This window comes from Muscardinus avellanarius (genome assembly GCF_963383645.1).
Source record: "Muscardinus avellanarius genome assembly, chromosome: 7".
Taxonomy (NCBI): domain Eukaryota; kingdom Metazoa; phylum Chordata; class Mammalia; order Rodentia; family Gliridae; genus Muscardinus; species Muscardinus avellanarius.
Window position 1 is genome coordinate 22,004,326 of NC_137793.1, and position 576,716 is coordinate 22,581,041.

General features: G+C 44.5%; 5 protein-coding genes and 1 pseudogene across 11 annotated transcripts; 3 read left to right on the forward strand and 3 right to left on the reverse strand.

Annotated features, from left to right (window-relative positions):
- Positions 1 to 32,784: 32,784 nt before the first annotated feature.
- Positions 32,785 to 37,942, forward strand: LOC308265001 (uncharacterized protein C5orf58; the record flags this gene model as incomplete). The annotated part of the gene is made up of 2 exons (XM_080698632.1): positions 32,785 to 32,878; positions 37,791 to 37,942. The coding sequence occupies 2 exons, from the start codon at positions 32,785 to 32,787 to the stop codon at positions 37,940 to 37,942; spliced, it is 246 nt and encodes an 81-aa protein (XP_080554758.1).
- A 6,000-nt stretch (positions 37,943 to 43,942) lies between these two features.
- On the reverse strand, positions 43,943 to 85,327 carry LCP2 (lymphocyte cytosolic protein 2; the record flags this gene model as incomplete). The annotated part of the gene is made up of 21 exons (XM_080699403.1): positions 43,943 to 44,065; positions 46,324 to 46,479; positions 48,526 to 48,603; positions 49,494 to 49,588; positions 52,649 to 52,698; positions 54,592 to 54,721; positions 55,411 to 55,423; positions 57,693 to 57,723; positions 59,097 to 59,204; positions 59,301 to 59,320; positions 59,429 to 59,454; positions 61,828 to 61,911; positions 62,648 to 62,714; positions 64,500 to 64,597; positions 65,165 to 65,363; positions 68,198 to 68,235; positions 68,938 to 68,969; positions 69,641 to 69,706; positions 77,209 to 77,255; positions 81,524 to 81,586; positions 85,250 to 85,327. 21 exons carry the CDS (start codon positions 85,325 to 85,327, stop codon positions 43,943 to 43,945), a joined length of 1,602 nt encoding a protein of 533 aa, XP_080555529.1.
- A 43,069-nt stretch (positions 85,328 to 128,396) lies between these two features.
- On the forward strand, positions 128,397 to 481,435 carry KCNIP1 (potassium voltage-gated channel interacting protein 1; the record flags this gene model as incomplete). Of its 6 annotated transcripts, none has more annotated exons than XM_080699437.1 (9): positions 128,397 to 128,484; positions 458,260 to 458,292; positions 463,443 to 463,567; positions 464,641 to 464,710; positions 466,279 to 466,349; positions 467,120 to 467,227; positions 476,497 to 476,601; positions 477,839 to 477,901; positions 481,388 to 481,435. In XM_080699437.1, 9 exons carry the CDS (start codon positions 128,397 to 128,399, stop codon positions 481,433 to 481,435), a joined length of 711 nt encoding a protein of 236 aa, XP_080555563.1. The 6 variants fall into 6 exon arrangements, with proteins under 6 accessions (XP_080555563.1, XP_080555567.1, XP_080555566.1 ...); XM_080699440.1 differs by lacking the exon at positions 128,397 to 128,484 and adding an exon at positions 250,889 to 250,949; XM_080699441.1 differs by lacking the exon at positions 458,260 to 458,292.
- KCNMB1 (potassium calcium-activated channel subfamily M regulatory beta subunit 1) lies at positions 150,303 to 156,182 on the reverse strand (the record flags this gene model as incomplete). Its single annotated transcript, XM_080698489.1, has 3 exons — positions 150,303 to 150,572; positions 154,347 to 154,518; positions 156,049 to 156,182. 3 exons carry the CDS (start codon positions 156,180 to 156,182, stop codon positions 150,303 to 150,305), a joined length of 576 nt encoding a protein of 191 aa, XP_080554615.1.
- On the reverse strand, positions 167,984 to 168,654 carry LOC308264941 (charged multivesicular body protein 2a-like; annotated as a pseudogene). Its single transcript has one exon. The product of its transcript is annotated as a charged multivesicular body protein 2a-like (transcript).
- A 44,852-nt stretch (positions 481,436 to 526,287) lies between the features above and the next one.
- On the forward strand, positions 526,288 to 548,173 carry GABRP (gamma-aminobutyric acid type A receptor subunit pi; the record flags this gene model as incomplete). Its single annotated transcript, XM_080698275.1, has 9 exons — positions 526,288 to 526,340; positions 527,079 to 527,197; positions 531,840 to 531,907; positions 532,859 to 533,076; positions 535,167 to 535,249; positions 541,597 to 541,734; positions 544,469 to 544,621; positions 545,316 to 545,503; positions 547,871 to 548,173. 9 exons carry the CDS (start codon positions 526,288 to 526,290, stop codon positions 548,171 to 548,173), a joined length of 1,323 nt encoding a protein of 440 aa, XP_080554401.1.
- Between the last annotated feature and the right edge of the window lie 28,543 nt (positions 548,174 to 576,716).

Consider the following 576,716-nt stretch of genomic DNA (forward strand, 5'->3'; position numbering starts at 1 on the left):
TTTGCACCCCAGGCCAGCTTAGAGTAAAACCTCCATCTTCCTTGTTGAGCTGGAGAGAAGTGTCTTTTTGACCTTGAGAGATGACCCTAGGTAAGCCCCTTAGCATTTCTAAGCCTCAGTTTCCTCATTTGCAAAAGAATGGGGAGAGGGGACATTAGGCTTAATGAATTCTAGGTACCAGATAATGCTGTGTAGAGAAAGAAGCACAGCCTTAGGAGTCCAGCAGCTGTTAGTTCAAACCTTCGATATCACAGCTAGCTGGTTAACTTTGTGTGCACTCTGGGTCTTTGTTTCCCTCTCTGCCAATGGAGATGATAATATCTACCCAGCCTGATCACAGCATTTAAGCAATGTGTGTAAAAATCCTTAGCACTTTTTGTGCACAGAGTAGGCACTCCATACATATGTATTCCTTCAATACATGTATATAATACATGGGGCAAGACAGATAACAGGCTCTGAGGCTCACAGCATAGGTATGAAACTGATGAGGTAGAACAGAAGAAATAGAATTTTAGGCAGAAAGGAGATACATTGGAAAGGAAAGGAAAAATATTGTTTTAAAACCTGAAATCTTCAGTTTCTGGTTATTCTTTAAAAAGCCAGGCCTGTAGTTTTAAATCATAATGGGCTGGCTCAGGAAGTTCCTGAGGCAATTAGAGCTTTATCTCTTGTCTACCTCCAGGAAGATTACCAGAAAAAGTTACACATTTTGTTAAAAAGCCCCAATCCTTGACATCTCCAGCTTCCTGTCTCTCTTCCTAAGGAGTCCTGTCCCAAAAAGAATTCCCACCTTTTATTAACCAAAAAGCTTCAAAGAAGGAGCCTGCCATCCCATGTGACCTGGCCACCCCCTCTCTAGTAAGTCCTATAAGGAAGTATAGCTCTGGAGAGCTCTGAGCCAGTTGGGGCCATTCTGGGCCATTTTGAGCCATTTGGGGCCATTTTGGAGCAGCTCTTGGGCAGCTTTTGTAGCTCTTGGTCTCTCTCCCTGTATTTCTCTCATGCTTTCAAGATGGTCTTTGCTTTCCTTGAATTAAATCTCTGCCTTTGTCTCTGACTGGTGCATCTTGAAATTCTTTTCTCCACATTAGCCAAGAACCCACAGAAGTTATCGTGCTGACCCATGACAAAACCAAATGGCTCTACTCCTTTCTAGTCAGGGACCCTGGGCAAGTCACTCAATCTCTCCAAGCCTCTACTTCCTCTTCTGTAAAATGAGGTGAACAATGCTGTCTTCTCCCATAAGTGGTTTTCCCAGAATCAAACTAAATAACACATGTAATAGTATTGGGAAATGGCTTCAAAATGTATTTGAAAATAGCTTTGGTATTAATGTGCTGGTATTGGAAAATGACTTTGGTATTAATTGTACCAGTATTGGGAATGGCCTAGGAAGACTGGAAAAAGCTCTGATTATTAATATATTTCACAAATTGGAGGAGGGGCAGATCTGTGAAAGGACTTGGTCTCTGCCTAGAAGCAGGCAACTATTCCAATGTAAATTGACCTAGCTAAAGGTAATTAGCAAGACTATAGGAGAGGGGAACTAGGACTTCCTCATCCTCCTACTAAAGACAGGTTTATATAATAATTGGATAATCTAGCTAGGATGGAAGGAGGTGAAAGGAGACACTTTGGCAAGTAAGGGGAGGAGCTTTACAGGGAGCTTTTACTACCTCAGAATTACTTGAACAAGATGGAGGTCATGTGTTTAAAAAGTCTGTTCCATGATTTGTACTTTGGTGATTTCATTTGAAGTACACCCTCATGTTTCCCTTGGGTGATATGAGGCTGTGTAGGGGTGCTAGAAAGCAGGCTGGAAGAAGCGTTTCCCCACACCCAGCATGAGAAGTTAACTAGAGAAGTCTTCTCCCATATTAGGATTAGAAATAAGATATTAGAATATAGAGTTAAGATATAGAAGCAAGGTAGGATTGGAAACAGAATGAAGATCCGTAAGCCCAGCTGCCCAGGTTGCAGGATTCAAGGACCAGGGTAGGGGACCCACCAGGTCAAAGCCTCTAATCTCCAGCTTGCCGGCCAAGGTCTCTGTCCTCCCTGCGCTGCCCCCCACAGCTGCAAGCAACATGGGCCCTGTCCCCATATCTCTGAGCCAGGTCAGCCCTCCCCCTCCGGCCTGGGGAACAAGGCCATGCTAATCTGCTCTCCAGGCAGATTCCTCAGCACAGAGATAAGCCTGGCCCAGCCAAGGTGGGTGGGAAAGGCAGCCCTAGGGAATGAGCACATACCATAAGGGAGATAAGCAGTCTTTAGCAGGCTCTGACTTGTGTGGATGCATGTTTTAAAATTATTGGTTGTACTTGTTTGTCCTTGTATCTGATTGGTTGTATTCTAAGGTTGGTGTGCTCGGACTTTTGGCAGGCTCTGCCATGTGTAACCACTCCCTCCTGGGGCTATAAATTCAGACCTTGGAGTGAGCTCTGGGTCGAGACCTCGACCATTTAGTGTCTTGGTCTCGACCCCTGGCTTGCCGGGACAGAGCTGCAGCACAATAAACCTCGCTTGCATTTTACATCTCTTGTGAGTCCTTCGTTATTTGGGTTGGTGGGCAATTCTCGGACCCTTCAGCTGTAACTGTCTTCTGTATTTCTGTCTCTTTCTTTAATAAACTTCTTTAAATCTTCAGCAAGAGTCCAGGCTATTGCATATCTATCCTTAGCTCAGGACAAGAACCCGCACTTTTTATTTTGTGTGTGTATGGTTTTTTTTTTTTTTTTTTTTTTTTGGAGGAATTATTCCCAGGGACTTAAAAAAGGTCCCTGGGGACAATTTCCCCCAAACCATAGCATCTTCTCAAAACTGTAACATTAATGTATTGGGAAATGAATTTGGTAGCAATGTATTGAAAATTGGTTTCAAAATGTAAAAAAGCAGTCAGGGCCTGGTTACTGCCAGGCACTCAGACAGCTGTTAAAATACAGAGTCCCCTCACTAAAAGTAATTAGCAAGTAGATAGAAGAGTTGGGATCCAGGGCCTTCATATTCTAAAAGCAGGTTTACATCATAAATGACATCTAGCAAAAAAGCTAGGAATTTCCCAAGAGTGTGGGAGGAGGGGACAGACCTCTGTGAAAGGGGAGCAGATACCACGTGACCTGGACTTTGTTAATCATTCTGGTCCTAACAAAGAAACCTAGGCTTATACCTGCAGTAAGGCAGGAAGAGGGTTTTTTGGCCTAGCAAGAAATACCCATAATCAGAATCCCCATAACATAAAAAAGGGCCTGCATGGAGTTAATGGGCAGACTTACACGTAGGTCAGATGATCATTGGTATAAAAACTGTTCTGTATCCAAAAACTTCAGTGACTTGTTTTCAAGTCACCTACAATGTCACTCTCTCTTTATGATGTAGTGCTTTAATCTAAGTTCTGTCCTATTTTTTTTCACCTTTGTAATAATAAAATTGCTTAAGCTTGCAGCAAAAAGGAGTTCTTGCTATTGTTTTCTACAAATAGCTAAGAACAAGAACCCATGGTTACATCTCACTGTTACAGTTTCGGAGCTCAACAGGGGCACTGGAACAGTTTCACCACAACAACATATATTAAATAAGCACTTAGAGGATCTTCCTTTAACTATAACATTCTGTAGCTGTATATAACATTACAAAGAGCTTTCCAGAATGTCCTGCAAGATTTTTCTCAGGACTTTAAGTTCAACAAAGTCTTCCGAGATTTGGTTAACTATGCCAGAATGTCCACTGTCATGTGATTGTGGCCATGTCCCAGTCCTTGCCTTGCCTTGGACGACAAGCATTCAAAATGGCATGCTGTGTGCACAACAGAGAGAAACACCAGAAGAAAACAACAGGAGTTTACCTCAGATCCCAGAAAGACCAAAGCAGCACTGACCCCAACCCTCAGCATCTTCAGCATCTTGATTTATCACCCTGCTCTTTTAGTCCCCTGGCCTGACTTAGTGTGAAGCACAGAAATTCAGGCGACTAAGATGAGAGCTGCTAATTTAAATGTATAGTGCTGGCAAAACCATCCCCCCTGAAGAGCTGGGAGAGATAATGGTGGCTTGTGTTTGGAGGCTGCAGTGGGGATGATGGTTTATTGCCTCTGGGGCCAAGCATTGCTATAGCAACAAATGACTTAGCAACAGTTTTGAACAGATTGCTTCTTTGAAAGAGTTTACATAATAGGGGTTACTTGGGTTCTTTCTGAAAGGGATAACATAAAGACTTTTTCTCCCTTTTTCTTAAACATAAGGACATTTTAAGGAATAATCCCTTTTCAAAAGATGTACAATACAGGGTGGAAGAATACAAAGCCTTGCACTAAAATGTCAGCAGTTATATTTCCTAAGTAGAGAGATGATAGGTGATTTTTGTTGTTGTTCTTTTGGGGCACAATTTTGAGTTTTTCATAATGTTTGTCTTTTTTCCCCTTTTATTTTAAGCTAGTATTTTCATTTCACTTCTAAATAACATCGCTGTATTTGTGAACTGTAATTAAATATTTAGATTTCTTTATTAAATTTATTTTAACTAATATATAAAAATTATATATGTTAGTGAGGTGCCATATCATGTGTTGATCCCAATATACATGATCTAATATTTAAATCAGGTTAAATTCTTCTATCTCCCCTCCTATTTTCTCAAACATTTACCCTTTCTTTCTTTCTTTCTTTCTTTCTTTCTTTCTTTCTTTCTTTCTTTCTTTCTTTCTTTCTCTTTTAATTGGTGCACTGTATTCATACATCATAATGGTATAAAGAAAATACTTTTGTAGACTTACATGCACACATCGCCCAGTTACCCCTACCTGATCCCCACCCCGTTCCCTCCCCATCCCTCCTTCCCATGCTTGGCTTAGTGGTTGACTAGTTTTATAGCAATTTATCCAATATTAACGATGATAATCTCACATAACATTTTCATTTGTCTGATAGCAAGCTTTTGATGACTTAAAGATAACATTTCAATATTTCTTTTTGCTTTCTTTCTTACCAGAGAATATTTTTTTCTTTTTTTTTTAGGTGAAACTATCATACATTTATTTATTTATTTTTCAGAAAAAATCTATCCTGATATGGAATATGGACTCTAGATACCCAAAACAATCTTGAAGGAGAACAAAACTAGAAGATTATATTTTCTGATTTCAAACCATATAAAGCTACAATAATTGAAACAGTGTAGTACTGTTCTAAAATGCAGATATATAAACCATTGGAGTTAAATAAAAGCCTAGAGATAAATTCTTCCATATATTGTCAAGTTATTTTTGACAAGGATTCCACGAACATTTGGTGGAGGAAATACAAATCTTTTAACTAAATATTGTTGAAAAATAATAATTACATGAAAAAGAATAAAATTGGACCCTTACCTAACACCATATACAAATATTAACTCAAAATAGGTAAAAGACCTAAATATAAATCTTAAGACTATAAACTTTTAGAAGAAAATCTGGGTCATAAAACCTCACATCATTGAAATTGGCAGTGATTTCTTGGATATGATTTCAATGGCACAGGCAACAGAAAGGTAAACAAACTCCCTAAAAAATAAAAAAAAATATTGTATATCGAAAGACAATATAAACAGCTAAAAGTTACTGACAGAATGGGATAAAATATTTCCAAATGCTATATCTGAAGGTATATTAGTATTCCAACTAGAAATCCTAAAAATTAGCAACAATAAAAGCAAACAATACAATTTAGAGATAGGTAAAAGACTAACATAATGAATCTCCACAGATAACCAATCTTAGTTGTCTGTTGGATGGAAAATCTTGTTTCTCTGGTTCTGGTGTGTATTACCTATTTCTTCTTTGTAGTTAATCTCTTTGAGTATTTTCTCTAGCGCTGGTTTTGAAGACATAAATTCCTTCAATTTCTGTTTGTCGTGGAAGCTTCTTATTTCCCCATCTAATTTGATATAAAGTTTTGCTGGGTAGGAAAGTTTTGGCTGGAAGTTGTTTTCTTTCAGAGTTTGGAATATGTTACTCCAAGCCCTTCTGGCTCTCATAACTTGGTTTGGGAAGTCTGGAGTGATTCTGATTGATTTGCCTCTGAATGTCACTTGGCCCTTTGTTTTTGTTGCCTTTAAGATTCTCTGCTTGGCTTCCACATTGGTCATTTTGACAATTATGTGGTGTGGGGATCCTCTTCTCCGATCCTGTCTAAAGGGAGTTCTATAAGTTTCCTGGACCTGTGTATTGACCTCCTGCTCTATGTTTGGAAAATTTTCTGCTATTACTTCCTTGAAGAGATTGTTGATCCTTTTGGTTTCACCTTCTTTTCCCTCCTCTATTCCAATTATTCTTAGGTTAGCTCTCTTAAAATGGGCCCATATTTCTTCAATGTCAGATTCCTGCTGTCGGATTTTTTTTCTAAATTAGAAACTATGCGTTCATTTTTTGAATGATCATCTTCTAAGAGCGAGATTCTATTCTCCATGTGGTCTAATCGGTTGTTTGTACTTTGAATTGAGGCCTTTACCTCATTATTGCATCCTTTATCTCTCTTTGGTTCTCTCTGAATTCTTTTCGAAACACCTCTATTATTTCTACAGTTATTTTCCTGATTTGATCTTCTAGAAATATCTGAATTTCTCTTTTATCAGGTTCTGATGTTGTGGGGTTGTGAGCATTCATTGCTCCAGTGTTATTCCTCTTTCCCATGATTTCAGGAGTTTGTGCCTTCTCTGGGTTCTTCCCTTGGGTCACTGCAACTTCACTTAAGGTGCTCTGGATCTTGAGTCTGTGGTATCTACTACTCCTTTACTGGGTTATATCGCAGAGTCTCAGATCCTGGGAGTCAATCGAGGCTGCTTTAGACCATGGGGGGTGCCAGGTTGGGCATTCTCCTATGGTGTGATATCTCTGACACCGCCACTCCCCCACTGGGTCAAGTCCCTGGGAGTACAGTACTGGGATTTCTCCTCTAGGGGCCACAATTTGACTAACTGTTGTTGAGTGCGCATATGGAGCTGTAGTGGACTCCGTGAATTCACTGCTGCTGCTGCCGGTGGCAATATGGTGCTACTGCCATGCCCTCGGCCATGAGGCTGACGTATTTCTTTTCTGTTTTTGAGCTCCGCTCTAAGTCCCTGCAGGGTGTGCTGAGCCCAGCCTCTGGGAGCTTTAGCTGCTCCCTGCGCTGAGAAATCTGCCGAATTCCTCCCGGCTGATCTGCAGCGGCTCACCTCAGCTCGCTGTCCGCCACTCCTCTCTGGAGCCTGGTGGGCTGCTGAGTACATTGGTCTGGTGCCGTCTGGCAAACTTGCTGCTGCCGCCGACAGTAAGGCACTGCTGCTGCGTCCTTGGCCATGAGGCCAGCGTATCTCCTCTGTGGCTCTGAGCTCCGTTCTGAGTTCCCCTCCTCTCTGGAGCCTAGTGCTGCAAGGGAAAATGGCACCTGCCACTTCGAGCCACGGCTCCGGCTGCAGCACTGCGGTCTGGTTTCTTTCTGGTGTCTCATTTTTCCAGCCCTCTTTTTCTCTGTCCCTTGTAATTACATTTTTTGTTTCTCTGCTGATGGTGTTTTCTGGCTATGAAAGGCGCTGATTTTGTGGTAATAGAGATTGGTTGTTAGTGGGGTTCGTAAGCCCTGCTTTTCTCCGTCGCCATCTTCCCGGAAGTTTCTTTCTTTCTTTCTTTCTTTCTTTCTTTCTTTCTTTCTTTCTTTCTTTTTTGCGGCACTGGGGATGAAACCCAAGGGTATTCTACCTCCAAGCTACACCCCCAGCCTTCATTTTTATTTTTGAAGCAGGTTCTCAGTTGCAAAGGACCCCATTGAGTGATAGCTGAGACGCTCTGTGAACTGTGATCCTCCTGTCTCAGCCTCCTGAGTGCTGGGAATACAAGTGTGCAGCACCACGCCCGACTTTATCATTTCTTTATTATGAAAGATTTCAGTTTTGTAACTAGGAATATTTATGTTATGGTGGGAGACTGTTACGGGGGCCCTGTTGTGCTCCTGAACTGTTACAATGCGATGTAGCTATGGGTAATTGTTCTGAAATTGTATCTGGAAAGATAGAACATAGCTTAGGGTAAAGTGCTACGTCATAAAGGGTGACATGGTGGAGTGACTTGTAAAGAAGTCACCAAGTCTTTTGGATATAGAGTAGTTTTATACCAAACCAATAGTACCCGACTAGATCGGCCCCTTCTCTGGGGCAGGTCTTTGATGTGTGGATTCTGTACCAGTATTGGGAATGGCCTAGGAAGATTTGGAAAAGCTCTGATTATTAATATATTAATATTTTATATTAATATATTATATAATATATTTATATTATTAAATATATATTTATATTTATATAATAATATATATTATTATAATATATTAAATATATTATGTAATATATTTATATTAATATATTAATACATTAATATTTCAAAAGAAAATAATTGATATATTTCAAAATAGTTGTGTCAAAATGGTGGCAGAAATGGGTAAAGAAAGGACTTGATTTCTGCCTAAAACAGGCAGCTATTCCAATGTAAATTAACTTAGCTCAAGGTAATTAACAATTCAATAGGAGAGGAGAACTAGGCCTGTATCTATCTAAAGACAGGTCTTAAGAGAGGAGAACTAGGCCTTTATCTAAAGACAGATCTACATGATGATCTAGGGAGGATGGAGCAGGGTTTAACCTGGCCCTTCATGAAAGGAGACACCTTGCCACACCTTGCTGGGGGAGGTACCTTACAGGGTTAAGGGGAGGTACCTTACAGGGACGTTCACTATGTCAGAATTACGTAAACAAGATGGAGGTCATGGGTATAAAAAGTCCGGTCCATGTGCCAGTCCTTTGGTGTATTCATTTCGAGTCACCCCCTCATGTCATTTTGGCATGGGGCTGTATTTCTATTTTCTATATTTCTATCTTTCTAATAAACTTCTTTAAATCTTCAGCAACTGTCCAAGCTATGCATATTTATTCTTAGCTTAGGACAAGAACACGCAGTACTTTTCTGTTTCTGGTCATTTTTGGTTTTTGTTAGGGGTTGGGGGAAAGTGTGTCTGGGACCCTCGCAGGGGTTCCCGGGGAAGAGTTTCCTCAAACCATACTTTCCCCAAATCCGTAACAGATTCATTCCTGTAGGCCTGCCCCGTCTCTGGTACAGACCCCAAGCCTTTTGTTCCACCCCAAAATGTGTTAATTGCCTGTTACAGTTTGGGATGACTGTTACCATTTAGGGGAACTGTTCCTGGGGACCCCTGTTAGGCTCCCGGACACAATTCCCCTCAAACTGTGGGTTCTTGTCCTGAGCTAAGGATAAATATACAATAGCCTGGACTCTGGCTGAAGATTTAAAGAAGTTTATTAAAAAGATAGAAAGCCGGACGTGGTGGAGCATGCTTGTAATCCCAGCATTTGGGAGGCTGAAACCAGAGGATAGCAGTTTGAGGACAGCCTCAGCTACTTAGTGAGGCCCTCTGCAACTTAGTGAGACCCTGTTTCAAAATAAAGAATAAAAATAGGGCAGGGGGTATGGCTTGAAGGTCAAATGAACCTGGGTTTCATCCCCAGACACACACTCTCTCTCTCTCTCTCTCTCTCTCTCTCTCTCTCTCTCTCTCTCACACACACACACACACACACACACACACACACACACACACTAGAAAGCAGTTATAGCCTCATGTTACCCAGGGATAGCTTGAGGGGGTGCTTTGAACCCTTTGTAGACACAACATCCTCCATCTTGTTCTACATAAGTCTGACATAGGTAAAGTCCTTTCCCTTAATTTTTCCTGTTTAACTTTGGTCTACGCTCAGGTTTCTCCTTTCAGGAAGGTGATCCCCTCCTCCCATCCTATTCTCTTAAGTAGATATCAATTAGTATGTAAACCTGTCTTTAGAATGAGGAAATCCTAGTTCCCCTTCTCTTTCCACTTGCTAATTACTGTTAGGGAGGCTGCTTTACATTATAATAGCCGCCTGATTCCTGGCAGTACCCACGTCCTGACTTGCCCTTCCACAGGTCTGCCCTTCATTTTCTACAAAATGATTTTTTAAATATATTTATTAATAATCAGAGCTTTCCCAAATCTTCCTAGGCCATTCCCAATACTAGTACACTGATTATCTGGGATCTGGGATTATCTGAGAATATGGGATCTCTTGAAGGCTTATGGCATCCTCCCACATCCTTGGGAAATCTTAGTTTATCTTAGAAATGTAAAAGACCCTTGGCTTCCTCTATTTTCTTGGTAATCACCCTTGGTATCTGGAACTCTGCAGGGTCCTTTACATTTTGAAGCTCTTTCCCAATACCGGCACATTCCCCCCTCTTTCTATTAACTTCCTAACACCTGTCAGGCCAAAGGTAAACATAGGTGTTTTCTTTTTACTTTTACAGCTCTTATTAACAATCAATGCAATCTCAATCCCCATCAATCCCCCCTATTTTTATTACTTGCATACACCCATAGCAAAGGAATAAAGACATCGTAATTGGTCATTAACTTCTTTAATGCTGAGAAGAGACAAAGTGGGGCCCCAGCTTTAGAGTGCATGCAAGCAGTTTGGCCTTGAGGGAGTCAGATGGGTAAGTGTCTTGAGTCTCTATGGCCGTCCAAGGGTTTTCGATAAATGTCCATCTTAGGTTCCATCTGGAGTATCATCTAGAACTCAATGGCTTTAACGCTGTTGAAGACAAGCTTAACCACATACTTTAGAAACCAATGGCCAAATATGAATAGAATGGCCTTCAGAGGTCTTAAAAGAGGTAGCCTTAATAAAAATTTACTGTTTTTTAACTAATAAGACCATCTTCATCACATATGCAAACAAACATCCCACAAATGCTTTCCTATATATATATGAGCTAACCCCAAAACAGTACCATTTTACAATGTTCTTATACCAAAAATTTAGAAACCCATTTAAAAGACTTAAGTGTTACTTTAAACCTTATGAAGTTAAGAGCATTTTAAAGCATTACATTTTACATTTCCTCAACTTAATAATCGAATTACAGATGACCATGGAAAGTTAAGACATTAAGTAAACATCACTAGCACGTTAAAACATTAATCCTGCCAGAAATAAAAACAACTTTAAAGGCAATGCATATAGTATTCAATCACACCTCACAGAGGTCCAAGTTTTACATTTTAGAAGTTTATATTTTAGCTAGTATTGGTTGAGATAAAAATCTTGAACAGCACCTTGTCTTAGTGCAGCCAGCAAGAAGAGAAAGAACAGTTTATGTGGTTTTGTTGGGGGGGGCTTTTCTGGAAGGATGAGACGATGGTATAAATAAGACCAAGGGAGAGGATTGTATGCCAGTTAGTTGGTTTCCTGACATTATATATCCTTTTAATAGAGGAGCTGGAATCTCTAGTGTTATGGTTTGAGAATATGTTTTGGTTTTGGGGGAACTGTCCCCAGGGACCTCTGTTAGGGTCCCGGACACAATTTCCCTCAAACCACAACAAAACACAAAAACAGAAGAACAGAAAAAGCATGGGTTCTTGTCCTGAGCTAAGGGTAAATACACATTAGCCCAGACTCTTGCTGAAGATTTAAAGCAGTTTATTAAAAGAAAGAAATACAGAAGACAGTTAAAGTCTCATGACATTCAGAAATGGCACGGGGGGGGGGGATTCGAACGAATTCACCAAAGATACAACATGTGGACCCGGCTTTTTTATACACATGACCTCCATCTTGTTCACGTAATCCTGACGTAGTAAAAACCCTGTAAGGTTCCTGCCCTTATTTCCCTGCCAAGGTGGAGCCCAGGTGTCCTTTCCACCTAGGTCTCTTTTCACAAAGGTCATGAGCAAAGGTCAGGCCGACCTCCTTCTCCCATCCTAGCTAGATTATCTGATTACTATGTAGATTTTTCTTTAGACAGAGAAAGTCCTAGTTCCCCTCTCCTATTGACTTGCTAATTACTTTTAGCTAAGTCAATCTAAGTTTCAATAGCTGTTTGCTTCCTGACCAAAACCAGACCAAGTCTTCCTTTCCCCACGTCTGCCATTTTGACACAATTATTTTTTAAATATATCTATTAATAATCAGAGCTTTCTCAAATTTTCCTAAGCCATTCCCAATACTGGTACATTCCATTTTGAAATATATCTAGTAATAATCAGAGCTTTCTCAAATTTTCCTAAGCCATTCCCAATACTGGTACATTCCATTTTGGAATATATCTATTAATAATCAGAGCTTTCTCAAATTTTCCTAAGCCATTCCCAATACTGGTACATTCCATTTTGGAATATATCTATTAATAATCAGAGCTTTCTCAAATTTTCTTAAGCCATTCCCAATACTGGTACATCTAGTATAACTAAGAACGGGAGAATTGGAGGTCACCCCAGGAGCAAGCTAAATATTGAGTCAAGAAACGCTTTAGGGGCTGGCCTGATATACCCCAGACTCTAGCTATACTATATGTTTGGACCTTGGGCCAGGAGAGAAGGGTAACACCATAAATCTGGCCCCAGTGTCTACAAGGAACTGGACAGTCTGAGATCCCATCGTGATCGCCTAAAGCTCTTTAGTCTTCACTCAGGTGATGGGGTCCTGGAGAAATGGCCCTGGAACTCATCACTGGGAACCTAGATCTGGGGACCCAGACCCTGTCTCTGTTTATAATCCCACCCTCCTCTCTCTCCCTCTAGATGAGGTAAAGCTCAGAAATCCTTAGTGTTATCAGCTAATACTATGTATTTTTCATAATATTTTTATCAGTGACCCAGACTGTGGCTAGCAGAGTTAGAATAGGTGGTCCCTGTTTTCAATATTCTGCTTCAGACAGCTGTATTAGCTAGGTGGTGATAGAAACCTAAAACTGCCAACAAATCAGATGGCCACAAATAGATTTTCTTTTGTATGTCCAAAGATATTTATGATCGCAATATTTATGAAAAACATCTAAAATTTCAATAATAGAGATAGGTTTAAGTAAAGTGTGAAACAATAACATGTAATATTTTACAGCTGCCCAAAATCATATTTGTGTAGAAAATTCAACAATTTGAAAAATGTTTAGATTATAAAGTTTATGGTATAAAAGAAAAGCATCAGGATATAAACTGTACATAGACCAGGATCCCCAAATTTCAAATGCAAATACATATAGATACATATTTACACATACCACAAGTAGAAAAATGATAGAAAGAAAAAATATGTTAAAATGTTAAGCCTAGTTATCCTATGTAGTGAAATTATGAGACTTCATTTTCTCATTTGAAATTTTCTGTAGTTTTCAATTACCCCTCAAGTTAGATATTGCTTTCAAATTTAAAAAAAGAATAGATTTTTTTTTTCTGGGGGCCAGTAATAGCATATGTATATGAGCAGAGCCAATTGGAGGCTAATCTGGAGTCAATAGGACCCTGAAAATCCTAAGCCGCGGGAGCTGTGCCTGGGACCTTCTAGCTTTTTTAGCCACCTAGAGGTCTCAGAAGCAGAGTTTAGACTCTTAGTCACTCAGGCTTTTAAACACAAAATTTAGACTCTAGCGTTCAGCCACTGGGAGTCCGGAACTGCCAGAGCTCGCAGGCCAACAGGGTGCACACGGGCTGCCCTGTGAGTGGTTGGGAGCTGGGTCTGTCTAGCAGGAGTGCCTGGCTTATTGCTCTGTCCTGCGACTGCTTTTTAGCAAGGGATGATGGCTGATGTCTCCTCTGTTTGGGGGGTTTCTAGAGGTGGGCTATGGGTATTTTCAGATTTAACTTTTTACAGGGCTTTTAAAAGAGTGTCCTGTCTTTGATGGGGTCAGACTGGATGGGCACTCATTTGGACCTTACAAGATAATAGTGGGTTTCCACATGTCCCCAATACAGACCTTTGACACAGGTTTAGCCTCATTTATGAGAACATAGGCAATATGAGTCGTTACCTCGAAAGGCATGAGGCTCCCAGGTCGCTGATTGGTTGCCTATGAGTTTATATAGTAAGCTTGAGAAGGGCCTGGAGTCCCTTCTTGTCTGCCCTACACTATTTAAAGGGGTTACTTCCTGGAGGGAATTCGGCTGTGGGCTAGTTCCTTGGCCAGGGGGTCCTCATGAACCAGAATTGCCTCCCAGATGCCAGATGATCACGGTCATTCTGGGGGAACTCCTTATCACTCCAGGAAGGTACATACCTTTTGGGGTACAGTGGTATTAGAACCAACATTGGCTAAAACCGCCTTTGGCTGCAAAGATGGAGTGCCCTGCGTGGTGCCAAACTGTTAAAGCACCAACATTACAAAGGCAGAAAGAAGTGACAGAGTTAATGAAGCCCTATACCAGAGATAGTATGGGGGGTGACTTGAAAAGAAGTCACCAAAGTCTTTTGGATACAGAATAGTTTTATACCAAACCAATAGTACCCGACTAGATCCGCCCCTTCTCCAGGGCAGGTCTTTTGATGTGAGGATTTCTTCCTGTAGGCCTGCCCTGTCTTTGGTACAGACCCCAAGCCTTTTGTTCCACCCCAAAATGTGTTAATTGATTATCTGAGTCTGGGATCTCTTCAAGGCTTATGGCATCACCCCACAACCTTGGGAAATCTTAGCTTATCTTAGAAATGTAAAGGAGCCTGGGCTTTCTCTATTTTCTTGCTAATCACCCTTAGTCCTGGAACTCTGCAAGGTCCTTTACATTTTGAAGCCATTTCCCAATACTGGCATATTAATACATTTTGAAGCCCTTTCCCAATACCAGCACAATTTACAATAGTGAATCAACTATGATAAGGCATAACCCTGGGAAAGTAGAAAAGCTATTGTGGTTCAAATGAGGATTGGGCCTGACCTTGGTGGAAGAAGGGCCCATGGAGGTTCTATAGCACTCTCGTCCCTGGCTTTTGCTGGCTTTGACCTAGAGAAAGCACCCTAGAAGCTGATGAGTGGCACATGGCCAGTTGCAGTCTTGCTGAAAGGACAAATTGGATTGTGCTCTCCTTTTATACAAAAAAGGAGCCCTGCCAATGTCCACTCCCCATTTCATCATCTCTTGGCTCAGCAGCACATGGAACAATTCTCCTACAGGAGAGTAAAACCAGCTTCCACTGAGAAAAGTGGATATTGATTACTGGGGGAAAATGTCAGTTGTTTAAGTATAGGATTTACCCAGAGATCTCATGGCTGTGAGAGGAAAATGGTACTTGAGAGGCAGCCAGCATGCTGTGTTCATATTGGGTTGTAGACTGTGAGTGTGATAGCCGGCTTTCCATCTCTGTGATGAAATGCTTGAGATAAACAATTTAGAAGGAGAAAAGGCTGATTTTGATTCACTGTCAGAGGTTTCATCCCATGATCACTTGGCCACACTGCTCTTCACCTGGGTCAGCACCGTATACTTCTCATGGCAAAGGCAGTGAAGAAAATACCAGAAAAAGGTGGAGTCCCAGTCTCTCCTTCAAGGGCATGTCCTCTGAAGCCTGCCTTCCTACCACTAGGACCAACCTAATGGTTCCACCAATATATTATATTGTACCCATGTTGGCAACCAAGCCTTTAATACAAGGATTTTTGGAGAACATTTAATATCCAAACTATTGTGAATTTGGTGATTCATGAAGATCTTAAGATGCTTTTCTCGAAAATGCTTTTTCCAATGGTTAATGCAATTATTTTGTGGGTTTTTTAAAATTAATTAATTAATTAATTAATTTTCGGTGGTACTGGGGTTCCTGGAAACCCTTCTACCTCTGGGATACATCCCCAGACCTATTTTATATGTTTATTTGGAAACAGGATCTCTTAAGCCAGCAAGGCTGGCTCTGAACCAGCACGATCCTCCTGTCTCTACCTCCCAAGCGCGAGGATTACAAGCGTGCGGCACCACGCCCGGCTACATTGTGGGTTTAAATTGAAGGAGTAGGGGAAGTTCAGGGGAAAAATAATCTAAAACACTGGAACTTTTATGTGCATTCATTAAGCTCATTCTGTATATAAGACATTCATTTGAAGGATTCATAGTTACACAAAAAAATTTAAGAAACTGTAATATACATTCATGAACAATATAATATAGTGGTTAGAAATCATAAACCTGGAATCAGACATATTTGAATTGAGTTCTGCAAATAACCAGTTATGTGAACTTGAGCTACTCATTGAAGCTTACAAAACTTGGCAGTCAGCTGGGATTGAACCATGGCGTGTCTGATCCCAGAGGCCTGAGATCCTTAAGTCAAATAGGTTTGGACCAGAAGGATTTGTGGCTTTGTGGGGCATCCTCAGGCTCCTCTGGTCCATTCAGACAATCTATCTTGCTCTGGCTGCAGTTCTGGCTGGGAGTACTCTGCCCACAGGCCCCTGTGCCCAAGAATCCAGGCTTCAGGATACTTTGTTTGCCCGCCCTTTCCTACCTGTCTCCATTTTTAATTTTGTCAGAGCCATGAATTAAGCAGGAAACAGATCTGATTTATTAATTCCATTCCTGCTCCATGATTGTGCCCAGAGGCTTGTAGATGCTTGCTGTAAATCACAAAGAATAATAATAATAATAAAAAAAGACCTCTCTGTTGAAGGCTGCCTTCAGGGACATCTGTCAGCTTGTCAGGGACCCTCAGAGAGCCAACTTCCTCTTTCCTCATTACAGAATAAACCACAAGGAGAGGACAGAACTTTTTCTGTAAGGGACAGAACTTTAAGGCCAAGTGGAGAGAAATTCCCAGCCCCATCCACTTTCTGGACTCACCATGCCACATCTTATTCTTCTTTCTACAAAAACAGAAAAATCATATATTAATATGCTGATCCCTTTGCACAGATGATCTAAAGTAGTTCTTACAATAGCCCTGCTAGGCAAATATTCAAATTATCTTCCTTTTATACATGAGGACACTGAAGATTTAGTGAGAAAAATACCTCTAGATGTATAGCTTATACATCGTGGAGCTAGGATTTAAACACAGAACCTATTTTCTTTTAACTACATGAGGATTCTAGAAACTTCTAGTTTCCTCTTTAAAGTCCTTTTTGGGCATTATGGCTCAAGTTCCAGAACTATGGTCTTGGTGCAAGAGAGAATTAAGCCAGAGAGAATGTTGTTTTAAATACATTTTGCTCTTCAAACTGATCCCTTCTGTAGGAGACTAGAAAAAGCTTCTTGCTTACTCAGCAAATGCTCACAGGCTCACTCTGAGCTGGGCACTAAACTAAGTACAGTAGTCCCCTCTGATAGACAATTCCTTTTATGTGGCTGGAACAGTTTGAATCTGAAATGTCCCCCCTAAGCCCATGTGTGTGAGGGCTCTGATTTCATCAGTGGACCAACCCATTGATGCATTCATAATTTAAAAAGCTAGTGACAGTGGTGGAAACTTTGGGAGATGTGGCCCCTCTTGGGAAGAAGTAGGTCACTGGGGCTGTGCCCTTGAAAGGTATATCCTCTCTCCTGCCCCTTTCTCTTTCTATCTCTCCTTCCTTCCCTCCTTCTCTCATTCTTTGTGCTTCTTAGCTGTCATGAGGTGAGCTCTTTGCTTTACTACGTGCTTTCCACCATAGTTCAGAAATAATGTATCCAAGTGATCATGAACTTAAATCTCTGTAATCATGAGACAAAATAAATCTTTCCTTCTTTTATGTTGTTTATCTTAGGTATTTTGTCACAGCAACAGAAAGAAGATTAACACAGCAATTGACCTATGGTCAAACGTGATTAGACAATATTCAGTGAAAAATTTCAGAAGTAAACAATTCACAAGTTTTAAATTAACTTTTCTTACCATATATTGTTATAACTGTTCCATTTTATTATTGCTGCTATTAATTTCTTACTATGCTCAACTTTTAAACTTTATCATAGGTATGTATGTGCATAGAAAAATCATGACATATTTGAGGATTGATACTAGCTGAGGTTTCAGGCCTCTCCTGGAGATCTTCAAACATAACCCCTGAGAGTACAGAGGAATGATTGTCCTGACAGAAAAGGCAAATAAGACCCACTCTACACCTCAACAAGCTCAGTCTAGTGGTATGGACACAATGGAAATAAATGCAGCAAATAATTTGGGATGTAGAGAATGAAAGGGCCACATTGGAATGATGTAGGGGAGAAGAATTCCAAACTAAATGCCCTATGCAACCTTAGAAAAAATTTGGAGGAAAAGAACCCACACAGCCCAGACAGTGCACAGCTGCTTGGTCTTTAGTCCAACACTAAGCTTCTCTCATCCTCAGTTTCCTCAGGTGTCAAATGGTATGTTTTACAAGGCTCTAGTGATAAAATAATACATTTATTGCAGGCCATGCTTACCATGTGTCACCATCACCAAGTTCACACGGATTCTAGATCTTGAGTTCATTTCCTTCTACTCTGCCACCATTTAAACAAGGTACCATAATCTTTTGCATAGACTACTACAGCACATGTTATACTGGACTTATCTTTTTTATGCTTTATAAAAATGCTTTTATTGGTGCATTATAGTTTTATAGTCTCAGATCATAATCTAGTTCACAGTGATAATGGCATACATGCACACAGCACTTGTGAGCTTCCCCCTGGCTCAGTCCCCAATTTCTCCTTCCCCATACATAATATTGAGATTGCCATTGGTATCATCACATATGCACATAATGTCAGGGGAAGTGTTTCATTTGTTAATTTCCTTCCTAAGACCACCTCCTTGTTCTACTGGGCACTGGGATTTCTCCTCCGTTGTTTAAAGTCTCTCTTGTATCCTGATTGCTACCTACCTTCCATGTCTGAGAGAATATATAACTCTTTGCTTTCTGTGACTGGCTAATTTCATTTAACATAATGTTCTGCAGGTCCGTCCATTCTCCTGCAAATGAAATTCTTTCTCTTTATTGCTGAGTAGAATTCTATTGTGTGTATATCCCATAATTTTGTAATCCATTCATCTACTAATAGACCTACTTTGGTTCCAGAATTTGGCTATTGTGAATTGTACTGCTATAAACACAGATATGTATGTATTACTTAAATATTTTTATTTTATCTAATTTGGAAAGATACCCAGGAGTAGTATAGCTGGATAGTATGGTCGTTCCATTCCCAGTTTTCTGAGGAATCTCTACACTCATCTCCATAGTGGCTGCACTAATTTGCCATCTCACCAACTGTGTGGAAGAGTTCTTATTTCCCCACATCCTTGCCAGCATTTATTGTTTCTTGACTTCTTCATGACTGCCATTCTAAATGGGGTTTGATGGGATCTCAACATACTTTTGATTTGCATCTTTCTGATTGCCAATGATGTAGAATATTTCTCATATATTTACTGGCCATTTGTATTTCTTCTTTTCTGAAGTGTTTATTTAATTCAATTGCCTATTTCCTGTTTGGGTTATTTGTTTTTCTAGTGTTCTTAAAGTACTTAAGCTGGGCGTTGTGGCACACGCTTGTAATCCCCGTGCTTGGGAGGCAGAGACAGGAGGATCACGCAGTTTCGAAGCCAGCCGCGTGTGCTGGCTTAGGAGACCCTGTTTCCAAATAAAAATGTAAAAATTGGTCTGGGAGTGTAGCCCGGAGGTAGAAGGGCTTCTAGGAACCCCAGTACCACCATAAATAAATAAATAAATAAAAATAAAGTACTTAAAAATTTCTTTTATTGGTGCATACATCTTAGTAGAGTACAAGATGGTAGATGCACACATCGCTCATTTAGCCTTCCCCAATTAGAAGGACTCTTTAGACTCTCTCTCTCTCTCTCTCTCTCTCTCTCTCTCTCTCTCTCTCTCTCTCTCTCTCTTTTTTTTTTTGCAGTACTGGGGATGGAATGCAGGGGCGTTATACCTCCGAGCTACACTCCCGGTCCTATTTTTTTAGTCCTTTTTATTTTTTGAAACAGGGTCTGAGTTGTGAATGGCCTCACTAAGTAGCTGAGGCTGTCCATGAACCACCATCCTCCAGTCTCTGCTTCCCAAATGCTGGGATTACAAGCATGTACCACCATGCCCAGCCTCTTTAGACTCTTGATGGTTTCTTTAGATTAATATAAGATTTTAGTTTAATGTCATCTCGTTTACTAATTCTTGTTTTAATTTCCTAAGTTTTAGAGATCTTACTGAGGAAGCTTCTTCCTCTGCCCATATGTTGGAGTGTTGGACCTATGCCCTCTTGTAGGAATTTCAAAGTCTCTGGTCTAATTTCCAGGTCTCTGATCCATCTTGAGTTGATGCTTGTGCAAGGTGAAAGGTTGGAATTTAATTATATTTTTCTACAAATGAATAAACAGCTATACTGGATTTCTTATCACTATTCTTTTCCCTTTCAATATGTTCTCCATCATAAAGCCAAATTCATCTTCTCAAACAACAATAGGAGCACATCAACTACCACTATTCACATCCCCCATCTGTATAAGACCCTTTAGTGATTGTCAGCTGTCAGAAAAGAGACCATAACCCCTGACACAGCCTGCATAGGCCTGAGCCCACCCTGCTCCAGCATCATATTGCCCTGGGCTCTCTCTCAAATTTGCTGTTCCTTCTGCCTGAAATGCTGGACCCATTTATCACCTCAACCCATGTCTCTTCTTCAGAGAAGCCTTTCCTGAAAGCTATCCTAGCCATATCACATCCCACCATGACATACCTCCTTCCTTAGTAGTTTGTAATTAAATTGTCACTTAATATACACAATTATGTGCTTCATACAGATGGCTCAATGACAAACCATATATTATGACAGCAATAAGAATATATTATCTAGTGACATTGTAGCGATCTTAGTTTGTTTACACTCTGTGATGTTCAAACAGTGATGAATTGCTCAAGGACTCACATGGCTGTATTTGTATAATCTGTGAATTCCAGTTTGCCTTCTCCTTCAGACCATGACCTCTTTGATGATGAGAGACCCGTTTGTTTTGATTTACTGCCAAAACCCTAAAACTTAGTAGTGTCTAATAATAGAAGAGTTACTCAAGAAAGATCTGTTGCATGGATAAATCCATGGTACTCAGTAAGTTTGCAGAAACCAAAGTCCTTTTTTCCTTGCCAAGGGCTTTTACGGTTAAAGGATCGCAAATTTTGCTTTTGTTTGGTGTGACATGGGTCTAAAACATTGTACAAGGCACTAATAGCACAGATTATTTCCCTCTCTATGAGATGGTCAGCAGAGGGCCCCACAGGAGCAATTGTTGAAGTAGGGTCAGTGAAAGCAGCAGCTACTGGGAGATAGCAGATCCTTCCTCACATCTGTCAGCAGCTCAGAGAGAACACCATCACCAGGCTGCAAAATGCAGGGTCTGATCTGGCCTTAAAAGTAGGTGTTCTTAAGGCAGGGGAGCAGAGCCAGTGCAGATTAACTTAACACAAACCACTCCTTGCTCCCAGAGTTGTCAGTTTCACCCTAAGCAACTTGTAATCAAGAGCTCTAACTATTTGGTAGACTCATGCATGAGCGTTAGGGGACATTTGCTTTCTTTGGAGCCCACTTTTACTTGCTAGTCAGTAGTTTTATTTCCATTTTAATTTTCAGAGCATCTGCCCCCAAGTCACAGCCTGTGGTTTGGAATTCATGACTCTGCTGTGTGTTTATGCACTACGCTTGCTTGTAATTGACAAATTTAAATTCTGGTCATATTTCATTTATTACCCAGACCCAGGGAAAAATCCTAGGCTAAAACCTAATTATAGAAAAAGTGCCACAAGGTAATTGCTATGAAAGAACTCCTACAGTGGCAGGGCTAAATATTTCATCCACCCATAAAATGATTATGCTGACAAGATTCTGAAAAATAATAAAATCTGTTTAATAAAAAAGAAGCAAAATATCAGTGTTTTTACACACAAAATATTAAAACATCCTTCATTTTGGACAGATCCTAAGTCATTTGATTTTTATTCAAATGATCCACAGCCAAGATAGTTCTTTTATCAGAGGCCAGCATTCCCTAATTCTTCCACAGGAGGCTGTCTTGAAGCTTGCAGGCCTCATGTGGTTCTCTAGAACAGGGCTGAGCCTGCTTCTTGTTGTGCTTGTAGATCTTGGATCTGCTCCAGGATGAAAAAACAAATGGAATGAAGTTCAGATTGCTGGGTTTGGACTGTTACAAATCAAACACTTCCTCTCCAGCTGCTGTGAGTGTTGTCCCTCCCTTAAAGGGCTCAGAAGGCAAGAAAATGTGGCTGCCACTACTGAAGCTTCGCTGAGGGTCCTGCAGGTGCCAAGGGCAAAGCACACCCTGGTTTCTCTGACCACAGCAGTGGCCTGTTCAACTACTGAACAATGACACACTGAACACATACTATGTGCCAAGAATTGTGCTGCATAGACTAGATGATGATGATAAAAAGAACTAATTCACTCCTTAACAAAGGTATGTTGCCATAAAAGAGACAGGCCAAAACCAAACCAAAAACTAAATAAAAACATTGCAAATTATATCAAGTAGTGTATGGAAACAAGAGAGGTTGGGGTGGAGAATGGGGTGACCTTAGAGGATGACCTCCCTTGGTTGTTTCAGAAGGAAACAACTATAATTGCAAAAACAATTGTACACACACACACACACACACACACACACACACACACACACACAGTGGCATGTACTAGAGAAAGGAGAGGAAGACCATAGTTTTATTGACCAGGGTAAGGAGTGTAGTGAGTGTAGAGTGACTCATAGAAGGCAACAGTAGCTGTGAGCACCCCATAAGGATGCTCTTGTAAGCAGCTCAGGTGGTGGGGGTGGGGGAGTGGTGTCCTAGACATAGGGCATGGCAGCAGAGGTACAAATAGGAAAAGTTTTGAGTACAATAAGGTAGATGTAAAATATAAATATTTTTAGCTAGACATGGTAGCTTATGCCTGTAATCCCAGTACTTGGGAGGGTGAGACAAGAAGATCATAAATTCAAGGGCGGCCTCAGCAACTTAGTGAGACTCTGTTTCAAAATAAAATAAAAAATATCTGAGTATGTATCTCAGAGGTAGAATGCCCGTGGGTTCAATCCCCAGTACCACACATTATCTATCTACCTATCTTTCTATATATATACATATAGGTATAGATGTAGATAGATATCTGCATATATATAAATATATATATATTCATTTAACATCTCAAATCTTTGCTGTAGACTTTCTATTATGATGGTAAATAAAACTAGAGACCCCCTTCTTCCAGAAAAGGTCATGAAACAGAAAAAGTAAAACCTAAACTAGAACAAATTGAAGCTTGCATACCCATCTCCTTCCTCCCACTGAAGAGAACAAAGCAGACAGTGCAAGTCTGTTTCCTGCTGAGCCAGGGAAGGCCTTTCCCCTCAAACATTTTCCTTTCTAATTAAGTGGACCTTATTTAGGACTAAAATTATATAAGTATTTAAGGAAAAAAAAACTATTGAATTCAGGCATCAGAAGCTAAAATAAGTTTCAGCTGTGGCCATACATTTGAGACATTCAGAAATCACCCAGTGAGGTTAACACCAATATGACCACCAGTCAGCCACCTGGATTAAAATGGAATAGGAGTTAAAGATGCAGATTCGGGGTTTCCACCTTTGGTTTACTAAATGAGAGTTTTTTTACGTTGGCCCCGAATCTTCATTTTCACAAACTTCCTGATTAATTATTGTGCAGTACAAAATGTAAAAAGCTGGGCTTTAAAGCGTTTGATGTACTATGCTGAAAAATAACCTGGAGAATTTTAAATAGAGAGGAGGTGGAGGTGGGGCTAAAGTACAGTTAGGCTAAACAAATGGCACAAAGAAATAAAATCACCCTTAAATATTATAATCATAAATGTTAATAACCATTGCAAACTTTTTGGTGAATGTTCATCCAAACTTGCTTTTCTGTACATATGCTTTGCTTTTTTCCTAACAAAAGATAAGCACACACTTCTAGTGTGAGCTGACTAGTGTAAGTGACTTCACAAACATGTATTTTCACAAAGATGTTCCTTCTGCATTGCACGGCCAGCTGAGGAGGGTGTAGTGTGGGGGTGGAGAAATGCCCCTGGGGAGATGACATCTGATCAGGATCTATGCCTTTAATAAACAGAGGAAGTACTGTTGGTGGATAAATGGCTGACATAATAGAATTAGAAGCATATTTTATTTTAGGACAGAGACAGGTATTCTCCGATTGGTGGATCTCTGGAAATAACCACAACTTGTGACATGACTATGCCTTACTGGATGAAGGAGTCGTCTGAGAAGCTAAGCACAAGAGTTTTCAGACAAAAAGACATGGCTAGCATCTATCAAAAGACAGTGGCTCCCTGGATATTGTCAGCTTTTGTCCATCTGCCTTCTCGGTAACCTATCTTCTTGTTCACATCACAAGGACGCTGGAGGAAGAGGAGAGCCAAATGCTGATGCAGTAAGTATATCTAGGTTAATATTTTAACTACTGAAATGGAAAACCCCAGGATTCTCTTGGCTTCCATACCTACCAACTCTGCAGGACTTCACACCATTGCTTTGCTTTTTACATGGTTGAAGTGTTTTGGTTAGACTTGTCAGATTTAGCAAAGGAAAAGACAGTACTCCTAGTTAAATTTGAATCTCAGATAAACAACAAATACATTTTGAGGCTAAGTGTGCCATACAATTTCAGAACATACTTATACTAAAATACTGTTTGTTATTTCTCTAAATCTTGAATTCAACTGGGTGTTCTGTATTTTTATCCGGCAATCTTATTTGTATAGCTTACTATTTCAGGGGGAAATGCTGGTAGAGAATTTTAATTTCTTAATTAGAAGTAGATTTTCATTAATAATTAATTGGGGGGGGTTCAGATGTGTTTTTCCTTGAGAAAAAGAAAATAACTGTCTAATGTAACATCAGCTACTTGAAGACAGCATAGGGCAGCAAATCCAACCTTCATTTTACCTCTGCCAAGTGGTGTTTGTTTGTTTGTTTGTTTGTTTGTTTGTGTGGTACTGGGGTTCCTGGAAACCCTTCTACCTCCGGGCTACACTCCCAGACCTATTTTTATACTTTTTTTTTTTTTTAAACAGGGTCTCTTAAGCCAGCGGTGGCTGGCTTCGAACCTGCGCGATCCTCCTGTCTCTGCCTCCCAAGCACAGGGATTACAAGCGTGCACCACCATGCCCGGCATCCAACCTTCATTTTGGATCACAGTGACTGAAGTTTTCTGCTTGCCTCTTGCTTCCTTTATGTAACTAGTCACAGGAAAAACAATGGCTGTTTGGATCAAAGGCGTTTATTTGATCTTTCTGATGCTAGTCATGCTTCTCAGATAATGATCCAAGTATGTGCCCGGGTTGCTTCCTCCCAAATTTGTGTACACAGGGGTAGTTCAGAGGGAGATGATGCTCTGGGAGGTCCTTAGATACAGAGGCCAGCACTTTAATTAATGAGGAGGCCGAGCAGGAAAATGGGAACCCTGAGATCCAGTGGAAGAACTGGGATACTTCGCACGATTTGTTTTCCTGGAAACCAAGACTTTTTTGTCAAGATTTTGTAATAAAACTAACTGAGGCACTTGGCTCTATAAAATGCTTAATCACCTTGTTCTGCAACAGCTTTTCTCTTTATGGGGGAATTTACCAGCCTTTTAATCTCCCTTATTTGATTAACTTTAGAATCAACAACTGCAGCCTATGCTGGGTTCCAGTGAACTGCTATATCTGCAAACTGATTAAGGAAGACAGATTTGGGGGAGCCCAAACTATAACAGTTTCAAACCTTAGTAGTATATCACGCTTTAAAAAGTTTTATTTTTTCAGAGCCAAAACAAAAAGGTAGATGTACAGTTACTTAAGAAGGGAAAACACTACAGTAAGTAATTATCATTGCTCCAAGAAATTTTATGGTGGGAAATGCAATATTGTACTTTCTCTTTTCTTTTTGTTTTAGTCTTTTTATCTTATAATATTTAAAAGAAACACAAAATTGTTTCTTCTTTGTGAATAAACAGCCTAATGATATTGCGTTTCAAATATCAGTAGTTTGAATCAGTTTATAAGAAACAATCAGTGCTCTTGGATGGGTGGGAGGCCTTTCAATTCTACCAAAAGTTCTAAGTTTGGTAAGGAGGATTCTAATCACAGGCAGTTAGGCAGAAACAGTTCCTGAAAATATCTGTGAAGCCTGAAATTGGTTCAGTGTACCTGGGAGACCACATCCTAGCCAGCATTGACCCTCATTGTTACTTGATTTTCAGGATTTTTAATCTTAATGCTATCTCTACTCACCTACTTTTTTCAATTAATTTCTCCTAAATACCCATTTCCTTCTGTTGTTATCTACAGGGAGTTCCTAAACATACTTGTGGACAGATACAGGTTTGAGGTGAAATTTTCACCTAACCGTATCAAGATAAGGGAGCCAGGAAAGAAAGGATATATCTGGCAAGCCTTTCATTAAGCTAGTCTTATTCTAAAATTATATTCTTCTTTTTATTTTCTTCTTTTTGTTTTGATGTTAAATTACCCTTGCTTTTATAAAAAAAAAAAGTGATGCCAGTTCTTTTTGTTTTATTCTTATCATTAATGTCCTTAGTTCAGAAAATAAAAGTTGTCCACCCTATATTGGTCACCCTGCATTGGTATCCTTGTGTTATATATTATTATATGTATGTTTATGTTCACTGATCTATGAAACTCAAAAAATTTTCACCTCATTTACAAATTTAAGACACATTGTATTAGCCTGCTAGGTTATCATAACAAAACATCACAGTCTGAGTGGCTTAACCATAGACGCCATGGTTCTGGAGACTGTGGGTCTAAAGTCAAGGTGTCAGTGGGTCTGGTTTCTTCCCAGGTTCTTTTCTTGGCTTGCAGATGGCTACTTCCTTGATGTGCCTCCAAATGGTTTTTACTCGGTGTGCATACACTCCTGGTGTCTCTCTGCATGTCTGTGTTTCCTCTTCTTCTAGGGACACCAGTCAGACTGGATTAAGGCCATTTTAATATAATCACCTCTTTAAATGTCCTGTCTCCCAGTGTACTCATATTCAAAGGTACTGGGGGTTAGGAATGCAGCATATGAATTTGAGATGGCAGCTGATATTCTTGTCTAGGAGATATGAAGTTGCAGAGAAAATAATAGAAGGACCCAGAATCACACTGACAGAATACATAGCATTCTCTCATTTTCTCACCTTATCCCTCCGAGCAGGAAGTAAGCTTCCTGAGATTAAGATCCTTTTTCTGCTAAACTTGGATGACAGCTACTTCATAGTTATCAGAACATTAAAGCTTCTAACATTAAACGTGATGTGCAGTGAGTGCTCAAAGACCGTTCTGTTGCCATCTTCTTACCTGTACTTATCACTCAGAGAATTAGATGAAATATATTTAACATATACATATAAAAATAGATACTAGCAAGTGTTTAATGTGTGTGTGTGTGTGTGTGTGTGTGTGTGTGTGTGTGTGTGTTCATATACACAGACTGGTTTTGAAACTGCCAGATTGGGGAGGGTTAATTTAGGAAGGCTGCCTATAGATATTTTGGAAGGCACATACAGCACCTTGAGAATTAAGTAGTCTTAGCAGAGGAAGGATTGTTGGAGAGTACCTAGTCCTGGATTCTAAAAAGCAGGGGGGATGTCCTAACAATGTCAGTGATGTTTTTATGGGAGGTGGAGACAGGAGGGTTGCGCAGGTTAGAAGCCAGCCTCACTGGCTTAAGAGACCCTTTTTTCAAATAAAAATATAAAATAGGTCTGGGAGTATAGCCCAGAGGTAGAAGGGTTCCATCCCGAGTAACACCAAAAAAAAAAAAAAAAAAAGTATTCACACAGCGAGAGTTGTTTCTCTTCCATCTCTTTAAATTTTCTGATTATATCCGGAAGAAAGTTTCAGTTTGTGCTATAATGCCTTTAACATTTCTCTAACAATAAGAACCCATTTTTGACAAAGATCAGGCTGCAAAGTAATTGCATCAGGAGGCAAGCTCATCTAATGATTTAAAACATTGTCTTATATTCATTGTCTTTTTCTTAACTCCTTCTGTTTATGTTTTACTCTTTTTACACTGTATATATATATATATATATATATATATATAAATTTTTTTTGTGTGGTACTGGGGTTCCTGGAAGCCCTTCTACCTCCGGGCTACACTCCTAGACCTATTTCATACTTTTTTTTTTTTTAATATTTGGAAACAGGGTCTCTTAAGCCAGCACGGCTGGCTTCAAACCTGCGCGATCCTCCTGTCTCTGCCTCCCAAGCGCGGGGATTACAAGCATGAGCCACCATGCCCAGCTGTTTATATATTTTAAGTAAGTTTAATTTCTCAAAGGCAGTAAATTTAAAATATGAAGGTAATAGTAACAATGTAGGTAGTACAAGGCTATGGCAAGCAGGCATCACAGTGGCCCAGGCATAGTGAAATTTAGGGAATTCTGGTATATTCCATCCCTCTCATAACAGATGAGGAAACAGAGGCTCAGAAAAAAAGAAAGTACTCTTCCAAGATCACATGCTAGTCATTATTAGGACTGAAGCTCAATTCTCCTATCCCTCCCTATCTACCTCTGTGTCAGACCACAAAACCTACATTGTTAAAGGTGAATATAAAATAACCAATAGACTGTGCTGTGGCTTATCAGAAAGCTGTTGGTTCAAGCGGCTGGTATGTGTTAAAGGGGAGGCTTAGTGAAGGTAAAGGCTTTGACCACACCTGATGCTAGAGACCTAAACTCCTAAGTTCTCCTACTAAGTGTTATGGATTGAGAGAATATGGTTTGTGGAAACCGTTCCCTGGGGACCCCTACTAGGGTCCCAGACACACTTTCCCCCAACCCATAACAAAACCCAAAATGACCCCAAACAGAAGAAAAAACCGTGGATTCTTGTCCTAAGCTAAGAATAAATATGCATAGCTTGGACAGTTGCTGAAGATTTAAAGAAGTTTATTACAAAGATAGAAATACAGAGGATAGAAATATAGCTCCATACCAGATTGGCATGGAGGGGTGACTCGAAATGAATATACCAAAAGGCTTACACATGGACCGGACTTTTTATACCCATGACCTCCATCTTGTTTGTGTGACTCTGACGTAGTGAACTTCCCTGTAAGGTACCTCTCCCCTTACCCTGTAAGGTACCTCCCCTAGCAAGGTGTGGTGAGGTGTCTCCTTTCATGAAGGTTGACCCCTCCTACCATCTTAGCTAGCTTATCCAATCATGTAGATCTGTCTTTAGATAAAGGCCTAGTTCTCCTCAACTAAGATCTGTCTTTAGATAGAGACAGGCCTTGTTCTCCTTTCCTATTGTCTGGTTAATTACTTTGAGTTAGGTTAATTTACATTGGAATAGCTGCCTGTTTTAGGCAGAAATCAAGTCCTTTCTTTACCCATGTCTGCCGCCATTTTGACACAACTATTTTGAAATATATTAATAATCATAGCTTCCCCAAATCTTCCTAGGCCATTCCCAATACTGGTACACTAAGTTCAAAGGCTGAAGTGGCAGATGTACCAGTATTGGAATGGCCTAGGAAGATTTGGGAAAACTCTGATTATTAATATATTTCAAAAGAAAATAACTGATATATTTCAAAATAGTTGTGTCAAAATGGCAGCAGACATGAGTAAAGAAAGGACTTGATTTCTGCCTAAAGCAGGCAGCTATTCCAATGTAAATTAACCTAGCTCAAAGTAATTAACCAGTCAATAGGAAAGGAGAACAAGGCCTGTCTCTATCTAAAGACAGATCTTAGGAGAACTAGGCCTTTATCTAAAGACAGATCTACATGATGATCTAGGGAGGATGGAGCAGGGTTTGACCTTGCCCTTCATGAAAGACACCTCACCACACCTTATTGGGGGAGGTACCTTACAGGGACATTCACTAAGAATCACGTAAACAAGATGGAGGTCATGGATATAAAAGGCTGAGTCCACGTGTAATTCTTTTGGTGTATTCATTTCGAGTTACCCCCTCAAGCCATTTTGGCATGGGGCTGTATTTCTATTTTCTGTATTTTTTTCTTTCTAATAAACTTCTTTAAATCTTCAGCAACTGTCCAAGCTATGCATATTTATTTTTAGCTTAGGACAAGAACCCGTGGTAATTTTCTGGTTTTGGTCTTTTGGGGGTTTTTGTTATGGGTTGGGGGAAAGTGTGTCCGGGACCCTCGCAGGGGTTCCTGGGGAACAGTTTCCTCAAACCATATTCTCCCAATCCGTAACAGCAAAGATTCCTCTTAGAATCAAGAAAACATGGCATGAATCCCAGCTTCTCCACTTGGCAAGAAAGCACTGTCCCTCTCTCAGCTTCATCTGTAATCTATTCATCTGCCAAAATTTATAGGAAGGATAATAGCTAACATTTACGGGACATATATTTACTGCCAAGCAATTTCAATGAATTATTTCATCCCTCAGACTAACACTCAAAAGCAGTTATTCCATGTGATGGGTGAGGACATTTGGACTCAGGTTCCATTATTTACCTGCGTCTTTGCTGCTAAACAAGTGATGCAATAGAATTAGAAACCAAGCTGTATCCATCCAGAGAGTCTGTTCTTAGCCCAGGAGACGTCAGAATCTTCCACGCCCACTGGGCAGCGTGAGTGACAGGCAGCCTAGCATCCAGAACCTTCTTCACCGGCTCCTCAAGCTCCAATTCTCAGGATGCCACAGGCTTGGAAGCTAGCCAATCACAAAGCTCCAGGGAAAGGAGCTGGCCAATCAGGACGCCTGGCTTCACATTTCACCGCCTGCGCGCGCAGTCCAGAACCTTCTTCACCGGCTCTTCGAGCTCCAATTCCCAGGATGCCACAGGCTTGGAAGCTAGCCAATCACAAAGCTCCAGGGAAAGGAGCTGGCCAATCAGGACGCCTGGCTTCACATTTCACCGCCTGCGCGCGCAGCCAAGTAGTCAGACCGACAGAGACTGTTGCCCTGGTGCGTCCTGTCAGTTCGCGCCGTAGGCAGGCCCCGAGTACTCGGTTTTAAATTATACTGACGTGGGTTGGGAAGGTGACGACGACTACACTGTCTGGGTCGATAGCAGGTCCATCTTCAGCAGCCCGCAGGTGGCGGTGGACGGGCTGGCCCGGGTCTCCAACCTAGTGGCCTCAAGCCCGAATGCCTCTGAGGAGGCTGTCGGATGGGTCCAGAAGGGGTGGGCTGTTGGGTGGGCTGTGGGCTTGTCCACATTTTATGTCATCCTAATCCAGTTCGGGAGGGTGGAGACTGTGAAAACTCCCGAGCTCCCTTTTCATCCTTAGCCCTTGACCTGGGGTTGAGTAACCTGTGGGAATTTCCACAGCCCCCCAAATTAGGGGTTCCGTTGGGCTGAGAAGGAGGGTTTGGCCTTTGCAGTAGGAACTACAGTGGTAATTGTTGCTCCTCGAGTTCCCGCTGTGTATCCTCTGCCCAAAGGCTGGCGCTTTTTAGTGGCATCAATGCCTTCATTCTGTGGCATGTTGGCTGGAGTCCCCCGTCTGCCCCCAGGCTGTGTGGGCTCCACCTTTCACCTCCCAGTTAAATGCTGTTGGAGTGGCTTCACTTTTTTTTTTTTTTTTTTTTTTTTTTAGTACTGGGAATGGAATCCGGGAGCAGTCTATTTCCGAGCTATACCCCCAGCCCTATTTTTTATTCTTTATTTTTTGCGGTACTGGTGATTGAACCCAGGGGCATTCTACCTCCGAGCTACACCCCTGCTCATTTTTTAAATCTTTTTTATTTTTGAAAGAGGGTCTCACTGAGTTGCAAAGGGCCTCACTAAGCAGCCGAAGGTGTCCGCGAACCGCAGTCCTCCTGTTTCAGCCTCCCAAATGCTGGGATTACAGTTGTGCGCCACATCCGGCTTACTTTATAAAAGAATATTTAGCAGTTCTTTAATTCCACCAACTCCTTTGTTACTTTTTAAAAAATCATGTTTCCTGCCGGGTGTGGTAGCGCACGCTTGTAATACCAGCATTCGAGAGGCTGAGACAGGAGGATAACGGTTTGCAGACAGCCTCAGCGACTTAGTGAGGTCCTCTACAATTTAGTGAGACCCTGTTTCAAAATAAAGAATACAAAAATAGAGCTGGAGGTGTAGCTTGGAGGTCAAATGCTCCTAGGTTCCATCCCCAGACCCACAAAAAAAAAAAAAAAAAAAAAAAAAAAAGTTTCCTTTCCCCTCAAATCTGAATCTTTGGGTTTGGCATGCCTGAATGAGATTTTTTATATTCTCTTATTAGCATAGAGGGTCTTAAAGGAATGTAAAGTATATTTTGTTCAGTGGTGTCTGGAAAGCAAAATTATTTCTTTCACAGTGGATGTGAAGTGAGAGAAAAAATATAATTCGTTCCTTTGGTTCAGGAAAAGGCAGTGGAAAGAATTGACTTAAAGGTTAGTTTGTTTTCATTATTTTAGTTTATACATTTCAGTTACCCAAAATTAAAACAGGTGCTGCTCTAACACATAAAGTGGCCCCTTTGGCATCCCCTTATACAATGAATAATAACCCAATTCTGTTTTGAACTTTACTGTGTACTTTAAGAAATCATAAGTGGGTCATGTCTTTTAAAAAGAAATTAGAATGAATCACTGACTTACATAAAATTAAAGATGATTTTATACAGTTGCTAAATTGTCAGGTAGTTTTATGTGCTGAGACTTTCTGAAAAGGGGGCATCTTCATTTCCATTTTAAGAGCCCCATCTTGCAGATACGGTTTGATTGAAAAAGAAACCTCAACCTAAGAATCCCAGGTGGAGCGCTTTCAGTTGGAAAATGCTACAAAACAGATTGATGCCTTACATTAGAATTCTAACCACTTAAACTAATTACCTAAGACTAAAAGTACCATCAGTTCTGAAATAACAGGTTTTTAAAGAAATGCTGGAAGTTTAAATATGTTTAAAAAATACACATAAATATTGCTTATTTAAAAGTTGTTTTTGCTTCTGTTTTAAAATTAGATGTTTAAGAATAATGTTACTGATCATAAGCAAAAGGTGGAAACCATAATTAAAAACATAAACACAATTTCTTTGGAATTGAAGAAGATGCAAGGTAAGTATGGAATCACTAACTGTCTGTGTGTTATTGTTATAAAATAAATGGTAGAGCTCATTTGTGCTGCTGCTGGGGTATATTTTTTTCCCACTAATAAAAATTTCTCTATTAGAACATGTTTACAATGCAATTTGAACTAGATCTCTAAAGATGAATGAAATTTGCGCATTGACCTGGGAGTTAGGAGACTTGAACTCTTATCCCTGTCTCTAACCACATTGTTTACCATGTTTTCTAAGCTCTCTACATTTATTTATCTTCTTTCCTGTCAACACACTATTTCATGACTATGTCATAATCCAAAATTCCATGTCTTTATCCATGAATCCTTACTAAGCTCCTAAGGATCATTCCAAATTAAGAATTATAGAATTGATTCTGTTAAGAATTCAGTTGTGAACAGATTCATAGAATAATAGCAGACCTTATAACTTCTATTAGTTCAGTCATTTACCTCACAAACATTTTCTGCTATTTTATCTTAGGCATGTACAATTTTTGTGATTTTGTCTTTCTAGGGATAATCTGTCTCTTACCAGACATTATTCCCTGCTTTGAGAAACTCCCTATCTCACTCTCACCAGCCAACCCATTCCATTTTATATAATTCCTCCTTATGTACTAGCCGAAATCTGTTCTCCTAGTCCTTTCATTCATGGGTCCTATTTCTAACCATGAAAACTACAATGAATGTGGAGTTATTCTTCTTACAACCATTGCTGGATATTTGTAAATAGCCTTTATGTCAGTTATGAGACCTTTAGCTACAATAACAAAATACCAACTTAGCATGACTTATACATAAGGAATAAGATCTAAGGGAGGGCAGTCCTAAAGTCAGTTCAGAGGTTTAAAAACTTCATCAAAGTTTAGTTCTTTCCATCTTTCTTCACTGTCATGTGTGCTCATTTTATCATGTTCATTACCTTCAGAGGTGGCCATACTCAGACACCTTCTCTGCCTACCTCTCTTTATATAAGCCTTTCCTCAGATGCCTCCAGCACAATTTTCTTTCCTTTCATTGGCCAGATTTGCATCACATGTACAGTAGCCACAGTCAAGGAGAATGGGACTGCTGAGTTCAGTTTGGACCAGTCAGGACATACTTGGAGCTGAGGAGAGTAGCAGCTCAAATGGAATCAAGTTGTGCCACCAAGAAAAGGGGAGTGGCTGTTAGTTAGCTACCAAATAGTGAGTGCTGTTAGGTACCAAATAGTGCGTGCCTGTTCTGCTTTTTCCTCATGTTCTCCCCAGCATAGCATTTCTCAGACTTTGATCTGTGAACCCAAGAAATGTTAATAGATTATGTGAAATAAAACAGAGTCCATGTTCTGATGGCCAAATAAGTTTAGAAAGTGCTTTAAGCTATAAACTCACAGTGCATGTTAACTAAAGACTCTGAGGAATCTGACATAAAGATCTCATAACCTTTACTTAATTCACCCAAAACCAGTCTCAACACTACAGTGAAGACTTTCTTCCTAAAATGAAAATCTTTGGGGAAATTTTATTTGCTCATTATTATCCTCAAGATACGGCTCAAGAATTCTAGAATAGACCACATCACCTCTTGAGCTCAGGCCCCTGACTACCTCTCTAATTTCATCCTTTACTCCCTGCACATCCATGTTCCAGCCATAAGGAACTATTTGCCTATCTACTCATGTTTTCTTTTATGTCTGTGTTCCAAAATCTCATTTCTACATCCCACCTCCACCATACCAAGTTAACTGCAAATAACTAGTTGAGGTCACTTACATTAGAAATTTTTTTTTTTTTTTTGAGCGGGCAGATTTTTCTTTCTACCTTTCTGCATCACCTACAATGCTGTGCTGTAATTGCATGTTTACTTAGTTTTTCTATCTGCACTCAACTGTAAGCTCCTCCAGGGTACTCCCAGAACTTCATGAAATGCCTTGGAAAATGTTTATTGAATGAATAAATTGTTCTGGATGTTTGGAACTTATTTAAAACTATTAACAAGGCTGTATATTCCTCCTGGATTTTATTATTTAACTGTTTTAGTTGGGGAAGTATTTTTAATGGATAAAAATAGAAATAATAAATATGATAGAAATGTTTCTGAAAAGCTGTGTGTGTAGATCAGCCAGTTAAGATACAGAGCTAGACTAGGAGGATAAACTCTGGTAAATATAGAGGAGTAAATAGAAATCCCTTTTATCACCACTTCCTCCCAAAATAATAATGTCACTGGCTAACAGAATCTTTTATAATCCAGGCACTCTTCTAAAAGCTGTACATAAACTTATTCACTTAATAGACATAGCAACCCTATCAGGTTTGAACTACTATTATGGCATTTACAGATGTAAAAATAGACTTGGAGAGGTTACGTTTCTCAAGGTCTAGAAACCAGTAAGTGGTAGACATAATTTTTGGACTTAAGTAATTTTAAGCAGACAAAATCTACAAGGTTAAAGAGATAAATAACTACTATCAGAAAACAAATTTAAGCAAATTGACAAGGCTAAACTCTAAAGTCCAAAAAAATCCAAATCCTAAGAAGGCTGGTTACAGTAAAGAAATCCCCAATATGTTATGACAGAGTCCTTGGGAAATGGGAGAGCAATGGGGCTAACAACAGGAAGACTAGTTAAATGTTTTTACAAAATCATAGATCCCTAAGGTGTCTTTCTTCCTGAACAAGGGCATTTATTTTTCTTCTGTGACAGAAAACTGGTGGTCAAAACAAAGGGTCTTTGACATGGAGCCAGTAGCCATAGTTGAGGGAGAGTGTTGTACTAAAAACAAGGATGTTAAGACAAAGTTTACATGCTAGGTCGCCCCAGCTTTCTTTCCTCGATTAGCTACTAAACATTCACAATTCACAGTCAGATTTATGTCCTTCAAATAGATTTTCTTTCAGGATAGGACTCACCTAAGAAAAGACCTAAATAAATTAAAAGTAGAGATTCTTCCAAATAAACCAAAAGTAGAGATTCTTCCAACAAAATAACCCAGAAAGATCACCCTATGACATGAACTTATAGAACTTCTAATTAGCTTTCTAGTATCATGGTCTTAATATGAATAAGCAACTATGCACAACATATAATGGAGGAAGGCATCTAATATGAAACACAGACAAAACTTACAAATATTCAATCAAATGAAGGGAAACAAATTTTGAGTTAAGATAAAACTTCAGAAAACTACTACTAATATCCACATGGTAGTAATCAAAGATGCCCTATCCATGAAAAGAAAACAGAATATTATAAAAATATTTAGGAAACAAAAGGGAGCCTTTGGAATATAAAAACTATCCAATAGAGTGTTAGAACATTGTTAATGGGTCAGAAGGAATACATTGAAGAAATAATCTGAGAAAATTTCCCAGAGCTGAATAATGTGAATTTCATAATAAATGAGCCTAGCATAATGGATTAAAAAGAATGCATACCAGCTGGGCGTGGTGGTGCACCCTTGTAATTCTAGTGCTTGGGAGGCTGAGACAGGATGATCACATAGGTTTGAAGCCAGCCTCAGCTACTTAGTGAAGCTCTCAGCAACTTAGTGAGACCCTGTTTCCAAATAAAGTATAAAAATGGTCTGGGAGTATAGCTGGGAGGTAGAAAAGCCTCTGGGTTCCACCCCCAGTACCACAAAACAAAAAACAAAAACAAACAAAAAAAAATGAATGCATACCAAAGCACAATATTAGGCAATTTCAGAATACTGAAAAATAATACTGAACAAAATGGTCAGTCAAGCTTCTAAAGAAAAAATGGGGATTGAGAATATCATATGAAAATTCTCAGTGGCAGCACTGGAAGGTAGAAGATGATACATCAGTGCTTTTGGAAATCTGAAAAAAATATGATTTCCAACTTAAATTTCTGTAGCCTTATTAACCTACTAGTTGGACTTAGAAATTTTTAGATATATGATTTCCCCTAGAAAGTTTCTGAGGCTATATTCCACCAAGTAAAGAGAGCAGACCAGAAGATAACTACACAGGAATTCTGGAGAAAAAGAGTACTCTACAGAGAGGAAGGGTGGAAGGAAACCCTAGGATAATAGTGAAGGGAGTTTCAGGGACACAGACTGCATACCAGTGCTAGGGAGCCGTTAGTCCAGAGTAGAGAAAATAAGGCTACAGGAGAGCAGACTTGCAACACAGAATAGCTTAGGGGTTGAATATACAGATCTGTTCAACATGAGGGGGTGGTATCTTAGGTATGTTCTTGATTATCAATGAAAAATAAAACAATTACTTATTGTTTTTGGAGGTAGTTTGCAGGAAATAACATCCCATACAAGAGTCACCTGTGAAAAAATATAATTAAAATTTAAGGATTTTAAAATTTAAGTTTTTTCTAATTGTGTTGAGGGAGTCTTTAGTCAGAAACAGTAATTCTGAAAACTAAAAATATCTTGATGCTATTTAGCTATATGGGGATAAACAGTAACCCCACCCTCCTCTCCCTGACAAAAACAAAGCAGAACAAAACAAAACACAGATGAACATGAAACAACAAAAGCAGCAAAAACAAAATGAGACTTTTTTCTTTATAAAGTTGAAAACTGTTACCTCTGGAAGATAGGATCTATTTTTGTAATATCCGTTATAAACTTACCTGATTTATCATACTATGTGCATGTACAACTTATATAAAATGAGTTTAAAAATGTGTAAATCAAATTTGCATAAATCAAGTTGTACTGTAGGAAGATAGCTGACTAAATGGGCTATTTTCCAGTCAATTTCTACATCATTCTTATATTGCGGTACATAAAATGTAATTTAAATCAAAATGGGGCACACTTAAATTTGATCAATAATCATTTTTAGAAAACTACATTAAGAATTAGGGAGTAGTTACATAGGCAGCACTATTTATGACATATGTGGTATCATATATCTCCTGTTACTTGTTTTCCCCAGAGCTCTCCCAGTTACTGCTTTGTGACCTTATTCTACATTTTGATAATCCTGTGATGACAGATGACCTGAAGGAAACAGAAAAGAATAACCCCCTGTTTGAAGAATCTGAAATATCAGATGTATCCTTTACTTCTAACAGCTTTTCTGTCTGATTTTTTGTGCGTGCATTGTGATTTATTGAATTAAAAAATATCTGTGAGAATTAAGTTTATTATGTTAATATAATTAGAACAAAATAAAATAATAGCTGTAAACACTTCATGTTCTTCAAGACTCTTTTATTGTTTTAATGTCTCAGAGTGGCTGATTCATTTCACTGTTAGCAAGAGTTTGATATGGGAAATTAGCCATGGACACTTCTTACCCTTTACCTTATGCTTTAATTTGGCTTAGGTTAATAGAGTTGTTAAAATATTAATGGGGATCATATTAATTCATATTAATCGGAATTCTTGTGGTAACAAGTGCCAAATACCACCAGATTAAGCATTTACTGAGTCATATTACTCAGAAGTTCACAGGTGGAGTAGATTTCAGGGACTCCAGACATTCAACTGAGATCTCTGTTAGTTATACTTCTGTGTGTTGATCTTTTTCTCTCCATATGGTGGGTAAAAATATGTTAACAGATAATTTTAGTATAGCATTGCCTTTTGGAGATCCTCCCCAAAAGAGAGATCCTCCTTCTTAGTGTCCACCTTTAACATTTCATAAAGGGACTCTGACTGACCTAACTTTTAGTTTTTGTTATTGTTGTTGTTGTTGTTTGTTGTTTATTTATTATTATTATTATTATTATTATTATTATTATTATTATTAATTTATTTTGGTGGTACTGGGGTTCCTGGAAGCCCTTCTACCTCTGGGCTACACTCCCAGACCTATTTTTTTAATATTTGGAAACAGGGTCTCTTAAGCCAGTGCAGCTGACTTTGAACCTGCGCGATCCTCCTGTCTCTGCCTCCCAAGCGTGGGGATTACAAGCGTGTGCAACCATGCCCGGCCTGACCTAACTTTAGTAAGATGTTTATCACTAGCAGGGGCCTGAGCAGTGGTCATTGGTGTCACTGGGGTCACAAGGACTGAGGCAAAAGGAGAGGCTCAACCATAATGGAGTTACTAGTGCTTGAAAAGAGGTGGAAAGTGCTAGTTATAAAAACATCCGATTCTCACAATGATTTCCAGCATAGCTAGAGGAGAATACCTTTATTCTAAATGTTGATTTTTATCCCTTTTCATCAAGAGACTTAAATAAGCTGTGGTTTGTCTTTGTTTTTTTTTTTTTTTTTTTTTTTTTTTTTGGTGGTACTGGGGTTTCTGGAAACCCTTCTACCTCCAGGCTACTACACTCCAGACCTATTTTTATTTGGAAACAGGGTCTCTTAAGCCAGCAAGTCTGGCTTCGAACCTGCAGGATCCTCCTGTCTCCGCCTCCCAAGCGCGGGGATTACAGGCCTGGTGTGGTTTGTCTTATAAATGTGGTTAACTACCAAGAAGATTTCTTAATATCTATTAATCTCTTCATTTATATCTTTTTGAATATAAAGGATCGAATGCCAGGAAGGAAGACACAACCTGAGCTCACTACATTACAAAATGTGTAGTGTCTGCTATCCTGACTCCCCAGTACCTAGCTGAGCATTTAACACAGAACTGGTACTAAATCAATACTTGCTAAACATCCTGTCAAAGATGTAAATGAATACAGGTTTTTTAGCTTTATAATGTTGAAGCTCTGGACTCCAAACTGAGAACTCGTGGTTTATAAGAATGAAGTATTGTGAAACACCATTCTTAAAATTTTATTTTATTGGTGCACTATAGTCTCACATCATAATGTGGATCATGTTGACAGTGGCATATATTCACACAGTACTTGGTGCCTGTCCCCCCAACCCCCGCTTCCCCTTTTCCCGCTCTCCCAATACTGAGTATCCAGGTTAACAATGTTATATTCACATTTATACACATATTTGATGTAACTTTTTTATTGATTAACCTCAACCTTCTTCCTCCTCTACCCCTCCTTTCTGGCTTTGCTGAAGCTTCCCCTCCATTATATGGAGTCTCTCTGGTATCCCTAATACTCCCTAGTTTGAGCATATTAGATAAAACATATGTCCCTTCTCTTTCTGTGCTTGGCTAATCTCACTTAACATAATGTTCTCCGGGTCTTTCCATCTTCTTGCGAATGACATGATTTTGTTCTTTATTGCTGAGTAGAATTCCATTGTGTATTTTGCATAATTTTGCAATCCATTCACCTGTTGATGGAGACATAGGTTGGTTTCATATTTTGGCTATTGCAAATTGTGCTGCTATGAATATGGGCATGCATATATTACTGTAGTTCTCTGATTTCAACCCCTTTGGAAAGACCATTTTATCATTATTGATTGATGTCTCCATATTTTATATACCCTTATATATTTGTTTTAACCTGGTGACTTTTAAGGTCCCTTCTAATGTGTTTTTATTAGCTTATGAAAATGAATGTGTAAGATATTTCTTTCCACTCAGAAAACTCATTAAACAAAGAAACAAAAAAATTGTCGATAAAAGTTGAGTAGTAAAATTCCATTGTGTACATATCCAATAGTTTTGTAATCCATCTATTGATAGAGATCTTGGCTGATTCCATAGCTTGACAATTTTGAATTGTGTGGCTATAAACATAGATATGCATTCATTAGTTTGATAGTTTGGTTTCCATTCTTTTGAGTAGATACCCAGAAGTGGTATTGCTGAATCATATGGTAGGTTCATTCCCATTTATTTGAGGATCCTCCATACTGTTTTCCAAATTAGTTTCACCAATCTGCAATTCTACCAACAATGTATTAAGCTTCCCACTTCTCCACATCCTCGGCAGCATTTATTGTTGTTAGTGTTTTGAATGATTGCCATTCTAGTTGGAGTTAAGTGAGATCTCAGGGTAGTTTTTATTTATATCTCTGATTGCTAATGATGTTGAGCAATTTTTCATGCATTTATTGGCCATTTGAATTTCTTTTTTTTTTTTTTGGTGAAGTGTCTATTTAGTTCACTTGCTCTCTAAGAAGAATACAGGGAAATACAAAGAAGAATACAGGGAAATGGATGGAACTGGAGAACATTATGCTAAGTGAGTCACAAAAAATAAATCAGATGCTGTCCCTAATATGTGGAAGCTAGCGAAAAAAAATGAGTCATAGGAGGAACTCTAGACAAAGAAGGAGAAAATATAGATGAGCAATCAAGGCGCCCTAACTGAGGGGGTTGGGAGGGAGGAAGAGGGAAATTCCCTAATGGACATGATGTACACTCACAAACATATCAAAGTCAACCACAAAGGCAAACATGAGAGGGAGAGAGTGGGGAATTAGGTAAGGGCTGAGTGATGGGTACATGCATGCCTCTACCATCTTGTACTCCATTAAGATGTGTAACTACAATGCACCAATAAAAAAATTTTTTTAAAGTTGAGTAGTAAGTCCCCAAAGGAAGACTACAGACTGTTGCTCTTTTTCTGAATGCTGAGTCTTGCTTGCTAAATACATACCTCAGATGTTCTTGACTTATGATGAGGTGACATCTTGATAAAAACATTGTTAATTGAAAATACTGTAAATCAAAAATGTGAACCAGGTGTGGTGGTACATGCCTGTAATCCCAGTACTTAGGAAGGTGAAACGTGATCACAGGTTTGAGGTAAGTCTCAGCAACTTAGCAAGGCTCTCAGCAACTGAGTGAGACCCTGTTTCAAAATAAAAATAAGGCTGGCGGTATACCTTGGAGGTATGATACCACAGTGTTGAATTCCTAGTACCAAACTAAAGCACTTATTACACCCATGGAACATCATAGCTTAGCCCAATCTACCTTAATACGCTGAGAACACTTACTTTAGCCTAAAATTGGACAAATCATCTAACACAAACTCTATTATATAATGTTGCAAGGTGATCCACAGAGATACCAGACTCCAAAGTGCCAAAGAGGTCACTTATTACAAAATTAGTAGGAAATAGAAAGAGAAGAAAATGCAGCATGACTTGGGGCACACTGGAGAGCCTGAACATGAAACTCTAATCCTCTCTCCATCCCCAGCTTGTAAATCGATTTTGTACTGGTATGTCCTTATCAGCGCTACCAAGGCAATGGGCTAGTAACTTACTACTTAGCCAGGTGGTGCCTCTTTGCCTTCAGACAGTGCACTTACTAAGGAACAATCTACCTGTTTTTTTTCTCCACTGTATTAGGCAGTATTGGCTGCTCATCAACTATGGGTGCTTTGAAGCAGCACACAGTTTGCCATTTCTATACCCAAGCCAGGTCTCAAAGGAAAGGAGGTTAACAGAGGCACTGATTGCCTCTACTTATTTTTAGGCTCTGACTGCTTTTTACATTTTAGAAATTAATACCAGAGCAATTTTCCAATACCAGCACAATAAAGTGCTGAATATCTCGTGTAATTTAAGGAATGCTTACATCCAAAAACACTTGCAACACTGAGCACTGTGAAGTGTTGTTTCCCGTGTGGTCACAAGACTGATGGGGAGCTGCAGCTCACCTGCTGCCCAGCGTCATAAGAGTATCATATATTGATAACCTGGGAAAAAATCAAAATTAAATGTCTGAAGTATCATTTCTGCTTTATGCACATCAGTTTCCCAACTTCAAAAAGTTGAAAAAAATAAATTGAATAATCATAAGTCAGAGACCATCAGTACTTTTTGTTAGGTGAAATTTGTAAACTGAAGGAACAAGCTAAATTTCTTTGACATATTTAAAAAGCCAATTTGGGAAGGATGAGACGAGGTTTTATGACAGATTTGTCAGGGGAATAAGACGACACAAAAAAGTAGTGCTATGGAATAGAGGAGAGGTATCCCCAAAGGCTTGTTGAAGGCTTGGTCCCCAGCCAGTGGGGTTATCATGGGAGGTGGTGAAAAGTTTAGGAGAGGATCTAATGGCAGGAAAGTTAGAACACTGAGGGCATGCTCTTGAAGGGGAGACCAGGACCCCAGCCCCTTTCACACACTCTCTTTGCTTCCCGGCCACTGTGAGATGAACAGGCCTCCTCTGCTACATGCCCACCTTGATGTACTGTGCTACCACAGGCCCAAAGCAACAGGAAAGAGAAACTATGTACTGAGACCTCTGAAACCATGAGCCATGATAAACATTCTCTCCTTTTAAGTTTCTTATCTCAGACATTTTGTCATAGTACCAAAAAGCTAGCACAAGTAATATCTATTAAGAAAGTCTGGTCAAAGTATTTTGTATATAAGCATTGCTCCTTCATCTTCCCAGGATTCTTTCAATAAAAACTGCATCACTGGATAATGCTTCTGGAGTTGGGTGGGTGGAGGTCATGCGATGTGGGTGTTGGGTATGAGGATTCGATGAAATACCAACTTAAACCCATGTGTATTTGATACCAAAGCCTCATCTCAAAATTTTAAATGTTTCTTTTGGGTATGCATAGCTTAAATCTGCTTTAAGACTAAAATATAATGGTATGGACTATACCATAAAATCAATAAAGGTGTTTTAGGAATCCAAAAGTAAGGCAAAATATTATTTTAATGAGGAAGTTATCCCAACATGCATTTATCTTGTCATAAAAGTATGCATAAATTCCACTAGCAAAAAAAACAAATAAGAAAGAATGAAATTATATTTTTAAGCTCTGTAAATTATTACTGCTGAGAAAATGAATTTAGTAACTTTTAAGTTATATAAAAACTGAAGATTGCCTCTGCTTGACAATTTTTTGGCTACACAAAAATCAGTTTCATATGATATCAAAAACTATTACTGATTCAATGTCTTATATTTTGCCACCAGTAATTTCTATAACTGTGTACTGTGCTTTGAAATGGATATTCAAGAATATATATCTGTTTTGTAAAACAAAGTACTGCGTAATGAACTTCAGGTGTGAACATCATTAGTCTTGCACTTTACAAACATTAAAGAAGAATAAATAAATTATGGTATATTTGACAGTCTTCATTTCAAACACTTTTCAAAGAAAAAGACAAAACCCTTATGTTCATGGTAAGCAGTTCATTTCAGTCCTAAGCCTTTGTCCATTCACGTAGGTCGACTGATCTTTCTTATCAGCAAAAGAAGCAAGAGGAAGGTCTGTTTGCTTGGCTCCCTTTCTATGGATACCCTGCAGCATGTGTTAATGTGCACTGGTATCTGGAGCCTCTATTTTTCCCATCAATGAGCAGGAGTGGCATTTTCCTGAAGTAGTCGATGATATCTGACACAGACAAAAAGTCCTGGAAAAGTTAAAATAGGGGGAGAAGTCAAAGAATGGAATGTATAGCATGAACTTCACTCTCAGATTTTATATCCTATCATTTCAAGTTACTAGAATTGTGGGGGAAATCCTTTAGTGATTTCTGCTATCATGATTTGAAAAATTCATCATAAGCATCAAACAAATCATGTTAACTTCATATAGGAGATATTTTACTTTAATTATTCTAATTACTGTTCTCTAGGCTTGGGGCTACTCTCTTTGTTTCTGTTTCTGGTCTTGGTTTCTGCATTTTTACTTTGCCCCAATCATAAATAGTGTTAGGAGGTATAAGGAATCAGGAGGTCAGACATCATTCATGATGTCTGGAGATGACACCTCTAGTAAGGTCTAAGAGTTCCTTCATGATCTCAGTGGTGTGTGCATACCACCTTCATACTCACAAAATGAGCAGCCAACTCTTTGGATCTGAGGTCACCCTAGTTCTGATGGCCAGACTGGAAAAAGCCCCATTCATCCTTCTACAAAGGGGTCAGAACACAAACAGCAACAAATGCTGGCGAGGATGTGGAGCAGTGGGAACTCTAAAACATTGGTGGGATTGCAAATTAGTGCAACCACTTTGGAAAACAGTATGGAGAATCCTCAGAAGAATGGGAACAAATTTACCATTCGATCCAGCAATACCACTTCTGGGTATCTACCCAAAAGAAAAGAAACCAAACTACCAAACTAATGCATGTGTATCTATGTTCATAGCTGCACAATTCACCATAGCCAAACAATGGAACCAGCCAAGATGTCCATCAACAGATGAATGGATTACAAAACTGTGGGATATGTACACAATGGAATTTTACTCAGCATTTAAAAAAAAAACAAAATTATATCATTTACAGGGAAATAGATGGAACTGGAAGACATTATGCTAAGCAAGATAAGTCAATCACAAAAAATAAATCGGATATTTGCCCTAATATGTGAAAGCTAAGGAGAAATGGGTCATAGGAGGAACTCTAGATGAAAAAGGAAATCCTATAGAGGAGCAAATAAAACAACTTAACTGTGGGGATGGGAGGGAGGAAGAAGGAAACTCTCTAAAGCACACGATATAATTATTCATATCATCGTCAACCACTAAGCCAAGCATGGGAGGGGAGGGCTGGGGAGGGAGTGAGGTGGGGACTGGGTGAGGGCTGGCTGGGTGATGTGTGCATTTATGACTATGCAAGTTTTTTACCCCATTATGATGTATGAATACAATGCACCAATAAAAATATTTAAATAAAATAAAAAGGAGTCAGATGTCACATAGGTATCCAAGATGGGATTATACACTTCCTCCAAGGCACCTCCCTCCAGAGTTGCTGCAATTGTGAGTTTTACTTGTGTGTTTCCATATTAGACCAGGAGAAATCTTGGAGGGCAGACATCTCTATTGAGATAGTTCTTATGTCGCTCTATCCACAGCGAACAACTGGTTCAAACATTTTAACCAAAATAATGTTGTCGTTGTTGTTTTTATCTACTCATCAACATTTGTCATTACTATTTGAATTGAAGAATACATAATAGGTGAGTTGTTTCTTCTTCTGGAAATGTTTAATTTTGTGGGTCTTCCTCCTGGAACTTTGAACTTATAAATCATGCTTTGGGACTCTAAGTTTAGTTGTTAGTTCTCTTTGCAGAAGGTAGCCCTGAGGGTTTCTTTCAAATTAATTCTGATTACTACCTAAAAAGTATCTGGCATGAGAATCTAAGCCTTGGCCAAGCAGGGAAAATTTTCTTTGGAGTATGGCCATCTTCATAGAACCAGACCTCCATGTTTAGTAAGAAATGACCCACATATCAAAATAATCACCACAGCAAGTCTTCTAGCTTTCTTCCTTTCCCAGATGCTATTAATTTAAAATAAAGCCTTATAAATGCACTGCAATCTCACAATAAAAATTATGTTGCAGAGATTAGTAACAGAAGAAACTTCCCGTGGACACCATCTAACAGAATTGCTTTGAATTCGATGCATATTTTTAAAATTATACCTGTGATGTTGGATTACTTGGAATAAAATATGCAAGAAAGACTCCTGTAGCAGAATTAGTCACAGCTATATTTTGCTTTGTTCCAAACAAATGAAGGACTTCACTAATGTGATTTAACTCAGAAGTGGCTACACAGTACGAACTCCCAAAGAATGTTAAGTGAGGCTTCTGTGTAAGTATGCAGAAAGGCAGAAAAAGAAACACTAGGGGAAATTTCGAAACTTGAAGTCCTTACCTCTTTCCCTCGTAGTCCAGTTCCCAACAAGTAAACTTGACTTTCCTCCTGATAACGGATCTGGATGTTGTAAACTTTATCTTTGTACAACACCATGAGGACATATGGATTGGTTATTGTTTTTTTAGAGCTGTCTCTAACCAGAAAAGTTCCATCCTAAAAGGATAAATTGTGGTTATTATGGGAACAGTAAAAGTCAATACTTTTGTTGTCTCTAAGAGCAGCTGACACACACTAGGTCTGTGCAAAACCTGCCAGCTGAGTCAACTGACCTTTGAGTTCCTAAACAGCTACAGACCCCTATGTCTGTGCATTCTTGGTTAACAAGAAAGGCAGCAGAGCTGGGTGTAGTGGCACATTCCTGTAATCCTAGTGCTTGGGAAGGGCTAAGACTTGCAAGTTCAATTCCAGCCTCAGCAACTTAGTGAGATCTTGTTTCAAACAACACAGCTGGGGATCTAGGGCAGTGGTACAATCCCCAGTACAAAAACAAAAAACTAAGAATAAATTATATCAGAAAAATTTCCAAGTCAACCTCTTCAAAGTTTCTTGATTAAAAAATATATATTTTAAGTAATAAAACAAAGACTAGGTTGTGGTTTCGGTTTAGAATGTCACCCCCCCACCCCAAAGCTCATGTTTTGAAAGCATGTCCCATGCAGCAAGGTTCAAAGCTAGGTCATGGTGGGACACTGGAGGCATGGCCTTGAGGAATATTTCTGTCTCTGGACACTTCCTGTCTTTCTCTACTTCCAGTGCCATTGAGCTGAGGTGATTTTTCCTCCTCTGCCATGCCCTGGGGCCCTGCTACTGAGCTGTTTCTGCCTGGGAACCAGCAAATCATAAACTGATCTCTGAAACCACAAGCCTCCAAAAAAACCTTTCTCCCTCTAGGTGATAGTTTTTAAGGTATTTTTGTAAGAGCAACGAAAAAGCTGACTAAAACAGTGGTCAAGTGGAAAGGGTCAAGAGGAAAAAGGAATTAATTGGTTAACTCAAGGTATATCTTCCCACTCCTGTGAGCTAATTCCATAGACCTTCCTTTCCACATCCACAGTCAGAAGACACCTACATGTCTATCAGACCAACCCCTTATAAAATCTCATGATCTGTAGCTTTAGTATTTTATGCATAACACACCTGAACAAAATTGAATGTGGACCATCTATATTCTTGTCATGTTTGTTTCTGATGGTTACTAAACTAGTGTTGTGATTCATCCTGTATTTTAATTTTTCATTCAATAAGTTACTGCAGCATAATATAGTACTGCAAAGGTATCGTATTAATAGAGTTAATTAGTATGACTCATTTACACCATTCCTTCCTCAGTGTACTGAATCAGGAGAGCTTTTAAATAGTCATAAATCTGTGATGATAGTCATCCTCTGTTCTTTTTATCCCAAGTTAATTGAGCCAGTCAGAACATCTCTGTTAAATAAGCATACTTCTGGATCACTGACCCACAGCATTGGCTGGAATCAGAATTCTCCTGGGGAGTTTCGAAGTCTCCCTCAGCCCACATAACACCCCCACTAGTTAAATTAATTAAAACAAAATTTCTTCAGGTGAGACTCAGGAAGCAGGATTTTAAGAAAACTTCCCAGATTATTTAAATGCGGGGCCAAAGTTGAAAGCTGCTGTATACTTTAGGTGTGAAGAATGAAGGATCTTTGCTTTCCTATCTCTGAGATATAGATTTGGGGTTAGGAGTCAGCCTTAGGCCACAGGGAATCTATCTAAGACTTTATGATATTAAAGGACTAGCCAGAAATTTGTAGGAGATAAAGTTAAAAATAAAAGTCACATTTTCCTCTCTCAAGGTGGATTCTTTCACATTCATTTGGATAGTGATTATGTGTTAAGAGAAATTCAGTTGGTAAAATGTTAGAAATTTATAGGAAAGAGTTTCCTTTTGACACTTTTACATGACGAGACACACTCTTTCATTAATATAATCTTCTAAGATTCTGCCAACCAAATTATTGCCTTAATTTTGGTTTTTATTTCCACCAAATGATGCCCAGCCCCAGGAATCATTGCTACGTATGCTGGTTGGTGGGAAGCTGGTGCTCATGGGTCTCCTAGGAACACTGCCTAACAGATTTCCCAGCTCATAATTGGGACTCAGTAGAAGCCAATTCCCTTCATCTCCTTCCATTAATATTTACAACTATTTAAAAATAAACTAGAGCAGGATACCTGGTTTATCTTCCTAAGAGCAGATTCTGCCTCCAGTCGGGTAATATAAGAAACGTACCACTCTTCATCTAATGAGTTCTGCAAATGTAAAATTTTAAAACACTGAATAAATTCATCAATTACATAGGTAAGTGAAAAGAAAAGCCTCCAAGTAATAATTTCCATAAATCACCACCCCAATTCCACGATGCCTGAAACATTTGTTTTCTTAAATATGGAACCATCTAGGTAGGGCTAACTAGAAGGGATTTTACATGAACTGCTTTTTATCATGACCTTTGCTGGTTCAAAGGTGGCTGTGAATAAGCATTCCTTCTGTAATGGAACTTCTTGTCAGTCATGACCATTCCTTCAGTTTAGTATAGAGTAATAACATAATGAAAATCCTGTGTTGATGGAGCGATTAAGTGACTTTCTCAAGGTCATGAGCCAGAAAACATATAAACTAAGATCCTTTTTTCTTATTGTAGGACGCAAGACATACATTTGCTATTGGAAGAGTCCCAGAACACAAGGGGAAAAGAACAATTGTGTGTGTGTGTGTGTGTGTGTGTGTGTGTGTGTGTGTGTGGTACTGAGGTTCCTGGAAACCCTTCTACCTCTGGGCTACACTCCCAGACCTATTTTATATTTTTATTTCAAAACAGGGTCTCTTAAGCCAGTGAGGCTGGCTTTGAACCAGTGCGATCCTCCTGTCCCCACCTCCCAAACACAGAGCTTACAAGTGTGTGCCACCACGCCCGGTGAACAATTGTTTTTCATCTGGGTCTTCCCACTTATTTATTTTTTTTCTAGTGATGAGGGTGGAACCCAGAACTTTATGCACACTAGGCAGGCACTGAGCTACACCCCCAGCACTCTCCTCTTTAATTAAACAACTAATAGAATATGAAAGTATACAAGAGTAGTCCGTGGGAGTTTCTTATGATCCTTTTTCTAGAGAAATAGAAGAACATAGGCTTTATTACCTCTTCTTCCCCAGGGCAGCGTGTTTGAAGTTTGTTTGGAACCGGCGAGAGAAAGCTTCTGCCTTCTGTTCTGAGAGGTGGTCTGTTGCTAGGGCCTTTAAAAATACAGCATTTTGAAAATTAATGTATGGTAAGCTCTTGTTTACTTATCTAAAAATACATTTCCCTCAATGCACTTTTAATCATTTCAATAATAATGTTTAAAAAAAACCAGGGCTTTAAAAATAATTTTTACCTATTCAAAACCAAGAGAGCTATTCAGGTGTTATTCTGTAACCATGTAAGTGAAACTCTGAGAGCAGAACCTCAAATTTTAGAAATTAATTGTGCATGCTACAAGATGTAAAGTGACTGACTAGGTTCCATAAATGAAAAAAAAAACCCAAGATTTCTTTAATATGAACATCAATAGAAATATTCAAGAGACAGACCTTTCATGGATCCCTGTGACAGCAATACATTAAAATGGATTCTCCGCGCTGATGTGGTAGCAATGCAGTAAGAGTGAAGATTATGTTTCCATTGTTTTCATTAAAAATGTCATTTACCCAAGACAAGAAGAACACTGTTAACTTTTAAAACCAATATTTGCTACCTGCTGTGTTTGCTCAATTTTCTAACAGGTGGAATCAATCGTTCAACCTGTAGGAGCCACTGCAGCTCATCTGATGAGTCAGGAGATCCTCACTGCGAACCCAAACATTGCCTAGTGATTGGACCTTCATTTCTCCCAAACTCTTTACACTTCCACAAGTTTGTGAGAACTTGTTTTCTCCTCTCAGGAAAGATTATCGAGCACTACTCTGTCCAGTCTTGAATAAGCCATGCTACGTACGTTACGTGTGCAGCAACATTACAAGGTGGGTGTTATATCAATTTGCATATAAGGAAATGGGCTCAAAGAGTCTAAACAAATTATGTGTAATGGTGGGAGAATCAAGCCTTAAACCTGTGGTTCCCTGACATTACTGCGTATGAGTAGACCTTTTCCAGTCCCGTTTTTGCATTCCAACACTTTTTTTACTTTTGTAATGCTTGTGAATAAGTGAAACTTAACAACACAGGAGAATAGTACAGCCAAGGCCTATCCTGCATGACTGATCTAGTGTTGAGGAATTACTCTTTCTGCCTTGTACCCACAGGCCAGCCCTATAAGCCACAGTTCACAACACAGCACATAGATTTTTTCAGGTAGTCACCTACCACCCTTGATATCTGGGTCCTCATGGGAACTGCGTCTGATTTTTGGACAATGCATGACATAATCTTAACCTTCCTGAGGTCAAACACCCATTGCAAAGACTGAGGACAAGGAGTCCTGGTAGTCTTGGGAAAAAAGAGATAAATTTTGATTAAGGTAATATTTTTAAAAAATGTTTGGATTAATAATCCCCATCACCAACTCAAGAAACCAGGGATCTGTGGGACTTACTTTGGGAAGTATTGATAGAAATAAAGTATCTAGAAATCAGATGTTTATAGGAAACAAGTAGATGACACAAATGTGGTTTTGCAAAACAGTGAGTTTGAGGGACTGTGAAAAATTGAGATGGAAACTGGATACCACATGATGAATATAGACACTAATCTCAAATGCTTAGGAAGCATTAAAAACTTAGTGATGCTGCTGGTGTCAGCAGTGGGATCTCACACATGGATTGGTGCATCCAACTGGATACAAAAGATGTGCTCCTGAAAAAAAAATTTATTCTGGAGTTATAATTCAAACTTGTGATTTTTTTAAAATTTAAAACACACTGGTGTTTTGCACTTGGACCCTGAGTACAAAAAAAGAAAGCGTTTTTCACAGCATTAAAAAAATTTCAAGTTAGCATTTTAAAATTGGCAATTTTATATTAAATGCCATGTTTGTTATTTTTATGAAAAAAATAAAATTAGAAAACTCATAATACTAGGCCAGTTTTCTGGCTCAGTATATTCCATAAACTAGAGTTGGGAAAATTTTCAGTCATTTGAGATTCATTCATTCAACACACATTTTAGCTTTTTTTTTTTTTTTTTGGTGGTGGTACTCGGGTTCTTGGAAGCCCTTATACCTCTGGGCTACACTCCCAGACCTTTTTATTTTTTGGAAACAGGGTCTCTTAAGCCAGCACGACTGGCTTAGAACCTGTGCGATCCTCCTGTCTCCACCTACCAAGCATGGGGATTACAAGTGTGCGCCACCAAGCCCGACCTCAACCCACATTTCAATGTGCATCTGAGTGTGGTGGCACATGCTTGTAACCCAAAAGTTCAATGTGCAGCTGAGTGTGGTGGCACATGCTTGTAATCTCAGCATTGGGAGGCTGAGACCAGAGGATCCGGGTTTGAGGATAGCCTCAGCTACTTAGTGAGGCCCTTTGCAATTCAGTGAGACACTGTTTCAAAATAGGAATAAAAATAGGGCTGGGAGTGTAGCTTGGAGATAGAATACCCTGGGTTCCATCCCTAGTACCCCCACAAAAAGTTCAATGTGCTAGTCTTTTGCTTTAAGCATAAAAATAAACACAGTCTAGTTCAACCTTACAGGCTTTCAGGGCTATTCAGATTGGACCAGAAATATCAGTATCCAGGTGGGAACTTAAAAACTGTTTAGAAATACAGAATATCAGGTCTTACTCCAGACCTACTGGATTAGAACCTGCATTTTAATACAATCCCATGTGCTTTGTATGTGTGTTAAATTTTTAAATACGCTAACAAAAACACCCAGAGGTAATATAATTTAAAATACAGATTTCTGGAGCTCACCCTAGACCTGAATAAGAATCTTCTCTTATTCTATATTTTATAAATGTTCCTCAACTCAGAGCCCAAGGGCAGTGTCATCATGAAAACCTAAAACCACAGAGAAAGCCAAGAGCCATTCTGAGCTCTGTATGCAAAGAGACAAGGAAGAACAGCTCTGTGTGGGAAGATGAGGGATTAGGGCTAGCTTCCTGGCAAAGTGCATGAGTAGGACATATTTTATGTAGTATCTTCTCATTCCAACGGTGTTTGATGCACCCCAGACACTGAATTAAATGTTGAAGGAGGAAGTCAGATGCATTTAGGAAACAACAAAACTTTTGCCACAAAGCTTTGAAATGGTTGGAGATCAAATCAAACAGACATACTGGCTGGGATCCGTCACGAAAGCCCAGGGTACAAACCTTGAGATAAATATGGCGGCAGGGAGGCGCTCTGTGGAAAAGTGCTGTTACTGTAAAGACAGCAAAAAAAAAAAAAAAAAAGCATTTTAAGTTGGATTGGGGTGATGGGGCCAAACTGGGGAGTTAGGTTAAGGAAGTCAGGCTGTAGAGGCTTCTTGCCCTGTTATTTTCTACTTACCTTCTCTGAAGCCATGGGATCTGGGCAAAGGGAAAGAACTTATTTCTTTTAACTTAATTTTTAATACTTTTTTTGGTGCATTATGGTCTCACATTGTAACGTAATTCATAATAATAGTGATGATATGCGTGCACCAGCACTTGATGGGCTTTCCTCTGGGTCCCTCCCCACTCCTCCACCCCCTTCCCCATACAGAGTGTTGAGACTGACATTGCTATTCTCACATATGTTCATACTGTCCGTGGAAGCGATTCCTTCATTGATTCTAAACTTATTTAACATCTTTTACTAGTGTCCCAGGCTAGATTATGCCAGAGTCTGACAAACTAAACAAGCAAATAACAACAATGGTAAAACTATGTAAACATCATTTAAAAGTTACTCTAAAAAAGTTGGGTACAGTTTGAGTTCTTTGAGTTTGGAGAAGGATAAAAGTCCTCTGAAACTTGTAGGAAAATATATTAATTTTTGTGGGTAAACAGTGAGTCCCCAGGGCCTGGCAGTGTGCAAGGACATGGGAGGGTATGTCAGCAAGTGAGCGCTGAACAGCACTACAGCCCAGAGTGGCAGCAGTTTTTATTATCTTTTGTTTCTGATACTGGGGATTGGACCAAGGCAGAGGTGTTCTACCTCCAATCTACATCATAGCCCTATTTTCTTTTTTTTTTTTAATTTGGGGAGGGGACTGGGTATTGAACCCAGAGGCATTCTACCTCTGAGCTATACCCCTAGCCTGATTTTTCTTTTTATTTTGAAACAGGGTCTCACTAAGTTGCTGAAGCTGGTCTCAAACCTGCAATCCTCCTGTCTCAGCCTCCCAAGTACTGGGATTATAAACCTGAACCACCACGCCCGGTTTTTTTCAAATTTTGAAACAGTAAGTCTGCCCAGTGTAGCCTCTCCCACCCAGTGTAGCCTCTCCCATGGGTGGTATTTTTTTTTAAGAATGAAGAATGGGGTTGGGTCCCTGGCAGAAATAGCCAAAAGAGAAAAACAGCTGGAAGAATGAGAAGAAACAGCAAAATATGAGGTCAAGAGGTCCCCAGGTCCTAGTGAAAATTTTTGAGAATTACCGAGGTATTTGGTAGGTGTGATCATATCTTGCTGGTGGTTGAATTTTCTACAGTGTGTAGGATGAGGTCTTGTACTTCTTCTTTTGAGTATCAAAGAAGACCATGAGCCCCAAGGGTTGGAGGGCTTGGAGGACACCATGAGGCAGCCCATTGGCTTATTTGGTAGGAATGACCTGGGTCTTTCTTTTGTTCCAGCCTCTGCCTCTGGACAGCTTATCACAAGCCCTGAGATATGCTACTGTTATTAAGCAAACATACCTGCTAGGAACAGAGCCTGTGCAATGAATGCTTAGCATCTGCTAACACACAGCACATTTTCTCATTCTCCCCATCCAAGATGCAGGAGGAACTCCAAGTACTTAAATTAACTTGGTTTCCCAGTATTTGCTTATTTGTATGTTTATTTGAACTGGCAAAGTGAAAGCATTCCCCATTTTCTGCCAAGGGTTCACTCTGTCTGGGATGATCATAGAAGTCAATTATAGTTCTTCTACCCCAACAACCATACTCCTACTCAAGGGACAGCAGGGGATTAGCATCTCCTTAATGTTCACCTTGGTTTACTTTCTAAACTAATTATTTAGACACTATGACCTACTGGTTCATTTCTTTTTACTCAAGCCACCTGGCATCACTTCAGTGTCAGGTGGACCTAGACATTAAGTTCAAATTTAACAACCATAACCACACACCTTTCTGAGAATGCTCCAGACATGTGAGTTGAAGGGAGGGAGTGCTTGAGACCCGGCTTAGTAGATCTTGAAGGGAAAGTATTGGAGCTCATAGCAAGTAGTGCTGGCTGGGGCAAAGGCCGTTGATGTACTGTGGGAGGGAGGAAAAGAATTAAGGAGACTGTCACTAGGAACATGCTAGAGGTGTTCCTCAGTTAAAAAACAACTGATATAAAGAGAGATGCAAAACTCCTAAAAACCACACGTACCTAGAAAGTGGTAGGATGGAACCCCAGCCCCCGAGATTTTTCTAGATAATGTACCACCCTAGAATGCATTTTAAAATTGCTGCTGTTCTAGATCATTCTCTATAGTACAGTTATTTAATTTTTCATTTTTGAAGTGCTAACTTGGCAGGAAATTGTCAACTGGAAACTTTATATGAATTTCAGAAATGATTCACAGTTTCTGTTTTGCTAAAGCCAACATTTTATGCTATCTTATTTGCCTGCAGTTACTGATTCTCTACCCACGTGTGTTAGAGGGCATAAATATTAGAAATTTTCTTATAAAACTATATATGTAATTTTAATTTTACTGCACAATTAGGTTATATACATGATTGTGTGTGCATTTAACAGTTCTCTTTGGGAACCCAACCAAATAATTTTATTTTACTACATCTATGCAGTATACCAACTGACATATGTCTACTTGATATTAATACAACAGTTATAATTGGTTCTGTGATATCCCCAGAGTAAATGATTCCATATGAATGCCTGATCAGAAAAAGGAGAGAATAAGACATAAGTTGCAAGAAATCTTTTCTGAACATACCATCATCTTCATCCTGGTAAGAGAAAGAAAAAAGAATATATTAACCTATCATCAAAACACAATTCCTATAAGGATAACTGCATTTATAAATTACATACATGTATCTGATTCTTTAGCAGTTATAGCTCTCCATAATAAATTTAACGTGGAGAACAATAGAACTTGCTAAGTGGTTTATGATTTTCTAATAAAAACAATCACCTAAGGACACTCCAATCTTAATATACTTAGCTTGAAATAGGTTCCGAGGCTCAAAGACATAGTAATATTTATAATATCTACGATGTACCCAAAAGAAAGATTCATACACAATCTCTCATTCAATTCCCCTAGCAACCGATTAAGAATTTAACATCCTCATTTTACAAATGGAAACATGGTGCTCAGGAAGAATTCCTAACTTGCCAAGAATTAGTTGCAGAAATGGATTCAAGCCCACATCTATCTGATCCAAAGTGCAGACTTTCTTTTTATTTTTGGTAACACAAGGCTTTGTTATGTTGCCCAGACTGGTCTTAAATTCACCATACTCCTGCCTCAGCTTCCTCAATAGCTGGGGTTACAGGCATGCATCACCGGATCTGGCTCAGCCTTTTTTTTTTTGTCTCTTCTTTACAATGCCCACTCTTCTTAAAAGCATTCTGACCTTACTTATTTATAGTGTGGCCTACAAGATACGTCTGCAGCCCTCACCATTTTTATCTGCAGGGTCGCTTTGTGAACTAGACAAGGGAAGGGACATTTTCTCTTCTCCTCAAATAAGACATGAGGTTCAAAGAAACAAAGTGGCTTTGCTGTTGACTAGCAGACCAAAAGGGGCAACTTGACTTGGCTAGGCCAGACCACTGGTGGAGAAATAACACTTCCCTCAAAGTGCTCTGAGGATTTAATTAGTTACTACATGCCCTGGAAGGTGCCAAGTGCTTTTTTCATAAAAGCTTGAAATCATTGGTCCTACCATACACTGAGCAAGGTAAGAGGACCACAGTCAAAATCACCATCCCAAAGGACCAACCGGGAGTCCCAGGCAAAAGCTGCATAGGTGCATGTGGGCTTACAAATTCTCCACTGTTGCTCTGGCTCATGTGCCGGCGAATCTACAACACCTAGATTCTGCTAATAAAAAGTCAATCCTTTCAGAGCCTGGGAACCTCAGGAACCTGATGTTACCCTTGCCGTCCAACCTCCACTTTGTCCCTCGCTCTTTGCAGTCAGGCTACTGTCTTTGCTGCCCCTGCAGGCTTCCTGGGCTGTTTATCCTTCCTGGGCTTAGGATATCTGAGGCTGGAATGCACCCAGACTTTCTAGTAGAGTGCTCCTAGTCTGTGTTCTTCCATCATTAAATGTTTATCATAAATCTCACCTTCCTAGAAAAGTCACCATGGGCTTCTTGCCCAACACAAATCTCTTCCCTCAGCCTCAGTAGGTCATTTCACGGCTGTATGTTGTTTAGCCTGTGATATGGGCATGCCTGTTTCCATATTAGCACTTTATTTGGCCAAACAGAGCATGTAGCACAGAGCTATGGATAGGGTAGCAATTGTGGGGTAAGCATTTCATCATGAGCAGGCATCTAATGGTTTTTAGAGGACTTAGAGTATGGAGAAACTTAGGCAGACCTGATTCAGATGCTGGCTTTACTAACTGTACAACTTGCGACAAGTATCTTACCCTTTCTGAACCTCAATTTCTGCTCAGTGAAAGAGAAAGAATGAATCCTCCTAGTCTCATTAAATACAAAGAATGAAGAAAGCTGGATGTGTCCAACCACCCTCCTTTGCTTGAGACTATGGCAGTTTCTGGGATGTAAGACTTTCAGTGCTAATGTTTAGTAAGCCTAGTAAAGAGTTGATCACCCCAAAGTAGCATTCAATAATGCTCTTTTTCCTCTTTCTTTGGGCATGGATGTGCCCAAAGGGAAAACAGATGCATTAGAAACTTCTGTGTGAGGCCCAGGCTCCCAAGCATTCCTCAATTTATGATTTCCCCCACTTTCTACCCCTTCTCCTTGCCAGTCACTCCCTGGTGGTGAGGCTACAAGAAACCCTGTTACCCTAGGAGCTCTGGAGAGACCAAAGCTGAGCGACACAGCATGACAGGACTCCAGGGAAGACCAATACCCCAGTGATGGAGGCCCCAGTATTCAAGAACCTGCTATGTGCAGGTCTTGCTCTAGGTGCTGGACTTTGGTGATAGCTTCAGGAAATGTAATCCCAACCTCTATTAAGCCAGCACTGTTTGTCCCTGCACTAAGCACTTACAAATGGCATTTTTGTACTTACGTTCTCTCTTCTGTCTGATCCCAATCCATGCCTGAAATGAATGAGGGCAAAGAAAAGGAAGTGAGCATCAAGAGTTTCAAAGAGCCTGCCAGGGAATATAATTTCCTAAATCACATAATGAGAAATCAGGCCCACTGAGCCATGGTAAAATGAGAAGCTGCAAATCCCAGCAGAAAGGCCAGGGAGAGGGAGCAGAAGGGAGCTCTGGTTGCCCACGGGTTGTCATCATCACATGCTGAGCTAGGCAAACCTTTGTTCTGCGTAGCTTCTGCAGCAGAGCGTTATGTATACATAGATTCAAAGGTTTAGTCAGCAGTCTAACTCCTTAGTAGCTATTAAATTTCACGAAGTAGATGTTTCTCCAAGCAAATGAAAACATTTGAGGTTATAGTCTTCCTGGCTGATGTTTTAAACCCACCATCACACGGCCCACCCCTTGAGTGATGGGTAGACAGTTGGAAAATGCTGCTGCATTGGGGCTTTTCCAAATGGGGCTTGGTGCAGTTGGCTCAGATGCACGAGCCAGGCAAGCAGATGTGGTGACTTCTGTGTGAGCCCGGCAGCAGGCTGCATCGTGTTCTTAGGGAGGGAGGTGGAGGAGGGGAGCTGTTGAGTATCTCCTGGGCATCAGATACTTAACCTCTCATAAAGCCACCTGCATTTATTGAAAATTTTGATCTTCTGATCATCCTGATGTTTGTTTCACTCATTTTTATTTTTAGCAACAATGCTTTGAAACGTGAGTAAACTCAATTGCTGAGGGTTTTGTTTCTTGGCATACCCTCACCCAGGTCCTGATTTCGTTCTCACAACAGCCAAGCAAGGACAATTGTTGTGACTCCTGATTGCACAGATGAGATCAACAGAAGCCTTGGTTGTATTCTTCCTAAGTAGCAGGGTTTGCCAGGCCCTGGGTGCATATGTGCCATTTGGTAAATAGCCCATGAATGACTTTATAGCACAATTAGAAATACTAGAGCAAACAGTAGTATTTTGCAGTTATCAAAAGTGGTTGGGCAGTAAGAAGGATACTTATGTTGACCTAAAAACCTCCCCCAGTTATTTCCTCTCTGCTCCTTGCATTGAAATAGAGTTGACAGGATGACTCCTGTGCACTGCAGGGCCCTGCTCTCACCACAACCCCATAAACACCAGTCACACCATACTCCTGATAGAACAGCTCTCTAATTCCTTAGCTAGATTCTCACTTTCTTCAAAGGAATCCTGGTGTTTTCCTTTCAGTCTGTTAAGTCTGAATATTCTGTAAATCACAGCAAACAAAGGTGTCACTCCCACCCAGGAGCACCCAGGGTGCCCAGCTCCCTGGTGGCACTGCCACGAGGCAGGCTTCTGGCATCACCCCTTCCATTTGAAGGGCAAGCTCAGGCAACACAAGACAGTTACTTTGGCACACAGGGCTTCTTCCCTGGCAGTGGACCACTTCTTTCATGTCTTTCCGTGGATGGGGGTAAAGGAGGCTTCGGTATCTTGGGTAAATGCTCCCCAGGGATCCTAATAAATTCAGAGAAAGAACGTGTAAGAAGCAAACTAAATTCTCAACTGGCAGAGTTCACCAGCACCCCACCTCAGCGTGATACCACGTCTTACCTTCCTGCTGGCACTGAGGGCTGAAAGAAGATAGGCCATGTGTATGAGTGTCAAAGCACTTTTCAAAGAATAAGATATAAAAAACAAAACAAAACCCAAACCAAGAACAGACCAGAAAAACAGCTTACCTTGTCAGAAAACACTGGTTTCTTTCCTGTAAACAAAAGACAGCAGGCCTTAAGTTTAGGACATGATAAACATGAGGTTTAAAAGCATTGTTTGATGAAACCATGACTATGAGTCCATTCATGGGATTAAGCATCAAGAAATCATTAGCTGATTATCTGAGCATCTAATTTTATAGCCTCAAAAATATTAAGTGGCTCTGGGTGTGGTGGCACACATCTATAATCTCAGTACTTGGGAGGCTGAGACAGGAAGATTGAAGGTTTGAAACCAGCCTCAGCAACTTAGTGAGGCTGTCAGCAACCTAGCAAGAATGCCTCTGGGTTCAATCCCCAGTACCAAAAAAAAAAAAAAAAATTAAATTGCTCTCCCAAGGTTACATAGTTTTGTGTATATACAAACAGTACAATATTGTGTTTCCTTTCAACATTTTATTTACTATAACTTATTACTAAAAAATTAATGTTTTCTGGGGTTCTGTCTCTTATTGACCAGTGTTTATGGTATAGCCTACGATTCAGTACCCAAAGGTAAATGATGATACCATCTGCCTGAAGATGCATCTTTACAATATGATTTATCCCATGAGGACTGAGAATGTGCCAGGTCCATGACAAGTCCTAAGAATATTGCCCCATTATAAAAAGCTCACAGGGTAATGAAAGAGACTATTAATGGTATAAAAGTATTTATTGCTTATCAGACTTAGTTTGTGGCAGAACTACTACTTTAAAGGGATACCCAGATTTATATCCGTCAGCCTGAATATATTTTTCTTTTGTACTAAATTTCTATTTTACAAAAATCTTTGGGTTTATGCATATTCTCTGGATGTGTTAGAAGTTTCATGTCAAAAGCCTAAGTATCAAGTGATGTGTACAGATGTGCCTGTATCACTTTGAACTCACTATGATGCATAATTAAATTGCATCTATAATAGTATATAAAAAGTCCAAGCTTCATCCAAAGAGTTTGTTCTTCCAAAACATTATGAACAGGAGAATAATTTGAGGGTCAAACAGGTATTTTCAGGATAGAATATCATTTAAAAGGTTTTAAAAATTGAAAAAAATAAGTGTACAAGAGTCACATGTGTGTCAAGAGATGGTCAGGACAATTTGATATCAGTCTTTCTACATTTCTGTGGCCCAAGCTCAAGGAGTGAGCAGGGATGGAATCTAATGTCAAGTCTGTCTTTACTTTCATGTTTTGATGCATTTCTTTGCAGTGGACTATTCTAAGTCCAAATGGACAGGACAGTTTAGCATAACTCAGCAGAACTATGACACAATTCAAGGAAGCCAAAATTCCAAATCCAACGACTGTAGACCATTTTGATAATGAAGAAGGAGACTGAGGTCGCAAAAGGCCAAATGCCTTGTTCAGAGTATCACTAAAGAAAACTAGGAAGGAACTGGATTCCTTATCTTTTCGGTTCCAGAGCTCCTTTCCCAGACCCATGTAGTTTACAGCTAATTAAAACCCAAGACCTCAACTACTGTGTGATGTGGTATAAAAAAAAGAGTCACTTTGACATCCAGAAGACATGGGTTCAAAATTTGCACAGACTTATGCAAAGATTTCAACCACTCTGTCTCTAAGTTCCATCTCCTGAGAAGTGGGAATGATAAGACACCCTGCTTTGGGGGTTGGCATGAGGATTACAAACAATATAAGCAAATTATGTAGGGAAGATAAAGCATTTGTCTTATAGTAGATGTTCGATAAATGGTAGCTAAGTTTTAGAACTGAATTGCAAAGAGCTCCATGTGGGGGTGGCTGGAATCTTAGGATAGTCTGTGTAAATTCTTAGGGGAAAGACTGCAGCATGCCCCATGTTAGTCACCTGCATACATTCAACAAAAACAACCTTGACATTTGAAGAGCCCTTTACAATTTTATAAAGCATTTCCTCCTTACAGAACCCCTACCTTTCAAATAGGAGACTGTGCCCTGAAAAAGTAACACCCCTGTGGGTCCACAGGATTAAGAAGCAGCCAAGGAGGCAGACTGCTGCTTTCCCAGACCTCTTGTCTCCTAGTCAATTTCCTCCCTCTGCACCACGAAGCCTCCTGCTGGATCTTGGCTGGAGAACAGTGAGATACTGTACACAGACTGAACCCATGAAGAAGCAGGTGCAGCCCAAGGGATCAGAGCCGGAGCTCGACAATCAGGCTCATCTAGATTTGGGTTTCTACCCACATCACCTTGTAGTTGAGTACCTCCATTACTTCTTCGTACCTCCATTTCCTCCTGTGTAAAATGAGGATGACTCTCATAGCCTCCGCTTCACAGCATCGTTGCAATAGTTAAATGAGGGTGGTATATGGGGAAAGCACGCAGTAAACACTCCATAAATGTGGGCCATCCTTAATATGCACCAAATATGGATCATACCAACCTAGTGTGAATGGCTCTCTGTCATATGGAGCTAATGAGCGGTCCAGGGGAGGTTTTGTGCTTCTGTCTACGGAAGGAGCAGGCACTGAAAGGAAAAAGGCTGAGATTGATTCAAAGAAGAAAGCAGACCTGGGGATGTAGCTCAGTGGTAGAGTGACTGCCTAGCTGGGTTTGATCCCCACCATGGAGGAGGAGGAGGAGGAGGAGGAGGAGGAGGAGGAGGAGGAGGAGGAGGAGGAGGGAGAGGGAGAGGAGGAGGAGGAGGAAGGAGAGGAGGAGGAGGAGGAAGAGGAGGGAGAGGAGGAGGAGGAGGGAGAGGAGGAGGAGGGAGAGGAGGAGGAGGGAGAGGAGGAAGAGGAGGAGGAGGAGGAGGGAGAGGAAGAGGAGGAGGAGGGAGAGGAGGAAGAGGAGGAAGAGGAGGAGGGAGAGGAAAAGGAGGAGGAGGAGGGAGAGGAAGAGGAGGAGGAGGGAGAGGAGGAAGAGGAGGAGGAGGAAGAGGGAGAGGAGAAGGAGGAGGAGGAGGACAAGGACGAGGAGGAGGAGGAAGAGGAGGAAGAGGAGGAGGGAGAGGAAAAGGAGGAGGAGGAGGGAGAGGAAGAGGAGGAAGAGGGAGAGGAGGAAGAGGAGGAGGAGGAAGAGGAGGAGGAGGAGGGAGAGGAGAAGGAGGAGGAGGAGGACAAGGATGAGGAGGAGGAGGAGGAGGGGGGGGGGAGAGGAGGAGGAGAGAAGATGGGAAGTGGGGGAGGAGGAGGGCAAGAAGTTGTTGAAGTTGCCGGGGCGGTGTTGGGCTGCCTGGCAGCCCGGGCAGCTCTTGTTCTTACACTTTGCTGTCTTGTGGTTTCGACTTCGGCTAGGCTCTTCATGGCTGGGCTGGGGTGGGGGTAGGGGCTGCGTAAAGGAAGTTCCAAACGTTAGGAAGTATTTCCAAAGCATCAGGGAAACGTGGGGCTTTAGTTCTCCAAATACGTCGGGATCTGGCTGCTCCTTTCACCTGCATGTCCCACTCGTACACAGCCACTTTGGTAGCTCCCTATTTGAGCTTCCCGAGCCTCACTGCTTTATGCAAGGATTTTCTGCATGGCGGTGGAGTGAGCATGTCACTTCTTGCTAAGCCCTCCAGTAAATTCGGTCACATTTGGAGCCATATGTCGACATTTTTATGGTCCTCTCTCCAGTGTTCAATGGACATCTCTTTTTTTTTTTTTTTTCAGTACTGGGGATGGAACCCAGAGGCATTCTAACTCCAAGCTACACCCCCTGTCCTATTTTTTTATTCTTTATTTTGAAACCGGGTCTCACTGAGTTGCAAAGGGCCTCACTAAGTAGCTGAGGCTGTCCGTGAACCCCAATCCTCCTGTCTCAGCCTCCCAAATACTGGGATTACAAACGTGCACCACCATGCCTGGTTTGTGTTTCTTCTGCCTAGAATGATCTTCTCCCAAATTTTCTCACAACTGGCTCATTCTGTCCCAGCCCAATGTCACCTCTCTAGCCATCATATTTTCTGCTCTCCTTTCTTCCTAGTCACACAGAACTACTCTAATCCTTTCTACATGTGTTTTCTTGTTTCTTATCTTCTCTCCCTAGCCCAAATGAAAACTGCATGAAAGCAGATACTTTGCCTTGTTCACAGTCTATCCGGGGCACCTACAATCATGGTTTGCACACAGCAGCTGCCCGCTCGGCATCTGTTAATTGAATGGGTGAATTCTGCATCCCAGTATCAGAACTGAAGCCCTTCAGATTTCAAAGAAAAATGTATCACTCTGGGGCGATCTGGATCTAAGCTTTGGTATAAAATCCATTCTTTCTGTCCTTCTAGTCCTAACACTTTGCCATTTGCCACAGTTGTTAAAGTGCTCCCAGTACCTGGGAGATTGAGACAGGAGGACTGCAGGTTCAAGGACAGCCTCAGCAAGTAGTGAACTTCGCATCAACCTAGCGAGACCCTGTTTCCAACATAGGGCTAGAGGTGTAGCTCGGAGGTAGAATGTCCCTGGGTTCAATCCTCAGACACACACACACACACACACACACACACACACACACACAGTGCTCAGTCACCTTTTAAAAGAACACATTCCCAGCTACTGACTCCTTTAGCCTGAACTTCTCAGGATCAGTTTGGGAATTTATCAGATCCATGAAAGCCAGACTGACTGCTTGTGGGGAAGGGAAAGGGGTTTGTTCCCTCCACCCCGCCCCGTTGCTCCCTGGGTTCATTGTGTTGAGAAATTGTGTAGTGTGAAGACATTTGTGCCACGAATTTCAGGATTCGGCCAGCAGATGGCATAAGTCTTTCTACAATATAGGACAAGGTTTGCGACCCACACAACCAGGAAGTTCTTTAACTTTACAGTGTTTCCTCTTATTTCAAGTGAAATGATGGCACAATACCTATTGGGGACTTTTTATCATACATATAGTTTATGTTGTTCTAGTTACAAAGAGAATGTTAATAAGCCTTATGACATAAATAGAAACCACTAGTATTTCATCTCCCCCAAAGAAGTACAGAGAACTTGGGTATGCGCTATCACAGCCTGGACATAACCTTTTCTTACAAAATTAAAATTAAGTAAGGATATGTATAATGTCATTTTCTGTCTGGCAGAAGAAATAACTGGAGTGGACACAAAGTGTCTTGAAAGAAAGGGGGAGGGGGAGGCCTACCGAGTGATTCCGGCCACTCGGCAGGGGAGGAAGGGCCGGCATTGGTCTCTGGGGGGGCACAGGAGGCTGCGGAGGGACTTTCCCCGTCGGAGGTCGATCTGTGCAGAAGTGAGAACATTGAAATAAAAGGAGAAATGTGAAACCAAAGTGGGCACTGCCCAGGCTCAGGGGGCTCCAGGAACAGATGCTGGACCTGGCTTTGTGCTGCTTGGAGCACCAGGAACACCTGATCTCTCTGCCTCTGCAGGGTAGGCCCAGCCTTAACAAATGCAGCCTTCAAGACAGCAGGGGCGTGAGAGGGGTGTCCTCAGTCCCCTGCCTGCCCCGTCCTGTCCCAGTTTGTCTTCCTCTCTCTGCACACAGAAGCGACCCTCATCCCACTTCACAGGAACAGGTATTATCAGAGATGCTATCAATCAATGCTTTCAAATTAGCTCCAACAGGACCAGGAGGGAGTATTTTCAGACAGAATTGTAAAAAAGTAAACATACACGTGCTCCTGCATGCTTCCATGCACACACAAATGTACACATGTGCATTGGTGTAGGCACACAGAGACACATGCTCACATGTATGCACATATATGGGAACAGAGAGACCCGGGTGTTTGGGCTGAGGGCCCAGCCTGGGACTGCAGGGTCTGGGGCTCAGGAAGCAGGCCTTACCGATATACATGGAGTTGGTGTTGGGGAAAGGCTTGGCAGGCAGGATGGAGCTCTGCAGAGCCTCCTCATCATTGGAGGGTGGTGGCTCGTAATCCGCATCGTCTTCCAGGGGCGCCTCTTCCTCCTCATTTGGGGACTCGTAGTCACCGTCGTCTCCCCCATCCTGGTCATCGTTAGGGCTTTCGTAGTCATCTTCTTCCTGGTGACAGAAGGGCTCAGAGCAGCTCAGAGGAGCTGCGGCACTCCATATGCCTGTGTCTGCGCTCTCCTGCCTTGCCTTACGAGGCTCACCCAGAGGCAGGCAGCCAAGGGCGGGACATTGCCCTGAGGGGCAGACCAAGCTTTGGGAAGGCCATGACACCAAGCCAGCAAGTCATGGTCTTGGCGCCTGGGTCGAGGTCTTCAATTGTGTGAGTGTTTTTCCTTTACACTGTTTTGTACAATGGAAAAGGAGAAAGAATGAGGAGGCTGCTGGAGTGGCAGTGGGATACAGGCTGTCTTGAGAAATTTGCTCCAGGCATCATCAAGGGTAAAAAAATCAACACCTGGATCATTTGTGATGATGCAGAGTTAATTGCCACTTCTGTTCCTAGTGCGTCTGCCTTTTGAAAGATTACTCCTCATTATAACCTATGGCAGTGTTGAGGGGCAAGCTAATGGAGGGAAACAGACAAGCAAAGCCTGTTAATTGGAAGGCAGATGAAGCTGTGTCTGGGAAGGAATGGTCAGCTGGGGTGCTCTTTTTTCTGCGGAGAGGCGAGTGTATAGAGATGACAGTGATAGGATGTTATTTGTGACATCCGACATTGTGCTGGAAGCTGCTTTCTTGGGAAAGAATTTCCAAAGTTTAGATTTTATTTGTGTTTTAATTTTCCTCCTTTATGAGGCTTAGAGAAAGGAAACCTAAGGCGCTAGGTGATTGCTTTTGAAGTGGTCCCTAGAAGTCATCATAATGACTTCCCAGCAGAGGAGGCACAAATGGCGAGTGGCTAATCACTGTCACACCAGAGTCAAGTGGGTAGATAAGCACGCCTCAAAGCTCTGCAGTCAGGGGCAGCAAGAAAAAACCAGCAGGAAGTTGTAACTTTTCAAGGAAGGCAATATACGAATATCCTAAATATCCCGACAGCTTGGAAAGGTGGCTTAAGGAAGAGTGTCTTCCTTATTCAATAGAAGGTTTCCTGTGTGCCTTTTCAACTTGAGAAGCTCTCCCTAATATGCGGATGCTAGGGAGGAAAAGGGTCATAGGAGGAACTCTAGATGAAGAAGGAGATACTAGAGATGAGCAAAGGCGACCTAACTGAGGGGATGGGAGGGGGAAGAGGGAAATTCTCTGAAGCACATGATGTACTTTAACAGACATATCAATGTCAATCACTGAGACAAACATGAGGAGGGAGGGGGAGGGAATGGGGCGGGAATTGGGTAAGGGCTAATTGGGTGATGTGTGCATGTATGTCTCACCATCTTGTACCCCATTAAGATGTATGACTACAATGCACCAACAAAAAAAAAAACTTGAAAGGCAAAGTGAGGGGTGAATGCCTTCCTCTGAAAACGACTTTGCCCTGCTCCATCGATGTTTCTATAACTTGAGAGCAGGTAGACCACACCTCTGGAGAATAGGACTTCAGAGCAGTGGCCTAGGCTGCAGACAGATGGCCCATCTTCAGCCCCAGCTGCCCTCCTTACACCCGTTGTTCCTGACTTTCTACCATCTCTACAAGCCATTTCAAATGGCAAGTCTTTTCTCTCTGCTTCTAGAACAGTGGTTTTCTCCCAACTCTTTGGCTTTAGTGTATGAATGCAATGGGTTGAAAATCATATTATATTATCTGTGTCATACAGATGTAAAAATGCTCCCATGGTGGGGTCCTTCATCCCTGCCCATGTTCCTGCAAGTCCCCCTGCAGAGCTGGGTGCTTCATGGAACTACCAAGTTTTCTAGCCACCCACATTTGGAAAACTGATGTACAGAGAAGATTGAAGATTCGCCCCAGGCAGAGCACAGTTGGGCTCATGGTAAGCAGCAGCACTGACTCAGCTTCTGGGCAAAAACATAAACATATCTGGGGAAACTTTGGCATTCTTTTCCCTTTTGTACAAAATAAATCTGTTGTGTTTTTTGTTTTTCCATAGAAAGCACAAGTTTTGTTTTAAAAAATTTTGTTGTGTTTCTGATGAAATGTTTTCATTTACCACAATCCTGCTTTCTAAAGATACTAGAGACATCGTTTACCTGAAAGACCACTGGCCTGAGAGTCAGGCGGCCTGGGTCCCAGGTCTGCCTCTAACTAGCTGTAGGGCTTTATTTAGGTAAGGCACTCAAAGTGCCATGGCTTCATGTGAACAGATTGGGCTACAGTCCCTGGCAGAGCTCTTAGCCTCCTCTAGCTTCCTGGGGGGTGACCAGATGTAGTTTGAGGGAAGACAATGCACGCAGCCCATCAGGCTCTTAAAAGGGTCACTATATCCCCTCAGTTGTAGAAACCAGGTAGCTGTAGAAACCAACTGCCATGGAGCTCTTTTTAGGGCTAACAATCCATTGAGAAATCCTTTTCCCCTGCGCCACGATGGGAACACAAGTCCATGAGAAAAAAGAAAATTACTTATCCCATAGATTTCTAGGAAATAAATTTTAGAGTTGGGATGAAAATGGGAGAAGGACTTCTGTGGTATGGAAAATGATTCACAGTGGTGTAGTCGGCAAACTCTAGCCTAAGGACCAAGTCCAACCCACGCTATTATACGAGTGAAGCTTTGTTGGTACACAGTCAAGCCCTTCGGCACATTGTCCATGGCTGTTTTAATGCCTTAGTAGCAGTTGAGTAGTAAGCACAGAAACCTTATGGCTTACAAAGACATAAACATTTCCTGCCTGGACCTCTGTAGAAAATATTTTGTGAACCCTGGATGGGGCAAAGCAGCATCTTGTTTGATGCCCTGCTCCTTTTGAAAATATGCTTCATTCTTATTACAAAGGTGATCTGGATACTGCTGGAAAAATGGAAGAACAGTCTGTCCCATACTCACAAAAGATGACCAGCCCCCATTGTCCTCTTCGTGGCTCTCTGTGGGAGGAGACAACAACAACATCAGCACCCAAAGAAGCTGCCACATGAAGGAGAGACAGAGCATCCCCTCCCCTGGTGCCCCATTTCAGGCCTTACCCTGCCTTCTACACAATGGGGTTAACAACTGCTCTGGTTTGGATATAATTTGTCCCACCAGAACTCATATTGAGATTTGATCCCCAATGTAATGATGTTGGAGCCTTTAAGAGATAATTAGGTTGTGAACTCTCTCCCCTTATGAATGGATTAGTGTCTTTCTACAGAGATTGGGTTAGGCCTCTTGAGATAGGATCAAGTCTCACAGGAGGGATTTGGTCCTCAGGATACTGGATTACTTACTATGAGTTGTCATAAAACAAGGTAACTCCTGGTGTTTGGGTTATTTCTTCACAATCCCCTCCCACCATGTGCTATCATCTGCCATGAAGCCCTCAAAGCTAAGCAGATGCCAGCACTATGTTCAGAAATCTCTAGAACTGTGAGCTAAATAAACCTCTTTCCTTTGTAAAGTTCCCAGCCTTGGAAAACAGACTATCATAGCAACTTACGATCAGCCCTACAATTCCTACCTGAGGATTTCATTCTTATAAGAAGGCAACAGTGGTTCTCAGTCATGCGCATAAAATCACCTAGGAATATTCTAAACTATGCAGATACCTGGAGCCCTGACCCTAGGGCTTCTCAGCCCTATACCTTTACCTGTCTCTTCAGGAAACCGCTGGACCTGGGGTCTGCAAAGGCAAACAGCATTGCATTAACAGTCCAGTTAACTTAAGGAGCTCTCCCTCTCTGTTCAATCCAGCTCTACAAGAGGAGCCATATGGAGGACATATCTCACGGCCCAGGACTGTGTCCTCATTACTCAGTAACCAGGGCCAGGTTACTTCCCAGACTCTGAAAACGGCCAAAGCCACACTGGTGGCACATTGGGAGCTTGGGACAGCCTGATGTTCTAGGGGAAGTTCCCTTGATGTTCAGAACCTAAGGACAGGATGCAGGACAGGGAGACAGAACACTCTCCATCCTTGGGCACCATCTTCAAGATGTCTGAGACTGAGGGGACCCTTCAGGTTACACAGTGGGGCAAAAACCACTTCTGGGGCTTCCTTTTAATGTTCATCTGGGGTTTGAGCATTGTTGGGTTTCTTTTTTATTCCTTTTCACGGTACTGGGGATGGAACCCAGGAGCACTCTACCTTCGAGCTATATCTCCAGCCCTATTTTTTATTCTTTATTTTGAAACAGGGTCTCACTGAGTTGCAAAGGGTCTCACTAAGTAGCTGAGGCTGTCCTCAAACCAAGATCCTCCTGTCTCAGCCTCCCAAATGCTGGGATTACAAATATGTGCTACCACACCCAACACATCTTGGGTTTCTTTACAACAACCCCAAGCCCCACTTACTTGCGTGTGAAAATGCTTCTTCTCTCTTCATTCTTGTTGATATCTTGACTTAACTTACTGAGAATTCTATAAGAGGAAGTAATAGATGAAACAAGACCATCAGTCTCATCCTGGCCCCAACCTTCCACCAAGACCTGTAGTTCCATGGTCTGGATTATCTCAGAGCACCTGGGCCATCTTTGGCCCACCTTCTTTCAATGGCCCCCAAATTCCTTCAACTCCAAGGGGGTCTCCCAGCTTCCTCCCAGAACTCACCACCTCATTCTCTTTGCACATGCTGATTCTCCAGCACCTGCCCAGGGAGCCTTCTCTCCTCTTTGCTGCTTTGTGTCTGCCTTGATCTTCAAAGTCTAGCTCAGAGCCCATCCTCTAAGACTTGTCAGCTCACACCTGGCTTCCCCCCTCTGGAATTCTGCAGTCTTCAGATATGGATTCTGTAGTTGCATTGTTTATTGTGTTATCATTCCTGGGGCTGAGGTTCCCTGAATCTTGGTTGAACATCCATGTGCTGATGTCTTGCTCTAAGGAATCATCAAATCATCTCTTAGATCCAGAAGAACCACCTACTTGGTGCCTGTTTTCTATCACAACTCTCTAATGAGATGTTCTTTGTCCTGCTCTCTCCTTCCAGTTTCCTCTCCCTACCTCTATTTAGTGGCGTGGAGTCTTAGAGAAACTTAGGACCATATTCCCAATAAAGACATAGCCTGCAGAGTAAAAGACTTCCTGAATCGTTCATCTCCTGAAACCATCCTTGGCCAAGACATTTGAAAATACTCTATTCTCAAGTACTTCCATGTCTGAAATACCAAATCCCCAGACCGGGGGACAGGGAGGGCCTTTGCTATTGGAACCATATCTCAATCATACCCTGGCAAAAAACATCCACTTCAGTCTCTCAAAACTTTTCTTCCTAAAGATTTAGTACAACTGGAAGAAGTCTCAGAGATCATCAGGTCCAAATTTATTTTACAGAAGAGCACAAAGGCACAGATAAAATAAGGGACATAGTAGGTTAATGATGAGGACCATGAGGACCAACTGTCTTAGCATGGAGCAGCCCCATAAGCCAGCCTCTCCTGTTTCCAAGCCAGCATCCATTCTGTGCACCGTATCCTGACTTAATTCTCTTGGTGCTTCAGGTACCCTGGGAGTGGACACTGCTGAGCCTCAGCCATTTTGAGAGTGACCTGTGCTCTAACTTCTATCTGCCTAATGAGCACCTCGAGGTAGCAAGTTTGGACTAACACAAACTTGCTCAGTGAATAAAGAAGCCCTTAGTCCTCAGAAAGCATCACCCCAGGCCTCCAACGCCTCCCCCACTCTCCATGCTCCAGGATGCTCCTCCTACTTCATGAGGATGACAGAGCAAACCAGTCTGATGAACATGCCGGGGGTGGTGAGGGTAGAGGAGGAGAGAGGGCGATGTTTAAGCCTCCACAATAATCTCATTGTTGAATTTCAGACTTCAGTGACCACTCAGAGAGGGAGGTCCTTCAGAGAATACCTCCTAATCACCTCCTGACCACAATGTTTGTGCCATATTATTTAAGGCTCCTTTAAATGATTGTTTAGTGAAGACAATGGGAATGCTGAAGGTCTCTGACAGGGTGATCAAGGGAGCCCTGTTAGTGCCCTGCATCCTAGCCAGGCCAGGCGATGCTGCCTGTGGTAGCCACTTCCATTGTTTATTCAGCAATGTGCAATCAAGACTTCAGTGCCGGGAGCTCTGCTGGGTGCACAAAGAGCATCCATGAACAAAGCAAAGACCTCAGCCCTCAGGAGCTCATGGCTTGTAAAGAAAGGCAGACAATAAGCAATGAATATAAAAGGAAGTAAATTTTGAAGAAAATGCATACCATGTATATACATACACAGGCTGGGAAGGGGAGGGGAGGGGAGGGGGAGTGGAGGGGCTGGGTGGAGTTGAGATTTAAAACAATTCCCTTCAAGGAGAAGGCGACATTCCAGCAAGGCCTTGGGGAAGTGAGGTTGAGCCTCCTCTCAAGGACCCCATCCCACAGAGCCTCGCTGGTGCTGACCAGCTGCTGCTGCTGCTTTAGATCTTAAAATGCATCGTGCTTTCTGCGGCAGTTGTTTCTTACCAGTATCTCTAACAGCCAGGCTGCGGCTGCTGGGGCTCTAACTGGGTAAGGAAGGAAATGTCAAACCGCAGGCCCCACAGAGGAGCAGCCAATACTGAGAGGGAACAGGCGGGCGGGGCAGCCAGGTTTGCAGCAAAACTTGGGTTGCCAGGCCCCTCCTGCTGCAGTGGGCTTCAGAAGCGTCTTCTGAGGCAACAGGACCAGTACAGGGGGCCCATGGTTGAACAGTGGGGTAGATAGGTGGTTGCTGCCCCTGCTTGCAAACCTACAGAGCTGCACTCCGCCCCAGTGACCAAGTGACAGTGAGTGACCAGGGGTGACTCATTCTCCCTCCTCTCCACAAACCCCAGGCCTCACTCTGGACCAGGGGAAGAGGCAAAAAGGCAGAGAGCGAACAGCCCTAGGCAATAGTTCTCTCTGCCTCCCCTTTTTTGAGGGTGGTGCTGGTACTGAAAGGGAGCTTGAGCTCAGATAGAAAGTCAGGTCATTGCAGAGGGCGGCAGCTGTGATGACCTGGGCTCCAGCCCAAATGGATCTCTAACTTGCTACCCGATGGGCCAGTCTTCATCGGTACCTGAACCTGCAGGCCCAGGGGCTCTGACAATGATAAAATGTACTTCCCCCAAGGCCAGGACCCACAGGTGACTTCAAAAAGGTATTTTGCAGCTGGGCATGGTGGTGCACACCTCAGCTACTTAGTGAGGCCCTTTGCAACTTAGTGAGACCCTGTTTAAAAAAAAAAAAAAGGGCTGGGGGTGTAGCTCAGAGGTAGAATGCCCCTGGGTTCCATCCCCAGTACTGCAAAAAAAAAAAAAAAAAAAGTCTTTTGCCTTTCCTAAACTCCAAATTCCATATTGGCATAATAAGGGGTTGAAACTGATTAGGGAATCTCTGGTGGGCATCAGTATCAGGTGCCCGAGATAGCGCTGTAAAAACACAGATTATCAGGCCCACCCAAGTCTAACTGATCAGAATCCACAGGACAGGCCCACCCAAGTCTAACTGATCAGAATCCACAGGAAGAGGTTTAGGTCTCAAGTGGTTCTTACAATGAAGAAAGCTTGTGAAATAACTCCTCTTATTCTTGACACTAATAAAATTTAATTTAGTGTACAAAAAAGGAGGCATAGAAAGAGGAAGGGGAGAAAACGGAACAGAAAGTTTGTAATTAAGAGGGTGAAAAGGTAGGGAAGCAGGGAGAATGAGGGATCTCAGTTTATCTTCAGTACATCCTCCCAATTTTCCCTTTCAGTGGTCTTTTCTACTTTACTATGAGTGAAAGCCCAGTAGTGGGTCTTGAAATCAAATTTGCTGACCACACAAGAAATAAAGTATAAAATAAAAGCAGGCAGGAAGGAGGGAGAACAGAATAGAAAGTATCAAAGCATACCACACAGAGTAGGCACTGGCTGGTGAAAATCTTATTTCTGTTGGCTATACTGTCACACGGGTAGCTGCACACCAGCTTATGATGGAAAGTGTACTCTTTGCCATAGCTTGCAAAATAAGAGCTGTGGATCAGCTTTCCTCCTCCCCCTCCCATTGTGGATATGGAAGGCTCACTCCCTTGATTCCAATTTCACACTGTCTGCTGCCCTCCCTGGATGGCGGGTTCCCAGGCCCTGGGGCAGGGAAGGTGTCTGCATCTGCCACAGCACAGTCCTCTGGGCAGACACTTTCCAGTCCTTTGGCCTTTGTCCCTCCTTCCAGCACACACTAGCACTCAATCTTGCTCTCCTCTCCATTCCATCTTTCCTTAAAGGAGCAAGGTGTCCCACCCTAAAAGATCAATCTCCTTAAACCAAGATACACAGCTTCCAAATTCTTCATCAGTGAGAAGCCAGGGAGGAACCAAGACGTCTGTCAGGAGTGAGGAAGAGCTTCCCTCTGCCATCTTAGCCATGGCGGACTTCCACTGCAGGTGAGAAACCATCACCTAATGGTACAACACGGTCTTTCCAGTTCTCCCTGATGTCTTGCTTGCCTAAATTTTTATATGTAGTGCTTCCTGGTGTCTCACAACCCTTTGAATGGTAGACAAATACAAGTAGTCTTATTTTTACCAATAAAGGAGAGGCATAGAGAACGGTATTTTTCAAAGGCCATATATCAGTGTCAATGAGGAGCTGAGTAATGATGTCAAAAGCTCTGTAAACTTGCATTGGAGGAAAAGGACCAAGAGTTTAGAGAACACACCCTCCATGGAGGAGGCCTGTAAGAGTCCCATTGGGAAGATGGACACATAAACAGGTACTTCTGCTTTGCTTTTCTGACTGGATCTTAGCTTTCCCCGGCCTAACTCTGTCATTGGCGATGGATACAGTGAGAATAAATTTTTAAAAAATATTATCCAACACCAGTCTGCTACCTATACCACCCACCTCAAAGCGCCCCTCTTCTTATTTTTTTAAGACACACCGTAGGTGTAAATATAAATTCTTACATCTCCTTTAATAAGCTCCAAGTAAGCATCGGTAGATTTTAACGTGTACTCTACAGATCTCACCAGCCCACATACCGCTCAGGTACTCTGTGAGATTTAATCTAGGTCCTGTAAAGGAAGTGTTCCTTGTTTTCTTTAATAATCACCTGTTATTACAACATTGAGGATGTCAAGAACAACCTTGTCCTGAGAAAAGGACTATACTTCTAAGAGTGAGAGTCTTACTTCCAGAATTTGTTCTCCAGAAAATCTACTTAAAAATGATTTTTTAAATCATCAGGGAAGAAAATAGAGATATTCAGAGGAGTGTAATCCTATTTTGGTCTGCAGTACATGAACACAATTTCTTTTTCATAGCCCTTTTGGGTATCAATCAAGAGAAATCAACTCACATACAAAGGAACAAAATGAATAAGTATTGAATATATGTATATATTAAGGACAGTGATAGGCAACTTATACTTCTTTAATATTCCCCATTCCCTGAGAGTTTGTCTTTTTCCTTTCTATAGATGATAAAACTGAGTTTCAGGCTGTAGAAAACACTTCCCCAAGGTCCCACTGCTAAGAGGGGGCAATGTCAGCTTTAGAATCTGAATTTCTCTCACTCCAAAGCACCATGCCCTTTCTTTTCTTTAATTATACCCAGCTCCAAAGATAGAATAATTAGGATATATGTGAAATAGTGTTAGGTGGGCATGGTGGCACAAGCTTGTAATCCCAGTACTTGAGAGGCTGAGAAAGAAGGACCATAGGTTTAAAACCAGCCATGTGTGATGGCATAGGCCTGTAATCCCAGTACTTGGGAGTCTGAGACAGGAGGAACACAGGTTTGAGGTCAGTCTCAGCAACCTTGTGAGACCCTGTTTCAAAATAAAAAATAAAAAGGGCTGGAGGTGTAGCTAAGAGGCAGAATAATGGCCCTGAATTCAATCTCTAGTAACACACACACACACACACACACACACACACACACACACACACACACACAAGGTGTTAAGATTTCATATAAAGGATGAGTAGCTAACACTTATTCCATACATATTATTATTTCTTCCAACTTTCCCATTGATCTTTTGAGGTAGCTTTTATTATTATCCCCATCTCATAGTTGAGAATTCTGAGCCTCAGAGAACTTAGATAACTTGTCTACGTTCTAAAAAGAATTCAGTTTCAAGTCATCTGACCTCTAAGTCTGCACGTTTTCTCACGAAGCTCTCCTAGCTGCCTGTTCATATCAAAAACAGTATTTTAGAAACTAGTGAGGCTGTACAGGCCATGTAATTTATTCTTTTTTATTGTTTGGGAACCTGAAGACGGTCTAGGGCTGTGTCCTAGGTCATATAGCTCGTTAGAAGGAGACCTGTAACCAGTACTTGTTATACATTTCTCCTAAGAAAGATGGTAACTCTAAGAGTCAATCAGAACAACATGGATCCCCCTTTGCTATCCATCAGCCCTCATCATTTCTCATGTTTCATGGGAGTCCTCAGAGCTTATTTGGAGTATACATTAAATCACAGTGGAAGGTATTGTATCACAGGGTAAGTTTTTGACTCATTTCTGAATAACTAAGGAAATATCCCATTTCTACCTCTCTCTCTCTCGCTCTCTCTCTCTCGCTCTCTCGCTCTCTCTCACTCTCTCACTCTCTCACTCTATCTATCTCTCTCTCCTGAACTTAGCCTTAAGATAAAAAAAGGATCTCTTACCATCAGAAAGTGTCTTATGTACCTCTGTTTTTCTACTGCTCTGATCAAATCTCCTCTTCATCTTCATCTCCATCGCCATAGCCCTAAGGGAACTCCTATTTTGCTAGGAGGATCATGCCCATCATCTCCTAACTTGGCTCCATGCCCCTATCTGGGCTCTCCTCAAGTCATCTTTCTTTCATACTTCCTCAAACAGATCCTAGATACAAGTTATCTTATTGTTGTCCCTGGTGTATGCACTTCACTAACATTCTTAGACATTTTCAGTGGCTCACAGGACCTTTATAAATTGTCATCCACACATACTCACCCAACATATTTATTATTTAAGCTTATATATATGCATATAAGCATATATGTATGTATATATTTAAGCATATATAAAGCAAACATATTCATTATTCAACAAAATAAAATTCACTGTTAGGTTAGCATAACAAACATGCAAACATGCAAATATATGACCCATACTGAGGAGAAAAACCAACATATCAAAACTGAGCCATAACTAAAGAAGACATCGGCAGCATTAGCAGACAATGACAATACAACTGTATTTAATATGTTTAAAAGGTGAAATTAAAATGTAAGAAATATAAAAAGAACTAAACAGAATGTCTACAGATAAAAACTCTAATATTGACATGAGAAATAGTAGACTAGACATTGCAGAAACAAAGGCTGGTAAATGTGGAACGCACAGCAATAGAAACTAAAAATGAAACAAAAATTTTTAAAAGAATTCTAACAAAACAAACAAATCCAGAAACCGTGGAGCCACTTCAAATAGCCTAATGTATGAATAAAGGTTCCAAAAGACAGAGTAAAGAATTTGCATGTGGAGAGGGGAAGGAGAGATGGAAATAAAGTAATTGATGAGATGATGATGGAAATTTTTCCAAGTTGGATGAAAAGTGTAAACCCACAGATCCAAGAGGCGCAACAAATCCGAAGCCCAAGAATCAGAAAGATGACACTATCATAAAACCGCAGGCCTCTTGACACCAGTACTATCTTCACAGACCCATGCTACCTCATTGGGAAGACAGGCATTGAAAACATGGTGCAGAATTCAGCTTGGTTCTCCCAAGAGCATCCAACCCACCAATAGGGCTGTATCTATTACTTCCTTTTTCTAACTCATCATGTAGCTCCTCTTCCCACATAGTCTACCCTTGCCCTCACCCTTCCTACTTGCCTTCCTAATTCAAATGAACAGTAATATATCGCCAACTCAGTTTGCTCATGGAATACTCCCCACGTTAATCTGTTTTCCAAACCACCCAGAGAGTCGGTAGGAGTACTTACGGCACCCGGAGTTTAGGGAACTTCTGGATGTCATTTTCTGTCAGGTTCTGAAATAAAGACACACATGGTGGGCAGGTTACAACCCACAGGAGGGACTCCGAGTCAGTGACAAGAGTAATATGTGAAACAAGAGTAGTGGTAACCATGGCACACTGAGGCCTGGGAAGGCTCTGCCTTTTCAAAGAGAATCCTGAACTCTGGGTCTTATATAAGAATTTCTGAGTACTAAATGTTGACAAATAATTTTCACTCCAACAAGTAAATAGATGCAGTAAATAGAAGGATAAATCTGTGAAACTAAACAGAATTTGTTCTGTGAGCTGAATTTAGCTGCACTGTATACACTGAGTACACTGTATACTTCTACCCCTGGATTCAGAGCCCTCCTCAGTTTTCCTGCAAAAGAGAGCTGCTAGGGTCTAGCGTGTTCAGAGGGGTTCTTGGCAATCTGCTTGCTGGATTCATCTGATCCAGCTCTTTGGTGACGTTTCTGACTCAATTTCCTCATCAGACCACTTGAGGCAGGGCAGGTATGGTAAAGGGAGTCAGCCAAGAGTCTTGAGAGAGAATCAGGTTTTAGTCAAACTTTTAAAGTTTCCTCCTCTTCTTCTCTCCTCTTTCCTCCTTCTCCTCCTCCTCTTCCTCCTCCTCTTCCTCCTCCTTTCCTCCTCCTCCTCCTCCTCCTCCTCCTCCTCCTCCTCCTCCTCCTCCTCCTTCTTCTTCTTCTTCTTCTTCTTCTTCTTCTTCTTCTTCTTTTCTCTCTCTCTCTCTCTCTCTCTCTCTCTCTCTCTCTCTCTCTCTCTCTCCCTTTCTCTCTCCCTTTCTCTCTCTTTCTCTTTCCCTTATCAGTTAGCACCAGCATCTTCTTCCTTCAGAATGACCCTCTCCCAAGGAAGGTACTAAGAATATGTTCAGAGTATGGTATAATAAGTTGGAGGGTCCTGGCGCCTTCCAGAAGGATCGTAACTGGGCACTGGGTGGCTGGCCACCAGATTCTGTTCTACCAAGAGGAGGACCAAGTCAAGGGAAATTCAGGAAGAATGTAGAGAAAGTAGACATGAACATGGCTGGGGACAGAGGAGCAGGATATTAGGAAATAAGAAGGCATTTAGAACAGGAATACAATGACAGATATGGAAACATGAGCTTGAGAGAGTTTTGCTGTGTGATGTATCCTCCTCTTCCACCTTTTTTCAAAGAATTTTAGCAAACTCTGTTTTGCTTGTGTGATGATTCCGGAGCTCGATTTGTAGTTCTGTGGAAGGATGATTGTATGCCAAGGGAGTTTGGAAGAGATAAGGTACAACCCAGGCCCTGTTGTGCTGACAAGGTAAAGATGCTACTGCTGGCCTACCAAATCTCCACCTTCCTTCTGCCTTACCCTTAGGACTTGGATTTTGTTCAAGGAAGTAAATGTCCTTATTCAAAATATTTAACTTCCTAGATTCCTCTGCAGTTGGTAGAGTCACATGACTCACCTGTGGCCATGAGATATAACTTGCAATCTATTTGGAAGGAGCTTCCGGAAAAGTTGCCCAAAAAGGAGACACGTATCTTTTATCCACCATGTATCTTTTGCTCTTTGACCTTTCCCTCATCCTCCTACATACAATACAGATGAGATTGGCATGGTGGTGCACACTTGTAATCCCATTATTTGAGAGACTGAGACAAGGGGATCTTGGTTGGCGGACAGCCTCAGCTACTTAGTGAGGCCCTTTGCAACTCAGTGAGTCTCTGTTTCAAAATAAAGAATAAAAAATAGGGCTAGGGGTATATCTTGGAGGTAAAATGTCCCTGGGTTCCATCCCAAGTACCAAAAAACAAAACAAAAAGCAGAAACAAAAACCCATTAGGACAGAATCCACTTACTTAGTAAGATCCTGTTTCTTTTAAAATACAGAATAAAGTTAGGGCTGGGGATATAGCTCAGAAATAGAATAACCCTGGATTCAATCCCCAGAACCACTATAAATACATACATACATACATACATACATACATACATACATACATACATACCCCAGTTAGTGGGGCAGGGATGGATTCTGCAACCTGCTCCCCTGGCTCCTATTGCCTTTCTTTCCCCTTCTTCCTGCTCACATAATGGGTAGAATATGTTGCATTCCCTGAAGGGTTGATAGATCCAAGAGATTGGAAGAGGAAACAAAGCTGCTCAACTACTATTTCTCAACCAAAAAACAGCTTTTGTATTAGGGCTAATACTCACAAAGAGTGTTGAGGGAATCACAGAGCTAAGAGAAGACATCACCCACCATGATCCAGCACATTGGGATTAGTCTACAAATAGGGAGCAAAGGGAGGCTCAGAGAGGGCAAGTCTCACCCAAGGTGACCCAGGGCCACAGGGCAACCAGGCCTTCCTCAAAGGTGCCCTCCTTCCTTTCCACTCAACCATAGTATCTCTTTTCAGTGTAAAAGGTACAAGCATAGAATATTATGGTCTGTGTAGTAGTAATTGTGAGAATAGGAACAACAGAACTCCATGAATTCTATTGATTCAAAGCTTATTATGAGTAAGTAACATTGTTAAAACAACTCATAAAGTATTAGACTAAATTAAATGTATAATTTATTTTGATAATTAGGTCTGTGATTTAGGATAAATCTCACTACACCTCTGCACATATTTTTTTAACAGTAAATGAGATGGTTGGAAGCTTTCCAGATGATATCCTCTATAAAACAAGTTTCTGAGAGGCAAGACTCACATCCTAATCATTTTTCTATCCCCAGCATGCAGTATAGTCAGTATGGAAACAGCTCAGGAAAATGCTTGTCAAGTGAATGGATGGGTAAGTAAATGAGTGAATGAAGTAGAAAGGTGAATAAAGATGTCTTACACTTTACCTGTAGGCAAAGCCAGACTGATGGGGCCACAGGTTTACTCTTAGCATGAGACCTCATAGATATCTAGAAAGAGGCTGATGACCATGGATGACAGCAATTACTATAGAAATTCAGGAAGATGCTGGTGAAGCAGTATCAGATATGGATTGGTGTTCTGGGTAGCAAGCTAGGTCATATGAAATCTTGTTCCCTTTCAACTCTTCTGAGGTTTTATGATCAACTTACCTTACTGACTCTGACTTCCAGCTTAGGTTACCCTCCTCACTCTGAATCCAAATTGGGAACATCTACTCCCATGAGACTCTTGAAGTTTTGTTCCACATCTTTTTTAAGGAGTAAAGCATAGTGCCCAGAAAGGGCAGTAGGGATTCACACAGAGTCTCTCTCAATCACAAGCAAAGGTGTCATCTCCAGGCAAGGGTATCATCTCCAGGGAAATGTTCAATCCACCTTCCTGACCACAGTCAAGTGCCTGTGTCAGCTGTCAAAGTTGTAGCCCTTTCTCTTTAATGAATTCATCCTTAACATGCACTGGCACCTCCTTTATCCACTTAGGTATTACTTCATTCATTCATTCACTCATTTTTGTGGTGATGGTGATGAAACTCAGGTCCTCATGCATGGTAAGCAAGAATTCTATCACTGAGCTACATCCTCAGCCCTTCTCAAGGGTTTTAAATTTTAATACAGTAGAGAAAGCACTATCAAAGGTGTGTTTGACACAAAGCCAACTATACAAATTTGGTAGCGAGAAAGAGGGAAGTAACTGAGATAATGAAGGCGATTCAACTCTTTGTGTGTGTGTGTGAGGGTCTGGGGATAGAACCCAGGGGCATTTGACCTCTGAACTACACCCCCTGCCCTATTTTTTATTCTTTACTTTGAAACTGGGTCTCACTGAGCTGCAGAGGGCCTCACTAAGTAGCTGAGGCTGTCCGCAAACCACGATCCTCCAGGTCTCAGCCTCCCGAATGCTGGGATTACAAGCGTGAGCCACCACGCCCAGCTGCAATTCAACTCTTTATTACACTCATAAATACATATTTCAGAGTGAGAAATGGGAGGAGAAAATCTTCTTTTCTTACATGGTCATTTGTCAAAGTATGGGTGGCATTTGAATAGATTTTCCAGGTGTGTGTGTGTGTGTGTGTGTGTGTGTGTGTGTCTGCTTAGACTTACTTAAATTCCTACTTTTACTTTAGAGGGTATCTTGGTACTAGTGAAAGATCTATGAGGGCTCCTCAGTAGGAGGAGTCTGAGAGATGGTAAGAGAAAGAGCTCTACCAAACCTCTGATGAGAGCAAAGGATTACATGGGGATATTGATGACAGGCATTGATTGACCAGGGGCATCACCAGGGACTGGGTATACCAGTTGGCCCTACCACTATTGGAAAAAATGCAGAACATCCTTGGTTTTGATGTGTCAAACTGGCCACAACTTACCAAAAACCGAGCCCCGTCGATATGGTACTTTTTCACTGCCTTCTCACAGTCTTTGTAGTTCAGCTGCACAGAGAAAAGTAAGGTGTTATCAATGATGAACAGGCTTCTACCATTGGTTCTCCTCCCTTGCCTGCCCAAGAAGCTTAGCAATTTGTGGTATTTGTGGCTAGCCAGCCTCCCCCCTCCTTTCCTTCCCTACCTAACAGAGAAAACTTGCCCCCCCAGCCCTGCTTTCACTACCCCCTGGGACTGCACAGAATGGAGAAATTGCTCACTCTAAGGCTTTGGGGCCAAGCCTTCTAGAAAGATTGTCTTCAAGGTCCACAAAGGGCTGGCCATGTGCTCCCTTAGGAAATAGAGAGGTGCTGGTAGAAGAAAATAAATACTACCCATTGTCTCTCCCACCAAAGACAACACTGGGGGAATGGTGAAAGGTTTTCCTCAGTGATTTTTCCTACCATATTTCTAAACATAATGGAGGTTATAATTTATCTTCATTGTTGTTACTTTGATTTTTTTCTTAAGTTACTGAAAATGATAATTTAAGCATGGCCTTGTGTTATGACAAACTTATTTTGAACATTATTTTCATGGCCACATTATTTAATTGCTCCCTTATTGCTGAACATTTAAGTTGTTTACCAAACTGTTGTTCCACTAATGATAATAAAAACTGCTAATTAGTACTGAATGCTTTCTATACAGCGGGAACTGTTCCAAGGATTTAAACCAGTCTTAACTCATTGAAGCCTTCCACTTTGCAGAGAAGAAGTGAAAGGCACAAAGAGCTGAGTAACTTGCATGAGGTTCCTTGGGTTGCAGATGACAATTGTAATCTAAAACATAGCTTTAATGTCTCTATCAGGAATATTTATTTTTAATAACAGTTTTACTTACATATAGTAAGTAAAATGAACAAATAAAATTATAGCTTAATATACTACCATGGTCAAAATACAAAGCATCATGGATATTCTTGTGCATACTGTTTTTCCCCCTATTTAAAATATTTTCTGCCGGATTCTCAGAATGGAGTAACAGAATCAACAGGACTGAGCATTTCTAAAGTCTTGGTAATGTTCTAAATCAATCGACAATCCCATGAGGTGCCCATTTCACCTTGTCCTCAGTAGCTTGAATATTTTTAAGTTTGATATCTGGAGTATATAAGATTAAACATTTGTCTTTGAGGACTCTAGGTTCTTCCTCACAAGTGTGAGCTCCTAGTTTGTTATATTCCTCTTTGGGGGTTGGTTAAAATTAAGTTTTTATCTTATGGACAACAAATGTCAAAAGTACAATTGCTGTCACCTTTTGACTTGAAAGGAGGGGTGAATGCCATACTCCAAAAGCTGACTTAAAGGTCAATGCTGAAAGCAGGCAGTCTCTGTAGGTCTCAAAATAGCCAACTGTCTTTAATTAATCAGTATCATTGTCATCATTATCAGATAAATAGGTGGTTTTATAGAGCACTAGCTTCGACTCCAGATCAAGAGACATTCCTGCAGACTGGCCTCTAGATTTGATTCAGATCTTGTGATCTCTGGGCTTAGAGGCTTAGAATCTGTATTTTTAAGAAGCATCCTAGAGGATTCTTATGTCCAGATTTAATAGGCACTGCTCTAGAAAAGTTACCAGGCTTTCTTGATGGGATGACTCAGGTCCAGTGCAAAGAAGAGGCTGTTCTATGGTCACACAGTGAGTTGGGAACTCAGCTGGGATTAGAATGCATGATCATGAGCCAGGGACCCTCTATTGCCTGGCCTAGGGATGATGTCCTATCAGGTCCAAAGAAATTGGAGCAGTCAAAGACACATAGAATATGGCCTCAGTTCTTGAAGGTTTGCATGCCAGATAGAGAATAAGACGCACACATCTGAGGCAATAAGGCATAAATCCTGCCAGTCTGCCTGGGCATCCCCAGGTAGGGGCCAGTGAATAGACCGAGAAAGGGGAAATATGGAACCTTAACTAGGCCCTCTTCTGTGTACATTACTCTCTTTAATCCTCACAACCATCCAGTTTGGTTAGTTACTGTTAGTATCTCTATTTTACTGATGAGAAAGTTGAAGCACAAAGAGGTGAAATAATTAAAGGAAAGTCATCAAGGCAGCAAATTGCAAAGGCAGGATTCAAGCCCAGATGTGTCTGACTTCAGAGCTTGGTGAGAAGTGTCTCAGAGAATGACTGACCTATGGCTTCTGTAGACATTGCACCTGATGACTGATCTGCTAAAGGACTCATTGGATCACTAACACCTGTTCCCAGATGATGCTGTGGTCAGTTCATTTGGTGTCTTCTCTCTGAGGGCTGAGATGCTCAAGATATGAAGGGTCTCTCTCCAACTCTGTGTAGAACTGGGGCTTCCAGAATCACAGATTCACCTCACCCTTCTCCTTTTTGTGCTCAATACCTTTATGCTGGGAGGGAAAACCTGTCTCGGTGGTGTGGATTTGTATGGGAGACTGGGATCTCCAAGAAGAAAACTCTCCAATCCCCCAACTAAGGCAGAAAAATAGTCTTTGCACCTACAAGGCTGAAAGCTAAATTTATGAGGACCGTGGGGTGGGAGGAAACTAACAGAAGTGAGATGCATAAAAAGTGGCAAATAACAGGATCTGTGCATTGTGCCCCTAGCATACCACACCCAGTTCAACATGCTCCCATTTTATTGTCTTCTATAGATTGAGGAAGACCCATAGCAACTGTAAACATCTTGGCACTGTATTGATTGCAGGATTGACCATGTGTCTTGGGAAGTTTCTCTACCCTGTTGGGCTTCAATTTTCCCAGGAAAAGTAGGAAGTTGAATTAGACAACTTTGAAGTTCTTAGTTTTACAAACTCATCTTTATGACAGACTAGAATATCAACTGAATTTGATGCCTGCCTGCAGGGATGGGAGCAGGCGTTAGAAACTTGAATGTCTCTCATAAGATATCTTACTCATGCGTAGGTTAGAGGGTCTCTAATTGAGTAACATGGCTTGACATCTGCCCAAGAAGATATTTGGTCCCCATTAGCAGATGACAAAACAGAAGGATCCTTGAGTATCTCTCTTAAGCCTGGAAGGCAGGACAGCAACACACTGGTCTCTGCTCTGCCACAAGCTTGGCTTCTGACTCTCCCTGACTATCAAGACTCTCACAAAACCCTAATGAGAGTGTGACCATTGTTCATCATTGCCCCTGTCCGTCCCTCCTAATTTGTCTGCTCTTTATCCTACTGCAGGACTCTGTTTCTCCCCTTTCTAGTAAGAAACCTTGATCTCATTAGCGGTTATAGCACTTCTCTGCATCTCAGAGCATGAACCTTGAAATCAGACAGGCATGACGGGGGCCCTGCCTCTGTAGTCTCTGGGGCTTTGAGCCATTTAATATCCCCGAGCTAATTTTGCAGCAGACAATGGGACAATATGGGCCTCCAATGATGATGAGAAAAATTCAAGGGGAAAGTGCTCATAAAATATCCAAGTCAGACCCCAGCCCATAGTAAAGACATATTCATTTGAGGGCTCCCTCTCCAGATTACCCCTCTCTGCAGAACTCATTGCCAGGAAAACTTAGTGGTCTACATGGCACTCACTTAACCAGTAACATTGCCGCAAGATGGGTAGACCCATTGCTGTCTATTATACTGCCCATGTTCTGACCAAGATTCCATTTTCAAGTCTCTTCCCCCAGCCCAGAGCACTACTAGCCCCATCACTAATGAAAGCAAGGCTCACCTTCTTGAAAAATTCAGCAAGGTTGTCTGGGTTCCAGGCCAGGACCTCTGAGCGAAAGGGAACATTCCTCAGTGCCATGGTTTCGGTCCTAAGAGGAAGCTCACGAGCTGGGCATGGACACTGCACCCATGGACGGAGAAGAACTGTAAATCCAGAGCTTGGAGGTGTCCTTGGCTCTTCCAACCCCTGGCTAGTTTCGGGAATACCCTTGTTGGAGCAGACGTCTTTTTTGCTGCAGCCAGATCCCAGAAAGCAATGGCTTCCGCTACGAACAAATATGGTCTCTTCTCAGAAAACGACTCAGCTAGTTTCCTTTACCACTTCCTCTGCAAGTTCTAAATAAGTAAACAAGGAAGCCCAGCTCTGGGGCTTGAATGCTATGAGAGAGAGACGACGGGGATGGCAATTCCTCACTGGCCCCAGTCACCCCAGCATGGTGGGAGGGGCCTTGAAGGGGACTTAAGCTTCAATGTCAGTCCGAGCATTTTTCCCTTGAAGCTCCTGCACCCACAGCTCTCGGCCATATTCCTTTCTGGCCGGGGCTTTGCAGTGAAAATATATTTTGACATTTAGTCCAGGTTATAGACAATTTCCCACATTAATGAACTGTGGGGGGGGGGGATTAACATGACCTTTTAATGCTTCCCAATCTCCTTCCCTCTCCTCCATTTTTATCAAAAGCTGGGATGGTTTGGACGCCTCTCTACCATTATGGTGAGAAGGTCCCTGGAGAGTGAGTCAGGCCCTGGAATTGAACAAGGTGCCCCAGGGCATGGACCTGGGCTCAATTTCCAATCAGAATATTTCTGTGCTGAATAATCTTAGGTATAAGATTGCTGAAAATGTAAGTATCTCATTTGCCATATATGGAAAGCAGGAAAACAAAAGAATTATGCTTATAAAATTTAAATCATTTAACTACATAACTTCCAGGAAATTATTTTTAAATTTAAGCATTGTTATTGATGCTGCCATGTATTATATTCACTATGTTCTTACCTTATATTCTATTGTTTACTACTATTGATTCTACCAAATATATATTCTAGCCAAAGAGTATATTCCCTGGAGAGAGGAGGTGGAAATATGCTGTTTTCTTCATGGGTCTCAGACTCTGTGGGCTTCTCATAGACTGAGCAACTCACTGGCAATGGGTGAGTCTTGTGTCCAAAGAAATGCATTTGTGCAACAGGGAAGCCTCTAAACACAAGTTAGGTGTTTCATCGTACACACACACACACACACACACACACACACACACACACACACTCATCTCTTCTAATCTTTGAGGAAAAGACTGAGCCCTGTTGTCCTTACTAAATGATTCTTTGTTGGGACTCATGGTGGTGCCCTCTTGAAGCTTTTTCAAGGGTAACTTTGGGCTTGCATGGTTTTCATCTTGTTTAAAACTTCGGCCACCCCGTGATGGCCAGAGTATACCTATCTCACTCTCTGGTTGTGACCCTAAATAAGATATGAATGTAGTCCCAGGACCTGTACTTAGAAAGTAAGATGCTGTTAGTCTTGCTTCTGATGATGCTGGGGCATCAATCAAGTGCTTCTTTCAGGGTGCCATACCTCGGAGCTCTTGATACCGATCATGCTCCATTAAGCACAGTGCTGCTGTTCCAAAGTCCCCCCACTGGTAAGAGGCATCACTTCATCTTTCAAATCACCAGCATAGCAGCAGTTTGAAGACAGAGGGAAAAAGAGAAATCACTTTCAAATAGAGTAATGAAAGAAGACATCATTAAATTAACTGGGATTTAAGCAGGGCCTTGGAGGATACAGTACATGGGAGGGAATTCTGAACCTCCATCAATCATTCTCTCTCTCAAAACACATAGCACTCGTGGAAAGAAACATTCCAGATCATTTGTCAAAGTAGAAACAATAGTTTGGGGTTTGTTTTAATGACGGTCGTCCAAGCTCAGAAGAAAAACTACAGAAAAGCAGACGTTGGAACGAAGACATCATTAAACATTAGGTATCTCTGGAAGAATTGTCCAATAAATGTGGCCAAGAGAAGACTCCATGGAGCTCAGAGAGCCAGAGAAGCTTAGACCTGGACGATGAGGATGATGATAACATCCTGAGAGATGCAGTGCCCTGAGCCTGTCCTCTGCACCAAGGCAACAGATGCTAGAAAACCTGCACTGACCAGTTCATGACTGTTGACACTATTATTACTACTACTTTACCCAAGAAAATAACAGTCTCAGCAGGGAAGCTACATACCTACTTCCTCCTTTCCACCACGTAGGCCATGCAACCAGGTCTTGCCCAAAGCATGTCTGAGTCTGAAGGTCCTGTCCTTTGTCACATGCCCCCTCCTGCCCCTTCAAGAGTCTGAGATGTTGCAGACATTGCCTGTGGGGGAGTCAGAATCCAACCCACAGAGCCCGAGCAACTTCCTCTTTATTCATGGTGCAGTTTATGGCCTGTTTCCAGTGAAGAGCAAGTGAGGTTGTCAGTGTGAGCAAGCCTGGGAACGTCCAGTGCATTTGCAGAAGGCTGGCGCCTGGCGCCTCCTCCCCACTGGTCCACGGGCCCATTCCTCCACCAGGGCGCCCGCGGCTGGGCCAGGGCAGGTGACGCAAGGCAAAGCTGATTGCTTCAGGTCTGGAGCCTTTTCTCTTTCCTGGACCTGGGTAATTACCCAACGTTCAGAGTTTCACATCTCCTGGTGCTGGCTGGCTGAATTGTTCCAGAAGTTCAAAGGGAAGGGTCAGTCAGTCCCAAGAAAGGCTGGGGAAACCTGGAGCATCAGTGTGGCCTTGTGCTGGCCAGCTCATTTGACCCAGCCTTGGTTTCCTCATCTGCAAAATGGAGTCCTCATGATAACAACCTTTGGGAACAACCCACGACAGCAGGGATGCTGTGACTACATGAATTCAGTTTGGTGTAGAGTGTAGGTCTGTCACTTCAAACAGAGACACAGCAAAGGATGGGAATCAAGTATGACTCAGTGATTTCTAGCAGTGAGCATGTCCAGGTGGACACATACTCTCCCATCCCGTCTCTCTCGCAGCCAGCTGGAGAAACCCAGAACTTGTGGAGGAGAGAGTTAAAAAGTCAGTGAAGGCCTTGTCATGCTTTGAGACTTCTGGTTATCCCTCTGTATTCAGAACACAGGATGCAGAACCCTTCAGCATATATTAAAATCCATGGATGTTCAAGTCTTTTATATAAAATGGAACAGTATTTGAATGTAACCCTCATACGTTCACATGCATACTTTAAATCATCTCTAGATTACTTACAATACCTAATGCTATGTAAGTGGTTGTTATGCTGGATTTTTTTTTTTTTAGGGAATAGTGACAAAGGGGGAAAAGTCTATGTTCAGCACAGATACAAATTGCTTTGGGGTAGTTTTCATCTGTGCTTGGTTGAACATATGGACACAGAACCAACAGGTACAAAAAACCAACTGTATGTTTCCAGGTTAGGAAGGAGCAGCAGTCTCCGAGCATCATAAGAATAACACCAATTAGTATAGAGGGATAGGGTCTATTAGAATCGGAATCTCACGTGTGCATGCAGTAGGAACTGCAGACAAAAAAAGCAGAACTTGCAAAGCGGGATATGTCAGATTGTTAGAACCTAGGAACAGAAAGTGGATGCAGAGTCAGCAAACTGTAACCCAGAGTGGAAGATGACCCCAATCCTCCCTCCTATCCACCACGCAATGACTCACAGCCCCATCCCTTTCCCTCAAACCTACAGAAGATCAGATTGGAAGGTAACTGCTTTTCTTTCCAGCTAATTTTAGAAGTGAGAAAAATGGCAAATTCATTAAAAGAGACCTGGGACCTACAGCTCCTGTGCGTAAGGGTAGTGGGAGGGTCTGAAGAGGTGTTGTTTTGGGATCACTGGAAAATAAAAAATGGGGATCTCATAGATGAGAATTGTTGACCTTCTTAGGAGCAGAAAACTAAGCTGTTAGGAGGGAGAGGGAGGAAGTGCTTATTTGGCTTTGATTTGGACAGAAAACCCAAAAAGAGAGTAGAAGGTGACCCACAGAGGAGACTGACTCAGGGTAAAACAGGCTTCCAACCTGTGTCCCTCCCACCTTAGTTCCTTCAAAGTGTTCATGGCCCTGATTCATCTCTAGAATCTAAGGTTAGTACCTGATAGAACTTTCTGGAGAGTTTGCATGGGCTTGTCTGCTGGAGGACCAAGGGCTTCTGCTCTCACCCTCACAGGGAAAGAAATAGCCTCTCCCCTCCTCCTTTTAGTTCTTAGAGCCAGGCAGGGGACACAGTGTTGGTGCCTGGGATTATCTGGAGGGCAAAGGGTTCGGGCACACAGCAAAGTGGGTGGAGTGAAGAGCCAGGCACCTGTGGCCATACACTAAGAGCCCAGAAGCCAAGTGATTATGAGCGTGCTGGGCAGGGCCACTGGCCTCTCACAGACAGGCTCCCAGTGCTCCTTAGCACCCGCCTGGAGGCTGCAGGTTGGAGAGGGCCCAGCAGCCTGACTCAGCCCTCCTTCAGGCCACGTATTCTGTCTTCAGGGTTGCCCACAGCCTCCTCTGCCAGCCTGGGCTCCTCTCTCACCTCCCCTATAGTGGGACAGGGCAGGGGGAGGAGAAGGCATGAGCTAACCTTGCTGTGTCCGGCAGTGAGGAGCTATATTTTCCACTTCCTCATAGCTGTCAATTTTATTCTTTAGAAAATATTTTTTTCATCCCCTCTCTGTTTGTCTCATTGTGCTGCTTGAGTCAAAGTGCCCCAGAAGTGCTTATTTGGACTTCCTGTCAAACCACCCCTTCTTGTCTGTCCTCATTTTCTCTTTGACAGCCTGCATCAGGACAGGTCTGCTGTGAAGGGAAACTCCCCAGGTGCTCCTGAGGATGGGTGGTGTGGGCGGGGGCAACGGAGGGGAAGGCAGGCTTGTTGGCTCCATGCAAGGAAAGTCCTTGTCTTCCTCATCAGGCAAGCAAGAGCAGGACAGAGTGGAGGAGATACAGTGCAAGAAAAAAAAAAAAGCAATTAAACCCCCAGCCAGCAAAGGCAAATGTGACTTATTCCAGTTGCTTCTCTATAAGAAAAAATCGTGGTCTGAGGATACATACACATAGCCCTAGGGTGAAGGGAAGATTTGCAGTTTATAAGAACAGCAAAGGTTAGGGGGTTGTGAATAGGTTTGGTCAGAAGTGGACACACCCAGAAGGCATGTAATTTACCTATCAGCTCTTCCATAAGGACCCCAGGATTTGAGAAGAGGAAATGCTGAATCCTTACCTATATGGTGCCATGTAATTCTCATAACTGCTCTTTGTGAAAGGGCGATTGAGCCCTACATACCCATTTTACAGATTTTGAAAAGAAAGGCTCAGGGAGACCAAGTGCTTCTTCAAAGCCTCACAGATAATCAGATACAGAGTGTGGGATTTGTATCTAGATGTGCCTGATAATAAGACTCTCTCCATCGAAAGAAATAGTTTCTAAGGATAGAAATTTACTGGGGGAATATTCTTACTAGCAATATTCATTAGGCTCTGGGAGACAAGATATTTTCTTCAACCAAGAAGAAATAGGCTTGGCAAGTCTATGCCTGGGAGTGGTGTGGGCTCAGAGTTCTTCAACTTTACACTGTAAGTAGGGAGATGCCACGAGGACTAGGGGCTCCGCTGGTCAGGCTGAGTTGGAGATGGGAGGAAGGAAAAGGACCACAAGCCTTTGTCCATTCCCATCTAAAGCCCCGAGAGTCTGAGTCACTGATGCCCTGGGGACCTCCTGGCTGCCTATCTTCTTTATATTCTAAGTCTGTTTCTGAGAACTGCCCTGTGAATCTGTGGATGCTCCATATTGTTCCAGCAAGTTACTTGTGGATCAGGTTGGACAGAGTTAGGTTCTGAACTTGTCTTCAGAACCTCCTAACTCCCAGGATGTATAAACCACTGCTCTCCAGTGTCAAGGGGGATAAATGATGAATCTAGCTATGGAATGGAAGGTGGGGAGACCCCAGGCTTAGATTCTTTTCAAGCAGCACCAACATCAGCTGGGTGTAATAGCATATGCCTGTAATCCTAGTACTTGGAAGACTGAGACAGGAGGATCACAGGTTCAAGGCTAGCCTCAGCAACTTAGCAAGACTCTTTTCCAAAGTAAAAAATAAAAATGTCTGGGGTTGTAACTCAGAGATAGAATTTCCCTGGGTTTACTCCAAGACAGGAAAAAAAAAAAAGAAAGAAAAACTGGGAGGGAGGGAGGGAAGGAAAAGGGAAGAGAGGAAGGAAAAGAAAAGAGAGCCATCAATAGGGCATCTGACCGTGTGCTCCTTGTAAAGTTTTCATATTTAAAAGGGGACAATAATATCTAATTTCTCTTAGGATGCTTTTTTGATAAATGAAGTTGTTTGTGTTACATGTCTGAACTATATCTGATATATCATGAGATGTTTCAAATTCATTTCCTTTCTCCAGACAATTTCTAGAGCTTTCTTTCAGCACTAACATCCTATGATCCTGAATAATTTTCTGTCTGATTCTCTTCTGAAATGGAAACAAATAATCTGATAGCAAGGATTTATTCTGAAAAGCTTTCAGGGAGTATCATCAGAGGGTGATTGAACATGTCATCAGCCAAATTGAGATGGTTTTGAAAGTGGAAGGGGTCCTGTTTGTAATGTGCTGGGATGGCAGGGGCCAACCTTGGCAAATGCAGACATAAAGACAACCTCATCTTAAAGTTCTCACCTTGTTCTGTTGATGTTTTGTTTTTTATCTGTTTTCCCCTGCAGGGTCTCTTCTTGGATTAAGCAGACTTTCCTGTTCCTTACTTGTTCTAGCAAATGGTGATACCATTTGCATTTAGTGAGAAATCAAAATCCTATTTGCCACAGGCAGAAACTCCAGATGCAAATCAGGGGGAGCGAGGAACATGTTTCAACGTGTGACAGTCGCTCGTGGTCAGTGGTCGCCCAGGCCCTCAGAGCTCGCCTTAGTCTGTCCTCTCTGGAACTGAAGGGTCCTTTTCATCTTTCAACCAAGGGGCTGATACAGGTTTGCAGCTCTCAATATAACATATCACTAGCCAAGAGGAGAACTAGATTCCTCCCTCCCCTCGCCCCAGAAAGTAACCAGATTCTCACAAACCCACTTCCTTCTTCCCACCCTCCTCCCCACCTCTGTTTTGTGTTTTCTACTATAGAGTATGGGCCCTCTTGTATGTGTCTTCTGCTCCCTGGCTGCCAGACTTGTGATTTAGCAAGGTGCTTTCAAGATCAAAATCCCCCAAATGGCAGCACCCTCTCACCGAGGGCCCATGTTCCTGTTCTAGTGGCTTCCAGTGTGACCAGGGGTCTCAGAGGGACTCAAGTTCATTCTGAAGATTTGGTAGGATCTTTCTCCTGGGCCAGATTTTCTTCCTAAGTCCATTCCTTCAAAAAGTTTGGTTAGGAGTCAGAATAACACTTCTAAACCACAACTCTGTTACTCTCTAGCTGTGTGACCTCAGAAACTTACTTAACTTCTCTGTGCCCCAGCTTCCACTGGGGAATGGGGAAAACTGAATAATAGCATTGACCTTATTGAGTGGTTGTGCAGATCTATCTGGTGCAGTAAACCTGGAGGTGTGGATTTCGGCCTCTGGCACACTGTAGATGGCAGTCCTTGGTGATATCGTTCACAATGGCAACGCGTCTGACTTATTCATCCCTCCCCAGGGCCCATTCCAGAGCCACAGTGAGCTTCCATTGCTGTGCATTCCTGACTCCCATACAAAACTGAACTCCCTTTTCCCATATCACATGTGCGTGGGTATCAATTTCATATACTACTCTGTAATATTTCAGATGTGACAGGTAGCAAAAGTAGTAGAGGTAGGCTTTCCTGATAATTAAGAAGGCTCAAAAGGTTGTTAAGGCCAAGAGGAAATGCAAGTAGGGAGAAAGCCAACATGGGCAGTGACACTGATAACCTACTTGAGCATTGGTGTCAAGGAGACAATAAGGCAGGGTGAGGACTGGGGCAAGTAGAGAGCAGCTTAGTTCCAGCCCATTGTCACCATGTTGTGATAGAGTCCCACTCATTCAAGAATGTAAGCCCTCTGTTGCTGTACAGTTAAGAAAAGCTAGAAAGCTATATTTTATTTTAAAACAAAAGTAAAATGTAGCTAATTATGATAAGCAGAGTAATGAGCCCCAAAGATGTCCACCTCTGAATCCTGAAATCTGTGAATATTTCAGATTACACAGCAAAGAGGACTTGAACTTGCAGATAGAAGCAAGGTTGCTAATCAAGTGGCCTTAGGGAAATTATCTTGGGATATCTAGTGGTCCCAGTGTAATCACTAGGGGTCTTAAAAATGGAAGAGATGAGATGGGAGAAGAGAAACCCAAAAGAGGTATGGCTGCGGAAGAAAGGCACAGGGAAATGCAACATTGCTGGCTTTGAAAATGGAGGAAGAGAGCCACAAAGCCAAGTAATGTGAGCAGCCTCTAGAAACTGAGAAAGGCAGAGAAAGGGAGCCTCTCCCAGACCTCTCAGAAAGCAGCATAGCCTTTGATTTTTGTCCTCAGGACCTGTGTCAGATTTTCAACCTCCAGAACTGTACCAGAATACTGTTGTTTTAAGTCACAAAATTGTGGTAACTTGTTATAGCAGCAGCAGGAGACTAATACATCAACTCACTTTAAGTAAATAAAATTTAAACTATGCAAGCCAAATAAACCAGATTGCCTGGCAGCAGGAAGTGCAAGCTGTTCACCAAATGACATGGACCATTTTCCAAAGCTGGAAGAACTTGAAAATCACCAACCAGGATTCCATGACCTCATTGTCACAGTGAGAGGCCCTCTGTGACTCACACTAGTGATGATGACTCTTCGCTCAGGAGTCACCGTTTCAGAAAAGGCTCCCTGTTCCTCTTTGTAGCTTTATTTTCTCTCCTTATCCCAAATTAGTACACAATATATTTCCCTGGTTTTATTTGCTGTAAGCACAAGGGCTCATGTAACAGTGTGGTGTCTGTCGTGTTTGCTCATTGCTGAATCTTCAGCACCTACGGCAGCACCTAGCACACTGGGTGCTCAAGAAGTATTTTTGAATCAATGAATCAGTGAATGAATAGCATGCAGAAGGCAGGGGAACAGATGCTAACTGAGAAAACTGAGGCTCAGAGAGGGGAAGTCATCACACAGCAGTTACTAGCAGAACCCATACTGACACCTGAGCCTCCCACTCCTGACTCTGCATTGGGCCACACTCTGGCCACCTCGTGTAAGTTCCTTTTTAGGCTCAGAGCTCTCCGCGAGGATTTTTCTTCCTGTGTTCAGTTGTCATTTTTCTTTTGATCTCGCTGGTTCTCAACTCTTCCCCATTTTCTCCAGTAGGTGATTTTTCTGTTTGGCTGAATTTTCCCTTTTTCTGAAAGCTTGGCCTACAAGTGCAACTCTGGAAAGTTACCATATCACGTGGAAGAGCAGAAACAGGAAACCAAGATGGCCAGCCTGGTTTCTCTACCCAGGATGTTTGTGGAGTAAGAAGCAAAGACACTACCTCATGGCTGGAGAGCGGTGGAAAAGTGGGGCAGGGAGCTAAGCCAAGCTCAGCATCCTCCCCCTCAAACACAGATGCTACTGAGCACTGACGGTGGCCATGCAGCTTGCTCTGGTACCTGCCAGAGGACGACTTCCAGAAACCTCACCAAATTTGCTCTCGAGAGCAGAGAGACTCAGGGACACAGGTGTCTTAGTCTATTTCTTGTTGTAAAAGTATTCCTGTATTCCTGAAACAGAGTAATTTGTAAAGAACAGAGGGGTATTTATCTCACAGTTCTAGATGTTGGGAATCTAAGACTATGGTGCTGGCATCTGGTGGGGACTTCTTGCTGCATCTTAACATGGTGAAGACCATCACATGGTGAGACAGAGCATGTGTGCCAGAGAGCTGCTTGTATAGCCAAGACACTACTGCAGTAACTCATCAATCCACTGATTCATATAGATCACCCCATCCAAGAGGGCAGAGCTCATAGGACCCATTCATCTCCCTAAGGTGCCCCTTCCTAATACCATTAATGTCCACATTGGTTATTATGTTGCTAACACGTGAATTTGGGGGTCACCTTCAAGCCACAGCCTCAGGCTTTCCTGAGGTCATTCAATCCTCGGTGCCCCCTCCCCAGCTTCCTGACCAGTGAAGGGAATGTGTTGCTTTAGCTGGCCTGTTGGCTATTTAAAGCTCTCGCTCCATCCCACATCTGGCATAACATCAAAATTCTCTGCATTCTTTCTACTAGTAATGCAATAAATATCTACCTTTTAGAATACTTGCAAATCTGTAACCTGGCATTTTCTATTCTATAAATCAGAACATTCATAGGTTTACCCCATGAGTAAGGAGTGAAGTTGGGCTCAGACTTAGGGCCTGTGTCTAATTCCAGGTTTAGTTTCCTTTCTTCCAGGTGCAATAGTCATTTGTTTATTTTTTTAATTTATTGGGCAATTTTTTAAATTAAGCCATACAATGTAGCAGGCAGAGGAAGTCTTGCCTTCAAAGAACTAACACTTCATTTGACCAGTGGGAGAAAGTAAATAAATACAAGAAATAAAAGCACCCATCAAGCAGCACTAGAGAGGGAAGGCTGCTAGTGAGATGGAGTGAGCCCAGTGGTGGGGGCTTCTTGGATGGCTGGTTGAGGCAGGATGTTCATGCCAAAGAGTGCCAACAACTCCCCTGGGAGGCAGGAGTCCAGGTCAGGAAGGCAGTGTGGAATGGGGCCAGGTGTCAGGAGAATGGGAGGAGTCTCAGGAAGGTGGGAGGAGCCTGACTTACCTCAAGGAGAATCCTTGGTAGTGCTGATGTCTTGAACAAGGGTTTAGGAACATTTCCTCTCCTTCTCCAGCCCTCATTTATTATGTAGTATACAGCATCTCTCTGTTACCAAGCAAGTGTGATGTCCAGTGTAATGTCAAGCAAGTCTCCAATCCTTATTCCTTGCTCCTTTCTATGCCTGGTTGGCCCCTGACAAGTTTTTCTTCTGCTGACAAGCCCAGGAGAATTCAAGAACACTGAGCAAAGACAAGGCAGGCACAGCTGCAACTACCAGGGCTTCGCCCGGAGACTTCCAGGCTGCTCCTGTCTCCAGCGCTCTGCTTCTCCACTGTGCTGGGTGTCCTGTCTCTTCCTTCAGCCCACTCTTCCCACAGCTTCACCCCGGATTCTCTCTCCCTGCCCAGCCCTCCTCAGATAAGACACTGAATCAGAGCTGAGGCCTGTCCTGATACCTGACATCGTAGGTTCCTAAATCCCTCCCAGCTCTTCCCAGCTCCATTCTGGTCATGCAAACAGGGCTCTGAAGCTCCATACCCACTTTTCTGAAAAGTGACTGCAGCATCCCTCTGATTTATGGGCCATGGATGGCAAATTAAGAATAGGCATTTTCCAGGAGTATTCTGTCCCTTTCAGGAGAATGTGTAAAGGACCCTTCTCTGATTCTCTTTTGTATTAATGTTGAGCATCCCTGTCTTTCCTGGACCTCAGCATGTGGATGAGAGGTCCCTTCTAAGTGCTTCCACTTGTCCCTGATTTAGCATGAACTACCAGTGGCCACGCCCCACTGCTGTGGGAAGATGGTCTCCTTGAAGGCAGCTAAACAGTACCACTGTGACTAACAGGTTCTGGCCCTAGTGAACCTCATCACTGAGCCAACTGCGGCCCCGGTGAGCTCAACTGTGAGACTGCCCCAGCCCCGCTGCCAGGCACCCTGGGACAGCATAACGTGTACATTTCCCTTTCCACTGCCCAGGGTACAGGAAACCTTCCAGATGTGGCTCTTTGGCTTCTTATTGGTTTCTCTATAAAGCCTGGCTGGGAGATCTGTAGGCTCAGCAACAATTAGTGGATCAGAAATGTGTGTATTGCAAACATACTCTGATTGCTCAGCCGCAGCTGGGGAAAACAGACTTCCTGTGACATAACTGAGCAGAACTGAGCATGGCCTGAGGCCTTCTGCATTTCCAGAAAGACTCTGAAGTACCCCTGTGTAGGACGTAGGAGACCCCTGTCATTGTCCAGACCTCTGAACACAGTCAGAAGGCAGAAGTAAGGGAAATGGAGGGTGGAGGGCCTTCAGATGCACCACCCAATCCCTTCAATTTGCCTGTGATGCTTATTTTTCTTGTAAAAAGTTATGATTTATTTTTACCAAAAATTAAAACAAATCAATACAAAAACACAAGCAAATTACAAGTGAGAAAAAAAATAGCAATTAATACTCAAAATGTTGGCACTTCCTTTAAGAAAAAGCTTTCTCACTAACTGGGTGATGTGTGCATGTATGCCTCCACCATCTTGTACCCCATTAAGATGTATGATTACAACGTACCAATAAAAAATTTTAAAAAAGAATGAGAATACTCTTCATACAGTTCTTTATAGCCTCTATTAAAAGAAAAATTTTAGACAACTTAAGTAGTAGCATTCAGAACTCAGGCATTTATAAGCCAAATGTAGAAGTAAAGCAGAGAAATTGCCTGATTGGCTACAGTTAGGCATGGTGTGATGAGTTGGCTGTCTGTGATTGGTTGAAACTTGGATGCTTATGATTGGATGGAACTTAGCTATTTATTACAAATAGTATGTTCCTAAGTTAGATTTTAGTTTGAGTACATACTAAGCTAGAGTGTAGTTTGCTACATGCAAAGAGGCATCCTCGGGCTAATGCCCTCCTGCTTATTTAATTTAACACTCCTTTGGGGTATTTTCATTGTTGTTTTCACACATGCAGCATATTGTGAACAGCTTTCCTTGTGATTGAGTGGCATCCCAAAGCAGCTTTTAAAATGGCTGTTGAGCGTCTTGGGGTATGCAGGTACTAGAATGCGTTTCAATAATTCCCTGTGGTTGAATATTTAAGTTGGTTTCAAACTTCATTATTGTAACTCAGAAATGAGCATTCTTTTAGCTAAATCTCTGCACACAACCATGATTATTTCTGTTACATCACCAGATGTCGATTTGCTAGGTCAGGGATATGAACCTTTAGAATTCCGCTGCACGATGAAAGTTTACATTTGGCTCCTGCCCCTTGAGTGTGAGGGTGTGTGTTTGTCATTTCGTGACACTGCCTTCTCCCATGGCTGCCTTTGGTGTCAACCTGTTTTCAATGGGATGATGGATTGCAGGCAATGCAGTTGGCTCTAGTATACACCTAGGAAAAGCCCCAAAGAGACTTCAATCTGGCTTAAGCCAGAGATGGCCAGTGTAAATATCAGTAGTGCAAGACTGTAAATAATTAAAGGAATGCCATAAGGGTTTTGTTAAACACATGGAGGTTAATCAACTCTTGGACCACATGGATTCGGGTTTTATACTGAGCTTGACCTGAGCAAGATCTTTCTGAGCCTCCAATTTTTCAGTTATAAAATCAAATCTCACAACCCAGTGGGGTCTGTTGAAAGTTAAATGAAATTATGTAGAAAAAACCCATAGCCTAGCTACAGGTACTGCGTGGGCCCTCAGCACACAGTAACTAGAAATTTTATTAAAGAATCACAATAATTTGAGCTAATATAACACATTGAGCAGTTAAGAACCTTTTTCCAATTTTCTCTGGAAATTTTTTATCTTACATAGATGAATCTCTATATCCATTGGACAGAAACCCATTTCCTTTATCTCAGCCCCTGGGAACCACAACTCTGCTTTCTGTTCCTATGAGCTTGACTACTTCACATATAGGTGGAATCATGCAATATTTGCCCTCCTGTGACTCACTTCTTTCATAGAGCCTAATGTCTTCAAGGTTGTAGCATGTGATTGCAGTTTCTTTATTTTTTGACACTGAATAGCCTGTTCTCTCATGTTCATTGCAGCATCATTCTCAATATCCAAGAGTTCAAAACAACCTCCATGTCTACTGATGGATGAATGGATAAAGAAAAATGTGGTATATACATTCAATGGCATATCAGCCCTTGGGCTTTCAAGATATTATCTAATTTAATCTGCCAGATGTTGTTAATCCCATTTTACATACAAAAGAACAGAGACATAGTTTAAGTAATTTATCTGAAGGGCAACTGCCTGTTTGGCTTAAACAAGGCTTCCTAAAATCTCTGCCTTCACTTTCATCATTCCACTGCCCGCAAAATATACAGAAAGATCAGGATTCTGTCTTCTTCTGATTCTGGTCCATATGTGAATTAGTATCACTGCATCAGCTCCAGCGACCTGACTGGGACCTGTTACCTACCTGTCTTGTTCAGGAGGGTAGAGACCAAATACTCATGCAACCTGAAGTGTCAGCACTCAGCACAGCGCTGACAGTTGATTATTAAGAGACAAGAAGTTTTCAGTGAGAAAGATGTGCCTGTGTACACTTGAAATCTTAATACTTGGGAGACTGAGAAAGGAGAATCAAAGATTTGCAGTCAGCCTCAGGAACTTAGTGAGGCCTTCCATGACTTAGTGAGACCCTGTTTCAAAAAGAAAAAAGAAAATAGAGCTGGAGGTGTATCTCAGAGGTAGAATGCTCTTGAGTTCAGTCCCAGCACCAAAAAAGAAAGGAAGATAAAGAAAGGAAGGAAAGAAGAAAAAGACAGACAGAAAGAGAAAAAGAAAGCAAGAGAGCAAGGAGGAAGGAAGGAAGGAAGGAAGGAAGGAAGGAAGGAAAAATTGACTACTGGAAGGAGATAGTAGGTAAGCAATTTTGATATCAGTTTCTCCAATGCTGAGAGTAAATGCTGTACCTGAAAAACATATGTTTGCCTTTGCTGTTGGGTTAACACTGGCCAGAATCACTAACTTTCTCTTCCATGGACTTGCCAGGACTTCCTTTCCAATAATCAGAAAAACCTCCACTTGTTCATTAGACACTAGGCAGAGAAGATTATCTCTTTTGCCCAAGCTTGGTTTTGTGTATACTTATAGAGAGAGGGTGGCTGGCTGAAAGCAAATGGAAGTTTAAAGATCATTCATCACAACCAAAAGATGGTACCCAAAAGATTTGCCTATTGAGTTGACACTTCTGGGTACATCTGGGACATCTTTCTCCAGAGGTTCTTCCCACTCTGCTGGAAAATCTAATTTCAAACCTTAACATACCACCCTCATATTTTTTGTTTTCCTAAGATTAGCTGCAACTCGTTTTATTTGTATACTATAATATTTTAATTAAATTTATCTTTTAGCTTCAGTCATTTCTCTTTCTGATTACAGTATCGTATGTCACATGAAATCATAAATTAATAATCTTATTGTGTTTTTCTACCACACAGCAATGTATATGTGTGTGTCTTCACAAACTCAAATTTATAAAGCATGTGTGTGCACCTTTCCAAGTTGTCTTGAGCATTTGAAAGAATTGTACAGGTTAAGTATCTGCCATCCATGTCAGCTGCTTTGTGTACCACACCCAGTGGAGCTCCATTATACCACACTCAGTATAAGCTGTCATTCTCTCTTGAGCTGCATTTGGCCGCATTTAATGCACAGCTCAGGAAATAAACTGGTGTACAAGCCTCTGTGAGGAAACAAAACTGAAGAGGCATCATCTTCCTTGAACACTAAGGCTCTAAATCTAGCCCAGCCCAGCTTGGACCATGTATTCCTTCATACTTGAGTTCTCAAGGAGAGATTTTTGCTCAAAAGCTCAGAACCCATCTTCCTTATATGTGAAGCAGGGTCAGTAATCCCTAGAAATCAGAACAGGTGTTTGGTTATGACATCAGAAACAGGCTTTCTGCTGAACAATAAATGAAATGTGTTGAGCAGTGTTGGAGGATGAGGGCTCACACCATTAATAGGAATCTGAACTAGCTGGAATATGGAAAATGGGAGCAGGCAGGCATGAGGGATCAGGCTGCAGAAACCACAGAGTGGCTCCCCCTTCCTGGGAGCCAGGTGGTACATGGACAGGTGCTCAGCTATTCTAGCTGAGTCCCTGTCTTCCTTTGTATCACAACCTCAAGGCCCACCATACTGGGACATGTTGTCTAATGGGCCAGGTTTATAGAGGAGAGAAGGGGGAACCAGCCCATTTGAAGTCTATGATCAGTGCAAACTTGTCATTATAACCGCAGCCATGGCAGCATCCCCAGGGGAAACACAGAGGGCTGAGAGGAAAGGGGTGATGGTGGGTGGCTACTAGCACCTACGCTCACCTTTCCAAGTTGTCTTGAGAATTTGAAAGAATTTGTACAGGTTAAGTATCTGCCATCCATAATACTTGGGACCAGAAGTGTTTGGGATTTCTGATTTAAAGATAAAAAAATGTTGAAATATTTGCATATATATAATGAGATGCCTTGTGGAAGAGACTCAAGTCTGAGCACAGATTTATGTTTCCTATAGTATATATACATACAGCCCCAAGGCAATTTTATACAGTACTGAGAGTGCGTATGCATTTTGACTGTGACCTATCACATAAGGTCAGGTGTAGAATTTTCTATTGGTGGCATTATGTCAGTGCTTATAAAATAATGGCTTTTGCAGTCTTTTGGATTTGGGGTTTTCAGATTGGGCATGCTCAACCATACAATGTGCCTGATAGAGTAGCTGGTACCCAAATCAAATCATTAATTCCATGAATTAGAAAGACATATGGGATCCTTTAAGAAGAGGAAAAAATAGGAGCTCTTTATTTAAAATAACATAAAATGAAATAGCAGTTATCATCCTATGAGGACTTGAAAGAGCAAGCACAGAGCTGCACTTTAAAAGTCCCCTTTCTCCAGACCAAGCTGCCAGTTTTCAATATGTGGCTTCTGCAGACAAAGCCAGCCCAGGGCCTGATGTTGGAAGCAATGCTTTTATTGCTAAAGGGCATTTAAATGGCAAACGCATACCCACCAGAATCATTGTGTCCACAGAAGTGGAATTTTGGGCTATGCTGTTGCCCTAACTCCATGAACCAGAAACCAGACTTCATGGGCCTCCCGAGGGACTAGTCTGGGGTGGAAAGAAAAATACAAAGTCACAGCAGAAGGTTTAGAACCAAAGGCAAACACTATTAAAAGACCCAAGATCATGTTACCTTTTGGATCTCATAGAAAGGTTGCTTTGAATAGGTCTCCAAGAAGGTGGAACACAACTCCCCACTCTTTAGATGTGAGACACATGTAGTGACTTCCTTCCAAACAGTATATATGGAAAAGGAGGGATAAGAGTGGCTTTACCATGAAGAAATCTGACAAATGCTATCTCAGGTGATCGAGGTCAATATCAACAGGACTGAGGTTGAAAGTCCTTTATATTCCATGATGCCATGAAATATAAAGCGCACTTTATCACTGTGGTGTTTTTTCCAAAACCCACAACCCTGGCCTAATCATGAGAAAATCCCAAGTGGAGGACATCCTACAAAATACATTATTGGTCCTTCTCCAACTGCCAAGATCACCACAAACAAGGGATGTCTGAGAAACTGTCACAGTCAAAAGGATCCTCAAAAGACTGGGATCACCAAAGCTCAAGAAATTTGAGATCGCCAAAGTTCAAGAAATGTGAGTAAACTATGAGTTTTAGTTAATCATAATTCATTGATATCAGCTAATTAATGGTTACAAATGTATCATCCTAATATCAGATGCCAATAAAAAGGGGAACTGTCTGTGTAGTATATGGGAATGCTGTACACTTTGAAACTTTCCTGTAAGTCTAAAATTATTCTAGAATGAAAAGTTTATTTTAGTGAACAAGCTCAATAAAACGTTAATGGTAGACCAAGGCAGTGGGTATAGTGGTCTTCACTATAATAGTCTTTCCGTTTTGTTGTAAGTTTGAAATTACTCCTAATTTAAAAAATAAATAACTTTATAAAAATTTTGTTTAAACTTCAGGGTAGGAAAATCCTGAAATGCTTCAAGTAGCTTGCAAGCAAATAAAGGTCTAAATATTAAAATAGACTGTTTCATGCTAGGCATGGTGGCGCATGCCTGTAACCCCCACAGAATGATCACAGGTTTAAGACCAGCCTCAGCAACTTAGTGACCCTGTTTCAAACTAAAAAATAAAAATGACTTGGAGCTGTAGTTCAGATTAAAAAATAAATAAAAAATACTTGCCAGGCATGGTGGCACACACTTGTAATCCCAGCATCTGGGAGGCTAAGACAGGAGGATTGCTGTTCACAGACAACCTCAGCTACTTAGTAAGGCTCTTTGCAACTCAGTGAGACCCTGTTTCAAAATAAAGAATAAAAAATAGGGCTGGAGGTGTAACTGGGTTCCATACCCAGTACCGCAAAAAAAAAAAAAAAAAAACCACTATCGCAGTAGTAAAGATATGCAAATTGTCCTTCCCTGGTTGCTTTATATGAGTCTTTGTAAAAAATACTTTGTAAGGATATTAATAACTTTACCATCAAATTTTGTTCTTCCAAGACTGGTTTTCCCCTTGAGATTTTAAGTTTCTTAATCACAATTTCTCCTAAAAGCCCCACAGTTAGGAAGAGACTACATGTGTATTTCCTCAAATGGTCTATTATCCTGCTTCACAGAAAAGACTGAGGCTCTCAGATAAATCTCCCTCACTTCCGGTCCTCCCACTACAAACTTAATTTATAACCTTCTCACCCTTGCCCCATATCCCTAGACTAGAGATGGTTCAGGATAGCCCCCTAACCCTATTTCTTGATTCTCCTGTCCCTAATGCTCCCAAAACATGCATATTTTTCACCAATTATTTCAATTCATCCCCAAATCTTCCAGCCTCCTGTACCAACTCTTCCTTGCCACCCTCAAAACCTGCGAATCTCATATTGAACAATGAACCGTGCCCTCCAATGCCAAGCAAACCCACCACCCTGCCTCTGTTCTCCTTGAATCTTGCCTCCCCTCTCTGCCGCCAAGGCCAAGACGGTTCTGCAGAGGATGATACACACTTACTGCCTGTGGACCTAGTCCTTGGTACTCGACTCTCCACTCCAAGTTCCCTGACAAGGTCACCATGACTCCCCAAGGCCCACACCTGCAGCTTTTCATGGTCTACTTATTATCAGACTTTCAGCATCAGGAAACACTCTTGGCATTCTCTGCTCCTCCAGCTTCCAGAAAGCTCCTCTTCTCTCTTAAACCCTCTGGTTGATCCTTGTCAGCCTCTCTTGATGATATGTCTTCCTCTGCTGGCCTTCATAAATAGCAAATTTCTGTCCTCAGCCTTCCAAGCCCATACACACCCTGTCTGTACAAACCTACTCCTTCCACCCTATTCAGGTGACTCCCAGACCCATACCTCTCTCCTGAACACCAAGTGCTGACATGTAACATATTTGGGGGACCTACTGTGTGCTGGGCATCGTTCTAAGCACTTCATATACATTGTCTCACCTGATCTTTATGACATGCTGATGAGGGTAAAACTACTACTAACATTTTATTTTACTAAGTAAAGAGACCTTAAGAAGCTTGCCCAAGTTCAAGCCCAGCCCCCTGCTCTGGCTGCCACACTTGCAGAATATCTCCACACACAGGGTCTTCATTCACCTCTAACTCAGTGTTGCCCAAGTGGAGCTCACTCTTTCTTTCCCAGATTATTCCTCTTTTACTTTTAGGGGAGGGTCCAGGTTCTATGGGGCCTGAAGCTTCTATAATTAGTGAGTGAAGAGCTCTTTAAGAAAACAATAACAAATGCAAAATTAGACTCAGGACCTTGATGGTGGCCCATGAAAGGGAGGTCCCTAGCACATGACCTGCTCTGGCTTCATGGCCTCCCTCTATGCTGGCTACATTCAATTATGCACATCCAGTCACTCCAGCTAGAGGCCTGGAGCCTTCCTTTCTTTCTACTCCCTCCCCTCCCTCATCCATGCAGAATCAAGGATAGCATCCTATCAAATCTATCTTCTTTAGATCTCTGGCATCTCTCCCCCCCCTTCATAGCCCATCCCAGTATGGCTCAGTCTCTCTATCTCACTTGAACCATCGGTCACCATTGCCTGATCCCCATTCTGGCTTCAGCCTGGAATTTCCTCAATGCATTTCCTATGGAGAGCAAGGTGACTATCGGATATAGGCTCTTCATCTACCTTTCTGTGACTCCCCATTGTGCTCTGGCTGGTAGCTAAGCTCCCTAGACTAGCAAGCTCCCGCTCTGGCCAACCATGCCAGCCTCAGTTCTCTCCATGGTCTATCTCTTCTACCTTCACTGACAGCTACTGAGCACCTGTTCTCAAGTATTCTTGTCCAGTGTCAATAACGGGGTCACTGGGTGCTAGACACTGAAGATATAGCAGCAAATAAGACAAAAAATCTTTCAGGTCCCATGTCCATGTCCCGACACACCAAAAACAACTTGTAGCTCCCAGACAATAAAAGACTATTCATCCTCTTTGCCTTCTCCTGGGCTATCAGGAAAGCTTAATTTCATTGATGACTTGACTCATCACTCTTTGTTCTTCCTGGTTCAATGTATCACCTTTCTATAGAAAGTTTCCTGATCACCATCATCAGAAAAAAATAGATCTGTTCATCCTCTGTATCCCAGATCCAGCTTCTGAGCATCTACTATACCCAGATGCATCTACCTCACTGTGAGATGGTTTCCTGTACTTCACAGTGAACTCTTTGACCAGAGTCAACACTTTATTTACTTATCTCTACATCCCTACTAGGACCTGGTACACAGTAGACACTAACAATCCATCCATCTATTTATCTTTATAACTACAATCTGCCCACCCACCATCCATGCATTTATCCATCCATCCACCCACTACCTATGCATCCATCCATCCATCCATCCATCCATCCATCATCCAACAAACACCGGCCATTTCTGCAGGCTCTGCAGATACAGCATAGAACAAAAAAGATGGAGTCTCTGCTCTTCCTAATCCTACAGGCTATTGGAGGGCATGAGCAATCGATATAAGCAGGATAGTGAGAGAGAATTACTATAAAGTAAATTTAACACAATGATATCACAGAGGGCACTAATTTAAAAGGAATAACCAGGTCATCTTACAAGAAGGTAACAACTGTGATGAGATCTATTTTTTTTGGGGGGGGGCGGTACTGGGGATTGAGCCCAAGGACATTCTACCTCCGAGCTACAGCCCCAGCCCTATTTTATTGAAACAGGGTCTCACTAAGTTGCTAAGAGCCTCACTAAGTAGCTGAGAGTGCTTGCGAATCTGTGATCCTCCTGTCTCAGTCTCCCAAGTACTGGGATTATAAGCGTGCACCACTACACCTGGCTCCTGTGATGAGATCTAAACGGAATAAAAAGAACCAGCCAAACAAAAGGGGACAGAAAATTCTGATGTGGAGCTGAGCTTTGTGTGTTTGAGGAACAGAAAGAGCAGAGTGGGCAATACAGGAGATGGGACGAGGGTCAGGGAGCCATGGAGAGCGTGAGAACAAAGAGAAGAGAATTCAAGAAGCTTGGCAACAGACCAGATTTTCCATTGTGAAATGGGAACACAAGTGCCTATAGTTTGGAGGAACAAGATTAAACCAGGCAGGTCGGTAAAATGCCTGATAAAAAATTGGTTTCACCATTCTTTCCTTTTATTGTCTTCCATTAAATAAATGATCGTGCTGTTGCCTCAAAGCTTGGTCGTGCCCTTAGAAAGCACCTTTGTTCCACCATGTAAAGAAATGGCAGAAATCATGTGACGAGTCTCGGTTCCCCATTTTGTTTATATCCGAGTTGATATTTCTCTTTTGTGGTGATGACAATATGCAAAACAAAAACTGAAACTGTGGCTCCTCTTTTTCCCCTCCAGGATCCAACGCAGCAATCCCGACAACCTTAGGGCAAGAGCTGCATTTCTAAGCCAGTGCCAGAGAGGCTGCGGAAGGCAGCTCTGGCCCCTCTCCAAAGGCTTTAGAAACCCAGGCTGAGGAGGCGGCTGCAGAGAGAGGAGGACTGGAGGGGACGCTAAGCCTGAGAGGCCCCGTTCAACATGTCCCCTGCTCCAGACCCACCTGGGCAGCTCATTCATCAGCAGTGTGTGCTCACTTGTCCTTCCTTTTCAGAAAAAAATGCCCAAGTAGGTTTTGGGTCATACTGGAGAAATATCTAGTAAAGGTTTGGAGCTGGCTTTCGAAAAAGCCAGAAAGCCCTGGTTCCAGGAAAGCTGAGCCTTCATGAAGCTCAGCAGACCAGAAACCTGCTGTGTTTTACCAGGAGTCCACATAGGAATACACACACACACACACACACACACACCCTTCTTCCTTGGACCTGGTTCTAGTCCACCCCCCAGGAAGTAGATTTCTCAAAATGTAGGGCTGAGTATGAGTCACAGGCAATTCCGTTTAGTATGGGGGAAGGAGACCTCTCACTGTTGGGGCCAGAAGGAGTTACTGAGAAAATGTGCTCTTGACCTCAAGGGAAAGCCCCATATCCTCAGGACAGAGCACAATCTCTTTCCTCAACTTTCAGCAGGGCTGAAGTCCGTGGGGCTTGTTGCTTGTGGAGTGTGCATGGTTTGGGGAGAGATGGGAGAAGGAAGCTGATGTGAATTGTATGAGATCCTTCAGTGGAGTCCGAGGACACAGGGTGGGAGGGGAGTGTGTGTGTGTGTGTGTGTGTGTGTGTGTGTGCGCGCGCGCGCATGCGTGTGTGGGTGTGTATATAAATGGTGTATTCGTATTTAATGCAAAGGTAGGAAATGTGAAGAGAAACTGAGGTTATTAATATCTGCTATCATAGCTGCTCCTGGGGGTCCATAGCTTGGGGGAGAGAAGGTAGAGGAGCCCTGCAGCACACTCCAGCCCCCCATCCACTCTGCTCCCCAACCTTGGAACACAAGGGAAGGAGGCAGGACTGTTGCTCCCACAAGACTCACACTCTCTCTCTCTCTCTCTCTCTCTCTCTCTCTCTCTCTCTCTCTCTCTCTTCTCTTCTCTTCTCTTCTCTCTCTCTCTCCCCTTTGGCCTCAAATTAGCTCAGTCTAAGCAGAGAAGTGGCGGGGAGCCCCTCTCTTCACAGGGCATCTTCAGGGCCTCCTGGGGTATCCCTCCTGGATCCAGGGAGAGAGGCCCCATGGCTTTCTGAAGAAGGGGAGATGCATCCCCTTCTTTTGTTCTGGTTCCTCTCTCAGGTGGAAATAATGCTTCCCTGTCCCTGTGGTCCACCTGAAGCACCCCCCCCCCCAGCATCCTTGTTCTTCATTTTATGGAAGGAGATGGAGGGGAGGAAGCAAGAGAAATGAGGATGGTTGGAGAGTGGCCACAGGCACGATGGTGAGAACTGCCCCCTTGATGAGCAGTTAGCAGCCATTCTAGGCACTTCTGATGACCAGCGAGTCCTGTCCCACACCCTGGGGATCTCGGCAACTATCTCAGGGAGCAGAGCACTTCTGTCTGGCGCTAGGTCTCCGGGTAAGCACTGAGCATGCATCAATCCCAGGCAACGGGTGATGCAAAACAACAGTACTGCCCAGCAAAACCACAGCAAGAGGAGAAATGCAGAAAGTCATTCAATCAACCGAAGATGGTTTCCTGGACCCAGAGACGAGACAGACACCTACACCTGGCTTTCAGAGCAAAGGGAGTGTGACAAGCAGATATTCTTAGGGAGGGCTTATTAGAAAAGAAAATCGCCCAGCATGTGTCCTGAAGTAGATATGCACCCGGGGCCATCTGAGACCACAGTCCTGGTCACTGGCTTCTGCAAACCCTGCACTAAGAATCCGTGGCAGAGCTAGAGATTCTCCAAAGAATAATGATAAGGACTTGGGAAGAGACACAGAACCCTTCAGTGTGACTCCCTACGCCATTGCAAACTAAGGGCAATATCAAGGAGGTTTAAAAAAAGAGAGATGAGGAAGATTCCATAAAGTATTTTGAAATACTAATCCATGGCCTGGAGGATTAATAACCAGGACAGCGCCAGCTGTTGAAGAGACGGTTGCTGGGTCCCTGTCCCTGCAAAGGTATTGTTTTCTGTAGGATTGTGGTCACCCTGGTGCAAGGTTGTGGTTCTAGCAGTCTTTTGTGATTGTTACTGTTGCCAGGCAATTGTGCCTTGAGAATCTTCCCTTCAGATGGGATTTATTTATTTTTGTTAGGGTTGACACACAAGACTGACTCAGTTTGATTTTGACAACGTTGCCAGTAGAAAAGATCCCTCTGCTAGTTGATTAACAGAAACTTCACCAGGCATCTCTTGGCAGGGACAGACACATCTCTCTTCTCTTCACTTTCAGATCCATAACCGGAGAAAATGTTCTTTAGCAAAAATGTGGCTTTCCTTCAGGGATAGCAGAGTTGAAAGTCTTATTAGCCTACACGCCTTCAGCTGGTCTGGATGGTACCAAGACCCTGATGTTCCTTCTTCAGGCTTCAGCACCGCAGATTGTGGATGGGAAACCTCAGGAATGTGAACACGGGCTGATGCATCTTTCTCCCTGCTTCCTGTTGATCCTCCTTATAGTGAGGCAGGGAAGACAGCACAAAGCTTCTCCAGAACCCTGAATCTATACCCTCTTCCCCATTTAGATCCTATCTGGTCACTTCCTGCAATGAGTGCATCGCTGTATTATCTTTGATCTTTCTTCTTTTATCAGAGTGTGGTTGGGTTGTTATTCATGGTGGACTCCAAAACTAAAAACATTAAATTAAGCAATGGCATTGGCTTCTTAGAAAATGCATGAGCTGACACAGCTAAGTTGGCAGCTCGGCAGGTTGGGCCTTGGAGACCAGATGAGTTCTGCCAGGAGAAATGGTGGGTTCTCTGTTTTTTTTTTTTGTTTTGTTTTGTTTTGTTTGTTTGTTTTAGTCCTCCCAGGGCTTAGGGAGCTGCAAAGCTTCTAGTCTCCCTGCTTTTGCCGCATGCGCTCTTGTTAATGTTAGAGAAAACCCTGCCTTCTCCTAGTACTGCCCTCACATCTCTTGCAGCCTCAGTTTATCTGTCTCTGAAATGGATTACCGAGTGTTAAATTCCTCACCTGCAGTATAAAAGAGATGGTGGCTGGTTCTTGCGAGCTTTCCATAGGCTCTGCTCTCCCTCAATTGCCCTCTCTCTTTCTCTTCTGCCTTCTGCATTGTTCTTTCTGATTCTTTACTCTCCTGGCCAGTCCTCAGTACTCATTCCTCTCTCTATCTCCTGCAGGTGGGATTGGAGAGCTTTCTGACTGGGTTTTGTTCTGCAGAAATAGGCAATTTAAGATCCTGCTCTTTCCAGCTGGGGACAGTGTTTATTTACATTTAGGGACTTGAGAGCTCCTGCGGCCAGGAAAATTACAGCAATACATAATGGAGCTGCCCTCCAGGCACTGCCCATGCTGGGCAGCCCGCTGAGCTGGGTGGAGGAGTTGTGTGTGTGTGTTGGGGGCGGGGTGTTGGAAAGGAGAGGTCCTCCTGATTCCAGATGGACTTACTGGGACATTCAAAAGTCAAAAAACAGAGACAGAAGAAAAACAGAAGAACCGAAGCAGGCAGAGGCAAGACAGAGAAAGACAGAAAGGCAAACAGAGAAAAGAGAGGAGTGTGGACCAATATGGAACGGGAAAAGAGCAAGGAGCCTGAGAGTTCTTGTAAAGTTTTTGGAATTTTAAAAGCTTTTGAGTTTTAGATTTAAAAATTTTGAAGTTTAAAAAATTCACAATTAGATTCTAAGAGAAGGGCAAAGGTTGAAGCAAACACTTTGTTTTTGAGAAAATCTTCTTTGTTTGCCCCTAACTAAAACACCTCTGGCAACAGGTGACTGACTGGCAACCAGGAACGGTTCACTAAGAACCAGGCTCTGTTCACAAGGTTAGATGGATTCGGTTCTTACTTCAGAACCCCCTCGCCCCCCATAAGCTAAATTTCCTGAAAGGGCCTGGTCTGACCACTTAAGCTACCAACCCCCTCTGACCGCACCTGGTCACTTACCTGGGAGACCTGCCCCCTCCTGGTGCCCTTGGCCAATCAGTGAAAGGGACATTCCCCGCTGACCCCAAGCCAATTACCTGGCCACATGACCCCCTCCCATGGGACTCTAGCCATTTAGTTCAAAGGGCATTTCTTCTAGCCTATTAGCCCCCAATTCATAACCCCAAGCCCCTATATAACACTGACCCCAGCATGTACTTCCTCTCTTCCTGGATTATTCTCTCTCTCTCCCCCTCCATCTCTGTCTCTCTCTTTCTTTCTCTCTTTCTATGTTTCTTCCTTTCATACTGGCCCCTCCAATAAATCTCTTGGCTACAAGGTGGTCTCTGGTTTGGTCAAACTTTGTCCTTTCACACAGGGCCTTAGTTCACAATCTGCAGGATATTTTGAACCTTCTGAATTTTTCTGGGGTGCAGGATGGTTGGGAGAATCATTGGTCAAGACATTGAAGCTTGTCCTGGAGATCTAGGTCATGGTTGGTCTGTCTGGGGTGCATCATGTCCCTCTGACCCTCTTTCCTAGCACAGACATTGCCTGTATAACTGTGAGTTACCCACGCAGTTCAAGATGATGTGTTAGATGGAGAGCACAGGTTTGGGATCACTGACTGGACCCTGGCTCTGCTGTACCAGTATTGGGAAGAGGCTTCAAAATGTACTAATGTACCAGTATTGGGAAAGATCATTAATTTTCAAAATATATCTTTGGTAGTAAAAAAGCCAGGAGCTTCAAGGAAAGGGCTGCAGCTCTCCAGGCACCAAGGGTGATAAGCGAGAGAGTAGAAGCCTAGGGCCTTTTTACATTTCTGAGGAGATAGAAAGGAAATAGGCATATAGGGAAGAGGCCTCGGTAGAAGAAACCTAATTTCCTGAGGGGCGAAGGGCCAAGGTTCAGAGGTAAGAAGGACCAAAGCTGCACAAAACCATTTGGTTACTAATCAACAAACACAGGAGACATCACTGGAGCAAGTCTGACACTTCTGAAAGGAGACTCTTCAAAGGACTTGCAAAATACCCTATGCAAATTCTGAGAGCTGCTTCCCAGAATTCCCAAAATCCCAAACTTACCACAACCAAACAGAGGACACGCAGACATCTGGCAAAACCCCTAGCGCAGCCACCAAGTGGGTTTTTCCCTCTCAGGGACCCCCTCCCCTTTGGGGAGATTTTCTCTCGCAGGTCCTGTTAGCCTTGAGAGAAGGAGGAGTGCAATGAAGGCATTTGGCCTGGGCTGCTCTCGGGTAGTGAACTGAAGGCCTCTGCTGGACATCAAGGCTGACCAGGGCCCCTAGGGCTGACCTGCACCTCTTTTCTGGCAGATCGCGTGGACCCTGGGAGAAAGTAGTTTGTAATTGATGGCACTTGGCTCGGGCTACACTCAGGTAGTGACCTGAAGACAGCTACTGGACACCAGAGCCCCGACAGCCCCTTTGGGGTGTTTGGCCACTTTTCCCTATTCCTTTCTGGCAGATCGCATGGACTCTGGAAGAAAGCAGCTTGTAATTGAAGGCATTCGGCTTGGGCTACTCCCAAGTATTGTCCTGAAGATAGTTGCTGGACCCCAGAGTTCCGACAGCCCCTTTGGGGTGGTCAGCCATCTTTCCTTATTCCCTGCTGCTTCCAATAAACCATTTACTCCCCTTCCTGCGCTCTGCGGGTGTCATTCTTCGCTCACCATAGACAAGAACCTGGTAAGGAAACACCGAGTTTCTTCTCAAGAAACTCCATTTCATCTTTGATGAAACTCCAGGTTTCTTCTTAAGAACCCCCGTATCATCTTGGGGGCTCAGAAGAAACCCCCCGTTTCATTTCTAAACAGAGGCAAACTTCGTCAAGGATGTGGGGAAATCCTAGACTCCAGATAAGCAACTTAACACATTTTGGAGAGTAACAAAAGGCATGGGTGTCTGGGCTGAAGACAGATCAGGTCATCTACACATCAAAGGGCCTGCTGCAGAGATCTAGTATGGTCAGAAGACTGGTTATAAAGATACTCTGTGTCCAGGAATCTTCGGTGACTTCTTTCCAAGTCATCCCACTTTGTCACTTTGTGCTTTATTCTAAGCCCTACTTTTCCCTCTTTCTAATGGTGCCATAACAGTTACAACCTGCATTTTTTCCTTTATAATAATAAACTCATTTAAATCTTCAGGAAGAGTCCGGACTAGTGCATATCTATCCTTAGTCCAGGACAAGAACCCGCGGCTACAGGAATAATCTCCAGGAGCTTAACAGAGTTCCCCAGGGATAGTTCCCTCTAAATCATAACAGGTCAAACGGTAACATTTATCACTTGCAAGATGTGTGTCTGAACCAAACTTCTCTGAGTCTCAGCTTTCCCCATCCAAGAAATGGAGGTGCTACAATCTCACCCTGTTGTGATGCATATTGTTAATAACATTAGCATACATCAAATAACAGGACATGTGATGGCCACTGCTCATAAGTCCCATGTCCTCAGTGCTGCACTGGTCTGCTTTACAGTCACAATCGGGGCAGGTCCTCATATCAGCTCCCATAGGTGAGGCCCACAAATACCCCTCCTCTTCACACAATGCTTAACAAAGGTGACTGCTGTCTGGGCAGCCTCAACGCCCCTTCTCATCAGCAGCCTCAGGTGACCAAGGGACCTTGCCTTTCTTCTCTCGCAACCTCTGTTGATATTTTGGCTTTCTGCATTGACGGCTCATACCCGGAGGCAGAAGCCCAGCCCTGCATTGCTGCCAAGGCTTCTGTAAAATCAGCCTGGCCCTGATTTTACAGTGGGGGGCAGAGGCTGCTCATCATTGGCTCAAGGACCCTGGGCAAGATGAGTTTATCTCTGGTACCTCTGTTCCCTTGTCTCTAGCTAGAGAGGATGCTCTGGGCTCTCTACCACATAGGCTGTTGTGAAGACCCAGGTAGGGAGACAGTACTATCAGCCCAGAGAGAAACTACCACTGAAAGATGCAACAGGGTTCTCTTCCCCTCCTTCTGCCCTGCCAGGAACTTCACCTTGACCTGTGGTCCTGGGTCCCAGAGAAGAAGGCAAGTTGTTGAAGCCGGGTTGTGGCTCATAGAAAAAAAAGGACCTCGGTCCTGGAAACTTGACCCCTTACTTCAGTGAAATATTAGGGTAAAACACACAGGATCAGGCTCAGCTGTACGGGACTTCAAGCACCTGTCCTGTTACTCACCAGTTGTGGCAAGTCATTGTCTCTCTGGGTCTTGGTTTTCTCATCTTTGAAATGAGAATAAAACTAGTACCTTCCTTCAAGGGTAGGTGAGAGAAGACCTGGTTTAGAAAGTACCTGGCCTGGGCTGAGGCACTCAGTAAATGCTTATCCGTGCCACTGTCCCATGTCCCTCGCTCAGCCACCCCTGCCCATCCCTAAAAGAAATGTGACAGCCACTCACAAGGTACATGAAAAGCATTGAAAAATGAAGGCTTGGTGCTGCTCATGGATTTCCTATTTAAATGCACTGAACCCTAATTATAATCTCAGCAAGAAAGAGCCGCTGAGGACCAGCAGGGGTTTGTCAAGGAGCAATTACTTGGCAATTTTCTTTCCCTTTCTCTCTCTCTCTCTCTCTCTCTCTCTCTCTCTCTCTCTCTCTCTCTCTCTCTCTCTCTCTCTCTTTCCCAGTAGAAGTAAAGGGAGGTAGAGAAGCAGAAACGTTGGGAGGAGCTCAGATTCTCTATCTCTTTCCTTTTTTTATGTGCTAAATGTTCTCTGCAGGCTGGGTGGCCGTGGAACAGACTCAGCATTCTCTTTGGAAGCCAGGCCATAGGGATGGTCCCCGCACTGGGCATAGAGAACAAATAGGCAGGTGGCTCTGGGTAAGAGACTTACCCATGTTAAGGGCTCTTCTCTTTGATGTTTTCCTTCCTTCCTTCCTTCCTTCCTTCCTTCCTTCCTTCCTTTCTTCCTTCCTTTTTTGTGGGTCTGGGGATGGAGCCCAGGGCATTCAACCTCTGAGCTACACCCCCTGTCCTATTTTTTTATTTTTCATTTTGAAACAGGGTCTTACTAAATTGCGGAGGGCCTCACTAAGTAGCTGAGGCTGGCTGCAAACCGTGATCTTCCTGTCTCACCCTACCGAATGCCGGGATTACAAGCATGCGCCACCATGCCCGACTTTGTTTTCCTTTTTCTAAAATTTATTTTATTAGTGCATTGCAATGATACATTATAGTGAGGTCACATGTGATACAAACGTACTCACACACAGATCCCTGTATTTCCTTTCGCATCTTCCTCCTGCTGCTTCTCCCACCTCCCACCCCACAGGAGTTACTGAGATTGGTAGATTGCTCCTAAGGCCTTCACCTATTGCCACAGTATTATTTGAACTGTTTCCTTCTTTAGTCCTCGCTCCTCCCCTCCCTGACTCTCTCCTCTGACCCCCTTCTCTGCAGGTCTCTCTATGAATTATTTAAATATGAACATAGCCGGTTGTGGTGGCACACGCTTGTAATCCCCGTGCTTGGGAGGCGGAGACAGGAGGATCGCTCAGGTTCGAAACCAGCCGCGCTGGTTTAAGAGACCCTGTTTCCAAATTTAAAAAGTATAAAAATAGGCCTGGGAGTGTAGCCCGAAGGTAGAAGGGTTTCCAGGAATCCCAGTACCACAAAAAAAAATTAAACATAAACATATTATGTTTCGTATTATCTCTCTAACTTCCACATATGAGAGAAATCATACCAACTTTGACTTTCTGAGACTGACTAATCTCACTTAGTATGTATAATCTTCTCCAGCTCCACCCATTTCCCTGAAAATGTCATAATTTGTTCTTTGTGGCTGAGTGGAATTCCATTGTGTATATACAGTTTATGTATCCATCCATCTGTTGCCAGACACCTGGGTTGTTCCATAATTTGACCGCTGTGAATTGTGCTGCTGTGAACGTGGCTACACATGCATCTCTATAGTATTCTGACTTTGGTTCTCTAGGAAAGATACCGAGGCGTCGTATATCTGGGTCACATGGCGGTTCCATTCCTAGTTTTTTAGAAACTTACAAACTGGTCTCCATAATGGTTATACTACTTTGCAATCCCACCAACAGTGCATAAGAGCTCCTATATCCCCACATCCTTGCTAGCATTTGTTATTGCTTACATTCCTGATGATAGCCACTCTAACTGGAATTTCATTGTAGTTTTGATTTGCATTTCCCTGATCAATACTGATATTGAAGATTTTAGAACTGAATAGACACTTCTCAAAAGAAGAAATACAATTGGCCAATAAATACACAAAAAAGTGATTCCCCTCTTTCCTGAGGGCAAGCTCTTTCCTCCATTCCTAGAGGACAGATAACTCTAGGGTACTGCCTATTTGGAAGACCCATTTGTTGGCTTTTGTTTTTGAATTTTCAAAGGCAGGAGAGACACTTGCATCAGAATTACCCAGTGTGCTTGTTAAAGATGCAGGTCCAGATCATCCATCCACAAGAAGAATGAGATCTTGTCATCTGTGGCAGCATGGATGAGTCCAGGGGCATTATGTCAAGTGAAATAATACCTGCAGGATCTCACAGCAGGTTTGGAATCTTAAAAAGTTGATCTCAAGGATGTAGAGCCCAATGGTGGTTCCTTGAGGTTGGGGAAGGGAGGAGAAAGGGAAGGAGAGTGGTCAACAGGTATGAAGTGAGGAACAGTAAGTTATTTTGTACACTGGGTGACTAGAGTTCATGATAAACATGGTGTCTATTTCAAAATAGCTTTAAAATGGGTTTTACTTCTTTCTCTTTGCTTTCTTTTTTTATTTGTACTGGGGATTGAATTCGAGGGCATTCTGCCTCTGAGTTAGACCCTCAGCCCTATTTTGTTTTATAATTTTGAAACAGGATCTCTCTAAATACCTGAGGGCCTCGCTAGTTTGCTGAGGTTGGCCTCAACTATACCATTCTCCTGCCTCAGCCTCCCAAGTTCTGAGATTATAGGAGAGATGATTGAAGGTCTTTATCACAAGCAAATGATCACTACCTAACGTGATCTCTATAATGTCACATTGTACCCCAAAGATATGAACAGTATGTGTCAACCATAAAACAAATAAACAGATATAGCTCCCAAAGTCTCACCAGAGACTTTTAAGAATCAGTATCTGTCTCTGCTGGGGGATGGGGCAGGTGTGGGAATTGATGTCCAGTGGATGGATGCTGCTGGGGGGCTAGATGCTCTGAGGCTGAGAGCCCCCATTGTGGCTATAACCTCCTTGAGCCCAGCCTGTGTGCACACACACAACAGCATATCAAACACTCAGAGCTTGACCTTTGAGTCCTTGGGTAACTTGGCTCATCGCCTCTTGGGTGCCTCAGGTCTAAGGTGCTCAAAGTGAGTGTCAGGTGCAGAAAATGATGGCAGGAGATTTTCTTTGTCTTCCACACGAAGCAACCCCAGATCATGCATTGTCATTTGCAGAATATCAGATCCAGAAGGGCTGGAGCAGAAGCAGGCAATTTCTAAGCATAGGAGCAAAGCCATATAGTTCAACTGCCTGGGCTTACAGATCTGGTTCCATTTCCACTTACAGGCAAGACTAATTTGGATGCATCACTGCACCTCTCTGTGCCCCAATTTTCTCATCTGTAACAATAAGATGATAATAGAAATGGCCTCCTAGAAGGCTTACTTGAGATCACACACACACACACACACACACACCCCGGCACACATAAGCTGCTAATTCGATATTAGTTGTCACTATTGAAGTCTTATTCCACTAAATACAAAACTAGTCAGCTTGGCGGAATTTTTTCATTTACTCCCCAGCACTGTCCTATCTGGTTAGTATACACTTTTGTCCCATTTTGCAGAGAAGAGAACTAAGACTCAAAGAGGCAAAGTAATTGGTCCAAGGTGAAAGAAGCAGTAAAGGAGTTATTGGCTTTTTCATAAAATATTTACTAGCCGGGCGTGGTGGCACACACTTGTAATCCCAGCATTTGGAAGGCTTAGACAGGAGGATCACAGTTAGCGGACAGCCTCAGTTACTTAGTGAAGCCCTCTGCAACTTAGTGAGACCCTGTTTTAAAATAAAGAATAGAAAATAGGGCTGGGGTGTAGCTCAGAGATAGAGTGCCCCTGGGTTCCATCCCCAATACGGCAAAAAAAAAAAAATGTATATATATATATATATATATATATATATATATATATATATATATTTTTTTTTTTTTTTTTTTACTGTCCTTTGTGTACTGGGCTCCATTATAGGCATTGGGGGTTTGTAAGGTTTGGGAAGATCTGGAACAAAACTGCCTCCATCCAGAACTAGCCACCATACACAACACACACACACACACACACACACACACACACACACACACACACACCACTGCTGCCCTGATGGAGATGGGCCTATTGTCATTGCTGAACTCATAGCTGGGCAGAAGAAATCCATCAGAGGGTTGGATGGCTGAAATAATGAGGAGATAGAAAGGAAATAGGCAGATAGGGAAAAGGCCTTGGTAGAAAAAAGTTAATTTCCTGAGTTTCCTGAGGGGCAACAAATGCCTGAAATTCCAAAGGCTCAGGAGATAAGAAGGCCAGAGCTTCACAAAGCCATCCTGAGTTTCCTAATCAACAAACCCACCAAGCAAGTCTGGCATTCTTGAAAGGAGACCCTTCAAAGGACTTGCAAATACCCTATGCAAATTCTGCTTAAAATCCCAAAAGTCACCCTAACCAAAAACGGACTTGCAAGCGGTCAGGCATTGGCCAGTTGGATGGCAAAGGGGGACTTTCCCGCTCGGGACCCCCTCCCCTTTTGGGGAGCTGTTCTCTCTCTCTCGCAGGTCATGTTGGCCCTGAGAGAAAGCAGAGTGCATCTGAGGGCACGTGGCTCGGGCGACTCTCGAGTAGTGATCTGAAGGCCTCTGCTGGACACCATGGCTGACCAGGCCCCTAGGGGTGACCTGCACCTTTTTTCTGGCAGATCGCGTGGACTCTGGGAGAAAGTAGTTTGCCGCCCCTAAGGGGTGTTCGGCCACTTTTCTCTATTCCCTTCTGGCAGATCGCATGGACTCCAGAAGAAAGCAGCCTGCACCTGAAGGCAATTTGGCTTGGGCTACTCTCAAGTATTGTCCTGAAGGCAGCTGCTAGACCCAGAGTTCCAGCCCCTTTGGGGGTGTTCAGACACCCTTGCCCCATTCCCTGCTGCTTCCAATAAACCTTTTACTCCCCTTCCTGAGGTCTGCGGGTGTCATTCTTCGCTCACTGTAGACAAGAACTCGCCGGGTTTTCTCTCAAGAAACCCCCGTTTCAATAATATGAAAGGTCTGAAAATAAGTTCTTGTTCCCCAGAGGGTGCTATTTTATATGGTGCTCTTGGTCCAACTGAGTGGCCTCTGTCTCTCCCATCTCTTGTCCCTGGGTCTGGGTCCCTGGACTCTCTGCACTTAGTAGTAGTGAGATAAATTCTGAATCTCTGGATGGTGGAGCAGGCTGAGGGTAAGATACAGAATGCCAGGTTTGACTGAGTGTTGTAGTCTCATGAACTGAGTAGAAACCGCACCATTTTGCAGTAAAACCTAGCCTTTGCTTCCCATAATTCCTGAAAAATTTTCCAAAGTCTATTGAGACCTCCCCGTCAGTAAGAGGAAGGACTGCTTTTCCTAAGCCCTCTCAGGGGCCTCTTCTCTGAGGTAGAAGTGAGACCTGTTGGGCTCCCTCTAGTGTGGGAGTGGAGCATTGCAGAACCGCCTCTACCCTGAGCATGGGTCACCTCTAGAGGACTTCCTGTGATTCCTCAGGCAGCAGCAGCTCCTGGAAAGAGCTGTCGTGAAATGCTCACTCCTCTGAGGTGGCTCTGAACCTGAAATTCCTTCATCCGTGCAGCTGCAGATCCTTGGGTTCTGTCCCGATGTAGCGCCTCTCAGACCCCTCCACTGGACCTAGTCTCCTCTCTAGCCTTCCTTTGCCAGAGCAAGCACACGCTGCCCCAAGCGCTCAGCCTGCTGGCTTGGGCTGGCCCCTGCCCCTGCCTGCTCACCACCCACGCTGGCTGGGGTCATGACAGAGATGGGTCTTGAGCCCCATTTTGAGACTCAGCTCAGCCTCCTGGAAGCCACCCCATAGTATATTTGGAGTCACTTGGCATCCTAACGATTAGCAAACCCTTGCAACCAGATGCCTGGGCTCTGCTGAGCCAGCGAAGCTTCAACAACTGTGTGCACAGACCCTGGCAATTGTCACTTTGAGGGAATCTTGTGACCTCTCAGGGCTGCAATCTCTTTGTTTGAAAATTGAGACTAAAAATGCTGGGGTTAAAAAGGACAAAATATAGAAGAGTACTTTGGAAAGTACAGTGCACATGCTGACGTTAGTACTTTTTTTTTTTTGAAACCCAGAAGTCAGCTAAGATACTTTTTTCTTTAGAACTCAAATGGATTTTGCCAGAATATTCTTATACCAAGTAGTAGGGCCCTTCTTCTCCTAGTCTCTCTACTACTGTATGGTATAGGTGTGTGTGTGGTGTGTGTGTGTGTGTGTGTGTGTGTGTGTGTGTGTGTGTATGAGTTGGAGGAGGTGGTGGTGTGCGTAGGTAGGGAAGGATTTTTCATTGTCGAGATCTGAGCACCTGCTTCCACTGAATTAGGTCAGTAGTTTAGGAACCTAGTTAGCTTCCTATGCATACCAGTTTATTCTGCATCAATTCCCTATGAATTTGTGATTCAATTTCCTCCCTTGATTTTCACACACACACACATACACATACACCACAACACACAAACAGACAAAAACCCTGACAAGTCCCTTATGTAAAGCCAACTTCACAAGAGGTTTAAGGCAAAAGGGGAACTTATCCCATAAATAACACAGCTTAAAGATGATTATTAGACATGCATATTTCTTGAAGTCCTTTGGCTATTTCTAATAACTTGAGAGAGCCTTCCCCTCCTTTTTCTTGAGGTCTCCTCTACTTAAATTCCTGCTTGTTTCTAAAACAATTTTGGTATTCTTTTATGTGTCTTCTGTCTGTCAACAGTTGTTTAACAGGTATTAAGAACGCATGGCTCAACAAAGACTATCCCTTTCCCAAGAAAAGCTCAGATGCCAGCAAAAGGCAAATATATCCCCCACACAGACACATTTTTACCTATTTCTGGACCTTCCTGTTTATAAGGGCAAGAGTATCTCTTCTTGTTCTGCTCTGCTGTCATTTCAAGAAGGTCTTAGTCTCCCACCCCAAGTTAGGGGGCCTGGAGATAAACAGCAAATTCCCATCTTTCCTATAGGGCAGGGTCTTTAAAAGGTGTGTTCTGTGATATAGTCAAGTGATGCTTTGAGGGTACATGATCCATGCCTTTATCATCCCAAGCTAGAGCCACAGAAGCAAAAGGAGCCTGGGAAATCCTCCAGGTACAACTAGATCCAGTCCTCCATCCTCCTGCTCTGGAACCTTGGAGCCCAAGGACATCCACCTCTCAGGCTCTTGGCCAGGGATAGAGACAGGAGGATCTGTGAGTGCAGCTTGTGGTCAAGAAAATTGGACTCCCGGATATTCAAGACTCAAAATAATTCCAAGTGGGTTTAGAACGTCCTGGAGGGGCCACTTGTGGTCTTTGGGTTGTTCATCGGTCTAGCAGCCTCTAATGCTGATGTTATACAAACAACAGTAACAACGCCTACTGTTACTAGATCACTTCCTATGTGCTGGGTCCGTATACACATTAGTCAGTGACTATAATAACCATGTCACATAGATACATTATGACCCTGTTTTTGCAGATGGGGAAACTGAGGCTTACAAAGATGAGTTTACCTAATGTTACATAACTAGAAAGTGCAGAAACAGTGCATTTAATCATCAAAGACACCACCTCTTAATCAATAATTAAGCCTACAACTTAATCTTTGTGTAATTTATAATTTAGAAATAAAATGCTCATGTACTATTCCATTTATTCCTCACCTGCTTGTAGCTAGCCTGAAAGCTAATTTTTCCCCAACCATATTGTAGACAAAGAAACCAAAGCTTACCCAGAGAAGGCATCTGACTTTGTTTTGCACAAAGGAAGGTAATACAAAAGTGACCTCTTCAGGATCACATCATCCTCTCCTTCTCCGCCTTCCCTTTAGTCTCTCATAAGGACAGTTATCATTGGATTTGGGAACTACCTAGAGAATCTCAGAAGATCTCATCCCAAAATGCTTCCTTTAGGTACATCTGCAAAGATCCTCTTTCCAAATAAGTCTCCACTTTCACACATTCTCAGATGGAACACAATCTTCTTGGGGGTCACCATCTTCATGGACCATGGACCACACTTTGAGAATCCCTGTGGGTGTGCAGGGTCTAGTGAGAAATGGGCTGTCAGAGAGATTCTAAGGTCCAAGAAGAAACAGGAGTCAATGGTGGGCTGACTGATGAATGAAGAGTAGGGAAGAGTGTTTGTTCATCTTGGGTTCTTCTGGAAGATTGGTGGTACGCTTGATTGAGATAGAGAATATGGGAGAAGTCAGCTGGGCCATTTGGAAGAAGCAGAGCCCTGAGTGACTAGGACCCAGGACAAGTTTATTTGACAGGAAGATAAGAAAAAGTAGCATCCTGATCAATATGCACCCAGGAATTGCAAACCCAGCCCTAATCCTGCACTTTGTGGGTGGGACTACATTCTGCATCCAATAATTCCAGAAAGCAGAGGGGAAATAAATCTGTCTTGTAACAGGGCTCTCTGTGAGTCACAGGCAGGAAGAGCAGGCATCCACATTGGTGGCCTTTGGTATCCCCACTTAAACTAGTTCTTCTCCATCCATTTTATGTGATATAGGAGTTCCCAGAATGAGCTCAGGACTGAGTCAGTTCTTAGCAGGAGGTGCAAACAGGAGTAAGAGAAGATGGAATTGGGCAGGACATGCCAATGGTTAGCAATGGAATGGTACAAAGTCACTCTGGGCATTTGGGGGGAGCAGGAAGAGAAAGGCAGCCTTAGAGATTCCCTCTGCCCCTTCCCATCTCTGTACTGGCAGTCCCCGTAGCTGCCCTTGCCCTTCTGGCAAATTCTGGGGCAAAAAGTGGCTCTGCTACCCTGCCAAGTGGGGCTGAGCAGGCAGTGAGTGCAGAGTGCCTGGCGGTCCCAACACGAGGTTGCCTGCTCTCAGAGCCAGCAAATGAGTCTTAGAAACCCTGGCATACGGTGCTGATGAATTGCCCTCGGCTTCTTACGCATCATTTTCTCACAATTATAACAGGCCAAAGACAGGGACTCCCACTGAGAGAGCAGAGCCGGCGCACCCCCCAGAGCAAGGCGGAATTCCTCTCCGAGGCCCACGCTCATGCAGAACTGATTTTTCTGAGACTTAGAAAAATAAAATCTGATCTAATTCTTAGGAAATTGCTGTTTTTATCCACCTGCGTAAGCCTGCATTTAAATGCTAATATGCAGGGCCTGCTGGGATGCCTCATTCATTTTCTTCCTTAGCAGCAACAAGAATCATTTATTTATGAGAATTACAGCTCCTACCTGCTGGCCCAAGCTCCTCAGGTCCACTTCCATCTACTTTCTGCCCATTTCCTCAAGACATAGGAAACCCATAACCGTCTCCCTCCGCAGCCCTGATCCTTCCTACCTTTCCTATTTCCATTTTTAGAACTGGGGATGGCTTTCCCCCTCCCACAGATTCCACCTCCTCCTCGAGGTCAATCACTTAACCTCATCCATCCTCCACTTTCTCATCAATAAAATGGGCATAATAAGACCCTAATACTTCCTGAATTTGTTAGAAGACTGGGATAAAATCATCCAGATACAACCCCCAGAACAGCCTCTAGCCATGGAGTAACAAATCATGGTGATATTTTTATAATGATCATGACTCCCATGGAATCTGCCCTTTTCTTCTTGGTTGTTCTCTTAGCAGCTGGCCAGCAAGCTCTGGGAGGTCCCTGCCCTGCTGATTGGAAAGCACAGACTGGTCACTGTTTTTATTATGTGCATGAGAGTATTTTTGCTCTCTGAACTTCTTCATGTCATGAATTCCTTTTTTAAATATAGTTTGAGCACTCCCTCTCTCATTCAACCTCTAAAACACAATTTCCACTCAATGTTTTTTTTCTTATTCACCCGTATATCACTAACACCTGGCACATAGTAAGTGTTGAGTGGATATTTGTAGAATGAAAGGATGAACAGGAAAGTGTTCCAGAACTTCAGAAAAGAAGACATCTGGACTGCGCTCCTCATTCAGCCGTTGACCCCAGGCAAGGGCTGCTCTGTAATGCAGAGACTTGGACTGAAAACCACATGACCAGCATGACAAGCTCTGCCGAGAGGGGAAAAGAAGTGCCAGCAGGAGGAAGGGATGCATTCCTTCTGGTCTGCTCCTGCTCCTGCCTGAGGCCCCAGCACTGGTCCTTACCCCAGCCCAGCTGTAGTTCCAGCTGCAGTAACGGGTCCCAGTTCTAGCATCTTTCATTATTATCATTATTATCATCTTGAACACCCAGTTTCAACCTCATAAGCCTGCCCCCAGGACACAAGCAGCCGTCAGCAGGCATCCCTCCTCAGAAGTCTGGGTCTCTGCCTCACCAGGTCTGTCTGCCCAGGCTCCAGGTCCAGGGGATCCCAGCCTCTTTCCCTTGCTCCTATGCCCGGGGCCCCAGCTCTAGAAGTGATAGCTGCTTTTAGCAGTTGATCCGCTGTGATTCCACGATGTCCCTCCCAGTTGTCTAAGGGCTTCCAATGCCTATTTTAGTCTATATGAAATTCTCTCATTTGAAACAGATGATGTAATCTGTCTCCTGGCTGAACAGTGGCTGACCCCTTGTCTCACAAGCTGCAATAACAGGTTACTGCTACTGAACTTCTCTGCCTCCCCTCTCACCCCTAACAATAACTGTGGCCATGGGGGTGGGGGATTCTCCAAGGCAAATGTCCCCATTATCTCCCCACAGTGAGTTTACCATAATGGACAGCTATTTTTTTCTTCCAATATCAAGGCAAAATATGTCTCCCAAAGCTGCCAGTCACTTCCATTTTGAACACTAGTGTGATAGCAAGTAAATTTCTGTGAATCATAGACTCCAATGTTAAATGGTGCTGATTCCAATTTTGCTTAAGCTGTGTGGCCATCAAGAAGTTACTTTCCCTCTCCTGTCTCTGGGCCTCTGTTTCCTCATCTTCAGAATGGGTAATAAAAGGGCAGCCTCCTGGGGTTCTAATAAGTCTTTGACATATGGGAAGGAAACCCTCACTTACATGGTGAAGGAACTCGGTGAATGGTGGTAACGTTGTTATCCTTGTAGCAGACAGCCTTTCCGCATGGTGAAGGAGAGCATTCTTGTGTTGCACCCTTGCTCTCCAAGAAGTCAGAGTCCTATCCAGGCCCAGCAGCATCTGCAGCCCCATCTGTCTTTCCTACTTTCCCCTTGGAAACAGTGTGCGAAGATTCCCATAAATGGTTTCAGGTGGAGAGAGAGCTCCGGTTCCTGAGTTCCCTTGGATAATGCACATCTGGGACATGGATTCTGCCTCATTACAAGACTGCTGATGGTCTCATTTCTCTGGTGCTACTGAGCACTTCTCTCCTGCTCCTCATTTGCAGAAGAGCATGGTCCTTGGGCAGAGAGCCGTATTCTCCATAGGAATCCATTGCTGGCACAACTCTCTTTCTTTCTCTAGGAATTTTCTTGGCACAGTAAAGTCCTTGCCCACATTTGGGGGGATTTTTGCTCTGTGGAATATTGAAGGCAGCTGACCCTCGCTGGGCCTGGCTTATTTATCTAAGACGGAGAGTTCAAACACATGATGCCTTGTAGAAATCAGTGTAGAATCAAATATGCTTGGCGTCTGAGTTGCTGCTAGGGAAGGTGAGGGTTGGAGGTTGGCCCTGTGCCTTCCGATGAGCATGAAGTTTTGCTACATCCTCTGTTTTTTTTTCACTCCCTTTCCCTATACTAGTTTTGTTTTCACTGCTGTGAATTGTGCTCCACTCACTGAAACCTCAACAGCCTCCACACTCCTGGAGTGTTCTTGTCTTCACTTGACATGAACAGCAATTCCATAATGGGTTTGTGTGAGGACAAAAATCCCATGGTACTCTTCTTGGACCCCCCTCAGCAGCCTCACAGGACTGGCAAGCAGGAGGTGTTCCAGAATCCAGAGTGATGGGGGGATGTCTCCTGTCCAGTAGTGTGGATGCTGTGGAGCTGTTTGGGGGACAGGAGCAGGGGTGGCAGCAGCAGCAATAATCTTTGTCATCCACACAGTGACCTCTGTACTATGCCAAACATTTAAATAAGAATTAATTTCATTGAAATCTCCCCCAAGCTCAGAAGGTAAAGATTATTTGTGATGGTTAATAATGAATGTCAACTTGGCTGGATTGAGAGATGTTTAGAAAATTGGTGAGACAGAGGTCTGGGTGCATCTATCAGGGGTGGGTCCAGAGATGATTGGCATGTGGGTCCACCAATTGAGCATGGAAGCCCCACCCTGAATGTGGCTACATCATCCAATAGTCTGGGGAGCAGGATGGAACAAAAAGCAGAGAAGAGGAAGCTCACTCCAGTGCACAAGCTCAGTTCTTCATGGGTTCAATTCTTCTTGAGCAGATGTGATTTTTGGTAGCTTTCTTGACCCAAGGACAACATACCCCAGGTCTTTAAACATCAACTCACACCACTCTTTGCTACACACTGGGAGCTCAATAAATATTGTATAACTGTGTGAGTGACTAAAAGAGCAAGTGCCATGTGCATTCCCAGATACCGTGTGTGTTTAATAAGGGCCTTCCATGTCTTAAGATAAAGAGTGAATACTGTGGTTTCCAGCCCTAAGACCTCCAGCACAGTGGGATATTTTCTGCCAGAACCACCATTTATATGGGGATGCTACATCCCCATACGTTACACAGGCAAAGCTTGAGGGATGTGGGGATTGGAGAAAGGGTCTCCCAAGCCTTTTGGGGGGTTGAAATGTGCTGGTGACAACCCTGAGGACTTAGGTTTGACATTTCACCTCCGCACAAACTCTCGGAACAGAGAAGAAATATGGTGCATGAGCTCCGGTTTGTTTGACATTTTGTCAGCTCGTGGTCTCCACTGTGTAGCTCTTAAGCAGCTGATTCCTCTTGAACATTCCAGAGAAGCAGATCTCAGGCAGAGAAGCTGATGAAGAAGAGGAAGACTTTCCAGGGCATGACTCAGCCCAGATGAGGGTGGATTGGTAACTGCTGTTCACATGCAGCCGCATTAACAGATGGTGCCACATCCATGGCCCAAAGGGACCTTCTGAATCACCAAAGAAAGAAAGCGGCACTGGTGTGGGGGGACGAGAAGTCCCTCTGGTATACCCGCACAGTTTTGGTACTGAATAGCAGACAAGTTTTTTTTTTTTTTTTTTTTTTTTTTTAATCGAGCAATAGATGGACCTCACATTTTCACAATGCCTTACAGTTCCACTACGAAGAGTGTTGAGTTGTAGTCAACCCACTTGGATCTCTGTCATCCCTTTTTCTGAGCAATACTGTCTTAATAAAAAAAAAAGCCTAATTACATATGCCTCTCTCCTGATGAGACAGCATAGACTCAGGCCTGCTCTGCAGAGGTGGAGGCTGGGATTGAGCAGTTTAGCTTTGGGTCCAGGCACCTGCAGGGAGGAGGAGGGAGCCCGAGGTATGGGCCATTCCGACTCAGGGAGACAGACTGCACCTGCTGCTGGTACAGAGGCTGATGGGGGGCAATGTCTGCCTGTCCATCCCAGGCCAGCTCCCCAGGGGCTCAGCCCAGCTTCCCCAGGATGCAAACCAGGCCACTCCGAGGCTGCCTGTAAACTGTCCACTGAATGCAGAGCCAGCTGCAGCTTCTGCTCTGTGGGGAGTTCTCCCAGGTCCTGATCAAGGCTCAGAGAATTGATGTATTAGATTAACCAGGAAGGAAAGAGCGGGAGAGTGAGCGAGCAAGGGAGCGTGTGGGGCTGAGTGTTTTCTGTGTAGCAGTCCCCTCCCTTCCAACTGGAGTATTAATTGCTACATTACCGCTGCCATGTAGGAGAGACAGTCAGCACAGCCTGGGAGGGCTCCAGCTCCTCCCTCCCTGCTCTGCTCAATTTCACTCTCATCCTCGGTTTTCTCAGAGCGCCTGGTGCCCTCGCAGTGCCAGCCCGGCCCTGGCATCCCGAGGTCCTCCCGTGGTGAGGACTCGAGTAGACAGCAGGAGTGAGTGGAGAGAGGGAGGGGTTCACCCTGCAGGCTCTCTGGATGCAGAAGCTGGACTTGCTGCAGAGGCAGCTGTGCTGTTCCTGGAGCCTCGCTTCTGGAGTGTACCCATCTCTCAGGGTTCGCCTAAGCAGACTCCAAGCTCCAGGGGCACTTGAAGTGGGTGCTGTCACTTCTGGGTGCTGACAACAGAGTCTGCCTCCCCTCTGACATCATGAGCGGTTGCTCCAAAAGATGCAAGCTTGGATTCGTGAAATTTGCCCAGACCATCTTCAAGCTCATCACTGGGACCCTCAGCAAAGGTAGGGAGACTGGTTTCGACCCTTGTTCTGTCTTGATGTGGCCTGACAGGTCACATTGCTTCAGGATGGCCGATTTGGTATGTGTCTGAGTCTCAGAGGAGGCTGGGGGAAATTGGTGGCTGGGACCTGAGTTTGCTGACCACCTGGGTCCTGGCTCTGAGCAGGTGGACATCCCGCCAAAGAGCTCAGCCGGCTATAATCGCCTGGAACTTTGGAAATGGAGTTGGTGATGTGTGGCTGATTGGTTACAGGCAGGAGAGGAACAGAACCCTTCTCAGAGCACCAGAAGTGCCTTAGCGTCACTGGAGTTTCAAGAAGTTATCCACAGAGCTCTGTGTCTTGTTGATAAGAGAGAGATTTGATGCAGTAGGCTGAGAGTAATAGCGCAGAGCGGAGCTGCTTGAGGGGGTGCTGGAAGGGGCGAGGGGCAGGGATCCCTGTGCGCCGGTGAATCCTGAATCTAGGCGTGCTCCACAATCACGTACCAAGAGATTTCTCTCTCTTAAGGGATGCCAGGGTCCTGTGCTTCTGGAATTTAGTTCATCAGCCTGTTTTCTTGGCTCCGTGTCCCTTCACGTCTCATGCCTATGTCCATGTCTGACTTTTCTGCTTCTTCAAGAACTGGAGTGGCAGGTAGCTTGTAGGGTTAACTCTCTGGGCAGCCCAGTAAGGGTGGCCATGGACTAGAATGACGTGTGTATCATTAGCTCCATAAGGGGCCGACAGCCTTGGTCCCTCTTACAAAAAGGGGGCTGACTTCTCAAGGACCTCCCCCCCTTTACATTCTGTACCGGGGGAGGTGGGACACTCAGAGCGACTTGGGCAAACTTTCTGGAGAAAATTTAAAGGGAGAGCAGCAGTGTGATGTGGTTCCGCCAACTGACAAAATGTCTTTAAATATTCATGTTCTTTCTGGAAGAATGAGTCCTTTTAGGAGGAACAGCACTGGAAGCTGCAGCTGAATAATCAGGGAGGGAAGCCCACAGACCCTTGATTGGGGTTGTGAAAAAGAACAGTGAAAACTGATAAAAGCTGGGGGTGGCCAGATCTAACGACATGCCTCAGGCGCCCAGCGGCCCAGCAGGCACACCAGGGGTAAATCAGGCGGCAGGCACACATGGGGAATATTTCACTCATCTTCTTTCTCAGGACTTTAGAGTATGCCTGTTCTTTTCCTTCCACCTTTCTGACTCAGGACGCTGCCCCTGCAGGATACCCAGGAGGGCTGCACATCCAGTGTCCAATGTTGGGGCTCAGCTACATTGCTGGAGGCCTGAGTCAGGTGAACAGGAGGCCGGGACAGAGCGGCAGCAGCTGTCACTGGAGAGCAGGGGCTTCATTTTTTAAGGAGAAGGCAAGAGGGATGGGAAATTTCACATCCATCTTCAGAGACAAGTGGAGGCGTTTCTTCCTGCGTCACAGACCCCAAGGCCTCAGGGGGTGATGGGTGAGGGGCGGCAGCCTATTCCATTCCCCACATTCCAAAAGTCCATCAGAGAGAGCTTTGGCCTCGACAGAGGAAGCCTGATATCAACCCCAGCTTTGCTACTTGGATAAGCCGCAGCTTCTCTGAGCCTCAGTTTTCTCATCCATAAAATGAGTCTGTCATTTCCTACCCGTCTACCTCCGAGCACTGTTCCCAGAGTCCGCAGGAAGTCCTGTCATGGAAGCCCTTTGCAGAGCAAGTTGGAGACGTAAGGGGGAGGGGGCAGGAGCTGAAGTGGGCCTGGGTCAGCAGAGGCCCCGACTCATCCCCCTGCAGGGTGAGGGTCAAAAGCTCTTACTTTAGCCACTGAGGTTGGGTCTGCACATTCCAGGCAACATCAGAAGTGGCGTAAGATCACAGGAGGACGTTATGCAACAAGAGGATGAGTGTGTCAGAGTGAGTCCGCACAAAGAACTATGTGTGTGCATGTGTGTGCAAGAGAGACCAGTAGCTAGAGAGAGAATAGGGGTCTATTTGGACAAATGAGCACCACAGGTTTTTTCCGCATATTTGCCTATGTTTATTTGCTCAGCATTCATTTACCACACGCCTCTTGCCTGCCGTGGGCATCACTAGATGCTGGGCACAGGGGTGGATAAGACGCGGGCACTCCGTCAATAATCCAGCAGTCTGCTGGGGACACAGACCTAATGCACAGATACCACCTGGACCTCACGCTGAGATGCAGGGAAGCCTCGGGGCCAACAGGCACAGAGAAGACATTCCTGGGCAGACTGAGGACCTCCTGCAAAAAGTAGCCTCTGGGCTGAGACGGGAGCAGGGGCAGAGCTGGGCAGGGGGGTGGAGATTGATGCTAGGAGAGAGAGCAGCTTAGGAGTATCACCTCTGCAGAGAAACAACTGGGAGGCAGCAGGCCCCCTCCCTGCTCACAACCGCAGAAACTGAGATCCACATGACATAGAAGAGGCACCATGGGGACTGGCAGTAGGGACAAAGTCACTTGCCTGGCCTTTTGCTGACCCTCTTTAGGCTCAAGCTTTCTGCAGCCAGGGCTCGGGAAGGCAGCACACGGCAGGCACCGGGGAACGGTCCTGTCTGACTGTATCTGTGCCCTTGGCTTCAGCTTCGCGGAGAGGACCGAGTGTTTACTCAGTCCTGGCTCTGCGCCAGGCACGTGCAGGGTAACTGGTGTCCTGCCCAACCCAGGTGTTTGCTAAATATTTATTAAATAAATGATGACTGTAGGAACAGAGCCAGGTTCAGGGCAGGGTAGCTGAGAAAGATTATCATAGAGTCCAGAACAAAAAAAAAAAAAAAAGCTTTTAACCTGTAGGCCTCCCCAGGTGGGCTTAGACTTCATCCTGCGTGGACACATTATGATTGTGTGATGATTTCTGGCTTTGATTGTGATTTCACTTATCCACTATTCTTTGCACTGAGTTCTAGATTTGCAACAATCCAACTCTCTAGAGAAGCAGTTTTCTGGGTCCCTTTCAGGACTGAGAAATGCAGAGTCTAGTGTACTAGGTATCTCTTTCTGGTTCTAGGAGCAACTTCTGACTCCTTACCAGCCTTAGGAACACCTGGGGAGTGAGGAAGGTCCAAGAGGACCCCTTCCTGTCCTGCCTTTTCCTGATGCCAGCGATCCCCTTTGCCACTTATCTAGGGTGCCTGGTGGCCCAGATTCCTCATAGGTGTGCTGCTGCAGAGAGCAATTACTCAGCTCCTTTGCACGTGTCTGGCAGATCTGGAGCTTTTTCTTCCTAGCTCTGATCGAAATTGGTGGGCCAAATTTCTTTTAGGAGCATGAGTACGAAAGGTTGTGTTTCCCTCTGGTCCTGCGCTCTCTGAAGCTCTATTTTGTCTACGCTATAGACAAAGCTACTAATCTAGGATCCTGCTTGGAACAGGAGCTTCACCAGCAGTATGGAGTGAAGGAAATACAGGATCTGACAGACACCCGCCAGCAGCCTGAGATGACGCTTGACACAGGGTTTTCTGGGAAGCGCTGGGGTGCACCTGTTCCACACGTGTTCAGTCACCGCGCTTGAACTCTATTCAGCAATAGGAGCGGCGTCTGTGGCCAGAGGGTGAGCCTCCAGCCACACAAAGTGTTCAGAACTCTGCCTGAGCAGTCAAAACTGTCCCCACAAGGGGAGGCTGCAGGAAAAGGCCTCTGGCATTCCCTCGCCTACCCCATCATCTCTATTTTGATTTGTCTTAAATACTGAATTTCTCTTCAAAAGTTTGCAAGTCATGAATGCAATAGGAGTTACCATTGGTTGTCAGATGAAGAGATCCCCGGGCCCTCCAAAGACTGAGAGCCTTGGGCGTGGGTCTCTCCCCTCTCCGGCTTCCATTTCCTAATCAATAAAAAGTAACCATAGCACCCTCCCTAGGAGGGTTCCACAAAATTGTGTCTGAAACTCTAGGACCTTCGGCACTGTTCTCCAAGAGCGAGAACCTGTTTGAAGCAGGCTTCCAAATTAGTAGCTCTGGGTACAGTGTCGGCGAAATAAAGCTGCTGGATGTGACTGCCGTTCTCAGCCGGTGCATCGGGGGTGTGAACATTCAGGGCAGGGCCTTCCTTTCGCTCCTTGCTTCTTTTGCCTGCAGCCTACACAGACTCACCTCAGACTCCAAGAGCAGCCCCTCTGGAACATTCTCTGTAAGCATTCACCCTGTCACCCAGTTACTGGAAGACATTAGGCCATTGGCTTCCCTCTGCCCACCGTGCTTTCCCAAGGACCTGCCTGGAGCTGAGATGCAGCATTTGAATGGTCTCCCTCACCTGACTCCAGAGCCAGGCCCTCACCTGCTGTTTAACTCAGGAGAAGCCCAGCTCCTGGCTCAGATGTCTGTACAAACCAAGGGTCTAGGGAGCCCATATCACTCTTTCTGCACAGCCAGAAGTAGAGGCCAGAAGCTGTGCAAGCTCCACTCTTGCCAAGAAAGTCTTGAAACCATCTCCTCCTGCACCCTGAGAACAAATCTGGTACCCCAGGCACAGATGACAAAGCCAAAGAAAGCAGGTGGGAAGAATCGGATCCCAGAGAGCTTCTCCCATTGTCCAGGCCACCCGTGAGGCTACGGGCGGGAGGGGAATGTTGGGGCTGAGGTCTACCCAAGGACACAGCCCTGCGGCTTCGGCTTCCCTCCCACCCAGCCCAGTGTGCTCCTCTCCATGCACGGCAGGAACTTGCTGCAAACCCATTAGAGACACACTGTACCTCTTGTTTCCTCCTCACGCTCCTCAAGAGACTGACCATGGACCAGAGTGTGGGCTCTGCATTCAGCCTGCTTGGGTTTGAGTCCCAACTCTGCTGTCTACCTGCTGGGTGAGGTCTAGCGAGTCACACAAGCTCCCAAGTCAAGGACCCTCGTTTTTCCAGTGGAGATAATAATGATTGCACAGAGGTGAACTTTCACCTGACTGAGATCCTGCAAGTACAGCTGGCGGCTAGGCAGGCCAGTGCCCACCCTGTACTTGCAGGGGCGAGGACGGGAGCTCCTCCAGTGTCCTGCCCTAGCCACCTGCCTGGCGTCTTCCCAGTCCCAAGCCTGGAAACAGGGACTGCGACCACCATTTTAACAGGAAAGGAAACTGATATTTGGCTAAACCACGGAGTACAGCGAGAGTGGCAGAGCTGGGAGATTAGAACCCAGATCCTGTCAGGACCCATTTTTCTCTGCTCTCACAAGACTCGGGAGACGCCTCTGCTCACATTGCTCCCCACTTTACAGTGGAACCCCCCCAGCTTCCCACTCACTTTTTTTATGGGTCTGTCAAGAACTGTTGCACCGGCTGGGTCTCCTGTTACCAAAGGGGTTGTGATAAATCCAAAGAGGGGGTTAAAAAAATAACTTTGGAGGGAACATGCCGCAGTTTAAGGTCAGCAAGATGGTCACCCCTGTGTTTCCCCAGCGACCCTATCACCTCTCAGACAGGTATTTGGGGGCCAGGGCACCTGCCGGGCTCTGTGTCAATGAAGGGATCTCTCTCTAACTCTCCCTTCCTATAGAGCAGTTGTGAGAATTAGTCTTGTCCATGGAGAAATACACAAGGATTTTTAGGCACCAGGCTGTCTGGTGTTGAGGTACCAACTGGGAATTGCCTGAGAAAGCAACAACCTTCACAATGGGGACCGTGAGAACTGTGAGATGTTTTAATATTCTCTACCCAAAAGAAAATGTTAGCCGTCCTGTGGGAAGCTTATCTCGGACCTCCACCCCTTACTGTGGAAAACATGTGTTCTTACCACCCAAAGTCTCTGCTGGCTCACTGTCCCAGGTGTGAGCATCTTGCAACCTCAGAGCCAGGCCCTTGCCACAGGCAGCAAGCTCACCACCCACCGGGACTTCTGGATCCACATCTGCCTCTGTGGTCCCAGGTCAGAACCTGCCATGGTAAAAAAGATGCTCATCCTGGCTCACGCTGTGTGTCATCCTGGCCTCTGATCTCTCCATCCCTACTCCTCTATGACAGGGCTTCCCCTCCCTGGTCCATTTTGCAGGCTAGGTGCTCTCTGGGGTTTCCATAGTTGTAGGTGGGGGAGGAAGGGAAATGGGTCCTCTCACCATCTGCCCTCTCTAGGCCTCCCTGCCTGTCTCCCAGTAACCCCGATAGCAGGCAGGAATAATTTGTTCAGGGCTGCTTATCCCAGCACTGCCGCTCAGACATCCTATTAACTTCAGGACCACGGGGGAGCAGCTAGTTTGTTCCAAATTAAACGTAGCTGGAATTGGTCCCCTTCAGCAGGAAGGAGGTACCTTGAACTGTGATACCACAGCCCAGGGAAGAGTGGAGAGAGACGGGTTCTAATCAGTCTTCTGATGCCTGAGGTCCCCGGCTCTTCTGCCTCCATGACCTTCATTGACCCCACTCTTCTAGGGGCACAAAATCTTCCCCAGGATGCCTCTCTCACCAGACCACAGGTCATAAGTCCCTGAGAGCTCTTGATTTCCCAGAGCAGAGGTTGGTTATTGAAGTAGTCACAGGAGGAAATGAGGTCCGAGGCAAGAAAGCACAGGTTTGGAGCCAGACAGACCTGTGTTCTGTCTGCAGGTCTAGCAAGAGACCCAGGGCAAGCTGCAGCCTATTTTGAGTCTGTGTTTTCCCTTGTAAAATAGAGCTAATAATGCCCCCATCTCGGGGATACTGAGATGAGACGGTGCCTGAGGCACGCACGGGGCCTAACACATAGCAGCTGTCCAATAAAAGTCAAGCTGCCTGCTTTTCTCTTCTCACGCATTTCAACTTGGACTTCTAGCCAGAATAAAAGAGGCCGAGCTGAAAGAAGTCTGTGAGGGTCATACCTTCTTTCCAGATCCTCTCCAGGTCCGTTGCCATTCCAAAGTTGTCTCGGCTACCCCAGGCACTTCATTGACAGGTCCTGCAATTGAGAATGTGTCAACAGCAGAAATTGCCCTTTTTATCTAGTTACCTGTGTATTTATTGGCCATCTATTCCTGCAAGAAAGCAAGGCATTCCCTGTGTGGGACTGGCCTACGGTGCCTCAAGCACCTGTCCCCTAACTCACACACCACCATCCCTGTCCTCGGACCCATGAATATTGAACAAATGACAACTAGATGTTCTCCCTGCCAGGAACATCAGGCTGCAGTCTCTTCTCGAGGTCTGGTCTTGTCTGGCTCGTTATGAGGTCTCCCACTCCCTATCTCCCTGTGATGAATTTCTGTGCTGGAGTTTGACAGAAGTGACCAGCCAGAGTGACCTTTACAAGATGGAGGTGTCGGTGTAAGCAAGACCAAGAATTCTGTCTTGTTCTCAGAATAACTTTTCCACATTGCCCAGGCATTAGCCTCCTGGCAGCAGGCCTGCGATGCCCATCCATGAACCTGGCCACCCCGGTGCCCATACACATGCCCATGACAGCTCAGGTGAGGTCGGGGTTCCTCCCCAGAGCCCATCCATCCACACCCTAACCTGAAGGGCTGGACGAGGACCAGGCATCTAAGGGCCCATAGAAGGGCAAGGAGCTGCAGACAAGAGCTTTTTTGCGGGGAAGCACAGATGAGGAAATCACACAACCCCTTAAACCAGCTGGGGAAAGAAGGCAGGATGCAAAAGGAGCTCGCGGAAAGTCACTGAGGAGCACCAGAGACCACCCTCCCTGTACTCCTCACAGGTCTCCAGTCTGGGAGCACAGGAAAGCCTTCTTCCTCTGCTAGGATATGGCTGGGAGGCCACGAGCACAGAGCCAGTCCCGCTCCACTCTGGCTGAAGGTACCAAGATATCCTTCTCTGTCCTTAGAGGTACAAAGAGCAGCAGCTTTGGAGCCAGACCTGGCCTTGGATCCAAACCCTCTCGTTTGCTCCCGGCCTTGGTCTATTCAGGCCTCTGTAACTGAATACCATTGACTGGGCAGCTTATAAACAACAGAGACTTATGTCTTGGTGTCTGACAGTTCAAGATAAGGGTGCCAGCCTGGTCAGGTTCTATTGCGTGTCCTCCTCCTGGTCGACATATGGCCACCTTTCTGTTGAGTTCTCACATGGAGGAGGGGCAGCCAGCCTGCTATCTGACCTCTTTTTAAGGTGGTAACCCCATCCATGAGGATGCCCCTTCATGACTTAATCACCTCCCACAAGCCCCACCTCTGAATACCGGCACAGTGGAGGTCAAGGCTTCAACATATGAATTGGGGTGGGAGCACAAACATTTGGTCCATTGCACTAAGCAAGTAATTTTTCTACTCTGAGCCACTCTGCCTTTTTCTCTAAAATGAGGAATTGCCCATTTCAAAGTTTCCTTCCAGCTTTGGAATTTTAAGATTTAATAACCATAATGCCAGTGCTACTTGTGGTACCTGCCATGTGTCCTAAGAACCCTGCATCATCTTATTTAACACTCATAAGAACCTTAGAGGTAGAGAGCTACTTAACCCCATTTAGAGATACAAAGACCTGAACTTCCAAAAGAGGAAGGGTCTGGCTTGAAGGTGCTCACCAGCAAGGGACAAAGCCAGAACTGGTACCCAGGGCTATCCTTCTCCAAGTCTCAGTTGCCCCCCCTTACATACTCCCATCTGCGCCCCATTACCCTTCTTCCATGGCTAAAGTCAGGTATTAAATCAAAAGGCAGTGAAAACAAAACTGATCCATCCCGAATTGGGCCAAAAGGCAACATATACTCTTGCTTAAGAAATTAGACCGAGAAAAGCGGGGCTTAAGAGCCCCGCTAACAACAAATCTCCATTACCACAAAATCAGCACCTTTCATAGCCAGAAAACACCATCACCAGTGAAACAAAAAATCACCAGGCTCCAGAGAGAAAGCGGACTGAGAACAGAGCCACAGAGGAGATAACCGGCCTTGCGCCCGAGGACGCGGCAGACGCGGCAGCAGCGCCATACTGCCGGCGGCACCGGCGAATTCACCGGACGGCTACAGCAAGCCGAGGTGAGCCACTGCGAAACAGCTAGGCGGGATTTCTCCACTCAGAGAGCATCTAAAGCTCCCAGTGGCCGAGCTCAGCACACGCTGCAGGGATTCAGAGTAGAAATCAAAATCAAGAAGAAAAACGCCAGCCCCATAGCCGAGGGCATAGCAGCGGCGCCATATTGCCACCGGCGGCAGCAGCAGCGAATTCAGCGAGCCCAGTACAGCTACATCTGCGTACTCAAGAACAGTGAGTCAAATTGCGGGCCACAGAGGAGAAATCCCAGTACTGTACTCCCTGGGACTTGACCCAGTGGGGGAGGGGCAGTGGCAGAGATATCACACCATAGGAGAACGTGCAACCTGGCACCCCCCACAGTCTAAAGCAGCCTCTATCGACTCTCTGGGTCGGAGACTCTGTGATAAAACCCAGTAAAGGAGTAGTGGGGTCCGAGATACTACTGACTCGAGATCTAGAACACCTTAAGGGAAGTCATAGTGACCCAAGGGAAGAACCCAGAGAAGGCACAAACTTCCGAAATCATGGGAAAGAGGAATAATACTGGAGCAATGAATGCCCACAACCCCACAACATCAGAACCCGATAAAACTGAAAATCAGAGATTTCTAGAAGATCAAATCAGGAAAATAACTGTAGAAATAATAGAGGTGCTTCGAAAAGAACTCAGAGAGAGCCAAAAAGAGATAAAGGATGCAATTAATGAAGTAAAGGCCTCAATTCAAAGCACAAACAACCGATTAGAACACATGGAGAACAGAATCTCGCTCTTAGAAGATGAGCAATCCAAAAATGAACTCATAGTTTCTAATCTAGAAAAAAATATCCGACAACAGGAATCTGATATTGAAGAAATATGGGCCCATTTTAAGAGAGCTAACCTAAGAATAATTGGAATAGAGGAGGGAAAAGAAAGTAAAACCAAAGGGATCAACAATCTCTTCAAAGAAGTAATAGCAGAAAATTTTCCAAACATAGAGCAAGAGGTTGATACAAAGGTCCAGGAAACTTATAGAACTCCCTTTAGACAGGATCGGAGAAGAGGATCCCCACGCCACATAATTGTCAAAATGACCAATGTGGAAGCCAAGCAGAGAATCTTAAAGGCAACAAAAACAAAGGGCCAAGTGACATTCAGAGGCAAACCAATTAGAATCACTCCAGACTTCCCAAACCAAGTCATGAGAGCCAGAAGGGCTTGGAGTAACATATTCCAAACTCTGAAAGAAAACAACTTCCAGCCAAAAATTTCCTACCCAGCAAAACTTTCTATCAAATTAGATGGAAAAATAAGAAGCTTCCATGACAAACAGAAACTGAAGGAATTTATGTCTTCAAAACCAGCACTAGAGAAAATACTCAAAGAGATTAACTACAAAGAAGAAATAGGTAACACACACCAGAACCAGAGAAACAAGAGTTTCCATCCAACAGACAATTAAGATTGGTTATCTGTGGAAATTCATTATTTATGTTAGTCTTTTACCTATCTCTAAATGGTATTGTTTGCCTTTATTGTTGTTAATTTTTAGGATTTCTAGTTGGAATATTAATATACCTTCAGATATAGCAATTGGAAATATTTTATCCCATTCTATTAGTAACTGTTAACTCTGTTTACATTGTCTTTGGATATACAATATTTTATTTTCATTTTTTAGGGAGTCTGTATACTCCTCTGTTGCCTGTGCCATTGAAATCATATCCAAGAAATCACTGCCAATTTCAATGTTGTGAGGTTTTATGACCCAGATTTTCTCCTAAAAGTTTATAGTCTTAAGATTTATATTTAGGTCTATTATCTATTTTGAGTTAATATTTGTATATGGGATTAGGTAAGGGTCCAATTTTATTCTTTTCCATGTAATTATTATTTTTTAACAATATTTAGTTAAAAGATTATCATTTCCACCACCAAATGTTCATGGAAACTTTGTCAAAAATAACTTGACAATATAGGGAAGAATTTAGCTCTAGGCTTTTATTTAACTCCAATGGTTTATATATCTGCCTTTAGAATAGTACTACACTGTTTCAATTATTGTAGCTTTATATGGTTTGAAATCAGAAAAATATATATATCTTCTAGCTTTGTTCTTTTTCAAGATCGTTTTGGGTACCTAGAGTCCATATTCCATATTAGGATAGATTTTTTTTCTGAAAAATAAATATATAAATATATGATAGTTTTACCTAAAAAAATAGAAAAAAATATTCTCTGGTAAGAAAGAAAGCAAAAAGAAATATTGAAATGTTATCTTTAAGTCATCAAAAGCTTGGTATCAGACAAATGAAACTGTTATGTGAGATTATCATTTTTAATTTTAGATAAATTGCCATAATACTAGATGTCAACTACTAAGCCAAGCATGGGAGGGAGGGATAGGGAGAGAATGGGGTGGGGATTGGGTGGGGGCTGACTTGGAAAAGTGTGCATGTATGTCTACAAAAGTATGTATCCTACTATGATGTATGAATACAGTGCACCAATAAAAAAAAAAAGTTAAAAAAAAAAAAAAGAAATTAAGGCCTCTATTGGGATTGAGGAAACACAATGTCCCCTGAGACCTGAGATCCCCAATCTATACCCAACCATTGCCCACAAGCCACCTTTTGTATTCAAACAACAAAAATTCTAGAAGAACTAGCCAGGCATTCAAAATTGCAAGAAAGAAGGGGAAGGAAACACCACCCAGTAAGTATTAACAGTTGCAATTCCAGTCTGGCCAACTTCACTTCTTGCTAAGTTGAGGTTGCTTGGAGGCAGAAAATAGGGCAGGGTCAGGTAGAAAAACTTCACTCTGGGGCTTGGATCTAAGTTAGCCTACCTCAATTTTCTCTCTGTAATCTTTTGATTAACCTGGGCCAGTCTGAATGACATTTTTCAAACCATCTCTGCTTGGCAGGTCAAGCCAGGCCCAGCCTTGCAGCTCAGTATCTGCAAAAATCAGCTTGGAACCAACTGTCATTTGGAGTCAGGGACATTTCTAAGCCATGAGGCATATTGGATTGCAGAGCGGTTTCCCAACATTCTGGAGCCGATTAACTCTGCCCACTCCTCAGGAATCCAGAAACAATGGCCTGTCACTCCAAGAGCAACAGGAACCAAGAGGCGTGGGAATCACCGCCTCCATCGGGTGCTGCTCAATTGCTGGGGCCTCACAAGGATTCCCTCATTTAATTCAGCTCTGTCCTTTTGAGTTACCTACTTGGGGGGGACTGGGGACTGAATCCAGGGGTCCTTTACCTTCAAGGTATACCTCCAGCCCTTTTTACTTTTTATTTTGAAACAGAGTCTCATTGAGTTGCTAAGGCTGGCCTTGAACCTCAAACATTATATTATATATAGACAGATATATTATATATAGATGATAGATGATAGATAGATATAGAGATTAATTACTAGGGATCGAACCTAGGGCTATTCTACCTGTGAGCTATGTCCCCAGGCCTTTATTGTTATTTTTAATTTTAAAAACAAAGTCTTGCTAAATTGCTAAAGGAATTGCTATGTTACTGAGGCTGACCTTGAATCTATGACCCCCCTGTCTCAGCCTCCCAAGTACTGGGATTACAGGTAGATACCACCATGCCTGGCTCTTTTTCGTGTTTTTTTATTGTGATAAATACCTGTAACATTAAATTTAAATTTTTTAAATTTAATTTATGATTAAATTTTAATTAAATTTTTTAAATTAAATTTATGATTTTAAATGTATGGTTTGGCTGCATGAAATATAGCACTTAGCTGAGGACCTGGCACATAGTAGGTGCTCAGTGAGGACTGGGAGGTTGACCAGACCAGTAAGAAGCCAAAGACACTGGGGACAGCTGACCTTGACTCTGGGCCTCCCTTGTTTTGCCATTCCCTGCCAGACCTGCCCTGCCTGCCATCTAAAGGCCCCAGATCTCCCTCCAGCCTTCTCATGGGCATCGATCCACACTTATCTTTGACCAGGCGGCCACAGAATCCTCTATCCAGAGCTTGGGGGTTTAAGCCCATGTCTTGTTCCTTGGCTCATCATCCTAAGACACCCCACCCCTCCCAGTCACCGTGGCTGGGGGCTCTTTGGCAGTCTTAGATTTAACCTTCCAGTGGGAAGAGGGGAATTAACTCTGAGGCTGGAAAAGCATTGCCAATTATTTCTAGTCTGCTCCGGCTCCATTCAACCATGAGACTCCTGTGAGAGGATGTGGAATGACCACTCACCACAGCCCAACTTCTGGAAATCTTTTCTCAGCAAAACCATCAAGAGATATGCACACATACTTTATTCAGAAGTGTTTGTTGTGGTATCACTGAGATATTTATTATAGTGAAAAATTGGAGTTGATCTAAGCCTAAGTCACAATATAGTATTAAAAGTTGGCTCAACTAACTGATGTGATATCAAACCTTTGAAAAGTTACCTTAATAACAATAAATAAAAATTGCATAAGAATGAATAAAAAGTATCTTCATAACATGCAGAAGTGCTATAGATGCAATATCTAAAAAAAAGCTGAATATTAAACTGTACATACCATGTGGTTCTAATCTGTAAATAGATGTATATATGGAAAATAGGAAAGATAAAAACTGAAATTTAGCATAGCTTTTATTTGGAAGTAAGGGTTGTTTTTTCAAGTTCTTTATACTTCTCTATATTTCATCTTCAATGAGAATATATATTTAATCAGAAGCCTCAAAGATATCATTTGCTATATATACATATTTAGTTTTATAATTCTTAATACCACCAATAAAAGTCCTGCTTTCACTGCCAATACACCACTAGTGATCCGTGCCTTCTGAGAGTACAGGCTGGGCCTGGCCTCCCTAGCCAGACCCCATGAACCCAGCCACTTCCTGTTCCTGTACTTCTGTATGCACATCCCCCTGCAGCCAAAATGGTCCCCAGGCCCTGTGCTTTATGTTTCTGAATCTAACCTCAAAAGGTTCAGAAACATACATACTTGTATGCATAGAGAAAGAGACAGAGAAACAGGGAGTATAATTATAGCAAAATTAATAACAAGTCAAGGATGAAGGACAAGTATGCTCATAAGTTTGCAACTTTTCCACAGTTGGACATTTTCAAGAGGTAAAGTTAGTGGAAATAAGGGAGCCGTAGAGTACAAAGTTTTAGAGCAGCCCCTTTGTGTGAAATTGCCTAAGTTCAAATCTCAGATCCTTGCCTGTTAGTTGGACAGTGGTGACCTCGAGCCAGGGACTGACTCTATGTCTCAGATTCTTCATCTATAAAATGGGCACAATGAAATCCCTGGTATATTTCTTTCCTACATTGCCTAGGAGAGAATGAAGGTGTGCAAGGGGATGGCTCAGCCTCGACCACTGTGAATTGTTAGTCTTCAGCAGAGAACTCGAATCCTCATCATGAATCTATCCATCTTCTTCTCTTCCTCCCTAAGCTACTCAAATCCAGATAACTAAGTGACATGCAGTGTCTTTGGGGATTTTTTGCTTATAAGATTCTCTTTCAGCCACTGGCCCATGAGCATATGGAACACAGTCCCAGGTACACTGGTATCCATCCCTCTCGTCCTGCCACAGACAGGGGGTCCAGTAAATGCACAAACCCCAAACTGAGAAACTTGAAGGATTCAAGCCACACTGTGAAGAAAGTTATTTTTTTAAGCAAGTAAAAGCCTATAGTTTTTTTTATGTTTTTGTTTTTTTGCGGGTCTGGGGGGTGGAACCTAGGGACATTTGACCTCCTAGCTACACCCCCTGCCCTATCCTTTTTTTTAAAAAAAATTTATTAGAAAGATAGAAATACAGAAAATAGAAATACAGCTCCCTACCAGAGTGGCATGGAGGGGTGACTCGAATGAATACACCCCCATCTTTTCATTCTTTATTTTGAAACTGGGTCTCACTAAGTTTCACAGGGCCTCACTAAATAGCTGAGGCTATCTGCAAACCATGATCTTCCAATCTCAGCCTCCCAAATGCTGGAATTACAAGTGTGTGCCACAATGCCCGGCTAAATCTCAGAGTTTTGCTGAGGCAGCCATAGTATTCCCCCGGGATTCCTCCAGATAAGATCTCCCCTTGATAAATTAGCTGTGCATATAGGCATCCTGCGGGTGGCATGAAAATGTAATCTAATTTCCAATTAAGCCTGATTTCTGGGCCAAGAGATTTGCCTGTCTCACACTGGGAAGATTAATCCGACCAAACCTATTGTTATAGGTGACGATTCTCTCACAAGGTGGACTTTCAAGGAAACTGGTCCTTTGCCTCTTGGAACGGTTCAGTAAGGCAGGGATGTGGAACTGCTTTTCTTCAAGAATGACATCTGTACAAGTGGATTTAAGAAAGTTCAAAGCAAAGACAGGCAATCTGTGCATAGCAGGATTTGTACAGAAGGAGGAGAGGTAGAGATGGGTTGAGAGGAAGAGAGGAAGGCAGGGTAGTCCTCAAACATTCTCACAACAAAGGGGGTGGGAAATTGCTAGTGAAAGTGTGTCAAAAGGGAGTGCTCAGAGCTCTCTACAGAAAAGACTTCATGCTCCAAGACAGAACAAACATTTGTGAAGCATCTCTTATGCCCCGGGCACTGGCTGAGTACTTCACATTTGTTATACTGAATCATCACGAGCACCCTATAAAACAAATGATGTCACTCACTTTTTCCAATTGAGAAGCTGAGAGGTGGAGAGATTAAATCAACTATCCAAGGTCGTAGACAAGCCAGAGACAAATTCTTATGTTTCTCAGCTTTCTTCTTCGTTCCCTGTGGGCTCCCACTCCAAGGACGGACACATAAACATACTTGAGGATCATAAAAATAATGTCATAAAGAGCTGAAAACTTCATCTGGAATTTGTAAGAATGAGGAAAATATCTTTAGAAGATCTTGTAAGGGAGTGAAAATAAATGATGGTTGTGGCTGGCTGGGGCAAATGGCTGCCTTGCACAGGGTAAGATCTGGGGAGCAGGTCCAACAGTCCAGTGTGGCTAAAGGTCGCATGGCGTCGAAAGCTTCTCAGAGGCTCTGGCTGCTCTCAATCAAAGTGGTTCTGGCTTGTGGCTCAGTTTTGAGAGTTAGAAAGAGTTAACTGGAAGGAATTGTGGGACCGTGGTCAGCAGAGTTACAGAAAACTCAGTTATACACCAAGGAGATGTCACATGGCCTGATTTTGGTTAATGCTAGTGAAAGCCTCCAAGGCTGTCTGTAAATGAGCAGGCTGTCCACTCTGGACACGTTCAATGGTAGACTCTTAACCCCTGGCTTGGGACACATGGAAAAGAAAGCAGGGTCAATGGGAGAGGGGTTGGGTTGCTGAGAAAGAGGAATGTCAGTCTAGCCTCTCTTTAATTCCACTTTTTAATAGATTGGCCAGTGTGCAAGAAGGGCTGTGTCCAGAGGATGCCTCAGCTGCACTTAGGTATTCCGGGGGCTCTGGGCTGGAGAGGATGGACTCAGGAACATTGGAGCTGGCCCCTGTTAGTCCTGGCAGTGGCCATGTTTCAGATATTTATTCTTGGGTATCACTCTATATCTATGGACTCTTCAGCAGTTAGGCCTGGGTATTCATTTGGGAGACTGACTTCTGTGGGAAGGTCTATAGGGACATCTAACAGCTTGTCAGCATATGACCTTGACCACATTTCCACTTTGGATAAGGAGCAGAAATGAAGGACAAGGCTCAAAGTAGTTAGAGGGCCATACCAAAGTCTGAAGCCATACTGTATCAATTTAAATCTAGCTCTGCTGTTTACTAACTTCTGACCTGGGACAAGTTAAATCACTCCCCTGTGCCTCAGTTATCTCACCTATGAAATGGAGATTCTAATAATACCCTCAAAGGATGCTGTTGGTGTTAAATTAGCTGTACATGAAAAGTATTGGCCCAGATCCCAGAATATAGGTGCGTAACAAATGTTAGCTGTTATTACTATCAGAGATGATAGATTCTTGTAGGGGGAAAGATTAGCAAAATATATCCCAAAATGGAAGGACTACATCTTGGTACAGTGAGTAATTCTTCAAGAGAGGTGTTGATTTAGATTGCCACTAAAGAGAAAAATAGAAATGTGAGTGGGATCTTGCCTGGCTCCTCTTCTCCTTCTCCTTCTCCTTCTCCTTCTTCTTTTTCTTCGCAGTACCAGGAATTGAACCCAGGGGCCATTATACTTCTTAGCTACAACCCCAGCCCTATTTTTTTATTTTGAAACAAGGCCTCACTAAGTTGCGGAGGGCCTCAATAAGAAGCTGAGGCTGACTGCAAACCTGTGATCTTCCTGTCTCAGCCTCCCAAGTACTGGGATTACAAGCATGCACCACCACACCCGGCTCACCTGGCAATACTTCTGACATCAAATAAATGAGAGGATCTTCCTTCTCCTGATATCAAATCAATTTTGATGCCAATTAAGTGTTCTACAACTTAATTCAATATTAGTACTATGAATACACACCCATGGGTGAAAGGTGAAGTCTCACAAGATTTCCCCTCTTCAGATGCCACAGGGTTTCCAAGTGACCCATACTTCCTCCTTATGAACAGGGGGTTCCCATGACCTTCTTCCTCTTTCTGGTTTAATAATTCATTAGAAACAAAACTCAGGAAAAATCTTTGTTTATTATTATAATATTCATCCTTATTTGAGGGATTTTTATCCAAGACTCTCCCAGTATATGCCTATAATATGAGTAGTACCAAACCCTATATGTACTATGTTTTGTAAATACATACATCTATACACACATATTGTGTTAACTTTCTGTTTCTGGAAAAAATTCTTGAGATAAACAACTTAAAAGGAGGAAATGTCTATTTGGGTTCATGGTTCCCGAAGTTTAATTCAATGGTCATTTGGCTAAATGGTTTTGGGGCCTGCAGCAGCTCAGTATATTATAACAAAAACACATAGTTGAGTAAAGTTGCCCACTTTATGGTGGCCAGGAAGGAGGAAGAGAGAGAGAGAGGGAGAGGGAGAGAAAGAGAAAGAGAAAGGCTAGAGTCTCGGTATACCTTTCAAGACTATCACTTAAGAAATTAAAAAGTTTTAAGGAGTTCTGTTCCAAAGCACCTCAGACAAAGACCAAAACACCCTTCTATGATGCCATATAGATTTTAATTAAGCAATGGTAAAGAACTAGATGATCACTAAAGTCCTACTGACAGGTGGAGAACAGAAGTTTGTATTTGAATGTGAAATTTAAAGGAAAATCAAATAACAGGGATTCCAGAATTGACATGGGAGCATTCGGTGTAACAATTTCACAGGGCATGGGGGTGGAAGACATGTCTTGAAGTTGCATGTACTCAGAAAGCCTCTGCTTTCATTTGGTGTGTATGGGTGGAGGATTGGTGTGGGAAGGTGGGGACTATGGGATATCAAAGCCTCCCTGATAGGGAGAAGGAGCAAGCCTTTATGCACATACACATGATGCAATGTTGATTCTACACCTACACGCCTCCCTTCCTCACCTCCCAATTTTTTTTAGGAAGGCAGGTGAACTTGAACTTAAAGTGAGTGGGAGGGAGAGGTGGACAATCCAGGAAGAAGCTGAGCTCTGCATTTGTGTCGATAGGACAAAGATCCAGGAAAGCACATGTACACAGGAAGGTAATATACTCACTCACTCATCTAAAGAAGCAGGAACTGAGAGCCAGGGTGGATCTGGAGAGACTAAAGTCTTCCTCTTGGCCTTCAGAAGTGTTCTGTGGAGCCTGAGAAGGGCTCCAGAAAATCTCAACTAAAAGTCTGACTTCAAAGACTTACTTCGCACATGGTTTCCATGCACCTGTCTTTGGGACCAAAATATAAGGAAACTCAAGACTATCCAATAAGCCCCTGCTTTAGATTTCCATGGGGTTGGAGGAAAGGCCACGTCCTTCTAGGAAAATCAGTACATGGGATACCTAGCCTCCACTGCCCCATGCATTATTAATGACCTTCATTTACAAGGGAGAAACGCCCTTCTTCTGTCAACAGAAACTGGCCTACTTCCATCAAATGCCACACCTGACTGTGTTCACGGAAATTTATGCACAAGATGAGCATGATGAAGTTAGACACTGAGGGAAGATGTTTCCTGCCATAATGGCTTCCTGGAAGCAGAGAACCCTCATCGGGTTTTGTAGGTCGCCGCTAGTGAGCAGCTAGTGCTTTCACCGTTTGCACTCACCAGCCGATGACTCACACCTGAAGTGGTGTGCCTATGCCATGCCCCATGTGTCCACCCCGAAACTCAACCCACCACTGGAGCTCAGAGGCAAGGGAGGCCCTGAATTCCTGACTAGGGGTGGAAAGGACCCTTGTGGGACATAGTAATAGAGTCAGGCTTCAGGCAGACAGGGCTTCTGCTCACCAGCCCCAGCTGCACCTAAAGAAAGAGAGATGGGTCTCTTCTACTTTTGAAGATACCAGAGGGTAAAGATTCCACTTCCCTTTTATAGCACAACCATTCATTCCACATAAAGCTGAAAGGCTGGGGAGGGACAGAAAGATGAATCAGATCTAGTGCCTGTCTTCAAGGAGCTGCTTGTGCTCTTGCCTCCCCATTCTGGGCCCTCTTTCCAACCATTATTAAGGGTTTTCTCCTTTGCACCAAAGAACCCAATAAAACTGTGTAAATTTAAAATCATGTAATATAAAAATCTTAACTTTTGTGATATCAAAATGATGCCAGATCCCCCTCTAAGCTATCAACAACTCATCACAAATTTCTTGTGTCAAAACTCCTTGGTTCAGTGGATTGCAAACTGTATTTTATACTGTTATTGACTGACAGCGCAGGCTGGTTCATGAGAATAATTAGTTTTGGCAGAGGCGTATTCAAGCCCAAGGCTGCATCTTCAAGTCACAGCCCTGGGAGGAACTTTAGAGACACCAGCTTACCTACAAACACAGCTTAGGACCTGCCCTGGGAAATAGTCATTTACTCTGAAATATCTTGTGGTGGGTCCCTAATTCCCGGCACCAGTAGTTCCCTCTTGCTGTGTGCTGTCACTGATGAAGTCCAGGGCATTGTCTACTTCTACATGGGGCTTCTGGCTGGCTAGGCCTGGGAGAGGGACCAGAGCATGAACATTTCTTACGAGTCTCCATGAGATCCTGATGCTGCTGGACCAGGGGGTCACGTGGAGAACCACTGCTCTAGGCAAACTTATTAGAATGTGTCTTAGGCCGGGCGTGGTGGCGCACACTTGTAATCCCAGCATTCGGGAGGCTGAGACCTGGAGGATCGCAGTTCGCGGCCAGTCTCAGCTACTTAGTGAGGCCCTCTGCAACTCAGTGAGACCCAGTTTCAAAATAAAGAATAAAAAATAGGGCAGGGGGTATAGCTTGGAGGTCAAATGCCCCTGGGTTCCATCCACAGACCCGCAAAAAGAAAAAAAAAAGAATGTGTCTTAGTTTGTTTTCTGTTCCTATACCTAAAACTCTGAGTTTTGGTAATTGTTTGAACAAAATAAATATTTTTATTATAGTTCTAGAGTCTGAGAAATTCAAAGTATGGCACTGCATCTCCGTCTTGCTGCATCTGAGCATGATGGCGGGTATCACACGGTGAGATGGAACAGTGTATTGCTCTGGTCTTTCCTCTTCTAATGAAGCCACTGCTGCCATCATGGGGCCAAATCTCATGGCCTCACCTGACCTTAATCACCTCCGAAAAGCCCCAAATACTATCAACATATGAATTTGAGAGTTAAGTTTCCAACACATGTACTTTTGGGGAACACATGCAAACCGTAGCAGAATGACAGTGGCAGAGGTCATGCTTCCTCCAGTTTTTTCTTTTCAAATCTAAGACAGACTTCAGAGTATGTCCCTGCTATGTGAACCATCAATCGCCATCTGTGTGTACCTTTCCCCCATACAGGATTCTGTCCTCAAAAGCCTTTCTCTGACCAGAAAATATCCCTTCCCCAACCCATCTCTGCCTCCTTTTTGAGGGTGGCTCCCCTTTTAAATTTTCCATAATTGTATCTAGCATTGCTTTTCTGATTAAAAACAAACAAAACAATACAATAATCTTCCTACTGTTAAAAACTGAAAAAATTACCTAACACAAAAAGGGGGGATAAGGAATAAAATTAAAATTAATCATTGTTAATATTTTGATGTGTTTTGGTTTATTTCCTTACAGCCTTTTGTTATTTTGCATATACGGTCAGCCCTCCATATCAGTGAGTTCTACATCAGTGGATTCAATCAACTGCAGATTGAAAATATTTAAGGAAAAAATTGCTTCTCTACTCAACATGGACAGACATTTTTTTTGTCATTATCCCCTAGACAATAGAGTAAAACAACTATTTACATAGCATTTGTGTTGTATTAAGTATTATGATTTTAAAACATATGGGAAGACGTGCATAGGTTCTATACAAATACTACACTATTTTATAAATGATTATAAAATGACTTGAGCATGAACAGATTTCAGCATCTGATAGGGGTATTGGAACAGACCCCCTGTAGATACATAGCAACAGCAGTATTTTAAGTAATGGAATAAAAATGGCTGTAAAAATTAGTCTAAAAAAAAGCTATATACTGAATGTGCCCTATAAATAGGAGCAACTTCTGTTTTTATTATGGAATGCAAAGACGGAACTGAAGAATGCTGAGGACAGCTTGCTAGGTGGAATAGGCCAGCCTTTGGGTGAGCAGGGAGAGCATAGGCAGAGGTGAAAGTCCCTGCCATTTGTGGGGTAGAGCATGCCTCAGTAGGAAACAGGTATGAGCCAATTGAGTGAAGGCAGGTAATAGAGGGCTGGCTATCCCCCTACCCTTGCAGGCACTAGGGGGCCATGGGATATTCTTGATTAGGAAATGAAGTCCCAAAGGTTAACCACAAAAGGGAGACAGGATTGGAGGGGAAGAGTGGGAGGGCAGCAGAGGAGGGATGGCGCACACTGGCGCGCAGTCCCCGGAGCCCACCCGGTCCCCTATGGCCTGTGTGATGGTGTAGCGTGCCTCAGTCTATTTCTGGGCTGCCAGGATGGAGAGGGACCGGTTGAGCTTCACCATGGCGATGATGAGGACGCCGCCAGTCAGCAAGAAGGTGGGCCAGAAGAGAGATAAGAGGAGGGCCTGGGGCCCGTAGAGGCGCCGGAACAGAACGCTGGTCTCATTTTCCCGTGTCGTGGAGAAGCAGTAGAAAACCTGGTGTTTGTGGAAGTTGGCTCGGACCTTCTCCACATCCGCCCGGGCCATCTGGTAGTTGTCCAGGCTGCCTGGGATGTAGGAGCACTGTAGGAGAGAAGAGAGAGCATTCAGGGGGGGTGGAAATCTGTTTTTTGAGCCCAAGGCCTGGGATGGAATAAAGGCCTGGCTTCAGAGTCAGCCCTGAGATTGGAGTTGGGACTTCTGTCACTCTACTCCATGGTCCTTGGGGGTGTGTTCAGGGCCATGTGTGTGGGTGTCCCTGAAGCAGCTCAGTGTATTGGATGCAGGGCCCATCTGAAGCTCTGGCTCTGCTTCTACTGGCTGTAAAATTTTAGGCAAATTGCTCACTCTTTCTGAACCTTCATACCTTCAAATCTTAGATGGGTTGAAGGTAATAGTATTTTCAAACATTATTAAAGGCCTTGACACATAACTATCTAAAGAGGCCAACGAGGACGCAGGTCAAAAATCTAGTGGGCTGTGATTTGGATTCAGGGCAGAAGTCCCATGCTCAGTTACCTCCAGGGTCAGGCAGGTACTCTCAGCAAGTAAAGCACCCAAGGCAAATAAGATGACAGGTGCCACCTGGCACTTGCCTCGGTGCCAGGGACAATTTCCAGGGAGTGGCAGGGCCCGGCGAAAGGAAGAGAACCAGCTGCAGCTGCACTGGCAGCTGCCACTCCCTCCGGACAGAGGAGACAGTGCCATCCAGATATACAGCAGCCAGCCGGATTTTAATATGAACTGGATTTTAATATAAACTCACAATTTGAAACTACTGGCAAAAATTCAAATTGAAAACTCTTCTAAGTCTAACCCTGTGCGAGCCAAACAAAATATATTGGCATGCAGTATTTGACACTGGGGTCCAAAGAAAAGAGAGAATACATTGGAAAGAGCTTTGGGCAGGCAGAGCATGATACACATTTAATCATGACACTGATCATTGTTATTAGGATCCTTCTGGCCAGTTCAGATGAAGCCCAGCTGGGAAGTTCTGCAAAGAAAGCACAAAGAGAACACCCAGGTTTCATCTCCATTCTGGGCTGGGAGGCACAAGTGCTGACATCATGAGCCTTTGGGAGATAGTTTGCAAGTATAATCTTTTCACCTGAGCTACAGTACAGGTTTCTACTTAGCCAAATTGCTGAGGTGGGGCCCAGGAAAGGGTGCTTTGTTCAGGCACTGCACTTTGAGGACCACCGCTCTACTGAAATCTTGTCCAAGATCGAAATGTGTAAGCAGGAGACCCAAAAGGCAAGGACTGAGCCAGCTGCTGCCCAGGCCTCAGTTGCTCCCTGGCATTGAATGCAGGCCCTGTCCCCAAAGCTGCCTGTGCCGATGGTATTCCATCCAGCTGTACAGAGGATGCTGTGCCGTGGTAATAGGGAAGCTGTGTTACAGACACAGGTCCCCATCTAGCCAGGGAGCAGCTGAGGCCTGTGAGAACCTGGCTCCTGGAGAATCTGGCATTCAGAGCTGCTAGTACCGTGACCATGACCCTGAGTAGCCTTGCTCATTGAGCCTAGGACAATGGAGCCAGACAGGCCTGGTTTCAACCACCAGCTCCAAGTTGTGTGACCTTGGCAGCCACTATAACCTGTCTGAGCCGTATAAAGTGGGTCGTGAGGGCACCTGCCTGGAACTCCCTCAGGGATTAAACTAGAGGATTCATGTAAAGCCTTAGCACAGAGCCCGGCACATGGTACATACTCAAAAGGTAGATGAGACTTAGTTTTATTAATAAGAATAATGCCAACTTATCTATAAACTTGCAGCAGCTGCTTCTCCTTTTTAAAGAGGGGCCTGTGTGAGAAATAAAGTGCAAGCTTATGCCCGTCCAGGGACCTCATTGAATCTTTGCCTGCTTGGGTTCCTCTGGACTCTTCATGTCAGGTCTATGTGGCCAGACACTAGGCAGGAACTCACTCTTCAATGCCAGTGCTAGAGGCCTGAGGTGTCTTGTACCTTCTCTCTATTGCCCTGGGCCCAGCTAGCCCTGTGCCATCTGATGTCCTGAAATGACCCGGGCTCCCCCCAAATCCCCCAGGCTGAGGCTTGGGGGAAACACTGATAGCAGACCACAGCCCCCTTCACAGAGTGAGAGTGGGGTGGCCCCACCTGGCCTTTCTGCAGTTCTGTGTTACATGAAGGCAGAAGGAGCATCAGGCCACCCCCCAGATGCTTAGCCGGAACACAAAAGGCATTGCCTCCATCCACCATGGTATCCTGTGTCAGCGTTGCTCCTGGTAGCCCAGATGCTGTGGCTGAGAAGAAAGGGCCGCCGGTGGGCCAGTGCAGGGGGAGGCTGGCCCCACAGGCTGTTGAGCTCCTTTAGGGGACAGGGAGGATTCACCTCCAGTGACACCACTTGTCTTTGAAAATCTTTCTCACTGATGAGATAAATCAGGGACTGTTAAATGCCAAAGAGGAGACAGTGACCTGAGAAGGAGCTAATTCTGCTGGGCCTGAGGTCTTCGTGCCATCTGGTGGGGGCTGTGTCATGCTGGTGATGACAGAACAGAGTGCTGCCTGGCCCCACTTCTCCCTGGCCCCCCAGCACTGGAATATCCCAGAGTCTCCGCCCCTGCCCAAGGTACTTGCCCCCTCCCTCCCATCAACCCCCAAATCCCGGCCTTCAGAGCCCATCTCGCTGCAGGTCTGCATCTCTGGCATGGCTGTTTGCTATGGCCACAGCGTTTCAGTCCAGTACTGAACCTGCATGACACATCACTGCCAGTTCCATCTCCCTGGCACATCTGTGAATACACCCCAAAACTCCAGTGCCCACAGCATTCATTCCAACCTCAGAATCCCCTGGGAAGCTCCACAAACTAACTGCGCCCAGAGGCTCTGCTGCCCCGGGTCTGATGTGGGGCTCTGGTTTTGCTAAGCCCCCTACTTGGTGCTCGAGACTCCTGGCTTAAACACTCACTTTTAACTCCAGAGTTTGGCCGCAGTGGTCCTCTGGGGACAGATATTTTACCCCTGCAGCCTTTTCCAGATCCGCACACCCTGTCAAGTGTGAGCCTTCCAGCCCCTGCCTCTACTGGGCCCTTCATTCCCCAAGCCTTGTTCTGTGTCCCGAGGTGCCCACCTCCTACGGTACCTCTGCATACCCAGAGTCTGCCTGATTTTAAAAGCCTAATCAATGCCTTCCTGCTGGAAACATTGCCCCTCTCTAAACCCCCATAACTCTGTCTGTTCTTCTCTGAGCCCCCAGTCCCTCCCCTCTAGGTATTGTTCATGTATGAGCTCTTGTTGCGCAGTGCTATGGGGACCTGCTCAAATGCTAAGGAAGGAAGGGAGAAAGGAAAGGAGGGAGGGAGGGAGGGGAAGGGAAGTTGTCTTTCCTTTCGGACAGTCTCTGCGGGGGAAGCAATGGAGAAACCTCCTGACTGTCTGTCTGTCTGCAGAGGCTGCTGCAGACAGAGAAAGTCCCTGTTTCTTAGAGTCACAGCCGCTGTACTCTGGGGTGGCCTCTCTGACCCACTGGCACTGCCCGCCTCTCCCCGAGTGCCCTCTGTCCACCCAGCGCAAGCCGGGGACCTTGTGCAGAGCCCCTGGCTTTCCCATGGCACTCCAAGTGTGCCGTTTCTGCACACTTCACACAGGTGGAAACCGAGGCTTGGAGGGGCTAGAGACCCGCACCAGATGGCACAGGCAGTTAGTGGTGATTCAGACCCAGGCCTCTGACTTCAACACAGAAGAATCAGGGCTGGCTCCACCTCATACTAGCTGTCAGAGCCTGGTCAAGTGCACTGATCTCTTTCAGCCCTGGGGACATGGCCAATCAGGAATCAGGCTCACATACATGCCAGGGATACGGGAACATATACCCATTTCCCAGTCCATTACCTGCTGGTTCTGGTCCCGGGTGTCCTCCGTGTGGTACAGCACAGCCCACCTGCCCATGGCTGATACATTGACCCACAGGCATGGGAACTGGGGTACCTTCTTGCCTTCCAACTCCTCCTGGTTCTTGATGTTGGTCTCAATCAGGTGGCAGGTGGATTCCTGGGTCCATACACTGAGGAGACACACAGACCACCCAGTTTAAATCCCCAGGCCCCTAGAGAGACCCAGGGCTGGGACCCTCTTGCCAAAGCAACCAGTGCTAATGGCACATAATCTGAATCCTTGGGCATGGTGGGGCAGGGAAGCCATATGATCAGAATATCTGAGTGGAGCCGGGCGTGGTTGTTGGTTCACGCTTGTAATCCCCGCGCTTGGGAGGCAGAGACAGGAGGATCGCGCAGGTTAGAAGCCAGCTGCGTGCACTGGCTTAGGAGACCCTGTTTCCAAATAAAAATGTAAAAATAGGTCTGGGAGTGTAGCCCGGAGGTAGAAGGGCTTCCAGGAACCCCAGTACCACCAAAAAAAAAAAAAAAAAAAAAAAAAGAATATCTGAGTGGGGCAGGGTCTTGGACATCATCTACATAAATGGTTCTCCACCCTGGCTACCCTTCTTCCAAAAACCTGGGGGATTTTTCTTTCTTTTTAAGATTTCTATGTCTACACCATTCTCCAGAGCAATCAAATCAGAATTTCTCAAGTGATTGGGTCTAGGCCTTGATATATCTTTTTTAACTCCCCAAAGTGACTCCAATGAACAGCCAGGCCTGAGCCTCTTTTATAAATATCCACACCAGCCTTTTCTTACAGAGATGGATGAGAAGCTCAGATAGGTCAAGGGAGGCCCCGCAGGACCTGAGGCTAGGTCTGTGTCATTCCAGATCTGCCTTCTTTCTCCTAAAAAAAGCAGATGTGGGAGCGGCTTGATTTGCATCAGGGTGGGGATGGATGGTAGCTAGGGGACAATGTGTTGAGGGCATATGACCACTCCGAGCTGTCTTGCTGGGGTAAGGTCCAGCCTGGCATCCTTCCAGTATTGTCCAAAGTGAGTACAGCAGGGGCTGGGAGCAGCTGACAGGCTTATCAAGTGTGACTCATCCACAGGAGGAGCAGACCATTTCTAGATGGGAAGGGTCTGTCAGCAGCTGGAATGACCCAGAGGAAAGTTCTGAGACTTATCCAAAGGACAGGCTGCAGGTACCAAGTGTATTTATTCCAAAGAGGATACGAACCACCGGAAATTGTGCAGCTGATCTTTAATAGTTGGAGGGGCTAACATATCAGGGAACCTGTGAACATTCCTTCCTGTGAAGCAAATGTTGGCTCAGTGCAGACCCTTCCTCCTTATCAGAAAAACCCCAATGTGAAATGGTGTTCAGTAGGTGACGTTCACCAAGAGGATGGATGCCTGCCTCACCCAGACATTTCCAGGGAGAGGGAGCTATGCAAGTGAGCTACCAAAGCCTGTGATTCTGAGTCCTCTTGGGATCAGCAGGGTCTTCTGATGTACTTTGCTGATTCCCATATGAAGAGCATCCCAGACCGCCAGGGCTCAGGCCAACACGCCCTCCAGGCAGTTGAACCTTCAAACCCAAGAACGAGAATTGTCCATCCTGCCCCAAGTGAGCCTCTAGGTAGGGGTTTGGAGAAGGCTGGGGTCCCTCAAGGGCCCAACCCTTAGGGGAGTCCCAGGAGAGGCTAGTACCTTTTCTGGTAGAGGGGCAGCACAGTTGTGCCCAGGATGTAGTAGGTGATGACGGCGCACACCACCATCGTCACACCCAGGCAAAGGGCTCGAGTCTCTCCCCGCTTCTGGGCCATCACCAGCTTCTTTCCCATGTCCAGTGGGGGCAGCGGTCATTTCTAGGCCAAACAGAATCGAGAGCAGCCCAGGAAGCAAGTAATGCATAGAAGGGGCAGCAGGTGAAAGGGGCGTTACTCAAATATCAACGTCACTCCTATTAATGCAGAGTTTTGCAGCTTCCAGAGGGCTTCTGTGAAACCCACAGAAGCTCCCCACCTACTCTGAGGGGTGAGTATCATCATCTCCACTCTTCTGAAGAAGAACCTGTAACTCAGAGGTAAAGTGAATGGCCCAAGCTCATACAGCACGGGATAGGCTCAAAATGGCCGCCAAGATGTCTATGTTCTAATCCCTGGAGTCTCTGGATGCTGTTCTGTATGGCAATAAGTTTGCAGAAATTGTTTTTGAGGCTCTTGAAATGTGCATATTATCTTGGATTATGCATGTAGGCTCTACATGTGATCCCAAGAGTCCTTAAGAGAGGGAAATGGGCTGGGGGGGGGCAATTAGACACAGAGAAGAGGAGAAGGTGACATGACCAGGGAGACAGAGAGTAGACTGACTCGGCCACAAGCCAGAAAGTGCTGCAGCCAGTAGAAGGTTGAAGGGCAGAGGACTGGAGAGGTGTCCTCACCCCTGCCAAGGCCTTTTGAGGGAGTGTAGCTCCACAGACACCTTTGTGATTGTACTTCTGGCCTCCAGAGTGTGAGATGATGAATTTCTGCTGTCTCAGACCATCAAGTTCGTGGTCATTTGTTACAGCAGCTACAAGAAACTCATACATTGAGCACAATGGAGGTCAACCTCTTACATACTTTCTCCTGGAACTTGGAGCAATTTTGCAGAAACAAAGTCCTGAGTTTTGGGGTAGGAATGGCTGGGCTGGGACAGCATGCAGAGAGCAGGAGGCCCTGGGAGTTAGCAAAAGAGGCAGAGAGCTTCCCAAAGTCAGGATCTCTGGAAGGGCGACTGTGCCCTGGAGCAAAGGAAGAAGGCCTGGCAGCCTCAGAGATGGCTTTATTATTTATTATAGAGAGGAAGCTGCCCCGGGGCCAAAGCAGAACAGAGGAAAGTCACTTTCCCCCCCTGGCTACAGCCCTCATTTTCTGTTCTATAACTTTCTGTTCCTTGTAGGATGGGACAGCCACACCCATTTTTTTCCCCAGATACCAGTTTAACAGGCCCATCTAGATGTTCACAGGTGAGGCTATATGATCACTCGGAGGTGGCCAAAGCCCTGACATCTGGCTTCCCAGGAACATCCGAGAGTCCCTGGCACCTGGCCCCACCCCAGGGCTGTGGGGTACAAATCACTTGGGGCTGATGTCACAGCAGACCCTCCTGTCCCCACAGAGGAAGTTGGGGCACACTGCTGGGGGCTTGCTTGCTCTGAGGGCTCCTGCGTGCCATCAGCCCCCACTTCCTGGAGGCCCTGCCTTCTCCCTGCATAGCTTCTCCAGCCTCCCAGCCTCCACCTGAGGCTGCTGAAGGCAGGAGCCGTGGTGTTAGCTGTTCTGGGAGCTCAGGTGGCCAAGGAAAGAAGAGACCTCCCTGTGAGCAAAAGGCCTAGAATCCGCGACTTTTTCATATATTCTATTGGGATCCCTGTCTACACCTTAGTGACTCTGGATAAACCCTCCCAAGTCCATGCTGTGGGTTCTATTTAGATATACGAGAAGTTAGGATTCAACATTGCAGTGAGAAGCTTCAGGCAGGAGGACGTGTAGGGACCACTGATGTCCCCTATGGCCTGGTCAGGAAGAAGAAATGGGTTTCAACAATGAGAGGAGGGATTTCAGTTAGACTCCAAGAAGAATTTCGCAGGTTTGAGAATGGCTAAGTGGCTTTGCACATTTTAGACAGGCCTTACAACTTAGAAAGATTGTCCAGGGTCTGGGCTGGGTTTAGGAAAAATGAAGAAGGCAAAGGAAGACAGGATTTTGGAGAGTCCCGGGTGACCTGATAGCTGGGTTGGCATCTTCTTCCTTAGACGGACAATCCTTAAGGGTTTTGTGGAGTGCCAGGAAGGGAGGTTCTGAGGCCACGAGACATAGGGTCAAATCCTGGCTTGGCCACTGAGCAACTGCAGGACTGCAAAACAAGAATAATAGTACCTGCTTCCGAGAATTCTGATAAAGATCAAGTGATGTGTCAGTGGAATTTTACTCAGCCTTAAAGAAAAACACAAGTTAGCCCATTTGAAGGAAAACGGAGAGAACTAGAGAAATTCATGCTGTGTGAGATCAGCCCATCGTAGAAAGTCAAGCATCAAGTCGAATGCGTTCTCTCATATGTGGTAGCTACAGGAAAAAAAAAAAAAAAGGAAAGAAAAAGGACTTGAGTTAAATGAGGAGAGACCGATAGTATAATGAAAGGGGCCTGGCTGGGGGGAGAAAGGAGGAACACAGGCTGAAGAAGGGAACAACCAAATAAGGCTATGTCCATAAATGAAGGTATCACTACCAATCTCACTAGCAGGTCTAAGGAGGGAGGAAGGGGAGCAGGGCGGGGTGTCCGGGGACAAATACCAAGTGATGTGTGCGTCTAGTGTATATGCATCCGCTTGAATCACACAGAGATGCGTAATTACAATGCACCAATAAAAGTATAAAAAAGACCAAATGAAGTGCCAACTATCACATATTTATCATATCATAAGCCCCTGATGATTATTAGGAAATATTAACAAAGAAAACCTGAAACATGTGGAGAATTCTTGCCAACCCCATTTATTGTCCCATTCCTCCCCTGGTAACAAGTGGCAGGACCAGTCCTGATATCCAGATGGTTGCTTTCTGGCCACCCTGGAAGCTGGGACTGGGGGGGCCAGTACACTCAGCTCCCAGAGTGACCTGGCCACTGAGCCACCGCCACTGACCACCAGACCACGAGGCCAGGAGCCGGACCCTCCAACGCCCAGAATCCTGATGAGCAGCCCCCAGAGGGAGGGAGTCCCACTGTCTGCCCCTCCCTGCCCCATCTCCCTGCCGCCCCCACCCTTCCCCCTCCAGCCCCATCTCTGGAGAGGCCACTTCCCGAGCACTCGCAGACGCAGTACTCACAGTGTGCTCGGTGCCCCGTGGGTCTCCGGTGGCCAGATGGTTTCTTTCTGCCAGGCCCCCCACCCCACCCCCGCTCCCCTTGGAGCTCCCACAGGAAGTTTGGCCTCGCAGCCGTCTCCAGGGAAGCAGGCTTTGGTCCCATCTGGGTCGAGCCTCCATGCCCAAACATGGTCAAGTCTGAGCACACAGCCTCGGGACACAAGCCCAGGAGAGCAGGTACCCGGCCCTGCAGGCAGCAGCCGCTGCCCAGACCTGGCACCTGCACTTCCAGACGCTCCCGGGCAACAGATGTCACATGACAAATGGCCAAACCAAGACCTGGGAGAAGACCATCCTGGTACATTTGGAAACATTTCTTTCTCACTCCGTCTCTTGGGGCTGGAAGAGGAGCCAGGAATAGGAAATAATTTTCTTTCTGTGGTGCTGGGAAGGCGGGAGAGATGAAATGGGAGGGATTGGGCTTGTCATCAACCTCTGGTGCGTCCACACTGGAGCAACTAAACCCTCCTGCCTTTGGCATTTACATGCTGTGTGACCATGGGCAAACTGTGCCCTCTCTGGGCCTCTGTTTCCTTATCCAAGTTGTTGGGGTTTTAGGCGCTTATTTTTATCAGGATGGGGATGGTGAGGACTTAGGGCAAAAGAAGAGAACCCAGGTTTTAAGGCTCTGCTGAGCTGAATCTGAGAGTCCAGGGTCTAGCTCTACAATTGCTTCCAACCACCCAGATCTACAGACAGCTGGCTCAGCAGGGGGGAGGCTCCCACTCACTATCAAAGTATAGATTCAAGGCCAGAGACTTGGTCCTATCAGTAAGACAAATGAACAAGAACATCCGCGAGCAAAAACACACCACTCGCTCTCCCTCTTCCCGCATCTGTAAAGTGGATGTTGCAGGATTATAGATCATCAACAAAAACAAACCCATCTGTGGAGACCCGCCTAAGTATTAAGTGTAGTGCTGGAGTGAGATATCGCTTCTGTTCACTTTGCTCAAAGATCAGAAAAAGACGCTGAGACTGAGGTGGACATTGTGGTGCATACCTGTAATCCCAGTACTGGGAAGCTGACAGGAGAGTGTCACAGGTTCAAGGCCAGCCTCGGCATCTCAGCAAGGCCCTCAGCAACTTAGCAAAACTTTGTTTTAAAAATTAAAATATTTTAAAAAGGGGTTGGGGTACAACTTGGAGTTAGAGCACCCCTGGGTTCAATCCCCAATACCAAGGGGGAGGAAGAAGAAGAAAAGAGTTTGAAAAGGAGGAGGAGGAAGAGGAGAAAGAGGGGGGAGAAGAGGATTCCACAGGCTTCAGGCAACTAATCCAAAACCGGATACAAACCAGAGCCCGAGATCACAGAGCTCAGGCGATCTCTGCCACCCCATGGCTGTTCTGTGATGTTCAATCTCACCTCCGTAGCAGTCAGGCCACCTGGAGTCCTGGAGGTCACTCTGAGTGCCAAGTCATTACGCTGTAGGAGGCTGAGTCCACAGGTTCCCGCTGGTAGCCCAGCTCAGGTCACAGCTGACAGCTGGCCTCTGAAACACAGGAGTGACCTGCAGAGCCTCTGCCTTCCGGTCTCCCAGTGGAGGGCTCAGACATCTAGAGCAGAAAAAAATGGGTGTTTCGTGTGTCGGGTATGTTTGGGACAACTTGTTACACAGCCATCATGACTGAGACACATTGCAAGTAATTTAAAAGAGGAACTGGCACAGTTGCTGGTAGTAGTAGTGATATAGAACAAACAGCCTGATATTGTTTTATTATTAAGGGGGATTTTAGAAATGCTTGGTCTCCTCATGTTATCACACAAATAGAATGAAAGGGAAGGAACATGGGTGGTGTTTTTCTTTGTTGACCCTTTACAATGTGCCAGTGCGTGAATCATATACATATGTATATACATGTCTGTACGCACGAAATGCAGACACATAAGCAAACACAGATACATACATATAAACATAAACATACACACACATACACATACACATACACAGATACTGCCTTGTCTGAGGTTTCACTTTTTGTGGTTACAATTGCCCTGTTCAGCCGGGCATGGTGGCACACGCTTGTAATCCCCGCGCTTGGGAGGCAGAGACAGGAGGATCGCGCAGGTTCGAAGCCAGCCTTGCTGGTTTAAGAGACCCTGTTTGCACATAAAAAAGTATAAAATAGGTCTGGGAGTGTAGCCCATCGTAGTATAGCCCGGAGGTAGAAGGGCTTCCAGGAACCCCAGTTACACCAAAAAAATAAAAAATAAATAAAAACAATTGCTCTGTTCAACCACAATCCAAAATAATTAATAAACAACTCCCAAGTATTTTTGAAGAAAATGCTTATATTACAGTATATTGTTACAACTATCTGTTTTATTATGAAATTTTATTGTTTATCTCTTACTGTTTCTAACTTATATATTAAAGGTCATCATATGTATGACTTAGAGGGAAAAACATGGTCTGTGTGGGCTTTGGGCTTTGGGCTACCTACAGTTCCCGGCATCCATGGAAGGTTTTAGAAAGTGTGCCCTCAGAAGAGGAGGGACCGCTGTGCACACGTTTCTATACATACACATACACTCTCCTCAACAGTCCCCAGAAGACTTGCTCTTGTGAAAGCAGAAGGCAGGTGACTTGCCCGGGGGCTTGCCCTGGCATGTGACAAGGAAACTGAATTTTTTTGTTTTGTTTGTTTTGATTTTTTTTTTTTTTGCAGTATTAAGGATTGAACCTGGAGGCACTCTACCTCCAAGATACACCCTCAGCCCTATTTTTTTTATTCTTTATTTTCAAACAGGAACTCACTAAGTTGTAGAGGGCCTCACTAAGTAGCTGAGGCTGGCTGTGAACCTACGATCCAACTGTTTCAGCCTCCCAAGTACTGGGATTACAAACATGTTCCACCATACCTAGCCTTGGAGACTGGATTTGAACCGGTGCCCCCAACTCCAGGGCTCATCTCTGTCCCTTGATCACCCATGACTCCCTGGGAAGCAGGTTCAGGAGTCTAAAGATACTAAATGAATAAAATCCCAGAAAAAAATAATTTATAAGTTTCAAATAACTTTTAATGCAGTGTATTTTTGTCATTGTTCATTTATTATTCATTATTCATCTTTTCCTGTATCTAATTTATAAATTAAATTTTATCATAAATATGTATATATAGAAAAATACAGTATATGTTTATATGAGAAATAGCATTATATATGATGACCATATAATACATATATATGATTTGTTACAATCTACATTTATATCAAGTGGGGGTTTTAGAGCATATCCTTCACGAATAAGGGGGACAGCTGCTGTAATAATAGGCAGAGGAGCTAGGCACTGTCGCAAACACCTGAAATTCCAGAGGTTGAGATAGGAAGATGCCAAGTTTGAGGCCAGCCTCAACAATGTAGCAAGACTGTCCAGAACTGAGTGAGACCCCATTTCAAAATAAAAATAAAATGGGCTGAGGGTGTAGCTCAGTGGTAAAGCATCCCTGGGTTAAATCCCCAGTACAACAACAACAACAACAACAACAACAACAACAACAACAAGAGAACAAAAGAAAGAACAATGGACGATCTTTTTAGTAGCATTAAGAAAACAAAATATAGCAACAGCAAAATTAAATGTCAGTATTCGAATTAAAGGCAAGACAGGAAACAACCAAGAACACGGCAAGGTCATTCTGTGCTGCGTGCAGGGACACCTCCCTCATCCCTCTCCTTCTGCCTCTTCTCCCGTATTTCCCTTGGCCTCATTCTTCTTATTTAGTGACAGAGTGCTTGAGCCTGTGATATTGTTAACACAATTGTAAGCAGTGTGAACACCCTGTCTGAAACAAGGGAGAGCATAAATAAAGACTGTCTGTCTGTGCAGCAAAGTCAGGTGTTTTATGCCTGTTCCTTGTTGCAAATCACCCCTGTCTGTGGGAAGCTTGGACGCTAGAAAGGAGCAGGAAGGTGGGACTCGATGCTAGTCGCCACTTGGAGATCATTGCTGGTGAGAGCAGCGTGGCCCTCTCAGACTCTCTTAAAGGACGCATCACCCCTCCTTGCACAGTGCATGCTCCCCTCCCCTCCCTTCCTCTGGCCCCAGTCCTGGGAACCTCCCCCTCACCTCCTCTGCCAGCCCCTGTCCTTGCTCCTGGGCCAGGTCAGCACGGACTCGACATGCTCACATGGCACATATCTTCCTCAAAGCATGTTCTCTCTAAGTCATTTTACATTTGTTCTTGTGTACCCTCCATTGCCAGGTCTCCCCCTGAGTGTAAACCCTCTGTGATCAGAGACCCCCAACTATGCTTACTCTCTGTCACATCTTGAGCACCTAGAGGAACAAACTGAGATTCTTGGGGTTTGGTGGTGGTAGTCTGATTGGAAAAAAAAATTCTTTTTTCTTGCTTTACTGAGCACAATGGTACACACACCTATAATCCCAGTACTAGAGAGGCTGACACAGAAGGATCAAGGCCAGCCTCAGCAACTTAATGAGACTCTGTTTCAAAATTAAAAATAAAAAGGACTGGGAATATAACTCAGAGGTAGTATTCCACTGAGTTCAATCCTCAGACGCACACACACACACGCACAACACACACACACACACACACACACACACACACACACACAATGCCTTGCTTTTTCAAGTCACAGAATATTGTGGTTATTTCCCATGCCACATAACATTGTTTAAGTAGGCTGTACAGTTCCCGTGATATGGCTAACCCATAAAAAATTTCATCAAAGCTGTATTGTTGTATATTGAAGGATGGTGCTGGCTTGCTTATTTGTTTTGAGAGAAACTTGACAGACCTGTTTCATCCTCCACCCCCAAACTATATCATCATCATCTTGACATCATTTTTCATAAATTGACAAGTACAGGGGAGATGAGATCTGTAATGATAGAGTTTGAGGACCAGAGCTGAGAAAGCCAGGGAGATGGACAATGACAATAGGTCAGTGTCTTGGTCCACTTTATTGTTGTAACACAGTACTTGAGGCTTGGTACTTATAAAGAAAAGAGGTTTATTTAGCTCACAGTTTGGGAGGCTGACAATCCAAGATCAGGTGGCCAAAGAGATGGCTGTTTGGCCTTTGGCAAGGGCCCCTTATCTGTGTCACAACATGGAAGATGGCATCATTGTAGGAGCATATCTGAGAGAGAGTTTATATGGTAAGACAGGAGGCCAGAGAGAGATTCAAGGGCCAGGATCACCCTTTTAACAACAACTCCTTCCTGTGGGAATTGAGTGGAGTCCTGCAAGAACAACATTAATTTTTTACAATGATGGTTTCCCCAATGATCTAATTATCTTCCATTAATCCCTGCCTTATAAAAGTCCCACTGCCTCTCAACATCTCCACACTGAGGACTAAACTCCTAACACATGAGCTTTTGTGGGACACTCTAAAACCATATCCAAATCATAGCAGCTGACCACTTCCTTGCCCTGCCCCAGTCTGATTTGAACTTGGAGAGAGAAAAAGTGAAACAGAGACAGAGAAACTGCCATCTATTGTAGCTGGAAGCTGAGGACGTTTTACCAGGTGCTTTGTGGAACTTACTAAAAGTAGCGTCACTTTTTGACTCAGGTAACAAAATGGTCCCTCCATTTCTTCTTGGCTACGGCCTTGAACAGTGGCCACCACGGACAGGGAATCCTCATCATCAAATGAAGCAGCCTTGATACTCAGATCTGCTGCCAACCCTGGAGCTGTGAGAGCCCTTGCAAGCCAGTTGCTAGACCTTGGGGAGCTGGGACTCCACTGCAGCCTAAGAGCAGCTCCACCTTTACACCATGGGAACGTACAAACAACGCAAATCTCCTTGGAGAACTGGTTTACTGTCATATCACATTAGAGAACACCCTCAAATTTGGACACCTGAAGCCAAGCATGGTGGCACATGCTTGTAATCCCAGGACTTGAGAGGCTGAGACAGGAGAATCTGGGTTCACAGACAGCCTCGGCTGCTTAGTGAAGCCATCCACAATAGTGAGACCCTGTTTCAAAATAAAGAATAAAAAATCAGACTGGAGGTCTGGCTTGGAGTTAGAATGCCCCTGGGTTCAATCCCTAACACTACACACAAAAAATTGGATATCTGAGTTGATATTGGAAACCACTGACAAATCTGATGACAAGATGTTGGGAGCCACAGGGAATATTGTACCTAGCACACTAGGGACTAGCAATGCCAGGCAGTGGGGAAAGAGAAGGGGAACCATGTCCAGCAGATTCTCCTTGAAAGGAAACATCTCCAGCCTGAGGAACCTCAGGCAGGGAGGTGGGGAATGGATAACTGATCTCACACTGCTGGGACCCTTTTCCAATGGCCTGATCCTCATTGGATGAATCCAACTGGAAGACAGACAGGAGCTTGCCACTGTGGCCCCTGTGGTCAGCCTCCAGGACAGAGGGCACTGTCGAGTGGAGAGTGGAGAGTGGAGAGTGGGAGGGCATGCACACATCAATCCATCTTGCTGTGTTTGGGTTTCTGGAGCAGGGTAACCAATAAGCAGAGCAGAGCAAAGAAGGTTAGTGCCCATGGGTAGCTCCATGAGAACCCCCAGAGATATTTGTGAGGGGCTGAACACTCTGGGGCAGGGCAGGCTCTGAGCCAAAACATATATTTATCAACATTAATATGTTCATTTGTGGCCCCAGGCAGGTGAGAGCTGAGAAAAGTCAGGTTATATAACAGTGATTCATTGATATTTTCTGCAAAAAATGTTTGCATTTTTCTAATAGTTTCTCTACAATGAAGACCAGATCTCCAAGCCAAAATCCTAGGACAAAGGGTTTCTATTTTCTGAAGACAGTGATACGCACTTAACACTTTTCCCAGTATATTTATACCAATTTCTGTACTCAGAGCTAGGATATGAGAGGGGTTGGTTCTATGCATCTTCATAAATATAGATAGCCCCATGTATCTGCAATTTCCATAGCCAGAGATTCCACCAACTGCAGATCAAAAGCACTTGGAAAAAAATATGTCTGTACTCAGCATATACAGACATTTTTCTTGTCCTTATTCCCTAAACAATAAAGTATAACAACTACTTACACAGCATTCCCATTGTATTAGTTATTACATGTCATATAGAGATGATTTAAAGTACACAGAAGCTGGGGGCAGTGGTGTGCACTTGTAATCCAAGTACTTGGAAGGCTGAGAAAGGAAGATTGAAGGTTGAAGGCCAGCCTTGGTTAATTTAGGGAAACCCTCAGCAACTTAGTGAGACCCTGCTTCAAAATCAAATAAATAAAAAGGCTGGAGGTATAGATTTTAGATAGAATGCCTCTGGGTTTAATTTCAATAAATAAATAAATAACATGGAAAGATGAGAATAGGTTATATGCAAATACTATATCATTTTACAGTAAGAACTTGCCCATACATGGTTTAGGGGACCAGTCAGGGATAGAGGAACCAAGCCCGAGTGGACACATAGGGATGACCATATTCATAACTATTAAATTTATATACACATGCCTATTGGCTAGGTGAGCAATATTTCATTCCAGTTTTAATTTGCTCTTCTTAAATTACTAGCAGGATTGAACAGTCCTTCATATGCTTATTTGAAGTGAAGTATTTTATTAATCCCAATTTTTATTTCTTAAAAGATTCAAAGAAAGAAATCCCTTGAAAGCAATCCACATGGTGCCTGCCACAGAGCATGCTTGCTGGTGGGCCCATGGGCCTCCCGCCAAGTCACTCAGTGGGTCCTTGGCCACCTTCCTTGCAAGCCCAACACGTGCAATGGAGACTACACACGAAATCCTTGCCTGAGACTCCTGAGTCTCCTCCTTTGCTGGCAAGATTCAGAGCCTTGGTCATCAGCAACCACTGTAATAAGAACTTTCAAGGACAGGTTACAGAGGATAAATGATATTCTTCCCCATCCCCTCCCAGCCTCAGCAAGGCTACAGACAGGTTATTCTCAAAATATCTATTTTTGGGTCATAGACTATCCCTCAGAGAAACCATAAGGATCATATAGACTTGCAACAACTTTGTGTTTTTAACAATTTCTACTTACAAACTAATAGATTATATTGCTTGCCTAGCCAATAGACATATGTAATAAATTTAATAGAGATCATTACAGAAAAATTAAAAGAAAAATGTAAAAATCAATCAAGGTCCAACATCCCAAGAAAATAAATATCAAAACACTGGTGGGTTCTATTCTAAAGATTATATATATATATATATATATATATATATATATATATATATAAAGTAAAAATATACTATATCTTTTTGTAGTACTGGAGATGGAACCCAGGGGCTTTCTACCGCTGGTTTCTAACCGGTCCTATTTTATTTTTTATTTGGAAACATAATCTCACTAAGATGTTGAGGCTGGATTCGAACCTGCAATCCTCCTGTCTCAGCCTCCCAGGTACTGGGATTACAGGCATAAGCCACCACTACAGGCTCATGTTCTTGTTTTAAATAGAAATAGAAAACTTGTTTCCCATGTATTATGTATTATTATTTTACAAAATCATATCTCATGCTTCTGTAATAGTATAGTATTTACTATAGTAACATATTTTACTATTTTCCTATTATGAAGCGTTTTGGCTATCTTCAAGGTTTTGCTATTATAAATTATTCTCCAATTACAATCTCTGAATGCCCATCTTTGCTTACTTCTCTATTTCTTTGTGTGTGTGTGTTCAATCGGTTTTATTGTAGGGTGGGGTATGGTGAAGACCCTGGGATTCTATTCCCTCATGTCCCCATTGCTGGGAGGTGGGCTGATCAGTCTCTCCGCAGGTTCTTGAGCCGCTCTTGCAGGTCTGCATCAGCATCAGCCAGGGCTGTGACTGCGGCCTCTGCTTTCTTCCCACCAGCAGCCACACTAAGTGAGCCTCCAGTGGAGGGGAGGTTTGAAAGCTCATCTGTTAGGCTCAGCCCCAGCTCATCCAGTACCTGGGACATAACAGCATCACTCTCCTCTTCATCATCTTCATCACCCATGTCATTATCAATGGCATCATTCATCATCTCCTCCTTCATGTCCATGATCACTGCTTGCCACTCAAATTCCATCATGATCTTCTGGATCTGGGGCAATTTCAACTGTCTGTTCATGGTGCCCATAGCCTTGGTAACACCCTTCATGGCTTGTGCCATTGAGTTCTTGGACTTCAATGTCTGTATCTTGAGGGACACAGCCTGGATGTTGGCCTGCATCTCAGCACAAATTTGCGCACATAGCGTCGGGTTCGCACTAGGTCTTTTGCCATGATGCGCACTGCATCCATCTGGCCCTGCTTGGGTACCTTTTTGATGTCTGCAATGATTTTCTTCTCCTGGGTTTTCAATTTCTGCCGTACCCAGTCCAGCTCCCGCATGGTGCAGTTCAGGGCCCGCTGGTTCTGCCTCAGCAGCTCCTCTGGTGTCTTCTGGCGCCCAAACAACAGGTCCATTGTGGTAAGAGTCTTTTGGCAGGCCGGAGCTGGGTCGGGTACTTACTTCCTCTCTTTCTTGCTAATGGATTCCTGAACATGGGAGAAGTCAAAGACTACTAGCCTCTCATAGATTTCTGCCCTCTTTTCCCGGAAGCATAGGATCCAGTAACATTAGCTCTTCTGCTCTATTAGTGAGCTATCTGAGCTCAGAGAGGTGAGGAGATTTACCCAAAGCTGCAAAGCTTAGGAGCAGAGATGGAAACTCTAGACCGTCTCTACAGTCTCTTGTGAGTGTCAAAACTCAGCCTAGAGCCCATGCCTCCTGACCCCTCCTAGGCTGTATTCTTACTTTATACCTCTTCCTTAGATATTTCTCCACCAATGAGAGCTGTCAGTCACTGAGTACTAACATGTGCCAGGTACTATGATAAGTACTTGCACACCAGTATCTTGACCATCCTGACCCTAGAAAGTAAGTACTGTGATAGCCCTCATTTTATAAACGGGGACACTGAAACAGGGCCAAAGCTGTTGTAAAAGGTCACAATGCTGGTAACATCCTGGGCTGAAATTCCTATCCCTTCTTGCCTGGGCAGGCAGCGTGCTCTAGCACAACTTTCTGTGGCAGTGGGAATGTTCCATAAATCTGAGCTGTCCAATATAGCAGCCACTGGCCACGGATGGCTCTTGGACAGTGTGAATGGACAACTTACATTTTATTTTAATTATTTAAATAAAGTGTGCCTACTGACCTATTGGACAGACACCTCCAGGCCCTAAGCACCCTATTTGCTGTCACATAGCAAAAGGCCTGCACTCTTGCCTTCCTGTGGGCCTCTGCCTGGGTGAGGCTTAGACGGCTCCTCAGGCTCCTAGGCCACCTGAGATAGACTCCTCTGAGCCAGGCCTCTCTGCCTGAGCCTGGTGCCACCAGTACCTCCCTCAGGAATTAAAAAGGAGAAACTGCAGAGAGGCTCTTTAATCCCTTTCCTTACACATTAATGGAGATGTACGCCTATCATCCATAAATAATAAGACTGCTCCCTGCAAAGCTCAAGGCCTCCACTTACCCTCAGTACGATACTACTGGGAACTCCCTAGAATTTTCTCTGAGTGTTAATAAGGTGTGCTGTCTCTCCTGGAGCCTAGATCCTGAAAAACTCTGCCTCTAAGGAGGGAAGTAGTGAGGCATTCATGGGCTGTTTTGGCGTGGGGAGGGTTGTTTTGTTTTGTTTATACTGGGGATTGAACCCAAACAGGGTCTTGCTAAGTTGCTGAGGCTGGCCTTGAAACTTTGATCCTCTTGTCTCAGCCTCCTAGGTGCTGGGATTGCAGCTGCGCACCCTTGCCCAGCTTAATGGCTGGCTTTGGAAGTAAGCCTTTGCTGCCTGTCTTCATCTTCCTCATGCCAGACTCTCCTTACCGCGGCAGGGTCCTAGGGTTGGTCAAACAGATGGCCACAGATTAAGTGGCTAGAAACAACAGAAATATATTCTCTCATGGTTCCAGGGACCAGACATTTTCTCCCAGCAAGGGCGCTGGTGCTCCTTGGCTTGTGGCCCCGGTCTCCTCTCTTGCTGTCAGTACCTTTGATTCTTCTGTCTCTTATAAGCACATCTAATAGATCTAGGGCTCACCCAGGCAATCCAAAATGACATCATGATCTTTAACTGCATCCACAAAGATACTTTTTCTGCTATGCAGGTCCATTTTCAGGTTCCTGGGATTTGGGTGTGGACATATCTTTTAGCCGGCCATCATCCCAGCCGGTAGTCTCACCTTTTTAAATCTGCATCTTGAGTCAGCCAGGATGGATTAACTGCTGCCAGCCTCATGCGACTTTAGTGGCTTTGACCAATAACCATGCACTTCTCACCTATGGGAAGTCCAGTACCAGTATTTCTGCTTAATATATCTCTCCCCTCTAGGTGGCCGCTATGAGAACCAGACCCCTTCCAGCCATGCTCTGGCATCGTGTGGTCTTGAAGTCACCCTGGAGTTATTCAGCAGTAGACTGGGGGCAAGAGAGGCAAAGAGAATGTAGATGATTGATCTTGGATACACAAAGGCCTTAGCCTAGAAGTTGGCACCCATGATTTATCCTTATGCCCCATTGGCACAGACTGATCACATGATCCTTCCCAGCTACAGGGGGAACTGAAAAATGTAGTCCCTGGATTTGACAGGTGCTTCCTGAGGGCTGGAAAGGGACCATCAACTTTGGCTGGTCATTGGCCACAGCTGTCACAGTATGATTAATTCCTCATTCATATAATTCATTCTTTTATTCATTTATATTTCAGAAGATAAATTTAAGGCTCAGAAATGTGATTTGACTAAGGTCACAGAGCACATGTCATAATTTAATAAGTATTTATTAAGGGTGAGCTGGTTCAGGTTGTCTTCCTTTATGTAGATTTGTCTTATTGAATTTTCCACACTCGTGTGATCTATGTATGTGTGCCAGGAATGCTATTGGTAAGATGTATTTACGTGGACCTCCCTGCTTCTCCCCCACCATATGGTACTTTGTCTCTCACTGTCTGATTCTCCTCCTCACTCCCACCTGCCCCTCCAGAGGCCACGTGGGAAGCTAGATGGGAGAGGCAGGAGGTAAAGAGATAACTGGATCAACAAGCCAGGAAGGAGGAGCCACAAAAAGAGAAAGAAAACCCATGTGGCCTAGCTGTCCTAGAAAATTTTCTCCAGTTAGACATGTGAGAGGTTTTGAAGCAGTTTCAGTTTGAAAACAATTCAGGAGCAGAGGAAAAATATGAGATGCATAACTGTGAGTTATGGCTGTGATTCTCCTTTATGTGTTTATGGGAAAACAGGGGCTTTCTCATTGTTTAAATCCCTTTGGTTGGCTAGACTGTGCCTCCTGGCTGTGTCGCCATAGAGAGATCCTAGGCTATGGGTAGAGTGGCCACAGGTCCCCGGAGCCCTGTTTATTCGGCTCACTCCCTTTTACTCTCAAATGCATCCAGTTTATATCAAAATGCAGTTACATGCAAAGAATAAATTCTAGTGTTTTGTAGCATAATAGTCTAAATGATTTATTATGTATTGTGAAGAAAATAGGTTGAAGGCTCCCAAGACAAAGAAATGATAACTGTTTAAGTAGATGGAAGTGCTAATAACCCTAATTTAATGTTGCACGTTGTGGACATGAACTATCTCAGCATAGTTCATAATATGTATGATTATTGTGTCCATTAAAAATAACTTTTTTCTTTTAATTTTTTCTTGGTGCATTGTAGTCATACATCTTAATAGGGTACAAGATGGTGGAGGCCTACATACACATGTCACTCATTTAGCCCTTCCCCAAGTCCCACCCCACTCCTTCCCCCTCGCTCCTCCTCATGTTTGGCTTAGTGATTGACTTTGATATGTTTGTGAGTCTCCATCATGGACACTAGGGAATTTCCCTCTTCCTCCTCCCATCCCCTCAGTTAGGTCGCCTTATTTGCTCATCTATGGTTTCTCCTTCTCTGTCTATAGTTCCTCCTATGACCCTTTTTCTCCCTAGATCCTGCATATTAGGGAGTACAGCTGATTTTTTGCTTTTTGTTACTGATTTCACTTAGCATAATGTTCTCCAATTTCATCCACTTCCCTGTAAATGACATAATTTTTATTCTCTTTATGGCTGAGTAAAATTTATTGTGTACATATCCCATAGTTTTGTAATCCATTCATCTGTTGATGGACATCGTGGCTGGTTCCATAGTTTGACAGTTGTGAATTGTGCAGCTATGAACATAGATATGCTTGCATTAGTTTGGTGGTATTTATTTATTTATTTATTTATTTATTTATTTATTTATTTTTTGCTGTACTGGGGATGAAACCCAGGGACATTCATTTATTTATTTTTTGCTGTACTGGGGATGAAACCCAGGGGCATTCTACCTTCGAGCTACACCCCAGCCCAATTGTTTTATTCTTTATTTTTAAACAGAATCTCACTGAGTTGCAAAGGGCCTCACTAAGTAGCTGATGCTGTTCGTGAACCTGCAATACTCCTGTCTTAGCCTCCCAAATGCTGAGATTACAAGCGTGCGCCACTATGCCCAGCTCTGGTTTTTATTCTTACCTAGAATTGGTATTGCTGGATCATATGGTAGGTCCGTTCTCATTCTTCTGAGGATCCTCCATACTGTTTTCCCAAGTGGTTGCACTAATTTGCAATCCCACCAGCAATGTATTAGAGTTCCCACTTCTCCACCTCCTCATCAGCATTTGCTGTTGTTGTTTGTGTTTTTAACGGTTGCCATTCTAGTTGGAGTTACGTGAAATCTCAGGGTAGTTTTGATTTGCATCTCTCTGATTGCTAGTGATATTGAACTTTTTTTTCATACATTTATTGGCCATTTGAATTTCTTCTTTGGTGAAGTGTCTATTCACTTGTCCATTTTTTATTGGGTGATTTGTTTTCTTAGTGGTGAGTTTCCTGAGTTCTCTGTATATTCTAGATATTATCAGAATATACAGAGAACTCTATCAGAGAAATGGTTGGCAATAATTCTGTTGGTTCTCTGTCGAGGTTCTTAATAGTTTCCTTTGCTATACAGAAGGTCTTCGGTTTAATTTTAATTTCTTGTGCCTCTGGGATCTTGTTGAGAAAGTTTTACCTGTGCCTTTGTATTGAGGAATTGGACATATGCCCTCTCCAGGGAGCTGTACATCAGAAAAAAGGTAGCCTCTTCAACAAATGGTGTTGGCAAAACTGATTAACCATATGCAAAAGAATGAAAATAAACCTCACTTTCTCACTACACAAGAGTCAACTCAAGATGGATCAAAGTCTTGGAAAAGATAACTTTTATAATGTTCTGGTTTGGACAATAAATTAGATGGTCATCCTAATGTTGGGGGACAATGATTTTGGAGTGTGTAGGTCTCATGTTCTCAGGACCAAGTGCTCATGTGGGTTAGATGTGGTAGCTCATCTCTGGATGACTAGGTGCAACTCAGGCCCAATGCATAGTACATGCCCAAGAAACCCGTGCAGGAGCCAGAAAGGATGGAGCTATAGAGTGAGTTCTGACCTTTGTACTCTAAATGCAGAAACTATGCAGCTGTGCTGGCTGTGGTTCTAAAGCTCCCTGGACACAATGAAACAACTAAAAGGTGCCTGGTGGTGTGGGGCTACCTGTATCGCATGAACTGTGAACAAGAAGGGGTGCATGTCACTGCAGAAAGTGGTTGCCAAGCGTCCCACTTCGGAGCCTGCAAGGAAGAGGCTGAATATCTTGGGACCCCCACCCAAGCCATGGTTCTCCCCCTTTACCAGAGGATTCGGCTCAAGTTTCTTCCTGCATCTGTCAGGGAAGGAGGGATTATGATGAGGTCCTGACCGTGAATGCAAACATGCCACAGAGGTTTGAATTAGAACTCTCCAGAGAAGAAAACTGAGCTTTTATTTGCACTTTTTTAAAATTACATTTATTTTTCATTGTAAATAGCTTAAGCGTACTCTTTTTTAAATTTAATTCTTATTTTTTTATAAGTGGAACATATTGAGAGTGGTGTACATTTACATTGTGCTTCATGACCTTCCCCCTCCTTTTCCCTTCCCCCCAATAGAGAGTGTCCAGGTTAATCATGTTGTATTTATGCTATTACACATATTCGTATGTAGCTCCTCCATTTAACAACCTCGGCTTTCTTCCTCTCCTATCCTTCCGTTCAAGCTTTGCTGAGATTTCCCCTCCATCATCTGGAGTCCCTCTGGTATTACCACTACTCCCTAGCTTGGACATATTAGAAAAAACATATGTCCCTTCTCTTTCTGTGCTTGAGTAATCTCACTTTGGGAAAAAAAGTTAAAAATCATAGCCAAGGGGTGGGGGGCACCAAGGACTGTGTGCATGTATGTCACTGTCAACATAATATAGATTGATGTGCGACTATAATGCAACAATAAAATCATATAAAACAAAGATAATCTATATGATTTAATAATTCACCGTGGCCATTTAATAAATACCACCACTTAATAAATGTACTGTGTCCACTTTAGAATCTTTTCTCCCAGAATTTTTCTTCCCTCTGTAAATGGTTTTTCTCTACATCCCAGGCTGCTGTCTTAGTTATCTACAGCCATATGACAGACCACCCCAAAACACAGCAACAGTGGCTCAGGATTCTGTTGGGTGGTTCTCCTGGCCTGGGCTGGGCTCAGTCATGTACCTGCATTAATAGTGACCTCGGCTGGCCCCCTCGTGCCTGGTGGATGGCTGGCTCTCAGCTGGGGTGACAGGCAGGTAGCTGGGCCACGCACGCGCTTCTCAGCAGACTAGGTAAGCCTGCTCTCCTGGGTACAGGATCCAAGAGCAGTAGGAGAAATGAAAGCTGCAATTTCTTTCAAGACCCAGGCTTGAAACTTTCACAGGATCACCTACATCACAGTCTATTGGTCCAAGTAGATCAGAAGATTGGCCCAGATTCACTGGGCTAAAGAAGGATTACCTATGGATGGAGGACCCTCAAAACAATGTGCCCATTTTTGCAAAGCATCATGACTGCATAAAATTTTGTATTCTACGTTTTGATTTGCTATTATCATTTTCCCTAACACAAAGCGTTCATGACATTATTCTGTTTTCATAGTGATTGGGAGGTCAGTTGGCTATCACTTACTTAAGCATCTCCCAGTTGTTGAGCATAGAGATTATTTCCAGTTCTCCCAGTTATATATAGGGCTGAAAAGAATATCTTTATGTAGATAGTTATATCTGTGATTTTGATCATTTCCTTGGAGCCAATAAAGTACAAATGGCTTTCTTATTGTTTTTGTTTATTTAAATTAAATTTATTTTAACTTATACATGAAAAGTTACACATAGTAAACAGGTTAAATGGTTTTAGCACTCTTAGTACACACTGCCAAACTGCACTGGGAACCTGTGCCTCTTCACCTCCAGCCACACCAAGAAATTTTCCATAGCAGCCTGGATGCAAGTGTTCCTGTGGGGCCTCCTGGCTACTCTTGGCTCTTCCTGCTTTCCTGGTACCTCGGGCCAGGGACAGGACAAGCCCTTCCTTGAACAAGATACAGGTGTGTTCAGTGTTCTCTGAAGGTCAATCTCCTGGCATGTCCCAGTCGGATCAGGTGAGCCCCTTCCATTTCTTGCCTGTCTGTTGGAGGCTGGATAATGAGTCTCCTGGACCAGGGCAGGGCAACCCCTGAGCCTTGAGCTATGTATTTGGAGGCTGGGTCCCACCTGCTGGGCATTTTAGATTTGGGACTTAAATGCCACTTTTTCCTCATGTCCCCTGGGCTTAAGCAGACAGGGACTCTCAAAACTTATCTCTCAAAACTTATCTCTCAAAACTTATCTCTCACCAGGCATGGCACGCTTGTAATCCCCACATTTGGGAGGTGGAGACAGGAGGATCGCGCAGTTTCGAAGCCAACCTCGCTGGCTTAAGAGACCCTGTTTCCAAATAAAAATATAAAATAAGTCTGAAAGTGTAGCCCAGAGGTAGAAGGGTTTCCAGGAACCCCAGTACCACCAAAAAAAAAAAAACAAAAAACAAAAACAAAAACAAAACAAAACAAAAAAAACTTATCTCTCTCCTCTTCTACTTCCTCAGTTCTCTGTACTTTCAAAACACCAGCTATCTGACCAGACAGACAATTGTGTTCCTGATTACTATGCTTTCCTCCTGGATAACAAACTTAGAGCTTCAGTGAAAATATGTGTCTATAATATGGCAGTTTAGGGGCACCAGGAGCAGAAGAGAGGCTTAGTGTGTATTCATGGGAAATCACAGAGTGAGGGTCTAGAAGTTGAAAGGGCTCTTTTGAGCTCAGAAGGACTGGCCCTTTGACTGAATAAGGGAAAAATAAGTGGATTTGTGTGCATAAAATTTGAGGGTATAGGCTCTGGGATCCAACATAACCAGCCTTGTACATTATTGGTGCTAAATGTTACAAGTTCCTTGGCATGTCTGTGCCTTCTTTTTTCATCTCTAAAACACACATCATAATCCATACAGAATCTTGTGGGGATTGGGAAAATAAACAGCAGCTAGTAATAATTGCCAGGTTTGAAACACGACTTAGGCACAAGAAGTTAAGTAGCTTGTCCAAGGCAGAATGATCATGAAGGTGTTCAAGGGACACCAGACCCGGAAAGCCAGCTCCGAATCCAGAGAAGCTGCTTCAAGCCCCTCCCACATCAGTGTTCTCGCCTTCCTGTGCAGCCCTAGAGGGCTCCTTAAATCTCACTCTCAAGCTCCTTCCTCATTCCTAGGGCTGGGCCTCCCCAGGAGGATCCTGCCACAGGAGAACCATGCTCCTGACATGCACGCAGAGAACCCCAGGCCCTCCACACCTGTGAGGTCCAAGGCCAAAAGAAGGCAAAGCCATGTACCCAAGTCTGTGGCACATTCTCTGTAGGGACTAGCAGCAGAGTGTCCCAGGGCTGCAGGCCCCAGATACAAACTGCAGTGAACAGGGCCGTCAGCTTACTCCTGCACCCTCTTAAATCGTTTCCTGGCTATTCAGATCCAACAGCCTATATTGTTCTCTTGCTCATGGGATGTGCAGCCTTTGCAGTAATCCCTGGATGGAATCCTTAGAGCACTGCAGAGCAGAGAGGGGCTGGAGAGAGGAAGCAGCTTGGAGTCTAGGGGCGTGATGGGGACAGATTCCCAGCCTGCTGCACCAGAGCCAGCTAATAATGTCAGATTGTGGGGATGCTGTGGGGACGAAGCCACAGGAACTGAGGCCACACACCCCAGGGCTGGATATGTGCAACAGAAGGAGAGATTTGCATGCCCCTCCCACAGCAAAGAAGGATGCTGTTGGTATCAATAGGAGGAACACCGATAAACCTAAGGGTAGGAATTCATAAAGAATGCGGTCATATCCACTTTGGCTTATACTTTTATTTCTTTTCTATCAGTGAGTAAGACCAAAACATTATATTTTAAATATATATATATACTATAACCAGTCATCATGGGACACACCTGTAATCCCTGTAATTGGGAGGCTGACATAGGATGATCAAAGGTTCAAGCCTCAGCAACATAAGGAGACTCTCAGTAACCTATTTTAAAACAAAATATGAATAATTAAAAAGGGCTCAGGGTGTAAGTCTCAGAGGTAAACTGTAAAACGCTCCTGGGTTCAGGCTGTGCCCCTCATCTCTCACATTGGCAGATTCCACCCGCTCCGTACTGGCCGCTGTTCTCAGTGCTTTACAGAGTTGCCACCACTCATATAAACATTCTCTGAATTTAAATTTCACATTTGTAGCCGGGTGTGGTGGCGCACACTCGTAATCCCAGCATTCGAGAGGCTGAGACCGGAGGATCACAGTTCGCAGGCAGCCTCAGCTACTTAGTGAGGCCCTCTGCAACTCAGTGAGACCCGGATTCAAAATAAAGAATAAAAAATAGGGCAGGAGGTGTAGCTCAGAGGTCGAATGCCCCTGGGTTCCATCCCCAGACCCGCAAAAAAAATAATAATAAAAAATAAAAAATAAATGTCACATTTGTGTAATTCACTGTCAAGAAATTGTACCCTTTTAAGAAGTTGTCTTGCCAGACCTGGTGGCTCACGCTTGTAATAAAGAGTAAAAAGTAGAACTGGGGATGTCACTCGAAGGTAGAATGCCCTTGAGTACTGAAAAAAAAACAAACAAAAAAAACCCCTTGTCATCTTTTTTTGTTTTGTTTTTTGTTTTGGTGGTACTGGGGATGGAACCCAGGGGCCTTCTACCTCCAGGCTACACTCCCAGACCTATTTTATATTTTATTTGGAAACAGGGTCTCTTAAACCAGCTGAGGCTGGCTTCAAACCTGCACGATCCTCCTGTCTCAGACTCCCAAGTGCAAGGATTACAAGAGTGCACCACCACACCCAGCTCACCTTGCTGTCTTCTTTATGAACAGTTTCCCCCACAATCTGTGGGAAGTAAACCTTGTGCTGTGGTCCACCTAGCCCTTGACTCAACCTGACCCATGTGGAGGTGTGAGGATCAAACGCTGTGGTTGATCAAACATTCCCATCATGCTGGTGGAATACCTACCGCCTTTCTGTGGCTTTGTGACACCTGTAAATCAGAAAGTTAGACTTAGTGGTCTTTGATGCAAAAATATCATTCTAAATGAATCTTCCAGATACTTTCAGAATATTGTATATTAAATATGGTATTTATTTAAAGCTCTGTTGTAAATTAGTGTCTTGTGTTCCTACTACTATAGTAAAAATGTATGTATTTGCCTCAGTGCCTAGCATAGTGCCTTTTGCTTATTTGGAGTACACAATAAATGTTCACTGAACCATTTTTTCCTTTCTTTATGCCAATAAAATAATTCAACTTAAAAAATAATAAAATGTTCCTGGGTTCAATCCCCAATTCCATAAATACACACACACACACACACACACACACACACACACACACTATACTATAGCTGGGCATGATGGCACATGCCTGTAATTCCAGTACTTAGGAGGCTGAGACAGGAGAATCACAGGTTCAAGACCAGACTCAGCAATTTAGCGAGGCCTTCCACAACTTAGCAATACTTGCTTCTAAGTAAAAAGGGCTGGGGGTAGAGTTCAGAGGTAGAATATCCCTGGGTTCAGTCCCCAGTACTACAAAAGAATAAAATAAACAACAATAGACAATGAAGAGATAAGGAAATAAAATATTTTTTTTTATTTCCTGGAGTAGTTAGAAATAAATGGTGCATCTTACAGTTGATAGCATCTTGTAATTAAGGAAATAACAGGATGGAGATATTTGTTCAGATTAGGAGAGTAGAGGTCTCGAGGAGCCCCACAGCTTAAGGAAGATGATATAGCTCGACCACTTAGAGCGCTCGGTTGCAAGGACCTCAAACGCCAGCTCTTGTTGATGTCATCTGATTGTTATTGTCATCTTGAAACCCCCAGCCAGCAATAGCAGACAGGATCAATTGGAGGAGGAAATTGCTAGGTGAAAGATAGCCACCAGATGATGGAAGCTGATTAGAATTATCGGCTGCCAGAGAACCGCTTGTGGAAGAGTTATTAGCTTTGGGGGCCTCGGTAGATAGAGCAGGCCATTGGAGGGGAGCTGCTTGTGCAGGAGCTCATTGCTCCTCCGGGAACCTCCAGGGCTCAGTCAGACCCTGGCCGGTAACCTGCTCTCTGCTGGCTGAACTAATCAATAGGACCCGAGTGTCAGGGATTTCTGCAGGCGAGAGAGGATTGTTCTGCATCCCACGCTTGGGGGGTAGAAAACACTGTCAAAACCACATTGGTCCCTAGTCGCTGCCCCAGGCTCTGCAATGTGGCCAGAGAAGAGAAAGAGGTCAACTCCAAGTGTGCCAGTCCTTCTCAGCCAGGAGAGAAGGTAACTGGCATTGTCTTGTTTGGTTTGGTTTGGGTTGATTTTGCAGAGAGAAAAAACTGTATTTTAAATATCAACCTCTCCCCACCTCCGGCTTCTTAAAGAACTCTTTCAAGGCTATCACTGTAGATCCTTGTTAAATAAAAAAAAATTCAGTTGAAGAAGGAAAAAAAAAAAAAGAAAGCACAAGAAAAAGAAGCAGAGGGGATAGATCAGGCAGGCTGAGGATCTATTTGTGGGTTTTAAGTAAAAATGAAGGCACTGAAAGGACAGTCCTGCTGCTCTGGAAACATTTCGGTCGCAGGGTACCTAGGTTCTGAAAGTCCTCACGCCAGCCCTGCTCCCTGGGCCAGGCAAGCAGCCAGAGTTTGCTGTCTCTGGGGGTCCCCGTTCACCTGTCCAAGTGATGTGCTCTAGGCCTTGCAAATGGGCAGAGGAAGGCTGCACTGCACACGTCAACTATCAGTAACTGTTCACACTCAACCTGCCTTCTGATGAGCCCAAGGTCACCCGGGAAGGAAGAGGCAGGTCCAGGACATAAACTGCGCCACTCCGTGTCATCCGATGGGGTGGAAATCTGAAGCTTGCTGGATCCTGCAGCGCCCTCCTCCACTGGCAGTAGTTTGATCAGCTATAAAAATCCACCAGGACACTCTCAATGTGTTTGTGAACTTACCTGACCCATCACTTGTAGGAAACCAGCAAAGTTGAGCCAATTCTGCAGCTTCCAGCTTAGCTCTCAGCTGTAGTTACCCAGCAGCGGAGTAGCCATGCGCAGGCTGGCCCTGAGAGACCTGGTCTTGTGGGGAGCCATTAAGGCTTTCCCCTAGATTAGTGTCTCTGCCTCAGCTGACTGTCCTTCGCCCAGAGTCAACAAGGTTTGGGGTTATGGAAAGTTCAAAAAGGTCTGAGAGAAGATCAGGTGGTGATGACATGAGGGCACTAATTGACCTATCTGTAATATGTGTTTTGTATTGGTCTTTATTGTATTCTGGTGGTGGTAGCATGAGAATGTTGATTGACCTGTAGCTGTGTATAAATACCTCTGGAAAAACAAACCCCGCGTCGACGCAATAAAGATGAGATTGACCCAGAAGTTGTGTTGGCCAGGAGTGTCGGCGCAATAGAGAATACTGACCCAGGCGTAGTTGTCAACCAGTAGGAAATATTGACCCACGAACAGGGGTCGACCAGTAGAAATAGTAGGCTGGCGGCTCCCCTGCGTTAGAATTAAAAATTCTTCATCCTCACGCCTCTCTTCAGAACCCGTACTCTCGCCAGCTGGCCTCCGGCACTGGCCTGAGCCACGCTGTGTGGCCAGCAGGGGTTGAAGAGCCAGCCCAGGTTCTAATCCCACTTCTACCACAGTCATGTATGGCTGGCTGGGTTTTCCTCTGCACAAGGGCTCCAAGCCAAAGGGGCAAACGATATGACATTTAGCTTGTGCCCTGTTCACTAAGCCATGACCCAGAGCCTCCACAGAGGACAGGAGATCTTATGCCAGTTCCACACAGGAGTCATAGGGCAAGCTAGTACCCTGCCTGCTGCCTGGAGCTAGGCAGTATGGTGGAGTCACATACTCTCCCTCGGCCTTGATATTTTCACCTTTAAAAATGGGGAAAGCAGCCGGGTGTGGTGGCGCACGCTTGTAATCCCCGCGCTTGGGAGGCAGAGACAGGAGGATCGCGCAGGTTCGAAGCCAGCCACACGTGCGCTGGCTTAGGAGACCCTGTTTCCAAATAAAAAAAATGTAAAAATAGGTCTGGGAGTGTAGTCCAGAGATAGAAGGGCTTCCAGGAACCCCAGTACCACCAAAAAAAAAAAAAAAAAAAATGGGGAAAGCAATGTATTCCTCGTCTGGGTTGTGGTGAGCATTCAAAGGGTCCCTACCTGGAGAGCACTTAGACCAGCATCAGAAACACAGGAAATGCTGAAAGGCAAGAAGCGTGGATCCAGAAGATTAGCCAGTGGTGTTTGGCCAGGATTTTTAGAGGCCAGTTTTGCTGATGGCCAAATATGCACCCAGGATGCTCTCCATTATTGCACATTTTGCTCTAAGCTGCAATGCAACCATCAGGAACCCGAGCAAAGCCTTCAGAGAGTCACAAGCCTCCCTCCCCGCCGCCTTGTCAGCCTGCCTGTGCGGTGTGCCTGAGTCCTCCACACAGGGGAAGCAGACTCAACGTGGGTGCACCTGTGTGTCCTGCGTGCATCCTGAAATGGAATGGGAAAGCTGGCTCTTTTTTCCTTTCTTTCTTTTTTAGCTCATCTTCTCTTTTGGACCAATTAGAAGAGAGGAGTTTTAATAGGCCCTGTGGAAAGGGAACTGAAGCTGTTTCCCCAGGCTGAGCTCTGAGCTCAGGGGTCAGGGCAGGATTAATAAGGATGCTATAAATGCAAACAATGGCCCATATCTCTGTGGGAAAAGTGCTCTGGTTTGGGAGGAAGGGAGAAAATTAAATTATAATGGGAAAATATAAATTATTTGGCTCAAGATAAAAAGAGAGAACTTAATAGAGTCTGAGTGGATCTGTCGGGAGGATTCTGAGGTTGGCTCCAGGCAGGTACACAAAGAAATTCGGAAGGGATGGTGAAACAGGACCGCACGTGGAGGCTGGTGACTCCTCATTATTATCAGCGATGCCCCACGAGTGGGCTTCTAGGGTCACACAGGTGAGAGATGTTGCCATATTTGAAAAAATCTCTCAAAGCAAATACGGTCAGTCCCTGCCTAATGAGCATTGGCTAAGCACCTTCTCTGCTTCACTCTGGAAGCTCTTGGAGATGCTGTGGGAAGTGAAGCCAACCCTGAGCTGCCCTCGAGGAGCACCCTGAGAACAGAACAGCCAGCAGAAGGGCCTGACCCGCTGAGTTTCCCGTGCTCCTGTGCCGTGCTCGGCTCCTCTGCAGCCTTTGTGTACAATTTACCCATGATACCTCCTCTGCCCTTGCCAAGAAGCAAATGTAATTATGGCGTCCGTTTTACAGATGAGGAGGCTGAGGACAGAGAAGGGAACAGATGTGCAGCCCATACATGGCAGAGCCTCGGTTCAGACCCTGGGATTTGTGTCTCTGAAGGCCAACTTGTCATCTCCCTAAGCAAAGAGAGAGAGAGAGACAGAGACAGAGACTGACTGACTCATGTGAATGTCTAGGGCAGTGTCTCTGTGTCAACCCGAGGTAAGCATTCCTAGAAGGCTTCCAGGAGGAGGTGATAGCTAGTGAAGTCCTAAAGAAAAAGGCTTGTAATAAAATCTAAATTTCTAGCTAAGGAATTTGGATTTTTTAAGGAAAACTATTTTGTTCAGAGGTGAGACACAATCATATCCTCAACACATCGATATTCAGTAGGTAACTATTATATGCCAGCTGGTCTTCTAGCACAGAGAAAGTTGCAAAGATCAAATATAGCACATGAGTGGAGGGAACTAACTGGGTGCAAGATGATGAAGGGAGGCTCCAGGGACAGGCGGAATCTCAGTGGAGCTAGAAGATTCAGAGAGAGAAAGGGCAAGCTGAGCCGGTCCAGTCCTTCACCCTGTGGAGTCCTGGCCCCCGGCACGTGATGGTGCATGCTTGATGCATGAGTGAATGAAGGATCTCAGGAAAATAAAGAACAACTGGCTGAAAAGAGAGGCAGGACCAAGGGGCTGTGGGTTGCAGGAACCCCGGCTCCCCCAGCCTCGAACCCGCCCACCAGGTGCAGTTTAATCGGCATGTGTCCCCACCACTCAGGTTAGTTTCCTCCGCTATTATTTTTCTTGGGTTTTCCAGGGCTCACAGGCAATGTCAGCTGGGGAAGCAAGGAATCTCTCTGGGAAATAGCAAGAACAAAGAGGGGAGGCGTCTACTGCAGGGAGAGACGAAGGAAAACTGGAGTGCCAGGCCAGAAAGTTGAGCACTTTTCCTGCGGGCTGGAAGCAGCCACTGGGGGTCTCTGAACATTCAAGCAGCAAAAGGTGAATATTCATCACCTTTTAGGGACAATTCACCTGGTACACAGGGGAAGACGGAAAATGCTGTAGGAGAGAGTTTCAGGAAGTCACTCCAACACTTTAGAATATGCAGAAATTTGACTTCTGGATGTTTGCCCCAAGGAGATAACTGAGCAAGCAGCTTGAAGACACAAAGAACAAACAAAAGAACACTTTGTGGTCTTCCTGGCTGTTCTCTCTAGGACAGGGAAAAACTGGGAGGTGGCTCCCTCTAGTGGCACAATGGAGCATGGACACGCCTGCTCTGGCACCTGCCTACCTCTTGCTTTGTCCACAGTGTCCCCATCTCAGGGCCTCTGCAGGGGCTGCTCCCTCTGCCTGGAATCTTTTTATCCCATCCAGTCACATGGCTAAGTGCTGCCTGTCTTTATCACATCCCCCTTTCAGTGAGAGCTTTACTGGCCACCCAGGTTAATTTTTTCTCCATCTCCAGTTTATACCACACACCTACTGGCCCAGGCACCTCTACCTTACTTTGCCCCCTGCAGCTGTTGCTATATGACACACCCCTCTATCTTACCTACAGTGGCCTCTCCTTGAACTTGAAGGACACATTCTAAGATCCACAGTGGATGCCTGAAACCATGGGGAGCAATAAACGCTATATAGACACTGTTTCTTTCCTATACATACATACTTATGGCAAGGTTCAATTTGACAATTAGGCACAGTAAAAGATTAGCAACAATAATTTACCATAAACCTTAGCAACCTCATCGTACCATTTTTTTTTCCTTTCCTTATTGAGAGCTTTCACCTCTTCATTTAAAGGAAGTACTTTATAACATATCTGAACTAGCAACATCACTTCCCTTGGGCTTATAAAGGTAAATAAAGGTTACTGGGAAAAAAGAATTGTGATACCACAACATTAGATCCAATAACCAAAATGGGTCTAAGTGGTGAACAGACAGGTAACATATATAGCATGGATACACCAGACAAAGGGACGACTCACATTCTGGAGGATGACATCAGATTTCATCACACTACTCAGAATAGTGCATGATTTAGAACATGTGAATTGTTGATTCCTGGAGCTCCAGGGGTGCCCAGAGCAGGCCCCTTTGCTCCATTAAAAAGCAGGCCTGCATCTGAAAGGGCTCACAGAGGCCAAAAGTTCTTGCAGGTGAAGGCTGGCCTAGATCCCTTGAGGCCCTGCTGGCTAGGGACAGGAGGAAGAGCTGCAGTAGGCTCTTTCAAACTGATCATGCCTGGTCTTGGCACTCAGTGGGGACATTTCCTGTCATGATGAAACCTTTCTAAACATAGGTAGGTACAATTAAAATGTTGAATACTCAACATTTAGCGTGGTTCTCAAAAGGACCCCAGACCCTAAGTTAAAAGTGATGGATTCCAATCCCAAATATCTACCCACATCTCTGTGTAGTGCATGGCCCTTCTCGGAGCCTCAGGCTCAATAATAATAATAATAATAATAACAACAACAACAACAACAACAACATTGTAGGGTGTTGTGAAGATTCAGGAACTAACTGTTCTAAGACCTGTGAAAAGTCAAAAAGCACCATGCAGATTATTCCTACCATAATTATCACATAGATGAAAGTACCAGTGGAAATCAGGAGAGTGGATTAGGGAACTGAAGAATGAGGCATCTCCCTGAATTAACTTCCTGACCTTAGGACCCGCCCAGCCCAGAATTCTTAGTGATAGTGATGTTTCTTTGTCTTCCTTTTCTTCATCTGCTGTTTCAGAATTTCCTGGGAGAGTAAAACTTTCTAAATGTGCACCCGTGCATGCTTGAAAGGACAAAATTTTTCAAAAATGTTTACGATCCCGTCTCAATAAAAATCTACTTGATCTCTTCAATTAAAACTTTGATGAGCAGGAACAAGCGTTCTCCCAGCATCTGCTTCTGTTCTTGTGGGGGAGCAATGCATTCAAACTTGGCTGGGAAAATCACGGGCATGCTGCTGGAGATAGACAACTCCGAGCTGCTGTACATGCTGGAGTCCCTGGAGTCTCTGCGCTCCAAGGTAGATGAAGCCCTTGCTGTTCTTCAAGCTCATCATGCCAAGAAAGAAGCTGCCCAGAAGGTGGGCGCTGTTGCTGCTGATGCTACCTCGTAGACAAGGGAGAATCAATCCAAGCGCCAAATAACTCCTTCCGGGATTCAGCTTAAAGTTTGAAGAATTCCTAGCTTGTCCTATGGACCTCAATATTAAGAACAAGTTAAAAATTTAATAAGTCATTTTGTATCAAAAGGTCAATTATGAAGCACCTAGAATTTTTCAATTAAAAGAATATATTCTCTGGGTTCTGGTATGACCCAGACAGTGTTGACGTTTTTTGTATTGTGGTTTTTGATCCCCTCCCCCAATTGGTTTTATTTGATGTACCCAAGTCTTAAGTTTCTCAATAAAGAAAAAATCTCCATTAAAAAAAAAAAAAAAACTTTGATGAGGATTCTTTGAGGTAGAAACGAGTGCTTTGAATCTGCAAAGGTTTTCTGCACTCTGCTTCTTGCTTCCATGGGTAGTAAGAAAGGGGAGAGGTGGACACCCGGGAGAACTTTCTCCCTTGTGAGGGTAAGGTCGCTAATGTTGGCACAGAAGGGGTGCTCAGCAAGTATTTGTTGAATACATTTTTAATGACAAACTCAGTTCCTGTATATGCTTATGATTCATGTTGTCACTTTTGTTGAACTTGGATGTAATATTTATCTACTGTCATTTGTTTTTTGTTTCTCCCTGAGCGCATACCATGATTGTTCATGTGTGTTCTATTCCGAGTGGATACTCTCCCTTTGCTTTTCAGAATGAGGGGAGAGGCCTCCAGAGGCAAGCCGGGGAGTGGCGTTCCTGCTATCTGCTTCTACTTCTGCATTTGCGCGTTTGTTACCTGCCTCTCCGTCATACTTTCCTTAGTATGTTTGCCTCCTTTTGTTTCTGGTGCCATCACCCAGATTTCTAAGCCATAAAACCACTGATGCTCAGAGTAAACGAATGCTTTGTGGTAGGGAGCCATCCTGCACCGACATGGCAGGAACTGATCATAGAAGGAACTCGTTATTCTGAGTGAAACCACCTGGCAGTCTTGGGCCATGTTGACTCAGCCCCATCAGAGTTCCCTTCCTGTCTTCATGCCAGTTCATGAGTAGGCTGGTGTTGGAGGTATTTTTTTATAACACTTATTTATTTATATTTTTATTGGTACACTATAGTCTCACATCATAATGTGGATCATGTTGACAATGACATATATTCACACAGTACTTGGTCCCCTCCCCGCTTTCCCATTTCCCTCCCTCCCCATACTGAGTGTCCAGGTTAACAATGTTATGTCCACATCTCATAGTCTCATGTATCTTTTCCATTAATGAACCTCAGCCTTCTTCCTCCTCTACCCTTCCTTCCTGGCTTTGCTGAGGTTTCCCCTCCATTATCTGAAGGTTTTTAGGGGGAGAGAAACCTGCATTTCTCTATTGAGTGTGAAGGGCATGAATACACTCAAATGTTTCCTGCATGAGAAAACTTTTGACAATAAAAGCAACTATTTTTGAATACTTACAATGTATAGGCTCTCATCTAAGCTCCTCGTGCTTAATAATCCAAACATCAACCCCCAGAAGTGCATACTTTTAATTATCATTTCCGTTTTACAGATGAGCAAACTGAGGCTCAGCTAAGCCAAGTTTGACCAAGAAGTCAAACGCTTGAATTATATTCTCTTTTTAAAAATTCATACTGGAATATGCCATAAGATCTTTTAGAATGAGAAAGACTTTCCACTGGAAATTCTGCTTCTAGGAACTGAGCCTGAAGAGACATAAATATTTGATTACAGGGGTGCAGTATGGTTTATATTGTGGATCATAACAAATTTCCACTAAGAGGGGGGTGACTTCAAAAGATTCTGGTGCCTCCACATACAAGTAACTGTCCAAATGGCATCTATCCCTACGCACCAACATAAAAGACATCTAAACTATGCAAGTCCAGAATAAGGGTAGGTTTGTAAGCAGCAATTCTGTCTCAATAGGATTCCTCCTGCTTTTTAATTTCATCTTTTTGCTTGTCCATGGCCCCTAATTTGTCTGTTATGAACATGTTCTACATTTGTAATAAGAAAGAAACCCAATAAAAGTTATTGAGTAAAAGAATAAACAGTCAGAAACGACGACCTCCTGAGGAATTAGCGAGCCTCTTGTCACCGTGGCTGCTCCGCTGGAACCTTCCATGTGTGCCGGAGACTCTCTCCCGGCCAATGGGGAGCCAGTAGTGGCCGCCTGGTTCGCTTTGGTGAGTTTACTGTTGAGGGAAGTCATGGTTCCTTCTTGCTCAACCCTCTTGTTTTCTGGATTATAATAACCTATGCCCCTGTTTCTGTTCTAAGTATACTAAGAACTTTGCTGTTCTTGTGCTAGTCTTGGATTTCTCTCTGTGCCCTGCTGATGGATGTATCCTTAGTCCCTTGGTGAAGACACCCTTCCCGAATTTAGTGCAGCATCTGCCTCCCCTTGAGAATCTGACTGATACACTTAGCTGATTTGCTCCGCCGTCCTTTCCCCCGTCCTAGTTCTCCAACGTGCATGACTCTCCAGTCCACCTGTCCCACATCTGGCCACCGGGCATCTTCATTTGGATGTGTAAGCAACTCATTGAACGCCCGATGCCCATCACCAGACTTTAAATTTTCATCACCCCAACTAAATCCTCTCTTCCACAATACCACCCTCTTGTCCCCTACCCACCCAAACCTCAAATTCACCTTATCTGCCTCTCTTTGTTTAATGTTTTGCATCTCATCAGTGCCCAAATACTCTATAATCCTCTCTCTCTTTCGGCACTGGGAGCAGTCTACCTCTTACCTATACCCCCTGCCCTATTTTTTATTCTTTATTTTGAAAAAGGGTCTCACTGAGTTGCAAAGGGCCTCCTAAGGAGCCGAGGTTGCCCTCGCACTGCAATCCTCCTGTCTCAGCCTCCCAAATGCTGGGATTACAAGTGTGTGCCACCACGCCTGGCTCAACATTTCTTCAAATAACCCCTCCCAATCATTTCTCCACCTCTCCTGTCTCCTGACCTCCTGACTGGGTCCCCTGCATCTGGCCCACCTCTCCATCTGTGTTGGGTGTGACATCTGGTTAAGGATCCTTGAGATAGCATTCTGGTTCTACCCATTCGCTGATGCAGAAGCCGCAATAATAGGGACAGTCTTGACCATGTAGTTTTCCACCCAGAGCCTCTGAGGGTGCTTTTCTGCTTGACGACTCTCTCCTCCTCATTCAGGGCCTTCCTTCCACTTCTCAAGGCAGTGGCCATCCAAGACTTTGCTCACGCTGGTACTCTGCTGGTCCCTCCCACTTCCAGATGTTTCTCAAAAATGCCCAACATCAGCCAGGCATACTAGAGCACACCTGTAACAGTACTTGGGAGGCTGAGACAAGAGGATTACACGTCAAGGCCAGCCTCAGCAACTCAGTGATGCCCTCAGCAACTTAGAAAGACCCCGTTTCATGAAAAGATGCTCTTCATCACTGGCCATCAGGGAGATGCAAATCAAAACTACATTGAGATTCCATCTAACCCCAGTCAGAGTGGCAAAAATAAAGAAATCAAACAACAACAAATGCTGGCGAGGATGTGGGGAAAGAGGAACTCTTTTACACTGTTGGTGGGAATGCAAACTAGTTCAACCACTATGGAGATCTGTGTGGAGATTCCTAAGAAAGGTGGGAATAGATCCACCATATGATCCAGCTATACCACTCCTGGGTATTTTTCCAAAGGGGTTGAATTCAGAGAAATACAGCAACATATGCATACCTATGTTCATAGCAGCACAATTTGTAATAGCCAAAATATGGAACCAACCCAGATCTCCATCAACAGATGAATGGATAGCAAAACTGTGGGAAATACACACAATGGAATTCTATTCAGCCATAAAGAAGAACAAAATTATATCATTTGCAAGAAGATGGAAAGCCCTGGAGAACATTATGTTAAGTGAGATCAGCCAAGCACAGAAGGAGAAGGTACATATGTTTCCTCTAATATGCCCAAACTGGGAAACACAGAGGATACCAGTGGGACTCCAGATAATGGGGGGGAAATACCAGCAAAGTTTGAGTGGAAAGATAGGAGAGGAGGAAGGCTGATCTTGATTAATGAGGGTCTACATCTAAACATTTGTAAAATTATGAATAAGACATGGTTAACCTAGACAACCATTGGTGGGAGGGGGGAAGGGAAAACGGGGGTGGGAGAGAGGGCACCAAATATAGTTTAAATGTATACTATTTATGTTCAATAATAAAATTGTTTAAAAAAAGAAAAGAAAAAAATATATATTAAAAAAAGAAAGACCCTGTTTCATGATTTAAATAAAAGAAACAAGAAGGACCTGGGGTGCATCTTGGAGGTAAAACACCCCTGGGTTCAATTCTCAGTACCCAAACCAAAAACAAAACCTGGTCCATGTCAGCCTAGCGGCACAAGTCCCTATCCTGGCTTCCCACACACATGGAGACACTCCCTTTTCCCTGGTCTTATCCCCCTGTATTTACACTTTTTTCCTGGAAGCAATTATTTTTCATTTGTCTTTTGGATGAGCGTCTTGGTTAAGACTCTATTTCCCTGAGGGCAGTGGCCTTTCTTATTTCTCTCCATATCCCATGGACTTAAGGAAAGGTCTGGGACAGAGCAGGTGCAGAGCCCGTGTGATTACTGAGTGAATAGGTCTCCCTAAGCCCTATGTGTAAAAGTCATCGTCTAAGTGAGTAGAGAAGAAAGCTGAGACAGGGAGCTGGGGGACGTCAGCATGCAGTGCTCACCCTGAGAAGGAAACCACAGCCAGCCCAGAGGGTGCAGAGGCAGAGGCCCCGCAGGGTCCAGAGTTCAGCAGTGGGTGCATGCAGAGCTGTGTATCGGTGATGTTATCAGTGGTGGAGGAGGAAGAGAAGGAACAAAGTCAAAATCCAGTAAATGGCCAAATATCTCAATTCCTGTATAAGCTGAAACTTTCCCAGGTTAGATGCTACTTTAGAGGACTAAGAAAGAACTCTACTTTTGAATGCAATTCTGAATTGATCTGAAAAGGACTCGGCTATGTTTTTGGCTTTAAGCATAAGTGGGGCTCAGAGTCTGAGATGATATGAAATCATAGGAAAGAAAGCCTCTATCTTCTGTATCTGAGTTATTTGATCTTTTTACATATAGCACTGTGTGCTTACATTGTGCTAGGTGCTTAATATTCATGCTATCATTTAAGTAGGGAGACCATATGATTTATTGCCTTCACCGAGAAAATCCTGCACCTGAAGGGAGTACTGTTAATAATTGCCTTGGGATGTAGGCAAGTGCCCTCGGGCTTAACTGATGGTTATTCTACATATAACCCTCCCAATACCAGCAGTACAATGTAGCACATTAAAAGGAAAACAGGTAAAAATCAGTTTTAAGATGATATTTTACTTAACTCAGTTTGTCCAAAAAAGCATCATTCAAAATAGTCAGTGTAAAGAAAAATTGTTCATGAGATGTTTGGTAGTCTCCTCCTTTCTCCCTCCTCCTCCTCTTCCTCCTCCTCCTCTTCCACTTTCTTCTTCTTCTTCTTCCTCCTCCTCCTCCTCCTCCTCCTCCTCCTCTTCTCCTTCTCCCTCCCCTCCCCCTCCCCTTCCTCCTCCTCCTCTTTCTTCTTCTTCTTCTTCTTCTTCTTCTTCTTCTTCTTCTTCTTCTTCTTCTTCTTCTTCTCCTCCTCCTCCTCCTCCTCCTCCTCCTCCTCCTCCTCCTCCTCCTCCTTCTTCTTCTTCCTCTTCTTCTTGTCTTTATCCTTGTGCCTTAAGTTCAGGCTAGCCAGGGCTCCAAGAGCTAGATGTGACTTTGGAAGAAGCAGGTCCCAGCACACTGCCATCTTGTGGGCAGATATCACTGTCCTGGACACCGGCTTCATCACAGCACCCTGGACCTAAGCACCATCCCCCTAAGGCGCAACCATGAGGGCAGAGGGTGTCAATGTGTCAATGCTGAGCTTGTCCCCAGGGCAGTCACACCCATGGAGCCAACTCGAGTTACCCATCCTGGGAGCAAACTCGGCTGTGCTATCTTCTCTTTTTTTTTTTTTTTCATATTTGTTGTACCACCACATAGCTTAAGTAATAAAATACTCTTAGTACAGGCAACCTCTCTTGGGTGGCCTTCCCAGCTCTTTCCCCAAGGAAACTCCTGTGGTGAATCTGGTGATAAAATACATGCGAATCCTGGTGGGATTTCAGATGAACCACAGCACCTTCAGAGAGTCTTCTTAGCTTCTTGAAAACCCACGGATTCCAAGTTGTGACAGTATTCGAATTCAAATAAAAAACACAAAATCCCACTTGGCCCAGAATAGCAGAGATGAAGAGCTGGGGATAGAATCCTCAGATCTCCTCCCTTCAGCTACCAGCGCTTCCGAGAGATGTTATGAATCCGCGAACTTTCCCATTCTCCGACGGACTGACTCCTCAGATGCTTTATTAATTCCGTGAGAGGTCGGGGTGCTTCTCGCTTTCCTCAGCCCTCAATTTCTGTGGCATAAATTTCCCTGCATCTCCCCTCCCCTCCGCAGACCAGATGGGGAGCCGGGTGCTGTATAAATCTTTGATTGTGGCACAGTAAAAATATTTGCTTTCAGTTGCTGGAAGCTACGGAATGGCGGTAGGGCTGTCTACTAGGGCTGTCTACTTCATTCTAATGAGAACAGAAATAAAGGCTGATTAAATCAAATTCCCCATAGTGTAGAACCACTTAAATAAATGTTTCATATTGTTTGTATGATGCTTTTAAAATGTAACAGCTGCTTATGTAACCATTACGCTGGACATAAATCATTCATTGCCACCGCAGCAGCCATCAAAGCTGCGCTGGCTGCGCCTCCTCCTTGGCTGATGTTTTCATTACGTGGGGGGGGGGGCTTTCAGACGTGCGTTTAGATTCCCCTCCTCGCTCTTAGGCTACGGGTCTGGGGGGCAAGAAAGGGAGATATCTCAGAATGGAAAGCAGGCATCAAGACGCCTTCTTGCAGGTGTCTCATGGGGTGTTCATGACTCGGCCTTACCATCAGGGGGCGCTATTGTTCCCATTTTATAGATGGTGGATGCTAAGGCCTATGGGAAATAATCTAAGTCTCATAGAGAATAAAACAACCTGGATATGAACCAAGCATGTCTGAGCTTCGGCACATCACACGAGGCTGCTCAAGAACAAAGGTACTTAGGTCATTGAGAGTGTGCCCTCCAAGGGGACTGTCGGATCCCAGTCTCTCTTTTTGCTATGTGGCCATAGGTGAGTGGTTTTGCTTTGCCACCAACTTTCACCGTGATGTGTGCCTCAGTCCAGGCCTCAAATAGTGAGACAGACAAATTTCCCAGACAGGAGCCTCAAAAAGTGTATAAGCCAAAATAAATGTTTTCTCTTTATAAGTTAAAACCCTGGGGTACTTTGTTATAGTGATGGAAAGCTGACTAACACACCTAACTAAACAGAAGGTATCAGTCGTGGAGTGAGGCAGAGAGTAGGCAAAGAAAATTATTTGGGACTCCCTGAATTCATAGGTAGGAGGTATTCCATGGACCCTTCCCCTAATTCTGAAAGGCTGAATTTAAAGGATAAACAGAATTTAGAGCATCTTTCTAGTGCTGCCCAGAGAACTTTGGGGAATGGGGGTACTGGGTATCGAGATCAGGAGCATTCTACCTCTGAGAGTCACCGCTTACCCTTCTTTATTTTTATTTTGAAACAGGGTCCCTGTAAGTTGCTGAGACCAGCCTTGAACTTGCAATCCTCCTGTCTCAGCCTTCAAAGCACTGGGATTACAGGAATATGCCATCACTCCAGGCTCCCCAAACTCTTGACACGTCATTGGCTGGAGACTGACCTGGCCATGGCTCCTAAATTGGCCCGCCCTCCCTCCTGCCAGTAAAATTCCTCTGCAGTCAACCCCAGGCTTCCTGGAGCAGGGGCACTGGGTGTCAGCCCACCTGCTCGAGCAGAATTTGAAAAGTGGAAGCCACCTTCCCACCCATCTCGGCCTCTCTCCCTGGGTAGGCGAGATCCTGGAAATGCAAGGGGTTTGTGGTCACGTCCCACTGCACTTCCTACAACTTCCTGGTGCTCAGAAGAAGCTGCCAAGGTATGCCCCAGTGGCAATTTCCTGTTCTCAGAGCTCAGCCTCACCAGCAGCTTCCTAGGCAATGTCCCCCAAGAGGCCAGTTCTGCGGGGTTCTGGGGTCATTCCTGAAGGCCCAACCTGGAGGCCACTTCTCTAGCCGCCCCCCCCCCCAGCAGTGTTTCAGTGAATCCCTTCCTCCTTAAGATGCCAAGTGGTTCCTCTTTCTGGTTCTATACACTGATGCTGAGCTCCATTCCTGCCAGTCTCTGTGGTCTCTGGGCCCAATGGTCCTGAGGACCTGTCTGTTAATGTTTTGTGATTAAGAAAAGAATCACAGGTGGAGAGTTTTAATATTATTAGTCACATCTGCTGAATAAGACAGCTGCTCTCGCCTGCTGTTCATGATACTCTTGGATTTGTTTTCCAGCTCAGTTTGGAAGCCCGGCCTTCTCTTCCTTGGCCCCTGCTGGGAATTAATATGGGGAAACCATAAAGGCATGGGATTGAGTCACAGCATCTCAGGTGCTATTCCCTGGGGGGGGCAGTTACTGTCCACACACCGCTGGACAAAGCAATAGCCACCGAGATTCACCTTTCCCAATCTGTGAAATGGAGCCATGAGCTTCCTCTGGCATGAGGATCATTGTGAGGTGGGGTCTGCGCACGCCAGTGTGGGACACAGTGTGTGTCCACAGTGCACACAAGTGCCTCAGACACAGCAGTTAGTGTGAGCGTGCTGTTATTTACCCAGAGAACATCGCCTGCTCCACTCCGATGCCCACTGGAGCAGCCAAGAGCCAGCTCCTGTGCAGAGGCCTGCGTCCGTGGCTCCTGGGAGGGCTTGGTAGAGGCCAAGTGCCATCGACAGTCTTTGCACGGGCCTGCAGGGCCATCTCTTATAGGAGGAGAAGGGACTGCCTCTCAGGGCAAACTGAACATAGGATCAAGATCCCAGCTGGTGCACGTGAGGAGGAAGGCAGGGCCTAGCAACTTCTGCAAATGAAAGCCAGCAGCTTCCTCCACCTGACTCTTCGTTCAAGTCCCGGCCTTGATATAGAGCCAAGAGCCCTGCGTGGCCAGTTCTGTGGCAGCTGTTTCTGACGCTTCCAGACTGTCAGCCAGACTCCTTGCACCCCCAGCCCGAGCAAGGACTAGGACAAAAACATCTGGAGCAAGACACTGGGACAGACACTGGCAGCGCATGGCCACCCTCTTCCTGTGTCTGAATTCCAGCTCTCTAGCGGCCACCACTTCACTTAATTTTCCTCGTGCCCCCCTGTGACATGAGTATTCTTGTTTCCCCAGTTTTCAGATAGGCAGAGAGGTGAAGCAGCTTCCCAGGGTCGCATGGGCAATATGTGGTAAGACTAGAACCCCAACCAGCACCCCAGTGAGGGTTCTGGAAGAGAACTCTCGCCAGCTCAGCGTGCTTGCTGCAAGCCCAGGGTCCCTAGCCAGTGCAGACAGGGATAAGATAGCTCCCTGGGCCAAGCTGCCCCTTGACAAGCTGCTGCTGGGTGGCCAGCTCCTCAAGGCTGCAGCTATGCAGTCTATCCTCTCGCCTTTCTCCCTCGGCTTCCTCCCGCAGATCATGTTGCCAGGGTGTCAGGGCTAGGCAGCCTGATGATGCCTCTTCCTGTCACCCTCACCCCACAGCCTCTGGGCCCAACCCCAACCGCAGAGCTACCAGGAGCCTCCCAGATGAGACCCGTCAGTTGACTTCAAACTTACTATTTTCAGTGCAGGACAGGAAGAAAATAGGTTCCTTAGATTTACAAGCATTTTGAGTCCAGCCTCGGGAAACTTAGCAAGGCCTTCAGCAATTTAGTGAGACCCTGTTTCAAAGTTTAACAAAGTTTAACAAGTGCAGCTCAGAGTTTCAATTTCCAATATGAGGGGGGGGGAGGGAGAGGGAGAGGGAGAGAAGGAAGAGAGGAGAGGAGAGGAGAGGAGAGGAGAGGAGAGGAGAGGAGAGGAGAGGAGAGGAGAGGAGAGGAAGAGAACTACATCTAAGCCCAATAAAGAGGTGTTCCTGCCAGGTGCCAGCACTGGAAAGTGTCGTGAGGATTGGGAGATCATGTAACCTGGATCCTGGTTGCTATGAGGTCGAGCCTGGCACTACCGCTGCATTGCTGCCATTGCTGTTTCTGTGTTATTACTGGGCCTCAGGCTTCCTTTATCTGAACTTGTCACTGTCCCACAGGTAAGGGGCCCCACCTGCCCCTAAATCCCAGAATGTGCTAGCCGTCTGTCTCTTGCTCGCATGGCTCAGCACATCCAGGCAGAATCTTTCCCCACCCCTGGGAGAGGAGGACGAATGTCCTGTCCCTCCAGGCCCTCCCGTCCTGTGGGATGCTCTCCGCCTCGCCCCACCCGCAGCTGCTGGCAGAGATGGCTCATCCAGTCGCTTCGTCTCCAAGTCAGAGAAATGGAATCCAATTAAGGGACTTGAAGAAAGTGGCTTCATTTTACAGGCAATTGGGTTGTGCAGCGCAGCATGCATTAAAGTCCACAGGCTCAGCAGCGGCCGGCAGGCCTTGCTGCCTGCCACCAGATCAAATTCCCCTTCATTTTGTGCTGGAATCGCTGGGGGTAGAAAAGTCCATGTATTTTCTCAGAAACAAAACCCGGGTGCAGTCAGGCAGCTTTCTCCCGGTGCTATGCTTGCCCTCTTCTCTAGCATCCCGTGAGTGGGGAGGGGGTACTTGGTGCCGCAGCCCCCTGCTCGCAGCTGAGACTTCCATCCTCTCAGTGGAGAAGTTTCCCGAACGTCACCTCGGCTCCATGGAAGGAAATTCTGACTCCTCATGCTGACACCTGATGAGGTAACATGGTGTCTGGAAAGAAGGAGTTCTTCATAAGGGAGAGGGCCAAGAATTTCCTTCTCAGCCAAGCCCTCAGGGGCCTAGAAGTCCCTGGCTGTTATTTAAGGTCTCCAGGCACCAAGGCCTGTGAAGCTGCAGCCCAGGACCTGGCACCCAGGAGCCATGCGCGTGCCACTGCAGGTCTGTTTTGGCCCGAGAGTATCTTTTGTCCCCTTTCCACTCCAGGCCCTCCTCTGCCCTTGAAGCTGGTCAGTTCCCTCTGCCGCCCTCCAGGACAGACGCCCGCTCTCTCCCCTCAGAGGCCCCCGCCTGGAAGGTGGCTCGAGGCAGATTCCATCTCCAGAAAACCTTTGCTTTTTGTCTTTTATTGGGCCATCTTTTGGAAGTTGAGATGTTCACATAAAAATCCAAGTAGTTGTTGCTTTCTCTTTACCAGCAGGGTAATCTGGCAGTTTGAGGCTTCTGTAGAAATAATTAGCTGGCACTGAAGAACAGTGGATAAAGCCTGCGACCCTGGAGTCAAGGAATTGCCCCTGCCAAAAAAGTAAAATCATTCCTGAAGACATAAAGACTTCTTTCCAAGTGGACATTGGTTTTAAGTTTTACCTAGAAATAGAAGGACTGATTTTATTTAAACAGTAAAACTGCTTAAATAATATAAACTAAGGATTTGGAATGATGCCTGGAGCCTAACTAATCCTTAGTTGATAAGTATTTTTCAAGAAAACCATCTGGTGAACAAAAATAAGCACTACCTAGGTAAACTAAACAGTTTTAGCTCAGAACTGGCTCTTGAAGGCTCGGCAATTTGTAGAATACACATGGCTCTCGAGGGATATGAAGTGAACACTCACAAGCAGGGAGTTTGGGTGACCTGAGAAATACCTTGTAGCCTAAATCCAGAGGAACTACGGCCAGAGTTGGGCTTTGTTTCTTGTTTTTGTTTGTTTGTTTGTTTGTTTGTTTTGGTTTTCAGCTTTTGTTTTGAGGATTGAACTCAGAAGCAAGCTACCTCTGAATTATATCCCTAATCGTGTGTGTGTGTGTGTGTGTGTGTGTGTGTGTGTGTGTGGTACTACTGGGGATTGAATCCAGGGGCCTTCTGCCTCCAAGTTCCACTCCCAGCCCAATTTTATTTTTCTTTTGAAACAGAGTCCCACTAGGTTGATGAGAGTCTCACCACTTGCTAAGGCTGTCCTCAAACCTGCGATCTTCCGGTCTCAGCCTCCCAAGTACCATTCCAAGTGTGTGCCGCCACGCCCCACAGAGTCTGGCTTTGAAGCTGCAAATGTTAACTTCTGGACATTAGAAAGTGATGATGCATGACCTCAAGGGACTCCTGGGGCCACATGAGTGAGGCGCCCCCATGGGGACTGGAACCAGGCTCTTCACAACAACCTGTGCTTTAGGAATTAATGTCTGCATTTCACAGATATTCTCATGAGAGAGGCAAGCACTATTGACAGCCACACAAACCAATGTAAACGAGATAAATCCTCTCAGAAGGAAAGGAATGGGGGTTTATAATTGTTTTAAAGAAAACAGTCCTGGTCTAAGTGGTCAGAGAATGTCTCTTTAAAGAAATGGCATTTGAGATCTAAATAACAAATGAGTGTTAAACAGGAGAAGAGCAGTCAGGAGGGAAATAGTCTCAGTAGTTCTTAATTCCAGAGATAAACAAAACAGTACCTGGTCCCGGGTGAGCCCAGTTAACATTGTATAACCTGCAGGTGAGGATTTTTTTTTTTTTTTTTTTTTTTTTTTTTTTGGTGGTGGTGCTGGGGGCGGAACCCAGGGGCTTTCTACCTCCAGGATATACTCCCAGACCTATTTTATATTTTTATTTGGAAACAGGGTCTCACTACGTTGCTGAGAGCCTCACCAACTAAGTAGCTGAGGCTGGCTTCGAACCCGTGTGATCCTCCTGTCTCAGCCTCCCAAGCGCGGGGATTACAAACTTGCACCACCATGCCCAGTGGCAGGTGAGGATTTTTAAAAGCTTTTAAATGAACCACTGAAATGGAGCAGAGAGAAAGTCCAAAGCCCATACAATCACCGATGACAGGCCACCACCCAGTTACTGGGTAGAGATGAAGATGTCCAGTAACTGAGCAGTTGGGGATAAACCCAAGCTTGGCCTCTCTCAGTACCTCTGCTTGCTAGCCTAGTCTACTGAGGACTTTAATATATGTTGTACTCTATGCTAAAGGCTCCACTTCATTCCATTTCAAATCTCCCCGAACCCTCAACGGAAGTGGGATGTTCTGACTATTGTACATACGAGTGATCGAGGATGCTCAGAGTCAAGTACCAATATCTTCAGGTCTCACAGCGCAACAGGGCAGCAGGGGGTCCACCTCGCAGGCCCATCTGGCTGCAGAGGCCACACTCTTCCCCCTGACTCCCCGTGTCTCCACCCAGAGGTGCCTTTTGCTCAGGTTGGCTCTCACGCCCCTGCCTGGATGCTAGTAATGGGCTGTCTTGCTTTGGTCTGACCACTAGGAGTTATGTAGACTGAGCCACCTTGAGCAGGTGGTCCATGGTGAAGAGCAAGGCCAGAGGGGCCCAGCTGTCTGGCTCCAACTCTTAATCCTGCTCATGGGGACTCAAAATATTGGTGGAATTTCTTAGAGCTTTAATTTTCATCTTCTATATCATGGTGATAATATGATCACTGTAGAACTTCTGAACGCTTGCTGAAATGAACTGACTACAGACAGATTAACAGGAGAAAAAGCGGTATGGATTTATTTAACACACGTGGAAGAGAATGGGGAGTCTCTGGAGTAACTACCCAATAACCCAGTGAGGTTCAGATGTCCTTCTTCATGGAGGAAGGAAATGGGGAGAGGAATAGGCCTGAGATCAGGCAGCGGCTTACAAAGACTTCTTTTGGAAGTTGTGGGCTGGGAGTTGGACAAGTTTGTAGACTAGCTAAGGAAGGTGAGAAGTGGAAATTCCTGTGAATATAGGTTGTCTTGTTATGCAGATAAAGTCTCCCAGATAATCATACAAAGCTGCTCTTGCAATAAAATAAAATGTCTGTCCAGATGTGGGTGATGAGTTTTAATTCTCCACTTGAGTGGTTTATCTTTCCTGGTTATTTAAGGAGACTCCTAGGGAGAAGGGCTCATGACCATTGCATTTCTTTTGAGAGAAATTTCCTTGGTCAGATAAGAAGGTCCTTCTCTTTTCCTGCAGAGAGAACAGGATCAAGAGGTGGAAGGCAGACAGATGAGGAAGATGGAAGGCCTTGATTCTAAGACTTTCTCTCCAGCTTAGCATGTCAAAGCACCATATTTTGGGTGTCATCTTCTGAGACCCAAGAGTATCTTTCTAATAAGCTTGTACACACACACACACACACACACACACACACACACACACACACACTTGGAAAAGTGCCTAGAATATAGTCAGTGCTCAGTTATTACTAGGCATTTTTGCAGGGGCTGGCGTGTGAGAGCCACTAAGGTTATTACTTCTGGGCCTCTGAATCAGATGGCACCCTGGGGGGGGGGGGCATTGTGTTCCTTCCAAGGAGTTCAGGAAAGAGAACTTTAAGAACGCCCAGGTGCTATGGCTCAGATAGAGTGTCCAACTTGACCTTGCCTCAAGCAGGAGCTCGGTCCTTGCTGGCCAGGAGGGTAATATGGCTGTCAGAACTCCTCCAAGAACAGGATGAAAGAGAATGTCCAGCTCCCAGCCAGATGAAAACCCACCACCTTGGACTCTGCTGATGTGGGCCTGTCTGGGCTGGGTTAAAAGGCAGGGATAGATACTCAGAGGATTCCCCTGGTGCCCAGGCCAGAGGCCCATTGAGCCCAGAAGGCAGCCCAGCCAGCTACAGTCAGTACCACTAGCTACCAGCAGAGGGCGGCACAGGCCACAGGCCGGCCAGCTCCCCATAGTCAATCTGGCTTCACAGTGAAATTGACTACAAAATCACCTAGCTTCTTGTGTTCAGTGTCCTCAGCTCTTCCCTGCAGGCTGTAAAAGTCCTGGACTCATCACAGGCAGGAAGCACCCTGCCTAATCCCAATCCCCAGGGTCCCGCATCTTTCTGGACTCAGCTTGCTTCTAAGCTTCACTTCAAAACAGAGCAGATTCTTAAGTTGTGCCCTGGAGCTGAAGGTCCCAGCACTGTGGAACAGGCAACTCGCCCCTCGGTGTTTCCTTCCTCTTGGTGCAGGGCTGGCAGCGTCCTTATTTTTTTGTGTGTGAGCTCACTGAAGGCCCAGACTGAGCTATGTCCTTGGTATCCTCTATCAACATGTGGAAATTTAAGAGGAGGCTGCAGATGCAGGCTCTGGAAAAGGGCAGGGTTATGCTCAGTGTGGGTTATGTGTGTCCACAGATGTGCACTTAACTCTCCTCCATGGAACAGAGATAAAATCCTCCTGTGAGTCAGGCACAGTGGCACGCACTTATAATCCCAGTACTTGGGAAGCTGAGACAGGAGGATGGCAGGTCTGAGAGTGATGTGAGGTAATTTAGCAAAAGCCTGCTTCAAAATTAAAAAAAAAAAATAGCTGGGCGTGGTGGTGCACGCTTGTAATCCCAGCATTCAGGAGGCTGAGACTGGAGGATCACGGTTCGCGGACAGCTTCAGCTACTTAGTGAGGCCTTTCGCAACTTAGTGAGACCCTGTTTCAAAATAAAAAATAAAATATAGGGCAGGGGGTGTAGCTCAGAGGTCAAATGCCTCTGGGTTCCATCCCCAGACCCACACAAAAAAAATGTTTAAAAAATAAAATAGGCTAGAGTTGTAGCTCAGAGATAGAAGGCCCTGGGTTCAATCTCTAGTATTAAGGGTGGGGAGAGGGGGAACAAAAACCGTCTACTGTGTCCTCCCCAAGGGGGTTACAGGAGAATTAAACAAGGAATCACATGTCAAAGCTCAGCACAGTGCTGGGCAAACAGCCCTGCTAGTCCTCAAGCTATGGCCTGCAGAGACCACCTAGAGACTCCTTCAAGGACCAGTACCCAGACTTTTTTTCCATCCCTATATCTCTTTTCTTTCTCTGCCTCCAAGGAGCCCACCCCGCCCACCCAAGGCCAGACTGTTCTCCCTAAACCAGGACCTGCAGCTGCCAGGGCTGCTTTCTCAATCTCAATCTCACAACCACGCTAGCCCCCCACAGCCCTCCACGGATGCAGCCTTGGCCTTGCCCCAGTATTATGTAAGGTCGGCATCTAGCTTCAAGCCACACTGCAGAACTCCAGTACCAGAAGGGGTGGGGGCTCTGCGTGTTCATGAACTCCCAAGCAGATTCTGAGGCCCACAGAATGGAAGAGCCACTGCTGGCGGCAAAGAGATGGGAAAATAGTATTCTAAAACAATTAATTAAGGCAAATGAAAGGGACAGGAGAGCCATTATGCAAATATCTGGCTATTCAAGACTATTAATTTGCAGGCGAGAATGTGGGAGCCAGGTAAAGAATGCCCGCAATATCCGGCAGAGTCGGAAGGTTGCTCCCCAGAGGGCCCCTTCCTGCTCCGTCTGAGAACAGATGGCCTCATTGGCCAGCTTCGGAGGCTGGCAGTCCTCTTGCTGGGTCACAGGGATCAGCCATTAGGACTAAGGCCCAAATAGTGAGGTCCACTGTCCTGCTTAATTTGGGGTCAGTGTAGGAAGCCCCTGGGAGCTGCTGGGAACTCCCAGGGCCAGCCAGTATATGGGGCAGGGCCAGAGAATTTGCATTTTGACAAGCTTCCGGGTGCTGCACAGTAAAAGCACACGCAGGTACAATTTTGCCTGTTTTCTGCTTTGTGCAATTTCAGCTATTACTCCTCAGTTGGGGTCAGTCTGCAGGCCCCATTCTCAGCCAGAGGCCCAGACTAGACCAAGAACAGCTGCTGCCGACCCAGCACTTCAGGATCCGCAAACCCTGCCAAGCCTTCACTCGCAAGCCTCACAGCACACCAATAGGCTGGCTTTTAAGAAATGCATCTACAGGAGAGAAAAGATTTCCTTCTTCACCCATCACTAGGTCCATGGCTAAGGCACCTATAACAAAAGACAGATTAAGAAGAGAAAAACATGTATGCTTATTTAATAGTTTACTGAGACAGGTGAAGCTTCAGAAATGACCCAAAGGCACAGGGAAATTCTGTTTCTATGCTAAGTCTGATGAAAATGTGGCTAGTTGTGGAGAAGTACAATTAGACACAGGGGGCAGGATGTCATGGCAATAAACCCGAATGGAATTTGGCAAGGCCAGTGTGCTCAGCTTCTTCTATGCCCCCGTGTGTGTTCAGTATTTAGGACACTCCTTTCCTACGGGGATAGGGAGGGCATCTCTAGAATGCCGGTCTTAGGACCCATTTCACAGGCTGATCTGAGAGCTCTCTAATGGCCTCCTCAGTTGGGGTCAGTCTGCAGGCCCCATTCTCAGCCAGAGGCCCAGACTAGACCAAGAACAGCCACTGCCGACCCAGCTAGGGAGAAGGGTGGAGAAGGTTAGAGTGGCCTCTCACTTCTGCAGTTTCTCAAACACCAAGTTGGCGTGTTTTGGGGATGACACATCCTGAATCCCACCACATCTCTATGCCGCCCATATGCCAGCTCTTTAAGGCCATGATGTGTGTTCACTCCTGATAGCCTCAAAAGAGACTTGAAGAACGATGCTTAGCTCTGTCTCACTGATCAGAGACCAGGGCACAAAGAGGTGGTGTAATCTGCCCAAGGAAGCAGAGCCAAGGTCTGAACTGAGAGCAAGGGCTTGAGGCCCAGTGCAGGGCAAGTGTCCATCCTTAGTAAAAGCAGGAGGTGGGTTGACAGCAGAACAGACCTGCCCCTTCAAAGCTGGGCTCTGTCCAGAGTTCTGAGCAGACACAGAATTTATGGCAAGAAAATGGTCCCCTCCTCGGCCCCTGCTTTCTGATAGATGAGGGAGGTGAGCGCAGGTCTTCTCGTTCCTTGCTTCAGAGTCACTTCTCTAGGGCGCTGGCTTCCTCTCCAGTGTTCAGTTAACATTCCACCCCTGAAATCAATACCTCATTCAGTCCCTAACGGAACTTCTTAAAAATATTATTGCAGGACCTGCCCAGCTTTAGGCCTCTCCAAAGCTGCCCTCATTGACCACCAGGAAACTCAAGCTCTTCTTCTTGCTGCCATGGATCACCGAGGCATCTGTCCACCCCCACCCTGGCCTCACTACTCTGCCTGGGTCCATCCTTTTCCCAGAGGGAGCTGCAGGAAGTTGCAAAGCCATCTCTGCCCTCACAGGGCCTGCCCCTGGGTCTGGACCACCCCTGCATCAGACTTTTCAGGAAGTGCTCCCTGACAGCTAAATATTGTTTATAACAGCTCTATTAGTCCATTTTCCACGACTACACCAAAATATTGGAGACTGGTTACTTTATTAAAAAAAAAAAAAAAAAAAACAGGCTTATGCCGGGTGTGGTGGTGCACGCTTGTAATTCCCGCTCTTGGGAGGCGGAGACAGGAGGATCGTGCAGGTTCAAAGCCAGCCTCACTGGCTTAAGAGCCTGTTTCCAAATAAAAATATAAAATAGGTCTGAGAGTATAGCCTAGAGGTAGGTTTTCCAGGAACCCCAGTACCAAAAAAAAAAAAAAAAACCAGGCTTAGTATCTCAAGCTTATTTCATTTTGGAGGTATTAAGTCAAGTTTGATGCTGGCTGTGATAAGGGCCCCTTGCTGGGCCTGTGGTGGCCGAAGGCATCATGGTAGAGAGCATGCATGCCAAGACGGGAAGCCAGAGAGAAGGCGGGGGTGGGGCTTGCTTTTTCAGAAGCACTCTCTGTAGAGAACGCAGAGTGCCATAGAACTACTTTAATCCCATTTCAATGACCCACTAGGTAGGCCCTGTCTCTTGGAGGCCCGCCGCCTCTCACAGGGCTGCACTGAGGGTCGAGCTTCAACACATGAAGCCTTGGGGGACACCCCACGCCGTAACCGTAGCCACATTCTTAGGGAGCACTGCTTTCGACAGGTAAGAAAACTTCAGATAAGATTCATCTTAGCCGGGCGTGGTGGCGCATGCTTGTAATCCCCGCGCTTGGGAGGCGGAGACAGGAGGATCGCTCAGGTTTGAAGCCAGCCACACTGGCTTAAGAGACCCTGTTTCCAAATTAAAAAAAAAAAAAAAAAAAAAAAAATATATATATATATATATATATATATATATATATATATATATATAAAATAGGTCTGGGAGTGTAGCCCAGAGGTAGAAGGGTTTCCAGGAACCCCAGTACCACCAAAAAAAAAAAAAAAAAAAAATCTTAATCAGCATTCTCACTCTGTAATCCAAGAACTGACCATATAACTTAGATAAGGAAGTTTTATTTACTCATGGTGTCTTTGAGGATTTGGGGGTTCAGCCCATGTGAGGCTAGAGACGGTAGATCTCGGGGCACGGTTGCAGTGGGAAGCAGAGAGAGGAAGAGCACAAACCTTCCCTTTCATATCATGGAGGCCAGGAGCAAGATTGAGCACTGAGGAGGAGGAGCCATAGATAATCCCCAAGGCCACACCCCCAGGGACCCGCCTCCCCCAGTCACAGCCTTCCAGCCTGGGCCACCAGAAAACCCATTACAACCCTCCCGAGATGACAGTCCTCGTGACTCCTCCCTATCAACCCTGAGCATCAGTACGTGAGCTCTTTAGGGGTCATCCTATAGCTAACCATGATAAAATGTCTTCTTGCATCTGTGTAACTCAGATGTTCTCAGTTTAAAATAACCTTCATACCAATCTGACGGCTTGCTTTCCCATCAAGCTCAGGACTCTTAACAGACTTCAGAGATCTGCCCCAAAGCCAGTGGAGTTATTTTTTTCACCACCCAGAGCCTGAAGCACCAGATTTTATGGGCAACTCTCCCTCAGGACCTCAACCAAGAAGTGGGAGTGGGGAAACCCTGCCCTTGCCTTGAGGTGGGCCAGACCCCAGGGTACTGACTGTCCTGAGGCACCCCAAATTGTAACACTGCTGAGTGTTACGATTTGGGTTTGCAATGTATCCCAAAAGCTCCTGTGGTAAAAGCAAGGTCCCCAGTGCTGGAAATTTGAGAAGTTGGCATGACTAGAGGAGGTGAGGTGAGTCCCTGGGGGCATGGTGTTGGAGACTATATGTGTCCCTAGCACCCTCCTGGCATTCTCTCTGCTCCCTGACACCATGCCTGAGGACCTGCTACAATGGTGTCTGCTCCGGAACCTGCCAATCACGGAATGACCTTTGAAACCTCTGAATTCTGAGCTCCAAATGAATCTTTCTTCCTCTAGATTGTGCTCGTCAGGGAGTTTGATCATGGTGGCAGAAACACTGACTAAAATACTGAGCCTCTCTCTTTGGTCACTCTCACTTTTTGTATCTCTCTTTTTTCTGCTCCCTTTCTGGATTTGGCCTTGACACATCACTTGGGCACAATTTCTCATCTGGGTCTGTGCTATGGTTTGAATAGGGTTTGTCCACTCTAAAAGTCATGTTTAAAGTTAATCTCCATTATGAGATATGGAGAAGTGGGACCCTTAAAAGATGATTAGGACTGAGATTTATCCATTAATGGGCTGGTGGATATCTGCAGAGGGGTAAGCTGTCACAGCTAGTGTGGCTGGGCCTCCTGAGCACCCCCTGGCCCTCATCGTATGAAGTCTTGTGTTGCCTCGGGATTCTGCCACCAAGAAGACCATCACCACGTGTGTCCTCTCAAGCTTGGACCAGAACCAGGAGCCAAAATAAGCCTCCTTTCTGTCTAATTTACCCAGTTTATGGTGTTGCCTTTTTAGCAATGGAAAATGAATGGAGACCATCTACTTCTAGAAGCCCAATTTAAGACAAAAGGGGCATCACGGCTGAATCTGCCTTGCACCTCAATCACTCACTACCATGTGAGGATGATGGGGTAGTCGGCCTCAAACCACCAAGGTAGGTGCAGCAGCTCCTGCACTGCTGGGCCCCCTCCACTGCCACCCCATTACTGTGCCTGTTATCCCCAAGCCACGTCCATCCACTGCTTCTGTCCCTTGGAGAAGCCTGCTGGTCCATGGGAGTCAGGGCAGGCAGGAGGAAGTTCATGGTATTTAGTATTTCCACTGTAAGCCAGGAACCAATCAGAAGTCGTCAGCTCCCACCTCCCTCTTCCTCTGCTCCTTGCCCCCAGCTGCCAGATGCAAGTACGAAGGAAACTTTAATTTCACAAATTGCAGCATGTATGAAGCTCGGCGAGCTAACTGGCAGGCAAGGCAGGTGGGGAGCCTGGGTGCAGGCTCGGCTGAGCGCCAGGGCCCTGGGCTGCCTTCCAGGAAGGTCCCCTCACCACCTGCCACTGCAGCCCGCTCCTGGGCCATGTCAGGAGAGCCCAACACAAGGTAGGGGATGTGGGGGAGAGGCTTGGCATCTGTCCACCTGTCACTTCCGGCTTCCTCTCAATAGGAAGGAGTTTGATACCTGCTAGTATGAAGCGAGTCAAGTTCGGCTGCTTTGCAGGGAAGCAGGTATGTATGAAGGGGCACAGAACAGGTGCCCAATACCTTAGGAGTTTATCCTACAAGGTGTCTAAACAGGTCAGGGAGGTCTGAGAAACTGTTGGAGGCTGTGATCATTGAGCTGGGAGCTGAAAGATGAGCAGGAATGAAGGAGATGATGGAGAAGGCATGAGGAAATGTCACATGCAGAGGGAGGCTGCACAGTGAGCAGTGGAAACGGGATGCAGGCCCCTGCTTGGATTCAGAGATCTCCTTGAAGACATTGCAAAGAGCAGCTACAAAGAGAAGGGAGACCCAACAAGGGTGAGCAGAGCGAGTCAGAAGCTATTGCAATCACCAAGACCAAACATGGTGGTTGCCTAGACCGGTATCTGTGTAGTGGAGAGAGGTAGACAGAACTCGATGGTGAGTCGGATGTGGGAGGTGAGCAGGAGGGAGGGTTCAAGGATGGCAACTGGCTTGCCAGCTTGCACAACTAGGTCAGTCATGGTGCTATTTGCTAAGAAAGGGAAGGCTGAGCTGGGCGAGGTGGCGCATGCTTGTAATCCCACCATTCGGGAGGCTGAGACAGGAGGATCGCGTTTCTCATACAGCCTCAGCTACTTAGTGAGGCCCTTTGCAACTCAGTGAGACCCTGTTTCAAAATAAAGAATGAAAAATAGGGCTGGGGTGTCACTTGGAGGTAGAATGCCTCTGGGTTCCATCCCCAGTACTGCAAAAAAAAAAAAAAAGAGGGGGAGGCTGGGTGGTGCTGAGTTTTGTGCCTTGCGGTAGGAAAGGGGAAAATGGCAAGGAAGCATTGGATTATCCAGGCTGGGGCTTGGAAAAGAGGTGGACAGGAGAGATGCCTGGCGTAATCCTCTGGGGAGATCTGAGGGCAGATGAGATTGTCCAGGTGGGTAGAACTGAATGACAAGAGAAGAGCCTTTGGACAACACTTCTGAAAACTGACACGAGGGACGTGAGCTCTGAAGGAAGACAAAACAGTAAGAGCCAAAGAAATAGAAGGAAGATTTGGAGAGGGCTGGAGTGCTGTATCATCCAGGATCCCAGCAGAAAAGAGATGACACTCTCAACGGGTTTAATGGAAGAGTTTAAAGAAGGGGTTTATGCAGAGAGCTCTGGGAAGTGCAGTAAGGGAAACACCAGGGCCAGTGACACAGAAGGGAGCTGCTGCCATCTCTAGATCTGAAGAAGTAAGAAAAAAGGGAGCATGAATTCTGGTCTGCAGCCTCAATTGTGCAAGAAATGTGGATTGTTTTCTATTTCCTGGGACTACACTTAATTTTTACTTTCCAAGTAATTCATCAGTTTGGCAAATAATGACCTAACATCAGTCCTGTGCCAAGGATAGTGCTCGCAGTTGGAGCTACCGTGGCGCTAAGCAAGGTGTAGTTTGCTTTTTCTGTCAGAGACGAGTTCCATGATGCCCAGTGGATTCCTGAAGCCATACATAGTACTGAATCTTACATGCGCTATGTTTTCTCCTATGCATGTTTATGATAAAGTTTAATTTATAAGTTAGGCAGAGTAAGAAGTTGACAATAACCAAAAATAAAATGGAACAATTATAACAATATACTAAAATACCAGTTATCTGAATGGTTTTTCTCTCTCCCTCCCTCTTCTCCCAAGATATCTTTTCTGTTCTTACCTTTCTGTGATGATGTGGAATGATATAGTAACCACAAAATGAGATGGAGCTAGGTTAGGTGAAGGATGCAGGAATTGTGGCACCGCATTAGGCTAGTAACGAAGGTTTACTTGAACACGAGCCCTGTATACCATGACAGCAGAGCTGGTAACTGAGCTCTGATAACTAATTGACGAATGGTACATAGCATATACAATGTGGGTATGGTCGACAAAGAGGCTTCACACCTGGGGAGGGTGGAGTGGACAGTGTAAAACTTCATCATGCTGCTTACAGTGGCTTGTAATTTAAAACTTAGAAATTTCTAGAATTTTCCTCTTAATATTTTTGGACCTCAGTTGACTATAGATAACTGAAACTGGGGGGGGGGGTTGATGAAAGGTATTTGTTCTAGTCTGATTTTCTGTCACTGTAACCAAAATATCTAACAAAAAAAAAAACCCACAGTAGAAGAAAAGTTTATTTGGCTCATGGCTTCAGAAGTATGTATAGTCTGTAGTTGACCAACTCCAAGGCAGACATAATGGTGTCATAATGTGTGCAGAGAACAGCAGTTCATTTCATGGCAACTGGAAAGAGGAGAGACAGGAAGAAACCTGGTACAGATATATTCTCCATGACTATACCGCAGACTACACACCTCCATCCAAACCCCAGCTACTTAAGTTACCATCCAGTAAATTCATTCAAATTATAAATCTTTTAGGGAATTCTTCCACTGATGTTATTAGAGTCCTAATTAAAAATCATTTCACCTCTGAATGCTGTTGCAACTGGAATATACTTTCCACACATGACCCTTCGGGGGGACATTTCAAACCCAAATGATAACTAGGCCAAGGGGCAGGGTAATGTACAAGTCTGCCCACAAGTCTATCACACACGAGGTTGAGACCTTCCTCCCTTTGAGCCTCAGTTTTCTGACCAATCACATGAGCACTTCTGTGTTATGAGGACAGAGTTTTGCCCTCTCCTGTTCCCTGTTGTGTCTCCCAATTCTCTGGTCACATAGTGGAAGTGTGGTAAACAGTTCTGAATGAATGAATGAATGAATGAATGAATGAATGAATGAATGAATTAGCGACTTTTCCCAGTCTGAGAATCAATGGCTGCATCAGGCCTGCTAGAAAAACAGAGAGGAAGTTCTTCCCAAGGAAGAACTGGCCAGGCTGTCACTGTGGCTATCAACAAGAGCATGGAAAGAGGACGGAGGAAGATTCTGGGCTAGATTCCTGCTGCTGCTATTACTACTTTTAAAAATGCTTTACTGGTATTTATTGATCCACACACCCTCCTTCCGTGTTGCTCCTATTATCTTTCCTACTTTATAGATGAAGAAATGAAGATAGAACCCTTTCCAGATGAAGATATGGAGATAGAGTACTAAGATAAAATTCACTTAGGATCGTACACTACTAAGCATCAGAGGTCAGATTTGAACCTAAACTCTCACAGAAAGGAGAGGGTGGCTTGTCTCCTCCCAGAGAAATGTCCAGAGTCTGTTTGACTCATGGTTTCAAAAGTACAGCCCATAGTTGTCTGACTCCATCATGGTGGTGTGGTCTTCCCAGATTCCATTCAGCAGCTATTCAGCTCCCATTTCTCACCAGCCCCTGTTCCCTTTCCCTCTCCAGAGAGTTGCTTATTGGGGCCTTGCAGTTGGCTGTACCAGGAAGAAAAAGCAGGTAAAATGGCTGGGTTAGAATGTACAAAGTCCTTTACTCCTAACCCAATTTCCCCACTGCACTCTGCTACTTTCTCTGAGCAAAGAAAGAGGTATTTAATTTACCTAGTGTCCGGGAAGCTGGTGCCAAGATCAGGGAAACTGCCACGCCGCCATCTGTTCTGTTACATCCTTCATAAGCTCGCAGCATGACCTAGAGAAACTGACAGTTTAAAACATATTGAGCAGCTCCCACCTCTCCCTTTATTACCCTTGAACATGTTCTGAGTGGGAGTAGACGTTGTGGAAAGTCCAGGTAAGTCTCCCTGCAACTGGGCCATCAGTCACTGCCTTTACTGGCAGGCCAGGGACGGAGAACTTGGGATTGCTTCCCTTTCTGTTCTGTTTGCTGAAGCTAGAAAACTCTGCAGTGCAATCCATTTCTTGAAGCTCATGTTGTCAAGTGGTGTATTGAGAACTGGAGTTAGGAGACTCCCTTGCAGGTTGTGTGAAGTTGGGAAAATTACTCCCTCTGAATGCTGTGAAGACAAGTCTTGCTGTAAGTTATCTGCGTCTTAGACGTTGTCCTTGCTGCTGAAAAATTTCTGCAGTTCTGCATATTACTCCTGACACATCATCTCTTCTCCTTCTACTGTAACCCTGGTTCTAGGCATGTCCACATCTCCATCTGTCTTCAGAACTCCACCTGGGTGCCCATGTCCTTCCCTTAAGATCCTGTGAAAAGACACGTGAAGTTTCCAGGTCCTGAGTTTCCTTTCTCAACATCCCCAAGGTAAAATAGGTGTGCCAATCAATGATTGCATTTACACTTATTTATACGTGCTCCCATTTGGTATTTCACCCTTTGAAACTCCAGTGAAGCAGGGCCTGGCATCACACCTTGCTCTCAGAAGAGGAATCCAAAGACGTGTAGGGAATCCCCACCTGGCCTCAAGCTGGAGAAACGCCTACTGTTGGAGAGATAAGCTCACCCAGAGCAGACAGTGGCAGGAGAGGCCTCTGCTGACCCAAGTGCCTAAGTGACCCAGCCTAAGTCTGGCTCTAGATGCTCAAATAATGCTGTGGAACCTTTCTGTTTTCTGTTGCTGCTTTCCACTATGATGGGAGGCTTCACCATCCAGGAAGTGTCCCCTCCAAGGGAATCCCTTCCATCCATCTGCTTCCATCCCAGCATGGGGCATCTCAACTGCATGGCCTCAAAATGACTGCTCTGTTTCAGAAACCCCTAGGTGGTGATGCCTCATTTTATTTCTGTCTGAATTTCTTGCTCATCTCTTAATCCCATGCCCCATGCCTTCTTACACCCACACTGTAGATCCTGCAGAAAGAAACTTGTTACTCATCCACCCCTCTGCCCAGTTGTGGGGCCCTGGGCACTGACAGGAGGGGTGCCTGCTTCCTGGGAGAAGAATGGGCCAGCTGCAGGCTCCTTGAATGGGCAGGTTGCCATGGCGACCCTTTAATGGAATGAGTTGCCCAAGGATCACTGATCACCCAAAGCAATGATGCACGAAGAAGTACCCATTTCTTTGATAGTTTTCAGGGATGAACAAGATAAAAACAAACCCACCAGTGAAAAGACATTGCAAATGGTCCCCGCGCTAGTCTGCACCCAAATCAGGCCTGCTCCTCACTCTTTCCCTCCACCACAGAGAAATAAAGCTGTGCGTTACAGTGGTTTCTAACACCATTCTACAATGACTGGTTTCCATACGTCCTGTTATAGACCCAGCACCCATTATGTGTCATATAACTTAACGAACACTTCAAGTACTCCCTACAGTGAGCACCACTGTTTCCCACCTTACACACGAGGACACTGAGGCTCAAAAAGTTTAAGTGGTCAGTCTGGGGTCACAGCTAGAAGTGCAGAGGCCACATTTTGATTCTCTTTGTGCCATCAATGTGGTCCCAGTTGACCATCACAGCAAATCCACGAAAAAGACCCTTAGAAATGAGACTCAGGTTAAGGTTTAAACTGTTATGGTTTGGGGGAGCTGTCCTCGGGGACCTCTATTAGGCTTCCAGAGATTGTTTCCATAAAACTGTGGGTCCTTGTCCAGACTAATGATAAATATGCAATAGTCCGGACTCTTGCTGAAGATTTAAATGAGTTTATTAGTAACTCTTATGGCACCATTAAAAAGAGGCTAGAGCTTAGAGTAAGAGTGACATAGTGGGATGACCGGAAACAAGTCATGAAAGATTCCTGGACACAGAGTATTCTTAGAGCCAGTCTTCTAACCTCTCCGCAGGTCATTTGATGTATAGATGACCTGCCCTGTCTCCAGTCCAGATCCACCCTCATGCTTTTTGTTACACTCCAAAAGGTGTTAAGTTGCTTATCTGGAGTCTGGGATTCCCCCACATCTTTGAGGAAGTTTGCCTCTCTTTAGAAATATAAAAAGGCCCGCCGGGCGTGGTGGCACACACTTGTAATCCCTGCGCTTGGGAGGCTGAGACAGGAGGATCACACGGGTTCGAAGCCAGCCTCAGCTACTTAGTGAGGCTTTCAGCAACTTAGTGAGACCCTGTTTCCAAATAAAATATAAAAAAGGTCTGGGAGTATAGCCCGGAGGTAGAAAGCCTCTGGGTTCCACCCCCAGTACCACAAAAAAAAAAAAAAAAAAAAAAAAATATATATATATATATATATATATATATATATATATATATGCCCTAGGTGTCTGTTCTCTCGCTTATCACCCTTGGCACCTAGAAATCTGCAGCCCTCTCCCTGAAGTTCCTGGCTTCTTTTACTACCAAAAATATATTTTGAAAACTGGACATATTTCCCAACATTGGTACACTAATACATTTTGAAGCCTCTTTCCAATACTGGATGCAACTCCCACTTCCTCCTGTCTTGTCTCCACAATGTTCTATTGCCAACTATTTTCAAGGAAAGAAATCCTTGGTTGGTTCATCCATTCATTGCCCATTCACTAATCCATACCAACTATAAACTTTTAGTACAAAACCAGCACGTTGGACACCTTTGCCAAGTTATGAAAACATTCTCCATGATTGCTGAATGCTGTGGATTGAGTGTGTTTTATCCCCACTGAAAGTCACACTGAGGCTTTGTTCCTCGGTGTGGCAGTGTTGGGAGTGTGGGTCATGGCTCAGAGGCCCCATGACCCGGCTGTGCGGGGTCCCTGCCCAGTGTACCTGTAAGCATCCCTGTGAATCTCATGCCAAATACCCCACCACACTCAGCTGTCACTGTCTTCCCTGCAGGACCAGGAGCTGCGCGAGGATGGGCAGGCTGGCTGACTTGTCACAGCTACAGTCCTGTCGCCTGACACGTGCAACAGAGCCGGTGGTTAAGCATTTTTAGAAGAAAGTGTGAGATTGCTCAGAACACTGACAGGAATAAGATGTTTGTGACCGTGAAAAAACTTATTACTGAAAACGAGACAAGCAGCCCGGATAGACAGGAGCTGGCCTGGCCCTCCAGCCAGGCCCTTGTGTTCTCTTGTGAAACAATTTCACCAACTGTAACATCACACAAGGCTTCCCAGACCACGATGAAGCAATATAAAAGCAACGCAGACCAAACATCAGCTCAGCACAAACTACAAAAATGACCTAACGCCTCCCCTTTCTGGCTAGTATGAGGGCCTGAGGCTTGTTAAGCAATGGCAGTGTTAGTTCTGCCTTATCCCTTTAGCCTCATAAGTATGATTCACGAAGATACACCCCTGCTGCCCGAGAGCATCAATTCAAACCCTCCCCAGAGTCACCTGACAAGCGCAAGTCCTTTAATGAGTCTTGTCTAACACTCTCTGAGTCACCTCACTGTTCCCCACAGTGCAGATTCCCCCACTGCAACAGATCAGTAGACTCAGTTCCCTTTTTTCAAATATCCACGTGTCCCTAGAGGTCTTCAGCTATAGGACGTTGACACCGCCTAGTTCCCAGAACCCTGAATTTGTAAAACAAATTCTTAATTTTAAAAATCTGCAAATTAATTGATGACGAGGAGCATATTTCTGATTGGAAGCACATGTTAGGGTAGGCTGCCTTGAACATGATGCAGTTGGCCCTCGGTGTCGGCAACCTCCATATGCACAGATTCAACCAGTCGCACACACGGTGTGACAAAAGTCTGTGTCTCTATCGAACATGTACAGATTTCTTTCTTGCCGTTAGTCCCTAAACAATGCAGTTTAACAACTATTTATGTAAAGTTTACATTGTATTCGATGTTCTAAGTAATCTAGAGCTGATTTATATGGGAGGATGTGTGTAGATCATATGCAAATAATACGCCACTGCCACTTTATTTTATTTATTTTTTAATAATGAGGGTTAAGCACAGGAACTCTACCTCTGAACTATATCATCAGCTCTTTTTATATTTTAAGAAAGTTGCCCAACCTGGCCTCAAACCCCTGGCCTCAAGCATTCCTCCTGCTTTAGCCTCTAAGCTGATATTACAGGGTGCACCACCACACCTGGCTAATGGCTATTTTATATAAGATAGTTGAGCATCTACAGATCTGGGTAACCAGAAGGAGTCCTGTAACCAATCCCTCTTTGGGTACCAAGATATGTAGGTCCCATGAGGGAAGGAGGATTGAGGCTTTGCTGTCTTAAGTGTCTGTGACTGGCTATGTCTCATCTGAAAAGATTCCCTGACAACAGAATGATACAATTTCACAGATGCATCTGTTTCCCAAAGAACCTGAAACAGATGTTGTCTTTCCAGCAAACCGCCCTGCCTAGGCCTTAATAGTTGGCTATTAGTGGTTGGTAACTGTAAGCAAAACCATCCTCAAAAATGCCAAGTGAGCTCATTCTAACCCAGCAGACACCACTGGGACTCTGTCTCCATTCCCTTGTCCTGCCTTCCATGGAAAGATAGAAACATCCAGGTGTAGCACCGGGCCTGACAGCAGCATCAGGCTTTGAGTATGGATCAGAGACAGAACTTCAGGGTGACTGAATCTTCTTCCGCCAGTAGCTGGCTAATGGGCTGAATCATTCTGACAGGATGGATGCCAGCAGATGTTTATTTGTAGAGGATGATTGCGTTTTTTCTCCAAATACTCAGAGAATCTCTTGGCAAGATGAAGGTCACGCATGGCAAGGCCTCTCCGCAACAACCAGAAAGTGCCTGATATGTGTGCAGCAGAAATCCAATCTGAGTCTCAGATGGTAAAGGTGGCCATGGGGGCTTAAGTTGCACATCATAAATTTCTCCCTGGAGTGAAGGTTGGGGCGATACAAATGTCAAAGCCCAGTGACAGCTCCAGAGAGGCCAGGTCTGATCTAGGAAGAAGTTTCATTTAGGGGCTCTGGTCCCATCCTATCCACAGGCCAAGCTAACATCTGCGGCTGCAAAACTGTCACCTTTGTTTCCCAGGAAAGCAAAACTCCTTTATGACACTTTTCATCAAATTTGTCTCCTGCCTTTTCTTATCTCCTCTTCCCTCATCTTCCTTCGGATTCAGTCCTAGTGAAGAAGTGACGGTTACTCTCGTCAGTTATTTATCTGAGTAATTTCTTGATGAAATTGCAAATATAATTGAATTTTCCGAAAACCATGAATTGCAATGAGGCGACAATGGAGGAAACCGCGTGATTAAGGAATTGTTATTCGCTCGTTGTACATCATTACCACCCGGAATTCATCACTGGATCGCTCACAGATGGAGTCGCTGAACTATGATTATATTTTAGAAAATGAAAGAGGACAAATCTAAAAAGGCAATAAAACAAATTAGGAGTCTTCTTGTGGGACAGGATTATTACTGATTAAGTATATTTGGCATCAAAAATGCACGAGTACTTTGGCAGTTTAAATTACACATTCGTGCAGTCAACATTTTTTGCCGGCCTCAAAATTCTTTGTTACTTCGGTCCCCTAATCACATTCCCCTTCACCCTCCAAATTGACAATTTGAAAGAACATGAGAAATGATCTTTTCTGAAGGAGTATTTGCTCTCAAAATGCATTTACACTCAGCTGCCATTAAAAGAATATGGCCCAGCCACTTAGCTTCTCAATTTAGCTTTAAAACAAAGTTACTGTATTAGGGGAAGTGGCCTCTCTTTCAGTGTAATAGGCTGTGTCACGTCTTCGAATATGCTGTTTCGGATGGGAAAGGCACAGCCACCACCATACACACAAATCAGGTTTGCTTCCGGACACTTTTAGAAAAGGGGACACAATCCTGGTTCCAGTTTGGTTTTCAGTGAATTTAATGAGCTTTAATAAAAATTTAAATTTAATGAATTTAATAACTTTGGGGCATCATTCTTGAAGAGCACTCAAGTATAACTAGCAGATGGATCTTAGATTAACTGCCGATGATCTCTGCCTTCCAGTATCCATTCTCATAGTGGTACCTTCCATTTGCAGGTAGAGGATACCTGTGGCTTGGTGCTTAGCAACAGAATGTGGCCCGGGTGATAGGATGTCACCCCCATGATTACATTAAATTCCAACTCTCCAACATGATTCATGCTGGAGATTTTCCCCGCTGACTTTACTAACTACCCAACTGTGAGGAAGAATTCCCCACGGCAAGGAGCTGTGGGCAGGCCTGAGAAGGGTCCATCCAACCAGTAGCCAGCAAGAAGTGGAATTCTTCAGTTCTATAGACACAGGAAATAAATCTGCCAACTCGTACAGTAAGCTTGGAGCCAGATTGTTTCCAAATCAAACTTACCAAGTGGGCCGACCAGCCCACACCTCCTTTACAGTCTTGTAAGACCTCAAAAGAGGATGCATCTAAAGTATATGTACAATCCTCCCTATAGAAACTGTGACATAAATAAGAGATATTGTTTGTTACATGGCATAGAAAATTAATATGGCTGCTCAGGAAAACTGGCTAGCTTCAGGATTCAATCCATTACCAGGAAAGCAACCCTTATTCATGTCTTGTGAAAAGAGGAAAACATCCGACGGTCTTTAGAAAGTCATTTCTTTCTCACCACACCCAAATTTCTTTAAAATTCTTAGAAAAGAGCAATTACTTTCATGATTGGTTCAGGGAATGAGTACAATTAACTCAGAGAAGGTGGGAGGAACAAATTAAATTTTTATCCACATACCAAGGGCTAATTCCAAGTTACAGTGAGTATATTAACCTATTTTCTGTTGCCAGTAGCACAATAGCCCGGTCTGAGGAAGCTACGCAGAAATTTGTTTCTGGCTCACGGTTTGGGGGGTGCTGGGTCAAGGACCACATCTAGTGAAGGCTTTCTAGCTGGCAGAGCCCTTAGGCGCACAGTCATTAGATGGTGAGAAACGAGGAGTGTTCGTATTTGTACATGTATGTCCTCTGGTCTCTTCCTCCAAGATTCAATCACGGAGGTTGAACTCTGATGACCTCATCTAATCTTTCTCAAGGTGTCATCACAGGGTGGCAGGGACAAGGCAGCACTCTTTGGGACCTCACTCATAAAACACTATATTGACCTTAATGGACACTCATTTGTGAGGCTCCATCCTTATGACTTAACCACTACCCAAAGGCTTTCCTCCAGATGCCATCACATTGGGGGTTAGATGTTCACTGTATGAATGGGCGTGGGGGACAGACATTTAGCCTATAGCAAAAGTATCACGAAGGATGGGCAAGAATCAGATAATGATTTTATGGAAAGCAAAGAAGTGCCATGTTTCGAACAGAGATTTGAGTCAACTAAGAAGATGAATGAAAACAAAACTGAAAAATAAGCCTTGGGGGTGGCAACACGAATGTCATCAGTAACCTTAGTAAGTTTTGGTGGAGTGACAGGGAGAGCCGAACTGGAATGTGCTAAGGGATGGGCACAGGTGAGGGAATGAGACCCAGTGGAGACCACTTCTTAAAGCAGTGTCAATGAGAACCAAAGGAGATACAGAGGGTGGTAGCTAATAGGCCAAGGGACTTAAAAGTTTAAGCTTTTTTTTTTTTTTAAAAAAAAGAACTATATATATGGACTTAAACATACCTAAAAGGCTAATCTGAAGTGTTCAAGTTGAGAAGAAACTATCAAATCTATAGGAGAGAAAATAATGATGACTCTTAGGCATTTATGAGTGTGGAGGCTCATAACAGGTAGAGATTTGGGCCTGTCTGGGAGGAGGGCAGCTCGACCCATTTCCCAGAGGCAGGTGTGGGTGTAGGGGAGACAGGCAGGCAAGGTAGCAGGGAACAGAGTGAGGCCGCACCCCTGGCTCAGCTTCTCAGGATGAGGGAGGTGACAGCAATAGGATCATAGGTGAGGACCTTTTAGAATTAAGTATAAAAATTATAGGAGAGAATCATACCCTTTCTGTTAAAATATCCGTGCTTTGAAATAAGCTAGGTTTATGAAAACGTGCCCTTTTGGAGTTATACATTAACTTTTTCATTCCAATGTAAAATTTTTAATTGGGCAATTGATTTTAACAACAGGTTCTAAGTTGAAATCTTACCACATTTAAGTACGAGAACCTATAAAAGAATTTAAGGTCTGCCATTTTTATAAGTTTAATGAATTAGATTTATAATAATTACTTAAATATTTGAGGGGGTTTGTTAGACAACTGAAGTACTTAAAAAGAATTCAAATATATTAAGACTATAAATGCAGTTTACAATGTTTAGAGCAATTTAATTAAACACATTTGTAAATGAGTCGAAACATTTTTCAAAGGCCCCCTTAAAAATGATTGTTAAAATTTGCTAGACTTATAAATAAATAATAAGATTTGTAAGCTGAATTCCAAAGCTAATGGAAGAGTTTGGGTCTGGATGAATTTGTAACTTTAATAAATTGAATATTAATTTTGAAAACCCAAGAAACCACTGACCAATATTTTTGATGTTCAAGAACTGACCTTGAGGGCATCAACCTAATAGTTCTTTTATTATTAAAAATATATATGGTTGTGCTGAAAAAAATTCAACGAGGACAGAAATTAAAAGGTGAAGCCCCTTGACCTGCTCCCCAGAGGCAACCCTCATTATACATTTATTATGCATCCTCCAGAAATTACTTTTGCATGCATATATAATCTATCCCTTGCCCCATTTTTACACAAAGATGCTTATTCTGTGTCTAATATTCTGTACTGCTTTTTCACTAATAAGATAGCAACATATCCTTGTCTCACACAAAAATAAACACTAAAATCTCTCCCTCCACTCCTCCCCTCTTCATGGGAATATGTCCTCATCCCTCAACTTCAGGCCCTGGCCAAACTTTTCTCAAGAGTTGATATACTCACTCTCTCCATTTTCTCTTCCCACAGACTCCTTTAATGTACACACACACATGCACGCATGTGCACACACACACTGTACAAGGGCACCAATATGTCCTCCCCATCCCTCCATTCCCAGGCTCCTGAGATTTCTCTGTTCTCATTTTCCTTGGCTTCTGATGCCTTGACTATTTCCTTTACATACTCCCTTCATGGGCTCTCTATGTTCCCCTGTCTTCACCACTGTCCCATCAGTGTTCTTGTCCCACCCTCCCTAGATAGTTTGCCTCCACACTTAGTCCTGAGTGGCTCCCTTGTTCCCTAAGCCTTGTCCTGAAGTGACTGCATCCAGCCCAGGGCTCCAGTCCCCTCTGATAGATAATGCTCACACATCAGTGTGTCTCCAGCTCAGAAGGCTCCTCTGAGCTCCCAGGAAACCTGGATAACTATGTAACTGCCTCTACTCCAGGGTGGCTCAAAGGCGGGGCTGGCTACAGAATTAGTGGAGTCGAAGCAAAATAAAAATGCAAGTCCCTTGCAAGACCCTTTGTTTAAAAATTATGACATCCACCAGGCATGGAGGCACAGACCTGTAATCTCTGTACTTGGGAGGCTGAGACAGGAGGATTGCAGGTTTGAGGTCAGCTTCAGCCACTTAGAGTGTCCCTGCTTCAAAATAATAAAAATAAAATAAAATAGGGCTCAGGGGTACACTCAGGGAGTGCCCCTGGATTCAGTCCCTAGCACCACACACACCAAAAAAATTATGACTCCACTCCATCCGCTACCTCTATTCCTGGCTTCCACTCTTTGAACAGTTTCCCATTGAAAGTCTCTTCCTTCATTCCACCTCATCACTTTTCTTTCAACTCCATGCAAATTTCAGGTTTTGTAATCCCATTTATCAACCTTTTTTTTGTGGCCTTTGAGATTGGAGTTCTTAGAAGATCACACACACACACACACACACACACACACACACACACTGCAATATTATAGAAATATTACCCAGGTTTTCTGCCTGTATTTTGTAGCCCCCCCTCCTTTTTTTAACAGGTAAATGTTTGCTCAATCCTGGCTGGCTGTGAGGTGTGGGGGCTTCAGTGTTGATGTGTTCCAGTTAGCTCATCAACTCCTAGCTGAGGCCTCTCTCCTCTGCATTGTAAAGCCACCTTTATCTGCCACTAATTCCCATTTGTACCGAGGCCTATTTCTGGCCTTTCTGTTCTGTTCCATTGATCTCTCTTTCCTTGGGGACAAGTTTTCTGACCTGATTCAGAATGTAGATTCCTGGGGGAAATGGATGTCCTTCAGTCAATCCTCCATACACAATAATTCCTTCAGCAGAGATTTTCCTTTTCTTCTTTCTTTCTTAATAAGAGATGGGGATAACTGAGGTTCAAGACTGTACTTACCGGTGAGGTCCAGAATGCCACTATTCTGGGCAGAGGATATGGAGGGCAGAGTTATCAGCCAAGCAGATGATAGAATTTGATACCCATTTGTGAAAACGGAAGAGCCAATCAGAGATGCTGCCCCTCCCTAAGGAACTAGCTGGGAGATTTTGAATTCCCAGTGCTTACTCATGCCTCTGGGCTTTTACTTAGCTCACCTCTCCCCTATTTTCTCCTTTCTTCTACTAAATAGTGCAGTCGGCTGCAGATCTCAGCTCAGGCATCTCCCCTTGCTCAGAAGACTGAGGGTCCTCTCTGTGCCCCTCACCAGCCACCCTGAGTTCACCATAGCCCTTAGCACATGAAGGCACATAATTAAAATCCCTGTAACATGGTGCCCTGTGCCCCCTCCCTACCCCAGACCACCAAGGGCGACCGAGGCAGAGCTTGCCTCTCAGTTGACTCATACCTTCCACCTTGAACTGATTCTCTAGTCTGGCAGGCAGAGGTGCTTGTTTATTTTCTGTACAAAAGCAATTAAGGTATATTGTAAAAAGAAATCCAAATAACAGAATTGCTCTAAATAACCTCATCCCTAGCTTTCACAGCTTTTCCAAAGGAAACCACCATTAGCATGGTGTCCTGACCAACATCTGTAAAAGACTTGGCCAACTTTCCCACCCAGGGTGGCTGACCACTTCCCTTTAGAGTACTGTGTTCTGATTCCCGTTCTGCAGCTCAGGGAGCAGAGCAGGCCCGGGAGGCGAGCTAGCCCAGTTTGTAGTGGCCGCCAGGATCAGGAATGGGTTCAGAACAGGAGCCCCATTCCGCGTGCCTCCCGCAAGCCTCAGCCTTGGCCGTCATCCAGAGAAAAGCCAGGAAGCTGGAAGCCCAGCGGCGCTGCCTGCTCCTGCCTCCTATCCTCAGCCCCAGGCCTCTTACCTTGTCCCAGCTTCCCCTCTGCATCCACTCTAGCTCCAGAACCTGCTCATTTATCACCTTCTGATGAGCTCTGCCAGGCAGGCCATGTCAGGAAATTTCTTAGTGTGCGTTTTAATAAAACTTAATTATTAAGACAGCCTCACAAGTCATAATACATTTAGTGGCTCATTTTTCACCTCCCTCCTGGCAGCCAGGTGGGAGGAGTGGAGGGGGTGGGGCGGAGTGTCAGAGCCCTCTCTGGTCTCAGCAGGAGCTGGCTGGGGAGCCATCCCTGAGCTTTCCCTGCCAGGCGCCCCTTGGGCTTCTCATCCAGAGCCTAGGACACTAAGGGCACCAAAGACAGAGTCAGGAGACTAGGGACTAAGGGCCCCTCTGCAGCACAGCGCCAGACAGATGCTGGGGGAGACATGCGGCCTCCCTGGGCCTCGGCTCTCTCATCCGTGAAATGGGAATTCTGGCTGTCCAAACCTGACAGAGCCACTGGGAGAGCCAGAAGAAAGATCTGGGAATGAGCGCCCCCAGCAGGCCAGTGGGGACAGAACTGCGGATACTTACCATGGTGGAACCTACCCACCGGCCTGAGAGTCCGCTCCCTTGGGTAAGGCATAGGGTGAATTTGGGGATCCCTAAGCATCACAATAAATAATAGCTAAGATATATGCTAAGGGCTTTGCACATCCCAGGCTCTGTGCCAAGTGCTTGTGTGCACCGTGGCAAGTGCCCGAGTTGTTACTGGTATTATGAAATAGGCACTGGTATTACGTCTATTCCGTGGATGAGAAAACTGAGGCACTGGAAGGCTTCCAAAGGCACTGTAGGGTGGAGCCAGGGTTTGAGTTCTGGCCAACCGCACAATGCTCCATCTCACTGATGAGGCCGGGCACCTAGGAGTCTCTGTAATCAGGGCAAGTTCACCCTGAAATCACAGGAATACAGCAGTTCAGCTGAGTGCCAGATTCCCTGGCCACATCCCTGGGCGATGTGGGTGGCACCTGTACTCATGACGCAGTCTAGAGTCCGCACTGGTCCCTTCATCCACAAGTCCCATGACGGGCAATGTGCTCCTGCAGCCTTTGCCAGTTCCCCGCCCTCGGCCTCCCATGAGGAGGTATGAGAGGCAGCAGGTGGCGTTGGTATCGCCAATACAGGGCCACAATCTGGATAATTCATTTTTAAAATAATTAGAGCAAACAAAGAAGGAAGCCGGGCGTGGTGGCACACGCTTGTAATCCCAGCATTTGAGAGGCTGAGGCAGGAGGATCGCGATTCGAGGACAGCCTCAGCTATTTAGTGAGGCCCTTTGCAACTCAGTGAAACCCTGTTTCAAAATAAAGAATAAAAAATAAGGCTGGGGGTGCAGCTCAGAGGTAGAATGCCCCTGGATTCCATCCCAGTATGGCAAAAAAAAAAAAAAAAGCCAGCTTCCGTGTATTGAGTAGCTCTTCAGTGCCAAGCCCTTGCATGGCGTTATGCACATCATTCCTGATTCTCACTCCTTGGGTCAGTGGTATTAAATGGTGTGACTTGCTCAAGGCTCTACTACTAGGAAATAGCTGTGCTGAGAGTTGGACCCAGGCCTGAGCAATCTCAAAACCTTCCTGTTCCTCTGCTCTACTTATCTCTGAATCAAATCTACTTGCACACATCCATTCCAGTTTCACGTGACCACCTACTGTGCGCTGGGCACTGGCCTCTGGGCTGTCTGACCAGGACATCAGAAGCTAAGGGCTCACTTTGCTCCAGGAGAGGGGGGTCCTGCTGAGCCGAGCCCCTGACTCCCAGCTCAGAGCCACTGGAGGTGGCCTCCCACACGGCTGTCCCGGGAACACACACACAGGCGGCTTTTCTTAGGCTTTTCTAAGTTAAGGGTTCTCACTGGTGGTAAGACAAGGAAACAGAGGAGATAAAAATAACAAAACAAAAGGGGAAAGTCACAAAGTTACAAGAAGTCTCAAAATATTCTTCTCCCTGCACAACTGTGAGGAGAGCCCTTTGGGGATGTTCTGATCTGCAGAACTCTGGGGACCCTAAAAACACTGGAGCGGGCATGATCACTTTACCCACCTCCATTTTCTCCCATGCTTCCTGATAACAGACCCAGTTTTGTTGAGGAATCCGCCCCCAGGGAAGCAGATTCCACTCTTAGGTCAGGACTAAATCCTGGAGGATCCAGCATCTCCCTTTGTCAGTGATGGGTCCAGGGGGGACAATCTCACGATTATTCAGATGCTCTTGGTTTAAGCTTGTGTTTCTTTTGAAGGTTCAAATTGTTAGACGTTCGTCTCTCTCATTAATTCCAATAACAGATGATAAACTACCAAAGTGTCAAGCTGCCCTCTCATTTCAGCAGGAGCAGATTCTGTTTCCCTGTGTTTTGACTCGACTCTCTTAGAGTCATACATTACGTGGCAGACTTCTGTTCCAAACTAGGTTTTTTTTTTTTTCCTCTCTCTTCAAGGCTAAGTTCTTAAGGCACACAATTGACAAACACAATACGAATTGAAACAAAGCATGAGCAGCTTTTTAAAAATAAGAACGTTATAATTGTCTTGAATGTTGACCTTCGGTAATAGTTGATATCAAAATTGTAGTCTCTGGAACATAGTATGACTCACTGAAATGGTTACTAGACTGAAAATTTGATTGTTAAGGCTAATTTTGGTAAGTAAAATAAGCGGCCGGCTTCTGCTTTGTGGGTCAATTCTCCAGGAAAAGCTCTGTTAGCCCACAGCTAGCACATCAATTCCTACCATGTAGCAAAAGCCTCAACTTGACAGGCGTGGTGGTGCACACTTGTAATCTCCATGCTTGGGAGGCGGAGACAGGAAGATCACGCAGGTTCGAAGCCAGCCTCACTGGCTTAAGAGAGACCCTGTTTCCAAAAAAAAAAAAAAAAAAAAAAAAAAAAAAAAATATATATATATATATATATATATATATATATATATATATATATATATATATTAGGTCTGGGAGTGTATCCCAGAGGTAGAAGGGTTTCCAGGAACCCCAGTACCACCAAAAAAAAGCCTCAATTTATTCATAATCAGGAAAACTTAAAATACTCCCAGTGTGTCCTAGCAGAATATGCAACATCAATTACACAGGACCAAGACAGCCTTGAAATGTTAGATACTTTATGGTGGCTGGCCCTTCCTACAACACCAGGAGCAAACCCTAATGTCAGCTGTAGAGGCTGGGTGATAGTGATGTGTCAACGCAATTGAAGGTTTGTGACAAATGTACCACTCTGGTGTGGGATGCTGATAGTGAGTGGAGGTTATCCCTGGCCTGGGCTTTATCCACCTAGACTTTGTGGTAGCTGTATTAATTAAGTAGTCCCTTGCTCAGTAAATGCATGATTGTCATAAAGCTTGACGGCATGATGATCAGAAAGATATCCCAGGCATAAGCAAAGGGTATGGGGTCCTTGAATCTACCTCCTTTAACGGACTAACGGATGCAGAAACACCAAGCTTTCCTGGCTGAGAGTCCCAGGAGGGCCTCAGTGGCCTGTGCCAGTCCCGATGAGTGTGTAGCTCTCAGGCTTGTGGGACACTTTCCTTGTCATTCTCACAAGTGTGTCTACCCCTCAACAGGCCACTCTAGGTGGTCCTGGGGACTCTCAACTTAACCCATACCCGAGTGTTCAGACTGAGGCTGCAAGCCTGGGGGACCTCAAGATCAGTTTCCCATGGTCAGCTTCCCCAGAGAACTACCATCCTACCAAGTTCATCCTTCCACTGTAAGAACAGCTGGCTGCAGGTCTAAGTTTCTATGCCAGGATTTTGGCAACTTAGGTTTCTTTTAAATAGGACACACATGTAAGCTCTAAAGTTAAAAAGAAAATGTTTCCTCCGAGGTGTTAGCTTTTGAGATTACAGTACAGAGGGAGGTTGGAGGCGCTTGGGGTGAATAAAAACGACTCAGACAGCTGAGCACTGACACAGATCTGTGTCGCATGCACGACTCTCAATGCAGTTAACGAAAAGGACAGAAAAAAATGAAGGGTTGGCAGTATTATCTGGGCATTTGCTCCCAAATGTTTCAATCCTGTTTTCTTTGGACTTTGAAAGGCGTGATTGCAAGTCACCTGTCAGGGAGACATCAAAGCAGAGGAAGCCAGGGTTGCCTGGTGTTGTAGACAGGAGGTGGGCCCTTTGGAGAGAGCCCTTTCTTCTTTGGTTGCTAAGAGAACTGGTGACTAGCTGCCTGAGGGCATTTTGAAGAAGTCACCAGCTGGAGATACTGAGAAAGCAATAGCTTATTTCCTATATACCTGTCTGACAAATACTGCTCTTGTGAGCAAATAAATGTATAAATAAATAAGAATATGAGAGTTCTGGGGATGGGAAAAGGTGAATTTGAGGTCTGGGTCAGGACTGGTAGAAAGCACTGGAGGCAATTGGATAAAAGGTTAGGACCCCTCATCAGACCCCTGACCAAAGACCATGCTCACCTTGGGCGCAAGACCTAGACAAACTCCATTTCATTGATTCCTTTGAGACATAAAGACTTCTCCATATAAAAATAGGCGGATAGCAGAGTATACCCCAAGGCAAAAATCCTCTCCATTCCTTCTGTTCTTAGCATTATTCCATTAAAGTAATAGCTCACTCTTTCTCCCACTTAGGAGCTCTGGAATTTGGGTTATGAGGCATTGATAGGTCCTTTAATGCCTGTGGGACCTTTGCTACTGGGAAGGAGCACAAACTCCAACTTCTGCTTTAATATTCAAGTTCCCAACCCTATGAATCTATTAAACAATATTTCTCTTGACATTCCAACACTATGTTCATAACTGATAAGTCAAAACTGATTAAAAATTGAGCCAGCTAAAATTTCCAAAATTTCTAAGCATTGGTAACAAAATTATTTAACCACACTCTCAACACTTCTAATTAAAATCATAACTTTAATGTGTCAGACTCTCCTAAGTGCTTCCAACACCTAAAAAGTCAACCTAAATGCACACAAGGCAGAGTAATGATTGAAAAAAAAATAGATACTTGTACTTACCATGACACTGGTTATAAAAGCAGGAAGATCATGGATATATCTTGAGTTTCCCAGTATTTTTATACTCATTCTTACATTTTTTCAGGGTTACTTTCTTAGAGTTAATCTAATAGTTTCCCAGGATTAGGATATCAGATCATCGAATCTCTCCTAAGAATATAGATTTCTTCCAGAACCAAAAGATAAAAAGTACTATCTGAGGCCAGCAGAACCGGGGTTACTTTTTCTTATTTGAGACCTCAATGGTGGGTCTCCTGACATTATTATACTTAAGATTAAATGTGGTCTGACTAAGAATTCAGAAGTCCCTTTCACACAAGTCTTTTTTTTTCCTGTGATCAGAGGGTTTTCTTAGAGGTGTTCCATCTCCTAAGAGAAGAAGGATTTAAACTCTGCAGTTTGCTGTCTTTCTGAGGACATTTAGCAAATTCTCCTGCCATATTTTTGGTTTCTTCTCTAAGTGTCATCATGCATAACTATTAATTTCTATAAGGTGTGTTCAGAATGTACTCTTTCCTCCATAAAGATAGAGAATGATACCTAACTGTGCTTGATAAAATACTGCATATTTAGTAGAATTAAAGCAGGACACAAGTTTACTATAAAATATAATAGAAAAGGGACTGTCATGATTACCACTGATATCAACGTCTCTCTTTAAAGCTCACTAGAGACTTATGACCCTTCACAGATTACATGTGTTTAATTGATTAAGTTATCAATCTTATATGATATTCCAATATTAGAGCTTGACCAGGAGTGAGCCTCTTTCAAAGAAGCCCGGCTTCTTTGTTCTTCTAGAATCACTCTGTGCTATTCTAGAACATATAATTCTATGATATGCTTTCTGGTAACAAAAGAAGTTTCCAGACCAAATCTGCTCATAGATTATCTAATGTTCCATTTCTCTTTAGTGGAGAAAAGTACTAGAAACAAAGACCTGGACATGAGGGGTACATGGGAACGGGCGCTGGACAGGCATATGATTGTTGCTGCTTACTGCTGTGAACACCAAGTGACAGAGGTGGGGAAATGTTTCAGTTGACAAGTTCATATTAGTGTGTCCAACTTAACTTTAGCTTTGCTCAGTTAAACCATTCTGATGTAAAAATTTCGAATATGTATGCTCAAAGACATACTTGACATTCTAATTCCTCATCCAAGCTATAAATTGCACTTCATTTTGCCTTGGGCTTTTACTTATAAAATAACCATGCATAACATGCTTGATGTTTGTCATTAATCCTCAGTCAGCCAGCTAAAGGGTATAACACTGAGGTCACATCTGCCTAAATGAAGGCTCTATGTCTAACCATCTCTAAAAGGGACTCATAGATTTGAGATTTATTTTGAAGTCATAGAGAAGTGTTGAGAAATAACCCCACCTCTATTATGATAACTATTTGTAGTTCATTTTGTAGCGGCAAAAAGACCTACCTAATCCACGGACAAGTCTTTCCTGAGTGGTCTACACAGTCCTACCATGAATGAAATTGCTACTTCTTGCTTCTGAGCCCTAAGTGCTAAGTCTAGTCTTTGCTTATATATAGTAAAGTGAATTCTTTGAATTGCACTATCCTTTACCGGTTGGTAATGCATTTTGTTTTTCTCTGCTATGATTAACAAAACGTTGACCATGGCGATGGGATGTTTTACAAGCCCATCTTACACCAACCACGCCTTGTTAGCATTTCCGCTGGTGGTGGAATACCAGCCAACTGAGAATATGGGGGTGTTAATAATTTTTAAATAGGTATTAGCAGAAAAAAACACTTGCTGTTTGATATCTATTTTGAGAAAGAAATCCATTTAAGCAGGGCAAAACCATTCCATCAGTCTTCACCCAGAGGTATGGTAAGGATCTGCCATGTCCTCCAAAGGCCCATGGGTTGGGACCTAATGGGAGGAGGGGAGGTCACTGAGGGCATGACTTTGAAGGTGACTGTGAGACCCTGGCCCTTCAGTTTTCTCTCTTCTTGCTTCCTGACTGCCATGAGACTCGGGAAGTTCTTAGGTTCTCTGGCTCTTCAGTGGGATTTGCCTACTAGGGCAACAAGGAGGCATCCACCTGGAGACCATGCACTGATATGCTGGCCATATTCTGCTGTCACTCCACCGACTGACGAACTCACTCATCTGACTCCCTCCCTCCACACACTCCCACCCCTCCGGGCCTCTCCCCGGGGTCCCTGTGGCCTTTTGAAGGTGAACTCACAAGGAATGCTCTGCCTCAGATCCCCAGGGGTGAGTCACCTCCCAAATATAGTATGTTTCCCCCAGGGGGCGGCAGCGGTGGAAGAATTTGTAGAATTCACTCTGCTTTAATAGGTCACTTAGAGCATGTCACACATGAGAGTGAAAACAAGCTAGCCAGGCACATGGCCTCCTTCTCTAGCCTGGGCAGCAACTGCACCCTGCCTGCCTGTCCCTCACACACGGGGGGAAGCTGGCAGAAGCCTGAGGTCCTGGGCTTTGCTCCTGCTCCTCACCAGCTCCCCTGCAAGGCTGCCTCCCTCCCTGTCTTCTCTTCTTCCCCTTTGTCTCTCCTTCCTTCATGCCATCTCTGGGTTCCATTTCTAACTACCTAGTTCTCTCCCCTTCTTCTCTCTCTTACCATTCTCTTCCTGTTCTTAACGTCTCTTTCTCCACCCCATCCCCTTCTCCTTTCCCCTCCTCCCTGTCTGCCTCCCCTTCTCTTCCTTTCCCGTCTTTCTCAGTCGGGATTCCCTCTCTGCCTGGCCTCTCCATCTTTCCACTATCTTTCTCTGTGCACCTGCCCCTCTCTGTATCTCTCTATCTCTTTAGCTCTGACTCACTCTCCTTGCCACCTGGCCCTCATCTTCAGTCATACTCAGAGAGTGGGAACTGGGGCTTTTATGGTCCACAGAACTTCCACATGGCCTGCCTTGGACCTCTGGTCCTGGGCCCTAAAAAGAACCTTATCTTCCTCCTAGCTGGAGGCTTGGTTCTCTTCCTCACCCTACCTCTTTTCTTCTCTATCCCCAAATCAAGCCCACAGAGTCCAGCTTCAGGTCCACAGTGTAGACAGGAGGGTGCTTGGCAGCCTGAAGCAATAGCATGACACACATACACACAGCCCACCTTTGAGGGAATGTGGATTTGTAAGAACTATTTGGGGAACCACCCCCAGGAATTTGCAAAGAGGCTAGGCAGGTTGAATCTCCTTGGGCCCACCCTCTGCCTCTCAGGAGCTGAGCTTCTCTTCCCAAGGGGCCAAGGAGAGGTGCCGCTAAGGAGGCAGTCTCCCTGTGGGCTGTTTCTGAGCCTGGTACATCAGGGATAATAAAGGATGAGCCCCAAGGACCCTCATGCTTGGCCACTGCCCCAGCCATGTCTCAACTTCCACTCAGTGCTGCTGCTGCTGCTTCATGCTGAGAGAACGGTCCTCAGATGATCTTTCTCTCTGTGTAGCATCATAGTGTGCACTTACACAAACCTGGATGCTCCAGGTCAATCAAAAGGGGTGATAAGTGTGAGTTGTGTGGAGCTGCTGGGGTAACAGGGAATACTGTTCTACAGTAAACTCCATCTTATAAGTAGAAGTACACCTGGGTGTGGTAGTGTATGCCTGTAATCTCAATACTTGAGAAGCTGAGACAGGAGGACCACAGGTTTGAGGACAGCCTCAACAATTTATCAAGACTCTCAATACCCTATCAAAACCCTGTTTTCAAACAAAAAAATAAAATAAAATAAAATAAAAGGGCTGAGGGCATAGCTCTCGGTACCCCCCCCCCACACACACACACAACAAATAAGTAGGAGTACATGCCCAAATAATGACAAAAGTACAGTGTAGTAAATACATGAATAAGTAACATAGTCATTTATCATCAAGTATAATGTACTGTATATGCTATAGTGCTGTACTTTTATAGAACTGGCATCCCAGCAGGTGCATTTATAACAACAGCACCATAAACACGTGAGAAGTATATTGCACTGTGATGTCTCCAGGCAGTAGTAATTTTTAATCTCCATTATAATCTCATAGGACTGTTGCATTTGAGATCCTTGGTTAATAGAAACATTGGTCCATGGCTTGAAATGGGCATGAGCTTTCAGGGGCCAGGGGTAGAGTGTCAAGGTTTGGATAGAGATTGTCTCCTGAAAAGCTCATGTATTAATGTTCAGAGGTAAAATGGCTGAGTCATGAGGGTTCTAATCTCATCAGGGGATGAATCCATTGAAATAGATTTGTTGGGTGGTATCTTAGGCAAGTGGAGTATGGCTGGATGAGATGAATCACTGGGGGTGTGGCCTTGGGTGCTGTGTCTGTCTGTGAACTCCCTTCATGAGAGCTCTCAAGTTTCCAGCCTCTATTTGGCCTAACATGGACTGAACCCCTGAAATCTCCAGAACTGTAAACAAATACATTTTTCTTCCTCTAAGCTATCACTGTCAGATTTGGGGAGGGGGGGTCACAGCAGTGAAGATGTTGACTTAAACATGACTGTTGTTGAAAATGAACTGAAAAAGATTCCTCACGCCCTTCTTTGAGACTCAGCATCATTGTCAAGACTGGAGACCTCCCTGGAATGAAAAAGTGCTTGGATTGTGACAGATCCTAAATCCTCCTGAGAAACCTTGATAGTGGGCACAGTGGTCTGCTCCAAAACAGATAAGGTTGTTGAGTGTCAGAAAGGATAAGTGACATGACCAAGGTCACACAGCTAGAAACATCCGGGTTCTGCCTAGTTCTAGTCCCTCAGGGAACTTGTTCCCTGGCAACAGATGATCTGTGGTTCTGACACAACCGGAGATGGGGCAGTACCACTGCTGTAATGAATACCTGGTCATTCTATTCAGTGGACCTCAGGCCCCTGCACTGGCTATTATCTGGTTAAGGATTCCAGTGCCTTTTACTCCCCATTTTTCCAGCTGCAGCACTCTGATTATACTTCCCAGATACACCTGACTGGTAAGAAGGTTGAACAAGGGGTCCTGCCCTGACTACCCAGGTCAAAGGTAAAGGACATGAACTCAAGCAAGGCCAGTTGTATTCTCTTTCCTGGGATTGTGCATTTTGAGCAGGGTAACCGAGAACTAAAACTGATGACAGTTGATTTATCCTGAAGAATTCCAACTCATGAGTCCCTATTGCCAAGAATCCTGGGATTTCCCTGGTTGCTGGCAGTTTCTGAATTTTGTTGTGAAGCAGATCCCCTACATTCTTCTAATCATTTCTTTCCTTTGCTAAAGTCGGCCAGAGTCCGTTTTGTTGTTCACAATAAAAAATAACCCCAGCTAAGGTGCTTCTGTTCCAAAGCCCTCTGACCTGGCTCCCCTGGAGTGTACCACCTGACTGTGCGCTCAACTTTGAAGATCTTACATAATTTACTTAAATTGAGATGTAATTCTTGTCTTGGTCAGAGTTCTTCAGAGAAACAAAATCAATAGTGAGTGAGTGTGTGTGTGTGTGTGTGTGTGTGTGTGTGTGTGAATAGAGAGAGATTTTAAGGAACTGTCTCATACAATTTTAGGGTCTAACAAGTTCAAAATCTTCAGGGCAGACTGGCAGGCTAGAGACCCAGGGAAAAGCTAATGCTACACTTTGAGTTCTAAGTCAGTGGAGAGGCAGATTTCCTCTTCCCAGGGAGAGCTCAGTCTTTTCCTCTGACGGACTTTAACTGATTGAAGTCTGCCCATATTATAGAGGACAGTTAATTTGCTTTACTCAATGACTTCTGATGTGTATGATGTATGTGTGTTGCTGGGAATTGGACCCAGGGGTGTTTTACTTCTGTGCTGCATCCCAGCCCTATTTTATTTTATTTTATTATTTTATTTTGAAACAGAGTCTCACTAAGTTACCCTACACTGGCCTTGAACCTGCAATCCTTCTGTGTCAGCCTCCCAAATACTGGGATTGCAGGCATGTACCACCATGCTTGGCAAAGGCTTCTGATTTAAATGTTAATCTCCTTTAAAAAAATAATCTTCAACATCTAGGCTGGTATTTAGCCAAATAACTGGGTACCATGGCTTTGCCAAGTTAATGCACAAAATCAGCCATCCCAATTTACTCACCACAAAACAAAATACAGCCTGACATGGTAGCAAAATAAAATACATAAAATTCACCCTTTGAAGTACACGATTCAGTAGTTTTCAGCATATTCACAAGAATGTACAGGTACACCACTGTCTCATCATATAACATTACATTACCCAAGAATGAAACACTGACAGCTCTGTGCCCTCTCCCATCCCTGCCTGCCTCCTGCTCCCAGCTTGGGGCATGGGGCAGTGCCCTAAGACTTCTGCAGGTTGCATATACACCGCTCAATTTCCTCTCCTCTCCCTCTTCCCACCTGGCAAATTCCTACATTCCTCAAGAGCCAGCCTTTCTTCTTTGATCTCCACCTCCCAGAGACACTAAACCCTACCTCAAAGTGAGTTAATGACTCCATATTCTGTGACCTGCAATAAAAGCTGAATCTGACTCCTAGCATATCCCTTAGCCAGCAGAATACTAACAAATAAAGATAAACAAAATGACCTATCCATTTGCTTTTCTTTCTCACTGTATCAGGAATTCGTAAACTGTAGCCAGGGATTTATAGGGGTCCTTAAAATTAACCCCATATCTTACCTATTTGTGCATGCATGTGCGTGTGTGTGCATGCGTGTGTGTGTGTGTGTGTGTGTGTGTGTGTGTCTGTGTGTGTGTGTGTGTTTCTGGGGACTTCCAATTTCCAGAAAGCTCTCAGAAAGGGTCAAGAGCCAGGGCATTAGATGAAGCATCTCAGAGGGCAGTCTTGTTTTATTAGTTCCTCTGTCCTCGTGCCTGCCGCCAACTCAGAGGGTTGCTGAACAACCTGAGCAAGAAAAGAATAACATTTAAGAAAGTTTCCTTCCTTCAAGGCTTTTCCATTATCACTCTCTGCGAAGCAGTAAAAAAATAAAAAGCAAAACAAAATAACATGTGCTTAAGCATCAGAGGAGGGGGAGAGCTGTTGGAATACACATATTTGTTTATTTTCCGTTTATTTTGTGCACTTACAAGATACCAAGCCCCCGAGCACAGTGTTCAGAGCAGACAGTCACTGTGAGAATCACTGGTCTCTACAGAGAGAGGAGACAAGACAGGAAACCAGGGACAGCTTCATGGGGGAGAGGGTGCTTGATGCCAGAAAGTAGGGGTGAGGGTCAGGCTGGACAGATGCACAGGAGGCCAGAAGGGGTCCCCAGTATGTGTGTTGGGAGCGGGACATCAAGGTGAACAGATGCCGCTGCTGGCCAAGGTCCTGGGAGAGAGGGTGGGTTCACACACCCACAGCTTGGCCGCCTAGTGAGCACCTGTAAAGCTCCAGGAGATGAAGGTGCAGAGCGCGAGCCAGGCCTGTCTGTGATGAGGTGTGGGGTGTAATTACTGAGCTGAGCGGGGGAAAGCTCTGACCCCAAGCCCAGCTGGGCAGAGAGCAGAGGAAGATTTCATTAGTGCAGGAGAGGAAGGATGTGCCGGCTTCCCCAGGGGCTGGAGGGCAGGAGGCCAGCCTGGCGGGGAGGCTGACCCGGTGGCCCTGGAGCAGTGATTGAGGGCCTGGGAAGCTGTGGCGCTGAAGGAAGAGACAAGGGAAGTGTGATTCCATCCATTACCTCAGCACTTACACCGAAAGATGGAGGACACCTGCCAGACACAGGCAGAAATTGCCCCCAAGAAAGGGAAATATGCGGCTTCTGATGATCAGGGTCCTGCCACCGTGGGCAGGGAAGGAATGAGCCTGTCTTGCTCGCAGCACCTCGGCCAGCGGGGGCAGGGGCTGGCTTGCTCCTCCTCCCGTGCCCCACGAAAGCCCCCGGCATCTCTCCTCTTTCTCCCTCCTCTTCCCATCTTGCTTGACCCCCTTCTTTTGATCCCCATCTTTCTCTCTCCTCTCGCTCTTACACACATACACAAACACACACACACATGCATGCATGCAAACACACACACAGGCAGGTCTGAGCAGATCATTCTAAATAAAACTGTGCATTATCAGGAGCAGGGATGTCAGACCCAAATCTGTGTTTGGATTTGGAGTGTCAAGATAACCATCATTAGCACTTCTCTCTCATGAACCATTTGGAAAATAGATGGAGGTTCCAACAGGCAGGAAGTTAGAAGCTTACCCTCTGTAATTACTGGGAGCTGAGTGGAGCATAGGGCCTGCAGCCCAAACCTAGGTTCTGCTTCCATCCTGGTGAAGTGAACTTAGGCAAGGGGCCCCAAGCAGAACCATGGGAAAACTGGGGGGGGGGGTCTCCTGCATGTCCGCTTCATTTCATAGCTGCACAGGAGGCTCTGAGCTGTCTGCCATATATAAGGGGTCCATAAGCCAGGAGCCCATGAGAAGGGAAAGAGCCAGGCATGGTATACACACCTCTAATACCAGCTGCTTGGGAAACTGAGGCAGAGGATCACAAGTTCAAGGCCAGCCTGGGCAATTTATTGAGACTCTGTCTCAAAATAAGAATAAGGATTTAAAAAGGCAGGACATAGCTCTGAGGAGTGCTCCTCTAGCATGTGTGAGGCCCTGAGTTCAATCTCTAGTACTATAAAAAAAAAAAAAGAAAAAAAAAGGAGGAGGAGGAAAGGATGACACACCATTTTCCAGTCTCTCAAGGAAGTCATCTGTATCTGCCTTGTTGGAGGAGAGCAGGGGACTGAGGCCAGCAACAATTTCTTTCCTACTTTTAGACCAGTGGCAGCATGTTGAGAGCAGAGATGTTTTTCAACATATTTGGCCCTTCCGAAGTATTTTCCAATTGATTTCTCACCATGACTGTTTCAGGCAGGTGACGAGCCATTTTGCCCCAAAGGATAGGAATTTGAGAGTTGTTAGAATTACCTAAATTAAGAGCCAGTGATCCAGGAAGAGCGTTGTGTGACCTTGATTGAGTTGTTTAACCTCTCTGTTCATGCTCCTCAGCTACAAAGTAAAGGTATTCAAAACAACCAATATTTCACAGTGAAGCTACTTTGTTTAAAGGCCTGTGGGGCATCCAAAGCTGGATATGCAGTGATTTTAGCCCAGTAATGCTCTCAGACCCTCTCACCCACTCTCTGCTTAAAATCTTCTTACAGTGAAGGGGTTAGAGGCAAGAAGGGACCATATAGGAGTAGATGGGGTATTCTCTGTAGAAATGAAGCAGATCTGCCTCTTGACTGGGGTGGCAATGCAAATTGTATTAGTCAAGTTTTGGTCACTTTGACAAAGATGCCTGGCAGAACAACGTAGAGGGGATAAGGTTTATTTGGCTCATGCTTTCAGAGGGTCAGTCCATGGTTGGCTGGCTTTAAGACAGAAATATCATGATGGCAGCACAGGGCAGAGTAAAGCTATTCAGGGCAGTGGGAGAGAAGAGAGAAAAAGAGAGAAAAGATACAGCCCTCCATACTATGTTCCCAGTGCCCTCCCAGCCATGCCCCACCTCTGAACCTTGCTGCATTGAAGACCATATTTTCAACATGTGAGCTTTTGAAGGGACACTCTAGATCTATACCATAACACAGATCTGCATGCAGGAGACCACGGCACAGAACCACACACACCCGAGTGCATGCAAAACTGGCAAAATTTCAACAGGGCATGGGGATTGTCCAATGTCAGTGCCCTGAGCTGGCTATTGTACTGTACTTGCATTTTCTTTGTGTCTGTGATTATTTCAAAGTAAATTTGTAAAAACATTCACATAGCTTCTCATTGCTCTTAGTTTAAAATCCAAACTCTGTACCTGAGAACCATAGACTGACTGTCAGGCCTCTCTGGTTTCCTCTTGAGCTTCATGTCCTGGCTCCATCACACTTCTCCCTGTGCCTTGAGCACATCCAGCCCACTCCTCCTCTGGGCCTTGGGCTCTGCCATTCCTTGCAAATCTTCACACCTCAAATGCTATATGTGAGTGAGACCTATCATCCATGTTTGAGAAGAGCCTCCCTTTCTCGATGAGACTCTCTACCTCTGGTTGACCCCCAGCTCTATCACAGTGGCCCCTTCTGTTGTCTTTATAGTGCTGTATCATCACGCAGGATACGATTTGTTGGCTAGTCTACTGCTTTTCTTCTTTCTTTCTTTCTTTCTTTCTTTCTTTCTTTCTTTTGTGGTAATGGGGATGGAACCCAGGGGCATTCTACCTCCAAGCTATACCCCCAGCCCTAATTTTTATTCTTTATTTTGAAACAGGGTCTCACTGAGTTGCGGAGGGCCTCACTGAGTAGCTGAGGCTGACCATAAACCGCGATCCTCCTGTGTCAGCCTCCCAAATTCTGGGATTACAAGCGTGCGCTACAACACTTGGCTGTAGTCTACTGCTTTCTTTACTGACCTTCCCTCCCCCATTGGAACAGAAGCTTAGAGAACAGAAAAAAATGTCCATCTTGGTCATCGGTATATCCTGATGCCTACAAGCATGTACAGGTGTGCAGTGAATATTTATCAATGGCAAATTAATGAATGAATCACTCAAGATACTATTTTAGCAGAGAAAGTTACCTGGTATAAAGTTTCTCAGCCAGGACTCATACTATTACTTAGACACATACAGCCTACCACCCTTGTTTATAGGCTGCTTTTTGTTCTGAATCTCTCACCTTTCTGATGACTCAAGTCTTCAGTGATCTAACTTCTTCCTAATCACAAACCTAGCAACTCTGGCTCATGGTATAATATAAGGTATTTATAGTTTAGTCTGAATCCCAGATCCATGTCAAGTTCCTAAACTTAAATTTTAAGTTTCATTAATATTAGTTCATCTTGAGGGAATTTAAACCAAGGAAAGGGAAATATAATTCTGAGACAGAAGAATCTTCCCATGCCCATGATGTTATGCCTCATAGGAAGCAAAGGGTAAACTTGGGTCCTGTTCTGGAGAGAAGGTTGTGATAGCAGAAAACTCATAGTACTTTAAAACATTCTACAATCTTCCCAGATCCCTGAAGTTCAAACTCTGTTGTTTTCTCCCCGTGTTTCTCTGAGCAAATCTCTGTCCTTCCTGGGGCCAGCTATAAAATGAGATGCCCAGTTATATAGAATATAAAGTCCCTTTTAGATTTAACTAGACTGATTCCAAGAGTAACCTTGCTTTTTGGAGAGTCTCGCTTTGTTTGTTCATCTGTCTGCTTGTTTGTTTGTTGACATGAGATCTCACTAAGTTGCGGGGTCTGATTTTGAATTCTCCCATCTTAGCTTCCTGAATATCTGGAATCATAGGCATGTGCTGCTGCACTTGACTTGCCATTTGCTCTGAATTTTTGTAATAATGTTCAGTAGCCCTTTTTTTGTTCTTATACCAACCAATTCTCTAATTCTCTGACAGCATTCCTGAGTATCCCATGATCCAGTTCAGTCCTGACACTATTTTGAATAGCACAGATCCCACAGGCTAAAGGCTCAGTCCTACAAGACTCCTCCAACTCCTGATACCACTTGCAAGTCCCAGACCACCTGTTCTTCTGATCAGGTAGCTATAAATCAGAGCTTCCCAGGATCCTCTACTTAAGGCTTAATACTTGGTTTAATGGCTCACGGGATTCACGAATACACCTTCCTTGTGTTTGCAAGTTTTCTTTAACGGATATAACTAAGGTATAGCCAGAGAGAAGAAATGCAGAGAGCAAGGTATAGGGCCAATGCAGGGAGGGAACAGAGAGTTTATATGCCATCTCTGAACATACCACCATGAAATGCTTTGTGTGTTTCCCAAGGTGAATCTCCGAGTCCCATAATTTAGGGTTTTATGGTGCCATGATGAGGTATGATTGATTGCATCATTGGCTATTAGTGACTAATTCAATCTACAGTCCATCTCTTCTCTCTGGAGGTTGAGTCACAGGGCTAAAAGTCCCAAGATTCTCATAAATGCCAGGTCCTTCTGGTGACCAGCCCCATACTGAAGCTATCAGGGATCCACCAAGGGTTCCCCTCATTATAACAGAAGATGCTCCTATATCCCCTTATCACCCAGAAAACCCAAGAGTTTTAGAAATTCTGTGTCGGGAACCAAAACAAAGGCCAAATATCCTTCTGTGTTACAGTCACACTCAAACCCTGGGGTGCAGGTCAAATCCTTCAGCTCTCTCCTAACCCCACCTATTCAGTCCCTGCTGTGGAAATCTGGTGTTTGTTATTGACATCTGTGCCCCCCTAATTGTGAGCACCTCCCCACCCACCCACCCACCTGGATGCTTAGCTTGGGACACTCAGGGATTTCTAAGGCTCTGGTAGCTCATTCGAAGGATGTTAGGTAAGGATCCTAGCCCCTTCTGCCTGGACTCTTAAGAATACAGTGAGCCATCCATATCCACAAGTTCCAAAACCACAGATTCAACCGACTACAGATCAAAATGTCACATTATTGCCGATGAACTCTATGTGCTACCTAGGCCTGTGATGGTCATGTCTATACTGAACATGTATAGACTTTTTGTCATTATTCCCTAAACAATATAGTATAACAACTATGTGCATAGCATTTATATCATATTAGGTGCTATGAGTCATCTAGAAATGTCTGAAAGTATACAGGAGGATGTATGTAGGTACATGCAAATACTACACCATCTTACAAAAAAGACTTAAGCATCGTGGATTTTGGTAACTGCAGCGGTCCTGGGACCATCTCCATTGGATATCAAGGGACCACCGTGAATGCTTGCCATTGGTAAGACACTGGTAGGTTCTTCCTAGCTTTGGGCATGGTAAAATGCTGGAACATGTTGTGCATGAAAGGGTTGGTTTCTACTTAGGCACCACTGGGAGAAATTAAACATTTAGGTGGCAGGGCTTTGTTTGAGGTTCCAGGTCATTGGAGGGATGCCTTTGAAAAGGATTGTAGAACCCCTTTATCATCCTCTCTTTCACTTCCCAGCCAGGAGGTGAACAGCTTTGCTCCTCTGCCTTATCCCCCCACCATGATGTGCTACCACATGCCCAAAGCAATGGGGTCAACTGGTCATGAATGGGAAGAGACTTTTTCTCCTTATAAGCTGATTATCTCAGGCATTTGTTGTAGTGGCTGACGTGAAGAGGCCAGGAAGTTCCTATTTCTAGAAATCTTTGGGAAGTCCCAATTGCTTCTTCTGGGTGGCTTAGTCCCTCACTTCAACCAGAGGTCAGAGGTTTTATTAAGTGACCATGGTGGCTGAATCTGCTTTTGCCAAAGTCTATCTAGGTTCGAGAAATCTGAAAGAAGGGTCTGTGGTGCATTGCTACTCTGTTCACCAAGGCTCTTCTATGAGTGTGCAATAGACTGTGACTTCTTTGGAGCTGGTTAAAGAGGAGTCCCTGACGAAATCATGTGTTGAGAGTGCTGCTTGGCTAGCAAATACCTATTCATCTTTCAAGTCCCAACTCAGACATCTCTTTTGAAGAGTCCTGCCTGGCCCCCCTGCCCATCACTCTTCTTCCCCGAGTTCAATTAGCTATCTCTTTTCCAAGCTAGTGTGTCCTCTTATTTGCTTATCCTTGATATACCCCCTTATCTTCAAATGGTCCCCACGGGACTGCGGGCCAGACCTGAGGACCAGACCTTGGCCCATTCCCCTCGCTCGGCATCCCTACTCCATCACAGGACAGGCTGGGGCAGAGCAGGGGTTCCGTGGACACTGGCTAAATTGTCGGAGAGTTTGAGCGGTAGCTCGCACACCACAGGCATAAGGTACTCCAGGGACTGACAGTGTGGGAGGTCCTTGCGAGAAGGCCCATCCTCAGGTCAGCAGCGTTCCTCAGCCTCCTCTTGCTCAGTAGCCTGAATTCCTTACAAACTGCATCAGCTCCTCATGGCACAGCAGGCTCAGTGCTCTGCTCATCTGCATAGCATCCTCCATTCACAACAGCCCTGAGCTATGGGCATGAATACTAATGCACTTTGCAAATGCCAGGCCAGAAAGAGGGAGCCCTGGACTGTCAATTAGTTCCCCTCAGCACCAGTTCACCCAACCCCCTCTGCTCACCACAGGCCAGCTCAGCTCAAGAAGCGACAACAGAAGCCAAAGTCAGCCTGAAGAGCCACTGTTGGTGAGGCAGTGGCTTGCAGCAGCCCAGGACGGGAGAGCCTATAGAGTGAGCAGAGGAGAGAAGCAGCCCTCTTCGGGACTTACACAGACAGTCCTGGGAAGAAGGATAGTATTTTCAGGGGCCCAGCCAATAATGGCTCCATGATGGTCACTGCCACTGGAGCTACTACCTAGAACTCCCTCTTCCTCCGGCCACCTCTGTGCCAGGCCGTGTGTGTGTTCCCTGGTATCTTCAAAGTCAATACAAAGGCTCATAACAGCCATCTCTGACCCAGAGTAAACATCAAGAAGGGAGGCTAAGTGGAGGGCCTCCCATCACACCATCCCTTCTTCCTGACACTGCGGTTCCCTCCCTTCCTCCTCTTCCCTCCCCTACCTCCCTCTGTTTTCCTTTGAGAGTCGATAAGAGATTGGACTTTGAAAACCTACACAGACCAGCTTCAAAGCCTCATTCTAGAAGCACTCCAGTTTTGCGGCTTGGAGGTGGGAGGCTCATACATCTTTGAGCCTTAGTTTGCCAATCCTCAAAATGGAGAAAAGAGCAGTCCCTGCCAAAGACACCACCAAGATTACTTTTCCAGTAGCTAAGACTTTCACTCAATGTGCTCTGATATGCCAAAAATGTCACTTTGCTTGTTTCTTAAATGGCTAAATTTTAATTTCTATTTCAAGTTCCCATTTTTTTTCAGTGGCGGTGAAATTGCAATCAGTTCAGGATTCCCCTTCCCCAGCGTGGTGTGGACACTGGGCTGGTTTACAGAGCACAGAGATAGAAGATGGACTCCTCTTGAGTGCATCTTTCCCCCCCCCACAGGAGGGCAGCCCCCAAATGTCCTATGCATTCTACAATTGTGTGGTCACACCTGGGGCCTCCCAGCCTAGATCCAACACTTGATGGCTCTCCAGGGGCTTTCTGAGCCAACCCCTCTTGAATGCAGGGGGAAGATTCTCCTCCTTGCTAGGCTCACCCAGAAGACACATCCTGACTTCCTTGCCCAGCACAGACACCCAGACCAATGGCTACGCAATCCCCCTGCCATAGAAAGGGCTGGTGGGGCTGGCAGTGACCCTGGGGCTGTATCTACTCTCCCAGGGCTCAGTGTTCAGCTCCCAAGTTCCACCAAAGTACAAGGTTCCAGAACGAAATAGCCCGTCAAGCCCCAGGCTTTATGGAGGCAATCATGACTAAGCCTCTCTCTCCTGCTCTCTCCAAGGTTCACCTGCTGTTCCAAGATTTTTATCTCATGCCTAGCCTTCCTGAGTCAAAATTCAAGAGTGACCCCATTGTTCCTGTGTCATCTCTTCCCCAAGCAGCGAATGCCACAGGTTTCCAATGCAAGGCAAAGCATGTGCCCACAGGAAATAACAAAAGAAGGCTCCATGAATATCTCATGCTTTTACATTTCCTCCTTTCTGCAGAGCAGATCTCAGAGTCAGACATTGATGTAACCTTTTCTCCCCCTCTTCCTTCCCTCATTCCCTCCTTCCCTCCTCGGGGGCCTCTTCCCTCTTCAGAAAGCAGTGGTGGGGACACCGGGAGCTGGAAGTTCAGCAGTGGTGCAGCGCCAGAGGTGGCTCATCCAGTCATTGCTGCCATTATTGCTAATCATCAGGAGCCCTGGATGCCGCTCCCTCCTCCCTTTCCTACTTTCTTCCTCCTAGGTCTCAAGTCTGTAGAAGCTGCAGAGGAAAAGCAGACACTGTGTGCACCCGGCAGGCTGGTGCGCCAGCTGAGCAAGGCTTCAGTTCCTGGAGCAACAGGGCTGCAGCCTAGAGCAGCACCTGCTGCTCAGAAGGTCTGGGACACAGTGCACCTTCCCTTGGCATCTGCCCCTGGAAAGCAAGAAGCTGTACCACACCAGTGACTGGCCACGTCCCTAGAGGAACCATGCTAAAAGAGGTCAGTTCCAAATGCAGCAGGCGGGCATGGAGCTGGCCAGCGAGCATGGGCTCTGGATTCGACCATCTGAGCTCAAGGCCAGCTCTATAGCTTATGGCTTTGGGAAGGCTACTTAGTTGACTCCTAATAAAATGAGGATTATTGAAATTACCCACCTTACAGGATTATTAAAATGATTAAGTGAGACCAAGCCTGTGACTGGCACATGGTAAGATCTCCATAAAAGAAAGCTACCACTGATAATGTAATTGTTATATAACCTACGGAGCTGAAGCTGGGGAGTCAGCACATTTACCCAAGGGCATGATGAATCCATATTTTGCACACATGTTAGAAAGATAAGAGGTTACACAGTCCCCACCCATCCTACCTCATCATCCCTGCTCAGCCCGATTCTCCCTTCTACACCCTCCAACCCCCATCCCTATCTATGCAGCTCCACCCTGCCCTTCACCTTCCTAAACTGACCTCAACCCTGGCCTTGCTGAGGCTCAACTTGGATGGCTCCCTAGGACTTTTGCTGGGGCCGGGCAGCCTGGCCAGGATGGAGAGGTAGTTTTTTGGGTGGCACCATGAAAGGCATTTCTGACCATTTCTTAGTAAAGTCTGGAATGTTATTGTGAGTTCTTTATCTGCCCTTCACCCCCTTACTCTGTGAGTTCCCAACGGCATAAATAAACCTGTGATAGAGAGGAGTCACTCACTCAATTCCCTCACAGAGTTGGGACTGAACGAATGGAGACCAGTGTGGCCACTAATGATAGCCCACACCTTTAACTGAGCCCAGCAAGCTGCCAGGCAGGACACTCAGTGTCAGGCAGGACACTCAGCGCTGTTTCTCAGTTCCTCCTCTGAATGATTAAGCCTGTTTTATGGAGTGTGAAACTGAGGCTCAGAGAAGTTAAAGTCACAAAGCTCAGAAATGAATGGATCCAATCTCTTCCTATCATCTTTCTTCTTAGGACAGAATTTCTTAACCAGGTGTCCATGCATCACGTGCCTCTCAGGGAGAGTGACCAATTCCACAAAGCAAAGCATGTGCTCCTGCATGCGTGGTCATGGGAGGGGGTGTCCACCGCCATCACCAGTGTGACAATATTTGTTTGAACATATTTGAACCCACCCATCTATCTGCCCTTTCCATCCATTCTTCCCCCACCCTCAGAGAGCCATTGGATGCATATTCATGAAGTCCCTTCCTTGTTCCTGGTATAGTGCTGGCACCCTTGTCTCTGGTCTCCAGGAATATCCTTCCCCCTCCCTGCTTATCCCGCTCTGCAGAACACACACACACACACACACACACACACACACACACACACACACACTCCCGGCAGGATCTGGGTGGCTCCGAGGGCTTTGCTGCCAGCGTCTGGGCTGTGTGGGCGGCTGCACTCTGTCTGAACTCATCCCAGCCCCCGGTGGAGACTGTTCCAGCGCTGGAGCGTGAAGGGGGATCCCTGGGGCAGCTCAGCCATCAGGACATGCTGCGCAGAGCCGGCGTCCTGCCTCCACACTTCCCCTGCAGCCCACATCAGTGCTGAACATGATCAGCGTGGACAGAGGAGGCCATGCCTGATGCTTAAGGACATGGACCAGGAGAGACGCTTCCCACCCAAGCTCCAGTCAAAGGTCTCTTCTCCCTCCCAGGGAGACGAAGGAGGTGCAAACAAAACTGGAATGTTTTTCTAAGCTCAGATTATATTTCTGCCAGAGAGACTAGGTGCTTGGCAGTTTTGTAATCAATCACTTTCAACCTCACCCCGCTAGTGACTTTCACATTAGTGGGATTATTAGTTCTACTTTCAAACATGCAAAAATTGAGCCTTTCAGAGGGCAACTAGCGTGCCCGGGGTCACACAAGAAACTCAGGGCTAGAGAGCTGATCTCTGTGACTTGGAAGTTGTCTCTGCCTCCCTGACCTCTGGAGATCTATATATACTTGTGGGATTGTTTTACAGTTCACACAAGGTCATCCTGACACTCTTAGCACCAGTCTCCCCAAATTCACCAGCCCCTTTCCCTTCTTCTCAGCATGATCCTAGTTTGTAATGATGAGTTGATTTAATGGGCTGCAGCCCTAAACTGCCAGCTTCCTGAGGACAGGGCCGCCACCTCTTCTTTTTTCATTATTGGCCCGTATATTTAAGATCGTGTCTGGCAGGTAGAATGTTGAATAAGTTGAATGAGTCAGTGAGCCCAGGAGAAAGTATTAATGAAGGGTATTTGCAGAGCATGAGAGAGAGAGAGAGAGAGAGAGAGAGAGACAGACAGACAGACAGACAGACAGACAGACAGCTTTTTTCCTTTACTTGATCTTACCCAGTCCTCACACTATCCCCATGAAGTGATGTATTCATATCTCACAGGTGAAGTTGGGGACATACTTAATAATGGAAGAGAGACTCAAACCCAGAACTAAGTGATGGTGTCGTTTTGCCTGGCCCTTAATACCTCAGCTGCAATATTTGGGGGACACTTAGGATGCTCTGGCCCAGGCTGAGCTGTGGTGGGTGGGGTGGAACAGAGGTGTGTCAAAGCTGGAAGAGATTGAGCCTCAGGTTTCTGAAAGCTCTTGTCTATTTGAAAAGGCTAGACTTACACATGCAGAGCATTTGGGAAATGGAAGAAGACAGCAGAGAGCACAGTGCTGAGCTGCACAGAATCAGGTGCCAGCCGCACTCCCTTCCTTAACTAATCTGAGCTTTTTAATACCAGATGGGGGCCCTGAGAATAGATTCCCCATCAAACAGATGAAGAGTCAATACGGAGGCCCTGGGAGGGGCTTTGGTTTACCGGTTTTTCTATCCCTCTCATACAGCACGGTGCCTCACCCCTGGAAACAGGAATGTTAGTGGCCCATGCTCAATCATGGGCCACTCTATGTGCCAGGCACCTACACAGACCTTGCAACTCTCGCTTGCTCAGCTTCTCACAGCTGCACCAGGCACTAATGCCATCCACAAGATGATGAAAGTAGGGCTCAGAGAAAATCCTCTTTGTGTCCTAAATCATACAGCAAAAGTCCCAAACCAAGATTTGAATTCAGTTCTGGCAGCTTCTATAGTCCAGACCTGATTCCACGCTACTTCAGTTCCTGGTGAGGATGAGTTGCTATCACCCACGAGTATACAAAGAAACACGGCCAAGGGGATAGGAATTGGGAGTAGGAAAGGAAGAACAGGAAAAGGAATGGAGGGGTGAGAGAAATCAATTAAGAGAGCTTGAGGAGGAAGAAGGGAGGCTAGGGCAGGCTTACCTGTTACGTAAACTCAGGCTGTTATACTCAAAGTCCGGGACCCCAGGGTGACAGAGACCACCACCGCACACAATAATGCAAACAACAGGAAAGGGTTTATCGGGGAACTAGCTCGAGCTAGGGTCCAAGTCTCATCCAGCACAGTGGAATCTTGACAAGGACCCCGAGTCTTTGTTTTATACATTTCATTCACTCGGGCTGTGATTTACAAAGGAGTTATCTTTAAACCAAAAGGAATTTTTATTGCTGCTATCTCAAGCAACAGACAGGATACTTGGTGCCTCCCATTTGGTTCGTGACTCCTGGGGTTGGTTGGGAGTTTTTCACCTTGACCCAGTGCCCAAACTGGCACTTAACTGTTAGTTGTATTCCTGGGAAACTGAAACTTAGGCCTAGCATGTTTACTATATGGATGAAGCCTGTCATGGCTCCGCTTTGTTCCTACAAGGCAAGCACATACAAGTTTGGCCAGCATCCCTGTGGGCCTCCGACAGCCTCCCCTGCTCCTTCCTTAATGGCCATGGAGAAAGCCCTATTTGGAGCTCATGGTAGAGGGAAGGCCTTGCTTCATAGCCTTCCCAGGGCCCACCCTTCAGGGTGTTCATTTGTCTGCTGGGGTCACAAAACCAAAGTTCCATAGTCTGAGTGGCTTGAACCACAGACATTTATTCCTCACAACTCTGGAGGCTGGGATTCCAAGATCAAGGTATGGCAGGGCTGGCATCTGGTGAGGGCTCCCGTTTGGGCTGCGGATGGCCACCATCCCCCAGTGTCCTCAGAGACCCCTTCTCTGTGCATGCTGGGCTGGGGTGGCTCTGGTGTCTCTTCTTGGAAGGTCATTAACCCTATCAGATCAGGGCCCCACCCTCACAACTGTGTTTAGCCTGGATTACTTTCTTAGAGACTCTATCTCCAAATACAGCCACACCACCAGTTAGGGCTTGAACATAATGAACTGGGAAAGGACAAAATTGTCGACCTGTACCAGAGTGGATGAGGGATGAGGAAGGGGTCAGAGCTGGAGGTGGGAAATGGGCTGGCTCACGTTCCAGAATAAAGGGACCACTGCTCAGGTAGGATGGTGCTGGCAGTCACCTTAGTGAGTATACCATGTCAGGGAGCTCAGGACTAAGGTCTCCTGCAGGCAGAGTGGCTGATGGAAGGTTCCCTCCGCACACCCACTCTTGGACTCCCTCTGTTCCCACACAGTTTCTAGGAGGCAGGAGGCAGGTCTGCTGTCACCTGCGTTTTCTCATCCCTCACACTTTTCCTCATATCCCCACCTAGATACATTCCTGCTGGGCATCTCCCAGGTGACGCAGTGCATGTGTGTCTAACTATTTATCTGCAGCTAATACCTACCTATGAGCTATTGCATATGTAAACACCTGGTCAATGGTAGATATGTCATAAACTGTTGCTGAATTAATGAATCTTCCCTGGGGAGAGTGTGCTTTTTCTTTTAAGGGGCAAGGGCAGCTTGGGCAAAGAACATCATCAAGCAAAGAAAAGCAATTCATTCATTCATTCATTCATTCATTCATTCATTCATTCATTCAGAGTAGAATGATTGCAATCCTGTCAGAAATCAAGGGTTAGGCAGACAGAACTAGCTCTGTCTCCAGAGACTCATAGTCCACAGGGGGAGATAGGGAAGATAAGAACAATAAGAACTAGGGTAATAAAAGCTCTAATAGGAAAAGAAACCTCAAGTGCACTGAGGACCTAAGGGCGTCATTGACCCAGGGCCAGAAGGGATTCCTAGAGGAGGTAATACCTGGAGAAGATATTCAAGGGTGAGCAACAAGTGGCCAGATGGAGAAAGGGGCGAGGGACCTTGTAAAGGCTGGAATGCAGGCCCCCGGAGGGCACATTTGGGGACAGTGAGAGGGATGTGTGGCTAGATACATGGGGAGCAACAGAGCCCAGAGCTGGGTAGGAGCCAGGCCACAAAAGCCCAGCAGTTTGGACTTTATATTGGTGATATTACTTCATCGCCATGGCTCAGAGGCAGCTAATCGCCAAGTCCTCTGGAGGCATTTGGCCACGTCTGATCTCTGGAGTGAAGCAATTTGTCTGTGCTCTGCCTCTCCGGAGGGTGTGAGAGGAGAGGGTGCACCTGGCCTTCTGTGACCTCTCAAGTGCTCTTCTTCTCACAAGTGTTCAGATCCTAGGAGATTAGCAGAGCTGGGGGTGAAGGGGCTTGGTGCTTCTCCAGCTGCATCTTGAGAAGGCGGCAAAGACCCTTGGGAGACAGCAGCATCCTCTCCTCAGCAGAGCCCTCCTCTGTTCCTGAGTCCTGGCCATGCTAGTGGATTCTCCGGGGACCCCTGGCTTCAGCCATACCCTACCCTACTTCTCCAGCAGGGAGACAGGAAGGCGGCAGGGAGCCCCTACATCCTGCTGTATCACCCAGGACTCCAGGGTGTGAGGCATAGGCAAGCCCTGAACAGACAAGCAGGAGATAGATGCAGGGAGGCTTTAAATTTGGTGGAACCCAGAGCAGATCTCTCCAGTGTTCTCCTCTAACAAGAGAGGGTGTCCAGGAGCCAGTGACAGAGCTTTGGACTCAGAGGTCGAATCTCACATCCTGGCTTGGCAAATTTGGGGCAAATTTCTTACCCTAGGTACACCTCAGGCTCTTTCTATGGTGAGGATCAGGCCTGGCCTGCCTAACTTACAGGGCTTTGGTGGACATCGTGTGGGGCAGTGTGGTTCTACAGCAGTGGGCAATGTAAGCCAAAGGAGGGTATGTCAGGAAGTCCACCTGCCCTGTGCACAACTCTTCTTGCTATGTGACAGAGTATTAAGTGTCACGTAGGTACATAGGTGAAGGACACTGTTCAGGCTCCCTGGATCAAGTTAATAGGCCTCCTGTGGCCCTGAAGGGGCAGCTGCCAAGGAGCCCTATATCTCCTGAGACTGTGAGACTGTGTGGCTGTGAGCCTGAGTGAATGCGGGCGACCATGGTGCCATTTTGCACCGTGTGTGCATCTGTGTGCTTGTGTCTCTGTGCCTTGGCTATAGCCTTATATACACCTGAGGACATTTGATGGGCATTGGGTCTGTTTTTGCATACAACAGCAGTGTTTGTGAGACTGTGTTTTTGGTTATTTATGGAGCCATATGTTGGGGGACTCAGTGAACTGCAAACACAGTGTGTATCTGTGTGGCCAAGAGGAGGTGACTGGGCAGGGGTCAGGAAGGATGGGCCTTGGGAGTCCTTGTGACCTGCAGTGACAGCTTGTAGCAGGGAGTTTGCTTCCTAAATCCAATCCCCAACCTTTCACAGGCTCAATCAAGTCCTGTCCCATAGCTGAGGACTGCTACATTCTTGAGCCCAGGTGGTGAGCAAGAAAGGAGAACCATGAAGAAGGGAAGGCACAGAAGAAAAGAAGAAAGAAGAGTCCAGGGGTGCTTCGGGCTCCTTTCCTCTTCCCAAGTTCCTGATCTGAGAAGATGCGCCCAGGGCCTTGGAGGATTCTGCAGGATCCCCATTCCCACAGAGCAGGAGGGCACCTTTTCCCAGTTAGTTGGATGTGTGCTTGGCCTCCCTCCCTGGGTGGGGCAGATTGTCCCCCGACCCAGGGAATCCAGTCAGTGGGTTAAATATGATTTCCTTTGAAGTCAAATGAAATCACAGCACATCACAGACAGGGACACACACCCCCACACCCACAGCGCTCACACTCAGACGCACGTTGTTCCTGGGAGGAATCCTCTGCCCCCCTCTTAACGGCACCCATCCGCCCTGTCCTAGCCCCCATCTGCCTGCCCCGTTCAGCCAGGTGCCTGTCCCGGGTGTCCCGTCCCGCACACGCCCGGGCCCGTGGGGTGCACGCAGGTGTGGGCAGCGGGGCCGGGCGCCCCTCGGCGGCGACCCCCCGGGCTGCGCCTCTGCTGCTTGGACTCTCGCCCGGCTCCGCGCGCCCCTGGCTCTGTTCATTCATGATTGGTACCGGCCCCCGGAGACCCAGCCCCAGCGCCGGGAGGGAGCGCGGCGCGGCGCAGCGGGCGGGCGGGCGGCAGGAGGGGCGGGCGGACCGCGGCTCCCGCACCGCACGCGGCGCGGGCTGGGCAGCCTCGGCCGGGCGGGCGCCGGCCCCGTGTCCAGCGCCGGGCGGGCTTCGGGGCTAGGTCCTCGGCCCCGGGCGAGGGAGCCGGCCGCTGGGGTCCGCCTGGGGCGCCAGGGCTCGCGCGAGCCGCTGGCCCTGTGAGTCAGTGCGTGTGCGGGGCTGAGCCAGAAGCTCCGAGCCCCAGCCCCACGCTCGCGGAATACCGAGCTGCAGGGAGCTGCCGGGGCTTGGGGCTTTTTTTTTTTTTTTTTTTTTTCCTTTCTCCTCCAATTCGGAGTAGACCATCCACACTGATTTCTGGTCAGGGGAGGGGAGGGACTGTGCCCGGGGTCCACAAGTCGCACACAAGTCTTCGCTGCCATGGGGGCCGTCATGGGCACCTTCTCATCTCTGCAAACCAAACAAAGGCGACCCTCTAAAGGTAAGCACTCCTCCTTCCTTTTGTTCCCCTAGCTGGATTTAGGGGTGCTGGGTGCTGAGCCCGGGTGCGCCGTCTACCTCCCTTAGTCTGGAACCCCCTCTCCAGAGAAGCCACACAGGTTCTAGAATCCTAAGGAGTAAGAGACCCGTGGGAGGGTTGGTGTGAACACCCAGAGGCGGGATCCAGAGCGGGTGCTGGCCCCAGGGCCCCCTGGACCCCTCTGGACACAGGGGCCAGGACCCTCCTCCTGGGGAGACCTCTAAGAGCAGAAGGAGGCGGCGAATTCACAGGTGGAGATGATGAGTGGATCCTCTGGGTGGAAATGTTGGGAAGCTCTTCCAGTTCCTGTGACGGCTGGCGTCGGTGCCACTGTGAGCACCCACCGGGGGACTCCACCAAGGGTGCTGACACGCAATCCTCCCAGGCAGCAATGCCAGGGGCAGACCCAGGAGTCCCCCCATCAGGGAGAAGGTTGCCCGCCTTCCCACCCCCAAATCATCTGCAAGCCAAAAGGAATCAGCTGCTGCCAGGAGGTAAAATTCCCAGGGCTCTGTCCTGGTGGCTCAGGGTGTCACAGAAGCATGCTGCCAGAGTCTGGGGGTTCAGGGGGGTAGAAAGCACTGTCAAAAGGCGGCTGAGAGGGGAAATGACATCAAGGCTTAGAGGCACGGTGCCCTGGAGTCCCTCCTGCCCGGAGCCTGCCCTGGTTACCTTTCCCCATCCACCCTGCCCATCCTACCAGTGAGTTGTCAGAGGGGCTCAAGTAAAGGGAAGTGTGTTGGGCCCCGTACATGGTGCAGGCCTCCTTCCAGCAGTTAGAAAGTTGTTTGTTGGCATAAAAAGACTGGAAGCAATTAGGAAAGGATGGGGATGGTTGGGTTTGGTTTCCTGCTCAATAGCCATTGTGAACAGTAGAAGGATTTTTAAGTAACCAGGCACATGTTCAACTGCTACCAGATTCCCATGACAGGTAGGGGTGACACTCATGCTGGCTGGCGGTTAGACTACAAGGGTGATGGTGGACCCCGAGTGCACCACGATTCTCCTCTTAGGACAAGTTGGTCTTGCCTCAGCTGGAGCCGCAGAGCTCCCCAGTAGAAAGCTGGCCTTGAAGGCCCAGGGAAGAAGAGGTCCAGGCATCCGGGCCAGTCCCCAGAGACATCAGGCTGGCTGAGCACCGAAGAAAGAGAGCTCTGGGTACAGAGCCTCAGTGTTGAGGCTCAACCAGCATTTATAGCCAGGAACACAGGAAGGGCCTCGACCCATGTGCTACTGACTTCCACATCCTGTTGGCAAAGATGGGGCTGTTTGACTGTTTTCTAGCCTTGAGCAGGACAGGTTCAGGAGCCTTGGACCAAGGTTTGTTGTCCTCTGATGCCGCTTAACTGGGGACAATATTCAAGTACCAAAACCAACTGTGAGGTCTCAGAGGCCAGGAGCCTGTGGTTACAGGAAGCTCAGAGGGTTGTTTAAAAATACTTTCTATTGCCTGTGCACTCCTTAAGAAGCAGCCAGCTGTCACAGAAAGCTCTCAGGCTCTAGAGTCTAGTGAAGTCTGGTGTGGATCCCAGGCCCATCGTTCCCCTTGGTAGCCTTAGGCTCTCTAAGCCTCAGTGTTCATATCCATCTAATGGGCGAGAATGTTACTTCCCTTAGGGACACCAGTTAGATGTTTACCATTCCTTTCTCTACCTAAAACTCCAGGTCACCCTGCATCAGTGCCTGCGGGATTCCCAGAGGCCAAAGCTCTTTGCTTTTTACTTCCAGGATCCTAAGAAAGAAAAGAGAAGGGGAACCAGCATTCAGTGTGCCCCTACTGTGTGCCTGGCACAGTGTTAGGATTTTTATCTGCATGATCTCAGCCTTTGCAACAATGCTTGTTTAGGCCTGTAGCAGGTCTTGGGGCCACTGGGCAGCCCAAGACAAGCTGCCTAAGTCCTGAAAGCTCAGGATTTTTTGGGGGGGCAGAGCCCTGGACACCAGCTTGACATGTTCAGGAGTCCAGCTGTGTATTTCCTCCAGGAATTTGCCCCTGGATCAGAATCTTATCTCTGCTAATCAGCATAAGCCCCTTCCAGAGGGCAGCCTAGAAAGGAAGACAGAGACCACTAGCCCTCCCAGGGCTACGGTCAGAGAACATATCCTAACCAGGTCACTTTGCCCCTCAGTGCCTCGGTTTCTGTAACTGGAGGAAGTCACAATCGACATTTCCTCTGGTTCCATTTGGTTCTCTAGTCCTAAGGTTTCTTTTCTTTTCTTTTCTTTTTTTTTATTGTTGCTGCTCTCACCAGAGCCGCTGGTATGATCTCTGAGCTGTCAGGCTCAGATCTAATTAGATTGTAGTCAGAAGAGAGTGGTTGGGATTTTCAGCTCAGAAATCAGTCTCCCTGCTGGGTTCGAATCCAGGCGTTACCACTTGCAGGCTGTATGACTAAGCCTTGTTTTCCTCAACTGTAAAACAGGGACAATAGTAGTTACTCTCTTAAAATAGCTGTTGTGTTGTGTGCATATCGGGGATAGCACAAGTCAAATGCTCAGCACAGGCTTTGCTACATAATAAGTGATCAGCAAATTTTAGATACTATTCAGTTTATGGCTCTATTGTCTGGGGCTTCCAAACCTTCAGAGTAAGCCCACCCTGGTACCTTAACAGAGAGAGGCTTAACAGCTCACTTCTGGAATGTTCTTCCAGCCCTATCCAGATAACTAAGACCAAAACCCCAGAGTAACTGGGATACTGATCACTTGCTGAACACCACCACCACCACCACCACCCACGCACACATACTGACCTCTGCCCCTGACTGACCCTGGAAACAATGTAAACGGCTCCACTTCAACCTTGAGTGCTCTTAAAAGACAATTTGGAAGCACACACCTGTATTTAAAATAGACCAAAAACTCTGCAGGATTGGGGCTGTAAAATAAATGCATTTGCTGCAGCTGGGTGTTCAGGGAGAGCCCCCCTGAAGGTGGCAGCCATCTAAAGTAATTTAAGAGCTGTGCCATGGAATAAAAGCACTCCAGTTCACTTTCTGTCCTTCTCTCTGTTTGGGATCGTTGTGTGTTTTTAATTAAAAAACTGCAAAAGCCATGCCTTTGGGATTCAGCTCCTGTATTCCAGTCCCGGGTAGCATTTCTGGCTGACAGTTTTATATGTGCTTATCATACCAAGAACACTGCTTTTGGGTTTGAGCAGGTGGGGGTAATCAGAGCAGGCCTTGCGGGTGCAACTGCTGGGTCTGGAGCAGGGGAACAGGGGAATTTAGGGAAAACATCACTAGACCAAGGGACTATCCCAAGACATTTACCTATAAGCAAATGTCCCACACTGCTGGATTGTAACTGCTGGGTTTAGGACCCAATGCAAGAATCCAGAACCAGGAGGCAGGGCCACACCTCAGATCTCTAGAATGCCCATTGCATAGGTGGAATTGAAGCCCACAGCTATCAGATGCTTCTCTTAAAGCCTGGCAGGGTAAAGACAAATAGGGGGCCGGTCTCCCGACTCCTAAATCAGTGAGACCATGGAGAATTTATGGAGGCATAGTTTACCTGAGGAGTCTGGCTTTGGAGTTCATGGATGGGGCAGCAGCATGTTTAACCAGAGATGAGTGACCAGCAAGAGGCAGAGAGTCATGGAGGAGCAGTGGTCCTGCTGCCACACAGTCCTGGGCTCAAGGGATTTTGGCCGGTAACTTCACGGTGAAAATGCCAAGTTTCTTCACATACCAAAGGGGACTGCAGCATGGTAGGCAGGTCTGTGCCTTGGGCCTTATTTATTCTCTCTGCTTCTTTGCTAATTCTTCTAGCTCTGTGATACCCACACCCCTTGTCTGCTAATTAAAATTCTGCCCACATTCTAAGACCTCTCTGAACTGTTTCCATATTCAGGAAGCCTTCTCTAAGCCCTAGAGAGAAGTGACTTCTCCCATCTGAATTCCTAAGTTCTTTTAAGGTATACATTCTCATGACTCATAAGTCATGCTTGGAATTAGGCAATCGATGGAGGTGTTAACCTCCTTCCCACCACCAGAGTATAGGCTTCTTGGGGCAAGAAACTTGTCTGAACTATTCTGCACACAGAGTTATTCCCCAGCTTGGTTCTTAGCACACAGTAGGTATTCAATAAACATATTCTGTGGGAAATTATAAACAGTGAAATAGTTGACCATACACCATTATTTCCTAGAATTTCAGAACCTGCTTCCCACTGGAATTTCAGTTACCAGCACCCCGCCTGGGATGAATTCTGTTATTTGGTCTGTTGGCTTTGAATTGGCTGTGTCCATGAAATGTATTGAATCTGTTTACCATTTAGCAGGAAAGTGCTGAGAACAGTATTCCCACTCCCAGCCCCCTGATAGTCACAAAAGTATGAGGAGTCCTTACACGGGGCCAGGAACAATTCTGGTCCCTAATTCCAGAAGAAGTTCCACGGAGTTCAAGATGAGCAGAAAGAGGGAGGTCAAAGGGGCCAGAACATATAGGTAAAAGATTTACTGCCTACAATCTGTGATGCTTTCCAATCTAGTCCAAGGCAAGTGTTTGGACCCCTTTGTCCACCTGGAAAGGTTTTGCTCAAGATGTGTTTTGTAAATGTACAAGTGAACATGTGAGTGCACACCTTAGCCAGCGACTGAAAGGCAAACGATTGCATGATAAGGAAATCAATAAAAGAACAAATGAACGAGGGAGCAAATGCCAACGCAATACGTGATGGAGGAATGGTTGAACAATGGGTGCATGAATAAAGCAGTGTGTGTATCCATAAGTGAATGGCTGGTTGATGAAGTCCTGGAAAAACTCATAAAGACTATCTTTTCATGAAGAATACTGGTGAGCATGCTCCAAGTCCCGGAGCTATCCCCCATCCTAGTTCACCTTGTGCCGTTAATAATGCAATACCACAAGCTGAACGAGTTTTAAAGAAAAGAGGCTTGTTTGGACTTACATTTCTGGAAGTCCTAAGTGGAGGGAATGCATCTGGGAATGGCTTTCTTGCTGGTGGACCTGGTGGTGCAGGGCATCGCATGGTGAGATACAGGGAATACCCATGTGTAACCTCTGTCTCTCACCAGGATTCACTCAGGGACTTCAACTTGATGACCTTACCTGAAGCTCATCACTTCCCAAGGCCCCACCTCTAAACAGCAGAGTGGGATTAAGTGCTTGCTTTCTCCATGGGGATTAAACACCAAACACTATTTTCAGAAGAGACAAAGCATATTGAAGCCACAACAGCCTTTCACTGTGATATTTGGAAGGAATCAAGGATTTAGGAAAACCTGGTACCAATAATTAATAGCAAACTTTTAGCAGTTGCCTCCTAGAAAGCTGAAAATTATAAATGCAGTCAAAAAGAGTCCTGGGAATTTTGCATACCAGTAGGTGGTGTGGTATCTATGGGGAAGGTGGGGCAATGGGAGAGAATCTCTGTTTCCGCTATCTTGATGAAAGGAAGTCAGGGACTGGACCCCCAGTGACTTCCATTGCGTTCTCTTGCACTTCAGGCTCACCTGTGCCCTGTCTGAGTGAAATCAGACCTCTCTGTCTGGCCACCCATGTCTTTGTTCCCTTAGCCAGTCCCATAATTAACCTTTCACATTGCACCCCGATGTCATTCCTGCCCAAGATCCACTCTAGCTTCTTTGTCCTCCTTCTACCTCTGTCTTCTCAATTACCTGGTGAACTCCTACCCATCCTTCAAGACCTTGTTCCATGGCGTCTCTTCAGAAAGCCCTCCCATGCTCCTGCAGGCAGACACATGTCTCCCTTCTCCGATCTCCCATAATTGTTGCTATTTCCCTTCGTGACAATCCTAAACACACTCTGAGGTTGTCATCATGGGTTTGCACATTTATCTCTCTGATTGGCTCACAGGCACTGATTCTTATTCCAGGGCCTCCGTCAGGCCTGACGCTGGGTCCAGACTTGATGGATGCTGGCTCTGTGGAGGTAAGAATGGATGGGCCAGGGTGTGTGTTCTTGACAGCTCTGAGCGGTGCAGGAATGCAGTGATGCAGATGAGAAATCCAAGTCTGCTCCTGGGGAGGAGCGTTGCAAAATTCCGCATAATGGCCTCAGAGCTGATGTTCCCATTCATCAGGCAGTGAAGGGCCGTATTTAAGAGAGAGAGAGAGAGAGAGAGAGAGAGAGAGAGAGAGAGAGAGAGAGAGGGAGATATCATGGGGCCCTCAGAGAAACTTGTTTCAATGCTTCTCCTCCCTTCAGGTAGGATCTTAAGTAGGTCACCTTCTAGAATCGGCTGTAGTCAGCTGGGATATTGCTCACCTCCCAGGTCCTAGCTGGGGGAGCAGTACTTTGGATCACTTCTTGTTATTCCAGGCCAAATTAAAAGCCTCATCAATACAGGCAGCTATGAAGAGGATTGCATGAGAGTTTGGACCATGAAAACCAGAGTCTTAGAATTAACTCCTGCACATTTGATTCATAGCCAAGCCTCTTTGTATCTCAGTTTCCTTCTCTGTACAATGGAGACAGTGACAGTGTCTCCTTTTGACCAGGGCGGTACTAAGCCCAGTGCTTCACATAAGGAGAGCTGGTTTCAACAAGCTGGGGTCCATCTCAGACCTGGTTCCTCTTCTGTGTCTCTCCATCTGTGGCTGGCTGCCTTCCCCTCGGCCATCTCTCTGTCTCTGTGACCCATGACATTCAGTCACTGGAGCCCTGAGCAGCTTCTCTGGTGACACCGATGAGAAGTTGTCAACTTCAGATGGCAAAAGATATGGAAAAATGAGTCATCTGCCAGATTACTAACCATAATAGTAACAGTGCCTAAGATGGATCCAGGGTCCACCAGAGCCAGGAACCGTGCTCTGCCCTTTCCTGGTTATTTGATTCTTTTCATATCTAGAGGACAAGATGCTGTGCTGGTATAGTTCCCAATTTGCAGATGAGGAGACTGAGGCTCTAAGAAGGGAAGTGGCTTGCTCGGGTTCACAGAGCTTGAGAAAGGCAGAGCCTAGTTCTGGCTGATGCGAGAGCCTGAGCTCTTAACACCACTTCTTCCCTTCCTGGCTTCAGCTCAGGAGCCTGAGTGGGAAAATAGGCAAAATGGGTACATGGATGTTAGGGAGGAGGCACTGCAGGAGAGGCCGAAGCCTCTCAGCTGCACTGGACAGCTGAGCCTAATGCATGCCCCTAGCAAAATGTTTTCAGCCCATTTCAAAAACCACCTCTGGATCTCTTTCAACCAAATCTGACACTGCAAAAGCTTGGCCATGAAAAGATCGGGGGCAGAAGGCCAATTAGCAAATTCATTAATAGGATTAAACATCTCTGCTCTAATCATTTTGGTGAACTAAGTTTCTCTCCCTTTGTTACAGCCATCACGGCCTCTCAGTGAAGGATCCAGCACTGAAATACCTCCAAGTGCCTTAAAATTTCAGGTCTTCAGCACCGGGCACTAGAATCAGGGTTTTCACATGGTGGAGAGGGGTGGGCAAGGCTCAGCGGGTTTATAGCCCTTAGCACTGCAAAGGAGACAACTGAGAGCTGGTTGTACATTTGTAAGCACGGGCTGCCTTCTCATTAGTTCCCTGTCTCTCTGTAGCCACATGTTGGCCCAAGTCCATTTTATACATATGTATGTGGTATAGCAATTATGAGCATATACTCTTGGTGAGGCCGACCCGGATTCAAATCCTGGCTCTGTGCCTTATTAGCTGTGTGACCTTGGTAAGGTCACCTCGCCTGTGTGACCCTTCATCTCCACAACATATCTAAAAATGTAGTGTATTGATAATAATTCCCTCCAGGAGTGTTGTGAGATTGAATTCAATAATGTGTGTAAGGAACAGTGGCAGGCACATAAGAAGAATGCAATTTAAGTAAGTTAAGTTATCGCTCTTTGGGCCCAAACTACTCAGAGTGCTATCCTCAAACCATCAGCTTTGGCATCACTGGGAGCTTGTTAGAAATGCAGAACTGCAGGCCCATTTCAGACCTATGAAGTCAGAACCTGCATTGTAACAAAACCACACGGTGGTTTGGATGCCCACTGACACTTAGAAGCATTGGCCTAGAGCACATATTATAGAAATATATATCGTGCCTAGTATAAAGTTATGCATCAGACTGGAAGCCACCTTTTGAAGCCTTCTGATCCAAGCCTCTTATAGACAAGAAAAATGGAGTCCAGAGAAGTCAAGTGGATTGCCTGTAGTCACACACAGTGAGGGTCCGTCCTGGTGTCTGAACCCCAGGCTTCCCCAGCCCTGCTCGTCTTCATAGGAATTGTTAGGAAGTCAAATTTCCCTAGATTAGCATTTCTGCAATTGAGCTTTTCTTCCTTTTTAATAAAACAAAAGTGTAAGACAAGGTATGCCCATTAAGTTTTAATTTATGAATTTTAAATGTTATTCCAGCCAAGTGAGACGCTGAATTTTGATTCCCCCAGCATTCACCTTAGCTCTACCTCCAAGTTCCCTGCCACCCAAAGAGGTGATGAGGAGTCCTTCTGGGTCTTCATCTAAGTTACCAGGGCAGAGCCATGTGCCCTGCAAATAGAGACCTCCCTGCAAGAGGGAGCCTTGATGATGCTCAGCAGTCGAGAGCAGGCAGCAGCGAGGCAGAAACGGAACAGAAGTTAGGAGGAGTCTAAACAGATAGAGGAAGGGCCTGAAGCATGGAAGTCGAACGCCTTTCCCAGAAGACCTGGTGTGACCTCTGTTGGGAAAGGCGGTGTGTGTAACCTAATCTCCTTTTATTTTATAGTAGTCCTATGGCAGTTGTATTGTTATCCTCGCTTGTCAGAGCAGGAAACAGGGTGATAGGAGGGGGACACCTCAGGGAGATTCTTGATGGGCTAATGATGAGAAAGCAAGGACCTGCGGCTTGTCTGATTCCAAGGCACCCTGCCTCCTGGCCTCCTGCTTGCAGCTTGAGGGAACATGCGAGACAAGCAAGTCTCTCATCCTCGGGCAAGTGGCTGACAGTTGCTGTGCCTCTGAGCTCCCAGGAACCCAAAGTGACAGCCAGCAGCCTCCTCCTGGCCCCTTCAGGTCCCCATCCCATGCCAAGCTGAGGTAGAGTGGGAGGAGGACTCTGATAGAGGCCTGGCCTCTCCAGCTGCCTTGGGGAGGGCAGGGCACTTGCATCCATGTGGCAGGAGCAATATTTTCCTTCTGTCTCTGGGCTTCAGCCCTGTGTGACCCTCCCAAACCAGAGGGTCAGGTTGTGCACAGCAGGGGTCTCTTACGAAGGCTTCCCACCTAAGTCCAGGCAAACAGGGCCCACTTACCTGCCGCCCTCCTTCACACACAGTCCACACTGGGCTGGGTTGGGACTCAAAGCCCTGAAATGCCAAGCACAACCTCCCACCTCCCCAATGATGGCCGTTTACACAATGCAAGATAGAAATGGTAAACTAAGGCGGTTTCTTAAAACTTATATTTTTTCCCCTCGTGATGACTAGTTAGGTGACATTTTTTGAAATATAATGTGCTTTCAAAACGTTTTCTCACAGTGCCTGGAGTCTCTTCTTTGTGGGATCTTCAGGTATTTGTTGAAGGTGCCTCTAAATACTTTAGCATTGGAATTGGGACCAGGCAGAACAAGAAAACAAAATAATCTGTATTGGACGCCGCCTACTGTGTACTGGGGCTGTGTAGCACTGACAAAATAATGATGACAAAAATAATATTGAAATATTGAATATAGTCCTTATAGTAATAATAGTAATGAGTCAGAAGAAATGGCTTTTATATAGCACAAGTGTGCCAAGTACTAAGTGCTTTTGACACATTAATCTTCTTTTTTTTTTTTTTTTTTTTTTGCGGGTCTGGGGATGGAACCCAGGGGCATTCAACCTCCGAGCTACACCTACTGCCCTATTTTTATTCTTTATTTTTTGAAACAGTGTCTCACTAGATTACGGAGAGCCTCACTAAGTAGCTGAGGCTGTCCATGAGCACCAATTCTCCGGTCTCAGCCTCCAAATGCTGGGATTGCAAGTGTGTGCCACCACGCATGGCTACATTAATCTTAATTTAATCCCTATTACAGCCCTGGGAGGTGGGTCTCTGGCTATACTCACCTAACAGGTGAAATCTGGCACTAGGAGAAGTAGGCACAGATCTTCCCATTTTATAGATGAGTTACCTGAGGCTTCAGAAGGTGACTTGCCCCAGTCCCCAAGACAGCTGGCAGAAGATGAGGATTCCCCCCGGCCCTGAGAGACACCCACACCCTCATCTTTGCCCTCACAGGACCTCGCTCTGGTGATAATAACTAGATGAACAGTGAATTTATAGAACTCTGATTTTGTAACAGACACTTTATTTAAGCCTTGTAGTATTACAAGATAGTAGATGCTGTTTCCATGCCCTATCCAGTTGAAAAAGCCAAGGAGAAAAGGGCAGAAGTAAATCTAGGTAGCCTTTCATCTCTGCAGATTCCACATACTCAGTTTCACTTAAACAAAGATGGAAAATATTCAGGAAAAAAATTTCTTCAGAAAGTTCCAAAAGATAAAATTGGAATTTTTTCCAATTTTGAATTGGTCACATACCAAGTACTGTGCCTAATATATACAAATAAAGAGATGTGTAAGCATTTTGTTAGGCATTATAAGTAATCCAGAAATAATTTAAAGTATATGACAGGATACTACAGTGATTATATGCAAATGCTATGTCATTTTATATAAGAGACTTGGGTATATGCAAATTTTGGTATCATGGGGGTCCTGGAACTGGTCCCTTATGGATAGAGAAGAATAACTGCATTTAGTGTCTTGCGTCTCATAAGTGGCTGAGCCAGAATTTGACCCAGGTGGTTGGACCTTGGATGTTTCGTCACAGAATGGATGCCTGTGGCTTCCCACTGTCCCCTTGCAAGTTGTTTAGTACCATAGGGCTCCAGAAGAGGGAGGTGGCTCCTCTTACTGAGGGGCAGGGTGGAGAGCCAGAGCACATGCCCACAGGAGGTGGTACTGAAGCTTGATCAAAGAGCTAGGTCTCATCCCAGGTGGGCACATTATGGTACCAAGTCACTGGCTTGTCATAAGCTAAATAATGTGAGCATAAGTGTTCAGCAAGATGTAAGGCAAAGCATAAATGATAGGTAGCTATTAGACAACCACAATGGTCTTAGTGGTAGGGATGGCTTTGTTGATGGTGATGGTGGCAATGTTAATGGCTGGTGGTGGTGATAGTGATGGTAGTTTGGATGGTGTTGGTGGTGGTGATGATGGGGATGGTATTATTGACGATAGAGATGAGTATGAATAATGCTGACAATGACAGAGATGTTGATGACAGTGATGATAGTAGTAGAATGGTAGTGGTAGTGATTTTCTCGGTGATGATAGAGAAGGAGGATGATAGTGGTAATGGTGATGATTATAGTAGGGATAATGCTGCTTATTGTAGGGGTGGTGATGGCAGTGATGATGGTGATGGTTGTGGTCATAGAGGTGGTGTTGTTGGTGAGGATGAAAATAGAAAAGATGATAAGGTCACCTAACTGAGGGAATGGGAGAGGGGAAGAGGAAAATTCTCTAAAGCACATGATGTATAGTAACAAAAATATCAAAGTCAATCACTAAGCCAAACATGAGAAGGAGTGAGGGGCAGGGAACGGGGCAGGCATTGGGTAAGGGCTAATTGGGTGACGTGTGCATGTATGCCTCTACCATCTTGTACCCCATTAAGATGTATGAATACAGTGCACCAATAAAAATTTTTTTAAAAGGAAAAAATGATGGTTCTGTAGAGGTCATGATGTTAGTGATGATGGTAGCCATGTGAAGGTGATTAAAGGTAGCATCAGTCACAGTTGGTGATGATAGAAAGGGTGATCTTGGTGCTGTAGTGGTGTTAGTGCTATTGGTAGGTAGGATGATGATGGTAGTGGTGGCATTGGTGGTCATGGCAACGACCATGGTGGATTTGAGACAATCATTTCCTTTGCCCAAACTATTTTCTTTGATTAGGATACACATAAGGATTTTAACCCCTAGGACTTAAATTCCCCCAAATGTATTTGTCAAAAGTAGGAAAGAATAAGACAAACCAGCCATGGCTTTTGATTTCTTCTCTTATTCCTGGTCAGTACTTTCAGAATCATTTTCATATCTGTTGTCTTCTTGAAATTTGCATTCTAGCACATAACACAGTGTCATACCCAGTATACTGTCAAGTCTTCAGTAAATATTTGTGAAATGAAGGAATAAACTTGAAAAAGAGTACAGATCATTTTCTTGGATAAACTCGTTACAGCTAAATGCCCCATTTCTGAGGACAACACGGGCACTAGTGGGCACCAGTTCCCATCACATCAGAATGCACCTGAACTCACATCGTGACCAGCATGGGCAGGTTGATCATCCTTTATTCTCTGGCAAGTTGGGGAGATGTATTGGCAGCTACTCTTTTGGAGAAACCCAGGATACCAGCCTAGCCTGACCCCTTGTACCCACCCCCTTCTTCCAGAGGTAGGGCTTGCTCTACTCCAATTCCTCAGTAACCAATCACCAGGTACAGTGGAGAGCACTACATCTGCCAGCTGCCTTTGGAGTGTCTGTGTCTCACTCCTCAGTGGCCCTGCCGTGCAGCAGGAATGAGAGACACATCCTGGCTCTGGAGATGTTCTTCTTGGCAGTCGGTCCTTCCCTCATCCTGGGAGAGATTGCAGAAGCAGCTTCAGGTGCCAGAGCCTCTGCAGCCCACCCTCTAAGACAGTTAGGGGCACCCATAGACCTTCTGTTTGTTGTGTGTAGAAAAGGAAATCAGCTCCTTGGGTTTACATCCTGGTAAACCCATTGTAAGTTGAAGACAATGTAAGTCAAAAATGTGTTGAATACACCTAACCTACCAAACAGCCTAGTGTAGCAACAGTTACTGAAGAACATTGGTTGTTTTCTGTTGCTGTTGCTCTCACTGGGCTGATGAGATGCCACTCCCCACCACTGCCCAGTGTCTTGAAAGAATACTGTACTGCATATCACTAGTCTGGGAAAAGAGCCAAATTCTGAATTTGAAGTATGATATCTCTTGAATATGTATGTTTCTCCCATCAGTGTAAAATCAAAAATCATAAGTCAGAACACCCTAAGCTGGGGTCCATCTGTATGTATATTTGTAGCCAAATTATGGGGCCCTTGTTGCTTTCAAGTATGTGGCTCATATTATGGGCTCAATAAATGGTAGCAGCTATTAATATTGTCCTCATTTATGGCTATGGCTTCCTATTCCTAGTGGGGAGGTTGAGGTTCTAAGCGGTAAGTAATAGTAGATCAGAGAGTCTATGTGTCTCTGGAGTAACAACTGGTTTGGATTCACCTCGGAGCTCTGATGCTATGATTCTGGGGCAGGGGGCTCTGAATGGATCACATGTCACTGGTGGAGATGTTGAAAGAGATGGGGACAACTGCAGGTATTTGGGTCCAAGTACTCCTCTGCCAAATAAGAAAAAAGATTTTGAGACTAACTGGTCTTGGATTGAAATCCCAGGCTTTCTTTTTCCTGCCTGTGTGGCTCTAGATAACTATTTCTGCTTTGCTCAGTTTCCCCATGTGTCCAGGGAGGTTAGTAATATGGACTGCATGGACTCCTTGGGAAGAGGATTGAAAATGAAGTGTAAATGTAGTGAGGGTGGGAATTCGCCTCTCAGGCAACTTAGGATGAGAAGTAATGAAAAGACCAAAGTGATTTTGGGATTAGAGCTGCCTACAGCTTTTATCTGTCTCTGGAGTTGATTTATTGCCCCCCCCCTCCTGGAACAAACTCAAGAAAAGAAGGAAGCAAGGGAGGGAAGAGGAGAGCATGGCAGGAAAGAGCGCCGTGCGAAGCACAGGTAGCAGGCTGCCTGCCCGGAGCCGGCACTCCAGCCAGGGAGAATTAATTGGTTGTTGTCAGTTTCATTGTTGTGATTGCGCTTGTTAAGAGATGTAGAAGGAGATCCAGGAAGGAAGAAGGACTCCAGCAAAGACGCCGGGTGAGCAAGAACAGGAAGAGATGGACAGGACCGAGGCTGAGCTTTGCCAGATTACAAAGCACCACGCGCAACGTGCAAAAGGTGGAAACTGAGGCAGGCTCCCCCACCCCCAGGCTTCTAATACCACTCAGGGACTCTACATGTCAAACCAAAGTTGCTCTGTAATAGGTGTTTGTGGTGTGTGGAGGGGAAAGTAAAGCATGCTGCTTTGTATGGAACAGCAAACACTCCACTGGGCTCTTCCCTTATATGGTCTCATTGACTGGTCACACAACCTCTAAGGCAGAGATTTCTGTGATCTCAGTGTTAGAAGTTAAAAAAAAAAAAAACTGAAGTTCAGAAGGGAGATGTGAGTAGCAGCCCAAGCTCACATACCCAGGACAGACAGGGACAGCGCTGGAACCCAGGCCCGTCTGTCCCCTTAGGTATCAGATATCCCACACATACTACCTCCTATCGGCTCCTTTTGGCATTTGGGGAAACCGAGGCCTGGGAAAGTGGCTTCCTCAGTTGCATAGCCAACTAGAAGCAATGAGAGATCAAATCTCAGCTCTGACTGCCAGCCCCACACTGCCTATCCTGCTGCCTCATGCCAGTGGGTTGATTGTGCAAGAATCATCCATCTCTTCTCTTCTTCCCTTTTTCGGCTGGCTTCCAGAACTTTGGGGAAGAAAGGACACAACCCAAAAGATAGAGAAAAGCTTTAGGATGCCTCAGCCCAAAGCCATTTGGGTGTTTACTGCCATCAGAGCTGCCTGGAGACTGGTGCTCCTCTCCCTCTCCATCATTGGATTCTGTCAGTAGATGGAAACCAAACCAGAGGCTGCCATGCTTTGACCCCCTCCATCCCAATTCAGAGGGAATGCCACTTAAAGGCAGCATGCACAGTCTAAGAAGCCAGGCATCGCTGCACTGTGGCCTGGCTCCATGCCAGTTGAGCTGAGTGGTCTTGGATAAGTCACCTACTGACTCAGGGATACCACCTCCCTCCTTTGGTCACTCTGTGGATTCATTGAAAAGATATGTGCAAAATACCTTCTTCCTAGCAGGCAGGCATTCATTTGAGGGCTAATAACTAACTGGGTTGTCATGGTTTGACGCAGGCTACAGACAGACTCAGTAAATACGATTCCTCTACAGATATACTCCTAGTCACTAGGAGTGTGGCAGTTCCTGCTTGTGCTATCACTCCCTCGCCCATCATTTGTGGCAGACATTGACCATCTATCACGGGAATTTTTCTTCTGACCTACTTGTGACCTCAGAATCCTTCTTAACACAGTGTACCATATAGTCACTCCCAGCTAAGTACATGGCCTGGGAGATAGACAAAATTTATTTGCATCTCCGTTCTGACCAAGGCCATATGTGCAGCTCCTTCTGCCTGGCCCAGGCTATCTCTTTGCTCTTTCCAATCTGATTCGAGAGTGTGTGTTTTTGTTTGTATGTGTGTGTTAAACTGCTCTTCCAGGCTGAAAGGCCATTTTAGTGATTTGTGTGCTGATTTATTTTTACAATTCTCCAGCTTTTCAGAATCCCACTTGCAATGTGTGGCACAGGAGCTGCAAATAACATCAGCTCACATCTGGGAGGGAATCGAGTTAGGACTGGGGAGAGGAAAATCCTCACACTGCACACACCACTGGCCACCTTACGGGTGACACAAGAGATAATATCTGAAGGTGAATTTGACTCTTTTAAAAGATCTAACACTCAGATTGGCCAACAACAATATCTCAGAGAAGTAGACTTAGAATAGAACAATATATAGTTTAGGTCAGTGTTAGAGGCTATAACAAATAATCCCAGAGTTTCTGTTGCTTAATTCATAAAATTGCTTTTATCATTCTTATGATTGTTCAATGTGGGTGTTTCTGATAAGCGAGTAGGCTTCTTCCATGTGGTTGCTCAGTGATGTAGCTTCCTTCCATTTCATTTTTCCACCAACCCTAGAGGTTCCTCTACATTCTGCTTCATAACCACAGCTTCATAACCACTCTGACCTGGCAGTGGCAAATATCAATCATGCTCATATTTCACCCTGGGGGAGCTCACTTCCTAGCCCCGCCCAGTTGCAAAAAGGGATGGGAGCAGGAAATGTGGTTTCTAGCTGGCCTAGCAACAACCATAGTCTTGAAGAAGTTCACATTGGAGGTGGTGTCAGGACCACACAGCCAGGTCTTCAGCAGACAGCATTTTGGGGATGGGTACCCAGTCATCTAGGTAAAGACCTAACTCCTAAGGAGTCTATCTGATTACAGATGCCACTTGGCCACAGTGGGCATGGAAAAGGCCAGATCAAGAACCAGGGTTCAGCTAGCAAGGTTCGTACCAAACCTGTCCAGGGAAGTCCTGCCCTGCCCAGAGACAAGGCCTGTGTGGTCCTGATGTTGTCTATCTCCCTCCCGAGAGGATAGTACAGCAGATGGTCAGAGCCAGGTGCCATTAGCTGTTCAAGTGGTTCAACCAGCATCTCTAATGAACCTAAGACCACCAAGATTATATGTTATCCCCGGGGAGGAGCCAAGCTGCCCATGACAGCTTCAGCTCCTGTCGTGTGTGGCAGTTGCATCCTCTCATTGTGGTTCCTGGGATGATCTTGGGATCTGAGTTAATGGGAGTATTCTCCCAACAGATGGGTCTCTTCTGGGTGTGCCAGCAAAATCCGGCTTCTGCACCTCCAAGGCTCGCTGCCAGAGGCTGGGGAATTCGCCAAGGCAAATGCCACCTGTGAGGTCTCTGGGAGGCAGCCAGCAGCCTCCCCTGGGTAATATGCCTGCCCCACTATGAGCCTCTCCGACCTGCCCTATGGCGTGTGGGAGCCACATCTGTAGCCGCACAGGTCTGGCCTCTTTCCAGCTGCATGAGCGACATTCTGGCATCTTATCTCTGATCTCTGCAAGGAAGAGTGCAGGAAGGAGAGGAGGCAAGAAAAGCCAAATCCAGTGCTCAGAGTTTCCCTCCACAGCCTGCCTCCCGAGCCTCATCCATACAGGATTTGGAACAAAGGAATGTTGGCGCTTTGATTATCGCGTCTGCGGTAGTTGTTGAATTGACTCTGACACTCACCAGTGCCTTAGTAGGAATTATAATTACATTGAAAGACCCCAGGCAACCAAGTAAACTGATTAGCTGTTTTCTCTGAGTTGATAGATTTTTCTCCCCTCTGGGTCATAAATAGGGCTATGGGAGACAGTGGAAGTCTGTGGGTGGGAGAAGTCCAAGATGGACTTCCTACAGCCGGGAAGCCAAACTGGATCGTGCTGAGAGCTCCCCCTGAGACACCGTCTAACAGCTGCCCACCTGCTCCTGCATCTCGGCTTCCTTGGGGCAGGGACTGCCTCACATCCTGTGCAGAGCAAGGGCCAGGCAGGCCGATGGTGGCTGGACCATTAGACGATGCTCTGGGAAGCCCTCCCCCAGGAAAGCCAAAGCCTTCTGCCAGGCATAATTATTGCATGGATAATTACACAATTCAGAGCCTGCCTGAGAATCCTGGGCTGGTGCCAGGGTGGAGAGGCGGGGTTCCGGGACTGCAGCCGATTACTGCTTCTTAGAGTTAAGTTTGAAAAAAAGAGTGTAACTGTTCCCCCTCCTAAGAATCCTACCTGGCCCCATGTGCAGCCAAGAGAGACAAGAGGCCAATGAGTTCTCCCTTCCTCTGTGCACCCCTTTACAGGAGGGGGTCCCCAGAGTTGCAGCCTTGCCTCTCTTCTGTGCTCCCCCATGCATCCCTCCCTGGGAGAACCCACCCCTCCCTCTAGCACCTAAACACTGATGAGGCCAGATGCCAGGTGTCCCGGCACCTACCTGCCACCATGCATCTCCAGATCTGTGCTGGGCGTCTCCTACGGTGTCTCCTCCAGCAACTAGAGCCCCAAACTGATCTCCTCTCCCCTCTCCTTGATCTGCTGCTAGGTCCAGTCCATGTTCTCTTCTCAGCCAGTAACACTCAGTAACTCCCAGAGCCCCAGCTAGAAATGCAAGAGCGCTTCTCAGCTCCTTTTTCTCTGCCACCACCTAAGTGTCTGTCATGTCGTGCCTCCTGGCTTCTGCCTCTCTTTTCAGCCCCTCTTGCCTAGGTCAGGTTCAGGTTTCCTGGTCATATCTACTTCCCTCTCTGCCTTCGCACTTGCCCTCTGGAGACCAGCCTCCTGATGCCTTCATATCCATCTGTCATTGTGCAAATGTCACCGTGCTTGTGTTTTTCAATGGCTTCCTGTCCCCCTCAGCACCAGCCTTACCCACCAGGCTGTACTTGAGTCCTTCCCCCAGCTAATGATGCTCCGGCACTGCATTCGCGGCCCCACTCACGAGCCAGGTCTGCTGGGTGCCCTGAGCACCTCACAAGCTCCTCCAAGGTCATGTATCATGTCTGAACACTGAAGTGGGGAATAGAGGAATGGAAGGGGGAATGTTCAAGGTTCCGGAGTCCATCAGTTGCTAGCTGAGTGACCTTGGGCAAGCCCCTTGACACTTCTGTTTTTATTTCTTCCCATCCATCACATAGAAGCAATAGTATTTCATATGGTTTGGGGGAGAATTCAATGGTATGATTCATATAAAGTGCTCAGGACATAAAGAATACATGAAACTGTCTTATCAAATGTTGTGGCATATCCCAAGGTCTACAGAAAATGCCAGATACAGGGGTAAAAAGAAATTAGATTTCAGTTTGTCCACACCTTCATTTTATAGAGGAAGCATTGGAGATCATGAGAGGCAAAGGATCTTCCTCAAGGCCGCCCAGGAGCCTGGCTTCTGGTCCCCAGCCCACTCCATTCTGAGGCCCGTTGACCTAAGACACCTCCTCCGGGTGGAAAGTTCTCTGAGTCCTCTGAGGGTTTCCCAGTGGTGAGAGGCTCTCTCCCTACCAAACCCTTGACTCTGAGAAGCTGGCTGGGGCAAGAGAGGAACTGTGTACATCTTGGATTTGCTCCACATCAACCCAGGCGTCAGAGAGCAAAGCAGTGGGTGGGCTTCTGGCCAAGGCCAGTCTTTGCAAAGACTGAGGCCCTGGCTCAGGGTCTGGACCACAAGCCCAAGCCTGGGGAGCCAGGCTGACTCAGGTTTTGGAAGTAGCTGTGTCCATGGGCAAGACCTCCAGCAGAGGGGCTGAGTGTACACATGCAGACAGACTGACTTTAACCCCTGCTCCAGCACTTTCCCCCTGGATGACATTGGGCAAGTGACTTTAACCTCCCTGAGTCCCAGTTTCCTTTTCTGTAAAATGGTAGATCATTGCAATCCCTGCACCCAGGGTTGTGGTGACGATGAAGGAAACAACCTGCATAAAACTCAAGCTAGTGCATGAGACTTAGCCAGGCTCGGCTGCCTTCTAGAGGCGGCCAGAGCCAACCATGTGTAGAGGTCTCTGCATGATCCTGTCTCTGCATAATCCACATGCATTCCCTCCCTAGAATGCAGAGAAAGGAAAACCTCCATGAACACCCTGCACATATCCTTGACAATTGGCAGTTTTTCCTCGAGTTAATTTGGGAGCCTGCGACCTTTCCTGTCGTGCGTTTTACTGACTCAGACTGTAGAATCCCTATGCCAGTGAGACGTGGCGACAAGCCCCCTTCCCAGGCAGCTGAGGAGAAACAGGAGTGCTCGGGAAGCTTCTCCTGGGGTGGAAGTGGAGGTGGGGAGAGCCATCTGACTGGTTGAAGGGAGTAATTCCAGAATGTACCTGCATCTTTTTCTGCAAGGTATGCTGTGTCCCTGGCTCAGAAGCTGCTCTGTGTACAAGGCTTTTTTGTTGGAGTCACCAGGGAAACAGGGCTGCTGAGGATGCCAGAGCCACCCAGGACGCTCCTCTGGAGTGGCACAGCTTCTCACTCTACTCAATTCCATCTTGCTCCCATGCCTGGATGACCCACCCTGTGCCAGAGCCGGCTCAGTCTGCAGAGCCCCACGTGAGGCCCACCTACTGTGTATTCACAAGCATACAGATACTCTAATCCCATGCTGGGACCCAAACCTGGCTGCTCTTTCTTCCAGCAGCATGCCCCGCCTGCAGTGCAGTACCCACTCAGTCCATGCCAGGCATATGACTGCCCATGGGAACTCATTCCTGCAGATGAAGAAAGGAAGGCTCTAATGGGAAGGCACAGATGCAGGGTGGATTTGAACCCAGACCTGTGGGGCCCAATCTGGGGTTCGCTCTTCCTTCCAGGCTGTGTTGGAGCAGTCACAGGACGGGTCCATGCCTTCTCCACGTCACCCGTGCATTGGATCCAGGTTAGGTGCATCTTTAACTGGAGACGTGTCTTTCTGGGCTTTGAAGATTTGCTGGACCTGGAGAGTCACCAATAGAACTCAAACAGGGAATCAGGGGAGGAGACTGAGCTCCTGTCGTCTGCTTCTTTCCTACCCACCTCTGCTCATCCCGTCCATCCCCACTGCGTGGGATGCCTCTGCCCAGCCTGGCAACCATGCCTTGCATCTGCCTGGCTTCTTCTTGTCCTTTGGGATATGACACAGGTCTGTCCTCAGCCACCCCCAAGCTGGCTGGTGACCATTCTCCAAACCCCAAGCCCCCAAGCACCCTTGCTCACCAGCAGCTTAGCATGGAGCTCTGAGCCAAGAAGTTTTAAGATAAAGACCCAACTTTATACAGTATACAATGCCCGGCATATAGCAGGATTTAAAACCATGTGTTTACTTACTTATTTGCTAATATCCTGCCTTATTACAGTAAGACCCGAGGCAGCTGAAGGAATGAACATTGGCAGAGCTGAATTCCACTGAGGCAGGGGTGCTAGGCCAAAGGAAATCCCATGGGGTCGGCATCAGGAAGACCTGGGTGGGAGGCCTGAGCCTGGTTCTGTGTCTTCTGTGGAGCTCTGGGGAGGGCCTATGACCTCCTAAAGCCTCACGTAGCTCAGGAGGGGCCACGAATGTCAACCTGTTATGAGGAGCATGTGGGATGCGCCATCAGGAGCTCACAGCCGTGGCAGAACCAGGCCATTGAGTTTGGCATCAGCCTTTTCTATGATTCACACTGTGATGACCCACAGCAGGGTCACTAATTATTTTGGTAAGGTACACCCTTGAATGGTGCCCCTTGAAAATCTGGTGTGGGAGTCACAGAGCGGGAGGTTTGCACACGCATTTACACACATACATGCCCACCCCCAGGATGCGCATCTCAGAACAACTGTGTTTTCCTCTATTTGTCCTTGGGTTCTTAGTAACTGCAAAAGTATGCTAAAATCAAAACAAAACGCCTTTGTTTTGAGAGTCATGATGTAATCTCCTGTCACCCAACATTCATTTAGAGGACAGTTTACGTTAATAGTTTTATAAATGATTGTCATCCTCCACTAATGGAAATACCACTGTTCTAAAGGGGTTATGTTTTATTTTGGTTCTCTTTTGCTGCAAATCATGAGAGGCATGGCATGACACATTAGTGTTTGTGAGCTAGAGGATTTGGGAAAGCCCAGGAGCCCTCCTGGGAGCCTCAGGGATTGACTGCAGAGGAACTCCGTGAATCTGCCTGGAGCCTGCCCAGAGGAGACCTGCATCTCAGCAGCCAGTCCTACCCAAGCTGCTCTGGAAACCCAGGCTCAACTTCCTGGCGCCCACCCCCCCACCCACACTCCCCTCCTTCTCCCTTACCCTGCCCCAGTTAACAGGCTCTTTGTTCCAGGAGTGGGCTCAAGTGGGCAGGCTCTGGGTACCTGGATAATGGTCTCTCAGCCTGTGAGATTCTGAAAGCCTTCCTCCCAAACCCTCTGGGCAGGTGTAAAGTACAGCAGGCAGCTCTGCTGCTGGCCAGCTCAGCCACCTTCCTTATCTGTAGAAAGGCCCCCTGCAGGCTGGCAGGAGGAATAAGTAAAAGGTTTTGTGCTGGGGGCTGGGTCGAGGTACCTAAGCTCAGGAAAACTTAGTTTAATCCCCCTAAAGGAATCCAGAAGGTGACTGGAAGCAAATCTCCAAGGGTGTCCTGTTGCCAATGTGGCCTAGGCTGGGTTTATTTGGGGAAGAGAGGGCTTTGTGAAATGTCAGTTATTAAGGCCTCACTTCTCTGTCTCTGCCCATAGGCAGGACAACCTCTGACTCATCCTGAGATCTCAAGATGTCACAGGGTCATGGCTACCCAATCAAAGAAATGCTTTAAGCTGGACATGGTGGCGCATGTTTATAATCCCAGCATTTGGGAGGCTGAGACAGGAGGTTTGGGGTTTGAGGACAGCCTCAGCTACTACTTAGTGAAGCCCTTTACAATGCAGTGAGACCTTGTTTCAAAATAAAGAATAAAAAATAGGGCTGGGGAGGTACCTTGGAGGTAGAATGCCCCTGGGTTTCATCCCCAGTACCTAGAGAGGGAGAGGGAGAGGGAGAGGGAAAGGGAGAGGGAAAGGGAGAGGGAGAGGGAGAGGGAAAGAGAGAGGCCAGTTTTCATTGGGAAGGACGAGATGGCCCAAAGGAATCTGTGCTGATGTACCTCTGAGTACATCGCCTAGATAGTTTAATACACTGAATTGGACTGCAGAGCCCATTGGGCTGAATTTCAAGGGTGTAGCCACCAGTCCTGTCACATCTCTGTGTCTCAGACCTGGTTGCTGCTCACAAGATCTGTGCACTGGCAACCTTGCCACTTTTGGGGCTTAAAATTCAGCTTGTGTCTTCTCAGGATCTACTGAACACTTTTCCTATGTTTGGAGAATTTCTGACTTTGGGAATTCTTACTCTCCCTACTTTTGGGCTACACTCCCAGACCTATTTTTACATTTTTATTTGGAAACAGGGTCTCCTAAGCCAGCGTGCGCTGCTGGCTTCGAACCTGTTTGATCCTTCTGTCTCTGCCTCCCAAGCGCGGGGATTACAAGCGTGCGCCACCACGCCCGGCTGGGAATTCTTACTCTCCAAAGTGGGAGCTCAGACTCAGAATTCCAGCCACCTTTGCATCCAGGGTTCAGAGAGCAGAGGGACTCGCCCGGGGTTTTGTTTAGAAGGGTCTATATGAGGAGCAGGAGGAAAGGGATGAAGTACGGAATCCATTTTTAGCAAGGATGTTAGAAAAGGCAAATTGCTTTATGGAGCATCACTCGGGATATCTTGCTGCCTTCTTCCTTCATGGGCCATAGTGCAGTGTTAAACAGCAAAACAGTGGGGACCTTTCCAAAAAGGCCATTCACCAGGACCTGAACTTTGTTACAGGTAAGGTGGCCTCTAAACCTTGACCTCTTGGAGATTGTCGGAATCACCAACTATCTTTTGATCAATTCTTTCTCTGTGGAAAACAACCAGAGTGGATTCTGTAGTTTGTAACCAAGATTGCTAACTGATGCACCCACCCTCATACTACAGAACTGTGGTTTCCAGACACAGCCACGTGGGGAGACAGCATGAGCCCTGGATAGTAAGGAGAATCAGGTAAAGATGTAGCAGCAAATACACACCTCAGGGGGCTAAATAGAGAATTATGATGCTAATGGCCATTGTTTCAAACTCTTGTGCACACAAATCCACCTAGAGATGTTATGAACATGCAAATTTTTATTCAGTTTGACTACAAAAGGGATACCGCCCTTTTAACACCCCGTAACCCCAGGCTCTTTGTATGCTGGTCATATGAAGATCACCTTAAGGTGGTGAGCTTCAGGGGACCCTTTAGCCTCATGCCAAACATGGCACATCACAGAAGTGACTACTTCAGTCCTGAAATAATGAGATCAGATTGTCCTCTGGCAAGTCCACCAGTAACAATTATTCCCATCTTTGGTAATATCGGTCCTAAGGCACGAAGAGCTTCAAATCTCATAATTAGCATGCTTTGTTATGCTGATCCTGCTCCTAATGAGGACATTTTCATAATTGCCTTGTGGGAGAAAGAGGATTGGTCCCTTTATCCTACAGTGGAGCAGGATAAGAATATGGCTTGCTATCTGTTTCTGTAACTTAGCCCCAAAAGTGCAAACTATGTGCAAGGCACCGCAGGGGCTTCTGGTACCAGCACTCTCAGGGAAGCACCCCTCAAATCTATGTCCTGTCCTCCAGAATCCTTACCTGTTACCGACATCCAAGATCAGCTCACACCATCTTCAGAACTACCTGCCCCAGCCACACTCAACTTCCTCCAGGCCAGTTCTCACAGGCAGTTTTCTCATGCAGCCAGGCTACCTTCCCTACCTCTACCCAATCCATCGGCTCAGCTCCTCTGTAACCTTCAAGACCCAGTCCTCTGGTCACCTCCTCTAGGTAGCCTTCCTTGATCTTCCTTATTTCTAGTCCTAAAATGGCCTAAATCAGCCAGGCACAGTGGTGTGTACCTATAATCCCAATACTTGGAAGGTAAAACAGGTTCGAGAACAACCTCAGAAATTTAGCAAGACCCTCAGCAACTTAGCAAGACCCTGTTTCGAAATAAAAAAATAAAAAGGGCTGGGGCTATAACTCAGAGGTAGAATGCCCCGGGGTTCAGTCCCTGGTAAAACACACACACACACACACACACACACACACACACACACACACACACTCCTAGAGATTATTTCAGTTCATTTTCAAAGTTTTCTTTTTTGTGTTGTTGTTGTTTGTTTGTTTGTTTTTCTTATAGCCTACAGCAAACTCTGCCCATAGACTTGGGTATACAAAAAATAAAAAGTTGTTTTCTTTATTGTTCCATGACTATCTGAGCTTGAACTCAACGCCAAGTACCCCTTTTTGCCAAATAATTGCAACAGATTCTTGATCAGCTTTGGTTCCCCTCCTCCCTCTCCGTGGTTGCATTTCCAGGTCAGGTAGTTTCTGCCACCTCAGGCAGGTGACAAAGCATGGCCAGACACTGGACTTTTGGTCCCTAATCTCCTGTCTGTGTTTGCCTCTGTGAAGATGTACTTAGCCCATCTCACCTTACATCACAGGTCCCTGCTCACCCCCCCCCACCAGGGTCTTCTCCTCCATCAGAGCCCAGAGCCCTCTTGAGTCCTGAGTACCCTATCTCCCTCTGTCTCAGAGTCCCCCACACTTCTAGAATACACTTGGGCATAAAGACATACTGAGGTTCTGGGATGGGGTCACCTGACATTGTCTTGGATCCATCATCCTAGACACCCCATGTAGCCCTCTTGGCACCACTGAGCCCAGGCCATGGAGCACTGTGGGCCCCCTGTGCTCTCAGACCCTCCTGTGCAGACATAGGAAGTGTCTGTCTCCCCCTGCTGTGAGGCCCAGCTGGAGGGAAGGGTCACAGTCCCTTTTTCCGTGACTACCAACAAACACCTGGTCTGGCTACCAAAATCCTAGGCCAAGATGCCTAACTCTGGGGATTCAACTAATTAAATCTGAATGGCCATTCACCCCCAAAACCAAACAAAAAAAGGTCATGGTGAGAAGCATGAAATGAAATTCGATCTGTTGGCCTCAGAATGAAGAGAGGAGGACCCAGATTCTTAGCCTTGTCATGAGGGCCTGATAAAGACTTTGAGGTTTTATAGAAAGGGGAATGAAGGCCTTGGGGTTGGAGGCTTTGCACAGCTGCCAAGGCAGGTGATCGTGGTCAGGTATAGTCTCCTCCATCATGATCTCAGGATTGCTATGTGGGAGGTGTCCTTGTCAGGGGTAAGAAAGGTGCTGTGGCCTGGGGCTTAGCTTCAGTTCATCATAAGATGCTTATCCATCAGACCAGTTATTCCTGGAACCCAAGGGGACTCAAAGCAAAGAGAGATGCAAAATGAAGGCAGAGATGCCAGGTCTTCAATCCCACTTTTAGCCACCTATCAGTTATTTGCAGGCAAAAGTAAAGAGTCCAAGTCCTGGTTACAGTCTTCCTTTCTTCTTTTCCTCCTTCTCCCCCTCTTCCTCTCTCAGTCCAGGCACACTTTATACAAGGGCAGGCGAAGGAGCCAAGAGCCAGAGGTTTCTCTAACCAAGCATGTGGTCTTCCAGATCTGTCATTTTTTTCTAAGTCCTTCAAAGCTTTAGTCGTTTGGAATTCAGAGAGCCCAGGAAATCAAAAGCCTTTTCTCTCACCACTGGGGGTCTTTGCCTGCAGTTGTACAAGTCTGTTTAGAAGCTCAGATGTCAAGCAGCGCTTTCTTTGTTCTCTGCTTTCTGGAGGTGACCAGCGTGGAACTCCCTACCTGCAGCCCGAATGGGGAGGGCCTCAGGATGTGGGGATACTGAGAGAGGAGAAAGCACAGGCTCAGGCAGCACAGGCAGTACCCCTCATCTGCATCCTTAAAGATGGACATCGTGGAGCGAGGGTTGATCCCGGCCAACATTCTCAGGCTTTGTGGTGTTCATGGCACCATTCTTACACGACCTCATGATCCTGATCCTATACTGTGGTTACCATTTTTACCCTGATTCCTTAGCCCAGCGCAGAGGGAGCTGGTTAACTTCCTTGAACCACACCACTGGGTCTGTAATCCCCCCGGCAGTGTGATGTCAGAGCCCTAACTACTAGGCTCTACTGCCTCACAGCCCAACACCTGGCACGGTGCCCGGCAGGTAGAATTATACTGAATCCTATTCTTGCTTTGTGGTGTTGGATCAATTACTTAACACCCGTAAGCCTCACTTTCCTCATCTCTATAATGTGGTAATAAGCCCTTTAACAGTGGGCTGCCGTGTGCACAATTTGAAGTTACTCAAGTTCTCATTCCTTACCTGGAACAGCTCTAACTTTGAATCCTAAGGCACACGTGAACCACATGCTCAACTCTTGAATTGCCAGCCTTGGAAAGCCATTCCCTCTCTGAGCGCAGTCCCCTAACCTACAAAAGGACCCAACCAGCATCACTGATAAAGAGTAAATGCAGCTGAGAGTGGGCTGGGACGATTTGCTGGGGCCAGACCCTCGAGCATCCTCCTGTGCTCCTGCCCCACGGAGCCACAGAGGTGAGGCTGGGGGCTTGAGCCCACTGGGGGGAGGCGAGGCCCAAAGCCACAGCCTCCTCCTAACCCAGGGGGACCACCAGGACCCGAGGCCTCCTCCCGCATGCGCGGTTGCCTCCACTGATTGCCTCAGTTTCTCCTACAGCATCTGATGAGCATGTTTCCCCCTCAGGCAGTAACTGCTGTATTTGTCTGTTCTCCCAGTTTCTCTTCCTCATTAGATGCTAAATCATCCCTGTAGCTGCAGACCCTGCGACTGCTGACTCAGCGAGCGGGAGCTGCAGAGACCTCAATCCTTATGCACACAGCAACTGGGGACAGCTCCTCTCAGGCTCCATATTGGAGACCCTACCCCACTGCACTTTAGGGTGCCTGTTATCCATTTGGGTTACTATAATGGAAAACCGGGGGTGGGCATCGGGTGATTTTATAAAATGTATTTAGCTCACAGTTCTGGAGGTGCAAGTGTCTGCATCTGGTGATGGTCTTCTTGCTGTCTAAGCCCTGAGGGGTGTGACCTGGTAAGAGACAGGGAGTGTATGTGTTTGTGGGTTCTCGGTCTCTCTTCTTATAAAACCACAAGGACTCAATCACTGGGCTCTACCCTGGTGACTTTATCTAATCTTAATCACCTCCCCAAAGTGACATAGTCGAATTAAGTTCCCATCTTCTTAATGCATTGCAGTGGGGATTGAAACCCATGAGTTCAGAGGTGATGAACCATATCCAAACCACAGCACCTACTGTCCTTAGAGACTTTAGGAAGGAAGAGGCTATGTCCTCCAGTCTCCAGGTTGGACATCCGGGTAGCACATTCACTTGACTTCTGGTTTAATAACAGTGAAACCCGATGGGGTGTCTTTGTGGAGGGCAGAGGAAGGAAGACATAAGCTTTCCTCGCTGTTATTACCCTGTACTTGAGAACAAAAGAAAAGAAGACCCATGGCTTTTGCAGAATAGAAGGAGTGGAAAGACAGGGAACTGGAGATTGTTTATTTTTTGCTTCCTCAACCATATCGAGCAGGTGTACAGTGACCCAACTCCTAGTGACATGAGACCAGAGAAAAGAGGGGCGGGCACTGCCTTCAGAGGCTCCCTCTACTCAGCCTCAAACTCTCTGTCCTCTGGAACCTCACTCTGGGATTTCTCCTTGAACCTCCTCTAAGAACCTGCAGGAGGCTGGCATGGTGCTGCACACTTGTAATCCCAGCATTTGGGAGGTGGAGACAGGAGGATTGAGGTTTGCGGACAGCCTCAGCTACTTCTTGAGGCCCTTTGCAACTCAGTGAGAATAAAAAAGTTGGGCTGGGGGTGTAGCTTGGAAATAGAATGCCCCTGGGTTCCATCCCTAGTACCGCAAAAAAAAAAAAAAAAAAAAAAGAAAGAACCTGCAGGGATCCCAGCTCTGTGGGTTTCTCTCATGCAGAGAGGACTTTCCCTAGGCAAACACCTGCCCTCCGCATTTATTCAGAGAGTGAGAATTAATATCACTGTAACTCTAACTCAAACATAATTAAGAAGGTAAATCTACGATTGAGGGAAAGAAATCTGATTGCTCATCTCCAGACCAAATAAAATGATTCCAAATCTCTGAGATCTGCAGCTCAGTGTGAACTGTGCTCTGTTGCCTTCTACCTGAGGGACATCAGGGTAACAAGGGGCCTCAGGAATGGCTGGCCCCACAGCATAATAATGAAGTCGGTAACAGCGCCAACCTTCCCAGTCTGGCACAGCTACCGTCAGAGTCTAACGCATGGACCTTCCTTCTCCAGAATATAAGTCCTATCAAGACAGGATTGAGTTTGTTCTCTGCAGTACCCCTGTGCCCCACACGTGATGGGGACTGTCAAGTAGTGAGATACTGAAATACAGAGAGGGGAGACATTTTCCTGGGTCACACAGCAAGTCAGAGGAAAACCCTGCCTCACACTGTAGACTCCTGGATCCTAACCTGGAAGCTTCTTCACTAGCCCAGGGCAGAAGATGTGGGTCTGCTAGTTCATTCCATCAATGTCTACTGTCTGTGTGGCCTTGTTCACTGTCTTCATTTCCTTAAGCCTCAGTTTCCCTGGCAGTAAAAATGTCATTTTATCAAAGAGGGCCAGATATCCCCTTTAGAGAACAAACAACCCTGTCCACCTCCTTCAAGAGCTAACTACTTTCTGCCCAGGCTGTGACCAGAGACTGTCTTCTCCCATTAACAAAATCTCCCTCTCCTCCTCTGACCCTTCCTCACGTCCTCCAAGGAGGACGCGATGAAGGCAAGCATCTCTCTGCTGCCAGCCCAGGTCCCCTGCCCCCAGGTAAGCTGGAATGAGGGGAGGGAAGGAGCCAAACACCTGCTGAGACATCAGGGAAGCCAGGACCCTGGGTGGCACTCTGTGATTGGAGATCCCCTGCCTTCCACCCGCACTGGAGTTCAAAATGACCTTGGTGAGAAGCTGCATGCAGCATCTGTCTAGAGTGAAAGGCAGAGTCAAGAAAGCCCACTCCAAAGCCTGAGAGAAGCCATGGTGGGAGGCAGGGAAAGGAGGGATGAGGGAGGGAGAGGCCTCCAGAGCTGCCAGTGAGATGGATTGAGGAGAGGAGAGCAAACTGTGCAGCTCTGCTCTGGAAACATCGTTGGCAGCTCTGATCTGAATGTGGCTTCCAGAACCTTTCCTCCTCCTGACAGCTGAGTGATGAAAACAGCCAGCATCAGGCCCCCTGGCCTGGTCTCTACAACCCTGACTCTGACGGCCATCTCGCCTTGAACGAGTCACTTTACCTGTGTGGAAACATGGTGCTTACCTGTAAAATGAGAAAAATAACCCCAACTCAGGGTAAGCATGAGAGGAGCCACGGAGGGCAACAGCTAGGGGTGTGACATGGGAGTAAGGATGCCAAACTCTGTGATTCTGGGCATCTGATGTCACCCCCTGAGCCTCAATTTCTCTATCTGCAACATGAGCATGTGTAAATGTGCATGTGTAAGTGCCTGCCTCCCGTTGCCCTGTGCTCAAGTCCTTGCACTCAAGAATCTCTCTGCCTTGAGGATACACTCCCACTGCCTTTTTGCAGGCTGGGGGCTGGCCCAGGAGGACCCACCAATGAGCCCCACGTCTGACTCAGCAGCTCATGAAGCAGGGACACCAACAGAAGGAAGGAGATGTTGGATTTCGGCTCCCTGGCACCTCCTGAGGGCTCCAGTGGGCTTGTTCACATAGTCCCCTCTTGTTCTTGGCCCTCACTGTCCAGATGAGGTGCTGAGGCACCCCTGTTCCTAGCCTGGGGTAACTGCACTATTGTGTGCTTTCCCACACACGCCCTGCTACACCCCTGCCAACAGTTCCTTCACTGGACTGTCTTCAGACTGTCTGTTTTGAGCGGGCCACTGTGTCCCTGCAGGGACTCCAAGTGAAGCGGCTGTTCCCCCCAGTGCCATGTTCCCTCAGCCTATTAAGGCAAGAGCAATTAACCATGCCATAATGTGCCAATCGCCTCTCCTTATCCAAATAGCTCCGGGAGGATGCTACTGTGATTCTCCCCATGTTGCAGATGAGCAAACTGAAGCTCTGAGAATGATTCCCAGCCAGGGCTAAGCCAGATCCCTCAATGACTATCCTGAAGTCCTTCCCTAGTGTGAGCAGAAAAGCTATGACGCAGGAGTGCTTGGCCTCAAGACATATTCTCAACTAGAGATGTGCCCCTGTAACCACACTGAGGCACACACCAGACTGAAGTCTGGACTGATGATTGAGCAGGGATGATCTGGTCGGCCCCACAGGCCTTGACAAAGCAGACACACAAGGGATGGTGTATTAGTTAGTTTTCTGCTACTGTTATGAAATACTGGAGAATGGGTAACTTATTAAAAAAAGGTTTATTTTGCTCATCATTTGGACGTTGAAAGTCCAAACAACACTGTGTCAGCTCTAGTGATGACCTTCTGGCTGTGTCACCCCATGGCAGAGGTCATCATGGCAGGAAAGCAAGAGGAAGAAAGAGATCTCATGATACCAGACAAAACCAGAGAGAACCTGGGGTCCCGCACACATCCAATGACATAGTAACTCCCTACCCTACTCCCTAAAAGTCCCACCACCTCTTAACAGCTTGATACTGGGGACCAAGCTTTCAACACGTGATCCCTTTGGGGACAAACTACAACCAAACCATAGCAGATAGTAAATACACGATTATGATTATTGTCCCTACGGCTGATTCCTTTCCCACAGCCTCGTCAGCTCCTATTCTCATCACTTCTGGACTTTGCTTCCATCGTTACTGTCATGATTCAGCTGTACTTTTGGTCACAGTGCTGGGGGTGAAGACAGGGCCTTGAGCACACCTGGTGAACACTAACCTCTGAGCCGCACCCCAGCCCTGGTGGCCCCGACTTTGGACTCTGTTGGATTAAGGGTTACAAAAGGCCTTTACACACACAATTTTCACTCTCCTTCATCCCCACCTCCACCCTTCCCATCACCACTCCTTGTTCCAGAAGTCTCCTGTCTACCACACCATGACACAGGAGATACATAGTGAGACCAAGTGCTATCCTCAAAAGCGCCCCGTCCAGTGGCCACAGTAAGCTCAGTACTGCGGCACAGGAGCGCCCACGTCCCTCCAGCAGGAGGGATCATTTCCCTCATGCTCCTTCACCGGTCCCTTCACTCATTCATTTCTCCAGTGATACCTGACGAGTCACTTTCTAGCTTCTCCTCAGCCTCCCTCTTGAGATTCTCCTGCACTGACACTTATCCATCTAAATGCCACGTGAATCTGCTTGTTTTCTTGTGTATGGTCTGTTGCCCCCACTAAACTCCAAGCCCCCAGAAAGCCAGGCCCTGATCTACTGTCTCCCCAGCACCTAGAACTCCTACAGGTCCTGGCACAGCTTAGGACCCTAGGAAGGCATTCGTTAGGAGTGTCTTAGTCCATTTACTGTTGCTATAACAGAATGCCCGAGACTAGGTTATTTTTAAAGAAAAGAGGCTTATTTTGGCTCAAGGTTGGGAAGTCTAAGAGCTTGGTGCAAGCATCTCCTCTACTTCTGGGAGGGCCTCATGCTGTTTCCTAGCACGGTGGGTGAGCTGAAATGTATGTGTACATACAAGGGAGAAAAGGGGCTAAACTCCTGTGATAGATAAAGAAAGGCATTAATCCATTCATGAGGTCTCCACCCCTGTGACCCAAACACCTCTAGCAGGTCCCACAACCTTTCGACACTATTATGTGGATGACCTCTGAGCCCCCTTCTACTGCAATGCAGACCAAGCCCCAACATGGGTTTGGATGGAAACAAATTCTATTGAAACCATAGTACTGGCCAATAAGATAGACTTCAGAGCTTGATTGGCAGGCGGCTCCCACAGACCACATCCTGCAAAGAGGCAAGCTGCCAGGCTTCCCAGATAGAGAGGCTGCCCCCAGCACCCTCCTCACTCCACCCTGCACAACCTCAGAAAGGTATGCTGGAACTTCAGAGGCTGCTGGAAGCTGCTAGAGCCCGGGCACTGTTACAGCCCTGGGATTGCCAAATGGAAAATGAATCCATATTCTTACACAGCATCCCTGTGATGAGTTATCGCTCCAGCAGCCGCTGCCCAGCACTGCTACACGGATCTCAGGGACTATAATTTATCTAAATTACACTGGCAGCCATGATGCTTTTCAGATAACAGGTGGGAAAATGACAGAGCTCCCCATGAGAGGAAGACTCTCCCTCCTCAGAGCACCGGCCGAGGGGACCAGCAGCCTCCTCAGGCCTGTAACACAGATCACGGAACCTCCCTGGCCAGGTGTTAGAGAAAATGTGCCGACCGATCAAGGGATGTATTTATTACTCTGTTCTCACTGCTCCTGTAACCATGGCATTGCAGTGACCAACCCTCCTTCAGCCACAGACAGGGGAGTCCTCCAAAGACCCATTAGCCCAGCAGGCAACAAGGACTAGATGTGTGGTCAGTGGCCTAAGAACCTAAGCACGTCTTGCTGCCCCCGGTAGAGAAGGTCCTGGTGGCCACACGGAAAAGCAGGAAGATGCTGGAGGTTCCAACTGTGCTCACTGTCACCTGTGCATCAGACCTGAAATGTCCCATCTCTGGTCCCTCTTTCTGCCGCAGTGATCACACAGGAGAGTAAGGATAGGTAATTATCTGAGAATAGAAGAGTAAGGACAGATAACCTCATAGGTCCTCTTAGGCAAACTCATACCTCATTATTTCTGAGCTCTGTTTTTCCAGCTATGAGTGTGGTCTTTATAATCTTGGCTGTATGACTTTGAACAAGTCCCTATACCTTTCTGAGCCTTGTTTTCCCCATCTATGAAGTGGGATAATGGTAGGAAATAGATGAACTCTGATACCCTTCTACTGCCACAGATGATTCTATACTACAAATGACCTCATGTTCCACATGATCCTTCTGTCTGTCTGGTGTGCCAAGCCCCAGGCATTCCTCGCATGACAGTCAGCTTTCCCCTTGACTACCTTCCTGGAGTCTGTGTGGATCATTTCTCAATCCTTCTGACCGTGAAACTTCTATCTGAATGCATAATAGGCTTTTAGCCAGTCCTGGACTCCAAGCGCTACCAGCTTCATTGATCCTACTGGGACAGAATCACCTTTCTCAGCCAAAGGACTGAAGCCCCCAGCCCTGCCCCGGGAGTGTGGCCTGAGCCAGCCCACTTCTCACTAGCAAGCACTCTTCCTGAAACTTCACACTGCGGCCACCCTGGTGACTGTCTTTGCCGTCTTCTCCTCCTGGCAGCGACAGAAGCCCCAAGCAATTCCTCCCCACCCCCACTTTCTGAAATGGTTTGGATACAGTGATAAATCCATGTTGTGAAGAGCGAGAGGGATTTGCAATCTGACAGTTTTAACTCTGGTCTGCTACTTGCAGACTGCTATCCCTGGAAAGAACCCTTCACTTCTCTGAGGTGCCGTTTGTACATCTACGAAAATGAGATGATACCTGCCCAGCAGAGTTCTTAGGGGATGCAGATAACAAATCCAAATGCTTCCAGCAGTGCCTGGCACAGTTCAGAAGCTCGGGAACTACTGATTCCCTTCCAGGTCTCCCATCCCAGTAATATATCTCGTCGAGAGAAGCAAGATGAGAACAATGCTTGCTTGGCAGCCCCACTCTAAAGAGGTATTCCCATCGGCAAATTGTAGCACCTGGGCTCCCAGCCATACACCCAAAAGTCAGACCGAACAATGGTAATAACAGTTATTCAGCCATATCACACTGAACTAAGGGCCAAAGTGAAGCAGCAATCTGCCAACATTTACTAAAAACACCTACTATGCAGCAGGCTTTATCATAGCCCCTACAGAGGGAAGATAGATGAGAAAGTGGAGCCTCGAAATTAACAACTCTTTATCCAAAATTAACAAGTCTTTAGCACCTCTCTCGGGAGGCCAAGACCAGAGGATTGGTTCATGGACAGCCTCAGCTACTGAGCAAGGCTCTTTGCTAGTCGGTGAGACCCTGTTTCAAAATAAAGAATAAAATATAAGGCTAGGGGGTATAGCACGGAGGTAGAATGCCCATGGGTTCCATCCCCAGCACCACACACACACAAATTAACTTTTTAATAGCTTTTTTGGAAATCAGACACAACTGGGTTGGCAATCTAAACTGAATCATAAACTCCCTGTGTGACACTAGGAAAGTTCATCACATGAACTCCCTAGACCTCAGCTTCTAAATCTAAAATGTCTTCTAGAGCTGCTGGGGAGATTCCATGACATATAATCTTAGCAAAGGGCCTGGCTCATAATTTAAAAAAAAAAAAAAAACACAAATTGTCAAAATTCAATCTTGTCAAGGAAAGAAACTCAGTCAGATACACATATTGTCTTGGGGCTGTTATAACAAAATGCCTTAGGCCAGGAAAAGTATTTAAAAAAATAGATATTTTTTTGCTCACAGTTGTGGAGACTGTGAAGTCCAGGACCCAGCAGCAGCAGACCGAATGTCTGAGGGCCCATTCCTCCTAGGCGGTGCCTTCTAGTTGCTTCTTCCCGTGGTGAAGGGATCAAACCAGCACTCCACTTGTGGGCCTCGTTTACTAGATGCTAATTGTACTCACCACTCACGAGGGCCCTGCTCTCATGACGAATCACCTCCCGCCCCGCCACTGGACTACCCCTGGAATTTTCAATATAGACTTCTGGACGGCATAAACATTCAGACCACAGCACATTGCTGTGTGGATATACAGAAAGATAATTATTAGATTTTTAAAAATAGACACAGGCAGTCCTCATTTTTCTAAGGATAATTAGTTTCAGTAAAATATCACTTAAAGAGGATCTTCTTAAGACAAGAGTTAAATGTTCATTTTAAGTAGTGAAGCAAACAGGTTTGAATGGGGCCATACCATAAACAAATGAAATTGAAATCATCTTCTATTAAGAAAATGTAATTATATCATCAAATATTCTATTTTCCCATTAAAACCAGGAATTACCAAGAGTTGATTTTGTAGAAGATGATGGTTTTTTTTTTTTTTTAGACCTAAGTCATCTTAGCACAATGTAATATTTTTCACTCAGTTTGTTAGGCAGCACGGTGAATAAGGAGAGTCATTTTTGGTGAATTTGAGTTTTATCAGTTTTCCTTTGGGCCTGTTCCAATCACTAGATGATAAGATTATTCTCTTTGAAACACCTGGCATCTTTTATCAGTTTTCTTTTCTTGGGTTGTTAATTACCTTAATTCTGTCAGTCCCTCCTTTGTAGTTTAAAGGGGAATGCAGGAGTTATCCCACAGCACTAGTCTAACTTCATGAAATGGCGAGGCTCTGGTGAAGTTTGTGCTGTCCCTCTTCATGGGTGTCCTCTGAGTCTCTATCATATCAACAGATGTTTACAGCAACCAACAAGTGAAAGAAAACCACAAAGACCTAGGTGAGATGAGTAGGGACAGCAACAGAATTAATGTGGAGTCATGCTGGACATGCTTAAGTGACCAGCTCATTAGGAGATAGTTTGATGTTGCAAAGGTTTTTATTCTCTACCAAGCCTTGTACTGCAGAGATTTGAATAATGATGCTTAATTGTCAGACCCACTCATCAGAATTCTCAAAGTAGTTCAGAATAGAAAACTTACCAGGCTGACTCTTTTAGGAAGTCCTCTAGATATTTTAACATGCGTATGTAAAATCTAATCTCATCGATACCTTTACCCTTCTCCTAAACAATAATAGATTTTCAGTGTTTGAACTCTGACTGCCCCTTCCCAATGTAGAGACTATTATTCATTATTTTGGTTTTGTCTTGTTTTTAGTGCATTCATATAGACGTATATTTAGTGCATTTATATTTAATATACTTCCTGGCATCGTTGGTATTGATTCTGCCACCTTGCTCTTTGTTTTGTATTGGAACTATCTCTTCTCCATTTCCTCTTTCCTATCTTTTGTTCCAATCAAGCAAGTATTTTTATTATGTTATGTTTTCTCATTCTTTTTGTTTCATATTCTTGAATTATTTTTAGTGGCGACTCTAGAAATTTAAACATACTTCCTAGCTTATTATGATATATATTATTTGTATATAGACCATACAATATATTTTAAATTAGACATATACTTATAGTTTTTATTTTATATATCATATATAAATTATATATTTTATATATTTCCAATATTTATATTTTTTGCAGTACTGAGAATGGAACCCCGGGGCATTCAACCTCTGAGCTACACCCCCCAGCCCTATTTTTTATTCTTTTTATTTTGAAACAGGTTCTCACTAAGTTGTAGAGGGCCTTACTAAGTAGCTGAGGTTGGCTGTGAACCAGATCCTCCTGCTTCAGCCTCCCAAGTACTAGGATTACAAGCATGCACCACCATGCCTGGCTTATGGTCTATATTATTTATTTATTTATTTATTTATTTATTTATTTATTTATTTATTTTGGTGGTACTGGGGATGGAACCCAGGGGCCTTCTACCTCCAGGCTACACTCCCAGACCTATTTTATATTTTATTTGGAAACAGGGTCTCTTAAGCCAGCGAGGCTGGCTTCAAACCTGCACAATCCTCCTGTCTCTGCCTCCCAAGCGCAGGGATTACAAGCGTGGGCCACCACGCCCAGTGCAGTTGAACTTTAGTACTCCCTTCTTGCTTATTGTGCTATTATTAAATATTTAACTTCTACTTAAATTGTAAATCTCCCAAGGTATTAATATTGCCATTTTGAGTAGTCAATATTATTTTATATTAATCCAAGTATTTACTTTGTAATAGTCCCCATTCCTTCTTGCGATTTTGTGTTTCTGTCTAGAATTATTTTCCTTTAGCCTAAAGAACTTCCTTTGGTTTGTCTTTAGTGTTAGTGGGATGACATTGAGTTTTTGGTGGTTTTTCAGCTTGTCTTTTATCTTAAAATGTTTAAATTTCACTTCATTTTTGTAGAATATTGTGCATGCAAATACTAGAGTGGTGCTTCTTTGAAAATTCAGCATTTTAAATATATTTTCTAGGCTTTTCAAAGTTTATTGAGAAATCAACTAATGGCCTTATGGATGCTTCTTTGAAGGTACTATGGCTTTTTTTTTTTCCTGTGACTGCCTTTGTGAATTTATCTTTGCCTTTGATTTTCAACATTTGGACTGTGAAATGTGCAATTGTGATTTTCTTTATATTTAACTTTTTGGGAAGTTCACCAGGTATCCTGAATTGGTATATTGATGTCTTTTATCAGTTTGGAAAACTTTTGATCATTATCTTGTCAAACATTTTGCTTCTGCAAAATTTCTTTCCTTGCTTCCCAGGACACCAATTACCTGTATGTTGGTCCTTTGATAACATCCCACATGATGCTTATACTTTGTTGTTTTTTTTTAATGCTTTTTTTCTCTTTCCTTTCTGATTTTAGTTTAAATGTTACCTATTGCTCTTCCATTAAGTCACTGATTCTATCTATATTCTGCTATGTTCAGTCTGCTGAAAAAAGAAGTTTTTACTTCTTTTATTGATTGAAAATAACTTTTCATTGTAAACTTGAGGGGGCTATGTGTATTTCAATTTATTTTGTCCATCTTTTCTTCTGTCTTCTTTAACACACTAATCCCAATTTGAAGTTCTTGTCTGATGACCACAATTTCTGCATCTTCTGTAGCTTGGCTTGTATTGTTTGATTCCTTTTCATTTTCTTGCCCTGGCTTTTCAACATGCCTCACAAGATTGATTTATGCTGGGCTTTGTAAACAAATAAACTATGAAGGCTCCATCAGATAAGCTTCTTCTTTCCTCTGCTAGGGAGTCCAATGGAAGTTTGCTTACTTCCATCTAGTCTGGATTTGAAATTGATTGTGGTTTTATAAAGAATCTACCGCCTCTGATTTGTTTTGCTTACTTGAGTCTAGCCTTCCATGACTTTCAACTAAAAACCTAAATGGTCTTTGTCTCCTCAGCCCTAAAAATAAAGAGGAGATTCAGCAGCCGCTACCTTCAACACACATATCGTGTTAGTCAGTTTTCCACTGCTATGATGAAATGCCTGAGATGACTAACTTATAAAGAGTAAAGGTTTGTTTGAGCTCACAGTTCTGTAGGTACATGTTCATTTTGCTCCTTTGTTTTGGGACCACGATGAAGCAGCACACTGGCCAGGGAGTGTGATGGAGCAAAACATTACATCATGAATCAAGAGGAAAAAGAGAAAAATTTGAAGGGCTGTGGCTACAGATTCCTCTCAGGGTTATACCTCCAATGGCCTAAGAACCTCCAATTAGGACCTACCTCCTAAAAATCCCAATAGCACCATGCTGGGGACCAAGCCTTTAACACACGGGCCTTTAGAGAACATTAAAGATCCAGAGGACAGCATGCCCATTGATATTTTGAGCTTTGCTATCTTCACAATCTGGCATATGTCTTGAGGAAAAAATAGTCCAGCCTGTATGTCAAGGCCCCAACTCTGGTGAAATGGTCTCTCCTACATCCTGTGTGATTAGAGGAGATTTCATCCCACCCTTGTGCCTCATCCTCCCAGCTACCTGCACAGCCTTGGTGGTAAGCAAGGTCTTATGTGTTAAAGCCGACAGTGACCTGGCTCCTTATATTTTAGGCTCCTCCCACATCCATTTCATCATGCCAGCCCCAAATAACTTCCAAAAGCCCTGCTGGTTTCTGATTCTCTCAGAAGGCAACCTCTGCTTGGGCTAACACCAGTCCTCAAACCAAGTCTTGTCAGGAAATGCCCCCTGGAAGGAAGCTCTCAGCCACTATCCACTCTCCTGCCAAGGCCTCTTCCCTTCCTACAATCATGATCCACTTATGCTCCATTCTCCCTTCATTCTGCCAGCCTTCAAACATTTCTTTTGCTGCAGATTTTTTTCATTTTTCTTTAGAGTTATTGCAGTGTGGAGTTGGGCTTTCATAATCTACTGCAGTGTGCCTGAAAGCGCTACCTTATCTTATTTTTAAATCAGCAAATCAGAAATTAGTAATATTAACTGGCACGGTGAAATCAGTTTAGACTTCCATGCATATTAATCACATTCATGCTTTTCAAATATAATACCTTCTGATTAAGTTACATCTTTCAGAATTTCCCTTGGTGAATACCTACTGGTGGTAACACCCTCAGTTTTTATTTGTCTAAAACAGTAGCTGGCTTTCATTCTTGAAGTATAATTTCACCACACATTTGTAGATGGTTGATTATTTTCTCTTCCCACATAAAAGGTAACATTCCACTGTCTACTGGCTTCCATTCTTACCGTTGAGAAGACAGCTGTTAGCCTGATTACCATTTATTTATAGCTGGTATGACATTTCTCTCTGATGGCGTTTAAGAGTTCTCTGCCATAGGTTTGGTGTTACCTGCATCTTTGAGAATTATGCTGTTTACCCTGAATAGCCATAAGCAGCGCTCTGTGTTAGATTTCTCACTCTACTTCCTACATCTTCTAATCATTTTTCATTTCTTTCTCCTGTCTTTCTAGCCTGATTTCTGTATAGTGTATTTAACTATCTAATTTTTTTTATTATTTATTTATCTCCTTAGTTGCATCTAACATTCTCTTTAACCTGTCTATACCCATCCACTGAGACTTAAAACATTTAATTAACGTTTTTCATTTTTTGATATTCTATATGGTTCTTTTTCAAATCTGCAAAGACATTTTATTTTATTATATTACTAGCTCATGTTTTCACGCCTTTATTTCTTTGAACATATAAACATTACCATCATATCTCCTATGTCTTATAAAAGTTCTAATATCTGAAGATTGGCTGATCTGCTTCTCTATCTGTGGTTTCTGCTGGCTCTCTTTGGGCTCTGTTTTCTTGTGCATTTTGTAGTTTTTGATGATGATTTATTCTTGGGCTTTTATCCTTGAGAATTATAGGAAGACTGAGTTCAAATTTCACCTCTCCAGAAAGGACTTTGGTTGCATCTTTCAGTAACTTAAGAGAACTACCAATCTAAGACCATTTTAAACTGAATTTTCCATTTGAAGTTCTTCTGACCACAAACCCAAGTGAAGGCCAGTGTGTGGTTACAAATGTCCTGCAAAATGAGTTCCCTCCCTTCACCAAAGTCAGGACAGGCAGGTTTTCTGTGTTAGTTCATTTCTCTTTCATTTTCATATTAAAGATATAATTTCTCATTCACCATAATATTGAGCTTCAAGTTTATGTGGATAACTCTACCTACCTACTAGGTACTGCCTTACAATTTCCAAGCAAGGTTTGCAGCTCACTTCAGGGGCTAGGAGTGACCCATCACTCCTAATTGTATAATTGTTTATGGTGTAGTTGTTTTATAACTAATTATTTCAAGGCAGTAGACCTACTGCACCAGGACCCTGTTTTTGTAATCACACAGAGTCACCAGTTTTCTAGGGCTAAAACTATCCTATGCCCCTCTAAACAAGAAAATCCAGATGCTGGTACCTCCAGCATAGGAACTAGAGTTGGCAGTGCACCCTGGAATTCACAGTGGCCTGGAGGGATGGGGCCCTTGTTTGGCTTGGAATACCCAAAAGTCAGCCCTCCTGCCCCAACTCCAAGTCCACCAGAGCCAGGGATTCTATTATGAGAATCTATACTGTATTGAGTGAGAAAAATATCTACACTGGTTAAAAAACATATGCCCTAGATTAACCTGGATAACCTAGACTTTTCATCCACATTTCAAAGTTTGTGTATGTGTGTCTCCATCATCTTTTATCCCATTAAGATGTATGATTACAATGCACCAATGAAAAAATAAAAAAACAAAGTGTGAATTCCTGGTCTCCTTTTGAAAACAATAATTTTAGTTCCACCTTTAGACCATGATAATGTTTGTGCTAAGAAAACCTCTTCTGCTTCAAGGAGATAATATGAGCTAACATACATGCAACTATTTGATAAAATCATTATCTGTCTCTTATCCAAATCAGTAATATAGTTAAAGAAATCTGTGATGATGGTAGTTGGCTTGCTGGTGATGAAACCACTGTGAACATTTGATTGAACTTCAGCAATACAGAAATGTGTTCCTTGAAACACTAAACCATGATAAGGCTATGTTTAAATACACCTAGGAAATGTTTTATACCTGGAACTTAGAGCCTCACAAAGTACATTACACATTAATGTCTCAGAGAAGTCCTATAATAAGGAAATCTATTTAATTTGATTTGATTTGATATTTCTAAATCTTATGTGACCACAAAAATATTAGGAACTTAGAATAGTGCTAATTCATTTTTTCAGATAGAATTTACTTCTGTCACAGATATATTGAAAAGCTGGTTATAAAGAAAGTAACACTTATTACACAAATGTTTGTTGAAATCTCACTATATGCCTAGCACTGTTGAGCACACTGGTGAATAAAACAGATATGGTTTCTGTATCACAGATAGGAGCATGGGCTATCTTGGGAGACATTAAGAAAGAAGAATTGAGTGTCTAGAATGCAAATCCTCTTCCAATTATTGAACTGTGGCCGTGGAACCGGCTCATGAATCAGGCATTCGGCTATTTATCTGTCCTAGGCCTGCAAAACTTATTGGCAAAAGTGTATCACTTAACAGAATCTTGAGGACAACTCAATAGAGCCATCCTTGGTTTTGAAAGAGAAGGAAGAGTTTTTCTAGGTAAGGAATTTCATAAAATACTTAGGGAGGCAACTAGGTGGATTGTAAGGATTGTAGGATCTCTAATAGAACTGAGGATTCTTCTCAAAACAGCCCTTGTAACGGTGGCCAGTTCATGGCTCAAATCCAGTAAAAGCTTTGGAAAGAAGATGATAGTGAAGATGCTTGCGGTGGTGATAACGATGGTGGTGATGTTGGTGAAGATGATGATGTTGAGGGTGATAAGAACAAGGATGGTGGTTGGGGTGGTGATGGTGATGATGATAGCAGTATAATCTTCAACTCTTTCTTTTCACTCAATTCTTTATTAAATCTGTCATTAAAATTTGTGAGTTAAGCCAGGTGTGGTGGTGCATGCTTATAATACCAGCATTCGGGAGGCTGAAATGGGAGAATCGCGGTTCGCCGACAGCCTCAACTACTTAGTGAGGCCCTCTGCAATTCAGTGAGACTCTGTTTCAAAATAAAGAATAGCCGAGCATGGTGGCACACGCTTGTAATCCCCGCGCTTGGGAGGCAGAGACAGGAGGATCGCCTAGGTTCGAAGACAGCCTCGCTGGCTTAAGGGACCCTGTTTCCAAATTTAAAAATATATAAAAATAGGTCTGGGAGTGTAGCCCGGAGGTAGAAGGGTTTCCAGGAATCCCAGTACCACCAAAAAGAAAACAAAAAAAAGAAAGAAATAAAGAAATAAAGAAATAAAGAAATAAAGAAAGAAAGAAAGAAAGAAAGAAAGAAAGAAAGAAAACGAGAGAAAGAAAAAATAGGGCTGGGGGTGTAGCTCGGAGGTATAATGCCGCTGGGTTCCATTCCCAGTACCGAAAAAAAAATATCGTGAGTTAGCCAAGTATGGTGGCTCATGCTTGTAATCCCAGTACTTGGGAGGCTGAGACAGGAGGATCACAGATTTATGGCTAGCCTCAGCTACTTAGTGAGGCTCCCTGCAACTTAATGAGACTCTGTTTCAAAATAAAGAATAGAAAGTAGGGCTGGGGGTGTAGTTCAGGGGTAGGATGTTCCTGGGTCCTATCCCCAGTACCACAAACAAACAAAAGTTGATTTACCTCATAAAGAACTCCCAAGCCTGTCCTTTTGTGCGCTTGGAACAGGCCTTTCCCTTTTCTCAACAGTCCCCTTATTTTCCTTCCTCCAATTCCCATTGTTCCCATCATCTTTGCACCCCACCAGTGTGGTCCTCCTGAAGTTTAAGTCTAACCCCAACTCCTCCTTGCAGTGTAGCATCTGCAGTCTCCCTAGCTCAAGCCAAAGGTGCCAAGTGACTTAGCAGGGATGAAAGACTGTCCACTGCCTCCTTCCCTGCCTTGTCTCCGCCTGACTCACTGTACAGCCTCTGTCCAGCCCCCTCAACCCACTGTGCACACTCACGTCAGGCACATTCACACCTGCTTGCTTTCCCACTCCCACACATCACACTCCTTCCCCTACTTGTCTTTTCTCCCTCTTGTCTTTTAGCAAACCATTCATGTCCTCACCCCTCAGGATCCAGCTCAATGATCTGAGCCTCTCTGGGGCTTTGACTGGCCTGTACTTTGGAATGATCCATCGTTCTACTTTGCCTGGGCTCCAGCAATGCTTTCTGCATTTGTCTGTGTGCCACATCCAAGGTCAGGTGGTGATCTGTGTCCATGCTAGGAGATGCTGGTTGAGAGGACACACTATACCTGGTTCAGTTTGTTCCCAGGTCTTCTCATAGTAGAACAGTAGACACACCTGGGTGACCATTGCAAAGGTGCAGGATAAGTTCCCTCTGACATGACAGCTGTGCAGACCAGACCCTCCTCCCTTCATCACAGAGGCCGCACTGCTCACTGTCATGATAACCCTGGACCAGAGCTTCACCAGGTTTGGAATCCAGATGAGTCTGAATACAAACTCCATTGACTTTTCTTCTCTCCACACAGCATCACTTGATCTGGCACAGGATGTGATGTGTATGTGCATGCATGCACATGTGCATGATAAAGGTCATGTGGGGCTGAGGGGAGACCAGTCCTCTGCTCTTCCCAGCCTTTAGGTTATTAAAATTAGAAACATTTGTCTCTGGAGTTCTCAATACAGCATCAGACCCTAGGAGGACCTCGAAACATCCCTTGGCATCTGAAAGAAATAAACTCATTCATTCACACATTGGTCCCTCAAACATTTATTAAGGGTCTCCTGTGTGCTGGGCACTGTGCAGGAGACCGTGATATAGAATCAAATGTAACAGAGCAGAACCGAGTTCTTGTTTCCACAGAATTTATGACCTGCTGCTAAAATAGCGGGCTGACAGAGGCCACAGTCGAGCAAACAAAATGACAAGATAACTCTGGACAAAAAGGGCTGAACAAGAAGTAAAACCGAAGACAAGGGGAGCAGAGTGAAGAGCCTCCTCCAGGGTTCAAATCTTGGAGGGCTCTCTGAGGAGGTGGTGTTTGTGCTCAGGCTTCAGTATTAGGAAATGGCTGGGTATGTAGAAATCTGAGGGAAGATGGAGAGAAAATTCGCAGGCAGAGAGGGGCAGGTGTAGCTGGACCACAGAAAATGTGAAAAGTGTCAGAAGGAGCAGTGGAGGGGCAGCAAGGAGCAGTTCATGCTGGACCTTCAGGAGCTAGGATTTTATTCTAAGTGCCTCATGTTACTAGGTTTTAATAAAGACGACAAGCTCTAATTGATGCTTCTCCAAGTGCAGCTGTGTGGGGAAGGACTCACAGGGGGATGAGATGAGAGGCCATCAGCAGCTGGCCAGGCCAGAGGATGCTGACAAGGAGCTGGCCAGCACACGGACATGGTGGACTCAGCTGTCTACTCCCTCAAGATGCCCAGCCCAACTGGTCCTGGAGGGCTCCCAAGAATGACATCATCTTCATCTCTGGGCTGCTTGATATGCAGGGAATTCCTTCCAAGGGTATGTGGAGGCCACATGCTTCAACGTCAAGCTGTCGACTGAGAGCGAGAAAGAGGGGGAAAAAAAAAGAAATTTACCCTTAATGAGATCCTCCTATGGCCCAGACACTGGGTGGAACACCACAGGCACTTCCCAGATAATCCTCACAACCGCACCATAAGGGATTCCTCTGGCAACTCATAAAACCCAGAGCAAGGAAGGATGCCTAGAAATCATGTAATATGTACTCATCCAGAACCTGTGTCTTCCTGGTTTGCATTTATTAATTACTCATATCTTTGAATAGCATTCTCACTTATGTCCCAATCATGTTACAAATATTAGTTCTCATAACTAATGCATGACATCAAGGGTATCATTATCCCATCTAATAGAGGAGGAAACGTGAGTCCCAAAGAAGCTATGTATCTTGTCCAAGGTCACACTGAGCCAGGATATGGACCAAGACCATCTGGTGCATGTTCTTTCCCACTCAGTGTCACACTAGCACTAGTTCCCATGAACCAGCACAGTGGAAAGATCTCGTCTCCATTAGGCCAGAGCATCTCTCCTGAGCATGGTGATATGGATGCATTCTTTAGTGGCTTCTTTCTCTCTTTCTCACTCTCTCACTCTCTTTTCATCTTTCTCTCTGTTCCTTCTTCTTTCTTTCTTTCTTTCTTTCTTTCTTTCTTTCTTTCTTTCTTTCTCTCTTTCTCTTCTCTCTCTTCTCTTTCTCCTCTCTCTCTCTTTCTCTCTCTCTCTCTCTCTCTCTCTCTCTCTCTCTCTCTCTCCCTCCCTCCCTCCCTCCCTCCCTCCCTCCCCTCACATGAGCTGAGCTGCCATCCTCTCCTACATCCTTTTGCCACCTCCTTGGATCTGGCCAACCACAGATTGAATCTCTGAAATCATGGGCTAAATAAATCTTTCCTCCTCTAAGTTGTTCTTGTCAGGTATTTTGGTTAAAGCAACACAAAGACTAACTAATAAGCCCTCTGTTCCCAGACTTGGCACAGTACATGGAAAAGGAGATTCTCATGACACTGTGACTGAGTGGATGGATAGATGGATGGGGGCTCATGAGTCAACTTTCCCCATGAAAAGTCTGTAAGATTTTACATCCCACTTGACACATGGCACAGGGCAGTGGAGGATGCAGGACTGTCATGGCTCTTGCCCTTACATTTTAGGATCCAGTGTGACAATGTCAACTACTCAATGGGCAAGGGCATGTCCTACCTATGAACGAAGCAGCTTCAGTGATCGTATCTGTGCAAATGTGGCCTGGAAAAGCTACATCTTCTGATTTTTCTTGAGATCCTGGATATACAGATGTCACATAAAGTTTTGTGTGTTGGTTGGTTGGTTGGTTAGTTGGTTGGTTGGTTGGTTAGTTTTTACAGTACTGGGGATGGAACTCAGAGGCACTGTACCTCCAAGCTACACCCCTAGCCCCATTTTTTAAGTATTTTTTTTTTATGTTTGAAACAGGGTTTCACTGAGCTGTGCAGGACCTCGCTAAGTAGCTGAGGCTGTCCATGGACCACAATCCTCCAGTCTCAGCTTCCCGAATGCTAGAATTACAAGCATGTGCCACCACATCTGGCTTGTTTGTCTGTTCGTTTTTAAATGACTATGTGCCTCAAATATCTCTAAGGATTAGACCCAATCCAGAGGCTACTGGCTAAAGACCCTCGATGTGGAATCAGTGGGCGCATCTGGAATTGGTGGATGTTGTGCCAATAGGAACCCTGGGCTTGTGAACGCTAAGAAAGATGAGAAAGTCCCAAGAGAGGAAATCACATTTTGCATGCCAGCTTATCTGGATTCAAAACATGCTCAGTGTTTATTTTCCGGTTGTCACCCTGGGATTTTAGTTAAGTCTTGTCTAATGTTGCAGCCAAGCTTGGCATTCTGTTGGGGGATTAAAGGACGAGTCTTGTGTACAAAACTCAGCCAGGCAGGGTGGTAAAGAGAGAACTGCAGCTCTTGAAGCCAGAAGAGGAGGAAGACGGCTCAGGAGATAGGGACTCTCAAGCACCTGGCAAGTGTCAGAAGACAGACCCAGGGCAGGGGGACAGCCACCTTCCCCAGGAAGATATTCCCCAGCCGTGGCTGGTCCTCCAGATGTGAATTTTATGTTATTTTAAAAATCAAAATAGAAAATTTCTTTGCAGGCACTCTTTCCAATTGGGATATTCTTCTATTTTTTTTTTTTTTTTCGTACTAGGGATGGAACCCAGGGGCATTCTACCTCCGAGCTACACTCCCAGCACTATTGTTTTATTCTTTATTTTAAAACAGGGCCTCACTGAGTTGCAGAGGGCCTCACTAAATAGCTGAGGCTGTTGGAGAACCGCATCCTCCTATCTCAGCCTCCTGAATGCTGGGATTACAAGCGTGCGCCACTACAACCTGCTGGGAAATTCTTTTTATGTCCTGTTTAATTCCTTGGGCTGTAAGCCAGAACCTCATTTGACTCTGTCTATATCTTGCTTTTGTTTGTTCTCTCCTTCTCCCTCTCCTCCTCTTTTCTCACCCTTCGCTTTCAACCCAGCTCTGCTGCGGGCAGAGCCTGTGAGGCAGGGAGAGGCAACATACTCATCTTGGCTCCGTTAAGGGGTGGACTTTTAATCCAGGCATGTTGCCGACACCCAGCGCCTACCAAGCGTTTGCACCAGGTATTTAATTAAACTAGGGATCCCCGGGGAGCTGAGAAGCTGGCTGGCGGGGAATGGGCTCTATCTCCACATCTTATTTTGACAAGCGCTGTAATTATCCCTCATCGGTCGCTGGCAGGCGGAGGCAGATCACTTTCCTTCCCAGCCCCATCTTCAGAGAACAAGAATACCGGAGCTCCTCATTGCTCCACCAATAAATAACCTGCATGCCTAGGTTCACCAATTAGGCCAAGACTGAGCTCCGCCATTACTCAGGTTAATGCAGATGTGCGCTCAGCCTGGAGATGAACAGCATCCCTGGCTGGCGGTGATTTCAGAGCGCCTGTGCATGAAGGAAGGAAACAGTTCCCTACGGAGGACCCTGTAGGGCAAATGACTGAGGTAGAAACAGGGCCTTCCCAGAAGGATTGAGTATAATCTTCTAGGAGCCAACACGTAAGGAATGCCTACTGTATGCTGTTTGGGTACTGAATTTAACCATCTCAGAAACTGCCTGGTTGGCATTATCATCCTATATTACAGATGGAGAAACTGAAGCTCTTGAAAGAGGAAGGTACATTTCATTGTGGTGGCCTCAGGATTCTAACTAAGGGCTTGCTGGTTGCAGCCTCAACTGCCCTTCCTTTATAGCATTGCATTCTGGGAAGGCCACACACCCCTCAGGATCTGCCTCACATGATTCCTGGGTGGGTTCTGGGAAGTTCTGTCCAAGTCAAGGCTAAGTGTTTCCTGCTTATCTGTGCTGCCCAATGCTTCTGTAGGAAGGTAGTCCCCATCTGCCAAAAGGGGATGCTCCTTCCAGACTCAGAGTGATGAAGGGAGACATCTTTGAACCCCTGCGACATGAAGGCAGGCTTGAGAATTATAAAGCACCAAGTTATTAAAACCGTCCCATCATTTGGGGGAAACCTTGGGCCTCCAGGATACAGGGTAGGTGAAGAAATTGCTGAGTAAGGCTTATGGCATGGAAACACCCCCATGCTTAGCCTGGCTGCCTGGTACCCTCCAAGCCAGCCTCCTGCCCACTACGGACAAGGCTGGGCTAGAGGGGACAGTTCTGCTGAGGACCTTTGACCCAGCCTCACAGTGACAATAATAACTTGACTTTATTGAGCACAAAATGCATACTGGGGTCGGTATTATATGCATGAAACACATCAATACATTTGATTCTCAAGACCCTATAAGGTAGATATCCTCTCCATTTATTAACATACTGTTACTTTTGTTTTTAAGATATATCAGTGTGCTTTTATTGGTGCACTATAGTCTCACACCATAATGTAATTCACATTGACAATGACATACATGCACACAGCACTTGGTGCTCCCAATAAACTGTTGTAGACTTTGTCTGAGAAAAACCTCTGTCTAGGCATCAAGATACCTGATATTTACTAAATCAAGAATTTTTTATTTGACTTTTCTGACTTTAAAACCCTTTTATTATTTTCCTTTAAATTTTTTTTATTGGTGCATTTTAGTCATACGTGTGTGTGTGTGTGTGTGTGTGTGTGTGTGTGTGTGTGTGTGTGTGGTACTGGGGGTGGAACCCAGGGGCTTTTCTACCTCTGGACTATACTCCCAGACCTATCTTATATTTTATTTGGAAACAGGGTCTCACTAAGTTGCTGAGAGCTTCACTAAGTAGCTGAGGCTGGCTTCAAACCTGTGAGATCCTCCTGTCTCAGCCTCCCAAGCTCTGGGATTACAAACATGTACCACCATGCCTGGCTTTTAGTCATGCATCTTAATGGGATAAAAGATGGTGGAGACATACATGCACACATCACCCAATTAGCTTTTACCCAATTCTCGCCCCATCCCCTCCCTCTCCCTCCCTCTCATGCTTGGCTTAGTGGTTGAAATTGAAATGCTTGTTAAAGTACATCATGTGCTTTAGAGGATTTCCCTCTTCCTCCTCCCATCCCCTCAGTTAGGTTGCCTTATCTGCTCATCTATAGCATCTCCTTCTTCATCTAGAGTTCCTCAGTATCTCCATTTGACGGATGAGCAGACTGGGGCTCATTGAGATACATTCCCAGATCAAGCATCAATGAGGTGGAGGCTCAGATGGGCTTGACACTTTGTCTTAAGCCATTGTGATTTTTTTTTTTTTTTGGTGGTACTGGGGTTCCTGGAAGCCCTTCTACCTCCGGGCTACACTCCCAGACCTATTTTTGCATTTTTATTTGGAAACAGGGTCTCCTAAGCCAGCGCGCGGGGCTAGCTTCAAACCTGCGCGATCCTCCTGTCTCTGCCTCCCAAGCGCGGGGATTACAAGCGTGCACCACCACGCCCGGCTCATTGTGATTTTTTTTAATTCTTTTTTTTATGGCCGAGTAAGATTCCATTGTGCGTATATATCATATTTTCTTTATCCATACATCTGCTAACAAACACCTATGTTGTTTCCATAATTTGGTTGCTGTGGACTGTACTGCTATAAACATGGGCGTGCTGCATCACTATAGTATTCTATCTTAATTCATTTAGAAATACACAAGTGGTGCAGCTGCTGGAGCATGTGGTGACTCCATTCCTAGCCTGTTGAGGAACCTCCACACTGGTCTCCATAATAGTTGTCCTAATTTATAATTTCACCAACCATATATAAAAGCTCCTGTCCCCCAGTCCTCACCAGCATTTATTATTGTCTGTGTTCCTGATGATTGCCGTTCTAGCTGAAATTAGAACGTCAGCGTAGTTTTGATTTGCATTTCTCCTGATTGCTTATGACATTGAACATTTTTTCATAGCTTTATTGTCCATTTGTATTTCTTCTTTTGAGAAATGTCTATTTGGTTCAATTGCCCATTGATTGATCAGGATATTTATGGGGTTTTGGTGTTTAAATTATGCTCTTTGCAGGAAAATGGATGGAACTAGAGAAAATCCTGCTGGGGGATCATCCGGACTCGGCAAGTCGAGTGCCACACGTTCTCTTCACAGGTGGAAGCTAGAGAGAAGACAGGAAAGAAAACTGACTTCATAAAAATGAGGAGAGAAATCAGTAGGACACTGAAAAATAATTGGGGCAGAGAGAAAGGGAGGAGAAAATGGAGGCTTTGGAAAGGAAATAGACTAAGTAATGTTATGTTCATCTGCGAACACGTCACTACCAACCTCATCAGCAAGTACAGAGAGGGAGGAGAGAGGAGAGATGTGGGATGCAGAAGGGAACACAGGGGATGGTATGTGCAGATACGAATGCATCACTTCGAATTTCGCTAGGATGTATAACTACTATGCACCAATAAATTTAAAAATAAGTAAACAAAAGCCAGGCATGGTGGTGCATGCCTGCAATCACAGTACTTGGGAGACTGAGATGGGAGGATCTCAGTTTCAACTTAATGAGATGAGACCCTAAATAAAAATGGCTTGGGGATGTAACTGGGAGGTAGAATGCCCCTAGATTCTAGCTGAAGTACCCCCAAAAAATCAATCAATTCATTAAAATTTAAAAATAAAATTAAAACCTCCATCCTCACTAGTGTGTTCTAGAGGTCCCCAAATCCTGTGTTCTTCTTAGTTGCAAGAAATGGTGTGAGGGTGCAGGTGGGGGAGACGACCTCTGAGATGCCAAGCAGGAGATTCCCGGGCCCCTGCGCGGTGTGCCCATCATCCAGGCTCCACTCCACAATCCGGCAGTCCCACCCTCTATAGTGCCTCCAGGTGCTGTCTGCACTTGGCTTCCCCTCCAGTCAGCAGTCAGAAACCCCTTCTCACTCCAGATACAGCCTCCACAGGAGGTGGAGCTGGTGTCCACAAGGAGAGGGACAGAGAGACAGGACAGGATGGGGAGAGGTGGGAAGTGGGTGTGTGGCAGAGGGCCTGGAAACGGGCTCCTGCAGCTGCCCAGCTCCAGCAGCATGAAGCATCTCTTCCGACTGTCTCCATTCATCTGTGTGTGGCTCATCTTGTGAATGAAGTCCTGGGCATTTGTGTCAGGACCTTAACTGTGATGGAGGAAGACAGAAGCACCACCTCAGTGCACCAGAGTGTTTCTAGACCCTCATTGTACAGTTGGCCACAGCTGCTGCATCTGTAAATTGTTGCTGGTTTGCAGCCTGGATTCCAATTGCCGCTGCTGCTGCTGCCTGTTAAAATATCCTGAACAGCTGGGCATAGTGATACCTGTCAGTAATCCCAGTATTCTGGAAGCTGAAACAAAAGCATCACAGGTTCAAAGCCAGCCTCAGCAACTCAGCAAGGCTCTTGACATCTTAGAGTAACCCTATTTCTAAATAAAAATTAAATAGAGCTAGGATGTATCTTGGTGGTAGAAAGCCCCTGGGTTCAATCTCTAGCACCTAAAAAGAAAAAAAATATCTTGGGCAAGACAGTGGCCATCCTGCCTTATGTCCCAGCATTTCTGAATATTGTGTATATATTTCTGTATATTCTGTAAATGTCCCAGCATGTCTGTATATTGCCTGTGTGACCCTGGATAGACTCCTTGGCCTCACGGTAAGGCAGTGAGTGTACAGGGTAAGTGGGTAGATGAAGCCCAGCCTGCCCTAGCTCCAAGCCAGCTCTGCCTCCTGCTGGCCCTGTGGCCTTGGCCAAGTAACTCAACCTGTCCTCTCTCCTCAGCCATAAATAGGGCCAATGCAGCTAATCATCTCATGGGGTTGTAAGGAGGATGGAACAAATCCGTGTATCCAGGGGACGGGGCTCAGAGTACGTGTTCAGACATGTTGGCTCCTGTTATCACGGCTGTTTTCTGGAATGAATACAGATAAACTTGTGCCAACAACTTTCTCTGCTGAAAAGGCTGTGTCACTGTGCGGTCATCTCAGGGAGGTGTGGCCTGGAGGAGCGGCTCCGAAGCCCCAGGCTTCTTCCCCTTCCCTCCTCCCTCATTGTCACATAACATCTTCACAAGGCTCGTGGTGTAATATTTACTGAGCCTCTGTCATATGCAAGGCTTGCACTAGGGATCAGGCAGCCAGCAATGAACGACGGCGCTTCATTCTCTCAGGGACAATGTCAGGGTGGTAAGAGAGCCGAAGTGGGGGCAGAGTGGCCTCTTTGAGGACACGTTTCAGCCATTGAGAGGAAGATTGTTTTCAGAAATAGGGGGCCACTTGTGCAAAGGCCCTGCAGTGAGAACAGGTTCAAAGAATGTGAAGGAGGCCAGAGTGCCTGGGTAGAGGGAGGGAGAGAAGGTGGGTAAGAATGAGGTTAGAAGTAGCCAAGGATCAAATCACAGGGGTTTATAGTCACAGTGAGAGATCTGGTTTTAATCCGAGGGGTTTAGCATAAGGTCATTATGAAGATTTAAGTGAGAAGAGACAAACAGTGTGCCTGGACTCGCATCTGATGTATTAGCAGGCCTTCGGTGGTTGCTAGCCTTGAATATAGCCACTCCTTGTCTCCACTCCTTGTCTTCCCACACTCAATTCTGAGGCCGTCTGGGGCCTACTGGAAAATTGTAGATATTCTGGTTCAGGAGAGAGAACTGTACTTCAAGTTATGGGACTCGGTGACAAGTCTTGGTTCTGCCCCTCCTTGGCTGAGTGACTTAACCAGGCCCCTGCCTCCTCCTCCTCTGATTTGCTACAAAACAGCTGCAGCAAATCCCCACCCCAGGTGACTGTGACTGTGAACTGGAAAACATAGTTCTGAGGCCAAGGATTCCTATTACTTACACGGCTCCTGCTATCTAAGTTCAGAAGGTGCAAGCTCATTGGTGCCTAGGGAACAGTCCCTTCCAGCTTCATCACTGGCAGCTGGACACCAGGCTCACTTGTAGAGGAAGGTGGGAGTGGGCTTCCAGTGGAAAGAATTACCTCATTCAAGGTCAAGGTCATAGGAGGGTTTTTGGGGTGACCCTGGTGGGCTGTGCAGGAAGCAGCACCCTAGCAGCTTGCAGCCCAGCGACCAGCCAGAAATGACCCTGGGGGCTGTCGTTCAATGCACCTGTGTATTTCCCAGAAAGAAGCAGCCCAGTGATGATTCAGGGAATCAAAACCCTAACGGTCCCCAAGTCTATTACTATGTTTTAATGAGCTGGAAAAGCACAAACAGAAATCCTTAAGGGCATCAGCCGTGACATACAAATCTAATAAAATAAAACAAAGTGCTTATAAATCCAAGAGTTGTTTAAAACGCAGAAATTGCACATTGACATATGGGACTGTATCTTGTTAGCCCCTAATAAGGTAAATAGCCTTGAGCGAGTTCCCATCTCCTCCCCAGGGCCTTAGTTCCTCCACCTGCAGAGCAAAAACATAAAATATAATGCTCTCTGTGTTGCCGTCTATCCCTAAAAGGCTTCAATTCTAAATGTGTGCCCGTGTGTGTGTGTGTGTGTGTGTGTGTGTGTGTGTGTGTGTGTTATTAGGGATTGAACCCAGGGGTGTTCTACCTCTGGGGTACACCCCAACCTTTTTTTTTATTTTGACATAGGGTCTTGCTAAGTTGCTAAGTCTGGTCTTGAACCTGCGATCCTCTTGTCTCAATCTCCCAAATACTAGGGTTACAGGTGTGTGCCACCGCACCCAGCTGTCCTGAGCATTTTTCAGTCAAGTCTGCCTCGACACAGAAGGGCTGCATAACATCTTGCCCCGGGAGCTTACATGACCTAAGCAGCCTGTCCCCAGGCCCAGGTTAATTACTCCTCAAGGCCGCAGCCACTCCCCCTAGGCTGCTTAATTCCTCTCTCTTGCCACCTAAATTACTTTTGCAAATCTGATAAAGGTAAACCTAAATGCATTTTCCCCAAAATTCTATTTCTCTAGTCCCAAGGCATTGTTTATGTCATTCCACTTTAACCTATCCCATAAACCCATAATTGGTTATTTGCATACAAGCCGAATCACCTACAAAGCGGGCATACATGTTACGCACCTTTGGCTTCTTCAGTATGCTTTAGCTTCTCAAACTTATTACTTCACACTTTCTCTACCACCTTGGGTAGCCCCACTCACCCTCCTTGGCCACTAGGCAGACTCTTATTCGTCCTTTAAAGTCCAATTCAAAAATTCCCTACTCTGTTAAACATTGCCTCCTCTAAGCTAAATGAGTTTTACTTGCTGGTCCTTCATAATTACCCCTCTGTTCTTGGGGCTTTGCATGCTGCCTGTATTTGTTATAGCCAGTTCTCCCCTCGAGACTGGGGCTCCTCAAAGAAGAGTCCTCAGACATCTCATCTCTGTATCCCCAGAGTTTGGGGTCAGGCTTCAAGAGAGCTTTGGCTCAAGTTACAGACACTGAGCTTAACTGACAATTGTTGGAGTTTTAAACAGGTATGTTGAGGGTTTAAATAAAACTACCTAAGTGTAGACAGAAACCCACAACCCAGCAAGACCCCAAAGCTATAGATTGTCAGCCTGAGCTCTGAACAGTGTCCTGACCACCACTCCAGCCTCCTGACCACTTTTCTTACACTCCCAATTTCCTCCTGCTTATCCTTCGCCCATATAAGCAAGGCAGACCACTGCTCCCAGGGGTGACTAGGCATCTTGGCAAACCATTCTTCTAAAGCTGGCTGCAGGGGGTTCATGGGCAACATTTAGTATCATGCTTTGCAATGTAGATGCACCCAACATACATGCATTTTGTAGATCAACTGCTTTATAACCAAAAAGCTCGTGTGACAAGATGTTTCAGTTGATAAGTAAAGAAAGCTGGTAGTCAGTGGAAGATGGGTTCCCTAAATACTTTCTGCAGAGTCAGCACTGAGCAGCAGCAGGAAAGTCTTGGGAGGAGCCATATGTCCCAAGCAATCACCTTCTGTGGGGCAGGCAGAGCTCATCACACCCACCCATCACCTGTCTTCCAGTTCCACCTCTCAGCCATAGAAATCACCAGAAGAGAGTCCTCTGTCTCCTTCTCATGATGAGCCATCAACATGGCATCCCTAACACCTGTCATCCCCAGCCTGGGGTTTGAAAGTATAAGCATGCTGGGTCAAGTTTCAGATCTAATGTTGGGAGACAGCCACAGAGTCTCAACAGGCCACACTGGCAAAGCCCAGAAGAGACAAGCCTGGGTCTTCTTAGACTGTCCATGACCATGGCACCTTGCACCACAGCCCTGGGTCTTGGTCCACAGCCGCCCCGTGGGAGTCGCATGACCCCCGCTGCATGGCAGTGACCTAGTTTCCAGCTCTCTTCCAGGAGCACCTTCTCTTCTGCCTCCTTATCCCTACCCCAGGGATAAGGGTGTCCTATGTTGGGGGAGGGGTATGCTTGGTGCATCCCTGGGATTCATGTTTCTAGAATTATTCAAAAGAAAACATTTTGGTAATACTTCTCCATCACTTCTCTCTCTCTCTCTTTCTCTCTTTCTCTCTCTCTCTCTCTCTCTCTCTCTCTCTCTCTCTCTCTCTCTCTCTCTCTCTCTCCCTGCCCTGCTCTGTCTTCATCTCTTTCCACCTTTACCCTGGTCCCCTTCCCAGCCCTTAATTCTCTTTCTCTGTGTGTCTCCCTCTCCAGCCTCTCCCTCCTCTCTCTCCCTCTCCATCACTTCCTCTGCTCATCCTCCACCTCTGCTCTCTCCTTCCTCCCAGTTTCTCCTGCCTGCCATCTCTTTAATTGTCCACCCTTCTCATAAACAGGGGTCCACTCTGAAGCCAGTGTCCAGTTCACACCACAGGCAAGGGGACGTTCCAGCCCTCAGAGGGGGACCCTGGCTCCCGGCTGGAGCGCAGCCTCTGCAGTGGATGTGTTTCCACGTACCAAAGGCCATCTGTAATTAACGTGGGCGGTGATTAAGGAGCTGGAGATGTGTTTATGCTCCTCCAGGGCTGCGATGAAACACCCATAACATTTAATGTGGCGCGTTGACATTTAAATGTCAATTAAAAAGTCCCCGTTCTGCTTGGCCAGCCTCTAGATCCTCAGATGAACATCGCCCTCCTGCCTGCTTCGCCAGCCCTAGTGGGGGCCATTGGCAAGCAGATGGCACTGTATGCACAGTGGCCATGACAGCAGGGTCTGGCAGAGTCTGAACGGTCACTGAGGTGGCTGTGAGATCCACGGGGGCCTGGGAGACAGCTGGAGCAGAGGTGGGGGATGGGTGGTGGCCCAGGCTAGGACCCGGCAAGTACAGGAACCTGGCTGGAACAGGTGCATTAAGGAAACTAGTGGGGGCCACATTCAGAGCAGTCCAGACCATCTTCTGCTCCACCGCAGGGCCCCAGGGCACTGTCTGGAGCTAGTTTGTACACTCATCCTTTAAATGCTGCCCGAGCCTGTATTCTGTTGCTGATGGCACATTACCACATACTGGATAAGTTATAAACAACAGAGGTTTACTTTGGCTCCTGGTTCTGGTCCAAGGTAGAAGGTAGCCTGTACCTGGTAAGGGCCTTCTTGCTGGCAGAGTCCCAAAACAGAAATGGGATTCAGGCAGTGAGAGGCAGGGACCACAAGACAGAGCCGGCCGAGCAGGCTGTTTCAGCAGACCCTCTCTTGAGAGGACCTGTTAATTATAAAGATGCATTAATTCATTCATGAGGGTAGAACCTTAATCACCTCTTTATGGGCCCACCTTTTAGTATCTCGTCATGGGGATTTCATTTCAACATGAGTTTTAAGGGGACAAGCCACATTCCAACCATCAGCTCTGTGTTCGATCTGATTTAACTCATTCCTGTGTGGGTTTGCACAAAGACCCTGGTGAAGAGTAGGCACACACCAATGGTCCATTCACTTCTAGCCAATCTGTACAGATTCATTGAGTTCCCGTGGTGTGGCAGGATTGTTCCTAGAAACTGAGGCTACAGAAATGACTGAGACTCCGACTTGCCTACACCCAAGGACTATATGATGTCTTCAAAGGCAAGCAGGAAAAAAATAGATGAGCAGCAAATGTAAAGACAATGAAAGCAAAGAGGGGAGGTGGCTGAATGACAGGGAGGCCTCTTGAGGGAGGGAAAATCAAGCAGAGAGCCCCCACAAAGGAATATACATTTTAAGGTAAAGGGGATTCTAGGTAAAGAGCCTATCCCAGTGTGGAGACAGGAGTGAGCCTCAGACTGCTCAGTGACTAGAGACCAGTGACGTGAGCACCCAGCACCCTTGTCAGATCTGTGCCTGATGACCAGGTGACCACATGGGGCTTTGTAGCCAGCGCAGCATAGACTCTGTAGGGGTGGTGGCTCCCTGTGTCCTGCTCAGGCCAAATTTTCAGGGCTGGGAAAACATCCATGCTTGATGCATTGCAGGCCTTTGATAGGCATTTTGGGGTGAATAAGTGAATGCTCTCTTCTCTGGGCTTACTTCCTTGTCCAATTCCCAAAGCCCAGTGGGTTCCTCTGAGTTTATTTATTTTGAAAAAGGCTTCCCCAAAGCCTGGCATCTTGCGGGTGCCCCATACGCTCATCCGCTGCTCACCATCTCCCGGCCCCTGAGCCAATTTCATGCCTGAGAATGACATGCTCCAGTTTCTCATAAAAGCCCTTCCAACCAGGGGCACATTTGCATTTCGAGTTTCCTGGAATTGTACTAAAGAGAAATTGGTCTTCCAAAGCCCAGGGCTACAGCTGGAGAGCTGAAACACAGTAAGTGGGATATCTGCCCAGACTGGGGTTCAGGCCCCCCCAAAACCACATGAAACTACGGCTCCTGAGGCTCCCTGCAGTCCTCCTCCGTCAGAAAAGGGAACCTAGGACCAGACCCACCAAGTGGCTGCAGGTTTGCTATCCAGAGATATCGCTCCCTTGGGTTCACCCAACACACATCCAGATCCATGTCTTCTTATCATATTCCTGTTGGGTCTTGGGCACTGCAAGGGAGATGCTAGAAGAGCCTAGCATCCTCTCCATCCCCCATCCAGCAATATATCATGAACTCATCCCCACTCCCAGTGAGAAGCCTCTCCCAGAGTATAGGTGACCATCTCATCTATCGATCTGGCAGAAGCTGCAGCTATCCCCCTCAGCAGGGACACAGTGTATACCACCTATCCATGCAAGCACTGCAGGGAAGGGAAAAGGCTAGTGATTATTCTGACTTTGGATCAATCCGTTGCTCAGTTGATCAGAATTACATCCCAGGGGCAGCTATTGACGGAACTGCATGGAGCCGTGTGCACAGCCTGCTGGACGCAGGTTCATGATCCTCAGTCCAGTTTTACATCACTGATATCACCTGCTCATGTACTCTGCCACCCACACCTCACCTCTAGCCTGAGGTTCTACAGCAAAGGATACCCTCTATTATTTGGCATAAATAACATACTAAAAGTCTTCTGTTGTCTCCCTCCATCCTTTATCTTACTTTTGTAGAATAATAAATGCAAAGGCAAATACACACAGTTTGGAAGTTATGGGCAGAAGATCTCATGATTTGTAACATATTCAGGAAGACTCTCATCCCAATACCCTGCCCTATGCACTCTTCTAATGCACACACAGAGCCCTGGTGAGCTTCTTTCTTCTTTCTCCCACAAACCATATCAAGGCACACTGTGAATACATCAAAAATTAGACGCTTCAGTAGAGGTCTGCTGAATCTCAGAGATGCAGGAAGAAACCACTGGACATTTTGTTGATATTTTTCATTTTAAATTTCTATAATTATGGGTACCTTATAGGGAATATTGTATATTAGCACAGTAGCAGTTGCTAATAACATTAAAAACTGTACTCACGTTCTGGGACTATTCAAAAATTATAGCTCCATACTTTTCTAATTATGGTAGCACCCCTGATAAGATGCACTTGAAATGTTCCTAAGGGTGCTAGAAGGTAAATTGGGGCCAATGATGCCTATATGAACAGCATCTTTCCTGTGACACCTTATCTGGTCTTTCAGCAAGCAGAAGGGTTGGTGGGGGACGGAGCATGGGGTGCTGACCGTGGTCCTGAAGCAGCCTCCCCTCTATGGTGAATTGTGGCCACCACGGCGGGTGGGGAAACAGATGCCATCCCATACCCACCAGACCTGTGGAACCACATTCTATTCATATATTTGGCCTGTGAATCTGCATTTTAATACCACTAGGTGCTGGAACATAATGTTGCTTCTTATAGGAGATAGAGGAGTCTTGTCCTGTCTCATCCAGAAACCTATATGTAGTTTGACATTATTTATGTTAATGTTTAATTTTATGAGACTTATTTCTGCTTACTCTCTTGAAGAACAGTTTTTATGGCTGATGTCACTTTGAAAAACCTACCCGGTTGTATTCATACACTCAATAAATGCTTTTACCCATTACACTTAATAAATGTCTTTACCCATTTTATTTTTACTGGACAGATGTAGAAACTGAGGCCCAGAGAGACTAAAATGTTTCTGACTTAGGTGGTAAGAAAATATTTTGGAACTCAACCTAGTTGTCTGCATCCAAATCCTATGCTTTTTAAATTTAACTTCAGGACATTTTAATGAAATAGCCATGAGACCAGAGCTTGGTGTATGGAGTCTGTTGTGTCTCTCAATCTTTCTTCCTCTTCCTTTCTCTCCTCTGCCCCCAAGTGCAGGCTGATGAGAAAATTAACATTCAGGGCATGTTCTGCTCCCTTCTGATTCCCATAGAGAGAACACAGCCTCTGCCTGCCAATTAGTGACGTTTGGCTCTCTATTAGAGATGGGGACAGCTCGTTCCAGTTATGCAAACGCCCTTGTCTGAGAGCAGCCGTGGGCCAGCGTGCCAGCCCCTTCTCTCCCCAGAGTCACCATGGAGGCGCTTTAAGAAATAGTGAATCAATAACTATTTATTAAGCGCTGTCCACAGTCCTGCCAGAAGCTCAGGGACAGACAAGACATCAGTCTTAGGAACTTAAATCAAGTAGAATATGGCCAGGGAAGAACTTCCAAAGACCTTCTTCTACTCAGTAAATACTGATAGTTTTTATTATTTATCCAAAAATATAGATAAGGAAAGAAACAAATATTTAATGAGTACCTACTATGTGCCAGGCATTGTTAGACCGGTTATTATCTTGTCACATACATTTCACACATGATACCATCTCAAGTCCATCAATTTTATATGAGAAGCAACATGCCATTTCTTTCAAACTATGTACTTAAGTAAGTACAAGTTAGCCGGGCCTGGTGACACATGCTTGTAATCCCAGTACTTGGCAAGCTGAGACAGGAGGATTGCAGGTTTTCAGCCAGCCTCAGCTATTTAGTGAGGACCTCTGCAATTTGTGAGGCCCTGTTTCAAAATAAAGAATAAAATAGGCCTGGAGGTGTAGCTCAGAGGTAGATTTCCCCTGGGTTCAATCCCCCATGCCGCAATGAAAAGTAGGTATAAGTTGAATCTTAACCCTAACCTTGCCACTTTCTCCCTGTGGGGCCTCAGACTTCAAGGTCTTCATTTGTAAAATGGAAATTATATCTATTTTCTAGGATTGTTGTCAGAAGCAGTTAGGTACTGTGCCCCATCCCCACTTGACATGGCAAAGTGTTACGATATCTACAACATATAGAAATGACACAAATGCAGAGTAGATGTTAACATCAACATAATTATGAAATATGGAGTAAGAGTGGGAGGAGACAGTATGGGGGAAATTGTCCTCTTCTAAGTCTTGAACTTCCTGTACTTCCATGTCTCGTCATTTGATCTTTTAAAGGAAAGGGGAAATATTGCATTAAATAGAGCCTCAGAGACATGCGATAACTTCCCTGAGGTCACATAATGACAAAAAAAAAAAAAAAAGATGTAGACCGGGCTGAGGCCTCACCGTTGCCGATGCCCATGCATCCCCACACCCTCCCACCTCACTTCATTCAGGTGAAACAAATCGTCCTGGAGACCTCATCGTCTGCATTGACACAAAGCCCAGTTTGGTTTCTCTCTTGGCAGCCAGACTGGAGAGGTAGGCTTGGATCAAAGCACAAAACAAAGCAGAGGAGGTTGGGGTGGAGGTTAAACAGGTCCCTGGTTGTCAGGGGCAAAAACTGTTAATGGGAGTAGAGCACCATGAAATTAATGACCCGCCCAGAGCACCTGAGAAATTGAGCTGGTTATTAAAATGCAAAATCATAAACCAGGGGAAGGAAGAAAACAGGCACAAAGAATCAGGAAGAAGGAAGATGTGGCATGGAATATCAAGAATAGGAAGTCTGTGGCTAGCAGCTGGCTATTCAAAAAAGAGTCTGGCTTAGATTCTGGAGGACAGGGTCTGTAGCTTAGGGAGAGGGGAGAGCTGTTTCCAAAAGAGCTGGAAACACAGATGCTCAGTCTCTGTTGCCACTGAGATTACAGATCCTCACGCGAGGTGCCGGGGCAGGCGATCACAGGTCAGAGGCGGTGGTCTCAGCATACAATGCTTTTGCCCCTGACAATGTTTGGTAACATCTGGAGACACATTTGTCATGACATGGAAAAGTACTCAATACTTGTGTCTCCTGAATCGAGACAAGAGAGGATGCTAGACATCCTACAACACACAGGAAGACACCACACTACAAAGACGTCTCCAGTCTGAAACAGCCCTAGTGTCACTGTGGAGAAATCCACATTTAAGAATGAGTCAGACAAGGAATACAGGTGAAGGGGTCAGAGGTCAGACTAAACACCTGATGGGAAGTCAGGAGGAAAAGAGGTTAGATGAGGGGTTAAGAGTCAAAGTGGCATGGGGGAAATTAAGCAATCAGGCAGGAGATTGGAGGGTCATACAGTAAATCAGGCAAGAATTCAGGAAGAAGGAAAAATGCTGTGCTCAGACAGAAGGTCAGCATCTAATCATTAAAGAAGCAAAGATCAAGAAACAGTGGGAAGCCGGGCGTGGTGGCGCACACTTGTAATCCCAGCATTTGGGAGGCTGAGACTGAAGGATCACGGTTCGTGGACAGCCTCGGCTACTTAAGTGAGGCCCTCTGCAACTCAGTGAGACCCTGTTTCAAAATAAAGAATAAAAAATAGGGCAGAGGGTGTAGCTTGGAGGTCAAATGCCCCTGGGTTTCATCCCCAGACGCACACACACACACACACACACACACACACACACACACAGAGTGGGGTAGCCCAGTTCAGGCCACAGTGTAGGGAAGCCAGGTGTTCAACGAGGAGCTTTTCTAGCCAGATGTTGCATGGGAAACATCTGGCCAGGAAATGGTGCAATATGTGGATGGGGTACTAGGTGATGGTGTTCTGGACAGAAGCTTGAAAAAAGCAGAGGGGGGGTTGGGTGCTTTGTTTCCAGAAGTCAGCAGTGAACTATGGGATCTGAAATCCCACCCAGACCCCAAGGCACAGGGGTAGGTCACTGGTTGAAGGTGACCTGCAGTAGGTGAGAGGAGGAGTAGAGAGAAGAGCCCTTAGGATAGAAAGAAGCCACCAATAGAATACCGGGTGTTCTTTGTAGAGCATTTTGGCAGAGTCCAGAGACCTGGCCAGGAATCTCCAAGAGGAAAATACAAACCTTCCAGCAAAACTGGCTATGGAGGCACCGCTCACCATGTACCCCTGGACAGACAGACTCTCTCCTTCCCTCTCCCCACTGTGCATCTGAAGAGCATCACTGGGTCCAGGCCACAGCCTCAGCCAGGCTGAGGAAACCAGGTTCAGGATGGTGAAACAGGGGCTATAGAGTCAGACCCAGGGCAGTGCAAGTCTCCCATCTAACACCTCTATAGATGTGATATCTCTCTCTCTTCTCTCTCTCTCTCTCTCTCTCTCTCTCTCTCTCTCTCGTGTGTGTGTGTGTGTGTGTGTGTGTGTGTGTGTGTGTGTGAAAGAGAGAGAGAGAGAGAGAGAGAGAGAGAGAGAGAGAGAGAGAGAGAGAGAGAGAGAGAGACTGGGAATTAAACCTAGGGGTGTTCTTTCACTTGGTTATACCCCCAGATTTATTTTTTTAATTTTGAAACAGGGGTTCACTAAGTTCCTAAGGACCTCCCTAAGTTGCTGAGGCTAGCCCCAAACCTGTACTCCTCCTCCCCAAGTCTCAGCCTCCCAAGTACGGGGATTACAGGCATGGGCCACCAAGCCCAATTTGGGTGTGATTTTTGATAGGTGGCTGCCTCTCTCTGAAGCTCAGTTTCCTAGTTGATAAAACAGAAGCAAAAGATATTACTTGTATGGATCACCTAAACTGCAGAGGACTTTGCAAATTGTTGTTACAGTTGCTATTCTTTCTGTTTAAACCTGATTTCTTCAGTAGTATTTCTAAACACTTTGGTTTGTTTCTGCTGCAGCAGAATCATTCATCCACTCACTGAACATGTTTAGGGCATCTGGCATGTCCCAAACACCATGCTGAACTCTAAGACTATACAGAAGAATTAGAGACTGGTTTCTGTTCTTTGGGTACTGAGCTCCTGAGATTCAAAGGACACCCTACAGTTCATAAACCTCCTCCTGATGCCAAAGTCCTCTCCACAGCATCCGCCATGCATGGCCTGGGTTCCCACACCTGTAGCAGTGATGAGCTCACCTCACAGGAGGCAGGTGGCACCTACAGACCACTGTGACTATGAGCAATGCTGTACATGCCCACATTGAGCTGGAGTCTTCTTCATGCTGGTTCCTTCTCTGAAACGGTCTGGGCTTGCTCATTTCCTCTCCCACTGGGTCCCATGCAGAATTGTCAATGGCTAATGTTGTCCTGCTCTACCTCCTCTATGGTGCAAGATGGACTGTTCGATATTGAATGACCCTCCACAGCACAGGCTCTGAGGTATCTCTTTCCTCTCAAAGAGGGGAGCAATTGCTCCCAAAAGGCACATCCTCCAGGAGGTCTGGGATAGCCCGAGAAACATAGAAGGAGCAGAGCCGCCATCTGGAAAGACCACCACCTTCCTGAGATCAGGAGAACAAAGCGACTCCTCCAGGTGGTTTTAAGGAGCCCATTGTGACCCAGGTCCCAGTAGAGCTCCCAAAATCTGCCTGTGATGCATAGCAGGGGCTCTCACTGACTGTCCCTTCCAAAACACTGAGCTCTTTCTGACACTGTTTTTTGTTTGTTTGTTTGTTTGTTTTATTTTTGCATTACTGGGAATGGAACCCAGGGGGCATTCTACCTCTGAGCTACACCCCAGCCCTATTTTTTTATTCTTTATTTTTGAAACAGGGTTTCACTGAGTTGCAAAGGGCCTCACTAAGTAGCTGAGGCTGTCAGTGAACTGCAATCCTTCTGTCTCAGCCTCCCAAATGCTGGGATTCTAAGTGTGCACCATCACTCCTGGCTCTTCCTGACACTTTCTGCACACCTTCTGTGACCCTTTCAGACCCCTCGAGCTGTCTTTTTTACACTAGAGAGCAGTCCTGGTTCCTATCAGGGTTATTTGAATAACCTCCCAATACTTCTAAATCTCAGTATCCACACGTGTCCAATAGAGATAACACTAGTACTTAATTCAGCAGGTTATTGGGCAAATCAATGAGGCACTGGGGGGGAAAGGTGGTAGAACCGTGCCTGGAACTTAGTAACTACTTGTCTAGCCTGGGGTGAGTTATTTTTCCAACAAACAAGGACACTGTCCTCGGTGAACCTCCATTTCAGCAAGCATCAAAATTAGGTTGAAAGGAAGAAAATTAGCACAAAGAGGCCCAGAATGAACTGACGTAATTGCAAAGAATAACTGGCAGTTGGAATTGTTGGCTCCTAACATAACTGCGATGGGTGGGGACAAGGGCAAAACCTCGGTCCCTGCTTATTCGCAACACTTGCCTGCTTGTACTTTAATGCTCTACAGCGTTGAACGAGTGGTGATGGGGGTTTCGGGTATAAACAACAGGGACCTCAGCCCTCCCAGCAACTGGCCAGGTGGCCCTGAAAAAGTCACGCCGCCTCTTTGAGCCTCTGTATTCTATTAAGAAAAAATATATTCCCTTACGATTGTTGGGCAAATGAAAGGAGGTATATTCTTTCCACACATGCCTGGCATAGATTAGGTACCTAATAAGTGATAGACACTACAGTTTTCTTATCATTGTTTTCATAATAATATTCTTAATTATGGCTGGAATTCAAAGCCACAAACAACTTGGAAGAATAAAGGTCTTATCTTTTCTTTCTAGGGTTTTCTCCTTTGAAGAATGTACCTTGTTTATTCTTCCCCACATCCTCACATTTATACTCTCTCTCTCTCTCTCTCTCTCTCTCTCTCTCTCTCTCTCTCTCTCTCTCTCCCTCTCTCTGTTTTGACTGCCCCTGATAGGTTCCTAAGAGGGCAGCAGCTGGGACTGTAAACTGCCAGATCTCCTGCCTTGCCCTCATCCCTAGCTCTCTCCAAAATCTTATCAAATATTAAAAGCTGTGAAATAGGAGGCAGGTTTTAAATCATTTTAATCACAGCATTCCTCAGCCTGCTCAAAAGGGCTCGAAGGAATCGATTCAGAAGTGGTAATTATGACTGCGGCCCCGTGCCAGGCGGCAGGTCGGCACAGGAACACCAGAGGCAGATGGCGGCACCCACTGAGGGGCTCCTCTCAGGCGAGGCCAAACAGGAGCGGCCTCCAGGGAGGAAATCAAGCTAAGTTGCCCCAGGCTTGGTATCAGGTTTGAAAACGTACACCCAAATCCATGAGAAATCAACTTAACTTTGATTAAGTTTCCCCTAAGTGCCAGATGTTTTTAGTTTCAATTAACCTTCACAGCAATGCTTGAAGGCACTTCTCATTGTCCTGCTTACAAATGAAGAAACTGAGGCTGAACTGCACCAAGTATTGTCCCAAAGCCAGTCACCAGATCTGTCTAGCTGGGAGGCTGCATCTTGCTCCCTGTGTCTGGGTCGCTCTGGATTCCAGGGCTTGCAGCAGGAGGGGTGGAAAGAGCTGCCACCCTCAGAGCGCTGCTGCCCCACTCCTGCCCACTCTACATTCACCCCCCTCTCTCCTCCCCACTATACTCCTCCCTCTCTTCTCCACTCCAAAATCTTATCCTTCAGGGTCTAGCCAACTTTTGCCCTCCTCTAATTGCTGGAATTTATCCATTCATTCCAGGAAACTGATGAGTTTCCACCCCTTCCCCAAGGCCATCGCAGCCTCTCTGTCTCTCACTCACTAGACTCACTTCTTGACACCCCCTGGGCCCACTCTCCTCATGCTGAAAACTCCAGCCAGACTTAGCCTCCTCCCGCTAGCTCCTCAAATGCCTTCCTCTCCTGTTTTACATATGCTTCTCCTCCCCTGGAACAGCTGGCTGTCTCGCCCTCAGGCTCTCAGTGGAAACATCAGCTCTCCCTGGAAAGATTGCTGACTCCTGATTGGGTTTTCCCATCATTTATACCCCTCTGGCTGTAATTTCTGTGGTTTTTCTCCTATTACAACACTTTGCTGGGCTTTCTACTCTGGATTGTTGGGATTCTCTGTCCTGGCCAGTCTGGAGGGCACAGCATATATCTGCCTTATTCACCAGGGTCCAGGACCAAGCACAGAACCCAGTACACATCAGAGACTCAGTAGACACTGAGAGAGTTTTGTCATTAATGCAGCAATATGGAAATACCCAGAAGCTTAGGGAATAGGGCTAGGAATGGTCTGTAGTTCTGGGCCAGACAAAGCCAGCCAGCCAGCCAGCCAGGTTATCCATTTGCATACAAAATGCAGAGGAATATCCTTCAGTATCATGAGAACTTTGTTTCCCATCACTTTCCTTGAAAAATGTGTCCCTCTTGATCTATCTTTCATTTCCCCACGTTTAATAGAGACGTGAATACCAAGAAGTATGTTTCTACTCTAAGACAAATAGCACCCTGTGCACAGTAATAAATGACAGACCAAGGAGTCTATTTGACAGGGGAGGAGAGGAAGGGCTGAGGGCTGGGGTGAAGGGAGGCGCACAGACCCCATCAGAAGCAGCACCTGCTGCTCAGCCTCTGCCTGGTGCTGCCCAGGGGAATATGAAACAGTGTGGCCAGATTTCCTGACTTTTCAAGAGATCCTGGAAATAGACCATATGCATAATGTCCCAATTCTTTAAGAGTTGCCTACATTAAACACATACACACACGAACAAGCAAAAACCAAATAAACAAGCTAAATAAAACATCTGCTCAGAGGTTTTGATTCTTAGATTGCAACTTCTGCATAAATTTTCCCGCTGAGTAGAGAAAAGCTCCTCACAGATGGACCCAAATGGAACCCTCAACCCCCAGCACCCACCAGATGCCGGGGGTGGTGTGCACCCCAAACCCTCCTTCCTCAGGCACACGGTGCCTTCTTGAAGCTTCAGCAAACCCCCAACACCAAAGGGAAAATATTTATAACCCCACCAGACAGCGCTTAAAGATCAAGGCATTCACAGAATGCTGAAATCACTAGTACATTGTTCCTCTTTCCTCTCTGCCGTAGGATCAAATGCTTCCAGTTTCAATGATTAATCGCCTCTCAGTTTTCACCGCAAGTTGTACAATGTTATTGACTGGAACAGAAATATTCATTTCGGGACTTTGCCGCTGGAACAAATGCCAGCTCTGGGGCGGGGCTGATGGCTGCCTGAGGCACACATGCTGCACAGGATGTTTCTGTGCTGTCTGATTCCGCCCGCCCCTGAGACCACCCCTACTTCCGATGGGGCTCAAGGAAGTGCAGACAGCTATCCAACAACTGATGATATGACTTTATTAATGGCTAGGGTCTAGCAAATGCTTGCTGTATTACTGTACTGAGCCCATTATCTATACAGTTGTCCCTCAGTACCCAAGGGATATTGGTGCCAGGATGCTCAAGGTTGCCCAAATCTGAAGATGCTCAATTCCCTTCCATAGAGTGCTGTAGTATTTGCGTATAACCTATGCACATCGTCCTGTACACTTTATATTACCTAATACAATGTAAATGCTATGTAAATAGTCGCTATACCAGATTGTTTATAGGTTAATGACAAAAGTCTGCACATGTTCAGTACAAATGTTCTTTTTCTTTGACTCTTTTCAATCGCCTGTTGGGCAAATGGAGGGCACTGAACTTGTGGATCCTGAAGGCTGGCTGTACTATCTTATTTAGGCTTCATAAAGCCCACTGATATATTTGGGGAGGGAGGGGAAGGAGACTTTACAGCAGCCCTGTGCACAGGAAGTAACGGAGGCGAGAGAGGTTAAGCTCAAGGCCACAGAACTGGTAAGCAGCAGAGACCAACTCTGAGTCCAGGGCTGCTGCTCAGCCCCAGCGCAACTCAGACCTACTCAGTCTTCCCCAAGCATGCTGGGCAAACCATTTCTTTTCAGGAACTCCAGTTACTTCAATGTTCCTGCGGACAGTCCAGGGTAATGTTGGTACCACTATTATGCACTTGATGGGTCGCCTATTTTGGGGGGCTAGGGAAGGAGATGCTGTGGCAGTCTAAGAAAACCTACTCCTTCATCCCAGGCGTGGTGGTGCACGCTTGTAATCCCCGCGCTTGGAAGGCAGAGACAGGAGGATCGCGCAGGTTCGAAGCCAGCCACGCGCGCTGGCTTAGGAGACCCTGTTTCCAAATAAAAATGTAAAAATAGGTCTGGGAGTGTAGCCCGGAGGTAGAAGGGCTTCCAGGAACCCCAGTACCACCAAAAAAACAAAAATAGTCTACTCCTTCAAGTTCTCAAAAGTGTTTCCCAGAGCCCCGTTAGACACAGTTGTTCTCTGGAGATGTCTTGGGGCAGTGCCTCTCAATCTCAAATTCTGGGAGATATTCTCCAGACTCTGTGAATCCTCCAGGGTAACTACTTTATTTAATTTTAATTTTTTATTTAGGGTAATAGTTTAAAAATCTAGTTCTAGATCATCTATTTTAACCACTACATAATCATCTACTTCCAAAGTCCACAAACGATAGCCCAAGGACTTAATGGGTCCACAGCCTATGTTTAGATAGCCTATACTTTAAAAACTATTTTTACAGTTAAATGACTTTAAGTCATAGAGACAAGCAAGCCAAAAAAAGAATATTTTGTGACACTTAAAAAGTATATGAAATTCAAGTTGCTCTGTCCATATATAAGTTGTATTGAAACAGCAACACTCATTAGATCACATAAATCTGTCTTCCATGTCTGTGAGCTCTACATCCACCGATTCAACCAGCTGCAGCTAAAAAATATTTGCGAAAAAAATTTGTCTGTACTGAACATGTGCAGACCTTTTCTTAACATTATTCTTTAAATAATGCAGTATAACAGTTGTTTACATAACATTTGCATTGTATTAGATATTACAAGAAATCTGGAGATGGTGTAGACTACATAGGGGATGTGTGTAGGTAATATGCCAATATTATGCCACTTACACAAGAGACTTGAGTATTCACTGATTGGGGTACCCAAGGGGGGGAATCCTGGACCTAATCCCCCTCCAATAACAAAGAAAACCTGAATCATCTGAAGCTGCCTTTGCAAATGAAACAAAAGAGTTTAATAGTTGTAACAGAGAGTGTTACACACAACTTGAAAATATTTACTGAAAATATTTGGCCCTTGATCTTAAAAAATTTTACTAACTTCAGACCTAAGAGATGTTATTAAAATGAATTTGGTGCCTCCAGTTGAGTAGGCTATCTTTTTTGTTTTGTTTTGTTGGAAACAGGGTCTCTTAAGCCAGCAAGGCTGGCTTCGAACCTGCGAACCTGCGTGATCCTTCTTTCTCCACTTCCCAAGCGCCGGGATTACAAACTTGCGCCACCACACCCAGCTTTTGTTTTGTTTTTAATCTTACTGTCATGTGGATATTGAGGAAAGAAAATAAGAAAGAAAGGAGGGAAGAGGAAAAGAGAAGGGGAGGGAGGGAAGGTAGGCAGGCAGGCACACAGGCTCAGGTACCCAGAACATCTGCAGCAGGAGAATGATCCTCTAGTAGTTCCCAGAGAGAACAGCAGTGGGAGGTGGGAATCATCCTAGCACTAGGTAGTAGCGGTGAGCTGAAATAAAAATGTATATAAAGAAATCCATGAACCCCAAACCAGTCACACTGCAAGCAGCAATCCGTTTCAACCAAACAACCTCGCATTAAAGTAATGTTGTTAATTTGAAGTGTAGTGGTTTTGCAGTCTTATTAGTGTTTAATTTGGAAATTTGTTTTGGTTTTATAGCTGAACAGTGCTAAAAAGCATAAGGGTTTTATACCTAAGTTTTATGTTTGTGCACATTAAATAAGATTATGATAAAAATAATATAAGCCAACACTTATTGAAATTTTCCTTTTCCTACTTTCAAAAGGCCTGTGTTACTTACATTTAAGTAGGAAAAGGGGGTGTAAAAAATATCAATTACATCATATCTTTAAATTCATGCGACCTACTCTAAGTCACCCTGGCTACCCTGGCAGAGAATTCGATCCTAGTTCTGTGATGTCCCATCCCCCACTCTAGGAGGGGTTTTGTCAATTAAAAGCCTTAAGCATAAGTTGAGACCAGGCTCTCCAGTTGTGCCTGCCCATTTTTTAGTCTCACCTTGCTATGGTTTAAATAAATGTCTTCTAAAGAGCTGTGTGTCTTGTGCCAGTGCCATTGGGAGGTGGTGGAACCTATAGGAGGCAGGCGCTAGGGGGAGGAAGTTAGGCCACTGGGGGTGTGCCTGGAAGGGGATTGTGGGACCCCAACTCTCCCCTCTCTTTTTGCTTCCCAGACACCCTGAGATGAACAGATTTCTTTTGCCACTTGCCCCCACCATTGTATGTTGTCTTGCCACAGGCCAACCGACCATGGGCTGAAACTATGAATTTTGTGAGATGAAATAGATTCTTCTTCCTTATGAGTTATCTCAGCTATTTTGTCTTGGTTATGGAAAGCTTCTTTGTCGACACTGCATTGGTGTGTACTGATCCATCCATCCTTTAGGCTCTGCTGCTCAGAACTCACAACAGCCCCTCATTTCATCCTCCCCTTCTTTTCTATCTTCTTCCCATTCTCCTCTGAGCAAAAGGACTAAGATTTTTGTTTTGGGTTTTTTTTTTTTTTTTTTGCATATTGGGAATGGAACCCAGCAGCATTCTACCTCTAAGTTACACTCCAGCATTATTTTTTATTCTTTATTTTGAAACAGGTTCCCACTAAGTTGCAGAAGGCCTCACCAAGTAGCTGAGGTTGACTTTGAACCTGTGATCCTCCTGTCTCAGCCTCCCAAGTACTGGGATTACAAGCGTGCACCACCACGCCTGGCTAGGGACTACGATTTTTCACAATGTACCTTTAGAATCAAAATGCCAGTTTGACTTGCCACTGTGTGCATAGGACGGGACTGCTAATAGCTATTGGCTGTTCTTCTTAACAATTCACTGTATTACGAGAGTTATGGAGTTTTCTACATAACATTTCTTTTTGCTTTTACTGAAAAGTTTTGTCCAGGCATGTAAGAGCCGGTGTGAATGGAACTCTTTTACCTGTTTTTTTAAGTTCCCCAGTGTACCAGTTAGTTATTGCTGTGTCACAAATCACCACAAATGGTATGCTTTAAAACAAAACAAAAAAAAAACTCATTTATTGTGTTTACCAGTCTACAATTGTGCATGGGTTTTCAGGGATGGCTTCTCTCTGGTCCACTGAAATCTGGAGAATTCATTTAGGGCATGGAAGATACATGGCTCATTCTCAGATAGTGGTATAGCTCAGTGGTAGAACATGTGCCTACATGTGCAAGGCCCTGGGTCCAATCTCTAGTGCTGAAAAAATACGGCTCACTCCCATGTCTGGCAAATTGGTGCTGCCTGTCAGTTGAACGCCACAAGTAGGGGCTCTCTATATAAGCTTGGTTCCTGACAATATAAACTTCTGCACAGTCTCCTTGCTTGAGCCTTATCATTATGGTGAACTCAGGGCAGTCAGACTGCTTACATAGTGGCAGAATCTTTGAGAATAAGTATTCCAGAAATCAAGGTGGATGGTATATTGCGTTCTATGACCTAGCTTCAGAAGTCATATAGCATATCCTTCTGTCTTAGTCTGTTTTCCACTGGTATAACAAAATACCTGAGGCTGGGAACTTTCCAAAGAGAAGAGGTTTATGTAGCACAAAGTTCTGGAGGGACGAGAACATGATGCCAGCATCTTCGTGGAGGCCTCATGGTAAAGGTAGGAGCATATGGAAGAATGTCAAGAGGGCACATTTTTAAGTGGCTAGGGCACCAGGAGTAACCTTACTTTATAACCTGCTCTTGTGGTCATTAATCTGGTTCCAACAACTCTAATTTTAGTCTCAAGAGACCTAGCCCAGTCTCTCAGGAAAGATACCCATTCATGAGGATGGAGTCACAAAGACTTAATTATCTCTTAAAGATCTCACCACCTCTCAATGCCATGACTTTAGGAATCAAATTCCAACACAAGTTTTGGTGAGAACAAACCATATCCAAACCACTACACCCTGTTGGTTGACATGGTAACAGGGCTGTGGACTCCATCTCTTAATAGAGAGGCAAGCTTCTAAGAGAGCATACGGAAGGTATCATTGCAGACATCTCTGGAAAGTCACAATCAGCCACATCCAGTGTCAACACTGGACGGAACTCTCTGCCCTGCCCCCATAGCCCATCATTTATTAGGAGTTTAGACAAGTGACTTCAACTTCTTAAGCCTCTGTCTCTTCTACCTAAGTAGGGCAAATGAGTATTAAACTCAGAATAATGTTATCATTAAAGGAGAAAATAATAACAAAACTAGCCTGGTACCTAGCACACAGTACAGTCAATTCCTGGACATCCATGAGGGAGTGGATCCAGGATCCCCCACAGACACCAAATTCTGCAGCTGCTCAAGCCCCTCTATAAAATGGCATGGCTCACTAATCTCAGCATAGTCTTTTCAAATTCCACCCATTCATTTTCCTGCATTGTAAGTTTTCTCTCATATATGGAAGCTAGATAGAAATTGGGAAACAAGGGTAACATGAGATAGAAAAGCAGACTCCAGTGGAGCAGTGGAGGGAGTTCAGGGGAGGAGGAATATAACAGTTGGAATAATGCTATGTACATATATTAAATTACCAACTCCAATCTCAAAGATGAGAAGTGGAAGGGAGGGGAGTGGTATCCAACAGGAAATGCTCCAAGAGCTGTGTTTATATATGTTCCTATCACTCTACACCTCAGTATAATATATAATTGCAATGCTCCAATAAATGTATATAAAAATAAATAAAATGGCATAATATTTGCATATAACCTATGACATCCTCCCATAAACTTTAAATTATCTCTAGATTGTTTATAATACCTAATACAATGCAATGCTAGGTGAATATTTATTATGCTAAATGATTCGCTATAAGTTTATTCATGTTCAGTACAGACATAATATTTTTTTCAAATATTTTTGGCCCACCACTGGTTGAAACTCCAGGTGCAGAACCTGCAGACATGGGGGCTGATTGTGCATCATTACAAATGTTAGCATTTTTGTCCTCCTCCCCAACTCCTTCTCAGTCCATCTGAACTGTCTGCAGACTTTGTAGTAATTTGGTCTAGAATATTATACACTCGTATTCATAAATTTACAGGCTACGCATCGATCGTGATTTAAGCATTATGGGACGGTTGGTGTTTTCCAAGGAGAGTCTTGCTCTCAAAGCCTGGAGCTGGTGCCTGTGGGAGGAGCCCAGTGGGGGTCTCTTGCCTGCACCAGGTCTATGGGGGTGGGAAGAATGTGGGCCTCCCCCTGGCAGGGTTGATTGAAGTGGAATGGTCACCATATGTCTTTCCCAGGAGGGCGACTGACTCCTCGCCTTGGTTCCAGTTCCCCTGAGATTTTCCTGAAAGCCCTTCCGGCTAGCCCAGTTGGGAGTGTTAGCACATCAGATCCCATGCTTTGGTGAAAAATGTAAACACAGACCTGATTTTTCATTTTAAATGAAGCCAAGCATATTGCTCCCAGCAGATGCCGAGTGACTCAATCTGTCCTCTCGGTTTTGAAGGGAACCGAAGAACAACATGGTAAAATAAAGCAAACAGCACATTTATTGGTTGATAAAATGCTGTTTTAGTCTACCCTGGCATTATATGGTGATTGCTATGCAGCGAACATCTGTTATTAAATCCAGACTTCTGTTGCCTGGATACATTGAGTCAAAAGCTGGAGCCTATGAGAAATCCATTTATGTGTCTGTTGCGTGTGAATGTCAGAGCTCATAGGATGCCTTTGTCTTCATTCTAACTGAATCTTTTAATACGGGATGTCTTACTTGTTCATTCTGACTCTGGGGCAGTACTGTTTTTGTTTGATTAAAATGAGTTAAGGAAACAAAAAAAACAGTATTCTTTCAGGTACTCTGAGTAATTTCATCCATGAATTTTGGGAGATAGCCTGGTAAATTTGAAAAGAGTAGGATTTTTCAAAATAAAAGAATGTATACCAGATATTCGACTCAAATTCTAGGGACATACTATAAGGACATATCGGAGACCAGCACAAGTGTGGAATCAGAGATGCTCAAGGCAGTGTTAGTTATAACAGCAAAAATAGTTGAAAGCCACTTAAATGCATGTATGTCAAAAGCTTCACTTATGTTGGCTGCAAATTCCATGTTTTTTCAAAGAGCAACCTATTTAGCCAATCTTCCCTTTCTTTTTTTTGTGTTTGACATATATATATATATATATATATATATATATATATATATATATACTGTATTCATACATCATAGTGGGATACAAACTTTTGTAGACATACATGCACACATCGCCCAGTCAACCACCCCCCCGATCCCCACCCCATTCTCTCCCCATCCCTCCTTCCCATGCTTGGCTTAGTGGTTGACATCTAGTATTATAGAAATTTATCCAAAATTAAAAATGATAATTTCACATAACAGTTTCATTTGTCTGATACCAAGCTTTTGATGACTTAAAGATAACATTTCAATATTTCTTTTTGCTTTCTTTCTTACCAGAGAATATTTTTTTCTATTTTTTAGGTGAAACTATCATATATTTATATATTTATTTTTCAGAAAAAAAATCTATCCTAATATGGAATATGGACTCTAGATACCCAAAACAATCTTGAAAAAGAACAAAGCTATAAGATATATATTTTCTGATTTCAAACCATATAAAGCTACAATAATTGAAACAGTGTAGTACTGTTCTAAAGGCAGATATATAAACCATTGGAGTTAAATACAAGCCTAGAGCTAAACTCTTCCCTATATTGTCAAGTTATTTTTGACAAGGTTTCCACGAACATTTGGTGGTGGAAATAATAATCTTTTAACTAAATATTGTTGAAAAATAATACTTACATGGAAAAGAATAAAATTGGACCCTTACCTAATCCCATATACAAATATTAATTCAAAATAGATAAAAGACCTAAATATAAATCTTAAGACTATAAACTTTTAGAAGAAAATCTGGGTCATAAAACCTCACAACATTGAAATTGGCAGTGATTTCTTGGATATGATTTCAATGGCACAGGCACCAGAAGAGTATACAAACTCCCTAAAAAATAAAAAAAATATTGTATATCCAAAGACAATGTAAACAGAGTTAAAAGTTACTAATAGAATGGGATAAAATATTTCCAAATGCTATATCTGAAGGTATATTAATATTCCAACTGGACATCCTAAAAATTAACAACAATAAAGGCAAACAATACAATTTAGAGATAGGTAAAAGACTAACATAAATAATGAATCTCCACAGATAACCACTCTTAATTGTCTGTTGGATGGAAAATCTTGTTTCTCTGGTTCTGGTGTGTGTTACCTATTTCTTCTTTGTAGTTAATCTCTTTGAGTATTTTCTCTAGCGCTGGTTTTGAAGACATAAATTCCTTCAGTTTCTGTTTGTCATGGAAGCTTCTTATTTTTCCATCTAATTTGATAGAAAGTTTTGCTGGGTAGGAAATTTTTGGCTGGAAGTTGTTTTCTTTCAGAGTTTGGAATATGTTACTCCAAGCCCTTCTGGCTCTCATGACTTGGTTTGGGAAGTCTGGAGTGATTCTAATTGGTTTGCCTCTGAATGTCACTTGGTCCTTTGTTTTTGTTGCCTTTAAGATTCTCTGCTTGGCTTCCATTTTGGTCATTTTGACAATTATGGGGTGTGGGGATCCTCTTCTCAGATCCTGTCTAAAGGGAGTTCTATAAGTTTCCTGGACCTAAGTATTGACCTCTTGCTCTATGTTTGGAAATTTTTCTGCTATTACTTCCTTGAAGAGATTGTTGATCCCTTTGGTTTCACTTTCTTTTCCCTCCTCTATTCCAATTATTCTTAGGTTAGCTCTCTTGAAATGGGCCCATATTTCTTCGATGTCAGATTCCTGCTGTTGGATATTTTTCTCTAGATTAGAAACTATGCGTTCATTTTTGGAATGATCATCTTCTAAGAGCGAGATTCTGTTCTCCATGTGGTCTAATCGGTTGTTCATGCTTTGAATTGAGGCCTTTACTTCATTAATTGCATCCTTTATCTCTTTTTGGCTCTCTCTGAATTCTTTTTGAAGCACCTCTATTATTTCTACAGTTATTTTCCTGATTTGATCTTCTAGAAATCTCTGATTTTCTGTTTTATCGGGTTCTGATGTTGTGGGGTTGTGGGCATTCATTGCTCCAGTGTTATTCCTCTTTCCCATGATTTCGGAGGTTTGTGCCTTCTCTGGGTTCTTCCCTTGGGTCACTATGACTTTGCTTAAGGTGCTCTGGATTTCAAGTCTGTAGTATCTCTGATCCCACTACTCCTTTACTGGGTTGTATCACAGAGTCTCCGACCCAGGGAGTCGATAGAGGCTGCTTTAGACTATGGGGGGTGCCAGGTTGCACGTTCTCCTATGGTGTGATATCTCTGCCACCGCCACTCCCCCACTGGGTCAAGTCCCAGGGAGTACAGTACTGGGATTTCTCCTCTGTGGCCCGCAGTTTGACTCACTGTTCTTGAGTACGCAGATGTAGCTGTACTGGACTCGGTGAATTCACTGCTGCTGCCGCCGGTGGCAATATGGCGCCGCTGCCATGCCCTCGGCTGTGAGGCTGGCATATTTTTTCTTCTCTGGTTTTGAGTTCCACTCTGAGTCCCTGCAGCATGTGCTGAGCTCAGCCACTGGGAGCTTTAGATGCTCCCTGCGCCGAAAGATCCCGCCTGGCTATCCCGCAGCGGCTCACCTCGGCTTGCTGTGGCCGTCCGGTGAATTCGCCGCTGCCGCCGGCAGTATGGTGCTGCTGCCACGTCCTCGGGCGTGAGGCCGGTATATCTCCTCTGTGGCTCTGAGCTCTGTTCTCAGTCCGCTTTCTCTCTGGAGCCTGGTGATTTTTTTGTTTCTCTGGTGATGGTGTTTTCTGGCTATGAAAGGCGCTGATTTTGTGGTAATGGAGATTGGTTGTTAGCGGGGCTCTTAAGCCCCGCTTTTCTCGGTCGCCATCTTCCCGGAAGTCCCAATCTTCCCTTTCTTACTTGACACATAATAGTTGTATATATTTATGAGGGTATGATGAGATAAGCTGATGTACGTATGAAATGAATAATTATCAGGTCGGGGTAACTAACATTTTCACCTCCTTAAATATGGGTTATCTCTTTCTGTTAGGGGCATTCTATCTCTTCCCTCCTGGCTCTCTACAAAATGTACTAAATTGTCATAAATTATAGTCACCCTGCTATACTGTAGAATATAATAAATATATTATATAATAAACAGACTTTATTTCTCCTAACTGTACTTAGGTACCTATTGTCTGACCTCCCTCTCTCTCTCCTCCCCCTTTCCCTTCCTAATCTCTAGTGACCACTGCTCTACTCTTTATTTTCATGAAATCAACTTCTTTAGTTTCAACAAGCAATTCTTATCTTTCCGTGCCTGGCTTATTTCACTTAGCATAATATTCTTCGGTTTCAGGCTTGTTTCCACAAATTACAGGATTTTATTATTTTATGGCTGAATAATATTCCATTATGTATATATACCACATTTTCTTTAACCAATCTCCTATTAATGGGCTTTAAGTTGTTTGTAATTTTATATTATCCTGAAAATGTTTTCATGAATAACTCTGCACAAATTTTAATTCCTCTTTAGGATAGACTGCTAGATGTAGAATTATTATTAAGACAAAGCTTATGTACTGTTTATATATTCAGTCAATATATGCAACTATATTAAAGGCAGCTGCTTCTCTAAACCCTAAGGGTCCTGTGAAACAATGAAAGGTTCCACTTTAGAGCTGGGGGTGTAACTAAGTGGTAGAGAACTGAGAAGACTTGGGTTGCAGACAGCAGAGGATGCTCTGAAGGAGTCTTAGTATAGTGAAAATGCTAGTGAGGGATCTCTAAGCACCACAGCCAAAAGGACTTTGAATGAGCTGGGATTCCAGAGCTCCAGAGTGAGTCTGACATTGAGGTTCCCGCAAGGACTGAAGTGCAACGTAGGAATGAAGGGAACTGGCCTGGCCTCAGTGCAGTTGAGAGAGCAGAGTTTCAGCTGGGCTGATGACCATAGGCACAAGCCTGTGAAATCTGTGTCTATTTTCTACCATCAGACAGGCTACACATGAGAAGAGATATAAGGTAAAGATACTTCTTGGGAGAGCCTGCCAAAAAATCCCTGGAGATCCATGGAGAAAGGGCCACTCTAGAACTAACAGTGGTTACCTAAGACATACTGTCTTGGAGAATCCATTTTCCCATTTACTCAGAAAACCCATGTTGAAGACCTACACATGCCAGGCTGTGTTCAGACAATGAGGATCCAACAATGGAAAAACTCAAAAAGACATCTTAAAGTAGAAAGAGATGGACCATAAGCAAACACATTGCAAAAAATGATGAGTGCCAAGGTGGAAATAAAGAAACTGGAGTGAGTATCTGAGAGATAGACTACTGGGATTCAAGGAGGATCTTGGAGGAAGGAGGGTGTTTGAGCTGATGTGAATATGGAGGAAGACACAGACATTGATGGACAAGGAGAATAAGATTCCAGGAGGAAGGAACAGCAGGAACAAAAGCCCTTGGGCAGAAACAAGCTGGATATGTTTGAGGAACTGGGAAAGCTATAACTGGAGCATGGTGAGATAGTCTGAAAATGGCTGGAGCAGGAATATCAGCAGCCATTGTTATTGTCTTGCCATGTGGCAAGCCACCCAGAGCCCAGCGGGTGCAGCACATAGCTGATTCTGTCCACTCCCTCCTCTTTCATCCAAAGTTACTACCTCCCTGCATGCAATGTGGCTCATAAAGCCACAGAAGCCTCAGAACCTATTGAGTAGGCAAGGAGACCTGCATCTGAGTGCAATGTCTCCCAAACTCTAATGCACGTAAGAAGCATCCATTGAACTGTGTAATCTTAGTGCATCTTCTGCCTCTTCCCAGAAAGTCTAATTCAGCAGACCTGAGGATGGCCTCAGAAATCTGTATTTTAAGCCAGGTGTGGTGGCGCACGCTTGTAATCCCCGTGCTTGGGAGGCAGAGACAGGAGGATCGCGCAGGTTCGAAGCCAGCCGCGCGCGCTGGCTTAGGAGACCCTGTTTCCAAAATGAAAATGTAAAAAATAGGTCTGGGAGTGTAGCCCGGAGGTAGAAGGGCTTCCAGGAACCCCAGTACCACCAAAAAAAAAAGCAATATGTATTTTAAAAATTCTGTGCAGGTGGTCCATGGGCAACATAGAGAATTAATGTTGGAAAATTTGCTGAGGACAGCCTCAGAAAGACCACATAAATAATCCTGCCTCTTTGCTTTCAGAGTTAACAGAGTTAAATCTAGACCCTACCAGCTGTCCATGTCACCAAAAGTCTGGGCATTTTTAGCATAATGCATATCCCTATACTATGACAGCATCTTGATGGCAGAGGTAGGAAAAGCCATGAGTTGCTGACCTCTCCTGGCTCTAACAAGCCTCCCCAAGAACTCTGCTCCCCACCAAAGGCCCTCAAGTCCTGTGGTATTGCAGAGGAAGCCAGGGGTTCTTCACACAACCCTGAAAGATCTCTTGGGACCCGGGTTCTTTATCCCCAGCTCAGAGCCAGATTTGGCTCTGCTTGGAGACGGAAGACCTGCTGGGCCAGGGCTTATAGTGGCTCAGGAGGAATCAAAGCAGGCATTCTCTGCTTTCCTCCCAGGGCCCTGCATACATCTTCTCTGATCCCCTGCCTGAGGAGGGGCAGCGTTCCAAAAGCTCATTACCAGCTTATATACTTTGCCCTGAGTCAGCTCTTAAACACCCTGGGATGAACGGCCCTAAATGGGAAGGCATAAAAATAAAAATAAAATAATGAGCTTCTTGAAAGTTCATAGATATGCCCAGTACTTTCTGTCAGGATGAGGTTTAGTCTTCTCTGCTCTAAATTTGATATTCTGAGTCTTTAAGAAAAAAAAATGGCTCTTCGTTTCCGGGCTATTAATTACTTGGGTCTCCTAACCTCTTTCAACCCCATTTCTTCTGCTACCACCCACTGGTCCATGTCCCAGTCTAGAAAGGACAAAACTGAGCTGAATGTGGTGGTGCATACCTGTAATCTTAGTTCTTAGGAAGCTGAAACAGAAGGCTTGCAGGTTTGAGAATAGCCTTAGTGACTTAGTGAGACCCTCCACAACTTATACTTTATTTCAAAATAAAAAAATAAAAAGGACTGGAGGTATATCTCAGAGGTATAATGCATCTTTATAAAGACTAAGAAGTAATAACTCAAATTAATTTATCATTTTCTGTGTGTACATTGCATGCACCAGCCCTAATCTTTGCGACAACTCCATGAAACAGGTACTATTGTGACTTACATCTAGATTAAGCATTGGGGGTTCTGAGAAGTCCCTGGGTGGCTCACATGAAGCTAAGGTTCAAACCCAAGTCATATGACTCCAGGACTCAGACCCACAGCCATCTTACTATCTCCCACTTTATGCTGCGTTGAGCAGACCTTACCTCAATGGCTCTGATTAGACCGGATGTTGACACAACTCCCTCCCTGGGCATATCCAGGGCATGAACACCAGAATCTCATCACTTAAGGAATAGCTGGAGGACTAGAGGATGACTTAATGTAAAGAAAAAGTAGACACATAGCAGGACTTGGGCATGAATGAAGAGGTAAAAGACATTAAAGTTGATGTCAAATACCTAAAGATCTGTCAAGCCACAGAAGGGTTAGAGGAACCTCTATGGGTATAAGACTTACAAGGTGCAATGAAGATAATTAATGTCAGTATATAAGGAAAAGCTCTTCAAATGCCAGCCTGCTTGGGGAAGTAGCAATCTCCCTATCACCAGATTTGCACAGGCAGAGGCTTGGCAACTTATTGTTGGGGATGCTATATAGGGATTCAGGCATCAGATGCAGGTGACTGAACTGCCTTTGAGGTACTTTTGATTCTGAGAATAGGCCATTCTATCAACTCATTTGAGTCTTATCTCAAACAGCTCTTTGTAGGGTCATTAAAGGGCCTAGCATAGCCACTGCCTTGATAAACCTCAAGGTAGGCATGGTTCTTCCCAGGTGATGTCTTTTTGGCCTTATTATACAAAACTTGTGGGACCATATGTCAGCCAGCTCTTTTTCAATATCACAAATACCTGGGGTGATAACCTTACAAAGAAAAAAATTTTGTTTGGGCTCACAGTTTTAGATATTTCAGTCTGTGATCAGTTAGCCCTGTTGCTTTGTGATAGATCACATCATGGTGGGAATCTTTGGCCGAGTAAAAGGGCCCACATGGCAAAATAAAAAAAGAGAATATGAGAAGGAACTGAGGTCCCATGATCCATTTCAAGGGCATGCCCCCAGTGACTTAAAGACCTTCCACCAGGCCTCACCTCTTAAAGTTTCCACTCAATAGCACCATGCTGGAGACCAAGACTTCATCACATGGGCCTTTGGGGATACTTATCCAAGCCATATCAAAGCACTAACATCCATCCTCAGCAGGAGAAGTATCACAATTCAGATTATAAGAGCTAGGTAAGTCCTCAGACCTAAAGAACACAAAGTTTCTGGGGTGTGGAGATGAAGACTGACTCCTCCAAGGTCACAGAGCTAATGACTGGCCAAGTTAGGCTAGACTCAAGCTCCCAAGTCTGATCTTACCACTAGTTCCACCTTCCACACCCACAGCCTCCAGGAGTGCCAGGACATGAAGAACCCTGGGCCACCTCCTCATCCAGAAATGGGAACTAGGGTTCACATCATGTGCCTAAGTCATTGGCTGGGGCTTCCTAAAGAACTGTTTTTCAAAAGGATTCTGAGGTTGCCCCTGGACCCAGTAGAAGGGAGTCCTGTGAAGGGAGACAAATTTGCTAGGGAAGTGACAACTTGTAGACAGAGATTTGTTATCCTTGAACTAGTTCTTCTCCATGGATTTCTGGATGTGCACACTGAGCTCTGTAGACATGGCGTTAACAGTGCAGAAGAGATTATAATGTGAAGTAAGGTCTGAGCCCCTGACTTAATAAGCAGTTCGAGGACCCGCATATGATGATGAAATCCACCTATGGAATGACAAAATGTCAAGTTACCTTGAGATCTGGCAACATAGAGCGAATGGCAGGTAATGTGCAGACAGTTCACATAACAGCTTAAGGTACCAGGGTGGCAGGTAGCTTCACCACTTACTTGCTCAATGGACATGAGCAGGTGCTTCTGCAAGATGCATTTGCTGGTCTGTAAAATAAAAGATCATGCTCTCCCTCATTAGGTTGCTATAAGAAACAGGAGAGAATGCAAATAAAATGCTCAGCACAACCTAATACTTAGCAGTTGTTCAATAAGTTGTACCTACCCTCTTCTCTGTCTGTTGGCATTTTTTCAGGCTGTTCAAGTGTTAGCAGCAATGGACACCCAGAAACTAAGGAATACTAGGTCACCACTCCTAGACTATTTATGTAAGGCCAGTTTTTAGAGTTTCTTGCTCTCAAAGAAATCCTGAGACCAGCTTTCCAGCTGACCAAGAAGAAGAAGGTCAAAAGGAAAGGCTGGAAGCTGAGGGCACCTTCCTTCCCCCCAGAATGCCCTTTGCCTTCCAGTCCTTTTCCATAGGTTTCCCAAAGTCCACACTCACCGGTGTCAAAGTGGGGGAAGAGCCAGAGGCAGCGAATGTGTGGGAGCAGTTTTCCAAGAACTTGCCATTGAAGGATTGCACATTTTCTTGAATTACAGGGGAGCAAACTGCCCCCCGGGCCTGCTGTGCCCAATTTATCAAAGCACAAAGCACTTTTTAAAGACCATTTAATAAATGGATTCAGTGTATTTGACAAGAGAGCTAGGGAGCCAGTTGGTTCATATATCTTCATAACTCCCGAGAAGTTGCCCACAGGATAAAAATGAAAGTTCTCAGAATCTGTGGGTAAAGGGATTTCCCTGCACTAACGGGGCAGGCAAAAGCATGCACACTGGGCGACCTGCTGTGCCATCCTTCTGGTTATCTCTGTGCATCCCACGACACACTAGGCTGCTTTAGAGTTATTTCTTCACCCATCCTGGTGGGTTTCTGGCACCTGAGTTCTCTTCCTACCCCCAGGTTTCACTGGAGTCAAGAAGCCGTATCTAGCCTGATGGCAGATAGTTGGCCCTTTCATCAACTCTTCCAAATCTTCCAATCCCGCTCTACCAATTTGGGCACAAATTGATCTCTAGGACTCAGGCTCTTGAGACTCAAATACACACAAAAAAATCTTTTCTCAGCTTTACTCTCCAATCTCCCCATCCCTGAGACAATGAATGCTGCTGTGCCAATGGGGGAGGGGAGGGCAGCAAGAAAAATCCCAAGGTAGTCTCCCGCCCCGGGCATTAGCTCCAATCCCCCAGTCCAGTGTTCTTTTTATTATTTTACTTTTATACTGGAGATTGAAGCGTGGAACTACACCCCAGTCCTTTTTATTTATTTATTTATTTATTTATTTATTTATTTATATTTATTTACTTTAAAATGGTCTCGCTAAGTTCTTAAGGGTCTCACTAAGCTGCTGAAGCTTGGCCTTGAACCTGTGATCCTCCTGTCTCAGCCTCTCACCTGCCTGGGATTACATGCAGGTACCACCGTGCCCAGAGATTGTCCTTATTTTCACATTGAGGAGATGCGTGCTCAGAATGAACCCTTGTTCTTCTGAGGCTATGCTGGGGTAAGATTTGGTACTGGAATGGGACTGTAGTCTCCCATGTGTCTGAATCCACTACCTATGGATGGGATATGTGTTGTGCCAACTCGGTGATGAGTAGAGGCTGCTGAGGAACTGCTTTGAGGACAATTCTGAGACTGCACCTAAACCTGGCAAGAAAAGAAGTGTGGTGATCTACTAGTGATGTCTGCCATAGGTGCTGGAAGAGGGAAAACCACTTGCAGTCTACCAGTGCCATGCCACACTCCCAAGATGCAGTGCTTCTTATAAACCCAATCATTTGTTGGATAGAGGAATGAATGCATGGACTACTTCTTTAATGCTCTGTTTTTAGAAGGGGTTCGACGTAGGATGTGAGAGAGGCTGTGTGTGGCCCATTCATGAAGACTTGGAGACCAGGCTGGACAGTTTGAGATAAGAGCTATAGGGGACCTTGGGATCAGAATTCAGACAAGCTTAGAATGCCAAACTTAAAAGCCTGTGAGTCGTGAAAGGTCTGGGCTCAGGGGAATAATGCAAGAAAAGCTATATTGAACAGGGGCATTCGAGTCAAAGAGCTGTGAATGCAGTTTGGAGAGAGACACAGTCCATGGGAAGCTGGGGGAAGTGCTGGGCCCCCAGGAGAGGCAGGTCACAGTGACAAGAACAGAGAGACGTGAAGGGACAGCTCCTGAGACTTGGTGGTTGGCAGAGGGGCTCTTTTCTCCAGTGACTCACAGGCTTACTTCTTTCCAGCTGAGTTTCAGTTTTATTTTCGGCTCCAATCAGTGGTAATAGAGATCCATGCGCTCGCCATCCCTCGCTCTGCGTTTCTCCCACAGTCAAACCTCCCCCCGCGCTCCCAAAGGGAAGACACTGACAGCCCGCAGCAGAGTGGGTGCCTGGGGCTTCATGACTATCATCAGGGCTCCCCATTTATGGTGTTCTCAGAGTGTCCAGCACTGGGTTAACCTTTTACATGCCAAACCCCCGACAGCCTTGTGAGTAGATCTGCTGGTATCTATATCTTATAGGGTAGGGAAACTAAGGTTCAGAAAAACAAAGTAACTGCCGGGTGTGGTGGCACATGCTTATAATCCCCGCGCTTGGGAGGCTGAGACAGGAGGATGGCACAGGTTCGAAGCCAGCCTCAGCTACTTAGTGAGGCTCTCAGCAACTTAGTGAGACCCTGTTTCCAAAAAAATATATAAAAAAGGTCTGGGAGTGTAGCCCGGAGATAGAAAGCCTCTGGGTTCCACCCCCAGTACCACCACCCCCCCAAAAAAAGAAAGAAAAACCGCTAATAAATGGCAAACCCAGAATCAAAAAAAAAACAACAACAAAAAAAAACAAATCCGATTTCAATGCTTTCTCTTTTAACTATGTGCCTTTTCTCTAAAGAAGCCATAAAATTTCATAGGTAAAAATGCCCTTGGATAACATTAAACCCAGTGGCTTCCTCTTTTTAAAGGGGGCAGGGGTTCTGAAGCAGGGAGGGGACATGTGGTCTGCTTAAGGTCTGCTGTGAGGTAGAGGACGAGCTGGGACTTGAACCCCACAGTAGAAGCAGCCTGAGTCATGGAATTAGTGCCCGTCATGTGTTGACTTTTTCTGGCACATTCTACCACATTTCCATCACCGGGCATTGACCAAGCTCACCCCGGTGCCTCCTGCCGCCAACCTCCTTCCGACCGGCTTCCATGCCCGAAGTCCTGGTAAGCCTCTCAGCCAGCTGCAGAGACGGCTTATTACCACAGTAATCAACGCGCCTCATGGTATCTAGAACTCAGCTCATAATAGCATAGTGAATAGAGGGAATTAGGGCTGAATGCATTCACTCCCGCAAATATTCCTCCCAGGGCAGACAGGGCCATCCGCCAAGCGGCGCGTGACAGATGCTCACGTGGGCCACGCTCACTCTCTGTGGGGCTGAGCTCTCTTCCAGGAGGGCCATGTGTTAGAGAGCTCTCCATCTCTGTGGCCCGGCCCTCCCCAGACCTGAGGGGTGGGAGGGGACAGTCATTCTGCAGGTCCTTAGCGCCTCTCACCAAAGGGCCTTGGCCTTGCTAACCCTGAGGCTGGAGAGCATGCTGGCTGAGTGTCCTTCGGTGTCAGCGTAGGTGCCTTTTAGCTGTTGTGCAGGCAGGGTGATATGTGAGTCTCAGTGCCCCCATCTGTAAGTGGGGCAGTTGTGGATATTAATGCGATCATGAGTGTAAAGTGTGCCTGGCACTGTACCTCAATAAACGATGACCGTTCTCATCGATTCCTCTCTGGAACTTCCTGCACAGTACTGCGGCAAGGTGTCGTGATTCAGATAGTGACAGTGATGATAATGAGGAGAAAGAGAAGGAGGAGGAGGAGTGGTGGCTCCAGCTCCCTGCATGGTGTCCCTGTCATCCTCTGCAACAGGGGGTAGGGATGGCTCAGAACACCCAGGACCAGAATCAGATGTCTCATATGGAAGGTTTGAGCAGGTGCCCAGCACAGATGCACACCCATCATTGGTGAGTGCTGGGTTTGGCAGCTCTGGGGCCTCAGAGCAGTAGGGAGAGCTCTGCATGGGCATAGGAGACAGTTGGAGATTTTCACACTTCTCTTGGCCCAGTCTGGAAGACTAGGATGTTGTCATCCAGAAAACCTTGATACCTTGTGCTGGACAGAGTCAGGCAACATCAATCACCTTGATGGTGACCAGACACCGGCTCCCTAGAGGAGGCACTTGGGAGAGCAAGGGGCCACGCCCTGCTGATCATGGTTCCTAGGACTGCTAGGGGCAGCAAAGCAAGTATGGGCCAGGAAATCTGGAGTTGAGAGCCCCAATGAGAGGCTGGTTGACTGCAGCTAAAACATTTCTATCTGCTCGGAAGGTATTTAGGAGTTAGGCTTTGGTTCATGGTTGCGAGGTGGTCAGTGTTGGGGCTGGGAAAGAGATAGGCTGCCTTGAATGTTACATGCTAAGCTGCCTGTACCTCCACCTCCAGCTACATTAACAATTCCTCTGGAAAGGATTCACTATTATGCTTGCTAGCCATTCCTGAGACTAATAATTCCATTTCAAATAATTGGGTCCCCTGCCAGATTGTATTAGTCAGAACAGTATAGATGCTGTAACAAACAGACCCAAAGTTTCAGAGGCTGAATACATGGTAACAGCTTAGCTCTCTGTGAACATAGCCAGCTGCTCAGAGTGAAGGGGTGTGTCTGCTTCATGCAAGCTTTTATGTCTCATGGCCCCCATCATTTCTCATGTGCTGCTAGATGGGGAAAAGAGACTGGATTGAGTCCCAGGGTGTGTATGGGGCAGGCCTAGACGTGATTGGAGATTGGAGCTAATGCCCGGGGCAGGAGACTACCTTGGGATTTTTCTTGCTGCCCTCCCCTCCCCCATTGGCACAGCAGCATTCATTGTCTCAGGGCTGGGGAGATTGGAGAGTAAAGCTGAGAAAAGATTTTTTTGTGTGTATTTGAGTCTCAAGAGCCTGAGTCCTAGAGATCAATTTGTGCCCAAATTTATCACCTCCACTCCTGTCTCCTCAGCTAGAGCTCGGGCATCTAGCCACCCCAACTGGCCTGAAGGCAAGAACAAAGATGTTGAGGAGCCTGACCAGGCTTTGCCACACAGACCACCACATACCTGGAGAAGCTACTGTGTGCTGAGATACCAGTCCTGTAGATACTGCTCTCTGACCCCCTCCACCTTCCTGAGCTGAATCAGAGGTGTGAACACACATGTACACACTCCAGGCTCACCTCCTGCTTTCCCCGGGCTCTAGGCTGACCTTAAGCACAGCTCAAATCACACCCAATGATAGTGTGCAGTAAAGTCTGAGTCTCCGAGAGGCAGGGGCGTGGGCTACGTTCCCAGGACCTGGAGTGTGGTGCGTCCTGGGTTCAGTGTGACGGAGAAGAAAGGGACAATAAAATAGGAGAGAGAGTTAGCACTTGTCTTGCTGAAGTCTCCCAATTTTTAATTGTGGTAAGACATACAAAATAAAATTTATAATCACAACTATTTTTAGTGGTACTAAGTACACCAAGTGCGCTCACATTGTTGGGTAACCAGCACACATCCATCTCCAGGACATTCTTCATCTCGCAAAACTGAGCTGAAACTCATTAAACAATAACATGCCCCAGCCCCGGCCCTTGCAGCCACCATTCTCATTTCTTCACAATGAGCTTAATTATTCTAGGAAACTCATACTAGACGGCATTCTAGTCTAGGGACCTCATACCAGGAATCATACAGTACTTGTCCTTCTGTGACTAGCTTACTTCACTCCGCATGTCCTCTGGGTTCATCCATATTGGACTGTGTGTCGGAGTTCCCCTCCCTTTTAACACTCCATCGCATGCATATGCATTTGGTTTATCCATTCATCTGTCTGTGGACACTTGGGTTGCTTCCACCTACCGGCTATTGTGAATAGTGCAGCTATGAATATGGCTGTACAAGTGTCTATTTGAGTCTCTGCTCTCAATTCTTTTAGTTCCATACCCCAGAAGCAGAATTTGGATTATTGGATCGACTGGTTGTTCTATTTTTAATTTTTCGAGGAGCTGCCATAGTGTTTTCTATAGCACCATTTTACATTCTCACCAGCAATGCACAGGTTCCAAATTCTCTGCATCCTCACCAATGCTTGTTTTCTGCTGTTGGGGTTTGTTTCTTTCTATTTTTTAAAAAAAAAATTAACCATGCCAAAGGATAAGAAGTGTTATCTCATTGTCAATTCGGTTTCTGTTTCCCTAAAGATTAGCATCTTTAACATGTGCTTATTGGCCATTTCTTTATCTTCTTTGGAGAAATGTCTATACAACTCCCCTCACTTCTTTATAAATAGTATTCCCAACCCTTCTAACAGACAAATGAGGTAGGCATTATTATGTCCATTTTACAGTTAAGCAAACTAAGCCCTAAAACGACTAAATTACCAGAGGCTATACAGCTAGAAAGTGACGGAGCTTGTATTTGAACACTAATTTTCCTCTTTTTCAGTACTAAACACATTCTACTAAACTCACTGTTAATGCGCCACAATGTCACACTGATTTATATATCTTCCCTCTCCCTGCCCCACCCACCCTTGGACATGGATTGTGAGTGCCTTGAGATGAGCGACTGTTTCTTCATTATCTTTGACACAGCAGCAGGCACCAGTTAGACTCTACTACATGTTGAATGAGTGATTCACGCCCAGTGCCACAGCCAAAGGCACAGGCTGCAGGTGACCAGGAGCACTGGAACTGGCTGCTCAGACCTGGACGCCTCATCCAGAAAATATGTGGACAGAAATTGCTTCCTCGGTGGAATCAGTTTGAACTAAGGTTCTGCACGGTGCTATGCACGAGTGTGGTACGTGGCAGGTGCTGATCGTGCTGCAGTATCATTAACAACATTAACAGTAGCATTAACACTATAAGCTATGGACAATCACAGAAGAAGCCTAAAGCTTCACTCGTGCCTCTGTTGCTTCCCTCCTAGCTGGGAGATAAAACTATTCAGCTACAGTGAAAGAAGAAAATTAAAGGCAGCACAGATTGACAGATTACTAACATACTATATATGTGCCCATTGTCTCAGGAATAATTCAGGAGAATCTAGACACACTGGTTGGAGTAGAACCGGAGACCAAGGAGGTCAGAGAAATGGGCTCATTTACTTCAAGTGACTGCATACACTTTTGCATCACTGGAATTTGCCGTACACTTATATTACCTTTTAAAAGATTGTGTGTGCCAGAATGGATTGGGCAGGAGGCCTATTCCATTCCATAGGTGGAGTGTGGAGAGGAGAAGTGACCTCCCAGAGACAACAGAGATGCTCTTGTAACCCCACCTGCTTCTCCCTGTCAACCCCATGTGTCCCAGGAGCCCCACACTTTCTGGCATGAAGCAGACACTCTTGCAAGAATTCACCTCACCTCCTCCCAGAAGGAAATTGCCACTGGCTTCCTGTGTCCCCAGCACCTAATGGAGTTATCATGAAGATGCGAGTCTTCTTAATTTGCCCTGGGGGGGAAACATGGAAGCTGGAAAACACCACCTTCCATCTCAGTGACAACAAACTCATGCTTCACTATAATTAAAATGTCACTTTGATAAATAATTCCATCAGCCCCCTTCCACCTATGAATAGCTTCCTACTATAATTGTTCGTATTCTGCTGAATTACAAGTATTCAGGGGAGAATTTAAGAGGTATTTAGGCAACAAAGATAAATCGGGTGTGTTTTCCACCCTCCCACAATCCCTCATTAAGAGAGACATCATCCCCAGCTGGGGGGTCCATCTTCCCTGAGCTTTCAATCACTCTTCCTGACTGGAGGGAGATGGAGGGGTTGCCATGGCAGCCTGGGCCTTGGGAGAAGGCTGGAGTTTGGGGACACATGTCCAGGGGCCTCCCCTTCCCAACTATTCCTGTAGAAAAGAGAGAGGAGGAGCTTGTGGGAAGAAATATGTTCTGGCATCAGGGAGCACGTGAGCTCAGAAAAGTTCATTAAGCCTTCAGAACCTCTGAGGCGTAACAGAATGCAAGATGGCCCTTGGGAGATGGAGTCCATATGATTCTTGCTCAAAGAGGAGGTATCTGATATAATTCAAGGAGCTTCCATTTTACAGATTGGAGACCCAATCTGCCTGAAGGATAACTTCCCCTTGATGATACAGCTAGAAAATGGCAGGGCCAGGACCTTTGAATACTCAGCAATACCCAACACCATGTGAAGCACATAGTAGGAGCTCCATGGATTTCTCTTCTTTACTTATTTGTGTTGATTCTTCACAAAACCAGCTACAGGGTGCCGAACACCCCAGGAAGGATCCTAGATCACCCTCGACTGGAGTAAAGAGAGATGGCATTTGACTTTTTACCCTCCATGAAAAGAGTCTAGCCACATGGTTAAGAGAGCAGCACTCTATGGCTAGAAGGCCAAGCTTCAACCATCGCCTCTCCCATGGCAGAGCAGGGGATATTATTGAGTCTATCTGACCACAGTTTCCTTATCTTGCTCTGCCTGCACGACACTGCCAGAGATGCAAATGTCAAGCTACTCCAGGCTCTGAAAAGGCACAGAGATGTAGGAACCCCAAAAGTTATTTTGGAAGTCCCAAGGCTTTTGAAACATGGACTTGAATGCAGTAAGAAGAAGCACATGCGAAGGGTTTTTTTTTTTTTTTCTTCTCAACTCAAGAAATAGCCATCCAAACAACTTGTTCTGGAGGAGCAGAACCCTCACCCCAGTCCCCACCCGAGGCAGCAGGCTCCACTGTCCATCTGCAGGCCAGCACATTTTTCTGCCAGCACCGATGTCCTGTGCTATGCCCACTCACAACACTGACTGCAAGGGCAGCTGCCACATGGAGGTGCTGCCACCACGCACAGCTGCCTCCTCGACCAAGTGCTAAAGGAGAAACTTCTACCTTAAAGACCCGGGCTGGACTGCATGTAGCTTAACAGACCCAGGCGTGCTCTGGAAGTCTGTGAGCAAGGCATGCCCACAGTCCAGGGCTGTAGCCTGAACATGCTCATCCAGAAGAGAAGCAGCACCCTGGAGAAAATCCTGTCCTAGGCAGCATGGAACAGTGGAGAGAGCCCCAAACTAGCAGCCAGGAATCAGTCCTCCCAGCTACTAGCCAAGTGACTCTGAGCAAGTATTTCAGCCACCTGCAATCAAGTTCTGTGGGACAGCTGTTCCCAAGTGCAAGTCCTATGTGAATACCCTTCCTGAACACCCTTCCTGTGTGGGGCCTGAGTCATCAGCCGGCTTCTGGAGTCATGGCTGGAGCTGTGATAAGGGCTAAACTGCATACAGAAAGTGCCTATGTCAGAACACAAAAGGAATCTGGATCCCCAGGCGACCCCACCAAGGGACTAGAAGCAGATATCGAAGTCAAGGATGCAAGCTCCTGGGAAGCAGGTGGACAGAGCCAGAAACAATGAGTGGTGTTAGCAAACACCTACTGAGCACTTCATGTAAATGGTGTTTCGTATGCATTGACCCCCCCTTTAGCTGAAAAACCATGCTACCAGTGAGTTTTAAGGGGAAAATGACTCACAGAGCATTTAAAGAGTCTGTTCAAGCTCATACAGCTGCTAAAAGGAAGGGCCAGGGCTTGAACCCAACTGACCTGAACCCACTGACATCTGAACTCCTAACCACTAGTATATCCTGATTCTGCTGGGGGTCAGGCCAAGGACAAGTATCCCAGTATCTGATCATCCCAGGATAAGCACTGGGGCCTCAGTAAGGGTGCCTGTCTGGTTCAGTCTGGCTTAAAGGCCAGGAGCAAGACAGTCTCTTGCAGCTGTGGCAATCCTATAATTTAAACCACATCAGAGTGGTCAATGCAGGGAGGTGACTCTCTGGTCCTCCCCTCCAGGCAAGGGAAGAGCTATCGGCCTTATTGCAGGCAGAGTCAGTCCTCTTTCACCCTGTCTAATTGAAACCTCTTCACCCAGCAGCCTTTCCCAAGTGTCCTCTCTTCAGCTTTGTTTGCAAAGAGGCTTCTCCCCCACGCCAGCCAGCCCTTGCCACCCTCTCTTGCCGGAACAGAACAATCATGGATTTTAGAAATGAGATCAATCTGGAAGATAAATGTATTCATGAGCCCATAAAGGGGTCATGAATCACTGGCCCCAATTACTGCCTTCAGTCTTGACAGGATGAATTCCCTCCAGCAGATTCTCCTTGTCAGACAGGGGAGGCAGCGCCGTGGCTGATCTCGGGCCATGGATAACATCATTATTCCACACCAGGCTGGTTTCTGTTTCCCTAGCTGCCTTCACTTAATTTGCAGCTCACTTCTGATGCTGGAGAGGAAAGGAAAAAAATAAAAAAATAAGAAAAAAGAGGGAGAGGGGAAAAAAAAAGACAAAAAAAGTTGAAGCTTTCATGCCAAGTGGAAAAGAGACAAGATAAATGCACCAAATCTGATTTCAAAAACTGTTTGAAAACCCTGTCCAGAATCGCTGGAAAGGGCCCCGGCATCCACAGGAAATGTATCATTGCCAATGCCCCGCGCCACTGAACTCGGCGCACCCACTCCTGCCTCCCGGTGACTTGTTTAGAACTACTTCAAATCGGAACAAATCACAGCCAACTACAGTCTCTCTCTCTCCAGCCCTTCAATCACTCCTAATCAGACCGTGTATTTTAGCAACAAAATCTTCCCTGGCTGAGAAGCTCATTCATCTGCCTTCTGCCAGCTCGACACCCTTTGAATGGGAGATGAGGGAAGCCACCTGCTTCTTTAGCAGCTGAGGGAAGCTGGGGAAGGGGGGAGTTGCAGCCCACCCCCTGCCTGGTAGATGGCCAGCAGGAACCCAAAGAAAGGGAGGTAATCGGCAGAGAAAAGGCACCCGCATGGGTCATGGGTCCACACACTCAGGATGCCTGTCCTGTGCCAGGTACCTGGCCATCCATGGTCTCTGGAATCCAACAAATTCTGTTGCTACTATTTTCTACTCAGGTGACCATGGACAAATAACTTAGTCCTATAAATACTGAAGTAAACCCCCAAAAAGAAACTGAATGGAAGATTGCAAGAACCAGGAGCTGGGTAGACTTGGCTGAGATCTTTCACTCCAGCCTCTGCAATCCTCACTTTTCTAATCTGTAAAATAGGAACCAGAGTACTCACTTGGCCTCTCCCATGGGGTTTTATGGGGTTTTTGGAGTAGAAGAGATGGGAGCGCCCATCTGAGTGAGACTGTGCACACCCAGAGTGGGCCGGGCCCCCTGCCAAGGTCACCCACTGATGGGAACCCACTGGGGAGGCTCAGGAGGCATCACTTCAACACACGAGAGGAGCTACCTGAGAAAGAGGAAACGCTGGTCTCGGGCAGAGGGGAAGCCTAGAGGAGCCAAAAGGGGCCCTTCTCACACCTCCGAAGCACCCTCCTGGGACCGGAGGGCAGAAGTCACCCAGGCTCTGCAGTTACAAATGCAAAGCTGGGACTGAGTAGGGGGAACGCAGACAGATGCTGAACCATGTGACTCCCTCTGTAAGTCCTTCGTGTGTGTGTGTGTGTGTGTGTGTGTGTGTGTGTGTGTGTGTGTTGAGGAAAGGGCAGAGGGGCAGAGAGGACAGAGAGCTGAAGGCTGAGCCTGACCGCAAGCAAGGCTGTTTGCAGATCCCAAAGGCATTCACAGAGAGCCGATTTGCTTCTCTGCCTTCATATTGTATACCATAAATACATATGATTTTTGCTTGATTAAAAAGATCACAAAATATTTAAAGATCACAACGATTATACCTGCAGTTGCCAAGACCCAAGTACCTTTAAGGTGATCAATAAATGTCCACTTCTTGCCTCTCTCCAAAGCTGACTGGTAATGGTCGGCACGTCAACACTACGCCAGGCTGCCGTGCCTTTTAACTACACCAGCTCCAGATTTGGAGCTAATGGGGCACGTGTCAGTGACGGCTGGGACTCACAGCAGTGTGGAGGAGAATATGGCTTCATGAAAATAGCATTTGGAAGTAATTATGGGAGCAATGGGTCAGAACCGCAGTCAGCTGCCAGCAGTCCCCAGAGACAGAGTGGGAGTTGGAGGCAGAGGCTGGAACCTCGTCTGGGAGCCAGACTGGAACATCCTGGGAACTTCCTTCTGACTCCCACATCACCCCGAAGATCCAAGGCTGCAGCTCTGGGACCCTTTCTTCGGAAGAGGCAGTCAGCCTTTTCAGGACTCCTCTTAGTTATTAATCCCCAAAGGACACAGTGGTATTAAAAAGTCATATAGACAGAAGGAGAAAGTGGAATGAAATTTTAAGGCAGATAGGGTCAGAAACAATAAATACTTTAGGATGGGAGAAAGCAGAAAAACGATTGCATTATTTCCACCTTTCAACTATTCCACTCAACACCTGCTCTGGACCAAAGATGAGTCAGGCCTGGCTCTCATAATGAGGAGGAGATGGGGGTGTCACAACACAATAAGGGGCCATGGGCAGCCCCTGGACACAGCACAGTTGTTCTTGAAGGGAAGGAACTTGTTTGGAGTCTAACCTGGGCCTTGGTCCTGGCAGAGGGCAGTGAATCAGGCAGCGGGGGCCGGAAGCGGGGGCTCAGAGACTAAAATGGTGCCTGGAGGCCCAAGCCATGGTCCATTTAAATGATCCTGCCCAGATCTGCCCCAGGCAGGAGGCTGCCTGTGTGTGTGATTCAGAGACCCCAGGATCCCAGTGGCCCTCGCCCCACACCATGTGCTGACTCTCCTATGATGCTTTTTATTTGTAAAACTCTGCACATTTAAGATGAGCCCCTGTATAACGTGAATTTCCTTTGTTTTTGAAGACAGTAAGACTGTCACCAGTTCTTAGGGAGGGGAGTCTGTGCCCCAACCTTGACCCAGACTCACAGAAGGGTCCTCCCCACTGCCTCACGCTGCTCCTCCCTGCTTCTCAGCCCTGAGGGAGCTTCAGGCCAAACAGACCTGGAATCAAATCCATAGCCTAGCCCAGCCTCAGTGCAGTGGAGACGGGGGGTGCATCCTAGAGACCTTAGGAGGACAAGGGTGAGGTGCCTGGTTCAGTTCCTGGTATGGAGCAGATCCCCAGGAAACAGCCCTTAAAAAATAGTCCTCAACACTGGAAGGAAAACTTTACATTGGGCATCCATCCACACATTTGCCTTGTAAACTGTGTTGTTTGGGATGGTCAGCAGGATGTTCTCAAAGGACGATGGCATCTTGGGTTTCTCTTTATTTCCCTCAGTGGCTCACTCAGTGCTGGGCACAGATAGACCTGGCAACCCAGGCTGAGGTGTCCCCAAGCCCAGTGTGATGTCAGACCTTGAGGGCGAAGGTTGCACGCTGGTGCTGCTGTCGAGTGAGAAGCCTCCCAGAAGCATCCTTATCAGATCATCCCATTTCATTCCCCACAGCCAGGTGAGTGGGTCCCACTGAACAGAGTGGGGACCAGACTCAGAAGGAAAGAAATTATCTCAGGATAATCTGGGCTTTCTTATTCCAAAGAATATGGTCCCAAGGTCCTACCCCAGATCGTAGGCCCAGTGAGCTTGCGCCTCTCCTGGCCCCAGAGGGAGCCAGTCAGATGGCTTTCCAGAAGGAGATGTCTGGGGTAATCCTGGCACGGCCAGCCCCTGACCAAGGCTGTGGACCCAGCGGGGCTAGAGGCTTGGGGAGTGAGGGAGTGGGGTTCTGCCCACACCCAGTTTGCTCTAGGACATCTTTCCAGCGTGAGTGTACTGATGAGGCCCTTTGATAAGGACCAAGTTCCCTCTCGTTGCTTGGCAACCTAGCTTACAAGCCATAGCAGGGAAGTAATTTACAGGAATTCAAAGTGTTGCTAGAGGTTCTGCTGAGCAGAATTGGTGCAAAGAGGGGCCGCACTGAGCCAAATCTCATCTTTGGTGGGGAGCAGGGACCAAAGGAAAAACTTGGGTTCAGGCTCAGTGACCATTCTCCGTTCACTTATTTACTTGGCTCCATATTGAACACCTTCTATGGGGCAAGCCCTGCGCTGGAGGCCAAGGACACCATGAGGAAGGAGACAGAGGCTCATCCCTCTGGATTCATCAAGAAAGACATGTCAACACATGCAACATGATAGGATGTGCACAGGGGTAAGTGGCAGCCTGAGGAGGACAGGGATGCACCTGTGGGGGGAGCCAGGATCATGCAAGTGACCAGCTAGCCAGAGGAAGATAGAGGATGTCCCCACAAGGAGCCAGCTGAGCAAGGGCAGGGAGGAGGGAGCCTGGCAGAGCCTCAGACGGTATTGATCAGGGAAGGGTCCCTGCTGGGAGCCTCAGCCAGGCTCCATCCATCCTAGCTACAATGCCAAGCAAGAAAACATCTGCGCTTTAGTACAAGGACAATGTGTGATGTCAGCAGAAGAGGTAAATAAGCTTTGTATGAGAAACCACTCTGACTTTACCAATAGAGGGTAGATTTAGAAAGAAATAGGAAGTCATAGGGAAGAGACCGGGGGTACAGAAATCAATCAGGGGGAACTGTTAAAGGCAAGAGGTGATGAGACCTAAAGTGAGATGGAGAGAGGGGGGCAAATTCAACCAGACATGGTGACTTTGGCCGTGGGGATGAGGGAAGACCAACAGGTGGCACCATCTCCTGACTTGGGGAAGGCCAGAGGGCTGGGTCCAATTCTAGGGAAATTTCCTCAGGTAAAATCTGTCGATTCTTTTGGTAGTCAGGGATGGAAATCCAACTGGATTAGTTTGGGAACTGTATTGGTTCAGAGCATTTAGGGGAGGTGGAATCAAGATGTCTTAGAAGCCTAATCTAATGCCAAAGCCCACGAGGGACCCAGGCATGCTTTAATAGACAGGATTCCAAGCAATAGGTAAAGAGACCAGAGAGACCACAGAAAGGCTGAGTAACATATTTAGGATGTTTGGCTCCGGGCGCATCTTTACCTTCACTATGGCTCATCGTATTATTTAGGAAGAAGACAAAGACCTGTGAATGGCAAAGCCTTGCATAGATGTAGGACATTTTGTCTTCCGAAAGCCCAAGTGTATGGGGTTGACCCCATGAGGGATGCAGGAAAAGAAGCTACAGAAAAATGTGTCCCATTCCCTTCTTATCCCCAGTGCTTTCTGGAGGCTAGAGACCCTTTGTACTATGGCTGACCATGAGACTTCCATGAGGGATGCTCAGGCTACCCCCAGCTCTGCCTACCCCCAGAAGTGGCTCGACATCCCTGCCCAGCCAGAATGACTGAGAAACGCAGCCAAGACAGGTCCAGTCCCCAAAAGAGGATTGCTGGTGTGTGCACACCACAGAGGCAAGGAAGTTCTCAGCAACCAGCTTTCAACAGAAAAGAGGTTGTGGGCCCCGGCTACCTACAAAGCCCCTTTCTTGATGTTTTTCTGAACCACCAGGGCTCCTGCTTTCTCTCTTTTAGCTCAAAAGATAACTCAGTATGTCCGTTCCCCTGAGGGACAGTACCACATTGGCCAGAGGCCTGGACTTTGAAGGGTTGTGCATCAATGGGCAGTGGTAGTTGGGATCACTACAAGGTAGGACCTTGGAGAAAGGTAGAGTGGAGAAGAGCCCCACCACACCTCTCCCTGCCAGCCACCAGCTCACCCCTTCACAACCTGTGTCCTACTAGCAATAGACAAGTGTTCCTTTTTCTCCACATCCTCCACAACATGACGGTTTGATTTTGTTTGTTTGTTTTGGTTTGTTCTGTTCTTATGGCTATCCTGCTGGGCATAAAACCATCTTTTATAATTTTTGTTTCTCTTGGGGGGGTTCTCGAGGGAGTTTGTTTTGTTTTGCTTTTTGTTATATCACCAGGCAGTGGTCTCTCAGCCGCCCATAAAATGGCAAAATGACTGACAGCTTTTGGTGACCAATCAGCTTGGCTGGGGAACAGGAGAGTGGGAGGAGCCTAGGATTCCATGACCCAGAACTTGGCCATTTCAAAATGTTTCCTCGTTCTGGGCTATGTATTGGGCATTTGGGGGCTGGTTTGGCAAGCCATGTGACATATCCAGCACACACGCATTACCTCATTTAAGCTTCATAGCAACACTTATTAAGATGTATAACTGTTACCTCAATAGCCTATGCCAATAGGACCACATTCCCAGCAATGATTCCAATGTCTCCAGTTCATAATTCCCCTAAGCTTCAAAAGAACCTCAGCCATGAATGTCATATCAGCTGTTTCATTCCCCTCCACTGAAACACAGCTTTCCCCAAGAAATTTCTCTTTCCCTTGAGGCAGCACCTGATCTGGAGCTAGGTTCTTTCCTGACCAGCTGCTCCTGCAAACTCCTCCCCCAGGACACATCTAAAGCTTCTAGATGAACCACCTGCAGCTCACTGGCACTCCCAAATGTGGCTGAATCCCAGCTTAGGTCGTCAGTGGGACACTCCCACCTGTCCTGCCTCTGCTGGTCCCTCATGCCTAAGGGTGGCCCTGGATTCAGACCACCATGGTGCAGCCCTGACTGCTCCGCTCCTCATTAGGATTTTAGTTCCTCCACTTTCTTGTGGGTGAGATGAGGTGATGATAACAATGCCTAGCCCAGGCGTCAATCCTTGTCAAAAGCTCAGAATAATGCCCGACACATAGTCAGTTCTCAATTAATCTAGACATCATTATCTAACATAATCAACCATTTGCAGCAAGTCAACAATATGAATTTGAAGTCTGAATCTGAAGTCTGTGCTCATTCTGCTCATGGGAAAGAAAAATCCTAGGTGCCATTGATCCCTGCCTGTTTGCCTGTTTTCCAGACAAACAGGCTGTTTCCAGGAGGGCCCTTCTGTTTGCCCAGGTAGACAATTCAGACTAAGGGGTCGATGGCCAAGGACACCCCAGGGTCATGGAGAGGTTACGTAGAAATGAAATGAAAGGGGGCCAGAGCTCTGGAAGACAGAGGCCCTAATACAGAGCCTCCCAGATTTATGATGTACACTGAGAACTCTTCTCCTCTTCTGCCCATGAAACCTTCAGTAAAACCTACAGTTTATTGGCACTCTGAGAATTGAATTTGTTCGGGGCTGTATAACAACTTACCACAAACTGTGTGGGCTTAACACAACTGAAATTTAACTTCTCACTGTTATAGAGACTGGAAGTCCAAAATTAGTACCACTGGGGTGAGAACAGGTGTCAGCAGGTCTACAATTCATCTGGGGGCTGTAGAAGAGAATCTGCTTCTTCCAGTGTGTGGTGGCTGCCAGCGTTCCTTGGCTGGTGACCACATCACCCCATATTTCTTTCTCTTTCTTTCTCTCTCTCCTCTCTCCTCTCTCCTCTCTCCTCTCTCCTCTCTCCTCTCTCCTCTCTCCCCTCTCCCCTCTCCCCTCTCCCCTCTCCCCTCTCCCCTCTCCCCTCTCCCCTCTCCCCTCTCCCCTCTCCCCTCTCCCCTCTCCCCTCTCCCCTCTCCCCTCTCCCCTCTCCCCTCTCCCCTCTCCCCTCTCTCTCTCTCTCTCTCTCTCTCTCTCTCCCTCTCCCTCTCCCTCTCCCTCTTAGAAGACCCTTGCAATTGCCTTTAGGGTCCAGCTGTACAATCAAGGATAATCTTTCTAACTCAAGATCCCTTAACTTAATCATGGCTGAGAAATCTTTGCCAGATTAGGTTACATTTGCTGGCTCTAGGAATTCGGAACTGGTGTCTTTCAGGCCATCATTCAGCCCCTTAAAAAGGAGATGAAATGAAGGACTGAGACTGGCCTCAGGGTGGGTATGAAGCTGGAAGCCATGCTTTCTGGAGGGAAGAGCCACATCATACCTGGATCATGCCCAGAATCACACTGTGCTAGCAAATTGCACAGCTAGAATGACAACCTGAGCCTTTTGACCCAACTTTAGAGCTCTTTCCATTACAACACTCCATTCCCACCCGTGTTTTGCCAACTCTTCCACATCTTTAGGCCCTTGTTTAGGACTGTGTTGGTTTGCTTGGAAACCTTCTGAAAGGTTTTTACTTCCAGGGCAATGTTTGGATGAGTGGAGTATCTTGACCCATTTAGTGTTGCTATAAGAAAATACTTGACACCAAGTAATATATAAAGAAAAAGAGATTTTCATGATTCTGGTGGTTGGGGATCCCAGTATGGCAGGGCCCTCTGGCTGCTGCAAGATAGTAGCTAGACTGACATCCCATGGCAGGAACACATGTTTAAGGGGAGGTCACAGGTTACGTGATGAAGAGGAAGCAAGGGAGTGAGGTGGGAAGCTGAACTCGCTTTATAATGCCCGTCCCATAAGAATGGGTCAGGTTTCCAGAGACCAGATGGGTCATTGATTCAGCCAAGGCAATTACTCCAGTCTCAAAGACCTAATCCACCCCCATAGATGGGCATCAGCCCCCGGCATGGCACTGCTCCCATGATCTAACCACTTCCCATTAGGCCCCACCTCCTCCCACAGCTGCATCAAGAAATCGAGCCTCAACACAGGTTCTGGGGGAGACACACCGTGCCCAAAGTATAGCAAGGAGTCACTGTAGGTACATGCAGACATCAGAACTCCACTCAGGGGCTCGCTTGACTCACACCCTGTACTCCACTCCCTCCTGTGCCTCCCATATCTGCCTCCCAGACCCAGGCTCTTCTGGAAATAAGGACACCATCAGAGTCAATCCAGACAAGGCCCCATTTTATCAGCCAGCCATCATCAGAGCAGAAAAGCAGGCCCGGAGGCTGATGGGAGCTGGCGACAGGTAGAGAGGAAGGAAGGATGGTTGGAGGGGAGCTGTGCGTCCCTCCCAAGGGGCTTCAGCCTAGAGGCAGCAAGTCTGTTGGGTTTCACTTTGTCACTTTGTCCTGTTGTAGGAGTCACTGAGGTCAACTGTATGATCTCAGCAGACAGCTGAGCTCAAAGGACATCAGTCGTGGGAGCTTGGCAGTTCACTCCGCTTCTCTTAGCCTCGCTTTACCTCCCCATAAAACAGATAGAACATGTCTACCTGATTGACTCATACTGAAATGAAATTAGTATAAGAATAAAGTCAGTATGTGATTTGACACCTTGCTTAAAGAAGCAGTGGTCACAGGACCATTCTGCTCCTCTCTTGCTCTATAAAATCTGTTCTGCTGAAGGAAGAATCTTTAAACTCATGATTAAAGTCCAGGTGGGAAGCACAGTCCTAGGTGGAATAGGGAACATTTCCTGGACTCTGTCTGCCTGGATTCTGTCTTTTGACTTTCCTGCCATCTTCTCGAGCACATAAGATGTCTGCCTGCACCATGACAGTATGCAGCAGCCTCCTGGTGCTGCCCACAATGTCGTGCTCCAGGCAAAAATGTCCTTCACCACAGCGTGTGTGGTTGGTTCCTGGTGTCTCCTGCCAAATCACACGCAGCAAAGACAGGTCTTCCCCGTGGAGGCTGCTTATCACACATAACAAGAAAGTGCCTCCTCTCCTCGCCTCCTTCCAGTGCGCCAGAGTCAACAGAGAGCCCAGACAGCCACATGCTATTTATTTACTTTTTTGCCTGATAATAAGTATAATAATTGCTTGCATTTATTGAGCAGGCTGTGTTGGGCACCATGCTGAGCACTTCGCTGTGTATTATCTAAAGCAATTTTTCCAAAGGGCTTATGAAGCTGGAGCTAGCAGTTTTCATACGAGAACATTGATTCGTAAAGATGTTGCATTCACATCCTACCATTTGTCGGCCAAACATCAGGACCCAACAACTTCGCCCTTTAAATAAACTTTTGATTAATTCCTTTCTATGTAATTTTTACGGACACACACACACACACACACACACACAAGTCTTCTACTTTGAGAAAAAATATGAGAATGAAAGACATTTAAAAGAAACCTGGAGGTAAGCTTAAAATGAAAGATGCTTGAACTCTTGCTGCAGTGGCTGCTAACCTGACTCTAAGCTTCTTAGCTGTGCTTGCAAAGAAAAATGACTAGCTCGGGCAGGTAGCTCTCTAAAGCAGCGGTCCTCAGTGTGTGGCCCCCAGAGCAGCAGCAGCAGCAGCAGCAGCAGCAGCAGCAGCAGCAGCAGCAGCAGCAGCAGCAGCAGCATCGCCTGGGAATGATGCCCAATCAGAGGCTCCATCTGGAGCTGAGGCCCAGGCATCTGTGTTTCAACAAGCCTTGCACAGGACAGTGATGGTGATGCATGCTCAAGAAGCAAGAACCACTTATCTTAGCATAAAAACACACCAGTCCCATTGATATCAAAGAGAAATTCTGCATGAAGCAGTTATTATTCTGCTCAAGTCCATTGTAAACATCACCATGAGCTTCATTGGCCTGCATCTTAAATTTTCCCTTTATAAAGGCCTATGGAGCCTTGTCAAGGCACAGTTTGATGAAAGTCACACCAGAAGGGCAAACCATTGTTGGCCACCGCATGCTGGCCATGTTTCGTGTTACTTGTGTGTTTCTGTGTACCGAAAAGTCCGGAGGATATCCTGGCACAGCCATGAAGAGCCAGGCCTCTGGACCCAGGCTCACTCGGTTAATTGCATGCCAAGTCCCTTCCTTCTCTTTCTCTACTTTAGTGTCTTCATGTGCAAAATGAAAATAACTATTCTACTTATTCCATAGAGTTGTAAAAATTGATGGACTAATGGATAATGTGCTTTGTATGGTACTAGTATGCTAGTGTGTCCTTAATAAATGGCCCTATGATTATAGACAAGCAGAGCCTGTCTCTTATTGATGACCCTCCAGGCCACGGCCTGTGTCCATGTCCTCTGTCTGGAGGGTTATCCTAGAGATGCATATTCCAAATTTATTACACATGCAATATGTGTAGGGCACTTTCATTTTTCTATCATTTCATCTTCTCAACAGCTCTGCAATGTCACTATTATGACCTATTTTCTGCATCTTGAAACCAAGGCCTCCCTGAATCGGCTGGCTTTTCAAAAGTGACATAGATAATAAGTGCCAAAGCTGCACTTGATTCCCGGTCTTCTGTTTGACAGTTCAACTCATCCACCATTGCTCAAGAGTCTTAGAGGCACTTTTCTCAGATTGTGATACCAGCCACTATTGATTCTGGGATGAGTGGTGCCAAGTTGGGTGGGATGGAGAGGGAAGAAAGGGAGGGCCAGCTTTTAGAGTCAAAGCAAGGAAAGTCTTTTCAGATTCTCTGGTTCCATCCCTGGTTTGTAGTCATGCATGTCCAGGTTATAAGAGGAGCTTGACATACTCTGGTCCCATGGAGAAAGCTCAGTAGAGCAGGTCCACACCTCCTAACTCACCTTCAGGGCTCATTTCTCTGCCCTGTGCCTTACAACATCTTTGAAAGGTGAGGTTACTTCCCATGAAAGTCATTGTACTATAGAGAATGTCAGAATCCAAGAGGGTAGGACAGAAAGCTTAGAGCCAGTTGCTCAGAGTAGGGAAAGGCCAGAAGATGTGAAGTCATCCATAAAGCCCTCACAGGAAGAGGACCTATGAACCATTCAAGGTCAAGATCCTCCATCTGCCCAGCCTCACTTTTCTGCTAGCATCCATGGTCATAGCTGCCTTCCAGGGCCTGGCACACCTACCTCCTGAGCCCACTCATCTTCCTCTCAGTGACACCCTTTCCTGACCCAGAAGTTTTGGGAAGAAAGGGCTAAGACTTTGCAGTTAGGCCTGGCTTCCCTATTAAACTGGTCAAAGCAAGTCACATAGCTAAGTGCAAAGTCACAGTGGCTGGAAAGGACAGGGAGGAAATAGAGAATGACAACCAAGTGACATGTGCTCCCGCCCTGCCTTGCAGGGTTGGGAGAGGAGATCTGTTCATTCATTCACCTGTTCTGCATCTGTAAAACATGTGCCAGGCCCTGCCTGAGCTGCTGGCTGGGCAGCCATGAAGAAACACTGAGACACCCCTTTCCTCCTGGAGGGCAGATGCCAGTCAATGACCGACCCCCTGGTTGACCCATGAACATTTGCCCAGTGTCCAACCTCTGCCAGGTTCAACAGACTCTGGAGACAAAGATGTCCACAACAGAATCTCTGACCTCTGCAGGAAAGCTCATGGTAACAGACAGATTACAACACAGATGTGGGGGCTCGGGGAGCACCTGCAGGGCCCAAGAAGAAACCTAATACAAAGCTGGCCCCCTGCTAGGCCACTCTGCCCTCCTTCCCTTTTCCAAATCTCCTCCCTAGTCCCAGGCCTAGCTCTCAAGTGCCTAGGGCCAGCCAGCTTCCAAGAATGCCCTGCAAGCTCTCAGCAAGCCCCTGCTGCGCCCAGCACACAGAAATTAAGCGCAATTAGCGTAACTAAGCCATCTCAAATAAGAAGCACTTGTTCTCCCAGCCAGCTCCTATCAGAAACTAATGGGGGGGGGGGGAGGAGGACTGGGGAGAAGGATGCAGATCCCAGGGTGGAACCACACATCTCAGGGACCTCAATAACTGTGGGTGAGTGACAGCAAATGAGTCTCTGCCTCCCAGGCTGAAGACGCCGGGGTGAGCCGGAGGTCAGGGATCAGGCAGCCCTCCCCAGAGATTGCTCCCATTTTCCGAGTCTGAGAAGATGGAGTAAATTGGTTTAATGGAGTGCAGTCTCGTTGTCATGGCGGCAGGAGGAGAGCAGACAGCTCTCTCTGCTCTGGTCTAAACACGTTAGGTTCGGCTTTTAAAGAACATGGCCAGCATTACGCCGGGAACTCGACTTGACCCAAGCTGGGTCTTCTTTCGGATGATGGCTGTGTGCTCTGCCTGCTGCTGCTGAGCTGGGCAGGCTGGAAACCCAGGGCTGATTCCTTCTCCATCCCCAAGGTCTAGTCTGAGGTCCTGCCCAGTCCCTCCTCCCAACTTTCCTCCTCCCTCCCCTGGATGGTGGCAAGTAGCCTTCTCAAGGTGTCCTGCCTCTCAGAGCTGAGTTCTGGTCCCATCTACTCTTTAAACTGCCCAGGGACTTTTCTAGGACCCACACCTAACCATTCCCCTCCCCTAATGAAGATTGCCCAGGGCTGCCTTGATTTCTCACCTTGCGCTACCTGTGACCTCCGATTCCATTAAACTTCATGCCCTTTCACCCGTTTCCATCTGGCAAATGCCTGCTGTTCCCATAAAGCCCCACTCTGATCTCTCCTCCACTAGGCTCCCCTCCCTCGCTGATCCCCTGCAGTGAGTTAGCTTCACCTCTGCCACCCCTAATATATGTCTGTCTCTCTGTCCATCCAGACCAGGGGTGGGGGTGAAGCCCATCTTGGTAATTTTTGCATCACTCCCACAGAGTCATAATAATATAGTTAATAATTAGACAAAACATTGAGCATTTATTTTATGCCAAGTGTGATTTGAGGATTCCTCATTCACTAAGTCATTGAATTTCTCAATACCTCATTAAATAGATACCACTGTTATCCTGCACTTGAAATATCAGACAACTGAGACAGGAAGAAAATGAAGTAATAGGTTCAAAACTTCACAGCTCTAAGTAAAAGAGCCAGGATTGGCACCCCAAGGGTTCCAATGGAAGGAGGAGAAAGGAGTGGAGAGACCAGAGGAAAGGAGGTCAGAGAGGGAGAGAAGGAACACGAAATGAACTTTTTTATTCTGCATCATTGAGATGTTGGAACTGTTCATTCCTGCAGCAGACCCTGGCCTGCTCGTACTGATAAAACAAATAACAAAAATTGCCAAGTAATGCATAAGGGTATAATATAAGAAGGCTCCATTAGACTAGTAAGGATGACGAAGAACTTTTATAAAAGGCAACTCAGGACATGGGGATGGATATACCACTGTGCCCAGTCAGTCACTTGCAGGGGCTGCTTGCTTTCTGTGTGGCTGGCTGGTTCTTCATGGCTGGGGAAAGGAAATAAACATGCATGCCCCAGTCCTTTCCAACCCGAACAGAGTAAGCTAAATAAAAGATCACCCCGCCCTGGCTGCCCACTAGTCAGGGGATGAATTGGAATGTCCTGTTCCCAAATCACCATTGACAAGTCCCTAGAAACAGAATGATCAGCGCTGTGTCCCCAGGAGAGGCACGATTCACGGGCTATGTTACAGAACAGGTGGGGGCAGCTGGCTGGGAAAGACTATCCATCCTGGGAATCATCCTCATCTCTTTTTCCAAACTGCCGCTGCCTAGAAGAGAGACAAGTCCTCACATTTGGGAGCCATCGACACGGTCCTCTGGACATGCTGGGGGAAAAAAGAATGAAATTAACCCAGATAGTCCAGTTGGTTGGCTTTCCTACCAGCCAGCTCATCCGGAAAGCACTGGGCATCGTGGTCTACACACACTTTGCATGCCCACTTCTCACCCTTGTCCTTGTTTCTGTTTATTTAGACTTTTCCCCCAATCGCCTCCCCATGACATTTTAAGACTGGAAATATATTCTATACCTGGTTATGTGCCATATGCATAGGTGTTTAGACATAAAAGGGTGAGTCGTTTCCCCACACTCCCTCAGAACCAGCTTCTGCCCACGTGGGAATCCTCGTCCTCCCTCCCTGTGGTGAATGCACGTTGAACACCACACATTCCACTATCCAATTTTTGCAATCAGCTCCATCAGATTTGGGGGAAGAGGCAATTTACCAGGAAACAAATTCTTTTGTGATGCCTCTTCTAGGAAGCTTCAGCTAGAATTGAGCTTTCCAGCCTCACAGTGTGGGCTAGTGTCCTTCTAACATCATCTTCTCTAAGTATTTAGACCCCATGAGTTTACCAGCCTCGCAAGGGCAGGACCTGTGTCTCCATTGGCCAGGCCTGTTTTTGAGTATCTGTGCTCAGTCTGAGCTCACAGATGGTTCAAGCAAGACGAAACAGAACACCTTTCACCCCAGCCTGGGCACACTGCACTGGTGAGTTGACCCCACTGCAGAGCACATCCAGGCATCGTGGGCTCCGAGAGCACCACAGAGCCTCATTAAGGCCATGGCTGCTTAGCAGAAGCATGCAGAGCACTGACTGACAAGCTCGTAATAACATTTTAATAGCCTGAGTTCAAGTCCCAATAAATTACTTAAGTTTCTGTGATCATAGAGCAGGCATTCTCATTAATACTCCTGATTAATTGCCTGTGCTAGGAGAAAACACTCTGCCATCACAGCCATGATCTTGCTGGCTCCTTGCAGGGACAGAACCAGAGGCCTGGAGTTTTCTCCAAGGTTAAAGTTGGTGAATGTGGGCCGGGCGTGGTGGCGCACGCTTGTAATCCCCGCGCTTGGGAGGCAGAGACAGGAGGATCGCGCAGGTTAGAAGCCAGCCACGCGCGCTGGCTTAGGAGACCCTGTTTCCAAATAAAATGTAAAAATAGTTCTGGGAGTGTAGCCCGGAAGTAGAAGGGCTTCCAGGAACCCCAGTGCCACCAAAAAAAAAAAAAAAAGAAGTTGGTGAATGTGACAGGGAGACATCTCTGTCACCTGGTACCCTCCAATTGGCTGTAGCAACAAAGGTGTGCAGGCTCTGAGCCCAACCGCCATCCCTGAATCCAGACCCCACCACATCATCACTGGGACCTCGGACTACTTAAACTTCCTCGTTTTTTTATCTGTCAGCTGAGGATGCAACTTGTACTTATGCCATTGGGTTGTTCCGAGGATTAATGGAGTTGGTACAGGTCAAGTCCTTAGAACAGCATCTGCGTGTAATAATTGCTCAGTAAACACTAGCAGTCACTGGGCTTCTTGTTGTTTTATTATTTTTCCTCCAAAAAGCTCTGAGAGCTACATTGAGCGGAGAGGAGGTAGGACTGAAATGTTTTGGAATAGTTTAAAAGGATAGCAGCTTTTAGAGAATGTTATTTAATAGGTCTTTTCTCTGGAGATGGAGAGGTACTGGAAATTGAACCCAATGGCATTCTATCTCTGAGCCATGCTCCCAGCCCTGTTTTTTTGTTTTGTTTTGTTTTGTTTTGTTTTGTTGAAACAGAATCTCACTAGGTTGCTAAGGACCTTGCTAAGTTGCTGACTGGCCTCAAAACTGTGGTCCTCCTGTTTCAGCCTCCCAAGTACTGGGATCACAGGTGTGCACTGCCACAGCTGGATTTAATAAGGTTTTATTAAGGATAAAGTAGTAGAAACCTGCAAATTTGGATTCAGAACCTGGCTCCACCAATGGCTGACCTTGGACCCTAAATGAGATTGTTTCTCTGAGCAGTCCCCCAAATGATGAATAGAATATTTTAGATTCTATAAACACTTTGGAGAATTTGATAAGATGGTTACATGTGTAAGCATCTGGTACTCTCAGTTTTTGTTTGTTTATTTATTTATTTATTTAGTCATCAATCTTTTCTTAGGCATGGAGCTAGGCCTTTGAGAAAAGCCCAGCTTCCAGGTCTCTGTGGATCTGTCCATGGTAGTGAAAATGGGACAGGTCTAGTGGCCACAGATGATGTCCAATTGAATGGCAGGTGTGGTGGGTGCAGGCAGGGCTGGGGCTGCTTTCCGGGAGGGGCTTTGGTCTTTTGGCCTCTGAGCACCAATGGAGAGGCCGTGATAGTGAGGGAGCCAGCCAAGGGACAACCTGAGAAGAGTCTCAACAGGACAGACCAGAAAGACAAAGCCTTCCGCCCGGAGCATGCTCCCACCAGGGACATTGTTGTTATTTTAAACATTGAAGTTCTTCCAAATAACTTCTTGCCCATACTCAGGATGGAGGAAAGCCTTGCAGGGTTGGTATGGGTGGGGTGGGGTGGGGTGTCTCTACATTCATGCCTCCATATACTCACTGTGAAAGTCAGCACTCCCTGTGACCCAAGTATCCATCTGTATGTAAAAGAGGTAGGGTCAGCACTCCTCTCTCCAGCATCCTTCTCTTTAGATGCCCAATCTGCATTCACTTGATTCTGCATCTCTGCACAGGCCCAGATCTGCCCCGTGCCTCGCCTTCATCCGGTTTCTTAAGCCAGCAGGCTCTTTCTGGCCTCTGGACCTTTCACAGGCTCTTCCACCCACCGGGAACACATTCCCACAGACCTGTCTCCACTCAGCTGGCTTCTCCTTATCCCTTGTGTCCCTACTCAGATGGAATGTCCTCTGGAATCCAGCCTTTGCAGACGCCCCCCAGCCTGTGTTCATTCCCCTTACCCGCCCCTGGTTACACTGAGCTGTAACTGATTCTCATTTGTCTTCTCCACTAAGTTTCATGCTCTTTCTGGCCCGGATGCATATCTTACTGGTCTTGGCTTCTCTAGGACCCAGGATCCTGTTTTATTACAGTGAGTCTATGAGAAATATTTGTGCTGAGCTGTGAATTAAGTATACAAGGTAGGGTCTCAGGGCCCTGTGGTGAAAGCTGCAGGTCTGGTGGCAAGGGGGCTACGTGACAATAATGTAGCTTCACTGCTAAGAGGCAATACTCAGCCTGGACCGTAGTGCATAAAGGGGGGAAGGGCACCAGGGCAACCCAGGTACAGGGCTCAGCAAGACAAAGGCCTGGTGGCCAGAGCAGGCAAGTGCTTTGGGAAGCTTGACCCTCCATACCTGCTCCACACCACGATTCTCTGGCTTCCAGGTGTCCCTGAACTACCTGCTATGGGACCCCACACTCCAACCCTGAGTATATGAGCCCGCCCATGGACTAGAGCAGACCCGGGGGACCCCAGGCCTGGCTGGAGACATGTTCACGTGGCTTTTCCAGAGCTGTGTCTGCTCCTGACCGACACTGTGAAGGGTTTTCTACAAAGGGGGTTCTGGGTCCTATAAACCCCATCTGCTCTTGAAGACTCTCATTTCTTATTAGTATATCCAAGGCTTTATGGAATAAAGAATCCTTTTTTCCTGACCTGCCTAAGGTTCTGCAGGCCGACCCCAGGAATGCAGAGTGAACCCATCTTCTGTTCAGGGAATGGCGGAGCAGGCCACGTTTGTTGTGTGGTTGCTTTTCCTTCAAGATGGGTGAGAAGGAAAGCAAGAGAGTAAGCCCTGAGATGTACTGCACTTGTCCTACAGGGAATATTGTTTTCCCAGGGAGAGATTTTTCAGGATACAGAGTATCTTTCCTCCTCCACAATGTCCCCAGGGACAAAGGGAGGCAGAAAGGAAAAGCAGCCCAGGGACCAAGCCCTGGAAATGGGAACGTTTCTGCTGGTTTCATTTACATAAGTGTCCTTGGCAATTTGTCCCAATTTGTCTCATTACAAATGATGTAAACATCCGGCGTAATCACAGACAAAATGGGACAGTTTAAATGCTGCCTGATTAAAAAGCCTGGTTGGCTGCAATGACTTACACACATGCTCGCAGGTCCCCTGCAGGGACCCTGGTGCCAGCTCTCTGGGAGATCAGGAGGATCCTCAGGTCTACAAAGTGTCTCTCGTAACTCTGCAGTCTCCACAAGCAGACTTCTAAGAACGCACTGCCTTCTTTATATTTTTTGAGGGGAGGGCGAGGATGGAAGAAGGGAAAAAAAGGGAGGGAGGAAGAAAGGAAGAAAATGAGGAAGGGAAGGAGAAAGGAAGGTTTCTTGGGTATACAGGACAATGTAGCTGAAGGGTTTGGAAACTGAAGCTCTAATTCTAATAATGTCATTTGATTAATTTGTGTGGTCTTAGGCCAGTCCTATCACTGGGCTAAGCTTCAGTCTCCTGGCCTGTCAAAGGTAGATGGCAATTTGACCTCTGTCCTGCCTCCCAGTACTGTTGAGACATCACATAGCCCAAGCCTCATCAGGTCAGAGATCCTGTTGTGTCCACGGTCATATCCTCAGTGCCTGGATAGGAGGTGCTCACTAAGTCATTTTTGAATGCATGGTTGGTTCAGTAAATGAATAAGTCAACCATTCAGCGCAGTCATAGTTTCAGTTTTCAAGCACTGGGAAGTCCTATCTGGTTCATACTTCAACCTTGTGCATTTGAAGTGTGCGCCCTCATATGGCTGGATCATGTCATGGTTCCAATCCTAGGCTTTTGAGGAACCTCCATACTGATCTCCACAGTAGTTGTGCTAATTTACACTCCCCCCTACAGAGGATAAGAGTTCTTTTTTCTCCACTTCTTAACCAGCATTTATTATTATTTGTGGTGTGTGTGTGTGTGTGTGTGTGTGTGAGAGAGAGAGAGAGAGAGAGAGAGAGAGAGAGAGAGAGAGAGGTATTGGGGATTGAGCCCAGGGGCATTCTACCTTCAAGCCATACACCCCCAGCCCTATTTTTATTCTTTATTTTGAAACAAAATCTTGCTAAGTTGCAGAGGGCCTCACTAAGTAGCTGAGGCTGACTACAAACCCACAATCCTCCTGTCTCAGCCTCCCAAGTACTGGGATTACAAGCGTGCGCCACCACGCCCGGCTTATTATTTGTATTCTTGATGATTGCCATTCTAACAGGAGTGAGATGAAGCCTCAGTGCAGTTTTGATTTGCATCTCCTCGACTGCTGAGATTGTTGAACATTTTTAAATATATTTGTTGGTCTTGTACTTCTTTTGAGAAATGTCCGTTTAGTTCAATTTCCCATTTGTCGATTGGGTTGTTTGCTTTTTGGGGTGTTAGGCTACAGTCAGAGTACTATAGTGATTCATGCATAACCATGTTCATAGCAATGCAATTCACAATAGCCAAATTACGGAACCAACATAGGGGTCCACCAGCAGATGGACAGACAGAGGAAACGCAGCGTCTATACACAATGAAGTTGTACTCAGCCATAAACAAGAACAAAATTATGTCATAGAGAGAAAAATTAGTGGAACTCGAGAACACCACACTAAGTGAGATCAGCCAGACTCAGAAAATCAGGGTCTGCGTGTTCTATTTCAGATGTGGAAGTCAAAGAAACAAGGAGAGAGAGGGGACCTCAGAAAAATTAGCAGAGAAACCCAAAGACTGGTGGAAGGGGTTGGGAGAGAGAACAGGGGTGGGGGAGAGGGGAGGTACCAGGAACGAAACATACCAAATAATGTCATGTGCATGTATGAAGGTTTCACTATGAATCTCATAACAACGTACCCATGAGATATTTCTTTACATAAAATATTTAGAGAATTTTTGAAAGATGAAATATGGCCTGTCCCTGAGTTCAGAACTATTTTTGTGCCTCAACTCCTTCGACCAGGGGGACGAGAAGGTGCCACCTACATCCTCAACCCCTTGACTTCCAAAACTGCTTCTTCTGGCCCAGGGCAGGAGGACAACTAGCAGAGGCTGGGTGAAGGTCGCTGGATGATGTTGCTGGTGACTTTTTTGACCAGCACGGATTGACCTGGCACATGGACATATAAATGCCAGCCCTTCCTGGGGGGCACAGGTGGGGATATTTTCCCAGGAGGAAGCAGACCCGGTGCTTTTGCAGCTGAGCTGTGAGCCTCCTCAGTCCCGGCCTCCAGTCCTCACAGCCTCTTCCTGCTGGGTCCTCTTGTCGTGAAGCAGAGGACCTCTCATCCAAACTCCTCAGCCTGTATCCCTTTCTTCAGAGCCCACTTGGCCTGAACTTGCAGTGATGAGCAGATGTGTATTGCGCTCGGCTGCCTTGCTCTTCAGAGCTTACCCGAGGCTGCTGCAGCACACCCCAGTCTCCTGCACCATTTAGGGTTCACTCTCTCTGTTCACATACACTCCCAAACCTCAGGGGCACTGGGACCGTGTCATCAAGCCTCAGGACCCCTGGCTGTGTCCTGGGCTTTTAGCTGCCCCTCTCATGAGCACAATCATCTCTGGCTTCCAGTCACAGGGCTGTGACCTGGGGAAACCAAGAGCTGGAGAGGTGAGGATCTCAGGGCTGCATAACAATGACCCTCAAGCCAACATTTTAACTTCAGTCTATGTGACCCCCTAAGGGTTACAGGGCTTGGGTAAATTTTCTTCCCAGCCATGGTCAGAATGTCCTCCACAAGACCTTTTGAGAAATCTGCTAGAAACACTGACTTAGAAAAATAAAGAATTCAAGAAATACACAATAAAGAAGTACTTATATCTTCCTTGACTGTTATAGAAGCAGCATGGCACATTTTCCCTACCCAGGACCCGGACTATAAAGCCATGATTTAATGGTCTCGCCCCAGGCCTGGCCATCCTGCTAAGATGCCATCTATATATGAATATTCACGCCCACAGGTCGAGGCAGCGCACACATTCCTGGCAATGAGGTTTCCCTTGGAGGGGAGCTCAAGGTTAATTTGCAGAATTTGCGGGCGTTTCTGAGCCCGCATGGCAGGTTGGGCCCTCAGCTCTGCAAAGGTCAGAAAACCCTCCTCCTGTCCTCCTTCCAAGCCGCAGTCTGTGGCGCCGAGGTCACCTCTGGACTCCAGCCCACCCTGTGCTTTGGACAGTCCCTGACACTGCCCCCACCCCACTGAGTATCTCATCTGTCACACAGCAGGCCCACTCTGGAACCCGCATCATCTGTCCCTCTCTCCTGGGCCTCCTGCCTCCCCATCTATGGATTTGCTGTTCAGAAAAACATCTGTTTCCTCCTTCGTCCTCAAATGCGCATTGGCCTCCTGCTGGCCTGGCTGCTCAGACTCACTGCTCTGGGAAATAGTCCGGACTGGCACAGACTTGGGGTCCAGAGCGTAGTGCAGGCAGAGCCTGTGGGTTCTGGCCAACAGAGTCCAGGGTCCTCCCTGTGGAGGCCCTCCGTCAGAGACCGAGAAAGAGCAAATGATCAGAGGGGGGAAGGGCAAGGGATTCCTCTCCCAGGACCTGAGAGAGCTGCTAGACAGCCAAACCCCTAGCCAGTCCATCAGAGATGGACACATCCCCAGCCAAGGCTGTGGAGGGAGCGAGGGTCCCGGGCATCCCAGAGGTGCCAGCTGGGGCCCCTCATCCCCCTCCCTCTTCCCCACCCCTTTCAGCCAGACTGGCTTCCCTCCAGTGGCTCAATTCCATCAGGCCCCGTGCATCTGGGAGTCTTTGCTGGTCTTCCCTGCTGGTCTGTCCCCATTGCCCTCCTCACTGGGCCACTGCCACCCCATCCCACCAAAACCAGCACACATCCTGCCACCTCCCCAGCACAAGAGTGCCTATTAGGTGTGCCACACATGCCCGAATGTAGGTGAGGAACGAGTTAAACCTGCACCTGAGAAGGACAAGCAGGCAGGCCATTTTAACAACCGGCATTGAGGAAGATGAGTTCTGCCAGGGCAGTCCTGAACCCGGGGGCACTCCATCGTCGAGCTATCCTTCACCTATTTTATTTTTTTATTTTGTGGTACTGGGGATGGAACCCGGGGGCATTGTACCTCCTAGCTACACCTCCAGCTCTATTTTGTTGTTTGTTTGTTTGTTTGTTTGTTTTGTGGGTCTGGGGATGGAACCCAGGGGCATTTGACATTCGAGCTACACCCCCTGCCCTATTTTTATTCTTTATTTTTTGAAATAGGGTCTCACTAAGTCTCACTAAGTTACAGAGGGCCTCACTAAGTAGCTGAGGCTGTCCTCAAACTGCGATCCTCCCGTCTCAGCCTTCCGAATGCTGGGATTACAAGCATGCTCCACCACGCCCGGCTTAGTCTCTTTATTTTTGAAATGGGGTCTCATTGAGTTGCAAAGGGCCTGGCTAAGTAGCTGAAGCTGTCTGCGAACCACGATCCTCCAGTCTTGCCTCCCAAATGCTGGGATTACAAGCGTGCGCCACCACGCCCAACCTTATTTTTTATTTTGAAACAGCATCTCGCTAAGTTGCTGACAGCCTCACTAAGTTACTGATGCTGGCTTCAAACCTGAGACCCTCCTGTCCCAGCCTCCTGAGTACTGAGAGTACAAGTGTGTGATTGGTCTTTTCTGAGGAAGCGAGCTGAGGAGGAAGGAGGCTGGAGCCTGCCCCCTCAGCACATAACACACCCTGGCTCTCTTCCCGGTCCAGTGTGTGCCCAGGAAAGGGACAGGGGCCACAATCAGGGGTAAGCTGAGATCCCCTGACAAAGAACAGGAACAAGTCCCAGGCGATTAGTGTCTTAATTTGACAACGTTGATGAGCCCGGTGCCTACTCTGGGGACACAGAGATGATCAAGGCGAGGTCTCTTAGCCACACCAGAAAAGGAGTTGACAGATGGGGCTTGGCATGGAGTAAGGCTCCATCAGTACTTACCCAATGGATGAGGCAGACGAGTCAAGGGCTGCGAACTGACTCCACCAACATGTGCTGCTCCCCACCCCCGACATGCCAGGGGTAGGACTGCTGAGCCAAGTGTGTGGCTCCCAGCACCACCACCCAGGGCAGGCCAGGGAAGACCTCCCACAGCAGGGCATGGCTGGGCTGTGCTTACAGATGCACAGGAGTTCACCGGGCACACAGGGGGTGTGCTAAGGCAGAGGCCAGGAGCAACTCGGCCCATGGGTCTGAGTGTAGTTATGTAACTACCCCTCTGTAGTTAGCAGAGGGGTCCCTGAGACCCAGGGCCTTACTAAATAGCATCCCAAGGCTGCTCTCCCCTGCTCACAGCAAGACCAAGACCAAAGCACCTGATAACAGCTGGTAGTGTGAGACAGTGAGCAGGACACTGGCTTAGGAATGAAAATACTGAGCTCAGGTACAGATTGTAATGGCCACGTGGCCTTGGCGAGGTGACTGGCCTTTCAGGCACAAGTCTTAGCTCAGGGAGAGAATGGCCGAGAACTTGCTCTGTACAGGAGAGAGCAGCTCCAGCCTGGAGAAGACTCGGTCCTAGTGTCTTTGCACTGGACAGATAGTCTCCTCTTCTGTGAAATGGACGTTGGAATCCTGCCTCCCGCAGTAGCTGTGCAGAAGAAAGCAAAGACTGTCTTGAGAGTTTAAGCACAGTTCGACACATAGTAGGTACGCAGGAAATGCTGAGGGTGTCGCTGCTGTCCTGCACGGTGCCCAGGACCAGGACCCGGGAATGGCATTGGGGGTCAAGGGCAATTCTGAGTCTTGGTGACAGGTCTGTGTCATCCTCCGGATCAAAGTCTTTAAAAACTGTTTTTGCTTCTAACGTGCATTGAGTGTACCTATCTGTGAGGTACAGAGTCATATTTCTACTCCGGCTAACAGGTGCGCTGATCAAACGCAGCCTCCCTTACCCAACCTCCCCTTCTTTTCCCAGCATCTAGTAAGCACTACTCTACATTTAGGTCCTTTTATTTTAACCTCTACATAAGAGAGAGGACATAGTTCTTGTCTTGCTGTGTCCGGCTTACTTCACTTAGCATGCTGCAAATGACAGGCTCTCATTCTTCTTTGTGGCTGAGTAATACTCCACGGTGTATATATACCACGCTCCCTTTACCCACTCCTTCGCTGGCAGGCGTCCTGGCTGATTCTGCACCTTACCTATCGTGACTGGCACCGCCATGAACCTGGCCGCCCAGGTGTCCCTTTGGTGTACTCACTGCAGCTCCTCCAGATTAATACCGAGGAGTGGGAGGGCCGGGTTATAGAGATCTGCCTTTAGATTTTGGAGGGCCCTCCATACTGTGCACTATAATAACTCTACTAATTTGCACTCCCTGTGGACAATAAGTGAAGCTTTTAAATGCAGATCTTGCCAGGTGTGGTGGCACAGGCTTGTAATCCCAGAGCTTGGGAGGCTGAGACAGAAGGATCACAAAGGTTTGAAGCCAGCCTCAGCTACTTAGTGAGTCTCTCAGCAACTTATGAGACCCTGTTTCCAAATAAGGTCTGGGAGTATAGCCTAGAGGCAAAAAAAAAAAGCCCCTGGATTCCACCCCCAGTACCACACACACGCACACAAAAATGCGGATCTGGAGAGGAAGCAACAGAAAAGCAAGGGCTTCCCCAGGTGGAATTAAAAAACAAGCAGAATCCTCTCCCTGTGAGAAGGCAGCTGCCTCCCTCCCCACAAGCCCCCAGGCCTGGTGCTGGTTTTGTACTGCTCATTGCTCAGCCAAGGAGGGGATGGAAAGGCTGAGACCTGCCCTGAGCTCCAGGCTTCTCAAGGGTCTCCGGGCTCCCCCATCCCCTCCTTGTAGTAGAAATTGAGTTGGGGGTCACAAAGAAGGCAAGGACCAGTCAAGTTATTGTTTGAGACCAGACATCTTTAATCAAACTGCCACCTTTGGGCGAAGTCTGCTGTCTGTGGGGGGAAAGGACCGATGACTGTGCAGCAGAGTCAGGGTTGGCAGTCAGGGTTGGCAGAGAGGAAGTGAGGGTATTTATCTTGGGGGTTCTTGGGGTGGAGCTAGCAGCGTGGGAATGCTGATCCTCTTGCAACATCCAGAGTCTCGCAACCTCTGGAGCCTGCCCGCGATGTCAATGTCAGAGTCTTGTGGCATCTCAGCTCTGACTTCCAGGGTTCCACCTCCTGTCCCCACTGCGGGGTCCCATGGAGGAAGGGAGGGACCCCACCTATCACTCCTACCCCAACTGGTGTCCTGGGGCAAGTCCTGAGCAGGGGAAGAGACAGCAGGGACACTGGCCCCGGCATGGTACCCGCACATACAGGTCATTAGCAGGCTGTGTGCATGTCCCTACCCTGCCACGTCTGAGGACATTTCCAGTCCCCTCAGCATGAGGGCATTCAGAACAGCACCATCAAGGGGGCCCCAGCTCTCAACCCTCCTTGCCTCCAAGGACCCTTGTCCCTGTCCTCTGTCTCCTGGGTGGAAGAAGCAGAAAAACGCATGTCTGCCTCAAGGTTCTGCAGTCTGTTTTTGCTTCTGAGTGGTAAAGAAAAATAAATATGGTGGGTGCGAGGGCAGAGGGGAGACTGAGGGCAGAGGGCAATACCAGGCACCCCCGGGTCCTGCCCTGCCCTGCCAGCACCCCTGGACAGTGGGCTCACCCCCTCCCTGTAACTGTGGTGCTGTCCTCTGCCGGGGCTCTTCCCCCAGGGAGGCCCCTCCCGGCTACACTTGGGCCCCTGGGGCTGCCTTTGAAGAAAAGCACAGAGCACACTGCCTTGTTCCTGAACAGCTCAGGAGCTAAGGGGGAGGCTAGCTTTGCATCCTTGGGCCTGTGCTGTGACCTCTCTGAGCTTACTCTGTACGATACATTCTTATTTACTCGTTTTTTATTATTACTAGGGATGTGGGCAGTGAGTACACAAAAGAGAGTGTCACAGCTCCCTTCCTGGATTCCTGACCCAAGCGCGGACTGGCCCCAGCTGTGGGGCTCCAGATCCTTCCATGCTCAGTGGGGAGGGGTGGATGCTAAGAGGCCAGGTTAGAATCCCAGCTCTGCGGCTGTGTGGCCAAAGGCAAGAAACCTGACCTTTCTGAACCTCTGTTTCCTGCTGCCCCTGGCACAGAGCCATGGTGTGTACCTGGCGTGACACCTAGCACACAGTAGGCCCTCCTGGGATGGGCAGGAAGGGGTTTGGGGATAGAACACAGGTTGAACCTAGAAGAGGCCATTCTCCTCTGTCCTCCTGGGGGAGAACTGTGAGTTCCACAGTCTCAGAGGAGCTTTCTGGGATCGGAAAGGCACCTGGTTTGTGGACAAGGAGGATTCTCAGGACCTCCCTCCAGCCCAGACAGAGGCCAAGGGAAGCTGGGCTGGTGTGGGGCGCCACCTGGTGTCTACTGGGTGCATGACAGTCACCAACTGGGCTACTTTTGTTCAGGGAAGCCACTAGGTACACCGAAAAGATAGGAAAAACAGGGAGGGCGGCTAGAGGGCGGCTAGGTGTAAGAGGAAAGGAAGAATTGAAGGGACCCGAGCTGTCAGGAAGGCCTCGCTGAGAAGCGGCTGAGCAAGGGTGAAGAAGGGAGGGGCTGGATCTTCAGGTGTCTGGGAGGAAAGCTTCCCAGACAGAATTGGCTAGGGCTCTGTCATGTCCCCTCAACAATGCAGCAGAATAACTACTTATGTAGCAGCTATGTTTCATTAGGCATTATAAGTCCTCTAGAAATGATTAGAGTCGGTGAGAGAATGTACACGTATTGTATGCAAATTCCATGCCATTTTATACAGGGAATATAAGCACCTGTGAGTCTGGGTATTAGAGGTCCTGGAACTCTGAAGATACTGAGGGATGTACGTGTGTGTGTGTGTGTGTGTGTGTGTGTGTGTGTGTGTGTAAGAGGCTCTTAATAGCACATAACATTCCTAGAAATCACTATCCAAAATTACTGCTCCAGGCCAGCAATTAGAGGGTTGAGAGGCCTAGCTTGGAATTCCAGCTTTGCAAGTAATTTGCTGTGTAGCCTCAGGCAGTTCACTTCACCTCTCTGGGCTTTTTTTCTTCCATGTATAAATGGAGCAGGAAAACTTATCAAAACAGTTGTCTCAAGAGTCCCTTTCAACTCTTAAGTTTCTTTGTTATCTTAAATATCGCCTCTCTGGGGAGTTCTTCCCTGAACCTCCCCCCATCCAAGGTCGCCCTCTGTGGGTCTGCAGTCATCATAGGCCAGTCTCATCTGGAGCTGGCCCCTGCCCACAGCAGTTTACTTCCTGACGTCAGCCTTCTCTCCCCTTTGCCGTCAGCTCAGGGCGCTTCTTGTTCAGAGTTTTGTCTCTAGATAAAATAAATACCTTTGCAAGGATGTGCCTTTATTCTGTGGAGAAATTGGGAGCTATTGAAGAATATTGAGCCAAAGAGGACAACAATACAACTTAGCTTTATCAAAGGCCCACAAGGTGATGTGATGCAGGAGGTCACAGAAGCAGAAAAACCACTAGTAGGCCAGGCAGGAGGTGTCAGCACCTGAGCTGGGCAGCAGGGCGCAGGGGGCAGGAGCAAGAAGTGGCCAGACTCCAGGTGTGTTTGAGACGGAGCCAACAGGATATCGGGAAATGCTGATGGGCCGGACATGGGTGTGAGAGAGGCTGGTGTCCATGTCTCCAAGGTAGTAGCCTCACCATGAGAGAAGAGTCCATTCAAGTCAAGGAAAAGACACAGGGCAGGTATGGGGAAGCATCCAGAGTCTCTGAGAGACTTTGACGTGAAAATGTCCAGAGGGTGTGGGGATAGTCTGGGTTGTCCAAAAAGCCTGGTAGGAGAAACTGTGGAATAGCCAGTGTAGATGTAACAGTTTGGGATTTCGAGGTAGGTTCTTGTTCTTAGCTAGTTTAGAAGAAATAGCCAGAACTATACTGCTGCAAGCTTAGCAAAGTTTATTATTAGAAAGGTAGAAAGAAGGGATGGATCAATCAAAGCGCTATGTTAGAGAGAAACACAGTGGAGTGCCTTGAAGTTAAGACACTGAAGTTTTTGAACACAGGACAATTTTTATCAAGATTCTGCTGGGCGTGGTGGTGCACGCTTGTAATCCCCGCGCTTGGGAGGCAGAGACAGGAGGATGGCGCAGGTTAGAAGCCAGCCATGCTGGCTTAAGAGACCCTGTTTCCAAAAATAAAAATAGGTCTAGGAGTGTATCCCGGAGGTAGAAGGGCTTCCAGGAACCCCAGTACCACCACCAAAAAAAAATAATAATAATAATAAGATTCATTATTGCCCATCCTGCTTAACCAATAGTATTTTTACCTCCCCCTGACCTAATGCAGGCTCAGGCCCACCCATTATCTCCCGAGGTGAAAGCCTTGATTATGACCAAGATGTGTTACTTGGTTAACAAGGTCAGGGGTCACAAGGTATATGTCCTCTTTGACAAAGTCCTGTACCATCCTCCCACGTCCTTGGGGAGTTTTAGCCTTTTTAAATTTCTGTCTGATAGAAGTTATTGATTATGTAAACTCGTCTTTAGAGTATGGAAGCTTTGAGCTATAACTCTTTTGTGTACTTGGTAATTTTTTACCATAGTTTTTTTTTATTAGTGCAATGTATTTATACATCATAATGGGGTAAAAAAAATCTTGTGTAGACATAGATATACACATTACCCAGCCAGCCCCCACCAAGTCCCCCCCTCACTCCCTCCCCGTCCTTCCCTCCCACGCTCCACTTAGTGGCTGACTTCGATATGAATAAGTACATCATGCACTTTAAAGAGTTTCCCTCTACCCCGCTTCCATCCCCAATAAGGCTGCCTTATTTGATCCTCTACAGGATCTCCTTTTTCACCTGGAGTTCCTCCTATGACCTCATTCACCCTAGCTTTCACATATTAGGGAAAGCATCCGATTCCTTACTTTTTGCGACTGACTATTCTCGCTTAGCATAATGTCCATCAATAGATGAATGGATTACAAAACTGTGGGATACGTAAACAATGGAATTTTACTCAGCCATAAAAAATACAATATGGATCTTGAGTACTTGGTAATTAATATAGGGTTCTCTTAACTTTAATGAACTACTGTGAGAATTTAGTGTTGGTTTTAACATTCCATGGTTAGTTGGGCTAACAGCTAACTTTTAGCTGACCGAGGTCAATATTGGCTACAGCTCTTGGCTTACAGCTTAGAGGCAGAGAAAATGATTTTATTGTTTTGCCTAAATATGAAAGCTTATTCGTATTAGCCATTAATACAGATCTTATTAACAATCAATACAGGCTCAGCCCCTATCAGGTGCTTCAAAGCAGCACATGGAGTTTACCTCTCCTATACCCAGGCCAGGTCACAAAGGAGAGGAGGTAAACAGAGGCACTGATTGCCTCTATATAGTTTTAGGGCTAAAGGCTTTAATTGTCTCTAAGGCTTTAACTCTACTTTAATCACTAGAACGAAGGGCAAAGAGAGAGGGGAACTCTGCATTTTAACAGTTTCTGCTCCTTCCTGCCTGAGTGCCTGCGTAGCACCCAGGCCCTGACTACTTTTTTACATATTTGAAATGAACACCAAAGTAGTTTTCCAATACCGGCACAGTAGGGACAGTGTGAAAAGCTGCAGCACTGGATGAGATGCCAGGGGCACGAGGTGGGCAGTGAAGGGGAAGTGAAGGAGCAGGCAAGAGTGGCAGCCTGCTGGAACCGGGACCGGAACCAGGATGCCAGGGGCCAGGAAGCAGAAAGCAGAAAGCAGAAAGCAAGCCACGGATGTGCCGCCGCTGACGGCCAGGGCTCCGGCCACAGGGCACCGCCGTGAGAGAGCAGGGATGGGGTGAGACTGTCCCATCTTCCAGCAGCAGTGAATCACCCATGAGGAGAGCATTGATTGGGCACCTACTGCATGCAGCAACCTCGCCAATGGCTGCACCACTCTGACATCCTCGCATTTCAGATCTGAGCTCTCTGAGCAAGGCATTTCCATCCTGAATTTATTGCTGTTTGTCAGGGGAGGAAATAAACTGGGCAGAGAAAGTTCCGCCTACTCACACAGCAAGCCAGGGTTACAGCCAAAAGAGCAGAAAGTGAGGTGGGAACAAGCGTTTACTGAGCACCTACTGTAAACACCGCTCACGTCCTAAGTGCACCGCACACATTGTTAAGCAGCTGCCTGAGTTTACACATGTAAATGGAGGTGCAGAGATAAGAAACCAGCTGCCCAGGGTCAGGGTGGAAAGTGAGTCAGGCTTCTGTGGCTCCAAAGTCCACCTCCAAGTTGGCCAAGGCTGGCCCTCACCCCCACTCATCCACACCACCCCAGACCACTGAGTGCCAACATTCAAACACAACCAAGTGGTCACTTTTGGACACAGATGTCAATAATTGTTACTTTTATGACAACAATATTTATTTATATCTGCAAAAATATATATACACAAGGATTCTAGGTATGTCCTGTATACGTGTCCTTAGCTTGTCCCTGGCCTGTCCTGTCCGGCTACGTCCCTCTACTCATCCGTTTTCTTCTTCCCAGACCCTGAGCAAGTTTCCCAGTGGGGAGCTAGCACCCCCGTCCAGTGGCCACCCTCTCTTCCTGGATCATTACAGGAGCCCCGCAAGGCTCCCCATCCCACTCTTAGGGGACTACAGTTCCTCAGCCAGCAGACAGAGGGGTGCTCTCCAAACAAGTCAGGCATGCCCCCTCTGCCCAGCCCCTCCAATGCCTTCTGTTTCACTCACAGTAAAGGCTCTGGTCCTGTGTGCCCTGGCCGCCCACCCACACTCTGCACTTACTTTACCAGTTCTACTCCAGCCCTCTAGCCCCTTTGCTGTTCTACAAGTACAGCACCAACACGATGCCCCAGAACCTCTGTACATGCTGAACACACTGCTGGGAGCACTCCTCCATCTGATATTCACATAGCTCATTTTCCATTGGTAAGGCCTTCCCAAGCTCCTCCTCTTTCAAATAGCTCCTCCTCCCTCCTTACTTGCTTCTCCCTGACATTGGCAGTGCTTACCATGGTGCCTAGTACACTTGTCTATCTCCCTTTCCCCTCCTTAATAAAGGTAAGCGCCAGGAGGCAGCTAGCTCTCCACTCCTAGATGGTGGTAGGCCCAGACCAGATGCCTGGTATACTTTTGTTGAATACATTAATGTCAAATAAAATGGTGCAGGGGCTCCAGGAGGATGTTCTTCTGATTCTCTCCCCTCTTGGTTCAGCTCAAAGCAGAAAGGAGGAATGGGGGCCCAGAGGATAAAGACAGGCAACTCCTGGAGTGGGCACACTCTCAGTCCTTCAGAACTTAGCAAGGTTCCGGCAAGCGTGACCTGACAGCAGAAGCCCACCGGATGTGCAGTGTGCACTTCAGAAAGGATACAAGCCCCTGACCTCAGCCAGGCCGCCCTTGGGGGAGGCCAGCCTCGAACCCCTGCCATGAGTGTGAGGTCCTGGAGGGCAAGTGCATGGCTAGGTGGCTTCAAGCTTCACTCTCTGCCAGGAACATGCCAGCATCGTGCCTGCATCCATCCTTGGGGTCTTTTCAGTTGCCTCTCAGTTGGCCTGTAGCACCCCCAATTCCTGAGGAGACACGCAGACCCTCCCAGAGGGCTTGGGTGACTTAACCAAGGTCACGCAACTGGTGTCCGAGGTGCAAATCTAGTCAGCTGGACTTCATAGTTTCAGATATTGACAGCCACAGCATGGAAATTATCATACCATTCTGAGTGGCAGGGTCTGAAAACAAGAGTATTGATGGCTGTTCCTCGGGGGCAGTGAAATTGTCATGGGCCCCTTCCTCCTCATCATCTTCCTCCTCACCCCACCCCACTCCACGCTCTCTCTCATCCTCCTCTTTATCCCTGCTCACACACTCAAAGCAGTCCCTTCTTCAGCTCCTGACAGCTGGTGTGGCCGGTCCCCATCCTTTAATGATTGACAGGGGCTGTAGGAGCCTCAGCCCCTTAGGAAGGCTCAAGGGAGCCCTGCCTCCCTGGCCTTGGGCTTTCTGCATCCTGGCACCGGGAGATGTCTGACAATTCCATGTGGTGCCAGCAGAGGGCAGCAGCAGCCCAGGAAAGGGCCGAGCCCAGGCTGCAGGCAGAGCGCAGGTGATTCCACTTTGACAGCCCCATTTTCTCTACAGGAGGAGGAGAGACGCAATGAGGAGGCCAAATGAGACTCCTCTGGGGCAGGACACCGTGCTTCACATGCTGAAGCCTGCTTTAAAAGGTTCCACCTGCGGTTCTGTTTGACCAAAAGTCTGCAGCTGCTGCTACTATTTCTACTACTGCAGTTGATTAAGAAGAACCAATAGCCTTCTACGTAGATGGTCTTTAGTTTCCCCTCCAGACCGACAGTCAAATCTGTTTACAGGAAGCCGCGCAATTACTGAACACAAACTCTGTCCACCTGTATTATCCCATCCATTTCCCACATAGCAAGGAACCCAAAGAGTCTAGTTCCTTTAGGATCTGTACTTTATAAATGAGATGTCAAACTCTAAATAGAATCGATTCCTCAAAATGTGCTATATTACATATAAAGCACTAAGCTGTCGGATCCTTAAGTAAAACAGACCCCATCAGGATGCCTGCAGTTGTGGGTTAGACTCTGCAGCCAGACTTCTAGCTTGGAATCCTGTGTCCACCGCTGTGTTGCCCCGGCAAGTTATTTCACCTCTGTTCTCCCTTTCCTTACTTAGAAAATGGAAATAATAGTGCAGCGGAACTCCTGGAGTTGTTTGTGGTGAGGAGTAGATGGGATATGGGTGGACCCACATCATTCATGCTCAGTAATTGCTGGCCTCCTGTGTCTCGAGGTAACTGTCCTTACACATCCCCTTAGTTTTACCTGTGGTACCTTCCTCTCCTCCCTTCTCAACCTTCCAATCATATTATAAACCAAGAGGGCTTGTGTGCTCTCCCTGGATTGCTCCTCTGCACAGCTCAGATCTTTGTGTCTCAGTGACCCAGTTGGACACAGTTCAACTATGTGTGATAAGAATTTTCCCCAAGATGGGCACACCTGTAATCCCAGTTCTTAGAAGACTGAGACAAGAGGGTCACAAGTTTGAGGACAGCCTCAGCAACTTGGCAAGACTGTGTTTCACAATAAAAAGAGCTAGGGGTATAGCTCAGTGGTAGAGTGTCCTTGGGTTCAATCCCCAGCATCACAACACCCCTCCCCAAATCATGTCTGACACTATAGAAGTTTATATCCTGCAAACATAAAAAGAGTCAGAATGTGGTTGGTACAGAGCTGGTTATAGTAGCAGCAAAAACTCATGAGGAAGTTAGGTTCTTGCTATCTTCTACCAATATCAGTCCATGTCTACTATTTTGTGATCCAAGATGGTTGATGAATACCAGCCACTCATTCCATCCCTGAGGGTGGTCTGGTCTAAGATGGGGGCAGTGGATCCCAGGAAATTTTTTAAAGTAGAATTGATGGTGGATTTGCCATGCCTCTAGAAAATGGGGAGGTGCCAGTGGTGACTCTTGTGTGGCTGATATAAGAACCGGTGGATATTGTTCCCATCTTCTGAGACCAGGACAGTGGTCCCAAGGACAAGTAGTGGCAGGCACAAGAGAGACACGGTGTGCATTCGCACATCAATGCTGTGAGGAGGCACACAGGGAAGCAATCTGCTTAGTCCAGCCTGGTGCTAGGAAGATGTTAGCAAGAGCAATCATGACTAAACCTGGGCAAGTTTGTACTTAGAGCTGCCATCTTGAATTTCAGGTAAACATTTGGGCTGTGTACCCTAGGTGATGGTGCTTCCAGATTTCCCACCATTATCTGAGAACTGGGCTAAAATGAATCACTTGGAGGGACAGATTGACAGTGAGCATGTTCTACTACTACTTCAAGGTTGTTAAAATAGGAGACTGTCTTTCACCCCACATGTACAGTAAGGATATGGGACGTAAGACAGGGCCCCAAGCCATGTTTACACAATCTCCCAGCGTGTGCCAGTCAGATTTGTATATATTGGGGGAGAGTGTTGGTATTTAAAATTCTCAGCTGTCTCTTGCCATTGTCTGAGATCCTAATATGCCTCATGGTCTGGAGAACTATAAGCCCGGGGAACATCCTGTAAGGAACGGGCTCCGTAAAAGGTGGGCTCAGCGTGGGAAGAACAGAAATTTCCTTTCAGTTCACTGGAATGAACCAAAACAAGTAATGTCTTTTTTTTTTAATTTAGTCAACTTTATTTCATTAAGAGAATGAAAAGGCAAACACAAGAACGAGCAGGAATATTTGCAAAACATACATTTGATAAAGGACTTATATCCGCTGTATACAAAGAACACTTAAAACTCAACAAGGAAATTATCAAGTTAATTTAGTTAAAATAATTAAAATGGGACAACTGAAAAACAGCCTGGCAGGTGGACACAGAGTTCATAGTAGAGGGCTAGAGAAACTCCACCCCAGAGGTGCACATTCCTTTTGGCTTGCCGATGAACGGGGATTAATAATAATAATAATAATAATAATAATAATAAGTGGATCACAAAAACCCTGGTTGCTAAGAAAAAAGAATCTCTTTTGGTCAATGATGTTTCTTCTCCCAAGGAAAAGGTTCGGTCAGAGGCAGTACCCCCCCCCCAGCCCAGAACGCATAATGGCTTTTTTTCCCTTTGGGAAGGCCTACATCCTCATCGCCCTTTGGGTCCCTTTGCTATAAGTGCAGGCTCCTACTGCTCTGGGTCCCTGGGAAGCGCCTCCTTCCAGACCTCACTGTGGTGCCTCATCGCATTCTTGAAGGCTGTTGACTTGATCAATGTCTAGACAGAGAAGTGTTCACTGGCCCTGCCTGGGCTTTCGTGGAGAAAGGAGAGCCTTTGGAGGCCCTGACTCTCTCCTTCTGAGGGCTGCACCGGCTCGGGTGCAGGGACCCAGCTTGTCCCAGAGAAAGGTGGCCGTCACCCCCCCCTCTGTGTTCTCTCTTGCAGGTAAGTCGTGTCTGAGCAGTCGGGAGGGCTGTGTGATGACACTTGGCAGTTTGGGAGCAAAGGCCGCCACAGTAAGACACGATCGATTCATTATATCTCAACTTTCTGCTGGGGTGGACTTAATGTGTGGACTTCTGTCCCAAAGATTTCTCTGGGTCTGGAAAATGGATGCTGAGTCTTGGGGTCCCACCAAGGGCCTCTAGCCTTGGCTGGGGGAGGCAGAGGGCTGGTGGCTTCTGGGTGTCACCGGGTTAGGGCTTGGCCTATTGTCTGTGCATGTGGCTTGCACCGGGCTGCCTGCTCCAAGGGGGGCCTGGCATTTCCCCATGATCAACAACATTGGCTCCGAAGAGCTTCAACTGGCTGAGACCTACCAGCATGGGATGGGGGTGGGGTACAGGGAGACGCCGGGGACCTGGTCAGTCCTGCCTGGAAGCTCGGAAGCCCCTCATCCTCCATGGTATGTAGCCTCAGCCATTTCCAAACTCATGGCATCCCACCAGCCATGTCACCTGCTCAGGCTCTGTCCCCTTCCCATTGCCTTTGTTCTACTCATCCTCTCAAGTGGAGGCTCCAGCCAACGAGACCGTGTGGGGATATCTTTGCAGAGCCTGGTTTCTGAATGAGATTTGATGGCCGGCACTGAAACATCGGAGATTCAGGAGGCGCCTGTGCGCGCAGCCCTGGGCTCTGCAGGGTCAACTCTGTCAGGCTGTCAGCTGGGCCAGGACCTGGTGGCTAGCCCTCCTCCTTATGCTTTGCTGTTCCCTCTCTACCTCCATGGGCCTTGGGAGCCTAGCAGGGACCAGAGCTTGGACAGAACCATCTCTTGCCTGGAAGGGAGGTGGGGAAAATTTCTGACAAGTGCTATGCAAATTCGTTTTCTCTGAACTTTAAGGACATGGAGAAAAACCATAAATTGATGAATCTTAAGGATATGGGACATGCCAGGGACATGAGAATCACTGCTTCCAGGACACCTTTGAAGTAAGCCATCCCAAAGGGCTTGCAAATGCTTTCTCTTAAGGTGCTTCAGAAAACTGCTCCCAGGTCTGTGTCCAGATATCGGGTCCCTGGGTGACAACTACAACTACATTTGATACCTGGCTCTTGCCCTTCACCAATTCCCTTGACATTCCAGAACTAAGGCTGAAAAGGTCACTAAGAGTCCAGACACTGCCCCAAGAATCAGGGCAAGCCTAAAGGACAAAGGAGATAGCGCTCACATGTATTGGGCACCAAGTGTGTGTATACTCTGCCAGGAATTTGATACTCTCTTTAATGTCACAGATGCCCAGTGACCTTGGGAGTGGATGGAGTCTCCCCTGCACTGGTGCACACTGTGATTAAAGGGCCCAGCCCAGTGAGTAAACATGGGACAGCATGACACCTCCATCAGCTCGGATTCTGCTTCTCAAATACCATCATCACAGTCAAGTCTCATGGCCCACGGGCCAGGGCTTCCTGCCCGATGTCCAGGTGCAAAGAGTGTGGGGCTCTCAAAGGAGATTTACTTGAAACCTCCCCTTCCCTCATTTTGAACTTGTCCACCTGTAAAAATGCCCCATGTCTGCTGGTAACAAGGCTGAGGGATGCAAGTGCATCTGGGGGAAGCAAATTCAAGCACAGACGTTGCACTGAACATTCCATATCATGCTATCTAACTCGCTCGTGTCATGCTATGTAGTCTATTAAGCCACAACTTTTCTGTGATGGAGATTACCATTGCCACTTTATTTTTTTTATTTTTTATTTTTTGGTGATACTGGGGTTTCTGGAAGCCCTTCTACCTCCGGGCCACACTCCCAGACCTATTTTTTATATTTTTATTTGGAAACAGGGTCTCTTAAGCCAGCACGGCTGGCTTCAAACCTGCGCGATCCTCCTGTCTCTGCCTCCCAAGCACGGGGATTACAAGCGTGTGTCACCACGCCCGGCAACCACTGCCACTTTAAACTGGAGGAAACGGAGGCTCTGACATTTACCAGGGTCAATCAGTTAAGAATCAGTTATTCAGATGTGGTGCACTGAATAATGCCCCCACAAAATGGATCATAAATGTCATTGCATATGACAGAAAAGACTTTGCAGATGTGATCAGATTAAGGATATTGAGATAAGGCAATCATCCTGGATTACCCAAGTGGCCCTAAAGGTCATCACAAATGTCCTTATAAAAGGTAGGTAGAGAGGGGTTTTCCTACAGGAGAGGAGGAATGTGATGAAGGTCCCGAGGGACCTGAGGAGGGGTCCTGAGCCAAGGGCTGCAGGCGCATAGGAGACAGAAGAGTCCAGGAAACAAGAGGGTCCCCCCATGAGCCTCCAGAGACAGCTAGCCCTGTCCACACCTTGACTCTAGCCCAGTGCAGCTATTTCAGACTTCTGGCTCCAACACTATGACAATAAGTGTGTGTCGTTTCAAGCTAACAAGTTTGCGGCAAATCAGCAGCAACAGGAACTCAATGCACTGGATTATTGTCCAAGGGTTCTGGCTTCCTCTCTGCCCTGTCACATGGTAAATCCCATAGCGCTCTGCTATGGAGAGCTGGCATCTAGCCTGATACCTTTATCCCTGTAAACTCAGGGACTCCTGAAGTTAAGGCCCATGATGCATCCTTACTGTATCACCCAGGAATTGCTGCTCACCTCCCAGTTAAGAAGATTCCTGACTGCTATGAATTTTTCGCTAGACCTCAGCTTCTGTAAGACAGGGTCCGCCCATCTCCAATGTGTGGCATTCACATCTCCAACCCTCCACCACCACCCCTCATTGGAAAAGTTCTCAGGAGGCAGAGGATATGCAGCCGGAAGTCAGGCTCAGACTGCAGTTACCTTGATGGCTGTGAGTCAGGACACAAACCTACTGACCCTATGCCTTCACCTGTAAAAGAGAAATTAGCAGCCCCTCTCAGGCTTTTCCTGGGGGTAGAGTAAGCTGATGGATAAAGTAGGGGACATGCATTATGGCCCTGCCCCTCACGCCCTCTCTGGTTAGGCTCCTGCACTTTTCTGAGTGTTGCCCTTCGTGTCTGTAAGCCATCAGAGTCTATGTGTACCCAGCAGGACTGCCACAAGCAGGGGTCATTGCCTTCCTGCCACAGTGGCGAAATCCACTATAGGAGAAGGACTGTGGAGAACGGTGGGGATGGAGCCAATGGGGTCAGCGATAAAGGACCTCAAGTGCCACTCTGTTCCATTTTTCTGCAAATATTTACTACACACACCCTGGATGCTATGCCCTAGGCTCAGTCCTCAGATGTAATATAAACTACAAAAGGACACGGTCCCTGCCCTCATGGTATGGCCAGACATATAGCTGAGACAGAAGACTTTTGAACAGAGATTGGATATAGTGATAACTGTGAACATCGGTCTGGCTTTTCTTAGTGAGGTGCTTTGAGGTACAAGAAGGCCAGAAGCAGAGTCCAGAGGAGACGAGACTGAGCTGGGAGACGACAGGAACTCAAGCGCCTGCTTCTCACCCTGGACTACGGGCTATTTTCTATCCTTGTCACTAGCACCCAGGATGACCACAAAAACACTGGTGGCCCACAGCAGGAGAAGAACTCAAGATGACTGAGGTTTTCAGCTGCCAGAAAATAGAGGGGCCTAGAAAGATGTGGACCCATCGACCCAGGACACTGGCTGGAAGCTCGGCAGCCAGTTGGCTTCCTAAAGCCCTTGGCACTAGTCTTTGTCTTCAAGTCATAGGCAGTTCAGCAAAAGGCTCTTTGCTGAAAGCAATTATGGTGAAGCAAGTTCCCAGTGCTGCGGGAACGTGGCTCTCAGGCCTCAAATGGAAGCAGAGAATCCCCAGAACTAGGCCTAGGTGGAAGAGCCATCCTCTTTTGCTCAACTCTCTCAGGAAGCAGAATGCGGTAGCCTTTCTGGCTTCAGCAGTCCACTTTCTCTTCACTTATGACCCAAAGTTTCTCATACTGGCGCAGTGGTTAACTTGAGCATGAGCCCTCTGGTTGGTGTGACGAAGGGTAGTTGTAGATCAGCAGTTCCCAAAGGGTGTGCTCCCCAGAAAATCAGTCCTTTGGTTGTCCACAGAAGTTACAAAAAAAGAGAGATTCCGTGGTTATACTAGAAAAGACTGTTTCAATTACTAGGGTTGCAAATCCATCTCAATCAGGCTTTAAAAAGGGGTGAGGGTTCAAAGTAGATTCAAAGGCAAAAGAAGTATCATGATAGCACTAATCAAAAGAAAGCAGGACTGGCTATATTAGTATCGGACAAAACAGCCTTTGGAGAAAGGAAAAGTTTTATCAGGGATGAAGAGAAGCATTGAATAATGATAAAGGAGTCAATACTTTAAGAAAACATAACCATCTTCAGTGAGTCTATTTCTAAGAACTGAGCATCAAAATATGTAAGTTAGAAAATGATAGAAATGCAAAAAAAATGATAGTAATGCAAGTAGAAATGTATAAGCCCACTGTTACAGTTGAAGACTTTAGCATCCCTCTCTCTAAAATGGACAGATCCAGAAGGCAGAAATGAAAAGGGACATGGTTGAATTCAAAGGTGCTATCAATCAGTTGGATATAGTTGATATCTCTGGGCTACTTATCCAGCAATAAGAGATTACACATTCTTTTCAAACTCACATGGAACATTTGTCAAGGCCACAATCTGGACCTTAAAATGCATCTTAATACATTTATAAGGATATAAACCATACAATGTCTGTTCTCAGACTATACTGGGATTAAACTAGAAATCAATAATAGGTATACAGCTGGAGGATTCCCAATGCTTGGAGATTAAATAGTGCTTTACTAAATAACGCATAAGTTAAGGAAAAATTCTCAAGAGAAACTTAAAAATATTTTAACTTAGTGAAAATGAGAATACAACTTATCAAATTTTGTGGGAGGCAGAAAAATCAATGCTTAGAGGGAAATTTATAACAGTGAATGCATATACTAGAAAAAAACAAAGATCTAAAACCAATAATCTAAACCTCTATCTTAGGACCCTAGGAAAAGAAGAACAAGTAGCACAAGAAATTAAATAACAAAAATTAGAGCATAGATCAATTAAATTATAAACAGAAAATCAAATTGGGAAAATAAAAAAAACCAAAAGATGATGCTTTTAAAAGCAGTAAAATCAATAGACCTCTAATCAGGCTAACTAGGAAAAAAAAGGAGAGAAGACACAATTTAATAATATAACAAATGAGCCGGGCTCATGCTTGTCTTGATCCCAACATTTGGGAGGTTAAGACAGGAGGACAGTGGTTCGTGGACAGCCTCAGCTACTTAGTAAGGCCCTTTGCAATCCAGTGAGACCCTGTTTCAAAATAAATAAAAAATAATGTTGATGCCAGGCGTGGTGGCACACGCTTGTAATCCCCGTTCATGGGAGGTGGAGACAAGAGGATCACGCAGGTTCAAAGCCAGCCTCTCTGGCTTTAAGAGACCCTGTTTCCAAATAAAAAATATATAAAATAGGTCTGGGACTATAGCCCGGAGGTAGAGGGTTCCATCCCCAGTACCACCAATAAATAAATAAATAAATAAATAAATAAATAAATAAATAAATAAGGCTGAGGCATATAGCTCAGAGGTAGAATGCCCCTGGGTTCCATCACCGTAAGTGAAAAGAGGAAATAGTATTATAGATTTTATAGATGTTAAAAAGATAATAAAATTATTCATCTTTCTATGCCATATAAACATATTTATTATAGGATAAGGTATATGAAATGCACCAATTCTTTGAAAGACACAATGTGCTAAAACTCAAATAAGAAGAAATACACAATCTGAATCAACCTATATAAGTTAAGAAATTGAATCAATAACCTTGCAAAACATTAAACACCAGGTGAGTTCCCTGGTGAATTCTACCAATTATTTCAGGAAGAAATTAATCTCTCATAGTATGTTTCAGAACTTAGAAGTAGAAGGTCTACTTCCAAACTCATTGTACAAGGTAAACATTACCTTAATACCAAAACCAGACAAGGACATTACCAGAAAAGAGAATTGCAGATTAATCAATAATAGAATATTAGAAAATTGTATCTAACAACATATATTAAGAAATATATGCCACAACCAATTGGGATTCAGCCTTAATGTACAAGATTGGTTTGGCTTTCAGAACATGTCAATACGGCTGGACACAGTCGCATGTCCCTATAATACCAATATTTAGGAGGCTGAGACAGAAGAATTACGGGTTTGAGGCCAGCTTTAGCAACTTAGCAAGATTCCGTTTTCAAATAAATGGGCTAGGGGTGTAGCTTGAAAGAAAAATGCCCCTGAGTTCAACCCCCAGTACAAACAAAACAAAACAAAATGAAAAACTCATTAATATAAAATATCATACTGATAGTCTTAAAATGAATAATTATATCAGTAAATACAAAAGAATCATTTGACAAAAGTTCAATATCCTTTCATGATAAAAACTCATAGCAAACTAGGAATAGAAAAAACTTTCTTAACCTGAGAAAGAATATCTATTTAAAAAAAAAAAAAAAAAAAACAGCCGGGCGTGGTGGCGCACGCTTGTAATCCTAGCATTTGGGAGGCTGAGACAGGAGGATCGCAGTTCGCGGACAGCCTCAGCTACTTAGTGAGGCCCTCTGCAACTCAGTGAGACCCGGTTTCAAAATAAAGAATAAAAAACAATAGGGCAGGGGGTGTAGCCCAGAGGTCGAATGCCCCTGGGTTCCATCCCCAGACCTGCAAAAAAAAAAAAAAAAAAAAAAAAAAACCACTGGCAACATCATATTAACAATGAGAAACTAGAAGCTTTCCTACAAAGATCATGAACAAAGTAAAACTGTTTCTTTTGACTAGTTCTTTTCAACATCATACTGGAAATTCTGGCTAATACAATAAGAAAGAAGAAATTAAAAGTATATAAATGAGAAAGAGAAAGTAAAACTGTCTTTGTTTACAGAGGACATGATTGTCTTTGTACAAAATATATATGAGGAGGCTGGGTGTAGTGGCTCATACTTGTAATCCCAGCATTTGGGAGGCTAAAACAGGAGGATAATAGTTGGAGAACAGCCTCAGCTACTTAGTCCCTTTGCAACTCAGTGACACCCTGTTTCAAAATAAAGAATAAAATATAGGGCTGAGGGTGTAGCTTGGAGCTAGAATGCCCCTGTGTTCCATCCCCAGTGCCACAAAAAATAATGAATAAATAAATAAATAATATATGAGGAAATAAAAAACTGAAAATAATGAGCAATCATAGTAAGGTTACAGGATATAAACTTAATATAGAAAAGTTAATTGATATTGTATATACTCACAATTAACAAGTATAATATGAAATTAGAAAAGTATTACTATTATGTTAACATAAAAAAATGAAGTCTTTAGGTATAAATATAGCAAAATAGATACAAGGTCTATGTGAGGAAAACGATAAAACTATGCTGAAAATATTATGAAAGATCTAAATAAAGAAAGAATTATTCCATGTTCATGGATAGGAAAGCATAATGTTGTCAAGATGTCAATTTTTTAAAACCTAATCTATAGATTCAGTGCAAACCCAGACAAAATCTCAGCAAGTTATTTTGTGAATACCAACAAACTAATTCTAAAGTTTTGGTAGGGAGGCAAAAGACCCAGAATGTCAAACTCAATATTGGAGATTAGTCAGTCACAAAAAATAAGAAATCAGATGCTTTCCCTAATATGTGAGAGTTAGGGAGAATTGGGTCATAGGAGGAACTCTAGATGAAAAAGAAAATCCTATGGAGGAGCAAACAAAACAAGAGAGGAAAATCTCTAAAACACACAATGTACTTAAACATATCGAAGTCAACCACTAAGCCAAGCAAGGGAGGGAGGGATAGGGAGGGAATAGGGTGGGAATTGGGTAGGGGTTAAATCAGTGATGTGTGCATGTCAGTACACACAAGTTTTTTACCCCAATATGATGTATGAATATAATGCACCAATAAAAATTTTTTAAAAATATTGGAGAACAGAAATGGAGGACTGATTTTACAAGGCTTTAAGACTTACTATCAAGCTACAGTAATCAAGACAGTGTGATACTAGTGAAAGAAAAGGCAAGTAGAACAATGAAAAGAATGGGGAGCTGAGAAAGAGACACATATAAGTACAGTCAATGGAGTAACGGCAATAAAGTGGAGCAAAGAAAGTCTTTCAACAAGTGGTGCTGGAGCAACAGATGTCCACATGCAAAAGAAAAATCTAGACACTACATATTCTACAAAAACTAACTCAAAATCTCAAAAACTAGAAGATAGGAGAAAATATGGATAGCTTTATGTATTCTTCAGCATTCTTGAAGCTATAATCTAAAGATTGACCATGTAACTTAGAGGAAAGAAGATTTATTTTCTTATGGGTTTGGGTTCAATCCATGTGAGGCCAGGGAATGAGGATCGCAGGGCATGGCAGGAGGATCAGAGAGAGGAAGGGCACAGGGACTGTGCTCACATCATGGAGCCCAGAAGCAAAAGAGTACACCAGGGAGGAGGAGCCATAGATATAATTTCCAAGGCTGCACCCCAGGGACCCCCCTCCTCCGACCACACCCTACCTGCCTATGGGGTTCCACCCAGGTAAATCCATTATGATGAATGTATCCACTTTGGAGGGTAAGACCCTCATGCCTCAAGTACATCAATTCCAAATATTAATAAATGGGCTCTTAGAGAACATTTATATCTAACTATAACATCTTGGATATGGCAATGGCTTTCTAGATACAACCCCAAAGGCAAAATCCATGAAAGAAATCATTTGTAAGCTGAACTTCATTAAAATTTTAAAAACTTCTAAGAAAATGTAAATGGAATAAGAAGACAAGCCACAGACCGAGAGCAAATGTTTGCAGTGAACACATTTGAATTCGAACTGTGATCCAAAATATACAAAGAACTCAACAATAAGAAAACAATTTTAAATGGGCAAAGTATTTTAACAGGCATCTTCAAGATATAAAAAGATGTTTAGCATCATATACCAATAAGGAATTACAAATTAAAACAGCTATGAGGTATCACCACACACTTCTTAAGATGGCCAAAATTAAAAATGCCAATGGTGCCAAATTCTGGTGAGGCTATGGAGAAACAGGAAGTTCCATTCATTACTGGTGGAAATACAAGATTGCGGGGCCACGTTGGAAGACAGTTTGCAGTTTTTTATTAAACCAAAATCACTCTTACCATGCAGTCCAGCAATCATGTTCCTTGGTATTCACCCAAATGAATTGAAAAAAAATGCAGTTGTTCCTCAGGCATAAACAAAATCTGCATACAGACATTTGTAGCAGCTTTAGTCATAACTGCCTAAGCCTGGAAGTTATCCAGATATCCTTTAGTAGGTGGATAGATAAGTAAACTGTGGTGCACCAAGACAGTGCAAAAAGATGCGGGATATCAAGCCATGAATAGACATAGAGAAAACTCAACTGCATCTTATTAAGTGAAAGGAGCCAATCTGAAAGGCTACATCCCATGTTATCCAAAATATATGCATCCTGAAAAAGACAAAACAGCAAACAGTAAAAAGATCAGAAGTTGCCAAGAGTTAGCAGGATGGAGGGGTGAATAGATGGAGCACAGATGATTTTTAGAGCAGTGAGAATTTTCTTTATGACACTACTATATATACCATAAATAATACATATCACAAACAATACATATCATTATACCTTTGTTTAAATCCATAGAGTAGAGTGAATGCTAATGTAAACTATGCATAGATTTTGGATGATGACTTGTCAGTAGATGTTCAGCAATTTTAACATAAGTATCCCTCTGGTCCAGGATGTGATGGTGAGAAGTTTGTGCAGGGGTAGAGAACACTGTATTTTCTGCTCAACTTTGCTGTGCCCCTAAAACTACTCTTAAATATAATAAAGATTGATGAGAATATGGAACCTGAGCTCTTGTATATTACTGGTGGGAAAGTAAACTGGCACACCCCCTTGCAAAATAGTTTGGCAATGCCTGGAAAAGTTGGATGTGATCCAGAAATGACCCAGCAATGCCACTATTAAGGATTTACCCTAAGCAAATGTTCTTTAGGAAATATCAGCCTGTAGATGTAGCTCACTGGTAGCATGCTTACTTAATATGTGTTGGGACCTTGGGTTCAATCCCAGGCATAGCAGAAGAAAGAAACATGTACAATAACATGTGTTGCAGCATCACTTGCAAGAGCAAAAACTGAAAGCAACTTGTCTCCCAACAATTGAATGAATATTCAATGTATTTTTATGAACAATAAAAATATATATGGGAACAAGATTTGTTATCAAATGGTGTTCTCAACCTTCCCTTCCTCTCAGAAGTATTTGGCTTTGCCTGCCATCAAAGCTGCTTCTCTTCCAGAGTTGCCATCATCTGTTGTTTAGCATGTCCACCAAACAAAAGCTCTTGATGAGGGGCTAAGCGAGAGCTGAAATATAGCCATCCATACTCCCTAACCCGTGGACCCTGGTGTCCCTATGTGTACCCAGAGAAAGGGGCCACTTTAATTCTGTGTAATGATGCCATCTGGTCCCAAACCAGGTGCTTGCAAGTTTGGGCCTATCCAGAGAGAAGCATTTTATTTTTTTTTTCTCCACCCAGACAGAGCATCATATTCTTTTTTTTTCTTTATCAATCTTATTTTTATTTTTATTTATTTATATATTTATTTTTAATTGGTGCATTGTAGTCATATATCAATCACATTGGAGTACAAGACTTGAGAGGATATACAAGCACACATCATCCAATTAGCCCTCATCCAGCCCCCATCCCATTCCCTTCCCCTCCCTCGATCCCATGCTTGTTTGGTGATTAACTTTGATACATTTGTTTATGTACCTCCTGCTTTTTAAAGAGGCTCCATCCTCCACTATTCCATACCCTCTGATTGGTCACATTAGTTGCTTCACTATAGGGCCCTTTCTATAGCTCGACCTCTTCCTGTTTATTAGGGGAAGCATCTGATTTATATTTTCTGTGATATTTCTCTGTGCATGCCGCATTGCAAGTACCGATCCCACTCTTGACAGCCCCAGTAATGGCCTGGCTACCCGGTGGACTGATCCAGACCTCGCTGGCTCAAGCAGTGGCCTTGCCTCATGGGAGGCCCCAATTCTGGTCTCACTGGCCCCGACACCAGCCTAACCCCTCAGCTGGCTCTGATCCTGGCCTTGGAGGCCGCAGTAGTAGCCTTGCCTCACGGCATGCTCTGATGCCAGCCATTGGCTCCGGCACCAGCCTAACCCCTCAGCAGGCTCTGATCCCAGCCTTGGAGGCCCCAGCACCAGCCTAGCCTCACGGCAGGCTCCGATCCCAGCCTCGGAGGCCCCAGTAGCAGCCTTGCCTCACGGCAGGCTCCAAGGCCGGCCATTGGCCCCAGCATCAGCCTAACCCCTTGGCAAGCTCCAATCCCAGCCTCGGAGGCCCCAGCACCGGCCTTGCCTCTCGGTGAGCTCCGATCCCAGCCTTGCTGGCCCCAGCACCGGCCTAACCCCTCGGCAGTCTCCGATCCCAGCCTCGGAGGCCCCAGCACCAGCCTTGCCTCACGGCAGGCTCCGATGATGGCCTTCTTGGCCCCAGCCCCAGTCTAATCCCTCTGCAGGCTCCGATCCAGCCTCGGAGGTCTCAGTAGCAGCCTTGCCTCACGGAAGGCTCCGATGCCGGCTGTTGGTCCCAGCACCGGCTTAACCCCTCGGCAGGCTCTGATCCTGGCCTCGGAGGCCCCAGCACTGGCCTTGCCTCACGGCAGGCTCTGAGGCCGGCCATTGGCCCCAGCACTGTCCTAACCCCAAGGCTGGCTCTTATCTTGGCCTTGGAGGCCCCAGCACCGGCCTAACCCCTCGGCAGGCTCCAATCCTGGACCCGGAGGCCTCTGTAGCGGCCTTGCCTCATGGCAGGCTCCGAGGCTGGCCGCTGGCCCCGGCACCGGCATAACCCCTCAGCGGGCTCTTATCCTGGCCTTGGAGGCCCCAGCACCGGCCTTGCCTCACGGCAGGCTCCGATGCCAGCCTCGCTGGCCCCAACACCAGCCTAACCCCTCGGCAGTCTCCGATCCCAGCCTCGGAGGCCCCAGCCCCGGCCTTGCCTCACAGCAGGCTCCAATGACGGCCTCGCTGGCCCTAGCCCCGGTCTAACCCCTCGGCAGGCTCTGATCTGGCCTCAGAGGCCTCAGCACCGGCCTTGCCTCATGGCAGGCTCCAATGCCGGCCATTGGCCCTGGCACCAGCCTAACCCCTCGGCAGGCTCTTATCCTGGCCTCGGAGGCCCCAGCACTGGCCTTGCCTCACAGCAGGCTCTGATGCTGGCAGCTGGCCCTGGCATCGGCCTAACCCCTTGGCAGGCTCCGATCCCAGCCTCAGAGGCCCCAGTAGCGGTCTTGCCTCACGGCAGGCTCCGATGCCGGCCATTGGCTCCGGCACTGGCCTAACCCCTCGGCTGGCTCTTATCCTGGCCTCGGAGGCCCCAGCACCATCCCTGCCTCACGGCAGGCTCCGATTGCCGGCCACGCTGGCCCCAGCACCGGCCTAACCCCTCGGCAGGCTCTTATTCTGGCCTCGGAGGCCCCAGCACCAGCCTAACCCCTCGGCAGGCTCCAATCCTGGCCTCGGAGGCCCCAGTAGTGGCCTTGCCTCACGGAAGGCTCCAATGCCAGCCGTTGACCCCAGCATCGGCCTTACCCCTCGGCAGGCTCTGATCCGGCCTCAGAGGCCTCAGCACCGGTCTTGCCTCATGGCAGGCTCCAATGCCAGCCATTGGCCCCGGCACCAGCCTAACCCCTCGGCAGGCTCTTATCCCGGCCTCGGAGGCCCCAGCACCAGCCTAACCCCTCGGCAGGTTCCAATCCTGGCCTCGGAGGCCTCAGTAGCGGCCTTGCCTCACGGAAGGCTCCGATGCCGGCCGCTGGCCCCGGTAACAACCTAACCCCTCAGCAGGCTCCAATCCAAGCCTCGGAGGCCCCAGCACCGGCCTTTCCTCATGGTGAGCTCCGAACCTGGCCTTTCTGGCCCTGGCACCAGACTAACCCCTCAGCAGGCTCCGATCCCAGCCTTGAAGGCCCCAGCACTGGCCTTGCCTCACGGCAGGCTCCAATCCCAGCCTCACTGGCCCCAGCATTGGCCTAACTCCTCGGCAGGCTCCAATCTCGGCCTCGGAGGCCCCAGTAGTGGCCTTGCCTCGAGGCAGGCTCCAATGTCGGCCATTGGCCCCGGCACTGGCCTAACCTCTCAGCGGGCTTCGATCACTGTCTATGGGGTTATTATTTCAAAGGTTCCAGGTGTAATGTATCAGATCTCTGCCTCCCCTGAGTACTGGCCACTGCCATTACCACTGCCTCCACCATTTCAAATCCTTCCCAGGCTCTTTTTCCACTCTGAATGTTGTCCAGTGTTCCTAAGCATGCGTGACAGTAGCATTTGACATTTGGTGTAATTTCTCCAAAAAAATAAGGTTGGTAGGATCTGGTTTCTGCTTCTCCTGAATACAAGTCTCCACCGCCATCGCGGAGACCACTTTCAACACTGCCTTTCTCCTTGGACTCCGCTAAACTCTGTCCTTACTGGTGATGTCCAAGGTTCTTAACAATATAGAGAAACAGCAGTCCTCCTTCACGGGGAATTTTTTCATAAGTTCCATTGCATTTAGATAAGTTTTGTCTGCATCTCCAGTGTCCTGGCATCCGCAACGGCTTTCTTAACTCCTCTCCAATATTTTTCTTTTTCTTTTTCTTTTCCTTTTTTTTTTTTTTTAATAAGAGAAGACAGTATATGTGGTTTGAGGAGGTAGTGGGATCGGGCACTCAGTAGCACTGTGACCCGGTCAGTTTCCCCATGGGTCCAGAGTGCTCCACACTACTCTGCCTGGGGCCCAGGGTCCCGCGACCCAGGCCCCGGCAGGCGTGCCCCACGTGACCCCCGCCTGGGACCCAGGGTACTGGGTCCGGTTTCTCCAGGGGTCTGGCATGCTACGCGCGTTCTGTTCCAGGGCCCAGAGTCTCACAACCCGGGCCCTGGCTGGCGTGCCCCGCCCAGAGCATCATTTTCTAATTCTAATTAGAATTGCCACTTTTTAGGTTCCCTGTTCATCATTCAAATCCCCCATTCCATTACTGCTTGCAGTCATTGTAGAGTCACTGGCATTTTTTAGAGTTTTATATAAAATAGTCAGATCATATGAATTGTTCCTTGTTGGGATTCTTTCACTTGCATGATTATTTAAGGATTTGTTCATGCAGTTGCTTACTTATTATCATACTCCTTTGTATGGATATACCACAGGTTTCTTAACCCTTTTACCTGTTCACACACATTTGGGTTGGTTTCCATTTTGAACTATTACAAATAAGGCTACCTTGATATTCATGCACAGGTCTTTCTATGGACATATGCTTTCATTCCTTTCAAGAAAATACCTAGATACATAAATGCTGGACCAGATGATAGGTAAACCTTAGCTTTCTTAAAAAGTTACAAATGTAGGATTTTCCTAAGTAGTTGCACTATTGTACATTCCACCAATACTCTATCCGTAAATTGGATTTTATCAAAATTTTGAATTTCTGCCCTGAAAGACATCATAAATAAAAATGAAAACCACAAAGTGAAAGAAAATATTTGCAAAGCATAAATCTGAGTTTTAAAAAAACTGTAAATCTGAAATAAGCAAAGAGAAAAGTTCCTATTCCTCACTAATCACAAATGACTAGTACATGGAGTACATGTTAACAGGGAGCTTCTAAACCTAGAGGAATTTCAAATCAGGGGAAGTGTAGGCCCTGTGGCCAGGAGAAGCAGGGAGTGGGGCTTGGTGTCTGAAGGGCACAAGGGCCTAGGCTACTCTTGACTCTCAGAGAAAATAACTAGGGAAAGGGGACTCCAGAAAGATAAGACTGGACTCTCTATCAGGGATGTCAGAGATAAGGCATGCTACTTGGAGAAGCAGTATCTTCCACTGGAGGGTTACAAATCAAAGTCAAGGTTTGGAGTGGATCACATTAAATCCTTTACTTTTCCTGAGGTTCTTGGAGATTGTGCTTGTCTTGGGAAGGGAGTTGGGTTCTTGAACTTGACAGAACATATCCCTCTGAGTTTTTTCTTCTCTAACCACACATAGACTTGGGCTTAAGTAAGGTCCCATGGCATTAATCTAGCAGGAAGGCCTAATGCTTAGCTCAGCCCCCAATCCAATGCTGCCCCCCCCCACTGAAAACCCCATCCTGTCCTCTTCTGTGCCCTTAAGCAAATGCCATCCAGTGGCTATTGCAGCGATCCGGGAGCCTTCACCATCTGTAATCTTCTACCTCCCTCCCACTGTTTTTTTTCCTTTTTATGTCTTCTTCCTGGACATTACTTATTCTTTACTTTTAAATATTTGCTTCCGTAAAAAAACAAATGAACGCCGGGGACAGATTTATAAAGAACGTTCCTGGAGAGGCGGGTGGATTAATTATTCAGCATCCTCTCCCTTTGTAACTATTTATTGTCTCATAAGCATTTATATGGTACCTATCACTGCAGATCTCGCTCCTTGCTAGAGACATAATTTCCAGGGACTGACTACTTGTCTAAGATGCATATGTAGTATTGCAATACTATTTTATTCCTGACTGTAACGGCACGTGCCATTGTTGGGTAATTGCGTTCATGTTTTTAAATGTGAAAAATAATCAAATATAACTTGAAAGAGATTGTACAGTAATTCAAGGGGATATTAAACCACCAGGAAGTTAGTCGGCAAATAAATAGGCGTTTGTGGCTGTCAGGGTGAGCGATGAGGGGCTGGCTGGCAGTGGGGGAGGAAGAGAGGGAGCAAGACACAAAGAATGGGGTAGGTTTTAGTTCATCTCTGCCGGGTTGGTTGTTTGAGGGGAAGGAAGCTTCTAGGGGCTAAGAATAGAAGACCTGCACCTATTGGGTATCATCTGAGGTAGCCAGGAAGAGGAGAGAGGGGAATTACCCAATTAGGATGAAAGCAGAGGACTGGGTGGGAGGAAGTTGCAGGTTTTCACATGTGTTCTCTAAATGGCGTTAGACGTCTGACTCAAGGGCACCTACCGGAGCCCTGAAAGACTAACATTTACTCACATGCCTACAGCTACCAAACATATGTTAGTGTCTTTACATACATTCACTCTGTTTTTATCACTGAAACATCCCTGTGGGAAGATAGACACTGCTGTCCCACTTTACAGATGGAGAAGCTGGAGCTCAGAGTGGCTAAGCAAAGCCTGGTGCTTAGTTCAATAACTTCCGTGTCCCTCTAGCCAAACAAGCAAAAAAGCAAAGGCATCAGAGGGACCCTGCCTTCCCAGGGTTGGCACACACTGAGGTTGATTCTGGACGCACATCTGCTAGACTTTCCATCTTCGTTTTGCTTATGTGGGACAAGAGGTCACACAGCCAGGCCAGGTGACGCAGTGAGAGGTCAGGCCTGCCCGGCCTCCTCCCCCACTGAGGGAGAAGAGTGAGGAACTAGACTTCTGTGTGTGCAGAGGTGGGAGTTTCTGGGCCGGAAGAACATGGCAGGAAAGAGATGAATCGCCTTGGAGGATGTGAAGGAATGACAGCCCAGCTCTGCACCCATTTATTTTTTTAAATAACACTAGCATCTAGTGTTATTTAAAAACTAGAGGATGGCATCTATTGGAGTTTTCTGGATGAGGAATTTTGCATCTATCATGGGTGCAGGAGGAGAGGGAGCCTCCCTACCCGACTGGGCCAAGGACCCCAGCACATGTGTTTGCAGCCCAGTTTTGCCCAGGTCAGTTCAATGACCTTGGCAAAGAGCAAAAAGCAGTGTCCTGGATATATCTCCTCCTTTGCTCCCTGGTCTTCAGCGTCATCACCAGATAAGGATCTGCGCAGCTCCCTCTGGGCTAGAGACTGGGCTCTGTGCAACAACATGCGAGGCTTTCTCTGTCCCATCTAGCTTCATGCCATAGATGCATATAAAAAACAATGTACTTAAGACAAAAGGGACTTCTGAGAGGCATGTTGTTATAGGGTGGAAGGAAGGCCTGGTGTGCAACATCATTCCCCAAAAGCACATGCAGTATCAATTCTTCCTCTCTCTTCCTCCCCCCCCTCTCTCTCCTGCTTTCCTTTTATTTGTAGACACACTGCTAGGTTTCCAATACACATTGAGTATTCCTAATCCAAAGACCCAAGATCCAAAATGTTCAAGATTTCACATTTTATTATTATTATTATTATTATTATCATTATTATTATTAATTTTGGTAGTACTGGGGTTCCTAGAAGACCTTCTACCTCCGAGCTACACTCCCAGACCTATTTTATACTTTTTTATGTTTGGAAACAGGGTCTCTTAAGCCAGCGAGTCTGGCTTCCAACCTGCGCGATCCTCCTGTCTCCGCCTCCCAAGCGCAGGGATTACCAGCGTGCGCCACCATGCCCGGCCTGATTTCAAAACATTTTTAAACTCTGTTATGAGGCTACAAGTATAAAATTCCGTGCCATGAAAGTTTTTTACATGCTCACAATAATTAAAATAGTGTATGAAATTACCTCTCAGTCATGTGTAGAAAGTATGTAGGAAACAAATGAATTTTATATTTAAACTTGGGCTTCATCCCCAAGATTGCTTGTTATATGTATATAAATATTCCAAATCTAAAAAAAAAATCTAAAATACTTCTGGTTTCAAGCATTTTGGATAAGGAATATGCCTTGCATATGTGACAGAATACAGCCACTGCCAACAGCTCTGGTTGTATATCAGAAGCCTGGCCTCCCAATCAGAGAGTGAACGGGTATCCTTAGCTTCGACAGTCTAGTCTATGAAGAGACTGCAAGGTCTTGGCATGGGTCAAATATCTGCTGGCTAGGGAAACGGCTCATTTTTCAGGCATGTTGTGATTTTCACTAAAAACACTTTAGTTGGGGGAGGACAATCCCAAGGGAAAAAGGTGCTAGTCTGACAAGCCCGTGGGGGTCCCCTTCACCCAGCACTACATCTTCCAGAGGTCAAACTTTCCCTTCCGCTTTCTTGCCTCTGCACCCTGGCCTAACTCTGTCCCTCCTCAGCTCCTTCTTAAGTGTCTTCTGTGTGACCTCCCCCAGTGCCAAACCTTTTTCTTTGATGGTCTCACCTCTGTCCCACCTCCTCCAAGAAAGCTGCCCTGGCACCTGGACCCACTGTGGCCTGACTTTCTCTGCGTTCTCCTGCAGTGGAGGCTCTTTGCCATCACCTGGCACCATTTTTCCATTTGTTGAACATTGCTCAGCACCTATTATGTGCCAGGCACTGTGCTTCTGAGGTTAAAATGTAAGCAAGACCCTGAAAGATCTCAGATTCTAGTCATGTCCATAAAGAAGTAATAAGTTCATAAATTGTATATACAGTACCATTCTAGTCAGAATAAAATTGTGCTGTACTTTGATGCTAGGTATCCATTAAAAGGGGGAGAGAATTAGTTGAATCTGGGTCATTACAGTAGGAAATTCATGTGTATAATCTCTACTCATGAATATTAATGTATTTAATGAGGGTAAAACATATTACTTAAAATAAAGTATTCTTTCCAGCTACTGTTGGGGTTGTTCATTACTCTTTCCAATGCACATATTATCCATGATTTACCTGTATATCAGGCATCTGGATATAGCTCAAGTTCATCTGTGGCTAAACTGAGTTGGCCATTTGTTGGCAAAAATTAAAATGGCAACTAATTTTCATAGTTATCTTGAAGTCAGTAGTTTTACATTTAGGTACATGATTTGCATTAACATTACCTGGTTAATGATGTGAAGAGAAATGTTCTTTATGCTTTTTGGAATATAGGAAGATAATGTTAAGATAATATTAACACTACCTGCTTCACTGCTTTGTTTATAATGTGTATCATATAGTCATGATTTTGGAGAATGCTAACCCAAAATTCTGGAACAATTAAAAAATGATCCAGGCTCAAGTTTGCATCATTAATACTTATAAAAAATAAGGATCTGTAAATTAACTGGATGAAAGAAACTATTAAATAATGATTTTAGTAGCTCTGAAGTCAACACATAAAAATTGAGTATAGTCAAAATTACCCTCAAAATCCCTTAAATCATCCTTAAAAAATAACATATGTAAATAAACTGACTCAAAATGCTTCTAAGAGAAGCAATTTTTTTTTCTCCAAAAGAGGGAGAAATTTATTTCTTTAGTTGCGCCTTGCATAGAGAAGATGGAGTGTATTGGGGACCGGGCTGTGTGGAAATGACATATGCTCAGTGTGTGTTAATACTATAGTCAGGGCATGCTTGACCCGGTGGGATGTTCTACCCAGGAAAACACACAAAAGCCAAGTCCAGGGAAGATGCTCTCTCACTCTGGAGCTCGGTTTTAGATCTTGAAGTTTCTCTGCTCCCCCTCCTGTTTTATTCTGGTTATATCTGTATACTTCATACCAACACCAAACAGGTCCATACAGCAGGTCTTACCTGTGTTGATGGGCCATCTGGAATAGATAAAGATCTACAGAAGCAGCTTCTTCCCCAATTTCAGGCATCCTGGACTGTTCTCTTTTCTTGTGAGCCAGTAGAGGGAAAAGTTGTCTTTTGCTATGGAATAATCAAGGACTTCACATGGCTGGAATAGTGGCTCCATTTGCACTCTGCTTTTGATGGTATTGCGCTCCGTGAATTGGTGTTCAGCCTTGAGTTCTTTGTTTTCCCAAATCTAGAAAAATTTAATGGCCATGGTCCTGCAATAGAGAATAATCTTGTTCTGGAAGCAAGTCCCTCTCTGACCATCAGTCATCTTGCTCATTGACTGGTGTTTCGCCACATGGCAAGACATTTTAAAAGATCTGTACTAGGAAAAAAGCTTGTGGATGGTTGGTACAAGAGCCTTGGAAAGGACTTGGGGACCTTTCCTGAAGGCTGAAGGAAGGGAAAAAGAGGGCAAGACAGGCCCTGTGCTGCACTCCTAGGTCTGGCCACCTAGCTTTCTGAGCAGCCAGAGTAGGATGACTCAGAGAGGCATAGCCAATGTGGATGTGACTTCTTAGCTCTGCGAGTCACTGGGAACCCCATCCTAATACTTTAAAAAAAGGCTCAACTGATGATGATGGTATATTTAAATGGGCTGAGTCCTGTGAGGACCTTTCTTTCCATTTTCCAGAATGAATCTCACTACACATACCAGGTGTGTGAGAAATAAACTGGAATTAACTCCTATTTTGAGTGCTTGTGACAGTCCTGGGCCTGCTCCTGCTGCTTCTGTTCCCCAGATTTCCTGCCAGCTGGCATCTGCCCAGTTTCCAACCATAGGAAGCTGTCCCAGGTCTCTGTCATTGTACAAGCGACTATCTCCAAGCACAGTGACTTTGAACAGCAATCACTGAATTATTATCTCTCAAGTCTGTCCTCAGAAACATGGGCAGAGCTGAGCAATTTCTGTGCTCTGTACAGCACTGACTGGTGTCACACAGTGGGATTCAGCTGAGCCTCATGTAGACTGCACTGTCCAAGACGGTGTCACTCATATGCTCAACACCTGGCAGGGAGAGCTGAAGGCTGGGCATAGCTGAGCCCTTCTACTTTAAGAAGTCTCTAAGAAGTCTCTTCAGGTTTATAGTCTGCCTTTTCTTTTAACAGTTCAGGACTTAAAGAAACCAAGGCAGAAGCCACTAGTTCTTTTCCAAGGATCAAGCCCAGAACTGGCACGGTACTACTTGCATTGTACTCTATTGGTTGAAGCTGCCACTAGCAGCCCAGATTTAAGAGGAAAGGACATGAACTGAACCTTGGAGTTTGTGGCCATCATGATTCCACCATGGGGTCTCTGGCAGGATTTTGGAGGGTAGAGAGTAGGGAGAAGGCAGAGTCCCTCACCCTCTCTGTCTGGAGCAACGTATAGGACGACAATTGCATGTCTTTCCCTCTCTAGTACTCTCCAGATGAGCAAGTCATAACTGCAGTTTCCTCTGGGACACCTTTCTCTCCAGTTGGAAACATCATCTTAAGGTGGTGTCAAGGTCCAAGGGGGCTCCCACAGAGCTAAATCATTTGGAAATTTATCTGCTCCTGAGTCAGATGCTAAGTGGTTCACTGTCCCATGAGCATGGCCATTCAGAGCTGGCCACTCTCTGTCCTCTGTCCTGTCTATGAACCATGCGGTATCTCCAAAAGGTGCCTGGCTCTCACTCACCTGTGCCAACATTTTTCTCTAGAGGTGTTCACCGTTCTCTCACAGGACTCTGGAAAGCCCAAGAGCTTCTCCTCTCTCTTTCTCTCCCCTTCCCTAAGCACAGAGACCCCACTTTCCCAGGAAAGGGGAGAGACAAGCCTCTCATGTTCCCTTTTCCTCTATTGAGATATTTTGTCTTAACCCCACATCTTTTTCTTTTTCATTAATTCTTTCTTTCTTTCTTTCTTTCTTTCTTTCTTTCTTTCTTCCTTCCTTTCTTTTCTTTCTTTTTTTGTGGTACTGGGGTTTCTGGATGCCCTTCTACCTCCAGACTACACTCCCAGAACTATTTTATATTTTTATTTGGAAACAGGGTCTCTTAAGCCAGCGAGGCTGGCTTCGAACTTGCGCAATCCTCCTGTCTCCACCTCCCAAGCGTGGGGATTACAAGTGGGCACCACCACACCCGGAAACCCCACATCTTTTTCTGACTCTGGATTCTGGGACACAAAAGCCAGGTAGACTTGCTGGTGTTTGGTATTCTACCCAATCACACTCCCTACCTGAGATACTTTGTGTTTTGAATTGAGACAAGTGGAGACATAGGTAACAACAATGATGGTAGTTGTAGTAGTAAAGATCCCAGGAGGCAATAGATACCAAATAAGCAATGGAAGGGAGTCTTATTGCTGTTCTGTATATCAATGTGGGAGGAGTTAAGAGAAGTGATCAGAGAGGATGGATACTCTGATACAAACAAAAGCAGGAAACTGTGGCCATCCTGACCAAGAAGGATAGAATACAGAGATACCTGTGTACTAGGACAGGGCTACTCTCAAGATCTGTGGCCTTCAGTAGCAAAATACAGTTAGGAAGCTGGATATAAATGTCCTGTAATCTCCCACCTGGGCTTCCTATTGGCTGCATCCCATTAAAAGTCAGAGTTCATGGGAACTTAGCAACTCAGACAAGCTCAGACCTGATACATCATGAAGAAGACATCTAAGTTGAAGATTCTGGAAACTGGGAACTGTGGTTTGTGAGTGCATTTAGACGGTGTATAGGATCAGCATGAAAAAAAGTTGCTGAGACACTTAGTGGGCAAAGGACTCCATGCCTATTCTTGTTTAAGGACAAAGATTGCCTTTCTTGTGAACCTGTCTTTAACACTTATCTAATACAGGAGAGTCTTCTATCACCACTTCTTTTTTAACCAGAAGAAGACAGGCAGTGATCTAAAAGCCTTTGGTAAGAAAAATCCTCTCAATGAGATCTGATAGCATTGGTTTGCTTTATTCTCTTCATGGTTATAATGCACTTCTATTTGTGATAAGTATATGTCACAATCTCCACGAGAAAAAGATGGACACTCAAATCAGGATATCTCAAAGGGAGTCCTGAAGAAGGTGGGGACAGGTGTAGGGGAAAGTGGGACCTGGGACTTTATTCTGAACACCATATTTGTTTGCTAGGGAAAATTCAGGAAGTACAGAGAACTAAGGAAAAGAAAAAAATAAGTCTCAGAATTTCTCCCATACAGAGAGAAATGTTAACATTTTCTGGAGAAATCTCGCCTTGTTCTACAGTGAGGTCTTCCCTTAAAGTTTCCCAGAGTCTTAATAGATTTGAAACTTCAAACATTGGTCCTTCCAGGTGAGCTAATACTCATAGCCTGGGGAACATTTTGCTTCTTCTCTAGAACCAGGCTCTAAACAATACACCTTGCCTTCTTTGTCCTGTGTGTTTGTCTTCTTTCAGAGCTTTAACCTTGAGATAAGACAATTTTCTATTAGAATTACTTTTATTTATTGCCTCTTTACTCTTTATCTCCTGGTATGCACTAATTTTTTCTTGTGCCTTTGAGCCTCCCAAATTAGAAAGATCCTCTGGGCTACATCTATTGCTGACTCTGGCCTATTTCTTCCATCACATGAGTTCATTTCATATTTACTATGAACCACTGAGGTGGGAAACAGAAAATAAACTTATTTCTAGATATCTCTAGCTCCCCTAAAACATAGAACAGTACCAAGTTGAAGTAATACTACATTCTAAGCTTCTTGGGAAAATAACACCCAGTCGATCCTCAAATCTTCCAGGTGTCAATATGAAATATATATGTCCTTCAGAGTTTCCAACACAGTCTAAAACCATTGGCTGTAAGACCATGTTTCTGAAATTCAATCCTGTTTCTCATTGATTTACATTTTGAAATTGGAAGTCTTTGCCCTCAAGATATAATAAAAACTACACCAAAGAAAATGGAAAATTTTTCCCCTTAATATTTAAAGGAGAATGATTTTTATACAATACATTCATTTGTCTGCTTAAAGTAAATTACAGTGTGGTGCCAGTTGGGGTTCAGAGAATAACACTTTTTGATTTATGGTTTCTGGAAGGAGAAGCCCAGTTAATGATATTTGTTCTTCCATCCCTTCTCGACTAGCTGGGTAACAGCTAAAGACCCAGGGCAAGGAGAAAGCAAGCCCTCAGGCTCCTGCCTTTGCCCTTGCATTCCCGTTAGCACAGGTTTCAGATTCTGCACTTGCTGTCTGCCTGTAAACTAGAAATGCCAGTGGGAGAAGAAAGGGGGACAGGTCTCCTGCATCCTCTTTGAATGGCCTCAAGTCCTGCCAAGGTAGACCTCCGTGCCCCTGATCAGCCAGCCCTCCAACCCTACCCAGCAGGGCCCTGCCCATTCACTTCCGCCACCAGCAGCAGATGTCAGTAGAACCTGCCCTTGGGTGCCCTTCCTCCATCTTTACTGTGACTCCTGAATGTGGAGCCAGCACAGGGCAGAGAGCTCACAGAGAATGCTCACTTTGGTGAAGAATCAAGTGAGATTAATAAATATAAATCTGAGATATATACAGGTTCTATAGATGCTTGGCACAGGGTTTGGAAGGATGGTGGAAAGAGAAGGGTTAGGTTTTGGACACGATAGTGTTGGAATTCAGTGGAATACTTGTTTAGGATCCCATTTAGTGAGACAGAAATCAGTGTTTTGTTTTGGGCCTGTAGTGAGCATCTTATTAGACACCTAGATGGGGATATTGATTTGGTGGCTAATGATATGAATCTGGAGCTCAGGGAGAGGCCAGACAAGGCCAGAGACACACAGTCAGTAGTCATTCATGATGTGAAACATACTGTGCATTCCTGCATGTGTTCGTGTGTGTGTGTGTGTGTGTGTGTGTGTGTGTGTGTACATGCACATGGGGATGCATGAGTATATTTATCCATAGGTGCCCATTGACGTGCATGACTAGGAAATTCACATTCATCACAACTTCCTGTCTAACTTTGGCCAGGTTGTAAAATGAGGGGATGATGTCAAACACATTCCAGATCCTTGCTAATGGCCAGGAGTCAGTATACCAGGAAGTCAGGGCATGCATGGTTTGTTTAGGTGAGCAGGAGCAGGGAAGTCTTGAGATTATGAGCTGTATAGTTGGGTGTGGGCACATAACCACTGGAGCCTTTAGCAGCTGTGTTCCCTGAACTAACAGAAGACCTTTCTGAACTCTGGGATAAGAAAGGAGCTAAGCCAAAAAGCCACAGGTGCTATTGCTCTTAGTCCTCTATTACACACTTTTCATCTCTTTACAATTCAGCATAAAGGCATGTATTTCATATTACCCACTTTTTACTCATTCACCACTTGCTGATATATGAACCTACAAACATACCTGTACCATACCCATGCCATGCCAAATGCCATGGACTGCAAGATAAACCAGACCTCAGGCTTCCCCTGAGGAGCCTGCACCTCTTCTCAACACCTGCTTCTAGGTCTTGGGTCTCCTCTCAAACTCTGCAACACAAGCCAGGCGTGGTGGTGCACGCTTGGGAGGCAGAGACAGGAGGATCGCGCAGGTTCGAAGCCAGCCGCGCTGGCTGGCTTAAGAGACCCTGTTTCCAAAATTAAAATAGGTCTGGGAGTATAGCCCGAAGGTAGAAGGGCTTCCAGGAACCCCACTACCACACACACACACACACACACACACACACACACAAACTGTGCAACACAGAATTTTCTTTGCAAGGCTTGATTATAATAGCATCAGAGCCTTCGTCTCCAGGCCTGGCTGAGGATTCCAGAAGACCTTCTGCCATCTGAACTCCAGTCAGGAGAGGACACAAGTCAACCATCAAATGAAAATAGCCAGAATTTACTGAATATAGACGCATCATAGTAGCAGGACAATTTTCTGGCCCCAACAGAATATGCCAGAAAGGTCACTTCTATTTTTCTGTAACTAAATTTGACTTCTTTCTCGGGTCCTCATTCTGCTACTAAAGACATTTATTTAATTTTGCTTTATTTAGGACAAGTTCAGCCAGTATGAAGATTTTACAATCAATTTAGGGCTTTCTTTACCTTCTCTTCTCCTTAGAGAATTTAAAGTCACCCTGGCATTGATGCAGCGGGGAGGGCATGGATACATGTGAGAGGTAAGGCCCTCCATCACTGAAGGCCAGATTGGAATCACATTTCCTCTATTTCCAGCCTTGAGTGTTTCAGGGCCCACTATGACCTGCATATGTAATGAGCAGGCCTTTGCAGACCTCTTCTCTAACTCTTCTGCAGAAGATTCTCAGCAATCCAAGGGGTGGGGCCACCTCCACTTGTCATTCTCTCCTTCCTGCTGCCACAGAGGGACAAGAGAGCCAGGAGCTTTGCCACACCAGGCTGTGCCCAGGAGGGAGGCATCCAGCCCACCAGCCTTGAATCCTGAAGGCCAAAGGATGTTTCTGTTGTCACAAGATCACATGCACAAGTCCTCCTCTAGCCCCAGAGAGAATGGGGTCAGAAATGTGCTCCAGATTTTCACTCTCCAGATTCTTCTCTCTACGTCCTCTCTTTCCTCCAGGCCAATGACTCTTCCTCTACTTGAAGGAGGAGCGCCTGCCTCATGTGCCCTCAACTGTTCTTCAGGATCTGTTTGCTAAGGCCTCTACCTGAGGACTTGCACATCTCAGGGCCTTGCTTTAAAGTGCCAAGAACATGAGTTGCAAAGTCTTCCCTAAAATTCAAAAGCTGGGTATCGGTTGGTGCTCTTCTCTTCTTATGGCATTTTTTTCTATCAGCCCCCACACACACACACTCAAGGCATCTAAGAGGGGGACCCCTGACTATTGCTCTCACCAGGGAGGTCAAAGGATCAAAAAACACTGGGGAAGGAATCCCTGATTGATACTGTAAAATATCATCGTTCTTCTCATGATCTCAACAACTCTGCCAAAGAGAAATCATCAGCTCTGTTTTTCAGAGATGTGAATCTCAGAGGATGACTTGCCTATGGTCACATGGTTTCTAGCAGAGGAAGACTGGAATTCTAGGAGACCTGAGTTTGAAGCCCCAGCCTTTAAAACATTTTATACTTGACTCGTGTCAACATAAACTTGCCAGAATTGAAGAAACAGAGCTGCTCTCCCACCATGATGACCAAAGAGGCAGAATGAAGTTGAGTGGGTGTCTCATCAGAAGGTGCCAGGGGATAGCCTGAGGATTTGCCTCCCACCCCAGCCCCCCTCTCCTCCATCACACAGTGGGGATCTCAGCCCATCCACAGGAGTTTTTTTTTCTGCAGAAGACAATGTGTTGGGAGCACTCTCAGTGAATCATTAGTGGGACAGTTTACTAACATCCTGGTACCCCAACTCCCAGGAGTCATCTTTAAAACATCCCCCTTTCACGCACATCCCCATTAACTAACAATTCCTTTCAAGTCTAACCTTTTAATAATCCGAAGCCAACTTGCTCTCCTCATCCTCCCATCTGCATGGCCCCATTGACATCACATCTTGTCACTTCATCTCTGAACTGCTTCATGCTTACCCCCTCCTCCAGTAGTGTCTGCACCATTCTCTAACACAAGCCACACACTCTGAGCAGGGTCATCATTCCAAAACAAATCCAAGCAGGTCGCTTCTTCCCCTGACACCCATTGCTTTCAGAACGACATCCACGGTGTTAACCAGGTATCACCAATGTCAGGCTCTCTTCAGTGCACCCATCCTCTTTTGAACATTCTTCCTTCTAACATTCTAGGAGGGTAGCAGTACATGTCTGCTCAGCCTGAAGGTCATCCTAGATGTTTCTCCCCATATGAAGCCTTCCCTAACCTCCCAAGACCCAATCTAAAAATAAATAGAATGCTCTTCCTAATATGTGGAATCTATGGAGGAAAAGGGTCATAGGAGGAACTCTAGACAAAGAAGGAAATACCATATATAAGCAAATAAGGGGATCTAACTAGGGGAAATGGGAGGAGGGAAAATCCCTAATGTACATGATGTACATTCACAAACATATCAAAGTCAATCACTAAGCCAAACATAGAAGAAGGGAATGGGGAGAGAATGGGGTGTGAATTGGGGAAGAGCTAAATGAGTGATGTGTGTATTTATGCCTCTACCATCTTGTACCTCGTTAAGATGTATGATTACAATGCACCAATAAAAAATAAAAATAAATTAAAAATAAATACATGGGCATGTAGCTCAATGGTAGAGCATTCCTGGGTTCAGTCCCCAGTGCCACAAAATAAATAAATAAAATTCAGTTGACTCATTCCTTGGCTGGCTGTATTAGTCAATTTTGAGTTGCTATAATGAAATACTTAACACATAGAACTAATAAAGTGAAAATGGCTATTTGAGCTCATGGTTCTTCAGGTTCTAGCCCAAGAATAGGTCCCTCCATTACTTTGAGCCTCTGACAAGGGTAGCACAACATGGTGTCGGCATATGGGGAAGCAAACCACCTTCAGTGTGAGCCAGAAAGCAAAGAAGAGAAAGAGCACAGGGTCCTAACAGTCTCTTTAGAGGACACCCCCCAAAAACCTAAGGACCTCCCATTAAGTCCCACCTCCCAAAGGTTCCACAGTATTGACACCCTCAGGAGCAAGCTTTAACACATGGGCCTTTGGGGGACTCCAGACCACAGCACTGAAAGCATCACTGAGTGAAAGTTCTAACCCATTTTCCAGAAGTCCTTCCCTCTAGCTAATTTTGTTCCAAGTTAGAAGCATGAAGCTTAGGAGACCTGAGTTGGAGTTTTAATTAACCTACACAGTAGAGGGAATGGAAACCCAAAACCCCAGAAGCTTTTTCTGCAAAAGGATAATAAAATGGTGCTTTCATTCTCATTAATGGGACAATTGATTTAAGGACAAGACCCAGTGGATTATTGATCAGGGTTAATCATTAGAAAATGCTGAGTTAATGAATCTAACTGCCATGAGACCCCCATGGGACTTTGGGAAAGCCAGTTAGATACAATAACCTTGTCCCCTTCCAGTCCAACAGTGTTATTTACAAAAACCTAGATTTTTCTTAGAGAAAAAGGATGAAGTAAGATGCCTGGGTGTTAAACTACTTCTCCAGCTGAGCAGGGCCTGAGAGATCACGCCTAGATTTGGAATGAAGCTCAGCTGCTCCTGCCAGGCTCTGTTTCTATATAACCTTTTTTTTTAAATTTACTGGTGCATTGTAATCATACATCTTGATGAGGCACAGGACGGTAGAGGCATATATCCACACATCATTCATTTAGCCCTTTTTCAACCTTTCATTTTAGAATAGTTTCACATTTATAGAAAAACTACAAAGATAGTATAGTGAGCTCACATATCTGTATACCCAGTTTTCTCTATCAAGGGCTTATGTTAACATTGTCACAATTAATGAGCCAATAGGCTATATTACTGTTAAAGTCCATGTTTAATTCAATTATTTTTTAGTTTTTACCTCTTGTCCTTTTTCTATCCAGGATCTCATTCACATTTCATTTAGTTATCATGTCTCCTTAGGCTCCTCATGGCTATGACAGTTTTTTAGACTTACTTAATTTTGATGACTTTGACAGTTTTAAGGAGATATAGTAGAGATGTTTTGTGGTTTGTCAATATTTGGGGATTTTTTTATAATAAATTTTCTGGAGCATGCAGAAATCTGTTTTTAACATGTATTAATTATGCATACTAAGGGGGCTCAGTATGATATTTGAACACATGCATCTAGCATGCACTGATCAAATTAAGTCTCCTTTATCTACCTTCAACAGCCCCACCACCACACACAAACAAACAAACCTTTCCCAACCTCTAATTAATCCTGTTCTACTTTCAAGTTGACATATCTTGGCTTTCACATGAGAGAGAAATGTGGTATTGTTAGAAAAACAGAAAGTGTCTGGTTTGTCTCAATGTAATGTCCTTCAGTTCCACCCATTTTGCAGCAAATGACAGGATTTCATTCATCTTTATTGCTCAATAACACTCCATTGAGTATATGTACAACATTTTTTTATCTGCTTACCTGTTGATGAGCGCCTAGACTGATTCCATATCTTAGCTATTGTGAATAGTGCTGCTATAAATGTAGTGTTTTAGTCCACTTTTCAATTGCTGTGACTACATTACCTGACAAGCATGACTTAGACAGGGAAAGGTTTATTTGCATCACAGTTTCAGAGGTTCAGTCCATGATTGGCTGACTTCAAGGCAGAAACTGGCAGCATGGCACATGGCAGAAGCCCCTCTCACATGGATAAAGCCTCTCTTAGTCATGATATCCAGAAGCAGAGAGAGCCAAAGGAAGGGACCAACGACATAAATGGTCCCCAAGACACACAGCGCAGTGATCCACTTCCTCCAGCTTTACCCCATCTCTGAACCTTGCTGAATTGGGGATATGCTTTCAACACATGAGCCTTTAGGGGACATTCTAAAACCAAAACATAACCCATGGGCATGCAAATATATCTTTGGTATGCTGGTTTTCTTTCCTTTGAATATATAACTAGAAGGAAGTCTGTAGATGTTTTATAAAATATCCTTCAATTGGTTTTATTGTTGTTATTGTTGATGGTGGTGGTGGTACTGGGGTATTTTATCTCCAAACTACACCCCTAGCCTTAATTTATTTGTTTACTTACTTATGTATTTATTATTATTATTATTTATTATTATTATTTATTAGAACCTCCCTAAGTTTCTTAGGCTGGGATGAAACCTGTGATCTTCCTGTCTCAGCCTCTCAGGCACTGGGATTATAAACATGTGCCACCATGCCCAGCTTTCAATTTTATCTGAAGTTTCCCTCATGAGTAAACTGAAGTTTGGAGGTAAAATGCCACTCACGTTCCATCATTTTAAGGGAACATACTATCGACATGACTTATGCCTGTATACACTGACCTGTGCACCCGGCTGAGATGGGGTGAGTTGCATTTCCCCACTGCAAATCATTCTTCTTCCTGGTTTGCATAGGGTTTTCTTTGGAAGGAATTCACTACTATACATAACCCACACTTCAGGAGTGGGGAATAATTTCTCATCCACTGGAGGGGGGATTTAAATAAGTTATTTGAAATTTTTCTGTCCAAAACATTTGTTTATGTAAGTACGTGATCATGGATTTTTACATTTACACTCTGGTTATAACCCAGTATTGTTTTATTGATTCTGTTGTTCAAGTTAGTACACCTTTCTCCACTGGGAGCTCTTTCAGTTTGTATCTATAGCCTTTTGATATTTCACCAACATTGAGGGGTGTGTGCATGTGTCTGTCTGTCTGTGTGTCTGTCTGAGTACTTTCTTACTTTATGGTACTACAAGATACTCAAGGCTCATTTTGTATATTTCCCACTTTAGCCGCACTGGAGCCTGCCATTTCTCAAGAAATCCTGATTCCTCTTATTGTAGAATCGTATATTAATTTTCATCATGGACTTTCTTTTTTCTTTCTTTTTTTCTCATCATCTTTTAGAATATAAAACTAAGTCATGTTTATTGTGAAAACATTAAGCAAATGTATGAAGGGATAAGACTGAAAATAAGTATCCCTAATAACTCAAAGAGGCAGAAAAAGCCACTGTTTATATTTAGAGGTATTTCCATCAGATTTTTTTTTTAAAGTTGCTTGTCCTTGAAAAGTCCTTTCTGTGATTTTACTCTTGATCTCTGCCAGACTAAGGAATAGCACCTGGGGAGGGACTTGTTTGCCTTCCTGCCCCGGCAGCTATGGTTAGAGAAGATGAGTCATTTTTGCTTTCTTGTCTATTCCCTGGGCTCTTGCCCACTTCTCCCTGCAAGAAATTTCAGGCCCACGAAGCCAGAAGTTAGACTCTATCCTCCTGCAGATTGTGAGGAAGAAAATTCTTTCTAGTTCTGTGACCTTGAGCATGATAGTTGACCTTACTTTCCTGTTCTCTAATAACTAAATAAGATAATGTACACATACAGTCTTTTAAAGAGGTCCTCGGAAGTGGCAGGTATTGAAGAAAGTAAAAGCTGTTATTATAATTTTCAGGGGAGACACTGGGTATAGAATCCTGGGCCTCACACATGCTAGGCAAGTGCTCAATTACAGAGCTCTATTATCTTCAGATCTGTTGTTATAATTATAATTATAATTTATAACTCAAAGAAACAAATTCCTAATGACAGATTCAGGCTAAGTGTGTATGCAGGCCTCTTGGTGGGATATATATGCACAAGCAAACTGACTCCTTCAAGGAAACTTCTTGAAATTGATCTGGTCCTTCCCAAGAATTTAACCAAATTAGGAACTATCTTTATATAGACCAAATAGAAAAAAAGAGAGTTCCTGAGTTTGAGCTGAAAAGAGTTCTGCACATGAAGCCAGTGTTGCTCCATGGTTAGAAACATGGATTCTAGAGCCTGGCTGCTCAGATTCAAACCCCAGCTCCATCACTTATCTGCTGGGCTGCCTTTATCCCATAAGTTAGTTAACTGAACTGGGCCTCATGCCCTATGCAGGAAAATCTCCTAAAAGACTCTTCATATATCCTGGCTGGGATGAGGGAAATTTTATCATATTAGAGTCAGAGACCTGGTCCTAGTGCTGGGGCAGGTGGTTTGCCTTAATCTTAGTCCCTACCCCCTTCCTCTGACAGTGAACAGGCTGGTTGTCCCGGCACTGTGTCAACCCTATACATCTCTGGATCCCTGGTCAAATCAGAAGTGATTGCTGCCTTGTTTCAACTTTTCCCCAAATGAAAAAACTGTGGGCAAGCAGGAGAGAACCCCACCACAGCTGTCATACATGGCTCAGGCATCAGAACCTAGGAACTATATAAAGTTGGGGGACTATCATGTGGCAGGAAGAGAAAGCAACGGCTACTGGCACCTGGTCTATACAAGGCACTGCTTTTGTAACATTAACCACAGAGCTTGATGCCAGATAGCCCAAGTGTTTGGGGTTAGTCATTGCCATGCTGTGTGGGAATGGTTTCCAGGTGCTTAATGGAGACCTCCTAGCAACCTGTCTGGATGAGTCCTGCACCATGTTTATGACTGGGCAGCTGGAGTTAGGGTTGTCAGTATCTGGAAGAAGGACCATTAGACTACCCTTCTGACTAGATCCTTCCATAGGGATTCTAGATTAAATCATTCCACTAGCCTTATCTGCTTGGAGTAACCATCCTGGATTCTCAGACTGGGCTCAATGTCCCACATCATGGATCTAAATTCTCCCTACTTCTCTTTCTCAGCACTCACCACACCATCTTGTCATCACCATTCAATTACCTGCCTACCCTCTGGGACTGGAAGGAGTGGGACTGAACAGTTTAGATCCCTAGCATAGATCCTAGCACACAGTAGGTGGTCTGTGTTTGTTGAATGAATAAGTGAATGAATGAGTTTAGATAACTGAGAATAATCTTTTAATCCCAGCCATGTAAAGCAGGAAAACATGGAGTCAACATGATTTTGGGTAGCTCATCTAGTGTATGCCTCAGTTTCACATTTTGTATAAGTAAATATAATAATTTGATATCACCTCCTGGGACTCTTTTGAGGACTAAATGATATATACAATACTACTAGCTAACCTACTTGAACATTTCCTAAGTTCTTGGTGATATATTAGGCTGCATAAAATACATTTAAATTAATAAGTTTAGTGGTGCTTAATCAATACTAGTTGATTGAGAATTATATTCATTTAGTTTATTTGTTGAAGGATGGATGGATGGATGGATGGATGGATGGATGGATGGATGGAGCAGTCCTCCAGCAGCAGAGAATAAAATGAAATTGTGGGAACCATGGGCCCAGCAGAAGGTTCAACATTTTAAAATAATGATCTTAGACTTCAGAGATTTCCTGGGTACGAAGGTTTGGCTTTAATTAAAGTCTCAGCACAGTGTTAAATGCCATTTTATTTTCGTTCATAATTAACACTAATGAGATGAGTAGATCAGAAGCAGTGCACATTTTAAGAAAGTGAAAAACAACATCTGAGCTTGGTGGTTTCCATTTTCGCTCCCCCCTCCCATGCTCTGTTCAATTAAAAGTTTTAAGAAAATATTGCAACTACGCTCCTTGTCGTTGTGCTAATGAAGCATATTAATTTGAATGTGATGAATACAATATTCTACTGACTTTTTTATTCCCTTATCTTCAAAAGTTTAAAATAATGGGCCAATTAAGTCAGAGGAGAAGAATGCAGAGTTTGCCTGGGGCTCCAATTCAGCAACTAAAGAACTGAAAGAACAAAATTGTGTGACAGTGTTGGGGCCAGACTCCATCTCCTGGATATAGCTGGCAGACACTAGCTCATATTGGACAGATGTGGACCAGGGAAGAACATGGAGTACATTAGGGATCATAAGGCTGTGTTCTAGGCCATCTTTCAGTGTTTTCTCAGTGAATACTTGTTGGGCAAAGGGTTGGATGGTCAGACAGACCAATGGATGGATGGATGGATGGATGGATGGATGGATGGATGGATGGATGAATGGATGGATGAATGGATAAAGTGAAAAGATAAAAACAAATGACCTTCAAACTCCTCATTCTTCTCAAGATAGCAAATTAAACCCAGTATGAAGCTGCTCTACCTTTCAAAGACCTAGCCATTAAAAGCAGAACTTATAAAGCCCTGTTCTCTGACTTCTTTACCCTTGGAGCATAATCTGTAAATTAAAGAGATAGCCTGAGCTCGAGTCTAGCTCATGAGAGTTCTATTGTAAAACAGAGGCTCCCTTAAGCCCATGGTCCCCAAGAAAGGCTGAGCCTTCCCCAGAATGAGCTTCAGCATTAAAGTAAGTATACCCTTGAGCAGAACTCTGGACCCCACACAGGGTCCAGGTGTCTCCTTGACAACCTCTGGAAGGCTTCCCCCTCTGTGCATTACTTCAGCCCTAACCCCACCTGGTCATCATGAAATCCAAGGCAATCTGTAGGTGCACACCCCACAACCTCCGTGTGCCTTGCCTCCCTTCATTCTGTTCTTAATGCAGACACTTAACACACACACACACAAACACAAATACACACACAGACACCATTTTTTTTCTTAAACCCCATTGTATAAAAGTCCTTGATGTGGTCTATTGAGTGTGTATGACCTGACCCCATGTGTATCCCAGCCTTGTCAGGTGTATGTATCCTCTACCTCAACCCCTCCCCGGACTCCAGTACTGGCTTTTAGTCCACTCCTAAATATCTCCTCAATCCTGCTTACCTCAGGGCTTTTGCAGATGCCCTTTTGGCTTTAAATGTTCTTGCCCCACCTGTCATCAAGATAATGCCTATTCATCCTTTTTGCTCTTACCTAAAGCATCACTTCCTCAAGGAAGGCCTCCCTGATGAAACTCCCTGCAGCGACTCCAGCCATGCTGGTCCCTGTGTGTTTGCTGTCATAGCCCTGAGTATTATTTTTCCTTGTAACACTATCATAACTAATACTCTTATACTTGTGATTCATGTATGTCTCTCCCATTAGGCCATTAGTGTTAATCATCATATCTCCTGTGCTTAGCAAGTACTTGGCTCATAACAGATGCTCAATAAATATTTCTTGAATGAATGAGTGAATAAGTAAATGCCTAGTTCAAGGCCTTTGGCTCCTCCTGCATTTTCCATACTGCTTCTGTATTTGTTTCCCATCATTCCCAAAGCACTTGCTTTATGACAAGTCTACCCTCATTCTCAAGCAGCTCACACTATGACAAGTAACCCACAATGACTGTATAGAGTGTTGAGTGCTATGACAAAGTGTTAAGAATGGAGCTTTATGGAAGCAGTTTTTCACTGGGAAGGCTTTGTGAAAGAGATAGTCCCTAAATTGAGTCTGAAAGGAAGAGATGTTGGCTAAGAAAATAAGAGTAGGCTGGGCATGGTGGCACACACTTGTAATCCCAGTACTTGGGAGGCTGAGACAGGAGGATCACACATTCGAAGCCAGCCTCAGCAACTTAGTGAGACTTTGTTTCCAAATAAAAGATAAAATAGGTCTGGAGGTGTAGCCTGGAGGTAGAAAGCCCCTGGGTTCCATCCCCAGTACCACAGAAAGAAAGGAAATAAACAAAGAAGGAAGGAAGGAAGGAAGGAAGGAAGGAAGGAAGGAAGGAAGGAAGGAAGGAAGGAAAGAAAATAAGGGAAGAGACAGAGTTTCAATTGAAGGCTCAGAAAGCCAAACCTGGCACTGTAAGGAATGCCACTCCCTGTGAGTTCCTGTGGGCTAGGTGAGGCTGGGAGGGGACACAGAGGACCTTCAGTTGTGGCCACAGAAAATGCATAGAAGGGATTGGTGCTGTAAGACCTATGCTTTGGAGAATTACCTTTGGGAGTGCTGTGGAAAAGAGTTGCTTATATTTCAAGTGAGAGACCTTCTATAGGGAAACTGAGGCTGTATCCCACAGCTGCCAATCAAACGCTCCCAGCATCTAAGCTTTGTTTTCCAAAGGCGTGCTCTGTGTGGCTGACCTTGCTTATTCATTGTAGGGAGAATTAATTTCAGGGTGGGGAATTAAAAAAAATACAAGATTAAGCAGTGTAATCAGCTGCTGCTGAGCGTTGGAAATGCAATAAATAATAATAGCATTGAGAGCTGTTTTTAATAACTCACCAGTGTAATTTAGCCTCTGCTTCTTAGAGCATATGTAAAATATGTCAAAATGTGTATAATGGCAAATGCCTCATTGCCAGCCACTGAAGACAAATGTCTTCCCGGGAGGGAGTTGGGGGTGGGGGGACAGGACATGGAGGAGAACTTGGAAGATGGCAAACAGGGTATAGGCAGGCAAGCATCATTCATTCGGACACCACTAATTCAACATTTGTGATTGTTTGCCCAGAAGATAGGTTTCAGTTGGATTGTCTTCAGGGATGGGGCAGGTTAATAGCAGTAATATGTTAAAGGAGATATTTATAATTTGTAAGAGTATAGGTTGCTTGCACACTCTAGAATTGCAGTATGTATGCAGTCAATATTCTAATTACAGAACATCTTTGTCTATTACAGCAGATCCCCAGGAAACTGATAGCTTGGCAGCATTTGTTTCACCTAGTTGAGTTACATAAATATTCATGAAACCAACGAAATTTTATTTTCCAAGTGTTTGATGAATTCTGACTTTTAGTAATTCATATGGGTTTTTCCCTGTCCTCGGTATAATTTGGTGGGATGGAGCTAAGAGTCCTCCCCTTTTAGGGATACAACAGGACTCTCTTAAAATGAGATGAACATCAGAGTCAGACAGAACTGGTTCAAACCCTTGTTCTACCATGTACTGGCTGTGACCTTTTACTTAAACTCAAGTATCTGTCTACCCTCCACAGAGCAAGGATAATGATAATGACTGCTAATACTTATGGGTCTCTTGTCAATCACATTGTCAACTTCACAAGAATACTATGATGTAGGTTTTTTATGATCTCCATCTTACAAATGAGGAGATTGAAGCTTACAAAATTCAAGCTTTCTTTAGATCCAGAGCTAGTAAATAATTGACCCAGAACCCCAAACCAGTTATATCTAACTCAAAATCCATATCATCAAGTGTGCCTTGTTATATTTTGATACTAACTCGTACAATGTATGGAGGACTTGAGAAAAATGTGTATATAGTTCCTGCCACGTGATAAACTTTTTAAGACAAGATTTGTATTCCTTTGCTATGTCCTTCATGGGGAGATAGGCAGTTAATGTTTTTGTCAAAGATTTATTAATGTTCTTGTCCAAGTTACTCCACACCTCTTCAAAGCTTCAGTTTTATAATTGACGAAGTGCAGGTGGATGAGAGCTCTTACATGAACTTCTGGTTGAGCTGCAAATTAGTCAAATGACTCTGTGAAGCATTTGGCAGAGCATAGTAAAGTGGAATATGCACAGACTTCACAAGGCAACAACTCTATTTTAGATCTATGCCTAAACCAGCTTTTCTTGCCTCTGCATTATTGACATTTTGGACATTTTTATTGTGGCAAAGTCTGCTCCATACACTGTAGGGTATTTAGTGGCATCCCAAGGATAAAGCAATAAATTAGAAGGAAGGCAGGCAGGGGAAAAGAGAAGAAGGAAGGGAGGGAGGGAGGGAGGGAGAAAGTTTAGCAATTAGTTAAAATCAAATCTGCATAGTTGATTATGGATATGTGTACTGAATTAGAGTCTCTGTTGGAATTCCCATGGAGCCTAGATCCCTCCTGAGGAAACAAGTAAAAATTGAAACATATCAGTAGATATTTAAACATCATTACTTAACTAGCTCTATTTGCAAACACCTTTCCACTGACAGTTAAGTTTTGCTCAAAACAACAAATGATGAAGACTGACAATCGATACCAACATTGTACACTCAGCAACTGTGCTGCTACTCTTCCCCATGGAAGCAGAAGCCGAAGTGAAAGCGGAAGCGGAAACAGAAGCCACAGCGGAAAGCGGAAAACAGCAGTGGAAGCAGAAGCTGAAGCATAAGTGGAAATCCCTGCAGAAGCGGAAGTGACCACGGAAGTCACACGCAGTGGAAGATGCAGAGGAAGCAGAAACAAGTTGCTGTGGAAGCAGAAAATGCAGCGGACATGGATGCCACATCAGAAGCAGAAACAGAAGCAGATGATGGAAGCCAAAGCCACAGCGGAAGCAGAAATTATTACTGCTGTTCGACCCCGTGTTGTAAGCAGAGACATCTGCATCCTCAGCCTGGAACCACAGTGTGGGGCAGGGGGGAGATGCCAACTAGATGGAAAATCAAGAGCCTTCCCTGTGGGAAATGCTAACAGCATTTAGTTTCCCTTTCTTTGTCCCCTATTTTCTTACTTGTACAACAGAAATGATATAGCCTAACTCAGAAGCTGGTTATGAAAAACTGACATTATTTTTCAACAAACATTTGTTGGGAGGCACAGTATGCAGTTGAACAGAACTTTGCAAATAAAAAAATACACTCAGACTTTTTAGACATTGGGAACATCTTAATGGGTAAGGTTTTTCTCTTCATCTACTCAATGTCCAACAACGAATGTCTGAGAAAGGAAAGAGGGAAGGAAAGAAGAGAGGAAGAAACCAAAAGAGAAAGGAAGGGGAAAGGGAAGATATATGCCATTATTTCATTATTGTACAATTTTCATCATCATAAAACTAATATAAGTAAACCCAGCCTGTGACCCCAAAAGAGCACCAAGAAAAAGAGTAGGATAAAGAACACACAAATAATTTCCCCATTTTAACCAGCAATGGGAATAATAATGATTTTCTTTCTGAACCATAACCATCTTGCAGCTAAATAATTTGCTTTCAGGTAGAAACAGGAGCCTCAAGATGGTTCTTTGAGGAATTCTTTAATTTCTTTCCCAACTTTTAAAGAAAAGAAAGCTACAAGTGCAATTATTGACATTATTTTTATACCAACTGCAGCAGAATGTTCCAGAAAATGAGGCTTCTACCAAATTAGTTTTTTCAAGTGAAGTTTAGAGAATACCTTATAAGGAGCAAGCAATGGAACAATTTATGCCAGTCAGTTCAGGATTGGAAGAACCATTCAGAAAAACCCCAGGCCAGCAGCAATCCCTGATGAGTCCACTGTGCATGGATGGAGCATTACACACATGCTTTCAGTTAACTGAACTAACTGCTCCCATCTTCTGGGACATTGAACCGCAGAGCCCTCCTATTAACTTTAAGCTACATAGCAATGAACTAGCTGAAAGCCAAAGATATAGCTAGCTAAGAGAGAATTTTATTTTATAACTGATGGGGAAAAACACTGCAGTAAAGTTTAAGTAGCAACAAGTCATACTCAACTGCAAACATTTGCCTGGAAGGAAAAATCTGTAGCTAGAGAACCAACATTCAAGTACCCAGCAAATTTCGGAGGTTGTCTGACTCCTTTCATTGAATTATGCTTCTTTCTTGTTTTCTTCATAGGCAGACATTTATTTAGGAAGTAGGTAATACACATTCAAAGGAGAATGCTGGCCACCCCAAGAATGAGAGAAGTCTTTTGGAAGTGCAAGAGTCTTCTTTTATAAGAGACTTTAGTGAAGGGGGCAGGAGTTAGGTGAGGATGACCTCAGTTCCTAGTCTCAAGGTGATTTAGGATGTAACTGGTCCTGACTTTCACTGTCTAATCTTTTTAAACTACTCAAGGACAGCCAACAATGTTGAGAAGATTGTGCTTTTGAGTGGTGCCTAAGAAGATTTCTCTTTTTGTGTGATCTCTGTTGTCTAAACAATTCCCTGTCAGAGAATGGTCCACAGTGCTCAGGGTCACTTGTAAGTTCCTCGGAGACTTTTGGCTAACAGGCCTTATCACAGGCTTCCACATTAAAGTAACATTTTCCTTGTTCTCCCTATGTCTACTTTCTACCGGTTTATTTCTTTTATCTTACATCATTCTTTACCATGATTTAAATCCCTTAATCTTAAGGGTTGATGAAGGGCAAAGTTCTATCTTCTGTAGTTATTTCTGGCTGTCAAGGGGTATTTTCCCTCCCTAGTCAGGATCAAAAGTCTCATCCTAACTGACTTTAAAAAGACAGAGAAAAACTGGCTTTAGTTGTTTAGATCGGTTCTTTACAGTCAGGTCACAAGCAAAGGACACAGCAACAGGAACATGAATATCAGTAAGTGTTTTTTTCTCCTCTGTGCCTGAGGTTTTTGCCAAGCCAGCCTTCAGATTTTCTGAGTCCTGGTTTACAAGCCTGGTTATTTGAGTTTGCTGGTCAACAAAGTCATTAATTTGCTTTTTATTGGTATCACAGTTGCAGTGGGTATCCATATAAAAAAAAGGACATGTTAGTTCATTGTATAATAACCCAGATATATTGCTGCAATGCTTTCCCCAAATCTACCTTTGACTACCCACTGACTTGAATTTCAAACTGGAAGCCAGTAGCCAACACACTTGGTTATATAAAACACTGTGAAAAGTCCTCATTACAGAGCCTAAAACACAGCATACAATTTGGAAGACTGGCTACTATGACCCTGCTTATTAGTACTAGTAATTTACTTACTATAAGAATTATATGCCACTGCTATCTATATTTTTTCTTTTTTACATATTTGGAAGAGCCATCTGTAAACCTAATACCTCGTTTTTCTTTAGGTGTAAGTATTGCAGAACTCCTCTAGAATAATTGGCCCAACACCAATTATAGTGGAAATTAGGAAATTTATTACACTAGCAGGCTGAAGTTAAGATAACTCCCAAAAAACTCTGGCCCTGAGCTCCATGTTAGTTCTCATTTTATAGACTTCACACAAAGAGCAAAAGCAGGCAAGTTGGCTTACAGAAGCTCAAGCAGGACAACTAGTGATTGCAGGGTCACTTGGGGAAGTTGGGTAAGCGAGAAGGAGAAATTCCTGAGTAGGCTACTGAACTACATGACCTTTTACAGGGCCAAATGTGACCTTCATGGACATCTTATCTACAGGTGGTTGCCTGGATACGAGGCCCTCTGCAGGCTGCTTCTTTGTAGTTACATTCTTTTGCAAGTACCAGGAAAGGGGTAATTATCAGCTTTTCATTTTAGTAACTCTTATTATTCTGCCACATAAGGTTGTCATATCCTTTTTCCCACTTTATGGGAGACCACATTAACTCTTTAAGTATATTTAAGGTTCCTGGTTTAGAAGAGAAATTTCCATAATCAAAAGGAAAAAGTTCCACAAGATGAGAAAGAAACAAAGTTCCTGGTATATAGCACACAGGAGAAATTAACTTAAATAGCCTTTAATTTTTAATTTTGAACAGGATGCATAGACCCTTCATTACCTCTGTTCCTCAGATATAAACCTCCTAATATACATACTCAGTCTATATCTTCTCCATGAGATTCAACTGATTATTATCTCATCAAATTTATGAATAACAACAATAACAATAATATATTTCCTTCTATATATAAATAATAATTCATTTTAATCTTATAATAACCCTCAGAAAAAGGTACTATGATATCTCTTTTTTTTTTGGTGGTGGTGGTACTGGGGTTCCTGGAAGCCCTTCTACCTCCGGGCCACACTCCCAGACCTATTTTTTATTTTTGGAAACAGGGTCTCTTAAGCCCGCGCGGCTGGCTTCAAACCTGCGCAATCCTCCTGTCTCCGCCTCCCAAGCGCGGGGATTACAAGCATGTGCCACCACGCCCAGTGTGATATCTCTTTTTTTAGGTAAGAAAACTCAGGCACAGATGGGTTAATCAACCTCATCAGTAGTCACAGAGAAAAGTGGAGAGAAGAATTAAGAGTCAGTAAAGCAGTCTGGACACACAGAGGCTGTGTCCTGACCCTATATGCTATGCTGCCATTTACTGGGTGTCAGGGACTCTGATACACAGTTTATGGCATTATCTCACTTTGATGTTGCAACAATACTATGTCATTATCCCAATATAAGGAATTGGCTCCAAAAGTTGGAGTGACTTGTTCCAACTGACATAGCTAATAGGTGGAAGAACTAAAATTTAAGCCCAGAGAATCTACAGTCATTTGAGACACTTGGTATTTGTAAGTGTAAACATTCTGGTGTCTAAGAATACTGGAGACCTTAAAAAAAATAGCTGATGTTTCCCTTGGTCTTCTTGGGAATGAAAGTAGACACATGAAACTTCTAGGTTATAGTAGTGAAGTCTTTCTAGTTGTCATAGAAGTGGCTCACCTGAGACACAGCTTCTCCTAAAGTTTAGAGTTTGGAGACAATCCAGAGGGATACCTGTCTTTGAAATTAAGAATTCTTGGGAAAATTTAAGTTTTTACATGTTTACAGAAAAGCAGAATGTGGCAGCCACCACCTCCCTTTCTGTGTCATTCATTCCCAGAGGAAAGTGACAAAAGATTAAGTCTGGTTCCTGACACTTTTCTTTGCAACTAAAAGATGCTTAGGAATACCTGTTGGTGGGATGCTGTGTATGAAGTGAAAAGATGGGATGGAAGCTCAGGAAAGGAGATGACACTGGAGCCATCTGACCAAAGCTGTCATCTGGAGGAGTAAGCCTGCATCAGCTTGCAAAGAAGGAAAATGCAGAGGCGAGAGAACCAGGAGCCACACAACCTTACATGGCAGAGGGTTGGTGAAAAGGAAGCCATGGAGGGAAAGGGACGGGTAGAAAACAGAGAAAGGTTAGAGAAGGCCAGAGTACAAAGTACTGATTTCTAGAAACTTGAAAGTCTCCATGTTTCTCATTTAGTACCTGGTGTCTGGATACTTTAATTCTCCAAATCTCACTAAGCCCAGTGGGCTAATTATTACACTTTCTTGAGATCCACACTTTGCACAAGTTCTTTTATTTGAGGAAAGTTTATTGACAGAAGAGGAAGCTGGGCCAGCCTCATGATAGTCCAGGACCTTGCCCAAGTACAGGTCTCTGTGACTCTAAGACTTCAGTCTCTTGTCTTTGCTATGCCGACCACCCTTACCACCAAGCCTGCTGCTGATGCCATAGGACCCCTAAAGTTTATGACATGCCATCACTATCACTCTTTCTTCCCCATTTTTTGTCTCTTTTTAGAAGATTTGTTCCTTTACTGCTGCCCAGGAATCATATACTTGGCCTAACTACCCATTTATAATTTTTGATACTGATATAAAACTACCCCCCAAAATATAACCATGGACCCATAGTTATAAGGAGCCCAGTTTATTATAGCTTTCCTGGTCACAGAGATTCCAGGGATACTTCATAATGTCAAAACAGGGACATCCTGCATTCCTGAATCAGCTTGTCTGACTTCTCACTGAATAAGTAAAAACAAATGATTGACCTTTTGGAAGAAAAAAAAAAACAGCTTTCATCTCTAGGTTTATCTGAGATCTAAAGCAGTAGGTGTCTTTCTTTATGTCTTTGAAATGGTGTACACAGACACACATTCCCTCTGAGTCCTCCAGAGATAAGCCATGAGATGTTGCCAATTACAGTTATACTCCACTAGCAGATGTTTAGGGGTTGGTTAAACCTTTGGAGATTTTACCTTGGGAGAAGAGGAAATAAAAGCAAAGATTACTATGAAACATAGAGATTTCAAGCTAGGCTGTGGAGAGAGGTGGAGGGAGCGGGGAGGAGTGGAAGGGAGGGAGGGAGAGTGGAGGGACGAGAGACGGGTGAAAATAAGCTTGTGCTTAGAACAGCTGGAAGGGAGGCTTGGAAGCCCAGTTTTCTGGCTGTAAATGTCCGTTTGGCGTCTTGCTGGTGCACCAGGGTTCTGAGAAGATGTGGGCAGAGGGTGAATCTGAGGGACTCCAAACCTTGGGAATAGTGGTGGTCGTGTGTTCCTCTCTGAAACTTTTGCACTACCTCGGACTAATTGACTTGTCAGACGGTAAGAGAATGCTGGAGCTTCCACGTTTTATAAGAATGTGTTTTCTGGCCTGGGTTGTGAAAGTGGTTGATAAAATTCACAGAAAGTAGCAGTAGAGAGCCAGACCCGGGAGATTTGAAAAAGCCGGGTTAAATCAGTTCAGTATTGATCTGTGCCTTCTGGTATAACCTGGGTGGTGCGCTGCCCGTGGTGCTGAAATGTGCCGCGCCTGGAGAAGGAGGGGTGAAAGGGAGTTAGGATCACACCCCGTCCCATCCCACGTACATGGGTCTTGGGACATATTCGCTGTTTGAGACTAGCACAATATGTCCCAATTCACCGGGAAAGTGTCTGATAACTATGTTTTGATAGAAACCAAAGACTTTTAAAATGCATCATGTTGATTAATTTTAAATAGTTGGGAAGATTTGTAAGATGCTACCATAGTAGCTACAATTAGAAAACATTTAACAAATATTGATTCCTTTCCTCTAACCCCCATAGGAGTGCTTATTCTAAATCCCTCATCTACTATGACTTCAGCTTCCATCCTTTAATAAGAATGTAGTTATAAACTCAGGTTAACTGTGTTGCTTATGAAAAGAAAGTTAATGTTTGGAGCGTTTGAGCTTTCTTCTAGTTATGCATAAAACATATAGTTGGTTATTGTGAACTACAGTCTCCCCCACTGCTAAGAAGAACTCATTACTTCTACTTAAATGTGTTTTAGTAAAGATAAGGAAATAGGAATGTTAGCTGCCCTGATGTGATTAGTACCTACTGTATATATGCATTAAAATGTCATACTGTACCCTATAGATATATGCAATTACCACGTGTTGACACAAAAAATAGTATTTAAAGAGAGGGAAATGTTAGCTACCTTGATTTTATCATTACACCCTGGATATATTTCTCAAAGTATCACATGGTACAACTAAATTTGTACAATTAAAATAGTAATTTTAAAAATATAAAGACTTTTAAAGTCAAAAAAAGGAAGCTAGTAGTTTGGTTTCCAAAGTTAAAGAAGCTCAAGAAATAAGTTCCATATGAGATGCTATTTTAAACAAAATATGGTTTGTATGATTTTATCACATAAAAACAGACTCCTGGAAGTATTTCAAATTCAATTAACAATGTATTAAACAATACCAGCTTTCAACAGTATATGTTCAATGCATATAAAAGATGTATACAAAGCTTATTCAATGTGTATTCTTCCATAACTATATAATAAAGGCATACTTTCTCTCCTAAGAGGCATAACATGACTAAATTATACATAATAATGAGATATGTTTGTAAATAAAGGACGAACTAAAATACCAATAAAAACTAAGATAGACCAAAAAGCTAAACTGCAAGATGACAGATAGGATGAGCCCTAGACCAAAAGTGAGGAAACCTAGTTTTTATTTGTGATCTCAGTTTAATCCTGGTCAAATCACTTTATAAAAGTCAAGGCTTTGGTTACGTATAATGAGTTTAAGTCTCTACTCCATGGAAATCTGGAGTGTCTCAAAGGCTGCTTTGAATTTGTGGGTTGGGGTATTAGAAGACTCAAAGCCCTTCATCTTTTCTTCAACCAGATAAGCTGCATTTGTCTATCTGTTAGCCCTGTAAGGGGGTGAGGGGATTAAAACTTGAGTCTCTTATTCTGATTCTATAACCCTGATTTCCTGGTATTTTGAAAGCTGGAACACATTCAGAAGTCTTTTTTTCTTCCTTACAAACCATCTAAAATCTGTCAATCTGGAAGATAGTGCTGTATGCAAATAAGAGATTCTTCCTGGCCCTCGGTTCCTTCCTTTGCTCTTTCAAAGACCCAGCTCTGCTTTCCAACCCATAACAACTGAGCAAAGTACTGTTCTCTACCAGATTCCAAAAGAATATGCCCCAGTACTGTTCAGAGCTTCAGACCAGTCACTCACTGAGATTACAAATTAACACAAGAGCTGCCTTCTTCCTTGTAAAGACTAAAGGTGGCAGTAGAAATCTCATGTACTCTTGCTTTCCATATCCATAAGTATCCATCTTCTTTCTCTCATGATAGCTTCTCAAGACTGCAGTTTTTTTAACTTTATCACCAGAGAAGATATCAGTCATTCATCTAATGTTATAATAATGAGATCTGAGATAAAATAGAGAATATATGTTTAAAACTATCTCTAGGAACCCAAGGGAAAGAAAAATAAAGGGATTAATATTTATTCAGAACCTATAATGTACCAAGTAAGTGCTTTTATATCCATGGGCTAACATCACCTTCAAAACCACACTCTGGATGAAAGAAATTAAATAATGCCTTTTATAGGAGGAAGAAGACAAATTTAGAGACGTTCAAATAATTTTCCAGAGATGCAGCAATAGCAAGGTGAGGCAGTGTCTCTAAAATTTCTCCCTCTGTTTTGTACACCAAGTACCTCAGCAAGCAAGCCAGTTCCAGATGGAATCTGTGACTTTTCATTAAGTCTACATCACACGTGGGGTGTCATGCTAGAGCCCTCTCCATATGGTCAAAAGTGTCCTCTTACATGTGTTTATGATGTGGGAAACTCTGTTCATCTATTGAAGTTAGAACAAAGGTGAGAGTAACATCTTCCACTAAGGGCTTTGAGACCAATATGATGGCATCACTCTCAGGAGAGAAATAGGACATCTCTAAAGAACCCATTGTTAGTCTTTCTCGGAACTAGTTCCAGTGCTGATTGTGTCATTTATTAGTTGTGTCACCTTGGACAAGTCCCTCCTCCCTAACTTCCTCTCCCTAACTTCCATCTCTTCATTTATAAAGTAATTAAATGGGTATGGTAATTGTCTTAATTTCATAGGAGCCCCATAATAAATTACTACAATCTTTGTGGCTTAAGTGCCAGAATTTATTCTCTCGTAGTTTTGGAGGCTTAAAGCCTGGAATCAAGGTGCTGGCAAATTCCCATAGAGTCTGGAGCCTCTTGGGAAGGACCCTCCTCTCCTCTTTCAGCTTTTGGCAGCTCTATGTTGTCATCAGTTTGTGACAGCATCACTCTTGCCTCCGCCTCCATCTTCCTCCTCTATCACATGGCCTCCCCCAGTGTGTTTGTATCTTCACGTGGCATTTTCTACCTTTTATAGGGATGTCAGTCATTTTAGATCAGGGCCCACCCTAGTGATCTCATAATAAATTGATTACATCTGCAATGATTCCATTTCAGTAGCCAGGGTTAGGACTCCAACAAATCTTTTGAGGAGACACAATTCAATTTTTTAACCTTGGGAGAGTACAATTTGATTCATGACAATAGCACTAATGCTCTTATATAGTTGATGTGATGATTAAATGAAAGAATATAAGGGTAATATAAGTGCCAAGCTTCTTACCTATCACACAGCTGGTGCTTCATAAATGCTGGATTATTTTTGGCCTGAGAATATTCCAAATAAAATAATATACTATTCATCTGAGAAAAAAAATTAAATCCATGCCTTGTGTCTTTGGTCTAAAGTTTGTCAGTCCTCCTTGGCAGTATAATGCTTCCCTTTGGATTTGAAGGTTGTGATAGACACTTCCAGGATAGAGAATGACCTTTGACCTATGTGCTATGCCATAATGCATATCCAGCCTTTACTGCCAAGGATTCTAATTAGCCAAGAGCATCACAACTTTCACCAAAGAAAGGATGGGAGAGGCTGCAGAGAGAAGATTAAGGCAGGATACAGATGATGTTTTCCAGAAGCTTCAGAGACTGTTACTTGTGAATTAACTCCCTTTCTTCTTGACCATTGCTTGTTTGGCCAGCTTTACACAACTTTACCCTTGCCAGGTGAGAGCACTCTTCCCCAAAGAGCCATGTTTTCTGGTTCTGCCATGGCAACTATTCCAGGTCAAATCACCAGCTGAGTCAGAAGGTTTATATCAGTTCCCCCCCTCTCTCTCCCTCTCTCTCTCTCTCTCTCTCTCTCTCTCTCTATATATATATATATATATATATATATATATATATATATATATGTATATATGGTACTGGGAATTGAACCCAAGGATATTCTACCTCTGAGCCATATTTAATTTTTAATTTTAATTTTGCTCTGTTTTATTTTTAATTTTTTTAACAATTTTTTATTGAACAAAAATAGTATACATTTACACTCTATTTGGTGCCCTCTCCCCCCCCCCCGCCCCCATTTTCTCTTCCCCCTTCCCACCAATGGTTGTCCAGGTTAAACATGTCTTATTCATAATTTTACACATGTTCAGGTGTAGACCCTCATTAATCAAGATCGGCCTTTCTCCTCTCCTATCTTTCCATTAAAACTTAGCTAGTATTTCCCCTCTAATATCTGGAGTCCCACTGGTATCCTTTGTGTTTTCTAGTTTGGGCATATTAGAGGAAACATGTGTATCTTCTCCTTCCGTGCTTGGCTGATCTCACTTAACATGATGCTCTCCAGGGCTTTCCATCTTCTTGCAAATGATATAATTTTGTTCTTCTTTATGGCTGAATAGAATTCCATTGTGTGTATTTCCCACAGTTTTGCTATCCATTCATCTGTTGATGGTGATCTGGGTTGGTTCCATATTTTGGCTATTACAAATTGTGCTGCTATGAACATAGGTATGCATATGTTGCTGTATTTCTCTGAATTCAACCCCTTTGGAAAGATACCCAGGAGTGGTATAGCTGGATCATATGGTGGATCTATTCCCACCTTTCTTAGGAATCTCCACACAGATCTCCATAGTGGCTGAACTAGTTTGCACTCCCACCAACTGTGTAAAAGAGTTCCTCTTTCCCCACATCCTCGCCAGCATTTGTTGTTGTTTGATTTCTTTATGCTTGCCACTCTGACTGGGGTTAGATGGAATCTTAGTGTAGTTTTGATTTGCATCTCCCTGATGGCCAGTGATGAAGAACATCTTTTCATGTATCTATTAGCCCTTTGTATCTCTTCTTTTGTGAAGTGTCTATTTAGTTCATTTGCCCATTTCTTGATTGGGTTGTTTGTTTTGCTAGTGTAGAGTCTTTTGAGCTCTTTGTATACTCTGGATATTAGCCCCCTATCAGAATGGTGGCTGGTAAAGATCCTTTCCCATTCTGTAGGCTTCCTCTTTAGGTTATTGATAGTTTCCTTTGATGAGAAGAAACTTTTTAGTTTGATGTTATCCCACTTGTTTATTCTTGCTTTAATTTCCTGAGCTTTGGAGGTTTTGTTGAGAAAGTTACTGCCTGTGCCAATATGTTGTAGTGTTGAACCTATGTTCTCCTCTACTAACTTCACAGTCTCAGGTCTAATTTCTAAGTCTTTGGTCCATCTTGAGTTGATTCCTGTGTTAGGTGAGATATAGGGGTTTAGATCCATCTTTTTACAAATGGATAGCCAGTTCTCCCAGCACCACTTGTTGAAAAGGCTGTCTTTTCTCCAGCATATGTGTTTGGCCCCTTTGTCAAAGATTAATTGACTAAAGATGTGTGGGTTTGTTTCTGTATCTTCTATTCTAATCCACTGGTCAGTATATCTGTTTTTGTGCCAGTACCATGCTGTTTTTACTACTATTGCTCTATAGTATAGTTTGAAGTCTGGGATTGTAATGCCTCCTGCATGTTTCTTGTTATTGAGAATTGCTTTGGCTATTCTAGGCCTTTTCTTTCTCCATATGAAGTTCATGATTGATTTTTCTAGGTCTCTGAAGAATGTCACTGGTATTTTAATGGGAATTGCATTGAACCTATAGATCAGTTTTGGCAGAATGGCCATTTTGATGATATTTATTCTGCCTATCCATGAGCACGGGAGATCTTTCCATCTTCCAAGGTCTTCTTCTATTTCTTTCTTTAATAATGTTTTATAGTTTTTGTTGTAGAGGTCTTTTACATCTTGGGTTAGGTTTATTCCTAGGTATTTTACTGGTTTTGAGGTTATAGTGAATGGAATTGTTGTTTTTGTTTCTTTCATTGTGGATTCGTTGTTGGCATAAAGAAAGGCCACTGATTTCTTTAGGTTGATTTTGTAACCTGCGACTTTGCTGAATTTGTCAATCAGCTCCAGAAGTCTTTTGGTTGAGTTCTTTGGGTCTTCCAGATAAAGGATCATGTCATCTGCGAATAAGGATAATTTTACTTCCTCTCTTCCTATGTGGATTCCTTTGATTTCCTTCTCTTGTCTGATTGCTGCAGCAAGAGTCTCAAGGACTATACTGAAAAGGAGTGGTGATAGTGGTCATCCTTGTCTTGTTCCTGACTGTAGCGGAAATTCTTGCAGTTTTTTTCCCATTCAATATAATGTTGGCTTTGGGTTTGCAGTATATTGCCTTGATGATGTTGAAGTACTTTCGTTCTATCCCAATTTTTTGCAGTGTTTTTAACATAAATGGGTGTTGGATTTTGTCGAATGCTTTTTAGCATCTATTGCTATGATGATTTGGTTTTTGTTCTTGGTTCTATTTATGTGGTGAATAACATGTATTGATTTGCGTATGTTGAACCAGCCTTGTTTTTCTGGGATGAAACCGACTAGGTCATGGTGTATTATTCTCTTGATATAGTTTTGAATGCGTATAGCTAGTATTTTGTTTAGAATTTTTGCATCTATGTTCATTAAGGATATTGGTCTGTAGTTTTCCTTTCTTGAGGTATCTTTATTTGGTTTGGGGATTAATGTGATACTGGCCTCATAGAAGGAATTTGGAAGAGTTCCATCTCTTTCAATTTCCCGGAACATGTTATGAAGTATTGGTATTAGTTGTTCACTGAAGGTTTTGTAGAATTCAGCTGGGAACCCATCTGGGCCTGGGCTTTTCTTTGGTGGAAGAATTTTTATTGCCATTTCTATTTCTTTGGTTGTTATTGGTTGGTTTAGGCTTGCTATGTCCTCTTGGTTGAGTGTAGGAAGGTTAACTGTGCTTAGAAATCTGTCAATTTCATCCAGGTTTTCAAATCTATTGGAGTATAAATTTTTAAAGTAGTTTCTGATAATATTTTGAATTTCTTCACTATCTGTGGTGATATCTCCTTTTTCATTTCTAATTTTGATAATTTGAGTTGATTCTCTTTTTCTTTTGGTTAGGTTGGCCAGGGGTTTATCAATTCTATTAATCTTTTCAGAGAACCAACTTTTTGTTTTATTGATTCTTTGAATTGTTTTTTTTTTGTTGTTGTTCTCTATTTCATTTATTTCTTCTCTAATTTTGATGATTTCTTGTCTTCTGCTGGCTTTGGGAATAGACTGTTGCAGAATTTCTAGATCCTTAAGTTGTGTCATTAGGTTCTTTACTTGGTGGTTCTCCGTCCTTTTTATGTGGGCACTCAATGCAATAAACTTTCCTCTTAGTACTGCCTTCATGGTGTCCCATAGGTTTTGGTAGGTTGTGTCTCTGTTTTTGTTTGTTTCCATAAATTTCTTTATTTCTCCCCTAATTTCTGCTCTTACCCATTCGTTATTCAATAGTGTATCATCCATTCTCCATGAATTTGAATACTTTCTTTCGAGTTTCCTGTTGTTGATTTCCACTTTTATTCCATTGTGGTCTGAAAAGATGCATGGAATTATATTACATTTTTTTAATTTGCTGGTATTTTCTTTGTGTCCCAGGATGTGATCTATTTTGGAGAAGGTTCCGTGGGCTGCTGAGAAGAAAGTGTATTCTGTAGTTCCTGGTTGAAATACTCTGAAAACGTCTATTAGGTCCATTTGGTTTATGGTTTCCTTTAGTTCTAAAGCGTCTTTACTCATCTTTTGCCTTGAAGATCGATCCAGTGGTGTGAGAGGCGTATTAAAGTCTCCCAGAATTATTGTATTTGGGTCTACTTGAGATCTTATGTCCAGAAGGGTTTGTTTTACAAATGTGGTTGTACCCATATTTGGGGCATAAATATTTACTATCATTATATCTTCTTGGTGTATTGTTCCTTTTAATAAAAGGAAGTGCCCTGATTTGTCTCTTTTGATGTGTTTTAGTTTAAAGTCCGTTTTGTTGGATATCAGGGTTGCTACCCCTGCTCTTTTTTGGTCACTGGTGGCATGGTATATCTTTTTCCATCCTTTCACGTTCAGCCTGTGAATGTCTTTGGCTGTGAGGTGAGTTTCTTGCAGACAGCATATATTTGGATTATGTTTCCTAATCCACATTGCCAGTCTATGTCTTTTGATTGGTGAGTTAAGTCCTTTGACATTAAGAGATATTATTGAAATATGATTTTTGTTTTCTGCCATTTTGCGTTCTGTCTACTCTTGGGTGGTGTCATCTTTCTTCTTTACTTAAATGGCCCACTTATTAACTTCCTCTCTTCTCTTATTCTGAAGTCTGCTTCTTTTTTCTTCCTTGTGGTTTATTTCTTTAAGAATTTTCTCTAGTGTTGGCTTTGAATTCATGAATTTTTTGAGATTCTGTTTATCCTGAAAGACTTTGGTTTCCCCATTGATCTTGAATAGTAGTTTTGCTGGATAGATGAGCCTTGGTTGGAAGTTATTTTCTTCCAGGTTCTGAATCACGTCGTACCAGTCTCTCCTAGCATTCCTGACCTTGGTTGTATAGTCTGGGGTGATTCTTATTGTTTTGCCTCTATATGTCACCCGTCCTTTTGTTCTCACTGCTTTTAAGATTCCTTCCTTGGCCTCTATGCTGGTCAATTTGGTTATTATGTGGCGTGGAGTGGTTTTTCTTTGGTCCTGTCTCAGTGGAGTTCTGTATGCCTCCTGGACTTGAAGATTCAAGTCTCTTTCCATATTTGGAAAATTCTCTGAGATTATTTCCTTGAAGATATTACAGATGCCCTTGGTCTGTACCTCTATCCCTTCATCAATGCCTATTATCCGTAAATTAGGGCGCTTCATATTATCCCATAATTGCTGGATGTTTAGGTTTTGTTGCTGTAAAGATTTCTGTATATTGCTGACTGTGTTTTCGGTTTGGGATGTACTGTCTTCTAATATTGATATTCTGTTTTCCATTTCATCTAATCTTCCAGAATTTCTTTCTATTGCTGTCTTCATTTCACTTATTGCCTCTTTCATTTCATTCCAGACCTCTTTTTGATTCTTTTTTAGTGTTTCTAATTCACCTTTAACCTCCTCTATACTTGTTTTAAATCCTTTCATCATAATGAACATCAAGATTCTGAACTCCCCTTCTTGCATTTCTAGTAGGTCAGTATTCGTGATTTCTGCTGTCTCTTCATAATTCCTGGTTCTCATATTTATAGCGTTCTCTGTCCTGTTTTTCTGACTTCTACCCATCGTTCATGAGTAATGTGCATAGTCAAATCTTAATATTAGGAGTTTAGGGGTATTGGCTAGTCAGCAGAGCCTTTCCAGTGTTGAGGGCGGGTGATGTGTGAGGAGCTAGGGTGATTGGTAAAGGAGTCGGATTAGGTAGAGGATATGTTAGGCTGAGAAAGACTTTAAGTATGATAAGGTAATAACTTGCTAGGAATGAGAGAGAGAGTTAACTACTAGGACTCTTGTCGTTAGTAGAGTAATTATGGATATAAGAAATACTTTGAGTATTAAACCAGGAGGCATATTATGGGGAAAAGTTTTGGGGGAGAAAAGTATGTAGGTTAGTGTGGGAAGGTTTGTAAATAGGGATGATGGAAGGAGCATACAAACATAAAAAAAAAGAATCCACACAAGATACCAAGACTATTATGTAATCCAAGAAAAAGGAAGGAAAGCCAATCAAAGGAGGAGAATGAAAAAAAAGGAAGGAAAGAGGAAGAGGAAAAAAGAACAAGAATAAAATAAAAGGAACTAGCAGCTGTGTGAAATAAAAAAATAAGGCAAACTATCCAATGTATGTATGTATGTATATATATATATATATATATATATATATATATATATATATATGTTAAAGTAAAAGAAGTGTGGGTTAAAAGAAAAAAAATAAAACACCAATAACCATACCAAAACAAAAGCTCTGTAAAAGCAAAATAAAACAAAACATCCACATTAAAAGTAAAACAAACAGTCCTCCTTATTTACGCATATGGGGTCAGGTCCATATAATATGTGCGTATCTGATGGCTTTGGTAGCTTTCAGAATACCATCCAATGTCTCTTAGTTTTCTTTGTACTCTATTTTTATCTTCTTAGGTCACTCTGGGTATTTGGACACCTTTCTCTCCTTTAGCTGCTTTAGGTTTATGTGTCCGGATGTCTTGTTTCACTGTTATTTGATTCTGTACAATTCACCAGGTTCTGCGAAATTCTAACCTGTGGTCAGCACCTCTGCACTCACCACCCTAGCCTCCAGCCTGTGCTTCCCTACAGCAGGGGTGGAGAATGACCAAAGTATAATTGGAACCTCCCCCTGAGGTCCTGTGCAGATATTGTGGCCCGATCGATTTTCTTGTGTCTCTGGAAATTCCAGCTGGGCTAGCTGGTGTGGTCCCAAGATATACCCTGGGCAAATGGATGCTGGTTCCTGGATGCCCACACTTACTGCCAGAGCTCTGCCTATTCCGAGAGTGCAGGCTGGATGCGCTGCTAATACTGGACCCAAGTGAGAGTGGATGCAGCTGTCTATTGCTGCTGGTATGCTCTTCCAAGGTGTATTGAGCTGTGTTCTCGCTTAGAACTAAGCATCTGGCTACCAGGAGGGTGGGAACACCCAGCGGTGGGCCAGGGGTGCAGGGTAGGTGATCAAGGGTCCAGTGCGCGGTGTCCAGCAATGGTCTCTGCCTCCCGCGGGACGTAGAAGCTGGGGGTGCCCCAAGGAGATTTCTGGGTCACCCAGGGCTTTTGCAGCCTGGAAGGCAGGCTCTGGCAAGGTGGCAGGGGCTAGACACACAAGCAGGCTCCAATTTAGGGGTGGCAGTGGTACAGGCACTGACTACTAGCAGGGGACCGTGGCGCAGGCAAGGTGCGCGAGGAGAGTGCTCGGTTCTGAGGCTTGGGCCCGTGCTGGGGGGTTGGGGCTGCGCACACGCTAGGACCCCAACTTACCAGGGCGCCCTCAGGTACCTGACTTGGTGCAGGAATCCGTGGGAGTCTCTATGCAGTTGTGATCCGGTCGCTGGTGAGCGCACAGAATTCTGATGTGGTGCTGCTCGCTGCTTAAGATGCGGTCCTAAGTCCGTTTTTAGTCCCGAATTATCTTGCCGCGGTAATATCGGGCAGGCAGCTCCTCGGGCAGCTGCAAAAGCAGCCCGCCGATCGGCGTTCCAATCAGCGTTCCGATTGTATCTGCAGCAGGTCCTGTGTCCGATCATTGTTCTTCTTCTTCAAGTTCAGGGTTCCGCCGAGGTACCTGGATGTGTTTTGGTTCCTGGTATGTATTTATTTTGTTGATTAAGACACTGCTTTCTAAGTATTTAAACTTTATTTGCTTCAGCTACTGAGAAGTGCTGTGTCCCTCACTCGCCATTTTGAAAAAAAAAACTTATTTTTAATTTTGAAACAGGGTATCACTAAGTTGCTGAGGGTCCTGCTAAATTGCTGAGGCTGGCTTTGAATCTGTGATCCTCCTGTCTTAATCTCCCAAGAACTAACTATAGACATGCACCACCATGCCTAGCCTGCTGCCATATCTTATATTTATCTAAATATAGGGAAACTTTGTTACATCTGTCCATAACCTGCTTTGTCCATCTCTTGTCCATAAATCAAGAATGATAGAAGCTAAGCATGACTTTAAGCACAAAAACGTAGCTATAATAGTCATTTAAATTCTTGGGGAAGTCATGATAATCCAGGTACATGTGCATTGGGGTCCTCAGCATCAATGTTCTATTCATTCTACATTGCATGAAACATGTAGTGATACTCTGGAGACTTTCTGGATTTACTTGACAGCATAAGGTTTGAAAGATGACTCAAAGGAAGCCAACTATCTGCATATATCCAGATTAAACCATTTCTTATAGACTTATCAGCTAATCCTTTATAGCTCAAGAAATGTCTGCCCATCCAGTGTTTGAATTGGATATCATAGCATTTCTATGAGATATAAAGGTTTGATGCAATTGTTGAACGAATGTTATAGCTTTAAAAAGCTGAACCTCTCAAGTGTTGAATTTAAAGCCACATGACTAGGAAATGATTTCAAAATTCAATTCAAGTCTGAAGGTCCCACTCCAGAGCACTTTCTGCCATTCAAATGCAGCCTAAATCATGTTTGAACCATGCCTGGGACATCTGGAATATCACCATTTCTGCACCATGACTATCTATATTATTCCTCTTAGTAAAGTGCTCATAACCCAATACAGTTGCAGTGAGCTGAATAATGGCCACCCAATGCTATCAGGTCCTAATCCCTGGAACTTATAAAGAGTTATTTGCTGATGTAACCAAGTTAAGAATCATGAGATGAGATTATCCTGAATTATCCGGGTGGGTCCTAAATGTCATTATATTATTTAATAGACAGTCGAAGGTTATACTTAGAAAAAGACAATGTGAAGCCAGGCGTGGTGGCTCACGCTTGTAATCCCAGTACTTGGGAGGCTGAGACAGGAGGATGGCAGGTTCAAAGCCAGCCTCAGCTAATTAGTGAGGCCCTCCACAACTTAATGAGACCCTATTTCAAAATAAAGAATAAAAAATAAGGCTGTGATGTGACTTGGAGGTAGAATGCCCCTGGGTTCAATTCCTATTATCAAAAAAGAAAGAAAAAAGGAGGAGGAGGAGGCAATGTGAAAATATAAGCAGGTTTTGAGTGATGTGGCCATAAGCCAATGAGAGCTTGCAGCCACCAGAAGCTACAGAAGCCAATGAATGAGTCACCTATGGAGCCTATAAAAGAAGCCTGACCTTACCAAGACCTAGATCTGAGCCCACTGAGATTGATATGGAACTCCTGTCTTCCAGTTCTGAGAATACATTTCTATTCGTTTAAGCCATTCAGTTTGCAGTGATTTGTTATGACCGCCTTAGGAAAATACTATATGGTTCTTCTCAAAATTATTCTTTATTGAGCTGGGCATGGTAGTGCACTTTTGTAATCCCAGCACTTGGGAAGCTGAGTCAGGAGGATCACACAGGTTCAAAGCCAGCTTCAGCTACTGAGTGAGGCTCTCAGCAATTTAGTGAGACCCTGTTTCCAAATAAAGTATAAAAATAGGTCTGGGAGTATAGCACAGAGGTAGAAGAGCCCCTGGATTTCACCCCCAGTACCACAAAAAAATTCTTTATTTTCTACAACACAATATAACTACATGCACTTAAAATTTTAGGTCTGGATAGACCTATTGATCTAGAATGCTGATAAAGTGAAAACTTGGGTTGGATTTTTCTCAGGAATCCCAAGAACGATGAAAAGTAACAGCCTAGGTGCCCTGTCTCCACCAGCATGAGCTGGAGGAATTTACCCTTAAGTGTTAGGCCCTCTGTGTGTAACTATCAGGGACCAGGGATGAAAGAAAGGAATATGGGTGGCTTAGCCAGTATGTACTGAAAAAAAAAAAAAAAAAAAAAAAACCCTGGTAACATTTGCTCCTTATCCACCACTGAATGAACAAAGTGTACTAGTCCTCCACAGCCTTAGCCCCAAACCTCTATTTTATTTTCTCCTTCCTCTCCTTCCAGATTCTGTTAGTTATTTTTAGTTCTTCTGCAGATAGAGTTGTACTTTAAGTGACACATCTAATACTTGATTGCTTAAGTATTGCCTTTAAGCAGTGTCTGCTATGCGTCTCCTCTGAAGTATCAGAAGACGTGGACATTTTTACTTTCTTCTACTTCTCCCATCCTTCTGTCTCCCAGATTTTTTCATTGTTTTACCATTTTTGCACTGTCGAAGTTTAAGATGTTACCTTCTCTTTCGAGGTAGATGGTAGGGGTTTTCTCGAACCTCTCACTCTGCAAGAGGAAAACCCTGTCTCCTACTTTGGATGGGTTCCCAGCTCTGACTCTCAGATTCTTCTACTTCTATGACAAGCAATTGCTTCCCCCTCCTCCAATCAGGAGAGCTCATTCTGGGTTCAGAACCTTCCCAATCTTTCTGATCTCAAAGGGATAGCAACATCTGTCCAAGCTGAGGCCCACCACCTCCACTTAACCACAGCTGAAGACACCCTGTCCACATTCCAGTTGGGTCAGGGCAGTAGGGTAGATTACAGACAGGCTCAAGAGAGTGCGTGTAGACAGCATGTGAGACATGATTTATTGGAGAGAGCTTACGAGAGATCAATGGCTGCTCCAGGAAGAGTTTAATGCTAACAGGTTGGCAGCACCTCTGTCCCTCGTGGTGCTTTTCCAAGCAATATCTCTGCTCCTTCAGTGTTTTGTTCAGTGGTAGCTGGATAGACAAGTGATATGTATCCTCTCTACATTTACAGGTACATTTACAGACGTCTTCATTTATATGCTGGTCTCCACTCAAAGAAAGGTTTTATATGTTAGACCACAAAAGCAGTAACATCATCAGCATTGGCTGCTTAGTCTGCTTGTATGACCAGCACCCCAAGGAACAATTATCCCAGTGTACATGCAAGAAATAAATTTATACAGATAACACTAGCTTGCCCCAATTCCCAGTGTGCATGAGAGAAAGCCAGTGGTCTCTAGATGTGTCTGGACTTTCCACCCAATTTTGTTTCCTTAACTTGACAAGAGTTTTGAGACCAGAAAGGAAGCATTCAGGGACATGGTACTTTCCTGTCTCATTTTTCTTTAGGAATGATACAGCCCCTGAGTAACAAAATGAAACAGACTCCAGATCTTCTTCTTCTTCTTCTTCTTCTTCTTCTTCTTCTTCTTCTTCTTCTTCTTCTTCTTCTTCTTCTTCTTCTTCTTCTTCTTTTCTTTTGTGGTGCTGGGGATGGAACCTAGAGGCTTTCTACCTTCGGGCTACACTCCCAGACCTATTTTCTATTTTGTTTGGAAACAGGGTCTCACTAAGTTGCTGACAGCCTCACTAAGTAGCTGAGGCTGGCTTTGAACCTGTGCGATCCTCCTGTCTCAGCCTCCCAAGTACCAGCATTACAAGCATGCGCCACCACGCCCGGCTAAGACTCCAGATCTTAGGCTGCCACCTGCCCTTTCCCACCCTGCAAGAATTCCCTAAATCCAGTGCAGAAGACACACAGGATAATTAGAGTTTTGCAATCTATTTAGTGATCTCAATATATCTTTTAAGTTTTAATATTCTGAGATCACAGATTCTGAGAAAAGAGAGCCATATACATGTAAGAGTCACTGCATTGAACTGAACTGAGCCTCTTTAAAAAAGAGAAGCAAACTATTCAACTCACCTGTTTTTTTAAGATCCCCTTTTATTCCTATTCAATTACATGAGTCATACACAAGTGGATTCTCGTTTTTTTTAAACTACCCTTTACAGCCGGGCTTGGTGGCGCACTCTTGTAATCCCGCGCTTGGGAGGCTGAGACAGGAGGATCGTACGGGTTCAAAGCCAGCCTCAGCTACTTAGTGAGGCTTTTGGCAACTTAGTGAGACCCTGTTTCCAAATAAAATATAAAAAAGGTCTTGGAATATAGCTAGGAGGTAGAAAGCCTCTGAGTTCCATCCCCAGTACCACCAAAAAATAAAAAATAAATAAACTACCCTTTACAATGCAGATAAAGTGAAAGTGCCCACCACCCTCTCTCCTTCCCATTCCCACTTCATCCTCGGGACAAAGTCATATTGGAATGTTAGCATTCAAAGGCTAGAGGTAATGGGGCAAATTGCTGGGCATCGACAGAGAAGAATCACCACCTGCTCTTTAAATTAAGATAACTGAATATAAAATATATTATAGAAATAAATTGGTTTTGTAGGTGGATAGTATGTTCAACTGCAGAAGAGACTAGAGAGGAAAGAGAAGAGGAATGACAAGATATGGAGATGAGAGGTAAAAAAGAAAGGAGAGAAGGGAGAAACGGAAATGGCAGAGAAGCAAGAGGTAAGCACAGGTCAGAATAAGAGAGAGGAGCGGCATTGATGGGGAGGCGATTCAGCTGGTCCAGGGGCAAGCTCTGGCTCCCATGGCTTAATTTGGTGTCCAATTAGGTAATTTCCTATAATCATTGGCCATTAGGAGTCAGCTTAGCTAATGAACACTTTGCCAGTTTTCTGTGTCCTCCATTCTCCGGGGACTCCACACACAGAGGAGAGTCACAGCACCCCATCTCATGCTTGAGTTGGGGTGGGACGTATCCCCACTCTCCCAAAAACCATCCCCCAGCTGAACCTAGCCTGAGAATGTCCATGAACCTAGCTGTCAAGCAGTGTATCTAGCTACTTTCCCAGTATCTCTGTAGCAGGGCATTTGAGGTTTTCTGCAATGAAGTGCTCAGTGTCCCACACCTAGTCACTTATTTAGTATAGTCAATGCAGAACTCCATTGATCTAATGCCCTTAAAATGAGTACGCACTGCAGTGCTGAGCCTTTATTTCCCTCAAGGCAGCATTCAAGAATAAAAAGTCAAGGCTGTCCACAGATCCGCCCTCTCTATCTCCTCCTTCTTCTCTGTGAACTTCCCCTTCTCAGTCTCTGATGCCAAGACCCCAGGCCTCTGTGAAACCCACTGGGTGTGGTCTTCCCCTTCATTCCCTCCCTGGTCTTCCAGGGAGTCTCCATTGATACGTACCTGTCTCCATCCCATTACTTCTAGCCTCTGGTTGCTTTTGAATTGGTCTTAAAAACAAATACCTGACTAGGCAATCATTCTGTCAGTGAGTGAGCCTGATTATAATACTGAAATAACATGCTGGCTTTAGACCACTGGCTGCTTTCACATTTGCTTATTTTTAAAGCTAGAAGATGGTTGAGGCATGTTTGTCCTTTTTGGAAGTCACCCTAAGCTGTGCCTCCTGAGGACATCAGCTTTAGGGGAAGAGGGGATGTGTCACATACTATACCAAGAACCTCCTGAATCAGAGGCCAGGCTGTGAATCCCAACACTGTATTTTGCATGTTGTTACCTTAGAAAGTGGATGTCACCTTCCTGAAACTCATTTTTTAAATCTGCAGTGTTCAGTTACAGTGGTGCACACTTGGAATCCTTGTACTTGGGAGGCTGAGACAGGAGGATTGCAGGTTTGAGGCTAGTGGTCAGAAACAATGAGATTCTTTCTCAAAATAAAGTAAAATAGGGCTGGGGGTTTAGCACAGAGGTAAAAATGCCCCTTGGGTTCAACCTCTAGTACCACAAAAAAATCTGCAAGGTAGGTAAATTGTTACTATCTCCTATGGGTGGCATGAAATGAAAATCAAGAGGGTTATTTCCCTGACATGGAGCAACCCTTCACCAACATTGCATTAGCCTGAACAGAGTATTTATAAATGACAGAGTTAATGGACTGAAGACAACAAGGACAGCTGGTAGCCCAAGGAGAGATATAAAGTAATGACAAGGTTAAAAAAGGGTGTGGTGGCACACGTTTGTAATCTAAGCATTTGGGAGGCTGAGACAGGAAGATCATGGTTCGAGGACAACCTCAGCTACTCATTGAGACCCTTTGCAACTCAGTGAGATTCTGCTTAAAAATAAAGAATAAAAATAGGGATGGGGGTATATCTCAGAAGTAGAATGTCCCCAGGTTCCATCTCCAGTACTGCAAAAGAAAAAAAAATGGACCAAAAAGATTTTCCAAGAGAAAAAAAAATGGCCATGCTGTAATAAAAGGTAAATTTGTTAAGTTCTTTCCATGTCCCAGGCAAAATTCTTGTATACCTTATATACATTATAGAGTTGCCCCTGGTTATCTATGAGAGGTTGGTTCCAGACCTTCCACAGTTACCAAAGTCCTCAGATACTCAAGTCCCTTATATAAAATGGAATACTTGCATGTAACTCCTGTATACTCCTTTTTTTTTTTTTTTTTTTTTTGGTGGTGGTACTGGGGGTGGAACGCAGAGGCCTTCTGCCTCTGGGCTATACTCCCAGACCTATTTTATATTTTATTTGGAAACAGGGTCTCACTAAGTTGCTGAGAGCCTCACTAAGTAGCTGAGGCTGGCTTTGAACCTGCATGATCCTCCTGTCTAGCCCGGCATCTCCTGTGTACTTTAAACCACCTCTAGGTGACTTGTATCACCTGACACAATATAAATGCTACGCAAACAGTTGTAGTGTTTAGGGAATAGTCACAACAAGAGTCATCTGCTTGTGCTCAGTCCAGATACAATTTTTTTCAAGTGTTTTTGATCTGGGATTAGTTGAATCTCCACAGATGCAGAACTCGCCAATATGGAAGGCCAACTGTACACGCTATTTCACTTAGTCTTCATGCCTATGAGATAAACCCCAGTTTGTTCCTCATTTTATAGATAAAACTCAGATGAAGCAGGGAGTGGAGAGTCAAACCCAAGAAGTGGAGTTCCAGGGCTCAGGCTCTATCTTGAGAAGTCACCCAAGGGCTGGGCTAAGACTTACAGGTCACTAAGCAGAATGCCAACTTTGGTTCCCAGGTTTGTCTGCCAAAGGATGGGCTAAGACACGTCACTTCTGCAAAGAACATGTAACCATATTAATAATGCCCTTTCAGTGGCCTCTCCTGGCCAGCAGGTAAAACCTCAGAAGCATTATTATATGCTCAACCTTGAATGTGGCCTAGGGGGAAAGCCCAGAGATTTTTCCATGGAAACAAAGGTCCAATTTCCAGAAATATCTGAGCCATGCCTACACTGCCCCGCTTATGGCAGATCCCATGGGAATGTAGCCTCTGTGCTGAGTCATACAGAGCCTCGCCTGGCGGATCTGGTCTCACCAGTTAGCAAGTGGATGGGAATCTGAGACTTAAGGAGTAAGGAGAAAAGAAGGTGAAGAAAGGACGGGCAAGAGGGAGAGAGAGACCCTAGGTCTGAAAGTAATCCATGATGCAAGTCAGTGTTCAGTGTCTCTGAAAATTAAAAAGGAATCAAGCTTTATCTCCAAAAGAATGCATACAGGATAGCCAAAGAGATACGGAAACTTGGAAAGTCAGACAGGAAAATATTCATTCATTCATTCATTCATTTACTTTTGTCCACCAATTTACACCAAAATATGCTAGAAATACAAGGATAAATACAATTTGTCTCCACCTTCAGTAGCATTTACAGTCTAATCAGAAAGACAGCCTATGTTCACCATATAATATGAAGTAAGGTGGTAGCTCTGTGTACCATCTGCACAAAATACTCTGCTCATGGTCATACAATCCTATGAGAAAGATACCACTATTTTTTCAACTTGCCCAAGTCATGCAACTAGTATGTAGCTGAGCCACAAAACAAAGATTTCATGCAGAAAGTGGTACAACAAGAGAAAGCAAGACTACATCAACCTCGAAATATTGATGTAAGAAGGCCCATGATGTACTTGCTTTCAAGGCGACCCAGACGGGCATAGCACTTCTCTATGGCACCGTGATCATGACAACCACTGATTAGGATACCGTGTGGGCAAATTCTATGGTTATGCACTGGGCCCGAGCCATAACCTCTAGGACTCAGGAACCAGCAGCACCCATAAAACACAGAATTCATGTAGCAGTTCCCATGGTTGCTACAGGCTAAATAACTTAAAGTGAGACAGCAAAACCCAAAAGGAGATCACCAAGTTTTTGGTACTGAAAAATGAATGTTTCATAGAATGTTTGCTGGACCCGACCTTAAAAAGCATGCGTATGATCCACTGCCATGGAAAATAACTCTAGAATTGACATCAAAGACCAGAGTTTAAACCCAGCTCTGCCATTCACTCACTAATAGCTTGAACAAGATATTTAATTCCCAGGAGATTTCATTTCATCATCTGTAAAATGAGGGTAATATAACCCGTCTTGCAGAATGTGGGGAGGATTAGTTTAAAATACATTGTATGGGAATATTTCACTCAGTGTCAAGACTATGTAAATAGTCCACCGGGGCACAAAGAGAGGGAGTGACTTGCCCGAGATCACCTTCCTGGAGATCGTACACCAACGCCAATATCATCACGTAGGCCACAGGCAGCAGTGGGCACAGCCCACCTGGCTCACATTGCCATGGTCTGAAAGGCCTCTGGTGCCCAAGGAGCCAGCATGGCCCCTAAGCCTCCTCCTCAGCTCTCCAAACTCTGCCCTCCCCGGGCGCCAGTATGCAGGGGCGAGGCCCGGGAGGGGGCGCTGAAATGCCGCTGAGGTCTTACTCTCAGGAATTCAATATAGAAAACACATTAAGACCTGTTTACATGGAGCTGCTGTTTATAATTATTGTTCCCTATGGGATATTCCCCCACTGCTTCCTCCAATCCTGTTTTAAACTGCTCAACTAATAGAGCTTTCCTGGCTTCCCCAGGGAGACATTCACAGACGCTAATAGAGACATAATTCAAAAATTGCTTGATATACATGCCCTCGATTTTCCCCAAGAACCACCTAAGTAAAGATTCCCAAACATGCAACATACTCATTGGCCAGATGCAATTAAACATGCCTGGTAATAAATATACAGGCTGCAGTTCAGCTGGGTTGTCGTCAAATAGCAGCAGTCCCTGCACTTTATCCTGAGACACCTCCACTTTGCCACCAAGAGCAAGAAGCAAGAAACGGCTGTTAAAGGGGACCGCTGGAGAACCCCCTTCTCTGGAGTCTTCACCCCAAGCCTTTCCGAGCTTTTTTTCCCCAGTTAAAACAAAGAGGTTAAAAAAAAATTCCCCAGGTCTAGAAATGTAAAGAAGCAATGCTGAGCAACCCTAGAAATACTAGTTTTCATCTTTCTGATATTTTACAAGGAGAAAGACAGCAGAAGGAAGATGAACACAGTATCACAACATTGCAACAACGCATCACAACTTGTCATAAATAGCATTACAATTAGGATTTACAGAAAGCAAGACCTGGCTTCACGCACTGACACAAACACTTCCTCTCTGGGTGACCCAGGGAGTCACTTACACTTTCTGAGATTTAGCATGTCCGATGGCCAACTGGAATTACTGTTTCATCTCCCAAGATCATTGGGTTGATAAAAGGAGACTAGCAAATGTGAAAGCACCTAGAATATCACAACATAGCAGGCACTTCATAAACTTTCTTTCTATATATCTTCTCTTTGCTAAAATCTGCTTATAGTGAGAACAGACATGCTGATGTGCTCAATAAATATGACAATGTTGAGTAAATCCTGAACATACTAAAATTAGATGATTAAAAGAAGTAAATGAGGACCGATTAACAGAAGTTTGACTTCCTCCAAACTAATAAACATAATGAAACTTCCTATCTCAAGAGGAAATTAATATGAATTGAAAACAGCGTAAGTTCAAGATGACTTTAAGGACATTTCTGGAGACTACTCATAATTGATTAATAAACTAGGAAATAGAGACAGCATTGCCCATGGCTAGAAAAGTAGGAACCCAGTGTCCCTCTCTGCTCTTTTTTACTGCAGAAGGAAAGGAGATCTGGAGAATAGGAATTCACAGCCCAGCCGTAGGGATATAGACTAGAACCCTGTTTTCCCATCCCACTCCTCTACCTACCCACACACCTTCCTTGCCCTGTGTTGGCATCCCTAGGGAGAGAGTAGCCCATGCACACGTTGTCCCTTAAAGATGAACTCAGAATGACACCCAGACAGGGTGACCCAGAGCCTCCATGCAACCCACCAGCCCCCCATGCTTACTCAGGAAAAGATATGAAGAGCAGGGAAAGGAGCTATGTCCCACTGCACACCCAGTAGGCACCATGTGCTGGTATCCCCCAATCCTCAGGAAGGCCTAGGAGCGAGCGTCCTTCACAGATGAAGGAACACCCCTGGGCAGATGAAGCATTTGCAGGAGCCCCACTGTAAGTGGGTAACAGGTGTGAGGTTCAAGCTACCCAGATGCCCTGACTCATCTCTGCCTTCACCTGATGAATTCTCTGCTGAGACCACTCAAAACCTGCCCCTCATCCATCTCCTTCAAAGTTGACATCATCCCTCACTCAGAGAGTTACAACACTGTCCTAGCAGCTCTTTCCATATCTGCTTTGAAAAAAACCATAAAATTATTTTATCAAAATATAATCTGCATCAGAAGCCATATAACAAACACCCAGATTTGAAAAAGAGGAAGCCCTCCCTCTTTGTTCCATTCCAATCATTATTCCCCAAAGGTAACTAGATCCTGACTCTGTGTGTGTGTGTGTGTGTGTGCGCGCGCACGCGCATGCACGTTCATTCCTGGGAATTGAACCCAGGGGCATTCTACTGTTTTATTTTTTAAAACAAATTTTTAATTGAACATAAATGGTATATATTTAAACTATATTTGATGCCCTCTCCCCCTCCCTGCCCCAATTTTCCCTTCCCCCTTCCCAAGGTCTTGCTAATTGTGGAGAGCCTAAGTTGTTGACGTGGTCTGTAAACCTGTGATCCTCCTGTCGCTCAGCCTTCCAAGTACTGGGACTGCAAGTGTATGTCACCATGCCCAGCTTGAATCCTGGCTTCTAACAGCCGAAGTTCATTTTCTTGGTTTTATTCTATGTTTATAGATAGTATTGTAGTTAGTTCATTCACATGGCTGTAGGGTATTTTCTCATGTGCATATGCTAACAATATTTTGTCCATTTTATTGCTGATCAATACATGGGTACATTTCTGAACTGAGGCCATTATAAACTTGGTAATTCTTCTCTCCACTACTTTAAAAATGAAATCTCTCCCCATAAGATGTTGATTGATCTGAGCCCTTAGGATCCTCACCTGACATCACTATCTCCTTCTCATTCCCCTCCATAACCTCGAGCTCCATTTTGATCCAGAAAGGGACAAGCCTTTTATTTCATAACCTTGTGCATGCAGTACCCTCTTCCCCAAACTCTCTTCCTACTGTTCTTTCTCACCTTCACTCTTTAGCTCATATATCCACAGACTCTCCTTCCCCCTCACGTGAACTAGGTTCCTTCTGGCTCTTCTCTTTCCACACTGCTCTGTTGCAATGATGATTTGTGATTGCATATTTATTTGTATGATTACTTGTACCTCTCTGGGGAGCAGGATGCCGAGGATCATCCCAGGGCCTCGTGCACACCAGATGAGCACTCTGCCTCTGAGCTATTTCCAGTCCTGTGTGATTATGTTTGACCTTTCTTGCTTGCTTAAACAGAGGACTGGCCCGACTTATTTGTAGCTGTGTTGCTGGTGCCTAACCAGTACCCACCACAGAGTAAGAGCTCAGGAAATATTTGTTAAATAAAAGCCTGCACTCTCAAGAGCACATGGTCCAGGAGAGACAAGAAAACCCTGTCATGCAGCAGGATGGCTGCTGGAGGAGGGGATCATGTGCTGTCTGGGAAAGACTGAAAAGCTTCACTTGCAGAGGAAGTCTTTTCCAGGCTAGATCTGCGAGAGGGTCCCAAGTATCACAACTCCTGAGGGTGCCATTTGCATTGGAGACAAAGTAAATGGTGTGCCCTGGAGGTGTGGGATGCCCTGGGATACAGGAAGGAGCTCAGGAAACATCCCAGCGGAGAGGGAAAGCAAAGAGAAAGCAATGGAGCATGAGACAGGCAGGATTGTGTACAAAGTTGTGAAAGTGGCACTGACAGCTTTAAAGTAAGGGCATGAGCTGAAGTATTTCCCTTTAATAAACCTTATTTCCTTTCCCTCTAGGGCTTCTGTACAGAAAGTTCTTAAAAATCTCCTCATCTCCTCCTTACCCTCTCTCCACAATCAGAATATCTCTCTCTCTCTCTCTCTCTCTCTCTCTCTCTCTCTCTCTCTCTCTCTCACGCACACACGCACACACTCCCTTTCCTTCCCACCTGCTAAGTTCCCACTCCTTGGGATTCAGGCCCACTGTCACTCCCTCATGCCTACATTTCCCCAGGGGCCCCTGCAACCTCCCATGACGCCAAATAGCTCTCCCTTGTGGCATGTCTCACAGTTGTTATTTTATACTTGTGTCTGTGATGATTCTCGGGTTAAGGCCCTCATGCACCAAGCCATAAATTTTGGGGGCAAGAGCCATGCCTGTCTTTGCTCACCATGGTAATCATGTGCCTATCAAAGTGCCCAGCACATATTAGATACTCTGTAATGGTGTTCTCCTTGAATGACGGTTTCAGGAAGCTCCTTCTACCCACCCATGCAGACATCCCATTGGTAAAACTGAGGTTGATACTTTGCAATAGTCTTGGGAAGAGATGCCAAGTTTGTGAATTCTAGTCCTAGGGAGGTGAGTACCCAGTGCTTCAGCTAGGAAATGTCAGAGTGGGCCTTTTAACCCATCTTTGTCTGGCTGCAGAGTCCAACCCTCTAATGCATTCAAGAACTCTTAACTCCTTGGAGTTGCAACTGTGCCCAAAATATCTCTGTCATTCTTATGGCTCCCAACACGCAGAAGATACTTCAGGAATGTTCACAGATAATAAACACAAAGCTCTCAGGAGCCTTCATCTTGTCTCCAGAGAACCTGCATTAGCTCCCATAGCGGGCCCAGGCATGGAGCTTCTTCTATGGCCTCAGGACCAACCAGTTTTTACAAATTATCAACATCTCCCCATTAGCTGTTGCAATATTAAATTGTGTGACTGGAAATGAATGAATAATCCCACGGGCAAGTGAGGGAGACCAAGCAGCCAGATTTAATAACAAGTCCTGCCCTCTCTGCAAGCGGAAGGTCTCCCTAATTAAATATTAAAAATCTATCCACACAAGCTATAGCAAAAAAAAATTTTTTTTTTTGCTTCTTCAGCAACACAGCTTGGAGACACTGCCTCAGAAGACCCAGGGACTGTGGGAACGCCCTGTTCAGGCCCCAGACCTGGGATCCAGGGAACCACTGGGCGCCAGGTATGGGGAGCCACCAGGTTGTCAATTGCGTTGCCACATCGGATCCTCATGAGGATCACATCCACCGCCCACATGAGCAAATTGAGGCTTAGAGAGGGCCAGTGACTTCCATAAAGCCACCAGGTATCAAGTGGCCAAGTTGGGATTTAACCCAGTACTGTGTGGTTATGAAGCTCATTTCATAGAATGTAGCCGCTGAGAACATGGGCTTTGGCATTCAGCAAACCCGACTGACTCCAGCTCTACCGTTTACTATTGAATGGCTTTGGGCAGATGACCTTCCATCTATAAGTCTTAGATTCTTTGATTTTGAAAAAAACAGCAGAGGATGTTAGGAGGGTGACCTGAGCTGATGCACATAAAGTACTAGGTGCAGGAAATGCTGCTAAGATGTCATCCCATGCTGCTGCTGCGATCCGTGGGACACCCTCCCCATTCACACTACACCCTTGCTCTCTCAGGAGCACCTCCTCCAGAACTGGAGCAAAAGCTTCCTGTCTAACCCCCCTCTAACCAGGATGTCCTTTGTTCTACCTTCATGGGGTAGAGAAGGGTCACTAGTGACTATTCAGCATTTATTGAGCACATATTTCCTGCCTATTGCACTTCCATTTATTAGCTTGCTTAAATCTCTCAAGAGTCCTGCAGTGTAGGAATTATTTCCAACCATTCCCCAGATGTTGAAACCAAGCTTGATCAGCATCCCATGGTGCCAAGGCTACGGAAGGATTTCTGGTGAGGTGCTCTGCCCCCATCCCCCTGGTGTCCCAGACTGCACTGCAGAGACCCCACAGCAGCACTGGGCTCGAGACCTCACCCCAGCTCTGGGCTCAGGACCCCACCCATTCCTGTCCATGCTAGGGCTTCTGAGGTCAGAAGAGAGCTCCAGGGTTTTCCTTGAAATTGACTTAACACTAACTTTCATAGATGTCTTCATTTTAGAAACTCAAAATCATTGCAAGAAAATTAGAAAATACACACAAGTAAATGAAGAAGAAAGAAGGAAGAAGAAGAAGAAAAAGAAGAAGAAGAAGAAGAAGAAGAAGAAGAAGAAGAAGAAGAAGAAGAAGAAGAAAAAGTAGTAGTAGTAGTAGTAGTAGTAGTAGTAGTAGTAGTAAGCAGACATCCATATCCCCAGCACACAGAGATAACCACCACAAAAATGTTAATATATGGCCTGGCATGATGGTGCACATTTGTAATCTCAGTACTTGGGAGGCTGCAACAGGAGAATCACGGGTTTGCAGACATCCTCAGCTACTTAGTGAGGCCCTCCGCAACTGAGTAAGACCTTGTTTCAAAATAAAGAATAAAAATAGGGCTGGGGGTGTAACTTGGAGGTAGAATGACCCTGGGTTCCATCCCCAGTATACAAAAAAAGTTAATGTATGATATCCTAGAGGGAGAAATGGCATGAAATAGATATTTCCTCTTTTGTAACACTTGCTTTTTTTCCCATTTCTAGGAATTTTTCTGAGAAATAATCTGAAATCAGTATAGCATGACTCACATCTCTGAACTTGCCTCATACTTTGTTGGATTTTGCTTCAATAATTACCTCTTTCTCACATTCAGCCCTCCCTCTTTTAATTACAACTACCAGGATCTGTTTCCCTCATCCCCTCTTAGGGTCATGAGATAACTAAAGTAAGAATAAAGGAGGAAGTTATTGATGAGCTAGGGGAAAAAAAACTCTTACAGTCCTAGGAGGTTTTCTCCAGCCTTATAATATTCTTGGTGCCATGAAGTCAGGTCTCCAGCCAAGCCTGACTCAGCCTTTGGCATTCTAAATAGGAATTACCAAGCCTCTTGGTACTCTAGCTGAAACCTCAAATCTCTCAAACTGTAGGTTTTATTAACTGAGAAGCAGAAGCAGATATTCTTCTCCTTGCCCTCACTTGCAAAGAGCTGGGACGAGTCTGAGGTCTCGGGCCTATTTGATTCATGAAAGCTTCCACTGCAACCAGCCAGCAAGAAGAAGGAAGCAAAGCCCTCGGGCAGAGAGCTGGCCCTGCAGCTCCACGAAGCCCTAGCAAATGGGGAGGGGTAGCATACATCCCAGCTCTCTTATGATTAACATCAGTCTCACTGGGTGATTAATATTATAATGTATAGCTCTCCACTGGCTTCTCAAAACAAAAATAAACTCTATAATGGCTTAGCTGTTTGTTGTCCCCAGAACTGTCAGCATGCTCCCAGGCCCAGCATAAAGCACTCGTGCCTGCCTGGCTCTGCCCTGGGCCTCTTCACCCTGTCTCAGCCTCCAGATACCCTGGCCTCCTCTCATCTCCTAAAGCAGGACTATAATCCTTCCCACTCACCCTGAGTCCTTATGAGAGGCTGTTTCATCCACGCTGAACACCCACCCACCTTCCCTTTTCACCTGGCCCAAACCCTTTGCATCCTTCCAGGCTCAAAGTTGAGGCTGCAATACAGAGTATCTGCCTCCACCAGGGGACTGAGCCCTTCTGAGGGCAGGGCTTGTGCCTGGATGGAGCCATGATAGGTGAGGTGCACATTCCTTCACTGTGGAGCCAGACCACCAGGCCAGCAAGCTGGCTGTGCCACCAGGACATGTATCACTCCTGGGCACATTCAAAGAACCAGTGCCCACAGGCAAGGCCACATCTGATTTCAAAGGGGCAAAATGGCACACCTCACCCACATCTAGAAGGAAGGAGGTCCAGGCATCATTGGTGATGAGCATGACTCACCACCACACCATCATAATTTCTTTGCAAAATGTTTGATTCCACAAAAGCACCATCACCACAAACACAACAAGAAGACACCAGTTGTCACAGACCAGACTTCCCAGGTCCATCTTCATATAGAAACTAAGAGAATAAGCCTACCATTTTCCCACTCAAAATGTAATCTTTTTACTTTACAATTCTAAAAACAATTCAGCCCCCCCCAAAAAAAAACAAACCCAAAGTGTAAAGCAGTAAGAAAAGGGAAAGTATGTCTCTACCTCCAGTCTCATTACCCTATAATTCCCAAATGTGCTTCTTATAGAGAAAAAGGATTTCAAGACTTGAGATGCAGGCGGGGAGGTCTGGGAAGGTTTCATACACAGGGCAAGACCCCAGGCTATCTCTTGTATGGGTTATTTAATTTTCAAAGATTTCTCAGAAGCTGAGTGTGGTGACACATGCTTGTGATCCCAGTACTTGGGAGGCTGAGACAGGAGGATTGCAGGTTCGTGGCCAGCCCCAGCTACTTAATGAGGCCCTCCACTACTTGTGAGACTCTCTTTCAAAATAAAGAATAAAAAGTAGAGCTGGAGATGTATCTTGGAGGTGGAATGCCCCTGGGTTCAATCCCCAGTATCACCAAAAATAATTACAATAATAATAATAATTCCTCAGATCCAACAGCAGCTGTATGGTAAGCCACTGTGAGACCGGGAAGCACTGTTACTTCACAGTGAGAAATTTAGGAGGACTGGGAATTCTAAGCCAGAACTGAGGATCCAGAAAGTTCCATCAAAGCAACACTCTAGCCTCAGCAGTGGCCACCAACCACCAGACAGAGTAAACAGTTTCAGAGTCCTGTGGCCCACTAAGGTATTCTATTCACAAGCGAAGGGTTAATTATTCCAGGCTCTTTCAGCCTCTGAGATACAGAAGACTTGCAGCTGCCCTCTCTCTGGCTTGCTGCCCTGGCTAATAGAGTTTTATGTGGGTGCTCTGTAGGCTGCACCCCACCTGCAACCCAGCAAAGTCCCTCGTTAAGAGTGTCTCCACCAAGCAGAGAGTGCCTTCTTAACACTGCCCCTCAGAGTACTCCAGGGGCCTATTACAGCTGTGGCCACTGAGTCTTGGAGGGTGAAGGTGACCTGCTCAGGCTCACTCTCTGTCCCTCCTGCTACTGCAGGGCCACCACTGCCTTCCTTGGCCACCCTGTATAGAGCCGGCCACCCGTGACCTGCTCCTCTCTACTACTGCAACCCTGCTTTGTTTCTAGTGTTTCTTAGCACCTGGCACCTAGTAGGGACTCAGGAACTATGTGTCAATGAAGAATTATCGGTGTTGTGAAAAGAACACTGGACCACCAGGAAGATATACCTGGCTTTAGTCCTGCTGTGCCAGAAATCCAGTGTGTGGCCTTGTGAAGTCCAGTTCTCCCATGGGCCCCGTGGCCACATCTGTAAATGTAGAGGGCAGGATCTAAGCATCTCACCATAATTCAGGTGCTCTGGGACTTTTACGTGTCAACTCAAGGGACACACAGGAAAGAGAAAGTTGGAAATGTTAAGTGGATGGCAGAATGGCGGGAGCACAGGCAGGAGGGACGTCGGGAGGTGGGCTTCGGAAACTTCAGGCACTTCCCCTCTAGCCACATCAAGCTAGAATCCAGGGGAAAAGAGAGAAAGGGGCTTGAATAGAGGAATATGGTTCCTGACATGCTGAGGCAGATACACAAGCTCATAGATGCCAACAGCCCGTTCTCAGGCCCTTAGCATGGATCCTAGTGGCCCAAAGCACCTGCCTGTGGTGCAGGTGAGGAATTCCTCTTCGCTCTTGACTCACCGTCCTCATGACCTCAAGAATATCTCACAACATTTCTGGTTTCATTTCTCCTAATGAAATAGGAGTGATAATATATAGCCAGGAATAAACTAACAAGAACTATTTAATAATTATAGCATTTAAAAGCCAAGGAAGAATCTAATGAGATGATGTAAGCAAAGTATACTTGGCTTTTGAATACTGTCCAGAAGCATCAACTTTTCTCTCTCCTTTCTGAGCCTCAGTTTTCTTCTTTATGAAATGGGAATCATAGAACATGGACCTCACAGGAGCTAAGCAACGTTGAAGAGTACACTATAAAATGTAAGTGGACCAAGCTCTAAACCTGTAGCCAATCCCATTCCTGATGCATGTGGGGTTGGCAGCACAGACCTATACATGCAAGGATATAGCCTGACTGTTCTCCATGTTGGTTGGGATGACCCCCCAAAAGAAGAAATTCTATATGTTTCTAGACTATCACAAAACATGTAAAAGTCACCTGAAGAAACACAGTATGTGGCAGAGGGAAGGGGGTGTTGAGTACGGATTGCAGACTCGGGCCAGTAATATAAATGATGAATCACATCTGCCCCTTGGTCTTGGTGTAGAAGTGTAATGAGTACTAGTGGGGACTGCAGTTTTCTTTCTGTATTGAGAAGCCACTCCCAGAACCATTTGCCATGTGGGAACAGGGGCCTGATGTTACATAATTCCAGATTTCTAAAGCTCATCCAAGCACTCATATTTTATGTGAAATAAATGTTGATAAAATTCAAATGTAAAAAAGTGAAATAATGACAATACTCTGCGAGCTCCCAGAGTCTGATTTCTGAACTAAACTGTCTAATACTTTCCAGACATTGCATTGGCCGTATCTTGGGACTCTTCCTATTTATCTATTTATAGATAAATGCTAATGCTAATAAATAAATGCTAATGCCACTCTTCCTGTTTATCTCCTATAGTGCTGCACACTTTGAGCAAATGACAAGGACTTACTAAGCACCTACTAAGTATAGAATGAATACAAGACATCGTAGGTAGGGGTCTATGCAACAATAGACTGGGACTATCTCAGAGGATCCAAGACAGGGAGTTGGAGGGTTCCTGCTGGAATGTAGACTGCCCCAGTGTAGATCCTTCAGGGTTCAGTGGGGAACTAGGGCTTTATCCTGAAAGTTCTGCTGCAGGAAGGTGGGGGGTTGTGGCAGGGTGAGTCACAGGGAAAAAAGGAGTCTGGAAAACAGATCCAACCATCCCCCAAGAGCTAACCTACTCTTCACGTCCTGTTTTTTCTGTCAGTCAATATGATGATCTATTGTTACTTAAAATAGATTTAAATAGGACAGAGTCCCCCAAACAGCTGCATGTGGCTGGGTTTCCTCTGGGGTAGAGGGATACCTTTGTGGCAATGATCTGGATCCCAAAACAATTCTGAGAGGCAGCAGGGCTTTGAAACAGGCAGTATTTCCTCTTTTTATGATGGTTTCATTTTACATTTTTATTGGTTCTCCACTGATTGCTCCCGGGCTCTCTGACGGGATGTGAGATGTGCTGACATTTATAGAAATCAATACATTAATAAATCACGAAGTTCATAATGTCTGATTTGCTTCTAAATGAGACAGAACTATTATCACCATAAAGTTGCACATAAAATATGCCCAATTGTGATGTATTATGTAGTCTAATCAAAGGCATTTGAGTGAATAACCTTTCCCCAAAAGAAGGAAACAATCAAAGTGGAATAACTTCATTAATAATTCAAGGTGTGTCTGCCAAGGCTTCATTTATTAAGTGCACAGTTAAGAGGCTTCCGAGCTGAGTCCTAGGGAGGACAGCACCTTGCCATTGCCTCTCTGCCTCTGGGCAGGCACTCATATATTCTCAGATCAACTGAGTGCAGTCCTTGCATTTGGAGTTCATGTTCCAGTAGAGGGTAATGTCCAATTGCCTTCTCCTGCTAGGAAATGGACCAAAGTGATGCACACACTGACTGTCTGGATTATTAAGGGCAGAGGACATGAAGCCATGTAATAACTCTAGGGGGAAAAGCAGGGAATTTTCTCAATGACCGCCAGTTATCATGTTGATTTGCTAATGCTCCAGGCCCTGTGTTTCTGATCTCTACTGACGACAGGTACTTTGCCCCGGTCCATGGCTATCTTAGGACAGAAGTGGTCATCACTCTTTCACCTAGAGTCTTATGTTTGTTTGTGACCATTACAGTTAATACAGAAGATAATATACATGGTAGCCAGTTAATGTCCAATTGAACTGGCAACCTGGTGTCTCTTTAACAGAGTTCAACCACAGAACAAGAAAAAAAAATATTTCTATATAGCAAAGAAGCTCATTTAAGTAACTAGATCCATCAGAAAAAGGATAATCGTGACCCATACAGTGCCTAACAGATGTGGCTATCAGATTGTACTGTTGAGAATGCCCCTTAAAAGCACAGTTATAATACATATAAGATAGGAGACATATTTTAGCACCTACTATGTGCATGGAATATTTTACATTCTCTAACTCACTTAGATTTCCAGCTACAAAATGGGTATGATTATAACATGAATTAGCATAATAACCAAACACTCCTAGGGACAGTGAGATGATTAGATCAGTTCTAAAACTATTATCATGCTCTCTGAACTCACCCAGGCAGGCACTTAATATAGTAATACATTAATACTGAACCCAGCAATGCTCTCTTGGCCAGCTCCCTTTATCTCTCCATTTGTGATTATTCTGATAGAAGTTTATGTTCACACTAACAAAGAGTTTATTAGCTTGGATTATAGGGAATTAAGCTTAGATATTAGTTTCTGATTTTTCAGCACACTAATATAGGATAGTTAAATTATGCTAGCTCTTCTAAAACTGTAGTAACAATGTGATAGAGCTGGGTCATGATGGGGGACCATCCTTCACAAAGCATGACCGCTCACTTCATTCCCATCACACTGATAGCATTAACTAGCAAGGTGGGAATATATACACCAAAGCAACTGGAAAATGGTACCCAACAGCTTATTCACCCCTCACAAAGAGCCAATTATTAGATACTTACCAACTCATCAAAACCAGTTTTACTTGGAATCATTACTTAGCAAGACATCCAGCTCACTAAGCTATAGCAGTGAGATATTCTTCACCATGCAGCTGAAAGACAAGCAATTCACACCTTAGCCCAACCTGGACCCAGTGAATTTCCATTGATGAGAAAATTCTATACTAACCCAACATAAATCATCTTTCACTTCTCCTTTGAGTGATTCCTTCAACTTCTTTCTGTTCCTTCCTCTTTCTATCTTAAAACTGAAAGGGCCCTTTCTTTGTGGATACTCTTTATGAGCAGTGAATTCTCATTTCAGCTCTTTAGCCAAGAGGAGTAATAAAAATCCACCCATGTTGTCCCCTTATTTCCTGAAGAAATATTCTAGAGTAGTCCTAGACAACACGCTCTCTCCTCACACACAGGCCAGCAGCATTCATTAACTGGCTATCTCCTTGTGCTAGAACTTCAATCCCGCTGAGTCCAAAGGAGAAGTGGCAGGAGGTTTCCCCACTGCCCCAGGATGCTGGCTGGTGGCAGGATTTGGGCCTCAGCTGACTAATTGCCCCCTAGAGCTGCAGAGACTGCTGGAGCTACCTAAGTAAATCATCAAAAATTTTATTCTGAGGCACTTTTTTCAGACAAAAAGGTCCACTTAACACACCATCTAGACATCTGTGCCTGTGGCTGAGACACTAAAGTGAAACTGACAGCTTCACGTGCAACTTTAACATGGGCTGCGCTGCACAAAGACGTGGCTTCCACAGTGTGGGGACACAGGAGAACCTAATGCACGTGGCCCCGCTCCTTGTCCTGAATCACCTATCAGAGTTTCTTCCTTCCCCAACCCTGGCAGTTAGATAAGGCCTTTCTAAGTTGTTTTGCTTTGTTTTTTTCAATCTCAGTCAGAAACATGGGAATATGACATTGTCACATAACAAAACTGTGACTTATCAATCTGTGTAGTGGCTTTGGGCTTTTAATTGTTGCATTCCATTTCTGATAGTCTATTTCTGACAATAAATCCCCCCTCCAAGAAGATGCAGGGGACATTTGACACTCCTATCCCCACACACCTTAATCTCTGTGCTGACCTAAAGACCACCTTAAAAATATGTTTTCCAGCCGGGCGTGGTGGCGCACGCTTGTAATCCCCCACTTGGGAGGTGGAGACAGGAGGATCACACAGGTTCGAAGCCAGACGCGCTGGCTTAAGAGACCCTGTTTCCAAAAATAAAAAAGTATAAAATAGGTCTGGGAGTATAGCTCAGAAGTAGAAGGGCTTCCAGGAACCCCAGTATCACACACACGCACGTGCGCACACACACACACACACACACACACACACACAAATACGTTTTCCTTAGGAAAAAAGAGAATTGAAACACACTGAATACTGAAGAATTCTGAAAGCATTTGGTCCTGAAAACCTTCCATCTAATGGAAGTAGCAGCACTCAAAGATTTTTTTCCCAAACTCTTTTTTTTTTTTCAGAACATTTTTAGGACCAAGGTATAAATGAATGAGAAATGTATAAATTCAATTTTGCTTAAAAGGGGCAGACGGGGTTTCAAGATTAAGAGAACAAATGCTTGGAGCAAAACATGATTTGAGTTTTATTGAACCAAGAAGACTGAAAAAATATCTGGAGCATTCAGAAAATCTTTATCAAGGCTAAGCTCAGCACTCCTGGGACTTGTCGTTGAGTATATAAAATTCAGACCCAATGATTTGTGTGTGCTGCGAGTGTCTGAGTGGGTTTTTGACTCACCTCCAAACCTCTGCTGGAAGAATGTAAGCCTATGGCTTAAAGGACCAAACAGACCTCTTTCCTCCTGCTCCATGTAGAATCTTCACCCTGACTGTATTGGGGGGAGGACATCAATCAAAAGATGGTGCTAACCTCATCCAGAACAAAACTACCAACCATGTTGAAGGCAAAAAGAAAGATTTAAAATGCCAGCATGCCATTCCTAACATGGATTTTAGTGTAGCCAGCATAGTTTACCAGCATTGAACCGCTGAAAATACTAGAAATATAATCTTAAGAGGAATCATAGCATTCTGCACTTTTTGTGAACATTGACATATAAATTATTTGCTGCTCTTTTAAATTTCTCTTTGGCTACAGCTTTAGCAACATCCTACGAGTTTTTGATATGTCATATTTTTATTATCTTTGAATTCACAACACTTTCTAATTTCCGTAAGAGATGGTGGTGGTGATGGTGGTGGGTGATGGTTGTGGTGGTGGTAACGTGTGTGTGTGTGTGTGACTGGGGATTGAATTCAGGGGAATTATACCTTCAAACTACACTCACAGCCCTATTTTATTTTTATTTAGAAAAGAGCTCTCACTAAGTTTACTGAGAGTCTCACTATTTGCTGAGGCTGTCCTCGAACCTATGATCCTCCTGTCTCAGCCTCCCAAGTACTGGGATTACAAGAGTGCACCACCACATCTGGCTTTTCCATGAGATTTGTTATTTGGTTGTTGTTTCTTTTTTGATGCACTTGCTACTTTGAAATCTGTTCTGCCTGATTTTCACACATTTAAATGGATTTTCCAGCTTAATTACAGTCTGGAAAGAAAACCTTCTGAATCACTTTAATTCTTTAAGATTGCCTGGTAAGGTGGTGTATGCCTACAGTCCCAGCTACTCAGGAGGCTGAGACAGGAGGATCACAAGTTCAAGGCCCATGTGGGAAACTTAGCGAGACCCTGTCTCAAAATAAGAAAAAATAAAAAGGGCTGGGGATTTAGTTCAGTGGTAGAATATCCCTGGGTTCAATTACTGGTAAAAAAAAAAAAAAAAAAAAAAAAAAAAAAAAAAATCAGTATGTTAACATATCAATATTGGGTCATCAAATATTAGCACATTCACTGTAACAGACCACCCCAATGCAAGAGGTGGAACGGGGAGGAACGAGGAGAATGAGGTTTCAGTCACATTCTTCCGCTGTGATCTAGAGACCTGACCTGGAGAATGTGGATGTTCTCCGAGTCCCAGGCTTTGCCTTCTTTCTGTATACGGTACAACAGGGGACTTGGCCTGTATCCACGCCGCCACACATGCTAATGGGTTCATTCTTCTCTTCAACATCCCATTTCCTTTTCTGCCTCTGAATTACTTAGAAAGCTTAAGAAGGAAAGAAAGAGGCAAAGACTGGTAGACTGTGAGCTCCAAGACACTGAGCTGCTTTGTTCACTGATATAAAAACTTCATAGTAGAAACTTCACAGATAGTGGTTGAGTGATGAAACAAGCCCTCCTACGAGATACGCGCCTGGAATCACCAAGAACTGGAGAGAGGTGACGGGGTGTCCTTGTGGAGGTACCATGTGAGCCACCCTTCAATCAAACGTGATTCTTTTCAAGGACCCATCCACATCCATCTCCTGCCACGTGCCATCCCATCTCCAGGCTGCATGACTGCATGGCTGAGGGCATGCTGACGAGCCCCTGCTGGCCATGGGCACTGAGAGGGGCCCCTTGTTCTTGCCTGTTCTGACCATGGGGAAAGGATGGGGAAGTCAGCCCCTGCTCAGCTGTCCAGCTGTCCAGCTGGATGGTAACCTGCACACCCTCAGAGTGACCTCTCCATTGACAATAAAAATGTGTTTTGCTTTTTCAATGAATGGATTTGGTAAAATGTTTTCTTACTTTTTCCTAGACATCGCCTGGTGGTATTACCAGTATCAGAGAGGTAAAAAAAAAAAAAAAGTTTAAACTAACTTGAGTACTTTGATCACATGACTTGCAAAAGAAGAGCTTGATCAAGGATATATTTTGCATTAGTCTTCGCACCGGCATTCTGTGCCCCTTGTTAGCAAATTTAACCTATATAGAAACCGTTGGGGATATTCTTTTAGGGAAAAGTAATAGGAAAAGCTTTGCTCCTCCTAGGAAATGGGTATATTTTCCTTTTGTGGGAGGCATGACATATGTAAAAACTTGGATCTGCCTTGTGACTCAAGTGTACTTTTAGAACAAATGGCCTGAATTTCCATGTCTTCTCTTCCTCCCATGGTCTTGACCTCCAACTTACTCAGAATTTCCAGAGGTGGTTTTCTCTGCTTTTATTGTATTTGTTTCTATGATCAGCTTCGAGTCCTTGATGTAACAAAGAGGGGTGTGTTTAGACTACAGACAAAGCAGGAGAAGGGTAGGTGGTGGGAGTGTTAGTAGATACAAACCAGGAACCCCAAGCACAAGTGCCTCAGGAGCCCAGGCAGGTAAATATATGAATAAAAAGAGCCCCAGTGAATAACAGGGATCCCTCTAGGCTCTGGCTGCTCAGAGGAAACAGCCTCAGCTCAGCTGTCAGGGACAGTTGCCCCATGAGAATTTGAGATCCATAGTGATCAAATAATTGCATTTTCCACGAGAAACCAGAAATCTAAACTTCATGCACATTCTGTACATGAATCTCTCACCTTTAAACAATGGCAACTAATTTTTAAAACCTATTTTTACAAACAAGACCTATCTTTGGGCTGCCAAACATCACCATTTTGTAACCTCAAAATTATATTGGTAAGTATAAAGTCCATACCAGAGACACCCTACTAGAGAAACTATTTTTCAGTCCAGGGAAAAAGAGACAGTCATGGTCTTTGGTCCTGGCCATGTTCATGAGCCCAACAAAAGAGACATCTCACTGGGAAGAAGACCAAAGGCTTGGTTCCTCCTATCATGCAGTCTGAGTATCTAACCTAAACCCAAGCACAGGGCTTGTTAGGAGCAGTCCTACTGCAAGGCTGGTTGAAACCAACTTGTAATTTGTGCTCAAGGGAAGCAGTAGCCACAGGAGTGGGGTGAAAGCCAGATGTGATGGAAGAGTCCTGGACTGAGTGGACTCCAGGGCCAGCTTTGTCATGGTCTATGTGGCCTGGGACTCAGACAAGACTAGTGACAGAGCTTGGAAGAGGTCTACGCCAGAGCCCTGGCACAGGCTCCACATGCTTAAAAAAATAGAGGAGCTCACTAAGGGCATCGGTAAACAATGCCATGCTTTTTTTTCCCCCCTGACAGGGTCAAATCTTTCATCCCACACTCAGAAAAGTCTGCAACCCCAGAACATTAAGAACTATTTAATCGGAACCATCTATTATTCTGTCTGGAAATACATCTTCTAGTTGATTTTTCCATCTCATATTAACCCCTAGTGATTCACCAATCTAAGTCACTCAGAAAAAAAATCATCTGTTAGGATAACTGTCTTCTAAATATCACATGGGGAGGGCAATAATCCTCCCATTACCCACTTCACATATGTTGCATGAAAATGATTTGTGAATTTTTTTTGAAAGACAATTGTGAATTTTTTGAAAGACAAAAGAGAAGGCTCCCTGATTATTGTTACACAGTCATGTCCATAGAATTAAATCTCTTTTTGTGGCACCAGGGATTGAACCCAGAGGCATTCTCCCTTTAGGCTACATCCCCACACTTATTTTATTTCCTATTTGGAAATAGGGTCTTAGTAAGTTGATGAGAGGCTCACTACTTGCTGAGGCTGTCCTTGGACCTGCAATCCTCCTGTCTCAGCCTCTACAAATACTGAGATTACAGACCTGCACCACCAAGCCCAGCTCTTTAGTATTAAATCTCTATTAATTATGATCTCTGTCACCCTAACTCAATCTGACTTGGCTTCACATCATTTTTAATAACCAAACAAATAACAAGCAACATTTGGCATAGAAGATTCTTACTCTGAGAAGAAACTGTCAAGGAGTTGTCTCATGTATTAATTCTGTTTTCTTTTCCTCCAGCCAAAGAACCCAGCCAGGCTCCTCCTTCCCTGGGCCTGCCTGCCAACATCCAGGGAATCTCGGAGGGGCATCAGGAGGGATGCAGCCCCTTCTGGAGTTTCTCTGAATATATTAAATGTGGCCAGAGCCATGAAGCATACAAAGAAAGGGAAGGGAGAGCTGGTATAAGGGCGAGGAAAAGCCAGACACAGGCACCCTGTGATGGTTTCCACAGCTGTAGACAGATCAGTATTTTGCAGTCAAAAGTCATGACCCACAAGGGTCACAACCAGCATGAGTTTGCCAGGGAATACATGGGAAAACAAAGTCCCGCTCACATTCATGGGGAGCAGCAGCATTTTATGAAATGCTAACTCCAAAATGTTCCGTGAAATTTTTGTTTACATTTCTGTGTGTACTGGATTGTAATTCAAATAGTATTTTTATGATAAAAATGGTTTTTAAAAATTGAGAGCCACTGATTTAAGCCCCTAATGTCTAGAGTCAGACCATCTCCCAGCATCTTTAGCCTCAAAGCTGTGAATTTCCTTCTCTCACTGCTATTATCACATACTGACAAAATGATGATAAGAAAAGAGAGAAAACAAAAGTGTGGCTGTCGATATCCAAACATTTAGATGATGCAGAATCTGTTTCACATGGAAATTGATTCTGTTGCCCAGACAGCAAGCAAATCATTTATTAATAAAGTCCAGTTCCACCTTAATGAAGTGGGCTTAGTGGCTAATATTTCAATCATTACTCAGCCCATTTTCAATAAAGGCAATGGGAAGCAAGTACTGCTTCTGAATCAGAAAAATTGTTTCAAACTCCTGCAAAAAAAAAAAAATTTCCTTGAGCAAAGGAAGAATTCAGTCACAGGAAGATTAAGGAATAAGATAATACTGAAAAAATGCCTTTTATGTCTCTGGATCAGATAAACCTTGACAGGCTGCATGCCTTCAAGAAGAAATCATTTTCTTCCAAAAAATGCAATATTCTCATTTTCTTTACTTATATTTTAATATGATTTTCGCTGCTTCTCCTTCCTTTCCTGTGACCACCTGGGTAGCACCCAGGGAATCCCCACAGGGAAATAAGAGAGTTACAAAAGCTTTGTAACCCTTTCTGACGTTTCTTTAGAATATAAGTCCACTTAAAAAAAATGTGTGTTTTTATAAAAGTGCTCTTAGATCTAATGCTAGGAGATTTAAACCAATAATTGATTTCTGTTTCAAAATGAGTTTAAAATATCTGTAAAATATGTATGAGGATTCTGAATTAGACTACAGAAGAGATTTTTTTCCTCTCTTTTTTTCTGAGAATTGGCCCTCTGATTTATATAGAAACACTTCCCTGTTTAGATAATTGCTACTTAACTCATTAGCTACAAACATAACAATAATTAAAGGCTCTGTAAGAATTATGAGGAAATTGGCCACTTGCCACTCTATTGTATAAACAGAGTATCTTATTTATATAGAGTCATCTGTCTTTCTTCCCACAGGATAAAGAGATATGTGCTGCCCAGCACATAAGAAAGAAAACAGTTAGGAATCATTACCAAGGTTTTGGAACTTTACCCCCCCCCAAAAAAAAATGCCTATTAGCTTTGGGAATATGTATGTGATACAAGCTTACTTTGATGAATTCTTTTCAATTGGGGATCAAAATCTGAAAAGGATAAGTGTCAATTCAGAGGAAACCTGGCTCAATCAGACCCAAGCATATAATTAAATGCACCTGCTAACCAGGCATGGGGACACATGCCTGTAAACCCAGTTTGGGGAAGGCTGAGACAGGAGGATTGTAGGTTTGAGGCCAGTCTCAGCAACTTAGCAAGACACTCGGCAACTTACGGAGACCTTGTTTTAAGATATAAAATAGGATTGGGGGCGTTAGCTCAGAAGTAGACTGCCACTGGGTTCAATCTCCAGTACCGTGCGCACACATGCACGCACGTGCGTGCGCGTGCGCGTGCACACACACACACACACACACACACACACACACACACACACACACAAACACACTTAAATGTACCTGCTCACCCTGACCTTGATGTAGACACTCAGCCCATCCTCACACCTACTCGCCATGGGCGTGACATTGTTTGTCTGTGTTCCCAGAAGCCCACCCATCTCAGCACTACTTTCATGAGTCCAGATTCACGAGTGCTCAGTACACGGATTTGGTAATGTCTGCATGACGACAACAGAAGGTTAGATGGCAATCGATTCCTGATTGGGATGGATTTAGAGAAAGCATCTGGCAGAGCCCCAAAGGAAACGCTCACTTATCCCTCTATGTGAATAAGACACGGAAAGGTCCACTGGTTCCTGAACTTGGAGATCCTCTGATGCAGGATGGGTGAATTTCTCGCTTTGACAGATACTTTCTGAACAACTAGTGTAACATTATATCACATATTGTAGTACACATGGGAGATGTGTTAAAATACTACTCACCCCTGTTTTAGGGCCCTCCCATGCTCAGAAGCTTTTACTGATATGAAGTAACTCTCAGTTACATCATTTTCCTAATGTTTAAGTATACCTAGGAGATATTATAAAATAGTACACTATAAAATACATTCAGATTTTTTAGATTAATATGTAACATGCCATAATTTGACTTTATGTTAACTCATGCTAACTTTTCCCTCGTTGGCCCACAGGGTGAGACTTTACTTTTAATAGATTTGTTCCCCTTTGCTATTTGGAGGGTGTTTCTCATTTTTCTCATTTACTTATATCTGCATATTCAGAAGTTTCAGTGGGTATTCATTTGAATATGCAAAGAGGGTATCCTCAAAGGAAGAAAAATGTTTTTCTATGGATGTATTTTGGCCACTTCTGTCCTCCTCTCCTTATCTCAGATCCTCCCTCCCTTTTGACATCTGTCACACCTAGGATAAGAGAGTGGGTAGATCATAAGACAGAGAGTGATGGGAGGGCCATGGGGTTCAGGATATAAGGCCACCTGCGGCATGACCCCAGCCCACCACCCTATGCCCCGAGTCACTCTCTTGACAGCCCGGACTATGATCTGACAAGAGCACCCCCGGGCCACATTCCAATGCCATCTCCTCTGGTTCCAGATAAGATTGAAGATGAGCTGGAGATGACCATGGTCTGCCACCGGCCTGAGGGACTGGAACAACTTGAGGCCCAGACCAACTTCACCAAGAGGGAGCTCCAAGTGCTTTACCGAGGCTTCAAAAATGTAAGACCCAAGTGGGCCCTGCAGCCTTCTGGGATTTCCCACCAGGGGCTAAACTCTCCCGAGTATCCAGGGAATTCCTAAGGTCATTTCCCATATGTGTCACCTCTAAAAGGGAGGCCATCTCTGTATCAGGGAAAACAAGGCTCCAGGAAAGCGTAAAGGAGTCTCGTAGACAGTCATCTGGCCGCTACACAGAAATATCACAGGTGGCGCCATCTTGAAGGATTCCCCCTGGCCCAGGATAGCCTCACTTTAACGCACTCACCCTGGCTGCCTTGTGGGAGCCCCTACTATGGATCAATTTAGCCCTACTGACATGCATCAGGCCCACACAGACTAATATATGGAGCTGGCCAATTTCAAACCAACCATAGTCTCAATGTTTTCAAAGAGGCTGGCTGGGAGCCACACCCTCCTGGAAGTTTTCTATCTGTCAGGTGCTGGGTGTCCCTGCCCTGTGTGACAGCCTCCACGGTGCTTGTCATGCATCTGGCCCACCGCCATTAGGGCTTCTTCCTTCTGCTCTTGAAGGTGCAGGGTTAACGGTGGGCAGCTGGGTGGAAGCTGGCCCTGTGGGAAGGTTGCCCAGATGGGAACTGGACTGAGAGGGAAGAGCATCCAGAAAAGAGAAGAACCAACGTCACTTGCCCTCTACTGTAGGCCCAATACCGCATAATAGACTCAAATGTTAAAGTGTGCGATAGCCTTGCTAGGAAGGTACTATTGGTCCCATTCCACCACTCAGGAGGTTGAGGATCCACCAGAGTCACAAAGCTTAGACAACGTGGCTTAACTAGGACCCAAATTCAGGTCTTTCTAATCCTAAAGCCCACACTCTTTCTGGCCTACAGCGCCCAAACTCTGATGACAGCTCCTTATCTAGCAAAGCAGCTTCAGTCGTCAGGTAGGGTTCCCTCCGAGCCAGCCACCCACCTGGGAGGCAGAAATGCACAGGTGTTTGCTCAGTCCTTGGCCACCAGGGATCATGAGGAACCCTAGACCCCAAGCATGGGCCCAGGCAGGCCCCTGGTGCCGGCCTCCAGACCCTCGCACTGACTCTCTCCCTTGTGCAGGAGTGCCCCAGTGGTGTGGTCAATGAAGAAACATTCAAGCAGATCTACGCTCAGTTTTTCCCTCATGGAGGTGAGTCTAACCTTGAGAAAGACCCTCCCCGCTCCCTCTCTCGTGAGCATCTGTCCATCCGTCCAAGTCTATTCTTCCTGGTTTTCTGCCTCCTCCCCAAGGCAGGAGAAGAATTCACAGCTCAACCACCTCCTTTATTGTTTCTTTGCAATACTGGGAACTGAACCCAGGGGCATTCTACCTCCGAGCTACACCTTCATCCCTATTTTTTATTCTATAATTTGACACAGATTCTCACTAAGTTGCAGAGGGCCTCACTAAGTAGCTGAGGCTGGCTGTAAACCTAGGATCCTCCTGTCTCAGCCTCCCAAGTACTAGGATTACAAGCGTGCACCACCATGCCTGACTACAATATCTCCCTTTTATAAAATGTGAATTCACCAAGGCTTTAGCAGAAAATGGGCCCACTCCAGGAGGGGAAGAAAGATGGGCAATCCTGTATCAGAAAGTCTTGTAACTGCTCAAAAACCAGGCATTATGATTCCAGAAAGTACCACTGAGTTTCAGAGACATTAAGCAATTTGCTCAAGATCACATGGCCAGTGCAGGGCTGACCAGGATAGATTCCATAAGTCCCCAGGGCGGTCCCACCATGGCTCCAGATACTTTCCAGGCTGGAGTTTTGAAAAAGAACTTTAGTCAATACTAAAGACTATAAAAATAAACTAATCCATAAAGCCATAGGGAGCATAAGGTTGTGCTCACAAAGCCAGGCTACCAAGTGTACCTGACGCACAACACCTACTCCATTGCCTTCCTGTGGGGACGGCTCTGGCCCCTGTGCCTTGGACAATATCAGTGGCTCCTCCTGAGACCTCCAAGGGTCACATGCCCCCTTGCGTCCTGTCCTCAGAAACCATCTCCTGCAGAACCACTTCCCCAAGTCCTACCAAAATAGAGATGCAAGTGTCCTAAACACCTCTTGAGCCCTGTTTATTATGGGGCCTCTTCAGCAGCAGAGAGGTGCCCCCCTAAGTGTGGTGCCCAGTGCAGGGGCCCTACCCAAGCTGAGGGAAAGCAGTTTTGTCTCACCTAGACACCAACATCACAGATTATTGAACTTTACCGGACCACTTACTGAATTTTCACTATGTGACAATATGGCTCTAATTTAACATATTTCTTCCAAAAAAAATTTCGAGAAATAGGTCTTTCTACATCCTACTGTAGAGAGATGGGACCAGGAAGGTCAGAGAGGTTGCATTAGATGCCTGTTGGCACACAGCAATGTCATTACAGAACTGCCTTCCAAGCTCATTCCATTGTGTGGCTGCTCAGAACATCTCACGCAGTCACAGCGTCACTCATCCACCAGAGATTATACACACTGACAGGTATAGGAAAGCCACTCCCTCAAGGTGGCTCAGTGGAGAGGCACGTTTCACTCCTGCTAGAGCTCACCACCCAACAAAACCCCAGGGTTTGAGTCAACAGACCTCACTCCATAGCTTTTTCCTTCCTGTTCCCCCAGTATTGCCCTCTTCTCTTTCTGAGGAGGATTAAGTGATATCTGTCCCTGCCCTGCAGCGTCAGCTGTCATCACCTGTCCCTCCCTCTCGGCCTTACAGATGCCAGCACGTATGCCCATTACCTCTTCAATGCCTTCGACACCACGCAGACGGGCTCTGTGAAGTTCGAGGTATGTTTGTCTTGTGGGTGGGCTCTGACAGCCCCTGGTTCCAGATTACCTTTCCCTCTAAATTGCAGGGTCCTGAGGGGGGTGCACTGCATCATCAAATGCTCTCGGTCACGATGAAGGAACTTTACCCATTTAATAAACATTTTCTAAAGGAAGAGAAGAAGCAACTCTCCTTCTCCCCTGGAGCTCCAAGGGTGAAATCCTAACAGTTCAAGAGCTCACCTGTGCACTGCGTACCAAGAGGCAGCCTTTGGACTTTGTGTTTTGCCTTTATTATCTCATTTAATTTCACAATAGCCACACAAGGCAGGGTTGTATTATTATCATTATTCTACAGGACAGAAAAGTAAGGCAGAGAGAGACAGAGTAGCTTTTCCAAGGTCAAAGAGCTAGTAATTGGTCAAAGAGAGATCTAAACACAGACAGCATGCTCCCATGGTCCATATTTATAGCCACTAGAGTATACGGCCACTCGTATGATACACAAACCATTGCAGCCGTGAAATCAGGCAGTAACAGAGGCGGTATTTAACTGTGACTTGAGGTATCCATGTATGTAGAGCTCCATTCTTCCTCAGAGGTGTGCCTTCCAAACAGTGGGGCAGCCCAGGCAATGAGAGGCAGTTCTTCACTGAGCTGCAACCTAAGCTTCAGGTGGACATGGAAGACACCATTCTGGAAAAGCACCCTAGAGTCTGACCCAAAGACCTGGCTTCGCCTCACCCAGCAGCCTGGTGATTAATGTCACTCCTCTATTTTCTGTTTCTTAGGACTTTGTTACTGCTCTGTCAATTTTACTGAGAGGAACCGTCCATGAGAAGCTAAGGTGGACGTTTAATTTGTATGACATCAATAAAGACGGATACATAAATAAAGAGGTAAGTGAGCTAGAATCAGGAGTAGGAGACAGGTATGAAGAAGAGGCCTAAGTGAATGAAAAACAGCCTCCATGTTGAAAATTAAGTTGTCTGAATAAGGCAGGACCCACTCTAGGGCAGTCAGAGGTGCTCCCGAGCAAAGTGAAGGACAAAGTGAAGGACATCTTTGACCATTCAACCTGCCCCGTCCCAGGTGCTCAAGAGAAGAAGCTGCTTCCTTCTCACTGGGTCACACAGACTCAACACAAGCTACCCAAGAGCTGTAAGTGACGTGTTTCCGTGTACAGTTATTCTCTTCTAGGGGACCTGAATTTTGACAGGTTAATAGCAAGAAGTTAAAGCTCAAAGCTGAAATCTTTGGTAGTAAGCAGCACCTAGGAAAAGAGAGGCTTTGAAGGAAGAAGAGAAAACAATGGGGTCACATTGGCCACACCCTGTTTTGCTTCCTAATAAAATCACGGGGGGGGGGCAGAAGACAGGTGGAGCCATCTTTAAAGAAATCATCCTGAACAATTTTATAATCTTCATTGTTTGACACCTTTAGACCCTCAGCATCTGTTTAGCCAATTAAAAGCCCAAAGGTCCATCTCAAAACTCACCTTGGCATACACTGCATCCTGGGATTTCAGTTGATCATCCCAGACATCCCATTTTCTGAGCTACTGTGTGCTAGCTATAGTGCCTGGAGGTATCAGTTTCACATCAGCCCTGTCAGGATCCCTCCTTACAGAGAGAAAACTCAGAGAGCTTCTCCAATTTCATTCCTCACGCATTCAAACATATGTTGGCTCAACACAGTTTGAGAGCATAGTAGGTGTTCCAGATGCTGGAGATAAAGAGGTTGAACCATAAGACTAGGCCTTGCTCTCATGAAGCAGTGTAGACAGATAAAGTATAGATCAATGGGTAGATGTTTTGTCAGGGATGGTCAGCAAAGGCTTCTCTAAGAAAATATTGCCATCTGGGACAACTCACAGGAAAATCCAGGAAAAGTGTTCCTGGCAGAAGAAACAGCTACTAGAGAGGCTCCGAGGAAAGTCAGAGCTTCGTGTCTTCCAGGAACGGAAGGGCTTGCCATTGGCTGCAGGCTGAGGTGTGAATGAGGCTGGCACAAAACAAAGCCAACAGGAGGCAGAGTCAGTGGAGGACCCATCCATATCCATTGGGAAGCTGCTAACTGGACATATGTCTTAGAAAGCACGGACGGCTAAAACTGACTCAACAACTATTAGAAAATCTAAAAGGTTCTGTATCATTTAGTAAAATTGGACTCACAATTAAAGATCTTTCCACAAAGAAAGGTTTTCCACAAAGAAAGGTTTAGGTTCTCTAGATGGCTTCCTGGTGAATTCTAATAATATCAATCCTACAAAATAATTTTTAGAAAACAAAGGAAGGAGGAACATTATCCAACTCAGTTTATAAATCCAACAATAACTTGATACCCAAGCCAGAATAAAAAGTCTTAGAAAAAAATCTCTCATGAACACAAAAGGCTTTAACAAAGTATAGGAAAACTGATTTCAGCAATATATAAAAAAGGATAGTACACTATGACTAAGTGAGGTTTGTCCTAGGAAGGCAAGATTGGCTTAACATTCAAAAATCAATCAATTAACCGGGCGTGGTGGCGCACGCTTGTAATCCCTGCGCTTGGGAGGCAGAGACAGGAGGATTGCGCAGGTTCGGAGCCAGCTGTGCTGGCTTAAGATACCCTGTTTCCAAATTAAAAAGTATAAAAATGGGTCTGGGAGTGTAGCCCAGAGGTAGAAGGGTCTCCAGGAACCCCAGTAACACTAAAAAAAAGTAATCAATTCAATTCACTATATAAACAGAACATAAAGTAAAATAATATATCAACTGAATGAATGCAAAAAAGCATTTGACAAAAATCACTGCCCATTTTTTTTTTTTTTTGTGGGTCTGGGGATGGAACCCAGGGGCATTTAACTTCCAAGCTACCCCCCCCCATCTGCCCTATTTTTTATTCTTTATTTTTTTTTTTTATTTTTTTTTTTAACAATTTTTTTTATTGAACATAAATAGTATACATTTACACTATATTTGGTGCCCTCTCCCCCCGCCCCCGTTTTCTCCCCCCCCCACCAATGGTTGGCCAGGTTAACCATGTCTTATTCATAATTTTACACATGTTCAGGTGAAGATGCTCCTTAATCAAGATCGGCCTTTCTTTATTTTGAAACCGGGTCTCACTGAGTTGCAGAGGGCCTCACTAACTAGCTGAGGCTGTGAACCGTGATCCTCCAGCCTCAGCATCCCCAATGCTGGGATTACAAGCGTGCTTCACCACGCCCAGCGTTCACTGCCCATTCATGATAAAACTCTCATCAAAGACTAGAAGAAATGTTCTCAATCTGATATAGGACATCTACAAAATCCTACAGCTAGCATTATAGTTAATGGTGAAAGACTTTATGCCTTTCTCCTAAGGCCAGGAATAAAACAAGGACACTGAGAAGGTAAAATTAAAAGGAATCAAAGGGCTATAGGTCGGGAAGGAAGAATTAAAACTTTCTTTATGTGTAATAATATGATTGTATTCATGGAAACTCCCGAGAAGTCTACAAAAAACTACTAGAAAGAATAGGTGAATTTAGCATGGTAACAGGATATTAAATTCTATTTATAAAAATCTCTTTTATTTTTATACACACAATTGAAAATTAAGAAAAAAAATTTACTTATAATAGCATCAAAATACAAAATGCTTTGTAAATATGTTGTGATAAATTCAACAAAATATGTGGAATATACTAAAAAATACAAAATGTTGCAGTTGTCTGATATCAAAGGTTGGCAGACGCTGCAAAGGGGCACGAAGGAGCGTCTCCTCATGATGAAAATGTTCCAGATCTTGAGTGTGTGGTGGTGACATGGGTGCACGCATTTGTCAAAAATCATCAAGGGGACAGCAAATTTCTATAAGCTATTATTCCCAATAAATTTGACCTACTAAAAAAGAAAGCTGTTATAAAGTAGCTTTCTTGTAGAAGGTGCTCACAAAAAAAGTGTTGAATGGAAAAAATTCAAAACTTCAATCTCGCTCAAAATATAGGTAAAAAAAAAAATCCAAAGTGAAATGCTATGAAGTTAATCCTAGCACTCTATGTAAAGAAATACACATGACTGGGATAATGTTTATTACAGTAATAATTCAATAATAGAGAAAGTCTATTAAATAATTCATATCAGTATATCAAAAGATTAAACCATCTGATACAAAAATCACATTCGATAAAATTTACCATCTATTCTTGGTAATTTTTAAAAACTCCTAATAAACTAGAAATAAAATACTTCTTCAGCATAACAGAAAATATCCCAGCCTTTTATACTTTATGGTAACACCACAGAATTTCTCATTTATGACAGAATGAGATGAGAGTGTACACTGCTGAACCATGCCATTGTTGAACATGTCCTGAAAGTTCTTCAAGTGATGTAGGACAGAGAAGGAAATTAAATATAATTGCAATATCCTTTATTACTTATATGATTTTCCATCTGGAAAAAAAGGTGAAAAATATCAATGTAAAATGCTGGACTTAGAGTTTTTTAAAAAACAGCAAGGTGACTTGTCATAACACATACGCAAAAAGAAATGGGTTGGTCAGTTGTGACTATTTAGAAAATTGTAACATAAGATATTCTAATTATACCAGTAGAATTTAAGGCACATAGGTATACCATAATTTAAATAAAGAAAGGTTTTCTGGGAAATACAAACAAAATTTGGATAGAGACCATTTATGAGGAAGGTTCATTTTATTTTTAATTTTTTAATTTATTTTATTTTTTGTGGTATTAGGGATAGAACCCAGGGGCTTTTCTACCTCTGGGCTATACTCTGGACCTATTCTTTTAATACTTTATTTAGAAATAGAATCTCACTAAGTAACTGAGGCTGGCTTCAAACCTGTACGATCCTCCTGTCTCAGCCTCCCAAGCTTTGGGGATTACAAGCGTGCGCCACCACACCCAGTGAGGGAGGTTTATTTTAAAGGTAGAAATATGGTAAAGATAGTGATTCTTCTCTCATCAACTTTAACTTTTTTTTATTTTATTTATTTTATTTTTTTGTGGTACTGGGGTTCCTGGAAGCCCTTCTTCCTCCAGGCTACACTCCCAGACCTATTTTATATTTTTGAAACAGGGTCTCTTACGTCAGCACGGCTGGCTTCGAACCTGCGCGATCCTCCTGTCTCCGCCTCCCAAGCGCGGGGATTACAAGCATGGGCCACCACGCCCGGCTAACTTTATTTCATATCTAATCAAAATAGAAGTGTTATTTGAAAGCTAGGCATAGCCGGGCATGGCGGCGCCTGCTTGTAATCCCAGGATTTGGGAGGCTGAGACAGGAGGATTGCAGTTCACGGACAGCCTCAGCTACTTAGTGAGGCCCTTTGCAACTCAGTGAGACCCTTTATTTTGAAACAAGGTCTCACTAAGTAGCCGAGCTGGCCACAACCTGATCCTCCTGTCTCAGCCTCCCAAGTACTAGGATAAGTGTACACGGCCATACTCAGCAATAATTTGCTTTATTATAAAAAGAGCATTTGAAATAAATAACAAAGCCGGGTATGGTGGCACACGCTTGTAGTCCTCGCGCTTGGGAGGCTGAGACAGGAGGATCATGCAGGTTCGAAGCCAGCCTCAGCTACTTAGTGAGGCTCTCAGCAACTTAGTGAGACCCTGTTTCCAAATAAAATATAAAAAAGGTCTGGGGATGTAGCCTGGAAGTAGAAAGTGCCTGGGTTCTACCCCTAGTACCACCAAAAAAAATTAATAAATAAATAACAAAGAAATGATGAATAAGAATGCTTAGCTATAATGTTAAAGTAGCTGTTATTGTTTATATAAGTAAACATTCCCATTTAACGTCATAGATTAAGTAGCTGTTATTATTTATAAGTAGATAAATATAATACATAAATATAATAGATAAGTAGCTGTTATTATTTATATAAGTAACTTTCCCATTTAATGTCATAGATTCAAATTATTCATAGATATATAGTTGATTTTAACCATAAAAGAACTAGAAGTCACAGATAAACATCTGACCTTAGAATAGAAAAAGTAAAATCAAACTTAAAAATAATAAAGAAAGCTATTTATGGCTTCGCTCTGAAAATATTTTAAAATTCTGCACATAAAAAACCACTATAAACAAAGTTGAAAAGCAAGTGACAAGCTCATTTGAATATATGCAAATTATAATCATAGAAAGGGCCAATATTCCTCCCTAGACAGTCGTCTTAACAAAAACAAGGATCATGCCTATCTTTCTTCGGTGTTTCCTTGATACAGTGTCTAGCATATTGTCTTTTAAATAAATTAATCTCCAAAGTATATAAAGACCTCTCACAATCCAATTAGAAGAAGATAAACACAAAGAATAAGGTAGATGAACAATACGATATTCAAAAATATTCAACTACTTTGGAACATATATAAAGAGAAGAACCTAAAGTGGGATTCATGCTATCTTGTCTTTACCTTGGTAAACAATTATCCCATCACATTGTTGAATAATCTTACTAACTCCCATTCCCTTTTTATAATTTGCAAACTAGACAGAACCATCTCTATTAATATCCACCAGATGTCTCTGGATAGCAGAATTAATGAAGTACCTCTCAAAAGAAAAAGAAAGTATGAATAAGTAGCTTCCTAGAAAAGACAGCTGGCTTTCTTCCTAGCAGTAATTTGAAGATAATCTCATTAAAGTGATGGGCAATGAAAATCCTGAAAGCAATGAAAATTAGACTTTAAGTCCTTTCTTTAATAAAATTTACTCAAACAAGACAGAAATCAATGATCATGTAGATGTGAAGGAATTGCAAAGCACATATTTTAAGTAAATATGTAGATACGAATATATTTTTCTAATTCTACCTCTTGAGAGGGCTCCAGAGAAATCACACCCAGTAGCAATAAGCACACCTACCCCCCAGACTATGGTTTCTAAACACCATTCTCCAATAAAAGGAGTGGCTGGCTCTAGGACTGGGAAAGAGAAAAATACAAGATAACCCTGGATCCTAGATAGGGACATGTCTAAAGGCAACAGGGGCCAGTCTGAAGGAGTTCCAATAGCTAAAGTTAATGTGATTTAAAGAAAAAATGATATGGGATTATCACCAACAAAATAGAGCACATACCTGTGAGTCCACACTGATATAAATAACATTTGAATTCATAAATAAGTCACAGAGGATTCCATTTAATTACTTAATACATATAAAAGGAATGCAAGTTATCACTAGACAAGCACCAAAGCAATAATCTTTGCAAGCAAATTCCACTGACAGTGAAACCAGTGGAGAAAATGGATAGACAGCACCTGAGTCAAGGGACCTAGGTCAGCATCAACAATGAGAAGGTATAGCAACACCACACATGCCCTGATGAGGCATCGCAAGCCATTACAGCCTCACTTCCATGGTGTTCTGCAAAGGCTTAACTTCAATCTAATTATAACCATTACAGTGCACCAAGAAAAATGTGGGGAGGGGGATACAGGGGATTGAACCCAGAGGCATTCTACCTCTGAGCTATACCCCCAACCTTCTTCTTTTTTCTTCTTTCTTTTTATCATTCTTTCTTTTCTTTTTTCTTTCTTTCTTGTTTGTTTTGAAACAGGGTCTTGCTAGGTTACTGAGAGTCTCACTATATTGCTGAGGCTGGTCTTGAACTTGTACTCCTCCTATCTCAGCCATATGTGTCACCATGCCCAGATAAAAGCATATATATATAATTGGTGCACTGTAATTATACATCTTAGTTAAGGGTGATAGGGGCACACACGCACACAGTGCCCACTGAACCCTCCTCTAATTCCCGTCCTATTCTTTCCCCCTCCTCCCTGTGCTTTTCACAGTGATTGGCTTTGATACGTTTGTGTATGTGCATCATGACCATTCAGGTGTTTTCCTCTTCCACTCCCCTCACCTAGGTTCCCTCCTTTACTCAACTAAGGTGTCTGCTCTTTCTTCTGGAGTCCCTCCTTTGTCCCAAGTTCTCCCTAGCTTCCACATATGAGGGAGATCGTCCAACTTTACACTTTTTGTGGCTGACTAATTTCACTTTGCATAATATTCTCCATCCATTTCTCTACAAATGACACAATTTTGTTCTTTATGGCTGAGTAGAATTCCATATACATATATATATATATATATATATATATATATATATATATATATATATATATATATATATATATATAATTTCAAATGCCCTGTTGATAATTCTGGCTATTGGTTCTTTTATCTTGATTTAAAACAGTAATGGAACCTGTGAGGATTTTTATTTTTATTTTTTTTATGTGTGTGTGTGTGTGTGTGTGTGGTACTGAGGTTTCTGGAAGCCCTTCTACCTCTGGGCTACCCTCCCAGACCTATTTTAAACTTTTTATTTGGAAACAGTGTCTCTTAAGCCAGCATAGCCGGCTGGCTTCGAACCTGCACGGCCTCCCTGTCTCCACCTCCCAAGTGCGGGGATTACAAGCGTGCGCCACCACGCCTGGCATGATTTTTAAAGTGTGTGTGTGTGTGTGTGTGTGTGTGTGTGTGTGTGTGTGTGTGTTTCAGGGGATTGAACTCAGGGGCATTCTACCTCTGAGCTACACCCCCAGCCCATTTTTTTATTCTTTATTTTAGAACAGTGTCTCACTAAGTTGCAGAGGGCCTCATTAAGTAGCTGAGGCTGGCCACAAACACAGATCTTCCTGTCTCAGCCTCCCAAGTACTGGGATTACAAGTGTGTGCCACCACACCCAGCTTTATTTTTTTTTTTACTTTTTATTTTTTTATAAGTGGAACATATTGAGTGGTGTACATTTACATTGTGCTTCATGCCCTTCCCCCTCCTTTTCCCTCCCCCCCAATAGAGAGTGTCCAGGTTAATCATGTTGTATTTATGCTATTACACATATTCGTATGTAGCTCCTCCATTGAACAACCTCAGCTCTCTTCCTCTCCTACCCTTCAATTCTAGCTGTGCTGAGATTTCCCCTCCATCATCTGGAGTCCCTCTGGTATTACCACTACTCCCTAGCTTGGACATATTAGAGAAAACATATGTCCCTTCTCTTTCTGTTCTTGACTAATCTCACTTAACAAAAATGTTCTCCAGCTCCCTCCTTCTTCTTGCAAATGCTATTATTTTATTTTTCTTTATAGCTGAATAGAATTCCATTGTGTATATTTCCCATAATTTTGCAATCCATTCATCTGTTGATGGAGATCTAGGTTGGTTCCATATTTTGGCTATTACAAACTGTGCTGCTATGAACATGGGTATGCATATGTTAACATAGTTCTCTGATTTCAACCCCTTTGGAAAGATACCCAGGAGTGGTATAGCCGGATCAAATGGTGGATCTATTTCCAGTTTTTTAAGGAATCTCCACACTGATCTCCATAGTGGCTGAACTACTTTGCACTCCCACCAACAGTGTAAAAGAGTTCCTCTTTCCCCACATCCTCATCCGCAATTGTTGTTGTTTGATTTCTTCATGTTTGCCACTCTGATTGGGGTTAGATGGAATCTCACACCTGGCTTTAAATATTTATTTATTATTTATTTATTTATTTATTTATTTATTTATTTATTTGGCACTGGGTATTGAATCCAGGAGCCTTGTACCTCTGGGCTATAGCTCCAGATCTTTATTTTTTTTAATTTGGAAACAGGGTCTTGTTAAGTTTCTGAGAGCCTCACTAAATTGCTGAGACTGACTTCGAACCTGTGATCCTCCTGTCTTAGCCTTCCAAGTACTTGGATTATAGGCATGCACCACCACACCCAGATGAACATTAGCCTTTTTTTAAAATTCAGAATAATATTTCATTTGCCTCGTTCCATGAATGGGAAATTCTCACATGTTCCTAAAATTAGTAGATTCAAAAAATTCAACCAAAAGATGCCTAGGGCTAATTAACAAATTCAGCAAAATAGGGGGATATGAAATCAATGTACCCCTCACAACTGGAAAGCCAATACCGAAGAAGAGGTAACCTACCCAAGAGCTTCTGAAGACAGGGAGGTTTTTCTGCCTTCTCCCTAGGAGGACACTGCAAGAGTCTAGCCCCTGTGGCTTCCTTTCACCCCCCTTTCATCTGCTGAGCCAGGGTCTCTTAGTCACATTCATTGACAAGGGAACAGGTACTCCAAACTCTGTCACCTAAGAAGGGCTTGACCTCAGGGTTTCCCCACTGTGTGCTTCTCTGTCCCCTCTTCAGGAGATGATGGACATTGTCAAAGCCATCTATGACATGATGGGGAAATACACATATCCTGTGCTCAAAGAAGACACTCCAAGGCAGCACGTGGATGTCTTCTTCCAGGTAAGTGCGCACACCCTGTCAAGAGCTTTATGCCCAGCTGAGCATCCGAGAGCATCTGAGCAAGTGGTCTGTGTCCACCCTGTAGGAAGCAATGTACCAAACAGAAAAGGGTGATAAGATATATTGTGTTCAAGTAATAAATACTCTTGTGAAGCAGATAGATGCATGCTGCCCAAGAGAACAGGGAAGTATATTTTTATATTAACCATAAGTGTTATAGGACAGATTATGGGTTCCATAAAATTTCTTAAAGGATGTGTTAACATAAAAGACTACATTAATCATATTTGTTTAAGCGTCATGCATTTTGTATCTAAGGAGTAAGGGGAAATAAAATCAGAAGCTAGGGAAAGGCCATATTGTGCTATCTTTAAATGAAAGAGTTTAGCCTTGCTCTGGTCAAAGATGGGTGCCTACTGCTCAGTAGGGGAATGACATCATCCTCGTGGTATTTTAATGAAAAATTAATTGACCAGTGGAGTAACAGAAAATATCAGAGAGCACTCTAGTCCACTTTACAAATGAGAAAACAGCCTCCCCAAAGCTCACACAGTTGAGACAGAACCAGATTTTCTTGTGCCTGGTGTTCTTTCTGTCAGATGGACAGGCTGGTAGAAAGCACTAGGGAAGACATATGGTCTGCATGCTTACCACAGGGTTTGTGTGTTGGAGGCTTTCTCCTCAGTGTGGCAGTGTGAAAATACCTGTAAAATGTGAAGCTTACTGGAAGGTCATTAGGTCACTGAGGGCACCGCTGTAAAGGGATTAATGTTGTTGTATTCGTAAAAGCCAATTGTTGTAAAAAAGAGCCAGACTGGCCTTCCCCACTCTCTGGCTTCCTCTCTTGCCATATGATCTCTTCCACATGCAATGTCATCTTCCATGAAGCCCTCATCAGAGCCAAGCAGAAGGCAGGGCCATGCCCTTGAACCTTAGAACTATGAGCTAAATATGCATTTTTGCCTATATAGTACCACAGCCTCAGGAATTTTCTTATAGCAACAGAAAACAGACAACAGCATGTTAGGATGTCAGCAGTGAAATGGTAAGTGTCTGGGTTCAGTCTTTTGTTTAAAGAAGCTCACTAGGGTCAAAGCACTGCAATCAGGGCCCAGCTAGAGTTGTCTGGCCAATGAAAGACCATCCTAATCCTCGGGGTTAATAAAATTAACAAAAAAGTGATCTTTGAAATGCAGGTTATGAGGTTCTTTGAAGTACTTTCTATTGTATTTTTCAGAAAATGGACAAAAATAAAGATGGCATTGTGACTTTAGATGAATTCCTTGAATCCTGTCAGGAGGTAAGGAGAGACTTCAGAACACAATACCTCTAACTTTGGCAAAGGAGGTCTGGGGTTAGGAAGCCTGCAAGGCTACACCAGCCTGAAACCCTCCAGCCAGAGCCAAGAACTGCCACATGCCACCAACTCAGAAGGCCACTCCACAGCCTGGCCTGTTGAGAGTAAGACTGAGCAGACAGCCCAAGTATGGGTCTGGAGGACTGAAAACCTAGAGTGGGGTCTCTGCAAAGCGAGACTTCCCAAGTGGGCAGCACTATCACTTTTTCAATCCACCCCTGGCTTCATGTGCCACTCACTCCTCAGACCACAAAGACACAGCATGAAAAAAATCCACAGCTGTGGTTCTCAAACCATAGCGCACAAAAAACTGCTTGCAAGGATTCTGAACATATTTCTAGAACTCTATCTCAGAGACTTTAGATCCAGAATGGGGCCTAGAAATTGTCATTATAAAACAAATGTCTTGGACCAATAAGCTAAAATTTTAATGCATACACCCATCTCCTTGAAGATCATGTTAAAATGCGGGTTCTATCTTCAAAGGTCTGGAGTGGAGTCTGAGATGTGAACATTATCCCAGGTGCTGCTGATGCTGCAGGTCCTGGACCACACTTTCATTAAATCTAATGAATAGACTGGCCCCAGGGTCTCTGCCAGAAACTTAACAGGAAATAATTGCTTCATCTACTTTAGCAAACTTCATGTATACTTCCACCTTATTTCAGAAAGGTGTATAGTTACTCTGAGCTCCACCCAAGAATTGCAGTGCAAGGAAGCAGAGGAGATATCATTAAGGCAGAGCACCTACAAGTTTCAGGCACATTATTTAAACATCACAACAACCCTGGAGGTAGATTTCCTATATATGCAGGGCGACATGCAAAATATTTAACAGCTAGAAGAGACTCAGCATTGACCACTTGTAGTTGACCTTCACCATGCCCTAGAGGATCCCGGAAAAGTTCTGTATTAACCCCTTAGTTGATTTCTCTTTGGAGTGGTTCAGGGATATTAGGAAAGTTACTAGATAGCAAGAGGGAATTAAATAAGAGAATCAGGCCAGAAGCTATGTACCAGTAGGGTAAGAAAGGGTAGCCATTACAAAATGATCGGACACCAATATTGATCAAATCCATTTCAAGAGAAAATGGAGGACTCACAATATTAAGAGATGTGACCAAAGCCACAGTAATAGATAAAGGTAAGATTAAACGCTGTCATACATACTATGCCCTGCAAAAGGGCACTTTCTTGGCTTTGATCACCAGGTGAAAGAGGTTTTTATACCAGTTTACTTTCTCTTATTAGCAACTTCTGTAGCTATTCATGAACTCACTCATTTCTTTTTAAAACCCACTCTGTAGGTAACTATTATACTCAACTCTATTTTACATATAACTGAGGCTCAGAGAGATTATACACAAAAAACGGAGAGCTGGAGACTTTCAATAACTTGTCCAAGGTCACACAGCTAATAATCAACCGTTCCAGGATTTCAATCCAGGTTGCCTGACCAGAATCCATGTGACTAAATGCAACAATACTTCCCTGTCCTAATAACTTGAAAGATTTCAGATACTTAAAATCAACTTTTGTTTCTGTTGATGTTCTCTATCATAGGTCCGCTCTCCATTTCATTAATTTATAATCTATGTTATTTTTCTTTCTACTTTTTTATTTTCAATTTTCTAGTGTTTTCCCTAGATTTTTGAGATGGCATTTAGAGCATTAATTTTCAACTCTTCTTTTCCTTGTTTTCCCTGCAAAGATAGTGTTTATTAAACCAATTTTTACAGTTTAAGAGAGGAAGGCTCAGAAAGAAACATGATCAAAGAATAAAACAGAGAGGGAAATAGGAAAGGGAAGGGGGACACTAAGTACTGTGTGAAAATATGCCATTGTCAACATGATCCACATTAGGATGTGAGACTATAGTGCACCAATAAAAAATATGAAATTTTAAGGCAAATCATCATTGGTATCAACAGGATTTATTTTTTTTTAACTTTATTTGGAAACAAGGTCTCACTGAGTTGCTGAGAGTCTCAATAATAGCTGAGGCTGGCTTTGAACCTGTGCAATCCTCCTGTCTTAGCCTCCCAAGCGCTGGTATTACAAGTGTGGGCCACCATGCCCAGCTGTCAACAGGATTTAGAGGGAAACAGGACACTCTTCCAGCCAAATCTTGTTAAGGAGTATTGTCAACCATTCTTTTCTAATGTATACATTTCTATTAGGGATAAATTCCCTCTGAGTACTACTTTAGCTGAGCACTGCTTTGGAGGCCACCAATTTCTATTTGTCATATTTTCACTATATATTAATTCAAAATATTTTCTCTGATCATGGATTGATGCAAACATTTAAGAACTTTTTGCACACAATACTTATACCTTAAAATATATAAAGGAAAATGAAAAATGGAGACATACAACAGAATTAATAAACCCAAGAGTTCTCTCTTTGAAAAAATTAATAAAATTGATAAAATGCTTACCAAGACTGATTTTTAAAATAAGGGAGAAACTCAAGTTGTCAATATCAAAAATTAAAAGAATAATATCATTAAAGTTTAAGGAAATTAATAAAATAATTAATAACTAGGCACAGTAGCACACACCTGAAATCCCAGTAGTTGGGAGGCTGAGACAAGAGAATCACAGGCTCAAAGCCAGAATGTGGTAACTTAGCAAGATTCTGCTTCAAAATAAAAAAGGGCTTAAGGTATAGCTCAGTGGTAGAATGCCCCTGGGATTAATCCCCAGTACCACAACAAAGAAATTTTTAAGGTGGTAATAGCTGATTTTTTTCAATAAGTTTGACAAGTTATATTAAATGTATAAATTCTCTGCAAAGTACAACTTCTCAAAACTAATACAAAAAGAAATAGAAAATATAAACAGTCCTATATATGTTAAAGACATTGAATCCATGATAAGAAATTTTCCTCTAGAGAAAATTGCAGCCTCAGAAAGCTTTCCTGATATATTTTTCTACACAGTTAAAGACGGGATGATGCTACTCTCATACAAACTCAAGGAACAGAGAAAAAGGGAAAATTTCTAAACTTGATTTGTGAGGCTATTATGACCCTAATATGGAAACTTGTAAAAATTTGGTTTAACATTTAAGAATTAGTTAATATAATTAACCACTTTAACAGAATAAGAAGGAAAATGTGACCATCTCCATAGATGTAGAAAAATCATTTGACACAATGCAACTGCACAGAGCTTCTTTAAAAAAAAAAAAGCAGCTCGTTTTAAAGCATAATTTGTGCCTTCTCATTTTCTCCTTAAGGCTTGAAAAAGTGTTTCTTGCCTTGAGTTGGTCGCTTTTTTGTTCCCCATCCTTATTCCTTGTTTCTCATGTCTTCATAGAGTTTTTCTGCATAGGAACGAGCTTCAGATTTGCTCACTGGAGTTACTCAGCATATCCAGGAGCCACAGAGAATTCTAACCATCCTCTTTCCCTCCTCCTTTCCAGGATGATAACATCATGAGGTCTCTCCAGTTATTCCAGAATGTCATGTAACTGGAGGCATTCTGCCATCTGCTCTCAGAGACATTGTACTAAACAACCACCTTAACACCCTGTTCTGCCCTCGTTCTGATTTTACACCAACTTTTGGGACAGAAACACCTTTTACACTTGGGATGAATTCCCTGCCGAGGACTTTCTACAAAACCCAGAACCTCGTGGCTCAGTCTCTGATTGTCAGCTCTTTCTCCTCCCTCCTCTTGAGAGAGACAAGACAAAATTTGAGTTTGTTTTGAAAGCATGCCCATCTCTTCACACTGCTGCCCCACAGAAGGTCCCTCTGCTTGAGCTTAACAGTAGTGCACCGGTTTCTGCTTACATGCCCCCAGCCCACTGCCTCCGAGCCAAGCAGACCTTGATGAATCTGGAAGCCAGAGGACCTGAGCCAAATGCGTACTATCCTCTGATGGCCTCCCAAACCAATGTGCCTGTTCCTCTTCCTTTGTGGGAAGAAAGAGTGTTGTACAGAACAATCAGAATCTATCGTGAGTAGATTGGGAGAGACAGCACCTACCCCATATAGAATAGGACTGAATTGTTAAGCATGGCATTGTTCGATGATCCAAACAGCCCACACCATTTGTTTCCAGAGGCAAGGACCTAGTTCTCCCACACTAGCACTGGGCTGGTGATGCAAGTCCCTTGATGTGCCTGGGAAGGGAGCCATCCCTGTGGTCTACACCTCCTCTCTATCCCCTGCTCAAGCCCAACACTGCATGTCCCTCCCAGAAAGTCCAGAATGCCTGCAAATTGCTGTAATTTTATACCATGTTCTACTCAATAAACAGAACTATTTCTTACGCTCTCAATTATTTCTTTCATGACTCCACTGGGCAGAAGATGTAGGTATGACCAGGAAAAGTTTGCTCATCAATTGGCATGTGTGCCAGGCAGTGACAGCCTTGCTCCCAGCCCCAAACCATGCTAAGCAGCATTCAGTTCAAATGCAAATGCTGTCACCATGTGTAATGCAACTTCTAGACAAGACCCTTCACTACATCTCTCTCCTTCCGAGAAGATTGCCACCACCACCCCCAAGCACTCTAGTGTGAACAGACTAGAACCCATGGGTGTGAGAGGGACACAGGGAGGAAAGATGGATGTGAACTCCTGCTGAGGGACTTGGAATCCCAGGGTTGGTTAAGAAGCTTCATCCTATAACCAGAAAATGGTCTTAAACTGATGACCAATGATTTTGGTTTCCCCATTTGACATAGCTTTAAAAGGATTAAGAGATAATAGTAGCATTCTTGGAAGGAAAGCAACTTACTGAACCCCTTTTATGTGCATGAAGGGCTTTAAAGTACCTTATTTCATGCCTGTGGTAGAGGATTACAGAAAGTAGAGTCCTGATTTCCCTGATGAGGATACTGAAGCTCAGGAAGGTAAGGGGACCTCCCTGATACTCTATGAAGAAATTAAACTCTCCCCTTCCTACAAGGAGGTTCTCCTTGCCCCCAAGAAATTGAGGGTACCTCCCACAACATTTGTTTGTCTGTAGTCAGTTCAAACAGGCATGGATATTTCTAGAACCGATGTCACCAATAGGAAATTTGACACAGAGAAGGAGAATGTCTCAGGTAGCCATAGATCACTACCGGGAGTAGGCACACAACATCTTATGTAGGCATGAAATGCTCCCAAGCTGATGGCCACTGGCCACTACCTTTCACAGTTGAAAACTCTAAGGACAACTGCTCTTTTTCTCTATGTGGACATCCTGAGTGCAGCCATGTGGTCCTCTACAGCTGCTGTACAGATGGCTGGTCCTCAACCAAGCATCCACCTAGACCTAAGCAGAGAATCCATACTCATGACCCTTCTGATGTTCTGCCTGAACCTGTGTGAAGAAAACTATGTGAAGTCCAGACCAGTGGTTCTTTGTCCTGACTACACATCAGTCACCTGGGAAAGTTTGAAAGGTGCCAGTGTCTGTACTCCACTCCAGACCAATTTAAGTAGAATTTCTGAAGATCATAATTCTTTAGAAGCTGCTTAGGGGCATGTGATATGCATACAGGGCTAAGATGGGAAGCTGACCACATCCAGCAATAGGGATGGAGCACATGATCTGAGCCAGCCATGGCCACAGTGATTGGTTTAGGGGTGCGACTGGGGCCTGAGCCAACTCAGACAGCATGAATCTCAAAACATGTGTTGGAAATAAGATGTTCTTTCTCCTACTGGAGATGGATGAGAAAGCACACAGCCCTAAGGTGTGCTGGTAACTCTAGGAATTGTGAGAGTTCATCTGCTAACCAAAGGGCTAATAAAACAAATACCATATAAGACAAGGCAAAAAGATTGTTTTATTAAAAAAGTAATTGAGGTAACTCTCTTTCAGGGACCATACTTCCCCCCCCCTGTGTGGGGGAGCTATTTTTTTCTCTTTTTTTGACTAAAAATAAGCCTTCATATTATATTTCTAAATAAAAAAGTAATTGTGCCCTAGATACCATGGAGCTGTTTAGTCAAGCCGCACCTGAAGGTAGACATGCCTCTGACCTTCAGATGCTTGTGTTAGATGTATGTATGAGGTGTAGACAAGTGCTTCTCCACCCTGCCTACATATTATAATCACCTGCGGAGTAGAGAAGACATTTTTTAAAGTGCCAAGTACCTGAGTGGTATCCTAGACTGAGCCACAATCTCTAAAGATGTGGTCCTGAGTATAATCAGGTTTTGAAGCTCTCCAGGTGGTTCTAATATATACCTAGGGTGGAGAACCTCTCTGCTCTAAGATAGAGGAAAGACTGGTACCATTTTCCCTGTGTTGGCCAGATAAGAGGTCAGAAATCAAACTTGAGCACTCAACAGTGAGAAGAAAATCAGTGGCTTGGAATATTCAGACAGAAGTCAGAGTGAAAGAAAATTTCAAAATGGTCTTCAGATGAATAATCAACAGAAAGGAGAATGGTCGTCTTGGTGGGTGTTGGGGGATAGAATATGTTGCAGTGATGAAAGGATATTGCCTCATCTCCAGCTCCCTTCCAGAAGGATGCTGCTCCTTTGAGCCATCCAACAGATCACCACCATTTGCCAGTGATCACATGTGCTGATGGGGACTCAACCATGTGGCAGATGCTGTGACTTCCTGGACCATTTCCCCTTGGCATGCACTATTACCATGCAGGTGGACTCAGCTGCTGCCAACTGCAAATGCCTGAGACTTGCTGTCTGTAACTCTGCCACAGACTGAATCTGGCCATGAGAGCCCCACTGCTTCTGTGTGCAGGGCAGACCAGGAGAATCAGGTCATCAACATCTGCAAGAAGCAGCCCTTTCCTCATGACTGATGAGAGTTGATGGATAAAGAACTCAGATTCCTGTCCTCTCAGAAGCAAGAACTCTAAGGTCTGTTCTAGTCTCTCTTCTAGACTTCTTCAGTAAGAGTGAGCCCCAACAGTAACTTACAATGGAGGAGACAGATATGTATCCTGCTTTCATGAACCTCAGATTCTAGTAGGAGTAAACAGACAACAAATTAAATAACTTTAGTAAAGTGGCATCAAGAGAATAAATGTGTGCATAATGAAGTCTTGGGGGGTGTTAGGCAGGGTGTTGGGCAAGATTGCTTTGAAAAGCAGACCGCTGAGCTTGGCATTGTTTCAGGTGAACAAGCTCCTTATGAACAAAATCTTACTCAAGTCTTTCTCTGGTTTGGATACAGTTTGAATGTATCCCCCAAACATTCATGTATTGGAGACTTGGCCCTAATGTGACCATGTTAAGAGATGGTAGAACTTTTAAGAGGTGGGAATTAGTGCAACGTGAATAGATCACTAGGGGTGCTATTCTCAGAAGAAATTACTGTAGTGCTCATGGGATCCCGGTTAGTTCTCGAGACAGGATTATTATAAAAGGCCCCTCCCCACTTTCTGGCTTTTTGTCTCACCATGAGATCTCACTCTCTCACATGATCCCACCATGATGCCATCTGCCATTAAGTCCTCACCAGAAACTGAACCAGTGGGGTCACCCAATCTTGGCCTTTAAGCCTCCAAAACTATAAGCTAAACAGACATCATTTTTTTTATAAAGTACTCAACCTCCAGTATTTTGTTATAGCATGGAAGGCAGACTAATACAAGTCTCTCTATGAGATAAAGCCAAGGAATTTACTTTTTCAAATGAAAAAAAATGATGCTCAGAGATATGTAAGGACTTCTCCACACCGGTGGAAATGGGCTTGAAAATCTGCCAAGCTTCAAATCCATGCCCAGCTTTATTTCTTAGAGAGGATGAAGAACATTCTCCACCTATTCCTAAAACTAACTCTAATGATACATAAACACCATAAGGTGCTGAAAAGCAGCTTCTAATGAAAGCTACTGGGGAAAAAAAGCATGAAAACAAGCCCATGAATCCAAGCCAAATTACTTGTCCTCTAAAGGGAATAATGCCAAGAACATGTGCAAGATGATCGTATGGGTTTTTTAGAGAAGCTGAAATAATTTATGTCCTTTCACATTAAAATAAAGCCCAACTTATGTGGAGGACCTTGGCAAGCTCTCTATATCCCAGTCTACTGGCTGACTGGAGACTAAGAAAACTTAGTTCTCAAAAGGTGAGGGGAACCCAGGTGTGATAATGCACACTTGTAATCCCAGCATTTGGGAGGCTGAGACAGGAGGATCACAGTTTGCAGCTAGCCTCAGCTATTTAGTGAGGCTATTTGCAACTCAGTGAGACCCTATTTCAAAATAAAGAATAAAAAATAGGGCTGGGGTATAGCTCGGAGGTAGAATGCACCTGGGTTCCATCCCCAATACCACACCAAATAATAATAATAATAATAATAATAATAATAATAATAATAATAATGAAAAAGCCTTGAGACAGCCAACCCCACTGGGTGGAATTTTAAGACCTATGATTGCTGGAGAGCTGACTATGCTCCCAGTTCTATGTCTAAAGCACATGGAACTAGACCAAACCAACCATTTTCTCCTGTGGCCTGGCCACTGTGATTGGTTCTAAGGTAGGATTGAAACCTAAGCTAATTCAAACAGCACTGATATGGGCTTTTATGAAAAACAGTACAACTAAGTTGCTCATTTTCCTGCTGGATATGAATTTTAAAAAGCACTAGTACATGGACCTCCACCCAACCTTTTTGCAACCTGCAGGAAAGGCAACCTATAGATGAACATAGTATACCACAAAAGTCAAGGCAGAAAGATAAAAAAGAAATGGACTTATTGATGATGTCAGTAAAGAGGTGGATCGAGCTGCATGCAAAGCTACATTTACCTCTAGTGGTTTGCATGTATCAACAAGTATCAGTAAATTCATTTTCTGTTATTTAAGATGCTTTGAGCTATGCTTTCTGTAACTTACAACTTGACACATGCTACTCTACCTCTTCAAATGACAGATGCAGCAACCAAAACACACAGGTATAGGGCTGGGTAGTAGTGCAGCTGGGACCTTGCCATACAGTAGAATACCACTGAGCAATAAAAAGGAATGAATTATTGATGCAAAAAATGAACAAATCTCCAAATAATTAAATTTAATGAGAGGATCTAGAGCCCCCCAAAAGCACTTTTGTACTATATGCTTCTATTAATATAAAGTTCTATAAAATGCAAACTAACCTACACTGACAGAGTGGATCTGTGGTTTCCAGGGATAGAAAAGAGAGAAGCAGTAAGAGAGCTCACCAAGAGGGAAGAGGAAATGTGTGGGCATGCTGGAGTGTTTATGATCTGGATTGTGTGGTAGGTATGTATATGTGTATTGTGTATCAAATATTAAATTATCTACTTAACTATAAGTAGTTTACTACATGTAAATTATAGCTTAATACAGGTATTTAAAATACAGGTATTGGGTCTGGCCGGGTACATGACACACACATATAATCCCATTATTTGGGAGGCTGATACAGGAGGTTTGCAGGTTCAAGGCCAGCCTCAGAAACTTAGGAAGACCTTGTTTCAAAATTAATTTTTTTAAGGGATGGGGGTATAGCTCAGAGGTAGAATGCCCCTGGGTTCAGTCCCCAGTACCATAAAAAAAATTGGTCTGGTGTTGAGTGCATACCAATACCCCAAGCCATCCATGGGCTGCAGCCCCAACTCAAGAAGCCCCTCCAAAAGAAAACCTCATCATCTCACCGTGGATGGCTTCTAGCCATTTCATCCTCAGATGTGTTTTCCCCGTCTGTCTCACATCACCTCTCGCTCCCACTAGGAAGCCGGCAACAGGCTCCTGGTCCCACCTCTCCTGCCCCTGCCCCAAGCCAGCCAGGGCCACTAAGCCAGACTTGTGGATTTCAGAAACAGAAGCCCCTGATCCTGCTTCAGCTTTCCTCTGGCATGAACCATATTCAGCTTGTATTCTTCCTCACGGGAAGGCCAAAAGGTGAGTGGGGGTTTGTGGTAGATGTTTGGGAACTAAGAGTATGCACTCTTGCCACTAGCGAACCACAAACCCACTCCCTGCCCAGACCAGTGCTTCAGGAGCCCTACTGTTAACACTGACATGGAACAGGCAGCTTCTTGGAGAGACAGAAAGATTCTAGAAACCGGCTACTGGTCAAGAAAGAACATAAAAGAGGGATAAAGGAAAACAGGAGGGGTAAGAGAATGAAGAGGAGAAATGAACTGTGTGGCCCATGAAGACCTCACATGATCACTGTTCTTCCATTGTGATGGATAATTTTATGTGTCAATTTGGCAAGGCCGTGATACCCAGTTTTGGGTCAAATACCTGCAGTACCAACTTTGCCCTGGGTCTCAGTTTTGTACTTGGTAGTCCCCACAATCAAATACCTCCTGCATACCCCACTCCTGATTTTACAACCTCTTTTAGGGTCCCAGCAAGCCTTCAGCATAGGAAGAAAAATAAGCTCCCCATTTTCCAGACAGGGAGAGTTCAACAAGATGGGAGTTGCCTGCCCACCATCACACCGCTAGCAATTAATGAATATGAAACTTAATAATGATAACCACAGCAACATTTTTTCTGTACTTACAATGAGCCGTACTCCACCCTGAATACCTAATATAAATCATTTCATTTCATCTTTACCCCCGAATCCTGTTTCATTGGACTTCTTATTTTGACGACAAGGATACTAACCTAGAAGTGAGGGTTTCAGGCCAGCAGGTCTCGTTCCAAAGCCCATTCTGCAGTCTCCTGACCAGGCTGCCTCTGGGCTCCGAGCACTTTCGTGCACTTCCACAGGGGGATTGTGCTAGTCCTGGAAGGCTTCCTGTCAGAGGTGGGACCTGGAGGAAGGCAGGCAGGAGAAGGGGAACCCCAAAGCAGGATGGAGCCCTCAACAGAAGCAGCAGGCAGGACACCAGAGAGGCCAGGACTGCGGAGGTGAAGGCGCAGGGTAGAAAGAGCGACCGTGACTACAGGGTTCCCAGCCGCTGATACCAGGTTAAAGAATGGGCTTTCCCTGGAGATGGCAGAGAGCCACAAAAGAAGTCCAAGGAAGTTCCGAGCTAGGGGCTGGAAGGAAGCTGGAGGGAGGTTGCCTGGAGAGGCCGAAAAAGGGAAAAGCCCTAGGAGGAATGGGAAAAACCTCAAGCAACCTCACTGCGATTGGCGGCCAGGAAGAAGGACCCATCACAAACAGGGGAGCGACGGCTCGCCACACAACTGATGGCGGAGAGACCAGGAGACCCTGCAAGTCCATACAGAGGCTGCAAGTGAGCCGCGGGTGCTGTTCCCCATCGAGCCGCTAGATGGCGCAGGCGCGCCGCCTAACGCGCGGGGATCAGGCGCACCGGTTTTGGGCGCAGGTGCCCTGGATCGCCAGTCGGCTACCACTGCCTCGCAATTCACCGTAATTTGTAGAAAGAAAGGGGAAAAAAAGTGGACCCACCTTTTCACTGTTGCACTGGGCCCTGCAAATTGAGGTCCTGCGCAGGGTGTCTCATTTATCGCTCCTCCACCGCAGTGAGATGCGCATATATGATCCCACTTCATAGGTCAAGAAATTGAAGCTCAGAGACGGGAAGAGACCAGTCCAGGATCAGCTGCTAGGCGTTGGAGCTGCGCCCGCAGCATCTGGGACCCCAAGTGCAACCTCATCAAAGAGGCTGTCCTGGGCAGGTCCCTCCACCCCAATGAGGACAAAAGCCTCTGCCCAGGCTTCCGAGGAGGAGGGGTCTCAGACCCTCTGTGTTTAGGGGTAGCTCAGGCTCAACGAGGAGGAGGAGGAGGAGGAGAGGGACAGGGGGCTTCTTCCTCTGGGCTCCTGTCTCTAGGATGCAGAAGCTGAGGCAGGTGGCAGGACCGTTTGAAGAGTCTCCATTTCTTCTGATTGAAAAATCCTGGGGCATCTTGGCGGAAGAAGCAGTGGTCCCAGCCCAAGTCGACAAGTCCTGGCTCTGTCTCCAGAAGGGTCAGCAGCCATGGACATGGCCACCAGAAATAACTGCCCCAGACACGGAGCAGGAGGTGAGATAGGATAGAAGAAATAAAAGAAATGGGTAGACAGGAGACATAAAGGAAGGACAAGAAAATAAGCTTTTAATTCAGAAGCTCCACATACTTTTCCAGGGCCATCACACCCTAATCCAGTCTCGCTCAGGCATTTCACTCCCAATTTTCTAAGAAATCTAGAAATCTTTTTGTTGTTGTTTATGGCAGTGGGTTGAACCCAGGGGCATTCTACCACTGAACTATACAACCCCATGCCTATTTTATATTTATTTTGAAACAGTCTCCCTAAGTTGATGAGAGCCTCTACTTGCTGAGGTTGTCTTTGAACCTGCGATCCTCCTGTCTCAACCTCCCATGTACGGAGATTACAGATGTGTACCACCACACCCAGGTCCAGAAATCTATAAATCTTACAGTTAACCAAAACCATACTCACCTATGATAAACACCTTGTGCACCGCTGACTAATTACTCTCATAAATAGCTTAAGAAACATCAAGATACAGTATCTTGATTAGCCTGTAATGGGGACTTCTCAGAGGTGTCTACCGATCGGATGGTGAAGATGACATCAAGGACCTGGAAGACAACCAGGTTACCATAAACCTTCTCGTGATCAGTGACCGATGTCACCCTCGCATTCCTCCCCAGACCCACCCTCCGCTGAGTTTTCTTTAACAGAAGAACTGGAAATCCCAAAAATGTGCCTCTGTCTCTGGAGATGGCCTGCAGTCTCCCTTGCATGTATATTCCTTGTTTTCCTAAACAAATCTCTGTGCACCCGGGCGTGGTAGGGCACACTTGTAATCCCCATCCTTGGGAGGCTGAGACAGGAGGATTGCTGCCAGCCTCCGCTACTTCCTGAGGCCCTCCGCAACTTAGTGAGACCCTCTTTCAAAGTAAAAAATAAAATAGGGCTGGGAGTCTATGCTCAGAGGTAGAATGCCTCTGGGTTCAATCCCCAGCACCACAAAATTAATTAATCTCTGTGCCTCTACTGATATGCTTTGAAAAGTTCTTTCTTGTCACAAAAGCCAAGGACCCTGCTGGTCCTGAGTTGAGGTTCCCCACCCACCCCGGGAACTCCTTGGGGCCCTCTTTCAGAGGGAGGGAAGAGACTGACTTTCGGGTGGAGACAGAGTGAGCTGGAACCTGCTCCTCCCACCCCGCCCCCCAGGGCAGCTGCGTGCCAGGGCAGCACATGAGCCTGGCTTTCATCAAGCCTAAACTGACAGTAACGCTCTCAGTTCTCAGGCTGTGCCTGGCTCTCCACGGAGGAGTGAGCCCTTGAGGTGTCTGGCAGGTCAAGAGTGCTTGGTAAATAGTCCTTGGCTTCTTTGGGGGTTTTGTCACGCATGAAGGCAGCTAGCTTTTCTCTCTGGAATCTCCCCTCAGGGTGGCACTGGGTGGGGGCCGAGGTCTCCAGAGCTGGAGGGAGGACTGCAGGGCCAGAAAACCCAGGAAATGTGGCCCAACAGGCCAGGCCAGAGCCACAGGGGGAAGGAGGGAGGGGAGAACAAAAGAGTAATGCTCCCCCGCCCACTGCGGGCAGAGCTGGGCTGCTCTGAAAGCCCCTGCTCTCCAGCCTCCCTGGCAAGCCTGGGCACCAGAACGAAATGCCTTGCCCAAGGCCAGGAGGGGACCTAGGGCCAACCTAGCCGCCTCTTGGATTCAGCGCTCACCCTTGCATTGACAGTGGGGTTTTATGCCACAGAACAGAAGAGTAGCTAAGGGGTAGCAGATGCAGGGCATCCCCCTGGTTTCTGCATTTGCAGGACCCATAAAACTGCAGGCGGGCCATGGGCTGGGGATGAGAGACTGGACAGTAAGAGGCTCCCCCATTCCAGGGCCTGGCTTTTGTTTTGCAGCCTCAGATTCCTGCTCAGCTATTAGTTTCTTCTATGGATCCTGAATAGAGTTTTCATTTTTCTAAGCCTCAGTTTCCCCATTTGAAAAATGAGGATGCTGAGCCCAGCTGCCGAAGGTAGTTGTTGAGATTCAATAACATTCATTTCCTGGGGAGAGAAGGAAGCTGGAGTGGCCAGGGCTGCCTTTCACGAGGGAGGCCAACCAGGACCAGGACGGGGCTGGTGCCAGCCCCAGCCTCCCTCACCAGCCCAGCTCCGGGCCACATCCAGCACCACCGGCCATCCACGCAGGGGCATTCCTGTGGTCACCCCACGGCCTTACAGGAATGAATGTCGACAGTCTCCACGGGAAGCAACATTAACCGTGGAGGGCAGGAGGAAAGATGGAATTATTTGAAATCTGTATCTGAAAGACAGAAGCCTTCCCTCCCTTGATCTCAGAAACTCCCAAAGTCTCATTTGTCCCCTTGTGCATCAGCCCCACACCAGAACACTAAGTAAAACCAGTTCACAGAGGAGATCCTACATCTGTCTCATCGCTGGGCTCCAAGACTCTGCTGCTCTGCAGTAAGGGAAAAGCGGTGACAACCTTTAGCACAGGGCAAACCCAGCCTCTATATTATCCTGTGCCTTGAACTCCTCATCTGCAAGGTGGGCTCATAAGAACACTAGCCACCGGTGCTTTCAGGATGAATACACTGACTAAGGTGAAGCCCTCAGAAAAGTGCCTGGGCTGGGGGTGGTGGAACACGCCTCTAATCCTGGTACTCCGGAGGCTGAGGCAGGAGGATGGCAGGTTTGCAGCCAGCTACAGCAAGTTACTGAGGCCCTGTTTCAAAATAAGAGCCGGGTGTGGTGGCGCACACTTGTAATTCCAGTACTTGGGAGGCTGAGACAGGAGGATCGCAGGTTTACAACCAGCCTCAGCTCCTTAGTGAGGCCCTCTGCAACTTAGTGAGACCCTGTTTCAAAATAAAGAATAACAAAGAGGGCTGGGGGTGTAGATCGGAGGTGGAATGCCCCTCCAGTTCAATCTCCAGTACCATAAAAAAGTAAATAATTAATTAATCAATCAATTAATTAATTAAAATATGGATAGAGATGTGGCTTGGAGGTAGAAGGCCACTGGGTTTAATACCCAGTACCACAAACCAAATGAAGAAGAAGAAAAAAGTGCCTAGCACAAAGCAATCACTCAGGTATAAAAGATAACTATTATAATAATTACAGTCATGCATCACTTAACAGTGAGGACACATCCCAAGAAATGTGGCTTTAGGCCACATTTTTTAGGTCACGTGTGCATCATAGATTGCCTTTACACAGACCTACATGGGATAAGGCGGTCCCTCCACATGGCCTCTTGCTGTAATGGCTGCTACGATGTCACATAGCACACTGTTTTATGGTGAACAATTTTTATGAATGAAAGGAGCACATTCTAAAATAAAGATTTAAAGTATAGGATAGTAAATGGTAATGAGCCCCTAACAGTCACTTGTTGTCCTTACCAAGTATTATGTCTCGGGACTTTGTTTACACCAGCATCGCCACAAGCACACAAATGGTGTATCACGCTGACTTTTCTAAGTGGTAGGAGTCCTCCTTTCAGTTCCATCGTAACGGCGCCATGGTCCACGGTGACTGCAGCCTCGCTGACTGTACTATCGCTGTACATCCTGTTCTGTTCTGTTCCATAAGAAGGATCCCGTATGGGCCACAGAACAAGATCACAGAGAACAGAGGCAAGAATGAGGGTTTGTGGCGGGAGTATAAAGCAAGCCATTCCCACCCTTGTCATTTCTCTTATGATCACCTAGAAAACCCCATTTGGAAAAAAAAGCTTATTCTGATGTTTCTCTGCTCTTCCCTGGAATCGGCATCCCTGACCTATGGGAATCTCAGAAGTCTCATTCCAGTAGCATTCCCTGACACTGTGACTCCTCCATGGAAGCTCCCAAACAGAGAGGCCCGTGTCTCCAGTTTCCCACAAATCCCTCTGCTCCTCAAATTTGAATTCTGCCCTCACAGTAACAGTGTGTCCTGGGCAACCATGCCAGTGCCAGTGACCCACTTCTCCCTTCCTGCCTCAGGGGCCACCTGCCTCGATCCATCCTCCTGGACACTCTGCACATCTCCAGACTCCCTCCCATCGCCTTCAGCCAAGGTTGGGATCAACAGCTCCTCCCACCAAAGACCTGGAGCATCTTCTAAGTTCCCGTTTCTATAGCCTCCACCACCGAGGCTTTTGTCTACCCAGGCCTGTGAACTGGCCAATGGAAAATTGCAGTGTTGTGCTCACTAATTCTGAAAATGTATAACTCCCAGAAAATACAAAAAAGGTTCTAAATGTTTTGAAATGTGAAAGAAAGCAGTCTCCATTTTTTGTTTCTGGTGAAAGTAACATTTTTCTAATGAAAGGAAGCTGCCTTTCTCTGACAGATGTCACAGACCCAGCCATGAATCTTTCTAACTTTGTTGTGGCCATATGTGAGGGCCACGTGCCACCAAATCTCCAGGTCTTTAGAAGGACAGATTGGTGGCCGAGCCACCCTTGGTGATTAGCAGTACGACCTGAAAGATCCTGGGCCGCTTGGGGAGTTGGAGATGAAGAGTTAGTGTTTAGTCTTTATAAATTGCTACACAATGGCTTAGAGCAGTTCTTAAATTATGTCCAAACAAGAATACAATGAATAGGTCTTAAACAACAGTCTCCTTTCTGTTGAAGTCCTGGACATTACAGACAATGGGAAGAGCTGACCAGGAATAATGGGCTTTTCAGGCAGGCCTGGTGTTGAACCCTGACTCATCCGGGATTCGCTGGGACCTGGGCAAGGTGCTAATCTCCTCTCACCTGCTCCTTCCCCGGCTGTGCACTGGAAACAGACACCTGCCTCACAGGACTTTTCACAGGTAAGCGAATTAACACAGGGCAAAATGCAGGTGGTGCTGACGCCCAGCGGGCACCTCCACCTCCTTTCTCATGTCTCCTGCGCGGCCTCATCTCTCTGACCAAGACACTGGACTATGCTCCCACCTGCTCACCCACACTTTGCTTGGAGCCCAGAAAGTTATAAGGCAAATCCACAGGGTGCAGGAGCCTGCTCACAAGTCTCTCTCTTGAGCCCCCTGCCCGAGTGGTCTGTGTTTTCCCTGGGGTCCTGCAGTACACCAGAAAGACTATGGAATCCTCTCAAAAAGTATGAAACCAAGCAGCTTGGTGAGAACACCTGCCCATTGTTCCGGTGGAGTGAGCCATCACTCCAAACAAGAGGAGCCCAAGGAGTGTGGGCTTGGTAACAGGCTCCAGCAGAAGGTAGAGACCGGCTCTCCTTATCTTTCAGCCTTTTATTCAGTGGTTATACAACCTAATTCCCAGAGTCGTTGGAGAGTTACAGTGTGAAGCTCGGGACCCCTGAAAGCCAGAGACCAGAACCAGCGAGAGTTAGCAGAGAAATGTCCCAGGAAAGACCTGGACAGGCTGGGGTTCTCCCAGAAATATGGGGCCCTGAGCAAACCTATTGGTGCTTTTAGAATATGTAGGTGCTGAAGGGAAGGGTACAAGGCCAACAGGATCACCTGGGTCTGCTGTGTTTCTGGTCATTTCACATGCCTTCTCCCTTTGAAGACTCACCAAGGTGAGGAATTTCATCACCCATATTCACTTGGCCCCACACGGTAGTGACAGGTGCCCCCAGATCTGATCTGCCTGCACACCTGCTCTGCAAGCGAGAAGAAGGTACGCACCCATGACCCAGCTCCATGGGCAGCCAGATGTCTCCCGTTGCCCACCTGCCCTTTATTGCCTCTCCCACCAACCAGGCTCCGTAAGATTGCCATCTTGACTCCAGAGAGCAGGCCCACCCACAGGGCCAGGCTGCTGGTGGAAATTCCTTCCAGAGAGGTGTGGACTGAGGGAAGCAGCCCAATAGACATCTGTGGGGTCGCACTCACAAGCAGACAGACCACAGCCTCGAGGAAGCCACGCCCCCCCAGCCCAGCTCATCAGTCACCATTGTGTCCCAGAAGCCCTAGGGACAGCCGGGCCCGCTGCCACAGCTGCTCCTGCTCAGCCCATCTGAAACGGCTCTCCTTAGCCAGCACTTAGCCCTTCTGAGGACCCCAGGAGAGAGCCACCCTCAAGAAAGGAGGGTCCCCTCTATGAGGACAAGTCACTCTCCAGTAACCATGTGTTCCCTACCCCCTCTGGCCTTCCAGGTTGATGCTGGAGTGGGTGGTGTACATTCTGCAGAGACCATGCGCCTCTGGAGTTTTAAGAAGCAGCAAAGGGACACACCTAAACACCCACTGTACACTCCCCCCAGCAAGAAAACAAGTTCCCTGAGTTCCAGTGTCTGGAACGAAGACCAGAAAGTAACCCCCTTAAGAGAGCCGGAGGGCCCCAGACTGCAGTGGGCGTGCAGAGCCAGCCCCCTCCTCCGGGTTCCCAGGCAGTGAACCCAAGGTTCCCACGGCATACAAGGTGGACTTTCACAAAGTTACCAGGCCCCCGCACAGTCCCGAGGAGCTGGGGCCCACTTGCAGTCAAGTCAGATCTGGTTTCTCTGGAGAAAAAGAAACTGTTGTCACTGACTCCCTGGGGCCTTCTGCTTGGGGGTGTGTGCACATGGGCGGGCATCTCCCGGAAAGCAAAGCCATTGGATCTGGAGTGTGGGGGCAAAGCTGCTGCACTAGAAGCTCCCCCCACCTGGGGGTGCAGAGACAGCCTCCCACCGCAAGGATCTCCCTGACCCTGCCTGCCTGATTGACCTCCCCTTTCATACCTAGGGCTCTTTCTCCCCTTGGAGCCCCTCTCCCCCTGTCTCCCTCTGACTCAAGCCTGGAGGTCAGGATTTCTACTCCTCATTCTCCTCCACCCTCTGGAGGCATCAACCATGGATATGCTCAACCAGCCTTCCTCCTCCATCCAGGGAGCTCAGGATAGAACCCATCACTGTCAACTCTACAACCTGGGACGGAATATGAACTTCTCTGAGCAGCAGCTTCCTCCTCTGTAAGGTGGAGGGTTTTATATAAAATCTCAAAGGATTACAATGAATATCCAGAATAGGCAAATCCACAAAGGCAGAGAGCAGATTGGTGATTGCCAGCTGCCGGTGGTAGGGAGGAATAGAGAATGAGTGATAATGGTACGAGATTTCTCTTCTAGGTGATGAGAAGCTTCTAGAACTAGATAGTGGTGAGAGCTACATGACCTGGTGGATAAACTTAAGGTCACTTTAAAATGTACACTTCAAAATGGTCGCAGTGTTTGAAAAGTTTATTTTATACTCATTTTGTCACAAGAAAAAAGAAAGTAAGTTGTTCGTGCTTAAATAAAATGAGGCTGTAACAATGTCGACCATGGAGCCTAGTATATAGGAGATCCTCAATAAGTTTAATTTCCTTTCTTTCCTTAGAGCATCTCATTGAACTGGAAACAGCATCCCTCTGCCCTCTCCTACCCAGGGACGATTACTTTTCTATTTAGATACCTGCTCCAAGATGCAGGTATTTATCCTCTTGGAGAAATCCACACTTTTTTTTTTCATAACACCAAGCTTTGTCATTATACAGTGAGAGAATGTCAGATGCTGCCGCCTCCACTCTTCTGCTCTTCTCCCCCTATATCCCTGTGTCACAAGTCTGGTCCAGGATGCCACGTCCCAGGATTTCATCCTGCCAGAGGATGATAACAGAATCCTGGGTAGCCAGGCTGAGACCCCCTCTCCGTAGCTTCTTTTCTCTGTGGTCTTAAACAATGCCATCCTGAAAGATAGAACTGATCGTGTTGGGGAAACATTTTTCCAAGAGTCCTCATGTTTTTACATATCTTGGGAGCACAGACACTACTTTGGTTACCTATCTTTTCAGTAACATCCGCAGAGCAAAAAGTCTCAGAAGATGTACATCGCGTGTCCCTCCAAAGCAGAGGGCACGTCGGCTCACTGTCGATTGTGACGCACTCAGCTTCCCTGGGATATAATCATAGCGAGTACACAGCTGCTCTCCTATGATGTAATCCACAGCATGGACGGGTGACACCTGGTCCTCTTTGTATCCCCTATGGAAATAAAAGCTTGTAGAACTGACACAAAGAGTGCACTGTACTTAGCAAGGCCGAATTAATATCTGTACTCATTATTATCTGCTTTTCTCTCCCCTAGGATCTAAGCTCCTTAAAGGTAGGCAATACGTTTGTATTTATCTTTGTTTTTCATAGAATAGATATGTACCAAAATGTTGCCTGGGTGATTTGAATGGATGGATAGATGAATGGGTGGATGGATGGATGAATGGATGGGTGGATGGATGGATGGATGGATGATCATTGTGTCATTCTGGCAATTTTATCTGTCCTTGTCCCTCCTGTTTCCAATATTTTAACCACTTACCTTGACAGCTACTTGCCTGACTCAAACCATCTGACACAGATAATAAGACTCAAACGCTTTCTCTTAGGGCCTTTGATTTCCATTTCAGTGGGGAGGATCCTGGACCCTTGCCACGATTCCCGTCCTCATGACCTCATAGCAATTTCCAGTTCCACAGTACCCAGCAAGATTCTGGCCTGGGGTACCAAACAACATATTACAGGGGACTCCTGAACCAACCAAATAAGATGTTTATTTCTCGCATTCATTCCTGTTAGGAGACAAGGAAATCACAGTGTCAGGCACCTATCAGGGTTGGTCAGTTTATATTTATTTAATGAATGAACAGGCCTTAAATTAATTGCCCCCTTCTTTTATTATCAGCCACCTGAGTATAATAGGACTCAAAATTACAATCAAGAGGAGAGAAACCTGGAATATCACTCTGGTCATGCCTCAGCACGGGGAAAACAATAGTCTTCAGCAGAAAAGCAGTGTTGGCATTTTGTGTGTGTGGTACTGGGCGTTGAACCCAGGGGCATCCTACCACCCCACCAAGCTACAGCCCGAGCCCTATTTATTTATTCATTCATTCATTCATTTATTATTCATTCATTATTTATTTATTGAAACATGGCCTCACTAAGTTGCTGAGGGCCTTGCTAATTTGCTGAGGCTGGCTTCGAACCTGCAACCCTCCTGTCTCAGCCTCCCAAGTACCGGGATGGAAGCCACCACGTGAGATAGAACCCTGCCTCTGCACGCATGGCCCACGACAACCAGGAGGACTATAAAGGCCTCCTCCTCTGCGTGCACTTGCACCTGCCCTGGCTCGCCTTTCCCACGTCAATGCAGAAATTCTGGGGAACTGGTCTCTCGCCAAGGGAAGCTGGCAGTGAATAGCTACTTAATGTAAATGCTTTGGGGTGCATTTTTCACACGGTTGAGAGAAAGGAACATTTAGCAGGCAAACCTGAGTATCAGATCTCTAGCTCAGAGATCCCAGTACTTCAGCCACATAGAACACCCATTTCCACTCCCTGCCCTTCACCCGAGGAAAGCTGGTTCTTTGGTTCTTTTCTTTTCTTTCTTTCTTTCTTTCTTTTTTTTTTTTTTTTTTTTTTTTTTTTTTTTTTTTTTTTTTTTTGGTGGTACTGGGGATGGAACCCAGAGGTATTCTACCTTTGAGCTAAACCCTCAGCCCTATTTTTATTCTTTATTTTGAAGGGTCTCACTAAGTTGCAGAGGACCTCACTAAGTAGCTGAGGTTGGCTTTGACCTGCGATCCTCCTGTCTCAGTCTCCCAAGTACTGGGATTACAAGCATGTACCATCATACCTGGAACCTTTTATTTATTTTTTAAAAGAATGGTATTTAAACTGAGTGTGATGGCACACACTTGTAATCTCAGCATCTAGGAGGATGAGACAGGAGGATCGCAGTTCTCAGACAGCCTCAGCTACTACTTAGTGGGGCCCTTTGCAACTCGGTGAGACCCTGTTTCAAAATAAAGAACAAAAAATAGGGCTGGGGGTGTAGCTTGGAGGTAGAATGCCCCTGGACTGCATCTCTGGTACCGAAAAAAAAAAAAAAAAGAAAAGAATGGTATTTAACTAGCTGGGCATGGTGGTGCACTTCTATAATCTCAGCATACGGGAGGCTAAGACTGGAGGGTTGCAGGTTCTATAGGCTAGCCTGAGCAACTTAGCAAGGTTCCCAGAAACTTAGTGAAATCTTGTTTCAAAATAAATTATATATATATATATATATATATATATATATATATACATATATATATATACATATATATGTATATTATAGGTCTAGGGTGTAGCCCAGAGGTAGGATGTCCTGGGTTCAATCCCCAGTACTGAAGAAAATAAAAAATAAAAAAGGATAGTACTTAACTGGGTGTCATCTGCCATTAGATGCTGAGTATTTAACCATGCATCTGTATATATCTCCCTTCACTTCACTTCATAGCCAATTTGTATCTACAAGAATTCCTACACTAAGCCAGGCATGGTGGCACAGTAATCTCAGTACTTGGGAGCCTAAGAAAGGAGAACTATGGGTTCTTGGCCAGCCTCAGCTACTTAGTGAGGCCCTCTGCAACTTAATGAGACCCTGTTTCAAAATAAGTAATAAAATATAGGGCTGGGGAGGATATACCTCTGAGGTAGAATGCCCCTGAGTTCAATCCCAATACTGCAAAGAAGAAGGAGGAGGAGGAGGAGGTGGGGGGGAGGAGGAGGAAGAGGAGGAGGAGGAGGAAGAGGAGGAGGAGGAAGAGGAGGAGGAGGAGGAGGAGGAGGAGGAAGAGGAGGAGGAGGAGGAGGAGAATTTATACACTAAGAGTAAAAAAGTAGCACATTTGTAATCCCAGTACTTGGGAGGCTGAGACTGGAGGATGGCAGGTTTGCAGCCAGCCTCAGCAAGTTATCAAAACCCTACGTGACTTAACAAGACCTATGTCAAAACTAAGAAATAAAATAGGCAGGGGGTATAGCTCATAGGTGGAATGCCCTGGGTTCAATCCCCAGTAACCACCAATAAAAAAAAGAAAAGAAATTAAAAGGTGCTGGAAAAATGCAGGAAGTATTCAGAAGTATTCATAGGATTGAAACAAAGGCAGGCTTGGTTATAAACCACAAAACTGAGTGCATATTTGGCCCAAGAGCACAGAGATATTGCCAGGTGATGCATTAGAGCTAGGCCCTCCAGGCAGAAGGCCTCCACGTGGCTGCTTGGCTGTCACATTCCAGGGCCTGGCCCGCATTCCACAGGGGAACCTGATTTTGCTGGTTGTCTGAGAGTTGACCAGCCTTCCAGGGAACTGACTCATCCCACCACCCAAGCTCACAAGAGGCTCTGGTAGGAGCAAGAACTAGCTCCTTTGCTGATTAGTTCTGAGAAATCCAGTTACCATAAGAAGGATGGGGATAAAAACAAGAATAAGGAAGAGGAGGAAGGAGAGGATGAGAAGAAGGAAGAGAAAAGGAGAAAGGACGGAGGGGAGGAAAGAAGGCATGCTTGTACTACATGTGGGCAACCCCAAAAAGGAAGCCAAATTAGAAACAGAGCATCCCTACTTAGCTGAAATGGAAGCCCAGAGAAATGTGGTGAGGAGTGGGCTGTCACACAGGACCCTGCTGAGGTCACAGCTCACCCCCCCCCCAAGAGATCCCGCCTTCCTTTCCAGTGGTCTGAAAACATTCCTGGCAGATTCCTCGTCTCCCCTGGAACGCCCTTGATAAACACTACCAAATCATTTTATGAGTTTTCTTTTTCAGGGCTCAGGTGAACCCTCCCCTCCAGCTAGCTCTGCCAGTCACAGAGACTGTGTGATTCTAATCCACAGAGCCATGTCAACTTCCCAAGATTCACCCATGGCGGGCCTCTCCCACTCCACCCCAGGTCACCTTGATTGACTTTGGCCCTTTCCGAAAACACTCTGCCATCCTTTTGGATAATACCTATAGATGATTCATTTCATTCATTTTTGCGTAAATTTTACTCTGAAACTTTTTCCCCCCTTTTATCTGTGTGTTGTAATGATAATCATAGCAAAGTTCAAAGCAACACAAACATACACGCACACGACACTTGGCATGTTTCCCTCCGGATCTCACTCTGCCCTCAGACCCCAACATATTTGTGAAGTTGGTAGTGACACCATCCTATATGGACATAGCATTATTTAAATTATTTCCTTGAGACCGGCGTGGCAACACACACTTGTAATCCCAGCATTCGGGAGGCTGAGACAGGAGGATCCCAATTCAGGGACAGCCTCAGCTACGTAGTGAGGCCCTCTGCAACTCAGTGAGACCCTGTTTCAAAATAAAAATTAAAAAAATAGGGCTAGGGGTGTAGCTTGGAGGTCGAATGCCCCTGGTTTCCATCCCCAGTACAAAAAAAAAAAAAAAGTTTTATTTCCTTTGTCAGGTCTCCTTTTTCCTCCACCTACCTTCTTCTCCAGCCCCTTCCATTGGTCTGGAGCCCTGCTCTTCTATCTAAAGTCCCACATATGAGAGAAAACATATATCCCTTGCCATTCTGAGACTGGCTGATCTCACTTAGGGTAATATTCTTCAGTTTCATTCATTTCCCTACAGGTGGCATAATTTTGTTCTCTACGGCTAGTAAAATTATATTATGTGTGTGTGTGTGTGTATATATATATATATATATATATATATATATATATATATATATCACATTTTTGTTATCTATTCATCTGTTGACAGATACCTAGGTTGTTTCCATAATTCGGCTCTTCTGTAACTCTTAAGGGGTTATCTTCGTTCTAAACTACAGGGGTGAGGAGTGGCCCCTTTTTCTAGTATGCACAGTTTATTTGCTAACTCAATCCGTAAATTACTGTTTATAGTGCTCTGGCCTCAAGCAGGTGTTTTCCAGAGTTTAATTACACATTAGCCATAATAGTTACAAACACCAAAGCAATCCACTGAAAAGTGAAGGTGCTTAATGACGGGGCTCAGGCTGAAAGCAAGCGCCTGGATTTTGTTTTTCTCTAATCTGATCTGTCCAGTGAAAAGGAGAAACTGGCACCAGACACAAACATTGCTCATAATGAATGATCAGAAATGTCGATATTTGGATGCCATTCCTCACACTCTTTTAGAAATCCAGACACCTGAGCTCTTCCAGGCACCTGTGTGCTCTGACCCATTGTTTTAACAAGTTCAAGCAGAGTGGCAGAGCACAAACGAGTGTGAGCAACTGCTCTCTGGGCAGAGAAAACGGATACGGGGCCGTTGTCATTGTGCTAGAAGTAGGGTTGTCACAGAACACCCAGTTAAATTTAAACCTCAGGCAAATACCAAATAATGCAATATATGGGGTATACTAAAGGTGGCTGCTCGTCTTTTTGCCAGCCCCCAGATGTCTCACTTTTGCTAAAACCAAAGATGTTTCTCGCCGGGCGTGGTGGCGCACGCTTGTAATCCCTGTGCTTGGGAGGTGGAGACAGGTGAATCGCGCAGGTTCGAAGCCAGCCGTGCTGGCTTACGAGACCCTGTTTCCAAAATATAAAATAGGTCTGGGAGTGTAGTCCGAAGGTAGAAGGGCTTCCAGGAACCCCAGTATCACCAAAAAAAAAAAAAGTTGTTTCTCTAGATATGGCTTATGAGGAGAGGAAATAAGTTACTTTGCCCAAAAGCTGATCAAACAGGGGTCCAAATGTGTGGAGAAATGTGACCCAAATGGTGATATGGATAGAAGCCAGCAGGGGGAGATGTACTGCAGGTTGCACGGTTGGTAGCACCAGAACCAACTGCCCAGACAACCACGCTAAACAGGGCTGGGGTTATGCTCCAAGAATAACACAAACCCCACCTCCTTAACGCGCGCGCACGCACACACACACACACACACACACACACACACACACACCTCGGCAGAGTAAGTACCCCTTTCTCACACACAAGACCGTTGGGACTCTGGCTTGGAGACCCCTCCAGATGATTGCCACTGATGCCCATCTGCCACCACCATTCCTGGCCCTTCAGGATCCTGACTGCCACCCCCTCCTGGCTCAGTGTCTTGAGAGCAGCGACTGTCTGCTAGGAAGATAACCCCGGAGAGACATGAAGCAGAGTCCACCCACATAGATGCCTACTATCCCCCAGGGCCAGCATAACCTTCTCCAGGCCTTCCCTTTCCCACATTCTGACGTGTGTGTGTGTGTGTGTGTGTGTGTGTGTTAATCTAATGGCAAAGATTCTTTGCTTGAACAAAATTTCACCACACTCCTGAACCTTCTCTCAGGCTCATTTATGGGCTTCTTTATAAGACCCAGTGTTAGCGGAATTTGCCCCCACCTTTGATATCTGATCATCCTTTCTATCTGGCCAGCCTCCTCGCGCTCAACCATCCCCCAGGTGATGTCTGTCTTTAGCAAGAATCCTGTTCGGTAGGTTTAGCCAGGATCTCCGTTACCCCTGATGTTTCCTCTTAGTCATTTTCCACCACTGACCCCACCCTGCTGCTTGGCCATAGACTCTTACTTTGCCGGTACCGTATTTGGAGTTGAGTCCTCTCTCTCTCCTTCACTGCCAAATCCCATTGGTCTCTGTACCTATCACACTGGTCCCAAGGAAAGTCAGCCTTATTGTGCTCTAACAAATATTACCAGGTAACTTTAACACTGGGATTCTTCCACTGGGAACTAGATGAAGCCTGATTACGGTATTCTTCAGTGTCCTTACACTTTTGCTACCTCGCAGGCCATTCCAGATTCTCGTCTAGAGCCCTCTCCACGCTCTCTGCACCACAGCATGGACTTCAGTGAGGGCTGCATGTTGGGACTGTTGACCCACCTTTCATGGGGACAATCTCACCTGTAACAGTTGGCCTTGCACTTGGGATATAATCAGCATGAATTCCTTTTTCTTTCCTCTAAGAAGTCACCTGGCTGCTTTTTGTCTTTCTAATTTCCTGGCCCAGCGTCTGTGGAGAGAAAGAGTATGGCTGGAGTGGGGGAAAGGTAACTTATGCACGAGCCTTTTGTAGTTACTGAACATCTGTCAACAAGAGAGGCCCATATTAAAACAGCCTCCACTGAGAAGCAGAGGTAAGCGCCAGCTCCAACCTTTAATAACTCTCTCCCTCCATGCTTCTTCTCCCCACCCCCTTCCTCTTTCAACTGCACCCAGAGGGTGAAGATACCAAATATCACTCGAGGAGGAGGAGTGGCCCATTAAAAATGACTCTGTTCATTTGACATATACTGAGCCCAACCTACTGAGTCCAAGCCAGACACTAGACTTGACTCTGGGGATTTGGAGATGATGTGAGGAGCCCCTGACCTCTTGCATTTACCATCTTGTGGCTTTGTGTACAGAAAGAGGTGAGAGTAAGGGTAGACATACATGCAGGGATGCACATGCGATCAGTGTGGCTGTGGAGACGAGTCCAAAGTACCATGCTGATGCAAAGGAAAAAAAGGAAAGGAAGGAAGAAGAGTCAGATGATGGGAGTTTCTAGAGAAGAGCAATTCACCAAATGACCTCTAGGGTTGGACAGATGACTCCATGGAGTACACTGGAGCTCGCACGTTCCATTGGAAGCATATGAGCTTCAGGGCTGAGAATCGGGGGTGGTAACTGGAGCAGTCCCAGGAGAGTCATGTGATTATGGGGCTCCCTGAGCCCAAAACAGGGCTCGAACCGTGATCCAGAGCCTTCACTTAGAGTAATGACGTCTCAGCCACACATAGCAAGCCTCTGAGCTGCAGCAGCCAGTACTAAGCGTGTTCTAGAAATGTCTGTTAAACAAGTACATCCCCACCTATAAAATGGGTTTATAAGATTGACTCCAGTTCTCCCATGGAATGTTGGGCAGGTGAATTGAGACCTTAGACATGGAAAAGCTCCATTAGTCATAAAATACTATGCAGACATAAGAACTATCCTGCGAGCTGACATCATAGGTTGTCAAGACAAAACCCAGCTGAGGAAGTAGTGGGGGTGCCACAGCAACTTCTCCCACCTGCAGCCAGAGGCTTTAGCTGAAGACCTTAGAGGAGTGACTTCTCTCCATTGTCATTATTACTAGGATCATTAAGATTATTAATGGAGAAATCTTTAATATCACAGAGGAGAACAAATAGCACATGATTTTAGGTGAGAAGAAACTGCAACCGGATTTGGCATACACATAGGCAAGATGAGAGGAAACCTAAGGAGCATCCCATGTTAGATTTCTCCTTGAGAGATATTGATGGCTGAGTCCCACTCTCTACTTTAGAAAAAGGGAAAACAAGGCTCATAGAGGTCCCAGCATCAAGCTGCTCACCTGGTACAAGTAATAATTCCAACCACTCACATATTATGACCATCTTATCCATACAGCAAACCTATGAGGTAGATACCATAATTATCTCCATTTTACAGATAAGAAAACAGATGCTCAAATAAGCCTAATAGTTTGCCTGGGCTTACTCAGTAAGAGAGGGCTATGATTGGATCTCCATGTTGCCAGGGCAGCCAGAAGTCCATGGATACGGGTATCTTTGTTTAAATTATTTGAAGGGAAAAGATTTGGCTAAAATGGAGATGGCTGTGTTGGGTGTAGAACATGGGAAAATCTATAATGATGTCTCTTACCTGGGAGTGAAAAAAATGTGTGTGGACTCTCTCAGTTTAAGCCCTAGAGAAAGGAATGCAGTTAGGGGCGCCATAATTCCTGAGCACCTTCACCCCTTCCCTCTCATTAGCTGACACCATCAATTCAAGGTTAATGCATGCCAGGATCAAGAGCTAATTATTCTACGATTGCAGACATAAATTTCCCCTAGAGAACAACCAGAGATTGAAGCTGGAAAGAAGAGAGAAAATCTGAGGAGGGAAAGAGGCCACCTGGCCCTAATAAAGGGGAAAATAATATGGCATCATGTGGGATGGGCACTGCAACCAGCAGGGCAAGCCTTCCAAGAAACCTCAGCATCTCCTTGGTTAATCTCCAAGCCGACTGTCTTGCCATGCCCTGATTTGCCTGGATTTCTCAGTCACCAAGCCCCCACTTCCATCTGCCAACCTTAGTGGTTTCTAAATGAGTTTACAGAGAACCCTTATTTATTTAATTTAATTCCCAGTTTGTGCCAAGCACTTGTATGCAAGGAAAGAGAGAGGGGCTGACCACCATGATTCATAAATAACACTCAGTCGCTGATTTCGAGAAGCTTTTAATACTGGAGAAGATAAACATGCATCCAATCAACTCTAGCACTGGTCTGCACTGTGGAATAGAGAGATTCATTTGACCAGGAGGTCCAGGGAAGAAAGGCATTTTAAGGGTGTCTTGAAGTTTGGGGGTTGGGTTGGGAAAGGAAGGGTATTAAAGGTGAATGAAGTAAAAGAAACAATACACTGGATAAGGCAAAGGCAGAACATGTGTGTCATGCCTGGGACATAGGGGGCAGCATATTGAAAGTGAGCTTGTAGTGGATAAAAGCTAAGGACCGCGGTTGGGAGATACCATGGCATAGAGGGTCTGAAATGGTATACGGGAGAAATCCAGAACTCTTTATAAGAGATAATGGGGAGCCATTCATTGCTTTCGAGGAAGAGAATGCATGATCAGACCTGCATTTTAGAAGACGACCAGGATAGGGCAGTGCATAATAAACAGGAGCAAACATTTTAGATGTTTTGGTGCATTTATAATTGCACATAATAGTGAAGTTCATATATGCACATAACATCATCTTGTCTATTTTCTTCCCTGTACCAAACTCTTCAAAGGTACCAAAAGGAAGCAGTGGGGATTACAATTGGTGGATGCATTTGTGACTTTCTAAAGGAGTTGGCCTTTCAGGATGACAGAGGTTCTTATCTATCCATACACATTCATTTGAAGTCCCCTTTGCCTGAAGACAGATTGAGCCAGGAGATTTCTGATAAATGGTTTTGCTTGAACACTTTTAGTTTTGCTTTCAAGTAGATTCTGAAGCAGGCTGCCCACTGGCCTGGGAGATCACAGGGAGGGCTGGCTGGGCTGTTTGGCCTGGAGGCTTCTCAGGATAGCAATGAAAGGATTTGTCCTAGGGCAGGTGGAGGGTCTGCTACAGTGGAGAGACAGCAAGTAACGGGAGTCTGGATAAGCATCCAGGCCTCTGCTGTACAGCCTTGTCTAAAACTGGAGGACTAGGAGACAGAGATAGATTTCTTAGCCTCCAGCAGCTGCTGCCAGAGAGGTTCAACCCCAAGTAAAACAACCACTGCTTGATACCCTACCACCTTCTTGAAGACATCTATGATTCCCATTCCCACCAATATACAACTCCTGCAGGCTGAGCCTCCCCTTTCTCCTCCTGCTCATAGAATTATCATCCTATGAGCCTACACATTTTATAAGGCTCAGTCAATGCCACCACACCAAGGCTCAAGGGCTGACCCCACTCTGGGAACTAGAGCCATCTGCATCCCTTGGGCTGGTGGTCTTGACCAGCAATTCCTAACAAAAAATGTCCATGATGGTCGTCTGATTTTGTTTCTTTTTCATGTGTTTATTTTTAGTATTGAAAGTAAAACTGCCAACCCTACTGAGGCCCAAGCTTGCATGCTCCTGGTTAAGAACACTTGACATGAATAATTTCCAGGGATCATTTTAACCCTACCCTTCATTCATGAGCTCATGTATGATTCATTCATTCATACACCAATGAAATGGAATGCATGAATGAATGAAAGAATGAATGAATGATCCATTCACACAGCAATAATTTTTTCTCTCCATTTTGTGTGCCACACACCATGTTGGGAACAGAAGCTTAGACAGGCTTCATCAATTAAAGAGGATCAGAAAGGAATGGATATTCCTCGACAGCACAGAGCAGGACCTGCTGAAAAAGAGCCATGCCCAGCATGCTACAGAGCATGGAGGAGTGATCAGCTGCTATGTGTCTGGGGCAGAGCTTGGAGGAGACAGTGGGTGTGAGGAGTGGGGTATCTCTGTGTATATATGACTGGGAGTATTTGTGAGGGAATATGCATGTGTGTTCATGGGTGAGGGAAAATAATTATGGCTATATATGCATATATTATGTGTATGACTGCTAGTAGCATGTAGGATATATGTAGATGTGTGTCTTCATGTGTTTGTATGTGTGAAGATTTGCATGGTGTATGTGTCTGTGCCTTTGTGTATACGTGTGTGTGTGTGTGTGTGTGTGTGTGTGTGTGTGTGTGTGTAGGAGTGCACATGGGTCAGTAAGCAGGAAGGCCTCCCATAGAGGCCAGCTCTGAGTTTGGCTATTGAATAATTAAAAGCAGTTCAGTGGGTGGGGAAAGAAGGGATGGGCCTTCCAGGAAGAGGGAACAGGCAGGGTGTGCACCTGCTGGGGTGGGACCGGGCACAGCATGCCTAGGGCATGATAGCAGCAAAGGAGAGCAGGAGAGAGGGGGTCAATTTGTGGCCATGCTAGAAGAGTCTTGCTGGAGACTTTGGCCTCTCTTTAGGATCTGAGGAGTCGCAGCAACTCTTTGCAGAACCAGAATCAGAAATGGGGTAGCAGGTCTGGGAAGGCCCAGGTGGTAGTCTGGCAAAGTCACTGGCAGGACCACAGCTTAACTGGCTACAAAAATGTTTATACAGTATCTGCACACAGGAGGCATGAGAAACCTGTGTTTTCAGACTGTGCTGGAATGACCTATCTGTGATACCCCGATGGAGCAAGCCAGGAGTCTCTGGCAAAAATGGGCTTGGTTAATAGCTCTAACCTCACAGGACTGATATTCTAGGCACCTCCAGAATTAGCTGCTCTCTGCAAGCCAAGACCCTCTTCCAATGCCTCTCTGCCTTTCACCCATCCGAGCTCCCTCTGATTCTCCCAAATCATTCACTAGGACCAACTGGGCAGGTTATGCTGTTTGGCTTGCACTAATCAGGTTCCACCCCTGAGGTTGGTGATGAAGTCCATCCCATGAAAATTATGGTCTTAAGAAAGAAAAAGTTACACACAAGAAAGTCCAAACACAGACATTCCAATGAAGGGTGACACTCCCACAACAGCAAAACAACCATTGTCTGCTGCGCATAATAGTTGTAGATGATTCATGGTTGACCAGCCATTTACCTACATTAGTAATTCCTTTGATCTTCACAATATCCTTGTAAAAATCAATAGACTATGTTCTATTTCTCCCTATTCTACAAAAGAATAAATAAATAAAACTCAGAAAGTTCAAGCTGTGCCAGGAGCCCAGGGCTTCTAGTTCCAAGTCCAACCCTCTTAAGTCTAAAAGCCATATAGGCACTTAATGACTTGCTGTCCATCTATTGAGAGCTTAAAGAGGAACTATGGGAGATTGGAATAGCCTCAAAAGTTAATGAGCTTCTAAGTTTCTACCCAGTAGAATGGAAAGCAGAAACTTGAAGAGATACATGAACACCATGTTCATAGCAACAATTCCCCTAATAGCCAAAAAGTGAAACAATTCCAGTATCCATCAATATATAAGTAGGTAAGCAAACTGTGGCATACAAACACAATGGAATATTACCCAGACTTTAAAAAAAGAACATTCTGGTAATGCTATAATATGGATGAACCTAGAAAACACGTTAAGTAAACTCATCCAAACACAAAAGGAAAAATATTATGTGATTCTGCTAGTTATGAGGTACCCAGAGTGATCAAATTCTAAAGACAGGAAGTAGAATGATGGTCGCCAGGGGCTGGAGTGAGGGAGGAATAGAGAGTTGTTGTTTATTGGGTCAGAGTTTCAATCTGAAAAGATGAACAAGTTGTAGAGATTAACTATGATGATAGTTAGAAAATATAATATATAATAATATATTAATTAATACTTCTGCATTTTACATTAAAAAATAGTTAAAATGGTGAATCTCATGCTATGTGGTTTTCATCATGTACATGCAAAAAAAAAAGTTAATGAGGAATTGTTGCAAGTTTTCTTAAAGCAAACAAGAACCAGACTAAGTGAGGGGTCTCCGCCCAACTGTTGAGCATGAAGTGAATCCCAATGGGAGCAGGTGTGGACACAACCTGAGGGCAGGTGTGGGTCTTGGCAGAGCAGACACTTCTGGCAAGACTTTTAATGGACAGTTAAAAGTGACCCCATATACTCAGAAATGAGATATAGGATTTGGATGTTTTTCCTCTCTAGATTTGGCAAGTTTACAGCTGGTGTCAAGTTGCAATGGCAGAGAGAAGAAAGAAGTGATTTCTCCAGCTTTTGTTACACAGAAGACCAAGAAACACACCCAGATCTGGAAAATGATACCCCAAAATTAAGTGTCTGAGGTTTGTGTACAGCATTCTGATGAACAATGAGTGGTGGGAATTCACTGGGCTCTTTCTCACCTCAGTCCTGACTTCACATGGAGTCCTTCCAGCATCTTGAGGTCTCTGGGGGAAGGTGAATCCTAACCAGAATCCTGGGAAAAGCAAACAACTCTTAGAGATCATCTAAGGTATAACACCTCCTCCTTTACATAAAAGGGATAGATGGGGAAAGTGACCAGCCCAAGGCCACATCAAGACTGGATCCTAGCCTGTCTGGAATTTCCTAGCTGACCTTCTGCCTTTTCTTACTCCAATTCCAATTGTTCTACCAGTGTTCTTTCTACAGCACAAATATGATGTGTCACGTCTGCTTTAACTCTATAGATTCCACTCACTAAAGCTCAAATTACTGGCCATAGCATTCAGAGATGATCATGAACCCTCTGACCATCTTTCCAACCTTGCTCAAAACACAGGTCAGGTCTTCATGCCTCACCTACGCTTTGGACACCTAGTCTTCTTCCAGGATTCTGGTCAAGCTTCCCCTCATCTGTAAACCTTCCTGACCACCTCGCTCTCATCCCAGATATATTAAAGACAGATTAACCAACTCTCTTTTTGTGCCCCAACGGTTTTCAATTCTACCACTTGAATTTCCAGCCTCGACTGTTGTTGGGCTGGATACCATTTTAGTTCATTTCTAGTCATTGATTATATTTTCCTAAGGTTTCATATGATCTCAATCTTTCAAGGACTCATGTACTCAGTTCTCATGTGTTGGTATTTCACAGAATTGTAGTTTTAGGCAGCACAGGGGTGAAGCCCTTATGAATCTACTTCAAAGCTGGTAAACTATGGCCCACGGGTCAAATTCTGCTCACTGCCTATTTTTGTAAGTAAAATTTTATTGGAGCATAAACAGTCATTTCAATTCAGTCGAGTATCAATTGTGACTATGTTGGCACTTCAATGGCAGAGTTCAGGGGTTATAAAAGGGACTGTGTGGCCCAAAAACTGAAAATATTTACTTTCTGGCCCTTTTCAGAAAATTTTGACCTGGAAGTTCATAAGGGCAATGATCAGGTCTGTTTTGCATCTGGAACATATGGTGCACCTGTTAGATTTATTTTTGAATGAATGAATTCTAGTTCTTCTAGTAAAAATTGGGTTAAAATCAAGTTAGGAATGGTAGTGGAAGCAAAGGCAGAGCGCTGGGCATGTTCAGAGTTCAAAAGCACTCCATTTCAAAGGTGCCCAAGCACCACAGTGAGCACATGTTCAGTTTCAGGGTCATTAATTGTCTAGAAGAGAAGGCAGTATCTCCAGATCATGGGCCAAACCCTTCTAGTGCCTATTTTTATAAACAAAGTTTAATGGAACATAGCCTCATCTATTCATTTACATATTGCCCACGTCTGCTTTTGTGCTATATCAGGGTAAATAGTTGCAAACAGAGACCACAATGGCCACAAGGCCTAAAATATTTACTCTCTGGCCCTTGGCAAAACCCTTGTCAACCCTTGATTTATTTAGAGCCTGGCAAAGAGGCTGACCTTTGCTGACCATGTCTAAATGATTGAAAATATCTATGAGTCAATGGAATCTGGATTTGAGAGAATAACCAGAAACCAGACAGTCTGGACACCAGGTTCAAGGTCACATGGGAGTTAAGCAAACACCTGGTCAGAGAATTCAAGTTTCTAAAATTTAAACCAAAATGGGTACAAATGGAAAGTAAAGTCAAGACTGTTTAAGGCAGCAGACAGGAAATTTTATGTCCAAGTCTAGGCTCCAACCAGTGTGGTCAAGCTAGATGACCTTTTGGGACCTAGGATCATGGCAAGGAGGAAAGCCCTAGAGCCTGCCTTTGACCCACGGCATGGAGCAGCCTCCAAGTCAGCTTCACCAGGATTAATGGAAGTTAAAACTGAATCAGGTCTAGCCAACCAGGACCTGCAGCCCATCTAAATTCCAGAGAGAGAGAGAGAGAGAGAGAGAGAGAGAGAGAGAGAGATCGATCACCAGGAGAGAGGTCTGTGGTCTGTGTCAGAGGGAGAGCAGGGTTTCAGCTGTGTGACCCAAATCTCAAAACTGAAGACACATCCTGTGAAGGAAAGTTTGGAAAAGAGACAGAAAGCATGAAGCAGAACAAGGACTGTGGAAGGGAAACCTAAGGAGACTCTGGGAAGACAGGACATTGTTAGGAAGTGTATTTGTCAAGGCTCACTAGAGTAACAGAACTCACAGGGCCCATATATGGTAAAAGAGGATTGATTGAATCAGCTTACAGGGGGAAGCAGTGTAGTCCCAAGTGCTCAACTGCACACAGAGAGCCAGAGGAAGCAACAGCTGGCTGAGTGGTCTGAGAGCTGAAGTCTCCGAATCAGAGTGACCACTAATTCAGTCCCAGTCCAAGATGGAAAGGCCAGGAAACTCTCTAGGGAAAACAATGGTGAAGATCCAGTTCAAATAGCTGAAGGCCGACATCTCAGAAGAGAGCAGAAGTGCTTTCCTCAGCAAGAATAATACATACCTTCATAAGGCTTCCTCCTCCTTCTAATCCAGGCATTGTGCATATCAGAACAGTGCTCCTGCACTCAGGGCTTCCCCTTCAGTCTGCCATTACAGAGACCAATCATCTCATCAACACACCCAAAGTTCCAAAATCTTAGGTGTTTCATGATCCAATCAAGTTGACAATCCAGACATCATAGGGATGAAAGGCCCAGACCTTCTTTTCTTGCTAAAGAAGATAAGCCATGCTAGAAAGGACTCAATAAAGTTACTGAATAAAAGGAATGGATGACTTTCATTTATTTACAAATTCACTCAATACTGACTACATGTCTGGTTCTGTGCTGTGCATCATGGCTCCAAATAATTTCCCTGGGGGTTCATAGTCTGGTGTGGGAACAGAAAAAAAAACACAAACTATGTGCATTGTGTTTTATGGGATGGCAGATGCTAAGAGGAGGTCAGCATAAAAAAGGGGGGGAAAACCAGGTCCAGACAGGAGGGCTTCTTAGGGACCTGTTGGGGTTGGCCTGCTGGATAAGAGAGAAAAGACAAAAGGTGTTCTAGGCAAAGGAAATGCAAGTGCTAAGCAAGCAGGCGGCAACAAGGGGCAAAGAGAGTGAGCCATTGAGATTGGGGGGCATTTGGAGAACTGTGAGCATTTCAGCATGGGTGGATAATTATAGAGTGACAGCGATAGAAAAGGCCCAGCTTTGGAGCCATGTCCTGAAGAATCTGAACGCCATGCCAAAAGGGGCTTGGACTTAATTTAATTAGATCCTAATTCCCACTAGTGGATCGTTAGGCAGCAAAGTGATCTGATGGTAGTGGAATTTCAGGAGAATGTTGACAAGAGGCTTAAGGAGGGAAGCCTGGATGGAACAGCCTCCCTTGCTGTGGGTGTCCCTCCAATGTCACCTCTGTGAAGATGCTTTCTACTTAAGGCCCATCTAACAGGGGACCCCATCATTCCTCATCTCCCTTGGCCAGCTTTATGTTTCTGCAGAGTTCTTCTTCCTATCCAACAATACATCTATGTGTGCATGTATCTATTGTTTCTCTCCCCTCACTAAAAGCTGTGTCCTTGACTCCTAGAACATCTGGTACAATTTAGCTCTCAACCTTTGTTGAAGGATGAAGGAAAAATAATAAAAGCCCTGTCTTTCTAAGAACGAGAACAGTTGGCCGAGAGCCTATTGTTATCTGAAGCCATAGGCAGGCCACGCTACAGTTGGTCTGGAGGGTCAAGATGAGCTGTTCTAGCCAGGTGTAGTGGCCTACACCTGTATTCCCCACACTTGGAGGCTAAGACAGGAGGATTGCAGGTTCAAAGCTACCCTTGTCAATTTAAGACACTCTCAGCAACCTAGCAAGAGCCTGTTTCAAAATAAAAAGTAAAAAGGGCTGGAGGTCAAGCTCAAAGATAGACTGCCCCTGAGTTCAAATTCCCAGTACTACCAAAAAAAAAAAAAAGATAAGGTCATGGAAAGGAGCCCAAAGTCTGTGAGATGTATATTCTAAAGCACCAGAAACATGGGGCAATCTGATGGTTCTGCAGAATTCAGAGAACCAGATGATGCAAAGATCTGGGGCTTGCTGACCATAGCACCCAGGGCTGGTAGGTGTGTAGTGCTTGGTGCTGTGCCAGCATCTTACAGCACCAAGTGCTTCCATAAAAGACGCAACTCGCGCCGGGTGTGGTGGCGCACGCTTGTAATCCCTGCACTTCGGAGGTGGAGACAGGAGGATCGCGCAGGTTCGAAGCCAGCCATGTTGGCTTAAGAGACTCTGTTTCAAAAAAAAAAAAAAGTATAAAATAGGTCTGGGAGTGTAGTTCAGAGGTAGAAGGGTTTCCAGGAACCCCAGTACCATTACCAAAAAAAAAAATACAACTGGCAACCAAGGGCCCTGGGTCTGAAACCATGTGTTTAGCAATCTCTCTCTGTGCCAGGCAAAGGGCATGGCATTCTATACATGCTAATGCTACAAAGCAGGTTCCCCATGAAATACTGAAAAACACATCACAGAGCAGGAAGTGCCAAGGTATTGGAGCCCAAGTTTGACTCCATTGTTGTGCCCTGTTCTATTCAACCACAAAGATGGAAACTTCTAATCCCAAACAAGATCTGCCATCCAAGAGCCTCGAGCTCTACTGGCCTCACCACAGAGATTGTTCAGCCCTTTGTGACTCATAGATCCTTGGCCCCATCACCCGAAGACGCCTATTGAGGAAGATGTCAGGGATCCCAGGTGGGCCTGGAATGGAGCCAGGAAATGCAGAAACCCTGTGAAACAGGCAACAATAAAAGAAACGTAGAAAGATATTTGAATTCCAGAAGCCCTGGAAAATGCATAGGGAATCATATTGATAAATAAAACCAATGTGTATAGACTGACCCTCTGAAAATGTCATTAAGATTTTGCATTTTTATTTGCTTGTTTGTATATTTCTTTAAGTCGAGGGGATGTGGAAAGACTGGGATGCATTGGGCATGAGCTCTTTGCAGCAAAATAACACCACGTACTTAGTGAGACAGTTTGCCCTCTTCTGGTTTGAAGGTTCCATAGCTGGTACCATGCACTGTGTGCTGCAAGTCTTCCCACAAGGCCACCCTTCCCCAGGAGCAGCTCCTCAGGGTGCACAGGAGAGATGTGGATGGGACTCATTGTGCTCCCAGGTTGGTCCAGCCCATCTTCCTTCCCCTGCCCTGTGGCCTACTGCCCTCGTGATTGTGTTTGTAGCTTGTGAACAATATCTGGGTCTTTAATGCTTTCAGCTGAAGGCAAAGCTCCTAGAGGTGCACATGACTTAGCAGCTCAGAAAAAAAAAAAAAAAAAAGGCTGACAGAGAGGACAGAACAAAACACCAAGGGCAAGAGAAAAAGTATGGGTGGAGCCCTCCCTGGGTTTCGGGGATTCACAGACCGTGGGTGTCTGGCTGAAGTCCAAGAGACGAGAAGTGTTCCAAGACTTGATGAGGGTGTCTATTATTGCAGATATCTGAGTTTCTGAGAACTTGTAGGAAGGCTCCTGGGGAAGCAGGAGGCCAGCCTTTGGCTTCTCCTCCAGTTAGTACTCATGCATGGATGGGGGGGGGGGACTTCCAAGAGGTGTCTCCTGAGCCCCCGAGTTAGTTCTGTTCCCGCCTCAATACATGGCCACCTCCTTCCCATCCTCTAGCAGTCAGCTTAAATGGCCCTTTTCATTTTTCTGAGTCACTCCATTTGAACTGGCCAGCCCTAATCTCTTATCTCTGTTCTTAAGGACCTGTCCATTTCCTTCTGAGCTCTCAGCACAATGAAATGTAACTACAGAATTACATTTCTTTGTAATGTAAAAAAATTATATTCCTTTGCAGTTAAATATGCGTTCTTTGTGGTTTACTTAGATATGCTCTTATTTTTAATAAGCTCCCAGGTAAATCTGAGGACTGATGCAGCTGGGTAGAGTTTGCATTTTACTTGCTCATTAATTTGGTTAATAAATGTTAAGACCCTGCTGATTTCCTTCCGAGCTCTCAGATCTCCATACATGTGGGCAAAGGTCCAGAAGTGTGCATTCTGGTAATGTTCCCTGAGAGAGGCACCTCCAGGCAGACCACCTTGGGAACTACTGTCTTACCTGCCTGGCTGGTCTCCACTGCAGAGACGTTGCCAGCAAAGGCATTCTCACCATCTACCATTTGTCTTTTCTCTAGTGCTTCAAGTATATAGAGTTTGGAATTGTATGTGTTAGCTTACAAAGAGGCACGCATTTGTTATTATTAGAAATTAGAAAAATATATAAGTAGCTGAAAGGTCTATAAATAGCACTAGTGCTCTAAGTCTACAGAGTTTAAGTAGATAGGGTTTGAAATTTTATACCTTAGGTTACAGAGAGGTATGCATTTATTATTATTATTAGAAAGATATATAGCCGGGCGTGGTGGCGCACGCTTGTAATCCCCGCGCTTGGGAGGCGGAGACAGGAGGATTGCGCTGGTTCGGAGCCAGCCTCGCTGGCTTAAGAGACTCTGTTTCCACATAAAAATGTTAAAAAATAGGTCTGGGAATGTAGCCCGTGGGAGTGTATACCGGAGGTAGAAGGGCTTCCAGGAACCCCAGTACCACCAAAAAAAAAAAAAAAAAAGAAAGAAAGATATATAAATAGCTAATAATTTAGCTACTTAGTTTAATTATATAGTGTTTAAAATTGTGTCTTTACTTATAGAGAGATATGCATTCCTTATTGTTAGAAATTAGAAAGAAATATAAGTAGCTCATGACGCTTCGTTGTTGTTACCGAGGTGGACCCATGCCAGTAATTGCATTCATTCATTGGCTTTGTAGACTTCTCAAGGTCTCATTATGTGACCAAGACACTGACCCTTGGATTATAGATGCACCAATTACTAAGGCAATGTACCTGACCCCAGGGAGCGCTTAGCTCAGTGACAGAGATGGGTGGACAATGAGTGACAACTGTAGTAAGTCCCAACAGTACAAGGAGAGCACTAATGATGTGGCTGACTCAAAATGTTGGCTCTACTGCTTAGTAGCCTGGTGACTCTGGCACATCTTCTTCATCTGCAAAATGAGAATAAAGAGGCCGGGCATGGTGGTGCACGCTTATAATCCCAGCAGTTTGTTTGTTTGTTTGTTTGTTTGTTTGTTTGTTTGTTTTGTGGTACTGGGATTCCTGGAAGCCCTTCTACCTCCGGGCTACACTCCCAGACCTATTTTATACTTTTTATTTGGAAACAGGGTCTCCTAAGCCAGCGCGGCTGGCTTCGAACCTGCGCGATCCTCCTATCTCCACCTCCCAAGCGCGGGGATTACAAGCGTGCGCCACCACGCCCAGCTAATCCCGGCATTTTGGGAGGCTTAGACAAGAGAATCTGGATTCGTGGCCAGCCTCAGCTACTTAGTGAGGCCCTTTGCAACTCAGTGAGACCCTGTTTCAAAATAAAAGAATAAAAATAGTGCTGGGGGTGTTGCTCAGAGGTAGAATGCCCCTGGGTTCAATCCCTAGTATCACACACAAAAAAAAAAAGAAAAAAAAATCCTCACTTTGCCTCAAAGAACTGTTTTGCAGCTCAAAAAAGACAAGGCACACACACAGTAACAGGCTCAGAAAAATGCAAAGCACTGTCTAAATGCAGGGTATTGTTATGACACTGGTATCCTGTATGCATTGTGATGGAGGCGCAAGACAAGACACATTGACTCACTCTGGCCTTTATTTTTCTGGGACGCATTCTAAGAGGGCGTGTAGCGTGTCCAGCAGGAGGCAGGTCCTGAGATGAGTACCCTGTGGGCAGTACATCTGCATAGCTGAACTTCCTGAGATACTACTGACCTTGGGTATCCTGAGATGAGAGGTCACAGTCGAAACCAGATGGCCTGGATGGTACAGAGGTTGAGGGAGTCCCAGAGCCAAGGAGCAAGGCTGCCTGGGACCAATGGGAAAGGACATCATTTTCCTGGAAACTCCACTCTGGGGATTTCTTCAGTTGATCTAAAATGAAATCTAAGAAGTTGACACTAGACCCTGAAGTATGGTATGAAACTGAAGATAAGACCTTTTATCATATCTGCTTCATTAACTTCAATCCAGATTGCCCTGGCCTCCAGGTATATTCAGTCTATTAACATATACATGAATTGCTTACCTAGAAGCATAAAACAAGTCCTGAGCAAAGAAAGTCCTACTAATTTGATTAGAAGATAAACATTAGATAGATGGTAGATAGTAAATAGATGATAACAATAGGTAGGTAGAAGATAGATTACAGATATCAATTAATAACAAAAATATACACATGCATATATTAAAGCATCCATACACAGATAGGTATTGGGTGAATAAACAAGTATAAAGATAAAATTATACCAACAATATCGGGGGGAAAGAGTACCATGGTGAGCGCCTATCTGTGCAGATAGAGTGTGTCAGAGACTCTCAGACCACACTGCATTTGTCAGTGTTGAATTCCTGCAGCAAGACTGGGGCATCCTGGTCCTTTTTTTGTCAGATAAGGTAAGATCCAGGGAGATAATTCGACTTGCCCAAGGCCCTGCAGCTGGTCAGCCCATGTTCTTTAAACTAAGTCTCATATTCCTAGTCAGAAGACGCCCTCCACAACCTGCCTCCCTCCCGGCTCTGGTCCCAGAATTGTCTCTGTTACTCTTGAGCCTTAGTTGCTTTGTGCCTTAGAAATCCTGAAAATAGCCCCAAACCACCGTGCGTTCACTGAAAGCCTGAAACCCGCACCTGGGGCATTCCTGTTCCATCCGCCTGCCTTCGCCTTCAAGGTTCCCAGGTGAAAGTGAGGTCCCGCCTCCCGGGAGAAGTGAGAGAGCTTTCTCTTCAGGTGCCCACTCCCTACCAACCAGCACAGAAGTGTTTTCAAAGCTGGCTGAGCTCCAGAGGAGCACTAAGGAAGTTGGTTTGGGGCCAAAAGCCTGTGTGGCGCATTGTGCATCAGTGCTCCTGCGTACTCTCTTGACTCCCTCCAGCTCCAGGTGAGCTCCTTCCCGCCTCTCTCCCTGGCTCCCACCTTCCCAGCCCCAGCACTGGCAGGGGGCTCACAGGGGCCGGTCCTCCACCTCCAGGGAAGAAGGTGCCTCTGGGCATCTTGCCACAACCTCAGCTCTCTTCCACCCCCATGCCGACTCCCTCCCTGGCCCCTAGCTTTCTTGGGGTACAAGGCCAAGCCTCCAGGGGATTCTGGCCTGAGGCTGGAGAAGCTGAGCCAAGGGTGAGTTTCGGGCCGGTGGCTACAATGAAGGGGGAGATTCAGGACACCGTCAAAGCACTTCTGTTAGGAAGGTCAGCTGGCCACGGAAGACGACTTCCATGTCTGGGATGCCCCCAAAGGGACATAGTGGGGAGTTAAATAATCCTCTGTGGGAGCCAGGTGTGGGGTGCACACCTGTGATCCTAGTATTTAGGAAGCTGAGACAGGAGAATCATAGGTTCTCACTACAGCTGCAGCAATGCAGTGAGATTCTCAGCAACCTAGCCAGATCCTGTTTAAAAATAAAAAATAAAATGGACTGAGGGGTGCAGCTCAGAGACAGAATGTCCCTGGGTTCAATTCCAAGTACCACACACACACACACACACACACACACACACACACACACACAAATAAACTTCTGTGGGAGATCTGGGGTATGGAAGGAAGGGGGGGGGGGAGAACCCAAACTTCCCCCAGAATCTCTCCCAGCTTTTCCTGGGTTGGTCTGCTGAATCTCCATCTCCTATTCTTTTTGCCTCTATGTCTCCTTTTGAGATTTGCCAGACCAAAAAGCACCTAAGATTTTAGGTCCCAAGATCTAAAGGTCTCTTAACAAGAAGAGGCTTTCTGTTGATCCCCAAAGAAACTCTTAAAATGCACAACCAGGAATCCAGATTTTGGAAATGGTCAAGCTCTTGACTTGTGGGTGGGAAGCTAAGGAAGAGGTGAAGTGGCCAAAGTCAGACTGCTGACCCCCATTCCGTGCACTAGGATGGAGGGGGGCTGTCTGAGGCAGAGCCTGGCATGGTAGATGGGATCATCCACTTTACCTGCCTCTCATGGGTCTTGGGTCTCAGGAGTCTTTCATGGCTAGAGTCCAGGAGGATGGCCGAGACACTAACTAAGGCTCAAACCCCTGGCAGCCACCAATTGTGATAACAGGAGCTGGGTGATTCCCACAGATTCCCAGGACCAGTTAGAGCTCCGGGAAGGGAGGAGCTGTGGGAGGCTCCGCCCACCTCTGTTTCTGCCCAACAGGTTTAGCAGCTCCATCTTTCTCAGATAGAGTCACTCCATCAGAGAGTGGCTGTGTGCCCACATCCGAGGGGTCGAAGCTGAAATGGGGAGAATCCTGGGGACCCAGAAGAGCATGTCCTTCCTGACAGTCCTGCCTGGAGGCCCCAAACACCTGCCCTAATAGAACTTCAACAGCTGCCAGGTACGGGAACTGCTGGCCCCTCTTGGTGCTTAAAGGGAGGTACAGAGGAAGGGGGCCGGGCCTGGAACCTGCTCTGCCTCCCATCCTACCATGGTATGACCCCGATATTAAAGCGGAGGGAACTAAGCCTCGAGGAGAAGTAGTACCATCTTATAACAAGTAGCAGAGTCAAAATTAGAGAGCCTCCTTCCCACTACTAAATCCACAGTGGTTTGTTGCTGTGCTGCCAGCTGGTCAAGCCAGCAGACACATGGCACACCTGGTACCACCTTCCCTTCTGTGGTTTTTCTTGGGGAGGACCCATGGCATTGGTACCCATCCTCACCCCCAAACTAACTCAGGTTCCAGTCCTCCTTCCCAGAAAATGACTGTCTGAGCTGAAGTGGCTGTGGACAAGGAAACGGTGCCTGAGCAGGAAGGAGGCTGGGCCGTGACACGTTTGGGGTTCATAGTATTTATCTGATGTGGATTCTGTAATGGGAGTGGAAACCTGCACATGTGGGAATTACCTGTCTCTCAGAGCCAGACCAGAAAAAAAAAAGTGCTACCAGCCCCCTAGGTGGCCTGGTCTCCCGTGTCTGACCCTGTTCTGGTGCCACATCCTTCCTGAGGTAGCACCAGGTCAGCCCACACTCTGGGTGGCATCATGGGGTATATTAGAAAAAATATAAAACTTTATCTTGAGGTTCTCTTAGTCATCTTGGGTTACTGAATTCCCCATGGCAGAATGGAAAAGAGAGGAAAATGAAAATTAATGTTTGAGTGTTTTTATTCCCATTTGTCAGATGGTAAAACTGGCTCCGGGCTGTTAAATATGACTCAGGTTTATCCAAATCCAAAGCTTGAGCCCTCTTCTGTAAATAAAGATGAGCGTTTAACCAGAGATGTCCCAGGGCAGGAGTACGTAGACGTAGACTGCCCCTGTGCTACAGCCTCTTGCAACCCCTGAGTACTGGGTGCTCCAGCCAGAATCTCCGAGCTGCAGCTACAAGGATAACCTTCAGGACACTGCCCTCTGGTGGTTCAGTGCACCTCTCGGCTAACTGCCATTTCAAATTACTCTGCATGAATGCACCACAATGAATCCTGCTATTGTGGATAAATATAACGTATCAATTAAAAATGGTGGCTTGGGCTTCCACTCAGACCGGCAGATATAGAAATAGCCACGTAATGCTCAGATTCCAAGCCATGTGAGGTGGTGCTACCAACAGTACTTGCCACTCAGGACAAGCAGTGGATGCAGCTCTTCATCCCAGAAGTGAGTCTGGAGTAAGGAGCAGAGTTCCGTGTAACGGGGTTCAGTCTGGGGAGCTGGGGGCCCTCCTTCTAGATTCAGTGCAAAAAGCAGGGACTTGGAAAACATAGTCTCAAATCCTGGCCACTTTATGGCTGTGTGACTTCAGTCAAGTCTCTTTACATACCCGGAATTTCAATCTTGGACCAGGTGGTCATGAGAACTAACTGAGATTTAAGCACCAAACACTGCACCTAGCATTTAGCAGGCATTTAAAAGGCTTCCCCATCTCTCTTTTCTTCCATGATAAAGTGAAACATACTCAGTCACCTAACCAAGGCAATGAGCGTAGGATGGGTTCACGATTCTCCTTCTAGCAAAAGCTACTCAGACTTGAGATTCCTTAGGGGAGATTCAAAGGCGCAAGGCCCAAATCTTGTCTCTCGCTAATATGGGCTGGTCACTGAGAAAAAGCCCTATTCGGTAGGACTTTTATATCTGAAGACGACATGGTTCCCTAACTTATTTGATCAGGACAGTCTTCCATACGATATAGAACTAAGGAAAATCCCCAAATGAAAACTAAACCAATTTGGGCCAGACTTGGAGGAAGTCCAGGTACCAAGGGCAGGGGGAAGATGCTGAGTGAGAGTGGGCTGGGCAGTGGCTAGGGACAAGCTTCTACTTCTTTGCCTGGCATTGAGAGGACTATCAATATTCTATGTGTGGCTGGCACAAGCAAATCGCTCGTCAAGGATTGAATGGCCATCTCAAGGACTTCCATCCTGGCACTGTCCCAGCCTCCCCCAATGGTGCTGGTCACTCCTGGCACACCAAATAGCCCCTCGCCTCTGCTCCTGGTATAAGCATGTCCAGCCACTGCTTGCATACCTCATTCCTTTGCTGGACAGGACCTTGGTGGTTTCTCACATGACTGGGTCATCTGAGGAGTTTGTTCAATATTTGGAACATTGAACATGGGGGCCACTCAACTTTTAAACTTGATTTTGGGGACAAAGGAAAGGACAGGGACTGAGAAAGAAGGACTAAAGGGGAAAGGGATGAATATAATCACCAGTGGATTGATAATGTTGGTTTTACAGCTGCTATTTTGATGAGCAAGAGGAAAGGGGCCAAGGTAGAAGAATAAGAGAGAGGAGAGAATTATAAGAGCTTACTTATATGCATAGATGTTTATTACAGATTTTGTGGCAGTAAAAATTTTGGAAATAACTTAGTATTCATAAAAATATAAATGTTGGTACATTTACATTATGAGCTATTTTGCAGCCATTGGAAAGAATGAGGCAGCTCTCCATGAACTCACATGTAGAAATGATGTTGCTGATACTGGAACAGAATGTGTCATGGAGCAGTGATTAATAGGATTGGGGTCTACATGCTTGCATTCAATTCTTCCCTTCTCTTGCTACTTAACCTTGGGGGCATTTCTTACCCTCTTCTAGCCTCAGTTTTCTCCCTTGTAAAATGAGAATGCGGGTAAGTACTTCTAAGAAGTATGAGGATTTTAGAGGCACTTACCATTAAGTATTCAATAAATGTCTGCTTGTTAAGTGGGGAAAAAGTAAGAAAAAAATGCATACTATCACCCCAATTTTGTTTTTCAACTTTTTCTTTATGCAGAAATACATATGTATACAAATATGTGTTTGTGGTAAAAAGCAATTGTAAACAACAAATATCTTTGAGATATGAGACTAGAGAGAAGAAATGAGGAACTTACACGTCCTTTGTTTTGTTTATTTGTTTATTTATTTATGCTATTGCGGGTTGAACTCAGGGGCATTCTACCTCTGAGCCACACCCTCGGCCATTGTTATATTTTTATTTTTAACTGATTTCATATACCTGTAATTTACATGCAACAAACTATACCCATTTTAAGAATACAGTTTGATAAATTTCGACAGTGCACACATATTTGTGGCCATCATCACAATTAAGACACTAAACATTTTCATTTCCCTCGAAACTTCCTTCATGTCCCTTCTAATCACCTCCCTTAACTCCCAGACCCAATCACTGGTCTGTTTTTTTGGTTGTACTTTGAATTTTTCTTTTGCTTAGCTGCATATCATAATATTTTCCAATGAACATATGTTCCTTTAGTAAATAAAATAATTTCAAAATTTAAAAATAATTTTAAAGCTATGTTTGTTTATTTATTTGTTTGTTTTGCTATACTGGGGATAGAACTCAGGGGCATTCTACCTCCGAGCTCTACCCCCAGCCCTATTTTTTATTCTTTATTTTGAAACAGAGTCTCAGTAAGTTGCAGAGAGCCTAAGGAGCTGAGGCTGGCCATGAACCTGCAATCTTCCTGTCTCGGCCTCCCAAGTACTAAGATTATAAGCGTGCATCACCATGCCCAGCTAAGCTATGTTTAAATAAGAAAGAAGTTCAAAAATAAAACTTAATTTTATATACTTTTTTGGTGCATTGTAGTCTCATATTGTAATGTAATTCAGAGTGAGAGGATGTTTTTATTTTGAAACAGGGTCTTGCTAAGTTGCTCAGGCTGCATCTTTGTCTTTTTAAACAGACTTTGCCTTTGTGCAGTTTTAGATTCACAGTGAAACCGAGCGCTTCGCATATGCATAACTGCCCCGGCTATCAGAGGCCACGGGAGAGGGGTATGCTCAATACCACCTATACTGGCATATCTTGGGATTACACTCTTAGCTTTACTCATTTCAGTCTTGTTTGTATTCTATAATGAGCAGGTGTTGGCTTTGTGAGTAGCACACTATTATTTAATGGATGGCTAGATCTGGTCCAAAGCTCCAAAATGCTGAGATTCTAGAAAGTGTCCTGGTTCCCTGGAGCTACCACAGAAAAAGGGGGTGATCCAGCAGGGGCTGCCTGAGCCTGATCCCCATCCTGCTGTCGCCAGCATAACAAAGGGTCCAGAGGCTGAACCCCTAGCTGCCTTCTACTCTCTCACAGGGACAGTTGACAGTATCTCACAGACCTGAGGAGGTCAGGCACCTGGCCACGCCTACTGACACTTCCCTTGCACACGCCAGCACATACCAGCCGAATAGCTGAAGAGCTTCCCAAGATCAGGTGCAGAGGTCATGAGAGCCTCAGGCCAGCTCAGGCACTGGCTATAGCCAGTCCTGAAGGAGGAGAGTAATCGAGGGTTGGAGGAGGCAGCCTTGATTCCAAGCCACCTCTGCCATTCACTGGTATGGGGTCCTTTCCGCGAGCCTCTGTCTCCCATGCTAAGCAGAGAGTCATCTACCCACATGAAGCTTATAAGGATTAAGTGAGACAACCTGCCTGTGGGCCTTGCTGTGGGACAGAGAAGAGAATGTCCAGCTAGGTCAGGTGAGTGGTGAGTTGTGTGGCCACGAGGACAGGGTAAAGTCAGTCTTAGGGCTCCTGAAACACAGACTGGGATACTGGCTGCATCTCCTGGTTCTGGTGAACCAACGGCTAAACAAGGTCTCGGCCTTTATTTGGGGTTGACTTAAAACAATTCTCCAAAATGATAGCGGTCTAGATGACACATTGAGAGTAGGGTTGCACGGAGGGATGTGCAGAGAGGCTTCACCTATGCACATGGAGAAAGTGCCCCACCAGAAAACCACAGGAAGGAGACCCTGGGTGGATAGTGAGTCCTTGGATTGAATTCCTTCACCTGATCCCGTTTGCTGCCCCCCAGGTTATTCCTTCTTCAACACCTGTTTGTGCAAACAGCCTCTCAACATGGGCTACAGTGTCCACTTGACCTTCATGTGTCTGAGCCTCTTCACTCAAAGGTAAGCTTTGTTATCAGTCTTGGTCTGAATCGCTCTGCGCATGACCATGGGGAAGCAGAGGGGCCGGCACCTCCTACTTCCTTATGCTGAGGAAAAACTAGTCCCTCACCTCCCTGAATGAAGCCTCAGAACAATCCAATTTTCTGCCATTTGATCTATTTCAAGAATAAACGTTTCCAAAATGGTCATAGATGGTCCAATTTTTCTTCCACCTCCTCTAAGAACCACCTCCCCTTCGGAGGGTTCCCAAAGTAGCCTGACATTTTGATCTGTGGTAAATGGGTAATAAAAATGAGATGCTAACCAGAGACCCGACAGCCCGAGTGGTGTTCTGCCACTTTTCCTATTCCCTTCTGGCAGATCGTGTGGACTCTGAAAGAAAGCAGCCTGCAACTGAAGGAAATTCGGCTTGGGCTACTCTCAAGTATTGTCCTGAAGGCAGCTGCTGGACCCCAGAGTTCCAGCCCCTTTCGGGTGTTCAGCCACCTTTCCCCATTCCCTACTGCTTCCAATAAACCTTTTACTCCCCTTCAAAAAAAAAAAAATGAGATGGTAACTCATTCGTTAAAAATCAAGAGGTTTCTCTTAGGAAAGTCACCGCTGGTCCCTAGGCAGAGCGCACACACACACACACACACACACACACACACACACACACAGGTGAAGAGGAGTCCAGGTTTATACACGTTTCTTCACCTGTGGAACGCATGTGCAAATCAAAGCCCTTTTCTTTTGCAGGATGTGCATCCAGGGGAATCAGTTTAACATCGAGGTCAGCAGAAGCGACAAGCTCTCCCTGCCTGGCTTTGAGAACCTCACAGCAGGCTATAACAAGTTTCTCAGGCCCAACTTTGGGGGTAGGTTATTCTTTGTGGCCAGACATTAATTCAAATGCTCAGGAGAAGACAAAATGCAGAAGAGGTTTGGGGAGGTTGGGTTGACTCCTTTTCCTGATCTGCAGCCTGTTTTAAGGATCGGTAATGAGAGATGAGGACAGGCGTCAATGAGTTTTCACACTAGCTTAAAGACAGCCGTTTGTCTCTCCACATCTTGCAGTTTGTCTCCACTGCAAGATGAAGACATACTCTTCCCCACTGAGGAGGCGGCCAGCACCTCTTACAGCAGCTCACACACTGTCATAATCCTGCCTGCACTTCCAGGACCATCATTTAAAGACCTCAGCATCTGCCACCAACACGGCCCCTTCTGATCCTCACCCTGTACCTTCCTAGCTAACTTCCCCCGCTGCCACCCCGATGACTCTCCTGGGTGGTTGGCCACCTCAGAACACTTGCGAGGGTCCCAGCATCCTTGCCCAGAGTCCAAGCGTGCCCAGATCTTCCCAGCCCAGTCTCTATTTGCCATCCTCACCCTCCTCCTGCCTCTTTCCCCAGTGCTCCCTACTCCTCAGCCTCCCTGACCTTTGTGCCTTTGCAAAGACTGTTTATGGGCTTTGAATTACTCTTCCAACTCCTCTTTCTAGAGAAAATGCTAATTTTTCTTCCACCTCCTCTAAGAAGTTCACCCATGATTGCTCCAGGCCCACCCCTTTCTTTACATCTTACTTTGAACACACCTCCAAACTATAGCCATTGCTGTTGTATTGTACCTGGCCTCATGTCTGTCTCAGCTCTAGACCGCAGGGAGCTCCCTCCCCCAGCAGAAGTTCTGTGCTTGACATACAGCCAGTTGCCAACTAATATTTGTTGGAAGAATGAGGCAACAAGAGAGACAACAAGAGAGACAACGAGAACACTGGAGCTGAACAAACCTGAGTTTGGATCCTAGCACCATTGCTTAGCAAGTTCCTTGGCTTTCGGAGCCTCAGTTTCCCTTCTGTAGAATGGGTACTTCCTCGTTCCCTCACAGGAAGGATCCGATGAAGGGATTGTGTGGACATGAAGTACCTGCCACATCAGAGGGGCACAGACTACTTTTTTTTTTTTTTTGGTGGTACTGGGGTTCCCGGAAGCCCTTCTACCTTCGGGCTACACTCCCAGAACTATTTTTACATTTTTATGGAAACAGGGTCTCCTAAGCCAGCGCACGCGGCTGGCTTCGAACCTGCGCAATCCTCCGGTCTCTGCCTCCCAAGCACGGGGATTACAAGAGTGCGCCACCACACCTGGCTTCCAGACTACTTTATCCCCTTTCCTCCTGCTCCTCCCTTTAAATGAGAAAACTCTGTTCAGATCTAGGATCAGAATTAATCCAGGCCACTGAGAGGCAGATACCAGGAAGGTAAATTATTTCTTTAAGATATTTACTGGGATATCAAGAGTGAGTGGAGAGGGAGCTAGAGAGATACCACAGCACAATGTAGGTCTGACCCCAAGGGAAGGAAGGAAGGAAAGAAGGAAGGAAGGAAGGTTGATTGAGTTGAAGCAGTAAAGTTTTAACTGTGTTTGGAAAGGCCACAGAGCGCCCTTGAGCCAACCCTCCCCATCAGAGAAGTCTCTGGCCTCAGTGACTCCCAGAATAGGCCTGCCTTTTTATCCCCACTATGCTCAGCTCTCTGGTGGGCTGCAGCCCATGGCAAGCACAGCCTCAGAGCAAGAGTGCTGTAGGTTCCAGAGCATAGCAGCTGGGACCTGCAGTCAGTTACATCTCTCAGCTGGAGATCTGAGAGCTGCATGGTCACACAATTAGGATATGAGTTGCTCACATCATGAGACCAAGAGAGATTCTGCATCCCCTGAATTTCCCAGTGCACACTAGTGACAGTCATGTGAGGCTGAACACCTTGGTTAGGGCCACTCGACAACTTCTCTTGCCACCAAACCTTAAACAATTACGTCAGGACCCTGCCCTTCTTTTGCCTGCCCATTGGCCAACAAGATGCAGGGACCTGGGGCAAGGAGATTGCTGAGTGGACCTAAGGGGATGTGAGGCCCAGTCCCATCTGTGGTGACCATGGGGCATGGGGTCCCGGTCCTCAGTCAAAGAAGGGGGACTCAATCCCTCTCCCCTTACTTGGTGCCTTTTAGTCCTTTTACTTCTGCTGCCTAAAGGAACCTACAATTGCTTGGCAGCCTGGAGACTGGGAAGGCCCTGTTGCTCTCTGTAATATCTGTGACTCAGCTTCTATACCCCGAGGTCCTAAAAGACGAGACCCCTATAGGATTTTTCAGAGACTGAGCTGGACAGAGCAAAGGTTTGAAGCAGGCACTAAGGAACACCACCTAGTCGTGGCCACTGACCTCTTTCCTGGGAGAAGCTGCCCTCTGGTGGAACAGCTTACTCCTATAATTTCCGGGAAAGAAAGAGCAAGGTCTGATGCATTAGGAAAAAAAAAAAAATCCCACTGAGACAAGGTCTGAGCTAGACCATTTAGAAAAAAACTAAACCAACTCCACGACAGGGCTGGCTGGAACCCCTGCGTGTCCCCCCATCCTTCTTCAAGGAGGATAACTAATGCGTGACCCACGTTCCAGACACTTGAAACAGCTTCCTCGGTCTTCCCAACACAAGCCTCCATGGCAGGCACTTATTTTCATGTTTGCTCTGCTAGAACACAATACATGAGTTGGGGAAATTTATAAGGAACAAAAATTTCACATTTCTAGAGGCTGAAAAGTACAAGACCAGGGGCCAGCACCTGGCAACAGCTTTCCTGCTGCATCATCACCTGGTGGAAGGTGAGAGGACCAGAAAGCGCAAGAGTGGGCTGGCTCTCATTTATAATTGTGCCAATTCTACCTCGGAGGATGGAGCCCTCAGGCCCTAATCACCTCTTAAAGGTCCCACCTCCTAACACTGTTTCAGGGTCAATTACTTTTCAACATGAACTTGAGGGGGGAATGCACATTCAATTCATAGCAGCTTCCATCACTCCATGGGCAGGTGAGAAACTTGCACAGAGAGGTTTGGCAATTTGCTTGCGATCACAAGGCTGTTAAGTGGCCAGCGTGGGATTCAAGGCCCTCTTCAAGACACCAGGCTGAGCTTCCTGATGCTGAGCTGTGCCGCTTGGAAGGGCAGAAAGCCACTTAGCACCTCACCCTTCTCAGCACCTTCCAAGGTCTGCCCTCAAAGACCTTCCCCTTTCCCACCAGTTATTAACACTCAGTTATCTTTTCATTGCATTGCTCATAAAACTCCATTTCCAAACTCCTGCCTGCCTTGCATGGCTTGATTTCCTTAGGCGAATCATTAAGTTGCTTTGTCTGACTCCTTTCTACCTGTTAGACGTTTTCCAGCATCTTTTTTTTTTTTTTTTTCACTATGGATGGAACCTTGGGGCATTCTACCTCCAAGTTACACCCCCAGTCCTATTCTTTAGTCTCTTCATTTTCTGAAACAGGGTCTCACTGAGTTGCAGACGGCCTCACTAACTAGCTAAGGCTGTCCGCAAACCATGATCCTCCTGTCTCCGCCTCCCAAATGTTGGGATTACACAGTCCCCTGGGAACCCTTCCCGTTCTTTATCACCAGTGAATGCTATTGCATCTAATCCCCTGGTGAGCAAAGTTGTTTCTTCCAAATTAGCTAGAATATGGAAGAAAGAGGGAAGCAAAGGGAAATGCCACCAATGAGCATCTAACCCTGGCTCCAGAGAACCGTGGCTCTGGCACTGAGTCTCTAGAGCCGCAGCTGGCTCTCTCTCTCTCTCTCTCTCTCTCTCTCTCTCTCTCTCTCTCTGGAGTTCTATCCATCTGACCAATCTCCAAGATGGAGGCCCAACAGTCTGTGCACGGGGCCAAGTGGAGAAGGTTCTGGAAGTCTAAATAGTTCAGGGGTCCTGAAGAGGAGAAAAACAGAGGAAGAAAGTGTCAGGAAGTCAACAGGAGCTCAGTCGAGCAGTCTTGAATGCCATCTTGAAGCAAATCTACCAAGTTGGGGGGGGGGGCAGGAAACAAGCCACCTGCCGCAGATCACTAGGTCTCTGTCACATTCTACCTGACAGCCCCTTGGAATCCCCCTAGGAAAAGTCTTCCCTGTAAAAAGTAGCATGTGATTTACCATTATGTTCTCCCAAATGTGTACTAATAATCGTGTGGTATCTCTAATATGTTCAGATAACTATGAACTTATGCATATTTTTCATATTAAATGGTGAGACGCTATACACAATGGTTGCTTCTGAGAGGGGGAGATAAACGTCAACCTTTTACATTTTGTATTTCTAGATTGCTTAATTTTTCTCATAAGTATTACTTTTGGAAGTGTGTATGTGTTACTAAGTTACCCAGGATTGAATAAAGGGTGTCTCCCACTGAGCTATACCCCAGCCCGTTTTGTTTATTTTGAAGCAGGGTCTTGCAAAGTTGCCGTGTGCTGGCCTCAAACCTGTGATCCTCCTGCCTCAGCCTCCCAAGCACCGGGATTACAGGCATGTGCTTCCACACCCAGATACTTTTGTAATTTTTAATAGTTTTGTTTTCCCTGTACTCTAATGTGAATGGTGGCTGTGTACTCCTAAAGGGCTAAAAGCAGATGAGTGGGGAGAAAGATGGATATTTGTGTTTCTATTGTCCTTTTGTTTTTTCTTTATTCCAGGAGAACCTGTTCAGATAGCATTGACTCTGGACATCGCAAGCATCTCCAGCATTTCTGAGAGTAACATGGTGAGGGTCCTCTTGTGTTTCACCTAGGGAGTCCTATCCCTCTCATGTGGCTAATGGGGATACCCTCTCTAGCTGCCCCAAAACAGAAAAGAAAGATGTACATCCCTCCTCCATGTAGAAGTTAGACACTCATCCCCGAACTCAAGACAGTGGGAGATTATTTTTGTTAAATTATTTCAAAGGAAACTGTATATACATATATGTATATGCATATATTTATATTAACATATATATTGTGCATTGTATTAGTCATGATGAAGTTCAGAGCATTAGGGACGTACATGCATACAGCCCTTGGTAAGCCTCCTTCCCTTTTCTGTGCATGATATTGAGATTGGCATTGATAATTTTGTATAGACACATCATGTCTGCTGAAGTGTTTCCTTCATCAGATCTCCCTCCCCCATCACTTAACCCCTCCCCCATCACTTGGAAGCTAGGGAGAAATTGGGATACAAAAGGGAAATTCTTATAGAACAGGATTTCTAAGTGTCAAGAAGAAAATGAGGCCAGGCAGGGTGGCACATGCTTGTAATCCCAGTACTTGAGAGGACAAGACAGGAGGACCTCAGGTTTGAGGCAATCTCAGCAACCTAGCAAGACCCTGTTTCAAAACAAAAAAATAAATAATAAAATAATAAAAGGGCTAGGGGTACAACTTGGAGGTAAAAACGTCCCTGGGTTCAATCCCCAGAACAGAAGAAGAAACAGAAAGAGGAGGAGAAAAAGGATTCAAAGACTAGGAGGAGAGACACCAGACAATGTAACAATGAAATGGGTCGTTTTAAGGAGGGATAAAAATTATGGAAAAGAATAAAATGTCCTGAGGAAACCTGGATATCACATGGTCCTTCAGAGAGGGGAGATGGTCAGAACTACAATCTACTGACTGATTTGTTGGTCCTCTCATGTAAGAAAACACCTTCTTGACCATCCCCGTCTCTCCCATAGGACTACACAGCTACCATATATCTCCGACAGCGCTGGACCGACCAGCGGCTGGTGTTTGAGGGCAACAAGAGCTTCACTCTGGATGCCCGCCTCGTGGAGTTCCTCTGGGTACCAGATACTTACATTGTAGAGTCCAAGACGTCCTTCCTCCATGAAGTCACAGTGGGAAACAGGCTCATCCGCCTCTTCTCCAATGGCACAGTCCTATATGCTCTCAGGTGAGCAGGTACCTGCAACTTGGGGTTGGAGGGAAAGCAGCTGCAAGAAAAGGCATAGCTACATCTTGAGTAGTTGTGACCAGTATTAAAATATTTACTCTGAGGTCCCAAGCTTCTCAGGTTCCCACTCTCTTAGATCTTGTTCCTGTAACAGATGGACCCTCCCTCAGTCCAGTCTGGGTCCACCAGCATCTACTGAGCACTTGCTTTGTGCCAGGCTGGATGCTGAAGATACAGAGCTGAATGAGAAGCAGCCTGTGCTTCTCAAAGGCATACACATGTAAACAAAGGAAGTCCTGAGTGCTGGGGCCCAAGAAGATTAGTGGTTTGAAGGTGATATTAGAGGATGTTTGCACAGGATTCTGAGCTGAGTCTTAAAGGGTAAAAGGAAACCGGGAGTAATGGTGCATGCATGTAATCCCAGTGCTTAAGAAACTGAAATAGAAGGATCACAGGTTCAAGGCCAGTCTCAGCAACTTAGTGAGAACCTATTTCAAAATAAATAAAATAAAATAGGGCTGGGGTATAGCTTAGAGATAGAATGCCTCTGGGTTTAATCCCCAGTTAACCCCCCCCAAAAAAAAAGAGGTAAAAGGAAGTATGTGATGCAAGAAGGAAGGGAAATAACCAGAGCAAACCAAAGTGCATGCAAGGAACTTCCTTTCATGGGGCTCCATGGAAAGAGGAAGCTTCAGAATGCATCACTACTTGTCTGAGTCATGCTTGCACAGAGAATCAAGGTGCAATGTCCCAAAGTCCCCGGCCACTAGCAGCTATGAGCTCCTCTCTATCTCTTCTCCAACTCCCTAAGGCCTGAAGTTCCTTCCACTCAATTGTTGGTGGGGCCCCAGTTGGCTAAGACAGAAAGGCAGCCCACAGCAGAGGATTCAGCCATGTATGATATGCAAAGACTGTGAGCACTTATGCTCCAGAGGCCTTGAGGAGAAGGCCAGAAACCAAATACTAATGGAACTCATTGATGTCAAGTATATGAAGTTGTAAAGCAATGACTGAGCTAACCAATCAAAGAAATTTTTGGACACATCTCAGCAGAACCACATTTTGCAATGCCCAAGTCCTCCTTCAAGAAACCTAACTAGACCCCTCCTTTGACCATAACTTCAATCAACATTAGTGTCCTCTTCCCCATGTTCCGACAGCACATGTGTGCATAGATGTGAGTGCATTTTTGTGCATATATATATGTCTGCCTATATTATAGCACATTGTCTTGTGTAAGGACAACAAATTATATATAATGGTTCCCTAGCTGTAGGGTCAGACAGACTTGGGTTCAAGTCCCTGCTCTGTCCTTAGGCAACTTACTTGACCCTCTGAGCCTCAGTGTCCTCAGCAGCAAAATGAGAATAATAATATGTCCTACTCCATAGAGCTGTTCAAAGGGTTAAATGCAGGGGAAGCACTCAGCCCAGCAAATGGCCAGCTACAAGCACTTACTAAACAGTAGTGGTTGTTATCCTGTCTCCCTTTAAGAAAGTGTGAGCTTCCAAGGTAGGCACTATACTGTGGTCACCTCTGCTTCTGGGAGCACCTAGACAGTACTTAATAAGGGGGTTGAGTAAAAACTGTGAGAGCTTCACTGACATTCAGTTGCAAGAGCCACAGTGCCCAGTGCCTGCCACTGCCTCTACATCTGGATCCCATCAAAGATCCAGGGGATCAGGGCTCCGGGCCCAGCTCAGCCCCTCAGAGCCCCTGAGCTTACACAAGCCCTCCAGTGATCACTTTCCAGCCCTACACAGGTTCATCATGAAGATTCCATTGACAAACAAACAACAAGAGCATCTCAAACAAGGTGACAAGCAAGTCTGATCTGTAGAATTGTTGGATGTTTTGCCTCTAACTTGCCAGCATTCCAACTTCTTCCGCTCTGGATCCAGCTTGACTGGGTCTCTCAGGTATTGTTCAGCACAGCAAACCTCCAGAATGCCTTGGATGTGGGCTCCAAGCCATATGTTCCCTGGAAGAACGCAGGTGAAAGTCCTCTTGGAGCAGCCCTTAGAAGGGAATGTATGCTTTCTATAGCTTTCTTGTAACACTCTGTCTGAACTCATTTTTTCTTTCCTTAGAATCACAACGACTGTTGCATGTAACATGGATCTGTCTAAATACCCCATGGACACACAGACATGCAAGCTGCAGCTAGAGAGCTGTAAGTATATGTCCTGCAGGTTCCCCAGGCAGAACCAGCAGGACTTGACTAGCATCCACACCTAGTGACTTTTCTTTTCTTGACATCAGTTTGCAATGGATTCAGCCCATCTGACCATCCTTCCAGACAGATTTAGATTCTTCTTAGAGAAAAACCCTCTAACCTGACAGACTTTGAGGGCAACCATGTGCTTTCAGTACCAAAAAGACAACCAAAGGACATGCATTAAGGTACTCAGTGTTCCAGGCCAGGGACCAGGGACCAGCAAGCTGCATCCATGTCCCAAATTCAACCCATACCTATTTCTGTAAATGAAGGTTATTGGAGCATAAGTGTGTCCTGTGCTCTCACACTACAATAGCATGGTTGAGTATCTGTGACAGAGACCATATGGCCCCCCAAATCTAAAATATTAACATTCTTCTCTGCTGCAGAGCTTTTAAGAGCCTCTAATAAGATAATTTCATGAAAAATTCCAAGAAAGGTAATATTTCCCAAATTTACACAGCCATGGAATATTGTTTAATGAGTATTTATTTTTCTTTCTTTTTCTTTTTCTTTTTTTCTTTTGCGGGTCTGGGGATGGAACCCAGGGGCATTAGACCTCCAAGCTACACCCCATGCCCTATTTTTTATTCTTTATTTTGAAACAGGGTTGCACTAAGTTGCAGAAGGCCTCACTAAGTAGCTGAGGCTGTCTGCGAACCACGATCCTCCTGTCTCAGCCTCCTGAATGCTGGGATTAAAAACGTGCACTACCATGCCCTGCTGAGGTTTTTTTTTGTTTTTTGTTTTTTGTTTTTTGTTTTTTTTGGTGGTACTAGGGTTTCTGGAAACCTTTCTACCTCCGGACTACACTCCCAGACCTATTTTTATACTTTTTTATTTGGAAACAGGGTCTCTTAAGCCAGTGCACGTGGCTGGCTTCGAACCTGTGTGATCCTCCTGTCTCTGCCTCCCAAGCACGGGGATTACAAGTGTGCGCCACCATGCCTGGCCTGCTGAGTATTTCTATTTTAAAGAAAACATCTTAGCCGGGCGTGGTGGCGCATGCTTGTAATCCCCGCACTTGGGAGGCGGAGACAGGAGGATGGCGCAGGTTCGAAGCCAGCCACACTGGCGTAAGAGACCCTGTTTCAAAAATATAAAATAGGTCTGGGAGTGTAGCCCGGAGGTAGAAGGGCTTCCAGGAACCCCAGTACCACAAAAAAAAAAAAAGGAAAGAAAGAAAAGAAAACATCTTGATGGAAATGGGTCTACACTAGCACCTGATACTTACACTTGTAACTTTTTTATGCCATCTATCTGGCTACTTATCCTCCAAAGGCCTATGATCCAAGGTGGGTTCCCCATAAATTCTTGTGGCCATGGTTTTTACCATTCTACACACTCTACCAAAGTTGAATCAACCCTAGAATCAGTCATAGAAGCTAATGAAGAGGACATGGACCGTTGGTCAACAGCTTTTCCGTTATTCAGCAAATATACTCAGAGCTGCCCTTTGAGTTCTAGGAAGCCTAAAAAACTTTCTGCTTCTTTCTTTCCTTCTTCTTTCTTGTGCAAAAGCACTTTGTTTGCTAGAACACTCCCCCCTGCTATCCACTATAAGGGGCATAGAAAAGTTATTGGGGAAAGACTTCTAATAGGAGGTAACAAATACATTATGATCTCAATCTGCTGTTGGTTTCCTTGATCAAATATCTTTTCCATTAACAACAGCAATAATGAATGTTCTTTTCCTGGTAAATACTAGGGCATCCATGTGCCAGTATTTTACTGTGTGTCAGCCACTCTACTAAATACCTTAAACAACCCTATTAGGATTGTTTTCCCCACCTTATGCTTATAGAAATTGGAGCTCATCATATTTCATTTTGTGTTCCCAAAGGAACACAATAAATAAGTGGCAACCCTGGGCCTGGAACCCAGGTATAGTGGTCCAAAATGCAGTTGTCCCCTAACTCAGGCAGCCCTTCCATCCGGCTGGAGAGTCACAGGGGAATTTCATTCCAGTGGCTCATTCAGGATTTGAGCTATATATTTTTCCTAAGTATACCATAAAGTGATTTTAAACAGTAATATGGGGATAATGAAAAGCTTTTAATAACTCCTTTCCAGTTTCTCTAGTGCCCATTTATTATCATTATTTTCCCCAAATTGAGCATCCCACGTGATGCTAGTTTGGGATCCCCCAAATCCTGCCAGAATGTTAAACTGAATTGCAATGCGATTATCACACAGCAGTCCCAAACATATTCCTGTGCCAGTTTCTTTCCGTTACTTAGGACCAAGGCCAGTGTTTTTCCTTTCCCCTGTGTCCTGAGGAAAATATTTTGACTTGTTCTAATACTTATTTCCGCGTATTTTCCCACTAAAGTCTCCAGCTAGTCTGGGTGACTGGTTGAGTTCCATCTGTCAGCCCTCATTTGCATGCCTCCCATTCATCAGCAACCAAATGATTATTCTGTGTTAGACACTGTGGTAGATGTTTACAACCTAATGATGAAAACAATGCTCCCGTCTCCAAAAAGTCCATCATCTAATAGAAATCAGATTAATGTATTATGAGAAATAAAGGATAAGATATAAAGTGATGGCACTATAGAAGCCTGGGGAGTCTGAGGTCTCCTAGGGGAAGTATCGTTTGAAATCAGACAGGAGGGATCAGCTGAAGCTGGCTAAGAGGACAAGGAGTAGAGCACTAAATGTACTGAGGCATAGGAGGAAGGAGGAACATAGTAGAGGTTAGGAAAAGCAAGGAAGGGCTGGAGGGATGGCTTAGTGGTAGTGAATTCAGTGAGTATGTGGAGATTCTAGGTTCAATCCCCAGGACTTGCAAGATATTTTTAAAAAGCAAGTATGGAAAGCAATTATTGAGGTTTCTCACATTACTGCTTCCAACTTTTACAAGAGATTACCTGGTATATGTAAAGGTAAATACAGCAATGCCAGGTAAGTGGACATGTAAATTGCAATCTGTGGACTGGCTTATAATAAGAAATGAAGATTTACTCTAATATGTGGCGTCAAGTGAATTCCCTAGCATTATTAAGTAATCTTCATTGTTCTTCAGCAAGCGATTCTGAAATGCTTACCAAACTTGGGCACCTCTGATAGGAAAATAACACCACGAATATAACTTGTTAAGGCATCAGAGCGTGGCTTGGGTGGGGGGAATAAGTAGCTGAGGTCTGGAGACTAATTTGCACTCTGTAGAGAAGGACGCAAGCGGCAGGCAGCATCAGGAAGACACAACCATTATGAGGCAGAAGCCATTTTTCAGAAGTAGACATTTAATTAAAGACTCAAATAGATTAATTATCTTATTGATTAAATGCATGCAAAACCTTCTTGAAGCGATACAGCTGTTTGGTGGCAGAATAAAACGTGAGGTTATCACAAAGAGAACTCGTGTGAGCCCCACATAGGAAAAGCAGTGGCTGGGCTCATCTCAAATCCCAGGAGTAAGATTCTCCTGGAAACTTCGGCACTCTGCTTGCATGAATACCATCCCCAGTGAGCAGATGAAGCTTTCTCTGAATGTTTATTAGCAGTTGGTTGGGTTCAGAAAACTCACTGAGGGCTTTTTCTATACAACATTCCTAACAGATTTGATTCCATCTCCACAATTTCCCACAGTCACCCAAGGGCAGGAAGGTGATAATGTACCCATTGTGAGTCTTTATTAGCTGGAAACGCAATGTACAAGTATGAGTTTGTACTCCTCCTTTTCATAGCATTTTGGGGGGGGGGGCTCCAGGCCAATTTGTAGCTTGCTTCAGTACATTTTTAGAGGCCTCCAAAGAAAAGCCCATACACAATTTTTACCTAGAAATCTTCAAAGAGATCATACAGTATGAGGAGGGATAATGCCTAACTAGGTGCTAACCACTGTAAGCTGATATCAAAATATTAGTTCCAATATTGGGGAACTTCATATCTCATAGATTTTGAATATGAAGGGAATGCATTTTTGTGTTTAAGATCACAGGCACTAGCTGGATGTGGTGGTGCACACTTGTAATCCCCGCGCTTGGAAGGCTGAGACAGGAGGATCACACAGGTTCAAAGCCAGCCTCAGCTGCTCAGTGAGCCTCTCAGGAACTTAGTGAGACCCTGTTTCCAAATAAAATATAAAATGGGTCTGGGAGTATAGCCTGTAGGTAGAAAGCCTCTGGGTTCCACCCCCAGTATCACTAAAAAAAAAAAAAAAAAAAAAAAAAAAAATCACAGGCACTGGAACCACTGGGCTTTCCCATAACTAATTGGGTGACTGTAAGTACCTAACCTCTCTGGACCTCAGTTTACTTATCAGGGAAGTGGGGAAAATAGTAGTATCTGGCTAGAGTTGTTTTTTAAGGTTTACTTAAGTATAATTTATATACCATAAAATTCATCCATTTTAAGTATGTAATTCAAAAGCTTTTAGTAAATTTACCAAGTCAGGCAACCTTTGCCATATTGCAGTAGTAATACATTCCTCTTATCCTAAAGAGACCCATGGTACCTATTTGTAATCAACCCCCTTTTCCACCTCCAGCCCTGATGAGTGTTCTAGTTTCTGTCTATATGAATTTGTCCTTTCTGGATATTTTTTAAAAGTGGAATATTTCATATAATATGATATTTTGCTTCTGGCTTTTTCCACTTAGAATGATTTTTTTTTTTTCGGGTACGGGGATGGAACCCAGGGGTATCCGACCTCGGAGCTACACCCCTGCCCTATTTTTTATTCTTTATTTTGAAACCAGGTCTCACTGAGTTGCAGAGGGCCTCACTAAGTAGCTGAGGCTGTCCGCGAACCACGATCCTCTGGTCTCAGCCTCCCAAATGCTGGGATTACAAGCATGCGCCACCACGCCCGGCTCACTTAGAATGATTTTGAAGTTGATATATGTTGTATATGTTATCAGTATCTGATCCCTTTTCATTTCTGTAAAATATTCCTTTATATGGAGATATGCATCCTTATCAGTTTATTTATGCATTTATCCAGTCATCAGCTAATGAACATTTGGCTATTATGGATAATACTGTGGTAACACTATGTTGAGCATACGGTGTGCAAATATTTGTGTGAACATTTACTTCTCATGAGCAGATACCTAGGCATGGAATATTAGGTCAAATAGTAAATTTGTGTTAAGTTTCTAAGAAGCTGCCAAACTGTTTTCCAAAATGATAGTGCCATTTTGCATCACTACCAGCCAAGTTCTAGCTTCTCTATGTCCTCACCATTTGTTATTGTCTTTTTTAAAATTATTATAGTTATTCTAATGAACATGAAGTAGTATGTTATTTTGGTTTTGACTTGCATTTTCCTAATGACTAATAGTGTTGAACAGCTTTTAAGGTCCATATTAACCATTAACATATCTTCTCAAAGAGATATTTTGAGGATTAAATAAGGTACTTAGAAAGTAATTGTTTGCTAAATTAAATGAGTTATTATGATCATCCATGGGCTTTGAGATTAAACTTTCCTGAGGTACAACACTGGCTCTGTTTCTTGCTTGCCTTGTTATCCTGAAGAAGTTGTACAACCTCTCTGATCTGAGAGCTTTTATGTATAAAATGGGGAAAATGTTTAAGTTTAATTCTAAGGAATTAATACTTTAATTCCATTTACTGAGTAATCAAATTTTAAGAAAAATGCAGGATTTTTCTACATAAATTGACTATAAAATCCATCCTAATTTCAAAAAGGTAAAAAAAATTCATCTTAGAATTGAGGAATTACCTATCTATTTGGCAAGTTTGTGAGAACATTAGGGATATCATCTATAAAGGACAACATAAATGTTTCATAAAGATAATTGCTATTACTATTACTGTCTAAATTAGTAAAAACTAGTTGGAGATTTATCAACTGCATATATTGACATCAATAAAGTGGCTGGCTGTAGGGTTTTTGTTTGGGTTTTTACATTTATGCCAACTTGAAATATGAATAGACCAGTTGTAAAGCCCCTGAAAACCCTGTAACAGCTTGGGCTGCACTAAAAGGCAGTATCTAGCATAGCCCTTTGCATGTGCATATATATATGTGTTCAATAAGTATCATTTAATAATTAAAAAGGCAACTTCTAAGGCTCTTCATCTACCAGGTGCAGGCAGTGCTTAGCACAGGACTAGTTCTCAATCGATGACAAATGGTCCTAGAAGGTGACCTTATTTTGAGTAGGTGCTGTAATTGCACTGGAGAAATCATGCCAAGTTTGGCATGAAATCATCCTTGGACTACCACCAGGATACAGCTCCTGCTGTCTCCACACTGTAGCATTTTTCCAGACCAGTCTAATCTGTTGACATTCTCACACTGACCAGGGCTCCGTTTTATTTGCCAGGGGGATACGATGGAAACGACGTGGAGTTCACCTGGCTGAGAGGGAATGATTCCGTGCGTGGGCTAGAAAACCTGCGACTTGCTCAGTACACCATACAACGGTATTTCACTTTAGTCACCAGATCGCATCAGGAGACAGGTAACATGTGTGACCAATTGTATGAGATAAAAATAACTGGCCGAGGTGGAGGGCTGCACTCTCAGTTTGAATTATCCTCTCTTCTCCACTTTACCCTTTGGAGCCAGGATCCCCTGGCTGGATGGAGTAAAGGGAGCAGGTTCATGGGCCTGCACTTCTACCTACCCCACGCCCAGGACTGAAAAGCAACAGATCCCAGGATCAGCCCTGAGGCCAACCACTGTTTACCTCCTAGTGACTGCTCAAATTCCACATCTCCCTCATACAAGGAATTCACTCACGTTTCTACTTAGCACACTGATTTTCACACTGAGGAATAAAAATAAGGAGCGATCTCCTGAGTAGACATAGCATCAGTGTCCAACAAGAGAGAGCAGGTACCCCCTAATTACTTCAAGCTTGGCAGGAAGAAGTATTTGTTCCCATTATTTATCAAAGATGGATCTCGTAGTCTTGGGCAGTTGTAGATACATATTTTCTAAAAGACCTGGTTTTTTATATATAAGTGGTTGGCATGTTCTTCTCATTCCCTCATGATAATACAAATAATTATTCTCACCAATATTTATACCCTGAAAAACTTTACCACATATCTTAATGTAGCCTGGATGACTAGATAGATGATAGATAGATAGATAGATAGATAGATCAGGACCACATAAAAACTAGAAATGGAAGGCCATGCATAGAGAAAAGACTAGACTAGAAGGAAAGATGATTGCCTCTCTGCTTTTCATTTTGCAAAATTTAAGTAATTAAAATATATTACTTTCATAGGGGGAATGAATGAATACACGTTATTTCTCAAAAACAAGTTTGTAAATTAGGCTTATGCCATCATGTTTTACCAAATCTGGGTTCCCAAACTGGGTTCATGAAAAAAAAGTGGGTCCAGATTTAAGAATTCCTAATTCCAGATAGCATATAATATGTACTTTAAATATAAAAATGGGCCATTATTTAGCCAAAAATTGATTCTAGGTGTTTTTCTACAAAATCAATTTTCAAAAATCAAAAAACAAAAGCAGAGAGTATAGATTAGTAGAACACCTCTTGAGTAAAAGATCTCAGTTTTAATCTTGCATCTAATATCAAGTACAGGTCCTTCATTCAAGCCACTAAAATTCCCTGTGTCTCTATTTCTCCACCAATAAAATAAAATAATAAGTTATCTCTAGGGTCCAATCATGCTCTGAAATTGCATGTTTATTTCATATTATAATTCTCCAGTGATATTTCTGTTCTTTAGCTATTTGAAGGTATCATTTTAAGTCCAGGCTTTAGCTTGAGATGGCATGAGTTGTGGCTTCTCCCAACACCTTCCTGCTTTTCTCCTACTCTACTCTGAGCCACTTCTTTCAGTCTCCAGAGGATAACCTTGCCAGCCTTCCACCCAGCCTAACATTGGCCACTGCTGCTAGGCCTGCTGTTTCATCCCCCTCCCCTTCACAGAAGCACTGTGGGAACACAACCTGGTAGTTGAACCCAGGCCTATGTTTTACTCTACAATAGCCTATTTGCTGAATAGGATTCTGTTCATGATGACTTCCTATTGTTTACGTTTCCCACATTTATGATATCATTTTAATTAGCTTTTTCATCACTGTGACAAAAGTACCTGATAATGACAACTAATTAGTGGAGGAAAAGTTTAGCTAGGCGTGGTGACATATATCTGTAATTTCAGCACTTGGGAGGCTGAGGCAGGAGGATTGCAGGTTTGAGGGCATCCTCAGCAACTTAGCGAGGCTCTCAGCAAAACAAAAAAATATAAAGAGTTGTGGGTATAACCTGGGTGCAATCCCCAGTATCACAAAACAAATAGAAAGAAAGAAAAAGAAAAAAGGAGGAGGAGGAAAGGTTTATTTGGGCTCACCGTTTTGAAGCTTCAGTGCTTAGGGTCAGCTCCAAGGCAGAGGCTGCAGCGGCAAGGCACGGTGGATAGATGCTACTCTCATGTCATGGTGGCTAGAAGGAGAAAACTGGACAGGAAATAACCCAGGATAGTTACAATCCCAAGGCCACACCCCCAGTGACCCACTTCCTGTAGCCAACCCACCTGCACAAATTACCACTCGTAAGTCCATTCAAATGATTAACCCTTCCGAAAATGTATTAACTGATGATATTAAAGCCCCAATTCGATTATTTGACCTCTGAATAGTGTTGCACTGAGGACGTGCTTTCAATACATGAGCATATGGGGGGAGAACATTTCAAACTCAAGCCTTAACAGTTACATTAGTAATATCCTAAGAAGGATCCTGAAGTACTATAAAATCTGGGATACCTCTGATATCATCAAAAATTGAATTATATTTAATAGATCTATTTTGCAATAGTCTTGAAAAATGGATAGTCTCAGGTCATCATGAAAGCAGGTATTTATTGAACACCACTTCAAGAATGCAGAACTGCAAGATGCCGGGTTTGCTTGTCAGGGGGCTCAGAGCCCAGTGCGGGAGATGTCAAGGACACTGGCGACTCCAAAACAGTAGAAACACTATGATAGAGAAAAGCATAAGAAGAGGATCCAAGGGGAGAGCACCCCTCTAAGTCCCATTTCATGCAGCAGCAAGATCCTTTGTAGAAACTCTAACGGCCGTCTATGGCTAACTAAATCTCGGTGAGTAACAGGAGCTTAATGTAAAGCAGTTCAGTGTAAGCACCCCATTGGGAAACTACTCCACTGCGTGAACAGACATGATTTCCTATCTCTTGTTTACCCTACCAGGAAATTACACACGATTGGTCTTGCAATTTGAGCTTCGGAGGAATGTCCTGTATTTCATTTTGGAAACCTACGTTCCTTCCACTTTCCTGGTGGTGTTATCCTGGGTTTCATTTTGGATCTCCCTTGATTCAGTTCCTGCAAGAACTTGCATTGGTGAGAAATTGGCAGTTTCTAAGAACTGGGTTATCAGGTATTTGTTTTTACCCTTTCATGCCTTATTTTCACTGATCTTACAGGGCGGTTTCAAGAGTTGGTGTCTTTAGAGGTTCTTTTAAGTGAGTCAGAGACTACTTTAGAAGTAATGCATTTTTAAAAACTTGTTTCACTGTGACAGATAAGGGCAAATTTTTATTAGATGGTCCATTGTCAGCTATTTTGTGTATTGACCACTCCTGCCAAGTAAAAGACAGAAAACAAAACATTTAGAAAACCGTATCACTACACCGGGCGTGGTGGCGCATGCGTGTAATCCCCGCGGTTGGGAGACAAAGACAGTAGGATTGTGCAGGTTCAAAGCCAGCCGCGCTGGCTTAAGAGACCCTGTTTCCAAATAAAAATATAAAATAGATCTGGGAGTATAGCCCAGAGGTTGAAGGGTTCCATCCCCAGTACCACCAAAAAAAAAAAAAAAGAAAGAAAAAGAAAACCATATCACTTATATATTTTTATACAATGGACAAATCAAGCCTGTTATACAAGGTTTCAGATTTTCCAAAATGAAATATATTCCATTTCTTAGTCCTCTCCTTACCTTTCCAGTTTCTGAGAGGAAATTGGAGAATTTCCCTGCTAACAGAGAGGGTTAACTGGCTGCCAACTTGGGAACGTTCCCTACTTGTTTTCTCAGGAGTGACCACTGTGCTATCAATGACCACGCTGATGATTGGGTCCCGCACGTCTCTTCCCAACACCAACTGCTTCATAAAGGCCATCGATGTGTACCTGGGGATCTGCTTTAGCTTCGTGTTTGGGGCCTTGCTGGAATATGCTGTGGCTCACTACAGTTCCTTACAGCAGATGGCAGCCAAAGATAGGGTAAGGACCTTGGGACACTGCCTATAATCCATCACTTGTGCCATGGGCTGTTCTGTAGAGATGATTTGGACCTGGGTCCAATAATCACTTTGTTCCAATGAATCTTGTTCTTATTCAGGCAAGCACATGTGGAAGTTGTGGTGCCTGTTGGAAAAGACCATTCTTTTCACCGAAGGCAATGAGATATCTGTACATTTAATTTTCTATCATAAAGTAACTGTTAACTGTGTTCAACATAAAATTACAACCACAATCACAAGAATCCATGAAAAATCTAGTATCCAACCAACCACAATCAGCTATTTACAAGTTCCAGATTACTGTATAGCTACTATTACTTCACTCTTTTGTTGCGTTCTTATATCCTTAAATTATACAAGTAATGGTTAGCATAAATGTGTGAACAAATATCTTGACTAGCACTCCTTTTGCTAATTGGGAAAGACTGATATTATTTGATTTGGCAGGGAAGTACCATGATCCAACTCTGAATAATAATGGTTATTATTTATTGAGTTTTTACATGCACCAGACACAGTATCAAGCCTTTTGCAGATATTGTACAGTTTGAAGTATTCATAGCAACCCAATGAGGTAGTTGTCTTCATATTTATAGCTGTGGAATCTGAGAACAAGAAGTGTAAGTGATTTATTCCAGAGGTACAGAGAATAAGAGGCAGAGCTGTTTTTTAGGCTGTTTCGTATCGCTGTGACCAAACTATCTGACATGAGCAACTTAGAGGAGAAAAGATTTATTTGGGCTTATTGTTTCAGAAGTTTCATGGTTGGCCAGCGCCATGAACCCTCATGGTACGAGACTACTCTTCTCACAGTGGCCTGGAGCACACGGGGTTAGAGGAGGGACCCAGGGATAGATATAGTTCCTCCAGTGACCCACCTTCTCCAGTGACCCATCTCTAAACCTTGCTGCACTGGGGACATGCTTTTAACACATGAGTCTTGGGGGCACATCACAAACCCAAACCATAGCAAGCAGGATTCCAAGCTAAAGTTGCTTGGCTTCAAGGCCCAACCCTTGTCTCTTCTTCCTGATTGCAATAAGCAATGGGCCACACTCTTCACTCTTTAGGGCCCCATAGAACCCTGGGGTCCTTTGCAAGCCAAATTAATAGACCATAGATTACAAGATCATGCTAACAAGCAAGAAAATTATAGGGATACAATTTAGAAGAGGGACCCATGTTTAGCAGTATGCTAGGACCACACTGGATCTAATAGTGAGGAAATGAGAAAACGGAACAGACCCAAAGCCGGTTGTTTTTCCCCAAGTATTTGGCTATTGTGAGCAGTGATTCACATAGTCATGGTTTCCAAGCACTAAAGGCAAATGAACATGTGTGCCAGCCAAGGAACAATATGGATTTCATTTATTTTGCTCCCTGTAAGCTTCCTTTTTGGAAAAAGAAAGTTTAATTACTCCTCTTCCCCCATCTGAATTTACTAGATTGGAAAAATAATGGTTGGAATATCAATGAGATCCTCCACCAAAGACACCAGAAGACCCTTATTTTTGTGTGTTTAATAATATATGTACGATATAGTACTTGGTGTGTCCTCAGCACCTATCAGCCTCTTTTTTAGTCTACCTAGTAACCCAGTAAGCTATGTAGGACTATTATCTAATGAGAAATCTGCCATTCAGGGAGATGAAATAACTCATCCAAGATCCCACTGCTAATAAATAGCCTGGCCAAAAATCCACATTACATTCTCCTTGACTTCATTACACTCTCCATGTTTCCTGTCACCCTCACCTTTTTGGGGAATGACAGCTCCCTGGCATGGCAGGGAGCATCCTTGTTTCTATGGCAAAGACCTTACTTTCTATATCTCGCATAATCACTTACTTCCTCCTTTTTGGAACATAATAGAACTTCGCCAAATGCCTATCGAGTGCTATATATAATTTATGCCACTAATCTTCCCATCAGTCTCCTGAAGTAGGTATTAATATCACTGCCATTTTGCAGGCAAGGAAAGCAAGTCTCAAAGAGATTAAGGCAACTAGATTTTCACAACAGCAAGAAGCTGAATGGGATTGAAATCCAGGTCTACTAACTTCATAGCCTGAGAATTTGGCATTTAGCTCACTGGTCTGCACATCTAGAGAGGGCAATGATTATACTTCCTGCTATATATGCTGCTGGCTTGCAAATAGGTGTCTCCAAACAGGAGAAATAGACTCCAAGTCTGGCTTACCAGCCAATTTCTGAGATACTCAATGCCACTGTCTATTAAAGCTACTTGTTCAATACTTGAGCCTCTAAACTTTTCATTAGCTCACTACCCACTTATTTATTTTGCTGAGTCATGTCTTCTAAGCTAACTGCATTGTTTATGAACCAGGGGAAAGCAAAGGAAGTGGAGGAAGTCAATATCACGAACATCATCAACAGCTCCCTCTCCAGCTTTAAACGGAAGATCAGCTTTGCCAGCATTGAAATCTCTGGTGACAAAGTTGATTACAGTGACTTGACAATGAAAACCAGTGACAAGTTCAAGTTTGTCTTCCGAGAAAAGATGGGCAGGATTGTTGATTATTTCACAATTCAAAACCCCAGCAATGTTGATCGATACTCCAAACTACTGTTTCCTTTGATTTTTATGCTAGCCAATTTATTTTACTGGGCATACTACATGTATTTTTGAGATGACGTTGAACTTTTTGCCTGCCGTAGGTCTTCAAGAGAACAGGGTAATGATGTAAGTGGTATTCTAGGCCAAGTATGCACTCTAACACAATGGTGCTACAAGAGGCTAAAATAACACATAGGCATTTCTCCTTAAAAGATGTAATGTAAATCATCAGAATTTTATGTTTTATAGAAGTTTTTACATTACAGGGTTTTGCAGTGGAAATAGCCTGTTCGTGAAGGACATCCCCATGGACCCAACACAAATGTCGTCAGATCCACTTGCTCAGTGGCTCTCTGGTCTGCATTTACCTAATATAAACCAGGGGAAGGAGAACATTACATGTATTGCATAACCCCCCAAGTGATTGATTCAGAGATTGTTTTTAAGTTAATTATGCATACCACTTAATATCCGCGGTGCTTATAAAGTACATTGTTTACCTATTTAGGGAGTAACATTTTTTCTAGTTTTGGGTTTTTATTAAAATGAAAAACATGGGCTTATACCAATTCATTGGTAGTCACTACACTAACTCAGTCCTAAAATTATTTTTTACTAATGAGAAATTTTTACTACGATAGTAGAATTGTTCCCAAAATTCCAGTAAGTTCTATCATTAAAAAATTAAATTTAAGTGAATAAAAATTCAGTGCATCAATCATGTAAAACATACATCCCTTGTTTCTAAGATGTAATAGATTCCCTCAACTGCAAGGACATGGGTCTTTATTCCCATATTATACATCCCTTGCCATTTTACAACTATATGCATGTTAGTCCTAAACAATGCAAAAGTCCTTTTCCTACATTAAGGATGGAAATGGAAGAATTTAACTTATCCTAGACATCTTAATATGAACTTGCAGAATCAAATCCACCTTCAGGCTACCTTTACTCACACACTGGTGAGGTACTAAAAGAACAGTCTCCACTTATTCCACCATTTCTGCTACTCTAACACTGAGCAACACTTGCCAGCAACAGATCCCCAGCATCCTTCCAAGAGGAGCTTACCTCCCTGTGTTCTAATGACTGGGAATGATGCCTATTAGATAATGAGCTGCATTACCCAGGTACAAGCAGCTTAACTCAAGTAGACTTGGCCATGCCCAAATCCCTGATGCTTCTAGCTAAACTACTTTGAGTGACTTACCCTGAATACGCAGGAGAACAGTGGCCCTGAGTGTTCCGAATAACAATGAGACATGCTACAACACCTCTGTTCTCCAAGTCCAGACATCCCACCATAACATAGGGGGCACGAGGGTGTGTACCCCTGTGCACCTTGGCCAGTTCAGCTCAATTATTTTAAAGAATGTCACCATCTCCAATTTTTTAGCTTCCTTTTCCAGTAAATATACACCTTTCCTCTCTGAAACAAAGCATAGCTTTAGAAGATGATTTCTCTTAAGTTACTTCCTGTATCACTAGGCTCTCATTCTTTTTAACATTATGATACTTCTCAGTTTCTATGGGTTTGATCACCCATCCTTTTAACAAAATGTTTCTAATGGGGATGGGGGAGGGGGGAAAGAGGTGGAATATGGTTGAATGGTTGTATCATGTTTGTGATTTTTTTAAAATGTTTAAAATATATCTGCTCTGAAGTCCCACTTAAGCTATTATGTAAGTAAAATTGTGAACTGTGAAATAAATACACCTTATTACCTACCCACCAAACCTGATGGTCATTTATAGGATGTGTGTTACAAGCTCCTATTTGGACACATTATGGTGCAAGCCCAATGAGCAGTAGGCACACACTTCTCTGGTCCTCATGTTCCCCCCACCCAACAGCACACACACACACACACACACACACACACACACATATACACACACACATATACACATACATACACACACATACACACACATACATACATACATACATACACATACACTCACATGCATACACACAGACACACAGACATGCACACACAGACACACACAGACACACACATATATACACACACATACACACATACACACATATACACATACACACACACACACACACACTAATTTCCTACAGAAGAAATTGTAAACCCTGCTGACACAATCGATGTTCTTCTTTGACCCCAGTACACTACCACACCTGCCTTACAACTAAACCTGGCCATGTTAAAAGACTCGACTCTCAAAAAATGTCAAGATTCTCTTTTAAGTATTTTTATTATTATTATTATTATTATTATTATTATTATTATTTTGGAACTCTCTTTTTTTAAGTGATATACTTTGGTTTTATAATTTAAGAATAGACTAGAGGATCCCGGTTCACAGACAGCCTCAGCTACTTAGTGAGGCCCCTTGCAACTCAGTGGGACCCTGTTTCAAAAATAAAGAATAAGCCGGGCATGGTGGCGCACGCTTGTAATCCCCATGCTTGGGAGGTGGAGATAGGAGGATCGCGCAGGTTTGAAGCCAGCCGTGCTGGCTTAAGAGACCCTGTTTCCAAAAATAAAAAAGTATAAAATAGGTCTGGGAGTGTAGCCCAGAGGTAGAAGGGCTTCCAGGAACCCCAGTACCACACACCAAAAAAAAGAATAAATAGGGCTGGGGGTGTTGCTCAGAGGTAGAATGCCCCTGGGTTCCATCCCCAGTACCACAAAAAAAATTAATTTGAGAATATACTCTGGGGGAAAAACCCTTAGGTTTTTATATCACTCCACACATTATGTAGGCTACAACAGAAAAGCTCTCAGTCAAAGCTCTTACTATTCAAGGTCTATCCCACTTGCCCTACCTCCCCAGAGCAATCCCAGGACTCATTTTATTCAACATATTTATTTCTTGGGTACAAATATCAAGATTAACCTCACCAAATTGCCCAAGAACATGACAGAAATTTCTTATGGAAATTGGAAATATTCTAAGTCATGAAATTATAATATTTAATTACCTGGATAATGAGAATAGCAGTGGTGTCAATAGGAAGTGTCAAATAAATAGAGGAAGGTATTCAGTAACAGATAAATGACAAAAGATTTATTTCAAATGAGACAGAGGGAGAAAAGAGAAGAGCAAAAAAGAGCTTGAGATTATACTAGACCATAAGCTAAAATGAGTAGGCCATTTTTTTCTTCTACTTTAGAAGATAAGTAGAATCTGGGCTTTCGGTGGCAGCAAGTGTGGTGACAAGTAAAGTGACCTAGTTAGGGGGAGCTGGACATCCATGAGTGACATGTGGTCCTTCTTAAATGTTCTGTACACTCTTGCACACAGAAAGCAAGTTGCTAGCCCATAGGGAACTTTTATCAGTCCATATTACATTTACTGCCGAAGATCCTTGCTTCTTTAAAACATTTACAGTTTTTTTTTTTTTTTTTTTTTGGTGGTACTGGGGTTCCTGGAAGCCCTTCTACCTCGGGGCTACACTCCCAGACCTATTTTTACATTTTTTTAAATTTGGAAACAGGGTCTCCTAAACCAGCGCACGCGCGGCTGGCTTCGAACCTGCGCGATCCTCCTGTCTCTGCCTCCCAAGCGCGGGGATTACAAGCGTGCGCCACCACGCCCGGCTAAAACATTTACAGTTTTTTTTAAGTTGACTCTTGGCATACTGGGACTTCCTCTCTAATGTATGATAAAGAAATATAATTTATGTGTTATACTTAAAAAGGAAGAAATTTAAATATTTCATTTATTTTTTAAATTTTAACATATGTATTAAATTACATAAAAATGTTAACATTTTGTACAAAATTAATATATATATATATTTATATGTATATGTATATCATGTAGTAGTATATTTGGATTGAAAAGTCATTGAGTCCAATTTTGGCCCACACTTTTAAAAAGGATGTGCAAAATGAAAAAAGAGAGAACTGACAGAGGTGATTAAAACCATGGGAAACAAAGTCCAAGAAGAAGATTTTGCACCTTGGAAATCGAGGCTGAGTGATATGACCATCATTATTAGGTTCAAGAAGGGATATATACAAAGACATACTGTTCCACTATTCACCTGAATCAGTGAACTGAATAAAGTAAATAAGTATAAATGAACTTAAGAGAAAGTCTAATTGTTTAGAAGGAAGAAATGTGCAAGTCAAATCACGAAATATGCAAGTTCTCCATCTGGAAACTTCCAATGAGAATAAATGGTCATCTCTCCCTGTTGATTTTGCCATCCACCTGCCTAAAACCAGATTATGACTCTATTCTACCAGGTAATCTTGGAAAGTTGTAGATGCAGAAAGATGCCCCTGGCTACAGAAAATTAGTGCCCGACAAAATATTGTTAATGTAAATACAAATGCTTAAGAATAGTCCTAGTGGTCCAAGAAGTTGACCTTCAAAATTAAGATTTCTTTTAGGAGGACTTGAAGTGGAGTCATGTGGTTCAAGGCTTTCAATGACTTGAATGTGCTATAGGCCTTGACCATCCATTGCACATGATAATGATATAATCATGCCTTTCCAGAAATTAGAGAAAAAGCAATTCCATTTGGAAAACTGGAAAGGGAGGGCAGAATATACAAAATGAGTATCTGCCTAATAATCCAATATCTTTGTGATCTTTTACAACACATGTATTTGTAAGTAATCTATTCATTCTAAGACTATAGCCAAACACCAAAATGTCTGGGACACTGGGTAGTCCATGTCCTATAATATTTGCCTGCTTCTTACTCAAATAAGAGCAGGTGAATTTTATTATTATGATGCATAAAGAATAGGATTTTAGAGCTGGGCAGGGTAATCCCAGCTGAGACAGGAGAATCGCGGTTCACAGACAGCCTCAGCTACTTAGTGAGGCCCTTTGCAACTCAGTAGGCCCTATTTCAAAATTAAGAATAAAAAGTAGGGCTGGGGTTTAGCTCAGAAGTTCCATCCCCAGTACCACAAAAAAAAAAGAATAGTATTTCATATTTCATTAGCTGAATCTCCATTTTTATCCAGAAGTTTCTCTTCCTACCTAATACAGAAACTTAATTAACATACTTTGAACCATGTTACATTTTACCTCTTTCTCATACAACTGTTCAGAAAAAAATATATATAACGTAGTAGGTCTGAGACTGGTATTCTTAGAAAGTCTATTTGTAAAGTTGGCTCCTGGATGGCATCTGAGAACTTGAACTTGGGGAGGGCTCCTCCCATCATTCCCTAACTGATAAGAAAGGCTTAATGTGCCTAGCAAGGCACATCAAGTTTCTGATGAATATATGCTTTTCTTCTGGGAATCTGAAATTGTAGTACATGGTAGGCACAGGGTGCCTATGTGACGAGTTCCCAGTGAAAGTCTTGGGCATTGAGTCTCTAATGAGCTTCCTGGAAGACAACACCCCATACATATTGCCACAATTCAATGCCAGAGAAAGTAAGCACACCTCACGTGACTCCACGGGAGAGGACTGTCAGAAGCTTGTTCCTGGTGTCCTCCTTTTTCCTTTGCTAATTTTGCCGCCAATCATCTTATCGTAATGAATCATAGCCGTATGTATGACTATAAGCCAAGTCTTGAGAGTCCTGCTAGTGAATCATCCAACCTGCAGTGGTCTTGGGGATTTTGGACACTCATGCTTCAGAGCACTGGTTTCCAGACCTGGCTGATCGTAAGACTCACTGCTGCAGGTTTGTAGGCACCAGATCTCTGAGTCTCACTCCAGACCTATAAGCACAAGACCTGTGTTTCTCAAAGCTCTCCAGATGTTCTCAGTGAGAATCCAGATGACAAATGCCTTGGTAGAAAAGAAAACAGCTGCATGAAAAATATGTTTTCAGAGGGAAAAGATAATACAGGATGTCTGCTGCATGGAAGAAGAGTCCAACTGAATATGATTATTGAGTATGAATAATGTATAGAGCAGACAGAAAGCAAAATTTTTTCTTTGTCTCATTGAATCCTCTGTTTGTGGCAAGAAGGAGCAGGACAAGGTCTATTTGTGATATGGCAAAAGGCAGTCTGTGTTGGAAGAGTGAGGTGGCATACAGGGATGTAGCAGTTCTTTGTTGTAGTTTCCAAGTGTTTGAGACAACAAATCTTTTTTTTAATCTTTTTGTGATACTGGAGATTGAATCTAGGAACACTTAATTTCTGAGTTACAACCCCAGCCCTTCTCATTTTTTATTTTGAGACAGAATCTCACTAAGTTACTGATGAGAGTCACACCACTTTGCTGAGACTGTCCTCAAACCTACAATTCTCCTGTGTCAGCCTCCCAAGTACTGGGATATATACCACCATGCCTGGCTGAGACACTAAACCTCAACAGTCATGTGCATGAACTCAAAACTATCCTAAGTAAGTAAAAAGTTAGACTCCATGCAACCAGAGTTAGACTTCTACAATAAGGAGGAGAAGCACGTGCTTGAATTATAACTCATAGGTAGGTCTCAAGGAGTCGGGAGTGTGAGTCCCCAGTTTTATTAAGGACCTCTGATCATGAAGGAAACAGTACGGTTGAAACAGTGAGATTGTCAGTGTTGGGGCATAAAAGGTAATCTCTAATCTCCTCTCTCATTCTTATGATTTCTTCCATTCGACCCACCAGTTTATTCTGTATCTGTATGGATGACAAAAGGCTTCTGAGTCTGAATTGCCTTGTGGCAAATTAGCTTGTAGATTAAGATACTTGTTTAACTCCAAATATTAGGATAAATCTTACAGCTGACTTTTTAAGGTGAATACTTTTATGGACATACTTAACAAACAAAAACTGTGACTATGTCCTCATTTAAAAAAAAAATAAACAGAAATGTGTCATGACCAGAGAACAAAGAGTGGGTTTCTAAGAGAGATTTCTTTTTAGAGGGAGTAGGCAAACTTGTCCCTGATGGATTTTGCTTTTCCATAACAAGTTATTGAACCAATTTGCCAAAATGTATCTCGAAGAATCAAAAATCCCTCATTCATAAATCAACTCGTATCTCTAGAACAAAACAAAGGAAATAGGAGAGAATGACAGTGGAAAGTGATAACCACAAATATCACCAATAAAAGTTAGACTCAGATGCCGTGGCATTTAAAGGCACAAACCTTCAAATGCAATAATAAAGTGAATTTTCAGAATGTAAAGAAGTCCCAGGAGAAATTATCTATTTAAAAGAATATGAGATGTACCTTTTCTGGGTTTGTATATTGCTTACATCCTAACGAAACATTCTAATCCATTTCACAGTGGGACTCAAAGGCAAATTCTCAACAAGGGAAATAGAACTTTGTTTTTTATCCACTCCTCTAGTAATTTAATGTAATTTATCAAGTTATTTTTCCACAAAGAATCTAGTTGTATACCCTTTCACACATGTCCCAAAAGACTAATCCAGTTTAATTTAGTATAGGAGCCCAGAAATGAGAGTCAAGAGACCTGGACTCTGCCATCAACTTAATCTCTATTTGCCTAAGTTTTCTAATGCATCTAATGGAACAAAAATATTTGCCTTTCCTATCTCACAGATTTTAGGTAGATTTAAAAATGAGTTTAGAGATGTAAAAAGATTTTGGAAATGTGATGTAAGTCACACAAGTGGGTCTTAATTTGTTTGATACATGATTATGCTTATATTGCATACCCCTGGAAAATTAGAATTGGGAAATAGCTGGAACATCATAAAGTACAGCCAGCTTATATGACATATTGGTAGATAAGAGTCAGAGATATCACAAGCTGTATCCAAGATCAAACACAGGGTACACCCAAGACTAGAAGCCACATCCCCTAAGCCCAGCACGCTTGCCACATTCCTTTCTAAATTGTGTGCATGCACCCACACTCTGTCTATGCAGAAGCAATGCTGTAAAATTACAGCATTTGAGTCTAAAAAAGCCATAACCCCATCAAGAATTAAGGGCAGTGTCTATGGCCTGGGTCTTGAAAACTTCAATCCACCTGCCAGGACCATTTTACCCCTAGACATTCAAGCCAGGGGTATCACTGGAGTCTTTGCAATCAAATCAGATTATTCTTCTTCAAAAAGGACTTTTAAAGTCATTTTTAGCCTAAAGGATCCCGCTTTTCATCTCCCCCCTCTAAAAGTTTCTACAAAGGAGACCACACACACACACACACACACACACACACACACACACAAATCTTTGACCTGGCTTTCTGACCCAAGAGCACAGTTAGCAAGAACGATTTATTTCATTTCTGCAAAAGGGAAAGATCTCAGAACATGATCCCTCTCGGTGCTGCACAGGTGATTGTTTTAAAAATGCATTTGTATGTGTACACAATGCCTTCCATAGCAATGAATCGTTTGCATTTTTAAAGGTAAGTTGTATGTTCTGACACTATAAATGGTGGTAAAGGTATTTCAAATTATCTCCCATTTGCTTACTGTATTAACCAAGAGAGTACATAAAGGGCAATAAAGTTATATCTTTATCAGAAAAGCATACAGTGCTTTAGTAAGCACTGTGCTATCGTGCACTGTTGTCTGCTCAAAGTTTTATAATGTTTTCCAAATATAACATAGGCATAAAATAACTTTTAGGCAGTTGGCTGGGGAAAAATATTAAGAATAATCACCACCATACAGTCCATCAGTGGTTTTCTCGTTTTGCTTCTTCCCAGATATTTTAGATAGATTCAATGTTATGAGTCACATAAAAGAACAGGAGCCCATAATGTATGAATGCTAGTCAATAGCTACAATTTATTAAGCAGCAAGCACATACTAAGTACCTCACCTGCCCTTTTATTGTCTTGAAAATAATCCTATAAGGTAGATGTTATTCTCTCATTTTTGTGAATGAGAATATAGTAAATCATTAAGATTAAGTGGCCGGCTCAAGGTTTTAACTGGAAAGTGGCAGAGCTGAGATTTTGAACCTGGGTCTCTATGACCTCAAAGCCCATGCTTCATCTCCTACACCATTCTGCCTCACTCTTACAAGCTGTTTGACATTTCCAGAATCTGGAACAGAGTTAGGTAAGTATAGGAATGAGAGAAAAGTGAATAGCACACACCTCCTTTCCCTTCCTACCTTAGAAATTTCCACTCAGCTTTCCATCTCCACAGCCAAGAACTCACGGGGTTGATGAGAAGAAGCAAACTGACAGTGAGAGCAAGTCAAGGAGTGTACTGGAGAGGTTGGGAGCTGCAGCGTGACCTGAATTCACTTGGGTTCAAGCCCTGCCCCTGCCTTCTCCCAGTTAGTTGCCTGACCTGATTTAACCTCTTTGAACCTTTTATTCTTTTCTTGTCACAGGTTTCCCTCATGCAATATGTGAGGTAGACACAATGATACAAAGCGTGCAGAACACTTGACATGCTTCCCAACATAGTGTTGCATGCTCAAGAAATGTTATCTCTTTTTTATTGGAACTTTTGCTGTGAGGTTGCCGTATGAAAATAAAAGACGCATTTATCAGCAAAACAAAACAAAACTCACAGTTCCTTGTTTAACTGGTTTTTGTTGGCACCTAATGGCTCAACACTTCTTGATTTAAGAGAGCCTTCAAAACAAAGAGTGGATATCAAGCCCTGGGTTTCTATTTTCAAAAACAGATGCTCTTTTTCTGGGCTCAGCCAGCACTAAAGTCTAGTCAGACAGCCCACAATAAAATCCATTTGGCTTCTCTTGTCAGTTTAAGTAGGAAATTAGTGCTGTTAACAGTGTGAAGAGTTCCTAGAATTTCTAATTAACATGTCAGTCCCTAAGCTTCACATCCCACACTTTGCTTTTACATAATGAAGTTTTAACCACTTTTTACATCATTCCTGAGCTCTTCTTTTTAAAAAGAATGTCCTAAATAGGATTACAGAAAAGAAAATGGCATCCTGGTTACATGCTTAGTGGGTCTTCTACCCAAGGAAACTTTCTATCAGACCTTCAGTCTTTTGGGCTATGGCTTAATCCAAGAGAAAAGGCTGATGACCCCTCAGAAGGAAGGCTTCTGTATTACTTCGTTTTCATGACTATAGAATACCTGAGGCAGGCTAGCTTTCCAGAGGAAGGATGTTCATTTAGTTCATTTTGAGATGTGAAAGTCCAAAGAGCATGGCTCTGGCAAGGGCTCCCCTTGACGACATCACACTATGGTGGATGGCACTGGTGGAAACACATGGCAGAAGCTAGATCAGCTTGCAAAACAAGAAGCAGGAGATTGACTTGAGGGCAGGGCTCGCTCTTATAACAACTCACTCTTGTGAGAACAGAAGAGTACCCCAGGCGCTACCTCAATCTCTTCCTAGGGCAGTCACCCCAACAGACTGAAGGACCTTCCACCAGGTCACTCTCTCAAAGATCCCACCTCCCGAAGCCCCCACACTGAAAACCCAGCCTGCAACACATGAGCTCTTGGGGGACTCACTTAAATTTTACACAAACCATGGGGAAATTTTGGGCAGGCAAGTGGGCAAAGGGGAATGTGGCTATTATCGGTTAAGTACTAAATGTAAAGTTTTGTATTAAAAGTTAAAACCCAGTTTCTGATATATCAAACTAAAACAAGACTTTATGGGAGTTTTCACAAATATCACCCATAGGGCTGGGTTCTAATAAGATTACTTTTAGGCTTAATTTTAACTTCCTGGTGATGCTTTTTTTAAATCTCTGAATAGTTCAAATCCTCATGTTTCATAGACTATAACAATGAAAGTATGTGAATAATTATATCAGAACCTCAGGGGTATTATATGGAACAAGAACGTAGCAAGAAACAGAGTTTGGGACCAAATACTTTTCAAAATTATTGATATTGGAAAAAAATAAAAAGTAACTACCTTACAAATACATTAGTAAGAAAGCAAAGTACATTAAAAAAAAGATTTAGTCAGGTGTGGTGGCACATGCTTGTAATCCCAGCATTTAGGTGGCTGAGACAGGAGGATTGAAGTTCGCTGACAGCCTCAGCTACTTAGTGAGGCCCTCTGCAACTCAGTGAGACCCTGTTCAAAAAATATATATATACATATATATACATATATATGTATATGTGTGTGTGTGTGTGTGTGTGTGTGTGTGTGTGTGTGTGTGTATGGGATGTAGGTTGGAGGTAGAATTCCCCTAGGTTCCATCCCCAGTACTGATATAAAAAAAGATTTACCCTTAAATGTTAAAACCCAACATTTACCCAAGTTGAGGTCATAGATCCTGTAGCACCAGAGAACAGAGTCTGCAGATAAAGCCTAATACAGTTTGTAGAAGAGTCTGGGCACTAGACTGGGTAGGCCTTTGTACTTAGTGTATCCTGCTTTGAAGATAAGTACTGATGGTAGATGGTGATATGCAAGGTTTCAAGTTTTCCATTTTCCCTTCCCCTCCTTCACCCAAATAACTAGGTGTATTTGTTTGCTAGAGTTGCCATAGCAACGTGCCAGGCCCAGTGGCTCAAACAACAGGAATTTATTGTAAATTCTAAAAATTAGGATTTCAGGGTCAAGGTATAGGCAGGAGTGGTTTCTTCTGAGGCCTCTCTCCTTGTCATTCAGATGGCTGTCTTCACATAATCTCTGTGTGTATCTGTGCACAAATGTCCTCTTCTTACAAGGACATCAATTACATTGGATTATGGACCACTCAAATTATTTTATTTTAACTTAACTACCTCTTTACAGGCCTCATCTCTAAATATAGTCACATTTTCAGGTGGTGGCTATTGACTCCATATAAATTTTGGGTGAGAAAAAGGGAGGGTTGGAAATGACACAATTAAAACCATGAAACCAAGAAGAGTAGAACTCTTCTTCAAAGGGGTTTCTCTGTGCCATAGTTGACTTTTTGCATTACAAAAACAAAAAAGAAAATATGTAAATGTTGTTAATTTATCTGCCTCTTCATTTCTTTCCTAATCTTTCTCCAACCATTTTAGCACTTAATCTGTCTCTCAAACTAAGAGCTTCTTCCTTTAGAGGAGACTTGAAATGACAGGGCCCATCCTTAAAGAGTCTTTGTAACACCCTACCCCTGCATCTTCTTCAGATCCAGTAACTTCCCCAGCTGCCAAAGATCCCCCATCACATTACAAAAATTTAACACCCACAGATTCTCCCCCAAAATCTCCCCAGTGGTGTCAAAATGGGATCATCTTCTTTCACAGCTAAGGCAAAAGAAGGCCACTCAGAATTTGATGGCAGTTAACAGGGCTAGGGGCAAGACTTTGACAGAGATGCTCGATGCCTAACACAGCCAGGGCTATTGTCCTTAAACTATGAAGAATGGACTTTGCTAGCTTACCTTGGAGCTGGGGCTATCTGGAGGGCATGGCAGGGTGTTTGGTTTCTGGAATGGAAAGCAGGAGCCTTTTTTTTTAATTACCTTGTTATATGAGAGAAGTCATAAGGTGAAAGAAAAGTATGAAAAGTTGCTTTCTTATATACCTGACCTTCTGATAGCCTATATGTTTTAGGGACAGATAACTTCCTAATGAGACTTTTTATAATAAACCTTTCATTGCTTTGAAAATATTAACTTTTGCGGTTCTTCCGGGTAGATCAAACGGACCCTGCAGTTATAGTTACAATATCCTAAAGATTTAGCTTCTCAGTAATAATGGGTAAGAGCCTTAGCATTGCCACAGGCCAAAACTATATTATTTGAAATGAAACCTCTCATAAATATCCAACTATGAAGTCACTATCTATCAACTGCTGTTATATAAACAGGACAGAGCTAAATCTCCTATCTGCCAATATCGAAGCTGCCACAAAGAATGAGTTTGTGTCCAGTACTCAAAAATTAAACAAGCTCTTGCTCTGTCAGCCAATTCTTGGAAGTCAAGTTTGCTTTGGGTAGCCACAGTACAAGAGGGCCCAAGTAAGGAAGCCTGGCAAGGCCTGAATTCTTCATGCATTTCCCTTTTGCCCAGAACTTAAACCTGCTTCCACCTCAGTAGCTTTTTTCTGGGTGGTATGTGAGCAATTCTTTAGAAAGAACACTGATAGAGGGCTAATATCCAGAATCTATAAAGAGCTCAAAAGACTCTACACTAGCAAAACCAATAACCCAATCAAGAAATGGGCAACTGAATTGAATAAACACTTCACAAAAGAAGAGATACAAATGGCCAATAGATACATGAAAAGATGTTCAACATCATTAGCCATCAGGGAGATGCAAATCAAAATTACGCTGTGATTCCATCTAACTCCAATCAGAGTGGCAAGCATAAAGAAATTAAATAACAACAAATGCTGGCAGGGATGTGGGGAAAGAGGAACTCTTAAACTGTTGGTGGGAGTGCAAACTAGTTCAGCTGCAATGGAGATCAGTGTAGAGATTCCTTAGAAAACTGAGAATGGATCCACCATATGATCCAGCACTACCACTCCTGGGTATCTTTCCAAAGGGATTGAAATCAGAGAACTACAGTAACATATGCATACCTATGTTCCTAGTAGCATAATTCACAATAGCCAAAATATGGAACCAACCTATTAGGAATAACAAAGGGACTCCAGATAATGGAGGGGAAACCTCAGCAAAGCTGAAATGGAAGGGTAGGAGACGAAAAAGGCTGAGGTTGATTAATGGAGGAGCCACATCCAAATATGTGTAAAAGTATGAATGCAAGGTTAACCTGGACACTTGTTGTTGGGAGAGGGAAGGGGAAGTGGGGGTAGAGGGCGCCAAGTACAGTCTGATGTATGCCATTTTCAATATGATCCACATTAAAAAAAAAATAACATTGCATTTCCTCCACCAAAAGTTCATGGAAACCTTGTCAAAAATAACTTGACAATGTATGGAAGAATTTATCTCTAGGCTTTTATTTAGCTCCAATGGTTTATATATCTGCCTTTAGAACAGTACTACACTGTTTCAATTATTGTAGCTTTATATGGTTTGAAATCAGAAAATATACATCTTCTAGCTTTGTTCTTCTTTGAGACTGTTTTGGGTATCTAGAGCCCATATTCCATATCAGGATAGATTTTTTTTCTGAAAAATAAATAAATAAATGTATGATAGTTTCACCTAAAAAAAAAAAAAAGAAAAAAAAATATTCTCTGGTAAGAAAGAAAGCAAAAAGAAATATTGAAATGTTATCTTTAAGTCATCAAAAGTTTGGTACCAGACAAATGAAACTGTTATGTGAGATTATCAATGTTAATATTGTATAAATTGCTATAATACTAGATGTCAACCACTAAGCCAAGCGTGGGAAGGAGGGATGGGGAGGGAATGGGGTGGGGATCGGGTAGGGGCTAACTGGGCGATGTGTGCATGTATGTCTACAAAAGTATCTTATTTATACCACTATGATGTATGAATACATTGCACCAATAAAAAATAAATTAAAAAAAAAATAACATTGCAGCACCCAGTGGCCTACTTCCTGCTTCCTTTTCACAGTTTTCTCTATAGCTCTGGGACAGAGTCAAGCCCTGGACTTGCAGTGCCAGCTGGGGAGGGAGGGGTTCATCTCTCTTGAGCATCTTCCCTGGGTTGCCTCCATTTTGCTCTGACCACTCACACACCTGACCCACCAGAGTTCTATTCGGTGCCAGAAATGCTGAGGGGAGGCCAGTGAACCACATTTTGAGAAAGTGAACCCATCAATAGAATGTGCTTCCAAGGAGAAATGGTAGATGAGCAAATAAGGCGACCTAACTGAGGCAGATGGGAGGGGGAAGAGGGAAATTCCCTAATGTCCATGATGGACATTCACAAACATCAAAGTCAATCTCTAAGCCAAACATGAGAAGGAGGGAGGGGGAGGGAATGGAATAGGAAGTGGGGAAGAGCTAACTGCATGATATGTGCATGTATGCCTCTACCATCTTGTACTCCATTAAGATATGTGACTACAATGCACCAATAAAAAATTAGAATAAATAAATAAATAATACAAAAAAGAATGTGCTTCTAAGAGCAAGGCTTATTATTATTATTATAAAATTATATATATGGTGTGTGTGGTACTGAGGATTGAACCCAGGGGCATTCTACCTTCGAGCTACACCCCCAGACCTATCTTTTATTTTTTATTTTGAAACAGGGTCTCCCTAAGTTGTAGAGTGTCTCACTAAGTAGCTGAGGCTGGCCACAAACCTGAGATCCTCCTGTCTCAGTCTCCTAAGTACCAAGCATGTACCACATCTGGCTATCCTATTTATATTATTGCTTATAATTGTTTATCCTTTCACATCTTCTCCAGTGTTTGATGACAGTGATATATGTATGATAATCTAAGCTCAAGCCATGACATTTGTTTTGAGTAGAGAAGTACTATGATCTTGATTATAGAAAGCAAATGCAATCGCCACCACTTATCTGTGCTGGATATATATGTTCTGAGACCTCCAGAGGGTGCTTGAAACCAGGAATAGTACTGAAACGCTATATGCACTATTTTTTCCTCTACATACATATTTATGATAAAGTTTATAAATCAGGAACAGTTGAAGATCAATAACATTAATAACAGAACAATTATAATAATATATTAAAATAAAAGTTCCATGAATATGATCTCTCTCCCCATTTAATACTTTTGACCCACAGTTGACTGTGAGTAACTAAAAAGGGCAGAAAGCAAAACCTCAGATAAAAGGGAACTACTGTAGGAGCAGTTTAGAAGATGGGAAAAAGGGGGTATTGATCAGAGTCAAGGGGATTAAACTAACCTCCTCTAAAGAAAAGAATTCATTATAATAGGAGTATCTAAGACTGACATCACTCTTAGGACATGCCAGACCCTATTAAATAAGTCTTTCTTATATCAACTCATATAATTCTCATGATAACCTAAAAGGTAAGAACTATTTTGAGATGAGGAAGTGGAGGCCCAGAGAGGGTAAAGCAATGAACAGACTTCCAAGAGGAATACAGACAATAGAAAAATAAATGTGCAAATAAAATAACTGTAGTTCCTGATGGGCGTCATTAAGAAAATAAAAAGGATTGTATCTATATAGACCAATTACCCAAAGGAATGTTTCTTTAGCATTGAGAATTTCAGGTACTTTGGCAAATCACATTTAAAAAAAATATTTGGGGTCAAGATTGACCTTTCTATTAGGCCCTGAATATATCAGCTTCTTTGTTAAAAAAAAAATATGATTTCAATATCCTCCAGCCTAGAATCCTTGAGTGTCCCTCTCAACCTTCAAGACAAAAAAAACCCTTCAGCAGGACTCACAAGGCCCTCCAAGGTCAAATTCCTGTATACCTCTCAAACTCAGTGTTATATCAATCTCTCTCTCCACTCTTTGCATACTCAGCTCTAGCCATAGTCAAGACAAATCACGTTTGCCTCTCCAATGGGGTTGCCTACTCACCTTCCCCACACTTCACCTGGATAACCCCTATTTATCTTCTAATGTAACAGATTAGAGTTACGCCTATTTCAGTCAGCTTTGCTGTCACTGTGACCAATATATCTGCAAGGAACAACATAGAGAAGGAAACGTTTATTTGGCTCATGCTTTCAGAATATAGTTCATAGTTGGCCAACTCCAAGGCAGACAACACAACAAGTGGCACAGCACTGTGGAAGAAAGCTGAGCTCGGTTCAGTAGTGGTAGGAGGCAGAGAGACTAAGCATGACATGAGGGGACCAAGGACAGATATAGACCCCTAGAACACACTCTCAAAGACCTACCCCCTCTAGCCATGCTCCACCTGAACCTTGATTCATGTGGGACATGATTTCAATACATGAGCTTTAGGGTGTATTCTAAACCCAAACCATAACATCCCCCCAAAAGCCTTCCTACCCCTGACTGAGCTCAGTCTTTATCTTGGCAAACCCTCAGTTTTAGGGGCTAAAAGATAGGTATGTTGAAGACCTAACTCTCACTACCTTGGCATGTGACTGTACTTGGAGATACAGCTTTTAATGAGGTAATTAAGTTACAGTGATGTCATTAGGGTAGATCTTATAAGGTGTCCTCATAAAGAGAGAAAATTTGGATACAGAGGTACAGAGAGGAAAGACCATGTGAAAACATAAAGAAAACATAGTCATCTATAAGCTAGAGAGAGACCTTTCCAACACTTTAGTCATCTCACCTCCAAAATTGTGAGAAAATTAATTTCTTTTGGTTAAATGGCCAAGTCTGTGGTACTTTGTCATGATAGCTGGAGCAGACTAATACAATTAGCATGCTGGGTAAGCCTTGGATTTCATGAATCCAAGACAAATAACCTCATGTTTTGTAGCTTTGTGCCTCCAATGCTGAGGTCAGGGCTCAGCACTTTGTAAACTTCCAATAGGTGATTTCTAAATAAGGGCAGGAGAGTGTGAGCCACTCACTCTGGTTCTGCAGAGGGCATCTTCCATGCAATACTACTGGACAGGAGGCTGGAACAGTAGAATCATACCACGAATGATCCGCTCTAAGGGGAGAGAAAAGGAAACCAGCAGCACAGCTTTTCTGCAGCAATCAGGAACTGGAAATGCAGAAGGTTACAGAGACAACCCCACAGCACAGATCTGTGGCATTTCCTAGGTCTTTCAAACACAGTTAATTCTGCAAGTGGAAAATAATGACATCATTATTTAATCCAGAATACAATAACAGCAATAGATTGCTCATGTGGGTGCATAAGTCCCCTGCAGAGAATTTAATGTGCTTGTTGCCTTTACCCACATATACAGCCAAGGCAGTGTAAATGGGGGGCAGTGCCTGCTCATGGCCTGCAATGAAAGAATGTGGATGTCTATGGTTGTTAGAACAGCAAGGGAGGGGGAGGGAGGAAGCCCAAGGGTATAGCTGCGACTCCACTTAAGACTAATGCATATCTTCATTTCAGTCCTCGGCAATAATCCAAAGAAATATCTGATGCTGCTGAAAGACTGCTGTCATCTCTGGTAGATGCTCATCAATTATTATTAAGTATTGCACGGTTCAGGTCAAGATATAATATGTCTGAGAAAACCCGTGGCACCTCCTTTTAATCTTGCGTAGAAAACAATTAAAGTATATAAAGCACATTATTAAAATATGTAAAATTTATAATTTAATTATAAGATTGCATAGCTTTATGATCTAATAGTTCTGCTCTATTTTGCATATTAGTGAACAATTGCTTTCTTAAAGCACACAGTAGAATCATTTACTTGATGCTGGAGAATAAGTTAATTATGGATTCCATGTATATGACTAATGGATTTAATAATCACTTTACTGTAGAATTAACTTATACTTCCCTGTGCTTATAGCACTAATGATGGTATTCATAAAAGTTATATTTTTTTAAAAATGTAAGATTGGCACAAAAAGAAAAACCAATGTACAACTTGGTTTTAGAGCCAGCAGTTCTAAGCAGATAGTTCAGGGCCATCAAAGCCCTCCTCTTGCTCTGCAATAAATCACACACACCAGCTCCACCCCCCACCAACCTTGCCTCCATTGGCTTTATTAAGAGAATTTATTTTATTTAAGGGAAGACGAAATGCTTGCCAGATGCATTTAGTGAAACTCATGATATTTTTTTTAACCTCAGTTGTAGGTTACAACAAGGATTCTTCACTTACATCCACTTCATGAGGCTCTGGGAAGCCCTAGACATGCTAAGAGCACATTGGGATGCCCCGGTCCCTCTGTTTGTCCTAGTTTCAGTCCATTGAAGCTGCTCACTTTTCTCCTTGACAGAATAAATGACACTAGTGGAAGGAATAGCAGAAATGTTCTTTGTTTAAGGAAGAGAGTCCCTGGCACCGTCTTTCTCATCTTTTACTCCTCCTTAGTATCATCACCACCACCACCAGTATTATCACCATCATCATCATCATTATCATCACTACCACCATCATTACCATTGCCATAAACATCATCATCTGGGTTATTCTCCCTCATGGAATTTAGCAATGGAAGACCTATATTTTAGTTCCACCTTTGCCAATTTACAAGCAAGGAATGACCTTGAGGGATCATTAAGCCTCTCCAAACCTGTTTCCTCTGACTCTAAATGTGTTGGTTCACTGTCAAGTCCTAAATTCAGGCAACATATTGTTATTGGTGCTCCCTCTTATCCCAACTGGCATCACACACTACCCCTCCATAAAACACTGCTTCTGGCATGAAGATTTTAAAATTCTAGAGGAATGAATTAAGGCTTACACTTTGGTATATTGCACAGAGTTGTTCACAAAGCATGTGCTTACTAAAAATACATGATGAATCGATCAGAAGAGTGTAAACTTTTTTTCCCCCATGGTGATCGGGATCAAACCTGGGGCCTCAGAACTCTACCACTGAGCTACATTCCCAGCCCCACAAAAGTGTAAATTCTTGATTTGCTCCCTGAGGACCTGAGGAATTGCAATTTCCTTACAGGTCAGAGACTTATAGCTCTATCTGTATATTCTTATCTTCCTGCCTCACACCCTTGCCAGTTGCCTCCAGGTTCTGCCAAAAGTGCAAAGATCCTAAGTGGGCTGATGCCATCAGCCCCTTGTAGGGTCTCAAAAGCCCTAATGGCACTATCACCTTCCCTGAGGCTGGATTCTCCAAGGTACCTCTTTTCATCCCTTTAATTACTCCAGGGGAGTAAACTAAACTTTTTTTTATATAAAATGCTTTAGCACTTTGACAAGTGAGAAAAATATAAAACTTTGCCTTTGTTTTATTCGTAGCTTATACAATATATTAAAGGGGGATTTTTAAGCTCGTGTTCAAGATTTCACTGAAGTCCTCCTTGGCTAATTAAAATGCAGCTGGTAAATAGTAAGCTGAATTAAGTGCTCTGATCCCTTTTAGTATTTAAACTTTGGTTTTTAATGAAATTTATTTACAACGTGCATCCCCACCACAGCCCTACTCATAGGACATAGTTCAGTCACTTTTGTGGCAATTGGGATAATTTGTTCATAGTTTGTTTATTCATTAAAAATACTCAGGATACTCCCTGGAATTTATTTTTCTCATTAAAAATATAACTCCACAAAACTGTTCCCCAACCTTATGCCTTTTTCTCTTCATCTGAAACTTTTAGCTTTTGGCCTAAAATAAGGCTTCTGAGACACAATGTGCATACACATAACCTAAGAAACTTTGTTCAAAGGCATACCTTGGCTCAGGTGAGCCCTGATTTTGCAATTCTAATAAGATACTAGGTAGATACTAAGATTCTGGTCCAGACTCATCTTTCAAAATAGCAAGAATTTAAACTTTTGGTGAATTATCCTCAAAATAATCCATCTTTAGTTTTATACCCAGAAAAAATCGTATTATACTTATATGGTGTTATAATGCAAGATACAAATATTTAAACTGAGTAAGCTCCAGTGCTATAATTTTGTTATCTCTTGAAATACTAAAATACCACCTCTCGTTTGTCTCCACTTCATCCCCATTTCAACCTCCGACTTTCCTCTCCTTTTCCAACCTGTTCCACACAAAGAAAAAAAGACTAGCTACAGTGAGTGTTACATGAATATCACTGCTCTTCTGATTTCCAGATGTCTTTTGTTTCTCAAGTGTTAAATAACACCTACATTGTCTGGGATTTATATACTCCATTATGCCTTACAAAGGGCGTACATGCATCTATTTCATAAAAATGAGTCATGTCTCGAGAAAAAGAGCGTGCTAGAGTAGAAAAAGTAGATGGACTTTTAAGTGAGATTCATCTGAGTACCAATCCTGGCTCTGCCAAGAATTCTATCTTGGGTAAATTATTATTTAGTATCTTTTCTTAGCGTTTTTCATCTGTTAAATGAGAGGTATATTTATAATATACCTCTCATTTAATAGCTATTTATAATAGCTGCATCATGAGCTAGCTAGTTGGGTTAAGGTTGGGTCTTCGGATGTGAGGTTCCAAAGGAAAACTGGCTAGCTATGGCTTGGAACCCAGAGGTCATTTAGTGTGTTCCTCCATTTCTCATCTAGCCCATTCCTCTGTTCCTACTTCATTGTAGAGGAATCTCAATGTGCCCTACCCTGCAGTAGTTTCCCTCTGCAGGATGGTGACCATCATCAAACACAATATCTTTTTTTGTCTTATCTCCCAACCTTTCCAATCCCTCTATAAAACCTGCTGCTTTTGTGAAGCATGCAGTGGTATTTGACACCTGGATTTCAAGTGATCAAACAAGACATGATGACAAATCTAAGAAAAATGACACTAGCCCTTCGAAGAAAACTAAAATCAATTCCCCCCTCCCCTTCCTTGAGCTTCTTCTTTTCCCTCTGTTATCTTACCTCATCTATCATACTTAGACAGAAATCCATATGTCTAGTTTAAATCACTGTTTCTCAGGCAACAGCGGGCCACTTAGCAGGAGTCTAAAGCCAGCCAATATAATGTTCTGCTCAGAGTAATATTAGACCAAAGGTTATTGTGCCAGAGTAAGTTAATTATTCCAAGATGACTTACTTTTACTATAATTATTGATCACTATGAACTAATGAAAAAAGCTACTATTTATTAAGTGTCTCTACCTCCCCTAGAAGCTTTTGCATACGAACCTCGTGCTATCTTCATCAAGATCCTGCAACAGGTTTTCTAATTTTAGGGGAAATTTTAAAGATCAAATTAAGGCCACCAGCTGATAATAGGCAGAGCCAAGATTGAAACCAAACCACTACTTTAATTTAAAATTTATGTTTAACCAAGTAATTTGTGCGCATCAATTGAAGGTTATATCTTCCAACCCGGTTGGTTTCCCTCCAGAAGGACCCCCACGTTTCTTGCTTGGATGGAGTCTTAGCGTTCTCACAGCCATAATCCAAAGACCTGCTCACATAACTTAGAAAGACCTGATTGCTAATTTAGAGGAAGATTTATTTGCTCACGGCTTTCTTGGGGATTTGGGGTCAGTTCATGTGAGGCCAGGAACCGGGGGCCTCAAGGGCTTGATGGCAATGAGCAGCAGAGAGAGGGGGCGCACAAGACTGCTCTTACATCATGGGGGCTGGAAGCGAGAGAGAGCAAGCAAAGAGAGGAGGAATCATACACAATTTCCGGGCCACACCCCCAGAAATTCATCTTCTCCAGATGCACATTACCAGCCTAGGTTTCCATTCAGATACACCCGTTGCAATGGATTTATCCAATGCTGAGATCACACCGAAACCCCACTTCCAACATTGCTACCTTGTTTCCATGAGGGCTGGGGGGACATTCTAACCCAAACCATTACAGGTGGTAAAATCTGGCTGCCAGCATTCTGGGAGCCCAGAAGGAAAAATGGGCCCGAGGTCTCCTTGTTTGGTATACTACAGGCTTTTAATATCCTGGTGCAACATCTTATCCCTGGACATACGTAAGTATCATAAGTATATCTTGCATATATTAAACTCACCTTTTCCCTTTTTCGGCCTCATTCCACAACCCTTTCTCCAGAGGTTCCCACTGTTTTTAAGATTGACATTCTGGATTTCTACAGTGTTTCTCTCTCTCTTTCTCTCTCTCCTCTCTCTTCTCTCTTCTCTCTTCTCTCTTCTCTCTTCTCTCTTCTCCTCTCTTCTCTCTTCTCTCTTCTCTCTTCTCTCTTCTCTCTTCTCTCTTCTCTCTTCTCTCTTCTCTCTTCTCTCTCTCTCTCTCTCTCTCTCTCTCTCTCTCTCTCTCTCTCTCCCTGTTCTTTCACTTCCCAGCTTCCAAATACTGTGCTGAGTTCCCTTGTCTGCAATGGAGCCTCTTCTCTCTATTTGTCCTTGTTATTTTGTGTTTATTCAATTTCCTTCTGCATCATGTTAGTGGCATTTCAGGGAAAAACAGGAATACATGGAAGAATGCTTTTAATGTGTTTAACTAGAATTCTCATGCTTTATTATTACTTAGCAGTTATTTTAGCATCATGTGTTAAATAATGGCCCATAACCTCACTTAGTCCTCAGATAAACAGAGGGCAACTAGGTTATGTCATAACTACTTTCTAATATTTCATAAAATATTGGTTTATAGATTCTGACATATCAGTCCTACGGATAAGATGAAAGGAAGAAGGAAAGAAGATCATTACCTAAAATAATTTTTTATCACACATGATAATAAACTTTATACTTTACATAAAATTTTCATTAATACTTCTTGGGCTTCACTATTAAATGTTATAAAACAATTTTATTCTCATAACTGTCTTGGGATTTGACTTCCAGAACCACCCAGGACACAAAAACTTCATTTCTCTTGTCAAGAGTATAATTTGTTTCAGCCGAGCTTGGTAGCACACTCCCATAATTCCAGTGCTTGGGAGGCTGATACAGTAGGATTGCAGGCTTAAGACCAGTCTCAGCATCTTAGTGAGACTCTCAGCAACCTAGGGAGACCCTGTTTAAAAAAGAAAATTTAAAAATGATCTGGGATAGAGCTTAGAGTTAGAATGCCTCTGAGTTCAATCCTCTGTCACACACACACACACACACACACACACACACACACACACACACACAGAGTGTGTGTATATATATGCATACACACACATTGTATGTATTATTTAACATTTGAAAAGCAAAAGACATCTGGAAATCAGAGGAGCAGTGATATACATATGTATATTGCATCCCAGAAGAACATTTATAAATGTTAAAATATTCTGTTGATCTCCTTTAGACCTGGAATCTTTTTTTTTTTTTTTTTTATTTGCGGTACTGGGGATGGAACCCAGGGGGATTGAACCTCCAAGTTACATACCCAGCCATACTTTTATTCTTTATTTTGAAACAGGGTCTCACTGAGTTTAAAAAGAAACTCACTAAGTAGCTGAGACCTGGAATCTGATATTAATATTGCCTTAAAATTACCTGTGGCAGATTTGCAAATGTTTTGGGAGAGAAAAAGAGAAAAAATGTCCCCCCTTTTGACTTAAAATAAAAAAATCTAAACTTGATGTCATTGCCTCAGAAGTGAAGCTTCCATTGAGCGTAGTGGTGCTTGCAGCCTGGCTATCTGTTTTGTGCTTTGCAAAGTCCCCCCACAGTACGTCACGATCACTGGCTGAGGTTGTTTGGGATGGGGTGGGTAGTGGCTGTGGAAAATATGATTTAGAACTCTGTTCCCAGCCTGTGAAGTCCCTGCCTGAAATTGTGTTGGATTAATGAGGCTGCTTTTTGGAGAGTGACAATGGGGACAGGAACAGCCATTTCCACGATTGTGGAGACAGAGATCGTGAAAGGAGAAGCCCTGAGCCATGTTGTGCCTGCGAGAACCAAGAAGCCATCTATGACTCGTTCAAGGAGCTAAACTCTTAGATGAGCCAAGAGTAACATGAAACAAAAAAGACCTTGTAATTCAAGTAGTATGAAATACCCAAACCATTCAATGCACTTTTTTTTTTTTTTTTTTTTTTTTTGGTACTGGGGCTTGAATGAGAGGCATTCTACTCCAAGATATACCCCCAGCCCTATTTTATTTTATTTTTTTGAAACAGGGTCTCCCTAGTTTGATGAGAGTCTCACTACTTGCTGAGGCATACTCAAACTTATGATCCTCCCCCATCTCAGCCTCCCAAGTACTAGTATTACAGGCATGCACCACCATACCTGGCTTCAATGGATTTTTTAAAGAACAAAGAATGTAGGTCTTTACATATATTTTCCTGTATTTAACTTTGACTCAACGTGTTGAAATTATGTAAAATCTCAATATCTATTTTGTGATCACAATTTGATTTACTTTGGGGGACTTTTAGTCTCTGACAGTTCTATAAAACTCAGCTTACACAGAGTTAGCTATCTAGAGTTTGATTCAGTGCTCATAGATAAAATTATACAAGATTCAAAAAGTCAAGTATAATAGACTTCAACTATGTGACTTTATTGATTAGCATCAAGTGTTTCTGTTTATATATTTCAGAACAATACAGCATTTTTGTTTCTCTTCTTACAGGTAATACGCGAAATTAGCCAGACTTATATTTAGTGATATCTAGATGCAACTAAAAAAATAAGCAATAAAAAGTATATATATATATATATATATATATATATATACTTAATATATATACAAATCACCTTGATAAATATAAATTATATCGGTGCTGGATTCACATTTTTAGAAATGTGGACATGGTATGTAATTAATTGAGTGAAATTTTGCTTTGGTGTAAGTCAAAAAATATATCCTTCAAAATAACCACAGATAAATGTAAATGTAAATCTACATTATTTGATAAGTGAGTAGAACAAACTGCCTATGTCAATGGGAAATCATTTGCATTTATTATGGTGCACTAAAAACCATAACAGGACAATACAAAGTTCTCATAAGGCTTCATTTACCTTGATAAGAGAAAGAAGCCACTGTATAAATAAAACTACTATGTTTATTGGGAAAGATGAAGAAAAATAAAGCAATCACAACAGCAACTTTCAGTTTCTGTCCCTGTGTTAATATAATCCATTCTTCAAAAATTAGTTGCTTCAATATCTTATAGGTGTTCCAATGTCCCAAAGCATGCTTTAATGAGTTCTAAACTTATTAAACACTCCAAAATACAGTTCTGAAGATAACTGTTAATGAAAGAGAGTAAGCTTGACAGCTAACTTTGTATCTAGATCCACTGATATTATCACACGTGTGCTCTATAAAGCATATATTTCAGATGTATTGTATTATAAAGCATATATTTCATATATGGCCATTCCACTTAGTTTTCAAAAGTCCATTGGAATAATTTCCCCTACTAAATTTCTATCTGACAAGTGAAAATTTAAAATCTAAAAAAAAAAACAGATTCCCAGAATGAAATAGGGCTTAACCAGCAATGTCCCCACTGTAACAATGCCCCCATGCTAATAGTTTTAGAAGTGCACATGTAGATGCCCAAGGTTTGAGAAACATGGCAGTATTAGATGTGCCAAAATTTAAGACTCCCTAGAATTACACCATTTAACAATAAGAATGGCTTTGCCTAAGATGCACATTCAAAAAATATATCAAATCAGTTCCAGCATATTATAATGAATGTATCCCTTTGTAAACAAAAGACAAGAGTTGCCAGGGGTGGTGGTGCATGCTTGTAATCCCAGTGCTTGGGAATCTGAGACAGGAGGATTGTGCAGGTTCGCAGCCAACCTCAGCTACTTAGTGAGGCTCTCAGCAATTTAGTGAGGGCCTGTTTCCAAATAAAATATAAAATAGGTCTGTGAATGTAGTCTGGAGGTAGAAGGCCCCTGGATTTAATCCCCAGGACCACACACACACAAAAAAAAAAAAAACAAGAGTCATTTTTTTTCCAGAGTAATTGAACCACAGTGACATTTGATATAAATCCAGTGACCCTGACATCATTTTTTATGATTATTTATGAAACTTTTTTTCAAGTGTCCATTCATCCTTTAACTTTTAAACTTATAGTGCCTCTTCTATTATTACTTTTAAAAGGATCAAAGATAGTTTTCAGAAATCTTTGACATCACCTTTACTCGTGATTTCATAATTTCAGTGTAATTTGTGAGTTCCTTGGTCTGAGAGGATGATCTAAAAGACTAGTGGTATCAATTGTTTGGAAGTGTAGAATCTTACCATTCTTGATTTATTTACTAATTCCCACTCTAATTTTTACATGGACAACAATAGCACCATTTAAAGATAAAGCAGGAGAAAATATATAAATACGATCAGTAGAATTTTTTTCTGAATCTTGTGACAAGCCTTAAAAAATTCACCACATTTACAAAAACATAGTTAACCATTACTCTGTTAATATACGTTAATACCTTCTTGTAATGGTTCAAACTCATATGCTTTGCAAAATGACCATTTTGCCAATGTAATTATAATTTTCCTGCATTCATATGAAATAATTAAGTTTTATACACATGAGTGTGGGAGTGTGTGCACGCACGCACGCGCGCGCATACACACACACACACACACACACACACTCACACACTCACACACCAGCAGCAGCAGCAGCAGCAGCAGCAACAAGCTAAAATCCTTTATAAAAAACCTTCAAGGCTACATTTTACTTAAATCTGGCTCAGTGTTCTTGAAATAAACAATACAAACCTAATGTGGTTTAACAGTCCATTGGGTCCGATTTTCTTTGGGGTTTTGGCAGATAATATGATGGATTAAGCTTGAACTTTGATCATGCCGGGGCCATGGAAAGTCTGGGAGATCTTTTGTGAACAAGACAAGTAGATTTATCATGAGGGATTTTAGCACAGGTTATGAGTTTATAATATACATAAATTAAAGGTTCAGTCTCACTAATTAATGTGTGACATCAGCCAGAATGGTGAAGTTATTATCAGAATTTCCTTTAGCCTAGAATAATTTATTTGTAGGCAATTCAGAATACAAGTAGGTTTGTATCACTTAAGCTGAAGAAAGGCCACTTTTGTTAGCAATCACACACACACACACACACACACACACACACACACACACACACACACCAAAAACAAAAGAGGAGGAAAAAACCATTTCCAAAGATCAGGAGCTTTGAAAAAGCGGAGATGACAAAAAATTAGTGGTTAGGAGAACTAAACTATCATCTGTCTTTTATGAGTTTTGTGATGTAAACTATACCCCTATTATTGAGAAGCAACAACTTAACACCAGTCTACTTTTATTCCTATCCCATTTATTTTTATTGGATATGAACAACCTAATATGTTAAAGGGCCATATACAATTGTTTTCCCCTTGAAAAATGGAATTTATGTGATTTGTGGTTTTTTTAGTTGGTGTCTTTGGCCTGGACATTCCTTCCTTCTTAGGGCTAAAATAATGATTAGCTTAATGTTAAATTAACTGAGGGACCATTCTGATTGTTGAGATTACTATTAATAAAAACACTTAATATTAGAAACAGAATCTAGGGAATATAAAATTAATAAATGTTATCTACCTAAGGGCCATATCAGCCATCAAATAACTATACAATGTCAGTTTGTATCGATTGCATATAGACTACAACAGATAAATAGTTAAATAAGTGGACAATGTAATCTCAGTTAGATTATATATGACTTTTTGCTTTTAATGTTGAGCTATAGCAAAAGCAATTTCCAAGCCATTGTATCACTTAAGATAAAACTGACTTCTGTAATTATAATATATTTTTTCTGACAGAAATTTTAGTATTCATAATTAAATATTAATTAAAGATATGCATATGCATATACTTTGAATTTTATCTTCTAAGTGGTAAATACATGCTCTGAGATGACTGGTAGAGGTTTAATGTATTTTTATGTGATTTTTTAAAAAATAAAAATAACCCTGAAATGTAATTTACTGTATTCTTAGTTATATCTTACATCTGAATAAGGCATCTGTTTTAGATTTAGTTCTCCTATTGAAATAAAATTATAAAGCTAATTATAATACAGAAACTAAATGATGTAATGGAACAAAATATTTTCTTTGTAGATGACAAATCTTGACCAAATCTGGGCTCTGCCACTTAGGATATAACTGACTTGGGGTGAGGTTCTTAACTTCTTTGAATTTATCTGTAAAACTTTAAAATACCTACCTTACCAACTGATGGTATTAAGTAATCAGTGCACAAAGCTTGTGCTATGGATTGGGTTCAAAATATCGCTTTGTTATGGCTAGATGTAGAATGTCCCCTGAAAAGCTTATGTGTTAACGTTCAGGTTGATATAATTAAGCCCTGAAGTTGTGATTTAATCAGCAAGTAAATCCATTGTGATGGGCTTACTGGGTGGTAACCTAGGCAGGTGGAGTGTGGCCGGAGAAGTTGGGCCCCTGGGATGTAGCCTTGGGGACTGTGCTTGTG